A 533,753-nucleotide genomic window follows, 5' to 3' on the forward strand; every position below is an offset into this window, starting at 1 on the left:
TTCAACACCCTACACCACCACCCTCCCGCACCTTCTCTCCTCCACCACCGCACCACATCATCACCATCTCCTCCATCCTCCGACACCTCTCCCCGTCCCGACCCGCGGCCCCAGCCATCTCACCCACCAGGGCAGCCTCGTCACCGGACTGAAGAGATCCGTGTCCATCTCGCCTACCTCTACCAGCAAGGTCTTGATGTTCCGTCGGACCCAGGGGTCGGGATGGGAGAGGATCTCGTGGGTCAGGGAGGTGTGGAGGGCGGAGACGGCGGCTTTAGACGCGACATAGTCGGAGAGATGGGACGGGGAGAGGTGTCGGAGGATGGAGGAGATGGTGATGATGTGGTGCCGGTGGTGGAGGAGAGAAGGTGCGGGAGGGTGGTGTGTAGGGTGTTGAAGTGGGCGAGGGTGTTGGTGTGAAGGGTTGTGGTGGCTAGGGTTGGGTGGAGAGTCTGGCTTGGTAGTGGTTGCTTCTCGTCTGATGATGGGGTTGGGGATGAGTTGGTTGTTGGAAGGAGAGGAAGGGCGTTGATGCGTGCTGCTGCGTTGTTGATCAGGATTGTGGGTGGGCCGAGCTGTGCATCGTTAGTTCTTACGTATTGCTCTGAGTCGTGAGGGTACATACCTCCTTCACAATCGTTTCTACAGCCCCTTCAACTTCACCTAGTACGCCCACGTCACATGTCTGCCAGACCAGCTCCCCAGTTGCACCGTCTCTCAACTCCTCCGCCTCGCATCAATCCCCTTGATATCCAGCACTCCCACCTTGACACCCCTCATCACGAACGCCTCCATCAACCTCCTACCCAGCCCACTACCCCCGCCCGTAATCACGACCACCTCACTCTCCCAATCGACGTCCCTCGGCGGTCCGAGACTGATCCTCCGATTCAGGTAGAACAAGATCTCTAGCGAGCACAGAAACGCCGACCAGTACAGCACGTAGAAGGAGATAGGCTCCTTGTGCTTGTGCAGGGCGGCGAGGCATAGGTAGAAGATCAGTGTGATAGCTGGGTGGAAGACTGAGCGCGAGAGGATGTACAGAACGAGGTCGAGGTTGACGTGGGCGTGCCATGGTTTCGATGGGGATTGGGTTGAGCTGGTGGGCACCGAGGTCGTGATCTTGCGGGCGACAGGAGAGGCGTAGACTGGTGGCTCGTCGTCGGAGTCCATAGTCGTGGGGTGTTGCCAATTGCTGATTGTGCACTCAAGTCGGTAGTTGTTCCGTCCGCAAAGGAGGCAGAAGCGCTGTTGATTGCTAGCTTAGGTATGCAGTAGGGGTATGGTCCTTGTCCCAGCTTGTTGTGTCCGCGCGTTGTCTCTGGAAGACAGGTCACCCGTGCGATTGTAGCTATGGCGATGGTAACAGTCTGCTGCTAGGAGCTGTATGAACAATTGCTACAGCTATGGGAGACGACGAGAATCGTGAAGGAGCAGGGGTCGTTCGTAGCAGGTTGACGAATCAGGGGACACGAGGCTGGACATTTCGAAGACGATGAAACAGTACATGTTTGGCGATGGATAGATGGCACTAAGGGCGACGAAGCCTTGTTCCGAAACACAGGGAGGATTCTGCGTAGGATCAGACGTCTCGGGCATGATGCTCTTCGCGAGTCTCGGTTGATACACAGGGACCGACCGAATAGATGAAGTCAGTGTGATGTAATTATAATGGCAGCGAAAGGCGTGTCTACCGGCTTGACCCCAGCTCAGTCGTAACTTCCACGGTTCGTCGTTTGGCTTGGAGAATAGTTCTTGCTACTTAAGTACCCAGTCTGTACAGCTCGCCGCTGCTACACCTTTGCGTAGTGACTGCTAGTTCACTAGAGCTAGGAATTAAGGAGATGCAGCAGCGACAGGTGCGGTCAGTGCTGCCTAACCTACATTCCCATTTCATCATGCCGTTGACTCTGCCGAGCAGTCACGTCCTCGCGCTCCTCTTCCTTCATCAACGCACCTTCGCGGTTGTTGTGTCAGCCGGCAAGTCTCTGCATTTCGTGGCCATGCTGGCGAGTGAATCGAAAGCAGCATTCCCAACACCATACTGCTGCCACCACACATATAAATGGCGTATAGCCGGGTTGACACTCGGCTCCGTGAGTGGCGTGTGATATTCATGTAGGTTATCGTCGCAACATGAGTGGTGCTTCTCGTTCCACATGATCAGGACTTCGTACCTGATGCGCCTCGATGATGCCGGAGCTGACGAAGCATCGAGGGCCATGACGGAGTGGCTCAAGATTTCGTGTTCGATGCGAAGGCCCTCCCCTCAAAGCGCACCCGTAAGTATAAGTTGTCGGTGTCAGCTTCTGTGACAGCTTAATCAGTCGTCGTCATGAATCGTAATGCCGTTCTCCTGCTGCACCGCCCCTCCCACCTCGTGCTCTCCATTTGCCCCCTCATCCTCATCCGCCAACCTCTGCACCTCCCGCAACTTCGACGGCTGCTTCTCCCTCACCTCCTCCTCCATCCCGTCATCACCTCCACCACCCTTCCCATTCTTCTGCTGCTTCCGGTTATTCTTCTTCTTATTCCTCCGCTCCCGATTCCGCCTCGTCTGCTCCTCATCCCTCTCCTTCCTCTCCCTCTCCTTAGCCGCCCAGTCCGCATCGTCCTCCTCCCGCTTCGCCTCCTCATCCATTAATCGCAATCGCTCATACTCCCGCCTCCGACTCGCTTTGTACACATGAAACTCGCCTGAGCCCGCACCCGCACTACTGCCTTGCACGTTCGTCACGATCTCTGGTGGAGGCGCCATAGAGGTGTGTGTTTTGGCGACCGAGGCTGAGGCAGAGCCACTGGGATGTCGGGGTCGAGCATGAGGTGTGAGATGGTGTGTGCTGCATTTTCCCTTGCTGTGGCGGACGGTGGGAGTTGGCGTAGCTTTTTCGCTGGGCGCGAGGAGATGCGGTCGTGCGAGGTGGGTATCGATTCAGGAATGGGCTCGGACATGGTCGCTGTTTGAAGTGAATGGCGAACGGGTCGGTCAGACGCGCCGGTGGTTGACGAGAAGAAGTGCTTAGCGGGGATCTTTGAATAACGTCTTGTGTGAACGCGACAGCGGCACGCTCATGGCCTCAACGGCTGAAGGAAGGCTTGTGTAGACGGACGAAATGTTCTTCGCAACGAAACATTCACGATTGCAAAACATCAAATGACGTCGCCAGGCTGTAGCCGCGAGGCTGGCCGGATGACAGCAGAAATCCTGCTATTTGCGTGATCGTAAGGCAGCCTTCACCACCTGGTGCCACGAGCTGGTCAGAGCTTCATCTATCGTGCCATCGTTGTTATCATTATGTCACATCCGCTGTTGCATAAAGTCTTGCAGAGACCGCTTCACTCGACCCCTACCATGCTGTCATCATTACCAGACTGCTGCTGTGTCACCCTTTCTCTCCTCCGCCCATTGAAGCCTGGAAACGCTTGAATCATCATCTCGGCCTCGTCTGGAGTGACACTGTCCTCCAGCATCGCAGTTGCCATCGCACATGTCTCATCAGTCACATCAGAGTCTATGAACCAACCTTCGCTAAATGCCAGTCTCGTCAATACAACCCGATGCTTGTGCACACCTCCATTGACTGCTGCCAGCTTCTGTTGGAGATCGATCTCCTCGCCATGCTGCGTCATTATGTGGTACAACAGTTGCACTCCGTGGTTGATGATTTGAGCATAGAGCGGAGACGAGGGTGTCATCAAGTATAAACCCGCGACAGAATCATACAGAACTCGAACAAGTCGAGCGATGGCGGATGGATGGGATGCCAGAAGAATCGATCCGTGGTGATGCTGACCGTCTTCTGTAAGAAGCGCTGGCTCACAGGCCAGACTGGACAGTAGAGCTAATGCTTCAAGCCGGAAACGACAAAGATCTGACCTTGATGGGCTAGGAAGTCCTTCGTCGACCTTTGGCGTTTCCCACAACAGGGATGAGACTCGTGCGACAATATGGTTTTCCATAGTACTTTGCGTTGAGGTGTCTGAGCAGATGTTTCCGAACGTTGTATGAAAGATAGACGTGGCAAGCAAGTGAAGCATCAACGTAATGTCAGGTATCGGCTGCCAGATGTTGAGCATCATCAACACAAACTCGGTTGACATCAATCGCCAGAAGTGGTCAATCAACTCTTCTGAGTCCAGACATAGCCCTGCGACCTTGTATAGCAGTTCGAGACATACTGTGGTGTCCACAAGAGGATTCAAGGCAGAGGCCGGAGTCTGTCTGAACTGCCCAAAGTTCGCACGATACACAGGCGAATGCTTGAAGCGAGCAGAACCGTTGATAGATGCAGAGTCCTGCAAGACCGGAAGAAGGCTTGCGATGACACTCTTGCCGACCACCGATGCACGTAGGTCGGCAATGTAGTCCACCACCTCTATGAGTAGGCCTACACAATCGTAGTATTTCTCGGCTATCGATTGAGCCCACAAGTCGATGAAGATCTGTAGCAGATCCGTTGCCAGTCCAGGACCATGCAGGCGAGCGACGGCGTCAAGGACGATGCTTGAGAACGACTGATTCGGACGGCTGGGTAGTTTAAAGGCGATCAGTACCTCAATCAATTTCCCCGATTTAGACCTGGGCTGGTAGTTGATGACTTTCTGAATCAACTTTAAATCTCGTGCGGTCTGCTTGTCCTTCTGAATGATTGGTACGGTGTAGCCCGAGACAATCTGCGGGAAGTCTTGTCCGTGATGCTGTGGCGTATCATCTGGCTGCCATAGAACGAGTGGTTTCACCGGACTGGCATCTACCTTGCGTTTCTTCTTGCCCGGCACAGTAGGAGTATTAGGCTTCGAACGGCGAGGCGCGGACTTCGAAGGAGACATGACCATTACCTCGTCGTCATCGAAGCCGTCTCGCAAGGAATTTGCAGGCCTTTGCTTCTTCGGCGTGAGCACAGCTCCATCCTGCTTGTTGGCAGACTTGTCCTTCAGTCGACTCTCCAGAGTCTTGATTCGGCGAGTTTCTTCTTTCAGGTCGTCCTTTGTCATGTTATATTCGGTGATGAGTGAGTTGTGCTTCGACGTCAAGGACTCAATAGCAGTCCTTTGCCGAGCGGACTCTTCTTGCATGGATTTCTTCATTGCTGCCAACTGTCGATCATACACTTTCGTCTCCTTGTCTTTGTTCTCCCTGATGATCGAGATCTCTCCAACCTTTGTCATGACCTGATCCTTGGCCTCTTGCAGCTGGGCCATCAGTGCATCACGCTCTTTCATGAGCTCTTCTATTTTTGAGCTTGCCAGATCAGCTTGGACTGGACCCATATCGTTCGCAGCAACAAACGTGGTCGACATTGTGCGGCTCACATCGTTCGCAGCACTATAGGTGGCCGACGTGGTGCGGCTCGCATTGTACATGTTCGTTGTCGTGGTCTGCTGAGGCGCATTGCGCTGGTACCCTCGCTGCTGTGGTGGTGGACCATAATTGCGGGAGTATGAAGTAGAGTTGCCATATTTTTGCAGCCTTGCCTGTTCCCTCTGCGTGGTCTCGCCAGGTGGCCGACTGTGATTGTATGTAGGCCGCTCGATATATTCGACGGGCGTGGGCACCTGATCTGGCTCAACAAGCTCGAAGTCATCATCATGGTCGAAAGGATCTATGATGGCATGCTGCAGATGTGGTTGAACGTTCGCAAAGTTGCGGCTCTGAGGCAGAGGCACCGTCTTGAGGGAAGCAGGCCGCTGCGATGCGGCTGCTCTCTGTGTAGAAAGAATCGCATTGTGCTCGAGCTTTTGCAAGGCGTCATCTTCGAGATTCCCGAAATCATCATCGTCGGAAAAGTTGTGCTCGTCTTCGTTGTCGTCCATGCCATTCATTCTTCGGAGCCATTGGCCGAGACAAACACGCACTCACTGCTGCTATTGGTTTTTGAGATGACGAGACATGGTCTTGTTAACGTGGATGTGATCGTCATTAGCAACCCAAGCACGCGTTCACGCGCCGAATCTGGTCCTAGGCTTGGCAGTCCGCCCCGCCATGAGATTCGGATCCGAAGACGACACGCGTCGCATTGCTCATCTGGTGCCATAGCCTGTGCTAAAGACTATTTGAAGTACTCGCATCTCCTGCAAAGCAGATTTCTTTCATGGCAGTTGTTCTTCTTGCAGTCGTGCAGCTTGCGTTATATGGTGAGCTCTGAGCGACGCTCATCGTACACAGCAATCATGCTTACCTACGCGCCTATACTTTATGCCCAGCCGGGGCCTGAGGTTACCTAACGAATAAGCCCCCACGAATCGAGCATGAGCCACGAGCTACACCACCGACCAGGCATCTTTTCCACGAGCTGAGATTGTTCTCACACGATGAGAACCCTATTTCGGCTGGTCGTGGGCACGAGTCCTGCAAAGTTTTGCTGCAACAAGAGATTTTTCGCCCTGTGAACTCTCTACAGCGGACATCGATTCTACATGGGCCTTGCCTGTCATCATACCTCGGGATTGCCTCGCAGATGCAAACTTGCGATCATCGGTTTCTATCCACTGCGATAGTGCCTGCTCGACGAGGACGCTATGACGAACGTTAGTAACGCAGTAGGAGCAGCCGCGCTTACGGTCTCTGCAAGCCCTGAATAATTTGAAGTGTCCTGGTAGGTAGTTTGGGACGACTTATCATGCCTATCATGGGATTCACAGCCTAAGCATTCCCCCTCCAAGCTAATCGTTCGCATTCCCACGTGAATGGTGCTAGGAGGTGGAGGACAAGGTGACAGCACTTATCCGGGCTTACACTCCTTAGGATAGCAGTACCGACGGGCGACCTATCTTCTGTCGAGCTTTTCACGAATCCACCGGATGCCAAGGCTCTAAGCGACAGTGAGGTGGGGTCGATACACGAGCTCCCCAGCGGAACGAAAAGTTACCTGAGCAGCAACCCACTGGCAGCCGCCAATGGCCGCTATCTACTTACAGCTCAAAATCGCCCAGTCTCGTCATCTTTTCCTCACGCTTCTCTTCCTGCGCGTCACTCTCTTAGCAGGCCTCTTTGCTCTCGACGTGTATACCGTCGACCGAATCCGATTCTGTTGCGTGTGACGGCGTCTTTCCCAGTGCGACATAGTGCCCAGCAAGCAACAACTCCCAAAGATCCCAACGCGACTCAAACGCCAGTGCTATCAGCTCACGTACAAGAACCATAATGGCACGTCAGAGACCTGCGGGCTTCGACTATGCGTCCCCAGAAAATCCTGGGAACGGCATGCTCGACGGAGACCGCACATACAACCGCAAGTCCGTCGAGAAGGGCCACCGCCACAGTCTTGCCAATGGCGCCGAGGCAGCAAATGCCGACGAGCTTCTCAATGTTTTGGGATACCAATCTGAGCTCGTTCGCTCGCGATCGACATTCCAGGTCGCCTTCATGTCTTTCGTCCTAGCTTCGGTACCTTATGGTCTTGCCACAACTTTGCTCTACCCGATTGCTGGTGGTGGTCCGGTGGCAGTGATCTGGGGCTGGTGCGGTGTGTGTCTGATCATCGCGTGCCTCGCTATCTCACTGGGAGAGATCACCTCTGTGTACCCGACGTCTGGTGGTGTATACTATCAGACTTTCATGTTGTCACCACCCAGATTTCGTAGAATCACGGCCTGGATTTGTGGCTGGGCTTACGCTCTCGGTAACATCATCATCACACTGTCAGTCAACTTCGGCACAACACTTTTCTTCATCGGGTGTGTCAACATCTTCCAGGACGACGAGGGCGTCGGCGTTTGGGCGCCTGACACCTATCAGTACTATCTGGTCTTCTTGGCTATCACGCTTGTGTGCAACCTGATATGCTCTCTCGGCAATCGCATCCTCCCTATGCTAGACGTACGCTGAAATTCTATGATCCTTGCTACCAACGCTTACTGACCTTTGGCAGACTATTACCATCTACTTTACCTTTGCTGGTGTCTTTGCGATCCTGATCTGTGTCCTTGCGATCGCAAAGAATGGTCGCAACAGTGCAGGATTCGCGTTCGGCAACTTCACCGCCAGCACCGGATGGGTTGACGGATGGTCGTTCTTGATCGGACTGCTTCACGCCGCATACGCAACTTCTGCCACTGGAATGATCTTGTCCATGTGTGAGGAAACCAGGGATCCAGCTACGCAGGTGCCCAAGGCTATGGTTGGAGCTCTCGCTTTGAACTGGCTCTGCGGTATCATCTTTCTGGTACCGCTCATGTTTGTCATTCCTGCGCTTGCGGACGTCATTGCCGACCCTTACTATCAGCCGCTGCCGTTCATCCTGCGCTCAGCGATTGGCAATGAGGGCGGAGCATTCGCCTTGTGCGTCCCGATCCTGATACTGGCCATACTTTGTGGGACCGCCTGCACGGTCGCATCGTCGCGTTGCATCTGGGCCTTCTCTCGCGATGGCGCGATTCCCGGGTCTAAGTTGTGGAGCAAGGTCAATACCAAGCTCGACATGCCGTTGAACGCTATGCTCTTCTGCACCATCATTGAGGTGTTACTGGGACTGATCTACTTCGGCTCGACTGCTGCGTTCAACGCCTTCTCCGGGTCCGGTGTCATCTTCCTGACGATCGCATACGTTATACCTATCGCTGTCAATCTCTTCACTGGACGCAAACATCTAAAGGGAGCGCCTTGGAACTTTGGCGTTTTCGGTCTCATCTGCAATGTGATCTCTGTCGGTAAGTACATTCGAGATCTCGTGGTTCTTTGCGAGACAAATCACTGACATTTAACACAGCATGGTCACTCTTGGTAACACCACTATTCTCGTTCCCCTTCTTCAGCCCGGTCACGGCCGAGACAATGAACTACGCGTCTGCTGTGTTCGTTGGTGGCACAGCTGCCAGCATCATCTGGTACTTCGCATGGGGCAGGAAGAACTACCGCGGCCCACCAGTTGAGGACGAGGAGGTTGAGCGGAGAAGGAGCAGTCTCGTTGAGCGCCCTTTGTGAGTTCGGGCTTTGATTGGTGACTGTATATACTGTTGGCATCATCACACAATCTGTGTCTCGCAGCGCAGCATCTCTAGAGCCCATGTTGTCACACACACCGTCGTTGCGGGATGTTTCGCGTCTCATGAGGATAGTCAGACAGTCGCGCATACTACATTCAATGCGAGCCAGACATGTTTTAGTCCGTAGGCTTCGGACTGTGTCATTACTACGGGCGAGTTCGAAATACCTATCCGTGCATCAAGTATTTCGACCTGATTTTACGATGGAATTTGTGTCCGCCGCGTCTTCCGGCTCCGGGCTTGGCATTATGCATGGTGACGCTACACTTGGACCTGAACAAGCGCTGAGAGATTGCCTGCTGATGAAGCGTTTCCCGTGCCTTTGACTTTTGTTCGGCTTTCGTTTCTTCGTCACAATCGCATGCCTGTCTTCCGCGCGCAAACAAACCGTCCGCGAAAGAGTCTCAGAAGAAATTCGAGAGGCAGCGCAAAGTCCGGCAGACTCCGCAACTTTCAGACGCGAATTCCAGTGGCCCGCACGTGTCAGCCCTGACGTCTTTGGTGCCTGGACAGCAATCTTGTTGGAACAACCTGTAAATTTGACGCCCATTATATTGCAAGCATCCACGCAGACCGCGCTCTTCACACACGGTCCTGCTCGTCGCTCGAGCAATCACAAGCGATGGCGAAGCCAGACAGGTCAAATTCGACCACAACCGCAGCAATGGCACAAGCAATCGGCGCCAGAGCTCCTCTACAGATGCCTCGTCCGAGCCGTCCAGCCCGAAGAAAGACGTGCGCAATGGAGTGATACAGGAAGGAAAGCCAGAGCCCTCAGAATATGAGAAAAAGAAGCAGTCCTTCATTACGAGGACAATATGGACGCTGGTCATGATCGGAGGCTTCTTCGGCCTGCTAGCCGCCGGCCATATATGGATTCTGGGCATCATCACCGTGGTTGTCATCATCTCATTCAAAGAGGTCATTGCTATTGCGCAAGTGCCCTCGCGGCAGGCTAATCTGCCGTTGACGAGATCACTGAACTGGTACTTCTTCGCCGTGGCCATGTACTACCTCTACGGCGAGAGTGTCCTCTACTACTTCAAGCACGTCTTGCTGGTCGAGAAGGTGCTGCAGCCCTTTGCGACACACCATCGCTTCATCAGCTTCAGTCTGTACATTGTTGGTGAGTTAAGAGCGAACCTGCAGCGTGGTCCAAAAAGCTGATTTGCATAGGCTTTGTCTTCTTCGTCTACTCTCTCCAGAAGGGCTCCTACAGATTCCAATTCCGCCAATTTGCATGGACGCACATGGCACTCTTCCTCATCGTCTTCCAAGCCCACTTCATGATGAACAACGTCTTCGAAGGCCTCATCTGGTTCTTCATACCTGTCTCGCTGGTCATCACGAACGACATTTTCGCTTATATCTGCGGCATCACGTTTGGCCGGACGCCGCTGATCCAGCTGTCTCCCAAAAAGACCGTCGAGGGCTTTGTCGGAGCCTGGGCTTGTACTGTCATCATCGGCTACGCCATGACGAATTTCTTGATCCAATTCCCCTACTTCATCTGCCCCGTCCAAGACCTTGGCGCCAATATGTTCAGTGGTCTGACCTGCAAGCCGAACCCAGTGTTTATTGCACGACCATACGAGGTGCAGTTGCCCTGGCAAACCGAAAGCTACTACACCTTCTGGATGGAGCCAATTCAGTTCCATATCTTTGTCCTCGCAACATTTGCGTCCCTGATCGCTCCTTTTGGCGGCTTCTTTGCATCAGGCCTGAAGCGTTCATTCCACATCAAGGACTTTGGCGATAGCATCCCGGGCCATGGCGGCATGACCGATCGAATGGATTGTCAGTTTATCATGGGCACGCTGGCCTACATGTACTACCAGAGTTTCATTGCGGTCTACCATACCACTCCGGGCCAGCTGATTGAATCTGCTATGTGGGGTCTCACTCCTGAGGAGCAGATGGAAGTGATTCGGGGTCTAGGAAAACATCTGTACAATCAGGGAGTAGTTGGCGAAAAGGTACGTTGCTAGCCTTTACCTCAGCCGATACGACTGCTGACAACCCTTGCAGGTTCTCTCATGCCTCGTCAGCAGCACGAAGAGATGACAGTCTTCTTCACTCGTTGTATTAGGGCTCGCTTGTGGTCTCCCCACCACGAACGACCGGTCCACGAAGCTTGAAAGTATGCACGTACATAGTCTTGGGTCTAGGCATGAGAGCGACGGCGTTGCTCATGCGACCGGTGATGTACGCAAAAGTTGGGTGGCCTGTTACGCGCAATACTGGAATGACGGTTCACGACAATATAATAAATGATTTTGACTCCAACCATGCAATCTAATCCGACCGCATCTAACGGTTTGGAATCGTTCACGTGAACTTGTGAGTCTGTACGCAATAAAATGCTCTGATTTATCGCCAATGCCCGAATGGATATCACAGCGGTGGACTGTCCAGCCAGTGCAAAGCAGGTGCGACCAGCAGGGAAGCCTCTGTGCCATCGATAGATGCAGCAGCCCTGCCTTTCCTTGCCGAATCCGACAATTGCGAGGTTCTGGCAGTGATGATCGCGATTGCTGCCGCCGTGGTCTGCGCAAGGACTTGCGCTCCACCCAATGCTTCCGTGAATAAGGTGAACTGTGTCCAAGGACCTCGGTCTGCCCTGGGAAGGCTTGTCGACCGGCATCCAGCATAGGTAAGCACACCAGCGTAGACAGGGCTACCCCTCTACCAGCTGTCATCATCATGTAGCGATTTGGGCCATGGTTGCTCGAACCAGCGGAGCAGACGATGACGTCGATATTCCACCAATGCAACCTCTGAGATTCAAAATCCTTCAACCACGATCTCTACCGCCTCGTCCCCTTCCACCTCGACCACCACCACCTCTGCCACGCCCACGATCTCCACGACCACCATCTCCACGATGACCCTGACCCCTGCCGCCTCTGTGATCGCCCCTATGGCCCTGACCCTGCTGTTGCTGCTGTTGCTCCTTTGCGGCTTCGACTACCTCATCTGGCACTCGAAGATATTTGATCTGTTCGTCGCCGAGTACGTCAGCTCCTGTTGTCTAAGTTTGAGACACGCACATCTCGCCTGCCTACCAGGCGACAAAGTCCTCCCAAAAGCCGGGAAGAAACCACTTACATTGTTGCCTCTGACGTAAACCTCCGCCAGCTTGACGAAACGATCTCCCTCCGAGTTCGTCTGTACGACTTCCTTGAGCGTCAGGTTCATCCACGTGTCGCAGGCGATCAGATGGCCGTTCAGGGTCTCGCCATTCTTGAGCTCGACCAGCATGGGATGGCCTTGGGCCGCGTTCAACAGGCCCAACGGTAACTATGCGGGTTGTGTCAGTGGGTCGCATGGCTCGGAGAAAGAGAGGGAGGCATACCATCCTGTCAAGAACCTATGCCGTCAAAATTGTGGTTTGAAATATTGGTATAGTAGGAGGGACGTCAGTGAGGGTACTGGAAAGAGTTTAGCAGTGTTGCTCGAAAGCGCTACGCCATTTCGTGTTGCCAATCACGTGATCATCTGCAATGGAAATCTTCAAGTCCTGCGCATCGCGAAACTGATCTTACACATATCTACAGTCTCAGCGCACAGACAACTCGCATCACCGCTACATCACCTCCTACAAATGTGCAGGGAATCGTTCATTAGATGCTACTCGGTACGAGCAAGACAGAGACTCGGAGAGACCGGTAGAACGACACGCCGTTCCCAGCGCGTGTCGTATTCGGGCCCCAAGGCAAGCCCTACCGCCCGAGCACAGCCCCATAATTTCCTTAGCTCTCATGCTGCCTCAGGTTTCGAGGATGCCTGATTTCATCTCTCGTCTTCCACGTCTCTTTCTTGTCGTTTCTGTTCCAACATCAACGCGTGGCACACGGAGAACCATGTGCTCGTGAGTCGTGGTGTGTGAGCGCGTGGTCTCCATGCGTTCGCCACTTCGCTGGAATCATTCATACAATTTGAGTTGCTAAGCATTCTGTATCGAGTGATGCGTTGTGTTTTCTCCGCGACTTTTTCTCTTTTGTTTGGCTTGTTGTGGGCTGGTGTGACTTGGGCTTCGGGTTTCGACGTTACTACAGCGCCTGGTGTCCGATATGAGGACCGCGCGACTGCTTCGTTGGCTTTTGACTTGGGAGGAGTGAAGCACGTATGCTTGTCACTATTTCCACCATATCATGTGCTGACGTTGTACAGACATTGAATTTTGAGGTAGAGAAGGCACAGGATGAATGCCAGTATGAGGGGCTTTCAATCAACGGACAAACGCTTCAACAACGTCTGCACCTGTTGAGTCTGCCGGCGCGACAGGAGGACGGCACGGCTAAGAATGTTGATTACTTGTTGACACGGCAATGCGTGGACGATGCCTTTGGCCGTCGCGTCACGCTCAGTGACATCGTCTTCCATGTCGCGGACGATGTAATGCTTCGTGTTTCTCTCTCCTACAGCCAAGCTAGCGGTGATAAACCCCAGATCAGGAGGGTTCGGATGATAGAGATTACTCGTCATATCGACGATGCGGACCCGTTGCCCGCCGACTTCACGGGCCTCCTCGACGTCGGACCCAAATCTGGTTGGACAACCCCAGAGCCGGATGTGGCTTTTCACCATCATAATCCATGGCACGACGAGAAGATACCTAGCATGCACATAGGCCCTCCTATTCCTTCACCGGTCAGCATCACCCCATCTGCGACACCAACCTCGACAGAAAGCGCTCCGAGCGACCTGACCAGCGAGCTGCAACGCCTTGAGTTGTTGCAGGCACACGCAGCCGAGATCGAGCAGGAGGTCAGAGCGACACAGACACGAATAATGTCGATCTGGAAAGCCGACTTCTCGCACTGTGTGTCCTTCAGATGCTACCTGAAGACTGTCATGACGAAGATCCCGACATTTGCTCACCTCCTCGCAACCCACTTCTCGCACCATAATCACGTTAACGCCACCTTCTTCAGCCAGACCGCACACATGAACTGCTCCGACGAAGTCGAGCGCGTCGTCAGCCAGCACACCCAGGAGCAGACCACTCTTATCAACACCTCAGCCGACACCACCGTGCAACACGACGAACTCGATGTCTCGGTCGAAAATTCTACGCCTGCGGCACCGCCCCCAAGTGACTCAACGCCCTCGACAGCCAGTGACACGATCCGTATCCCAGCCTCGCTCTGGACAGCAACAGTCTCCTTCCAGACCCGTTTCAAATACGCCTACATCATCGCGTCCGCGTGCCTGATCTCACTGTTCCTGCTATCCCTCGCCCTCTTCCTCTGCATCCGCCGCTTCCGCGACCCCCGCCGTGTCGTCGAGCGCGCTGCTCGCCGAGAGGAACGCCTCAATCGCGCTCTCTACCGAAAGGCGGCATGTAAGCACAAATTTCGAACGCGCTGGCAGCAGGTGTCGCGGCCATTCAGAGTCGGCAGTTGGCTCGATGCAGTCAAGGCGGCGAAGGATGAGTGGAATGAATGCAAGAACGAAAAGGCCAGCGTCGTCGTTGCAACGAGTACTCTGCCCATTTCTGACGATCCGGAGAACGGATCTCCAATCGCCCCACAGATCAACAACCTCAGAGGCGCGTATACACTCATCGCCGACCTGCTGTCCCGCTCCAACAGGACAAACGGTGCAGCAGCAATAGGAGTCACCGCCGCAACCGCAGCAGTGGACACGTCAGCCTTCGCGGCCTCGACAGAATCACTGCCCGCCTATTCCCTTCCACCACCGAGCTACCGTAGCCGTCAGCGCGCGGACAGTGATTCTGTCAACTCCACTTCTGAACAAGGCGGCTCAGGTGATTCGGACATAAGTATCGTAGATGGCTTCACGGGGTATACGAGGAGCACGAACTCGGAGCCGGGATTGGCGAGGACGGATAGTAATGTTGAGTCGGTGGACGTGGAGAGCAGTGTGGTGACGCTGTCGACGAGAGTTAGTATGGATAGTGGGTCGCAGCGGTGATACTGCTGGAGGTCTCCCCGCAACGAATAGTGATGGAACTGGTGAGGAAAACAACTTTGTTGGGCCAGGTTGCTTGAGCAGCTCTGAAGTGCGCTTATTGAGCTCTTCGGGTAGGGCCCAGTCCTTCGAGACGGTCGATGTAATAATACTAGTAAGGGTATGGCAATCATGACTATTAGCACTCAAGCCTTTCCATTGGTATTGATGGTGTGGCAAGCCAGAAAATTCCGGACAGAGCCATTCCAGCTGGGCGACACCGGTGTCGACAACTCCAGGCGTCCACACCGTCCTTCCTCTGATCCCACATGGATCAGCCAACTCATGTTCCTGCTGTGTGTGGCCGATCCACTCAGACCAACTCGCTTCGAGTCAGCTTTGGTGCTGTGCTCACAGGTGATTCTTCAATTCCAGCTCGACCGGCTCGCCGATAGAGTAGTTCATCGCCCCTCTAGCAGCCGCCGCATCATACAACGCCTGTATCTCTGTCCGCCAGACATTCAGATCCACTCTCAGCACCCGACGATCATAACTCAACAAGCCATTGAGCTCACCCTCCACATCCGTGGTCTGCGTCCACACGCCACCAGAGCAGTCAAACAGCTCGACTTGTTCACGGAACTCACGCAGCAGCTGACGGGCACGGTAATTGAAGCTGTTGAGGTCGGCATTGATTTCGTATGTCTGATTGATGGTGTCGATCGCATCTTGCACTTTCCAGAGATGGGCGTCGGTCAGATTGTGACCGATGCCGCCGAACTCGCCTTGGAATGCGATGCGGGTAGGGTCATATGCTGGTGAGGGGATCTTGTAGAAGGGCGTTCCGCACTTAGGGGATGCATAGCTGTGGGTATCGCTGAAGTCGCCGGCTCCATGGTCGGTCCAGCCGCTGGTAGCAGAGATGAGTCGTGTAGGGTCGCGAGATCTGACGAGGTCGACCAGGTCGAATTCCTGGTAGTGCCCGTTCTGTCGCGTGAGGAGCTGGCCCCAGCCTTCGTTGTAGATCGTCCATGCGAATATGCTTGGATGGGACTTCAGTTGATCTACCATGCGGCCGAGTTGATCGACGAAGTCGGCTTGTTCGTCGACGTTCGGTAAGTACGGTGGACGCGTGCAATTCGAATACTCAATCCGATTGCCTGTTCGAGGCGAAGGCATGTCTTGGATGACTAGTAGGCCTAGCTCGTCACAAGCAGTGTAGAACAAGGACGGCTCGACTTTAATGTGTTTGCGGACCATGTTGAAACCGACTGCTTTGAGCATGTTCAGATCGTATGTCATTGCTTTTCGGTTGGGCGCTACATAGATACCGTCGGGCCAGTATCCTTGATCGAGTGTCCCAAATGGGAACTGTACAATACCATTAGCGAATGCCATGTTGCGGAACGGGGCTTTCGTACAATGAATTCTCCATTCAGCATGGGTCGATAGACGCCGTTGATGTTTCGATTCTCATAAGTTCGGAAGCCCATGTAGCTGCGAATTGTTTCACCGCCAACAATGATTTCAACGTCGTACAAGACCGGCGAATCCGGCGACCATCTCTTTGGAACCTGCCCTGTAGTAAAGATGAATTCTCCATTGGTCTTGAACGGGTTGGCGGCAAGGATTGTCGCCGACTGATCACGGTCACGGATTCTGATCTCCGCATTGCCTGATACGCTGTTCAACGTATGAACGTTGACGGTGACCTGGCCATTCATGTCGCCGCTAAGATCGAGACGTGTGACATACTCGGTAGCGGCGGCTTCGATCCATACGCTCTGCCAAATACCGCTGCATGGAGTGTAGAAATAATGATTGGGATCTTCTGCCATATCAGTACAATTGAATAATCGGCCATGAAATATCACATACGCAGTGTTTGCTTGCCAATAGGGTTGACAGCATCTGGCTGTCGGTCGGATCATACACATAAACGAGCATGTAGTTCACCTCATCGCCGGTGGAGACATAGTCGGTGACGTCGATGGTGAACGTCGCATATCCACCTCGATTGATTGCTATTTGCTGGCCATTGATCTGCCAATGTTAGTGAAATGTTTGATTCTGGCGCGAATGGCTACCGTACATAAATGACCGCCTCGTAGTCAACCGCACCAAAATTCAGCAGTACTCTTCCGTCTCGCCAGAGTTCGGGGACGGTAAAGTTTGTGGAGAACCATGAGTGTATTGTGTACTCGCCTTGGACTCCTGACAGCGCGCTTTCCAAGCAGGATGGGACCAAGACCTCGTGAGGCAAGTCCTGATTCCATGGAGGTGGTTCGTTTGGGCCAGTAGCATTCCTGTACTTCCAGATACCATTGAGGTTCTGCCAGTGCTCCCGTTGTAATTGCGGTCGTGGATACTCGGGCCATGGATTGCTGCCAAGTCTATACGTCCAAGGAGTGTCGAGGGGTGGTTTCTGTACAGTATAGGTTGTTGGAGCTTCATATGGTGGGACGCGATGGTAATCGATGACGGCTCCTGCCGTATGATATAACAGCAGGGCGCCTAAGAATAGAAAGATTACCTTCATGGTTCGGTCTGCCACAATCGTCAGCGGTGTTCGGTTGGGGTTGACGGGGTCAAGGCGAGCACGTTGGGAAATACATGTACTTACGGCTGCGTCGCTGGCCCCGCATTGTATTGAAGTGCCTCGCAGTGAGGCCAGTTGTGCTGCGAGAGGGGTGCAGCGCATCCTGACACAGTATCCTGTTGTCGTACCTCGATTGGGATTGACGTGGTTGTTCTTGAAGTGGTCGCAACTTCCCACGGGGCCTTCCATGTGAGCCTTGGCGTGTTTCTAAGGAGATACCTAGGTACGTAAGTGTTGTCAAGTGGTATCGGCAAGTACCACTGTCACCTGCTTTCCTCGAAGCCTCGCTCTGAACGCATCAGATGCCGCCAATTTGGATCGGACTCGCAGCAGAAGCCTTTCAGCGTTGGATGTGGTGGTTGGCTGCAAGGCGGGGGTGGTCGACCTTGTGTCACCTGCCAAGCGGAATGCGCTTCGATGTCAGGCAAACGTCACGTTTGGTCAAGCTGGCCATCAGGCTGGAATTAGTCGCTAACATCAGTTCCATCTTTCGTATGTTTCGCAACTTAAGGCAAAGAAGCAGCTTAGGGCGACGATCGTATGTGCTCCCGCCGCTCTGCTTGCACGACTCGTCGCACACACTGGCCTCGTGCTCATGTGCGACGCCTCCATTGTGACACCATGTTCTTGAAGGTGGCGGTCGCGAAGAGGACTTGACTGCTTCGCGGGTGAGTGCATGCACGAATGTTTGTAGTACGACTATATAGAAGCTTGAAGAAACTAGTCGTCGCTTGAGAAGAACTCAGCCTTACCAGTGGTGGAGCACTGCGCTCGTCGGCGGGATCTTCGGTCAGCTACGTATCTCTTTCAAACAACCCAAAGCGATCAGCATCTGCGTGGCGGGACCGCAATTAAGTGCCTGTCATATATTGCGAAATGGTCTTCATCAACAATCTGCACCTCTAGTTCAACCATGGCCCCTAGACGATCAGGGCGACACTGCTTCTCCTGCGCCTTCTTTGGTCCGAGAACATGAGAGGACTTGTCTCATTGACCTCGACCATGGCTTCCTCCTCCACCTGATAGACTTCGCTGGTATCGGATGGTACCATCTCCTCCTGCTTCTCAAATAACTGGTCCATCTCCCTTCCCAACGCAACACCCCTCGTCTCTGGGACGGCGGCCCAGCACCATCCGAGACTGACAGTACAGCAGGTGCCATAAACGACGTAAGTGCCCCAGCCAATACTTGCAATCAACCTTGGTGTCACACTTGCGATCACGATCTGGAACAGCCATTGCGTGAACGTTGTGATCGTACAGCACTTTGCCGATAGCCGAGATGGGAATATCTCGCCACAAACATTCCAGCTGATGGGCCCAAGACTTACTCCGAAGAAGAACGAGAAAATGTATACACACAGCACAGACACAACTCCTTGGACGCTGAGGTTTCCGCGCCCTTCAGCGCTGGATGTCCCCGTGCTCCAGATACACAGCGCCAGGACGAACATGCTGGTTGCACAGACTGCTGAGCCAAGATTCAGCCAGAAACGATTGCCCTTAATCCGTACAAAGATCGCCATGAAGGCCGCAGCAGCAACCAGCTTCACCAGGCCAAACAGACCTGTCAGGAACAGCATCGAATTGACCGACGTGAAGCCAGCGGACCGAAATATTGAAGGTGCGTAGTAATTAATCACATTGAGGCCAGCCATATTCTGTGCGATCATCAGACTTATGCCCACAAGTAGCGTCGGCGCAGACTGGGGTTCGATGTGAGTTGCGCCACAAAGGACTCCTTGTGAAGTGATTGCGCATGCTCGACAGAGGCGACAGATCGCTTGATCGATTCGACCTCGGACAGGACTTCTGGTGACGATTCCTGCAGTCCACGAAGCCAGCAGATCGACCGATTGAGCGTCTCGTACTGTGATTCTTCGGCCAGGAACCGAGGCACCTCAACAATGTATAGTGTACCGAGAATAAGTAGTACTCCAGGGATCAGTTGTAGGGCAACTGGTACAAGATATTGCTGGACAGAAGTATCGGGGAAGGCCTTGTGTGAGACGTAAGCACCCCAGAATCCAACCAGCGCCGACAGCTGTACCCCGACTTGATAGCCAGACATCAGCATGCCTCGCGTATCAGGCGTCGAGATCTCGGCAATGCTGGGAGTAGGTTAGTCTGATAAAGGTTTGATAGGTTGGATGAACATACTACAGCGGACTGACTAAAGTCCCAGCGCCCACCCCGACACCGTTGAGCAGTCGCCCAACATCAAATACTGCAATGCCTCCCACACCACTGATCTGAAGTGAGGCTCCGAGTATGTACAGGACAGAGCAGAACAGTAAGCACGGCTTCCTTCCCATTTTGGTGTAGATCGGCATTGCAGCAGCAACGCCCACCAGCGTGCCAACGAGCCAGCTTGTCACTGTTGCAGCTTGCGCCACTGCAAGGTCATTGGAGCTGAGCCGGTCGAGGCCAAAGTGATGCATGAAACTCGGCAGTACCAGAATGCCTCCGATGAAACCGACGCTGTAGCCAAGGAGGCTTGCGGTCATACACGCCACGGCTGCGGCCAGGTAGAGGTTGCCATTCGACCCCGCCATCTTCCTAAGCGTACCAACGGGTCAGAGCTGGGTCAATGCTTGCCGAATGTGGAGAAGATCTCAGGGGTGATAGATCTAGTAGGCCAGGTCGTGCTCACGAATATCCTCAGCATGATCGAGGCAGATGGCAAGCATATATCTGCGTGCGCCATGCCGACAGGCCCTGCGGGCAGCCTCCCGGTAAGTCTTCTGGCAATGCAGGTCGGCAGGATACGCATGAGAGCCCTGATTTCACGCGCCAAAAGGACCAGTGGTGTTACCCCAGGTTCCTGGGGTTCGACGCGCGAAGAGGAAAAGCCGAAGTAGAGGAAGGAGCAAGCGAGGGGCGGACAAAAACTTTTCCGCTGCAGCAAACCAGTTGTCGGGCAACTTCATGTAGCCGAAAATGGGCAGGTGGGACAGGTCAACCACAACACAAAAAGCACCTGCGTGAGGCAGCAGTCGAGTACTGTTATATACAGGAGCTGACGGCGGCACTAGAAGCCTATAAGGCACGAGAGAACCATTGTATGTACATAGTGTTGGCTCCGGTCGCAACGTTGTGGACGAATGCTCACATCACCTGAACACTCATCAGTTGATGTCTCGCTACACAAGGCATTTGGAGCCCTCTCGAGGGTGATACTTACCGAACAGTCCTCGTTGTTCACCACAACACCTGCGCCACCCAGAGCCGCGCCAAGTTGAGCACCGTTGATGCCTTGTAGCTGTCCACGCTGCAGAGCAGCTGCGAGTCGAGCAAGCATACCTTCCTGCCACAGGCATCATGTTAGCAAGTGTTCTTGTGCATACAACCTCCCAGACCGCACGTACCAGACAGCAGAGCAGATGAGATACAGGTCCGTCAGGCATATCAGACGCGTTGCAGCCGGGCTCGGGCACCTCGTAGCTGACCACGAAGCCATGCGCGAACAATCAGATTTTCATAGTCGCTTACCGTGACAAAAGCATCGCCCACTCCAGACCTACGCTCGTCGTCATTCGCGCTAATGATACGATACTGATCCTTCATTGCTCTTCGGGAACGTAGGCCTTTGCCTGCAGCCTTCGACTCGTCTTCATTCAGCGGCTCAGCCTCATCCACTGATTGTTGTCGAGTAGTCGTTGCGTCATCATCTGCTTCAGGATCTCGGCGAGTCCTTGTGCCGAATCTTAGTGAGCTGTGAAGGGATCCGCCAGGGTTGGCAACATCGATACCTCGGGAAGCGCGGTCACGTTCCCTGCTCTCACCGCCAGAGCCGAAGATCTTGATTGTGCTGTCGATGCCACTGCAAGCAATCATCGGCTCATATGGGTGGCCCTGGACAACGTTCACAACCTCGCCATCGCCTTGCAGGATATTTACAATCCGCTGAGTCTTTCGATCCCATATGAAGAAGTGGCCATCATCGGATCCGCTGACCACGTACTCGTCGTCCAGGCCATAGAAGTTCACATCTTTGACGGTTCTTGTATTGCAGTGGCCGCGGTAGATGCGGGTATGAGACGAATAGGGAACGTCGATATTCACTCCTGCGCGTTCTCGTGAGCGGCCGAATGCAGCCCGGTGTCTGTAGAAAGTTTGTGGCTGCTCATCTTCGGAGTCGGAGTCGGCTTCGTCAGAGGAGGCATCTTGCTCGTTCCCGTCATTCGTCGTTTCGTCGAGGCCGGTGGTGTCCTCGTCGACCAAACGACTGTCTGTTGCGGTGTCTGGGGTCGTTGGCCGGTCTGTAGATTCAGTGACCGAGCGATCTTGCAGGATGTCGATCTGCTCAACTATCCGCTCGGTCTCACTTGTGTCAACCTCTCCCAGCGCCAATGCAGAATCGTCAATGTGATGCCTGATGCGAACACCTCCAAACGCTCGCAGCACGAGATCGTAGTTCACCCCCTCAGCAGCCTGCATAAGCAAGGATCTGCCGACTCGTAGACCCCAGAACCGTGCAGCGGCACCCCTATCCATGACACGCACCTTTGGGTCCGCTGTTGAAAAATTAGACTGTCCGTGATTTGCTCGGAGTTCAATGCTCAAAAGCGCCCGACAGAATGCTTTGAGCGCTGCTGTCTGCGTAGGGAACACATGTCTTCTCTCGTCTGTCTCGAACCTATTGGTATCCAGATCGATCACTGGCAACGACTCGGTTGCCAAGGCCAAGAGGTATGCTTCGAGCTTACCTGTCCAGTCGCCTGTCGCATCATCGGCCTTTAGTGGAAAGCGCGGATTATCTAGTGGCACAGCGCTCGGCCGCACGAAGCCTTCGAATACGGCTACTTTCCCCCCTTCGATCCAACATAGTATCGCTTTCAAGAAATCGTAGCAGAAGCTTGTCTCCTTGCTGACAGATTTGCCCTCGTGCACTGCCGGTCGAATGGCCGAGAAGTTACTCAGTCTCGGGTCTGGCGCGTTACTGAGCGTCTGCAATTTGCCGCCCAACACCCGGCTCAGACATCCAGCCGCCTGCACGAAGCGCCAGGTCGCCTGTCGATAACGCCTCAGGGTGTTCTGCTCGGCGACATCGTCCTCTGACGGATCCACCGGATAGGACCACTCGCGAATTACATCGTCCATCTGTGACAACAAGCTGCAGCACTGTCCCAACGTTGAGGTGAACTTGGCTGTGTGTGGGGTCAGATCACTTGTAGTCTCCATCAAAGCCGTGGCCTCATCGGTCAAGACTGTCGAGAACTCGAACAAGTCTTTCCTCAGCTGTACCACGCCTCGAGCGAGACTCTCAGCAAGTCGTTGATTTTCTCCTAGCAAATTTCTTGCGGGAAGGTTTGTGTCAACACCCGATGAAGTACTCACTTGGTCGACAGAGATGTCCTCAGTCTCGCCGTCGTCATATCGTACCCGCATCGCCGTAGCCCCGGTTTCTGCTTGATGATCTGACACCCTGCGCAATGCTCTCGGAGGTGCACCATTACCGGTCACACTATTAGAAGACTCCGTGGCAGTTTTTCGTTTTCGTTTGCGATCTTGACGATTCTTCAGCCGATTCGCCTGGAAGGACTGATCCTTCTGTGTATCAGCGTCCCGAGCATCTGGACTTCGCACCAGGTCAAAGCTGTAAATGTAATCTCCTGACCACGAGGCAACCATCTCATTAGGATGAGCATCGCTAATTTTGCAGGCCGTAATATGTCCATTATCGTGTGTGCCCATCCGCCGTTTCTCGTTAGGGGCAAATCGCTTCACGCATCGAGTAGCCTCGCCCATGGCTTCGTCATCTGCTGTGCCGAGCTCCGGGGTCTTACCTGCAGGATTGCCAGCCTCATCAGCCAGGCTTCGACCTACCATGCGACGGTCATGCAGGAAGCAGTGGAGATGCGCGCCGCCCAGCGCTATGTAATGCGGCTGTGTAGCCGCGCACGAAATGCTGTTCAGATCGAGGTTGTAGTTCTTGTAAGATATTAACGGGGGCGGAACATGATCGACGCCCTGTACGGGTGGTCTATGGTATCGTGACCACCCTCTTGCGTTTCGAGGTGGTGGGTATGCAGACGATGGCATCCGGAGATCCCACTGCCGTACCTCACCATCTTCGGAACATGTCAAGAAGAGATGCGGCGAGCTTTCTGTGACGACTCGCTTTGCTCTGTCTGCATGACTTCGATAGACCCTTGAGTTAGTATTGGATTCGTTGAGCCACTTTGCATTGGGGAAGAAGTCGTGAAATCTCCTGCTCCTAGTACTGGATGTGAGACCGTTGTCATTACCATCGTTCTGGCTGGATGCTGAATACTCAAGGTCGAAGACGCGCACCTCCGAGTCCCCTGCACATGTCACGACCGTCCTGTCGCCGCTGTGCGGCATGAACTTGACCGAGAAGATGTTTGCATGATGACCAGTGCTGACGCTCGTGTTCAGAGTGAAGGGTCTGGCTATGTCGGAAGGGTTGTAGCCCCAGATGTTCAAATACGTGTCATCAGAGCCAGAGGCTAGTAGAGCACCGCTTGACGACCAGCTTAGCGCATTCACGCAGCCGCTGTGCCCACCAAGCTCATTGACAATGTCGAGGTCTTCCGCCCAATGTGTATGGCCGTACAGCCTTCTGATTGACTTGCCCGAGCGGGATAGCCCAGACGTGGACGGAGTAGCAGGTGATCGAATGTGTTTCCCATCACGGCCGGATCATGTAGGATCTTTCATCGAGTCCGAGTCTGAAAGGACCGTCAATCACCGGCTTCTAACAGCAGAGATTTGTAAAAGGTTCACTTCGGGCTCGCTGGGAGGTTCGCATTAAATATCGTCGACGGAAGCATCTGAGATGACAGGCTTCACGGGGTTGCAACGGCCGATTTTGTCTTCGTTGATGGAGCCAGCGATACGACTGCACGATTTGTTCACAGGTGCAAAGTGCAAGGTGCAATATCTTGCGTGCAGTGGTATATATGAAGTTGCGACTTCGTTGTCTCGTCTCCGCATCATCTTAGCCACTTCCCCAAGATCGCGCCGCGCACCGACCGCAGTAAGCTGGAGGTTGACATCGGTGTATTGCATACGGTATGGTAATGTAAGGGTCGACGGTATATACCTAGGTACTTGCGCCTTTCAAGTCACCAGCAGAGCGCCTATTTGGTCAAGAAGACAAGCGCCAGGCATGGTCTCAAGGCTGTCTATCTAGGCGCCTGTAGCATACTTATGTTCCGGGTGTGCTGAGACTGGTCAGGACTTCCTTCAGTTCCGCTGAAGAATACAAAGACCATATGAGATGCCAACCCCTTCACTTCCTTCTTCGTCGTTCAAATGTGTTCGGACTCCCTCAGACTGACACGCATCACCATCCCATCGACTGGCACACTCGTGACAGCGTGTGAGCTCCACACTTCACGTTCCCGCTCGCCTCTTTTGTTGACATCTTGTCCCGTCAAGCCAACCTTCTCGAACACGAATCCGCGAGCCGCACACACGAGAGCGACCCTGCCTTCCAGCATTGCAAGCTCCTGCCCGATACAGTTGCGCGGTCCACGTTCGAATGGCCGATACGCACCTGCAGGTAAAGCAGCAACATACGTGTCATCCAGCCAACGATCGGGCTTAAATTGATGAGCATCTGCACCCCAAATTTTGGGATTGCGGTGAATCAAGTGCTGCGAGGGGTAGACCCTTAAGCCTGCGATGCAGACAGACTCCGGCAGAGGGATTGTCACGCCGATCGCGTCATCAGGAATTCTGCGTGTGGTGGCCGCGGGTGGATGCAGACGGAGGGTCTCTTTGATGAAAGCCGTTGTGTACGGAAGTTTTGAGGTCAAGATCGATTCCGAGTTCTCTGTGTCCTGCTGAGAAAGCACCTGTTGTGCTGAGAATGGATCTGGGCCGAAGACCTCGTCATGTTCCTGCCTTAGCTTCGACAGGATAATCGCATGATCTGCATCATATCTAGCTTTGCTCATATGGTAATACATCCATTGAATGAGTGTAGCGGTCGTGTCTTGCCCGGCAAAAAGGAACGACTTAATCTGATCAACACAGCTGCGTATAAGCTCTTTGCTCAGCGGCAGATCTGCAATAGCGAGCTCGGTGATCGACAACGAGTCGGTGTCAGTAGTCGGAGACTTGGCTGTTGTGGAAGGAATGAATTAGCTTTGTCTCGGGAAATGATCATGAACAGGAAAATGGCAGGGTAAGGGTTGGTCATCATGTCTCGGGAGGCCTTTGTGCTCTTCCTCAAGCCAATGTTCATGTTATGGCTCAATTCCCGATGCAAGCCTGCTATGGTACTCACCCTGCTCAGTCACCAATGCTGTGAGTTTGCGGTCTAGCACAGTTTTGTAGTAGTACTCCTTAGCAGCTCGGACTGGGTCGATCATATAAAGGCCAACTCCTTGGCCCACAGAGTAGATTAATTCGCTGAGACGTCGACTGGCTGTAAGTAGCCCAGTGCGAGACTTTTCCCCATGACCTTCAGGAGTACTCTGAGCATGGAGATCTCGCGCGATAGTCAACTCAGTGATGATGTCGGTCGTGAGGTCTTTGGCGTATTCGGCCAACTTGAAGGTGGTGCCCCTTTCAGCGGCCGCCCGAAGGCGCTCCACAAATATTCCAGTCTTTGAGACCACTGAGCCAGACAGTGAGTGAATATGTCTGGGCTGGAAGCCAGGGTTGAAGCGCTTGCGCAGTGCCTTCCAGTCCGCTCCTTCCTTCGTGATCATTCCCTCATATCCAATGAGTGGTTTCAGAGCCTCATATGTATCACTCTTGGGGAGAGAGTACTTGAAGTCCTCCGTGGGCTGAACCAGTGGTTCGATGTATTGTGGCTCTGCTACGATCAGGATGCCATGGAAGATAGGTGCAAAGTCGAGCAGGAAGCAACCTGGGCTGCCCAACTCCTGCCATATCTGCTCGAGACCGTAATCGGGATGCTGTTTTAGCAGGGGACTCAACCTTGGGCCGCAGTTGACAAGGTTGCCCCAAATTGGATTTCGTGGTAGGGAGACAATTTCGTGGTAGCGAATGCGCACCAAGTACCCTCTGTATAGCCACCCAGCCGCCCGATATGTGAGATAGAGAACCACGATAATGAGAACGGGCAATCGAGCCTCGTACAACTTTGAGTTGATCTCTTGGCGCGCGTCCCAATCTCGGAGGATCTGCGTCATCACGCGAAGCTTTCGATTATGTAACGTTGGTATTTCAGTCGAACATGGAACATCTCAACTTCCAGACGAAGGTGCAACAATTCAATATATCGCAAAACCATTGGCGCCGTATGGTTGAGCCGAAGCGCGTCGAGCACAGCCCAACAGAGCTCACCGGTCAACGCCTGACAAACCGCATCGCTCTGCCGCTACGGAATGGTTACCTCGCTTAACCTGGGTGATCATGGATTGCACACCAATCACGTCGACGTTCTAGGCACCTACATGAACAGTGCATTAAACCTGAACTACACAGCGCCCGACTTGTGTGTAGTCCAGCACCTCCTGCGCCTACGCTTTCACTGATCAGGAGTCGGCCCCAAGATAAGTTGTGTCGTCGTCTCATTTGCTGGGTAAGATGAGCCGCGTCGTCGTCTCAGTCGCTAGGTGCGCTCATAGTCATGCCTGTCCTGAGCTATTCGCTTGGCGACCGTGGCAATGCAAGCGAAGGCCACCTGGTAGACCTCCTCAATGGGGCCACCAACGGCGCAGGGCGAATGCCCTGCGCCGTCCATACGGCAAGTGCTACACGGGCTTTGAAGCGCAGACCGGACTTGAGATCTGGCCAGATCCTACACAGCCATCTCACACGAATAATCCGAGGATGATAATGTACTCGGAAGTAGTCACAGAGGTAGGTGACATGCGAAAGTCGCGGTAACCCAACAATGCCATCTTCTCTTCCGCCCAGGTCTCTTCGACTTGTGGTCGGTTGAACCAAGCAGATACTCTCGCTTCGACACGACATTCGCGGGAGCCACATCACTTAATTGGGCACCGGTCTCGACTTGCCACGCTAGCTATGCACATGATGGTGTTCAGCAAGTGCTTCGACGATCTGGCTGAGCCGCGACAGGGTACATTTGCTCTTACAGATCAGGCTGAGCGGTTCTTTTGCCGTATGCTGAAAGATTCCGTAGCTATATATCTCGCCTCTTACGACTTCGACTAAGGCTACTTGTGAACATGTTGTGACCTGAAGGACTTGCTTTCTCCCCATCAGACCTCAGACACTGGTGGCTCCTTTCACACTTGCCACAGACCCAGGCTGTGATGGTGGAGCCGTTGGTTGGGTGGGTGAAGGGGCCCAACACGCGGGGCACAAGCGATGTTATCTGGTCCTGCCTTTCTGTGGTTTTCATCTCAACCTGGACCACCCTGCATATCAACGTTCCGCCCATCAAGAAATCCTACTGGTGGCGACTTGGCAATAAACTGTTCTGGATGCTCACGGGTCTTGTGGCGCCAGAGTATGTGGCCACTCTCGCCTTCACTGAATTGAGAGCTGCCCTTCTCGTTCGATCATCTATGCACGATCTCGGATACAAAAATTGGGGACTTGGTCAGAGTTTCTTTGTAGTGATGGGCGGCTACATGTTTCATGTCAACGACGAGTACAAGCCTATCTCGGCGGAAAACTTCATCAAATGGCAACGCAAGGGCAATCTTATGATGCTTCGCCCATCATTCAAGAACAGGACAGGAGCACAGTCGAAATCAGAGAACGCTACAACGACTGAGGTCGAGACGGTCGAGATCGAGCCCATTAAGGAGACTGTGCCTCACGCAGATGTCCCTGCTCCGATCGATCTGCCTTGGATCTCGGAGCAAGACGTGACTCAGCGAGGAAAGGCCGACTTTCTCCTCAAGAGTATTGCATGCGCCCAGGTCACATGGCTTCTGGTGCAGTACGTCGCACGAGCCATACAGTCTCTGGCGATCTCCTCACTCGAAGCATTGACAGTCGCCTACGTCGTCTGTGCATTGTTTTCCTACGGCGCCTGGTGGAAGAAGCATATGACATGGAGTCACCAGTCGTTGTCCCGATTGCTTCTGATCATGAGATCGTCCCTTCGCTTGAGAGCGAACCCTTCCAGATCCCGTTCAACTATGATCCGGACTTGCCTCTTGCTCACACACCTTGGTGGACTTATCTTCTGCCGTGCATTACAGCCGTCATGGCTTTCAGCTGTTTACACTTTCTGGCATGGAACGCTCACTTCAACACGACCATCGAGAGATGGTTCTGGAGAGCATCCTCAATTATGGTCACCTGGTTCCACGTGTCATTCTTGATGTTTTCGGTCTACATGCAGAAGAACATGAAGAAAGAGCCAACTGCAGCCAAGCTGGCGAAGATCGTTTTTGGTGCCGAGTGGAAGACATTGAGATACCTCGTCTACATCCTTAAGTATGCTTTTTGCATACCGAACAATGCCAAATTGAAGCAGCTTGACTCGTGGTTGCAGGACAGATGTGAGGAAGGCTTCACGCCCGGCGGCGAGCTGGTTCCATTCTTAGTCTCGCACACAATGTTCTACTTCTTCGCGCGAATATTCGTGTTGGTGGAAGCTTTTCTGTCACTGCGGCGCGTCCCAGCTGACTTGTACGATACAGTCGACTGGACAAGATTTATACCACATGTACATTGAATTGTAACGGTCCTCCTGCTACAACTTGTAACTTCTGGGGATCCGTAATGTAAAGGCAAGGTCACGCAAGATATGATAGCGCCGGGATGTCCAGCAGGTTTCATTCAGCGGGGCGTGTATGCATTGGTACCCAGAAGCCACTTCCTAGTTCCGCTACTTATGGAAGGTACAAGGCCATGTATCAGACCGGTCAACTCTCTTTGCACCATGTAGCATATGCTGGGCAGACCGGATAACAAGTAAGACTTTCATAAGACCGGATGACAAGTCTTTGACGAGACCGGATGATATGCTTCACACGCGCCTCACTACGGATATTTTGAGCTCATCTGCGCCCAACACGTCGTGGGTCTCATCGCCTTTCTGCCTCCTCAGTAGAACCCGTCGTCTTTACCGTCCCTGGCATACACAAATTCGCGGGAAGGTCACCATTCGACGATGTCCCCACTGGGTCGAGGTGCGTGGACAAGTTCAGTGACCTGAGCACAATACATCACCCGGTGATACCAAGAGCCTTTCGCCGGAGTGACTTTGTATACAGCGATCAGGTCTTCCGAGCCCAATGTACACTACTGAGCGATGCGCGACGCTTTAGCCTCCACCCCTTATGCGCGCCTGTCTTCCGCGCGTAGGAGAGTCGAGCGAGCATAACAAGAAGGGCCCGTCTGCGACTTCCAGACACGAAATAGTTCGTCCCTGCACTATCCCGTCAGGCGAGCTGCACTGGCAATCACAACATGACTCCCCTGCGTATCCGGAAGGTGCCCCGCATCATGACTGCATCTTCAGCATCGACGCAGACCGCCACCTGCGTTGGCGATGATCAGTCATCGCCCTATGACACCAGTGCCACGCCAGCGAAGCTTGGCAAAGGACTTTCGGCATGTGCCACCAAGGCGTCTTTCGAGTGCACTCCGTTGCATCACTCTGCAAGGCAAGTTTCTTGCGACTTATCTCGAGCAATGTGACCTCACCGACCATCACGTTGTATATGCCACCGCAAACAACCCCTTGCAGAGCCCAGGAAGGAGTCGGATGTCGGAGAACTTCAAGGCATGGGTACCAAGGATGACGCTGCCTTTTTTCGAAGCCAACCAAAACCTTAAGCCATCAACGTAAGCAAGACCCCTTGAGAGTCATCAACATCTAAAACACCACACACTGCCCAAGGACGAGCGTCAACTAAGGTAAGGTACACTTTCTGTGTACGACGTGGCCTCCCAAGCTCCCTGACTGGCCTGCTCGCTATTCTCGCCTCCACGTGTGGCAATTCTATACGAAGGCATGCTAAACCTGATCAGCTTGGATTACTATTTGAGATAATTCGCTCGCTATGATCAGCAGCCGATATCACCCATGGGTTTCGATGTATTGATTCAATCACCGGACACACGATCACGCAAACCTACATGGGCTGCTTCCCAGACGACTCACCGCATAGCACTGCCAAAGATGGCTTCCGTCATCTACCCGGATCGACGATTGCTGGATGTAAGGTATGATGTTCTTGCTGCTACAGATGAGGATTCATTGTGCGCCCAATACAAGGTTGCGAAGCAACAAGGGTTGATTCGCTCGCCACAACGTAACAGGAAGCCTCTCAACTTCGTACAATGGCACTCTGCTATCGCTCGGATACAGCTCTTCCCATAACTCCAGGACTGGGGCGAGCGCACCAATCCTGGCCGCTTTGACCGCAAGATCCGCTTGCCGACAAGTCTCACGTTTTCGTGATCAGCCAGCTAGGGTATGGTCTCTCCACAGTACCTTCCGCATCCTCGTCTGATCGGCTATGAGTTGCCTTGCCGATTACGGTCGTCTGCCTTGCTTGCGTTCAAGTTGCCTTCGACACTTGCATATTCCATGGACTTAAGCAAACACGTCCGTATGGTGTGAAGCGTTAGCCTAAAGCAGAAAGCACTAAAGTCCTCCTTCAATGATGCCCAGTCGCGTGCTCCTTTCCAACCTCGCCACCATATGCACGCAGATATAATGAAAAGCGTCTCCTCTCGGACGAGTATTCTCCACCAAGCAACTCAGGTCACGTGCAGACATACCAGGGTTCGGGACTCTGCCCTCGTCTTTGCCACTCAGATAAGTCATGATCGTACATCCTGTGAGATCGATTCTCCAGGACATGAGCAGTCTGGGAGGGACCCATCATGTTCCGAGTGCAGGTAGTTCGGTAGTGCCGGAGACGTCCTTACGCAGAAATAATGTAGCAATGATCTGCGTTCGACCATGTTTATCACCTCACTATTCGCCCAGACAAGCGCGATATGGCGACCGTGACGACGTAGCGTTGATTGAACACTCTCGCATCAGCAGAATACCCTTCACCGGGTACGTGCTGCGCCATGTGTACGTCCGGAAGGGGTGTAAACCATTCCGGCACGGATACAGCACAAGGTCCCGCTCAGGACTGATTACCTAATGCTGAAGCAAAGGACCAATTGGATTCGTTCAATCGCCAGACTCCAACCATTCCAGGTATATGAATTTTGGACAATGCGGTAATTTCGACCCTGACCTAGATGCGGCTTTTCATGGATTGCCATGTCGGCAGCATTTCCTCAGTGGAAGCGGCAGATGAGGATTGAAGTGACGTCGTCAATGCGTGGCCTTGTATTTGTAAACCTGAAGAGCTTTGGCTGCAAGACAGCTTCCCGAATCTCCACCCCTGCAGGTGCTCATAAGCAAGGCTGCTCATGAATCCTTAGTATACACATGGCGAATCTAAAAAGGATCTTGGGCCACCATATTTGGCTAGCTTGCGGCAAATAGTAAGCGCGAGAACTGTATAGGTAGTGGTACTGGTGCATTAGCTCGCCACGACGACGATCGTCGGACGACATCGATAGCGTCGGCCAGTGCGACTGCAGAAAATGTTGTCGCTTGAGCGGCGCGCCTCAGGGCAATGCAGCCGTCCATTGCAGCTCTGGGATGTCAAAGATTTGACATACGCTGCAGCCGGATCACCGAGAAGGCTGTTTGTGGATATCGTTGTTTCGAATATGAGCATAGTGTCTCCGATGACTGCCGAAAGTGGTGTTCAGCCATCCCGATCCCGTTCGCCTTGTCCAGAGACATGTCTGACCCGACCTGCGATACGCGCCTGAATGTTGGCCATCGCCCGCATGGCCGCATTCAGGGAACTTGTCTCGCCAGTGATATCGTTCAGGATGCCTTCCAATTCGAGGCACCGGCGACGCAGGCCTCGAATTTCGTTGCGAAGCACATCCATTGAGGTTGACTCCAATACGTGGTCCTCAACCTCAAGCTCGATCTCGAGAGGCGGTAACGATGTCGAAGTGCCTGTCATGGTAGTGGGTCTCGAGTTCTCGATCTCTCGAATACGTTTCTCGAATTCGTCTCGTTGCCGTTGCCACTCTTCTCTTTCCTGCTTGTGGAGTCGCGCCTCCTCGGCACCTTTGCTCTGCAATTGTGAGGACATCGCCATCATTTGTCGCCATTGTGCCCCTTCCGCAGAAGATTGCTTCTGGAAAAGGTCCCGGGCTTGTGTGAGGTCTTCAATCTGACTTTCCAGAGTTTCAACTTGCTGTTGTAATCGAATTTTCTCCTCAGTGAGATTGTTGATTTCATGGTCCGATACTTGCGACTTCTTGTCCAGAGTGCTACATCTTATTTGCGACCTTGAGAAGGCAGATAGTAGCTGATCGTGCTCTCGCTGCAGAGTTTGTAGTGCCAAGGTCTTGGTTGATATTTGATGTTGGAGATCTTGTAGATGGGCAGCGTGAGCTGTTGAGGGTGTTGCGGACATCGTCAGCGTGCTTGGAGGCATATATGTTCCTGGCGGAGAAGGAAGGGCTCTACCTGGACCTTGCGTTTGTGATGGTGAATAGCTGGGACCGTATAGTGAGCTGCCAGATGATGGGTGTGGTGAGGTCGACGAGCCCGTCAGAGCCTGGTCCTGATAACGTTGTCGCTTCATATCGTCCGGCGGAATAATCGGAGGCAGTATGGCATAAGGCTGAGTGTGAAATTGGTCGTGTGAGATGGACGGTCGGCGAGATGCATTGTCGATATCAGCAGTATCGGGTGTGACACTAGGTGGGTGGGACCCATGGGATGAGGTGGCGAGTGGCCGTCGATCATGGCGTAGTTTGGCCGACAAGGCACTTCCGAGAGGAGGCAGTAAGATTCCCGGAGGGGCGGTGGCGGATGAAGCATCTCGCATTAAAGTGACTAGCCTCCGAGCCTCAATAGCTGCCCATGAGATACTGTACTTGGTACCGTGCTTAGTCACCTCGGACGCTCTTCGCTGTTTATTTGTTGTCAGCAAACTGTCCCAGCTGCCATGGAAGTAATTGTGCCGGGGGCTTACTTCACTACCGGAGAGAGTACCAGTGTCTGATACTCCGGTATTACTGATTAACATCTCGGACAACTCCAGGATGCTCCGCACAAGATGGCCCAGATCATCTGCGCTTTGCAAGCATTCCTCGCACTGTCGAATTGTGGCTGAGCTAGGTTCCAACTGAGTGGACTGAATGCCTGTATAGGCGTTGACGCTTCGTGGAGCATTGTCGTCGAATTTGCTAGGTGGTAATGCCTGGGTAGCAGACTAGGTCAGCAAATGCCCCGTGGGAACAGTGCCTGTGACCTACAGAAGAGGCTGCGACCAGCGGCTGGAATACGGACTCCGGCGGTATAGAATCGAGCTTCAGTCTCTTTCCTGGTCGCTCACCAATGTCTACGACTCTGGTCGGCGACCCTGGCGTCCATGACGGTAGATTTCCTTCCGAGTAGTCTCGACGTGAGTCTACAGAATATCTCCTGGTTGCCACGGCCTCTGCGCCTGCGTATATCTCGTGCTGTTGCGAGTATCCATAGCTCGAGCGCGAGGTGTTGCTATGGCTGGGAGGCGACGGCAGTCGAGGTCTAGCTGCCCGAGGGGCATTTCTTTCACCAGAATCGCCACCTGGTTGATCTGTTGAAGTATCTCTGTCATGCTCCATAGCCTGTCTCGAGCCCCAGTTCCAGCCTGCTCTTTCGGGCTAAATACGCCGCTGGGCACCTATCAAGGACCTCAGGCTGTGCAGAATCGGATCGCCAGAGCGGATGAGGCTGTTGACGGTGCTGTGATTCGGAAGATAGCATGTTGGTAGGACGACATCTACTTTCTTGTCTGATCAGTCAGAAGAGCAATGAAGTGTGCGGTGCCGCAGGAGGATCATGTACCCAGTACATAGGCAGTCAAGGTTCGTCATAAGTAGAACCCCATGTCGATCTCAGCCTAGCGAGCCAGATCACCCTCTCAAGGAATGTGATTGCTCGCACAATGGTAGCGGAGTTAGTTGGGATCGCTGCAGCGCGTTGCGCATGTTGAACCCTCGGAGGCCCTGGCGGGCAACACAGGTTCGGCACGGCTCAGGGCAATAATGCTGACAGCGGGGTGCAGTGCGGTGTGAGGCCGCGGGTAGTCGGCCTCCGATAGTAATGATCGTTGATGAATTTCACGGCAAACCTGGTCGGACTGAATGAGTGATGGGCTTGAGGATGACGAAGGAAGATCGTAGCGTGATCCAGGGAAACGCATGGCAGTGGATCAAACCATCGAACCGTTGACTAAACCGATACGTCTGTTGTCGAGCTTGCAGGGATCCGTGTCAAGTTGAGGCGTACACTCTCAAGACTGCGAGGTGCCCGAAAGACTGATTAGATCCGAGCAGACCTTACAAACCCCGGGGAGGGAGTTCCACTGCTCTTGCGTCGAATGATCAGAGATGAGCCAAGCCCTGATGCGGGCTTCTATGACCGAAAAGTTGGATCAACTACTCTAGAGGTAATGAAAAGAGTGCAGCCTTTGTAGATCGAGAGTTGTCGTCTCGCATGAGCTACCTCGAATGGTACCTGCCTGCTTGCTGCTCCTGCTGTACATATCTCGCCATGACTGCAGGTGGTCTTCTCAGGGGTCTCAGTCGAAGCATGAAAAGTTGAGAGCGGAACATGCCTTGCTGCAGAGTTGAGGCTAGCGACGTTTAATCCTACCACGCTTAAATAAGCCAGCTACGCAATGCCTCCCACTCGAGACATGGACATAGCGCACCGGAGCGCTGAGCCAGACCACAATAGTCTCGTTTGGGGAACCTAAGGTAGTATATCTATTGGTGGCATCGGGCAAAGACTGCGATGACGCGCCAGCCCGACAACAACTTGAAAGGTCGCCGAAGTTTGGCAGTGGCAGATACCGCACCCTCATGTACACTATTACCTAAGGATACACACCTTCACGTGGCATCGTGGATGGCTGCTAGCTCGATGGATCATCTAATCCGTCTGACGCTCGCAAATGCTTCAGATCCTGTCGTGTTCGTTGCACCACCATCGGCACCCGCAACAACTTCTAGAATGATCGCGTGAACGCGAGCGTGCTACTACAGAGCTCCTTCGAAATAAGTTCCCATAGTTCTGGTATGACTCCATGCGGTGCGGCTCACCTGGAGTCTCGTAACTTAGATCAACGCAGCTCAAACCCAATAGTGAAACCGCTAGAGTTGCACTCGCATCTGAACATACTCTTCCACGCGATCGTTTACGGTTGGACCAAACGTTGAATATTGCTAGGGTGCGTTTGAGATCGTAGACGCAGCGCCAACCCCTACACGGACGTGGCAGGCAATGAGTCAGCAAGTGCGGACAATCAAACGTTCCGAGCCACCACTTTTCCTCCTATCGTTTATTAACACTTCTGACAAGCCCGGACCCGACGTTTGATCACCGACGGTGCAATCAGAGAGGTATCATACACGCGACAGGCTGTAGTTGACTGCTTGCATTGGAAGGTCCCTCTGGGAGCCGCAGGGTCAGATTCGTGGATCTTGCCATGCAGGCGTACGCCCTTCGACCTTTGTGGGCGTTGCCATTAGTAGTGAGATTTGCTTTGCAAGCTGAGCTTCGTGGTCTGCCCGCACGGCGTGTTCAATAGCTTCGCTCTCGTCCAGCGAGGCCTTCATATCCATGGCAAGCTGGAGATGTTGTCGAATGAGGACGGGAATAGATGCTTGCGCTACAACATCGACTATACTGGACTGAACATCGGATAGGGTGTGGATGTGGATGGCAAGTCGTGAACGGAGTTCCGCCATTTGCTGAGGGCGATCGCGGGAAATAGGCTGGACTCTCGTATAGCCTCGCCCCGAGGGACCTTTTTGTTCAGTCTGCACCTGCCCTTGTGAGTCGTGAAGCTCCGCGAGCCAGTGATCGAATTCGTTTTGGCATTTGGTGAAGAGCCCCTCTGGGTTTGACATACTTTCCAAATCACACACGCAGATACTAAGCCGCTTGATATTGTCAGGAGCCAAAATTCCATCACCCTCCAGGAGCCACTCATGAATCGCGGCTGCATTGATGAGCGCCTGTCGACTGGCACATCGTGCTGTTATGTCGTCTGCTTCGCGCTCGCGGTCGGCACTCAACGACTCAAGCCTCTGATCAACACTGTTCCGAAACTCATGGAGTCTCCGATTGGCATCGCGGTAGACGCAGCTGAGCTGCAGCAGTTCGTGCCGCAATGCAGTTGTGCTTAGCGGTTCGCTCTGTGGCGAAGGGTGCGGCGTACTAGTATGCTCGGCCACTGCTGACTTCTTCGGGCTGAAATGCTGCTGGTAATTATTGAAGGGCTGTTTGATGTTCGAGGATGGACGCAAGGGTTTAGTCACAGCCCGAGGCAGCGTCGGCTTGATCATGGCAGACGAATTCCCCATCGACGCACTTCTTGAGTGGCTCGTGGACACGCTTTGTACGCGCTTGTGCTGTGAGCCTCGTGTGCCATCGCTGACAAGTTTGGGTGATCCGTCGTCCTCATGATGTGAACCAACCACTCCTTCCGAGGAGGCGTTACTGATGGTCCTTGCCGCATCATGTTGTCTTTCAGCAGGCGAAAAGACTCCAGCTTTATTGCTGGCTGATCCCACAGCTCCGGTAGCCCGCGTCGTCGAGCGCTGTCCTACATGGCCGGTTAATGACTGCGACCGACTGTGGCCAGCAAGCAGATGGGTAGGTGTAGGTCTTGTCAACCGTGACTGCGGAAGCGCAGATCCAGTAGGGTGCCGAGCGGACGCCGGAATGGTCGTAGGAGCATTGGATTTTGGCGGTTCTTTCACGGATCTCGAACGAGTTGGTATCGGCATTTTGTCCAGGCGGACCCTGCAAGTATAGACTCGACAAGAGACATCCTTCACGGAGACTAGGCCTGGAGGCAGCTACCCAGTACCAGGACTTCGCAACGCTGAATTGATCCTGAAATGGGCGGACACGATGGAACACTTTTGGAGGCCGTCGCGTTGAGTACCGAGTCGCGTTGAGCCTGAGGTTCGGAGCATTTCCTGCCCGCCAGTTTTGATTGGTCGACGGTCACAACCCTACTCCATTTATATCAAAAATGACTTCATGCGTCTCGCCTCGACCACAGACCGGCTCTAAGGTACGAACTTGAGATGCCTTTACGAGCTACGTACCGTTGTGATCGTATGGGCATACAGTGTGTCGCTATACGCCGACTCAGAACGTGTCTAGACTTGCGAGGTTGCCCTGAAATGTATGGTCGTGGCGCTCTGCTGCATTCAACAAAATATTGTTGTTGCCTAAATGTCTGCCACAACACCAAGCGCCATATCGCTATGGCTTTCCGGAACAGTTAGCGGACTGACTACAAGGTATTTTCGGGCGTGAGCCTTGCTTGTTGTAATCGAATGAGGACAACTGGCTTGATCAAATCTGGGCACAAGCGTTACAAGTTCGTAGCGCCCCGTCACTACATTGACATTAGCGTACTTCCTGCAAGACTGAAAGGTTCATATGTATAAGCTGTAAGGGCCGCATATGAATTGTTATTTTCGACGGTAAGAGCGCTGGTATTTCTTGAAGCTTCACAATACCTGCAGGCACAACAAACAGCACTGAACACAATCGAGCCCTCATACTCCTTTCTACATGGCGCAATCAGCTGCAAAGACACCATGGGACAATCCAAAGATGGTGAAGTACGCCCTGATCATCCGTCAAGTCATTCCGCGACTGAATCCCGCAGGCTCATGCAGTTTGGAGCCATCATAACATCTAAGCCGGCAAAGGACATGATCGTGCAGTCTGGCCTTCCGAAGAAAGCAGCAGCCTTGGACAAGATCGTCGTGCTCGAGCAGGCCTGTGGCACGGCTCCTCTGGCAAAACTGCTCCTTGAGACTAATCTGCTTGACGATACTGCGAAGTCCAACCTTGAGATCACCTGCGCCGATTTTGCTCCCAATATGTAAGTAGTATTCATTGAGTGGCATATGCCAAGGAAGGAAACGCGAAAAGGTATACTTATTGCTTCCAGGGTCGAATATGTCAAGAGAGAGATCGACAGGTCAGGCTGGAAGAATACAACCGCCGTCCAAGCTGACGGCATGGACACAAAGCTACGTTCATCTCACTACACCCACGTCTTCGTCGAATTCGGACCGTTTGTTCTCCGTGATTCCAGCAAAGGCCTCCAAGAATGCCATCGAATGCTCAAGCCCGACGGCATGCTGAGCACTGCAACATGGCAGTACGTTCCCTGGATTGACGAGTTTAAGCCTGTCTTCAAGAACAACCCCGAATTCCCACCATTTGCCGATGGCGTCGGGTTCATGAGCTATTCTCCCAAGGCAACGATGCCTGGGAGACGCCGGAGGCTGCCAAGCGCAATCTGGAAGCTGACGGTTTCGTCGACGTCGAAAGCAAAGCTTACGTGCATGACGTCGCCTTTTCCGTTGAGGACGTTGTTTCAGCACTACCTGCTATCCTGAGCATGATCCAGAACACGCTGTGGACGCAAGAACAACGGGCGCAGTACGATGCTCCCGTGAGACAGGCTATTGAAGCTCTTCTGGTTGAGAAGTACGGAGCAGAAGGCATGATACCATGGAGCTGGGAAGCAGTGGTTGCGACTGGCAGGAAGCCGTCCTAAGTACAGGCCGCCACATAATGATATGACACTGTGCACCTTCTCCTTTCTACTCAAGCTTCTGTACGCTCACATCATCCACGCCCCTGACCTTCAGATCTACACCAACCTCAACAGATGCCGCAATTGAACCAACTTCAGCAGATTCAACGAGCTGTACTTCAACCGATTCGGGCAGTGGCCCGTTCACAAGCAGCTCAAGCCCATCGCGGACGTCTCCATCGAACTCTTTCAGCTTCTTGTTGATAGGGACCACGACTCCTGGTCGGACTAGCAGAGGCAGCGTGTCCATGTCGTGCTTCTCCTCATACCATCGTCCTTCCTCGTATGTCTTCGCCCCATCGAACCAGCTTCGCCAGACCGCTCCACCTCCGCCTTTGCCACTTCGCGGCACGTAGAATCTGACCCAACCGTCTCTATCAAACACAGGCGCCACCAACAGCGCATCACCTAGCATGTACTGCGTGTCGACAGTCCAGACATTTTCATCGTCCGGAAACTCCAGCAACATCGCTCGCATGACCGGCAGACCCTTCTGAGCGGCCTCAAATGCCACCCTCAACAAGTACGGCATGAGACTCAGCTTCAGATCCACGCTTTCCCTAAGCACCTTACTGCACTTCTCATCCTCACCCGGATACTTCTCCTCAAACATCCACGGCACGCGATACGAGCTCGACCCATGCAGTCTCGAATGGCTCGACAGCAAACCAAACTGCACCCACCGCTTATACAACACCGGATCAGGGAGCCCCTCAAACCCACCAATATCATGTGCCCAACTCCCAAATCCACACAGGCCCAGACTCAACCCACCCCTCAGACTCTCCGCCATCGCCTCGAACGTGCTCTCACAATCTCCACCCCAATGCACGGGATACTTCTGACCACCAGTCGTAGCACTCCTGGCGAACAAACACGGTCGCTCACTTCCATGGCTCTGCATACCCTCAAAAACAGCCTGATTATACATCAGAGCATAGTAGTTATGCATGCCCTCCGGCTCACTACCATCAAACCACTTCACCTTCTTGCTGTCAAAAGGTATCCTCTCGCCGAAATCAGTTTTGTAGGCATCGACACCCAGATCCATCAGACCCTGCAGCTTGCCTACATACCAAGACCTAGCGTCCGGATTCGTAAAATCAACAAGCGCCATGCCCGCCTGCCAGTTGTCCCATTGCCAGACCACCTTGCGCCCATTCGGGGCGTCAGCACGCAGCACGAAGTAGCCCCTCTCCTTTCCCTCCTTGAACAACCGACTCGCCTGTCCAATATACGGATTGATCCAGACACAGATCCTCAAGCCGAATTTCTCCTTCAGCCGCCTGATATACCCCGCCGGATCAGGAAAGTTGTCCTCATCCCACTCGAAATCACACCAGTGAAAGCCCTTCATCCAAAAGCAGTCAAAATGGAAAGTCCCCAGCTTGATATCCCGCTCCTTGAAGCCCTCCACGAATTTTGTCACCGTACCCTCGTCGTACGTCGTAGTAAAACTCGTGGTCAGCCACAGCCCATAGCTCCACGCCGGAGGCAGACCCGGTCGGCCAGTGAGAGCAGTGTATCGATCCAGCACGCCTTTGAGTCCAGCCTCACCGCCCGCAATGACCATATACTCGACACTTTCAGCCTGGACAACAATATTGACCCGTGTCGTCCGCTCGCTCTGGATCTCAAGCATGACCTTGTGAGGCGTATTGATGAATACGCCATACCCTCTCGAAGAAACATAAAAAGGTATATTCTTGTACGAGAGCTCAGACGATGTGCCGCCATCCTCGTTCCAGATGGAGATGGACTGGCCGTTCTTGACGAATGGGCCAAACCGTTCGCCCAGGCCGTAGAGCTTCTCGTGGACGGAGAGGTCGAGGCTGAACAAGATGTAGGTGTCCTTCTCGGCGTAGAGCTCGTCGCTGGTGCGGTAGGTCGGGGAGTTGCTGGAGTGGACGAAAGCTAGGGAGCGGAAGGAGTGGCTGGTGAGTTTCCGGGCGGGGTTGGTTGAGGTGTAAGTGAAGGCGAGGGAGTTTGGGGCGGTGTTGATGTTAAGGGAGAGAGGTCCTGTAGAGAAGTCGAGGCTCTCTTTGGGCTTGTGAGTGATGTTGACTGGGCTAGGAGACTCATTGAGTTGGAAATGCGGGCCAACGTCGTCGGCGCCATCCCAGTGAATTAACTTGACGGCCGTGATGCCCTCCAGAGGTGCGCGGATGCTGGCGGTCAGTGTTCCCCTGTTGAGCTGATCGCCACGTCTGTGTTGTGGTTGAGTCAATAGAAGCTTGACTTCGCTGTCTGTCTGGGTGACGCTCTCACAGTGCCCGATCCAGTTATGTTGTATGCCCTCTCGCACCCGCCTTGACTGTAAGCCAGAATCACTGATGGCATGGACACCAGATCACTTACCACATCCCTTGCGTGAACTTCATACTGGATGGACCTGTGTACTATAACTCGACTACGAGTAGGTCACGTACACTTCATCATTAGAACAGGAGCAGAAGATGTCATCTCTCAGCGGCCGTCTCCTACAACATCCACGCACGCCATATTGCTCCCCGCCGGAGTACCTGTGCGGTGTCTTGCAACCATCTCCACCTACATCTCACACGTGTAGCAGGACTCGGCAGGACTCAAGGCGGGAAACCTGGGAGGGGTAAGGGCCAGTGTTGCCCACCGGTAAATGAAGGCATTGGGGTTGTGGGGGCTCAAGCGGGAGGGCCTTTCAAGCGAAACTTCATGCACATCTGCGAGGTCTCTGTGTTGCTCGAATGACAGCAGTGCCATCAACCGTTTCTGCTCTTAAAAAGCACAGCACATGATAAAGGACTCCAGGTCGGACACAGCACACCCAACGGATAGGACACCGGCCACTGCGTCGAGAGCCACCATCTGGATCATTTTCGTGCCTCGACCGAATCTCGGCAGAATTGTGCACATCAGGGTCCAATTGGGGACGTCTGGGGTCACCTTTGACTTCGCTAAGCGATCAAACGATCTCATATCCCTGGCGCTTGGCACGTGTTGTATGCAGCATGACCGTTATCACAAGAAAAAAGCCCATATCATGACAGTGCGCGCTTCCAGGGTGTCTTCAATGTGGTCGGCGGTGGCGATGTCGGCTTGGTGGCGACGCTGGATAGGCTTGACACAGCTGAAGGATTTCGGTCTGCGTAGCAGATTGCCTAGGAGGCGGCGTACGTAAGGCAGGTCTAGTCATCAGCTTTGGAAAAGTCAATGGCCCAGTCATCCAAAACCCGCTGCAAGGTCTTGTAAGCCACTGCAACCATTTCAGTGAAGTTGAGCAACTATGCACTGTCGAGATGCATGTCTTCGAACGCGTCTTGATCGACGATGTGGTGGAAGATGATAAATGAGCTTGTGATAGGAAGATGTCAAAGGCAGAAGAAACCACGGGGCACTCCAGGGACTTCTTCTTACAGTAGTGGCGGCTTTAAGCTAGTTGACTTAAGCACTGGATAAATCCATCAAGGGGAATTCGGGGGTAGTGTGGACTCGTATCGGAGACCACTTTGGCGGCTCTAAGGGTGTCATCGTCGGTTCGGCCGCCCAAAAGAGTCGCCCGGAGTAGAATGTACTCCACCCTCAATGCATCTGCAGCTTTGCCTTCGGGTTTACCCTCTCAACCCTCTCTTCCACGCTGCTGCAACCTGTCGGACTTGTCCTCAACTTCATAATATTCTGCACGTCAGCCACTACCGTCGGTGCATGAGTGGCATATACTCGGCTGCACTCCAGCTACTTTCTCGGCTGGTACGAGACATGTGAAGAGATTCGAGGAATGCCGGTGCCCGCCATTGCGACGTCTTTTACCCCAGCCCAGAGACACCAAGAACAGACTTCACTGCACCTGGACAATATCCTACCTTCAGCTTACGAATCGTACGCAATACACCATGACTCCTTGCTGACTACGACTACGACTGCCTCACTGCCCAGTCTGCGTTAGTACCGACCATCGTCCGACGCCATGGCAGACTACGAACGACCGGCATCACCTTCACCTGCACCATCTCCACCCGAGCGACGATCGTTGGATTCAGCAAGACCCCAGCTCGCACCAAAAGATATAATGCTACCTCCGTCCCCACAAGAGAGGAGCGTCGGTTTCCAGAGAGAACCTCGTCTCGACCTGCAATTACTCTACGTGGGAGCAGCTATCCTGCACCACTTCCTCTGCAGACGCCACCATCCACCCTGCCACATCGACCACGACCGCAGTCGCCCTCAAGAACCACACCACGACCGCACACTTCGATCGGCATGCCGACGATGATGCAGCGTGCACACTCATCGCCAGGTGTCGACTCGTCTGGTCGGTTCGTTACTCCCTCATACATTGCTCCACGACGGCCAACATCACCACTGCATAGTGGCCGCCGACGAAGCCCATTACGATCCAACCTCGAAGACTCGTATTCCTCGTGGAGTGGTCTCAACATCGAACCCAACATTCCAGAAAACGAAGAGCTTGACCTCTTCGATAACGACTATCTCCACTCATCACCACTGCCCTCGTACTCAAACACGTTTCCACGATCTAGAAGACGACCCACAAGCCCGTTGCATCAGAGTGCGAGTGCACCATCACTACATGTCCGTGGCAGCAGTCCGAGCCACTCTCGTAGCACCTCTCCGTCATATACGAAATATGTCACCGAGCCGTATCCTGGCTATAGCTCAGCCTCAAGTATGCCGAGCACGCCTACATCTTTTCGATCACGCTCGCCGTCTATTAGCTCGCTCGAGACGATTGAGGATACACCAGATGCCGAGGAGCAGGCCCTATTAGACGAAGAAGAAGGCAGAAAGTCAGACGCAGACGAGCCGGTCGATTTGCGAAGGAGGAGCTCACTGGAGTTACGAGGCTCAAACTTGAGAAGCAACAAGGAGCGGAAGCGATGGTCAGTGTGTGGAGCGGAGAGAAGAGCAGACTTCTCCCTCGAACCGATCGAGGAGTGAAGTGAAGCACACGGGGGGACGAAAGTATTTGTGTTCAAGCATTCGTTAGCATTACAGCATTTGGCGTTTGTCACAGAGAGGGTTGGCGGCTCCATGGCTAGTTCAACCGGCATATCACGAAAAAGCATGGGAGCAATGCTGGCAGCATGAAGATACCCCAACGAGATACTCAGAGCAGTATTTTGCATTTCTCAATAGGAAGAACGATCGTTTTATGATTATCAGTAATTTACATGTCTCTTCTTCACTCGCAGTGAGATCGTTTGAACGGGCTCGACTGGTACCACACTGGACACACAGGTAGCCGGATGACGAGGCTGTTTCCCAGCCTCGTTCAAGTGAAATATGGATGGCCGATCACTCTCGGCCACTTCACAGAGGCCTGTGCTCGACGTGATATTCTGGACGGATATAATTGACGACTTCAACGACGGCGTTTTGCGAATAAGCGAGCGCCATACATGTCGCGCCAATCGCGGAAAACATTATAGCAGCGCTGGCGTCGCTGAAAGATGGGAGAATTCGACAGCCATGGCCTCGACGAGGATGCATTTGGCGAGAACCCAGCATTGTCGGCGTTGAAGACGTTTGATGCCTTCCGTAGGACTGCCGCTTTGCTCATACTGATCTATGCTGACATCCTCCACAGCCAAAGTCAAGTCAACCTACACCAGCCAGTCCGCTCGCGGCGGCCAGTTCACCTTAGCCCTCATCATCCTCTGCACCCTCCTCACCTTCACCGAACTGCGCACCTGGTGGAATGGCACCGAGACACACCACTTCTCCGTCGAGCGCGGCGTCGGCCACGAACTCCAACTCAACCTCGACATCATCGTCGCCATGCAATGCACCGACCTCCATGTCAATGTCCAAGACGCAGCCATGGACCGCATCATCGCGGGCGACCTCCTCATCAAAGAACCCACCAACTACGCCCTCTGGACTACTCACTCCCGCAAAGCCTCCACCGCCTACCAAACCGTCAACCAACGCACCCCCGACCGCAAGCTCGCCGAAGAAGAAGACTCCCACGTCGCCCACGTGCTCGGCCACATGCGCGAGAACCCAACCCGCAAATTCACAAAATCGCCCAAGATCCCCAAACACACTCCCTTAGACACCTGCAGGATCTACGGCTCCCTCGAGGGCAACAAAGTCCAAGGCGACTTCCACATCACCGCCCGCGGCCACGGGTACATGGAGTTCGGCCAACCATCCCACCTAGAACACAACGCATTCAACTTCAGCCACCACATCAACGAGCTCTCCTTCGGGCCGCACTACCTCAATCTCCTCAACCCGCTCGACAAAACCACCTCGGCCACCGACGCAAACTTCTACAAGTACCAGTACTACCTCTCCATCGTGCCTACAATATTTACAAAACGACGCATCACCACCCCCTCAGGCACACTGGACCCAGCCGCGATCCCGCAACCACCGACGCTAGACCTCCAGCCCGCAACGAAAATCGACAAGGACGGCACGGTCCACCACGTCGCGAATCCCGCCTTCCGACAGTCATCCCACCACAACAGCATCTTCACGAACCAGTACGCCGCGCAATCACAGTCTCGCGAAGTGAATCACAGCACCATTCCAGGGGTGTTCTTCAAGTACGACATCGAGCCAATCCTTCTGATTGTCGCGGAGCAGAGATCGGGGTTTCTGGCGTTGCTGATACGGTTGGTGAATGTCATGAGTGGTGTGGTCGTTGGGGGCGGGTGGGTTTTCAGTTGACGGAGTGGGCGAGTGAGGTGTGGGGGAGGAAGAGGAGGAGTATGACGGGGTTGGGGGAGGGTGTGTTGGATGGGCATCATGAGAAGTTGCAGAGTCCTGTCAGGGAGAAGGGGATATAGACGGGGCGTACTGGGGTGTGGGAGGAGGAGCAGTGTACGATATAGAACTATACGCGGAATTTGAAGGAGTGGAATGGGCGGACGAGAGATGACGAGAATTTCTTTGGCATGTTTGAATAATCTAGGATCTCTGATTGATGAGCCTGCTTGCTACGCTGCAGATCTATGTCGTGTTACTCATTATGAAGCGGACTGCCCAGCTAAACTGGCAAACACCTGCAAGGCTTATATCGCCCATCCTCTGCGCCGGACTCCGCTTTGGTCATGGCTGCCGCTCTTCTGGGATTTGCAGCTTTTCCGATAGACGTGCGTTGCACTCCTCTGAGGCGACTTTCGGATTACCTCACCGAATTTGTCGATGGCGTGCTGCTTCTTGAGTCCCCGCGCACGCATGGCCGGAAGGAGCACAGCAGCCCCTTCTCACGCTTTTCTTGCGGTGTAGAAAGCCTTTTGGAGGGTTTCGTCTGGACCGCGTTCGTGACACGGAGCGTTCCTGTCAGAGAACGAGACGTCGTCGGTCGGTCGGAGCAAGCTGTGGGCTCTTGACGCCCTCCGTTGCGATCACAGCCGCTGTTATTGTTCGCTCTCCGCACCTAGATGTTGTTGAGGTGACATTCCCATTCGTCATGAGGTTTTCGTCCAAGATGTTTCAAGGTCATTGTCGCATCTCTTTGTCAGCCGTTCTCACCAGTATAAATTCCCCGAATGCCCCCACTAACCCCCTCCAACAACTTCTGCACCTCATCGCACTCCCGACTCAAATCCTCCACGTTGCCCGCCAACGCAGCGACCTCGTCAAATTTCCGCCGCTTGTTTGCGTCGGCGACCATCTCCTGCACCATAAACTTCTGCTCTTCGAGAACGATCAGCCGCTCGCGGAGCGACTTCTCTTCTGCTTCGAGCTCGAGATTGCGTGAGGAAGTGACGCTGGACATGGAGAGGGCGGACGAGCTGTCTTGGCGCATGTGGTTGAATTGGATTGAGGCGAGGGCGCCGGGTGGTTTGTGTTGGTTGCTGGGGGTGCTGGCAGTGGTAGGGGCGACGCCGTTGGGCGTCTTGGAGGTGCTGCCGTGGGGAGTGGCGTGTTTGAGGATCTTTGGGAGGGTCTTGAGGGGTAGCATGTGGAGGTGGAGGAATTGTGAGGCGTTCTGGTAGATTGCCTTTTGGAGCTTGAGTTGTGTGGGCTTAGGAGAGGGCATGTCTCGTATTCGTCGGGCGGCGACGTCGTATTGGGTGAAGGCGTCCATCAAACGTTTGCGTGTACGAGATGCCTCTGCTATTTGGGTCGAGGTCGGTGGTGATTCTGGGTCTTGGAGGGCTTGGAGAAGTTTCTGGAATTTGGGTAGCAGGAGTCTGATGCCACGCTCGAACTGAAGGAGATTCGAATATGATCGGGTGAAAGCTGTGATGGCTGGATCTGCAAGAGATGCTTGGAAGTCTCGGCCAGCGAATAGCGTGTTATGGCACTCTTTGCAGAGGCGGACGTCGACAGGTATAGTTGCTGGGCCGTTCGGCTTCTCTGTTGGCACGAGGACTGAATTAGCTGAGTGTCCATCAGTACGCTGGCGGATGAATGTATAGGGCAACTCACTCGTGGCTACATCCAGTGGCAAGATCGTAGAGCAGCCAGTGACAGGATCACCGCATACGACCTTGCCACAAGTCCGGCAGTGATGCCTCCGAAACGTGTATTGCGAGAACTCCTGCTGGCAGTAAGGACATCGAGCGACTTCGGCGTCGTTTTGCCAGGATACAACACTCTGCTCCAGAGCTTTCCGGGGATCGTTCTGACCCCAGGACAAGGACCATCTCTTGCTGGCTACTTGGACCTCCTCCGGCGGATTCGCCATCAATTGTGTCAGCCGAGTCAGACGCTTCTCCAAGCGAGATACTTCCATGGTCTGCTTGTCTATCCTCTCCTGTCGCATTCGCGTGAAGGCGCTGGTGTGATCCCTTTCGAGACCATGTCGGTCGTTATAGCCAGGCCGGCTCTTGTAACATGTCTCACACACTCTCAACCAGAACCCTCTCACTGGCTCGTGCTGTGCCGATCTCGACAATTTCATCTGATACATGGTATGCTCGTCGCAGAATAGTTTGCCACAGCATCGACAATTGACAATACCATTCGACGTCGAGCCCAGGCGCTTCCCACAAGTCGGGTCTGAGCAGACATCGTAGCCAGACCGACGTTGCCAGTGGTCCTTCCTGACTACCTCGTCAGGGTCAATAGTCTCCTTCTTCGGCGGCATGGGAGCCGGCGGCGCAGAGACAGTCCCATCCCTGCCTGTAGAAGAGGCATGGTCCGCCCGCGGCGTAGGCGTAGAAGTCCGTGCAATATCGTTATTCGACTCAAAGACATCGAGACCTTTCAACTTCTGGTTGAGTACGGCCAGCGGCTGGAACTTCTTCGCCTTGATCATCTGCTGCTTGAACCAGTCCGCAACCTCCTCTTGTTCTTCCTGCTCAATCTCCTTGTGTGCATCATCCAGATGGCGGTTCAATTGTAGCAGCGTCATCATCTCCTCGTTGCAGATTGGGCAGACCAGGCGGTCGCCTGCTGCAGTGGCTGCCACTGACAAGTCCCTTGGGCCATGCTCGATGGATAGCCGGGAAGTCGCATCCTGTGACTCGTTCGAGGGAGGCGTCGAGCTGCCTGCGGTCGGGGCAGGAGAGTCGAGTGACAGGCTCGAGGCGGCAGGAGAGACGACATGGTTCGGCACGTTCAGCGGCGACTTGGACTGTGAGGCGGATGCGGCGGATGAGATGCCTTTCCCACTACCCAGCACTCTTCCGCCGCCGATTGTGCGCCTCGACATGGCTCCTTGAGGGTCCCATGAAGTAGGGCTTTGACAAGAGGTCGCGGCTCGATATGAGACACAGGGTCAAGTGAGTTGGAGACGGTTACGAGGGGCAAGGCAATATCGCCGCCTACGGGCATCGTGATACAGGGATGAGCGCCCAGACTTCCAAGCTAACCATCTCAATAATTCGCCTTCTTCGATCAGTTGCATCCTTGGTACTACCTAGTTATTCCGAGAGGATCAGAGGCTACCTAAGCATTGTCTCCGCGGCCGGCTCATGAAGTCGAAATTGACTCTTCTATCGCTATCAGCTCCGCGTCTAATGGAACGGCAAGCCCCGCGACAGATACTGGGTGGCACAAGTCTGTGGCAGCTTTCTGTGCTACATCATGCCATCTGTTCTCTTACAAGGCTGATCATAATACTCTTCGCTGTGCGCCTGATGAGCTCGGAGCCCTGACATATGCCCGTGGTAGCGGTAGTCCTCTGCACGTACAACGAGTACACCTCCGGTCAGGATCCCTTGCCAGCATCCTCCTTGAGGCTCACGATTCGGTTCAGCACCACCTTCGTATCCGTAGAGTCCTTGTCTTTGCAGAAGTAGCCAATGCGCATGCCCTGAAATCTCACAGACTCGGGACCGCAATCCTCCTTCTTGCTCTCCCCTGCTTCCTGCGGCCATGGTCTACGACGGTCAATCTCCTCGAATCCGGCCTCGATCACCGCATTTGGGTACACCTTCAGAGAATCCTCTCGAATGTCGGCAATGAAACTTGGCTCGACCGAGTCTGGGTCATCCGACTTGAAGAGCGGGTCGAAAACCCTGACCTCAGCTCTGATGGGAGACTTATGAGTGGCTGACTCGCCTACCCATTGGATGTATGCCTTTGGTTTCTTGAACTTCTCACCTTCTGGTGGTCGGTCGTAGCTGGCATGGACTTCCGTTACCAGGCCGGTGGTCTCGTCTTTGACGAAGCTCTTGGCCGTGATAGGAAATGGGACCTTCAGCAGACCGACTGGCTTTCCAGGTGCCATTCGGAAGAAGTCCTTACTGTCAACTTCTCGGAAGTCTTCCCGGTCGATATACACCGTCTTGGTGAACGGTATCTTATGCGAGCCCATGTCAACATCCTTGGGACCGAATCCATTTTCGAGCTCTTCGATGTAGTCATCGGGTAGGTCGTCAATGATGACCTTGATCGGATCGAGGATCAGCATCAGCCGTGGTGTGGTCATCTCCAGGTATTTCCGAACTGACTGCTCGAACCGTGTGATCTGGATGTTGGTCTTTGCTGTGGTCACGCCCAATTCGTTGACGAACGACAGAATAGCACCCGGTGGTATTCCGCGTCGACGAAGAGCAACAAGAGTGTAGATGCGAGGATCGTCCCAGCCGTTGACATAGCCCTCGTCGACTAGCTTCTTGATCTTCCGCTTTGACATGATTGTGCCGGTGACATTGAGTCTACCATATTCTCTCTGCATCGGCTTGTGGGGAACGTCGACAGTGTTGTTCAGCCATTCGTATGACTCTCGAGACAGTATGAACTCAGTCGTGCACAGAGAGTGGGTGATGCCCTCGAAGCTGTCGCATAGGCAGTGAGTGAAGTCGTACGTGGGATAGATCCGCCATTTGTCGCCGGTGCGATGATGAGGCTTTTCGAGAATCCGATACGCCACAAGATCCCACATCTGTGGGTTGCCGATCTTAAAATCATCCGTCTTCATGCGCAAGAATGCTTCTCCTGGTTTGTACTTCCCTTCTCTCATGGCTCGAAACTCAGCTAGAGACTCCTCCGTTGGCCGTGAGCGGTGCTTGCAGGCATAGCGAGGCTTCTTGTTCTTTGGATCAGTGCCACCTCGCTGGTCTTTGAGGTCATCTGGCGTGCAGTGACACACATACGCACCGTCGATGGAGATCAGCTTTTCTGCGAGCTCATACAGCTTATCAAAGAAGTCGCTGGAGTAAGTTATCCTTGCTGGATCGAAACCCAACCAGCGCACGATTTCCTCAATCTTCTTGAAGTAGATCTCCTCCTCTGCTTCAGGGTTGGTGTCATCGAACCGTAGATTACAGATGCCTTTGTAATACTTGGCAAATCCGAAGTTGACAGCGATGGCCTTGCTGTGACCAATGTGAAGATAGCCATTTGGTTCAGGTGGGAACCGTGTAACCACCGACTCCTGCTCTGGTCGCTCTTTTCGCACACTGGCAAGCCAGCCTTCCTTGAACATAGCATCTGGATCGAGTGGTGCAGCAGGCTCTGCTTTGGCTGGTTTGGGTGGTTTGGCATTGGCTTCCTTCGTCTCTGCTGGTGCTTTTGGAGCTTTTGGCGGTTTCGGTGCCTTTATCTTCTTTTCCTTCTTTTCTTTCTGTTCGGCAGTACCTGGTATGTTCTCCTTGACCTTTTCCTTGACCCGCTCTGGGAGTGATTTGTCACCTCCGCCACTGTCCGCCATGTTTGATTTTTGCCAAGCACCAGAAACAGAGCCAAGAATAGTTGCTGGAAAGAATTCCTAGGAAGAGATCCGGAAACTAGAGCTCTCCGACGGTGAGTCGTCCAGAGAACACAAGAAGACGAGGACGAGTCGGGGTATTCGTATGAGTCAAAGTTATGGCGGGCAAGAGTGAACGACAGGTATTGTGACACAGAGGAAGGAGGCAGTGCCAAGAGATATCGATCGGAAGGCCGGGGGCAACTTTTTCCGGGCGCTCCACTGCGCGAGGCGGCCGTGAAGCCGCGATTGCTTGAAGCGAGTTGTCCCAGAAAAGTTGCCCCAGAAAAGTTGCCGCAACTGCATGATTCTCTGCGCTTCTACCACGACCACCTCTCCTCTCATATCATCAATCATCTTGTGGTAGCGAGCTCTTGACTGAGGCTCGTCAGCAGCCATGGCAGAAGCACCCTCCAAGCTCGTCAACAACGAGCAGATACAGGCTGCCAGTCTGCATAATCCTCGTCCACTGTTCCTGCGGCAGTACGTATGGCCGTTCACGATCCTGTGGCCTATCTTCCTGGCCGTCTACACCAACGAAGACCTGTACGATGACTACATCGATGGCAAAGAGTGGACCTTCGTCTGGGTGGCCACCATTGCTACACTGCAGTCCCTGGCCTGGCTGTCCACCAAATGGAGTGTCAGCGTCGCAACCACGTTTACAACCTACAAAGCACACTCAGTCGACGAAGCATCTCTGATCAAGGTCATTCCCATTACCAATTCCGGCACTCCACAGATCTGCAAACTCGAGCGCGAAGCCGACGGCCGAACTTCATTCCTCTACCAGAAGAGACGCTTCATCTACTACCCCGATAAGGCTACTTTGCGCCTCTCACCTTCGCTCTAGATAGGCCCGAGAAGCCATTGCTGGAGGACTTTCAGCTGTCCAAAGGTCTCTCTGACAAGCAAGTCGCCGAAGTGCACCATCATTACGGAGACAACACTTTCGATATCCCAGTCCCAACATTCACAGAGTTGTTTAAAGAACACGCCGTCGCGCCCTTCTTCATCTTCCAGATATTCTGCGTCGGTCTGTGGCTTCTAGACGAATATTGGTACTACTCGCTCTTCACTCTCTTTATGCTGGTTATGTTCGAAAGCACTGTCGTATGGCAACGGCAGAGAACACTGAACGAGTTCCGTGGCATGTCTATCAAACCTTACGATCTATACGTCTATCGTGCTGGCAAATGGATCGAGATCAAGAGTGACAAACTGCTACCTGGCGACCTGGCTTCTGTTGGCCGCACTGGTGAAGATTCGGGAGTCGCTTGCGATATGCTCCTCATTGAAGGCACAGCGATTGTCAATGAAGCCATGTTGTCCGGCGAGAGCACACCACTGCTCAAAGAATCGGTTCAGCTTCGTCCAGGCGATGCGCGTATCGAACCAGAAGGGATTGACAAGAATGCATTCCTTTGGGGTGGTACCAAGGTTCTGCAGATCACTCATCCTGCACCAGTCGAAGGCACAGAAGTATCAAAAAGTCTCCCGTCCGGTGTTCCACGCCCTCCTGACAATGGCGCTGTGGCTGTCGTTCAAAAGACAGGGTTCGAGACGAATCAGGGTAGTCTGGTCCGCACAATGATCTTCGCAACCGAGAGAGTTTCAGCGAACAACGCCGAGGCTCTCTGGTTCATCCTGTTCTTGCTGGTCTTCGCGCTCGCAGCATCATGGTATGTGTGGCAAGAGGGCGTCCGGAATGATCGCAAGCGGTCGAAGTTGCTCCTTGACTGCATTCTCATCGTCACCAGTGTGGTGCCACCTGAGCTTCCCATGGAACTTTCTCTCGCCGTCGATACCAGTCTAGCAGCACTCAGCAAATTTGCCATATTCTGTACAGAGCCATTCCGCATTCCGTTTGCTGGCCGGGTGGACGTTGCTTGCTTCGACAAGACTGGCACGCTGACTGGTGAGGATCTTGTCGTGGAAGGCGTCGCTGGCCTTACTCTCAACCAAGAAGGAGCGCCCAAAGAAGCCGACGGTGCACAGTCCGCCATCGTAAAGGTCCCGGAGGTAGGAGTGTTCACAACTCTAGTACTGGCAACTGCACATGCCCTAGTCAAACTTGATGAGGGCGACATTGTCGGAGACCCGATGGAAAAGGCCACTTTGACTGCCCTTAATTGGTCGCTGGGCAGTAACGACACGCTTACCAGCACCCCGCCTCCTAGAAACAAGAAGCATGCTCCTATCAATACCTCAGCCGCCCACATTGTGCAAATCAAGCGCCGCTTCCAGTTTTCGTCCGCTTTGAAGCGGCAAAGCTCGGTAGCGGTGGTGCTCATGACTGATCCTCGGACGGGCAAGAAGGCGAAGGGCACTTTCGTTGCAGTCAAAGGAGCACCGGAGACTATTCGAAAGATGCTTGTTGACATCCCTCCGAAGTATGAAGAGACGTTCAAGTACTTCACTCGTAACGGCGCCAGAGTGCTCGCACTTGCTTACAAGTACATCTCTACCGAGGGTGAAGTTGGTCAGAAGAGAATCAATGACCTAAAGCGCGAAGAGGTCGAGAAGGACTTGCACTTCGCTGGATTTCTGGTTCTTCAGACACCACTCAAAGACGATGCTGTCAAGGCTGTCCAGATGCTCAACGAGAGTAGCCACCGCGTCGTCATGATTACCGGTGATAATCCTTTGACTGCAGTCCATGTGGCTCGCCAGGTGGAGATTGTCGATCGTGATTGCTTGATTCTTGATGCACCTGAGAACGATGATAGTGGCACGAAACTGGTCTGGAAGAGCGTCGACGAAAAGACTGTCATTCCGGTGGACCCCACAGCGGACATTGATCCGAAAATCCTCCAGAACAACGATCTCTGTGTTACAGGCTATGCGCTGTCGAAGTTCACCGGACAGAAGGGCTGGTATTCTTTGATCAGACATGTTTGGGTCTACGCTCGCGTGTCGCCGAAGCAGAAGGAAGAGATTCTGATCGGGCTGAAGGACATGGGCTACACAACACTGATGGCTGGTGATGGTACGAACGATGTTGGCGCACTCAAGCAAGCGCATATCGGTGTAGCTCTGCTCAACGGCTCGACAGATGATCTCAAATCAATCTCGGACCACTTCCGGCACAATAAAATGAAAGAGATCTACGAGAAGCAAGCTGCGATGATGAAGCGTTTCAACCAGCCAGCACCTCCAATTCCTATCGGCATTGCTCACATGTATCCGCCAGGACCAAGCAATCCTCACTATGACAAGGCAATGAAGCAGATCGCAGACGCAAAGGGTCTTACGCTTGAGGATCAACCAAATGGTGCTGCGGCGAACGGTGCAGTAGAGGAAGTCATCTCGCCTGGCGCAAAGGCCCTGCAGCAGGCTGATGCGAGCTTGACGCCACAGCAGCGGAAGCAGAAGGAAGCCGCGCAGAAGGCTGCCGGATGGGCTGACAAGCTCACATCGAGCATGCTTCAGCAAGAGCTCGAGGACGCTGAGCCGCCGACTATCAAGCTAGGTGACGCCTCAGTCGCAGCGCCTTTTACCAGTAAACTTGCCAACGTTGTGGCGATCCCGAACATCATCAGACAAGGCCGGTGCACCCTGGTCGCTACAATTCAGATGTACAAGATCCTGGCGCTCAACTGTTTGATCAGCGCTTACAGCCTGTCTGTGATTTATCTTGCTGGTATCAAGTTTGGCGACAGTCAGGTCACCATCAGCGGCATGTTGATGTCAGTCTGCTTCCTGTCAATCTCTCGAGCGAAACCTGTGGAAGCATTGTCGCGTGAACGACCTCAGTCCAATATTCTCAACATGTACATTCTCGGTTCCGTACTGAGTCAGTTCGCGATACATTGCGGAACCTTGATTCACCTGTCAAACACAGTGTACAAATTCGAGCCACGGGACGAAGAGGTTGATCTCGAGGGCGAGTTCGCGCCTTCACTGCTCAACAGCTCTGTGTATCTGATGCAACTCATTCAGCAAGTCTCGACCTTTGCTATCAACTACCAAGGACGCCCATTCCGAGAAAGCATTCGTGAGAACAAAGGCATGTTCTGGGGCTTGGTCGCTTGCTCATTCGTTGCATTCGCTGGTGCTACCGAATTCATGCCCGAGCTCAACGAGCAGCTAAGCCTGGTCAAATTCCCTGTGGGATTCAAATCGACTCTTGTATGGCTCATGATCATCGACTACTTCGGTTGCTACTTCTGCGAGTACGTCTTCAAGCAGCTCTTCTCTGATTTCAAGGAGAAGGACATCTCTGTAAAGCGTCCAGAGCAGACCGCAAGGTACGAGAAACGCAAGGCAGAAGCGATTGCGAAGGCGGAACGCGAGCGGATTGAGGCGATCGAGAAGGCACGAGGTGTCGCTGACAGCCAGGGGCCTCCAAGACTAGGCAAATAGAGGTGTGTGCATATATCTTTTCTCGAGAACATAATAGAACATAGACTCTACGAGACATAGCCAGGAAGTATTCGTGGACAAAGTTCATCTTTTACCTGGTCTTACATTGAGTCAGAATCCGTGCAGAGGCCTCCCTGGCCGGGTTGTACGATGAATTTTTTCCTACGCATTGCCGCTCAACTGACGCTGAACTGACGCTCGTGTCAAGCCTGCCGATTTCTCCAGCGCAGAACTACGGACCTCCAGCGTCCTCCCGGGCCAGCTCCCGGGCCAGAAAGTCCGCGATGAACCTTTCTTATAATTGACTCTCTGCTGAGGCTCATCCAAAAGCCTCTTACTTGACCAGCGAAGAGTAGAAGAATATCGAGATTCTGGCGTAGAGGCCGCCCTGGCGTGAAAATCATGACAAGGCATCATTCTGTAGGAAACATTGATGGTTCTCACACAGAGCCCACCCTGTGCGGAAAATCTGCAATACCCATTTGTGCGACTTGACCTGTCAGTGACGCTCAAGTAACGCTCATCTCAAGCCTGCCCACCGACTAGCAACCTGGTTCTGGACCTTCAGCGGCCTCCCTGGCTAAAAGTTCTACAAAATTCGGTAATCAATTTGATGCCTCCAGCGCCATTCGTGCAAATTGTCTACAAGACTTTGTCTCGTCTACATCGCCAGCGACCTTGCTTGAGATCAGACCTTTAGTGCCCGCCTGACCCAGAAAACGATCAACGATCTTACGTGCTAAAGCTAACCAGTACTTGTGGTCATAGCCTGACAACCTTTCAAGCAGTCTCTTCGTCTCGTGATCTCTGCCATTCGTCGGACCGGTCTCTTCGTCTCTTCAAATTGACCACTACCGCTCGTCAGATGACTCTCTCTGTGTTGTCAGATCAGTCTCTCTCTTCCGTCCGATCAGTCTCTCTCTTCCGTCAGATCAGTCTCCTTGCTCCGTCGACTTCGTCTTAAACAAAGTTGTCATACCCTGGCCGCGCCAGCAACCCGGCCGACCACGAAATCAGCCGCTTCATCGCCGAACGCTCTGACGTAGCCCAAGTGGGTCAGCAATGAGCTGCCGCTGTCGCAGAACGTGTCTCCTTCTGAGCAGTAGCTTTGTATCCGATCTGCGAATGCCAAGCAAGATGCTGTATCCTGGCGTGGAAACACCTAGAGTATAAGTCAGACAAGCTGTACCAGAGCAGTGTCGCGAGGGGTTCGGGCTGCAAACTTCTGAATCGTTCATCTGGGGACGAAACGAAAACCACAGCGAAGATGTTTTGTGATTTTGGCATTTTTAGGATTTGTATTGTTGGGGGGGATTCTGTGCTGTGGACCACCAGGGAGTGCGGCTGGTCATTTGGAAGGAGAAGCGAGCTGTGGACCACCAGGCAGAGAGGCTGGTTGGAGAGGGATTGGAGAGGGATTGGAGAGGAAGGTGAGCTGTTGACCACCAGGCAAAGAGTCTGGTCGGAGAGGCAGTGGAGTGGAAGGTGAGCTGTTGACCACCAGGCAAAGAGGCTGGTCGGAAAAGGGTTGGAGAGGGAGGTGAGCTTTCGACCACCAGGATTTGACTCACAGCACCATCAGCAGCGTCTCCCACTGTATACGGCTCTCCGGGTACGAACGTCGGCTCCCCCATAACAACCACCGCAGAGATCTGACTGGCGATGTCGGCGGACAGAGGCTCAGTTGCCGGAAAGCCGACACTGCTTGTTCCGCACAGAACGTCCATCGTGACCTGTCCGCCCTGAGAGTAGCCCATAAGGACTATCTCGCTGTCTGGGCAGGCTGCAGCGTATTCGCTCACGAGTCGAGTCATCTCTGCAACGCCTGCGGCTTCTGACTCCTGGTAGTTGGCCAGTGTGGCAGGGTAGTCGACGGACTCTGCATCGGAGCCTGCAACGCGAGCTTGCACATCTTCGCTGACTGCACCAATGATGCCCTCCCCGGGGGCCTCGCCAGATGCGCGGGCGACGATGAGATGGACTGGAGCGCAGGTGATCTGGCGCTTGTTGACAGCCTTTGCTGGGAATGCGGACGCCGACGCGGCTAGAAGGAGCAGGAGCATGTGCCTGTGCTGCATGGCGACGAAGAGTGTTGGGACTGATCGATATTGGAGTTGTAATTGATCGATATTCGAGTTTGAAGTGATCGATATTCGAGTCCGAATAGATCAATGTCCGAGTTGGAACTGATTGATGTCCGAGTTGAAATGGATCGATGGTCGAGCTGGAGTTGATCGATGGTGGAGTCGGAATTGATCGATTCTCGAGTCGGAATTGATTGATGTTCGATTTGGTACTGATCGATGTTCGAGAGCTTTGATGATCAGTGAGGTATGCACAGTCGTTGGAAATTGACCTGTCTGCGTCGAGGTGGGCTTTATAGTACCAAAGAGCTCGGAATCTAGGCAGTGTCAATGTTCCTTGCTCTGAATCTCGACAGTCTCCCTAAAACGATGAGATCCGCCAGAATCTCAAATTCAGGTTCAGTACCCCAGACAACGTAAGTCATCGCACTCGGTTGGGCCTCCCTCGACTGCGAGCAATGTTATGTCTTCGGATCATGGACAAATCTCGCTGCCTCGGTCTTGCCAGAGTTGGCTGCTCTCTCATTGGAAGTTGCGAACGGTCGCGCAGGTCAGGCACGTTTCTCAAACGCCTGCCAAGAGATATATCTTGCATCAGTGACATGCTTCGATTGCATCAGTACGGGAGGCGCAGCCGAGGTTGCTAGTAGTGCTACTGAGAGCCAGCTCCGCTCGAGCCTCGTTTACTCTGCGACTGCTTCTGGTCGTCAAGGATCGGTGACCAAGAGATGTGTCAAGTCAAAGCACACAGTGCCAGGGTCGCGACCCAGGATCAACGACCTGGCCGATCGTGGGACGCTAATATCGATGAACCCAGAAGCGAGGACTCGCTCGCATACAAACGAAAGTGATCGACGAAGGGCCGAGGAAGTTTTCGTATATGGTGCAGCCCGATTGGTTGCGCAGTATTGAGGTCTGAGCGGAAGGTGCAGTCGACAGCGTTTCAGATGCTGGGTTGGCAGTCGCAGGCGCGATTTGACGCCTTGGCTGGACTGCAGACGCGACGCGAAAAGAGGAATTCTCGAAACGTGAAAGATGAGTATAAGGATCGGGTTTGTACACAAATACTTCCTGGCTGTATCTCGTAACAGCTTCGACTTGAGTCAGCGTTGACCATCACTTGAGCTACGTCAGAACCCAGTTCGACGCTCATCGCAGCCAGCGGTGACCATCATTTGAGCTTCGTTAGTACTAGGTCCTTTGGAATATCGGCCGACATAGTGCCATCATGTATAGGTAGTCGAAAATCATTTCTGTCTTTGTTGCTGTAACTGGACTCCGCTGGCAGTTACCGTCAGGTCGCCAGCTGAGCAACAGGAACGGATAGATACCTTCCCATTTCAGCTTCTATCTGTCTGTTGGATCTCGCATACTACGTCGTAGCTCGATCGAAAGCCATTGTTTCGCAAACCTTGCGGCGTAAGGTTGCCAGAAAAGACGCTGTAGAAGAAGGCGAGTCAATATCAAACGTCTGATATGCCTAACAGCTGGCCAATCATGGCCATCTTGGTATACCGAGGCCGCCAAGAACACGATTTCGTAGCAAGGGCTTCACATGTCTCGTCCACAGCCCTGCGTCCATTGCCATGTGCAAGTATTCTCGTGTGTCTCCGACCTCGAACTAAGAAACATCTTCGCAACCACGGATGTCGATGGTCCATTGCAACGGCAAAGCGAGCCAAATGCGAATATGACCGACATGGCTCCCCTTCTCCATCGTGAGCACCTACAACGACTGAAGCCAGTCCTACGTGCCTACGCCTTTAGCTATGCCTTCTCGACTGGCCCTCGACTCTTTGGTCTCCTGCGTGTACTCAGAAGGCGCGGCCTCAGCACGGAGTACAAGCTGAACCTGCTTGCAACAATCTTACGAACTTCAACACAGTTCAACCGATTCCCAACGGCTTGCGCATCATAGTCGCCGGCCCGACAATCACTACACGGATCGTACGAGCAATCTTGCAATGGCTGTCCTCTGTCATTGGTCAAAGGCTGTCCATATCGCGAGCAGCTTCACGGGTGATGGTCAATTTGCGCTTCATCTGCACATTCTTTTCGGCATGGCTCGCCTTCGACCTGCTGAATCGGGATAGAGAATGGTCGAGAAAGCGAGCACGGTCCCGAGGAATCAAGGACTTCGAGGACATGCACTACGAATCGCCAAACAAGCATCATCTCCCTCCTCCAGGATACCGACCTCGTTTCGCCGGAAAGACTTCCGACTTTACACTCTTTGCCCTTGTCCGAGCGCTCGACGTCCTGGTCATCAAAACATGGATCCGCACACGATCTTCACCACATCACCCGGAGTACGTTGCATCGCGGCTTTCCACCCTCATCAAGAAGCTAGCGGACCCAAGCGTCTTCGCCACCTCCGCCGCCATCATAATGTGGGCATGGTTCTACTCCCCAGAACGCCTCCCCCGAGCCTACAACAAATGGATATCCACCGCCGCCAACATCGACCCGCGCCTCATCACCGCCCTCCGCCGCTGCCGCGAAGGCGAGTTCATCTACGGCCAAGAAACAGGCCAAGCACCACTCCTGACCAGCCTATGCGATGAGCTCGGCCTGCCCCAGAAATGGGGCGACCCTTCCCAAACCATCCCTATCCCATGCGAGCTTTACCATTGTGGCGCCGGCCCAAACTGCGAAGTACATGCCCTCTCCCGCTTCCTCAACGGCTTCAAATTTTCCATGGCCCTCTACTTGCCACTCCAGCTCCTCTCCAAGATCCGCACACCAACCCTCCCAGCCTTCCGCAGCGCCTTCACCGCAGCAGCCCGTTCCTCCTCCTTCCTCGCCGCATTTATCTCCCTCTTCTACTACGCCGTCTGCCTTGCACGGACCCGCCTCGGCCCTCGACTCTTTTCACCCAAAACCATCACACCACAAATGTGGGACTCAGGTCTCTGCACCCTAGCAGGCTGTCTGGCCTGCGGCTGGTCGATCCTGCTCGAGAAGGCGAGCAGGCGGCAGGAGATTGCGTTCTTTGTAGCGCCCAAGGCGCTCTCGACGTTGTTGCCCAGGGTGTATGAGAAGAGGTATCAGCGGCGAGAGCAGGTTGTGTTTGCGGTGAGCGTGGCTGTTGTTCTCGAGGCTGCGAGCAATAGGGGCGGTGAACCGGTATTGATTAGGGGCGTGCTGGGGAAGATTCTTGGACGTGTTCTGAAGCAGTAGAGCTCCATCGACAGTTGAATTTACTTATGCAGAAACGGAGGCAGTCAACATCATGATGCATCAGCTATCTAATTTCATTGCCGACTTCAAGCCGTCATCCTCCTTTGATATAATGTTATGTCATCACTACGAAGCTATCTCAAAGCTTCAGAGGATATCTCAAGGTTTTCCAGCGCCGCATTCGTGAGATAAAACTTCTTGCTCTTACCTATGCACGACATAGTCTTGATTCATACCAGCGTTCGGCCGATACTGCACCTCTGGCGATCCACCACCATTCACGTTCCCGTGCCCAGCTAGAGGCTTCGTCTGCGCTACCACCGCGTCCTTCATCTCAACTCCTTCACTCGAATCCTCTTCCTCCCTCTGCGCAACACGCTCATAATTCGTCGCTACCCCAGCAAATCCTCCTCCGCCAGTGACAGCATTTTGCGGACCAAGTCCACCATGCGCGCCCCAACTGCGCGTAATAGTGATGTCCGCGCTGCCAACATTGCGAATCCACTCTTTCGTCTCGGTCTGCATGTGGCTCGAGCAGGGTAGAGGAAGGAGGTCAGAATCCTGCCGGCAGAGAGATTCCAGAGGAAATGCTCGATGCGTCGCGGTGACGAGCGGCCGATGAGGATAGTGATGAGGGCCGCCAAGCAGATGAGGCCGACAACGACGACTGTAAGGAATGCTGGGATGCCGTAGACCCATCGATACCGGATAGTGCGGCGATAAAGGTGAACTGGCACACTGTGCTCGGTAGATCGTCATCGCCCTCTCGCTTTGCCATGTGGTGGCTCGTTCTGAGCGTAGGGGCCAGGTTTGGGGGAAGCAGATTCGTTGTGAGCTGGCCACGCGATCCAGTCAGAGCGTTTGCAGCATAGTCCATCCACATGAGATTCATCATTTGTGCAGTCCCACCGGCAGTCTGGGTGAGGTTGTCCCATTTTTTATACAGGGCCAGATTACTGGCACCGGTATAGTCGGTGCCTGTGTTCAGCGTACTGCCGGTATCGTAGACTTTCGACCACACGCTCGTGGGCATTGTGCTGGCCGGGATGTAGACCGTACCTCCGCTGCCTGACATTATCGAGCTTGAGCCGGCGGGTAGGTACAGATGGTCAGAACGGATCGTCGAAAGGTTGACGTGGTTCGCTTGCTCAGGGTCGATGAGTCCCCACAGAGGGTCTAGATTCATGACCGTCATATTCGCGTCTTCTATGCCCCAGAGTGGCAAGTTATCTTTGTCGTAGGTCTTGTCCAAGATACTCACAACTTCGAGGCGGTTGAATGGCTGAGGATCGTTGTTGGTAGAATTGTATCGAAGGCGGACTGTTTTGATTGTGGCTTTAACGGCGCTGGCGCAACTGTAAACAGGCCTCGTCCAATTTGTGTTTGGTCTGGGACTGTTGGACTCATTAGAGACAATGTATATCGGAAAAGTGCCGGATTCTTGGGTCTGATGTCTGGGCTGGTTCAAGTTCTTGGGAGTACGTACATCAGCATTTTCTCTCCTCCACCAAGAGGTTGTCCTGTTCCAGACACTAGACCACACTTGACGTGGATGTTGGTCATGTTCACCATTCCCACCAGGTCTGATCCGACTCCTGAGCACTGATCTCCGAGGTATGTGAAATTCAAGCTCGACATATTGAATGGGTTTGGATAATAATTGCCGGCCCAAGACTGGTTGTAGATCTCGACTGTTCCGTTGATCTCGGCGGCGCTTGGATAGTTCGTTATGAGGGCATAGTAGTGGTCCGTGGCATCAATTTGATTGACATCGCTCTTTAGAAAGGTGCTGTTAATGGGAAATTGCCTTCCTAGCTCTGAGTTAATGTACGCTTTGCGATCGCCAGCTTTCGTAACATTCATGAAATAGGCGTGCAGCACGTCCACAGTCCACGCTGTTGCTCGAGCCCGCCACTCAAGCTGTGCGTCTTCCTGAGTATTGTCGTACCAGACGTAATCTCCCATCTTCAGTCGCCATGGGCTTTCGACATCCATGTTGACGAAGCCGCCGTTGTCAACTAGATACTGCGTTCCATCGCCATCGTTACCTGATTGTGGGATATCGAGGCGGAGGGACAGATTCAGCGACGCACAGGATGTCTCCGGTTGAAGGAAGAGGAGATCCTCCTCCCACTCCGCCCCAAATTGTGCCCGCGTGGGTGCAGTGTGGTTCCTGAATCCTATTGCTCCATTCTCTACATCGATGATGAGCCCGTCCACTGCTGTGGCCTTGTCACTGAGGACGAAACTGCCGAGAGGTCGAAAGGAATCCACTATGTAGGTTTGGTTGTTCTGATCCGGATTGAATTCGATGTTGTACAGCCGGGATTCGATATCGAAGAAGCTTGACACGGTCGAAGGTTGCAACTTCAAGCCGCTTTGATATAGTTGAGCCAGATCTTCCGGTATCCTCCAGTCCCAGCCTTCAGTACTAGAGTTTGTCCAACGCTCGTCACGCGAGACATTCACGCTGCCTGAGCTTCCCGGGCATATTTTGGGAAGGAAGACGTTACCACACGTCCTCATCATTCCGAAGGAAGTACGTGGCGCTGTCCCTAAGCCAAGTATACCGCGATCATCGATTTGGAAGAACGCTGCAGGCTCAGTATCTCCGGAAACGGTAATGGCTTCGAAAAGCCCCATGGGCGCTATCAAACTCGTTTCAGTGACCTTCTATCAATTATGAGATCGGCAGCAGTCGACGGAGGCGGTCCGAAGACTTGCTCTGGGTTGTTCTCCACAGATCACTCACTGACAATAGCCGCTACTGCAATGAGCAGCAGAACAAGAGGTTTGATCCATATGATGATGCTGACGCGCCTGGCCACGCCATATGAAGCCGTCTGATCAGATCGAAGTGCCAAAGGCCAGTGTGTCCCGCTCAATGCCCTGCCTACCACTGACCATGTTACTGCAGTGTGAGTGTCGGTCAATACCCCCACAAGAACGAGAGCAAGAGCATTGGGCACCAGGAATTGCACGACTGCGACTGCCGCAGCGATCGCACCTGACACGTAACCAACAGTCAACATGTCAGCCATGGCGACTGTGGTCCTGCGCTGCAGGAAGGCACGTCGCCGCAATTTGCGCGACTGACATGCTTTATGAGTAGATACGTGCCATGCGAATACGAGCGGTTGTGTAGCCCAAACTGATTAAGCTGGTGAAATGGCCCCCATTCGTGGTGTCGAGCTCGCTAGGTGCCTCGGTCGCTAAACAGGGGTTAAGCAGTACCCTGCGAGCCTGCCTCAGCCTGCACCGTTTTTCGACGCGGTCCATGTCTGCTAACATGAGTGTGATTTGCTTGTCAGGGAGACCATGCAGATTGAGTCGTTGCCAAGTGATATTGTCTTGCGTATCGGTACAAGCAACTTTTTGGACGTCCGTTACTGGCGGACCGGTCTGAATGCTTCGCTTAACCAAGCACTGAAGCCACAAGCTAAGGCACAAGGTGAGCTTGGCGCCAGTGTTCCTGCCAATTGATAAGCACGACTCTCCGCTTTGTGCAACTGCACTTCCTCGGAGTATCTCGTTGCGGCTGCGTTTTGATGAGCCCAGTCTGCCCTGCAAGGCAACCGCGGCCCAGTGTCACTGTCTCGAGGCAGACTCGGGGATTCTGACATATGACCAGCTAACTTCTCCGCCTGTTACCATCGACGAGCCATACAATGCTTCGAGCTTGCATCATTGGAGTGTTTCCAGCTGGTAGCTTGACAGAATCGTCAGCACCATGCTGTCGGCGTGTCATAGCGAATTGGTCCTCGTGTGCGACCTCCTTCTTCATGCGGAACTGGGAGCTGGACCTTCCCATACACTGCGTCGGAAACGGTGCATGAAGTACAAAATCCTTCATTCTTGATTAAGTCGCATCTTCCTTTCCTGGCGGAACAACAGCCTCATCCATAATTCGGTATGCCGCTTGAACGTCGTCTTCCAGGTCATGGCCCCACAGCCAGTCGAACCGGCCATGCTGCATCTTCGCTAGGACCTTAGTCATGTCTGAACCTGTTTCCAGATGCTGGAAGAACAGCATATCTGCGACCTCAGCCGATTGTTCTAGCTGCTTCTGTGCTCGTGGACGGCGAACAGCGTCATACCCCTTCAATGCCGCCTCAATGAGCATATTTGAAGCAGGCTCTCCCGCTGCCGAAGACAAGAGCTTTTCTAGAAGATTAGCAAGCACGTAGGCGTCCTCAACACCTTGGCCGGCTCCGGCAGCTTGGAACGGTAGAGACGCATGAGCGCTGTCTCCAAGTAGTACGACACGACCACGATAGTATGTCGAGGTGTGCTTGTGATGAAACAAGCCCCATTTCACGGGGTTCGCTTTCGAGAGCAGGCGACGGAATCTATCGTCGATGTTCGGATCCGCGAAGTCGGCCATCATCTCCTCATGACTCAGCCTCTCGGTCACAGTGTCCGATGATGGCCACGGCTTACCGTCTGCTACGCAGAGAAGAAAGTTGAATTCCTGTACGTTCAGTCACCATTCACCTCAGGTTTCGTCAAGATCATAAGGGACTGGAAAGAGCCGCGTACTCACCCGTCCTCCAGAAATTCTATATGTGACACATCCCCGATCTTGCCCAAAGTAGAACTTCGCCACATCAGTGAGCTCACCCAAAATCTCCTGTGCCTCCTCGATCGGTATGACTGCGCGGTAGCAGTACGATCCCGCATACACCGGCGCGATTTCCTGGGGAGACCGCTCTAAGACATGCTTGCGTGTCACACTTTGAATGCCCTCGACACCTGCGAGGATGCTTGCTTTGACCTGCTCGCCGTCCGCGAACGTGAGAGTGACGCCTTCTAGATCCTGAACAATGTCCGTAAGAACCTTGCTGAAGACGACCCTCTCAGCCGGGATATAGCTGGTCATGATGTCGAGAAGATCTTTGCGGTGGGCCTTGACCATTCAGTCCATCAGCAAACGCATAGTCCCATCTCAAAAGCATGTGTAACCACACCACGAACATACCGACTTCCTCGTATACCCCTTCCCACCCCACCCAGACCTCCCATTCCCACCCCCATACCACTCCTCATGCGATCCCAACCCCTGCTCCAGCAACATCCCCTCAAAGAACACCCCCTCCTTCCCCTTCCCCCGATTTCCAACACAGACCTCATCATACCTCGCCCTGAACCGCTTCTCAATCCCATCCATCGCCCGTAACCCATTGGGCCCAAACCCAATCCCCGCGCCCACGACCGAGAACTCGGCCGCGGACTCGTAGAGCGTGAAAGGGATAGATTTGTTGTGCAGGGCGAGTGCTAGAGCTAGCCCTGCGATGCCGGCGCCTGTTGGGAGCCTGTGTTAGAGGTGCTAAGCTCTGGTCGTAGTGCTGTGGGGAATACGAGTTAAGGCAATGTAGAAGGCGGGCCCTCGGGAAACGAGCTCATCTAAGGGCAGATCGGGGACGCGGTACGTACGACGATGGCGACGTGGAAGTCATTGGGCGGAACGGGCTGCGACATGATCTAGACGCGGCGATGGTCGGAAGAGCGCATGAGAGACAAACCATAAGACATCTGAGGAAGGATGTCGGATCACCAGTAAACTTTGTGCCAGTGGCCTCGGGCGAGGCAAACCAGAAGTCAATGTCCAATGACGTCATAAGGCGATCCGCTCACAAGAGGGTGCCGATGCAGGAGCACACTGTGGTATGTCGGCACACTCTTATAGTTGCAACTAGAGATGACGCAGATCGGCAACCGAGACACGACTGTCGTCCTTTAATATTGTGATAGTACATGTAATACCGTACATACTGGAACTCGTGAGCTTCGATACTATGCTCAGGGCGGAGGCGAGGCGGATCGCTCCAGGGGCCCGCATACAATTTTCCCGACGCCTGCCTTGCCCTCCGTAAATTTGCCTTTCCTTGGAACCATCAACACCTCTGATTATCTTGATCTCATTGTCGCAATCCAACATGCTCATGCATCTTTTCCACTACGCGCTCCATCAGTCGGTCTCTTCTGTCTCGTGCTACTGAAAGGACTCAGCCGACAGATTCTGGAATTCCGTATGTCGCACCCTCTTGGTTGGGCGCGTTTTGAAGCGTCCTTTCTTGTCTCTACCCTTTCGGACCAGTCCATCGTCATCACTCTCTGTCTCGTCCAAGTCGTGATATATAGGTCGGCTCCGCTTTGTTGCTGATGCCGTCCGGGCGCTAGATCTCGTTGCCTTTACTGTAGAGGTCGACAAGACTTGGGCCGACGCAGAGAGACCTGTCTCTGCGATCACTGGTGTGAGCTCGACTGCCTGGCCGCCTAGACAGGATCTGGACGCACGTTGAGCTTTCCTGAAATCTTCTCTGGTTGTACCATCCAATGCAGCCGAGTTCAAAGTTGTAGGCTGCTTCCAGATGAGTACAGTCTTGTCAGGTAAACCAGCCATGGAGGGCGATGTTGGAGCAGATGTCGTCGTGGACATCGTCGAGCCATCTTGCCATTGCAGCAGTCGCGCTGGTGGCCCCGATAGCGACTCAACGCTATCGTCCTCGGAGTCGGGAATCTCCACTTCATCCTCGGAGTCGGGTATCTCCCAGAGCGTCCTGGCACGTTGCCCAACGGCATCCATATCTGGTAAATTGAGGACTGGTGTCGCAGAAGGTAGGTTCTCACGAGGATATTCCATGCCCGGCACCTCCGTCTCTGCGTTCTCGATGCCTGAGGCAAGACCCTCCGGATCTCGGCTGCGGGTGTTCATGATCTCGGTAATGGACCTTTTACGGCTTTGTCTGGTTCTGCTGACGGAAGGAGCTGACGAGTGTGGTACTTGATTTTCCTCCGAAGTCGTTGCAGGAGGCTGTTGAATAAGGCCCGAAGGAAGTCTATATGCATTTTTCGTGCCATACTTGAGGATCACAACACACGTCTGTTTACTTCGAGTCTGGCGTTGTGGACGGATGTGAGCGACGGAAGTGTTGGCAGCTGATGGCAAAGAGAGAACCAAAGGTGGCATTACTGTCGCTTCTCCTGTGGTCTGTGGAGGCTCTTGACGAGCAAGCCGTCTTCGAGCGACAAGCGAGTTGGTGATCTGCTGGCTGATGGCAGGTACATCCAGGGATGTCTCAGGAAGAGCACTGTCGCTGCTACTGGCGCGGTTGGAGGCCTCAATAGTCTCGTCGTGATGGCGGTCTGGTGGGCTGCGAGTCTTCTTGGTGTCTCGGTTTCTTCTCGTCTTCTGAGCAGCCTTCAACTTGTCTGCAGTTGTTGGTGGAGTCCATTTGCCGGTGCGATAGTTGCGTACGAGGTTGGCGAGCAGTTCATGTGCACGATCCTGAGGATCGTAGACCGTTGCTCCAACCATGGCATGTGTCCGAGTCTCGTTTAATAGCTAGGAGGACCCTGACGGCAGGTCGTATGCGTGAAAACTGCTTAGTCGGTGTTCTTTCGCAACGTTGAGGTGCAAGCGAACGTACGTGGCTGAGGTGTCGAACCTTGAAACTGTTGCTATGTGGACGGGTCGAGGTTGCCTGTTTAGACGCGCGATTTGGAATGGGAGTACCCGCAGAGGTAGTTTCACTTGAGGCAGGAGCAGTCTTCTGTTGGGTAACGGTGTTCTTTGCAATGTCTAGGAACATGCCAGCATTGAAGCCAAATTACATTTGACTCCATGAGTACCAGACTTGCACGGCTGAAGTACACACCAGCAAACACCTCCAAAATCGACAAAGAAGTGTCCTGGCATCGATTTGGTGTCGAAGACAATGGTTGCCTCCTTCAGGCAAACACCTGATACAGGACATTCTTCTTGTAAGACTGCGGTGCTCTTGGCTGCCTGTCGTCGTCAATCAGCGTAGCTGGACACAGCGGCCGAGCGATTGATAAGAAGGCGAGTCTTCCACTCCACTGTCGAGTATCTAATTCTAGGCCGAGCCGGACTGGCTGCAGCAGAACATAACAAATACTTAGCTCATCGCTATCTCAACTGAAAATGCCCTAGCATACAAACCTGCTCTTCACCGAGCATGCACCTCGCCTTGGATGCCATTGGCGCCTCGAACCAGCTATCCGTCGATGATCACCGCACAGCGATGGAACTCCTCGTACATTGCCAGCGGAAAGCCATCCCATTTCCGTCGCTGATCGTCCTCGAACAGGCATAATTTCTTCTCTTCTGCAGTCTCATTTTCGTGAGTACAGGTACTAGGCACATACTTGAACAGCTTCTCTGAGGCTGGCAAATCATTATGCTTGCCTGACGATAGGTTCTCGTTCGCCGTCGATTCAATATAGGTATCATCGTCATCAAGTTGGACGGAGGAGTTGGCTTTATCGATAGTCTGCGTCTCACGTTGCGTAGTAGGGCTGGTGCTCTGTCCGGTGCCCAGCAGCTCCTCATCTGGGTATCTCTGCACATCTCGCAATGACACATGGGATTGCGGGGCTTGTTGGGTGATGTTCGCTTCAAGATCTGCCATAGATTCGTCGTCCACTCGCACGGTGCTCTCATTTACACCCCAGTCACAGTCTGCAGCGTTGAACAGCTCCTCCATTTCATCGTCGCTAGGCAGATCATCGACATCGGCTACTCCAGAGCTGACTCGATCGCGTGGCGAATTATACGTGGCAGCGACGGGTAGAGATGACTTGTTTGCCCTCAGTGGAGCCATAATTCTTTCGACTTCGCTTGGCTCCTGGTTCTCCTTATCATTTTCGGGGTCGAGGGATGTCTTCCGCTTGCTTTGGACACCGTTCATACCAGTAAGTTTCCTCTGCTTGCTATCAGTCTCTGACGCTTGTGTACCACTTGCTGCCTTCTTCCGGGGTTTCGCTACTCCATCGCGACAACATTTATGCTTACACTCCACGCCTCGATCTACGCAGGTATGCTGACAGGTCCATTTTCCGTTTGGCAGTCGAGTTGGCTCTTTATAGCCGTCGTCAGGATTGGTGCCCCCGTCAGTGCGAGCAGTGTGCTTCTGCTTGCCCTTGTTAGGCAACTCGCTCGAAAGTGCGGTTGAGCCTGGGACGTCGTTGATATCGTGAAGGACTTCGATTACTGAGGCTCGGTAGCCGCCAGAAGGTCTGCATCCTCTATGTCGTCATCGTCGAACGCGGTCGCTACCTGAGATGCTTTCTGAATAGCTGGATGATCCACGTCCCTCGGACCGGGCCTGCTCTTTATTCCGGCTGGAAAGACAGCGTCCGGGATACCACTGACTTTCAGCTCGGCATGCATGGCTGTGCCCACGATCTCATCGCACATGACAGAACATCCGACGTGCGTAAGTGGTTGCTCAGCGACTGCGCTCAGCAAAATCGGTTCCGATTCAAGCTTGCCGGCCGAGAAGCGGCGGAAGTCGAGCAGGTTGCCATTCGAGTCTTCGACGACAAAACAGACGTACACAGGCGTCTTGTGGAAATACGTTGGAGTCTTCGTGTTCAGGAAGCCCACATCCACTCTGAGTCTCAAAGTGGCTCCATGACCTCGTTTGATCTCTCTGCCCATCTCCTTGATGGAGACGCGCAAACGTGGATAAGACTGCAGCTTAGCAAGAAGTCTGGTTCCAAAAGGCTGTGTCTTTCCCACAGCCATCTCGATCTGATAGGCTTCCTTGGCAAGGAGCTTCTCAATGCTGTTGATCCCTTGCGAAGCCAGCTTCCTACACAATACATCGCCAATCTCAGGTACTTGCTTCAATTGTCGAGGGGTGCTATCCCATACCTTTGCAGCGATACATCGCCCAAGCTCGAGTGCGTTACGGACCGACACAGAGTCCTTCATGTATATCTGACAATCGATGATGCACCGGATCAGACGATTGGCGTGACTGAAAATGACCAATCTCTCCGTACTGTGCTGCTGATGGTGCTTCCGGAAGTTCTCGCCGTCAGGCTGAGAAGCCCCACCAAGCTCGGCCTGCAGAATGATTGATACCTTGTGTTCCGGCAAAGCGATGTCGACATTCACAGGGAACATGATCTCACTCTTCTTGTTGAGTTCCTTGTAGTACGACTTCTCGCCGCTTCGGAGACGCATTTCGGAAAACTCAGCTGCGCGCGTCAATGCGGACAGAATCTCGCGAAGCTTGGCCTTGGGCGGGATAGCTGTAAAGATCTTCATGGTATCGAAATTGACGTAGTACTTGGCCATCGCATCGCCCAGTTCGGTGCACTTTAGGCGGCCGCTGTCTTCCACCATGTTCGCGTGCAATAGGGCTTGGATGTCCTTTTCACACCACTGCTGCAGCATCTCATCTGTGCCGACGTGGCTGTTCGTCTCTTCGAGCTGATAATGTCCTGGGTTTCTCATAACGCGGACACGCAGAAACGTGCTTGCGAGCCACTTCTGAGCCAGAGCCATGCTTCTGATCGTCCCAAGGCCAATCTCCGCGTTCAGATGCTCGACAAGGTTGAGATGAAGTGTACTTTCTAATAGCTCCTGTCCCGAGACCATCTTCTGATACCGACTGACGTGCTGCTCGCGGGTCAGAATGACAGCACATGCCGATTGCTCGAATTGCGGTCTTCCAGCGCGACCAAGCATTTGCATGACCTCGAGATCCGAGTAGCTCTGCATGGCATTAGTAGCCCATGTTGTAGTACCCTGAAGGACAACCAGGTAGCAAGGTAGATTGACGCCCACAGCAAGTGTCGAGGTGCTGCAAATGACAGTGATGAAGCCTTGTAGAAAGCCTTGCTCGACAGCGTGACGATCTTCAACCGACAAACCCCCATGATGGAATGCTACGCCGGCCTGCACAGTATCTCGAAGCACAGTATCCCCAACAACGATGATTTGTCTCGGAGCTGGCCATGGCAACTGATGACGCTCTGAATTTCGCCATGCTTCAGCTAGAGTCTGAGCCGTCTGCAAAGCCGACTTGCGGGTCATGCAGAACACCATGGTGGCCTTCTTCTTGGAATGTTTGATGATCATGTCTGGCACTTGCTTCCGCAGGTGATTGTCCAAGCTAAAATCGTTGTTACCGTATTGGAAGCCATAGACATGCTTCTCGAGTCGGACAGGTCGGAAGCTTTCGTCAAAGACTTCGATACGAGCCGGCTGCGTTGACTGCTCTGGGCTCTTCCCTAGCCATGCAGCAATGTCTTCGGAGTTTGGCACAGTCGCCGATAGGGCAATGAAACGTACTTGTGTGCCGATGGACTTCATCCTCGAAACAACAGCCTCGAGTGTGGCTCCACGTGAATCCTTCAGGATATGCACCTCGTCGACGAGGAAGAGCTTGATCATATCGAGGAGACGGCGATTGTCTCGCCACTTGCGTGTGATGCTGTCCCATTTTTCTGGTGTGGTGATGATGATTCTGGCCTGCTGAACCTGTCGAAGATGGTCATTACTGGTGTCTCCTGTCAGCTCTGCGACATCGAGACCGAGTAGCTTGAACTTCTTCGACCAATCATGATAGCGTTCGCTGCACAGACTCTTGGTTGGAGCTTGGTAGATGACCTTGAAATCGGCATTCCTGGTCTCCATGACCAGGCGACAGATTGCGAGCTCCATGACTACAGTTTTGCCGCTGCCGGTTGGGGCGGATACCACCAAATTGTCGTTGGACTCAAATGCAACAGGAAAGCATTTCGACTGGACCGCGTTGAGGATCTCGTAAGGAAAGATGGCACTGACTCGATCCGGCATTTGCGATGTGCAGACCAGTTGGATGCCACGAGCCATGGGCGGTGCATGGCGGAGATTGAACGAAGGAGCAGGGACTTGGTCTCGAGCTTGTGCTTGTGTCTTCCGTCTCTTTATCTGCTCTTCGCTTCCGTTGCCCTGCAGATACCTCTTCCTGGACTGCAGTGCCGCGACGGTCGGAGAGGATGCCTGCTCGACTTCGGCTAGCAACTGCCTGTCAAAGTCATCGAGATTCATCTTTGTGGGGGTGGAGGCCGTTCATACGGCTCTGGGAGATCAGCCGGAGAGAGGGAAATGAAGATGGGAAGTCGAAATCGAGATGAGTACTGAAGCTTGGCAGATCAGAGTCAGGCAGGTACCTACATCGTGCCTTCCCACCACTTTCATAAGTTGACCATAACGCAAGTCACCTTGAGGAAGGCACCTCTTCTACTGCTCCGGATTCTCCTGCTAAAAGTCCGAGTCCTGTCTCCGACCGCATTCTGCACGACTTCCTTCTTGCGGGCTATCGCTTGGCCAAATCCTGATTGCGATCAGTTCTGTCACTCTCCACGGACCTAAAAGTAGTTGCCGTGCACAGATCAGCACAACGCGTTGTGCTTTTTTGGTTCGATACCGCTCCTCTGCCTGTCTGCCGCTCAAGTTCTAGCGGAGTAATAATGACCCCAATGCCCAGGTGACCACAACAAATATTTGGCCAAGCACCATCTGTGTCCATCGCGATGTCCGCAGCACTTGGACGCTGGTCGATCGTTCCCTCAGAGCTCGACACGATGACTGAGCCACAGTGGTCCTGGTGGCCTTCGCGTCGATTCCTGCTCTTGTAGCTGTGAGTTGTGGTGGCAACTGAAGCTCGATGACGTATGGGAGCCATGGTGCGACACGCAGTTTAAGCAGCATCGCATCTCCGCTGTTTGGGTGTCTGCACTGCGCCAGCTATCACAGCAGCTACTATGGGATTCTAGCACTTGTACCTGATTGCTCTTCTCATGCTCGCAGCAGACTCGGCTCAGTGATGGACTTTCGTGAAGTAACCCATATCATTCTTTCGCTTCTTATGCGAAGGTGACCCTGGCCTGGATGTAGCAACAGCAGTCTCCTCGTTGCTCAGGGGTGTCTTGGGAATCTGTATTGACGTATCCTGGAATTCACTCGGTGAAGATGCCTTCTCGTATTCCTGAATGTGTATGACAGGCGCTGTGGGACCTGACCCCAAGTCATGCGATGAGTACATCCAGGTCGCGACCAGGACTATTGAGGTGCCGATGAGGAACTATACAGTCTGTCAGATCTGTCAAGATATTGGTTTGACCGACTTACATTTGAGGATGCGTGGAAGTCGAAGAACAACATGCTCGCTAAACCGCTCAAAACCATGCTAATGCTAATGGCGAAATTCTTGGAGATGTTGTCTGCATAGTAGATGCAGAATGCCGCAACGATGCCACCAACAGACTGAATGCCAATGGAAAAGACCACTATCCAATTGTAGCCAGCGAAGAAGCCGTTCTTGGCCACATGCTCGCCATCCAGGAAGATTATGCCAATGAAGAACGCCGGAAAGAGTGAGTATAACGAAAGCTGCACATTCCGGATCCAGAGAGAAGTCGCATGCGTCGAATCCTTGATCACCCTTTCAAAGTAGACGCCCGACCAGCCGGAAAGGAGGCAGACTGCGAGGACTGAGAGCAGGCCGACGGACGCATCCATGCCGGGAGTATTCAGCAGCATCTCGTCCTCCTCAATTCCCTCGTATGTAGCCGATCTCTTTCTCATGTGCGGCACCGATTGAGCCAAGCCCAAGTGCTGTAGGATTGGATTCGCCGATCGAGGGAGGTATATGCGGGTGTGGTGGCTATTGGCGAGTGAGGCTTGCTGCTGGTGTGGCATTGAGACGAGGGCGACTCCGATCATCAGCAGAAGAAGAGCTAGCCACTGTCTCGGTGTGAGGGTCTTCCGCAGCATAAGGACGCTGAACAATGCCGTGACAATGATCTTGAACTGGTAAACCACATGGAATGTCGCCGCATCCAAGTTCGATATGGCCACATATTGCAAGCTATTAGCCAAAGTGTACAGGCTCGCCGGCACTGCCATCTTCCAGCTGTCACCTGCGACAATCGCGTTCCCGAACGCGACGAGCAGGGAGGACAATGTCGCCGATGAGGATGCTTTGCTGGCAAACTCCCAGAAGGCGATGGTAAGACATATCATGAGCTTGAATGCTTCGACGAGGAATACGGCGGTAGAAGGCAAATAACGATGACCGTCCGGCGTTGGCATAACACGGGAGTAGTGTAAAATCTGTGGCTCGCGGTCAGCAATGTACTGTAGACATCCTTGAATGGGCTCGTGCAACGCGAGTTGGGGTCTGCATACTAAGACAAAGGCGGAAAATTGAAAGCACATTGCGATCAGTAAGACATTTCGCATGAAAGGCGAGGTTGTCTTGGTTCTGCCCGCCATTGTGGATGCGATGTTCATTTCGCGTGCTGCGGTGTGGTGTAGGCAGATGTGCAGACGTGCAGTTCCTGCTCGTCTTATACTCTGTGCTGCGTCGAGCGGTGCGGTGTGCGACACATCGGCAACTGGGAAGGAGTGGAACGGTCTTGATCACTTCAAGATTCCCTGGCAAGAAAACCAAGGATTCGTGAAGAGGACCTGCAGCAGGGAAATAGGCCGTCAACGCAGCATGAGTTGTCTTCGTATAAGAAAGGCGGTCACAGTCGTGTGCCGTGGAATTGGAACAATAGAAGAACAATGGAAATTGGAACCGGAGCGCAGGTGATCATGCGGTCACGGGTTCCATGTTTTTTCTTCGACGAGGACAAGCAGAGTCGTGTCTTCGTCGGTCATCCGTCGTCACTTGCAGTCGTGGTCGATGGAGTCCTTTCGCTACCAAAAGCCACAGATCCAATGCCGGTCGCGTAGATCGATTGGTCTCCGGCACGTGAACCCACCTCGAAGAAAAGGGGCTTGCCGCTTGACGTCTGGCTGACTTCGGAAAGACGGATCTGAGCGGGAGCTTGATGGGCATTTTCTCTTTCACTGAGATTTTGTATATTGAACTTCCTAAATGCGTTCTCGTGGTACACTCAGAAAGGCTTACGCGTTATAGCACACTATTACTACATGTCTCTGCTCTCTCTGACATGCTGTACCTGACAGCGCCGTTGTACATGAAGTCTACGATCAAGGCGGTTCCCTTACACATTGCAGAACCATCTCTTCCTGGCATCTCTTTTAGTGGGCAACCCCCATAGACTGGCTCCAGCCAGCATAGGGCACTGTATATATGCCTGGCTAGTGATCTCATCGCGATTATCTGGCACCTTGTCCAGCTCCACCACGTGCGAGAAATGACTCGAGTCGGTCCGATGCCGAGAGTGACCTTGAAGAGCATCACCGGGCGAAGTCCCAGAAAAATATGTGTCTCGGCTTTGCCGCTTATCGGGACCGCTCATCGATAGCAAAGACGGCGATGCTGACTGACTGTCAGATGACAATGACAGCCTGTTCAGTGGCGTTGCCGTGTCCGTCGTGAGATGTGATTGTCGACCTGTGGTCTGCGTCTGGAAAGTCGTTCCCGATGTTCGTGAGAAATTATCTTGAACTTGGCGAATGCCTTCCCCATAGTATGGCTGCACAGGTTGCCGGTAGCCTGACATTGTCGGGTGCTGCAGTTGAGGTGAACGCGGCTTCCCCTGCTCAAGACTTTGCAAGGCCTGCATCCGCTTGTTGCTTGTTACGTTGTGCTTCATGGCGGCCTTTTTTAGTCGCATCGCAGCGAGCAAAGATTGTTCCTGCTTCGTGACGCTCATCATTCGACGGCTTTCTATTGATGCAGTATCCGAGTACAAGCTGACCGACCCCCGATAAGCAGTATTGTCGCTTTCTGTTGGAGTTGCTGGAAATGACGGGATCGTATCTTCTGTTCCTTGTGGCACCGCGCTCTGTCTTTCCGCAACTTCATTGAGCGACGACAGTGCTAGGCTGCTTCCTCTCCGGGGGACTGGCATTCGGATATGGTCTGGTCTGCTGTTTCGATTGACGACTTTCAGAGTTCGTACTCTGGGATGCTGTGAGCCGAGGGTTGAAGCCGCGGCAGTCAGCTCCTGCGCCGTCCCAACTTCCACCGCTGACTCGTCGTTGAATGCCAGCACCACGCTCTCTCGAATGGACGGCCGCGCCGGAACGGGCGACCGGACTGGACCAGCATTTGGCGTAGGGGCATCGTCCTCGGTCTCGTCATCCGATGACATGTTCAAGAAACTTTTCTTCATCAAATCTGTCTCCGCTATGGTATGCGCCTTCTTTTGCGTAGCAATTGGTCGCTCACTTCGCTGCGTCCGCGTACTGTGCTGTGCTAAGCTTGTCCTCGATGCTTTAGCGTTGAGCACAGCAACGCGTGGACTGCCCTCGGCCGACGATTGACTTCTCAGGAATTGCTTCGGAGTTGCTGCGCTACTATTGCTGAAGTGGAACGTTTGCTGATCAGTCCTAATTGATGATCGATCTGATGGCGGCTTGATCTGCTCTTGCTGAAAAGCATTCTCGAGGCCCGTGAAAAAGTGAGGCTTGAGCTCCAGATCCCCTTCCACTTCTTCTTCGCTTGACTCTTCCTCTAATCCGTCGAACCAGTTCTTGGCTCCAGCTCTTGGTCGGCGAACGTTGACTTTGACGCATGCTGGGTCCATTGGCTCCAGGAGTGACTTTGATGTGGATCCAGCCATGGCTCTGGGATTGGTACTAGGCTTCAGAACTGACGATCGTGGATTACGCAAAGGCTTGCTAGGTGTGTGATTCAGCGACTTCAATGAGGGTACACTCTCATAGCCTGTGTCAGGCCGATATTCTTCCGGTCGATTATTATGTGTCTCACTTGTCTTCGGCCTCTGCTTGCTCAGCTTGCGACCTTCGCCCGCCGGACTCAATCTAGGAGACTTGCTGCCACCGGCGTGATCTCTGTCCCTGAAGGCAGGCCGCACGACCTGGGGACTGCCTCTGCGTAGTGCCAAATCTCGTCTTGAAGACTCGGACGTCTGTTGCGATACATTCAGGGGTACTTTCTGAGAGTCGTAATGTGAGTGCAGCGTGGAAGAGGATGCGAAATTCTTAATGGGCATCGGCGGACGTTGGGCGGTCCCAGCGTCAATCAAGAACTCCTCGTGAAGCAGGACCGAGGACGCTTTGAGCTCAAGCTTCGGCCGTTGCAGTTGCATGTCTTTGCGCCGAGACGTCGGGGCATCGTTATGTATTTGCGGATGCTCGCTTATGTTGGATGTGGTGGACGTAATGCTTTGCTTCCTCGCCATGCGAAAGTCTGTCCTACTGATGCCAAGCATCTGTTCAGCTTTGTTATTACCATCGTCTCGTTTTGGTGATATTCGGTGACTGGTATCGGTCGCACTGGTCTTCAGTCTTCTTAAGGCCGAGGGAAGGTGAAAAAGAGGTGTGGGCGACATGGTGTACTACGACTGAACAATCGAACGCAGCAAGAGAATTTGGTCCAAAGCCGGAAGCAGCGGTGAGGGCAAACGGGTGGTGGCGCGGCTATGTAGCAAGAACATTCGCTCCGTTTGTATCTGTCGCATCTCCAGTTCCAGCTGTTGCACGGCGCAAGGTGCGGATCGGGTGTTGCGCTGCTGTGAACTGTGTCACAGACGTGTACTGTTCCCGCTGACAGCCAATTAATTCACGTACTCTTATGGTTGTCGTCTCTCCTTCGGTAAGGGGATGCTGTCACTCAATGCTGTCCATATGCAGGTACACCGAGGAGTTGGGAAATCCGTATACACTACTGCACTCCCAAGGAAACGCAGCCGATATCAGTGGTGGTCAAGATGCGATGACAGCATTCAAGCAAGTTGGAGGGAGCGAGAGTTCAGGTGGCTTAATGAGAGGGTTCGGCCCTGAGAGGAGTCAGATGAACTGAGATTGGCAGTGCTCCAACGCGCTACGACCGGAAGAGCATTGGTCTGCAGCGTCTATCCTGGCGCATCTCGTCTGCGAGAGATACGGTAACGCAATGTTCAGGAGATGGGGCCTGGTCCTGGGCAGTGGGACATGTCACTATTGGCGAGCCTGCATGCTGACTGGGGGCCCTTCAAGCATCATGTACTGTAGGCAGTATCCGCCTTTCAGCCAAAGTTCAATCGCAGACCGCGGAACTATGCTGGGCCCTGGCTGGCGTTTCGGTCCAAAAGGACTCGTCGCGCACGTAGGCGGCGTAGGCGCCGGCTGACGTTCGGTCAACAGATTGCAACTTACAGTATACGACGACATGTCTGCGCGCACCATAAGCAGATGGCATGCTTGGTTTTGGGTCTCGATGAGGGTCTTGTCAGTCGAGTAGCAGAGATTTTGGGAAAGAAGCGAAGAAGCGAGATCACTTTCGCAGTCCGTTGACATGCGCCTGCCGAAACGTGTCAAAGGCGGTGACATGCATCGGGCATATCATTTCCAGATCTGAAGCCCTGGAGGAGTGTGGGAGGCCGCAGAAGCGAGGATGAAGCCCAAGAAGAGCTACTAGACGAGCTAGCTGAGAGCTAACGAAAAGCCACCTGCCGCCATTTTTATCTCTGGGCACTCTGTACGGTACGGGCTACCGCGGCATTCGCCAAGTGATGTCGCCGCTTGGTGCACTCTGCTGCACGTATTCTGCGAAGGACTCGGACGTGCCAGCAGCAACTTCAGTATCTGGGTGCATTGCAGCATCTTACAGCGTGCGCAGTAGCGAATGCAGTACGGAGCACTCCCTGTGGGTCTACTGCAAGAGTTTGTTGTCTGATGCAACGGCGCAAGGGCCCGGGGCCCTTCCGGCAGGCTGAATTCAGAAAGGCCGATCAGGGGCACAACGGGCATAGAAGTCGACTGTCAGAGATCTGATACGATTCCACAACCACAACAGGTTATTATGGTAGGCAGCTTGCTCTACATGTAGCTAACATTCGACCCAGTGCAGATACTCAAACATACGTAATCCGCCGCCATAGAGTCCGCCTGGTGCTGATCTTGGTTTGAATTGGGTACGGCTGTGGTGCCAACAGTTGTCAATCCACGCCGAGAACCGAGAGATCAGTCTTCGTGAAGCGGTGTTGATCGATCCAGCGCGATGAAGGCTCTGGAGATGCTGATCTTTCGACGGCGTGGAGATGGCTCATGTCCGCCATTAGTACCTCCTGCCTTGCGTTTCGACTGCTGTACGATGGTTTTATTATTGTTGTTGCCGTCCGCTTCAGCGAAGTAACCCCAGCACACCACTGGCTCGCCCAAGGAGTTGTACAACACTTTGTCCTCGACGCCAACGCCGAATTTGTATTCACGCCCACCACTGTACGCCCTCAGCTCGCCTTCGAGTGTTTTGTTCTCATTCTTGCTGGTGGTCAATCTGTACAGATGCGCAACGTTCGCCAACGGATCGAGGTATTCATTCCGAAGGCGGTTCAGCCCCTCCTCATCATGCGCAAGAATGACGAGCTTGTCACTGACATCGCCAGCGACAATGTTCTCTCTGACTAAGCGCTCTATGAGGCGCTGTCGCAAGAAGTCGATGTCTTCGACGTTACCGAACACAGCATCGCAGAATCCTGGGTCTTTCGCGATGAACGTGTTGTATTGGAGATCCGCAATGTAGGTCAAAGCAAGTCGTATATGCACATTGACAGACATTCCCTGGACTTTGTCTGGATCCTCTGGAAGCAGGAGACACGAGTAGCACAAATGCTGGTCAGGGCGCGAACGGGGTCTTAAGGAAGACAGCCCATAGCACACTGCATGTTGTGAAGAGTCGCACAGGTGACAATATACCATCAGACCACGTTGCTGCTGATCTCCGCAGTCGCAGCACACTGTCGTCGACCGATCAATGCGGTACAGAATACCCCGGTCGAGCTGGACCGAATCGAAGAACGTCAGTCCATCTTCTGCTTCGAAGTCCAGGCAATGTGCTTGAACGATAACCTTGGCCATCTTCTCTGGTATGATATTGCGCTTCCTCCGATTTGCAGATTGGATAGTCAAGCCTCTCAGTGGGTTGGCAGCAGGCTGGGCTGCAGGGACATACGCGGCCGAATTTATGCCTTCTGATGGACGTTGTTGCTCCTCAGGGCTGGTGTGGATTTGTCGTGTAGAACTGCGAGTGGATCTGGTTTCGATCAATTGATCTGGAGTCACAAGAGCATCGCGTATGACCTCTTGGTTCTGTTTGTAGGGAGTCGCCGGTAATGGCAGTGTTGACACCAGACCTGGATGGCGTCCGGACGATGTCTTCTGTAGTTGCTGAAGCTGCCGACTGATCGCGGTATCCTTGACCTGTGATGCGGTTTGACGGCTGCTGGTAGGATTTCTGGCAGCGATCGTAACACTATGATGAGCAGCTTCGAAGGCACTAGTCCCATCTGTAGGCTCTTCCCATAGTTTCGCCCAGTCTTCGGCCAGGATGCGGTCGTCTGAAGCGTCCATAAACCCCTCTGGCTCATACTTTCGTGGACAACTGTCGTTGTAAGCCATGCTCATGCCTAAGGAACACTGGTCTAGCCACAGTCAGCACTCACGTCAAACGAAAGTTCCGACCATTTTACCTTGAAGGCTGGGAAGGTCTTGGATAGACCTGAGGAGGCTTCGGATGGCGGTCTTGAAGCTGCGCTGAGCATCCGCCAGGGACAGGAACTGCTGTTGCTCTTTCCACTCAACGCTTGCCACAGCATTTTCGAAGTATGTGAAGCTGTAGGTGTAGGTCTCTTGAATACTTTGTGATTTGCCTGCCGGAATAGTGATAAAGACTTGAAGCACGTCCAGATACGCTTCCTCAATGGCACGGAAGACGCCACGTTCCTGCTATTGTGTCAGTATTGGCCGTAGTGAGAAGGAGACAACGAACGATCATGTTGAGTAGAGCATTAGCTCTGTGGTCATGACCACGAGCGAGAACACGAATCTCTTGAGAGCTGCCAGGGCTGGGTGGGTCTGAGCTGCAGAACGATTCATATACACTGTCGCCTTTGAGGGAGATGTGGTCGACATAGCGTTTGCGGAAGCATGCGGACTCCCAATTGATCAACTCTCGGGTATGGCAGATACAGGCAAGAGATGCATTGAGGAAGATCTTGACCAAGGCCAGGCTTTGATCCTTGCTGAGGACGGCGATGTCCATGGATTGGGACGTCATCTGGACCGGCTGCACCCGCATCGACCGTAGCTGAGCTGTTGATGTTGAGAAAGATCGTCTTCGATCAAACTTGTAGGAGAGATATGGGGTTTGCGGAATGCGGAAGAGAGGAAAGGGAATTCATAGCAAGCACAACATCTCACGTTGCTGCCGAGTTTGCCTCAACAAACACAACTCATTGTCAATGCCTGCTCCAGCGGTGTGCATTACCATCACCTTGACTGAGTGACAGTAAGCCGGCCTTCTCAGTGTCTTCCCAAGGATGCAAATTGAGGTCAATAACGGCCAGCAACTAGTGGCCGAGTAGAAGTGAGCTGAGTTGTGCACCGGTGTATCTGAACCTGGAGAGGCTTCCTTCTTGCTACATCTACACTGGTCTCGTCTATTAGCATCACATAGGTGTTCTTATGGTGGTGCATCTGTCGCGATTGCTGTGCATTGTACACGTCCATTGACTCCTCATATCGAGCCAGCGAGGCATGTAAAGCAGGTCCAGTTCCGACATCACTTATCGCCGCAGGAGCTGTACCTTCAACACGTAGTACCCAAGAGTCGCCCTGTAACAGCAGAGGCCGAAACATTGTTCACCAAATGCCTCGAAGTTCAGTAAGACATGGCCACAGTGAACAAGACTTTGATTACCGTAGCTGAAGTGAATACCCAGGAATCCTCACGCCATTTCAACCAGTACCATAATCGTTCCAGTGATACAATTTCGACCATGACCTTCGATCGCCGCCTCAGGGAGGGACCTGCAGTGCTGTGGGCAGTATCAGAGAAGATGAATACCTCGTACATGTACAGTAGGAGCAAAAGGCAACCCGAGGATTGACGCACTGAGTGACGCCTTTTCTGGTGAAATTAGATCAGACAGTGAGGTGGCGTTGGGGCTCCCTTGGCTCCAATCCTACAGTGGCCTTCGGCAGCCGCCTGTGGCGAGATCCGAGACCGAGCAAGGGCCGCTAATCACGCGTGCCGGTTTTGACTGCCAGTGTGCCACACGGCCACAGGCATTCAAGTTCAGGCGAGACCTTGAAGTGGGGTGTACGGCCAGCACGACTCCGACCAATGCAGCCTCTCCGGCTCCTTCGCACTTCCTCCACGATTATTCACCCATTCAACACCACATCAACAACCCCCTCGTTGCGTCTGAGTCCCGATCTACGGCTTTTCTGGTGCTTGTGCCACGTGTGATGGTGTCTTCGTTCACTGTATGACTTGCTGCACCACATCTCACCGCCATCCGTGCTTTGTCGACCTTCCCTAACACGCCGTCCCTGGACTCGTCCCCCACCCAACATCCGAGGGCACACTATCTATTGCAACGGCACCTTCACGGAAGACTCACAGGCCTTCACGGTGAGAGCAACACAACTAGAAGCACGATCAACGCCTTCATACCACCATCAGCCTCCCGTGCTGCACTAGCCACACCACCAAACAAGAACATTCGCCGCCGCTCAACCCAGACGGGCTGTGCCGATGCCTGATCTCTGTCGGAAAGATTTTGTAACATAATGATGGACGACAGCGAAGACTACGCTAGGCATGCCTTGGGCTCCTCGACTCACTCTACCAAGAACGCGTCTTCAGGTCGGCCAGGGCCAGCGGCAAAGCGCGTGCTCGCGCACTCGACCCAGGTCATGCCTCGACCTCACCCACACTCGCTCAGTTCTCTTTTGCTCCTGCAACTCAGACGACTGTAGTCACCACCACTACCACCACCACGACCCGGTTTCCACCTCTTCTCATGCGTCCTCCGAGCAAATCCTACCAGCTTGACTCGAAGCAATACCCATTGGCAGCTACGCCCACCCCGACTGCGCTTCAGAATATTGCTCTGAAAGTTGGTGGCACATCCATGATCTTTCGGGAGGCAGCAGATGCTATGTTGGCCATGGAACACTTAGAGGACGAGCAGAAAATACTATCCAGCAATAACGGCGAGGTCAAGACTGTGCAAGCCTACGAATCCTGGGTGCAAACAGACCCCGAACTGGCATCTCATCCTCTTGCCGTCAGCAGAAGTCGATTGGACAGGCTTGCGTCACCAGACTCTTTCACCGACACAGACGACGAAGGCATAGAAACCTGGCCTTCTAAACGCAGACGTCTGTCGAATGCAGCATCCAGCAGCAGAGTTCGACCGCTGCAAGCACACCCGCGAATCCGAAGTATGCAAGGCACTAAGCCTCTCACCCCTCGCAGTCAGTCAAGACAACGTCCCGATCTCCGCAACTCGTTGTTGCCGTCCACGAGTGCTGCACCACTGCCATCTCCTGGTCTTGATCAGCCGGACTCGTTTCAGGACATACTTGCGGCAGACTCGGAGGATGATTTGCACGACCCTGAAAGCGAAGACCACGGATCTCCCGCAGATTCGACACGAAGAGGAATCTCGCGTGACGCTTCTGTACCGACACCACCCATTGACTTAGACAGCTTCAGCAACAGTGTTCGCCCTCCCAGCCGAAGAGCCCTGTCATCTGTCCCAGCTCGGCTACATACGACAGCAAGTCCATCAGGTCAGGATGGCAGTCTTCCTAGTCCGAGTCTCTCTCCCGTCACAGCAGCTGCCAACCTGCAGAATGCTGGCTACTTTGGGGATGTAGACTCCCAATCTGATGTTGCGTCTCACGCCAGCTTGACAGATGATGCGCGAGAGCAACGTCGGAGCTTTGATCTTAAGGCAACCGACCGTCCGCTTCACGGCAGTGGAGCCAGCCGTTTCTCGAAATTCTCTGTTGCCGAGATTCCAGCAATGCTTGATTTCTTCGAAGCAGTTCCCGATGAGTTGAAGGCATATCTGATGCATCAGATGCTACGAAGATGTCCAAAAGAAACCTTGCATTTGATAGCTGATGTTGTAAATCCAGCGCTCAAGTGTGATTTCCTCACGCTTCTGCCCTCTGAGCTGGCGCTTCATATCGTTCAGTACCTTGATCTCAAGAGCCTGGCACGCGCTGCACAAGTCTCAAAGAAGTGGCGACAACTCATCAATTCGGACGAGAAGGTATGGAAAGAGCTATTCGACGCTGATGGCTACGAACTAGCCGAAGGCGAGCTACAACAAGCTATTGCAGAAGGCTGGGGTTGGCAAGACCCGTCCGGTCACGATGGATATGAGATGGACATCAGCCAAGCTGGACATGACATAACAGACATGGAAGAGTATCTGTCCTCTTCACCATCGTCGCAACCACAAAGTGGACTGACACGATTGTTCCGACGCTCTAAGCGTAAAGCCGTCTCGATACTCTCCGGTCCGTCAAAGGCTTCGAAGAGACGCAAGACCTCACGCGACGCCTCTGTAGACATCAGCTCAATCAATTGGATGGAGATGATGTCGACTTCTGAAGGTCCGTACAACGCTGCCAGCGCTGCAATACTAGCTGTCCCGCACCCGGACGTCGGTCTTACTTCCTTGAGAGGCCTACACCTTTATAAGACGTTATACCGCCGCCATCATATGATCAGGAAGAATTGGATGTACGAAGATGCGAAGCCTCGACACATCGCTTTCCGTGCGCACAACACCCATGTTGTAACATGTCTGCAGTTCGACACTGATAAAATTTTAACGGGAAGTGACGACAACAACATCAATGTTTATGACACCAAGACGGGAGTCCTCCGAGCCAGGCTGATTGGTCACGAAGGCGGTGTTTGGGCGTTGCAGTACGAGGGCAACACACTTGTGTCCGGCTCCACCGATAGGTCTGTGAGGGTATGGAACATTGAGACCGGCGAGGAGAGACAGGTTTTCCGTGGGCACACCTCAACAGTTCGCTGCTTACAAGTGGTCATGCCAGTTCAGATCGGCGAGACCGCAGATGGGAAGGCGATCATGATGCCAAGGCAGCCACTCATCATCACTGGTTCACGAGACTCAACGCTGCGTATCTGGAAGTTACCAAAGCCTGAAGATCCACCGTTCATTCAAGCTGAGTCCGAGGGAGACACAGATGACTGCCCGTACTTCATTCGAGCTTTGACCGGACATCAGCATTCCGTTCGGGCTATTGCAGCCTACGCCGATACGCTTGTCAGTGGAAGCTACGACTGCACTGTTCGCGTGTGGAGGATATCAACAGGAGAGACTGTACATCGCTTGCAAGGTCACACTCAGAAAGTCTACAGCGTTGTCTTGGATCAAACACGAAATCGCTGTATCAGCGGATCGATGGACAACATGGTCAAGATCTGGTCTCTCGATACAGGTGCGGCCATATACAATCTGGAAGGTCACACGTCACTAGTCGGATTACTGGATCTCAACTGCGACCGCCTGGTGTCTGCTGCTGCTGATTCAACACTACGAATATGGGATCCAGACAATGGGCAGTGCAAGGCTACCTTGAGTGCGCACACTGGTGCCATAACCTGCTTCCAGCACGATGGTCAGAAGGTCATTAGTGGCAGCGACCGAAATCTCAAGCTTTGGAACATCAAAACAGGAGAATGCGTGAAGGATCTGTTGTCGGACCTTAGCGGTGTCTGGCAAGTCAAATTCAATGAGCGACGGTGTGTGGCTGCGGTCCAACGAGACGGTAGCACTTTCATTGAGGTAAGTCGGTCTTATGTGGCTGTCCGCGAGACGTTGCGCTGACAATATCTAGGTGATCGACTTTGGTGCAGCGAGGGATGGCGAGCCTGAATGTAAGAGAGGGCGCCGGATCGTTGTTGATGAAAGTGGCCGAGAGGTGATCAACGATGACGAGGAACGTTTTGTGGACATGGATGGACCAAGTGATCATTGAAATACTCACGACTACTAAGCTACGATATCTGAGGACCTGCGTTGTGTGAGGTCCTAACGCATAGAGATTTTATACTGCATGTTATTCAAGCAGGATCAATAGGGGCGTTATTACTACTGGCATACATGGGCAGGATGACGACCGATATATCCACCAGCATTTCGTCGAGGCAAGCTCTGTATAGTTGCAAATGCATTGGTGCTTTCTACATGTACGCCCCATTTCATTGTGCCAGAGCACAGCGCGTCAGAGTGATCATGCGTTGCAATGAACCATTCCATACAAGTAGAACGAGATGCCACGATCGCGAGCAGTCCAATCACAATACGAGTCATCTGAAGCACGAATACGCTCGCAAATTCATCTTCTTTACCTCATCTATGCCTCATATCGTGCCTGCCTATTCTCGATTCAGTGTTAATGCTCAAGGACGACATCTATCCGACTTCAGGGTGATATAAGCAAGTCACAAGGTATAAGTAAATTCAAGTGCGCGCCTTCCCATGAGACAATGACCTTGAGATTCGTACCTTCCTCGCCTGCGTCCAAACACCTCTCACTTCCAAGGTTCGCTTGCTGTCAGTCATACCTCACCAGCTAACATTCGGTACTATCGTGATATATCATTTTTGGACGCCAGGGAGGCCTCTGCCTCGAATTCCTCAATTTCATTGCATTGACAGGTCCTCATTTTAGCGCCCCCGATGCCTTGTGCAAAGGTGAAGAATGCTCCCGGACTCGACATTGTCTGTGACGAAGGCACTCCTCAGACCCTCGTTCCCGGTTCGAAACTGTCTGCCAATGCAGTGTTGACTTCAAATGAGGACTCCGAATCTACAGGATCTGTCACAGCTACTCTGTACGGACGCAGCAAGGCCTTCACCCGGCAGAGCTACCGCCAGACCGTCGCAGCATGGCTGTCGCGTGCAACTATCTTCAATCTCGAGCAGCAGATCTTTCAACCCTCAGAGCGCGCCCTGACAGGAATCTTGGGATCAACGGAGTCAAAAAGTGAGACTGCACTCCAAAATCGTCAGAACCCTGAAGAGGAGCTTGGTCAGTTGCCAAAGTACGGAGCCTAGAAATCAGCTGGCACTACGCAACTCGATGGACCTACGAACGAACGTGATGATCCGGTCACGCAGGGGCCGCCTGATGATAAGTCTACGAAGGTCGGACAATGGCCTCGATTTCGATCGCGCAAGACCCTCCGGGTGGCTTCCAGCAGCAGATACTCACCGATGCTCGTGCCGGCGACGCAACATCCTCGATCTACGATCCTTCACTGATGAGCCACGTCTCTCCATATCGAAAGACCCCTTATCCGCGATCGCTCCTTCCGAGATCATTACGCCACTATCATCTCTTCCACAACAACAATACAGACAGCGATATATCGATCGAACCCGCCAGGGAGGGTGCTGGAGGTCATTTGCACTCTCGCATCAGCAATCTCCTGCGCAGCAACGATCGCAGGGCTGTACAAGAGTCGGAAGGACTCCCTGTGGAACCCGAACTGCCGAAGGATGTGCGCAGAAGGTGGAAGAAGGCATGCAAGGAGGAGAAGAAGAGACGCAGACAGCAGGAGAAGGAGGAGAAACGAGAGGAGAAACGAGAGGAGAAACGAGAGGAGAAAACGCAGGAGCGGTCGCTTAAACCGATTGACGGATGATTTGCCAGGGAGGACTCCAGACATAATTTAGTACCCCTACGAAACGATCAATATTCTTATTGATTGACCTAAGTACCTATGTCCAATCAATTGTCGCCATCGTTGGTGCCTTTAGAGACTGCAGCGGCAGCATCCAACAGTCCCTCCAACAGCTGCAAATTTGCCCGCCGCACGATATTCTCCTGTGGCCCACTTGGCAGACCGGCGACTGCATCGACGGCTGCCACGGCTTTCGTGCTGAATTTCAGTCGGCCTTCGCTACCGAGCGCAAAGGCTGAGTTCGAGATTCGAGTCAGCTTCAGGGGTGGTTCTGGTGCCGTAGAATCAGGCTCGTTTCCGGAAGCAGTGACTGCTGATTGATGTTGTTGTGCGGCCGTCAGCGGCAGTAGGAGACCAGTCCGCTGGTGAACATGGTGTCTCAGTGCTTCGAGAAAGTTCTCGTGCGCGGCATCGTTGCGGCCCTGTTCAATGAGCTGGAACAGCGTCTCGTGTGGCACGTCGACGTCGATTGTGCGGAGATGCTTGGCGATTTCGGCGGAGGTGATGGAGATGGTCAGTTTGGTTGCGCCGATGGTGTCCTGGAGGAAGGCCTGCAGGGCGTAGTCATTCGCAACTGTGGCGTGTGCAGATACCAGACTGGCGATGTAGGACGAGAGTGTGACCGGAAGATGTGAAGCCGGGAGTTTGAGGGGCATTATGGTTGGTGCTTGGAAGTGGATTGTGAGGAAGGCGAGGAAGCGGGCCGTGAGCGAGGTTGAGGCCTTGATGAAGAGTAGCGGCAGTGATGAAGCTGATGGTGGCGCCGCTGACGGCGCCTTTTGCCGTCTGCTGCCTGCCCTTGTTGTTGATGAGGAGGAGGTAGGCTTGACATAAAAGATGAATCTATAAGTGATCTTGTCGTAGAGAAGTGTGACTAGGATGCCGTGTGTCGAACGGTCATCCTGGCGAAGATGACTCCAGGTACAATCGCGCAGCCCGCCGATCTTCTCCTGTTCCTCTTCGTCCTCATAGCGTGCACGGCCGCTCGAAAGGTGGTCGCGAAGTTTCAGCGCGTTAGTGTTGAGACTGTTTAGGTCACAATTGAGGAGTGAACCAAGTGGTGTCGTGGACTCAGTCACGGCGTAAAGCGTCAACGACGTATCGTAAAGCGCGTCGTCCATGGCGATCGCTCATCGCTGCATCTGACTTGCGTTCAGTGCTATGCCATCATCGCCTTGGGCACTATTGACATTGGTCGCGTTGACTGTATGAGCACAAATTGGAGCGATACCTTCCTAATTCGTATTACAATCCGTTGCGCCATGCAAAGAACTCGCCACTAGGAGAATTTAAAGACTTCACGACCTGTGAAACATGGCCAATTTTTGCACTAGCGCGACTAGCCACCTTGGCTCCCCATACCGCGGCTTCTGCGGCGTTTGACCGTGTCACATCTGTCCGTCCTGTGTGCCTTCCAAGACATTTGTTACAGTCTCGTCAGTAGCCATACAACACTGTAGCTCACCAAATTGCGTTCTGCGTTGTGCGGCGTCATGACTGGCTACACTTGCCTCACGTCCGCGGCCACGGGCAAGCGATGTCTGATGTGCGGCCACATCCGCAAAGGCCTTTCTTAAATCCGAAGATAGGAGCATCGGATGTAGCTCACTGTGCGCCGGGAAGATGTGAGTGCGTATCTTCTGGGTTGAGTCCCGATCACTGGCAGTGAGCGAAGTATAGACCCTTGGCCCGCACTAGCAATATAAATGACGAGGTCGCATAGTTCGGCTGGACATTTCGCACCAAATGATCTCCAACACCTTCCCCGCTGACGTGATTGCCAACTATTGACCGCAGTTACCACAGAAAGACCTCGAGAGTAACAGATCCTCCGTCTCGCGTCAAAGAGAAGTCGCCAGTTCACGCCATAGTTTCGCGATGACGCTTTCAGCAGGCCGCGTGCGCGATATCTTCGAAAATTTGGCCTCCACCGAGACCTCATCAAAATTCTGGGCCCGTGTGGCCGATGATGTGCATTGGACGATCGTAGGCTCGACGCCAATGTCTGGAGTTGTGAGCTTGTTCATTCCATGCCTGGTGCTCCGGTCTACCAAGTCGCACCCATCTTGACCCAAGCATCACTGACACGCAAATGTGCATCTTAGTATACCAGTAAACAGGACTTTCTGGACGCAACAATACAGGTTCTCGGCAACTCGGTCCTAACTGAACCACTGAAGATTGAGACCCTCCATGTCACAGTTGGCGCAGTCGAGGACAAGCCTGGGATGACAAGGGCTGCAGTTGAGATGGTGAGTGCTTTGATTGCGAGCATGGTAGTTGTTCTCCTAGACCACTGGCGAGATGTCACTACTCGTCCCCGGCATACCTCTCCAGTCGTAGGACCAATGGTGTGCTAGACCTTACGACGATGGTAGAAAGCCGTTGAAGCTGACCAACCTCCTTCCTCGCAGAAATCGATCAATGCGAAAGCTCGCAGTGGTAAACCATACGATATGACTTACTGCTGGATAGCGACTTTCGACGACAAGACCGAGCTCATTCGCGAGGTGAGGGCGTACATCGACACCGAATTGCTGATCCGTACTATCAAGGAGACTACTGGATAGCTCTCTCCCGACAGGCGCTTCTGGCAGCGCCTACGACTAGTTACTTCGGTCTTACTGCCGATAAAGCAGGAGGCAGATTCTTTGCGGGACACGGAGCAATCACAGAGCTGCAGAAGCACATTGACCAAATGGTACAAGCAGAGTCAAGCAAGACTGGCGGTAAAGGCAGCCCGACAGAAACACAGCGTCACGAAAAGGGCGATCCTCTCAGACGTGGTAGATAGGCACGTAATACTCCCATCGAATCTTATTCCGTAATGGTCTCGCGCTGACGGAGGTGATCGCTCGTCTCTGCAATACGGCAAGAGCAGCTTCTGCATCTGCCGATGACGTCGCCGGGGCTCCGCTATGCCAGATAGAAGCGCAGAGATGGAAGCTGGCCTACTTCGTTGGGCTGGGGCGGAACATCGTGGTGAACGGCAGTCAGGGAGTGGAGCGGGGCTACCCAGAAGTTCAGTGGTCCACGTCTCAGCTAATCCCCCTGGAGCGACATACAACTTTGTGTACCTGCATACAAAATCCGCAAATTTCAAATGCAAATGCAAAGACGGCAGCTGACCTGCCGTGTTCGGAGTAAAGGGCGGTGCCAAGTGGATGGCTCGAGCGGAGGGGCGGAGCGGAAACTTTCTGAGAGTCAGCTGGCCCTACCGCTGCGACTCATGATGAGCTGGCGTGCGTCTGCCAGTGACGTCAAGAAGCTCCGCAATATCAGATGAAATTTCAGATTGGGAAAGTAGCCTGCCTTGTTGGGCTCAACCGATTGAATCAGGGAGGGCCATTGTGGTGGATGGAGGAAGCCTCGGAGATGGATGCGTGAGGCAAAGTGCACCGGTAGGTACGACTGGCCATGCTTGGACGACAACGTCGATGCCGAAGTGCCTCGTTGGCTATCGGATGCTCGCTGGCTTGTACACAAGACCTATAAATCCCAGCGTGGATTCCGAGGGCGATGAGCGTATAAACCCGTTTCGCTGGTTTCGCAAAGCACTTGGCCAGGGAGGCCGCTGAAGGCCTGGGATGGTTAGCTGATGGAGTTAAGAGACTTGACATGAGCCTCAATTGAGCGTCACCGGCAAATTGGGTTGTGAGAACGAAGCATCATGGATTTGCTGCCAGGGAGGGCGCTGGAGGCCACGCTATTTCGCTGATAGTACCGACAGGCTTAAGACGGGCTCGCTCAAGCGTTATGACAGTGACAATGATTCATTGTGGAGACTGGGCCGGGGAGGCCGCCGTACGAAGTAGATACCAAATCGGTGGCTGATCGTACCTAGATTTTCCAGCCGAGGTGGCCGCTGAATGCATAATTTGTTTTGCCGAATTCGTAGATTTTCTGGCCAGGGCGGGCGCTGTAAGTAGCGAATTTTGTTGGGACCATATCGCAAGCGAGGCTCATTTCACGATCAAGTCATTTTGTTCTGACGCTCAAGTCATAGCCATTGGCCTCGAAGGCGCGTCACTACTCCCTCTATTGCTACACCCTAAGAATATGCGGTTTGGCCGCCAGGGAGGCCTCTAGGGGGTGCCCTTGGACATGCCGATTAGGCGCTTTACACCCACCATCCACAGGCCCGACTCCTCCACCTTGTTCTGGTGAACATCTAGCTGTATCTCCTGCGCACGTTGAAAATTCTTGCTCTGGAGGGCTTCAGCTAACTCCACAATCTGCTGCACCGTGTCAGGTTTGAGTAGATCATCGTTGTTGAGGTGGTCGTAGAGTATATTGAGCCGTTTTTTGGCGTCATCGACCTGTGGCTTGAACTGGGAAGGCGCACGAGCTTCAACACGTGACATCTCAGCGGAGAGGATGTCTACGATTGGCTGAGCGGCCGCAGAAATGTGACTCCGATCACCCTTGGCTGCGGATTCATCATGCGGGTTAGCATTTGTAGAATTCTACCAGGTAGGACTCTGTAGAAATGGAAACAGGAGCGGAAACAAAACAGGAATCATCACTTACGGAACTTGCGAGCTGGCGGCGCCGTAGGCTTCGGGGCGGGCTCTGGCCGTTGCTGTTGAGGTGGACCGCCAGGTGGTGGACCGGACGAGAACTGCTGCTGTGGCGTGGGAGGAAGTGCAGAGGTTGTCTGTTGACTGCCAGGTCCGTATTGACTTGGTCTAGATTGTGGCGGAGGGGGTGCAGCGCTGTATGGGTTAGCTGCTGGCGGCGGAGACGTGAATGAAGATCCTTGTGGAGGCGGCGCGATATTGGGTCGGCCTCCTGGTGCAGGGCCTTGCTGAGTAGCTTGAGATCCAGGAGCTGGAGCATACCGATTGCTTGGCGGAGCTGCTGAAGGAGGAGCATTGTACGGCGATGATACCCGGCCGATGGGTGGTGGCCCAACGTTCTGCCCTACAGGAGAGGCTGCCGAGATCTGCGGCGCGTACGGATTGCTGGCAGAAGGTGGACGATCGAACGACTGGGCTGGCTGTGACAGGGGCGATGTTACTCTTGCAGGTCCCGCGCCAGCCTTTGGTGGAGGTGGCACTGGTGACTTCCCTCTTGAAGCGATCGGTGGAGCCATGGGAGGAGGAATGCCAGCCTGTTGGGGAAGCTGAGCAAATGGGGAGGGCACTGGTGGATGCGCAGCGTTCAGAGGTGTACCTCTTCTTGATGTTGGCTTCGCAAAGTCTTCGGGCACATCATTCCAGCTGGCCATATTCTTTGCTTGCGAAGGAGGTGCAATAGCTGGACTTTGATCGAATTGTCTAGGAGGTGGTGCAATCCCGGCTGGCTGAGAAGACACAAATTGTGGAGGCCCGCTTTGTGGTGCTCTCGTCTGCTGGGGTGGTGCATATGGGTTGCCTTGAGCTGAGGGCGCAGCCGTTGTAGGAGCATACGGATTTGCCGGCTGCTGAGCAGGCGGTGCATATGACATAGGAGCCTGGGGCGCATATGGACCTGACTGCGGAGCACTTTGAGTAAACATATCCTGAGGTGGTGCATAGCCTGGTCTGGCCGTTTGTCTTGTCTTGGTTGGTGTAGACGTAGCAGCAGGCTGCTTGCCACTCATCGTAGCTGTAGTGGCAGCCGGCTGCTTCTTCTGCGTCGCCTGCGCAATGCGGCCACGAGCAATGTCGGCGCCAGGGTATTTGGTCGGCAGGAGGTCCAGATACTTCTGAGCTACCGAGAGCTGACCTGAAGCTGCGACCACATCTGCATACTCGAGATATTTGCTGTATAGCGCCTCGAGCTTCCAGTCCTCCGACTTCGACAATTCAGAATCTTGGAAGTTGACAACGCTTCTAAAGATGGTGACCTTTTCAATCAGGTCCTGTAGGCCACGGGCGTGGACTGAGTAAGCTGACGTGGCATCGGCGTCGGCAGATGTTGACTCTTCGTGCTCCTTCAGCTCTTGAATCCAGATCGAGATGACCTTTTCGAGTTTGGAGCCAGCGAGATAGCAAAAAGATGCATTCTTGCGGGCTGTGGTATCGGCGGACATCTGCTCCTCGAATCGGTCTCCCAGAGCTTCGCAGAGATCAGGAAACTCCTTTTCGCTGGCAAATGTGCACAAAGTAGCCATGACCTCCTTCCAATCGGCCAGATCTGCATTGTGGACAGTGTCCCATAAATTCTTCCCGACGACGGATGCCAGCAACCGGAGGTAGTTCGGACCATCGCTCTGCTTCGCGAAATATGCTTCTTGTGCCTTCTTGATGCACTTCTCGCCTCCACAGATTGCGATCATGAAAGCGTCCGATATGCGGTCTTCCTTTAAGCAGACTTCGAGAGCTTCTTCGAAGCGACCAAGGATCAGAGCACGCGTGATCTTGCGGTCGGAATCCGATTCCGATCCCGAGAAGATCTGGAACGGGTTGTTGGTCTTTGTGCCCTTTGTAGCAGCGAGCTCTGACAGGAAGTCACCGTCTGCAGTGTTGGCCCACATTGATGTGAAGCGCTTATGGCTCTTGCGACCAACGCCGTTGACGGTGACCTTGTCGTCGCCTCCTTCCTCTGCTGTCGTTGACACGGGAGTCTGGACTATGTCCGCATCGCCTCTAGTAGCTTTGGGCGCATCCTCGAAGCCGAGATACTTCACCAGCTGTTCCCTCACGTTCGTGGATACAAGTGTCTTGATGACCTGCCAATCAGCGCGCTCCTCGTCTGTTTTGGCAGAGGCAACGCGTTCCGCGCACAATGAAGTCAGGTCGCCGCTCCCGATAGCCTTCTCGAACGTCTCCGTCGCACTGCCCACGTTTGAGTCCACCTCAAACTTGCCGATATCGATTTTCGAGGTCCTGGAGGCCGCCTCAGCGGGTCGGACGGTTATTAGTCGGCCTCCAAACCCGAAGGACACCGAGCACGGTCGCTCCAGCCACTTCGGTGCCTTTTCTAGAGAGAAAGAGGATGCTTGAGGCTGTGTAGGTGCTTTCGAGAAGAAGTCTTCGCCGTCCGCAGCCTCGCCTTGCTCCGTAGCCTTCTCCGAGCTCGGATTTGTGTTCTGGAGCGACTGGATCTGGATTTTACCATCAAAGGACGCCGTGGCGAAGAAATTGGGGTTGTGTGGGTTGAATCTTGTTTGGAATGTCCAGTTCGTGACGACGGGATAGTCGCCGTAGGCCGTACCGGTTTGGGGGTTCCAGAGGATGGTGCGGTTGTCCATGCCACTGGAGAGCAGCAGATCTGGGTCTTGAGGACACCACGAAAGCGACAGAACGCCGGAGCTGTGCTCGCGCAGTATCTTCTCCGGAGCATTGGAGTTTCGGAGGTCCCAGACAAGGATGAGAGGCTCTTGTTCAGAGGGCACGGCGGTGATCAAGCGTGTTGGCTTGGTGGGATCCCAGGCGATAGCTGATGCTGCTTTTCGACCGTGGTTGTTGAGTGTCAGGCTCTCTTTCTTGGTCCTCATATCCCATACTGTGACGAACCCGCCGCTGCTGCCCGTGGCTAGGATGTTTGCAACTCTCTTGTTCCAGTCTAGACATTCAACGTCGTCTGCTCTTGCTGCAGTGCTGCCGAGTCGGATGGGTGAGCCAGTCTGGTTCAGGTCCGAGACGTAGAGTTCACCCTTGACACCACCTGTAGCGACGATGTTGGGTATCTTGGGGTTGAACTGCAGTGTCTTGATGGCACCCGTGTGCACCTTCTCCCAGGAGATGGCAGCGTTGGTGGAATCGTTAAGGATAGCGTCCGCATCCCAGAGACCAAGAGCACCGCTGTCAAGTGCGCCAGCGATGACACCCCGTCGGCGGTCCTCTGCTGGCGTCCATGCGAGATCGTGGAATCTACGGCAGTGTCAGTAGTTTTTCGATAGCAAAGAGGCCTCTCCATGCCTACCCTGTGTCTGTAGTGATCGTGGCGGCAGGCTTCAGCTCTTGACCCTGCTGCTTGTTATCCAGGGACAGATCCCACAGTTCGAGGCACGTTTCATTGCTGAAGTCGACATCGACAGCGCCTGACTTGGTACCCGTAGCCAGCCACGGGGCGTCGGCGTCCGCAGACCACGCAAAGGCCGCCGTACGCGGTATTTCTCGCAGGCGGACCATCGGGGCGGACTCTGGGGTTGATGCAACGACCAGAGATCATGAAGCCAGTTGGCATATTATCTGGGGGACAGGGCGGCCTTCAGTGTGGGGTGTCGTCATTCTGTCATTTGAATTCACCACATCGAGGTCTACAGAGTCCGCCCTGGCTATAAGTCCACGATACATCTTTGCTACCGCTTTTCCACTGGGTGATGCTCAAGTGACGCTCAACTCAACAGCACCGACTCGTGTAAAAAAGTCCATCGTACCTACAGCACCCTCCCTGGCTACTAAATCTTCGAAACATCGGCCCTACGACCTGACGCTCAAATGAGGCTTCTCTCGAGCCTGTCAAATTGATCAACAAAATTTCTGGACCTTCAGTGCCCTCCCTGCCTAGGAGTTCCAGGATCGAAGGGTGCTGCGACGAGACATCAAATTCATCAGGACTTATCCACTCACTAATACTGCATTGGCATTTCACGGGACCAGGATCTCTCTCGCCGATAGTGTCAGGACACAGCCTCGCGCAGACCTCATCAAGATGACTGACACATCTACGCGACCCAATGCTACGGTCTTCGTGGGAGGTCTAGACACCAAGTTCGTTACGGCTGCCACGTTATCAGAGGCATTCGTCCCGTTCGGCGAGATAGTCGACATTTCACTACCAAAGCCAGAAGCGCCGTCATCTACAGATCTGCACAGGGGCTTTGGGTACGTGGAATATGAAGATGCCATCGATGCCAAGGAAGCTATCGACAACATGGATCAGAGTGAATTATTCGGCAGGGTGATCAAGGTCGCGATGGCCAAGCCCGACAGGAAGGACACTGGTGGGCCAAGCGTGGCAAGTACGACCGCTGTGTGGGAACAGGAAGGCTATTTGGCTCAATATGGCGAGCAGGAGCGAATGGCGGAGCAGGTTCCTGATGCGAAGCCGGAAGACCCCATGCAGATGTTGGAAGACCTCGATGTTGCTGGACCCAAGCCAAAGTGAGGGACTGAAGCCGTATACGGAATGTCACGATAACATAGATCCACGATGCCGTCCACGCTAGCGCAGATTTATGTCGAACATCTCTCACATGAGATGGAACTCAGCACCGTTCGTTCGGTCATGACCCACGGCAGCTCTTCATTTGGTACTCGATACCACATGGAAATAGACCTTCGGCATCAATCACAGCGAAGACAAGTGGACGGACGCAGCGGAGCCTCTCGTCACGTTCGCCCCTCAATAAGCAAGCGAGCTCAAAGGTCGCCTCTGCAGATCTGTCGAAGTCGAATCGGATCGTATTTGATGTGCTACCAGCAGCAATGGTGACACAGCGGGAGAGTGGTGTCAGAGAGGTCGCGGACAGGAGGGAGGGCAGATTAGAACAGTTGAAACACGCCTTCTGAGGTCTTATGGATATAGGTCAAGTAGCGTGCGAAGCCACAAGTGGTGCAATTTGCCTCGTCTGTTTCCTTTTGTTTCTCAACAGCAGTCCAACTCCATTAGGAACCCGCACGTCCTCCTAATGGGCACCGCCTGAGTTTCTCTGCGGGCTCAAACGAAGCGTCTTGTCGTAGATCAGCTTGCGACCCATAGCGAAAGCTGCCGCGAAGAGGGCGAAGCTGTAGCGCACAAGTCAGCGATTCTTCGCGTCTGTTACCTGCAACAGGAGCGGTGGACCTACGAGATGACGTCGCCTAAGGGCAACAACTCGGGAGGAATCTTCTTCAGGCTCTTCAATCGCTGGGTGATGGTATGGGCTGTATCTCGAATTAGTTCTCCTGCCGTATACAGTGCCATCGCTGGATCTTGGTGTTTCCGCATGGTCGGACATACCACTGTGATCCTCTTCCTGTTCATGTTGTTAGTCTTGAATCCACCAATAAGTCTTCTTGTGCGCTCGTACCTTCGCCCTAAACATACTCCTGCTCTGGTGGAAAGATCGCTTCGTGAGGGGTTGACGTATGGCGGCACTGTTGGGTTTGAACGCCTGTCTGAGCGGCTGCAGCCGCATGATGCGTGCGGTGTTCATCTTGAAGGATCGACGGGGAGCGGAAAGGACGAACCGAGGACGAAGTAGTACCGCTCCGTCTTTGAGCAAGGCAGTAGACGTGGCAAGCGAAACGTGAAGCTGCGGCTTTGGGGATGCTTGGAAGCTCGGAGGTTGTGACGCAGCCAATCACAAGCTGCAAATCGTACCCACCATACTCACAAAGTCCTGATGTGCTCGACTGCACCTCAAGTTGACCGCACTCTTGACAACGAGACTCGCCACTCCTTCCACTTTGTGTCTGAGGCCATACCTCCAGACCTCAATAGACATATCCTCGTCAAGCACACGACCCTACACCACCGCACATCATGCCTGAAATCGAGATGCCCGATCCCGAGGAGCTCGGAGGAAACGTCACCAAGCCCTTCAAATTCGTGACTGGTATGCTACACCTTGACGCCAGGTGCGCCGGCTGCGCATAAAGCATGTACTGACGAGGTCTACGACAGCTGGCTACGACGCTCGCTTCCCCAACCAGAACCAGTACGTGCCCACATCGACTTCCAGCCCCACCAAGCGATGCCGATCCACGAAATGCAGCAGCAGGCGTGGATGGCATTGGACGGACCCTCCATGCAACGATGATACAAGGGCGAAGAAGAGCTAACATAAAGTTCTCAACCTAGGACGAAGCACTGCTGGCAGAACTACGTCGACTATCACAAATGTATCCTCGCCAAGGGTGAGGAGTTCAAGCCCTGCAGACAGGTACGTCCCACACAGTCTTGCGGATCCGGTCCACAATGTCCAGCACACTGGCTTCGGGGGCTTGCAATGTCAGAAGCATGTGTCGGCTGACCACACGTTTCCAGTTCTACCTCGCCTACCGCTCACTATGCCCGAACGCATGGGTACAGCGCTGGAACGACCAGCGTGATGCTGGCAACTTCCCTGTCGATTTGGAGCGCTGAGCGGGAATCTGTGGGTGCTGTGGAGCGGTAGTTGCCAAGGGAGTTGAAGGCCGCCTGGTCGCCGGAATGTAAAGTCGACGCGTCAATGGGATACGTGATCGTTCTTGACCAGGCTGCAAATAGCATGAATTCAAGGACTTCAGACAATGCGAGCCTGGGGGATTTGTCATTGCTTTTGGCGTATTCAATTACGGGTCTATGTGCAAAGCTATGCAAAATGCTGCGTCCACTTAAGGACGACTCTGCTATGCGTCATGGCACAGGGTCAGTCTGGACCGCAAGCTCGTGAAATAGTGCGACTGGATCGACTTGATTATGTGGAGAGCTACCGCCATAGCCATCTCGTGATTTCGTCTTAGCCACGTTGAAGAATGGTCGCTAAAGGAAGCGGACATGTCGATGATCGAGCTCGTGAGACATCTTGACAAGCCCAAATGAAGGTCGTCAAAAGCGCTCGCAGTCCTGGAGAGCACCAATATCTCGGTGTCGGTAGCCGAGTTAGTCCGCACACTCGCTGCCTGTGTCTAATGTAGATGTCGTAAGCTCGAGAGGCAGATCTCGGCGTTCGTTCCCAGCAGCAGCCGCTGGAGAGCGTTCGCCTTTCAGCCGTGCTTCATGTGCGACATCGATCTCACTTTTTGCAGCCGCTTCGCTTGAGAGCCTCGAGTAGCTCGGAGCGTTGGGCAAACAGCTCGGAAGCCTCGGCGAAGGTGAACCACTTGCGCTCTCGTTTCGCTTTCTCAGGCCACTCGCTGCGCTGCTCAGTGACGACAGCCTCGAAGAATTGATAGATGACTTTGGGATTGTTGTTGTTGGTGGACGGAGTAGTAGGACGTGTGTCGAGAATTACGCCCAGATCTTTCTCGACACGGACGATGATGCCGCCTTCTTCCCATGCCTCTCTCTTCGCGGCTGCTGCTGCTGTGGCTTCATCTTTCTCCCATCCTCCCTTTGGCAGGACCCAACCCTTGCGAGAACTCGACTGGATGAGGAGGACTTTGGTCTTGTCGGGTGAAAGTGGGACGACTCCGGCAACCAAGCGCTCACCTTTGGGGCCGTAGCTAGAGAAAAGGTCAGCCATTCTGTCTGCGACTGCTTTTGTGATTCACCAACGCTGGTTGTCTCTTCCAGTGCGGGACTTCATGGCGTATTTGACTTCGGGCATGTTGAAGGGTTGCTACTTGTCGCTTTCGTTGCAATTTGTCCGATATCTGGCTGTGTGATCGGGGCTTGCAGTTGCAGATATGAACAAGTCGCAACGCAGAGGGCCGGGCAAGTTTTAACCTGATTCTGGGGTGCTGAAGCAAACGAAACGTGTGACGTGTCCCGCAGTGAAGATATCTCTAAGTGACAATAAACGGTGAAGTGACTGGTGCTGCGGCCTTAGGTTGCCGGGCAGCAGAAATTAAAGAATACCCATGGTAAGAGAGTGAAGGGTTTGGGATGTCGTGACTTGAGCACTGGCTTCTTTAGAGCAGTGCAGGCCTTCAGTCCCGTAGGCTACGGGGCTGAAGGGGAAGAAGATGTTGTCTGCAGAAAGAAGGAAAGAAGCGGAAGGAGAACAGATGGTGTGAGGTTCAAAAAGTATTTCAGGCGCAGTGCCGGACGAGGACAGCGGTCAAGCAGAGTGGAGGAAGCTACCACCAAACAGTGCTGAACCATCGAAATTCAAAGTGGAAAACAAAGAGCAACCCACTCCTAGCTGGGATGTGGCATGCAGCTGCACAGTACTATGCCATCAGCAGCTTATGGGTTACTTGCTGTTGCATAGGATGAAATAGTGCTGCTGTGAAGGAGGGGCGGTTGTGCAGCCTGCAAGTCAGTTTTTTTTTTCGAAAGGCGGATCTTTCTCTCCCACCTCGAAACCTCCACTCAACGTCAATCTCCCTCAGGCACGTCTCGAACACGTCCCTCCCACTAGTCTTATGCGCCTATGCGTTGGACGCCCATGTCACCCATCAACGAACACGTGCACAATTCATTTGTTCAAAGCATCTCCCTGTTTGATTCTATCATACTCCCAATCCACATCTCGTTCCACAGTCTCGAGTCATCGCTCACGCGAGCGCTCACTCGCATTTCCAGAACGTGGGGGCCCCGGCACGATCCCTTCCATTCTCGAACGGCTCTGATGTGGTGGCATTGTCGGTCCCGCGTTTTCCATTGAGGTTACCAGTCACATTTGGCTCATTACTCGAGTTTGTGTGTCATTCTCGTCATATGCCACGCCTGCTTGATCATCAATACCGTCAAACCTCCGCAACGCGGGGGCCGGGACCCATGTCGCAGATCTCTATGCTGAGGCCCTACGGTAAGTAAGGTTGCCTTGTCCAGCAATGGCGCCTAAAGTCATTCTGTGACCGTTGCACTCACAACTCCAGGCTATCAGCGGCAGAAGTCATGTGGTTACTGCAAGAAATCAGATGGAAGTAGGTTAGGCCACTTGGCTCCTGGACTGCGCTGACGAGCGCCAGGTTCGTCCTATTGCATGCAGTCCGACAACGTGAGAGTTGACCACTATCAAGAACTCGTGGATCGCGGCTGGCGACGGTAGGTCTGCGGCATGCGTGCCTAGCATTGTCTGATAATCTTCTACAAGATCTGGCACGACCTACTACAAGCCGGATGTTCTTCGCTCATGTTGCCCGCACTATACCATCAGGTAGGTCGGCTCTGTGGCACGGCGACTGTTGCTTATACGACAGAGACTTGAGGCTAGCAAATTCACATCAACCCGCGAGCAGCGGCGTGCCATACACAGACTCAATAATTATGTCTTGGGTACAGAGTACAAGCGCAAGGCTGCGATGTTGGCCCCAGTGTCTAGAGAGTAGGTGGCTTTCCGTTCAGGCACGTGCTCAGATACCTAATATTGACAGGAGCAAACGCTTAAAGCGGGACAAGTTCGATCTCCTCGATGCGATACATTTAGCTGAGTACGCTATCGTTAAGCGGCCGAAAGGCAAATCTGGTCAGCCAATCGAGCCCGCCCACAAGTTTGAAGTCAACATCGAAGCGGATTCTTTCACAAAAGAAAAGTTGGTGCGCCGCCGTTGCTGTCGCCACTGCTGATCTATGGCAGATATGATGTATTCCTCCGCTATCAAAAGCAGATCCACAAAGATCCAGTCTCTCGTTGGCCCGAATCCGCCATGAAACGCTTTCTATGCGGTGGTCTTGATAGATCAACGAAGAAGAACGAGAAAGGGAAGGTGCAGAAGCTCGGCTCATATCACCAATGTTACCGTCTCGATGGCAAGCTGGTCGCCGTGGGTGTGCTGGATCTGCTTCCCCACGCTGTGAGCTCCGTCTACCTATTCTACGATCCTGATCATGGACACCACGACTGGGGCAAGATCAGCGCCCTCCACGAGATCGGCTTGTCCCTTGAGAATCAATACGACTACTACTACATGGGCTATTACATTCACTCGTGCCTCAAGATGCGCTATAAGGCAGGCTTCCGACCGAGCCAGCTGCTGGATCCGGAGACAAACGAGTGGAATCTCTTCGATGATACGTATCGGCAGAAGCTCGATAAGCGGAAATACGTGTCGCCGTCGCGGGATGCGAAGGAATCGCCGTCGGAGGATCCACTAGCTGTCGGCCCGCATGAGCCAGTCCCACAAGCCACAGAAGAAAGCAAGAATGACACCACGAAATCGAGAGCAGCTAAATTTGCTGACGAAGAGGACCTGGAGCTCGATGAAGAGGACTCGGAGAACGACGATGCCGAGATTCCGGAGGGCTCGTTATTCGATTACAATGTGCCAGGCATCATGAAGAAAAACGAAGTCGTGAAGCTGGACCTTTCGCATTGGAAGCTGGTCGTACGGGACTCGTTGATCGATCTTGAGGTGAGTGTTGCGCTCGTCAATGATGTATCCGTCTAATCTCGAATGCAGGATCTCAGAGACTGGGAGTCGTGGAAAATCGATGATCCGAACTCGATCAAAGGCATCGCTGCAGAGCTTATTGCATCTACCGGACCCAAGCTTCTGAAGAACTCGGCCCTGGTGCTATTTTGAATAGCTGATTTTCAAGTCACCTCACCAGATCATTCGCCACGACAACAGTCTGTGTTGGATTCAAGACATTCAGCACAACAGACCGAAGATACTACCGTGTTATGGCTTGTCAAAGACGGCTCTCGAGTGCTGGCCTCCCTCGGCACCAGATACTAGAACTCTATTGGCGAAAGGACGAACAGAAGTACCAGAGAAGGCTCAAGCATACTTCTATAGAGTCTGCACAATCCCACACGTCGCTCACGAATCCACCCTGAACAGAGTCTTCGCCTCAGCCCCATCCCTGATTTCATGTCCAAGCGCAGCCTTCTCCACTGCCTCAAACAGCGTCAGAACACCGTCGTCCATGAATGGCAACACACTTGTGGCTACTAGGCCGGCACGGTCGGACTTCCTGTCAATGAAGAAAAAAAGGTTGCCGAGACCAGCCCACATCCCGCTATAGCTTTTCCTTCCTCCCGGCACGTCCTCGAGGTTCAGCAGGAAACCACATGACCAGCCCACCTTGTGTCCCGGCAAGAACTCTGCTTGGTTCGTCGACATTGGCAGCGAGCTGTTGACGATCGGCACGTGTTTGCGGTCAGCGTCGGCGGGTATCATGTCTTTGAAGAGGTAGTTATCTACAGTCTCCGGCTTCAGGATGGTGGCGCCGGTCGTTGGCGATGTGCCGTCGTTGAGGATGGTGGTCAATATTTGCGCGTAGTCGTCGACGGTGCTAATCAGATAATGCCCGCCGCCGTAGAATTCGAGTCCCTTTGGTGGGAATGCCCCCGGAAACGCCATCAGAGGGTCCTTGCCCGTCAGCCCGCGGATGTGTAGCAGGAGATGGGTCGCGTCTTCCTTCTCCAGATACGGTACTGATGACTTCATGTCGAGTGGTTCCAAAATGTTGGCCTTAACGTAGTCCTGTAGCTTCTGTCCGGTGATGGCCTCGAGGACTAGGCCGAGGTAGTCGATATTGACGCCGTATGCGAAAGCTGTGCCAGGGTCTGCGAACCTGATTAGCCTTGTCTCGGGGAAAGGGCGTATGATAGAAGGCAGGATTGTAAGGTTAATGAGAGCAGCTTCTCTGTCAACCCGAGACATATGCTCGGGCAGTCTTCAATGCAACGCTCGTTTCCGGACACAAGTTTGACCATGGGGGAGCGACTTACCGTGCAGGAGTGGAGTCCTAAAGTAGGGGCGATTTCCTTCCGCCATGTATACACCGGGTTGAGCGCCCTGTTCGACTCTCCATTGCAGCGTGGTCTTATCGAAGAAGTCCTGTCTCCGTTAGTGTCGCTTGTGCGTATTGGCCGCCGGGCTTACATATGTGAAGCCAGCAGTGTGTGTGAAGAGGTGCTGGATCGTCATCGTGGTCTTCTGGGGACGGGTTGCCGTTGTCCCATCGCCAACGTAGACAGGGATGTCTACAATGTCCGGTATGTATTTGCTGACTGGGTCATCCAGCGACAGTTTCCCTTGCTCGACCAATTGCAAAGCTGCGATGCAGGCGATGAGCTTCGTGCAGGAGAATATTAGCATTTGCGTTGAAGTGGTGAACTTGGTGGGGTTCTCAGCCGAGATGTCGTTGACACCGAATGCTTTGTGGTACAGACGGTTGCCCTTGGAGTCAACGATCGTCGCCGCGGTGCCAGGATATGCATTGTTGGCCGTACAGGCTTCGAGCAGGCTGTCGAGCTTATCCATAGCTGCTGGGAATGAGTCACGTTGGGGCAGCGCGGAGCAGGAAGAGCGCACGGCATCTTGTGAGGAGTAGTTGAGATCGTGCCGACTTTATACTTTCCCATCGATGCAGGCACACTTGCGGGGCAGCTGATGGTTCAGGGCCTAGGAGGGACCGACGTCTGAAGCTCGGCACATGGATGTTTACTTCCCTTGGAGCGGGGATCGTACCTGGTCGCCTCATCCGCCTGAACCTTGTTCGAGGCAATCGTCGCATAATTACGGCAACGCCGTCAGCTTCAGCGGAACCCACATTTTTGTATTAGGATATACTACGCGCGGCAGCTCCAAGGACCGAGTGCTGTCGCTGGCGGCGCGGCGCTGGGCAAGCTTCCCTGCAACAACGAGCTGGCTGCATCGCTCAAAGTCTAGCGGCGGACTCGCCTCTCGTATGGTGGTCGGGGCAGCCCTCGTACGATGACACCACTGCCTAATTAGGCAAATTGAGATGCTCGTTCCTGGTGCGAATCGCATCTTGGCAGCTGTCGACCAGCTCAGGCACCGCATCCCAGAATGGCATCAATGCAGCGCAAGCGCAGACATCGAGGCTTCAGGCTCACAGGCAATCTGGCGGAAGATAGGCGCGGATGCAGGTAAGACGGGGTGTTCAAGTCTCAGACACCTTCTAATCAAGGCTATTTCCGGAGGTTTGCGGAATTAGCTAGCGGAGACTTTGCTTTGTCATTCTATCGGAAACCCGAGGATGTGTCTAATGAGCTCTTGCCTCCTGGACCCGAACGGGGACGAGGTTCACAATCGACAGACAGTGCTAGCAACTGGAGCCGGGCTCCATCTACAGCCAGTATGTATACAGCACCAGGATGATCAGCAAGCTCCCACAGGTCCTTGACGCAATGAGACCTTGTGACTCACATGACGGTCAATGACCGTCGCAGTCTGAAGTGCCTGAAGTGTCTACAGTGGCTAGATGCGTACGCTGCTACTCCGATCCCTCCCGCACGAGCCTTCTGCATGAGTCGATGCCTGAGAAGATCCCAAGCCAACAGAAATGCAGACAAATCATACTCGTGCTAGCAAATCTCAAATGTAATCGAACACGAAATGGAGACACCTTCTCTTCGAGAGTTGCGATATGACGAGGGCCACTTCGAAGTCCACAACGATGGCAGGCACTGCAACAAATCTCACAACGCGAGATATGAGTAATCGGCTGATGGATCTCCTAATCAATCATTCTGGATAGATAGGATGTCTACGGCCAGCCGAGTACATTGGGTCGGTGAGCGATTCGTCCTGATTCAGTGCGCCGTGACCAGAGCTTTGTCGATAGCCACAGAACGCTGCGTTATTGGGTCCTTCACCAAGATGTATCGCCACTGGCTAATGCTGGCAGAGGGATGTATGTTCTGAAGACAGGACAGAATTGTAATTCAGCACAGGCAGATCTCCTTCTCAGGACCATTGTTCGGGTTCGATGACATTGATAACGCGCTGGTAACGACAGCAGCGCTGGAATCTCTGAGGTCCCCGTCATCAACTTCAGCCAGCTAACCTCGAGGGGGCATGTTCGAAAAAGCATCTTAATCGATCGACCAACGCATATCGGACAAGACACGACGAGTCTTTGCCTCGCAGCAGTGTAAGCCTTTGGTCGAGGATGCGTTAAGACCAGTGAGTCAGGCAATGAGTTCGAGCCATCTGGTGTTCGTCGACCAGGGACTTGACAAAAACCTTTCGAGGGACACAATGGAAGTAATAGCTGGAGCACCATGTGCGCCGATTGCCCTCATGGGAGAATGTGAGTCCAGATCGGCCTGCGTCATCCTTCACTGTCGCCATAGGGGCCACAGTTCTTGTGCCCACCTCCCTCACTTCTGTCGTCCGGAGCTTGCTTCAGCCTGGCAGTGGTTGTCGACATGTTGTTGACATGGTAAGAGTCCACGCATTGCCCCTGCGATGACATACGGCTGTGCCCTCGGATAGCGCAGGCATGAGCTATACTATGGGAGTGCACCAACGCGTCAGGATCACCGCTCAGCTTGTATCGACGAGGCCGGCAACCGTATGCCTCTCCATACTGGCACAGGATGGAGCATGGGACGGCATCGCGTCTGCAAGGCTACCTCACCGCCAAACAGCGCAGCGTTCAGTCGAGTAAGTGGCAAGGACATCATTCCGACGAGAGGACGGATCCTGGTCATCATCCATGAAGGCTTTGCGCAGTCCTTGAATGCATCTCCGCGGGCTCATAGGTGCTTCCGAAGTGCCCTTCAACAACGTCCTACGAGAATATCAGTCAGCATGAACACTGCTCATACTCAGGGCGTGTTGCCGCTTTTGGCTTAGTCTCGGTTCGCCCTTGTTTGCCTAATAAGGCAGTTGTCAGCGACGTCATACATATGTAGCAATATGATTGATTAAGTAACGCAACCATGGAGGGCTTAATGTAAGTGCGCAATGATGGATTACCTCACTGATGAAAAGCAGGTCCTCCGCGGACGCATGGCATGGTGGCAAAGATATATAGGGCGAGAGTGCCCTTAGGTGCAGCAAAAGATCTGCTACTAGAAATCACCAGAACAAACACCCAAGTGCACGAATATCACCCTAACCAACTTTACAACATGGCTGCGGTCATCGGACCGATCTACACCACTTCCCATGGGCGGCCCATTACGACGCCAACGGCCAGCCAAAGTATCGGCGCTCGTGGACCCATCTTGCTCCAAGACGGTACGTAACCCGGTTCTGGCTCTTTTTCGATACACGTTCAGTCTGACAGATGCTATAGTACACCTCATCGATCTCCTTGCCCATTTCGACCGTGAGAGGATCCCCGAGCGAGTAGTGCATGCCAAAGGAGCTGGGGCGTTCGGCGAGTTTGTCGTCACTCACGATGTCACCGATATCACTTCGGCCGATCTTTTTAGCGAGGTTGGCAGAAAAACACCTGTCGCAGCTCGCTTCTCGACCGTAGGCGGCGAGAAAGGCTCTGCGGATGCTGCAAGAGATCCACGCGGCTTCGCTATCAAGTTCTACACCGAGGAGGGCAACTGGGGTACGTGTTCCCGTGAGCCCAGGTCGGGCGAGCCATCACTACGGCTCTGGTCCTTCCCGATATATGCCCATGCTGACAGCTGAATAGATATGGTCGGCAATAATACTCCTATCTTCTTCATCAGGGATGGCGTCAAGTTCCCAACCGTACGTATACCTCTATACCTGAATCGGGCGACAATTCAACTCCCGGCTCTGGCTCCTACTGATACACATTCGGTCTGACAGGTGCAATAGTTCATCCATACCCAAAAACGGAACCCTGTCACGAATCTGAAGGATGCCACAATTTTCTGGGACTTTCTTTCCAGCAACCAGGAGTCTATCCATCAGGTCATGTACCTTTTCTCCGATCGAGGAACGCCCACCGATTATCGGCACCAGAACACTTACTCTGGACACACTTTCAAGTTCACTAAAGCGGACGGCTCGTTCAAATATGTCAAGCTTCACTTCCTCTCCAGGCAAGGCTGCAAGGATATGACCAATGAAGAAGCCGCCGAAGCCGCGACCAACCCCGACCACGCAACAGAGGATCTTTACAATGCTATCGAGCGTGGCGACTACCCATCCTGGGATCTCAAGGTCCAAGTCATGGACCCGGAGGACGCCGAGAGCTACCGGTGGAATATCTTCGATGTTACCAAGGTCTGGCCGCATTCCGACTATCCGCTCCGTCCTGTTGGGACACTGACGCTCAACCGCAATGCGACGAATTACTTCGCCGAGATAGAACAGCTCGCCTTCGCACCTTCGCACCTGATTCCTGGGATTGAGCCCACAGCAGATCCGATGTTGCAAGCCCGGTTGTTCTCATATGCCGACTCCCAGCGCCACCGACTCGGCGTCAACTACCAGCAGATTCCTGTCAATCGGCCTCTCCATCCAGGAGCATACTGGCAGCGTGACGGCTTTATGAGCGTACAGGGGAACTACGGTGCTGCGCCCAATTACCCGTCAACGATCAAGCCGAATACCTACAAGCCTGTCGACGCGAATCAAACGCATGAGCTCTGGTCAGGCCAGGCTGTCTGGAATCTGCAGGAGGTCACAGATGAGGACTTTGTGCAGGCGAGATGGTTCTGGGAGATGCTGGGAAAGAAGGGTGATGGCGAAGGCCAGAAATTGCAACAGAATTTGGTTGGAAACATCGCCAGTCATCTGTACTCCGCCAAGCAGGATATCCGGGAGAGATGCTACGCTATGTTCGGCCGCGTTGAACCAGATCTGGGCCAGAGGCTTCGTTTGGCAACAGAAGAGCGGGTGCAGAGTGCTCCTGCGGTGGACAGCCACTGAGTAGAACCGGTCGGATATCGAGCTGAGGATCTTCTAGAGCTTTTTGTAGCACCACACTAATCACGTTAGATGGCCTATACCTGCGTGCAACGATCTAGTCACGTTCACTCGATGTCGCGATAACGGCGGTTGTGCTTGGTCTCTATATCCAGCAGCGGCGTGCCCTTCGTTGGTCAACATCTCTAGCAAGTCGATAGTCCTCTGATACTGGATACTGGGCCATCGGAGTCATGATGCAAGGGCCACAGGGTTGACTCTGAGGGCTAGATGAACGCTCTCTCTTTGTCCCCCCGTCCCCCATATGTTTCCCTTTTCAAACCTATCCCAAGATGCGTCTTCCGTATAGTTTCACTAAGCAATACCAAACCCCGTCCCAAATCTTATCCTAAGCCTGCTCCAATTGGCCAAGCTATGTCCAAGCGCGATAGAGGTTCGGCATCGGTACCAGCACGGTGGATCCATCAGACTGCACTACCAGTGCGACAGAAGTCATCCTGCAATCATAATTCTCCCATACGTTCTCGCCTAGAGTACAGCAAAGGCGGTCGTCAGGGTTACTCTCTTGATAGATAGAATCGAAAGCAAGTATAATCGGGTTAGCGCTATCATCGCCAGCTGCGTCGTCGGGAACTGTGTCTGTTTCCGAGCCAAGATCGAATGGGTCCATGTTGTATAGAGTCAGACCACTGAGAGAAGTGATGGCGACGGAGGCAAGTCCTCTTTGAAGATAGACCGAGGCCATTTTTGAGTACAAGTTGGCCGCTTCTGTGTCTATGGGTTGGGCCGCTGCCAGTCCAGCCCTGGCAAAAGATGCACAGAAATTTGTTACGCCGGTGTATAGGCTGGCAATAGTAAGAATAGCCGCGATGACTTCGGTCACGATCGTTTTGGCATTTGCGTGGCCACCTGACCCAATGTCGACAACCAGATCCGCTTGATCAGCCGAATTGGAGGACTGCATATTTTCGGAGAGTCAGAAATCGACAAAAGTATGTTCGCATAACTCGGAATGAGTCAAGCTCCACTCAACCCCGTCATTCGCAGGATATGGCTTACCTTGGTTACAGTCCAGTGGTTTTCTGGCGGATCTTCAAGGTGTATTTCGTGGTGGTACCATTAATGGTAACTCCAAACGCCTGGTAAGAGTGTGAGCCAATACACCCAGAGAAGAGACCACCATCAGTCTCGCCCTCTATGACGAGGAAGGGCGCTGATACAGAATTCGCGACGTAGGGATCAATTGTTGCTTGACCATTCTGCAAAGTGTCGCCCTGACCAAGATCCGGGAGCTCGTAGTTGGCCTTGAAGTATTGGAGATAGACATCATAGTCAGCGTATTCTCTGCCAAAGTCTCTCCGCAAGCTTATGCTCTTCCAACTGTCCATATAAGACTCCACCCATTTGAGAGTAGCACCCGACTTCATGCAATTCGACTCGTATGCATCTGTCATGTCCACGTTGACGCTCCATGGCGATCTGTTGATGATTGGAAGGGCATACTGTATACCAGCTAAGCACATTGGGGCTATAGCCAGTACAGTCAGCGTCTGCAAAGTAGTCATCTTTGCAGCTTAGATCAAGAATGCATAAAGAGTGGTCCGTAGATGAACGGCTTTTTCCCCGGGCCCTCCTATATAGCGGCCACTGTTGTATATAACGAGGGCAGAGCCAATGTGCTTTGGGCTCTTACGCCCTTCACCAAAATTTCATCTTCGAGAATGTGCCTACCTTTTTCAAGACCACATTTCTGCAGCTATTCAGCGTAACGGGTATCTTACGTCGCAACATTCCAGTCTTGCTGATCAGCAACAGCATACACGGTGCCTTTGGGTCTCCAAAACGTTGATGGACGCGGAGGGGACTGGAATGTGGAGCGGCAGATATTGGCCCACAATTTATATTCACCGGAAGCGCTGCTCGTGGAAAGTGAAAGCCAAGCCTCGTCAGTGCTTGGTCCATGGCCCCCTCTGTCAGAGATCCACGAGACCCCAAATTACGTGCTGCCATATCTTATCCTGATGATTGTCAAACGTCAAGTGCGCACGGAAACTTTGGACCAGAAGCAGACTTTGTCGACAATGCAGCTGTGCAAGAAGCCAGAAGTACCTGGCGGCTACCAGAGCCTCGCGAACATCGCGGCGAGTCACGGGAGCTCTTCAGTGCCCCTCCCTTTCTCGCATCTAAGCGAAGCGCGCAATGCCTCAGAAATTAGATGTAGGGATGCACTGCGTCAGGAAATCGGCCGAGCCACCTTGATAGAGAGTGCTTGCATCTGAGCCAATTTTCTTGCAAAAATCTCCAGGAACGAAGTCATATCCGAGTTGCAAATCAACGCTCCAGTCGTGGATGTTGTGCCGTAAGATGCCCTGACGTTCATTCCAATCGTCGCCATAAAATGAGTACACCATTGTTGCCCACGCACATCCCACGCACGTAGCGTACTGCTGGCAATCTTCGGGACTGGCTTGCGACGAACACGTAGTGAACAAGACATCTTCAATGGCGGAATTGAATGTATCCGTAGTTCCAGTCAGAGTTGAATAGGCACAAGACGGTCCCTGACTGAATGCGGCGACGCCGCTCTTGATGAAGCTTGCCGTAACATCGTAAACGTACTGTGGGTATTTGTCGGTGTCCAATTCCGGATCGATACAGCACGCAATACCAAGCAGGCCCCACGACGGACATGTGACCGTGACTGGAGAGTCTCCCTCATCTGCGCCAGTGCTCATAGCTAGTGTGAGTAGCATCAGAGTGTGTCGCCAAGATCGCATCTTGACCCTTGAGGACGATGAATCAGGCTGTATCGATCCAGTAGCGCGTGTCCAAAGCGAGCTCGAGAGGCATAAGGGTGGTCGTATAACTAGGTGAAAACTTCAGTCAAGTCTACCTAAAAAGATTGCAGGTGCATAGTCACTTTATTGGGCAAGGGAGAATGGACGACGATGGGTATGGACGCGAGTCATCCACGATAGAGGGAAACACGGACGTCCACACAGTAGTCCCCCAACTCGGGAACTTTCATAAGTCGTGCGGATAACCTTCGTAAGGAATGTCCGATGTACCACCCGTCGGTCGGGACCAATCCACATATAGTTAGACCCGGGCATGGAAGCTTTGTCATGAAAGCTTACTGAAAGTCCCAATCTCATACGAGCCATCCAAGCCAGGCCATAGCCTCAATTTCATGGCTTCCGTTCGCAATTCCGCACATTCCTTGCAACGGGTTTTGGACATTGAGCACCAGTTTCCAGCCTGCTGCAGCCCTGAGCCGGACTTCATTTCGTTGACAAATTCGGGGATTTAGGGACTTGGTACAGGACACGAGCACATATAATAGGGCCACATGCATGCATCATTCCAGAAATTCTTCATTCTTTATCTGCAAATACCTATCAGAACCATTCACAAACAGCAGAACGAATCCCATCGCTCCACTTCTTTCCAGCCCACATTCGATCACTTGCGTAACATGCATCCCTCAGTCGCAATCTTTGTTGGATTATGTGCCTTTGTCTACAATGTTCCAGCTCAGCCCCTGGGACAGGGGTCAAGTACTCAACCACGTGGTTGGAGTGACGTACCCGCAGAAGTGCCAAGCCAGAGTACTAAATCCATTTGGGCTACCCGCCCGTACCCCCCAATGAGCACATCTGCTCGTCCTGCAACAGTTTCCATGGCAACCAGCACCCCACCATCCTCACAATCGACCCCCATACTTTCTTCGTCTACATCAGCATCTGTGACCGTGAAGCTGGGCAATGTATTGGAACCGATCCCACTCACTTCGGACGAGATACTTGATCACATGCGCCATCGTATACAAGCACTGTATAGTGTTACGCGCATTAACAACAGTACCAGCACACTAGCGACGTTGATCAACCGAGCACTGAATTCATCCCAGACCGCACCCTCAACAAATGCACCTTCTGCAGTGAAGTCATCCAACATCCGTGCCCTACTTAAGGTGTGCTACGACTACCAGGAAAACGGCTGTCGGTTCTATAATGCAACAACTAATGCCATTGTTGATTTTGAAAATGTGTATCAAGCTGCCACCCAAACGCGACTTAAGCATGCTCCTGGAGTACTTGAGTGGATGTATTTAAGCCTCGCGCTCAAGAATGAAAAGCTTACGGGGCTGGGAATGGTTTTGGAAGTGCCGGTTCAAAGTGCGAATGCTGTTGCCACACTACCAATAGAATTTAGCAATAAGGGAATAGTTGTGGGAACACCTGGTCTACTGACGGGCGCATCATGAGTCCATAGTAATAGTATGTTGAATGATACACGATACCACCGATTGAGCTTTTCTCACTACTGTAACAACGTGCCAGTCTTCGTTGAGATTCCATCGGTGCCGTCTCCGGCGAATCCGAGACAGAGATAAAAGCGATCCTGAGAGCTACCGACGGTAAAGTACCAGTGATCGCTGAAGCGTACGGCCTTGCTTCAAAGATTAGTCCTGGTCCTGGTTTTACGATCCGTATAAAACAGCTGTCATCGATAAAAACGTTGGGGAAGTGCAGAATACCCTTGGCGAGCATCGCTGTATGTTACTCATGTGCATATGAAGGTTTAAGCATCTGTATGACTTGCCAATCACGCCTAATCGTTGCCCTTTCCCCATGATGAGTGCTCTTCTGAATGATTCCTATTGCACCCTTCTTCGCGAGGACTTGTACTGTTACAAGCTCTCTCGTTGAGTGCCATAGACCCACAACATTTCTAGGATTGTGTCGCCTCAGAGGTTTTGTGGCAGCCCTCAGACCAGGAGCGGTGGACTGACCTAGCTCCACGCCTGCGCAATGGTCATGTCGTCTGTGGCCCAGCTCCCTTCCACGTCATCCGCCAACGCGTCTGTGAACTTTGCCATGCCAATATCGTTCTCAGAGAGTCCTCGAGGGCGATGGGTCGTCCAGTGAACGTGAACGTGACAGCCCGTCCTTCCTACATGGAGCTGTCTCAGTACACGATGATTAGCCAGAGACAGAGGCTTACCAGTACAATTTTTGGATGATGATTGACTACACCGCTCTTTGTTGTGCTCGCCGAGGTGAAGGCTCCCGCACCTTTCTATGGAAGAAGAGAAGAAGGTCTTGCAGAGACCAGCATTGCTGTCATCGAGCTTCCATCTCCTGCTCTGCAGATCCTTGACACTCGCCTCGACGACCGCGGCAATAGCATTCTTGGACAGCTATTCCTACATCAGGTCACTCTTCCCCAGCATCTATGACCACTAAAGCACAGTCACTAGGCATGCGCAGATTAAAAAGCATCTTTGCTAGCCTGGCACTCTGAGCCAGAGGATTCTGTGACCTAGTGCCACCACTGCTGGACCTTTCCCACGCCTATTTACTCATTATCTAGAGCCTTTGACTACTAGAGTATGTCAGCAAGACATGGGCATGTCGCATGATATCTTTGATTAATAAGGAATACGATGTATATATGTGATTGACTGAGGCTTGGCGTCTTCTTGCCTGCTACTCTCCAGTCCCACCGACGCTAAGCTGAGCTCGTCCCATAGTACATCTGCTCATTCGTGACTTGGCACACCTAAGCGCTAGACTAAGCTAGGTATATATATGTCTGAAAAGATTTTCAGTGAGTAAAGGATTGAAAAACAAAGCACTCTAGGTCAAGCTTGGCACTTCCTTTCAGACTCAAATACCATAGCTACCACGCCTCCTATATGTTTAAGGATGTATTGCTTCAGCTTTGATAGCACTACAGTATATAGAGCAAGTGTGATTGGATCAAGTAGACTCCTCTGGTGGTAGGCAGATCGATGGAGAGTACTGAAGTAGCCTTTCAATCGCTCAGGCTGGCTATTTTGTACCCCAAGTCCCAACCCCTATAGATCTTTCCAAGCCTTAGTTACGTGCGCTTCAATATGATTGTGTATAGCTTTTGTTGAGATGACTGTGTTTGTGACTGGGACAGTCATCTTGGTGATGGGCCTCGTGGCAAAAGCAAGAGTGTTCCTGCGCTAGCTTGGCGGCTTAGGATCTCCAGACAGGTACCTGCACCAGTACTATGCCTCCAAGCTATTCTTACAACTCAAGTACATTGTCTTCAGCACAAGCCCATGTACACGTAGCTCGGGAAATCGTACTGGTAGCTGGGCAAATAACTCTCACACTGGCGTACTGCGAAAATCAAATGATGTTTTAGTTGTGGTTTGGCGCTTAGAACCTTCATATATCTTCATCAATCCCATGCTCTCTGGACATTCCCTTCAACTATCCACTCTGCAAGACGGTCACATGCATAGTGACTATATGGAAGTGTGGTCAGTATTAGAATGGTTTTTAACGCTGTGGAAAACATCTGTTGGAGCCTGGCGGTTGTTTCCACAATCTAAGTTCTAAGCCTACCAGATCCTTTCAGATCTGTCTGTCTATAACTGAAAATATGTAGACTTAGTCTCACTTTAAGCGAGTATCATGTAGCTATACTTATTTATCATTAATGTCTGGTCTAGGGATGCCTGGTACACTTACTTCCACCCTGATCAGAGTGCCACAACTATCCAGCTTTCTCAGAGCTTTGTTAGGTGTTTCCTGGGACGTGTATACCAAAGCACGGTTTAAGCAAACATGACTGGGGCATGAGCATGCCTTCACACTATTGAAGTCTAGTCTGAAGTATCCCACCAGTCTTGACACTATTCTAGCTCAAATTCTAGCTCAAATCAAGTGCCATGCTGGAAAAGCGTCCCTAACCTGTGATCAGGCGCTTTTCAGATACCTATAGACTGACATACTCTGAGTTGATATGATACAGCCGTAGAAAAGTCTCTATGTCATTGGAGTTGGATCTAGAGTATTTAATCAGGCTCGAGATAATTTTTCCTAGGCTAAGTCCTACATTAACTAAGCTGTTACACAATAGTCTTAAGTGATCTCTCAAATTTCTACAGCCTGATACACTTTAAGTAAGCGTGAATAGACTGTGAGGATTGCTTTTGAGTATGGGGATCTGATCTAAGATATCTGGCGAGGCTTGGCACTGAAGCTCTATTTCTATCTTTAGCTGGGTGCTACTGTGATTAGGTCTGTCCACGACTTACTTATACACTTTCTAAGATATCCACAGACTAATACACCTCACACAAGTGTTACTAAACCGTAAGTGTCTGTCTAGGTCATGGGAGTCAGGTCAGAGTACCTGGCGAGGCTTGGCACGCACTCTCTATCTTTAGCTGACCGCCATGCTTGTTAAGCCTTCACCATCCTTTTATATATGTATTCTGACTAGCCTGTGTACTATTACACCCTATCTGATCATCAAGAGGCTGTAAATGTTCTCCTTTGTGCTGGGCAAGACGAGTGCCAGCAGATCCTGGTTACTTTACTACTGCCACTGGAGTCCCACGCTTCCGAAGCCTTTGCCATCACTCATCATATATGCGTCAAGCAGCTTATACACCAGTGTTTTCGTTGTGAGTATCACCAGTATGCGAGCATCTTTTCTCGGACTGGCTTTGACTATATAAATACAGTCTCCGACGGAGTAGGGCTTGGCACTGTCTTACTGCAGCTTGAGTCCCACGCCTACCAAGCCTCTATCACCCTTTATTACCGATGTTATGAGGACTCTATATACCACTAAACCTCCTGTGATCATCACTCATATACGAGTATCTCTTTTAGTACTGGCCTGGTATAGACTAGCTCATGTTTCTTATAGGGCTTGGCCCTGCCTACTACAGTCGGAGGCCCATGCCTACTAAGGCTTCACCACCCTTCACCATATATGTTTCGAGGTGCCTGGGCACTCCTGTTCTTCCTGGGGCTGTTCCTGGAGTGCAAGCATCTCTTTTAGTTCTGGCCTTGTCTCTAGTATGGCTTGGCACTATTTACCACAACCTAAGTCCCATGCCTATTGAGACTTGACCACCCTTTACTACATATGTTTTGAGATGTCTAAGCACTGCTTTCCTTACTGTGATTGTTCCTGGACAGTGAATATTTATTCTGGTGTTGGTGCTGGCCATGGAATACTTGGTGAGGCTTGGCATCATTCTGCCGCAATCTGAATGTAATACTTATTAAGCCTTTACCACTCTTTATTATATAAATTTCAAGGTCTCTTCACACTAATACTCCTCAGTTGACTATCTCTAGATTATGGGTATCTTTCCTAGTGATAGCCATGACTATCCTTGAATCTCTGACATGGCTTAGTAACAAAATGAGTCCCATGGTTAATGAACCTCTGCTATCCAAAATCACATATGATCCTGAATATATATACACTGTTGTACCTCGCCTAACCGTCCCTGGATTATGGGCATCTCTAACAGCCCTGGGTGATTGTCCATAAGTTTAGGTGAGGTTTGGGTACCTTGAGCTGACTGCCATGCTTATCGAGTCTTCACCATGGCTTATCATGTCAATTTCAAACAGTCCATGCATCACTCTTCTGGGATCAAAGGTCGCTGAGATGTAGGTGTCCTTCATGCTCATGGCAAAGCCACTTTTCTGTTTGGTGGCTACGGATGATGGGCAAGGAAGGAAGAAACGGAATGCCAAGAGACCGCACTCTTCCACGTGACGAATCCTACCATCGGTCAACTTCACTGCCCGACCACATCATATTTGGCAGGAGATAATCGAAACCACCCCGTTATTCGTCGGCGCTCCAGAGTGGAGGTACTCCGCAAGATTACCCTCGATGGACCGACTCGTCTTTTTGTCCCTCCCGTCAGATTTCCAAGGTGAGAGCCCTCAGCACAATTGGCTGCTTCCAGCAGCACTTCGCTTTAGTTGCTTGACTGCTGACATGCTTCCGCAATCATCGGTACAATCGAGACCTTGAGAACACTAGCTCACCGATTGCCTGCCTGGGCCTCTTCTTGGGGACTGTCTTCCGTGCGCATGGCGGCGAGGCCGTAAAATGAAACTCCAACACAAGTACTTGATTCGAAGATGACCGATCCTATCTGGTGAAAGGCAACGTGGTTCAGGTCAGGTGTATGAGCTACGGAAGATCCCTTTCGAAGGCGAATCCCGTCAAAAACACTCATCGAAAGCCTTTTGTATCTCAATAATTTCTCCCAAGTCCTTCGGACGGTCCACTGCGTGTGCAGCAGCCCTGAAGCCGGCACCACTCCCCGATTGCCTTCGCATCGTCGCTCATCTCATCTCATTGTCATCAGCACACAGACCGTCACTGGACATAGCTCTCTCGAATTGCCACTCTTCTCATGGTCCATCATTTCATTTTCGTCTTCATACGACTCGACCACTGTCGGAGAAGGACGTGGCTATGTTTCGTCGCAATGCAGCCACTGCACTCCCCAAGAAGCACACTCGCCAATGTTTTCGCCGTGAGACTGATCGTGTTGAACACTGGAGGCTGGAGGGAACGGCGACAGCATTGCCCAAGCAGTAGACGACAGTCGGTCTATTCCAAGAAATTTAATTTGATTATCGCTTCGCTGATGAGCTGAACACACCACCACGCAGTCCCTTAGAGCGCCTTTTCGGTCCCTTACAGCGCTTTGTTTGGCTTTCTTTCCAGTACAAAGTCGTGTGTCCGTCCTTGGCTGAGGCTTAATCGGGGCAAAGCCGCGTTCGTTAGGCTTCTGGATCCTACGCTTGAGACCTCCACAATCGTCTCACATCTTGCTTCCTTCTTGAGGTACCGTAAACAGGCCTCGAGACCAGGCCCTGCATTGGCGCTCAGTATTTGGACGCTGAGCCTACGTTCGGGGATGCTACTCTCTTTCTCCAGGAGATCCGAGAATCTAGGCCCATCATTTTCTCAAATAGCCCAATGATCTGAACCAGTCACGAACGAATTCTCCCCTGCACAGGACGCAGGGGAGTTGCTATTGGAGTAACCGAACGTCTGTCGTAGCTCTCGCTGCTGTACATTGCGTTGTCGGGCAACGATCGACGTCCACTCTCTCGAGATGGAGGACAGCATCACAACACAGACACGCGCTCGTTCTGCACTTTCCCTTACCACAGTACGCTTGGCCAATCAAAGAACAGCGGTGTTTTGAAAGAGCTGTTGCCGTACACGACCACCCCGAGGCTGTTTCCTGACCCGATTGCCCAATACTACAATCACCTGAGAGAGTGACAAGATTCGTGGTCACCAAGGCGATTTGGCGGCGGCGCGGACAGGTCTCCACGTTGATCCACTACGAAGCTTACACACTTCAAGGGGCCGTGCAGAGAACAGATAAGTCAGGAGCAGAACGAGCTGGATTTGAAGGGCAGAAGAACTCGGAAGCAGGTCCTGTCTCTCGTTCGAATCGTTTTCGATGGCTAGATCTGACGCTGGTATTTTTCCGAGACCAACAAGGTAGTCCAGGCCTACCATTTCGTCAAGGTCGCATTATGTTCAACGAGGTCAAGCGCAAGGCAGTGAAGGGGTGCAAATTGCGCTTGCTTGAAGAATCGTCTCGAGCAAGCGATTGAGAGATTGCTTGCAAGACAGACACAACCATTGAAGAAAGCTCAGAACGAAAACCCGGTCCCCTTAACACGTTCAAGCATGGTAGGATATTATGTAAACGCCTGTGAGTTCTGACATGCTTAAACCGTACTGTGAAGTGAACGGTCATTACAGCAGCACGTAGGACTTCAAACTCATACTTTGTGGAGCAGTTACAGAGCTAAATGCTCTAGCTCACCACTGGCTGTAGTTATACCCCACCGAAAGACGTTGTCTGGTGCAACTTAAATTTGGCGCAACTAGGCTTTCCTCAATGCAGCCCCAACGTCTCTGTACGTTCTGATGCGACCTTTTGACACCTATGTTGATTTCTCCTGCGGACTGCAAGAGTGAGAGTTCGGGCATATCTCCTCGGCAGCCGCTGACAACCGCGGCGAGAGCAGATTCCGCGCATCTCCATCAAACGAGCTCGACCTTACCGCGGGTCGGAATCGATGCTGGCCTGACCAGTCTGGGCAGCAGCAGCAAGTAGAAGTGATCGTCATGAATGAGAAGTGCTACGTCGATCTTATCTGGTGTGATCGATCTCACGCTCACGGTCCGAGAGAAGACCATCCGATAGCAGCGATTTCGTCCACTCCGGCGTGCTGGATGTCTTGAATCGTGTCTCGCCAGTTGAATTTGCGCGTTAGATGACTTCTTTTGCACCAAAGCTTGTCATTCGGCCGAGGGTCGACCAACCAAAAAGTTTTGGCGATCGCCCCGGAGGGTCACGATTGTGGGTTTCCAGGACGAGGCAAAGGACAGAGACCATATGAGCACTATATCGTGGCGTGGTCTCTCTGCCCAAGATATGCGTCATGGAGCTATGGTCGGCCGGTCCAGAGAACAGGTATGCTGTCAAGCTCACCGAAAACAGTACAGGCTGGAGCTCTTCCTGGCCCGGCCTGCCTCTACATTTCACGCTAGAGCACTAACGTTAAGTCAGCGCCGCCGCCTCGAGCTTAAGCTTTGTGCTCAAACGCTGTTGGGGCTCTGAACAGACAAGCGCCAAATCCAAGAACAGAAATCTAAAGCTATCAGCCTTTCCATGGTCCGTAGTACCAGACTATCTGGACGGTGTCTACGGAGGCGTTTTGCATATTCAGCGTTGCGAAAAAGCAGGGAAGGTAGGCAGCAGGCAAGCGACACTTTCAACCGCGCGGAGATTGCTCTCAAGGATGATCAGTGTGGCTGTACCTTATGGCGCTGCGCATTGACAAATCAGTCATTCTTGGCCGTGGTGAAAGCTTGTCTCGCTGACCCTCAGATTTTATAAGGCTATACACCATATTTTTAAGGTTCTTTAAGACACTTTCACACATATCACAGAATGACCTCACTATTATTAAGCGCTAAGAAATAAAGCTATACTAAAGCATAATATAAGTATTTCAAGATATAAGTAGACTAAATAAGATTATAAAGAAGTACAAATTAGTATATTCTAATATCTATAAGAGGGTTAATTATATATATATTCAGGAAAATAATCTTTAGATAGATCTCTAGTAGATTAATAAGTTAGTAAAGTATTTTCTACTATAATTATTATATGATAGTAGCTAGAACACCATAGTTTAATTAATTAAAGCTAATCTCTTCCTTTTCCTAGCCTAGAAAGAGAGTAGACTACTTATTAATAGAGTATAATAAGTAGCTAATAGTATATAAAATAGTAGATCACTACTTAGTTTAGTTATACTTAGATCTATAGACTTAATATTATTATCTAGTAGTAATAGAGATAGTTCTAGTTCTATTTCCTACTATTTCCTACTATTTCTTATCTTAATAAGACTCTTTTTACTAATTAATTAACTTTAATCTATTACTATTACTTACTATACTTATTTTAAGTAATAATATATTAGTAAACTTATTATTCTTATTATACTAGATTATACTTATTAAATAACTATTATAAGACTTACTAATAAGATACTCTTACTTCTATATAATCTTAGTAATAGTTATATATCCTTCTTAAGACTTAAAGTAGACTAGATCTATCTTTACTATATTATAGATCTTTACTAGAGCCTAATTACTCTTCTTATTATACTTATCTAAGTACTTATATTAGAAGTAAAGATAGTAGTAGATATTATAGATATAATTAAAGCCTTCTATTACTCTAATTCTATATATAATTAGGTGCTTAATAAGACTAGGATATATAAAAGGCTAATTATAAAATATCTCTAATACTAGTCTTATATTAAATACTATATAGCTATATAGCTTATTCTTCCTACTTAACTCTACAAGATACTTAAGAAATTATATACTAAATATCTCTTATCTAGTTATTAGTTCTTATACTTTTCACTTCTATAAATTAATAACTTAATTCTTCTACTTAAGAGTATTATTTATTTAAGACTTATAGATAAACTCTATTAATACTATAGTTTAATTAACTAGATAGTATACTACTAGAGTTAGGATTAAAAATAGCCCTATTAAAGAGAATATTATTAAGGATAAACTTAAGTTTAAGAGTATAGAGTTTAAGATAACTACTATAGTTAATAGTATTAAACTAGTAAGTAGAGAGCTAGATAATATTACTATACTAAACTTATAGTATCTATAAGATATATTAGATAGTAATATTATATAACTAATCTCTAGTATAACTAGATAGAATAGATTATTAAGACTAAATAGATCTATTAATATTATATAGTTATAAAGTTACTTCTTAAGAAGTCTTTTTAAGATCAATCTAATATACTAAGTATATAGAGTATTACTAGATAGTTAATAAACACTTATAGATAGCTTAATAGCTCTTGAATTAATAGATCCTAAGGCTCTATAAAGTAAGGTTTATAAGGTTTAGTAGTAAGAAGAGGAGATTAATTTAAGATTAATATAGATATACTTATATTAGTAGAGATATACTTATAAAGTATTAGTAATAAGTCTTATATCTTAATAAACTTATAATAAGATTATAATACTATATAAACTAGATCTTTTATAACTATATCTACTCTCTAAGTAGTATAGATCTCTTTAATTAGACTAGCCCTTTTATTAATAAACTTATATAATATAAGCTATAGTTCTAGTTCTATAGTATTATAATAATAAGTCTAAGTAATAGTAATAAGATTATAGTACTACTATAAATAGTACTTAATTATCTTAGAATCTAGTATAAAGAACTTACTCTATATAATTAACTAGAGATAAATCTATTATATATATCAATTAAATCAAGTAATAGTTTCTAATATTAAATAGATATTAAAGTTAAACTATACTAGTTATTATTTCTACTCTACTATAGTTAGTATATAATAAGCACTACTATAAGAGAGTAGACTTATATAAAGCTTATTTAGTTAATCTAGTATATAATATTAGTAATTTAGAGTTAATCTTATTTAATACTTATTCTTAATAGTTATATACTTTATAAACTTTTACTATATAAGTAGTATAAAGATATACTATATAACAAGTTAATTTAAATTATATATAAATAGCTTTAGCTTCTCTAGATAAAGAAAGAGATTATATTATATTCTAGTTATAATCCTATTTATAGTATTCTAAGAATACTTAATCTAAATATTACTAGTAGAGAGACTCTACTTATAGCAAGTCTTGATATTAATATTATTTATCTCTTTAAGTATTATTACTTCTCTTTATGCTATTAGTATAACAATATAGAATAAGTAGTAGACTATAGTTATTAAGAATATCTCTAAACTATAATCTATATATAATATCTTAGACTATAAGTAGTAATACTATACTATAGTAAGATAGCTATATAGTATTACTATAGTATATCTAGATATACTTATAAGAATAGATATTAATACTAATATAGATCTAGAAGCTTTATCTACTTAACTTATTATATCTATTAATTAACTAGATATAATTAGGACTATTACTTATAGACTATAAGACTCTTATCTAATAGTAGCTAGTAAGGCTATATAGATAAGGACTAGTAGAGTTAAATTCAGTAATAACAAGTTATATATTCTATTACTAGCTATAATAATCAAGAGTCTAAAGTAGATACTATTATATCTATCTATAGCTATAAAGATAATCTATATTATTTATTAATTAATATATTAATTTTTAAGTCTCTATATAATAAGTCTTATCTTTCTTCTTATTAAATATCTTAATCTATTATAGTATACTATTAGATATAGATCTCTTAAACCTATCTTATAGTAGGATATTAGTCTTCTAAATTAGTAATTTAAAAAGCTATAGTAGTATTAAAGAGAGATATATATTAGTAGGTATTAAAAAGATCTTAAATAGTATTAATAAGATTATTAGAATTAGTCTTAGTCTTAATATAGATATTCTACTTCTTTAGATACTAGTATAGAGTTTTATTAGATATTTTATAGCCTTATAGACTAAGCTAGTTAAGTATATTGTTATAAGTCTTTCTACTAGCTTTTATATTAATAATATTATTCTTAAAGTAGTTAAGATCTAGTATCTTTAGGTAGGGAGTTCCTACTTTACTAATTATAAACTTTCTAAATCAGCTCTATAAATATTAATTAAGAGAAGTTAAAACTAGTATATTTTAATAGAGTATAAGCTAATAGTTACTTTACACTAGATACTAACTTTATATCTTAAGAATTAGAAGTAGTAGATCTATTATAAGTGTAGACTTTATTAAATATTAATAGGTTCTTAGTGGAGTCTCTAGTAAGGTTAGCTATAAGTTAATTTTTTAGCTCTTTTTCCTATAGATTAAATTTAATATTAAGAATATTATTATAATCACTATAATCTAATAGTTATAATACTATTAAGAACAAGTTAATCTAAGTTGATTTATTATAGTCTATTAAGTTATTATACTATAGTATATTAGTAGTAGTATAAGAGATGAATTAAGATTAAGACTACAATTAAACAAGGCTGTACAAGGCTAAAGGAAATAGTAGACTTAACCTCTATATTAAGCTAGCTTCACTACCCACTACAAGTTTAATATTGCTGTATCTTAACGCATAGTAATACTATAAGGACATTAAGTAGTGCAGTTTAACGAGCTCATGGTGACGAGTAGAATGGTGCTAATTACAAAGGAATTGGACGTAAAACAAGTGACTCGAAAAATCGACGTTCAAACGACTTTACTTCACTGCCTCAAGTGACCGATTCGTTAATGCGCAGCGCTATATACCTGGGCGTATCGACACCATGAATCATTGGATGCACCAAACACGAAGATTTACGCAGACTTTGTTACAGACTTCACACTGCGTCCGAGAGCCCGTGCTGTTTGGCCTGCTTTGTAGCCCTGGGTATAAGAGGCTCTATGCCTGCCGCTTATGGCACTTCAACCGCCGCATACACGGTAGAATATGCCCAGTTGATCAGACGATTCTCCCGCACTTCTCGCAAGTCCACTCGGGAAGTGGCCTATGCCTATCAAGTACCTCAATTCGAGCTCTACTTCACACCATGTTTGTTTTGCGTCAAGTCTCATGCGTTCACAGCTTACAGCGAGCGGTCTTCCGACCTTTGGTGTTCGTCACCCGTGATCATGGGCGTGTTGCGTGTGGGACATGCCAAGGTGTACCCTCCTGGCAGGGGCAGAGACTTGGGCATTCACCGACTGGGTCACAATTACGTCCTGCAGTGCTCCGGGCTCTCGCTGCGGCTGATTAGAGAAAAATTCCCAGGGCGGAAATCTTTGCCTTATGCATCACTTCCGCAATTATCAGGATGCGCAATCTGGCCATCAGCCTACTATCAGACCTGGATTGGATGTGCTGCGCAGACGATAGCACCGTGATAGCCGCCCAACTCGCCTAGCTGATGGCTTCTCCCTGTCTAGCGCCCGTAGCAACAACGTAAGCTGCCTCTTTCTGAAGCAGGAGCACCTTTGACGCAAGGTCACAGTCACCTCGTACAATTGAAGCGATGTTGCCTGGAGGATAGTTGCCCGCTGGACACCCACTACTGCATACAGGAACAAGCGACCCGGTGACAGAGCCGCTCGGAGCATTACGTGCTGGGCCAGGTCAGACAGTGTCTCCATCTCCGATCGAGACTCTCATTGATGTAGACCTCGTCATGATTGTCAGCTCGAGACAGATGTAATCGATCGTGCCTTGGGAGCTACCAGAAGTCCGAGTGCCGTCGTTTGCGGTCGCGAAACCCTGCAATTTTGAGGTGCCGATGATGATAACATCGACAAGGCTTTGTAAGGAGCAATATACTGCTGAGATTCAAGATGGTGGAATAAGCCAGTGAGGCCAATGTCGTGTAGTAGCATGCGGCAGCAGCGCTTACTCGTGGTCAGCATCTCTGACACATATACATCGGGAACAGGCACCTCATGTACAAGGCTAAATTGCACGAACGAAGGACTTTTGCGAGATGCCGACTTGCCTGCTCCATATTGTGCTTCTGGGGAAGAACAGGGACAATGTCTTCGGTCCAGCCCAGTAGCACGGATCCAGACTGCCCTGGCATCTGGACTCCGCAGGTGCAGACGCATGTTGAGAGGCAACGACTGAGGATGGGCCGCCAACTCGATGAAGACGCGCTGGGCGAGCAGGGTGGCGACATGGCCGCGGAGCAGGACTTTGACAGGGACACGTGCCTCCAGCCTCACGAAGTCACAGCAGCCATGCAGCCATCTAGGGGTCTCATCCTAGAGTAGGCACCCGTCAAGTTTTGCCAGAGATTCGGCGTCGAGGTCCCACGGCTCGCTGTGGGGATGTCAGACAGACCGCTTTCTCGTCAGTGTGGCACAGAAGGCGAAAGGTGGGGTCCTGAAGATGAAGAAGTTGGCGCTGTGACCCTTCGCTGAGGCCAGGGGCAAGATGGAAAGCTAGGGAAACCTCTGTGGCGTGCTAAGAGCCCAGGGAGCGTATTGGTGGGATTTGGATGCCAGCAGAAGCAGACCAGAAGCCATAGCTACGTTTCCACATCCTTGAATAGACCATGAAACCTGACAACACCAAGACCCGCCCTCCATGCCGACGTCATGCAAACCACAACTGTGTCGGCAATTTAGGTGAACTGCAGCATGCATCGTATTCTGTCTGCTGCCCGACGTGGGCGAACGCACTGGCCGCATTTGATGTAGTGGCAAGATCGGACGGTGTTAGACCAATTGTGACAGCGCTCATAGACCCAGGACAGGCGAGTCAACTGCTAGGACATTAGATGTCGGCTTACAGGCCCGGCCGTGATCTGTAGACAGCGCTATAACGAATGACGTCACTGGGTGTGCCTGAGCCTCCATGAGGCGACCTCAAGCGCTCAAGGGATTCTTAGACATTGTGCTCGAGAGCCATGTGCCAATTCGCAGGTTGACCTGACGTACAGGTGCTCACAAATTATGTCGTGGTAGTGGTGTCACGTGCATATCAGCGTGCGCGAGAGTACGGCGGGCTACACGTGGGTCCTGGTCTGGCTCCGTCGTGGCATTCCGCGTACGATTCGAAAAGGCGTCTGGCTCCGCCGGCGATGGGCTGCTCAGATGCTTGAACGAGCTTGCAGAAAGCTTTGGGACGGGCGATATCCGCAGGTTACGTCTGCCAAGACATGCCAAGACGTCCGACGCCATGCAGCAAGCTGAGCTTGCCACCTAGATATCTTATCTTGGTAGCCACAAGCCACCCTGTCGGGGTTTCCAAGGCAAATATCGGGACTTCGCTTCGACCTTCCAAAGCAACATCTCAGCAAGCTTGAGGACTGGACTTGAGTTCACCGAAAGTGGCGGCCAGGTTTCTGTAACGCTGCTGAGTGGCTACGAGGCTCATGCGTTTCGCGAGGCAACGCCGAAAGCTTTGCCTGTCTTTGCTGAGTTCACGCTGTTGGCCATCATGATCATGAGCGGGCTTTCAGTGGATGCTCGGGGCGAACTACGCCGCAGGCTGCGAATGTTGAGCGTGTCCTGGCAATGTCTGGATGTCAACTTCATCGGACTACCAGCTCAATTGCAGAGCTACGACCTGTTGTCTCGGGTGGTGACGGAGCCTTCTCCTGTACTGCTGAGGTTTCTGAAAGAATGTGATACCCGATGCCGTGCTTACCATGCCTACTGCAGTTTGCCGCAGCTAGCATGTCGCCAAGGCAAGGTACAATGCGCCAAGGCAGACTGCTGAGCGAGAGGCGGGGAAGACCGACACGGCTTGGAGAAGAATAAGAAAGAGAGCACGCGACCATAGCTCTGGTATAGCTACCTCAGCCCTTCCATCACGACCAGCCACCATGAAGACAGTAACGCTCAGTGCCCTATGGCTCGCCCTTGCCGAGTTGACCAGGCCGGCGCCCGTCACGACACTCTCTCTGTGGCCCACTGAGGCTGCCTCAGCGCTGTTAGCCATGATAGCTGCGAATGCGAACAAGGGCAACTATGCGTAAGTACTTGAGCAAAGTTACATTAGGGTATTCGAATGCTCTGGTGTTTGAGAGCATAAAGACGTCCTAGAACATATCCCCCTGTCCATCTGTGCAAGACCGAAGACTAATCCGCTATCTTGCTCACGACAGGTGTTTCGACATGGACAGTCAGTGACCCCTACACCCGGGAGTGAGCTTTGCATCGAGCGCTGCCGGAGCGTATGTCTTCGAGGCTTAGCCAGAGTATCCGGCCGAAGATTCCTCTTGCTGGGCCTCAGGACCCATCCTCAAGCATATACTCATCCCCAAACCGAAGCTAACGAGATCTGCAGACACTTCCTACCGATACGATCTCGAAGAGTCTCTCCTACCATATATGGAGAACAAGGGCATCCTCACTCGTGATAACCTGGACCCAGCGTTGAAGCTGTATGTAAACCCATGAGCCTGGCCCGGGCAAGACATCAAGTCCTGGTTCTGGCTCTTCCAGATACATGTTCAGTCTAACAGGTGTAATCAGCATAGACTTTAAGGACACTGAAGACTTTACAGAATCCCTTTACAGTTACTATAACCGCCTCTGCGAGATCGATGACCTGGTCTGTTATCCGTGGGTCGCACAGGTCTGGTCCGGATTCGCCCTGAGCGAGTTGAAGACCTACGTTGACGAAGTCATGGCGCTCAACGGAACCATCCAAACGTGGGTTGAGTCTGGGTCTCGCATGCCCCTGCTAAATCTCTCACAGGAAGTATTGGGACGGCGACGAGATCGTCGAAGATGAAGTCTCAACGCCTAAGATCTTCGCCGGCCAGGTTCAGCTCTACAACGCCCTCATGGCCAATGGCATCGATGTTTACGTCATAACAGCAGCAAGTGAGGAACTCGTGCGGATGGTCGCTGCAGACCCCAAGTACGGCTATAATGTCAAGCCAGAGAATGTCATCGGCGTAACGACGCTGCTCAAGAACGCCACGAGCGGAGAGCTGACGACTTCTCGGCTGCAGATTGAGGACGGCGACTACGATGAGCAGGCAAATCTTGATCTTATCTTTGGTAGCTATCTCTGGACGCCTGCGACGTGGTTCTCTGGCAAATGGGCCGCGATATTGACATACATCGACCAGTGGAAGAAGCCCATACTGGTTGGAGGTGATACACCCGGAAGTGACGGGTACATGCAATTCCACGGCGTCGACGTCTCTAAAGGAGGAATTCATCTGTGGATCAACCGGTCGGCCTCTGCGTTCGAGCAGCTGACAGAAATGATCAGCGAGAACTCTGCCGGCCAGGCCGCGGCGAATTTGGAGGTCACAGCGGACAAGAATTGGGTCGTGGTATGTCTTCCCTGCACGTATCTCCACTAGCCTCTGCCGCCAGCTCCTGCTCATTTTGACAACTATCGGTGTATAGGTGCTGCCGACGGACATTCAGTGAAGGCTAGGCGTGACACCACGCGTGGACACGCAAGATGACTCGGGGAGCTCTTGACTCCGCCAGGCGAGAGTCGGAGAGGCATAGGCGGAGAGACACAGGGACGGCTGATTGCCGAGAAAGTGGGAATCACACACATTTGACCAGAATCGTTCAGGCCGTGGTTCCACCCACACGTTCTCCGCTGGACATTCCATGGAGCCGGAAAGTAGAATAATAGAACAAGCTGCCGATATCTGTACACTTCTGGTACCCTTTCTCTGAGGCTCCGCTGGAGCGTAGACTTGTCGGAATGCGTTAGCGAGCTCCCCATGACTTCATCATCGTCGAGAATCCCGATTTCTTTCTGTACGGCCCGTTGGCCGTTCTAAATCAACCCTTCGATCCACCCATGGACAGAGATAGCGTTGTGTCTCACTGTGAGTTTCCCCACAGAATCTCTAGCCTCACGACAGGTCGCCGCAGAAAGCTGTCGGCACCGAATCGTGCGCAAATGCCATGACTGGACTAGCGATCGCCTACTTGTGGCGCGACCGGAGGCGTCTGCGTGGTCTTGGATGGCCGCAGCGCGATGTGCTGTGTGTGGAAGTAGATCAGGAGACGAGACGGAGACGCAGAATTGCTGGGTGCTCGGGCCCGAACATCTTAGCACTCATGGCTCATCGGAGTACGGCTTGAGCATATTGACCACAACATCAATGCCTTCGCCGCCAAATTTGCTGAGATCATACTCGATACGATCGATCTCCTTGAAGCCGTGTTTGAGATACAGCGGTTTGCCCACTTTGGAAGCCTCCAGATACGCTGGCAGCTTCATCTCTTCGGCCTTCTCCAGTCCCCACCTGATCAACATGCTGCCAGCTCCTCCTGCGACTCACGTCAGCCTTCTCTCGCGGAAGTAGTGTGTGCCTTTAGACGGCAGAGCAAGCGGTACTCCAGCTGCGCTTGCCCATGGGCTATGCTCTGAGCAGCGCTCAACGTATCACTCACTTCCCCGGAGCTGGGTACATGATTGCACGTGATGGAATGACTCACGCTTCTGGTGTGCCGGACTGCGAAAAACGTCAGCCCTGTCTCCGCAAAGTAGTCCATGCTTGAAGGCAGCATCGAAACGGAACTGAAGCTCTTCCCCGCAGGCCCACAACAGAAGCTTTCCCGGGGTCAGGGCCCTCTTGTGCCGGCTCAAGTTGGTCCACGACAGAAAGACTTACTCAGTATGCAGGAACTTCAGAACTGTCCAGCAATATGTTAGTGTGCTCGATCGCACGTGATGCGAAAGTAGGTCTTACAGATGTGTGGCTTCCCGCCCATCAGCTCCGTCCTCCTCCGGTCCATTGTCCCAAGGAACCACTCGCAGACCTCCGGATTCGAGCCTGGACCGAAAGACCGAATTTTCGGCTCGGGTACCGCACCTGGCACCGAATAGACGTGCCATTCGGCAAATGCAATCATTAAACCGTCGAGCTCGTCATCAACAACTTTCATCCAGACCGTACTTGGGTCTTTGGCCTTCTCGTTGAGCACGTCCTCTGCGCGTCTGTCGTTGGCATCAGCAGGCATTGGACCGGGGAACATTAGAGAGCTGATAGGATCGCCGACATTGGCATAAGCGAGATGCTCGATCTCGAAGGCACGCGTTGCGTCGGCATCCACGGCGGGGAAGAGGCGGAGAGGCATTTTGGCCGAGTGAGCAGGTGGACAAGGACATGCACGTAGGAGGAGCCGGCACTAACGTCTATACTTAAATATGTAACATCGAGCTTGGCAATGTGGTTTGGGGGTCCTGCATTAGCGTCGTATGACTCACGAGACAACCTTCGTTGCAGCTGGGGGTCCCATCGTAACATCTCGTTCGTGCGACAAGTGGTGCAGTTTTAGTCGGCATCGAGGTCACGACATTGCTGGGGCCGGGTTGAGCGCCTTGATAATGGGCGGAGTTTCTGATGCGTTCAGAGCTGAGTGTTTTAAAGCAGCAAGCGGATGCGGAAGCAGTAAGCGGGCAGGACAGCATGTGTGTCGGCCGTGGTTCGATGCGCCTTTCTTCGTACAGCTTTAGCAGCCCAGAAAGCCAGAAACAAATTTTCGCAGTGGGTGACCGCGGAAAAACAAAAAGAATTGAGATTCTTCCAATCTGTTGCATCAGCCGTGAATCGAACACGGGGCCCGTCGATGGCAACGACGGATTTTACCACTAAACCACTGATGCTGCGGAACAATCTGTGAGCAATTGTTGAAGCCAAATTTCGACACACAAATATATATAATTTTGTTTTAGCCAGGCGTTGTGGGTCACGTGCGAGGCGACCACGGGTGATCCTCTTGGCAGGCTACCTGAACGTCAAGTGAACAATTCAATCGGCAGCGTTGTAATTCTCGAGTCACGAACGAAGGCCCACGTATTCAATGGCTGTCATTCATTATCCAGGAACCACTGGCATGTGCTTCGTGACCTCCCTATCGTGACCAAGCTTCCATCACTTTCCCTATTCACTCGTGGCCCGTAGGCGCTGCAATTCCTCCTCCAAGACGTCCTTCGCTGCTTCCAGCTCCTCAGCCTCCGCCTCTAAAATCTCGATACGGCGGCCTAGTCCCATCCAAGCTGTTTCTAGCTCCAATGCCTTGTCTTCGCATCCCTTGAGCTCGGACACTCGCTTTCGAAGGGTGGTGTTCTGCAATTACTGTTAGCCGTGTGTCGGGAAAGGATGGGATGCTCAGTCGCAAGATTACCTCTTTGGCGAGCGCAGCGTTGTTCTTAGCGAGAGATTCGCACCGGAAGCGCAGCGCGGCGACTTCGAGGGATTGGTCGGTGTTGACAGAAGCATCGTCATCAGAACTCGAGTCAGGAACAGCAGCGGCGGCAGCATCGATACGCTTCTGGCGCTTGGTGCGGTGGGAGGCCTCCTCGGAGGTAGCGTCTTTTGGCTTGGTCTTGCGGAGCTTGCGTCCCTTGATCTTGACTGTAGTCTCCACCGGAGCGCTTGCGAGAGCGCCAGCAGGGCGAGCTTGCTCGTCTTCCGCGCGTCTCTTCGGCATGATGACTAGGTCGAAAGGGGATGATGTGGCTTCGTCTGGAGCAGCGGTTGCAGTTGAAGGTGGAGATGTTGCGATCGGAGTGGGCGACTCGGCTGCGATAGTTTCTTCTTCGGAGGCAGTCTGAGCAATCGAGTGTGGATTGCGACGGACCTCAGTGGCAGAATTGTCGACTTGCAGGTAGGGCGTGACAGTTGAAGTGCTCGCCGGGACCCACTTGTCCTCAAACGGATCCTCTGCGATTGTATGTGAGATAGAGCGAGCTGGTGTAAGGGGATCGCTGCTTGAGCACTTTGGCGCAAAGGTTGAGGTGGAAGATTCTGCGAGGACTGCACCTGGAGAGTCGAGCGCGACGGGAACAAGATTTTCTGCCGGAGCACCACCGTCGTCTGAAGAAGGCGAACTTGTACGTACAAGCGACGGACGCTCTGCGTTCAGGGAGTTGTTGTAGGCTGTCAAGTCGAAACCCGCAGAAGTCAAGTCTGCGGCTTCCGTTGCGTGTCGTTTTTCAGCCACATCAACCTGCGCTTCGAAATCTGCTGAAGTGGAGGCTTAGTGTGAATAAATAGTTTTTGCATGACAAGACGCGACAAGACATGATACCAGACATACCAGAAGACGGAGATGCAGCCTTGGCCTTGGAGCTGCTACGTGAGAGCGACATCTTGCGGAACAGTCCAGACACTTTTCTCATCCTTCACAATACCCAAAAAGATCGCCAAGTTGCTTTGTGTGGTCTTTGAGGATGCAATTGAGTTGATGCAGTTGTGCAAGGCCACACCTAAGCGCGATTACAAGAAAAGGCCATCCGGAAGGAGCATCTTAACCCCTAGCGCGCAATTGAACAGTGAAGAACAGCTTCTGTCACATCCAGCTACCTTCGAGAGGCAGCAGCCACAGTAGCAGGCAGCTGAACCCAATTATGATTGTCATTATTGATGTTACACATAAGAACTTCGTGGTAATCGATCGAACGCCGGTCGCAATGCGGGTCAGACAGTCGTATCCTAGCCTTTCGCGTTATACTTGTCGTTGAAATGATTGACAGCTTCAACAAATTAGCGGGAGTCAACGGAGTTTCTTAGGACTTCGACTTACCAATCGCAATTTGTCGATAGAGCCAGTCACGTTGGCTCTGCTCAGAGATCGGTATGAAAGGTCCATTTGCGCCACCCTTGAGACCGATGCTCATGCCAGTCCTCTCCTTGCTGATAGTCTGGACATCAGTCAACTTCACATCCCACTCCATGCGCAACTTGCGAGTCCGGATCATCAAAATTCGATTGTAAGTCAACAAGACCATCATCTCCTTGCCCTCGAGCTCCAGATGTGCAATGTAGTCCTCGTTGAAATACTTCCCATCATCACAAGTCTTCAGCCAAAACTGCCCAAGCGCTTCCCTCTGAGAGTATGGTCGAACAATGCCATCCATGCCGATGAAGCGACTCAGTCGAACACGGTCCAAGCCCTCGGCATCGAATACTGTTGTGGTGTTCCGAACACCTTCAGCAACGTTTGAAGCAAGATCAAAAGCACCAATGGCTGGCTTCGTCGCCAGGCCGAGTACACCCTTGCCGACACCCTTCACGAAGCCGAAAGCTCCCTCCTTTTCTGCGCCTTCCAGTGGATGGCGAGCAAGACCTCCAATGCCGCTGGCCACACTGGTGGCGAAGGCGTTACCGCCAGAAGTCACACCATAAAGAGCATGCTTGGGGCGATTCCGATTCTTCGACATGCGACGCTGGTCTTGGAACTCCTTGTCCAATGTCGCAGCTGCGAGACCTTTCGAGATCGATCCGGTGAACTTGGCCATGCTGTCGCTGAACCCGAACACAGACTTCTTCACAAAGCTGCTGGCTCCTTTCGCCATGCCGATGCCGAGCTCCTGTGGACGGTCAGTCATTACCAGACCTTGGTATGGCTCGTAGAATATGTCGGCTACACCAGAACTAATGTTGTTGAAAAGACCGACAGGATTTCCCAAGAAGTCAGCAGATCCGAGGATGACGTGAACCTGTCGCAGAACTTCCTGCGTGTAGTGGTTGCGGACGTTGGCGATCAATGCAGGCACCGAGATCCGAGCATTTTCTAGCATCAGTGCGTTTAACTTAATGGGTGCATCGTTGACATTGCCAATAGACATCGTCATAACATTGACAAAGAACATCATTGGGTTCGAGCTCATCGTGTCCTCCGCGTTGATTCTTTCCGTTCGAACGAAAGACAGGTCGAGCTGAATTGGCTGAAGATGGAGTAGCTCGAAGTACACGTCTTGACCAACCTCTTCCCGCGTCGGCTCCGGCACATCCACCGAGTCATCGCAAAGTCGTCCTTCTTTCTCCTCGGTCCAAGAAGCTCCCGGAACTTTGGTGAAGTCGAGAAGAGCGAAGATGAAGTCTTCGTCTAACTCAATCGTGATTTGTTGCAGGAGAAGCGTGGCATACTTGATGTAGAGAACACCGTAGGCATCGTCCTTGACTCGAGTGACCATGGCGTGGAAGATAGGATGAGCCTCCATTTCCTTGCCGGTCTTCGGAACCACACTGGGATACAGCAGGATCGGGAAGATCCCGCCATAGAGCTGGTTGTCAATTTGTATCCATTTCGTTGTAGCACTGAAGGTCTGGTACAGCTTCGAGTCGCCGTACTTGAACTCGATCTCCCGAAACGTGAGATAGAGGAGTTCCTTGAGGCTAGAGTTTACGAGAGATATTCCAACACCAGCCAGACGAAGCTCTGCCTTGAAAGTAACCTCGGACTCGATCTGTTTGACTTCGAAGCCCTGATTGACAGTAGTCTGCGAGGTCGTCGACATACCGGTCTGCTGTCGATAAAGTGAACGTTGAGGCTTGTAATTCGAAAGTACCAGAGTCTGAGTCGGTCCATCTGCCACGATGTTGACCTCGATAATGCGCATGGGATCACCAGCTTCTCTCGGCGGTAGCTTGATCGGAATCAGGTTGCCAATTTCAGCAAGCTTAACGTATCTCTCGCGACCACCCGAAGTAAGGACGAGTTCTTTGTTCTTGGAAGCAGGGTAGTCCCAAGCATACGGCATAATGCTTCTGGGTGGCAACTTGTAGCGGATAGGCTTCCAACCACTGCCTCGATCCTCTTCTTCATCTTCGCCAACGTTGGGATTGGCCTGGAAGAAAAGGAACTCTGTATCACTTTCATTGCGCATGGAGAAGGGCCAGTGGTTGGTCTCGATGCTGAAGTGGACGAACAAAGTCGCTCCTTCCAGAATGATTTCAATGCGAACAAGCTTTTGTCGTTGACCATGTTTAGCTAGCTTCACATGTGTCATCCCCACATTCGCCAGGTTGAACGGCGACGACCATTGATTGTTGCCGCCCGGAAAACAAAGACAAAGCTGCTTGTCCTGAATCTGGCGCAGGAAGTATAGTGGCAACAAGTCATTATTCTTGAGCTTCATGATGTTCGACGACCCAGGCTCTCGAAGTTCCAGATTCTCGCCGATCTTGTTCTTCAAAACGAATCTGGGAGTGATGGTGACGACCTTCGTAACGTTGTATTTGCCTTCGCCTTCAGACACGTCGACTCCGACGTGCATTTCCGAGCGACCCGAAGAAGCAGGCAGTACCACCTCGTAGGAACTACCCAATGCATCAAAACTCTGGGCTTTGCTCCATGTTGACTCACCAATCTTCATGACAGATCGGTTCTTGCGGTCATCTGTCGGATAAGAATAGAGATATGGCATGGCCTTGCCCTCTTCAGAGCTTCCAGCGAATCCACTGCTCGGGTTGGCTCTTGAGCCACCAAAGACGGCTTTGCTTTGTATGTTCATGTCCAAACCAGTCTTGTTGAGGATCACATAAGGACTGTAGATTGAGACTTTGAAAGCACCTCCGCTGTGTGGGACATTGGTGTAGTGCAACTTCAGTCTCAGATTGTTGCCGTGCTCATCTTTGAGCTGCAAATTCTTTTCACGCCTGAACTCCTCCTGTGTGTTACTGTTGATGATGGCGAAGTCGCTTTGCTTGTAGGGTGTATCTTCCAGGTCAACGCTGATCAACAACAGATGCGAGAGCTCTACCACGTGGACAGGACTGACGCCACCTCGGCGAAGGAAGTTGGTCCAATCCTTCTTCGTGTTCTTGTCATAGATGCGATATTTGAAGTCGTAGGGAAGCAGGTTCTGGACCTCGATGGGTGCAGTAATTTGTATCCTCATGAAAGGGTAGATCTTGACCATGGGATCCTTCCGGTCGTATGACGCATGCATCTGGAAGTAGAAGGGAGGAGAATCGTCTCGCCCCTCAGACTGACAAGTGATTGTCCGGGTGTTGCGATTCAGAAGCTCTTTCCAGAAGAGTCGCTCGTTCGACCAGCCGTAGCCGAAACCCTGATCGGGTCGCAAAATGAGTGAATGTACAAAGGCAGCTCCTACGGGTGCAGGCTTCGCCTCACCCGGCGCGACTTTCTCGATCTTCAGCAGCGTGCCCTCCTCTGGGCTGAAAACGCCGACTTCAATGGGGATCTGGGTCTTGTTTTCCACCAGCAGCGGTGAACGGAAGGTGATGTACTTGACATTGTCGGTGCCAAGCTTGACTTCCACGAGCATTCGATGCTGAACTTTGTCCTTCCGGGGTTTGAGATTATAGAGAGTTTCGCCCTCACGGATGACTGGAATGCGGCCTATACTATCGAAGCCACTGCCTTCTAGCTTAACGCCGACCAGTCCAGCGTTGCCTTCTGGCGACAAGTTCTCACGCATTGAAGTCGCATCCTCGAAGCGCCAGGCGTATTCTTCGCCGTCACTGAGCTTGGCAGCAGCAGCATTTTCGCTTTTCTCATCTGCCCAAACCGAGAGATCGAAGCCAGTATAATTCCGGATCCGATACGGTGCATCAGCTGTACGTGGCTTCGACAGAATGTCTTCATCTGTGCTCAGAAAATCGAACGATTTAGAAGCAAGAGCGATAGTGGCAGACGTGATTGTCAACTCCATGTTCTTGTGCGAGTACAGCTCCACGGACATCATATCCTGCTCTGGCTCTTTCGCCATATGGAAGCCCAGCTGCCATGGTCTCGATCAACGGCTCCCATGCAGATTTGGAGAAGTTGTAAACGTTGATGAAGGTGTTGAGGTTGGTGTCGGCGCTCATTGCCCCGGACCAATCTTTGACGTTCACGTCAAACTTCTTGACACTCCAGTCAAGCAGCGGCAGCTCGTGCATGTCACCAATGAGAATCACTCGTATACCATCGATCTCAGCGACCATCTCCTCGCGTTTCATCACGACTGAAGCTCGCTGCGCCTTAGGTTTGGTCTGCTTAGACTGCGCAGCGACTGACTTCGTCCGAGACGTGCGGGACACGCTAGCGCCTGCAGCGGACTTCCGTCTCGTAGATGGCGCTTTGGAGTCGGCTTTGAGGTCCTTGATTCGCTTTGGCTCCTCGTGTTCAGGCATCTTCTCCTGCGACGACGTTGCAGTCGCCTTGGCAGCAATCTGCATCGCAAGCAGAATGTCTCGCAACGAAAGCCTTAGCACCAGAGGCTCAATTTCAATGTGCATGGAAGTCAAAGAGGACGATTTGTCTTGTGATCGGCTCTGCATTGACATGTTGATGGAGAAGTCGTCCAGGATCCGTAAACGACTGGTCTCAAACTTGTCCATACGACAGAGGAACATGCCGACTTTGGTTACTTGCAGGGTCGTGGAGTTCTGTTGTGACAGAAGGATGCCCTTGGTCCCGAGGACGATGGCCTCAGTGTTCGAGATCGTCGGATTGGCGATCAGTATGACCTGTGCTTCCACGATATTAACTCTGAACGAGGTCGTCATGGAAGACTCCGACTCAGTGCTCGTCTGCGTGGCTTTCGCAGGTTCATCGTTCTCGTCGTCATCGTAGATTTCCTCGGCCTCCGCAATAGGCTGCGGATCGTTCACAGCAAGAGCAGTGTTTGCGAATGCTTGTAATGCAAACAAGTAGTCCACTGCAAAGATGATTCTCGGGCTGTCGATGGTGAGCATGACGATCATGTGGCGATCCGAGCCACCGGATATCGATACACTGAGCATGAACTGCTGCTGTACATCGTTGTTGATCAGCGACATGATCTTGCGAAACTTGTTTGTGTCCTTTTGGCGGCTGTCGCGAATTGTGAAGGAATGTACGAGCAGCTCCGCTTCCAGTGCGTTATCACTCATCATCCTCATCTTGACATTGGTCTTGTTCAAGGAGAACTTTGACAGACTTGCCGAGTCCAGGACTCCAGTCGGCTCGTCCTCCTTTGCCAGAATAAGCTCTAAACCGATAAGAGGCGCTTCAAAGACAAGATTCAACTTGGTCCATGTCTCGTCACTCCCGCTCAACTCGGGAGCTGATGTGACGCTCTTGGCACCTCCTTGGCTGGCTCTGGGTCGTTAGATGTAGACTTCATGGGCGTGTTGGGCGTCGTCGGAAGCTCATCCGCGATTTCTTCGTCAGTCTCGACCTGAGTGGCAAAGGCTGCCGGAATTGTCTTCGATAGCTCGAGTAGGAGCTTCATCTGAGTCTGAGAGACTCGTAGATTGACGTCTGACATCTTGCCATCGATTTCTAGATCCGGACGTTCGAGGCCGTCTTGGTGCTCCAAATACCTAATCTTGAAATCCAGATCAACCTTCTCGATCATTTCAAGCTCCTCAGATTGTCCGTCCTCGTAGTGAAATTCAGTCGTCAGACGAATATGTCGAATGCCTGCTGTGAGCTTGTTCACCAACGGACCGTCTTTCTGGCCCTGAACTCCCACGAATTTGTTGCTGGCGTAGATTTCTCCCAGGTATGCTGTAAGAAGGTCTCGTGGACGATCATCAATCATAGCTCGTGGGAACACAACGATTGGCGTCTTGACGAGTACGTCGAAATGCATCTTCGATGCAGATTCCTGGACCTGTGTTGCTTGGTTGGCAGCAGCTTGTCGAGCGGCATTGAAGATACCTTGCATTTTGCCAAATTTGACGCCAAATTCCATGATCTTGCGGAACGGCTCTTCCAGAAAGTTGAGCTTGATTGAGCCTGAGCGAAGGTAGACACCCGAGTCATACCCCGGATAGCCCTGACGATTTGGATCATAGGTTTGATATTTGAAGTCAGCCAGGTCGTCACCCTCGATCGCGATGAGTCTTCGTAGTGGAGAATCCTCGGGCGCACCCTGATTGATATCGTCGACCAGAGTGAGACTGCCTAGACGAGCCTTGACCTGCATGGTAGGAGCATCGAGGTAGACTCCGACGTCGCCCGAGTTCAAGCTGAGTGTCGCCAGTCGCACGCCATCGTTGTTCAAAATCAATGCAATACTGCTCAGCTGGGCCTTGATCCGTATCTTGTCGCTCTGAGGCGCTTGAGAATCTGTGGAGTCAATCGCTTTGACATCATTGTTAGCGTTATTGGTCGGATTGGTGTCTTTCGGCGCCTCGCCCTGGTTCGTGAAAGTTACCAGCACGAAGTCAAGCAAAGTCAGAAGAGTTCTCCTTGTCACGATGAGGTTTATTGTCGATATTGCCACGTCGAGATTTGTGGCGATGCCTTCGTACGTGGATTGAAATTCTGGAGATTCCGGATTGACCTTGACGAACTTGACATTGAAGAGATCCTTGCCTTCTTCAGCCTTGAAGCCTTTGGAAGAGATAATCTGCTTAAATTCTGGCAGAGGTTCCTGTTCAATGTGGTCATCAACAGTAAGAGCACCGAGCCGTACCTCTGCGACCATATCGAAGGGCCGGAGATAGAACGATAGAGCGAAGTGTTCAGCCACGAGCTCGACAAGGAGCTTGTCCCTCTTGGGATCTTCAGGATCAGCTTTGAATAGAGATGCTTGCAGCTTCTCGATGTTGAAGTTAAGTTCGAAGTTTCGCTGGTGGATGTTCAGCGGCTTTTCCTTCTCCTCTGACTTCTGCGATTTTGATTTTTGCTTAGATGCCTCTTCGGAGTCGGAGTCGTGATCGATTACTGCTTCATCCTTCTTTTCCAGGAGCGCTACAGACTTTCTTTTTGATCTGACGTTGTCGGAGCCAGGCCTGCCGCCATCATGGCCGTCCGCCGAAGTCTGTTCCGGTGTCGACTTGTCGAACTTCGGTACGGCAACATCAAGAAGCTTCATCAGGTTCTTGTACTTGCGATCGGATATCGATGCATGAAGTACCGGAAGAGTACCAGATATCCTTGTTCTCGTGATGTCTGGAGCTTTCGGAAGAATGGAAAGTTCGAGTAAGAAATCCATATTGATTCGATCAATCAGATGAAGATTCTGCGCATCTTCAGTTGACTCAAGCTCCCGTCTTGTTGCCTCAATACCTGGACCGAGCAGAACCTGAGTCGAATCGAGTCGTAGATGGAACTTGTCGTACATGAGCCCTTCCAACTGCTGGAAGTCCTGCTCGGTATACTGTTTTCTTCGCTTCGAATGTATCTCCTGAAGGGTTGCTTTGTCTACTACCTCGGAATGTAGACTGACGTGACCAGCATCAAGGATCATACAAAGCGCGCTCTGCTTGGTGATGGATTCAGGGATGATGAGGATGGGCGCAGCAATGTCAAGGTTGGCATTTATGGTCTTGTGTTCTTCCAAGGCAAACTCGAGGCCGGCTCGAGTCTGTTGTCGAATCTCCTCCACGGTAGCGCCGGCAGTCTCCAGCAATGCTCCGATCGATTCCATCTGCCTCGCAGGCGGCTTGAAGAATCTGGCAATCTCTACCACAAAAAGTGGATTGTGGATGAACTCGAGGCTCTTGAGTTTAAGCTTGATTTCTGTATCAGCGCTCTCGTCCAGTGGGTTATTCTCGAAGACGAGATGGAACAGGCCATTCTCATCCTCGTCCGCTTTAGCATCACCATCAGCTATGTCAGCGCTGTCAGAGTCCACATCCTGGTCTTTAGGCTGTTCTTCGACGCCTTTGACCTTGACAATTTGCGGGAACAATGTGCCCTCGGTCGTTCCGTCGTAGACACGAAAGCCACCCAAATTTACATCGGCGAGGAAGGAGTCAGGTCGTTGGAGTACTTTGGCTTTGAAGTTGTCAAACACCAACTTCAGAATCTCGGCGGCTTTTCCGTGAGGATCGCGCTTCAGCGTGAAGCTACCTGTGCGCAGACCAGACTCGATCTGCAGTTTGACGGTCTCACGGGGAAGATCGACACTGTCAGCAATGGCTTTCTTCTCATCCCAGTCGATCGCCTCGTAGAGCTTTTTACGATCCTCTTCAGTCATCTCTGTTTGAGTGTCTTCACTCTCCTGTGGCTTCTGACCCCACATCCACTGTCCCCATGTCTGCTTCTGAGCAGGCTTCGGAACACCGACATTCTCCTTGCGCAATTGATTGCGGGCCAAAGACCGCCAGAAACGTAGATCTTCATAAGATGATTTGTATTCCAGCGAGTCGAGATCCTTCTTTTCATCCTCTGTGAGCTGCTGTTCTTTCTTCTTCTTCTTGAACAGTTCGATGTATCTTAGGCGCATGTCTCGGCGCTCCTTGAAGTAGTCCCAGGTCCAGCGGCGGTTCCGGTCGTGAATTTTGTTCAAAACAGCGTGGCCTGCAAATTTCAACCATGCTTGAGGATCTTCCTTGGGGGTATTCACGGGCTGGTCCTTCTTGTACTCCTGGTGCCGAATGAAATAATGCATCAGATCAACTAACATCAATGCATCACGATACTGCTCATCATCGAGAACGAAACCAAATTCCTGGAACATGAGACGCGCCTTCATTCGAGGACGGTCTGTGCTTCCAGTCTTGTCGATCTCTAGCCCGGCCCGACCACTGACCGGCTTCAGCAGATATTGCGAATTGTCGGTCTTTTCGATACTTTCCTTGAAGCGACGAATCAATTCCTCGGTGCCCAGCTTCTCTGCTGCTGCCTCCTGATCACTGCCTTTGCCAGTACCAAACAGCTCGGCATCACTGTTCCAGTACACGGACAAGGAGTTGAGTACAGCAAGTTTGTGTGTCGTACTCGAAGTCGACTGTATGAACGTGGGACGCCAATCTCCGTCCGTGCTAACAGCACTCATCTCCTTCAGTGTTATACCAACAGCGAAGGGATGATCCGGTGAGGCGATTGCATCCTCGTATCGAATGTGGATGTTCTTGATGCTGATCTGCAAGTTGTCGACAATGGCAGTGGTGAAGCTGGATACGAAACTTTGATTCTTCTGTTGTTCTTCCTTACTCATACCCTCAACGTTACGTTCTTTGAGAAGCTCGGCACTCTCGAGTTTCTCCAGCTTGACGGCAACGGCTCGCTTCTCCTCTTCCTCGGCGTCGAACTGATCTTCCTCCTTAGGAGCAGCGAGTAGAAAGACATCTTCGATGTTGACTTTCACAGGCTTGCCCCGGAGATTGGACCATGGTATCGACAGTGTGAGCTCTCCAAGCCGACCATCGACCACATTAATCGGCAAGTGCAACTGGTCCAGGGCCTCACGGCGAAGTTCGAGATTCCGGAGCTTGACATCGCCAGAGAATATGCCAACATTCAATTGCTTGGGATCGAAGTTCTTAACATACATCCCCAGGAAACGGTTCAGTAGATTGGCGACCAGACCTTCCAACATGTTGGCGGTTGGTGGCCGTTACCCGGGCCTGGGATAGAGTGAATGCTCCTAATCGATGTTGAGATACATGGAGACCACCGCTAAGATCCAGAAACGATCGAATCGAAGTCAGTAAATAGTGTGAGGCAACACCGCCACACGTGGCGCGTATCCGAGGTTGGTGCAAGGCGACCGTGCAAGCGGAAAGTCGCCCGGAAAGTCCAAATGTGAATGCTGAAAGGCTTAGAACGCACACCAAGCCACTGACTGATAATTGACGGGGAAATGGGACACCAAAAAGACTCTCGTGTTATTGCGATTATGATTGTCAGAAGCAAAAAGAGTGCAGTCACTACTGGCAATCCTCAAGTTGGCTTGAACTTGGCTTCTCAACTTGAATGCGTCACTGCCACGGGGACGTTTGCCGCCAAGGGAGCTAACCAGTCAGGGATAGTGCAAACCTTAAAGCTTGAGCTGCCCGTTGCTCCTTGACTTCACACCCATATTGAACCACAAGGTGAGAGCTCACAGTTGCTGTCAACCCTCTCCACTCCTATCGACGACGATACTTCGAGCTCTGACAGCTGGTACTGGTCGGGCGACTCCTCCTCCAATTGCGCCGTTAGAGGCAATCCCAGTCAAGATGTATCGCACAAATGTAGCGCGCTCTCTTCAGGGCCTGCGTGCTCAAGCTCCAAGAACGACCCAATCCTCGACGATCCTCCGTGCAGCCCTCCGAACCTCTGCAAAGCCTGCTATCCGACCCAGCACATTGGCTCTCGCGCTCAGAAAACCTGTCTCGAAGTCGCTGGTTCGCTATGAAACAACATACCAGAAAGCGAGTTTCCCGAAAAGTCGAGACAACAAAGCGGAGGAAGCCTATGGTCAGGAAATGGTGGTAGCACATCCATCACTCGTCTCTTCAACTTCGTCGGTACATCCTGCAGTCTCCGGCGAGGTCGGTGGAACTCCTCACGAAGAAGAGATCGATATGACTGCCTCAATACGCAGTGACTTTGTATGCATGTTCACTGCGGAAGAGAGGGCATAGCTGACAGAGGACAGAAAACAATTGTTGACACTTTCAGCTTGAAGGACGTGCCCCGGGAAGCCCTGGCTGTCGGTCTTGCCGGCGTTATTCCATATCTAGCGACATCCCTATCCACAGTCTACCTTGCATTCGACATCCAGTACGCGGCGTCCCACGGTCAGGGCCTGATCCTTTCCGGTGAGGTTGCTGAGCAGCTCCTGCACATTATTGAGCCAATTCAACTGGGCTACGGTGCTTCTGTATGTCACGCTCTGAGTTGTAACATCCTTTACTGATGTCGTTTCAGATCATTTCTTTCCTCGGAGCCATTCATTGGGGTCTTGAATGGGCTGGCTATGGCGGTCATCAGGGCTACCCACGATACTCTATGGGTATTGTTGCAACAGCTGTCGCGTGGCCGACCCTCCTCCTACCGGCTGAGGTTGGTCTGATTGCTCAGTTTCTGGCTTTTACCTTCCTCTACTACAACGATGCCAGAGCTGCAAGTCGTGGCTGGGCACCATCGTGGTATGCCACGTACCGCTTCGTGCTTACTTTCATCGTGGGCGCAAGTATCGTAGCATCGCTCATCGGCCGTGGTCAGATCGCTGATCTCATTACCCGACCTCCTGGTCCCGCAGATCGCATGCGAGCGCTAAGAGAACAGCAGCTGGAGCAACTTGATGCTGATGATGCTGAAGGCAAGGCTCGTGCAGAAGCTGCAGGCGAAGACGAGGATGGAGATGACGACGAGTAGATATTGCGCTGAGCATTCGGCACTGCACTGTTTTGGGCGGAAGATCTGCCAAGTACTCGCGCGTGTCTGGAGGTCACCCGATGCCATTGGCGCATGGCTGAAGGCCTCCCAGCAGTCCAAATTGTCTACTTACGCAAGCACCGGCAATTGAGCCCGAGAATAAGATTTCCTTTGTACGGTTTCGCAGGGAAGGTCACCTGTACATACCACCGGAAAGGCATACCAATTTTACAAGCATCCGCAGATTCCGTTATGCCACGAGTGAGCAGCCGTTGTGAAGTCTGGGCGCGAGAGCTAGCGCGGAAAAGTTGACCTTCGGGCACCTTGACACCGACCTGCAGCAAGCCGCGTTCTCGAAGCCGCGCAGCCACGGTGCCTTTCGAGATTCTTCTCGGCCTTCTAACGGTCTCATCAAACGTTGACTGGCCAGTTAGTCGAGGTCTCGTGCTCTTGCCACCCTGAAAGCTAGCAAAATGCTGCTCAAACCTCGAGCACATGAGTCGGTACAGCTTTCAGGCATTCTCCGAGCCGAGCTCAGCTTCTCATTCTGCCCCGCAGCCCGCACATGGTTTCCCCGCTGAATTTGAGCCTGACCCGTATTGCCCACACCACTGGGATGCAAAAGCGCGTCAGACTACCGCGCTATTGATGCATGTGCAACGCACCCACTACTTGCTCCGTCGAGTGTAACATTCTTCATATAGTTGTCCTGGCCCGAACTTGAGCTCCCCGTCTTCTTCGTTAAGCGTTGCGTTGGCCTTTGACTCTCAGCAGGCAGCGAAATACTCCAAGAGTCCATCTCACGACACTCTATAATGGTACAGTACGCACAGAATACGCTCCGAGCATTCGCTGAACGACGAGCAGGCAGGCAAATTCGTGGGAGCCATCGACAATGGCACGACGTCGTCACGCTTCCTCATCTTCGACTCAAATGGTGAGCCAGTCGCACAGCATCAGATCGAGTTCGAACAGATCTATCCTCACTCCGGGTAGGTTACTCTTTCATGCTGCCTCAGCTATAACCGCCTGCTAACAATGCCACCAGCTGGCACGAGCACAACCCTCTCGAGCTCATCTCATCAGTAGAAGCTTGCATCGACGAGGCATGCAAAGCCTTCGAGTCCGCTGGTCACAAGCTCTCAGATATCGCTGCGGTGGGAATCACCAATCAGCGCGAAACCACCATCGTCTGGGACAAGAATACCGGCGAGCCTCTCCACAATGCCATCGTTTGGACAGACACCCGCTCCGTGGACATCGTCCGCGAGCTGAAGGCCAAGTCGGGCGCTGACGAGCTGATGGGCATCTGCGGCGAGCAGCTCTCAACGTACCCTTCCTGCGCCAAACTCCTCTGGCTGATGCGCAACGTCGACAAGGTTAAGTCTGCCTACGAGTCCGGAAACCTGTGTTTCGGTACGGTCGACACATGGCTCGCCTACAAGCTCAACGGCGGCGTCTCGGCCAATGTATTCGTCTCTGACCCATCCAATGCCGGACGCACCATGTTCATGAACATCCACACGCTCAAATACGACGAAAAGCTCCTCTCCTTCTTCGGCCTCGACACCTCGAAGATCCATCTGCCCAAGATCGTCTCCTCGTCCGATCCCGAAGCCTACGGCAAACTCGCCAGCACCTCGCTGAAAGGCACTCGAATTGCCGGCTGTCTAGGCGACCAGTCCGCCGCCCTCGTCGGACAAGGCGGCTTCTCCGCCGGCCGCGCGAAGAACACATACGGCACGGGCGCCTTCCTGCTATTCAACGTCGGCGAGAAGCCTGTCATCAGCACGCACGGCCTCATGAGCACCGTCGCCTACGACTTCTCCGCGCAGGGCATCGCTCCCTCTTATGCCCTCGAGGGCTCCATCGCTGTCGCGGGCAGCAGCGTCAAATTTCTCATGAACAACCTAGGCTTCTTCCGCGACAGCCACCGCATCTCCGAACTCGCCGAGACCGTCCCCGACAATGGCGGATGCGTCTTCGTGACGGCCTTCTCGGGCCTCTTTGCCCCCTACTGGATCGACGACGCGAAAGGGACGATGTGGGGCATCACCGCGTACACTCAGCGCGGACACATCGCCCGTGCCACCCTTGAGGCCACCTGCTTCCAGACCAAAGCCATTCTGGACGCCATGGGCAAGGATGCAGGTGTGAAGCTCACGGAGCTGGCCGTGGATGGCGGCATGAGCAATTCCGACTTGTGCATGCAGACGCAAGCCGACATCATACAGATACCAGTAGATAGACCGAAGATGCGCGAGACGACGGCGTTGGGTGCGGCGATCGCAGCTGGATTTGCAGTGGGCGTATGGAAGAGTTTCGATGATCTGAAGAGCATCAACCAGGAAGGCAGGAAGTTCTTCGAGCCCAAGTTGGACGTGAAGAGGAGTGAGAAGATGTATAGGAAGTGGAGCAAAGCGGTCGAGCAGTCGAAGGGCTGGGTCGATGAGGATGACGATCAGCAAGAATGACTCGCAGACCAGGGGCAAGCTGTTGAGGAGGCCCCTGCGGAGAAGGCCAAGTCGAAACTTTGAAGCGAGGGAAGAGGGCGGAATGGGAGGAATTCAGTGTGTGAATACTTTTGATTGGCATGAACACATCAGCCTCGAAATCCATGACTAGTTGGCTTCCGTGGCACAGCTTTCTAACCTAAGCTCCCATTCTCATGACTGACTTTCTTGTCATAGTCTTCTAGTCTATGCTCCCATTCTACTCGCAGTTCCTCGAGTTTCTTCCACACCTGAGCGCTTTGGACGACGAAGTTCTCAACGTCTTCCTTAGTGGCGTCCTTTGCTCCATGATTCCGCCCAACGTATCCTCCCATCCACCAAGCTGGGCCTCCCCACCATGTAGCTGAGTATGGCTTGCCTGAGCCGTTGATGCCCCATCCAACAACTTCGGATGTCTCGACCCTAGCTGTACCCCATCTGTTGACTGCACTTCCCCACTTGATGGCTTTGCCTCCTTCGTCCTCCTCCATCTCCATGAGCTGCTTATGCGGAGCTAGCGCCAGCGAGACGGCTGAGATGGCAGCGACATATGATGTCGCAGTCGCCCACGGCGAGCCGAGCCATCGTGCCAGGATGACCACCAGAGCGTAGCCCTGCATCAAGATCCATGGCAGATCAATGATTGCAGTATGTACGATGCCGGGATGAATCACGCGGATGGAGGGACGTTCATTCCGGGGTCGGTCCTGGTTTGGTGCCAGCGTCGACGTCGTCGGATCGAGGAATGACTTCACGTATCGCTCGGTCGCCGGCTCATTCTGGGCGGTCAGAGCCATATGGTCGGTGATCCACTTGGTGTGCTCGTAGGGCGATTGCGCCTTGAAGCCTTGGAAATCATCTATCCTAAAATCTTCAGGTTGGCCTCCTAGTGAGCCCATCCAGAGGATTCGTGCTGGCCGAACTGAATTACAAGACCAAAGCAATGGCGTCAGCCAATGGGCAAGCATGTAGTGGCCGAAAACATTTGCGCAGAACACCTCAGCCAATGGCGGCTCATCCGCATTTTGGCCGTGTATTGGAGGGAGCTGTGGTTTTGTGACGGTGCCGACATAGCTCAGCTTGAATGTTGGCCACGTTGTCGCTCTTCTCAGGTCATATAGTATGGTGCGAACAGCCAGCCCCCAATTCAAGCCGCTCCATCCGCCAATCCCAGCATTGAGGACAAGCGCATCAATACAGGGAATGTCTGAGGCTAGCAGCTTCTGTGCGAGTGCACGAACGGAGCGTAGATCGGACAGATCGACACTTTCGGGTGAGAGAGTAAATCGATGGATATCATCGGCATAGCGCACTTTCAGTCGAACTTGGAGATTGCGAAGGGTAGCAGCGGCTTTACTCGCGCTTCTCGTTGTGAAAATGATCGTAAGACGATCGGTAACAGGCTTGACCTGAATGAAATCGTCAATGAGTCGTTGGCATATGCCCAGTCCTGTTCCGCTGCGGTCGTTGCATCAGTATTGGCTGCAACTACCGAGAGGCTTTATTAAGGCCGACGGATTGTCGTGACTGGACTGGACTCACCTATTGGCACCGGTCACTAGTATGCGGTACTCACGAGACACCATCTCTACTGAAGTGGGCGGCCTTCTACAGACCTACCTGGAGTCGAGGTCTATGAACCATTCATTGTATGGGCGGGATCGAGAGGCCACAGTCGCGCCGCAGATCTGCTGGTGGGAGGTGAAGCGGCTCATGGTCTCCGGGGTGAAGCCACGGGTTGGGAACCTTGCACCAGGAATTAGGATGGCCTTACCTCCGCATGGCAAGCACGATATTTACGGCATCTGCCCTATGCCCTCGTCTTCAGCTTCTACGACAGAACTTCGTCAATAATATCAGCGCAGGCTTGCGAATCACGCCATAACGTCTCGAGCAGTCTTCAGACCTCATTCCATGCTGGTTGCCGCGGCCGAGGCTACCGACCAGCCTCCATCCTGCACACGGATCAGCCTGTGACCGTGCCCTGCCCGTCTTTGTTTGTGCTGTCCGGAAAAGGTAGGACTCGTGGCTCTGACAATAATGTCGACATATCGCTGGTTGCGGGGACGCAAAAATGATGCCTACGTGTACCTGCGCTGCTTCTCCCATTCTCTTCTGACACGGGGCGTCGCTGTTCATTCCTGCCTCATGCCTTGATGTTCGCCAACATGAAGCTGTTTGTCCTCGCTGTGGCACTGCCACTGTTGTTCAGAGAAGGAGCAGCGGTCACAATACAAGATGTGCCGCTCTGTGCTGTGAGTGGCAAAGTTGCCCCGTCATAGCATCGATCTGATGAGTCTAGCAAAACTGTTTGGCCAACAGTACAAAGGCGCAATCGACGTGCCAGGTCATCGACATTGCCTGCTTGTGTTCTAACACAGCATACGTGAGCACGTTGTCATGCTGTCTAGCGACGTCGTGTAATCCAGAGGAGCAGTCAAGTCAGTCCGATCGCCACCCGGCTGACAACCAGTGAACTAATGCATTGATAGTCGCGATCCAGTTCAACCAAGAAGAATGCTCAAAGGTCGGCAAGCAAGCTCCTGCGTTCGTGGGATGCTCCCCGCTTAATCTGACGGCCCTTCCAAGTGGAAGTGGCTCGACGCCGACCACCCTTCAAACCCAAACCTCAGCTTCGAATTCATTAGTGTCAACAATTACGGGCGACGTCGTCACAGAGCCTCCATCATTCAGCGGCGCCACTGGCACTGCCACATTTGGAGGAGCGCCGTTGCTGACAGGCACTTGTTCAAATCCATACTTTGCTGTTGTCACGAATAGCGCCGGAAGCTCATGGGAGTATCCGGCCGTTGGCTGTGGCCCAGACCGGCAAAGTTGTTGTCCATACTCGTATGGATCGAATTCGAAGATCACGAGGTGTCCGCAAGATTATTTTACGACGTCTGGTGGTTGTTGCCCACTGTATGCACCTCCTTCCGCTGAAATGTACAGAACGCTGACCATTCCAGTGGCTATCAGGTGTACTATACCGGCATCGGCGCGCAGACGCCTTGCTGGAGTCCTTTGATGAGCTCGACCTACGTCCCAGCCTCAACTCCAACTGATACCGCCAAATTGACACTCATTACGCAGACCGTCTTCGCGCAGAAATTCGAGCTTACCTCGGCCGATGCGGGCGGGGGCCTGACGGGAGGGGCTCTCATTGGAACGATTGTTGGGCCCATCGCAGCAGTGATCCTCATAACCAACATTGTTGCCATTTGCATGTGGCGCAAGCGCAAAGAAAGGAGAAGAGAGGCCGAGTTGAATAGAGCGACGACGTTCCCACCAAATGAGCCTGCAATCCACCCTTCCAAGCCGCCTCAGACGCCTCATGAGTTGGCCGGCCCAGATTTGATAAGGTCTCCCCGATCACCGCAAATGAGCCAGACGAATGGCTACTTTCCGAATCTCGGCTCATCGCCGCCAGCTTACGACTCGAATCGGAACGTAGGAGCTATGGGAGCTACAAAGCTTCAAATACCGCAAGATCCTCAGGAGCTGGAGGGAAGTACGTTCATACATCAGCACCATCCGGCATTCGGCAGTGAAGGAGCTAGTGCTACGCCAACCACGGCTGCCTCGCCGTCGTCAGAGCGGCCAAAAACACCAAAGACGCCAAAGACGCCCGTTCGGTCACCCCAGGGCAGTGATCGAAATTCACCACTGATCACACCGTCGTCTGGCATTGGGAATGTGTCGTCTGTAGCCATCTCTCCACCGAATTCACCTCGACAGATACCCGGGAGGATGGGGTAAGGTCAGCTGTATGGTTAAATTGAAGAGCTCGTGAACCGCATGCATGCATCTCTGAGCGTATTCTGCGCGTCTGGAATGCCGTGCCACCTTCTATAGCAAATATGAATTCATTCAGGGCACAAATGCCAGTGGCATCATTGTTCACCTATCTTACAGTGCCGATATTCGGGACTACGGTATCTCCGTAAACCCCCGACTGTGCCCGCCTCATCACTCTTCTGGAAGCCTTCGAGATCTGGTCATGCGTTCCCGTTACAATTCCATCGATATCTACTCTCGTTCTTGCGATAGGCACAACTGTTGGATTTACTCGGAGTTCGCATATAGTCCTCTCTCTTCATGTCTTTACACACCCACACCTTCTGAGCGTTGCAATCAAGCTCGCGGCGCTGCGCCGCTTCATTCTCGACAATGGCCCTCCAGGCTCCTCTAGTGGTAAGTGCAGGCTCATGGCCGTCACTGTCGCATTTGCTGATCGCAGTTCTGCATCAGAGCCTCCCAGCGCTTGGCCCTGATGCCTGGTCATCACTATCCGGCGCGCTGGCTTCGCCACTCAAAGCGTTGAGGCAGCATCGAATGATTCGGACCCGTGGCGAAAGCGCCGTATCGCAAGCGAGACAGATATCACAATCGCACGGCGGCGTAAGTGCTCAAGAGAATATTACTGAACCTACGATCGGGACTGACATGTCTCTTCAGTCGCCACGAATACCCGACTTCCTTCGAAGTGCATCGTCGTCATCTCTGCTATCGAATGCCGGTACTCTTGTAGGCGCAAGCGCCTTGCGCCCATTACACAATGCCCTACTGCTCACCCCACGAGTGTACTCGAGAGGACTTGCGACACATGCTGTCCGAAACCCCTCGACACATATTGAACAGCGAAACATGCCACAGACCGCAAGTCCGTTGATGGTTGCTTTTGGATTCGGAGGTTCTGGACGAGGCAACAATGCAGGCCGCGGACAGAAGCGCTCGTTCTCGAACACATCTCAGCTCTCCAACCAGAATATGCTTGCGCACGCAGAACGGACGGCAAACAACAACCCAACAAGTGCAACAGCGCAGCAGGCATTTTACGCCGCCTTACTGCGAGCGAACATGCCGAAGATTGTCATTGAACGGTACCAGACAGGCCGCTACGCGAACAGTCCAGCGACAGATGCGTCATACCTGAAGGCCCTTCAGGTCACCGGAACATTACCTCCTCCCGGTGCTCCTAGTCAGACGCAACCTGCAGGCGGTCTCGATCAACACACTCTTCAGTCCGTTGGTCAAGCGGTTGCAGCTCACAACTATGGTGGCTCGTTCGTTACGCCGAGCGCAAAGACTGGCACTGGTGCTAAGGAGTCACCACTACACGTCATCGTGGAAGAATCCTGGGGTGCTTCTGTCTTCCGCTGGGTCAAGTTTCTTGTCATCGCGGCTATCCTGGCCTACTTCGGCATTGTCGTCCTGACCATGCTCGTGGAATTTGCGGGCAGCTTCCGGACGAGAGTTGGCCAAAACAACGAAGTCCAGGCTCAGCATCAGACCGTACGCTTCAGCGATGTCCACGGCTGCGATGAAGCAAAGGAGGAGCTGCAGGAGTTAGTCGAGTTCTTGACGAATCCCGAGAAGTTCAATCAACTTGGCGGCAAGCTGCCCAAAGGCATACTGCTCGTCGGTCCACCAGGTACGGGCAAGACCATGCTTGCCCGTGCGGTAGCTGGCGAGGCAGGCTGCCCAGTCTTCTACATGTCTGGATCTGAATTTGATGAGCTCTACGTTGGCGTGGGCGCAAAGCGTGTGCGAGATCTGTTTCAACAAGCTCGCAACAAAGCTCCGGCCATCATCTTCATCGACGAGCTGGACGCTGTTGGTGGTAAGCGTAACGCGCGTGATCCAGCATACGCCAAACAGACCTTGAACCAGCTATTGACCGAGCTCGATGGGTTTAGCCCTAGCACTGGCGTCATCTTGATTGCCGCAACGAACTATCCCGATGCTCTGGATCAAGCTCTGACCCGTCCCGGACGATTCGACCGACACGTTAATGTGCCGCTGCCTGATGTGCGTGGTCGTATCCAGATCATCAAGCATCATATGAAGAATGTTCCGGTCTCGACTGACGTTGACGCAACTACTCTGGCACGCGCCACGAGCGGCATGTCTGGCGCCGATCTGGAAAATCTGGTCAACCAAGCTGCTATTCGTGCCTCTCGGTTGCGATACAAGAAGGTCAATGGTGAGTGCTTTGAATGGGCCAAGGACAAGATCATGATGGGTGCCGAGGCCAAGTCACGGGTTATGAGAGAAAAGGACAAGATCATGACCGCCTACCACGAGGCTGGTCACGCCTTGGTCAACCTCTTCACTCCTGGCAGCAATCAGCTTTACAAGATGACCATCATTCCTCGAGGACGAGCGCTTGGTGTCACGCACTCCTTGCCCGACATGGATGCCGTCAGTCAAGGCTACGACCAATATCTCGCGCATATTGCCGTCGCCATGGGTGGTAGAGCAGCAGAAGAACTCATCTACGGACCCGACAAGGTATCGAGCGGTATCTCGTCGGACGTGTCATCTGCTACGCAAACTGCTTTCGCGCTAGTCACCAGATTTGGCTACTCTCCAAAGCTTGGGAATGTGGATCTGGCTACAGATTACAACAGCTTGTCGAGTGAGACAAAACAAGAAATTGAGCGGGAGGTGCGCCGGATTGTTGAGGACGGCAGGAAACGAGCGGACAAAATCATGGCAGACAACCGCGCAGGTCTGGAAGCGTTAAAGGATGCTTTGATTGAGTTCGAAACCTTGGACCGAGAAGAGATTCTCAAAGTGCTCAAAGGCGAGAAGTTACAACGGATACAACCAGAAATCCGTGAAGAGGAAGACGAGAAGAAGGACGACAGCGGGGGACGACCCCTCAAGACCCCAGGCGAGGAGAGGAAGAAGAAGACGGGTGGAACAGGAGGGGTAGGCATCAAACTACCGGAGGTTCTGCTCCCAACTTCGCCAAAAGGACCTGAAAGTGCGAGGTCGGGACGCAGTGAATGATTCCGGATTTCCATAGCAAGTACTTATTAACTCACTTCTGATCAATTGAGAAACAATGGCACTCTACATTCGAGTTGTCGGCCTTGCCAAGACACCTAGGCATGCGGTGACGCCGCGCGCCGCCAATTTTTCTTGAGTACAACTTAGCCCAGATCGGCACCTTGTCGTCGTAAGCCCTGCGGCTCATAGCGAGCCTGAGCCAGCATGCGTGCTTCTTCCACTCCCTGATGCCTACTCGTATTCGACCGTCCAGATCTTGAGGAAGCGCGCAATTTTGCCCATCAAGAGATGTACACCCACCCTCGCTCACCACCCTCGCCTTTCCTAGCAAGACAGTAGTGAAGGAGCATTACTGTCTCCTAGATCACCACTTTGCCAACACAGACAACATGGCCTCAAAACGAACCGCTCGCTTCCGAGACTGGCTCCTGGCTTCTCCGCCGGCGGAGTGGGCCTTGAACCAGCTTCGAGACCTGCTCATCGGAGCTCTACGACAAGGACCAATCCCCAAACATGTTGCGTTTGTCATGGACGGCAACAGGCGCTTTGCCAAAAATCACCGCATGGAGACGGTGGAAGGACACAATCTAGGGTTTGAGGCCCTCGCACGAATACTCGAAGTCTGCTACAAAGCCGGTGCCACTCATGTCACAATATATGCTTTCAGCATTGAGAACTTTAAGAGATCGCCGCACGAAGTGTCAGCCTTAATGGCTATGGCGAAGACAAAGCTCAAGCAGCTTGTTCAACACGGTGATATACTGGATCGCTACGGCGCAAAGATACGCATTCTTGGGCAAAGAGAATTGATCAAGCCAGACGTGCTGGAAGCGGTCGATCGAGCTGTGGCTGTGACGAGCCAAAACGGTGATTGCGTCCTCAACGTCTGCTTTCCGTATACGAGCCGAGAAGAGATCACACACGCAGTGCGGAGTACGTTGATGACTGGTGCAAGCCCGTTGTCAGCCCTTCGCCAGAGAGGAAAAGCCCTTTCAAGGAGGAGAGGATTGCAAACACGATCAGATCACACGCACTGGAAAGCCATAGTACGAAGGACATCGAGCCGGCATCATCGCCGGAGTCGCAACCGCAACCTCTGCTATCGCCATCACCTAGCACTGCGTCGCTGTCCTCCCGAGATGCCTCGGACAATGCTGAGCAAGAAGACCTGGACACCTCATCGTCTGTGATGTCCTCGACCACACTACATTCGCCCCCAGATCGACCTAAGGCCATTAGTACGACCACTCTTCCGTCACCGGAGCTGATCACTCCAACCACTCTAGATCAGCATATGTACACAGCCGGAGATCCGCCTATAGATCTGCTTGTGCGAACATCTGGCGTGTCCCGTCTATCAGACTTCATGCTTTGGCAGTGTCATCAGGACACCCAGATCGTCTTCCTGGAAGTACTCTGGCCGGACTTTGACCTGTGGAGCTTCCTGCCTGTGCTGTGGGGCTGGCAATGGCGAATGAGGAAACAAAACGACGCTGCAACGGAGGAAGAGCAATTGGATTCGCGGCGGAATCAGAGTCGGAGAGTCAAAACAGCATAGGAGCTATAACGGAGTACGCGATGCTTGCTCACTGCAATGGCTTGCAGCGTGTTGAAGATACCCATGCGGCCATGGCGCATTCCCCAGGGATTGCAGTAACACAGAGTCCGCCTTAGGTGGACTGTTGTAGAATTCATTGTAGCGTGTACGTATGCTAGCGTTCTGGCTGCAAATTACTTTGATGCAGCCTCCACGCTCGACAGAGCCGAGGCACACGTTTTGACGACGCACTTGTTGTTCCATGCTAAAGCCAGATCACTCTTAAGCCGAACCAAAGTATACACACACACGAAGAGTTCTAGAAAGTGGAAGAAAGGCGGCCAAGGCTGGCGAGGAAAGGGTGCCTCTCCCGTAAGTCGGCTCTCCGAACCGAGGCCGGAGACGAAGGTTGTCACTGCGGCGCAACAATTTTTCTAAGCAGGAACGACCCGGGCGAGAATCTGTAGTCAGCACATGATCCGTCACACTGACCAGAGTTCCGCACTTCTTGCTCAGCAATAGGGACCGTTTCGATCTTGTACTATAGCTCGAATACTCTAAGACCTGAAGGACAGGACCTCAGGTAAATTGATCTCTTCAATCTGGTCGCGAGAAGATATCATCATCACCAACGAGGGGACCCGAACTCTCTTGTGCTGTGCGTACCGGCCCGTACTCTGTTCTGAGAACGCTGACGGCGGACCTTTCGACCCGACCTACTACTGCTTGACACAGCGATCCATCCAGACCCAGGGGATTCGCAGAGAGAGTTTCACGATCAGTGTCAACGCTCAGGCCTGGGTACAGATCAGAGCACTGCGAGAACCAGCCGCCAAGACCCAACTTCAAGCTGGGCTCTGACTGTGTCTGAGCTCTTCGACACAGATACAGATCGTATAGCATTATTACAGGCCGCACGGCCCCGGAACAGCTTAAGCGATGGCATCTTCTCTGGCCGACGCCCTTCGCTCCCATACCTCGAATGGCACCTACACACCAACCCGTGAACGCTTTGATACCATCGAATCCGCCATAGCCGCTTTCAAGGCCGGCGAGTTCATAGTTGTCCTCGACGATGAATCCCGCGAAAACGAAGGCGATCTAATCATTGCAGCCCAGGATATCACTGCGGCACAGATGGCATTCATGATCCGCTATACTTCCGGGATAATATGCACGCCCCTGACTGGAGAAATTGCAGACAAGCTAGAGTTGCCGCAGATGGTAAACGACAATGAAGACCCCAATCGGACAGCGTATACCATCAGCGTAGACGCTGTTGCCGAGCTCGGGGTCACAACGGGAATCAGTGCCTCCGATAGAAGCCTGACGTGTCGGACGCTAGCTGCAAAGCAGCCCGCGAAGGATTCCCTGAGAAGGCCAGGCCATGTCTTCCCGTTGCGAGCGCGTAAAGGCGGCGTGCTGGAAAGGACAGGCCACACTGAAGCCGCGGTTGACTTTTGTCGATTGGCTGGCAAACGAGAGGTGGGCGTGATATGCGAGATGGTAATAGATGGGGACGAGGTAGAGGGTGGGAAGGCTGAAAGGAAGGGGCACGGAATGATGCGAAGAGACGAATGTCTGGATTTTGGGCGGCGGTGGGGCCTACGGGTGGTCACTATTGAGGACCTGGTGGCCTATAGACTGAAGACGGAGGGCAAGGGATTGGAAGGCCTGGAAAATGGAGTGAACGGCCATTCAGGTTGACTTTGGGCGGTATCGGAAGAGGGACATGTGGACGAGTCGGTGGTGAGAAGTGAAGAAGTTGACACACGTCGCACGATGTTGCCTCTCCTGGTTCAACTTTTGAGCTATCGTTGTGCATACAAGTTAATCTGACTGTTTGGTCGCTGGAGGCGGACGGGGAAGGAAAACTGATATACAAAATCACAGGTACATGCTAGAGACCAGCTCACGCTGGAGATCAGCTGCGAGTTAATTGAAGAATTGGTCTGTCCTCAGACCTTAGCATGCTACTTCGACAGCACACGAAGACTCGCTGAGATGCCCTTTTTCATGCGCTGTCGGTGCTTGTGCGGAGATAATCGCGGTATGGATCTACGCAGGTGGCACTGCCGACCTTGTTCTTGCATAGTCAGTGCGACCAAGCCAACATGTTGGCCGACATCATGTCGACTCATCGCTGATATATTCACATGAGTGTCCGATGCAAGTAGTCTGCGCGCACGGGTGTACAAAAGTCCCCACGGGAAACTTGCAAGGGTGCAATCTCCCCCTGCTCGGGCGGAAATCGATCCACATCTTCGAACGCCTCATCTCGGACACAGACGACTATTGAAGGCTTGTTGTTCCTCGAGAAGGTCTGGCAAAGGTCGAGAACTTTTCACATCTGATAGGACTGAAGATCATATGGTCGCGTGGGAGACAAGATCTACTATACGATGGATCTTGATTAGCAGCACGCTTCCGACAGTCACAGCAAAGCACGACGCGTGGTACTCGAGAGCCGCGCTGAATGTTCCTTGTAAAGCCAAGTATGCCTGCAATCGTGCACTTGTATTATGTGCCTTTACGCGCGTTTTCTTACTTCATACCGAAAAGTCTACGCGAAACCCATAGCCATCCTGGGCGAGCGTCCAAATCTCTGCAAACTCCCCGACAGGAATGCCCGAGCATCTGTTAACGGCAAGGTTGCAGAAGCTTCTGTCAACCGCGTTTTGAAGTCCCTTAGTGCGTACATAGCGCGAACGTGGGGATCGGATAAGCGAACGCCGGATGTCTATCGCGCTCACTAGTCAGTGTGGGTTTGTGCTAGGGATACCTATTTGGGTACGATGGAGTGGCTCGTGGAGTGGTAGATAGCGAAATTCGAGGGGTGACGACGGCATTGTGCCGGAGGTGGGTGCACCAATACTGTGGTAAAAGGTGTGATGGGCCATGTGTGCTTGTCTTTCTTGCCATACACAAATTGACTGCACCAGCAATTGCGACGTTTTGTCTGCGAGCCTCACCTGGACGACTGTGGAAAGACAGAGAATAGCGACCGAGGGCATATCAGGAAGAGTGTGATTTCACGGGTCACAAGAGTGGTTTTTCGAAATACTACGCAAGCAGAAATCGCCCAGCAGCTGGAAACTTGAATCTGGCAATCGCGAATTCGTGTTCATCGCCAGTATCTCCCACGCCTTCACTATCTGGCGGGACTGGGTTTTATAGCGACCGCATCGACTCATGATGACCTAACTTGCAACCAATCCACACATGCCATGATACCGCACAATAAAAAGCGAGAGCTGTCGGAGCCCACATACATCGCCGTCGCAGCGGGTGCCGGGGTCGTCCTTGTTGGGGTTGTTCTGATACTGTTCTGGTTCTATATCCGCAGGCGCCGGAGGCTCAGAGGGTGCGCAGAGCTTACTGAGGAGATATCCCCACGAGACATTAAACATCCGTCGAAACGCTCGTCATGGAGGACCCAAGTCCGGATGTCGCGATACTGGAGCGCTGACGACATCGGCAAGCAGTCGCAGAGTCGTGTTTCGAGGACGAGAGACGAAGATGATTGGGATCGACAGTCAAATGTGGTGATGCTGCCAGCCCCAGATATGACACCCACCAGTCCTGGGAGGACTTCAAGAAAGGGCCAGGAGATGTTCGCAGATGAAAAGCACTCGGTGAGATCGAAATCGTCGCGAAGAGAGCGGCAAGCGTCCACGGATGAAAAGCACGCGCCTAAGTCGAAAACATCGAGGTCTGCCTCTAGGCGTGTGAGGACGCTGTCGACACACATCTCCATGCAGGTGCTGTCCATGAGTACGCAGATGCCGAGTGCTCAGAAATCACCGCGAGCACGGTCGAGCTATGACCGATCTGTGGTGGTAAACCTCGACTGGCAGGAATATCGATAGGGATATCGATTGACGATGTATGATATATGCAAGCGAGTGCCAGGCTCAAAGACTTTGATAGACAAAAATATTCAGCGTTTACTGTCCAGAAACTGCATGTGCGTATTTGTGATTTTGTGGCCTCTGCGTACTTTCTTCTTTTGCTTCGGCTTGTTGTCCAAGACAGCTTTGGGGGCATCGCCGGCAGCCCTCGAGCTCATCGCCTTGAGTTTGTCTCGGATCTCGTTCTCGCCTGGCAAAGTAATGGCCTTCCATTTCTGAACATAGATAGCATCGAGTGGTGCATAGAGTGTTGGGTCATTTCCCCAGATCGTACGCGGGCTGTTGTCCTTCTTATGGCGCAGCACGACCAGCTTGTGCTCCCTGTCGAGGTCGTTGATGGTGGGAACGCAGTCTTTCCATCCTTGCTGTAGATCGGTGATGGCAATACTCTTGGCGATCTGCTGCTTCTGGAAGTACGCGAGCAGCTGCTCCGCCGATGAGATTTCGTAGGGCGGTATGAAAACATAGGTGTCTGTCTTGGAATTCCACTGCACGACGCGATTTTGTCTGATTGTCAATAAGAAGAAGCGGACCAGCTCTGCTTCGGCAGTGATTGGCATCAGGAAGGTAACCAAGTCATTTGAAGGAATTTCCTTCGGATAGAACTCCTTCAGTCGCTTGATGGCGTCGTGTGTCATCTCGCGCGACCTCATCGAGATGGCAACCAGCTTGTCGGGCACGTTGGATCCCATGTTGGCCATATTGTATGCTCAGTGTAAGTGATGAGACAAGGGTCGACGTCGAAGGTTCCCTTCAGGCCTGTTGTCCTCAATCGGTGAGCCGGGACACATACCACCTGCGCATCAAGTCCGTCATGTGGCGCTCAGCAGTTTTATTAAGCGTGCTCGATGACCGTATCAGCAAACGACTTCAGTGACAGTCGAGTGACTGATGAAGTGAAGTTTGATAGTTGGCAGTGAAGTGCCTTGATATCCGGATATGTTCTCCAGGCACCAGCTTGTTAGGCGCAAGTTATAAGCGGGGTCTGTGCCTAAAAACAAGAGCTGCAGCTTAGGTAAGGCGGTTCGCGTTTATTTGCGGGTTGGTGCATCATTCGCTGCTTTCGGCGAGGTTGTTCGTTCTCTTCCATTGATCGCATCGACCGTGGTTGCCAATCTCTTCACGCCGCGCCTTTCTACTCTCGACACACATTTGCATCTGTCTTCGAGCGTGGTCACTGTCGCATCACGACAACAGCCATGCAAGGCACGTTCTTTTGCGACCAAAGTCCGGCTACTTGAAGAAGGGCCCGTCCCGGCGCATTCGACTTCAGCACAATCTAACGCCAACCCGTCGACATGGCGACTGAGCTCGATCTTAAGGCGGTGTCCGTCTTCTCGACCGTGTCGGAAGCAGCGCTCTCTTCACTGCTATCGGCGCCGACACCAGAGACAGTCACTTCCTTTCTTCAGAACGTGCAGAAGAATGCCAAAGAATGTGAACAGAACAAGTCACAGAGAGTTCGACTTGAGGTTGAACTTGAGACTGTCGTACGGACGAATGAGTCCAAAGTCAAAGTCTTGCAGAACTCGCGGGACAAGGCTCTGTCCGACGTGCAGAAGATTCGTGGTGACTTGCAACAGTCAGGTATGTGCCTCCATTCTTGCAGATCGGCAGCGGCTAACATACCTTCTCCAGAGACGAATCGGTCACAGGTCCAGTCAGAACTAGAACGCCTTCGAAGTACTACTTCATCCGATGCCTCGGAGACCACCACTCTCAAGTCCCGCATAAGCTCACTCGAGGCGTCGAATCGAGACACGCTTGCTCTCCTTGAGTCGAAAACCAACGCCTACGACAAGCTCTCGCAGGATCTGTCAGCACAACATCAGAAATCCACAGAGCTACGAAAGCAAGTCGCGTCCCTCGAGCAGGCTTCTCAGTCGTCTACTTCAGCCGCCGCCAACGCCCGATTCATGGAGCAGACACTGCAGCAAGAGATCGATCTCCTCAAGAAGAACAATGACTGGCTCGAGAATGAACGTAAGGTCAAAGCTGACGAACACACTGCCTTCCGTAAAGACAAGAATGCTCGCATCGCAGAGCTGTCGCGATCCAACGAGCAGTACATTGCAAATGCCGAAGCACTCAAGCGGTCAGAGGTGTCGCTGAAGCATCGTCTGGACGACTACGTCAACAAGTTTGAGGACAGCCAGCAAGAACTCCAGAGACTCCGCGACGAAAAGTCTACCGATGCCGAGTCATTCAGAGGCGACCTTGAGAATGTCCAGCGTCTTGCCGACCTGCAGAAAGCCCAAGCAGACGGTGCCAAGCAACGCATCCAAGACTTACAAGAGGAAGTCGAGGAGATCAAAGAGAAGGCTGCCGAGGAGTTGGGTATCATTAGATCAGAAGCCGAGCAAGACTTTCAGGAAAAGGAAGCTGCAGTCCGAAAGATCACGGAGCTCGAGGCCACTATTGCACAGCTTCGGTCTGAAGCTGAGGAGCAGCGACAACGACCCGAAACTCCTCAACCACCTAATGGTCATATGCCTGCAACACCTGGTCGACCTTCCACACCTCTAGGTATCTTCACGCCTTCGTCGAAAGCCAGAAATCCAACATCAACACAGATGTATTCTGAGTACAAACGTGTTGAGAGAGAATTGGCGAAGGAGCGGCTTGAGAAGGATAATCTTCAGAAAGAGCTCGACGAAATCGTTGCGCAGCTTGAGGAGCTAAGCCCGAACTCGACGAAGTACGACAGGATAATAGCAAGATTCAAGCCGAGCTAATAGAGATGTCATCGCTCGTTGATTCAGCTAGCAAGGCAAGAGACGAAGCGTCGCGCAGTGCACGCGTGTACCAGAGTCAGCTCGAGGGCCGTACCAAGGAGGCCGAAGCGCTACAACAACAGCTTCGCGACCTGAGCTCACAATGTCGCCGTTTGCTCATGGAGCTTGAGATCCGCGAGCGAGGCCAGACTCTTACAGATGAGGATTGGATGCGCCTGCAGGCCGAGGCCGATGAGCGGAACCAGGCTGAGCTGAAGGGTCTTTCAGAGACTCAACAAGTCGTCAATCAAAAGTTGATCGCATTCAAGAACATTGCGGAACTACAGGAGCAGAACCAGTCTCAATTGGCGACCATTCGCAACTTGCTCGCCAATCTTGAGAGTCGCGAATCACAGGAGCGAGAGGAGCAGTTCGTGTCCATGAAGTCAGAACTCGAAACAGCTCGTGCACAAATTGCTGGCTTCCAAGACGAGATCAAGACTATGGTGGCCCAGTCCAAGAGCTTCGTCAAGGAACGAGACATGTTCCGGAACATGCTGACGCGGAAAGGTCATCTCGGCGATGGGATGGACTTCTCGAGATCGCTGCCTGTGCCGGCTGCTGGTTCACCAAACAAGGCACTGTCAGCATCCGTCAGTCAAGCAGACTCCAGCGACTTTTCCAAATTGATCAAGGAGATGCAACAGCAGCTTGATGCACAGAAGGAAGTTTCCAACATGGACCACGCCTCACTACGTTCCCAGTTGGACAATTTGTCGAAGCGCAACTCTGAGCTTCAGACTGCCACGAGTCGTCTGCAAGGTCAACTCAGTGCAGCCACTCAGCGTGCAGAAATGCTGCAAACCAACTACAATATGCTCAAGACCGAGAATGGTGAGCTGCAGCGCAGATCCGCCTCAAGTATGGAGACTGCCACAAAACAAGAGATGCGGATTCAGCAGGCGGCGGAAGACCTGATTGAGACCAAGGGCTTGGCGGAAAGTCTGCAACGCGAGTCCGCCAACCTCAAGGCGGAGAAGGACCTCTGGAAGAGTGTCGAAAAACGTCTGATCGAGGACAACGAAACCTTGCGAAACGAGCGAGGTCGTCTGGACCAGCTTAACAGCAGTCTCCAGAGCATTCTCAATGAGCGTGAGCAGACAGACTCTGAGACTCGGCGAAGACTACAATCCCAGTCTGAATCTCTTGAGACCGAGCTGCAAGCCACCAAGCGCAAGCTCAACGACGAGCAAGAGGAGAATCGAAAAGCAAGTCAACGCCGCGAATATGAATATGAACAGAGTCAGAAGCGGATTGATGATTTGATGACCTCTTTAGGGGCCGTTCGTGAAGAGCTAGCATCGGTCAAGACGTCGCGTGATCATCTGCAAGCTCGTGTTGATGAGCTCAACGTTGAGATCCGCGCTGCCGAAGAGAGGTTGGAAGTCTACACGAAGCCAGCAGACGCGACGGAAAACACTGAAGAAGACACGATATCGAAAGAGCAAGAATTGACCTTGGAGATCTCTCAGCTCAAACGTGAGCTTGAGCATACGAAGGCAGACTTGGAACGCGCCAATGAGCAGATTGACGTCTACAAGCACATCAGTCAATCCGCCGAGGAACGTTTGGCAGAGCTTGGTGAAACTAATGACCAATACCGCGAAGAGACTGATGCCAGTATCGCAGAGAAAGACTCCAAGATCAAAGATCTCGAGCAACGTATTGAAGACGTATCTTCCGAATTGGAGAACACCAATACCGAGCTCTCCAAGCTCCGCGACCAACAGACCGATGTCGACCGCCGGCTCTCTGAGCAGAAGAACAGCTTCGAAAGTGAGATTGAGCGTCTGAAAGAATCCGAGGAGCGTGCAACAGAGCAAGCACAATTCAACCTTGAAGCTTCTAAGGCCCAAGCACAGATCGCCACCGAAGCCCAGCAGAACTATGAGAATGAGCTGGTCAAGCATGCTGATGCTGCTCGAAATCTGCAAGTGGCTCGTACCGAAGCCAACCAGCTACGATTGGACGCTGTGGATCTAAGAACCAAGGCTGATACTGCTGTCCATGATTTGCAGCAGAAAGAATCGAGCTGGACTGAGGTCAAGGATCGGTACGAGCAAGAACTTGCTGATCTGAAGAAGCGCAGAGAAGAGGTGCTGCAACAGAACAGTCTCCTGCATAATCAACTGGAAGGCCTGACACAGCAAATCAGCGTCTTGCAGAAGGATCGTCTCGCTCTCAGCGAGAGCAGCGAAGCCAATCCTTCCAGCAGTGCCGATCTCGACAATTTGCAAGAAGTCATCAAATACCTGCGCCGTGAGAAGGAGATTGTCGATGTTCAGTATCATCTATCGCAACAAGAGGCCAAACGTGTTCGTCAGCAGCTCGATTTTACACAATCACAGCTCGACGAGACTAGACTCAAGCTGGACCAACAGCGACGTTCCGAAGCCGACTCAGAGCGCAACGCTGTCAGCCACAACAAGCTGATGGAGACACTCAACGAGTTGAATCTCTTCCGTGAGAGCAGCGTAACTCTGCGAGCAGAAGCCAAACAAGCCTCGCAGGCCCTTGCAAGCAAGACACAGCAAGTGGAGGAATTAGAAGCGCGAATCGAGCCTCTTCAGGCTCAGGTGACTGAGCTCGAAGGTCTTCTCGAGACTCGAGACGGTGAGCTTAAGTTATTGCAGAGCGATCGTGACCACTGGCGACAACGCACGCAAGACATATTGTCAAAATATCATCGAATTGATCCCGCTGAGCTGGAGGCACTCAAGGAACAGCTTACGAAGCTCGAAAAGGAGCGAGATGAGGCCATTCAGGCCCGTGATGGCTTGCAATCCCAGGTCGACACAATTCCCGATCAGATCAAGGAAGCCAAGGACGTGCAGCGGAATGCGCTGGGAGAACAATTCAAGACAAAGTTGCGGGAGGCGAATGGGAAACTCAAGGACAAACAGACCGAGCTGGACGCGGCAACAGGTGAAAAGGATACAATACAGCAAGAGCTGAATGATGTACGTGAGCAGCTTGAAACCTCACGTACTCGTCAGACATCTTCCAATCAGGTCAATGGTGATACTGCTGAAGTCAATGGCGCTTCAGAGGAAATCAACGAGCGGGTCGTGGAGCTCGAGAGCAGGATCTCGGAACTCGAACAGTCACTGGAGCAGAAAGACGGACAGATCGCTTCCTTAACGGCCGAGAAAGACACCGCAGTCAAGGCGAAAGAGGAATTCGTCAAGGAACATTTCCGGAAGAAATTCGAAGACGCTAAGAGCGAAGCTGCCAAGACCAAAGATGCCGCTCTTCAAGAATTACGCACGAGACTTGAGGATGATCACAAGAAAGCGATGGACCAATTGCGTAACGAGTTGTCCAATAACACTGCCGCCCCAACGAATCCGACTCCCACGTCAGCACCCGCCGAAGAAGGCGAAGTGTCCGCGAGCAGTGAAGCTTTGGCGATCTCCGACGAAGCGTTCCTGGCACAAACTCCAGAGCGATGGTCATGGGCCATCAAGAACGTCGATCGACTCAAATCTATCCTGGCGGCGAATGTGCGAGCCAGAGTTGAGAAGGCTGTCGAGGCCACGAAAGCTGAGCTCCAAGCCGCACAGATTCCAAATGGCGAAGGAGCTACTGTTACTGATGCCCAGCTGGCTCAAATTCGATCTGAGATGGAAACGGCTCTCAACAAACAACAGACCGACTTCGTGACTGAAAAAGCGACACTTGAGCAACAGTATCAAGAGCGCTTTGAGAAGGAGAAGGCTGATCTTGTTGCTGAGCACCAGCAAGAGCTGCAGTCTAAGAGGCTGGAATTCGACCAGGCCGCCGCCGCCAAAATTGCGGACCAGGTTCAGAAGGCCGAGCAAATGGCAGAAAAGAAGCATGCGTTGAAGTTGAATATGACCACAAACCGCGCTAACGCGGCGCTGGCAAAACTTAAGGTAGTCGAGACTGCTTCCACGGACACTCCAGAACGCGCAGTCAAGGAGGTCTGGGAAGAGGCCAAGAATGCCAAAGCTGTGCCAGTTGCGGCAGCTGCCAAACCTGCAGCAAGCAATGGCGCAGCTGTCGCGCCGCTTGCCCCTGCTCAAGCCTGCTGAGCCAGCCAAGCCAGTTGAAGAGCCAAACGCGGAGAAGGACGGCACAGTGCCTGACACTCAAAACACACAGCCATCGGTGGCCGCAACAGCGACGCCAGCTAATTCAGTACCCGTGGTGCCGAACGGTCCAACGAGGCCTGCGGTGGCCACCACCACAGCCACGCGGGGAGTTTCAAGCTTACCACGGGGGGCTGCGTCGTCATTACCTCGGGGTAGGGGTGGTCCCGCTACAGTCAACACAGCCTCGCGAGGTGGCGGTATCCCTCGCGGTGGTCGTGGTGGTATCCCTCGCGCAGGCAGCCGGTCAGCTTCCATCGGCGGCCCAGGTCAGCGCGGTGGCTCTGTTGCCGGCAGTCCAACTCGAGGCGGTCTGAATCCGGGGGCTATCCAATTCGTGCCTGGCGGGAAACGTGCGAGGGAAGAGAGTGATACTGGAGCTGAGGGAGGGCAGAAGCGCCCCAGAGGCGGTGGTCAAGCATCCTAGAGGGAGCAATCGGGTTCAGGTCCCGGGAGGAACGGAGTTACTGTGCTTACTGCATATGCATACACGTCGGAGTTAGAATGACGGATCGCATCAATCAGGGCGGCCTTCGCCAATCCGTGGCGCGGTCGGAAAGCAGTGCTTCACAGCGAAAGTACTGGCCGTGAGCGGCACATAGAAGCGGCTATGGGAAGTGATGTAGTGGATCGGATCTGCACCGTGCATGACACGTGTATGGCATGATAGTGTACCATTTCTATCATGATTCATCTGCTCTACACTCATCATCGCGACGAATTCGTGGGTTCATTCTCAGCGTTGTGTAGCTGATGCCTGTCAATGGCTCTTCGTCGCTGCTTTGTAACATATTAGGGGAAAGCCAACGCAATCAGAGGTTCAAGCCTTCCCTCCAACAGTCAAAGTCGCCTCGACCGCCCCTCTGAGCTCTCCGACAGTCCATTTCAGCAGCGCTCCCAGTCCCACTTGCCCTTTGCCCGGCGCTACCTTGATGCCCGCCCTCTCAGCAACCCGCTCATCGACGTCCACCATCGATGGCTCCTTGCTCTCAGCGCTAGCCTTACTCTCTGCCGAGCAATCGCCATCACCTCGCATTAACCAAGCTGCGTCCTTGACGTAGTTCGGCCAGACCACGTCCTCCACGTAGCCCGGCGGATCCTCCCAGAAACCCTCGAGGGTGACGTAGCCTGTCCGTCTCGTGCGGCGGGTGATCGTTTGATCTCGGGACGCGAGTAGCATGAGCTTCAAAGTGAGGTGGCCCGTGACGCCGTTTTGCAGTCTCTGAAGGTCCGGGTTGGGGGAGGCTGGGTCGGGGTAGAGGAGGAAGCCGTCGAGGATGCAGAGGCGGAAGTCGGTCGGCTCCTTCGTTCTTGTCGGCGGTTGTGGGGCGGGAGAGAAGATGCTCAGACCCGCCCACCAGTGCTCCAAGTCTTTCCGCAAATCGTCCAGGAGACCCTCTGGTAAATCAACAGGCCCAACCGAGTTCTGATCTTCTTTGCTCTCGCCCCAGTCCTCGCCGTCTCCTTCCGACTCATTCGTGCTCCTAACTGGGAGTCTGCCCTCATTCTTCACAAATTGTAACGTCCGGCTAGTGAGGTCTAAGTCCAGGCTTTCCACGCAGTCCCAGTCCTGTAGTTCCCGGGCACCAAGTCCGGAAGCGGCGTTAGATGGAGTGGTGATGAGTGGTATGAGGGCATCGGTATGGTAGAAGTCATCTTGGTGTAGGATGAAGAGCGAAAGGGAGACATATCCAGATTCAGCAGCTGGGAGGGAGAAAAGGGTACGTAGAAGTCGTGCGAGCGTGGTCTTGCCTGATGAAGAAGGGCCTGACAGGCCGACGAGGAGTGTCAGTGGCTTCCGTGAGGTAGGCTGCGCATGCTCAGCGCCCTCGAGAAGAGATGGCATGGCCATGCCACTAGTAAAGCACCTGCATCTCCGCCGTGCCTGATTGTCGTTTCTGAGCCTGCGTGGGAGCTTACTTGGAAAGAAGGCAAACGAGGCAGCCATTCCAGTGCCCGCAGGACCCCAGCCGAAGTCAGTCGGATACCAACGGGTCTCGCTACGAAGCTGTATCAAAAGCTCCACCACGCGCGCACTTTGCGATTTTGGTAGTCTTGTCATTATGTCGTTCTGCATGTCCAATTCAATCGTAGGTACATTTCTTGATCAATTCAGCAGGTCCGACTTATAACATGAGCTCCATGCTGTCCTGGCCGTACCCATCGGGCGCCCTCTCCGGCTACTGGCGGCCTGTGACCTCGACTATGTGAGTTACTTTCCATGCTTGGACTGGAAGCAGAGCGCAACATATGGTCTCGGACATGATTTCAACTCCTCGATCTGGTACTCCTGTTCCGCGTCCCAATCTAAGCTAACGGTGAACGAAGCAATTGGTGCGAAGAAGACTACTACGCAACACCATACTCGGCCGAGCTGATCAATTCCCTCACCAATCTCTGGTTTATCTACCTTGCCCAGCGAGGCATTCGCAACTGCCTCTCGCAACGGCATGATCGCATATTCTTATGGGCTTTCAGCTCATACCTCATGATCGGAGTTGGCAGCTTCATCTTCCACTCCACTCTGAAGTACCCGATGCAACTACTCGATGAGTTGAGCATGATATACACCACTTGTATATTGTTCTTTGCAACCTTTGAGCATGGACTGGAGGGTCGGAATAGGGTGCTGCTTGGAGTGTTGGTTGGGGGTATAGCTATTTTCGTCACGGGATACTATCATTATCTTGGAGACCCGGTGTTTCATCAAAATGTGTTTGCGTTTCTTACAGCTGTTGTCTTTTTCCGCAGTTTATGGAAGATGGAGAAGACGTTGCGGCCATCAAGACGAATGTCTGTTCAGGGTGTATCTGCCGCCGAGCAGGCTCGGCGTGACCGGAGGGATGGGGATATTCTGAGAGCTATGTGGAAGATGATCCCGTTTGGTCTGCTTTCGGTAGCTTCCGGGTTTCTTGTCTGGAATCTCGACAATATCTACTGCGATGACTTGAGACGGTGGAGACGAGCTGTCGGCTTGCCGTGGGGCATCTTGTTGGAAGGGCACGGCTGGTGGCATTTGCTGACAGGAGTTGCGGAGTACTTCAATATCGTCTGGAGCATTTGGTTGAGGCACTGCTTGGACGGAAGGCAGGATGAAGTTGAATTGCGTTGGCCCACTATGCTGTCTAGCATGCCTGAGGTGGTCAGGAAATCGTCACATGCAAAGATCAAGCAGAGGTGAAAATTAAAGTACAAGCACCGACCCCCATTCGATTGTGCGAGGCTCGACCGGGAGGGAAGGTACTTAATGACCATCTACGAAGGACGATCGGAAGGAGCTTTCGACCGAGTTATGTAGCAAGAGCAAGTGATCATAAGTAATCATCGGTGACAGAGACTGGTTACCCGCTGAATCACGATTGCTTTCGAGACTTCCTAACACTTGGTAAGAATAAAGACATCTGGAATTACTTCGTTCTGTACACACATCTCTGCCCTTCTTAACGTGCATGTTGTGCGCAACTGAGGATGAACCATGCTTCGTCCCAGATACGCGTCCGTTTCATGTTCTAACGCCAATCTACAATCGACCCAATGCCATCACGACCACGAAGGCCGGACAAGACTCCCAGCAAGCAACCCCATCATGAAATTCAAAATATAATACAAAAATGTCCGTCCCATCTACCAGCATGCTGTATGTGAAATGTGTCCTCGAGGCGGGCCCCACCGCGGATTTGCCCCAGGATCGCGCCGCTCGACGCTCGCCTCGTAGGTGTCCAGTCCATGAGCAGTAGGAGTGCCCTGTGTCGCTGTCGACAAACAAAGGCACTATCCCGAGATATGTGTTCACTAATTGATCCGGCGCAGTGTCATGGAAATTGGCCGTGATGGTGGTTTGCACGATGGGATTTGGGCAGCCATGCGCGGCCAATTTCGGAGTTACAGAACTTCTGTCAGATCCTCCTAGTCATCAACCCAGAATGCTCGTGTTCTCCAATAATCGTCTTTCGTTGCATTTATGGGTCCATCTCAGAGGCTATCCGATATCACGCCCGCCTATGCTGCGTATACATGCGTGCACGCGGGCAACGAGACCCATCCGGTCCTAGAATGTGGGAATCGAGTGATCGAAGTTCGGTAAAATTCCTTCCGCATGTCGAGCAGGTGAAGCTTTGCTCACGCGCGATGTGTGTCGCTATGCGACTATCGAAAGTGAAGATGTAGTCCTTCTCGGCGCCGGCCTTGGCGGGTGGTACTGCGGAGGAGGAACCATCATGTCTCTCTTCCTAAGAGGCTTTCTGACGTTTTCCGCCGATTCGTGGACTAGGTTTGACCTTTGACTGATTGCCGTCTTGGTTAGCACTGGCATTGTCGTCTTCCACTTTCACCGTACTCGGTCTCCTCCTTTTGTTGCTTACATTTGGAGATGTATTGGTACTTGGACCTTGGCTGCCACTCAGGTTACTGCCCTGTGCACTCATCTGGTGCATCATGGGCACGCCGCCCTGGGCGTTCTGAGCCGGTGAGGGCGTATGAACCGGTCCTCCGAGGTGTGGCGAGCCTTGCGATTGAGGCAGGCCCAGGTGGGCCATTCCGGGAGATGAGAACTGGGTAGGTCCATTCATTCCAGCTTGATTGAGGAATTGGACTTGACCATTGGCCTGACGAGCAACCTGGTTCTGCATTCGTGCCTGAGCCATTTGCTGAGCGCTGTCCTGATTCATGTTCTGCAGGGACTGGAATGGTGTGCTACCTGGATGTGCGTGGTAATATTCCATGAGCGGAGCCATGTGAAAGCAGATCTCGACAATCTAACGCCTTAGTTGAAGTGCTGCTCAGGATGGGGATGACTTACCTCAAGAAATCGCAACACACGTGTTGGTATGCCCCACTCGCACACACCAGACGACTGCAAAGTCACCTCAGACGCCTCGGCTTGCTCTTGCTGCTGCACTTTTTTCACGTTTTTGTTGGATGCCTTGGGACTCTGCTTAATATTCTGTTGCGGCGACCGTTGTGCCGCCAGCGCCGTAGACGCCATCGATCGAGGAATGAACTCTTGCCAACCCGCTGTTATCAGATCAAGCTTGACTATCTTGTTGAATTCGTCGAACAACACCATCATGGAGCCCGAGGTGCTCACGCGGATGTCGTTTGCGAAGACGTACATCAAGGAAGCTGATGAGCACTGCACAAAGACCTGGCCATTGGCTTGCTTTTGCTGCGAGTGGTCAAAAGAAGTGAGCTGTATCTGCTGGACTCCGCCGACGAAGTGCGCGTGGTAGAAGCGAGCTAAAGACGCAGCTTGAAGCAGGTATGACTTGTCTTGGCCGTTTCTCGTATTGTACAACTGCATCTTGAGTGTCCCGATCGGCGAGAAATGCTTCGCAATGACTTCGTTCCACCATTCGATGTCCATTGGTCTTTGAGGTGATGCTAACGAGTCTTGAAACATGATCAGTTGGAGAATAGACTGCCCAGGGAACAGCTGGTCCTTCGACAGATCTTGCATCCCGAGGCCGGTGGCAGGGTCTTGTTGCTTCATTTGAGCCTCGTCTTCACCGTCGCCTTGCTTGACTTGCGGAGTGGTCTGATTCTGTGGAGGTGCTTGTTGCGGCGTTTGTTGATTCGCCGCAGCAGGAGGTTGCGAGGGAGGGGCTTTGTTTTGAGGAACGGGTGTCTGACTTGGGGTTGGCTGAGGTTGAGGTGTGGGTTGGGATGGAGGTTGATTCTGGGGTGCAGGAGTGGGGTGGGGTTGCGGAGGTTGGCTCGTCTGCTGCGCCTGAGCTGCAGCGGCGGCAGCTGCTTGTGCTTGCTGCTGTTCTCCCTGCGACCGCGACATTTGCATTGCTGCGGCCTGCCTCTGTTGGGCTAGGACGGCCTGCTGTTGCTGATGCTGGTGAGCAGCGAGAAGCTGTTGTTGATGTTGCTGCTGGCTTCGGAACTGCGGTGGCATGTTAGGGTTCTGCATTTGTTGCATCTGATGTTGGATCGGCATATTCATCTTCATTTGAGCGAGTTGGGCCTGCGTGAAATTGGGATTGTTGGCCATGTTCATCGGCATGCCTTGCTGTGACTGCTGCTGCATTTGTTGCATCATGCGCTGGCGCATCATGGCTTGTTGCTGCAACTGTTGCTGTGCGCCAGGGTTCATCTGCGCGAAGTTTATGGGAGCTCCCTGTTGTTGGAACATGTGCTGCTGTGGACCGAGATGGGCCATCGCCATCGAATTACCTGGCATGTGGCCCGGCGCAGGCGTGCCTTGCCTGGTGGCATTCCCGTTACCATGGGACCAGGCGTTCCCTGTGGTCCAGATACACCTGGATGCATGGCCTGCATCATACCAGGAGGATGACCGCCCATGTGTCCACCAGGATGCTGCATCGCGGCCATTGGATGACCAGCTGCCATCGGATGGCCAGGACCCATTCCGGGCGGGAAAGCCTGCTGTGCAGCCATCATGGTGGCTGAGCTGTGCAGTTCTCGACGACGACGCAATAAGCAGCAGAAGCGACCGAATGCCTGATCTTATTCTGCCGGTGCAGTCGAGCGCTCGCCGCACCGAAGGCTAGGGCGGCGACGAAGTTGCGGACGCAGCGATCGCGTCACAGGGTCGTCGCAAGGCCCGCCGAATTTCGCCAGCGCCGGCACTTTAAGCTGTCGCTATATTGTTTATTGCTATCATGCGTATAGACGATCTGATGGTGGGACCGCGGGGCAGCTGGATGCACGGACGAGGAGCTGGAGCGGGAAACGTGATGTACAGGAATGGTGGGTGAGGGCGTGTGGCTGGTGGCTCGAGTTTGGCACGAAGCGAGACCCCCCAAGATCACAAATTAATGGCGCGATCGATGCGCACAAGGTCCATTGCCGGCAGTGTAGGTATATATGGGGTGTATACTGTTGTATAGACCTTTATATGACAACGCCAACAGACGAGGTCGGCTGTCGAGTACCTTTCGGCGTGAAGTCAGGCGGGAGAAGGTTATCGCAATTGAGGTAGGCTCGGAGATTGAGACGATCGACAGGCCCAGGTTGTTAGGACGTGCAGGTAACGATCGTATTTGTGCGGTAGAGGCCACGTCGATAAATAGAGTGCAGTAAGTTGATGCCGTCTATGCAATACAACGCGCGACGCGGACTCGAGGATGAAGGAGCCCGATAATTGATGGCGCTGTCCGTGGTGGAAGTGCAGTCGAAGGTGTTGCGGGAGCGATGGGTCAGCGGCTTGCCAGCAGAAATGGAATCTTCGGGCCTTCCCACTGGGGGCGAAGGCGAGACAGCGTGCTCCCAGCCCAGCCCGACTGTCTTCTCCTCCCTGACGCTATCGGTCGGAGACGCTGATCACATGACTGGGCTACTATACTGCTTAGAGCGTAGTGTGAATCAGCCTTATGTCGTCGTCTTTTCTCCGGCAACTTTTATTTTCAGTTATTTTATTTCTTGAAATTCAGCACTTCTCGCCAGGCTGTTCCCTTCGTAATGACAATGAATACGAGCTGGCTCGCGATGAGCGCAATGACACCTCGCCCGTCGACTTCTCGACGCCATACCTGCCCTGCTTCTTGAATAGTCCGGTGACTTTCGCTGCAGAACTAACTTGGTAAGCCCGTCCATCCAACCATTTGTCTACTCTGTTCAAAGATGACAACAACTTCAACAACTTCTTTCTCGTCTGAGTCGCCCTTGAAGAGACGCTCGGACTGTCTAGCTGGACGGTCTGTTACTTGCCAGTATTTGATGTCTGACTGACAGCTACCGCATCTGCTGTTCTTCTGCCTTTGGGTTCCTAAGCTAACGGGATCCTGCAGTAAATACCTTCATCTCGCCCGCCCTCGCTGCGCACGACTCTCAACACTCACGGTACGTCCCAAGTCGAACAGTCTATCCTTCTCCTATGATGAAAATCTTCCTACATTCGCAGTTTCCACCATAGCCCGCGCATGAGAACCTACTTTAAGTCGCGGTGTCGTTGATGGCGAATATCTTCCTTGGATGTCTGATTTCCAATGTTGACGCAAACAAGTCCTTCTTCACCTTCGGCGAGCACAGCTAACGACTGTCAAGTCTAGGTCTACTGTAGATCCTCCGTCCGTCGATGCCTCATCCATACGAAAGACCACTTCGCCTAAGGCAGTCGCCGTGAATGTCGGGCACAGCAGCCTGCATGCGACACTGCCGGTATGAGTCTAGCCGAGATTCGCGTTGATATCGCGCAGATACACCCAGTCTTGGTGCATCATGCCTATGCGTAGGAATAGCATCATCACGGTTGACTCTCAAGAACTGCTTCACGCTTGAGGTTTGATGACCAGTAGATGCCTGTCTCGAAGGTTTGTGATGTCACTTGGCAATTGTCCTTTGCACCACCTGTCCGGAGACATTGCGTGCAGTCCGTAGTCGTAGTATGTCAAGGACGACTTCGTTGACATTTTTTACTTTCCTGCACCTCTGTCTGTTTCACGTACAAGACACCCGAGTTCTGCTCTTCCCAACTCGGGTATACTGGGCACGTGCAAGACAATGAGCATAGAACAAGAAAGCGAATATATTACAGAATAACAAATCTCTCTGGTGATCGATCTCAATATCAAGACCTTAGCTGCATTCGCTGGTCGTTATGTCCAATTCAAATGACACAGACACAGACTGTGACACCCCTCCCTTCGACCTCGCTGAAGAAAGCGTCCCAAGCTAAACGTGCAGTAAAACTTGCGCCACTACTGGGAGCCTTTCTCGACAGCCTCATTCCTGCAGGGCATATTCGCTTGACGCTACGCGATAGGATTGGACTGAGTGGTGGTGAATTTCTGCTCTTGTATCCACGACAACGCCACAGCACCTTGCCAATATTTACAACAATCTACGCCGTTTGCGAGCAACAGCTAGCCCGCAGAAGGACGGTCAATCATGCCGTCAGCAACGAGCGCTGCACTACCATTCTCGCCTGCCGAGCTGTCCTGTCTATATACGTCTTTGGCTTCGATACCGCCCATCCGATCAGATTCTCGTTCTTCCACCGACTTCAGAGCCTAGATGCGGAGACCGGCGTCCTACCGCTCACCAATGGCAGCGCCCATGTCAGCTTCAGTGATGGAAGTGAGTCGATCGTTGGTGTCAAGCTGGAGGTTGAGCGAAGCCCGCCTTCGGCGGTCCCGGGCTTCGAGGAGAGCGCCGTGAACAATGCTAGTTCGTCGAAGTGGATTTCCCTGTCACTGACACTGCCATCCTCCCGCGACGACGACGCCTCACTCATCTACTTGGAAGAGATGCTTCGCGAGCCCCTCCTCCATTCAGCGCTACCGGACAAATTGATCATCAATTCACGATTTCACTGGCACATCTACGTCGATGTACTGCTCATCTCGCCGCATGGTCTACAGGCATACCCGCTTCCGCTCCTGAGTCTGGCGACACACCTAGCGCTCAGAGATACGAGGATCCCAAGACTGAAGAGCGAAGGCGAAGAAGATCCGGTGGCTGATGATGACTGGTTAGCCAGTCAAACCCTCTTCCCTCAAACAGAGCCAGCACGCCCACCAATCACTCTACTGACCGCAGCCGTCAGTGACAATATTCTCTTCGACCCTAGTCACGAAGAATTGAAGGTAGCAGACGCTATCGTCGCGGTTAGCATCGGTCAATCCGACTTATCAAAAAAACTGAAGATTCTATCCACGAGAATGATCGACAGTCCTGCTCGCGATACAATGAAAGGAATCGCAAGGGATGCCAGCAACGGAAAGCACGATCATGCAGCCTATCAAGGTGTTTGGCAGCCGAAGCTGGGAGGTGTGAAAAGAAGCGTTCTCAAGAATTTGGTGAAGCTAGTATTGAGTGGTGGTGTCGCTCAAGATATCATGCAGGGTCTTGATGGCTTCGTTGGCCATGACTCTCGATCCTGAAGTGGTCCAATCGAACATCGAACAACCCGCGGTTGCAAGTCTCTCTATGGGATCTTTCTGAAGCCTCTGGCGGTCTGTTAAATGAGGCTTCCTTGAGAGCCATAGACCCTACTTTGTGTACAGCTCGAGGAAGTCCGGCCAGAAATAGAGCCACTTATTTCCCGAAGAGTCGATCTCCAGATGCGCAATCTATCATCGATGTCAGCATCTACGCATATCGCGTCCATGGAAACATACCTTTCGGTCGCTGCGATCGCTGTCTTGCAGCACAATCTTCAGGACTGCTTCGTCTCTCAGGCCGATTACGTTCTCGCGATTGAGATCGAGCACCGAGCCGCATATTGCATTCAGTGTCTCCCAGCGGCTCATTGGCAAGAACGAATTCCTCAGCATCTGAGCAAGGAGACGTCTCCATTGCCCATTTCTCTTCAGCTGCGAGTAATCAAGTCCCAGCTCCGACGCAGTATTGTCTGCGAGCTCTTCCCAGTCAATACCCGCGGAGCTGAGGGCATTTGGAATTTCGAGGAGCTTCTGACGAATGTAGCACTTTTCGCCATTGTTGAAAGTGACGAAGCCATCTTCGTCGCCAATTTGACCCAGATTCTCGACATTCCGACAAATGTCACCGAGTACGACTTCCATGCTTTCCAATTTGCGGAAAGCCGAGACGTCCATTGTATGCGATCGGAACATGGTTTGGAGTGGGGATTGGTGGACCCGGAGCTCTTTCGTGCGCTTGACGATGTATCCCGGGAAGACCTCGAGGGGAATCAGCGGAGGGGGTATATTTGGGGAGGTTGAGAATTCGGATCTAATAGCAAATTCAAGGGGACAGCGGTATACGGCGGTAATAGCGATGCGCTCTCCTAGCAGTGGTCGGACAGCCGTCTTCATCGCCTTATTGACCAGCATCAACTTTGGTGCCCACACGGTTGTTTGGTTCCAGGTCAGCTTCCAGTCCGTCTGGAATCCTTCTCCTCGAAGCTGAATGCGGTCCGGAAGTACTTCAGCTAGAATCGACCGCAGGATGGTGGCAGGCAGGTCTGTGAGTCGCTTATCGGACTCGCCGAAGGCTATGAGCCAGTTTCCGGCCTCGATACTTCTCGACGACACATCGTTGGCTGCATTTTTGCCATTCAGCACCGTCTCGGTATTTTCAGCCCTCTTCTTCGCCTTTTTCTTGTCTCTCTTAGCCTGCTTTCTCTTCTCGTTGTCGCCCTTCTTCGACTTTGTGTCGGCTTCCGGAGTGTTCATCTTGTTGCGGGCGATGTGCTAAGGAGCTTGCCTTGGCATCACTGGTCTTTGCAGTTGACTTGTCGTAGGGACGCGGTTGATGATTGGGTGCTTTGGTGCAAGCAACTATGAAGGAGAATGAAGGAGAAATAATCAGGAACTTTGAAGTATGAACGACCTGCTGGTAAGTTGACAAACAATACAGATCAGGCGGCGAGGCAACTCACTTGCAGAGATCTTGTCCGCTTTGCCTATTGAAAGAGTGGACCCGTCTGCTTCTAGCACTCACTGGTCACGAGAGGAATCATTCCACCACGGAGCCATGCAAGAACCCGCCAAGCGCATCAGTCCAGGTCCGAATGCCATCGTTGGCACACACACACCACGCGCTCACCGCCAGTGCTTTGGCTGGCAACCTTGAACGAGGTGAGAAGAGGAGCATTGCTGGACAACGATGTCAGCGTTGATGTCTGCCGAGTTATAGAAGGCCGATGCTGCTTTGACTGCTTCGCCAGCCCAGAGAACACGTTGAGTTTGTATGGTTTATATCGGTGCTTCTCTGGGATCCACACATGCATCGAGGCAGTATGACACGGGCACGCACTCCATCCTCAGCTTTTGGACTGAGGCCTTCGACCACGTTGTCTCAGCATGGAGCAATATCGGTGTACGTCAACCGTTCCATGATATTGAGCATTCTTACCCCCGTAATGCACAAGTGGTTCCCACGGTGCGCCGCATTTGATTCATCACCTTCCAGTACGTTATACCTAGATGTCTTGCTTTGTAGTCGTGCACATAAGCCAAATCTCGGGAATTATGAATGTGGCACGTTCTCTGTAGCTACGGATTCGCTAGCATGACACTGGCGTAAGGCTACGACCCACAAGCACGGCTTCTTGAGCGTGAGTTCCGCTTTTCCTATCTGGAATTTTGTTTGGTAGCATCCATGGAGTAAGGTTTGCTTTCAAGGATGTCGAACAGCATACAGGGCCATGAAGTGCCACTCTTTCCTGCCGGCGTCGAGAGAAGGTCGATACCGGGACGAGGAAATGGTCTGTATGCGACCAAGACATTCGCTCCCCAAGATCAGATCGTCTTCGTACAACGACCACTTCTGTCGGCAATCGACACTTCTCATCTACCGACGACCTGCTATGCCTGTCTACGTTCAAGTGACGCAGAAATTGTCATTTCATCGACGTCTGAAGCACAAGATATTGAGTTGAAGACGTGTACGGGATGTCGCGCTGTTCGCTTCTGCAACAAGGCCTGCCAACGACTCTCGTGGAAAGCGTATCACAGGCACGAGTGCCCGATTTTCCAGAGGCTACAGCCACGAATACTACCCAGCACCGTCCGAGCCATACTCAGACTTCTCCTACAACATGAAAACGATCTTCTACCTGGGGATGAATGGACTCAGCTTTTCACCCTCGAGTCCCACCAGGAAGAGCTCAGCGAAGCTGGGGGAGAGAAATGGCAGAACATCTTTCTCATGACGAAGGCTCTCAAGACCTATTCCGGAACCTCGATCGCTATTGATCAGATCGTTCAGCTATGCTGCATACTAATGGTGAATTCATTCACACTAACAACACCTACATTTGATCCAATCGGAGTTGTACTTCACCCATTGCCTGCCTTGATCAATCATAGCTGCGAGCCGAATGCTATCGTTCGCTTCGATATGTCGGACTCGGTGCAGCTGAAACCACTGCCGAAAGTGCATCATGGGAGCATATCTGTGCACGCCCTGCGCCCGATTGACGCAGGCGACGAGCTGCGGATCACGTACATCGACGCCGCGGCAGACCGAGCACGACGGCAGTCAGAATTGTTGGAACGGTACTTTTTCTTCTGCGATTGCGCGCGTTGTGAGCGCGAGAAGGCCTCGAAAGGAATGGCGTCACAGGCTCCCAGTACAACACTCACGGAAGCCATCCAGATCCTCAAGTCTTCCTCTTCACAGCCACCAAGCCTTCTCGAGCAGTACCTTCCTCGATTGCAGTCGTCCATGTCAGCTCTCTCCTCACAACAGGTACCATATCCTATCACCTCCTATCCGCTACCCCAATTGCGCCATCAGATCATACTCGCCCTGATTGCTACGCAAGACTTCCATGGTGCGATGCGCCAAAATGTCGTTCTCAGCTTCAAGATCGATCCCATCTTATACCAGAGCCCTGGCATCCCTGCCGCGTTGTCAGCAAATGGCGTTTACTGCGATTACTACGATACTGCATTACAGACGACGTCAAAAGATCCTCCTCTGCAAACAGGGATCCAAGGTTCCTACGCGAGGTCGCTTGCTCCCTCGTACTAGAGCTTACCGAAGATGTCCTCGGAAAGCACTACCTGGACTATAGGCACGATCGAACAGAGCATATCGTCGACAGCAGAAAGAAAGGACAGATGGAACTGATGATCATGCAAGCCCAGCAGGAGATCACAGCTGGCGGTTTGAGCGCTGGCTTGGGGCCCGAGTGGATGAAGCAGCTTTCCGAGGGACAGAACTACCAGGATCGGGTGCAGGAGTGGATTGAGACTGTCGCGAGCGAAGTCTTGGAGAAGGAGGCCGGGCGCGAACGATTACCATGAAGCCGCGCTTCAGACTGATTGCTCGGGAGCGGACAGTCTCAAGTGAACCCACGGGTAGAGAGATTCGATACAGACGCTGGAAGGTGATGAAGCAGCCTTGACCGTCGTGCGCGACAACACGCACATCTGCAACGCTTCGTACTTGGCTTAATGCAGTTCAAACCACGGGAAAGAACTCCACGAATGTTGTCATGGGATGAATGAGCCGGGAGCCTCTGCAGAGCTCCCAGGTGTACAGCCAGGAGGCAATTCGAGAACCTGCGGGCCGGGAAGTTCTTGTTGCCTTGTAAGTGGAGTAGTTTTGCCTTTTATTGAACCTTACTCAAGGGTGTCAAGGAAGTGACGGCGGACCAGTAAGTTTCCGCTCTTCTTGAAATCGTATCCTATAACAATCAGGTCGCCCATCGGTGACCTTGGTGTTGAACACGTACGACCTGATGGCCTACTTCAATGTTCATGTACATGTAATGCGGCCCAGTCGCGGGCTAGATATTGTGGAGACCTTTTCGTGAGTGAGTGATGTCGTCACTAATTTCCACGCGGCTGGCATCGTGGGAAAACTCAGCAAGGCAGCCAGTAACATGCACAAAAACCATAAGTCGTGGTCAACTTTGCTTTGCTGAGTACATTAGTCGAGTCATTGTGTCTAGTCGAACCCGTCTATACATTGGACCTATATGGCCTACGATCCTACGCCGACATAACTTCCTGGCAACGACGGCTGCAGCAGCCTCAATGTCACCACCACGCTCCTCTGATGTGGAAAGTACACCTTTGCTGCACAATGAGCGTTGGCACGGGCAGGATGGCGACGATCAAGGCAGTGACGAGGAAGTAATCACCTTCGACAAGGATGATGAGGAGGATCCAAAGAAATGGCCGAAAAAGATCAAGTATTTTCAGGTGCTGCAGATTACCTTCATTGGCCGTGAGTGACCATCGGAAACATCCTCGCCGCCACTGGTCGGTCGCAAACATGTCGAGATCATGCTGACAAGCCTCGCAACCATGACAGTCCTCTGCCCTCTGGCCAGCTCAATGCTAGCTCCCGCGAGCACCAATGTGGCCGCCGAATTTGGCGTCGAGAAGCAAGCCATCGTCGGTGCACAATCCGGCTTTTTGCACCTGCTTGGGGTTGGCCCGCTCTTTTTGGCTCCCATGTCAGAAACGTTCGGACGTAGGACGATTTTCCTGACAAACCTTGTCCTCTTCACCATCATGCAAATACCTACAGCTCTTGCTGGAAACCTCCCCGTGCTCATCACTCTACGTACCATCACAGGTCTGTTTGCTTCCGTTGGAGTTGCAAATGGGGGAGGCTCCATCTCGGACATGTTTGAGGCCAAGGAACGCGCCAGCGTGCTCGGCTTCTATCTCCTCGGTCCTCTACTCGGGCCCTCCTTGGGCCCTTTTTTCGGCGGTCTCATCGTTGCCCATATGGACTGGCGATATATCTTCTGGATCCTGTTCGTCGTGTCGACACTGATGTGTCTGTCAAGCTATTTCTTTCTTTATGAGACATATGCACCGATTGTGCTCGATGGTCGGAAGAAGAAGTTACAATCGAAGCATCCTGATACACAGTATCGCGTCGAGGGTGCATCGGACCAGCCGATCTACAAGAAGATCTTGTCTGTGCGTGTACCCATCCAGAGTTTTCTCCAGTCCCTCGGGTGTGCTCACAACGCTGCAGAATTGCAATCGTGCCCTCAGGATTCTCTTCACACAACCTATCGTTCTCATCATGTCGGTAAGTGCTTCCTCCACTGGTCGGGGGCCTCTACCGTTTTCGACGTTGTTGGGACATCAAGCCATCTTAGCTCCTATGCTGTCTTATCATTCTAACTCATATCCTGCACGCGGCGCCACGGCTAATGTGAGATCCAGATCTACCAAGCTGTCATCTTTGCCACGATGTTCACCCTCTATTCAACTTTCACCAACATTTGGCCATCCCCACCCTACGACTTCAACAAGACCCAACTCGCACTCACCTATCTCGCGCCTGCGACCGGCTTCATCCTCGCGGCCATCTTCGTTGTCCCATCGATTGACCGGATCTACGGCAAGCTCGCCAAGTCCAATGACGGCGAGGGCCTGCCCGAACACCGTCTACCCATCGCATTCATCGGCGCCGTCTTTCTTCCTGTTTCTCTATTCTGGTTTGCGTGGACAATCGAGAATAGCAGCCCTTGGCCTGTTCCGCTCTCTGCAACACTTCTCTTTGGCGCCAGCCAAGTGTGCATCTTCAACAGCACGCAGAACTACTACATCGACAGCTTTGAAAAGTTTGCAGCATCGGCGTTGGCGGCTGGAGCGTTTCTGCGAAGTATGATGGGTGCACAGATTCCGCTGTACGTGTCTGGGTTGTTCGAGAAGTTGGGTTACGGCTGGGGAATGAGTGTATTTGGCTTCGTCACTGTGGCGTTGATGCCCGCCCCAGTGCTGTTTTACTGGAAGGGCGGAAAATTGAGGGAGAAATTTGCTGTTGATCTTAGTTGATGCAGCATGACAATCACCTCAGCGGCGTAGAGGCGGATATAGGTGGTGGAATCGATGCAGGTGTGGGGTTGGAAATGATACAGATTTGGTGGGGGATTCTGTAATTTCCATTGACAAAAAATGTCTAGCAGGAAAGAAGCGGGTAGTCCAAGTCGCCCCAGCGAAGACGCCATCCCTTCCAGATTCTAGAACTTCCTCCGCTTGTCGAACCTCAGGACAGCCCCAAGCAATACCTGCGTCCCGACCGCACAGTCCTCCGGACTACAGTACTCGCTGGGAATTGTCAGTTAAATCTCATCACCCCTGAAGTAGAAAGGAAGTGCCATACACTGGATTATGCGAGATGCCATCCTTAGTAACGGCAAAAATCATGCTCGTCGGACACCTGCGGTTCGTATAACATGAGTCGTGTCCCGCTCCACTGATCATATGCTTCCACAAGCTCCCTCCGTCAGTGGCCGTCTTCGGCAGATCCGAACAGACTTCTTCCGCGGCTTCTTCCACGGCCTTGATGCAATCCTCGTGGAACTTGACCGCAGGACTGTCCACCAGTTCCTTCCACTCGACTTTGCAACCTGCTTCGCTGTCGTCTTTGGCTATCTTCGCAAATGCCGTCTCACATTCCTTTCGAATGGTCTCGAGAACTGCGTCTTCCACGTGCCGGATGTCGAGCGTGAAATGGACAGTATGTGCCATTGTGTTTATGCTGCCAGGCTCCTGAGTCAGTATACCTGTCGTGGCAAGGCCACCAGCCGCTTTCGCGATCCTGTTCGACTCAACAATCATTTTCGCGGCGCACAGCATCGAGTCCTTGCGTGCATAGAACGGCGTGGTGCCGGCGTGCGTGTCCCTCCCCGAGACCTCGATCTCGAACCACTTGAAAGCCTGCACGCCCTTCACGACACCTACCCTCCTCTTCTCCGCCTCGAGGATGGGGCCCTGCTCAATGTGCAACTCGAAGTGTGCCGCAAACGGGTTCTCTGAATGGTCACACTTTACTGGCCCCAAGTAACCAATCCGCTCCAACTCCTGCTTCATCGTCTTCTTGTTTCCGTCCTCACCGGCACTCACCTCTGCCAAGTTCCAGGCTTTCTCGAGTGACACTGCGCCTGCCCATACGCCGGAGCTGACGGCCATCATGGGGAAGCGCGCACCCTCTTCGTTAGTCCAGTTCACTACGCCGATGTTGCCTTCGGAGACATATTTGTTGTCCTCAAGCACGCGCAGGACTTCGAGGCCGGCGTTGACGCCAAGAATGCCGTCGTACCGACCGCCGGTTGGTTGAGTCTGCGGGGCATTGGAATCAGCTGAGAACTCAGCGGAATGGCAGTCAAGGGACGTAGTCAGACGACAGGTCGAGCGTTTTCATATCGTCTCTTGGACGGTTGAACTTACTAGTGACAGTCAGCAAGGAGCGGTCAAGAGATCGTGCTCAGGATAGGCAAAACATACCATCGAGGTGAGATCCCATCATAACGGGCGGCGCGGAAGCGTTCTTCCCCTGCCGAACGGCGAACTGGTTGCCCATCTCATCGACTGTGACAGTGCAACCCATAGACTCTGCTTTGGTGGTGAACCACTGGCGGACTGCCTTGTCGGCGTCGTTGAGGGCTAGGCGAGCCATGCCTGTCTCTGTAGGGTCACTGGCACCGCGAGAGCGGTCAGCGTTTCGTAATTCCGTAAGTGGAGGAGCGAGAAGCGGGTTGGCACAGTCTGGTGTATGGAACACTCACTCCCCATATTTCCAGGCAGCGCCGAATTGGCAGCCATCGTGAATGTGGTCCATTAGTCGGCTTTGATTCACCTTGAACGACGAGAAGTCTTTGGACGACGCTGCAGTGTGCACGCCATTTGGGTGGTGGCCATTGATTCCGTTCGTCGTCGTTGCCATCTTGGTGAAGCGTCCTGAAGCACGAAGCGGATATGGCCGAAATGAAGGTGTTCTTACTCTGAGCTTTCCCGAGGTTGCAATCAGGAGTGAGTTGCACCAGATGTTGCAACGCCGGTGAGGTGTCTGCTGCCATTCATATGAAAAGATTTGGGCCCGAGCAAGACCCGTGGCCTTGCTGTGCTCGCCAGCAAGCACCATGGACGTCCCATCATTGCCGTGGAGGGGCGGAGAACTCCATCCAAGAACCGGGCCGTTATCGTTCAGTATCTCCTACCTTCCTCGTGGATGCTGAATGATGGAGTCATGTAGAAAACCGAATCGAATCCAGTCATCGGCGCGGCTCAGGTCTGAAGTGTCTGGATATGTAAAGCAGATGGACAAGGTTTTCCATGTTGTCGAAGGAGATGTACGGTGTCATCGCGCCTCGGCAAATGCACAGGTCGCTACTATTAGGTACTAGGTACCTAAGTAGACACACATACCTTTATCTCTACCGATGTGAATGGACAGGTGAATCCTCTTTGCCGGTCCTCATACTTGGAATACCTCTCACCGTTTGATTATGTCTAATGTGCAGAAACCTCCGCCGCCGTCGCCTAACGTCTGCGCCGGTCGGCCGTAGATGATTATGATGCTCGTGATCTTCCGGTGCTCTCTACGTCTGGTGTTACTACTCATAGGAATGGGGACACGTCAACGACTACAGTACGCTCAATCTAGTAGACACCATCTGTATCTCATCTGAAAGCATGCGTTGACGGACGGGTCTCCATATGCGGCTCGAGAAACGACCAGAGTAAGATCCCAAGAGAAAGGGTGCAAGCACCCTACTCTGGACGTCTCGAGCCGCAGATGGAGACCCGTCCGTCAACGCGCCTGCTCAGACATGCTCTGGTTCTCGGCAGGAAGGCACGAATGGGAGTGTTGAGGCAGGTGCGCGGTGGTATCGGGTCAGGCGCTGGTCCGGGCTGCATGAGGTAGGCAAGCACAGCAGGAAAGTGCCATGCTGTACCTCAATCCGTACTCGGAAGACACGTGCTTAGCACAACTGACACTCACAAGGAAGGTGCCAGGTAGTAACACGTTATTCAATTGGACATCTGTCTCCAGATCGAGTCTCGGTGCTCATCCAATTTTTCATTAGCGAAGTGCGCCGAATAGCTTGTCACGGCGACAAGCAAGCTGGAATCGATCAGTCTCTTGTGATCTTCTGACGACAGTGCTGACGCACAATCAGCAAAAGCTGCCAATATTGATGTCGCAAGACCGCGTTCCAGAGAGCACTGTGCGAAAGAAGGAAGGAAAGCTGCGGTCTTCATATAGTTGCCATTTCGACTCCAAATGTCTAGAAGCAAGTTGCCTTCGTGCAAGTCCAGAATTGATGACGCCGCAATGCTGCAGTAAGTGGAATGAAGGGCGCAAGTGCCCGCTGTGACCACGCCGCACCGACCTCCTGCGACAATATATCTCGTCCACAGACTCAAGTAAGCGTGGAACGAAATCGTACTCATCGCTCTGGTGATGCCCTTCGCTGAATGCCTTCTGTGCAAGCCTTTACGAATGCGCTTACATGCATGCAGCACCATCGATGCCCAGCACTTTGCCGTTGATCCATTCTCTGCAACTTTGTTAGTGTTGTGCTCGATGGAAAACACGACGTCATGCGTCTGATCATAGAGTGCACTTACCCGTCTTGCGATGCCAAAAATGCAGTCACACGCGCCACATCAATGGGCATGCCGACTCTGTTCATAGGCGACCAAGTCGCCGCATACTCATCAACCTGCTGGTCGTTCAAGTTCTCGCCGTTTGGAATGTACTCCTTGCACACAGCGTGGTACATATCAGTCTTGATACCACCGGGAGCCACCGCATTCACCGTGATCTTCTTGTCACCGCAGTCGATAGCCATGCAACGCACGAAAGTCTCAATGGCACCCTTTGAGCCGGAGTAGACGGTGTGTTTTGGCACGCCCTTGGCCTGACCTGTGATCGAGCCCATCAGGATGATGCGGCCGCCAACTTCGAGGTTCTTGTACGCCTCGCGAGCAACGAAGTACTGGCCACGGGTGTTGATGTTGAAGACACGGTCGAACTCCTCCTCGGTGACGTCCTTCAGATGGCCGAAGGAGACGACACCGCTGTTTGAGACAACAATATCGATCTTGCCAAAGTGCTTCTTTGCCTTTGCGAACATCTCAATCGTCTCCTTAACGTTGGCAACGTTGGCCTTGACGGCAATGGAGTCCCGACCCAGGGCCTTGATCTCTTTCACCAGCACATCTGCGGCCTCGGAGGAGTTGGCGTAGTTAACGACGACGTCGGCACCTCGGCGAGCAAGCTCGAGAGCGGTCTCGCGACCCATGCCACGGCCTGTGCTTTCGTCAGTCGCCGTTCAGCGGAAGGTAGGCCCGTTGCGTCACCCTGTGGCTCAGGGGAGGTGAGGGGCTCGGGATTGGGTTATGGACTTACCAGAGCCGGTGACGAGAGCAACCTTGTCTGTGAGCAGGTAGCTGGGGACGACCCCGTTCGCAGCAGCAGATCCGTTGGCCATTCTGACAGAAGTCCGCTTGCTCATTGATGAATGGTAGTTTTGACGGTGAGGGATGGGGGGGGTTCTTTAGGTTGCTGGTGGTGTATAAGTAGATGTTTACGATCACGATAGGGTGGTGCTGTGTTTGCTGTGTGGGAAGAGAGGGGAGAAGACGACTTGCCCACGGTGAGCTGGTCAATATATTCTGATCTGCTAATCTTGAGACAAGACACCGCAAACAACTCCGACGACCAGCAAAAATAATTTATTGAGACGCTAAGGGTCCGGACGAAGCAAAGGGATAGCAACGGGTGGGCTATGTGGACAAACCTTCCCTAGATGCAATGGAATCATTCTGGTTTTCTGGGCCCGCATGCAGACTATCGGCTACCACGAGCCGGACTGCGGACTATGAAATGCACAGCGTCTTCGGCTTCATCAGAAGCACTTGTCGGGCAGAGCACCGCATGCACGGAGCAGCATCTCGAGGAGTAGTGCCTCTCCTGGGACTATTGACGGTGTCCGATTGAGTATAGATTGGCCCGCAAAAGAGCGAGCCCTGACGCGATCGTGATAGAGGGCTGTCTTGACTGGCTGAACCCCTGAGTCCACACCCATAGTGGGGGCACCGAGGATGATCGCCGCACATGGCGGTGAGTGTTCAGAAGTTCGCACGACCGCTCCTACGCTATGGAGGTGTCCTCGCAGAACTTGTTCTATTGAGGACGCCGTCAAACATGTTAGCAAACATCGCATCGCATCTCATCTCTGGGTAACCTCATTAGGGAGCGCACGTTGTGCAGTAATGATGTCGTTGATGTAGTCCGACGTTGGGAAAGATTATTTTTGGATCTGTTCTTCGCCAATTGGCGGGGCCAGTGCCTAGAAAAATGCGCCACACATTCTACAGGCAAAGTTGTGAGGAAAAGGGTCCGACACATCGAGTCCGGCGCTAGTCTTTTTGGCTGCCATCCCCTTTATCCAGGGGCAACGCCTTTCACCAAGCTGCTGGTGCTGCAACACTGCAAATGGCACTGATGCATACCAACATTTAGGAAATTCATGTCCACGAGCAGTGGCACAGAGGCGTCTCTTGTAATTTCTCTACACAGCACTCTACGTTTACGAGGTTCTGCCGCGAACACGATGCATTAAGTCATCGTCAAGCATCCAGGGTTTGCCATCGCCGTCGAAGAGTACATCGTCCGCGATGTATACCAACGACCCTTTGCCCTTGCCAGTCACATCCACCAGACGGTATAGTAGCCGCCCAAGTGCATCGCTCCGACCCGTATTCTGAAGAAGCAGATCGTTTTCCGTGCACCATGCGTCGACTAGCTCCCTATAACTCGGCTCGGCGGAGTCCGCGTGAGCCTGAGCCTGTTGTCGTTCCTTCGCCCGTGGTTGTGACCGGACAGGCTGAGACTTCTGCTTTTCAGAGCCCAAGATGGGCTTCCACATAGGCCATACTTCACTGGTGACCTTGCTCTTGACAGCCGAACGCAGCTCCGGGAAAAGCTCGAGGTCAAAATCAGGATCGCTGAGAAGGCTCCACCAGTCGAAGAGCCAGGCGTGAAGATCTGGTGCAGGCAGTCTCTTTGGCGTACTTGTGCCATCAGTTAATGTGCTGGTAGAGTGCTGTTCCGCCGCACGTTTTGGGAATCGATGAACACCTTCGATGAGACGGGGAAGAATTATCTCTCCACAAAGCTTGGTGACTAGCCATGGCGGTAGACAAGGTTTCCAGTTATCGAGAAGAGTAACGAGTGGTAACGGGTCATATATTGACCATTCGTGCTGAACGGCGCCGCGTACATAGGGATACCAATGCTGTAGTAGCAGAGTTTCGTATGGTGTAGTACGCTTCCGAGGATGACTGGCTTGAATCTTGGGTATCTGTAACAATGATGAAAGCGATTGCAGAGAATCAACAAAGTGCCCGGGTTGATTCAACGGCGACCAATCGAGAATTGCAGATCGAAACGCTGGTTCCAAGCACGAAATCGCAAGTTCTGGAAGGTCGAGATCTTCGATATAGGGGGCGTAGGTGTCCTGGATGACCAGAAGACGAGCAACCACATCGCCCCAAGACCTCTGCTGTGCAGAATCGTCGGCAGTCACCCTCTCAAATGTGGTAATAAGATCGCGAAATCTTTGCTCCTCTTCCTCGTGCAACGCAATCGAAGTCGCAAGCTGAGATTCTTCATCGTCGAGGCGAGACTCGGCCTCTTTTGCTGCATCCCAGGCCTCAGCATATGCGGAAAGCTGCAGCTTGATGCGTGCTGAAGCTTTCGACCTCTCAATGGTCCCTGGGGACTGTTCTCGCACTGGTGTCGAGAAGCCAGATGCAGACACCGAAGAAATTGTCCTGGTTTCCGCACCCGTTGCGTCGATGATGATTGACTTCATAGCTTCTGGGACATGGAGTCCTCTCGATTCAATTGCAGCGATTGTGTACTTTGGCTTCGGAGGTGCCTTGACCCTGGGCGTGCTTGCGCCTGGCGTGGATGGCTTCGAAGCCTTGTCATTATTCTGCTTCTGTTGCCTCGGCGGCGCTGGGCCGCTTCCCTGACCAAGGCCAGCCCTGCTTTGCAACAATTGCACCTGGATTGGAGCAGAGATGCCCTGTCTGTCCTTACCAAGACCCTGTCCTTCGACGTAGCCGTGTTTCGCCATCATGCGCGCAGCAAACGAGTTCTTGTTCATCTTTCCGCCGGGCCCAAAAGCAGATCGTCCTGCGCCGATGGGCTGTTGAGGAGTTGGCGCTTCATTTCCAGGGGCCGGAGAGGATTCACTGGCGTCAGCCGAGTACTCGCCAATGTTGAAGGCGCTGCGAAAGCCGCCCATCGAGCCCATTGTTGGCCGCTCATCATCAACATCTTGCTCGTCTTCGTCCTCCTCGTTGTTGCCTTCAATTGCAGCCGATACCGTGGAGGAGACGAAACTCATGCCTTTGCTCCATAACGGCTTTGCGGCAGTCTTCCTGCGCTTGTTCGGTCTTTCATCGTCGGTGTCTTGATCGTAATCTCGAAGTTGGAAGGTCTCACCTTCTGCTTCATCTGAAGATGACATGGTCGGCCGTGGGACAACACCCGCCACTTCTCGCACTGTCACTCACAACCCGCCGACGCAGTCTGTCCCTCCAGGATTGTCGAATCAACCGTTACAACCATACCTCATGTTTTGTTTTGTAGCCCTGAAAGACTCGACAACTGCTCAGGCGCCTGGCCTGGCCGCATTCAAGGTTCCCTTGGAGAATATTCGCCAAGCTTTGTTATTTGAAATGACGTAACTCCTGGGGTCGCTGCTTCTCCGACTCCGAGTCTCTGGTGCCAGTGTATCCGTAGATGCAGTGAGCTTCCTGCTATTTCACCAGGAAGATACCAATCATATAGCGTTTCTGTTCGTACACGACACACTGCTGCGATAGGAACCCATTCCATCAACACACCAGAAACGCCCATCAAGCCGACACCATGGCTTCTCTTCTCAAGTCCGCCGCCCGACCTACGACCTTACGAGCCGTTGGCGCATCGAACGGCTTGCGTGCTATCACTACTGCAGACCGAACATTCATCCGGACCAAGGCTACATTGCCTGACCTAAAATGTGAGCACGTTGCTCTTCCAACCGCTTCCCGTGCTAATTGCCTCGCCCAGATGACTATGGCGCCCTCGAGCCCGCCATTTCCGGTCAGATTATGGAACTCCACCACAGCAAACACCATCAGACATACGTAAATTCGTACAACGATGCCGCAGACAAGTATGCCGCCGCCGAAGCAAAGGACGATATTGCTACCAAAATATCTCTACAACCACTCATCAACTTCCACGGCGGAGGCCACACCAACCACAGTCTTTTCTGGGAGAACCTGGCACCGAAGAACCAGGGCGGTGGCGAGCCTCCTTCTGGGGCACTGTCGAAAGCCATCGATGCGACGTTCGGCGGTCTGGAGCCGTTCAAGAAGCAGTTCAACACAGCACTAGCCGGCATCCAGGGCAGCGGATGGGCGTGGCTTGTCAAGGACAACACTACTGGCCAGGTCGGCATCAAGACTTATGCAAACCAGGATCCCGTAGTGGGACAATACAAGCCATTGCTGGGCGTTGATGCTTGGGAGCATGCTGTAAGTTGACCACAAAACTCCAATCGATATGTGTGTGCCTTGCGTCCGGCTAACGATCCTGCCTAGTACTACCTCCAGTACCAGAACAAGAAAGCCGAGTACTTCGCGGCCATCTGGGACGTCATCAACTGGAAGGCGGCCGAGAAGCGTTTCGGCGCTTAATTTTCTTCGATTTCGCTGATCTGATGCGACAGACGACAGAGTGGTTGTATCAAAAAGTCACTATGCTCATATCAGCTAGCTGGACGCTTATAGCGATACCCATTTCAAGACAACAAATTGTTCTGCAGACACAGCCAGTCTTCCCCTTACCCTGGAGGGACTCCGTCATCGCCGGCCCTGGTCCCTTCTGGTTGTATCTCTTCCAACACCTTCGGCCAGTCTACTAACAAATCCCCTGTCTCTCGCATCCTCCATGTACGCCACGCCCTCGCCATCCGGGTTCCATGTAAACCACTCGTCAAATCGTCCGCTTCCCTTCCCATCGTCCATCAGACCCAACGCCAGATCCAGCCTCTTCAGATCGTCCCGATCGTACGCTATGGTCGCTCCGCATGTCTTGCAGAAATATCTATGTGTTCCCATGGAGCTCTCATAGTGGGCCAGCTCTGTTAGAATCTCTGTGTGCGGTCGACCATCGGTAGTGGTGACTTTGTCCTTAGCGACGTGCGCCCAGGAAGTGATTTCAAAGCCGCTGGACTTGCGGCAAGAAGTGCATGCGCAGAATTCTGCCGAGGAGTCCTTTGGGTTGGCAGCAGGAGATGGTGCATGGATGGTAAGTTGAACTCTGCGGCAGTGGCAGTGAACTCTGAGGACATCGTCTTCCTTTGGGCTCGATGCCAGACCCTTCGCGTTGCTGACCATCATTTCCATTGCTGTGGTGTCTGAAATAGTCTCGCTGTCTCGGCCCTTCATGAACCTCCCACCAGGTAGTCCTTCTCCGCCCCTCCCGTTATTGACCCACCCTACCGCTCCGCCGTCTGTCGTATCAGCAACCCACATCAGGGCGCGACTCAGGCGTCCGTCCAGCGGACCTTTGCCCAACTTCTCCTGCTCCGGAAATTCCAGCACGCCAGTGGCAAACTCCCACTCCGCGACCTCCGTCCCGCCCTTCCGCCGCTCAACATTCAGCACACTCGCGCCACAGACCGGGCAGAACCAGCGCTCGAAGCCCTTAGTAGACTCGTATTTGGCGAGATGGGTGAAGAAGCATGCGTCGGGGAGGGGCCCGGGAATGACGGCGAAGGTGGAGAGGAGCTGGGCCGTGACATGTCGGCAGGTGTTGCATTGACAGATGGAGGACTTCAGGGGAAAGGCTGTATTGGGGAGGGTGAGGGTCTGGGAGAAGGTGTGGCAATGGCATGTGGCTTGCAAGGTCGTTGTGTGAGGTGAGGTGGGTTTGGTGGCCATCACGTTGGTGACTGTTTTGATGAGAAATGGAAGCGTTCGTGAACTCCCGTGCGGAAGATAATTCGAGGAGTTCGAATTCGATCACGGAAGTGACAGATCAGGGGACCTGGGCCAGTACTTCACTTCTTTGTCAACGGGAGTTATGGGGGTCGAATATATATGCAGTCTTGTAATCAGACTGGGCCGCGACGGCAGCATGCTCGCCATGATAGTCTCAGATCAGCCATACAAAGGCAAAGGCCTGCACCTGTGCACTTACATCACATCTCCGCAGGAACCTCGATATCGTACTCGGAAGGGCGCAAAGAAGGCGGAAGGCGGGGGCCCCGTTCGTGTTCCTGCGGGGTGGTTGCCTTCTTCACCTTTGCGTCATCCGGTCTGAACAGGGACTGTCAGGACGGGAGAATCTGACTGAGTTCTACCTCATATGTTCATGATCGTTCCGACTCTGCTGGTCGAATCCACTGCCAATCCAACGAATTGATTAATGACGTCTCCGGCACGTTTGTCGACTTCGTCATCCATACCAGTGCTGAGAAGAATGACCAGTTCCGCAGCATCAACCCCTGCGTTCGCTCTCATATCTGTCTCTCCTTCTGCCCAGTAGCCAGGATCGATACGCCATGCCGACACGACTCCCCTTACTCCAACACCTCCCTGCAGGTCTGCCAGCAGAACTTCTGCCTTCTCCATCATCTCAGGGTTGTCAATGACTAAACGATGGAGGTGAAGTCCTCCAGGGCTGGATGCTGCAGCACTCGTCAGGAGGCCCTCGAGGTCCTCCCGACGGCGATCGACATGCCACATCCACCTGGTCGTCGCGCCAGAGTTGCCGATTTCGACGAGAAGTGCTTGATTTTCTGGACTTGGTAGCCATGTCCTGACGTGGAAGTCGACAGATGGCCAGCCACCAATGATAAGAACGTCGACAGTCTCCTTCAAAATCATGTTTGCTGCCTCTCCTTCTGTCTCTGCCTCTTCTCGTCCTTGTGAATGTGCTTGAAGTTGCGAACTCTCAAATTTCTTCTCCTCATCAGCCTCGAGAATCGCAAAGGCAAAGCTCTCTCCTGAGAAGTCCTGCATAGCATTCTTTGCTTTGAGCAGACCAGCACGTATGGGAGCTTTGACAGCAGAGACATCGGTTCGCGTAGCAATGGGAGATGACGCGCCGGCAGACAGTGGCACCCTGAGCAATGCGAGCTCGGTCACAGAGGACGGTTGATCCAATGTGGTGGACATCTCGAGGTCAGTGAAACTGCCGTGGGGTCGCAATAAAGCGGACGCGGTGAAGCAACAGAGCTGGAGAGCACTGGTCAGATTCAAGAGTGTGTTTGATCAGAGAAAGCTGAGAATGAAAAGGTATGTGTTCTTTGGACCAGGCAGCCGGGCGGGTGACGTGTCGCCTCGAATATGTGCTACACTACGAAGTCGGTCAAGAGTTGCAATCGTATTATTGTCAGCAAAAGTGTTGCCTTGATCGGACGTCAGGAGATGGCAGGGCTTGAGGACAAGAAGACACAAGCGTTCTAATACTGGCAATGGCCGCGGGACCACTGCTGCCGGCTTAGTAGGGTGTCTATGCTCCATCTCGCGAGCTCCAGAATCTCTTGTTGCCGGCTTAGTAGAATGCCTATGCCGCTTCTCCGCGAGCTTCAAGATCTCTCGCTCCCGCTCGATCTCTCATAGTACCACACGCCGCCCTCAGTCGTTGCGCAGTTCGACTTTGTGGTGGAGTTGACTTTGGCAATATTACTTCCGGTGTGATCTTGCGGTCTGCCGAGCGTCTATTGTGATGATCGTGTTAGTGCGCTACGGCCGGAAGATGATTGAGCACTTACATGACTGAAGTACCAGACCTCGCTCAGACTTGTTCTGCCACTGTCTGAGCTGCCCTTCCCGGCGGCAGTCTCATTGTACCTGGGTCCTGAGCAGCAACATATGGCAAAGTTCCATACGCATCGGTCAGAACGCCTTGGAAGTCGCTGAGACTATAGCTAGTGCTGTTGCTGGGTACAATACTCGCATTCTCGAGCCATTCATAAGTCGGGACCTGCATGAAGTACTTTATCACGGTATCGAAGTAATCGATAATCTCCTCGTGGTCCACGTACTTTGGCCCATAGCAGGGCACGTCAAATGTACTGAAACACGTCGCGTGCTTGCTGAACTCATGCGCCCACAGCTCAGTATTGGGCTGCGCCTGTGCGATCCAGTACTCGTTGGCCCAAGCAATGAGGTCCTCCCGGCCAAATTCCTCGATCCACACGTCGATAGACACGCCGTGCCAGGGTGGGACCGGTGTGCCGCTGGGAGTTCCAGTAGTGGTGTTTGGCGAAGGATCGGGGTCGTACTGGCGGGTGAGATCGCAGTACTGCGTGTACGATCCGTTGCAGAAGTCGGGCCAGAGTCCATGTAGACCCCAGTGTTTGGGTGGGAGGAGCTGGCCTTCGGCTTCGCGGCCTGTATATATAGTCCAGACTGTTGGATGTATCAGTAGTGTAACAACATGTTTGAATATGTTCTCTTACACTGCGTGGAAAGTAGTAGTCCGCCAAACGTTTCAGTGCCTATGGTCGTTAGTGCGCGAATCGTGACTAGCCATCATCTGGCCTGGAGTTGTGCCACGATACATACAGCATGTATCCGTCTCGGATGGATTTGCGCCCGCGGAGCAAGAGAGCACTGGTTCCTTGAGTGCACACGTGTGATTGAGTGGCGATTGATTTGGGTACAGTTGAGCTGCGGCGAAATGGAAGCTCGCAAGCCCTAGGGCAAGGGATGTAGTCTTCATCATGAAAGATACGGTAGAGGTAGCCTAAAAAGTTTTGCGAAGACGTGCTGACCTTTTGATACAATCGTGACTTCCACGGTGAAGTCGCATGGCACGGCGCGAAGCCGGGTGTATATATGCATGAGCTAGAGTTGCGAAAACTTACTTGGACGATGACTTCTGCATGGCACCTACCTCAGAACGCTTGCGGGAGAAGCTAAAGGGTCAGCAAGGTTGTCGAAGAGCAAGATGTACCTGCGTTATGCAGGATGATTGTAGGTCGCTATGTAGGCGTGCTGAGATGATTGGAGCTTGAATGAGATGAGGTTCGAGCACTTGTGGGGTTGTCGTGATCGAGCTGCTTCATCGGGACCGATCGCCGCAGGAGCATGCGTCATTCGAAGATTACCCAGCAGGCATGTCTTTCGGCCCTCGCCGAGACGATCAGTGCAGAAATAACAGAGGGTGAAAAGCAACGTCGTTGAACGTGTCTCTACTCGCAGGCGACTTAAATTATGTACTAGTGGTCATCCGGCTTGTAGTCCGTCTGTCCCAGGGCTTGCTGATCAGCGCCAGCAGCGAGAGACGGCGTGACCGAGACCGGTGGCTTTGCCTGACTAGGCGCCGCGTTCAGCCTCTGGTCAAGTGCACGCAATGCCAGAGCTCGTCGCCGCTCTGCTTCCTCTCTTTTGCTCATGCCCATACCGGCTCGTGGCTGTCTGACAAAGGTCGGTAATCCTGCGTCGCCTCTATTCGCCGCATGTTGGTTTGACAACTCTATTGCTTCATCCGAGAAGGGTGTGCAGAGCTTGATCGTACACAGTAACTCAAAGATCTTGTCCGTCAGGCCAGCAATTGGTGGCTGCATGACATTTGGAAAGAACGTCGCAAATGCAAAGGTTTCGCTGGCATCTCCTTTCATATTCGTGCTGGTGCCGGTCAGGTCTGGCTGCTTTTTGTAGAAACGTAGATAGATCCAGGATGTGAGGAAACCGAGCCAGGCGAAGACCAAGGCTGTGTCAGTGCCGAGGACAAGCCCTGAACCGGTGTTGAGTAGAAGAAATATGGCTGGGAAGTGCTTGACTCGGAATTTGATCATGCCCTTATAAATGCTGATAGTATGTTCAGGGACAAGTTGCTTGAACGCTACGATGAACGCCGCTTGCAGTGTGATGCTTCCCGTGCACGGCGTCAACTGGCGATCTGGATTTCCCATGATGGCGCCCCATGCCCAGTATAGCGGTGCGATAAGGATATTTGGTATGAGTGAGGTGACGAGCACGGTCATCGCAAAGCCCCGACTTCCCCATGCTCTTTCAAAGTATCGACCGCCGAAAAGGACTGTCGCGATATTGATGAGGAAGTTGAACAGGTTCTGTTCAACGAAGGTGGTGGTCAAAAGAGTCCATGGATAGTAGACGACTTTCGCCGGAACAAGCGCAAGGTATGGGACATCGGACGCGTGCGTGCCGGCTTCATTCGAGAAAGGCCTCAGTCGCGCGAGCGTGTAGAGGACGCATATTGCGATGTCGATCAGCAGAAGTACTTTGGTGAAATCCGGAATGTTGAATCGGAAACTAGCCATGGTTCGATCTTGGTGACATTCTCTGAGCAGTCTGCGACCTCTTATGCAATGCGATCGTAAAGAGCTGACGCAGAGGCGAGCGAGGATGCGACAGATCAGCACAATTGCCCACCGATACAACACTACGACGAGATCAAAGACGGGAAACGAACCTGCACAAACGCTGTCATGCGGCCCAAAGCCTTGTTGGCACCTGCAGTGCTTCACGTGCGCCGACAGCTCCGACAGGCGCCCGCTTCAGCCCTGTAGGAGCATCGCCAAGGTCTAGTGATGTAGGACTGCCCGATGGCTCATGGGCGAGTGTCTGCATCGGCATCTCTCCGTAGCGCACACGTGGCGTGGTATCGCATCAAGCATCGGAGGATCATGCAAGGCGCGTTGATGCCTATGCCCGTGTAGTAGCATACAGTCCGGCCTCTAGAATGGTGGCATTCGTTATACAGCATTGAAGAAATGCACCAATGACTCGTGCGCATCATCTACACCAGGAGGCTGAAACTTTGGCCGATCTTTAACGAGACCCCAAGAGTACAGGCGACTCCACGGTTCCCTCTGATGAGTCTTTGCAGGCCGCATCTTGGCTTCGAGGCCGCTCCCTGGCCTACCTTGCCCTGTTCGAAATCGAAACACGACTTCATCGTTTCTGTTCATTCATATCGAAATCATCGTTCTACTTTGTCTTTATATCCACGATCTTGCAGCGCGTCTACTAGTATTCATTGATCTGTGCAGTCGCGCGTCTGCCCATCAGGTTGCGCCGAAAGCCGTTGCGCAAACATTTCTGCACCTTTCCCGAGTTTAAGATCCCGCAAAGCTCAGGATATTCTCCATTCTCCGCCAGTCATCCCCGAGCGCCAACCATTGACCCCGTCGCCTTCACTAACAAGGTATTGATTCCGACACTCGAGTATCGCAAGCTAGCACTTATCGCTGCATTGCGACAGTGATCGGGAACGTTCAACGCCTCTCCTTTGGTTCCACCCTTGGGTTCGTGCCCTGCTCGAGCATGGCATGTAGCCATGGATCCTGAGACCCCTTCAACGACCTCCACGAGGCCGCCACCATTGAACTCAGATCAACTCAACTATCTTATATGGAGGTTCGTGTGCCTTGAGACCGTTTCTCCGGCTCAAGAACAAGAGCTGACCTCGTGCTTCTAGATATCTTCAAGAAGCTGGTACTTCTTTCCTTTGGGTTTAGCGCAAAAGTTATTGTTGTACTGATCCTTCCAGGCTATGGCGAGGCTGCAGTCAAGCTTCAACGCGACTGGAACGTCGACGCCGAACAACTCCCCTTTGCGCATCACATCAAAGGTAGAGCTTTGATCAATCTTGTCCAGAAAGGCCTGCGCTATCATCACCTGTCGTTAACAATAGATGAGGTAAGTCTGCTGCTTCGATCCTGCCAAGAATTCCCGGTCCTGACCCCTCCGTAGCAGGGGCGTCCTGCAGGAGAATTGAGTCCATCACGATTTTTTTTCGGTCCTGAGAGCGAAAGATCTGTGCAAGAAGTCCGAGACAGCGCACGACCACAATCTACGGGTCCGCAACCATCTCCGCCGGCCTCTCTTGTGCCTCTGAAGCGAGATGCACCGCCAAACGGGGTTTCGGAATTGTTGCCCCAGCCAGCTCCAAAGAAAAGTAGAAAGACTGCTGCTCCCACAAGTGAACGCAACGGATCTGTTGGCCGCAAACCAGCGCCAACCAGCACCACTCTTGTCACCAACATCGAATTAAATGCACCCAATGGGCACCCAGCCTCTCACGATGGTCGATCACCTTCCGCGACCGAGCCTCCTGGTCCAGAGGATATAGCTGCCGCAATCAATGGTGTTCATGGCGACGATCGCATGGATGTCGATTCCGATGGTGAGCAGCAAAGAGAAATTCCTCCCGAGCCTGTGATATTACACACCCTGGTGAACGGGGAAAGTCGTGCCGTGCAAGTCGAACCAGCTGAGGTGACAGACCTCGCAGATTCCACGACTATCTTTGGACTCGATTACACGAATCTGGCACAGGTCCTATGGCGTCCAAACGATACGAGCCTACTCACCGGTCGTAGTGACACAGTATGTGGATTGTGGAGGCTGCCAGAATCCTCGCAGAGTCCTCCAACCACTTTTCAGGAACTCATCAAAATCCCGCCCCCGAGCGAAACTTGCGTCACAGCTGTTGCATGGGCGCCATCCGGCGCGATGCTCGCTATTGCCGTGTCGACACCCACTGGCGGCGAGGTTCATGTCTACGATGGAAGCAGCTTTGGCTTAGTCGAGATCTTGAGCGCCTCACAACGCATCGTCATGCGCTTGCAGTGGCAGAGAGATGGCACGCGGCTTGTTGGAGTTTCGCGCGACGCGAGCACAGAATCGACAATAATGCAGTGGAGCATCTCAGCCGGAGGAGGAATGAACCAATACCCCCTCACAGTGACTGTTCCAGAAACACTGGAAGATATCGATTGCGCCGTGTTCGAGAATCAGGCTTTTGTTTGCGCCTCTGGTGGCCGGGTTGTATATCATTTGCGAGCTTACGCTGAGCTTGAGGTGGAACAGAAGTTTTGGTCGAATTCCGCGACGGGGAACGAGAATTGGGCCTTTGTCAAGTGCGCCTGGCAAAGCGCGAACGAATCTTTGATTGTGGCAGCTTCTGACGAGAGTGGACGAATTTGGCTACCGTCACGGGATCTTGTCCACGAGGCGCACCACGCTCCCATCACAGGTCTACAAATCCGGCCACGCCTTGCAAAGGGCCGACAAGCTCTGTCTACAACTGAATTTGCGACTTGCTCCGTCGATGGCACGATCAGAGCCTGGAGCTATAGCGAAACACAAAACAATATCACAACCCTCTGCAAGCTCACCTTGGGCTACAGCCAGCCTCTGAAAGCGCTGTCTTACTCGCCCGACGGGTTTTGCTTGGCAGGCGCGAGCTACGCTGATCTACGAATCTGGAATGCTGAACACCGCTACAACCTGATGGCTTCGTGGCAAGCCCCTGCGTCCGGCTGGGATGGAGATGCAATCAAAGATAGAGACCTGGTCAGCAATGATGCAGCCTCGAGTCTGAACGGGGACTCGACAGCCGTCGAGCATTCACTTTCTTGGGATGCAGACAGTATGAGAGTGGCATTCTCTTTGGCCTCACAGGTATGCATACACCGAGTATCCATGTGTCTTTTCTAAAATATGCTAGGTGGCCGTCATCAAGTTCCAGAGATGAAAATCGCCTGCCTCTGTAATACGCTCCATTCACCATCAGAACGCTCTTCACCTCAATAACATGTTAGCGGTCGAAGCGGTCTGGAAGTCACCCCATTCTTCCACATCTGGCATCGAATCTTCCACGCTACTCGAGACTGTCCTGTTGTCGAATACAGGCGGCGGGTGCACGTCGTGACTGACGGTTATTGCGTCCAGGGATGCCGATTCCACGTCCCGAAAGCCTCGAACCCATGCTGTGATGCCGTCACGCAATTCTCGAGCTTCCACGGTGGGGTCCACACCATCATCTGGCGAAGTGTCGATAGGGACCTCGACATAGTAATGTGTCTTGAACCTTCCCCGACCGCGTGTCCGAAGGTCTAGTCGTGTCGCACGCTGGTTAGGAGCCAAAGTGGTCGAAATCCACCCGTCCAAGCCGGCGACTGCACTTGACATGGCTTGCAGCGCAACGTCTCTCCGCTGCAGCTCTGCAGTCAACTGCTCAGCATGCTGCTGGAAGCCCTCGCTGTCGCGATACAATTTCTGGTGTTCTGTCCTTAGCGCTCCAACCTCAGTCTCGAGTTCCTGGATCCGCCTTTTTTGTCGAGCGCATGTGCCTGCTATGTCGTCTAGCCTCCGAACGGCCATCTCATATATATGGTGCTGCTCTTGTTGGCGAAGTCGCATCTCAGCCACGGTTGTTGTGAGGTGCTGGTGGATCTGGTCAAGCTGTGCGACATCCTCTTCACTGAACTGATTGGCGATCTCTCGTGTTTCAGCATTCTCTGGAGCTCCTTTGGAATCTGCTTCAGGGACCTCATCTCGGTCTTCCAGGAGATTCTCGACACGCGAAAGCGACTTCCAGATCTTGTTCCTTGTAGCGTCTTCAATATACCCATCTTGTTCAACCGCCCAAGCGAGGGCAGCAAGTCCAGTCAGACGTTCGGACAGGGACGGCGTGGACGAAGAGGGCGGTCGGAGTTGCATCGAATCATCCTCGAAGTTTTTCGGCGTAGCCGTGCCCATGCTGATAGCACTGTCGGCAAAAGTAGAGTCGTTGGTCCAGCCAGACGACGGGCGTGTCACATCTTGCGACAGTTCGTTGGGATACATCGCGCGCGGTGGTTGTCACTTGAATGATTCACTTCTGGCGCGTGACTTTAGATTAGGCTGTTCTGGTTATCGCAATGAATTGAAGTCTTCGACACATCTTCACTTGGACGATCCAACGCAGCCTGCTCGAAACTTGCGCAGGAAAGTTGCATGTGGTGGCTGGGAAAAGCACATGGCCGCAGGCTCGAATCCCTGCTCGCTACGTAATTTTAGGCGGCGGACCAACGCGTGGGAGGTCGATTTAGGCTCGCGTTTAGCGACAATTTAAGCTCTCAGGGCAAGAACTCAACGTCCCCGCATGCGAGAAGAACTCCAGGACCTCGCCGCCGCATGTTCAAAGTTATGACTCTGATTCCATGATCTTTCCCACTCTAGTGCTGGGCACGAAGTCGGGTCGCTAGGATTTCTGCGGAGACGTCTGGTACTCAGGCATAGGCATCAGGCCTCCCGCTATTTTGCGAATTGCGGACCAAACGGTAAGCGATATTGTCACCGACAACCTATAAACAGCATGCTTCCCGCGGTAAGTGCTTCAGTACGGTCGCACACATTGACCAAAGCCACTGATGCGATGCAGTCCGAGATCAAGCCCTCGTTCGAGCAGGTGACCGACATACTGAAGAAGTCAAAAGACTCGCCACATCCGCCGAACCTCGTGCCATTATGTGCGCAAATCAAGGCCGACCTCTTCACGCCCACACAAGCATATCTCAAAGTGTCGCAAGGCGCCAAGCTATCGTTCCTATATGAGAGTGCCGCAACAACAGGCACGATCGGTCGTTACAGTTTTGTGGGCGCAAATCCTTTGAAAGTACTGAAGACGGGTCCGGGACATGGCATTGAGGGCGACCCATTACCACAACTCGAGGAGGAGCTGGCACAGTATCGGGTGGCCTCAGTACCATTTCTGCAGCTTCCACCCCTGACTGGCGGTGTGATCGGATATGTGGGATACGACTGTGTGAGGTACTTTGAACCCAAAACAGCCAGGCCCATGAAAGACGTCTTGAACCTTCCAGAAAGTTTCTTCATGCTGTACGACACGATCGTAGCATTCGACCATTTCTTCAATGTATGCAAGGTCATAACATACGTCAGAGTGCCGGAAAGCGGATCAGAAGAGCAGCTACGGACAGCATATACAAAAGCCAGCGCCATACTCGACCGGACGATCGCGACGCTTCAAGATGAGCATATACCATCCCTGTGCAAAGACCGATACAGACCGGCAATAAAGCGACGTCGAATATTGGACAGACAGGATACGAACGCCATGTGACCACACTAAAGAAACACATCACGAAAGGAGATATCATTCAATGCGTTCCCTCACACCGAGTGGCACGGCCTACAAGTCTGCACCCCTTCAATATCTACAGACACCTCCGCACAGTCAACCCATCACCATATCTGTTCTACATCGATTGCGAAGACTTCAGCATAATCGGTGCGTCACCCGAACTTCTCGTCAAAGAAGAAGCCGGCCGTATCATCACCCATCCTATTGCGGGCACGGTCAAGCGAGGCCAAGATCCCGAGCAGGATGAGCAGCTAGCAGATGAGCTACGCAACAGTATAAAAGACCGAGCTGAACACGTCATGCTGGTTGACCTGGCGCGAAACGATATCAATCGAGTCTGCGATCCGCTTTCGACGCGAGTGGACAGATTGATGGTTGTGGAGAAGTTCAGCCACGTACAGCACCTGGTGAGCCAGGTGTCTGGCATACTGCGAGAGGGCGAGACACGATTTACTGCCTTCCGGAGCATATTTCCAGCTGGAACGGTTTCAGGCGCGCCGAAAGTGCGGGCTATGGAGCTGATAGCCGAGCTCGAGAAAGAGAAGAGAGGAGTGTATGCTGGCGCGGCGGGCTACTTTGGTTTCTCGCAGGTCTCGCCGGATGGCACGAGGATTGAGGAAGGGGCTATGGACACCTGCATTGCTCTGCGAACGATGGTCTGGAAAGACGATGTGGCGTACCTGCAAGCTGGCGGTGGGATTGTTTTCGACAGTGATCCTGAAGATGAGTGGATTGAGACGATGAACAAACTCGGAGCCAACGTAAGGACGCTTGAGGCTGCGGAGGCATATTATTTGGCTATGCAAAAAGCGAACGCTGGGCATAGCAATGGTGTGAAATAGATGTAGATGAGATCATACCTCACAATGTCCTTTCCAGAACATCAACAGCGACTTGGTCGCCTGAAGACAGACCTCGAATAGTAGGAGGCTGAATGCCCACGGCGCTGCGGGATCTTGTCATCCGGCGTCACTCAAAGCTATCGTCGGTCCGTGATTCTGAAAACGGCTAGCTCGTCAAACCCATTGCCAAGATTTTTTTGCTCATCCACACTGCAGAGCCAAAACCCACGACCGCATCTCAAGCGCAGTTGTTCTTGTCGTCGCTCAGATTCTTGCCCTTGTATCCTCATCCTACGCTTTCCGTCGACACAGTCACCATGGTAAGCAACCAGATCGCCTCCGCATCCATCACCCGAACCTGCGTCAACAAGTATGCTCGGTAACGAGCTATGGCTTGACTGCAACTCGCTGCGAACATTTTGCGACTACACAAACTGAGAAACCTACTGGCCTTTGTCGGAACTCTTCACTGAGCACTCCGGCATAGCCCATGTCTCTCGGGGTCGCAATGAATGTCCAGCACATCCGAAATATCATACTGGCTGGAGGTCTTGGAATTTGGCACGCAAGCAGGATCTCGTTCCCTTGTGCTCGGTAACAGAGTACTAAGACAACGATTTCCTGCTCGTGCGTCAAGATCCAGATGCTCGCTAGAGTTCAGAAAGACCCTTCACACAATCTGTGTTCTTGTTTTCCGACGAGAAATGCATTTTTACTGATTCGTCTTTTTTCTCAATGACAGCCCCCCAAAGGAAAGAAAGCCGCTCCTGCTCCCTTCCCGGGTAGCAAGGGTACTTCCAAGAAGGCTCCCAAGGTACGTCTCAGATAACTACCCAGCAGGCGACGAGCTCGTCAAAGACGTTCTCGTTGCCGCAAACCCCGCCCCGGCATACTGACAAGAACTCTGCAGAACCCTCTCATCGAGAAGCGCCCCCGCAACTTCGGTATCGGCCAAGATGTTCAGCCTCCCCGTAACCTCTCTCGTATGGTCAGGTAAGCATAGCACAACGGCACTACCTTGTCACGCCATTGCCTAACACAAAACCCCAGATGGCCAGAGTATGTCCGCCTCCAACGCCAGCGCAAGATCCTCCATATGCGCCTGAAGGTCCCACCTGCGATCGCCCAGTTCCAACAGACTCTCGACCGCAACACCGCCGCACAAGCCCTCAAGCTCCTCAACAAGTACCGCCCAGAGACAAAAGCACAGAAGAAGGAGCGTCTTACTGCCGAAGCCACCGCTGTGTCTGAGGGTAAGAAGAAGGAAGATGCTTCAAAGAAGCCCTACACCGTCAAGTACGGTCTCAACCACGTCGTCGGACTGATTGAGAACAAGAAGGCTAGCCTGGTCCTGATCCCAAACGATGTTGATCCCATTGAGCTGGTTGTATATCTCCCTGCTCTGTGCAGAAAGATGGGTGTCCCATATGCGATCATCAAGGGCAAGGCGCGATTGGGCACAGTCGTCCACAAGAAGACTGCGGCTGTAGTTGCGTTGACTGAGGTCAAGGGCGAGGACAAGAACGAGCTGTCGAAGCTGGTTTCTGCTGTGAACGAGGGCTACGCCAACAAGTACGAGGATCACCGACGTCACTGGGTGGTGGTATCATGGGCGAAAAGGCGAACAAGAAGGTCGAGAAGCGCAAGAAGGCGTTGGAGCAGGCTATCAAGATCTAAGTGGACGTGTCTGGACTTGACGATCTGTCGCGTTGCCTGCTTCGTCCTCTGGCTGAGCTTGAGGTATACGCACAGGCCTTTCGGATGACATGCTCGGAAGGCATCGAAGGCATGGGATTGGATTCGGCCATGTTCCAGCGCTCGATGCGGTACTCTCGCTCGGGCCGGACTTGCGGTCGTCCTCACCGACCACGATGTCTGATCACAACCATGCCCGGCCATTCTTAGCGCGAAGCGCTTCTGCCGCAAGGCCGGGCAACTCGCTGCGAGTTGCTGCCAAACAGCAACCACGGCGCGAGCATACACAAAACGCACGGAACGACTCGAACGTGTCGTGTTACCTAGCAGCGTTTTCCAAAATGACATGAAATGAAATCCACACAACTGTTCTGACTGCGTTAGTCGGTGGTGCCTTCTCAGTCATGTGCCTGTGGCTTCTCTTTCCTTTTCTCAAATACTCGATTGCTGCCCACGATCCTTCCCATCTTTATTTTTACTGAGCCTGAAGCCGCTGCGTTGCTCCTTCCCATCGTGTAACGCTTGCCTCAGTCGTTCAATTCGACGTGCGGTGATCGACTGATACAAGTGTCCTTCATTCGTCGTAAGCGGAAAGTGATGCCCTTATGTTCTCACATTCATGATATGGAAAGACATCGTGGTTCTGCTCGTCACGAAGGTCAGTGGCGCAAGCGTGAGGAAGTCTCCAGCCACGGCAACATCGGAGCAATTGAGCCTGGAAAGAAGACAGGTGACAAGGTGAGGTAGGTATGGACAATCGTATTATGCATCTTGGGTATCATCATGATAATCAAAATCGTCATCTCAAACGATGTTTCGTCGTCGTAGTATGTGCAGACCCTTTTCTACCACTCAAATTCAAACAAGGTCCCTCATGAGAGCAATCGACCAGAATACGTCTCGCCTCTTAGGCTCGTCAGAGATCGGTACTTCAGCATGTAATCCAGACAGGGACGATTCCGTCATGAAGTGAAGACCCTAGCAAGATGCCCCTGAAACTGAGTGGGCCCGGTAGGATCGCTAGACCGGAGGTGCGGCGGCATATATGAGGATTTCGGCGGAGGAAGGCATCGTGGGAAAGTCTCATGCTATTGATTTCGTGGTAGTTGTCTCGCCTGTGAGGTTGTTAGCGCGTCACCATGTAAAGCTGTTGACGTCCTAGTAGAGGAACATACCTTCATAGCCTCAATCCTTGCCTTCAACTGACTCGTCACCTCTGCCGCTCGCTTCCAATTCTCGGTACTGCCACCAATTCCCGATTCTGCTGTGACTATAGGCGGTCTGACAGGACTCATACTGCCGCTCTGGGGCTGCTGAGCAAGCGAAGGACTGATCTTCCGCCTCGCCAGCATTGCGTTTTCGAAGCCATTGGCGTTCTCCTTCTCATCGCTTGGACTTAGACTGTTGTTCGTGAATCCAGACATTGGTCTTGTGTTGTTGGGCTTGGCGCTCGCGGGACGGCCAGACGATATATTGCTCGTGCCTGAGCCAGTCCGCTGCAGTCCAGGGACACTTCGGAGGTCAGACTTGCTTTCTGAGCGGCTATTGGCGGTGAATCGGACTGGCTCGTCATCGTAAATGCCGCCTGCGTTGTCGTCGTCATATGTAGATCGACCACGGCTCAGATCGTCACGTTCACGACCAATGCTCTCGCGGCCGAGGCGATTAACCTCGCGCTTGTAGCGTTCTGTCTCTTTCTTGATAGACTCCATTTCTGTACGTAGAACATCGCATTCGCCACGCGCTCGAGTGAGTTGTGTTTCTTTTGCTTTGATCTGGAGGACGTCGCGAGTGTGGTCTTCGATGAGCTGGGCATTTTGGTTCTGTAGTTCGGTAATCTCAGCGGTCAGCTTGGCGTTACTGCTTCGAAGGCTGTCAGCCAGTCCTGTCAGTCGTTCTTTTTCAGCTCTTAGTTCTTCAAGCTCGGCGCGCTCGATGGCACTCATCCCAAGGGCTGCTGGCGCAGGAGGCGGTGACATCGGCATCGCAGCAGGTCTGGCAAGGGGCCGGCCGGCAAGGCCACGGCCCATGCCAAATTTGGATGGTGATGCAACCGCTGGCTCATCGTCGTCGTCTAGACTGGTAGGAGGGGATATGACTCGACGAGGCTGCGGACTAGCAGCGCTGGTCTTCTTCAACCCGCCTAATTTCAGACCAGACGGAGCAGCCAGCCCAGGCTTCGCGACACCGCCAGGCTTTGCTAATGCCTTTGCTGTTGGCCTTGGGGCCGGCGCAGCATCCTCCACTGGCGCAGCAGCTACAGCTTTCCTGGCGACCGGCTTCTTCCCGCCACCGACCACCTTCTTTCCGAGCGCTGAGGACGTAGCAGCAGCTTTTGGAGGAGCAGCGACCGGCTTCGGTTTCTCCTTCGCTTTGACCTGGGCAGTGTCGAAGAACTCCTTGATCTTGGTTTTTCGTACATCGTCGAGTCCCTCCAAATATGGGTTCATAGCCCTCTCGCCAATGATCTTCATTAGAGTTCCAAGAACCTCCGCGCCAGCAGCACGGATCGTTTCCGCCGATTCGGTAAGCAGCTTCGTACCAGCGCCGGCGATTGTTTTCTGCTCTTCTTTCGAAGGAATGTCTCTTGTCGTGCGTAGACACCGAACGAGGAACTTGGCAACTCCCTCCTTGACATTGGGATTCTTGTTGACAACCATGCTCATGATGTCTTCCATACATTCAGTGAGAGTGGTGGACGCGAAAGTCGCATCGAGGGCGGCGCTTAGCGCTTCTGCCACAGAAGGCTTCTTCTCCTTCAGTCGTTCCATGACTGGACCCATGACCGTCGATCGATATTTGGCGAAGTCCTTGCGGAGGCCCAGAGCCAGTTTCTCAATACAATTTGCCGCGGCGGTTACCACTGCTACATTGGCGTCCTTCATCGACTTGGTGAGACCGCGAATGACATCGTCCCACGCACCCGCTTTGATCCGCTGTACTCTGAGGACGTTGAATAAGTCGTCCAGTACGTCTTTGCGCTCCTTCCATTTCGACGAGTTGATCATTTCGTTGAAGTTCTCGGGCACCTTGGACAGAACGTCCTGCGGCTCAGCGAAATCGAAGGCCTCTACCTCTACCGCTTCCTCGTCTTCAGCTTCGACCATGACTTCGGATCCACCAACTTCGTCGGCAGTGGCTTCAGCAGCTGCCATCTCTGCTTGTTGGACTCTTGTGAAGCGCTCTTGTTTCGGTGGTGGTTCTTCGCGGACTTTCTCAAACAATTTCTCAAGATCTGTCTGTTGGACAGGTTTCAGCTCCTCCCATATCACAGGTTTGAGCGCATCCTTGAGCCATCGATATAGCTCGACTGTGAGATTCTGCGCCTCCGCGCGGACGTTCTTGTCTGCATGTCCGAAAACCTTAGGCAGCGCTTTCAGCGCCGGCTGAGGCTTGACAAGCTTGACTCCAAAATTGTGGAATATCGAAGTGATGGCGGCCAACGTGGCTGCCACAATTTTTGGTTGTTTGTTTGCCAGTGCTGGCAGGAGTTCCTCGATGACCAGATCAGGTTTGTCGATCTCGACATAGAGTAGGAGGCATTCGAGGGCGTTGGCTTTGGCAGCAGGTCTTGTTGATGACAGACCTTTCTCGTAGATGGGCTGAATCGTGTGCGGCCGCGATCGTGAAGCAGATTGCTGACCACCATATTTCAAGAATGCACAGAGCGCTCCAAGACCTTCTTGTTGAGCAGCGACATTGCTATCGGCGGCGGCGCCCTTCCATATGCTGCCATCTTGGACAAATGGTCTGAACACTGGATCCGACTCGTCCGGGGATTTCTCGAACAACCTGGCTGCTTCTTCATAGCCCTCCTTTCGTACTTTCCAAAGCTTGTGAGCGAACCGATCTGGTAGCGGCAGCTGAGAGAAGTCCTCCTCCTGCTCCGCCATGCTGGGAGTCGAGAACAGGCGACGAAGATTGAAGACGGACCTGGCTCCCTTGGTGGGTGGAGAGGCTGTAGTGCTGTTACTATTCCTACGTGCTGTTAGCATGCTGTCTGATGAATGATGCGGGGAGTTGCTGCGTGACGTACCTATCGTTCGATCGTGTTTGCTGTCACAGAGCGCCTCGAAGAGATGGAAGGAAAGCGCAAGGGACCGCGATATCAACGATGGGTGGTTTGGTAGTGGGGAGGTCGCGATCCGCGCGGCGCGCAAATAATAAACTGGCTGTCGCTTGATTTCGCGTGTTTACATTAGCCAAGGAGTTCGCCTGTCGATACGATGGTGCCCTTTTCTAGTTCTCGAGTCCTGCAGTGGATCAGAAGCACTGTCAAGTACGTGCAATAGACGATGTGGCAATGTAGAGTGTGTATACAGCGCATGTGAGCCGCTATGGGTACCCGATGACCCAGCGACGGCCCGTTGTCAATGTTTACACGGACTTGGCGAAAGGCGAATCCCTGTCGGTCAATTGAGGATTGCCCGCATATGTCACCGGCCACCCCTGCAATGTGCCCCGTCGCAACAAATTGACCAACTGCGGTTCCCTACACCTCAGGTCCTCGAGTACTGCTGTCTGCCAGGCTGCCTCCACGAAGCCACCACAACTGTCGAACAGCCTCGTGCCCTGGACATTCCTTCTACGCTGCCAGAATCGACGGTAGAGAGCCTAGCCACGAGGATAGCCAGATACAGACGACAAGAAGGGTCGGAATTGGTACACAGGTCTGGCTGAGGCCTCTGGGCCAACATGAGTCAGTTGTTGACTTCCCGACAAGCAGATGAACTGTGAGTATGCGTGGTACCTCCCAAACCGCTTCCTGAACTAATCGCCTCTCCCCAGGCACAAGTCAATGATATCGTACTTGCTGTCGGTGGGCATGGTAGACAGCGCAAATGCACTTCGGCAGGAATCAAAATTGGCCGATACGTTCGACGATGTCACGGCAAAGAAATACGAAACGTTATTAGAGAAGAAATGGACATCAGTTGTACGGTTGCAGAAGAAAATCTTGGATCTGGAGACGAGGAATGCGGCTCTGCAACAAGAAGTCGACTCGGCCACGCCATTGTCCTCCAGTCGCAAGGTCGATCCAGCGACATGGCTGCCGAGAGCACCAGCTCGGCACACCCTGCAGGGACACAGGCTACCCGTCACTTCTATTGCATTTCACCCGATCTTTTCCTCACTCGCATCGGCGTCGGAAGATGCCACGATCAAGATATGGGATTGGGAGTTGGGCGAGTTGGAAAGGACTCTGAAGGGCCACACAAAAGCAGTTTTAGATGTTGATTTTGGCGGACCAAGAGGTGGAACACTGCTGGCAAGTTGCAGCTCGGACCTCACCATCAAGCTGTGGGATCCGAGCGACGAATACAAGAACACCCGCACATTGCCAGGACACGATCATTCAATATCATGCGTTCGCTTCGTACCTTCTGGTGCTGCCGGCGCGCCACTGTCTGGCAACATCCTGGTGTCGGCGTCGAGAGACCAAACACTGAAGCTCTGGGATGTGACGACGGGTTACTGCTTAAAGACCTTGAAGGCTCACACTGCCTGGGTACGATCAGTCACGCCTTCAGCAGACGGCCGATGGCTTCTCAGTGCCGGAAACGATCAAATTCCCCGGCTATGGGATGCCAACACCGGTGAAGTGAAGATCACATTCTTAGGTCATGAGCACTATTTGGAGTGTGTTGCATTTGCACCGAGCTCTGCGTACGTCCATCTGGCGTCAATAGCCGGATACAAAAAGCCTCCTCCGACCGCAAGCTCGGGCGAGTTCCTAGCAACCGGCGGCCGGGACAAGATCATCAAAATTTGGGACAATCGGGGCACATGTCATAAGACACTCGTCGGGCACGACAACTGGGTTCGCGGCTTACAATTTCACCCTTCTGGCAGATATCTCCTATCAGTCTCAGACGATAAGACCATCCGCTGCTGGGATCTGTCTCAAGAAGGCAAGTGTGTAAAAGTGGTTGACGGAGCGCATCAACACTTTGTGAGCAGTATCAGGTGGGCACCAGATGTGCCGGTCCAGCCTGCGGCTAACGGCGATGCCAACGGGACTACCAATGGCGCCAAAAAGGAAGAGAAAGCACCGACCAGCGGAAAGATACGCTGTGTGCTTGCCACAGCCAGCGTAGATCAAAATGTACGAGTATTCGCCGGATGAAGAGACGAGACGAGACGAAACGAGATTACGCAGTCTTATGATACCACACTGTTGGATGCCTCTCACACAGAGATCGTTGTTTGTGTAACGTCCTATATGCCAAATTTGAGACGAGACGAACCCCAAAGAACTTCCAAACGCACTGTTTGCCGATGCCTTCTGTAGCAACCCGTGACAGCTCACTGCCGTATCGAGACGGACAGCTGAACACTCGAGATGCTAGCAGCATGCTAGGGTTGGTACTTTGACAGGCGTTTGACAGGATAAGTGGTGTGTAGAACATTTCGATAGCGCACCGAAGCGTTGCCGAAAGCGAAAGCGGATTGGGAGGAATCTCAACCTTCTTCAGCTTCGCAACAAAACAGCTGCTTCACGCATCCCCATCATCAATAAGGCCCTTCCCACCATCAATCCATCTCCGCCCGTCGTGCTTGCTATTCTGCGGATGTTCTTCAGTCCGGTTGGTCTCGGCAGGTACTTATGGACTCCACTCCCACTGCGTCAAACTTGAAGTTGTCGAAGGTGCACTTTTGTGCTGTATTGATTGAACAGCTTCGTGAATAGACGTTTCAGTCGCAAACTCAACTTCAACTCACCTCAATCTCCGCCGTCACAGCACAGCATCCATTCGATGAGATTCATCAGGATTACTGTTCCATGACAGGGTCAAGGTAACGCGTTCTGGCAGATGAAGGGTGGCCAATCCGCGGGGCCCCTCTTTGTTCTGGTCTGCATTCCTCACGGGCTTTCTTTGTTAGGACTCGGAACTATGCGTCAGTCGAGCACGGTGCATCCGCGACAATGTGCCTGCGAGAGGCAGCATTATCTTGCGGTGAGTGGGAACCAGCCTTTCGAACAGGTCATGGCCGTTCCAATTCTCTACACAGAGCTTTGCTCTCATCTTTCATCTTATGTTCACGTCTGTACTTGTATCGACCATGGTCACCGAATAGCGATCAGCATGCCAGCTACAACTCTATTCTATTCGTCCATGCAGCATTCAACAGCGAGCATTCTCACCTGTCATTTCGCCAAAGAATTCCTTTCTCTGCGCTATGACTCTCTCCATCTCGGACCAGCCCTCGCAATGGCGCCGCATCACCGCTCGCCATTCGTTGCTGACCGATGCTACCATTGATCCCTTTCCATACCGCACATCTCGCGCAGCCTCGCTGCTTGATCATCACATCGTCAGGGACCCTTATAAGGATGCCCGTACGATAAACGATGATGGAAGAAGAAATACCGTGCCTCACTTGCCGCCGGCTGCTCCTCATATAACATCCCACTCACGCTCCTCCCCTCCTCCGCAGCAGCTGCCTGCGTCGCCTGACGCAAGAGCTCCTCCTCCCCTCGTTCATCCGGATCAGTTTGACGATCTCGACGCGCGGAAACGTTCACACCAGGCGATGGCTTCGCACGATCATTCCGAGGGGTCCTCTTCTCCAACAAGTATAGGTCACATGGATGGGTCGAGCAGTTTTTGTCTGTGTCAGCCCGAACCAAAGATACCCAGACCACGCAATGGTGAGCTTACGTGGCCCAACAATTCAAGTGTCAAGTTAACAAAGAAAATAAGCCTTCATTCTTTATCGCCAGCACCAACAAGCAGCAGTGGTTCGTGCGAATCCTGGCTTGCCTAATCCGGCCATATCCAAGATCATTGGTGAACAATGGAGTCGTCTGCCAGAAGATGCCAAAAATGAATGGAAGGCGCTTGCGGAAGTAAGTCAAAGCCGAACACACAAAGTGCATTGTGCTGATACTCGATTCTCATCACAGGAAGAAAAGGCTCGTCACGCGCAACAATACCCCGACTATCGTTACCAACCTCGACGCAACGGCCGCTATAGCAGTCAATCATCGGGTTCGGGTCCTCCAAGTGGCGGCAAAGTCGACGAGCAAGGTAATTGCGTCAAGTGTGGCGGCAAGACGATGAATCCTCCTACCACACCCTACTCGTCGAATCACTATCCGACCACGCCCCGAGGCTCAGCAGTGACAATGCCTCGACCTGGATCGCAAGCTATGGTGTCGCCGCCGCAAAGTGGTCGTCCGTCGTACCCTGAGCGCCACTGGCCACCACCTCCTCCCCGATACCATGATCCTCGAGCAAGATATCCTTCGGTCGCCGAGGGCGCAGGTGATGGTCCCGATATGAAGCGTCGTCGCTATGATGGCAACGGAGTCTATATCCCAACACGAGAATGGCGCGAGCCACCTCCCTATCAATATTCACCAAGGGCTACGTACTTTCGAGGAGATGCACCACCGAATGCTGGTCAGCGACAATCCATGACGGGCCCTCCACCACCACATGCGATGTACGCTCCCGCAGGACCTCCGCCACCACCGCCAAAGCTTCAAATGGTTCGTCCGCCGCACGCACACAAACGGGATCCCAGTCTTACGCTCCCACCACTTACGACGCCAAGCGCGAGCCAATCATCGACTTCCGGACTTGAGGCTATGATTATGTCCATCCCGGTACTTAACAAAGTCAAGATACTCAGCCAAATATCACCACACCTGCCTGCGCCTAGTTTAACATCACCAGCTCCCGAGGTCCGTGGCTCCGTCGTTGCCATTGAAGGAATGGACCCGACAACTGTGTATAGCATGACGAACTCACTGGCGGAGGAGCTCGAAAGAGACGGCAAATTCGCAGTCCGAATATTTGGCGGCCCTGATCCTTACAGCGTGTGGTCGGCCATGCAAGGTAGAAATCCTCTCACGATTGCTGAGACGCTGAACGTCATTGGCGAATGGCACAAAATCAGTGAGGAGATGAGGCGATTCATCACCACAAAATTCAGACCAGGATCGATCTCCGGCTCAACGGCCTCGGCCTCATCAGCTCGAAAATCAGTCACACTTGATGGTCCCGCCGATGTGAGGTCAGAACGACGCGGAAGTGAAGTTGATGGGAAGGCAGACCGTATCCCTCATGGTCAGCATCCTTCTCTGCCAGACCCGACCCAACAGCGCCCTTCTGTCGGTGGTCGATTATCTTACGGCTCGACCTCCAAAGCGACCGATGGAGAGGATCGCCCATATACACGCATTCCTGCTGCGGCTATCGTACAACAACAGCTCCCACATCAGCAGAGTGAGCACTCATCATCCGCCGCGCCCGCAAGTCGACCCAGTAGTGAGATGACGCCTCCATCGCCCAGCAAGTTTGACACTAATCCTCCTCCTATCGTGTCGACCCAACAACTTCCGCCTACCCCTGGTGCGAGCAAGTCGCCAAGCTCAACCTCCATTTCTAGTTCTCCAACACCAATTCCGATCGCCCTGGTCCCACACTATCAACTCACAACTGTTGACACTGCCGCCATTACTCTGCCCATCAACGATTCGTACTCCCCACTTGCACATTGGCAATGGCTTGCAACACTGTGGCGCGGCTGTATTGGGCCAGATGTCAGCATTGTCATCAAAGGTGGATCTGGAGGTCACGCTGACCACATGACTACGACGTTAGGGAACATGGAAGAAAAGAGCGCCATAGCAGAGAAATCTACCGGCACTGCCGAGATCGACGCTGCGAGATCTACTGGCCCGACCGGCACCGCAGAAGAGACCGAGCCCATCAAGGCTGGCAGCGGCGCCTCACGTCCATCCATCTCCGTTCCACCTCCGCCGCCCAATAGCGGTAATTCAGCACCAGGCTCTGGCTCGGCGCCACATTCAGGCGGCTCAGGCTCAGGCGTTGTCCCCCAGTCTGCTGTCGTGGCGACTGCTGCTGAAGCAATTGGACAAGGGGTGGACGTGAAGCTGATTGAATGTCGTGCTGTGGTGGTGCGAATGGGTCATGGTGGTAGCGGAGCAGGGCTTGAGGGTCAAGCCGAGTTTTGGGAGAAGGCGAAGAGGAGGGTTGGGTTTGAGGTTGGGGAGTTTTTGAGACGCTGAAGGTCTATGTAGGAAAGGATAGGTTCAGCAGGATTGTAATGGAAGCTTGTTGTATACATCCTTGTATGCGACTCACAAAGGCCTTTTCGACTTGTGATCGTTGCCTCTCCGTGCTTGTGACGGAGGTGTTTTGACCGGGATGCATGCTGAGTGGTTCGTACGATAGTGTTCATCGCCGCCTTTGATCTCCCACGGTCAGCTACCAGCAGCGAAGTCCGTAGGAGAGCCGATAATGCCAAGAACTCCGCCCCTGACCCGCGATCTCGGTCACATTTTGCCCACGCCTCTTTCGAGCTCCCATAGGGGTCATCTTGACTGCCGCCTCCAGCCTTCTCAACTCGAGGAATTCGATATGCCATGCACACGGCCCCACTGCAGATGCGAAGCAGCCATTTCCGGTCAGACCCTGGCATTGATTGGACGGTACCTGCGTCGACAGTTTCATGTGATTGGTTCCTAGCTGCTCGCATCAGAGCTGGTTTGCGGTGAATGGCTGAAGACCAGAATTGTGGGGTTGACGTCTGTACCAGCGGTGAGTCCTGTGGCGCCCATTGCAAGGCGGTCAGTGAAGTACACGTGCTGGACACACCGCCTTCTGTAGTCGTGGACTTCCGTCACGACGTGCAATCATGTCGGTGTCTTCTCGTGCTTCAGCTCGCTTCCTTACAGTCAGCTTCTCGTTGCACATCCTATCCAGCTTTGTGGTACTATAAGAGGCACGAGCATATCGATGGTGCCCAACGTGCCGCTCGAGACAGATGCCACTGTCACGAGTGGCTCCCTGGGCAGTGTCACACCGCTGTCGAATGTATATGCAACAGACCCTTTGTACACGACTTTGAAGGAGGACTACAAGACTGTCAGACTTCTTCGCTTGTTACCATTACCGTCCGGAATATGCTGTGAGCTATTCGTTGCGTCCCTGGAACGATATCGTGGCAGGTTCGACGCCGTCTCATATACTTGGGGACACGATGAGCCGTCCCACGAGATTACGGTCAATGGACGACCATTTCTGGTACGCCGAAACCTCTGGCACTTTCTGAATGCCCGGCAGAGGATGAGACGTGGGAAGCGAACTGTTCTCTGGATCGACGCCATCAGCATTGATCAGGACAACCCGACAGAACGGAATCATCAAGTCGCGTTGATGGGCAACATATATCGAACTGCAAATCAAGTGCTTGCGTACCTTGGGGAAGGATCTCGGGAGACGGACGCAATGCTGCCGCTGCTGGAGGACGTCAATCGGTGGGAGAAACGTTTGTCCCAGACACATGCCTATCTGCAGATGCGATCGGCATTGGAATATATCTTCAACCAAGACTACTGGAGACGGTATGCCTTTTTTTCATTTTTGAGGGCGTGAGTACTGATGCTGTTGTAGGTTATGGATTGTCCAAGAGGTCATCTTGGCGAACCATACTGTCTTCATTTGTGGCGAGCATAGCCTGAACGAATCACAGTTCAGAAAACTGCTTTTCTTGCACCTCGTGTGCAGGCATGACTTCCTGCCGGAGCAGACCATGAAGCATCTCTACGCGGCGCAGCGTCTCCTGCTCCACAAGAGCGACCTCCGATCAAGGCATCGAGCCATGAACCACAGCCTGATCGACCTGATCTACAGCTACGGTAGCTTGGCATGTTCAGAACCCCTGGACCATGTGTACGGGCTGCTCGGACTGATTGAGACTTGCCAGAAGAGCACAAGTCGCATCTCTGTTGACTATTCTCGGTCTCGGGCACAATTACTTTGTTCAGTGCTGCAAGCAGAGAGCAGCGAAGACTCGGTCCCTCTGGCACTCACGCTCTATGGCATTCTGGACCCGACATCCCACGATCCTAGATCGACGCCCGACAACATGTTGCTGCCAGTCACTTTGAGCTTGCAGCGCTGGAGAATGTACTCTACCATGTACAATATCGCGCAAACATGCTCACTTCCCTCCATGCGAAGACCATGCAATCAACACTTCATCTCTGAGCCACTTGCAGCAGCGGAACTTGAGCCCATCAATCTGGATCACGATATCTGGGCCGTCTACGATTTTGCTGTGCCTCAGAAAATCGAAGCTCATCTGCTCATCACCAGAGCATCCAAGGCGGAATTCGGGACCAATCCACTCAATGGCGTCGACAAGCTGAAGGCGATCTGGGCGACTCCTGACGAACAGACATCCGTAACGGCGTCCTTGTCAGAAGAGAAGATTGCAGCGGTCTTCTCGGGTTTCGTCATGCTAGCCCAAACCGCGACGTTTTCGATTGAGTCAGGTCAGACTAGATTATGTATGCAGACTCAGCAGCGCGACTTGTTTGAGTGGCTGGATCTACTTACTCGGCTTCCCCTCGCTGCTGCTGCGGAACAACCTGGGTGAGCGGGAGCTTCGAGACTCTGGCAGGGCCCGTTCTCCCACTCGGTGTCACAAGATCTTCAAGATTGGAAAGTTACTGAAGCCAAAGCTCACAACAAGAGTCGCTCCAAGTGTACAGTGGTCACTCCGCCACAACGTCGACGTAACAGACCATGCGAGGCAGGTCGCCGCGGCATTGATTGATTGTGAGGGCAACAGGGCCCAATCTGATCTAATACGTGGTTTCAGGACCGAGCATGTCAGTCACCTAGCCATCCCAAAAGAGTCCCGAAAGCGCTGACGAAGCCGTAGTCTTCGTCTTGACCAAGACACTTTGTGCAATAAGATGCGAGTGGGTACTTTCTACACCAAGAGCGACCGAGTGATGGCGATCGCACCTGCCCCAAAAAACCTTTTACAGCAGTAGCGATTCGGGTAACCTCGATCGCACTTGCTTCGCTGAGCACTTCTGCAGCAGGTCCAACCTATTGACAGTTGCACCTGCCACGCCAGGCACTTTCTACGTTGCAGCAGGAGCCACTGGTTGACGGCAGTCGCACCTGCCTGAGTGGGCAATTTCTGTAGCAGGAAACCAGTCGGTCGCTCCTGCTACAGGGTGTACTTCGCACGGTAGGTGCGAATGCTGTCTCTCGGCCGCTCTTGCTGCAGCAGTCAAGCAGTCGCTCCTGTCGCTGACAGTGCGCAGCGATGCAATTTCGATTGTCCTCTATCGGTGGTGCCTGCTGCCGAAACTATTTACCTCATGTTAAGGGTGCCAGTCCATGCCGGATGGGTCGGCAAACAGCCATAGCTAAGCACCGCGACCTAGGTAGTCAAGTTTCGCTCTTGTCTGATCTCAAGAGTATCTTCTCGTGGTGGATGTGGAAGCACAGAGTCGATGGCAGTCATCCCCAGGGAGGACACACGAGTCTGCGACCAGGTGTAACACGTTTTCAGACGATACAAGCCTCCATACTTGGTCAAAGCTGCTCGTCGTGACTTGCAGGAAGGTGGCGGCTGGCTTGAGCAGTCGGACGGCAGGTACTCGTGGGATGTGAGGAAGAAGCAGGTACATTGGTGCCATGGGTAACCAAGGTCATGTTAGGTAAATGCCAAGCCGAGGCTAAGACTCAGCCTTGAGCGAACGATCTTTAAGTGACGGAGTATATAAGGCCGGCGGTGCGATGGTACCATACTTTTAGTCCAATCATCCAATGTTCGATATCATGATAGGGGTCAAAAGATCTATTGAACATAGTGTCTGGTCCAGTCATGTCTCCGTCTGTTGCTCACCGTCCCCGCGGCACGAGGCCATCAAGAAAGCACCAGCATCTGAGGTCCTTCTCTGACAGTCCAAAATCTATGCGTACCGATCTGACGAGTCTTCATATCTGAGCCGTGGGCGAAACGTGTCTCCGAAGACGCCACAGCTTCTTGCGCTCCATCTCTTCAGCACCTCGAAAGTCGGAATTTTCCCGATCCCCAATGGTAGCCCTATGCCAACACACTGCATGCATTAAGACTCTAGCTAAGCGCCATCTCTTATTCGTGGAGTACAGACTCCTCAGTAGCAGTCATGAGTTGTGACCTACCGCATAGGGCTCAAGGCGGCATTATAGTGCTTGGCTTTGGCCAAGATCCTCTTGGCTGCGGCCTTGTATTCGGTGCTGTACGAACGAAAGGAACTGGATCTGCAGGGTGGGATGTTAGCAGCTGCTACAGGACGTGCATGACCATTGATAACGAAAGTCAACATCAAGGCTCGGCTGCTGATCCATGGGATCGGATGTGCGTGGCCTCCCAAGGCCTGACTCGGGGACCAGCATGGGGGTATACATTATGGGCCGCGTCTCGGTCTCCCCGCGGTGACGACACCGTTTGATCGACCATCTCGAACCTGTGGCTGATTGCCGCTGCCTGTGCCTGTCTCAATGCCGCATTGCGCACCAGCAACTACTGGATGGCAGCATTGACGCGGTCGGAAGGCGCAGAAGAATGGGAGAGTGTTGGGGATGCTGCTGCTCGGCGACGGATTCAGAACAAGCTGGCACAAAGACGCTACCGTAAGAAGACTCGCCATTATTCCGGGTACTTAGGTAAGTATCTGGAGACTGATATGATGTCAAACAGGAAGAAACCATAGGCATGGTTCCATGAGCCGATTGAACACATTCAACTACTCAGATCAGCAAGACCACTCGTGTCGACATCACGACATACCCAGACCGAAAAGCCAGCAGCAGATTGATGATGAGGCCGTTGCGAGACCCACAGCAGCGACTGGAAAGGCACAGTGCACGCATTCAGCCGGACCATCTCATGCCGGTGTCGATTGCGGCATAAGGACGCCTCCGTCGAGTGTGCCTCCCTTCGCTGAAAGTGATGGGCCACAGTCAGATCCATTTGGTCTGGGCCAGCACTATCTCACCTCGTCTACATCAGACTTTGCGAGAGCCATAGATGCTACCCAGGATGCCGCGCTTCTCGAGTTCGATGATGACTTCTTCATTGATCAGGTACACTTCGCAGATACACCTCAAGCAGGAACAGCAGCCCAACTCACCATCGCCGAAATCTCAGACAAGGAGCCCTCTGGCTCTATCAGCCACTCCACTTCACGTACGACCCAGCCGCACGATGCAGTCTTGCGTGCAGTACAAAGCAATGCTTCGACGGAAGGACGAGTCGTATCTTGTGCTAGAAGTCAGTCTGTCGGAGAGCCAATATCTCTGGTTCTTCCCGTCAGGACAACACCATTGCACTGTGCCGTCCTCGGAGGTCATATCGACACGGTACGATTACTCGTAGCAAGTGGAAGCTCACTGGACTGCATCGACGCCTTGGGTCGCACGGCTTTACACATTGCGGTGCAGAACGACCACGACGACCTAGTCAAATTACTGCTAGACAGTAAAGCCGACTGGACAACTAGAAACTCGAAAGGCCAGACCGCGCTGCACATAACTGCCCAAGCCGGCCACATTGCATCGATGCGGACGCTACTAAAGGTGATGACTGAGATCAACGGGGTAGATAATCGAGGCCAGACCGCCTTACATATCGCGGCCTCGAAAGGGGATCAGGATATAGTGAGCCTGCTTATCCGCAAAGGCGCCAACTTGAATGCTGGAATTCAAGCTGGGACTCATGGCTAGCGTGCACGTAAATGTGCTGACGTCTGGTGTGGTCATACAACAGCAGCAACGTTCTCGACATGACGGTTGTCGTGGCATATGATCTATGAACGAAGAAATCCCTCCCTCACCTCCGTTCCATTCCTGTCCAAATCAGCCAGCACAACATCAGACACCTGATTTGTCTTGGCCCAATCAAGCACGACATCGAAACTCCTGCACTTGTGCTGAACATCGAAATCGGGAAATGGTTTCGGATACCCCTCTACCCAGACATATGTGAAGATCCCAACGTCCGCATTGCACATCAGTGCCTGGCGGATGATATCAATGCAGTGGTCTATAGTGCCACAGCGATGTCAGTCTCGTCTTTTGACCAACCCTCCGGTCAAGTCTGGGTGTATCTTACCAGCATGTCTGCGAACACCAAATGCGTCTTCCTGAAAATACTTGTCACCAGCGTAATGCTCACCCCAAGTCATCTTCCGAACAAAGTCCAGACAGTGCAACATATGCAAAGACTCCACGAAGCCTATATACCCGCCGCCATACTTCTCCGGCCATCTCACAGTCTTTCGCGGATCTTTGCCCAGTGCTCTGACGTCGTCTTCAGTGATATGGATTGCACCGACTGCGACGTGCCGTCAGCATATTTGAGTTGAGACTACCTGACAAGGATACTCACTGGTTTTGAAGATCTCCCAAGTCTCATCCACGGCCTTGCTCGGTGGTGACAGACTTGGCGGGTCCTTGTACTCGTTGCTTGCGAGCAGTGATCCCTGGAAATGATGGTCATGGTAGCTGCCGACCGCGAGGTCAAGCAACTTTGGCAAAGCTACAGTGATTGTCAGCTGGGCCCTCACGATGAGCACTGATTGTCGGTGCTATGGTCAAGACTCACAGAACGCCGAAAGCTGTCGGCCACACTGTGCATCTGTTCGGCTCTGCCGACCCCATGTTGCTGACAGAACAACGATGATGCAGATAGCAGTGCCTAGCAGCAGGTGCTCGGTCCATTGTAGCAAGCGAAGGACCCGCTGTGGCCAGATGCTGGGAGGTGATGCATAACCTCCGCGCGACAGGGAGATGTCGTCCTCCAAGTCAGATGAATCATCGGACAGCAATGGGTTCTTCGACATGGCGGACGGGATTGTGTCGACGTTCTTGCATCGCCAGAGACCAGACAATCACGCCATATTGATGGGTAGCCTGAGTCGTGATACAAGCGCTGTACGGAGTAGATAGCGAGCCCGGTCTTGCGAGCCTGCCTACTAGGGCACTTTGGCTCAGGAACTGCATGACTGCCCATGCCCGGTGTAAGCATCATCATCTAGCATGTCAATCAATGCAGCGTCTGTGGGTTGAAGCTGCCCTCTTTCTACAGCGAGTGTACGCTTACGCATCAGCCAATAAGCATGAATTACCCCCGTTGTCATTGGCGTAAGCAATCCAGGGACTTGGCACACTTTCTTCCCTTCTAAGGGTTCTTAGGTCGAGCTTGCACACTTGAATGCTGGTCCGGAGAGCGCAGGGAAGACACTTGGAACGACTCTGCCAGGACGGATGTTTGGCGATCAGAAAGGACGTCAGACAGCTACCTCAGTGCCCTGTAGCCACAGCCACCTCAGTTCATCCAGCAGAAGTGGTTATTTGTACCGGTCTTTATGCTTCGTGGCCCAGATGTGCCCCTGGGTTTATATGGCCCGTGTGGTTGCCGCTGCGATGCTCCACCGCAAACGAGTAGATTGCGTCCCAATCTCTACACGTGTGTACAACGTTGGTGCCATCAACACCACCCACGAAATGATCACCCTTCCGCTCAATACGACTCGGGGTCTCGATGGTCGTGTCACCGTTGCACATCAGCGACTCCCGTATGTAATCCAGACAATGATCTAGATGCCGCGGCGGGGTCTTGTAGCTGTCGTCGCCGTTCTGTAGGCTATGCAGAGCATATCGGAGCTCTGCTAGGCAATGAAGCTGATGGAAGACAGTGATGCCGTAGCCCTCTACGTTTGGGTTGGACTGGGGCACGCCAGGTCCCAAGTCTTTGTACTGACGTGGGTTCTCGACTAATATGTTGCCTCGACCGACTGGAATCGGGCTGCTTAGTGTGTGTTCGAATGCGAGAAGTCACATGGACTTACCTGGCATCAATGCTTCCCATGCTCTATTTCCCGCTTCCATTCGATCTGTGTAGACCTTCTGTAAACCGAAGGTGAGACTTCTCGTATCAACTGTAGCCATTCGTTAGCATTCCGGACAGCTCGGTACAACAGTTTCGTACTATGTGGCCACATCTCCTTCGAATCCCTCGTTCTGTCCCCTAATACAAATCCCGGGCTGTACATCATGTGCCACAGCAGCAGAAAAAGTAGGCTGAAGAGGACTGATGTGACTGCACAGACCGCAATCCAGCGAGCTTTGGACCGCCGTCGTCGTGGCAGCGAGACGGGGTCCGAACTCGAGTCGTCATCGTTGGCATCGTCGAAGTACTTGGTCTCGACGCTTTTGTTAAACATGGCCGTCTCCAGACGGTGACCCAACGGCTCGTAGGACAGACGAGCCGCGAGCTTCATGCGAATCCAGACCATGGCAGCACGATAGCCATTGTCGAAGGGCTATCGCTGCTCCTTAGCCAAGACTAGTAGCGTCCCACACCCTGATCCGTAAGTGAAGTCTGCTTACACTCTTTCTGATCTGCACAGACGTGAGTCTCACCAATAAGCCATAAGAGCTAGCAGACCAGTGATGTTGTACCAGAAGACTGGCTCTGCGGTTGTGCTCATCTGCCGCCAGTGCAGCGCATGCATCCTGCGGCGGCTTACCTGCAAGCGAATCACACGTCGTCTCCGATAGCGTACCTGTCTCTTCAATATAACGACAGCCTATGCATGTTATCCTGGCTTGGAGTTTGCTGAGGTCTGCCCCTGCAGAAGTCGTCCGTCGCTTCAACACCACCCCAATACTGCTTGCTCTTTCTGACCAACGTCGACCCTTCAGCTTTTGCCCACCATGAGGGTCTCAGTTGTCAACTCAGCGGTCCTGCTGCTTCTTAGCGGCCTTGCGCTGGCTGCTCCAGTGGTAAGTACTTTCTTTTCGACGCGATCGCACGTCAATAACAGGCCCAGCCCGCGCCAGGCCCCCAAGCTGACTGGCAGACCGACTACAATGTCGATAAACGTCAAGCTGACTGGCAGACTGACTATAACGTCGACAAACGCCAAGCTGACTGGCAGACTGACTACAATGTCGACAAACGTCAGGCGGATTGGCAGACCGACTACAACGTGGACAAGCGTCAGGCCGACTGGCAGACTGACTATAATGTCGACAAGCGCACTCCTGTCGTGAGTAGTCGAAGGACAGTCCGATGATGCAAGAATAACAAACCTAGCTGAGCCGGAGCCAGTAGCACAAGCTGACTGGCAGACTGACTACAATGTGGACAAGCGTGCCCCCGTCGTCATCGAACGCAAGCCATAGGCGTTTTGCATCGGGGGAAGGACAGAAAGCCGCAGTCCGTTTGTGCCCTCCAGCGCGGCATGGGATCCGTCATGGCAATGAGTACGCTGGAGGGAGCTCGAGCAAAGATATATAGCATAGAGAAACCCATAGGATTCACTAATGGCCATTCTCTTACATACCTCGAATAGATCTGACAGGTCTGCGAAACAATAATGCCATAGTCAACAGCCACACTCATGAAGTAGATCGAGCAACGCGACTGACCTCTTCTATACTCGGACATGCCGACATGGTACAAAGTTCGAGCAAGGAACATGCCGTGGAGCATGAGTCCGGCCATAGGTGACGGAAATGGAGAGATGTGCGAGCAAGGGGAGCTGACGTCAAACAGTGGCACCCTATCGGGAAATTCACCTTCCTAATTCGACTTCTATCAGTTCCGTGAGTGCCTCAGATGAATAAATCTATTTGCCCTCAGTGCAATTTTGCGACTACGACTACGAAATTTCTAGGAACCAGAGTTTGCCTCACGGCCCGTCTTTTGACCCAGGGACATCTTGGGGCGGTTAAGGGGAGGGCGGGGCACGGAGCGGGGAGTTTTCAACAGAATCGTTGTACGTGGTGGCGCAATCGCTCTCCGTAGTATAGTCATCCGGCTGGTCATCTAGAGCTTATTCTCAGGGACCGTAAGCATTACTCTTGCTCCTGTACCTAGTTGATCGACGACCGCCAGAGTGGTACCCCAAAACATGGCTGAGCGTGTGCAAGCTTACCGCCCATCCGCTGAGGATGCTCTGCCAGAGCAGTGGTATCCGCCCGGACCACGATCAATTGGTCTTTAGTGCAAGCGCCGAGGAGTGAGGCTATCAACCAACAGACATCGAATCGATTCTGCACAGCGGTTTCGTGGAGGCTCGAAGCATCGATGTGCTAGAGAGACATGCCACCAATGCAGTGCGATGGCGCAACGGAGAAGCTGCTCGACGGCGGTGCAGACGACCTAAAGAATCTGGGAGCCTCGTCGGAACGAGATGCCGACGAGCTCGAGCGACAAAGCATAGCAGCTCGGCGGCGGTACCCGATACTTCAGATCTTGTGTCTTCTAGGAGCAGTGTTTCTCACAATTCTTGCTGCATATCTGTGCGGTGTTCGTTTGGTACTCGTGGAGGCCACCTCACCAGTCAGACAGCAACCAAGCATGGTGACAGCATGTGAGTTGAGTTCTCATTGCTTGACTTGAGAGCTGGAGCTGACGAGGAGTACTGCAGCTCCGGCTTATGATGCAATCAGCTCATTGCCTCTAATCACGATATCGGAAATGCACACAGGACCCGACAATCCCTACAGTGGCGCTCCAAATCCAGAACGCAACGAGCTCTGGAAGCATGTACTACAGAGTGAGTGCTGGAGCTGGAGCGCGAGAAGGTGTAGAGCGACACTGACGGCCTAACTTGTCCCCAAATAGATTACAACATACGAGTTCCGAGAACTGCGATAGCACCAGGCGCATCGACTGTCCATCTTTCGGATGAATCTGGGGACGCCTGGGTGTCTTTGAGCATGTTTCATCACCTACATTGCCTGGTGAGCACCGCGACCACGTACATAACAAGCCGATGTCTAACCCTATGTCAGGATTCGATTCGTCACCATATCCATGGAAGTGCGTGTCCGTCGCGCGACTCGAGAAGCGATGCCGATGGCTTCCCAATCCATCTAGGTATGTTGCGAAAGGTCTCCGGAGGTGTATGTGTACTCGTGAAAGTACTGACTTGGGCTGAACAGATCATTGTATCGATACTCTGCGCCAATGGATCATGTGCCAGCCAGACCTAACATTGCGACCAATCGTCTGGAGGGAAGATGGGCTTTCCGCAAAGGCGAACAACACCATCGTCCATCAGTGCGTCAATTGGACTGCACTCGGCGGCTGGCTTTCGGAGCATGCACTTCATGCGAAACAGCAGCTGATTAAAAGGCCAGACGGGCAAGCTTGGGATGGACCGTATCCACCTCCGGCTCGTTGTGGATCATCTGCTGGCAGCACCTGATGAAATATGTGAACTCACGGTAAATAAAGCGTGTAATTTCGACCTTGGACACTTAAGTATGCTTCAAAGTACTGACATCGCCTGCACATCAGCTACTACAATAAATTACTTCAGCGCCAGCGCACACGGAGCAGCTAAATTATCCAATCCCACCGCGTCTTCCAAGGCAACGGCACACAAGTCTGATACATGACCGGCGACCGCGAAGTATGGTCCAGCGTCTCATTATATCCCACATCCCGACATTGTATATCAGCTTCGCAATGCGCTTCGAACAGTGCGTCGAATGATGCAAGTCCATCGTCTTGCTGTCGACCAGCTTTCGTCGCTTCTCCACCGCAAGATGCAGCTTCCGCCAGGCATACAAACAGTGCTCGTCATGGAAGAACTTGGTGTAGCCGGTGATATCGTCCCCGCGACGTTTCCGTTCAAGATCTTCGCCAATCATGGGTATGGTCATGTTGTAGTCCCAGAACCAGGCGCGGTCGTCGTATGGTGCGTACTCGTCGCGAGGCTCGGGCTCATAGCATTCGGTGGGAATCCATGAGGCGAGCATGGGCTCGTAGTGGCAGCCATTGGCACGGGCTTCGGCGGCGGAGTGGCTGCAATTTGAGATGCTGAGCTGGTGGAGGTTGAGGCGGAGGAGACAGTATGTTGTTAGTGATAAGAGTATGGTTGCTGCTCCTGTGACGAGGAGGATCTTCCGGAAGTATGCTTCTTTGCGTGAATGACGAACATGGCTTAGAGAGTCCTCCTTGTCCGATTCTGGCACCCAGCCACCCATGGCCGTCTGGTCGATGCCTCAATGCGCTGTTGAGCATGTTGCTGGTATTATTGGCAATATACAGACCGTCTGATGGGCCTTGGATTATCTCTCACGATGTGCAGTATGGCAGTCACTTTGCTTACGGCTTATTGCTTACCATAATAGGCAGTAATTTTGCCCAATAGCATGCCTTAGTGGAGAAGAAATCGCCCCATGCACGTAGCTTCGAGATTCGGCATAGACTTGGCAGTTCAACACGATGCAGGCACCGGATGATCGCATCGATGCTCTATGGATGAGCTACGAGCGATCAGATCGATGGGACAAAGCAGACACGATTTGGGACTGATGCGCCGATGTCAATGCACGAGTATAGCAAGCTGAGGGAGAACAACGAGGAAGGCTTCGAGGTCGACGATGGGCCGGCGAGTCGATGTACTGACCGCGTGCATTCGTCGACATTCCGCGGCCTGAAAGTGGCTGTCGCTACGCTGACTTGTCTGTTGGCTCTGTCGCTCATCGCCATCACGGTTCTCGTCAGCCGCCTGCCATCGTCAACTGATTGTCAAGGGACGACACTGAGTGCGTCGCTCTCATCCCAGTATCGATCAACGACGCTTGGCAGAGACAGCCGGTACATGACCCGAAACCACGCTGCAGACGCTCTGTGGGAAGTAATGCTCGAAGATCACCTTGGCGAGTATTCCACCCCAGACGGTCCCTTCGATCGAGGAGAGTTCAGCATGTGAGTCGGCGCCTGTCTAGGGCTAGGCAATGCAGTCCTTGCTAACGAGTTTTCCCCAGGTTTCATCAGCTACGCTGCATCGCCAGGTTCCGTCTGGCTATACAGCAAGCGAGCGAAGGAAAGGACGTCGGCATGGACTTCCGTCACGATCACTGGCCACACTGTCTAGATTATATGCGTAAAATTGTCCTGTGCAACGCCGACGATACTGTAGAGCAACCACGACTCACCTTGCGACACAAGGATGGATCGATATATACGGGTATAGAGGGTGCCGAAGAGGTACGCCAGTGCCGTTCGATCCAGCCAATGTGCGATGTGCTGGCAGAAAGGGGGATTGCCAAATCGACCTGCATCGCGGAGCTTGATCCCCATCTACATCCATGGAAGACTTGACGAAGTCCAGCGACTTAGTCGAGATGAATGCGGACAATCTTCGCGCGGACTCTGAGCAGACATAGTCGACTTGCTGTGACATTCAGCCTACGATAGTGTGATATGTTGCTCATGCCGCAAGTGGCTGACAAATTTAAGGTTGGCTTTGCGAGGCCTTGGCATGCATTCAGTGCCTGCAGATCATTAGTCACCCTGATGAGCGGCTGGTCCAACCGAGAACGTCAGTAACGATGTCTTGAACACACTTGCCAGGCTCGTCATTTCCCAGGTCTGGACTAGCAAGTCCTGGTCCTCAAGTACTAGAAGGCACCACCAAGTATTTGACATTCATGTGAAAATGGGGCAGTTGCGGACAACACAAAGTGGGGTTGCCACGATGGTGAATGCAGGTTCTTCGTAAGCCAGTGACTTCGGACTATTACGAGGTGAACGCTAAGTGACTTGTATAAGTTGAGATATTCGACTCTCAAGCTCGACAAAGGTGCATTCCTTGCATTAATTATGTAGATCGTCAACTTCTCAGTACTGCCATATTATCTACGAGGGCCCCTTGAACTGTTGCAAGAACTAAGGTATGGAGAAAGACTCTCTTGTCCTGGTCACCGGCGTCAATGGCTACCTTGCCTCAGCAATCGCCAATGAAGCACTCGCGTCTGGTCTCCGTGTCAGGGGCACCGTTCGTAATGTCAGCAAGTCCAAGTGGCTACAGACCTACTTTGACAAGCACTTCGGTCCGGACAGATTTGAGCTGGTTGCTGCCGACAACTTCGAAAACGAGGGAGCCTTGGATGGTGGTCTCGATGGTATGTTCGTCAGTCCAAGCCAATCTCGGATGCTAATGACGTGGCAGGAGTCTCAGGCATAGCCCACGTTGCAAACACCGGCCTCTCACCTGATCCAGAACCATATATCACGGACGTCGTCAACGCCCTAGTCAATCCACTTCGCACTGCTGCCAAAACCCCAAGCATCAAGCGATTCGTTTACACTTCGTCAAGCATGGCCGCAGCTCCGTGGAAGGTCGACGAAGAATACACCCTTGGTCGCAATGACTACAACGAATGGGCGGCGAAGAATGCTCGTGAACCGCCCTTCGATGCCACCAATATCTTCACCAACTATGCTGCTAGCAAGGTGGCCGCAGAGAAAGCCGCATGGGCATGGGTGAGGGAGGCCAAAGAGAAGGGTGAGCTGAATTTCGTCTTCAGCACCGTCTTGCCCAGCGCAAACCATGGCCCGGTGTTGGACCGAGAGGCGCAAGGTTGGCCCAGCACCGGTGGATGGCCAAAGGCCTTCTATGACGGACAGATCGACCAAGTCAAGGCTGTACCCCCTCGTAAGTGTCCATTCTATCCCAACTTGTTGCATAACAAGACTGACACGCCGAACAGAACACTTCGTGGACGTCCGTGACACGGCAAAGCTGCACGTTGCGGCGCTGACGTTGCCCGAGGATGGCAATGTTGGCTCGCGTATCTTCGGATTCGGCTATCCATACAACTGGAACGACGTGCTCGCCATTCTGCGCAAGCTGTATCCCAACAAGACCTTCATCGACGATCTTCCAGGCATTGGACGAGATCTCAGCCATGTTCCAAACGAGGGTGCAGAGGGAATTCTCAAGTCCATGAAGGGTGGTAAAGGATTCACCACACTCGAAGAAAGCTTGAGGGATAGCTTTGCCGACGTGAAGGCGTAATTGGTAAGAAGCTCGGAGACCGAGACCTTGTCGAAGGTGGTCCAAAGACATATTAACACTGTGGGCCACCAAGGTCTCCCAAGATTGTCTGTCAATAGTTGGCGAAGCTCAGCGTGAATGCTAGCTCGCAGTGAAGTGGCATCGAGCGCCATGAATGGGAACTCGATGTAGTCCATAGCATCACAGATCTACCGCTGCATGAGCCGTTGAAGAGCATCAAGAACAAAAAGGCCAACGAATTCCCCATCTTTTGGACCAGACGGCGTTCCATATGGCGGTACGCATGTGCAGTACGGCTGTATGGGAATGTCATATGTTGTGGTCACACCATGACAGTCGATTCTCGAGCCAAAGATGCGTGCCTGAAACCATCCACTGTACACAGCAACACAGGTGCCAGCACGGGCGCGATGTGAAGCAACATGGGCACGAGAGACCCGTCGACTCTTGAACTCAACATGTACGGCAGTGCCGGTCCACTGTATCTGCACCCACAGCTATTGCTAGAGGTCCTCGTTAAAGTGATACGGTCGATCTTTAAGCCAAATGCCCATGCCCCAAACCAGCCACCACACAGCGGCGCAGGTGCGCTCCATGGCCGTTCGGGCACGCAAGGCTGGCCGCTTCTTGGACTGTACGTTTGAGTACGTGGCTACTCTGCCAATCAATCAGCAATCATCATCCGAGACTCTCAAGGCTTCGACGCGGCCAAAGACACGCTTGCCACAAAGTACTCCCCGTAACGGCTCGCTGGTGGCCTTTATTTTTGCTGGCGATTTGGTGCTAGCATAGGCATTGATGATGGCTTCTGGAAGTGACTGTAGACGGGCCCGAAGAACTTCGAAGCAGAGTACCTGACTCATGGCTGCCTGTATCCAGTACCAGTAGCAGGTCACGGTCGATCGTCAAATAAGCCGGTTGATGCCTGCTGCGGAATCTGGCATAAACCGTATCAACCAGGACACCTTGTTGGCCAGGCGGACCCACACCTGCTACCAGATTCGGAGCATGATGCTGGCCATGTTGCAAAGCGACCCTTGTCTTCGTCAGAGTAGGACCAGTAGGCACAGCCTACCGCTTCGTATTGGGGTACTTAGCGCTGGACCACCTTGTCCACTGAGCTCCTCCCTCTCACTGCCTGCAGGCCTTCGCTTGCGTGCGTTGCTGATCAAGAAGACCCCTATTCAACCGGCAAAACAGCTTAACGCAACCTCAGTATAAGTCCAGCAACCCCGCCAATGTCTCTACCTCCTCCCACACCCTCTTTAAGCTCTCCATAAACACTCGATCAGAGTAGTAGCACCCCAGCAACACTCTCCTCGCCCCAAACCAGCTCTTATCACCTCTCATCTTGTCCGACCGAATCTTACACATCGCTGTCACGAACCAGCTCCTCTCGACCTGTCCAGCGCTCATATGAGCACCGAGAAACAGCACCCACAACAGGACGTTACTTGCGTCGTTCCAGAAACTGCGGAGATCGGACTGCTCAAGAGCGTATTTGAGGTCGGCCACGAGAGCGCGAGCAACGACCGAGGAAGGTTGCACGATCCCGTAGTGGGCGCGCGAGTAAAGAATATAGGCGAGACGGACGACTTCTTGGATTGGAGAATGTTCAACGTCGTCGGGGTGGTCCAGTGCGTATGACAGAAATCTGTGGTCTATGTTGACTCGTTTGATGCTGATGTAGCGCTTTTCCAGAGGCTCGAAGGGGAAGGTTCCTATCTGCTCGTAGCAGCTGCGAAGTGAGGCGCGTGAGTCAAGGTCCGCTCCCTCACAACATTACATCGCTCTTCGATTCGGGAGGATCACTTACATCCAGACCTTTCTCGAATCTTGTAGCAGAGCCCAGAAATCTGCGCCGAAGTACGAGCGCATGCTACGACTCAGCAGTTGCGCGCTATTCTTTGCGACACAAGGATCACTTCCATCAAGAATCTCTTGGAATCGTGCTTCTGACATGGGAAGGTCATCGAGCACGGTCGGCAATATAGGCCTCGACCTTGTGCGTATTGCATGCCATGCATTACCTCTAGGTTCCTATGGTCAGATACCGCTTCACTCCTAGGTAGGCTGGAGATGGCCTTACCCCATGATTGTCTCTATCTCCTTCCGATGTATACCCTTGAAGCCACCCCTGAGCGCTAACAATCTTTTGACACCGTTCAGATGCACGGAGTCCCCATCGATCGAGTTCTGTTTGAGGATATCAGTGGGTTGCTCGTGAGAAGCACTTCAACTCACCTCTTGCCAGGACAAAAAATGAACAGCTAGCAGAGTCGTAGCCTCTAGTGCCAAAGCTGGGTTAGAAAGCGACCGATTAAGAGCTTCAATCGCCAAGAGTTGGTATTGCACGCGTTGGCCCAACATGTCTCGTCGTCGAACTGGTCCAAAATTGGCTGAGGGAACCTCTTCCATGTCGTACGCCATACATGCAAGCAGCGCATACAACAAGGCAGGTTCCTTGAGGGTCAACGGTACAAGCCACGAGTTGTACTCTTCGCGCTCCTGATGAAGAGGCTCGAAGACCGACATAATGTCGATGAAATAGCGGTTGTATATTGGCGCTACCGCTGGCGTGATGGTGAGCTGGGACGTCAAGAATGGGTCCATACGTGATGAGTCGAGGTAGGTCTGTGGCTGGAACACAGGGGCCACCACTGCCAATGCTGTTGATTCTGGGCTTGGTGATGGCGCATGCAGGAACTCAACATCATCGTCGGTCACTTCTCTGAGTGTGACAGGATCAGCGTCTGTCACTATTTCTTCAATGTCCGCCGGGCTGGGAAAGACATCGATCATGAGCGAAGGAGGTGGCGGGCCATCAGTCCGACGTCTTCGTTGCGCCCGCCGCTGTACATGGCGATTGATAATACGTCGAACGTGGTCGTTCGTTTTCCTGAAAACCGCTGTGTTCGTGGGCAGAAAGAGCAATTGCGCTGGCCGAGTGACATCGACGTCGGTCATTGTGGGTAGTTCGGCGGCGTTGGCTGTACTCTACACAGTCCACGTGGGATGGCGGAACGAAGCCCACATAGTCCGCAAGTGAGGTCATTTGTCTTGCCATCGCCTTCAGACGGACGCTGTAGATATTACGGTGTCCATCTCGCTGTCGAAAGGACAAGTCAAGCGTCTCGCTTAAGCGACAATCGTCCGTGGTCGGGGGAAAGCACAGAAAATCTGGCACTGCTAGTGCCAGCGGACCCAGTCGTTCGGAGGCCCTAACATCTGCAGCGGGATATCGAACGCAAACAACAATGTGATAGCATAGTGACAGTCCTATCCAATCGCAAGCATTCTGGGAGCATATAGACAATCCCTGCGTTTCTGATAGGGCTGCGTGTTTCTCGCATTATCTGCACGGTCGTGACACGAGCGGGGCTTTCAGTCTCGCCTTGGCATCATGCACTACCCTTTTCCCGTGAATGGAAGCGGCAGTAACTCGTTCTGGTTATAGCCAGGATCCCGATGATTTGAGATTAGTCACCTTGCAGGTACCGCCAAGAAGCCTCTTTTGCGGCTCTTCATGGATATGCTCTGCAGGCACAGAACTGAGCGTAAAGAGAGAACGATTGTGAGACGTCGGTATACACTTTCTTCTGTACCTAGTGAGCCTCTTCGACGTTAGGGAACGATGGAGCTGTACATTCCCATCGCACCAGGGTATCATTGGAACGCCTTGTATAATGCAAATGCCCTTATCATCGCGGGCTCCAGGAATCCTCCTGTAGATTGTATGCTTTTGTGGTGCCACGAAGGCTTTACCCAGCCATAGCGCCGCCAAGCCCAGATCTCACATGTAAATAAAGTCCCGTCGAGATCAGTCGACACTATGACTGAAGAGATAGCTAACGCTCTCGCCGTTATGCGTGCGGCGGATAGCTTCAGCAAGGACTGGGGCGATGTCGATAGTCTCAAGTTTACAGCCCTTGCGCTTGCCGCCCTCCCAGACTTCCTGGCTCAACGCTTCCATTTTCGCTTCTGGGATTGGAACCGTGTTGCTGACGACAAGCCTTGACAACGCTCCAGATTTGAGGGTCTCGACGGCATTGCCAGAGAGGACACCATGAGTGACGAGCGCGACGACGTCCTTAGCGCCATGCTTGATGAGGGTGTCTGCAGCTTTCGCAAGTGTGCCGCACGTATCAGCAATGTCATCCACAAGAATTGCGACCTTGTCCTGCACGTTACCAACCAGGGTCATTCGTGAGACTTCGTTCGGCCGCGAGCGTTCTTTGTGGATCAGCGCGAAGGATAAGTCCAGTCTGTCGGCCATTGATGTCGCTCGTTTGGCACCGCCAGCATCAGGCGACACGATAACACACTCTTGTCGAGCACCATTGACCTCAGCGCCGGTTGAGCCGACGTGCAGCAGGTTCTCCCGAATCCACTTGGTTGATGATGGCTCAGCGTAGAGATTGTCGACTGGCACGTTGAAGAAGCCCTGTATTTGCGAAGCATGCAGATCCATTGTGATGACGTGGTTGCAGCCGGCAGTCTGGAGCATGTTGGCCATCAGCTTTGCTGTGATGGGCGCTCTTGATTTGTCTTTCTTGTCTTGTCGTGCATATGGGAAATTCGGCAAGACAGCCGTGATCCGGCGGGCAGACGAGGTCTTGCAGGCGTTGATGATGATTAGCAACTCCATGAGCCCGTCATTGATGTCGCCAGGACGTGTAGACTGCAGGACGAAGACTGCGGAAAGTCAGGACATTCGCTGCCACGATTGCATTGAGGGTCAGGTACCATCTTCGTCTCGGACAGATTCGCCAATTGTGACTGATGTTTCCTGATTTGAGTACTGTAGCACCATAATCTTGGTGAGCTCAATGCCCAATCTGCGAATCCTTGTTAGCAACGGTTCCAGTCGTGACTACCGCATACTGAAATTGCAACATCTCGAATGCGCCAAACGCGGCAGGAGCGACGACGTACCTCTTAGCCACAAGCTTCGCGAGCTCAGGGTGACTGTTGCCAGTCAGCAGCTTTATTGAATTGGACGCCATGCTGCCGGCGATCGAGTCGGTGACTATGGAGGAAACATGCTGAGCAGAAGCCGACAAAGTGAAATCTGTCATGAAGAAAAACGCAACTGGCAGCGAGGGACAAAGTCTGGCCCCGCAGACACTGGGGGCTTGGCAAAAAGGTACGATGCAGTCACGAGAAGGCAGAGAGAATCCAGTTCGATATCGAATAAATGGTCGGTGAAAGAGATCAATTGCTCAATCTATGGAATGTGGTCGTTGGTATCTCGGCGGGCATTGCGGTGGATGCAGAACTTGCTTCTGATGGTAGCACAAATGGTTCAAGAATGTGTCTGACCAGCCTATCCCATTCAACCTTCGTGTCGTGACCTCCCCAGGTCAGATGACTGCTCATGCTCGGTTCTCAGGATGCTTTCCTGAGACAAGCGCACGCCATCCATGCATTTCGCTCGACAACAGCACAACCGGCCATCTACTTGTGCGCGGTTGAAGCACGTCTCTTCCGCAGCTCACTCTTCTTCTCACGCTCTTCGTGGACACGCTGAGCCAGCAGTTGAGAGTACTCGTTGGCCGCGTCCTTGGAAGCCTCCGCACGTCTGCGCTTGAGAGCGAGACGATGTCTCTTGTGCTGCATACGTTGAGGTGTGACGAGTCGCTGGATCTTGGGAGCCTTGGTGTAGGGTTTCGCGCCCTCTTTCTTGGGAGTGACCTCGCGTCGGATGACGAACTTGCTATAAGACATGTTAGAGACGTGCTCTGGTACTTAGATTATTCAGACATACCGAACATCATCCTGCTTTGTGAGACCGAAGAAGCGACGAATCTTGGTGGCACGCTTGGGACCGAGACGTTTGGGCTGGACGGTGTCGGTGAGGCCCGGAATGTCCTGCTCGCCCTGCTTGACGAGAGACAGAGCAAGGACGGCAAGATCTTGAGCGACAATGCAGCCACGAACGGACTTGCGCTTGCGCTCACCGGTCCGGCGAGGACGGTAGCATGAGTGGCCTTCGGCGAGCAGGAGCTTGACTCGGGTAGGAAGCATCTGTATAGACAAGTCTCAGCATTCTGTGCTGGCGCTTTCAGGAGAAGGGTCCACATACGACACCCTGCTTCATCGGAAAGCCTTGCTTGTCATTGCCGCCAGTAATCTTGAGGACGGTGCCGTTGAACTCATCGCCGAGGGAATCGCCGGAGACTTCATCGCCCATGCGACGATCCATAAATACTCGCAGTTTGCGGTCTCTTCGACTTCGATCAGCTTTTGGGTCCCTGGTTTGTATTAGTGTTTGCTCCGCCAAAACTCGAGAGTGCGCGGTACCATTCTGGGGATATGAGATGTTCAACTTCATCGTGGCGGCTGAGAGGGATCGCCTTCAACCGTCTGCCGATGAGTCGTGAAAGATTGGAACGATAGGAAAGAGAGTGTGGTGATGCAGTAATTGGTCGCATGCACGGAATTTTCGTGGGTGCAGTGGGCGCAATCGAAACTCTTGGCAGGAGCACACGTGATCAAGTCACAGCTCCGCTTTTTACGGACCGCGCTAGTACCGTACATACATTTTCTCCAGACTCGACCTTCAAGTTGTCAAGATTCCTACAGCGCCCTTCCTGGCCAGTATTTCCCGATATGTGTTCATTAATGTTGAACGCTCAAGTGAGGCTCATCTCACAATCACTGACTAAGACACAGAAAATTCATGGATCTTAGGCGCCCTCCTGGACCTAGAAACCTGTAATGTGGAAAATGCCCCGTACTTGTGTCCGCAGCCTGCTCGCATCTGCTGCCTCAACCCCAAGATGGTACAATTGAACAAAGCAAAGCCCGCCTGTGAACGCTCTACTGCAGCGGGTGAAGCTTCGGCTCTTTTGTGGGATGTATTGGTCAGCAATGAAGAGTCAGGTCGCCAGGGGAATCGGCTCGTGGGTCTGACCAGTGCTCTGTTGAGATGCCGCGGACCATGGGAGTATGCAGCCGAGACTGATAGCTTGAGCCTCCACCACTGATATCCGGACTCTCAGCGGCTGTCGCGGAGCCTTTCACGCCACTCCGCTCCCTATGTTGAACAAGCACAAATAATGTCCATCGAGCTTGGCGTTCAAAGATCCACTCCCACCCAGCTCTTGTGCCATGCTCCCGGTCGCCATATCACACCTATGAAGACGATCCGGGCGTTCAGCACGTCGTTTTGCGCAGGTTGTACCTTGTTGCTTACCTGTTGGCATGGTTGAACTGCCTCCTCCAGCTGGTCTTCACTTGCTCTCTTCATCCGTGTACTAACTCGTGCTCAGCTCAGCCCAGACAATTCGCCGACTAAACGATGATATTTCCTGAGGCGGTACGACGAACAGGCTGGCGGCATTGTCAGCTTTGATCTCAGTAGCGGCCTATAGATGCCGCTTGCCTCTTCCCAAATTCGGAGTCTATCCCTTTTTGGGACAAGCCTCCGCCTGCCGTCCCGTGGTACCTGTATAGAGCGGCAGATGAAGTGCTCTGGAACAGGCATAGCGGGATGAGTTTCTGCGAGCTACACTATTGTCTGCAAGAGCACCATCAGGCTTGTCGGTTCATTATCTGGGTATATATATACATTGCACCACGCTGCGAAAGGTGCGCCGGTTTCTCGTCCCTCGACATTTATCATGGCGGCTTTGGTGTCTGACCTCTTCTCCGTGTCAGGACTAGTCTGTGTTGTTACAGGTGGCGGCACTGGCATTGGCAAATGGACTGCAGAGGCGTTTGATGCCAATGGAGCAGCCAAAGTCTTCATACTGGGACGACGCACTGCGGAGTTGCAGAAAGTCGCAAAAGGAGCAGTGGGTATCTCGTGTATACCTGAAATGATGGAGTGGACTGACGAAGGCAGCCAAACTCTACGATCATTCCAGTGACCTGCGATGTCACAAATCGCGAATCACTGCAGGCTGCGGTTGCAGAGATTCGCAAGCACACGACATTCATCAATGTTTTGGTATCAAATGCCGGCTACCTGGCTTCCACCAAGTTCATGAAGGTCCCCCACGAGCCTGGATCCGCGGAGGATGTCGCCAAGTTCCTGTGGGCCAGTGAAGCCGAGGATAAAGGGGTATTTGACACCAACGTCGAGTCCGTATACTGGTTGTTCACCGCTTTCCTGACACTACTGCATGCTGGGAATACCGAGGAGTCAAGTGTCTACCGTCAGAAAGAGATTGACTCTCAGTTCATCGCCGTTGCAAGTCTTAGCGGTCTCCTGAAGAAGACGTTGACAGGCTACATGTATAACGCCTCTAAAGCTGCTTGCGTGCACTTTGCCAAAGGTGTCAGTCACGACTTCGCACATTTGAATATCCGCGCAAATACGATATGTCCGGGCGCTTTCGTTACAGGCATGACCGACAAGTTCCTTCCGCCAGTCGCGGAAAAGCGTGGCGGTATGCCCGTTGAAACACACCCTGCAGGGAGGACTGGTACTGCTGAGGTAGGCCTATTATGTACCTATGGAATTTTCGATGCTGACATCGCAGGATGTCGCTGGGTTAATGCTCTTCTTAGCCTCTCGAGCAGGTGCCTACATGAATGGGTCTGTAATCAATATCGACGGAGGACATTTGTCGATGACTCCCTCGGTTACTTGAGGTCATCTTGGTGAAGACAAGGCGGTGCTGGTGTATGTTCAAGGTGCTAAGACTTTTCGCATCGAAAACAGTGCTTCAGCGCTCACAAAATACAGTACTGCGATGGTCGCGCTCATCCATGCAGCGTTACACCGTCACTAGCTGTCAATGTCAATGCTCAGGGGTTTGAGTCGTCATCATCGAGCCCGTGCAGATAACATTCTGCGAGTCGCGTACCTGCCTTATCTGTGAAGGATCGGTGGGGTGGATTAGGAAACAGCTTCATTCCTTGATGGCGTGCACTTCAGCCAGGGTCATGAACGAGCTCTGTCATCTGATCACACTTATGTTAGTATTGAAGCTGTTGAGTATAACTTGAAGCACATTTCGCTCTTTACTAAACTATTATATCCGATCTCGCTCTCGCTCCTGCTCCCGTTCATTCTCGGTCTAAGTGCGGCTCTATCGGGCATTCACCGCGGCACGCCACCCTCCCACCTTCCCCGTCCACTCACAGTAACTGCACGTTTCTACTATAGTCAATGGCGCCTGCAATATGTCTTCGCTTATGCATGGGCGCGGCAAGCTTCTCCCACTCGACACGCCATCGCCTTACCGCAACTTTCCAAATGCCCTAAAGCATGTTGAAAGAGCATCTCCAATAAAAGTTCTGCGATCCCCAGATGCAAACTTTCGCCATCTTCCCTAACCTTCACAAGACTACAGCGTCTTGGGACCATACAGTAGATGTCAGCCATCGTGCGGCCGATCAAGTGGTTCTACCATGAATTTGGGCTCGCCGCTATCCACGAGACGGGCCGCAATGCCTATCTCATTATCTTGGCTCGCGCACTGCGGATGTTCGCATACGGCACGAATAGTTTGATATTAGGTACGTCTCTGCTGCGATACTGCTGAGCGTTCCGTGATTTGCACAGAAGTTTGCGCTGACACAGCCGCTTGCGCTACTACAGCGATCTTCTTCTCGGCTCTCAAATATACCGACCATCAAATCGGACTCTTCATGACCTTAACATTGGTGGGAGATGTGCTTCTTGGCACCTTCCTTACGCTCGTCGCGGACAAGGTTGGGCGAAGAAAGGTGTTGATCGGAGGTTCCTTCCTGATGGTGTTGACCGGCGTGGTATTTGCAGTATTTGAGAATTTCTTTATACTACTCATGGCCGCTGTGGTTGGAGTCGTCAGTGTCACAGGTGGCGACTTTGGTCCGTTCCGAAGCATCGAAGAGTATGGATTAGCCTGGAACACCGTCACTGTCGTTTTCGTGCGCTAACATCTGAACACTAGGTCCGTTCTTTCACAATTGACGACGCCAAGCACACGGCCAGACGTGCTGGCATGGTACGTCACAATTTCTGCAATCGGGTCAAGCCTAGGCAGTGAAGTCTCCGGTCGACTGATACACGCGCTACAAAACGTGGGTTGGGAAGTGGTGCCGATCTATCATGCACTGTTCTGGATCTATGCCATCATGGGGGTCACCAACGCGATCTTGATGCTGATGTTGAGTGATGCCTGCGAACTCCAAACCACGGATACCTATTCCCAAGTCCCTCAAGACGAGGCAGAGGCAGAGATGTCATCCACCCAGCGGCCGACTGGCAGCACCCTGAAGGAGTCCCCTCAACCGACCAACTGGTTCCATCGCTTTCGCACATGGCTCTCTACTTCTCTTTCTCAGATATCGGCGCGAGACCCGTTCCATCATGTACAAGCTGTGGATCCTCCTTGCCTGTGACTCGGTCGCAGACGGAATGGTTCCTTACTCACTCACAAATTATTACATGGACATCAAGTTCCACCCAGCGAAGTCTACACTTGGAGATGTCACTTCCGCCAGCTACTTCCTTGCTGCCATCGGCAGTACTTTCGCTGGGCCTCTGGCCAGAAAGATTGGCTTGATCAACACGATGGTCTTCACGCACGTGCCGAGTTCTGCGGCCGTGCTTTTCTTCCCGGCGCCGCCATATTTCTGGTTGACTGCAGTGCTTCTGCTCGTTAGAGCCGGGCTGAATAATATGGATCAAGCTCCGCGATCAGCGTTTATTGCTGCGGTTGTCAAGCCCGAGGAACGCACTGCAGTCATAGGCATCACATCAACAATTCGCACTGTCGCAGCAACATCTGGTCCCACAATTACAGGCCTGTTGGCGGCCAAGGAGGCTTTCTGGATTGCCTTCGTCGCTGCTGGCATATGTCGTTTGGCCTACGACTTTGGCCTATGGTATCTGTTCTCGACAGTGAAGGTTGAAGAGGGTGGCGGCGTCGGTGACAAAGAGGCGGCTAACCGACTGTCTGATGAGGAAACCTCGCTCGAAATGGCTAGCCTGGCAAGTTCAGATGATGAGGATAGCAGTCCTTGGGCTGCAAACGGGAGACGGTCGCCTCCCAAGGCTGCCGATGGGTATGCCCAGGCACAACCCAACGACGGTATGGCAAGCGTAATGCACATGAACCCCAATAGCAGTCTACAGGCGCCACAAGGTGGGCTAGATCGGGTCAGAAGTCGGAGTCCGCATCGATCCTCGACGGCAGAAGACATACTCTGAGTTTGGAGAGACGAAAAACGACTAAGACGGAAAGTCGTTCCGTTCGACTTGGTCATCGCCCGTGTATGAGCACAATGATTTGATACATGTTCATAGCCAGGGCGAACGAAGCAGCCCACAACGTCGAATCTCAGGCACAAAGACATCGACGTTGAAAAGTATTGCTCGTCGATGCAGCTCACCATAATTTTGCCCTGTGGTCGAGAATTCTCTCAAGGCGCTCTCGATTGCAGCCCCACCCGCCTCATCTCCAGGCCGGCGACCAGTGTCACTGTCGCAGAGCGTTCTGCCGTGCTTGATCCCTTCCGAACCAGCGTCCTGATTGTGACTCACAATGTATATCTGAACTGTGGATTCTTCTTGTCGGTCAGGTCATCTTCGTAAGCATGATCAAATGCCTCCATCTGCCCCGCCTTGTCCCTCCTCTTATTCTCCATCACGCAGTCCAGGCGATAGATCAGGCTCACCACCGCACAGACGATCGAGGTGGCGATCGTCACAATCCAACCTGTGTTGTATCTGGGAGCCTCTGTGGCTTTGAAGACCAGCGGGCCGACGAAATTTCCCAAGCAGTAACTGTTCTGACGTTAGCATACCGGTGCCCGCCTGACTGGAAGCTTTGGATGTCACGTACCCAACAAACATGCCCGAAGACCCAACAGAGCGCTTGGTGTAGCCGGCAGTGTTGGCGATCTGCATGCTCATGAGCACAGCGTAGGCTCCGCCGTATGACGCGAGGATGTAGACTCCTATGAGTTCATTAGCACAAGAGCTGTCCGGAATGAACTTCGTCGTACCGAAGAGTCTGGCGCCCTTCTGCGACTGCGGCAGCTTCCAGAGGATGAAGCTCCCTATGATAGTACCACACACACAAATCGTAACAACGTAAGCCCGCCACCCCTTCCACCTATAGCAGACGTACGGCGCCACCAGCTCGATCGTCCCAATGACGAATCCAGCCGGCATGACCAACAGCAGACTATTCAACCCAGAGAATCCCAAGTCTCGAATGATCAACGGGATAAACGTAGACACCGGGCCATTCGCAACCAACATAGTAAAGGCCATAATGAAGACCATCCAGAATCGCCTGTCCAGAAGAAGCTCATACACCTGACCGATCTTGAAGTGCGTGTTGCGGACACCAGAGTTGTTCTGGCGCATACGCGCCACAGCGATGTACTTCTCACGGTCGGAGAAGCCGCGGGCGCGGATGGGGTCGGGCGGCATGAAGAAGAGGATGACGAACGACCAGAGGATAGTGATTGATCCGGCGACGAGGTACATGTACCGCCATGGTGAGAGGGAGCCGGTGATGTGGCCTAGGCCGTAGTTGATTAGTGGGGAGAAGATTGAGACGTAGCCGGTCATGGAATCTGGTGGGAGGTGTTAGTTTTGGAAACTTGTAGGTAGGAGCGAGACGAACACCAAGCGCCCATGCGAAGGGCTTGTTCTTGCTTCGTGAACCAGCCTCCCACGATCAGCATAAAGCCGGGACTGACGCCGCTTTCCAAAAAGCCCAGAAAGAACCGTTGGGCGTAGAGGCTTTGCCAATTGTGGCAAGCGGCCGTGCAGGTAAGACATGCTCCCCAGAGGAACACAATGCCAAAGATGACCCGTTCGATCGGGTATCGCTGCGCGAGCAAGATTGCTGGATAGGCTCCGACGATGAATCCGAGGTAGAAGATAGCTGAGGACATCGAGTAACGTATGCCGACGCTGAGTTGTAGGTCCTCTCGAAGACCGAAGAGTGCCTGGTGGCTGTTAGCCAGCAAGGAATGCTAGCTGGGAAGGGAGACATACAGCTTGTGACAGCATAGCCTTATCGTAGTACTGCAATCCGTATGTGGCACATAGGATAGAGGTGAGTCGTTTGTCAATCCTCCTGACGAGCTTCTTCTCCTCCTCTGGCGTCCATTCCTGGTCGCCGGCGTAGGTAGCAAGGACCTTGACGGCCTCGTCATTGTGAAGCGTGTCGATGGTAACAGACTTCTCCAATGTTTCCGGGGCGTCATTCTTCTCCTCCCGGCGGATCTCTGACTGAGGGTCGGCCATGCTTGCTTGATGATTTCTATATAGGCTGGAGTAGCAGCGGAAGAGCACTCGACCGGGAACCCCCCGACCTATATATCCCCAGCACTAGGCACAGCCGAGTGCCGGGCAGAGGTCCGTGTCAATTCATGGCGAGTCAAAGCGAGGGGTGGCAACTTGGCAAGACGAAGACCTCGGCAAGCAATCAGCAAGCCTGTCAAGCACTCCTCTGTGCCTCGCTTGTCTGTGTTTGCCAAGCAGGGCAATAAGGATGCCCGCACTGCGATTGGTGTGCGCACCGAGATCTGGAGAAGAGCGTGCGGGGAGGCTCTTAGAGTCGTGACCGCCACAAACGTTCGCCTGGGGTTGCGAAACTTAGATTGTTCGTTCTTGGCTGTCCTTCGGGAGACCGCCCGCTAGAATTCCGTCCACTCATCTTGTTTGTGCTTTGGCTGTATCGAGAAGGAGAGGCAAGTTGAAATATGTGACAAGTAATAGACGAGATGCAGCGGAACGACAAGGCTTTACCTTCCCGCCGGACTGCGTCCCTTTTGAATGTCGTCTGGTATAGTCACCTCAATCTATACTCGCTTCATGGTAGAACTTGTCGGTGCAGTGCTCCCCATTGATGAGCATTGCCTGCATTAGGGCGCGGGTGCACAAATAGGGAGGCAGGAGCAGTAAGGATCTGACCCTACATATCTGAAATGGCAAAAGGACAACAACCACGTCCCACCAACGACTGAATTCGGAGCGGTCGAGCACGTACCTGATAATGAGGGATGTCAATACTAGGCGAGTCGCTTCAGCAGCGTATAATTTGAGCGAGTCCAGAACACGGGCGAATGTCGATCGCCGCAAGAACCCTGCATCTCAAGGCTTCATGGGCGGCTGTCCGAACAGAGGCACGACGAGATGGTTGAGTTCCATGACCGGGAAGTACATACAGCATTGGTCCCAACGATGGGTGTCGACGTTAAAAAGAGCAGCATCGGGGTAAAGGCTGGTGTTACCAGAGAGCCGCAGGCAGGCTCACTGTCGTATAGCTACTGTACCTGAACCTGAGATAAGGCTGACACACTCCAAAATAGAGGGCTTGTGAGTCTAATATCTGATCATTCTTCACATTCCACCTCGTCCTCGGATCGTCCTCGCATACACTTGTATGCATAGCGCTTATGCAACACTCTAAACGTGTTGAATCGTGCCCATCACGGACGTATATGAGCTGAACATCGTGCATGCTTAAACATGAACAGTGGCCAAGAGTGTGCCCTTCGTGGGCATCGATGGCAGTGACTATGATGAAACAATAGGCTTGAGTGCAGGATGCTGCACTCTCGTGCTTGGAAGTGGACGATGACGTGGTGATCTTGCTCGCGGCCGGCCCAAGAATGAGGGTTCTGTAGGGATTCCAAAAGCACAGCCTGCATGTGACAGCCATGTCGGATACAAAAGGTACACATCTCGCGCACACGTCGTTAGCGAGCCAGCGGGTGATTATCCAACACCATAGACTTCAGATGTCCATGATCTGGTTCGTAGGAGCGGTATCGCTCATGTTGTTGGCTTGTCGGCGACCGCAGCCGCGGCAGCTTGAGTGTTTTGCTGCTGTGTGGCATGTTGCACAACTTGGTTGAGGAAGTTCTGATCCTCTACAGGCACCGTGCTCATCAGCGACGAATAGAGGGGTGGCTGCTCACGCTGTAACCGCTCAATCGACAACTTGAAAGCGCCGTACGGATCGAACTTATCCAAAGGACTCTCTAGAACACTGTCGTCTTCCATGATGCTTTCCTCATCCTCCTCCACTAACGAGCTGAACTTCTTGGCTTCTTCAGACAAGAAGTCCAGATAAGCTTGCGATTCGTCCTTAATGTCGCCCTTTGTGTCAGGTAGGGTGGCTGACTCGACATTGCCCCATTCCGAGGCGTCCTGAGCGCCGGCTGGCTCATCATTCCATTCATCTGGATCCTCGCTAGAGGGATAGTCATCATCGGGATCCGCCCCATCATTAGCACGCATTGTCTCTTCGCGAGACTTGACCGCTGCAGGAAGTGTTTTGAAAAGGTATGTAACACCCTGAAGCAGCCGCGGCCAGCCGGTCTGAACTGTTTGTGGAACCTGTTCCGCTGGAATGGGAAGCAGAGCAGAAATTGCAGCAATGCAGAGCTTCTTGTCATGCACTCTTCTGAAGGTGTCAATGCTGCCAAACCATATTGAGAAAAACTTGTTCGTCCAATTATGGGTCTCCAAAATTTGTAGTGCGAGTAGAGGGTTGTAATAGATGGCGTTGATGACCATCTCTAGCAGATGCAGTCTGTATGACTTGACCATGTTCGCCTTCAGGGCAGGATTGGCAAGAGTCTCCATGGCAAGGCTCGTGAAGGTCTCAATATATGTATCGAGTGGGCCTCGACCACGGAGATTCAGCATCAGAGCCTCTGCCAGCTTGCAGCCGCAGATACGGTCTACACTGCCGACCTTCTGATCCTGAAAGATGTCCCGAACCATACCCGCCAACGCCTGCAAATATGGCGGATGCTGCACCAGTTTGTCTGAGCCATATGCAACAAAGTTGTCCAGGGCTGGAAGCATGTCTTCGAGGTAGAGCTCGGCACCATCTCTAAATGTCTTGTGCATAAGCTCGAAAGCTTGCCACATGGTGTCGGAGATAGACTTGGATGCAAAGGTACACGAATCGACGATCTCAAAGACCTCGTTGAACAGATCGAAGAGCTTGTTCTCCAGCGTAATCGTGATGACCGGCATCAAGATGGTTTCAAGATGGAGAAGTACATCTGGTGTAGCCTCTAATGTCAAGATGAGAGTGCCGATAGTCTGCAGAACGCCGAGTGCAGCGATTGACTTGTCGTCGAGATATTCTCCATATTCTGGAGCGTCGCCATTTGTCTGTGCTTTGGCGTCGTTCTTGTCCAGTAGTTCTCGTATTATGCGGAGGTATGTATCGCGTAGCTGCTCACAGAGTGCGACCGCAAAAGGAGTAAGCTGTTCCGAGAACACTTCGACGAAATCCTCCATCACATTTGACAAAGCATCCACATCGACCTCGTTTGCTAGCTTCAGAAGCTGATGCATGATTTGTGGGATATTTTGTTGCATGGCAGTTCTGATCACATCATGTCTGATCAGCGGCTGTAGTGCCAGAGAGGCCTGTACTCTGACCGGCAGCTCAGTGTCGGCCATGGACTCGAGCATGTTGCGGTAAATGACCATGAGGTTATTGGGATCCTTGAAGTCGAGTTGATCGAACTTCTCCATTGTTTCACACGCACGAGCTCGCAGGAAACCGTGGCGTGATCGGAATTCTGGGAACACATGTCGAACGAAGAAGTATTCAACTTGGTCAGCGATGGGGCTCTTCTTGCCCAGGATGACGGAGGCAAGCGAGCCGATCATGCGTAGTGCGCCTTCCTTCTCTACTGCCTGCTTCTGGTCTTCAGGCGCAGACTCGTATTTGGTGACAACTTCATTGACATAAGACAGGATCCCGTAAGTTTGCTGCTTCCTATTTTTCGTGAGTGCGATTAGAAAATTGATTGCTGCAATGTCGGGCGCCGAGACTTCTTCGTAATAATTGAGTTTGCGATGTAGATATTCGGCCGGGTCGTCAGTGAAGGTTTCGATGTCCTCTTCTGTCAAGCACAGGACTGGAAAGATCAAGTGCTTGATGAGATTGTCCATATGAGGCTTGAGCATATCCCACATCGATTTAGGCTTGACGCATTCTTCCAGAAATATGAGAGTATATGACAGCGATGGCTTGCTCAACCAGTGGTTGCCGCCTACCCACTTCTCGATCTGGCCCAGGTAGCCCTTCAATATTTCCGGAGCAAAGTGTGTAATGAAGTTTTGGGGGAAGTCTCCGAACTCCTTTGCTTGCGTAGTCGAAAGTGTCGTTGGATTGCCGTACCGCACATACAACCGATTCAGGTTGGCATAGCACCACTTCTTCGTCTTCCACCATGGGCTTTGTTCCCTTTCGTCGACTTCCTCGAGCTGCGCATACGCAGGTGCATCGTGGGAGATGATTCGCAAGAAAAGGGTACACCAGTCTACCGTCGTCTGATGCTCGCGGAGCGGCGTCGGTAGTTCATAGTAGATGGCGTGCTTGTAGCATTTGACGACTAACCGCAACATCTCACCCGCTTCGGGGTTGGCCTCGTCCACCAATCTGTTGCCAATACCCAGAACGCGGGGAAATGACGCCTGAACCACTTGATCAAGTGTTGTCCTCTCGTTCTCACCAGCCTTGAACCGGTATGTCCGGCATACTGCCAACAAACACTGCAATCCCGCGAAGACCGAAGTGGCATCTTGCGCATCCATCAACTGTATCGTGATGTTGATGTATTCTGGCCATTTTGTCGGGAAGTCGTGGTGGAGGATGGTTTGTAGTGCTGGCACCAGCTGGGCTCGTATCTGCGAAGGCGTTGACGCAAGCACTGGTAGGAGGCGGTCTCGAAGGGGTTTCCTTTCGGCGTCTGGTATGGGGGTGTGTAATGGGTTCTCGGTGGGCCATCCTCGCGATATCCTGTTCTTCAGGTAGATTGCGGTGGACAACCGTATCGCAGTGTTTTCCTCGGCCTGGAGTATGTCGAGCAAGGCTGTCGTGAAGCCCTGGTGCTGTTCGGCGGTCTTGAGGGCAGTCTCGGCCTGGGATCGCACATTGGCGTCTGCGGAGAGGGTAGATTCGATCGTGCTACGGAGGTCCATGTTGAGTGCACGACTGCCCAAACGAGGGCCGGCTCCAGGATAGCGCCAAAACAGCGAAGGCTGCAGAGCAAATGTGGTCGCGAGTGATGAGTGCTGGAATTTGGCGGGCACGATAATCTTCGTGGAGGGGGATGGATAGGGCCGCCTTACCGGCGGGTTTACCTTAAAATCGCCAAGCACGCGCGGTACCTTGCTCAAGTGCGAGGCTTTTTTGAAGCCTTGCCACGACGGGAAATTCGATCAGATAAGTACATTATGGTAGCCCTAACACAGGAGATACATGGCATTATTATACACGGACATCAGAGATCAAGGACAGGCGCAGCAGCAGCAGCTGACACAATGCCTTCCAATAAGCCATCGGAGTTGAATTGCATCGAGACTGATGCCAAACTAAGCAGGCTTCATCCGGCTGTGGCGCAAACGCAGACGAAGTTCTATGCGATTTCATGGCTGGAAATCTTTGTAGCTCAATCTGACAGGCGTTCTCGCAACCAGGCGAGATGAACAGTATAGCCCGAGCCCAACCGCAAGCCTGCCGGCAAGGCATCGTCTGCTAGTCTCCATACATCAAAATCGTCCAAGAATGATGCCATGAAGTCTTCGAAGATAGAAGAGTCTCTCAACTGTTGAGCAACAAGCACTGCTGTTGGCTTGGAGCTGCTCACTTTCAGCCGGCAGAGATCGATCATTGTCTGAACAAGTGGCTTGATGAGAAAGTCGTTGTATATGCAGTCGCACGCAATGATGAGGTCTAGATTCTGACCGGGTCTCAGGGACAGACCCGCCCTGGACGGCTTGTCTTTTTCCCAATCTAACTCCACGAACCTGAGCGCCGCTTTGCTAGCACCCCGTGCTTTCTGCGTAATCCTGCATTCGGCGATGTTCTCATGAACGCGTTTCGAAATGTACGCCTGATCCGTGAGGACATACGTGTCAACATGAGGTGACATTGCAACACCAATGAGCCCGGTAATTCCACAGCCAAGTTCGACGACTGTAGCGTCCTCAGATAGGATGCCCTTCTCGTATAGTGCTGCTGGCTTTGACGTGAGCCACTGGGCAACCAATGGACTGACCTTCCAGAGCACTGCTCCAGTCGTGCCAGTGTCTCGTTGAGATATCAACAGTCCTGGAGACTGCTTCAGTACGAAAGAGCGAATGCCTATGTCGATGTCAATTTCATCCGCTTTGGCATCAACAAAGCCTAGGCTATTCGAGGGCAAATCTTGACTGAAGAGCACAAAGGTCTCATCAGAAGCATCTCTCACCTGCTCGCCGAGAGCTTCGTTCATGACGCTGACACGACGTCGATTCGAAGTCAGCCCTGAGTTGAATCCAACACAGTTGCAAAGTAGTTCAGTCTCATGCACCGGCGTGGTGAAACGTTGGTGCGGCTGCCTCGAATCACATTACTGCTCACCCGCCCATGGAGCTCAGCTGACATAAACCCCGGGCAGATCGAGTCACTCTCGAATGATCCGCTCAGAGCCGCAGAGACCGCACAGTCCAGATAGCTTGCCTCGAGACCGTGGTGACAGGTGTTCCCAAGGCAGCACAAGAGCCGGCACGAGGCGCGGCGTTCTTGTCGAGGGCACGTTTGTGGTTTGTGAGAGGTGGGCGAAGGCGGCTGAGGGGCGTTTGCTGGGGAAACGGCGACTTGGTACAATACCAAGCCCTTGACAAAAGAAGTGGGCCAATGAGATGACGTCGACAGGCCGAGATGTGAATAGCAGGCGCAGCTCGTTCCCATCACTTTCACGCCTGAGTCTCAATCCTCGAGCCACTTGAAGCATCGCGACTGCCGTATCTGCCTGCCTGGGCTATCCGCAAAAGTCACGTATTCACCTTCACGAAAAACGAAGGCTCATTTAAACACGCCCTCATTCAGACAGACGTCTCCCACGAAAGTCTACTTGTCTGACGCCTGCCTCGCTTGTCGTTCTGAAGCGCTGAATTGCTCTGGTCGAAATCTAAACCGGTAATTAATCGCATTGCGGACCATCTACAAACATGTCGTTCCAAGCATTGGACAAGGACACACGGCCGAGATTTGATGGCTTCGCCCAACCGCATATGAAGGACAAGGGTCCCTTCACCGTCGAGGCCGCCGGCTACGAGAAGAAAGATGGCGAGACCATACCAAGACGGCATCCTCTTGCCAAAGACAAGCTGTTTGACAGGCCTTCCTCGGATGTGTCAACTACGTACGAGAACCTCAAGAGATCGGCAAAGAAGTTTGGCAATAACAAAGCGATTGGCACCCGCAAGCTGATCAAAGAACATGTGTAAGTCTTTCACCCGGCCTGAGCAAGCCGCAATGCCGGACGCGTATTCTACTTGTCTATCTCCCTCCCCGCAAGTTGACACGGAGGACACTGACATTGCCAATATATAGGGAGAACAAGAAGGTCAAGAAGATCGTTGACGGCGTTGAGAAGGAGGTCGACAAGAAATGGACCTACTACGAGCTGAGCGGCTACGAGTACATGTCGTTCCTCGACTATGAGAAGCTGGCACTCGATCTGGGTTCAGGCCTTGCAGGTCTCGGCATAACATCATCCGATAAGATACACCAATATGGTGCCACCAGCGCGAATTGGCTTGCTATGTCTCACGCCGCAGCCTCGCAATCGATTCCTATTGTGACTGCATACGATTCACTGGGTCCCGACGGCTTGAAGCATTCACTCCAGCAGACCGGCTCCAAGGCCATCTTCATCGACCCAAATCTGCTCAGCACCCTCGCAAGTGTTGTCGGAGATGCTCCATCCATCGAACACATTATATACAACACCCTCCCAGAGAGCAAGAGTCTGAGTAAAGATATCGAAAGCCTGAAAAGCAAGCGGAGCTCTCTTAACGTACTCAGCATCGATGAGCTACGTAAAGCGGGTGCCGACAAGCCCGTCGAGGCCAAGCCACCAACTCCTGACGACATCTGCTGCATCATGTACACATCCGGCTCGACTGGACCGCCCAAAGGTGTCATTTTGAAGCATCGGCAGGTCGTCGCCTCAATGGCTGGCGTCCAAACCGTCGTTGGACCTTACATCGGCCCCTCGGACGCTCTCCTCACCTATCTTCCACAGTCACATATTCTCGAGTTCATGTTCGAGAATGCATGTCTCTATTGGGGCGGTGTTATGGGCTACGGGAGTCCAAAGACACTTTCCGATGCATCAGTCCGCAATTGTAAAGGCGACATCAGGGAATTTCAGCCTACAATTCTTGTTGGTGTACCCGCAGTGTGGGAATCAGTGAAGAAAGGCATCCTCTCTAAGGTGAATGCCGGATCTGCAGTGGTGAGAAGCATGTTTTGGGGCGCTATGTCGCTCAAGCAAACGCTGCTCGGTTATGGCCTTCCTGGCGCGGGTGTTCTTGATGCTGTTGTGTTCAAGAAGCTCAAGGATGCCACGGGTGGCCGACTGCGCATTGCTTTCACGGGTGGCGGGCCCATATCTGAAGATACTGTCAAGTTCATCAGTTATGCAGTCACACCCATGATCTCTGGCTATGGTCTGACAGAGACATCTGCCATGGGCTGCATCCAGGAGCCATTCCACTGGGATCCTTCTGCATTAGGTGATATCACCGGCTCCATCGAGATCAAGCTTGTCGACTTCGCGGATGCTGGTTACCATTCGACCAATAACCCGCCTCAGGGTGAGATCTGGATTCGCGGTCCACCTGTGACCGAAGGTTATTGGGACAATGAGAAGGAAACCAAGGAAGCCTTTGAGGATGGCTGGTTCAAGACCGGAGACATTGGAGAATGGAACAAGAATGGCCACCTGCGCATCATCGATCGCAAGAAGAACTTGGTCAAGACTCTCAACGGCGAATACATTGCAATCGAGAAGCTCGAGTCTACTTATCGCTCAGCACCAGTCGTTGGCAACATCTGCTGCTACGCTTCAAGCGAGAAATCCAAACCTATTGCCATCGTTGTGCCAGTCGAGGCTGCTTTGAAGAAGCTTGCTTCCGAGAACGGCATCCAGGGCGACAGCGTGGAGGAGCTGGTCCATCAGAAGAAAATGAAGGACGTTGTTCTCAAGGAGCTGCAGAAGGTTGGCAGAAACTTGGGTCTCCAAGGTATTGAGATCATTGAAGGAGTCGTGCTCACTGAAGAAGAGTGGACCCCACAGAGTGTGAGTGTTCATCCAGCTTCCGTGTGTGACTGTCGCTAACTCATTCTAGGGCTTTATCTCACCCGCGCAGAAGCTGCAACGCAAGAAGATCCTCGATCACTACCAGAAGGAGGTCAAGGAAGCCTATGGCGATTCCTGATCTCGCATCGACACCAAAGGTCTCATTTCTGTCGTGACTGGGAAGGCATCAAAATGAACAAGAATGCGAAGGCGCTGCAATTGATCCGTACATGTCGAAAAGTATAATAGTCGGTTATCACAGTGGCAAGTATTGGTATTCGCTGTGGCGTACCGGAGCGATCCCTAGCATAAGTATGTCAACTATCAACGAAGTCCGCCTCTATCCTGTAGTCTTTGAAGATTTCCGTCTGTTCTTCCAACCCTTTCTCCGCCTGACCCAACATAACTCCTCTCTGGCGAAGCCCACGACATCTGCTTTCCCTGAATTGACGCTGAAGTGCATTTTCGAGCTAGTCGAAGGTTTGTAACGCTGTAACTTGCATCGTCACGGTGCAGACCACACGACGCACCAGTACTGCCCTCTTGTCGCAACGCAATCACTTTGCTCCCTCCACGTCCAAGTCAGCGCTCAGCCTCACCACTCACTGCACCATGCTGGTAGACTCAATCACCTGGCATGCATGACACACGCCAACCACCACTGAATCCCAACTACCACTACCTTAATTTTCTCACCGACATCTTCTTCATTTTCATCGGCCCCAAGACCTGAGCTACCTCTTCCTGCGTCAGCGTGCCGGTAGACACGCTCGCAGACGATAGATCACCGAATTCGTCCCATGAAGCCTCCTCCCCGTACGGATACATAGGGCCCGGCGGTGCGGGATCAGTAGAGCCCGCACTGCGTCGATGCGTGGTATTGATGCGATCGATTACCGATCCAGAGTACTCGTCATCTCGTTCAGACCTCCTCAGCTTGCCGAAGACCCAGCGTAGGTAGCGTTGATGCCGTTCCCTTTTTTGCAGCCACGCCGGCTCGAGGTATCGCGGCTCTGGCCGCTTAGCCAGCGCTTCCCATGGATCGAAGAAGCCTTCTTCAGGCAACGGAGCGTCCTTCAGCCAAGACGACGCTGCTTCATTGACCTGTTCACCATCAAACGTTGGGGGCTGGTCGATGGGCTCCTCCTGCGAAGTTTGCTGCTGAGCATCAATCTGCGCGATCAGGCCAACGCCCGACGCTCGAGGATGAAGTCCTTTTCTTTCGATGCCAGTCTCGCAACAGCATCGCAGCAGGCTTTGTCTGGTCGCACAAAGCCTGGCTGAACATGTCTCATCCATATCCAATGCACTGTAGCTTATGCCCGTGATTAGCTGCTTCTGTCAGAATGTGTAATGCTGTCTTTCGAGGCAATTGCACGCGCTGATCGTGAAAATCGTGCAATAGACAGATCAGGGCCTCGAAATCACGTCTGCTGCAGTGATCATGCGCAAGCAGGATCCAAACCCAATCAGCGACTTCGATACTCTGTGCTTGCAGCGCCTTCAATTCGAGCTGCGCCATCTCAGTCTGGCCTTCCCGGAGCATACTGGCTACGGTTAATAGCCGGGTTGTCTCTGGTTGGTGAATCCATTCCTCCTTGACTTTCTTCAACAAGGTCTCGCGCATTACTCGGTTCGGATGGACTGCAAGCACCTATGTGGTTGTCAAAGAGTGCTCCTGCAATATACAGTCTCGCCTACCTGAAGCAGTGCAGTGTCCAGCAGCGACGCCGCCTGTAGATCACTCGCCCGTGCATTCTCAGCAAGAGCTTGGGCATACTCAGCCGATCCGTGCATAGGATCGCAATTGGCGACTACTGCCGCCTCATAGTGCACTGCTGTGGGCTGCAACTGTCGCTGCACAATTAGGTAGACCAATAAGGCCTCCACTGCTGGCAGATCAGGTTCATTGTGGGCTATCCAGAAAAGCTCGCGTTCGAGCTCAGGCGTGGGTGTCAGATCGGCAACCTGCCCCAGCAGTTTCTTTGAACCATCTTCCGTCGTCCAGATTCCCTTGCAGGGCTGTTCCGGAGGGTGGTTTGGTGGGGGAGGAACGTAGTATTTTGCAAATATGGGCCTTTTGAGGTTTGCACCAGAGCGTTGTTGCGGTGCAGAACTGAACGCCCTGTTCCTGTGATTTACGACATGTCGTGCAGGTAAAACTCGGTGGACTACCGGCGCGCAAGGGCTTCGAAGCGCTTCGACGACTCGTGCACCAGTGCGCATGAGCGCGTCATTGCTGGTGCGACAAGATGGAAGGGGAACACTGACGCGCGATCGAGGTCGGAATTGAGGATCCAGTTTCATTCAAAGGCGGCGGAATTACTAGCCTAATTCCGCACGAACTCGCGGCCGTTACTGGCACCACTGCATGCCCTATTAGGCTACCTATCCTCTTCCCACCTCCACCAAATTGTTGCCATTACTGCTGTCACCATCAAGAACAATACCTATCCGTTGTCTCACTGAGACTGGACAATCGGATCGCTGAAGCTGGCTAGTAGTGTCAAGGCTAATGAAGCCACTAATGGCCATAGGCTGAGGAAATCTTGTGTCTATACACAGAGTCAGAGGATTGCGATTATGCTACCAGAATTCGGATGCTGCGCGTGGCCGGGACAGAGCTTAGTCCGGCACGGCATACCCGCTGCAACATCATGATGTGCCCCAGTGATCTGTTCTCGGAGAGATCTCACCTTAGTTGGGCTAAGCCTTACAGGCACACTTCGGCTACACCGCACAGGGGGAGCCCGAACGTCCGATGATCTTGTGCCATTTGCTGAAAGTGCCGCAAGATTCGCTTCAACGGGTTGTAACTCACGGTGATAGTCATGGTTTGTGCACAACTGACGGTGCCGACGCCAGAGCTGCAAGCCGGTGCACACGTCTGCGACCTCGCATCGACTACCTTGAATCGGCCTGCTGGCCAGATCACTCTCCGCTGTGCAATATTTGCCTCATACGAAAAGGCTTCCGGCATCTTGGCAGCTCACAATTCGCGGACTGGTAGGTTGCCTAGTCAGGAATGCTGTAGGTCATTCGGTCCTCACGACAACGTACGTCGAAATCGCTACCGGCTGCAAACCAGCTGTACCGGCCCTGGCCATCCGTCTCTCAATGCAGCAGTTGTCTCTGGATGAATGAGAGGCTGCCTGAGCGCATCTGAGTGGGCAGGCCTGCTAATTCCCCGTTCAACATGTGAAATTGCATGGCGTAGCCACCCCTCAGGTTGATTCTGGGTCTGGACTTCCAAGTATGGCATCACGCGCTTCAGAATGCAGTTGCCCTCAGACGGTGGTAAGAGCAATGCCATTGATAATCCGTTCGAGAGGCTCAGCTTTAGTCGGAAGTACGTTTACGCTATGTCGATCGTGGGACCATGCGCCACTTCCTCGTCCGAATAACGTGGCCGCATAACGCTCTCCAGAAACTACATCGTTCCACGAACTCATTACAGTTCCAGGCCCCAGAGGTATTTACAGAGATCATGTCATCGTTGCCTAGGTAAGATGACCTATATCTACGCTCCAGCCGCAACCGCATATGCTTCGCGATATGATATCTGCTTGCCACCAAAACCGGAACGTTAATTCTCCTTTGGCCACTGACCAACCAAAGACTGTTCGCCTCCTGTTGTGGCTTTTGCGCTGACAGCAGCAGATCTCTACCGCATCTATCGGTCGAGGCAACAGCCTTGAGGACGTCTTGCAGAGTCCCACAAGTAAAGGACCACGTGTGGCTAACACTTGCTACCATACAACCCAACCGAGCCAGCGCTTTCCCCAACGTGTATGGCCGATCGAACATGTCAATGGAGTGATCGATTGCGCTAACACTAGCAAAAGTCATTTGGTTTGCCTTCAGCACAAATGCAATTCCGCAAGCTTCTACAGGTTAGGATTAATAGGATGCGTATTTCCGATGGCAGACAGTCCTGGTCACGAAAACCACACGCAACATGCTTCCCGGTCGGAACCGCGTACTCAACCATGAACGATCACGACTGGACAGAGGCTTTGGACCATGAACCGAACAGTCGACCACTTACCGACAACGAAGTAATCACTGAAATCTTGCAGAGACTCCAAGATCTCGATAGCACGCCGACATCCGCCCAGGCGGACCTCCAAGCGCGTCTGTCGATAGCTCGCAGTCTAATAAGACGTATTGACTCCCTATCTCTCCTGTCATCTCCAGAACGGTTCGAAAGCCAACTGCAGATCGTGTCCGGACTACAAAATTTGGCGTACTACGACACTGCTCAAGGTGGTGTCGAGGATATTGCTTCATGGTGCCTGAGAGCCTATCTGCAACTTATGGCACAGGGCCATGAAGACTCGGCCGAGGTGCTTGCAGGCATAGGTCGGGGCTGGCTGCTTCGCGTGCAGGCAACATTAGCACGGATCCACCGCTACGACGGAAGTTCCTCCAGCGGCACATCAAGCGACCGCCCCAGCTCGATGGCAAATTCCACTGAACGTGTGGGATCATTTACAGCCTCAGAAGACGCCCGCGAATTTGCCCGTCAAACGATCGAGGCAAATGCTCGAGCAGGAGGTGCGGACTATGTTGAAGCTAGAGGAATGCTGTTGCCTGCAACAGAGTACCTGCAGAGATCCGTGGAAGCGGCGGAACGAAACGGGACTCTAGAAGGTTCTCTGCTGAGTCTCGCGGCAGAAGCCTTTCTGTCAATGGGGAATGTGTCGTATTCCCACCATAGCGAGCAGTACTTCCAGATGGCAGTGCGGTACCTCCAGATGGCGCATCGCATCCCGGATTACCGGTTGTCACCCTACTTGCAAAGCTATTTGGACGAGTTTGGGCGCTTGTTACCCTGAAGCTGGCTACGGGGTCTGCATGCTCACGACTTCGCTGGACAGAGCTGTTCGCGACATGGTATCCAGGGCGTTGTGGATTGTCATTGCTCCAGACGATGGACAGACTTTTCCTTTGGCGAGATGGATCTTCTGACAGGGCTATCCACAGGCGTACAAGCATAGCGACGGTCGTTTCCACAAGCATCAAGCGAATGGCGTGAAGCTATTTGACTTGCCAGAACAGGTATGGGTTGAAGGACTGGGACAGAATAAATTTCGACTCGCCATTTTCTGTGAGAGCTGCTGAGCATGTGGTCGAGGAAAAGTTTGAGCGTTTCCCAGCATACGCCCTAGCGTAGGAGCAACTACGCCGGTCAGGACGAACATATCAGAGGATGACTAATATGAGGTGTTTTCTTAAAGTTCTTTCTACCGTGTTCCGCCATGGCCAATAACTCGCACCTGGATCTGACATTCTGACCCGACCTGAATCTGGCTACGGCACGATCAAGCGCGGAATCTGTATGGCACATGATGGCCAGGTGACCGTCCTCAAACTTACCATCTGGTCAGGACGTGAGGCCCATAGAATTCCGATCCGTCAGCATACAGCACGGCTTTCCACCAGTCAAGGCTCGAAATTAGGAGGTCGTGCAGCTTCGATGTAGAAGGATTCCAGCATAACTTGCCATCGCGAACACAGCCTTGTAGTCGTTGACGACTAATCCGCTATCAGATTCGAAGCTACCTTAGAGTGCCGGTGCAGCGGATGTTTCTTGTCCGAGTGGTAAGGCCTCTAGTGCTGAGGAATAGTTAAAGGATAAGCTCACTGGGTCTCTGTAAGTATGCTAGAACTATGGAGAGCTTCATGAGACTGTGCAACTAGAGCAGTGTGAATAGTAACATTGTGTAAAGAAGGTCAATCACAGACAGTACTAAAAGGCTTTCCATGGGTTGAATAGCTGATAGACTACGCTACGGTGGCCAGGGATAATTGTTGCAGACATGGCTACGGTTGCACACACAGACTATAATCCTCCACTTTACCCTCTTCCAGATTAGCGTGTTTTCAGCCATGGCAGGCGCGTCCCCACTGGCACGGCAGGAGCGACGCGTTCTAAATATCTTCTACTTCAAATCAAACGCAAACCACTTCAATCTCTCAAGCTCAGCACTCTTCTCCTGGCTTTTCAGAGGCAAGGAAGACAGTCCGAGGGTCCCTGAAGCAGTCTGGTCCTTGAATCATCTTCCCAACTCAGTCAGTAAGTCGTCGATGTCACCGCCACCACCGCTACCCCGCCACTGTCGATACTGACACAGATACAGTGTTAGAAGCACGTCTCGAGCAGTCTGACGCCTTGAAGAAGGTTCGCAAACCCAAGACCTGTACTGGTGGCCGCTGACACTCCCTAGGTAGTCGATGCCATCAAAGATCTGGTCCAGGACTGCAACTTCGACTGCAATGACTCCGGCATTGCCCTCCAGGCTATGGACAACTCCCACGTCGCGCTCGTTTCTATGATGCTTAAGGCTGAGATGTTCACACCCTTCCGCTGCGATCGCAACATCGCTCTCGGCATCAACTTGGCTCCCTCACAAAAGTGCTCCGCGCAGCTCAAAGCAACGATATCCTCACACTCAAGGCCGAAGACGCCCCAGATGTCGTGAACCTGGTCTTCGAGAGTCCTGACACCGACCGGCTCAGCGAGTACGACATCAAATTGATGGACATCGATCAAGAGCACTTGGGTATCCCAGACACTGAATATGCGGCGACCATCGAGATGCCCAGTGCCGAATTTCAGAAAATCTGCAGAGACCTGATCGCCATGTCCGAGTCTGGTGAGACCACTCTTCGGAACCCGGACTGTACTAGGAAGAGTGCTAACGATCTCTCACAGTCAGCGTCGAAGCCAGCAAAGAGGGCGTCCGCTTTTCCTGCCAGGGCGACATCGGTAGCGGTGCCGTCACACTGCGATCTCACACCAACGTCGAGAAGCCCGACAACGACGTCACCATTCAGCTGTCCGAGCCCGTGAACCTTACCTTTTCTCTCAAGTATCTTGTCAATTTCTGCAAGGCTAGTGGTCTTGCCAGTAGAGTCAAGTTGTGCTTGTCGCAAGAGGTTCCATTGCTGGTTGAATACGGTCTTGCTGGTACTAGCTACTTGCGCTTCTACCTTGCCCCAAAGGTGAGTCTCAGCCATGGTCATCACGATTGATCTATGCTAATAATGACTACAGATCGGCGAAGATGAGTGAACAACGACCGCCTCTTTTATCACGCCAGGTCAAGCGTCAGTCCGAAGTCCGAACAGTCTCAAGTGAGCGTCATGGAAAGCGGCTCAATCACGAACTCCACGACAGGACGGAAAGAATTGTCCATCAAACGCACCTGCTCACGCGAGTCGAGATGGATGTACGTTGTGCGGACATGACTGCTGTCAACGGTAGTCGTCATTTGCACGGTGGAAGTCAGAGGCACGATAAGTGAAAGTTTGCCAGATCCCGAGCCAGAAGGGAATGACCTGAGGGATTTCGGGGGGGTAAAGCCTCGTCACTCAGCCTTGTGCTGCGTCAGGGTGGAAATCTCGAATTTCTGGATCGTTAAATGATAAATGACAGACATCCATGCAATTCACCATGATAACCACGTAGAGACTTTCTTTCGTCCTGACTGGGTCTGTTGGCAGTTCTGAGGCATGCTTGATGACAATGACCACTTCTGATGCCAAAGTCTTGGCAATTGCCAGCCATGTAAGTTCATTCAGCCAACACCAGTCTTTCGGGACCGTGTGGCCATTTGTTATGCGCACGACGCAGATTGTAGCAATGTGTTCGGTCTTCCAGCTGACATTCGGCCCTCCGCTAGGTCGTCTATGGGTGAGTTGGTGCACTTAAGGCTCTGGGAAGACGTTGCTCGTGCTAATCATGGCGGACAGCTATGTCGGCAACACGATGGCTACGTTCGTCATGCAAGCTTTAGGGTGCGAGGTCGCGGCCATTAACACCGTCAACTTCAGTGAGTGAACCGCGACATTGCTGTGGATTGTCTACTCTGTCACCACAGCAAACAATGCCGCATCCCTCAATATGCCTCCCTCCTGCGAAAGCTAGATCGAGTGTCTAATGCTTTGAACCAACAGGCAACCACACAGCCTACCGCCGCGTCGCCGGCACCAAAACGCCCGCCCCCGAAATTCTCTCACTCTGGTCCGGCCTCAAAGCCGCTCAGCTGACTGACTTCAACGTCCTCCTCTCCGGCTACTGCCCCTCGGCCACCGCCGTCGAAGCCGTTGGCAAGATCGGCCGCGAACTCCGCCTGCGCTCCCAGCATGCGCCCGGAGAGTTCTTCTGGGTGTTGGATCCGGTTATGGGGGATCAGGGAAAATTGTATGTGGCGGAGGAGACGGTGGAAGTGTATAGGGGGTTGGTCGGGGAGGCGGACTTGGTGCTACCGAACCAGTTTGAGTTGGAGGTGCTGTTGGGGCTGGAGACGGGGTGGGTTGGGAAGAGGGGAGTAAAGGGGTGCGTGGAGGCGGTGGGCAAGTTGCATGAGAAAGGGGTCAAGCATGTGCTGGTGACGAGTATTCGGGTTGATGAGAAGGAGAGTGGGATTGAGGGAGGGCTGTTGGTGGTGGGAAGCACAAGTGACAGTCACGGGAAGGCAAGGTGTTTTGTGGTCAGGATACCGAAGCTGGACTGCTTCTTTAGTGGCACGGGAGATATGCTTGCGGGGCTCATGGTTGCGAGGCTACGTGAGGAGTGCGGCGAGCAGGGTTTGTTGGACAGGAAGGGTTGGGTCAGTGACGATGATGTACTGCCTACGGAGCTGCCGCTGGCCAAGGCGGCGGTAAAGGTCTTGAGCAGCATGCAAATGGTGTTGGAGAAGACAATGAAAGCGAGGGACGAAGAGCTGGCTAAGTTCGACAAGAGATCGCGGCCGAGTGTCGGTGAGCTGGATGGTGATCAGAGCAGTACGGAAGATGAGAGGAGGCATTTGGCTGCAACGAAGGCAGCCGAAGTTCGTGTGGTGCAAAATGCCGCGGATTTGCGAGACCCTGAACTAAGGTACAAGGCGGAGGCTGTGTCATAGATTACTAGATGTCAAGCATTGCGAATATATTCTTGAGACCGGGTGGCTGGATGGGTCTGGCAGACACGTCGCTGGCAACGGTGCATACGCAGTAGACGTGGCAAGGACCACGCAGAATAGACCCGTCGAGCAAGTTTCTCGGGCTTTACTCTGGCCTATTGTATCTGTCGTCACACAGGAGTATCCTATCAAGACCGGGTGACAGCCTTTCCGACAGTGGAAGGCACTTTGCTCATGGCTCCTGCCGACTGAGCTTCCGGTGCCTGCCGCCGACCAGCTGAGCATGAGTAGGTACTCCTGTTCGGAGCCCATCAGGAGTCGACCGACAAGTGCCTCTCGCTACTTTTGGGAAACAAGTGGTTGAATATTCTATTTGCTTTTGCTTGCGGATTGCTCGTTGAGCAATTTCCAACCCACCTTCGGACACCAATGTTCCGAGTCGAAGTCTGACACGACATCAGCAATCTATCTGTGTGACCGTACCACACGCATGCCTCTCTACTCCCTTTTCTCTCATGCCAAACTCCCTCAAGCAGCACTTCCAACCCCTGTACTCCCAAAGCCACCCGCCCCTCTCACACTCTCCTCCAAATTCTCCACCTCAACAATCTCCGGCGTATATATCCTCTCCAGCACCAACTGCGCCACGCGATCGCCCTTCTTCACCTCAAAGTCCCCCTCCGCATGATTGAACAACAACACCCTGACCTCCCCACGATAGTCCGCATCAATCACCCCAGCACCTGTGTCGATGAAGTTCTTGGCCGCGAGTCCAGACCGGGGTGCGATACGCCCATAGGTGCCTTCGGGAGTGGCGATGGAGAGGTCTGTGGAGACGAGTGCTTTGCCCCGGCCGGGGATTGTGGTTGGTTTGGAGGCGTAGAGGTCGTAGCCCGCGGCGAAGGCGGAGCCGCGAGTTGGTGTGGTGGCGTCTGGGGAGAGTTTCTTGATGAGGAGTGGTGGTTGGGAGGTTGATGTGAGTTTCGGGACGGCGGGTGAAGTTGCTGATGACATGGCTGTGGTGTTTTGGGTAGTTGGCGTTGTGTTGTTGGGTTTCTGGCGCTTGGGTAGTGGTGAGTTGGGCAGTGATGGCGGCTGGTGTGAGGTCGTTCCGTCCTGTTGAGTGCTGGATGGAGGTGTTGTTTCCCTGGTCATGTTCTTGGTGTGTTCTGAAGATCTCAGTAGCAGTAGCGGTCTGTGGAGAGCGATACGCGTAGGGCGATCTGTGGACGCGTCGAGGCTAATGGGTTTCTTGGCGCGCCACAGCACCAGCCACAGATGGGCTGCCGATGACATCCCGCCGGGCCGAGGTTGAGAGGCGCGGAGAATGTTTGCCAGAGGTGCCCTACATCGCCCGGAGTGCTTTCCAGTATGTACATTTTATACTGTACCTCCTGGCGCATGGTCGATCTCTAGACCTCAACCATGGCGGGCGAAGTGCGGCAACCTATTGATCTGAAGGCGCTGGAGAAGTGGATTGACAGCAATGTCAAGGAGATCAAGACCCCGCTTGACCTCAAGCAGGTGAGTCGCTCGCATGTGAGTAGCAGTGCATACTGACAGCTAGCAGTTTGGCTTCGGGCAGTCGAATCCCACATACCAGCTCACAGATGCGACCGGCCAGAAGTTTGTTATGCGAAAGAAGCCACCAGGGCAACTTCTCTCAAAAACTGCACATCAAGTAGATCGAGAATTCAGGATAATAGCTGCCCTCGGCCAGACAGATGTCCCGGTGCCCAAAGCGTATTGCCTGTGTGAAGACGACAGTATAGTCGGAACGGCATTCTACATCATGGAGTTTCTAGACGGCCGCTTTATCACAGACCCTTCGTTCCCCGGATGGTCTCCAGAAGACCGAAAAGCAGGCTGGAGATCAGCAATAGATACCCTCGCCAAGTTCCACCGCGTTGACTACGAGAAGATCGGCCTCTCCAGCTTCGGCCGCCACTTCGGCTTTTACGACCGCCAGATCAAGACCTTCACCACCATATCCGCTAACCAGGCGAAGTCAGAAGACGTGGACACAAAGAAGCCCGTTGGCGATATACCGCATTTCCGCGAAATGACAGAGTTCTTCAAGGACAAGAAGAAGCAGCCTAAAGATCGCTCGACGCTGATCCATGGCGATTATAAGATCGACAATCTGGTCTTCCACAAGACCGAGCCTCGAGTGATCGGCATACTCGATTGGGAAATGGCGACGATCGGACATCCGCTGTCGGACCTGGTCAACTTGACCGGGCCGTGGACCTGGACCAGCAAGAGCACGCCCGCGCCCGGCAAGGCAGGTCAGAGCACGACCAAGGTCAACGAATTCGACGAAGGTGTGACGCCTGGCCTGCCGACGCTGCAGGAAGTGGTCAACTGGTATATCTCGGACAGCGGCTACGATGCCGCGCCAGAGCTGAAATGGGGCAACGCCTTTGGCGCGTTCCGGAACTCCGTCATCATGCAAGGTATTGCGGCGCGATACGCCCGGCGGCAGGCCAGCGGGACAACAGCGAAGAATTATGGTGAGCAGATGGTGCCATACGGGCAATATGCCTTTGGTCAGGTCCAGGCGCTGCAGCAGACGACAGATGGGAAGACGAAAGCAAAGCTATAGACAAATCTGAAGTTGTGAATCGTCGATTGGATCTTGATACTTTTCCGAGAGGGAATCGATGGTTTTGCGAATTGCTGACGCACACAGGGGATCTCTGGTATCGCGGCGATTGAGCTCCAGCAAGACTGTCTCGAAAATGGACTGCTAATGATAGTGAACTGCTATGATACCTCATCAGCAGAAATGGGATGCTTTCACGATCAATGAAGCCTTCCACTGGCTGACACCGAGTTCTTGAGGGCTACAAAACTGCTGACAAACCTGTCGTAGCTCTAGATATCTAGACTGCAGGTTGCAGACGTCTTCTTCAATACGGAACATGGCACGGAGCTGAGCTGTCTCGCCACAGCTGTTGAAGACACTCGCTGGCTGAGTCTCCTGCGGCGTCTCTCGATGCACGTCTGTCTGTTCCCGGCTGTTCTCAGGGTCGGATAGCCTGATAAAGTCAGAATCCATCAGCCTATCGCGCAACTCGCTTTTGCGAAGTAGGGAAGTTCTGTTGGCTGTTTGTCGTGCTACTCATCATAAGTGTCTGGCAGCTGGTGCAATACGAGGTTTTCTATCGCTCCCCGAAAGCGCGTGCACGTGCGGCCGCATGCAGCCGTTTGCAAGCGGGATCGGACGCTTGATGCCAAGAAGGCAACGAGGCGAATTCTAGACTTCGTCTTTGCGCTTTCTTTCGGGGAACAGACCCTGCTAGCCACGCACAGCTTACTGTGTTGTTGCGCCACTGTGCACGCATATCCTTGAATTGGTGCGACTTCTTCCCTCTAGACTCCGGCTAAACCCTGCAACGGCGCTGCGTCGCCGATCGTATCATCTGGCTCGCACTTTCCGGTTCCGTGATAGTCCTGAAATGACGTTACGTACACATCCAAGTCATTCTCAACTACCACTGTAGGAAGTGCAGATGTCGAACTGCGAGCGAGGACCCGAAACCGGGCAGTCACCACAGTCATGTTAATTTGTCGTGGTCGAGACACCTCCGCGGGGCCTGCGCACGACTGAACATCTGAAATTCGACAATGCGGCACTTGTTCCTGCATGTTGGAAACCCCATACCGCGAAATCATTTATCTGACGCATCGTCCCGGGAGCTGATTAGTCCTGTAATGGGCATCTCAGCGGGCTCATCATTGGCTCGCCCACACCACCAACCAAACGACTGCTGAAATCTTCCCAAAATGTCGATTTTGATGTGAGGAGACCTTCCCTTGCCGAAGGTAGGTCGCGCATCCGAAAGATTGCCTGCATTTGCTCAAAGTCAGCAACCGTTATTTTGACGACCATGTCGAGCACTTGATACAGATGCAGCAGGAACGCCAAGTATGGAACACGACTGGGCATGGCCGTCCGGATGCGGTAGTTCGCCATGACCAATTGAGGATGTGGTTCGCATTGCGTATTCTCTAAGCCATCTAGCTGACTGTACTGCATGGTCGTGCTGTACAAATTCGGTGAGCTGCGCGTCTGGTGGGTTACAACTGCGAGAACATGGAGACATGGTTACTTATCTCGTGTTCCTGCATGTATCGACTAGTAAACACGAGTACGACGACTCCTTGGGCGGCAGTAGAGCAGGGGTGCTTTGTTGCCACGTGGGAAGCGGAGGCAGGGAGAGTCTTGCGTGGGAGAGCTCGGCCAGGGTCCTTTGTATGACGACCTCGCGATCGTACCCCTTGTATTCTCGTGTGATGCTGTGGACGCCATTCGCTTGAAATGACAACATGAGCCAGAGTACCTGATCGAGTGTATGGTTTCTCTGCTGCATGCCACAGGATATACTGTGAACTGGATTAATGGACCGGCAGCGGTCGATCCAAGGCGGTCGCTAGACGAGAATTACCGTGAAAATCACGGAACGCTTTTGCTGCCTCCATGGCGTGACGGCACTTCAAGCCGACTCGAGCGTTGTGCTCCTAGGCAGCGGTGCTGTAAAGATATGGTAAGCAAATACAGCACCACCAGATGAAGCACAAACAGTAGATGTCCTGCAGGACGATCACTGATATGTGAGGTGTCATTCGTACCACTGGCAATGACGTGCTTAGACATAGGAGGGGAGGACAGCGGGCACCAGAGATGACGACCGACATGTACCGGAACATGTGAGGAATGAGCGGACAGTGTTGCGACAAAGCAGCCGCACGTCCCGTCCGCAACGAGATCACCAAGCCATGAGATGGCAGAGATGCAGAAACAAGCTCCAATACACAACGACATGTCGTCTCCTGCAAGGGACAATGAAGATTGACCTCGACACAAAAGCGCCATCACTGCGTGCTAGTCGCTGCCTGTAGTCTTGGATGAGCGAAATCAATGTGCCTTCCCGAAAAATCGTTTGCCTTGTAACAGGAGCCTGGGTGGAAAAGAGCGATACGAATTACCCACCGAAAAGCGCACCTTGATATCAATCACAAAGATAAGCCGATCTGTGGCTGCAATATGCTCCTTGCATTATTTCATCGTCGGGAATCGTCATCTTGAATCCGTCCTTTGAAGGGCTGGATCACGGGCTGAGAGAGATGCAACGACTGGTGACGATGTGTGAAGTAGAGGATAGCTGGCCGAGTGATGGGTCACAGTATGAACACAATGACTTGCCTGCTCCGCTGAAGTCGCGCTTGACACAGTGCTAGAAGTTCTGCCGCATGGGCTCCCGAGCACCGTGATTTTGGTTTATGACAGAAGTCGAGCGGGAATGAGGAGGCGCTGACGAACAGGTCTGCGCGGAATTCAACTTGAACTGGGTTCAACACTCATCACATGCAGCGTACCAGTCCTTGCCTCTATGCATGGCCTGACCTGTCCATTCAACGCAGCCTCGCGCACCAGAGTCCGCATATTTGGGGCTCTCAGCGGAAGCACGCGATCGTCGCTGTAGAAAAGTTGCCTAAATGAGACAGAAAGGCCAATGTGGCCGCAGTTCTGGGTATTTTGGAGCTGTCAACGACAGATGCGCGACCTTACCACTGCTGCACCGTTTGCTGCCTACGTGCGCAGCCTCTAGTAGCTCTTAAGGCGAGATGGCATGACAACTGGGTTCTCCTCCGGTTCAGAGTCAACGAATCCGGGTAAATGCTGTTGTATCGACATCGACCAGGCGGTTTCCCGCTCAGATTGCTTGAGAAGGTTGAGGTTAAGTTTGTCTACCTCGTCATGTGCGTAACAAGAAGTCTCTCCAGATGCCGGTTGCATTGCCGACATCGAAGGCATTGACAAGAGCTTCTGCAGGTTGGCTGTGGAATCTGCTCATGAAGCTTTCGCGGCCTTGGCTCAGCTATGGTGTTTTGAGTTCTGCATAGACTCTAGTAGATCTGATTGCGGTAGTCGGCGGTGGTTCTTCAAGTCACCACGCTCAAGGCCATCCTTTATGCGGCAGGTACAGACTCGTTGAATTGGAACAAGGCTCGCGGTGACGTGGATGTGATGTGAGACCGCCCGGTCCTGGGCTATACCCATTCATTGGGCTATCCGAGAAATGTCTATCCGTTGGAATGCGCGAGGGTGTGATGGACACGTGCGAGATGAAGGATGAGACTTGCAGCGACTGAATGAATAGGCGGAGCAAATGCTTCTGAAGTGGTACGGCAGGGCCAATGACCAACGCAGCCATAGAGTTGGATAACGCCTGGAGCGACTGCAGTGGATAGGCTCTGTAGGCAGGGCTGTTCCAGGTCACCTGGATAAAGACTGGAATGGGTGACGGTGTCCAGAACTTTGAAATCACGACATGGCGGATTTGGGTTTGCATGCCTCTGTCCGTGCCCCGAAGCTGATATGAAAGCTCGCATACGGCCGAATTAGGGAGTCGCCGTGGGGAATTGGTGACCGCGGAATGGTGCAGCTGTACCGAAGGAGGATCTGCAAGGTCGATCATCGGCCATAAGAGCATCTGTCATCGACTGCGAGTGTGCGACCACGTTCCTTGGGCAGGGTCCTGATCTCCGGCGTTTCACCCACATCGCTTTGTCAGCTAGACGATATCGCAGTCAATGATTCCCAGGCACCGTAAACTTCGAGTCTCTTCGGCGTTGTGCGTTATGCGCAAGTCCGCCATGAACGTGCGCGCATCCCGAATCAGTAGCGGGTCAGCGAGTCCGCCAGAAGGTTTACTGTCTCCAGGCAGTGCCATCAAGCCAACGACTCGATGTAACAGACTCTGGACATGGATCGCGTATGGGTGATCTGCTGGTCGTTGCAGTCACAATGATGGTGGTAAGCCCACCTCATTCTCCCGGAGACTTGCTCGGTGTATTTTTGTCAACGCTTGTTGTTGGTGCTCGCCATCATTATTATCATTATTGTGGGCAGAGTGGAATACTTGCAGTCCACAGTAAGATGAAGCTCAAAAGTACTCGTCGTAATACGAGTGCCCAGGCAACGTGATTTCGGTACAGATAGCCGATGCCTAGGCCTGTGATAGTAATTGTGGACGTAACCGTCAAGAAAGTCTGACCAGTTTCGTGGTCGTATAGAACCTTGGAACGATCTCGCCCGTTTTGCCTTGAACGGATTTACGAAACGCAGTATCGCTGGCCAAGGAACCATTACACGACCTTCGACAATTAAATGCATCTTCGGTCAAATTATTAGATGAATCCGTGGGCGGTCAAGGCAAGCATATTGCTCGCTGGGCTGGGCCCGATGCATTGGTGCCCTGGAACACGCCTTGTAAGTTGTACTGTAATTATCAAGGCTCCACGGTCCACGATACTGGCATGTCCCTGTCGCACGTGCTCGTTCACCCTCGTATAGCCCACTATCTCCAGCCCTGGAGTGCTCGTACGATAGTACAGTGTTACGACACGGGCGCAATCTCTGGGCACTGAGCCGCGATCTGCAGCAAACGCCGTCGTGTCGCGCTCTATCGTCCGTCGCCGTGTTGGATCTGCATAGTTTGGGAGGGAGATGATCAGTTTGTCGCTACTGGGGGGTAGCATGAGTCTCAAGTTTCTAACCTCAGTCTTCAAGCTTGTGCATACTGAGAGACGTCCAGGCAAGATCACAGCAATTTACGCAGCATGATAGGTCGCTAGACGTGTGGTGTATGCTCTGCACACCCAAATCATCGCTGTCAAAGAAACCGAAAGGGACAGCGCTGTCACAGTCCTAGGTAGTGATTGTCTGAGCTTCGAGGCAGTTGTAATGACGTTACGCAGGTCAGTCACCTGCAGCCATGAACTCTGGTACAGAGATCGACCTTGCAACGAAGCCGTTGAAGTCAGAGCCGGGGTGAGCCATGTCACTGGGAAGCTGCTTGAGCCAGTCGCAGACATTCAGGCTTGTACTCGATCCGGTTAAGGTTCAGAGTCGTCAGGGATACATTCAGACCCCAAAAACCTTTCGCTCGACCCGAAATTGTGAAAATTGCCATACTCGGCTGTGCTGTATCCTTAGCAAAACAGAGGTAATGCGAGTTTCCCGATGACTGGAGGGTGTGATTGGTAGGGCTGTAGACAAAGGACATGGGCTGCCATTCGCTTGTCTCCCCTGTTCCATGGCACTTTTCGCCAACGGTGTAGCAGTGTATGCCCCGCCCTTCATTGACCCAATGCAGCGGTTCAGTGAACGATTGTGCAGAATCAAGACATTTGCTCGTCCAGGAGCTCAGCCGCAACAACAAAGTACATTCATTGTCCTCTTCAACCTGTTGCCAATAGGTCAGATGGAGCGCGATGCTAACGATATCTGGCATGGGACAAGCCGAAGAGTTTAGCCGGTAACGTGACCATGGAGAGTCCTTCTTGTGTCGCACGATGTAACACGAAGACTGCGAAGTGCGTGTCGCCTCAGCCCTAACAAGGCAACAGACTGCACCTGATTGCGACTTGGTCGTTTGGCATCGAATCATCGAAGGCACCAAGAACTCTTGTCGAATCATCTTCTTGGCGACGTGCATGATATCGTTGCCGCTGCTTGAAGGTTCTGCAATACAGCTTGACGTCGAATGAACCTTCTAGATGTCCTCCAAACACTTGTGACTCACCGGTCATCTAGCTGCTGCCGCCGTGAAAGGCTATCGCGTTGCATTTGCAAGTTGCCTGGCTGCGATAGCATCGGAAATTCATTACTATGTGCCAATGAAGCTGGTTGTGACGGCTGACTCGGCGGTGAAAGTTTGCTCCGAGCGCCCGGTCTGCGAAGGACCCGGGCTGAGAGGCTGCGTCCGAGATGCAGTTGTAGGCTCCTCTCCTTTTGTTTCCGCCACGAACAGTTGCTCTTTCGGGCTAGATTGGCGACGTGGACGGCACTCTCCGGGGCTTTTTGTAGACTGCCGCCAATCATCATCCGAACACAAGACCACTGCTTATTGCTTGAAGCCCGGATGGCGAGTTGCATAGCACCGCTCTTTGCACACCGTGACGACGTAAGGACTGCCCAGAGGGAGAGCGCGTGCGTTGATGAGGGTTCATTCGCGGCAGTCGTGCCGCGTTTGGATGCACCGTCACATTGACAAGGCTGTCATGGTGAATGATGAAGTCCGCCAAGGTATTAGCAACTGTGGCTGTGAACAGAGCGGGGGATACCACCCGCTGACAATGATTCGAAATAATTTGTGGAGGATCGCAGATTGGCAGCCGTCTCGAGGCTTTTCGGCAATAAAATTGGCCCGGTTTCCATTCCATACGAGCACAATGGGGGCTAAGAATGGATCGTTTCAGAGAAACCTGTCCTTTGGAGTAACGACCTATCATCGCTCATGTCCTCTTGTCGTCGAAAAAGAAATGCAAATGTGCTTGGACAGCAGGCACAGCGTCACATCAGGAGCGACTCTCGCTTCTTCCACCATCGTCCCGCGACCGCTCACTTATCTCCTGCAGTGTGCTCCACGGTGCTTCCCATTGGCTGGAAGAGTCTCCAGGCACGGTCTGTTCCTTGTCCACAGGCTCGAAAGGACGATCTTTTGCGGTCAGCATCCATGTCACCGCGAGTTCTGATAGTCTAGCGGATCCTACATGGTATTTTGATTTGTCCTTGTGCTGTATGGATCACATTTCGCAGCATTTATTTTATCTGTCACCAGCGTGGCATAGCGGTCAGGGTGACCCCTCATTCGCGAGCTCCCCGTGGATATCATTCTCGTATCACGCTTGTCTACCCAGTTACTCGGGACTGCCAGACCTCGTGGTCTCGCATTCGTCCGATGCTTTGGTAATGCTCGCAGCTCATTCCTAGAACATCGGCGTCTGGGGAGCTCCGACTGCAGGGTCGGTTGATCATGCTCGCAGCTCGACCGAGTACTGAATGCGGAAGCAAGACCTGAGCTAAACGTCGCCTCCTTCTGCACTCGAAGTGCCGGCATCAGCCCTACACCCCAACAAGACGCGGAGGGGTTCACTTCACGCACTGCACCCGGAGGCACACCCTTAATGAAAACGGCGAGCTTGAAGGAACGCGATACGCTCCTCGAGCGCACTTCGGGCATTTCAGAACCCCATCACTCACCATGTTCCGCACGTCGGCTCTTGCTTACCAAAGCTTGATTGCTGGAGTCTGGCTCACTCTGGATCTTCGCCGCCCCCTTATCGGTACTTCTCCCGCATATTCTGGCCCCCATTGATGTGGCACCTTCTGCGTGCGTAACTTCGAAAGGATTTGGCATGAAACGCGATAGGGCTGGATGTCGCCCCAATCTCTCCTTGCTCCCCGGTCTGTGCGCAAGCGTGAGTCGGACGAATAGCGGTCCAGTGGACAAAGGTGCATTCTCGCAACAGGCTCAGAATCTAGACAAGTCGCTGTCTTGGCTTTCTTTGCCTCCTGAATACTGATGGTCCACGGAGTCGCAGTGCGAGCGTAAACATGAAACTCGTCCACAGCGATCTCAATTACATCACGTATCGAGAGCCTCGGTCAAGCTGACATACAATAGTGGCCAGCCACAAAGCTGTTTGTCATTCGTCTGGGTGAACCTCGAGGCGAATCACAGCGGCCAGGGACTGGGGAGCCTGTGGGGGAACGTGGGAGATAGGCAGTAAGACTCTGGTCTTGATGACATGTCGTTGAGACACTAGTTTCAAGGGAAGCAGAAGGGCCGATGCTTGCTTCAACGACTCCTTTTTGGCTGACTTCCTGCCTCATTCGATGAGTGATACGGAGAACAGCTTTGACACATCTGCTCGTGTGGGTACGACCCTGTTTAACGACACGCGCCGGGAACTACCCGCTCGCTGAATGTGTATCATTGAGACCGTCACCTTGGTGTTCCGAAGGGCTCGGTATATCCCGAAAGCGTCGATGTCCTGCTTCTGCTCACGGTCACACTCCTATGCTTCTCTATCCTCGTTGACCAGGATGTTGGGATACATCGTTGATGTCTTGGCATCGTGAACTCTTGGACTCTTGAGTCGGCGCATCTGTGCTCCAAACGGACGCCTCATCTCCTTCGACCGAACACAGGACTCAATTGCAACCATTCTTGGATTGCTTTTAGCGCAAGGAGCTTGGGTCATCTCCGGCAAAGCTATTCTGCCGACCTGTGTCGTCTCATGTGGCGCAACAGACGTCAATTATCCACCAATACGGGTGTGTAGGTACCTTCTGTAGCAACATCAAAGCTCACAAGCATTGTTCTCAGCAGATCAAGTACTCTTGGAAGCGCGCTTGTTATACGTTGTTGGCTAGCCCCGCGATCTCGACGAGCTCCGTGATCTAGGAGTGCCAGCCGTAATGTTCGATCGTGTAATCCGAGCTTCGTGGCTGAGTGCAGCTTTCTGTGCAGATGTGACAATGTGTGCCATGAACAATCGGAGTGCCCGAAGCTCGAACGGACGGAGTAGTGCATGATCAAGATATGTTGCCAGACAAACGCAAGCACGGCAAGACCGAAACGTGAAAGGAAGGTGAGCTGTGCAATTGCTAGTGACATTCGCGCTTCCTAGTCATACAGCTATCTAGCGCAACCCACAGCACCCTTCAGAGTGATCTCGCCCTCTATTAACTGAAAAGAGAGTCGTTGCGACCCGGACCCGTTTGGTATCTCATGCAGAAACAGAAATCGTTAGAATGTTGAATCCCTCCATTTTAGAATGCCGTAAACACAATCAAGATCGCTGCAGTCACCTTTTCTGCTCCTGCTTGCGGTGTATCCTCCGCACATGGTCTTTCATGTTATCCATGCGGCTGAAGATCCGACCACACTCCTCCCCGTGTGGTCCTGTCCATTCGCATTTGATCCCAGGGTTGTGCTTGGCTTCGTGCCTCGCCCTGTCTTTCTTGCTGCTGAAGCCACCGGAAAGGGTGCCATCTGTAGACCTCGAAGCCGCAGCCGATTGTGACTGGGGACATCCGTCTACTCTACAGAACAGATGCTTCGAGTGTCGATTGTAGTGCTTCCTCAAGTCACACCCTCTCGTGAACGTAGCTTTAGAAGTACAGCCAGGATACGCGCACCTCCAAGCAGGCTGAGGAGCTGAGGCTGGGTCTGCAACTGGGATCCCATAAGAATGCAGAGAGCTGTTAGACGAGGTAGAGTTCGACCGAAGAGTCGATCTCGATGGCGCCGCGGTACTGCTTGTTGTCATCGAGTAAAGCGTGGGACTTGGCGACCGCGATAGGGAAGTCAGACTGCTATGCTGACTGCTCTGATGTGAGAACGCTGGCGAAGCTGAGAGATGATGTCCGTTGGATGCTAACCGCGGGACTGAGTTGAAGTCGAAGGTAGCTTGGGTGATGTCCTGGGGCGTTGGCGGTATTACATTCGCATATGATTGACCCATCGTCGTCTCAAATGGAGGATACTGGGATGCTGGATTCTCGTAATTTGCCATGGCGGGTTGAGCGTATGTAGTGGTGTAGGGGAGCCATGCCGCTTGTTGGGAGACAGGTGGATATGAGGATGTGGTGAAAGGCGGGAGGTCCTGCTCAGACATTGCTGATACGGGAAGAAATGATGGTTCCGAAGTGCCGTATGATGAGAACAAATAACTCTGTTCGGCTTGCTGACTGTCAGGATATGACATGTCAGCAAGATCGTCGTGAAGACCCAGTGATTCTGTCGAGAGCGCTCGCAACGGTTGTGGACTATGCGAGGGAGCTGGCGACGGGTAACAGAAACCGTTGATCGTAGGTGAACAGGATGCGATGGCGTTCTTCTCGACCTCGTCAAACTCAAGTTCACTTGCTGGGGGTGTTGTGAGCGAGAACATTGCTTCGTGACTGAAGGTACTGGTCATCTTCTGTTGAACCAGAGCAAGCAAGCAGGCGACTGGGGCTCTGCTCGGATATATAGGTAGCGTGGTGGCAGAGGGTATGATGCTTCAATGATATGAGTAGCAATCACATAGCCTGCTAAGATAATGTAGACGTGAGGGAGATGAACGAGAAGGGGGCCACGACATATGAATAGATTCTAAAGTTGTTTGTCGATCTCATCTGACGGATTTTGGGTAGGGCCGTTGATAATGTCAGCAAGAGCGCGGCGACTTTTAGTTAGTTGGTAGATCATAAGCAGCTGTGGAGCCTGCAAGCATTTCGTGGAAGTGGGTAATAAATTACATACAGACGTGAAGTATCGGTGTACGAAATCCACATCTTGTGCCTCGTTCCTTAGTCGACTCCATACGCGCCCTCTCGGGCTTAGCAGACCCGGGTAGGGCGGTCGCTGGCAGGGGTTATGGCAGGGGTGGTGGAGGGCTCAGATTGACTACTCTGGGTTAAGCCTGTTTCGCTTCCAGGCTGGAGGCTCACTGTTCTTCAATTCTGCTAAAAGGTCCTAAAATACCACCGTTGATGGATCTGGAAAGTGTTGGATCCAAAGAAAGCTCCCTTTCGTACCAAGACTCGTGAAGACCGAACGGCGCAACGATGTTCCCATCTAGGTTTCATGATTCAAGCTCATTTCAAAGCATGCCCATTTTCAATTATAACCAGACAACGAGATGTTGAACGATCGATAGATCAGAAAACCGATTCCGACACATATTGGAGGGAGCCTATTCACTGCCTCAGCACCTCCAGTCAAAAGTCACTGCACTTTTCATAGTAACATTACTCTCAGACAGCAATGATCGACATGCGCAGCACTGCGAGCACTTTTCGGGTTTATCGGGAGCGCCATGAAATAGTCGGCCGAGAACCTTGTCGTTTGGGCGCCCGCTAGCGCTAACGGATGAAGTGTTCCACGAGGTGCATGCCATGGATGTGTAACCAAAGGACTCTCCTGGGACTTTCAGCTGCGGGGTTACGAGAGCTCGTTATGTCGACCACCGGAGATCTTCACTGCCGTTTTTGAGTCTTGACACCTCACCGCCGTGCTTTCGCTCATGCATACCAGATCCCGTACATAGTAGCGTATGGACGCAGAACGTGGATCTGAGTCTCAACAAGAAACTCTATAAGTATGCGGCCCATTTAGCGCGTTGAAGATCTGTGAGTTATCAGGCAGTCGCAACCGTGCTTCCTTCTGCATTTGGCGGGGCGCGCACATGGCACAGTCGCTTGCCTGCCGCTTGACCGTGGTCTTTATGCATAGGATAGCATAAGACTCATTTACGAGGGTTGACCTGACGTTCTTGAGTCGGGGACACCGCACAGCGTGAACTCCGATCAAGATTCTGTTGTTTCGCGCTCTGACAGGTCAATTCGACAAGGTGCAGGACCATCACGGTGATCAATCATCATTGAGCCATACGCTGCCTGCGGAATTGGCTGTTGTAGTATTAGGGTCGCTATCTATCTCCGGAACTCAGTCATGTCTCCCCGTTGATTGTCAGTGTCGGTGGGACATCACCGAAGGGTGTATCGTTGAAGCATACTTCTGTAATCGTTTGAAAGCTGTGACGTGGGACTGGCAGGCTTGTGTAGTCTAGGAACCTTAAGGTGAATAACTATGGCTGTGTGTACTGTTCGTACGGAGCAGTACAACGTGCATGATTCCACAGACAAAAGACAGGTTATCAGATAGCCTGGGGAGATCATGTCATCGCCCCATGCGCCCGGGTCCATATTGGTCAGCGGTGCGAGCTCGGCACCAATCGGGCAGGATCCAATCCTATAGGCGGTGCTGTTGTAGTCACACGTGCTTGACATGGGTGACGAATCTAACGATGCAGATGTTTTGGACCCCAACGTCTTCGCAGTGAGCTATCTGTCAGGTACAAAGACTCCCTGGGTGATACACTGACGGTGGTGGCTGATGCCGCCGTCAAGTATTGGGGCAGACTATGCTGCTTCCTGTACCATTAAACGATGTATATGGGTTATCGAAACCGTCGTTGATGTACCTACTTGGTGACTTTGGGATGAATCTGGCAATTCCTTTGAATTGAGGGCCATCTATTCGTTCACGCTCAATTCTGGTAGTTGACGTCAACTTTCGATCAGGTCAAACGTATCGCTCGCGAAGCCATATCTACCCAACATGTTACCTCACCAGACATCAAGACCCAGGCATGCACAGTCAGCAGCGAACGCTTGGGTAGGCTGGTAGCGCGCTCGACTCTGTGGGCTGTCACAGCGAGTTCGCGGTATCGCTGTATACATTGTTTCCCACCCACACAATCCTTGCCGTTGCGTTTGAGGCTGCAGATCGCGGAACGAGCATCAACGTTCAAGCGGTTGATGCAACTGACGTTCACTCCCTGGTGAATATGATCATTTACCTCTGTTGGACGCATGTTTGGACCATGTCATGTGTGTTGCGTCATGCCTGTGCAGCGAGCTTTGCGCATGCTCTGGCAGCAGCAGAGGAGAGCTCGGCAAGTGTCCGCGGAGAGGAAAACATAAGTACAATGCTCGTGTCGGTCCAGTGAGTATGACGCATGGCGTCGTCCGTCGATCTCGTAGCCGCGCCCGTTATGACAGCATGGTTTGAGATGAGCTGATACGAAGACGTGGGATCCCGTGACAAGGGACGAACCGCAATGCGGGCAGTCTCCTCGGGTTGACGGCTTGTCACTCGAGCAGGACTTGCCTTCGACACCGTTGGGCCTGTTCATTAAGAGCGCTGCCACTCACAAACGTGGTGTTGACAATGTCTGAACTCAATGGGGTCGATTAGATTACCTGACTTACGGAGCTCGACTGAATCAACATTTGGATTGAAGAATGGCAAGCTCAGGCTGCTGATTCATCGCATACTTCAGCTGAGAGTAGATACTGGAGAAGTGAGTGACTTGCCCTCACTATTCTGGAAGAGGTGTCGAGACTCAAGATCGTAAAGACGCGATGCCAGGAGGACTTGGCAACTGGAGGAGACTCGGCTGGCGCCAAGCATCATTTGATCGCCCTGTTCGCCTCGTGCCCCGCAACCTTGATCAACCCCTTGTAACATCTCTCCTCTTCGTCACTATTGAATGCCGCGTCTTCGCGCTCAAGGTGCCGATGAGACAGTCGAGAGACTGTTGAGATTTAAGCGCTGTTCCTCTTGCTGGCGCGACACAGCTCTGCCAATGCTTGCGCGTCGTCCCTAGTGAGAGCCCAAGACATCGATTGTCAACTTGGATTACTTCCCAGAAGTGTATTCAGACGGTCAATGATGGCGTCAGTGCAACGGCTGAAGATGGAAGATGTTCACCCGGACGATGTCGAAGTATACGAACAGTTGGCAAAACTGCAGCAAATGCATGGTCAGGTGAGTCGACCTGGATGGGATTTCCCGGGTGTCAATCCCATCTCACGCTACTCAGGTCAACAATCTGCGATCACTGCTTCCCGGCAGGTTGCTAGGCTCAACGCTGTTGGCAGATCGACAGTCACCGGAGAAGTTCGCTGCCACTTTGCGAGACGCTGCCACGTCCGGCAGCACACAGATCACCTCTTTCAAGCGGGCTTACCACAGCGAAGAAATGCATCAGCTCTGGCGAACTGTCAACAATACAGAGTTCCCACAAGGTGAAGACGTGTGGCCGATCGACTATGCTGGCTCATTGCCAGATCTGAAGCGAGCACAGATCACATCGGGAAACCAGAAGTCGGACCAGACGAGCACCGGAACTGAGACCGAAGGTGATATAGAAGCCATCATCTCAGCAGCAAAAGCTCGATCTCCGGGAGTTGAGATTACGACGTCAGCGAACACGCTCCCTTTGATTGTTACTGTATCAGCTATGAAGTTCACCATCATGGCGACCGACTCCTCGGATGCGAAACCTAGATTAGTTGTCTCCAGTGTTGACGACCATACGCCCTCCGCGTATCAAAACTCCATCCTCCAATTCATCCAGCAGCAACATCAACAAGCCAGTCTGTCTGATCTGCTTGCGCTCTTCGCCTCCTACCATAAGCTCGAGTCGCAGCCATGTCGAAAGTGTGGGAAGGTCTTGGATGGTTCTCTGCAGCTGCCCCTCTTCCGCGAGAAAGCCGAACCTAGCGACGACTCAAGCGAAGTCTCATGGCAAGCTGTTCATGCATCATGTCGGTGAAGTCGATGTTCCCATGTCCGGGGGCGGACTCCCTCGCAGCGTCGAGTCCAGCTGCTGGGCGCTATGACCAATTGGTAGGCGGCCGCCGAAGTCGATGAGCGGGGCACGCACTGCAGTGAGGGCATCCGGCTGGAATGACAATGTGCCAGCAATTCGCCCCGATATCTGGCCCAGGCCCGTCGTCTGGTACGTAGAACGGGTGTTGATTGGGGAATTTCGACCTGCTTCCATACTGCCAAATATCCGGACCACGAGGCGACTGATAGCGCAAGTGATGAGGAATCTGCTGGGTCCCTTTCCGACGCACAGATACCCAGATTCCGTCGTCGCTGCCGCGCAGAACTTCTTTGCATCGAGCCCAGCGCGATGTCGCGAGGTCTTGATTAGGCCTTGTATCTCGTGGCCAAATGAAATACTTGGTCTGCCAATTGGCGGGCATCCTTGTGAACAGACTTCCCGTGCAGCGCGGCAATGATCACAAAATTGGTCGTAATTGGTACCAGGGAGTGTTCCTGGAAAGTTTTGTCGCAGCAAGAGTATTGCCTGGTCACTGTTCCTAGGAACTGCTCACAAAGCCGAATGAGAGCAGAAGCTACCCGAAGAAATGCCATCTTATAGCATTTCCCACTGCAAGCTTGCTCACGTCAAGCAGGCATGCTTGATCTTTGTGCTTGTCAAGCAATACCCTCGTCCTTGGTCGATTGCTACGTCCCGGGCATGGCCCAACAGGCACTCAAATGAGCAAGCGTCCAGCGGATTGCGGGTCTTCAGATCTATCAGTGCTATCTCCGGCCGTTCGAAACTACAGGTCTAGGCTCAACAACTTGAAGTTCAGAGTTACCTGGAGCAACGAACGTCAGCTTAACAAGTGGCACGGCTTTGCAGTGCTCGTACTCCCGTAGGGTGACATATCTTCATTAGATTCTATCCAGATCGCTAGTACCATCCAAATAGATTTTGCTGTACAGGACCCGACCCGTCCCGCCGACATCCGAAGCTGTGCCCAGATCGCCGCGAGCTTTGAGCAGCCAACTAAGCAAATAGTCCCGCGTTGTTAGCGAACACCGTGAAGGACAGCACCGTCACCGCAATCGTCACTCCTAGCACTCCTAGCGCCTGCTGCTCGTGCAACGACAACGCCGCATTGCACGTCGAGCACTTGAAGTCGTTGAGCGGCGTATATGGCTGTCCCGTGTAAATGCCGAACCTCAACTGGTTGTATGCGGCCAAATCTCCCGCCGCGGCCACCTGCGTGGGATCTCTCGAGGCATCGTGGATATACAACGTGTAAGTCGCCACGGGAAATCCATCAGTATACTGTTCCTGATCCCCCGTGTCCCATTCCACCTGGCCCGTCTCTTCAACGGACATGTTCGACGCGATAGTGTACGTCGCCTGGTTGAGCGAACAGGTCGCGAACACGTCGATCGCGCTGGGAGTGTTGGAAAGGGAGGTGTAGTTCCATTCAAATGTGATTGTGTTTCCAACTTTGTAGTATTGTGAGGCGCCAGCAGTAGGGGCGGGCGAGATTATGGAGACGCCGCCGGCTGGCAGACGAGGATCGACGAGTGTCGATTTCGAAGAGGCGGAGCTCGTGCGTGTGCTGTTGCCTCGGCCGCCTGTGATGGAGGCAGAGCCTGAAGCTCTACCTGTTTCTGAGGCGTTTTCGTCGTCGCCTGTTGCGGATGCGGAGGCACTCTCATTATCATCGTTGTTTGTTGCTGAAGCAGTCCGACTTGGTGTGTTGGTTGCGGACTCTTCGTTGTTATTATCGTTGTTGTTCTGCCGCCGATCGAGGGCGTTTCTTTCGAATAGAGACCATCTCCATGACGCGGAGACGGTTGTGAAGAGGAGGACGAGAGCGAGGAGTCTGCTGGCGAGGCCCGTGGTCCTCATCTTGCTTGTGGTGCTTCAGACCTGCAAGAGAGGCTCCCAATATATGACTGCCGATTGAACTCGATTTTCCGTCTCCTGCTCCCGTGGCAATAAGGGGCGTGACAAAGTCTATTTCCCTTCCTCAACGCGTATTTTCTAACGAATGTGATGCTGAAGTGAAGGCCAGTAGCGAATGTTCGTGAACATAGGATATTGTTGAAAGATGGTGAGCTCAAGGAAGATGAGGCCTCGAGACGGCAACAAGGGACTGCGGCGGCCGCAAAATGTAAGTATGGGTGAGAAAGTTGTCTCACACAACATCTGCGTTTCCGGGGAGGCCATCCCTGTGATTCGCCGGCAACGAGAACTGCGCCGCTAATGTCGGTTCCACAGGCGAGATCGAAAGCCCATTTTAAGACATGGCTAGGCCCAACTTCGTTTAGCTGAGGATCTCCTTTGCCTCGGAATTTCGACATCAGCTTGTCATCACTTATTTGTGCGAAGTTCCAGACCTGATATGTAGCATACTGTCCGCTACCGTGAGCTCGCCGGAAGCCTTGAGGATCCTTGAGACGACGACGCCGGACACGCTCAGACGTACTGGTACAATGTTGCGTAATTACGCGCCGCTGAACTAAAGTCTTAAAAACATAGACATTGATGCCGTGACGGCCAACTTTTTGTGGTGGATGATGAGCTGTGAGGGTATCAGCGTGATGCAGGCAGGAAACTGGCATTTTACCTGACAGCTCTTTCATCTTGTGCATGGGACGTGCAATGGCAACAAGTCCTGGGTCATCAGATGTAATACTTCGAGGTCGCCAACAAGCTGAGATAGAGTGCCAGAGGGGAAACGGAAGCAATATCTAGCTCAGATCAGTTCATGTCCCAGATCATGTTGACCTCAGAGAGCCATCGAATGCCTAGGATTGATCGGACTTACCGACTTTGGAAGGCTACGAATTCCGAACAAAAGATCGACGACATACGACTACACGACCTCAGCATCGCCATGACTGCATCGATCTCCACGAAACATGCGTTGGCCCCTGGGACTCAATAAATGCGGGTGGCGGATTGTCCAGAGTAGTTTTGCAAGTGTAAGAGGTAAGCAGAGCTTACTCTGGACGGTCCGCCACCCGCATTCATTGAGTCCCAGGGGCCAACACAGCTGCTTCCATCGCGGAACAGTACGAAAGGAGCAGGAGCTCGGCTATGCAGGAGCAGCCTTGCTGCTTGCCCTTTCCGTTCTCATCAAGCCACGGAAAAGTGAGATAGATGCGACAGGGCGTCGAGGTCTTGCCGTACGGCTGGCAGGACGATGAGCAGGTCACTCGGTACCCATCATGAGGCTCATCCTTGACTCGCACGTTGGCGATCAATGACACAGGTTCACCAACATTGAAGGCTCAATTTGATACGTTCAGTGCAGGTGACAGGACCAGCCAGTGTGGTCGGCAGAGCCATGATAGTGGCACAGCGTGCCAACAAGCCCATCCTACTGACCAGGAGAAAGCCCTGTACAGAGTAATGCAAATGGAGATGCTCTCTAGGATAGTATTCATATCCATTACGACCTTCACGGGTACGCAATGGCGTGAGTTATCTACTGATGACACGCGTCCTGTCTATAGACGAGTTTTGATCTTCGTTTACCGAACGTCAGCAGCTCATCGAAGCCAGTTTCTCCATCATTCCAGCGGCATCTCCGTTCATCGCTGCCAAGACCAGCTGTAGTGCACGTAGACCAAGTAGAAGTAGAAGAACGGCAGAGGATCACTGAAGTCGTAGATCACTTCGTGCCAGAAGCAGACCTGTTTCGCAAATGCCAAGGACGAGCCCATAAGATAGAAGAGGCTCTCCAGTTGAAAGTTGAAGAGCTGCAGCACTGGCGCGAGGAGAAGCTGGCAGACAGCGGGACCAAAAGCGAAGACGCCAACTTCGGCGGCGCCCTTCTTCGTGGTCACCAAAGGCAACGCAACGGATGTGCCTGGCGCTTTGAGGAAACCGTTCGCTTCGCGGCCAAAGACTGAGATGTAGGCGCGGACGAGAGCAATCGCGTTCTCAATTCCCTGGAAATATAGGAGTGCCGCGTCGGCTGAGCACTGGCCTGTAATCGGTAGAACGCGCTTCTCGATAGATTGACCATTTGACTGCTGCTCGTCCACGCAGAAGTCGACTGTCAAATGACCGTTGTAATTCTTGAGCCTCTTGCCCAGCGACTGATGGAATTGCAACATTGGCTGTATTACCGGATTCGTGGACCGTATGGCCGTGCTGGCGCCGGCATCATTCAAGTTGCATGCCGAGAACGCTTCCACACGCCCGCCTACTACAACACTGGTGCTCCGATATCTGTCGCCATCTTCGAGTGTCTGATCCAGACGAAGGATGGAGCTCTGCGCAATCTTGATTCGCGCAACCTCGTCATATGTCTGGCTCAGGGTCCGCCGAGGGAGAGAAGTTCGGGGGCCGGCGAGTCCAGAGCCGTTGGTTTGGCTCAGTATGTAACGCTGTTTACCTCTGGACTGATTTAAAATGCGATGGATCTCGTCGCGCGACTTCACCTCGTGCGATTCCGGGACCGGAAGTCCGTGACTGGCGGCAAACTCACGGAATCTTGATCTTGATGTGAATGCAGAAGCAGTCGCCTCGTTGGGAGCAAACACAACACAGCTGGTCTTCCTTTCGACTACCGATTTGGCAGTGGTCAAAGCTGACCCGGACATGCTTTCGGCATCAATCCACAATTCAATTCCAGCTCGTTCGACGATCGTCAAGATTTCTTGGGCATATTCGGCCGGTGTTTCGGCTGCTGGTACCTGCCTTAAGCGCACAAAGGTTGGCACAGCGAATGACCACTTGACATGTAACGGCAGTATGCTCGGTTGTATCGCCGCAAGAGTAACATGGTGACCCGTTTCGTGGAAGGCGCGGGCGAGGCGCAAAGCAGCTGGGGATGCCCCAGTAATGAGAACGCGCCGGGCTCTAAAGCCAGGAAGCCTTCGCAATGATGCTCTCAAGGGTTTTCGGCGTGAGGTAAGAAGAATTGCATAATTGAGCCACAGTAAAAATGCAGAAAGTGGCCAGCAGGCGACGCACAAGCCCGCGAGTGCAAGTGCACGCAATCTGGAGATGTACATGTCAGCTGGTCATCATGATCACAACGTGGCAGCAGCGTGGTCGCTGGAGAATCCAGAGTATATGCTGCAGGAAATTTCAGAGGACTCTCTGTCGCAGGCGCATGTGAACTTGAAGCTGGAAGCACAGCAGCGGACATTTCGTCATGGTTGCGCCAACTTGGCCTTGTCGCAAGCTGCGCTGATAGTGTTTAGGTTTCAAGACAGGCCGTAGGGTCGCCTATGGCCAAAGTGCGCTTCTGTGAGTGTTGCGCTTGCATTGACCATGCTGATGAGGCGCAGAGGTCACAGTCGTGCTCAGTGCTTTATAGAACTCACCTTGGTCGAGTCACATCTGTTGCTACTGTCGCTTCAGTCAGCTTCGTGATTCGTCGATGGGTGCTAAAGATAATGATGACCCCCGGGAAGGCGCTTCCGGGTGTGGAACTCATCTTGGCCTAACGAGTTTAGCCGAGATGATCGATCTCTTAGCCCTAAAATTTGCCAATGATCAGCTTCTTCTGAGATGCCCATGTTGAACAAGAGATCGTTAAGCAACCACCGCCCGCAGGGAGCCGAAGCAATTGTTGCAGAGGACGCGCGTGTACGATGCTTGGGCACAGCTGGTATTTATTTGAAATTGTGTAGAAGTAGCAACACTCGTGCCTGAACCAGATCAGCCATTCCCGAAAGCTAAAGCAATCGAGATTCTGAAGTGCCCCGGTCCAGCTGAGTTTCTTTCAGCGCGCATATCAGATCCTCTGAATGTTTACCTCCTCTACCAATCAATTTCGTCATTAAAGCACGCTGGACATTGATAAGTCTCTTCCCGTCGCGCCGCGGTCAAAGCACTCCTTTCTCTGACCTGCGAGCGCTTTCACACATAATATCGTTTGCATCCGCAACATTGCCAACACCCGCGTTCGTGTCGCGATGTCGCATCTTGGTGGGCAAGCCGCCTCTTATTACTCCGACTACAACAATGCGCCGCCCCAGGGACACGGTGCACCACAGAACTATGGTCAACCTCCCCCAAGCGGTCCGCAAAACAATGGCTATCAACAATCAGGCAATTACCAAGAGATGCAACCTCCACAACAACCTATGGACTACCAGGACCCCAACAAGTATTCGCAACCAGCGCCGAACTATCAACCTCCACAAGACTCAAAGCAGGGGTTTGAGCAGACTTTCCAGATCCAGAAACCCAAGTTCCACGACTGGTGGGCAGGTCTCTTACTGATCGCGACGTTCCTAGGATTTGTGGCTGTCTCCGGTCTGTCGCTCTATCGCTACTCGAAGTACCACAAGTTCAATGGCGGCGGCGTCTATGGAGGATCTAACGATTTCTCACTCGATACCAATACCATTCTGCTATTTGTGATCGTGCTCGGAATAGCCTTCGTCTTCTCAGCGCTATATCTGATGCTGGCAAGAATGTTCACCAAATTGTTCGTCTGGATCACTGGTATCCTTAACTGTGTCTTCGCAGTGGCTACAGCCGTCTACTATCTGTATCTGAAGTTGTGGGGAGCCGGCATCGTCTTCGCCATATTCGCAGTCTTCGCAATAATCTGCTTCATCTCGTGGATTCCACGGATACCTTTCGCTGTGGTCATGCTCCAGCAGACAATGGACGTCGCACGAATGCCGCGAGTGCATGTGCTCATGATCTCTCTGATGGGTGGTATTGTTGCCGCAGCGTTCGCTGCGTGGTGGTCGGTCACACTTGTAGCTATCTATACAGCGTACATGCCAAGCAGCAGCGGCGTCAACAATCCCAGCTGCAGCGATGCCGGTTGCAGCAGCGGTAAAGTCATCGGGCTGGTCGTATTTGTCACCTTTGCCGGATACTGGATCTCGGAATGGATCAAGAACACAATTCACACCAGCGTTGCCGGAGTGTATGGTAGCTGGTACTTCTGTGCAGGGAAACCCGGTGGCATTCCCAAAGGCAGCTCCTGGGGTGCATTCAAGCGCGCAACCACATATTCGTTCGGATCAGTCAGTCTGGGCAGTTTGTTCATCGCACTGCTTAACATGATCCGCCAAGCGCTCAGCGTCCTTCGTTCTCAAGCAGGACAAGACGGCAGTTTGATGGGCACTATCCTTTTCTGCGTATTGGGATGCATTGTATCCTTGGTCCAATGGGCTGTCGAATTCATCAACAAATACGCTTTCTGCCACATTGCGCTGTACGGAAAAGGGTACTTCGAAGCCGCCAAGGACACCTGGACCATGATCAAGAACAGGGGAATTGATGCTTTGGTCAACGATTGTTTGGTCGGTCCGGTCTTGTCGATGGGCGCGCTGTTCGTCGCTTACTTATGCACGCTCTTCTCCTACCTCTATCTCGAATACACAAAACCAGCCTACAACGAGGGTAGAACCTTCACGCCGGTCATTATGGCGTTCTCTTTCCTGATCGGCTTGCAGGTCTGCCAGATCTTTACAGAACCAATAGCCAGCGGTGTCAACACTATCTTCGTCGCCATGGGTTGGGATCCCCAAGTCGCGGTGACTGATCATCCAGAGTTCTGGAACAAGTTGGTTCAGGTTTATCCGCATGTTCAGAACGTCATACATGCCTAGTCTTGGGGCTTGCGGACTTTGGAGGTCGAGTCACTAAATGACAAGGCGCGTTGGGGTGAAGCACCAGGTTCCTGTCGCGCTCGCTGCCTTTATGAGTCTTACAGACTTTGTGAAGCACACATACTCTGCGTCACGACCACAACTAGTCGACGACTGTTGGGGCTTAAGGGTCCGCGAACGATGAAGGGCATGGCATGAGCACGAATTAGTCGAGCTCATCTGGCTGACGCACATCAGAGTCTTGCTGATGTTTTTCGTCTTGTGGCTGTCATCGCCAGAAGCAAGTCGCAGCATAGATGTAGTTCGAATAAGCTCAGTAATTGCCGAAATGCCATTCTGAAATGATAGTGATAGTCGTAGGCACGATGTGACTAATCGAAAGTGTTTGGCTCGCCTAAGGTTGAGTACAGGGCGAGGCAACGAGTGGCTTGAGATGCCAAGTCTTCAGGCAGAAACCCGACGTTCCTCGAGTTCGCCTCCCCTGCCAGGTTTCAGGATTTTTGTACTCCGGACTTTCCAAAGGCTTTCAAATGGCTGGCCACTTCAACCTCGCTGTTCTCGGTACTTCTGACTACCCGGTGAAGGACAGATCGCAGCAGGTCTTCCGCAGCCAATCATTCGACGTCTTCTCTTCGGATGACTCATTCGGTCGTGCCTTCGAGCAGTCACATGTTCATGTGTTCGCGTCAGGCGCCACTCGCCTGTCAAAGCCGCGAGTTCATTCTGGCTCACTCAGACTCACTAGAAACGGCGCACAAAATGGCCGATATAAAAGAAGCGAGGTCCCGCCGCAGAACTTTGGTGGCAAATATACCTGACATTAATTGCTGTAGCCCTGCGTGTTCTCAACTGCCTGAGCAAGCATCTGCACCGTCACCCGCACTATCCCCGGCAAGTCGTGGCTGCCTTGCTGACTAGGCAACATAACATTTAGCTTGATATTGCAGCCTTGACCTGACTACTAACAAAACCGAAATCAACGCCGATATTCTTCCATATTCTACCCGTTAGCGTCCCACGGGTCGCGATATATTCAATGCACAGAGACAACGTGTTGACTCCGCCGAACTCGTCGAAGCTTTGTGCGGTCCAACCATACAAAGCCATGGAGACCGAAGACGACGAGGCACATTTACCAAACGTTGCACAGAGAACCACCGCGGTTCGCAGATCTGATGCGCCACCGCGCAACGATCAGGGAGATATCTATTGCACACATGAGGACTGTGAAGACAATCCCCCAACCTTTCGACGGGCATGTGAATGGAACAAACACATGGACCGACACGAGCGACCATACAAATGCGAGCATCCCAACTGTCTCAACTCACAAGGCTTCACTTATTCCGGCGGCCTTCTTCGCCATCAAAGGGAAGTTCACCGAATGCATCAGAGCGCCACTAAAGCCCGCATCTTCTGTCCGTTCCCAGACTGTCCACGCAACGTCACTGGCGAGGGTTTCTCGCGCAAGGAGAACCTCGAGGAACACAAGAGACGGCGTCACGCTGATCAGAAGACACCGAACTCGACGGACGACGACGACCACCAGCATGCTCGCAAACGCAAACGGCCACCAACGCCCGTGCCCAGCGAGTACAGTGTCAAAGCAAATGGTCTTGATACAGACGATCATGTCCAGGGCTTGATGCATATCAGCCTTGCCACTCCTGATCCCTTTCAGGCTACCACAGTCGACGATGACCATCCACTGGTCAAGAGGCTCAGAGCAGACCTTCAACAATGTCAAGACCAGCTACGTCATGTCCTCCAAGAGAATAGATTCCTGCGCGGACAGGTCCAGCAATACCAAGGCCAAGTCCAGCAGTATCACAACGTCCTGCAGAGCTTTCCTGCGCCTCAGATCTACAATGTTGGACCAGGATCCCAAGCTGGTGGACAACATCACGGCGGCGTCGTGTCACCGCAGGCTACGAGCCAGCAGTTCATGAGCAATGCGGGCAACATGATGCACAGCCCCCACTTGGGCCCGTCAATGGGAGGTAGTGCGTACAAGAAGTGAAGCACGAGGAAGAGATACCCAGATGATAAGCATTTCGGCATACAATGATACCCCACTACACCACGATTATGGCGTTTACGGATTTGGGAAGAAGACATGGAAAATTGTCAAGCACGACTCTTGCAATGATATCCCCTCCTCAGCGAGTTGGTCTAGATTGCAAGTCACCTTTTGGACCGTTGGTCCACGAGGTATATAGAATGTATGGCTTGTGGAGGACGACAGATCGGCTTTGTAATAAGAATCGACTACAACACAATCACAACTATTCCTTTCACACATGTTCTCGTGCAGACTCCCATCGACCACGCAACAGGCTTCCATCTCTCCTTCAAAATGGCGTCCGGGACCCAACTGAAAAGCAGGGCAAAGCGCAACGATCGGATGCCACCAACTTTCTGACTCTTCAACCAGCCCAGACTCGTGCTCTTATCATTGTTCCATGATGTTCCCTCCCCAAGACTCGCCCTGGCACCGTTATGACTGTGTTGAGAGTCTGATTCCGCTTCCACATGGCTGGTTCATGTAACGCAGATGACTCCTCTTGACACATTCCCGGAAGTCGTCCGGCGCATATTTCATGCATTCGCTGTTCTCGGATTTTGCTGGTGCGCATTCGACCTGGTTCCGCCATGTTTCTTGAGATCAGTCGACCTTGGCCGTCACCGACCCCCAGTAGGACAAGATTGGTGTCTAGTCCATCTAAAACTACTGCTTTTTTCTCGTGACCTTCACTTGGTCGTATGCCCATGCGGTCGCCGCCACCTACCCACGCCCTCATATGCCCATCCGAGATCTGGTTCTTCCACAAGCTTTTCGGTCACTATTCTCTCGATCATGTCGCGAACGCCTTCCATAGCGACGTCTTCCATGGTAAGCTTTGTGAGATTGCTCCTACTCATGCCTAACGCAGAAACTGCCACGAGGGCCAGGCTTGTCTCGAACTCATTCCACGGGTCATTCACATCAATGTGTCCGCCTGTCTCTTCCAGCGCATCAACCAGAATAGTACTGTTCGGTTTCGGCAGCAGCTGGAATGTCAGGCTGTCGAGGCGGGTCATGGAGCCCTCAGCCATCTCAAGGATGGTACCGATGTGGTTGAAGGAGGGGAAAATGGCTGTGAAGTGGAAGTGGCGGATTGTGCTCAGGAGAGTCCTGATGGCACTTCTTGTCTCGAGGCTACTCAGCGGTTTGCTGAAGGGAGATATGGGGCTGGGCGGGGTGCGAAGGAAGTACTCATACGTTGTATACGCGCGCAGCGAGGAGGACTCGTTTACGTGGAGTGTGTGCCACGGGCGAGCAGTCAGCAATGACGGTGATGCCTGAGCCTCGTAAGGTGCATAGGTGGAGTTTGCCGCGCAAGTGAGCTGTAAGGACTGTTCGGCGATCTTGAAAGCCCATGCGTCCTGGGTCTTGACAGGAATTCGAGTGATCTCAGCAAAGATATGTGGAGGTGCGGTGACGGTGATAGTGGTTAGATTTGTGAGCTGGTCGAGGAGAATCGCCCACCAGGGAGGCTGCTCGTGAGAGCTCGGGCTGTTGAGGTAAATGTGAGCGGTAGTGACATGGGTGTCCAGCTTCTGGGTCGAGGTGAACGCCAGTAGATTGTCAAGCTGACCCGGCAGTACCAGTACATGGCGAAACAGATGAGGAAGAGCGATCTTGCGCAGCCGGCTGCATACGAGGCAGACTCGCTTCAAGAACGGATACTCAGTGGAGGCTTTCAGCCTCACCACCGGTCGACTGGGCTGCTCTTTTGAGTCGAGCAACGATAGCGGCATACTGTCTAGGAAGGAAATTATGTGATTGATCAGCTCGCTTGGAAGATCCAGCAGTGAAGATGGCATGATCACACTGAGCCTCTGGTACAGGTCGCGGCTCCCTTGGTAAGATGTAGGTCGAAGAGCTGACACCGGCAGTCAGTTGGCGACAACAGGCAAATAAGGCGGCCACGGAACAAGTCAGCAAGGCAACCCTGCCTCGGTTCCAAGGTTGTGGGCCGTAATCGATCCGTTGCATAGACGTCAAGCCGGATCTTCTGACGTCTCACTGCGGTCTTTCTTGTGTCAACGGTCGAAGCCTGTCGCATTAATCTGCATACGATATTGAATACGAGCACCCGATGAAGGCCTGTACAGCCGCCACGTGAATACAACGGCTTGGATGACGCTTATGAGGGGCAGACGAGGGGTACGTTGCTTTCCCGAGTGGTTGTACAGGATCCAATAAATGGCGAAATACACGAGTGAAAAATGCCAGTGACTTTTCGGCAAGTCCCTTGGGGGGTCCATCGTGCCTGCAGGTGGGTTTTATTTAAGAACCAAGATCGTACCTGCTGGACATCGCACGAGGAATTTTCTTGATGGAAACTACGACTCCGCAAGCACTTCTTTCAGATCTGCAATACATCTAGCAGCTGTCCCGAATCCCGCATAGCAATATCAAGCATGACTTCCAAATTGCATCGAGGCCCGCCTTTCCGTGCCGAGCATCTAGGATCACTCCTTCGCACGGAAAAGCTACTTGAAGCTCGTCACGACTGGGAAGGTGGGAAGGGAACAGAGGCTGATCTGAAGCCGATCGAAGACCACGATGTGAAGGAGATTGTCAAGATCCAGCAGGATCTGAACTTTCATGCCCTCACTGATGGAGAATACCGCCGGCATATGTTCTGGGGATCTTTCTGGCCCGGTCTAGAGTAAGTCTTGACCAGTGCCGGTGGGACAAGATACGAGCTGACATGTCAAGGGGTATGACAGAGGTCGCCGAGCCCGATCCAGCGATCTTTCGCATGTACATTCCTGATATTGCCGCATTCACAGAGGCAGGCTACAAGCCAGGTGAGTTGTACTGACTATCGATGCTAGTTGCCAAAGCAGTAGAGCTTGCTGAATATCGTTCGACCAGCAACTGACCAATTTGTTTGACAGGGGAGACCGTTATCTGTACAGGCAAGATCAAGCATAAGGGAAGCACATACACTGATCAATTCGACTTCTTGAAGAGTCTGGTTCCCGGGGACGAGGTCAAGAACATCAAACTGACCCTCGCCGCCCCCAACTGGTACCACCTGAGATACAAGCAAGGCCAAGCTTACCCCTCAGATGTCTACAGCAGCGACGATGAATACTTCGCCGACATCGCAACTGCTTATCAGGATGAGTTGAAGATCCTGTACGATCATGGACTCCGAAACGTTCAATTCGATGATCCCAACCTGGCTTGTGAGACTGCATTTCTGATCTGCGTGAAGCAAGACTAACCCAACCAGATTTCTGCTCGGAAGCCATGCTCGAGGGCTGGCAAAAGGACAAGGACAATATTTACAGCGCCGACGAGCTGCTTCAGAAGTATATCCATGTCTACAACCGGGCCGTCGCAAGATTCCAAGCGACATGCATGTTGGTATCCATCTCTGTCGCGGCAACTTCGTTAACTCCAGGCACTTCTCAGAGGGTGAGCATGTTCTTCCACGTATCCTCAGACCAGCTGACACCCCCTCTAGGCGGCTACGATCGCATCGCAACCAAGCTCTTCCAAGAACTTAACATGCACACTTACTATCTGGAGTACGATACACCCAGAGCCGGTGGCTTCGAACCCCTGCAATACCTGCCCAAGGACAAAAATGTCATTCTCGGCGTCATCACTTCGAAGTTCCCGAAGATGGAAGATGAGGCCGAGATGGAAGCGCGCGTACGTGAGGCGGTCAAGTGGATGGTCAAGGGCAGTGGCGAAACTGAAGAGGAAGCATTGAACCGTTGCGGCGTGAGTCCTCAGTGCGGCTTTGCTAGCCATAGCAGTGGGAACTCGGTCACGCGCGACGATATGGTTGCAAAGTTGAAGCTGGTTCGGCGTGTGGCGGATCGAATCTGGCCTGGACAGCCGTAAATGGAAAGCTGATAGCAAGGAACCTCAGAGAGACCCTGGACCTGTGCTGACAGGTCAATATAGTGCTTAGGTGCTGTCGGAAATCTCACTATTCTTAGTCGATCAGCCGCCGGTTGTTTGCTGCTTGAACGGTGTCGCTGGTGCACATTTCGAAGGTGGTCCTGATTGATGCTATCAGTTTCGAACAGGCGGTCCATTAATGCTGATGTGTGCAAGAATCAGCTGCAGGAACCGTCTGCTACGTTGCCTTCGCCTTGCCCTTCTCTTTGGAGCCCTCCGACTGCTCGGACTCAATGACGTCCTCGTCGCCCGCAACGTCCTCATCACTACTGTCCTCGTCGTCGTCTTCGTCATCAAAACCTGCGAATCTGCGCGTCCGCGGTGGTGCCTTCTTCGTTTTAGGCTGAGGCAGATACTGCTCCGGTATCCGCAACCGCTCTTTGAGCACCCACATGGCATCTTCGTCGCCTGCCTCAGCTTCCACGCGCAGTTTCTCCATCGCTTGTTCGTCCAGCTCTAGTATATCGTCGTCCGCCATATCTACATCCTGATCACTGTCGTCTTCTCCCACGCTCTGCTCGCGTCCAGACCCGCCGCCACCGCTGCCGCTACCACCGTCCTCATCACTATCATCCTTCTCCGCCTGTGCCGCCATAGCAATCTGAACCGCACTCCTCACCCCTTCCCCTACCTCCTCCTTCGTCTGTACCCACTCATCCCCCAAACCTCTCTTCCTCCCACCCACCTTACCCTCCCTAATCTCCCTCTCCCGCTGCTCTGCCATTTCCACAACGCCCTCCCACCGCCGCCTTTTCTCCTCTCGTTCTTTAGCATCCGCCTCCGGTTTCGTCGCCAAGTATGCAGCCAAATTCTTCGCTTCCGCGACCGTGCGCAGTCGGCGACCATCAAGGTTGCGTGCGCTACCCGTAGCAAGGGCGGCGTTCTGGGCGCGTTTCTTGCGCGAGGACATGCGGCCTCCTGCCGCGCGGAGTTGGGAGCCGAAGCCGCCTTTGCCGGCGCAAAGGGGCAGGGAGAGGTTTAAGCTGAGAAAGGCGCATGTCGGCTGATTGGGTGACAGAAGCGACGCAAGTTGTCGTGCTGTAGGGCGGGCTGTGGAGGGTGTAGTAGACTGATGCGACGACGGGAGAATTTGCCGACCGCGAGGTGTGGTGAGGATTAGGCGTGTGGAGGACGGGAGGGTGGGTAGACGCGCGGTGAGATGGGCGAAGAGGTCGTCTATGGGGTGCGAATCGGTGAGGGGTATGCAGAGTGTGGTGTGTGGTGCACATTTTGAGGTGGAGGATGAGGAGGCGGCGGTTGAGAGGCCGCTGAAGAGCGAGACAAACACGTTGAGGGGTCGTTCGTCAGCCATTCTGGTCATAGAGCCTACGAGTGTGATCTGTCCAAGCGCCGATAGGGATCGCGCGTTGGACTTTGTGGGATGAGGAGTTTGCGAGGTGGTCTCTTAAGATCACTTGAGGCGGAAGAGACATGTAGTGGCGAGGCTCTGCTCAGGCCTGGTCATCCGGTTTCACTTTACATGAATCTTGCAGTGGGGCGAGCAGTAGGAATGGGGAACATATTTGGGACAGGTCTACTTGTAGGATACGCACGCCCCGAGATATTGATCTGTTGCTGATCTCCCTCGTCTTATTTTGCTACCGGCAGGGGTCACTGATCCCAACAAGCGATCCACGTAAGGGCATCCATCCTCCTGGTCTGCTTGGTCACTGGATAGAGTCGAGCCAAGAGCGTCATAATTTAGACGGCAAGTCTCCTCGAGATGACCCAACCTCAACCCAATCTCACGCCCGCCTGACCCTTCTGCTTCCCCATTGCCTGCGCAATGCCGCCTCCCGTCGTCAAGCCGGCCCCATCCGTGCTCAACACGCCCCGACGCTTCGCCTGCTCCTCTCGTTCCCGCTTCTTCATCTCCTTCTCGGTCTTTCCTTTCCCACTGCCCTTCCCATGGAACATGTGGCTCAACTGCTTGAACGCCTCCTTCTGATTCAGACTCCTGCCCTTGTCGTCCACATACTTCAACTGCACATCCGGCTTGTAGTCTCGATTGAAGGCCGCTGCCGCCGCGATACTGCTCTGTTGCTCGCGTCGCGAGTTCTGATTGCGGGCGTACTCTTCACGTTCTCTGGCGGACATCTGCGTCATGCGGCCTGATGCGCGGTCACCCTCACGCTGGGCACGGGCGTCTTGTTCCGCCCTGAGCTCGCGGAGACGGGCCTCGGTGATGAAGTTTTGGCGCTGAATGCCGAGTTGATTGCGATCAGAAGTGTTGGGGCCTTCATCGAGACCCTTGCGCTTCCGGAGAAGAGACAGCGTGGCGCCGAGACCGGTGCTGATGTCTTCTTCTTCATCGATGCCGGTTGTGGCGATGTTGGGGGTCGCGGAGGGCTGACGGACTGTCGCCAGATTGGAGTTGTCCCAAGTGCCCGTGGACTCGGCCATAGGGTGGTCGTTGTCCAAGTCGGGGGAGGCTTTCGGTTCAGAGGCTGGCTCTTCTGTTGTCTGCTTGCGAGCACGGGCTCTGGGAGATGGGGAGCGAGGGCGAGAGGAGAGGTTGTCAAGGAAGTTAGAGGTTTCGTCGAGGGTGAGACCGCCTTCTTCCACTGCGGCAGCCGCAGCTTCTTCCTCTTCCTCTTCTTTCAGCTGCTTGGCGATATCTTCGGGTCGTCGCTTTTGCTTCTTGAGCGCTGCACGGCGGCCAAATGACAGTGCATTGGAGAGGTCTTCATCGTCAATGACGGTGGACTGAGCCGCTTTCACAGGGGCTGCTGGAGCTCGCGCGACATCGACATCCATAGCATCGCCCGCAGCTTGAGCAGGGAAGATGTCATCGTCATCCTCCTCTCGCTTGCGACTAGACTTTTTCTTGGTCTTCTTCGGCTTCTTGATCTTGATCTCCTTATAGTCTGACACGGCTTCAGGCTTGAGGATGTCGAGACTGATGGTGTTCTTGAGCTTTTCGCCAACCGCCTGCCGCTTAACCTCTCTTTCTTGAACACCGCTTCCGCGTTCGTCCAGAGTGAACGCCTTGCGCTTTTTATCGTCATACTGGCTGAGCAAGCCATTCGACTCATCGGCGTGAACATCGTAAGCAGTGCGCTTCTTCTTGAGGTCCAATTTCTCCTTCAGCTTGTCTTTGGCGATGATCTCAGCGTTTTCAAGCACGTCCTCATCCTCACTACCATCGTCCTTGAGTATCTCCGCATCCTGCAGCGTCAAGATCTGCTCGCCCTCCCCATCCTCAAAATCGCCAACCTCATGCGCAACCTTGACACCGGCTAGATCCTTGGACGTGTACTGGACCCTCGCCAGCTCCTCCCGCTCAGCCAATTCCCTGGCGGTCTGCTCTGCCCGCTGCCGTGCAATCTCCGCCTGGCGCTTCTTACTATTCTTCAACCAGTTCTTCGCATCGCTGTCTCCAGCCAGATCAGCCAGACCTTTGCCTTCGAGCCTCTTATTTATCTCTTCCTGATTACGCGCTTTCTGTAGCGCCTCTTTCCTGCGCTGTCGCTCTACCTGTCGCCGCTTGTCCGCCTGCAACTTCTGGAAGTTCTCGTAGCCTGCCGCCTCGCGAGTGTCGAGGGTAGACGCTGGCTCGGCATCGCTGTCATCGTCGCTGTCGGCGGTGGCTGCCTTGAAGCTTGGGCCATCTTTTGCTTCGCTGGCCGCGGTGGAGGCGGAGGGCAAGAGTGGGAGGCCGATGGACTTTCTAATCCTGTTTATTTCGTCTATGTCGGGAGCTGACATTATTACTGACCTTTTGGGGAAAGGACTTGTGGGTAGGGCGAGTTGATGTCTGCGCCGACGCAAGCGGATTCGAACAAGAAGATAGGTGTCCGTGTCTAGAGATACAAGGCAGACGGCTCTGATATATATATACGTCAAATGCAAACGTCCTTCAGCCCCAAAGGCAACAGGCGCCAAGGTTGACGCCAAGCTATCGCATCTAAAAAGTTCAAAACCTCGCGCCTCGCCTCTACTCTGCCTTCTTAACCACACCGACCTGTGGCCACGATCCCAGACCTCGCCTCTCCTCCTTCGGGCGGAGTTGTCGAGTGTTCCTGGTCGAACGTGCGTCCATTTCGACACCTCAGGGAGCCATTACAACAATTAATGTCAATTTCTGGTCGACAGGTCGAAGATCGAATTTCCGAGTAGTCTTTTCAGTTCTCTCGCAAGGGAGGACCGGTTGGCAGCGCTCGTCCTGTCTTCTTCGGAAGGTGGGATTTGTAGTACTCCGGCTGAAGGCGAAAGGGGATGCACCCGCTATTCCCAATCGTGTGGCATTTATCCCGTTGGGAGATGGGTCATGGGAAAAACCAGCGGTGTTTTGTGTACAGACAAATTTTTTGATGAAGGTCACTCATGTCCTTGAGATGAGGTAGGTCAAGGATATCGGAGGCACGTTGCGTGTCATACAATCATGGTCTCTCGAACGTGGCAATGCAGCTCAAGTGATACATGCAATGTGATGATGGACGCTGTTGCGGCGACAGGAGATCTGAGTCCGTGAATAAGGTACACTTGCCCCCGAAAATATGTGGCCAGTGTGCGATAAAACGTCTTTGTGCAAGCTGTGTAGCCATACGTGTGTCCGTTCATTACCGAGGTAGTGTATCTGAAACGATCTAGGATCTTTGTACAAGCACATTCTTAGACCTCATCCGCCTTCGAATCATGGCCCTTCTTATCCCACATAGGATCAACATCAATCACTCCACCGCACGCTATGCTCTTTCCGCCTCTACCACTGGCAGCAGACCCATCGGCGCCCTCGGTCTGGCCACTCTCGACTTGACCCAAACTTCTGGTCTCTAACCTCTCATCTGCACTGCTAGGACCCTGCAGTTCTTCGATGAGCAAACCACCATTGCTCCGGTCTGAATTCACCCAGCCACGCTCCTCACAGACAGCTCTCAAGGCCTGGAGATCGACGTTCGGGCAATCTTTGAACGAGATGTAGTTAAGTCCACCCGAAATCACGAGCGCTTCCAGCCAGGCAAAATCGCAGCGCGAGGATAGGGACAGATTGGTGCACGATTCGAAAAGTAGTGTGGTGAGACCTTTAGGTGGTTGATGCTGCTGTGTGGTCGTAGCCTTGCTTCGCGAGGATGAAGACACATGCGGAGTGTTCCGAACTAAGCAAGATCTTCCCAGGCCCTCGACGAAGTCCCGATCGACGCCAGTGACGAGTGCAAGTTTCAGAGTCTGTAGTTCTGGATTCAGCTCGATCCATTTCCTGAGTTGCAGACTCGTGATCGCAGCCCGTTTCAGGGTCAGGCTGTGCAGCGATGTCGGTTCGCTGCCATTACTGCCGCCGCTGCGACGTCCACGCTTGTTGCAAGCGTTACTTCCGATGCCACTCAGCAAATTCCATGCCGTGCTGCCTTCTTTTTCGAGGCTGGGACAATTCGACCAGTAGAACGAGGGAAGCGAAGAATCGTGGATGGCTGGATGGCAGAAGTTCAAGTACAGGTGCCGGAGATGTGGAAGTTGCGTTGAAAGCGTTGCGGCCAGAGATGGTGATAGCAGTGCGTATGTGTGGATCGTTAGCGTAATAAGGTTACTCAGGCACGAGGAGGAGAGGATTCGTGTCAGCTGCGCGTTCTGTTGGTGAATCTGAGCTTCTCGGTGGGCCTGTGGCGAGATCACTGGAGGCAATGATGGGGCATGTCGTCTCGCAGTAGCTGCAGGCTCGTCGTTTCTTCTCCTGGTCCGTCGTAGCCGCTTCCGAGCAGGGCTGCCCAGTGGCGAGGTCGTCTTCGCCGTCTCTGGAATACACGCAGTCACGTTGACCCAATCTAGACCAGGTTCATCAAATTGCGGAGATGAGGCGGAACCGATCTGATCCACCACATTGAGGTATGCCAGGACACCGTGGACTTTCTTCGAAAACACCGCAACGTGGAGTGTCTTGAGCACGGTTTTGGCAAGCTTGTGGTTGTGATGGCTGGTGCGGGCGAACTTCAACAGGCTGGCGATGGGAAGGTGAGCAATGATGTTGCATTGAACTTCGATCGGAAGTGTAGCTAGCGATCTTGCTACGGGCACGGCCTCGAGCATGAGCCGCGGCATGTCGACGATGTCGACGTTAATTTCAAGACGAGCGAAGCGCAGCAGGCGGCTGATCTAAGAAAGATGACATAAAGAAGTGAAAGGAAATGTTGCTCGTGGTAGTACAGACACTGATCCTCAACGTCGGGCAGGAACGCGTACCTTCCGCATCATCGGCCCTGTTGCAAACCCGTCCTGTTCCATGTGTGTGATGAATGGACAAATTCCGTTGTGGCACGAGCTGATGCAAGCATCCATGGTATGGTGCATTTCCGGAGCAGCGATACAGGAAGCCTGGTGCAAATTCTACCCCGAGTGTGCCCCGAGATTCAGAGCGAAAGGCTTCCGTCTGCCCACATCAAATCTGATGCGTTATATCGCACAGCAGACGTGATCGAGACGTCATGAAACTTTTGATGGCTTCGGCGTAAGGAAGTATGTTGTACAGTTCTAGTTCTAGACCCAGCCAATGTACAGCAGTTGGGAATCGTTTTGATTGGTTGGAGATTGCCATCCGGCTCGCAGCAGACGAGCTTGTGGCGACGGTCCAGACTCCAGACCGTCGGGTCGTTGGCGAGTCGTTCGCGTACTTTTGTTGGCGTGGGCAGAATGGAAGTGTTCGTCGTGTCATGCATGCTCGGCGTAAGAATAATTTGAGCATCGAGACTTACGTGCCTCATGCACGTCCCTCGTATCGATGAGAAGTCAGTATCCAGGTTCTCGGGTTTCTGTTGTGCGTTAAACGAAGGCCTGGACCTCATGGATCGTCCCGACCAGTTGGTAGAGCAATCTGGGTCACTCCTTGTTGGGCATCCAGTGATCAAGAATGGGGTTGCTGGAAAGGGATATCTGGGAGGACCTAGAATTCATAATTCGTACACTATACTCTACGTGATCCTGCCATTCTGCCGAGAGTTGAATGCTACTTCGTCCGCGAACAGTCCTCGCCAAACCGGCATTCACCTCAGAGAGACAGCCAAACATCCTCCTCGGCTGAACGAGATGTTGCCGCGCGCGAGCGTTCAGCCGTTCTTGCGCGGTATTTGCCCCATGTCCGCCATATAGTCATCTTTGCTTGGAGAAAACGCTTGTGCCGAGCGCACTCTGCAGCCAGTGTTCGCAGAACGACCTTGCGGCTCGCTACGATGCGTTCGAGCTTGCGTCGCCAGGCTCGCTGCAAGGTGACAGCCGCCCGAGTGGCCTTGGTCGGTCGTAAAAGCCGCGAGGCCAAGAAAGCAACCGATGCTAGCACAAAGTCTCGGTCAAAGATCTCATGTTGCTGTTCATGTCGCGACGTCCGAGACGAGAAGAGATTGGCGAAGTCATTGCTGCAACCCAATCGTTTGAGGCGATAGGAGAGCTCACCAGAAACTGCAGGGACAATACCGCCAGGCATGTAGGCCTCGTACTCTGAGACAATGGCATCGAAAATCCGACCATCAGCGAAATCGGTGAAGTTGCGCACACGCAAACCTCGAGACGCAGCGACAGCTTTGACCCAAGCACGAAGACTGCTCCTAAGGTAGAGAAAGTTGTCGTCGGCGTCTTCTTCGATCTCGAAGCTGGCGAGGTAAGAACTGCCGACTTTGCCTTGTGCTTGTCCTAAGCGCTTGATTTCCGATTTGAGATCATTATCGTCGACCAGGCTCCCAAGGCCATACTTGCTGCACAACAGCCACAGTAGACGGACAGTCTTCTCCCGGAATCCATCGACGATGTCGGCCGCAGTCACTTCTTTCAGGTACCCACTGATCCCTCTAACTTCGCGCAGCGAAGCAAGTGCTAAGTCGACATTGTATAGCTTGATCGTACGACTATCACAAGGCACCTTGAGGTGTTGTGAAATTGGCCAGTCCTGGTTTCCCTCGGCTAGACAGATCGTCTGACCAGAGTTTATCGTGATATTTGTTGTCGCGTCCAGATCTCGACCATAGTTGAGCGCCTGTGAAGCACCTCGATATAAGAGAAGTTCGATCAGTCGCGTGAGACGAACTCCATCCCGAATGTCCACCGCCAAATTCTTGACCTTGTACTCGTACTCCTGAAGTGGGTACTGCTCATGGCTGACCACGTAATCGATGTTCTTGAGAGGTCGCGTGACGTCGCCTGCGCCAGGATTCAGCATTCTACAGATCTCGAGCGCGCATTCGGTGGATTTTTCCATCGAGAGTCCCTCCGAAACAGGTTAATCGAGATGTTCATGGAAGCGACAGCCTTCATCATATCCAACAGTTTGACCAGCATCAGGCTTCTGAGGATTGTTCGCTGGTGAAGACATTCCTGACGGTCGCCTCGCTCGTCCTCATTCCGAATGTCCTCATTACGAATCAGAAACTTTTCGATGAAACGCTGCACAGGGTTGGAACTGGTGTTCTGTCCACTGATCTGTACATCACCACTTAGTGGCCCACTTGTCCGTAATGGTACGACTCTACCAATGACCACTTCGAGACCTAGTCGCAGCAGTTGCGGAGTATAGGTATGAACCCAGAATTCGACAAAAGATCTGCGCTTGGCAAGATCGCTGTTAAGCTGCTGACCACGCAAAGCACCTTCTCCGCCTAGGCTGAGAGGGCCATGCGCCAGAGATGCCTGCAAGCGCTTGTAGAGCACAGACATCTCGTTACTGCCATACATCTCTAGCAATCGCAAGCGATCTAGATCACCTGCGGGCTCGTGTGACTTGCTTAGAGATGCGGCGCTGAACAAGTTGTTGAGAAGCTGAGTTATAGCTATCTCCTGTTGTCCGAGCCAGTTGTCCTCATACATAGAAGTGTCTGCTACACCTTCTGGTACGAATGCATAACCCTGGCACTCAGGTTGTTGCACTGATGGCACGACAAAGCGAGAAGGAACCGGTGGCCGTTTGGTGACAGACATCTCCGAGATTTGGTCCTCGGGGCCTTGACCAAAGTCGGGGCTTGTGCTAATCTCTGATTTCGGTCTCGGCAAGAGGAAATTCGAGTTCCAGGTGGTCTTAGGAACAGGCTGTTTTCGCTTAACTTGGGTGAGACGAGCTGCAGAGCTCGCGGTCGGCTCGAACAGCCGCGATGTTCGTGGCGCAGGTGGAGGTCCGGAGCCAGTGTTGTCTCGTAGACTGACCCGCGGCGGCCTAGTAGGTGCCATTGATGGTCTCATCTTCTTCAGTGCCTTTTTTTCGTGACCTGGTGGTCGATTCTCCTTTCCTGGACCATGACCAGGTCGGTCTGTGACGATGGCCGCCGGTTGCAGGGGGCGTTGTGACAGGTTCAACGGAGCGCGCTTAGGGCTCATTGCAAGGACAGACGATCGTCTCCCACGTTTTTGGGCCATCTGCAGCGCGAGCCCTGTCAGGTTGGGATCGCCGGCATTCTCTACAAAGGACTCTGCGCCATGGCCTTTCAAAGGCGAAAAGATATCCATGAACATCGTGGGCATAGTCGTGTCGTCTGAGGGAATGAAAATTGTTCCGCGACGCGCCGGCTTTGCGATTTTGGTCGAGACGTTCGGCGCGACTTGGACATCTGTCTTGGGCTCCATTCGGATAGATTGCCGGCGAGGTGCTTTTGCGAGACCTGAGGTCTGAGGTGGCTCAATTGCTGGCTGGCCTCGAAGATGGTCCAAGCTAAAGCTCACCCGGCGGTTCGGCTCCATGACCTTTCTGTCATCCGCTGGCGGACGCGTTGTGGTTGTTCCTTTATCGTCGCGATCAGGCTGGCTACCATCGAGGCGTAGCTCAACATCTTCATGGATCGTAAAGCCGATGTTTGGCGCCTTCTGTGGTCTTGGCGGGCGACGAGGCTTCACGTGCCGAAACGATGCTTTGAATTCTGTTGTGAAGTCCACATTGGCCGTTAAGTCCTCGGTCTGGTCCCCATGCGAACCAGGTCTCGGCTGTTGCCATATCGGATCATTCGGACATGGCGTTGCTGAGAGGCGTCTAAGCATGATGTGTTGACTGTAATGGGGTGAACTGCTTCATACGCGCTGGCAGCCTTGACTGTTGTTTGTGCGCCAGAGCTTTCGTCACTCGGGCCTTCGAGCAGTCTCCGACTGATCGTCACGCGAGCCTTCAAGCAGGCCTGGCAGGGTCAGGGAACTCGCCACCGGAGCCTAGTCTCGTGGGTTGGGCTTCTCAGTCGCGTCACTCGGGCTTCGGAAGAACCGGGTCTCAACTTGAATCATCTGTGCGGGCCTGAATAGTGCTGTCAAAAGGATGATGCCGTCGGTCGTCGATGACATGGTGGGTGAATTTGATTTCGAGGCAGCCATCCTAATTGGGAAGGAAAAGCAAATTTCCGTAAACAGTTAGACGAAAATGGCATTTCCCTCTGCTCACTTTTTCAACGAGGATCTCTCCGTAATGGCTCGCATCGAACAACTTGATCACCCCCTCGCGATCGTGAGCACAAGGACTGCGCAGGTACTCCCTTTGCCGTGAAGGTCTCCCAGAATGGGACTGGCATAATTATGATTGCCTTGCAAACCGCGCCCCGCACGGAAACCCTGGCCGCAGTCACGGTCACGGTCAGTCGGTGCAACGCGAGACCATTTGCATCCGATTCACTGATCAATAATGAAGCCGGTACTTTGCCCTTGCTATCACGGAGGAATACTGAAGTCCCTTGTGATGCAGAAAGTGTGCATGACGATCCACTTGTATGCATAATATCGAAACTGCAGCCAAGGACAACTGACGCAGGGGCCTTGAATCGATGGCCACAGCTAAAGTCTAGCTAAGCACCTAATAATGCAGACCCCTGATCCACCTCAGGCTCTGCATCTTTCAACGCTCATCTCCTTCGAAGGTCCATTTCTCGCAGAACGGTCTACTGAGAAACTGCTACGGTGTTGCGACGACGTCACAAGAACGCTGTGTGCGAAAGCGAGTCATTGGCCACCGCGGGATCCTGTCTCTCACAAGCAACTGTTTCGGGCCGTTCCAGGGCCTCAGATAATGTTTTAGATTGGCAATCACTGAACCCTAGAGTCCCCCACACCCCGGCCGGTCAATATCCCGCCGCATCCACGATCGCGGAATTTCGAAGAACAATTGCAACAAAAGTCGCATGCGCCCCAGGACCTGAGTCGCACTCACTGTTACCACGAACCTCTCAATTCCTCCACATAATGGCGCCGGAGGGCAGCGGCCAGAAGCCATCAGTGCTCATAATCGGTGGACTGGGTGAGTTTACCCATGAGTTTTGGTACCAAGTCTTACCCTGAACTACCGATAGGCTACATGGGTCGCTTCCTCGCCAAACACATTCATGACAACCAACTTGCATCTACCGTTCGCCTTGTCGACAAAGTGCTGCCTCAATTGGCTCATTTGGCACCCGAATTCTCCGAATGCTGTTCCCAAACCTTCTTTGTACAAGCGGATGCCTCGCGCGAGGCGTCCATGGACCGGATTTTCGCTCATCCGAAGGGGACTGACCACACGTGGGATTACGTCTTCAACTTGGGTGGTAACACCGCATGGTCGCGGACGATAGAAGAGTACAATTTACAGTCGACGCAGCTCAGTGTCACCCTCGGCAAGGCGGCCGCAAAACGGGGCGTAAAGGTCTTCGTTGAAGCAAGTACGGGAATGGTGTACAGCCCCGAGCGCAAGCCTCGATCAGAACGAGACAAGTTGAAGCCATGGCTCAATCTTGCCAAGGCTAAGCTGGAAGCCGAACAGGAGCTGGCGCGCACGTCTGGACTGAATCTCATCATCCTCCGCTTTGCCCACGTATATGGTCCATATGATGCGGGCTTCTTCGCAAAGTTACTATGTCTCGCACGCGTGTATCAGGCGAAGAAAGAAGACTTGAAGTGGCTGTGGACCGAAGATCTCCGGACCAATACAGTACATATAGACGATGCAGTGCGGGCTCTCTGGACTGCTGCAGAGTGGAGAGAAACGCATTCCGCTATACCGGAAGGATCCTTCTCCCCGGGCAGCAGACGACCGACATTGTCATCCAAAGGTGAAGAGCCACCCTCAGGTAATGTACCAATTTTCAACATCGTCGATCACGGTCAGACGTCGCAGGGCACAAGTGCAGATGTGGTGTCGAAAGTCTTTGGCATCAAGACAGGATTTCAAGGCTCTGTCATCTCCCAACTCGCGAAGCTGAACTTGGAGCATGTGGTAGACGATCTGAACGAAGACATCCTCCAGCCGTGGGCAGATCTTCTGGTCGAGAAGGAGATCACTAAGCCCGGACCTCTTACTCCATTCCTGGAGAAGGAATTGTTGAAAGATACTGACCTGAGCATGGATGGCCGTCTGTTCGAAAAAGTGGTTGGCTTCGAGTACACCAAACCACAAGGACTGACCAAGGAAGGCGTACAGGAGATGTTGGCCAGCTACGAGAAGATGAAATGGTGGCCATGATATGCATACGACCAGGCATGCGGAAAAGACCAATGTTGACTATAATAATTCGACGAGCAGCATGAAGTACATCAGCCTACACGAATCACATGTACCATACGACATCAACAAGTAGAATAAATTGCATTCACCTGTCATCTGGGCCTGCGAGCTTCAACAAACATGCCTTATCGGTGCGGATGATGGGCAGTCAGGTCCTGTACGAAGGTACTGCAGGTCTCAGGGATTCAGAGTCAAAGTAAGACGCGAAATTGCAATCAAATCAAAATTCAAATCACGTGAGGACCGGTCACATTACGCGCCGATCGATTTCAGGTTTCCACGCGCTGTTCCCTCTTTCAGTTTCTCGGTTTTATTGTGCGTCCTTCCTTGATCGTTCTATGCACTCACTTGACTTTGCTTAGCAGAAATGTCATGGAAGCCTTGGTATACGACGACACGCCACTCGCCGAGATCTTAGAAGCGACGCTCTGCCTTCCGACCATGTAGATCTCGATGGCGAGCCCACAGTCACCGACGCGCATTACGCCCCGCGTGGTCTGCCCCGGCTTCGAGACAAGCTGAGAATCTTACGACGAACGGCACTGTCTGTGGCGAACTCATCCAGCGATCGTTTCCTCGAGCGTTTCCGCTACAGCATTGTCGCATCTCAGCTGTTGTCCGAAGATGGCAAAAGCCGCCAACATACCTTGACCTCCTCCGATGAACCTCCAGCACACGTGTCTCTCCGCGGAGCAGCATCGGCGATGTTCCTGTCATTCGCTCTCGCATGGGTGCTCCATTGGATGCAATGCCGCCTGCAGACCGTCGCAGAAGCAAGCTGGTTGGAATTGTGCCTGGATGCCTGCTTCGTTGGTTGCCTCCTCGCTGTGCTGGCCTACGTGGCTCGGAAGCAGTACCTGAAGTTCACACGACAAATCGCTGCTCTCGCCACATCGCGGCTGGTGCATATAAGTGAAGAACTCGACGATACTATCAAAGAGAGCATTCGCTATATTCAAGAAATTGAGGTCGTCGCTCGAGGATATGATCTCAGCAACACGCTCCCGCCCATAAGTCGTCTAGATGGTGACCACGCGCAAACGTTGTGTCGCGAACTTCGACGACTTGCAGCGAAGATTCTATACACTGGCATTACCCAGTTCATCCACTTCCACAACGAGCTGCAGCCACTCGTGAGCCCAGACGATATGCGAACTTATTATCACATCTACGAGCTTTCACCAGATGACTTTTCGGGCGCGGTCTCTTTCGCGAATGATATGTCACCGGAGGCGCAAGAAACTCTCAAACAGCTTCGATTTCTCAGTCAGCTGCACTCATTTGCACGGAAGTTCTTTCTGGTCGATTTGCTGGCTCTTCGAACAACAACATTTTGGGACGAAGTTCAGAGATGGCGAAAAGTCACACAAGTCGTCAAAAGCTTAGTTGATGACGTCCAGGCCGCTGCGGCTCAGCTAAGAGCAGCCTTGACAGAAGATGACACCGGAAACGACACTTACGGTTCGGACGAAGACGCAGTCGCGAGTCCCATACAGCTACAATTCGTGACGCCCGAACGACAGCAATCCAAGGCTCAAATGCGACGCTTCGAGGGCATCACTCACGGCGTGCGTGCCCTCGGTGCAAGAACGCGCATCGCTAGGGACGAGATCACTGATCTGATCTCCCGCGACGCAACTGACCGAGTTGTGAACGCGACGATAGTCAAGCACTACGACTCGCTCGGCGAAGAGCTGCGCTCCCTGCTGGACGAATGGACCCGTGGCCGATCAGCCATGACCCTGTTCCCAAACCCCGATGGAGGTCGGGACAGCCGCCCTCTAAGCGAGATGAGAACACCTCTCTCTCCTTCTCCCAGCCTAGGCGGCCTCACAATGGTAGAAGGCAGCCCCGCCGACGCCCTCAAACTCCTCAATGGAGAAACCGACGACCACGATACCACCGGCGACGAAGAGATCTTCGAAGCGTCGTCTCCTCCAAACCTCGCAAGCGAATGTCCCTTGGCGTTAACATGACCCGCGAGGAGAAGATCGCCAAACTAAAAGAGGACCGAGCAAAGCGAGCTACCCTGCAGGAGCAAACGGACAACACGACGAGCATGCTGCGCGAACTGCAAATGGTGATCAAGCACCGGCCGCAGCAGAGGCAGCCTTCGACGCCGACGGCGGCACGTGTGACATCGTTGTGAGATCCGTTAATCTGCTTTTTACGCTGTACAAAAGGAAACACACTAGCGAAGGCGTTTGGCGCTTGCGACAGCATTATTTCGACGAAGTCACGAAAGCATAATGTACCATAGAAGACGGGAACTATCTTGAAGGGAACATTTTGGGACGATATAGATTACTACCTCGAATAACGAATTTGCTTTGTGGATCGTCTCTTGTCCGTTGTCTCTGAGGCGGCAATCACCACCCGCGTCTCATGACCCAGGCTAGCTGCTGTGTAGATGCTTAGAGAGCACGTCTCGATGAGTGGATGCTTTGAGGATTCCGGGCTGGAGCGAGACCGGATGACGAGCCATGTCTTTGGATAAGATAGCAAAGGGAAGAGTCGCAGAAGTAGGGAAAGGCAAAGCACGTGTCAAGCGGGTATCATTTCCTCGCACCTGCCAGCCAACACTTGCTTCCAGTCGACGCCAACTACCAGATATAAATCTTCGAGTCCCAGTCTGTTCGTAGCACCTTGCAGGTCTGCTCCTTCGAGCGAGGTCCAGTCTCGTGCCATGCCTACATACAAAAGAAAATGCGTTCAGCCCACCAACGCAGCAGGCTCATTCCTCGTTGAGCCAATGTGAATTTCACCGCCTACAAGTCAATCAGACTCCCGCCACCTTGCTGCTGCGGCCGAGCTCCAAAGGGATTGTGGCTCTGCTGGCCTCCATAGCCTCCACCACCATAGCCCACAGGCCCAGTCTGCGCCGGGATTTGCGGCGCGCCCGTAAATTGCTGGCTGAAGAACGGGTTGCTGCCGGTTTGAGTCGCGATAAGCTTATCCCTACCCTGTCCGGCCGAATTGACGAACGTGCCTGGCGCGGTATGTTGCGCCGGAATACGCAGATCACCCGTGTTGCCGAAGGTGTCCTGCCCTTCGCCGGAGGCGAGCAGGGCGTTGAGACGGGCGGCGTGCGGGTCTTGCGCTTTTTGCGGTTGTTGCTGGACGGGCGCGGTGAAGTTAGAAATTGGGTTTGGCTGTGTGGGTTGGTATTGTGTTTGTTGTTGAAAGGAGTTTGTGGGTTGTGTTTCGAAGAGTGTGCCCAGTGAGGGTTGCGTCTGGGTGCGTTGGAAGGGTGATGGTGAGGCGGCTTTCTGGGCGAATGGATTGTTGGAGCCGGTAGGGAGGGGCTTGAGCGGCTCAGCTGCTTGTTGCTGTTGTCCCCAGGGGTTGTTGGTGCCGGTCTGGAGGGCTTGCTGTTGCGGCTGCTGGGTGAAGCTGGGCTGCTGTTGGAGAGCGCCGTAAGGGTTGTTATTCTGGAAAGCGGTCTGCTGAGGCTGGATTGTGTTCTGCTGTGGCAGGAACGGCTGTGAGCCGAACTGGTCATAGGCACCGGGTTGACTCGGGAACCCGTTGCTGAAACCGTTTTGATAGCCAGTCTGCTGAGGCTGGTACCCAGTGGGCTGTGCGTATTGGTTGTTGAGGTATCCAGTCTGCTGCGGCTGCTGTTGCAGAGGATTGCCGAACCAATCGACGGCAGGCTGCTGCTGGTAGCCCTGGTTGTAACCAGTCGGCTGAGGCTGGGACGGCGCTGGTGTGTCGTCGAACAGCGAAGCAGCGTTCTGCTCTTCCAGTTGTCGTGCTCGCAGGGATTCCTCCTCTTGACTCAGCTTGATGGCTTTAGCCAGATCGTCGTCCATGTCGGCAGCATTGCCTTTCGACTGGTTGCGTCTTTTCTGATCCTCCTCGGCTTCATACTTGCTAGCCTCAATTGCAAGGCGCAGCTCTGCATCTTCTTGGTCGTTGCCCCGATGATCGCGGCGTGCCTCGCGGGGGGCTGTAACATTCGAGCTTCCTTGTGGTGCATACTCGTCAATGCCAGTAACTCTGGTCTTCCACAGTTTCCGATCTGATCGCTCGCTGCGGAGGCGCTCTTCGTCGAGGATGAGAGAGGTGAGCTCCTTAGCCGAGATCCGGACTAGATCAGTCAGTGCCATTCCTTTCGTGCTGATCACGATGGCTGCATACCATTGTTGCCCACATCGCGGCCGTCTTCGTCGACGTAGATGAACTCTCGCAAAGTCTTGATTATGTAGATGTTTTTCCGTGCCCAAGTCACGACCAGCTCCGAGCCTTCGTGCAAGCAGTAGTCGAGGACTTTCAGGGATTTCAGAACATGTCGCCAGTTCTTGCCTTTATCGTTGAGTCGCTTGTCCAGCATGTCCATGATCTCGTAGAAATCTGACGGACTGTACATAGATTAGTCGTCGCTCTCCAGCCCTCGCCGCCAGCAAGCTTACTTGTTGAACGTTAACGCCGCGATCTCCGCCATGTCCGTGCCCGTGGGCCCCCATGGATCGTTCGAGGTGGCTATCAGAACCCATCAGCATACCCTTCCCATCGCAAGGCCAATCAGATCAGCGCATACCATTTCGAACCTTGACCTGGACACTGCTATACCCCTTGGTGATATTCTTCACCCCGCGCACGACTTTGGACATACCGCCGCCTGGTCGGAAAGCTGGGGCAGTTTCAATGCTCGATCTTCGGAGGACAATGACCGGCTCGTTGGGGTCTTTCTTCTTGTCTTCCGCGTATGTGGTGTTTTTAGTCTCAGCTGTCGAGCTTGTGCCTATGCCAGTGGTGGCGATGGTATTCCGTCGTCGCTGGTAGTAGGGTTGGTAGTAAGCGCCGTCGACGACAGAGACCCTGCGGCCGGTCTTGGGGTCGGTGACGGTGCGGACTACTGTGGGCACATGTCAGCTTTGATGGCGCTTTAGATCGGGAAGATTGAGGTGAGGTAGGCGGACGGCCAGGTTGGTTGTTGCTGAAGTTGGAGATGCTTCTTTGTCCGTCGCGGCGTTGGTTCTCGTCCCAGCATCATCAAGTACGTGATCCTTCTGGGTAGACTTACCAGGGAGACTGTGGTGCGCAAGAGCCAATCTACAACCTCTGATGAGTATCCTTCTCTGGAATCAGACAAGATGGACGATGGCAACTAACGAAGCAAACATGAAGATGACCACGGTCGTCAAAAGAAAGAGAGCGTAGGTGTCGGATGGAGTCTTTTGCGCTGGAGGCTTGGGCTTAGCTTCCGGGGGGTCCCACAGCCCTGAGCGTCGTACGTCACAGCCTGCGTGATAAATCTGGTGTGCTGGTGAAAGTTGCCGCGCGATTCAATAATGCTGGCGGCGCGAGTGAATAATCACAGTCGATGATCTACCTCGACGACAGAGCGCATGCTCGATTCTGGGCATATCAGTGGCAAGATATAGATGGCTTGGGGAGGGACACGTTATTTGATATATCGATGCATCACATGCACGAGACCATGTCATAGCTGGCTGGCAACTATCTAAAATCACCCAGGTTCCCCTCCTTCATCCTCTCGTCTTCGTCAACTGCACGAGCGCGTCGGGCTTTAGGGAGAGGACTTGCACCGTGTTCGGTGGCGGCTCAGTCCTCTAAGCGATGCATGCCTAGTCAACACACTTTCCTGGCCCAGTTGCAGCTTACACCCACCTAATCATCCGCGTCATGCCACGCCTTGGCTCAGGGCACGAATTTGCGTGCTTCGTCGTTCCAGTGTGGCTGTGCTTTCCAGACCGGATGACTGAATCGCTGACCTGGTCGAAGTGAAGAAGGTGTCATCCGGTCTGCCGAATCCCCTAGTATATGTAAATGTGTCCAAGATGCCTCTGCCCATTCTGGCGATCCTCATCTTCTACCGGCTCAATCTACAGCGCTAACAGATGGGTTCTCTTGTCCACACGGCGCATCTACCACCGTGCGCAAGTCTTGGTCATCTAGGTATCCGGCATCTCTGTCAGGCATGACTGGGGTGATTGGGCGGAGAGGGAGCGAGGTATGTTACCACCGTAGTATCAAGGTGACGGAGGCACGCATTTCATGGTCCTTGATGATGTCGGGCCAGAGGCCTCCCTGGTATGGAAACGATCAGACGATATATTGATGTCTCGATTCCTGGGATTTGTACAGTGATGCTAAAGTGATGTCCATGTTAGAGCCAGGATGATCACAGAATTTCATCAAATTTTTCGAATCCTTGACACAGAGTCCTCCCTGGCATGGTCGATTCTCTGTTTTTGGATCTGGACAGCGACGCTCGAGTGGCGCTCATATGAGAGACAGAACGACTGCAGAGTCTGATCAATGCATCCAGATAGTTGGCACAGAGTCCTCCCTAGCATGGACAATTCTCAAGTGTGGGATATGGGCAGTGACGCTCGACTGACACCGATCGAGAGACATAATCAGGATTATAGAGACTGATGAAGATGTTCAAATCTTTGATACAGAGTCCTCCCTGGCCTGCAGATTCTTTCGAGTGAGCTGCTAGTCAATGACGCTCAAGTAAAGGGGGTTGAAGGTGACTTCGAGCTAGCTGCGACGCTCAGATGACAGTCATCGGAAGCAACGTAGAGCTAGAAGTGACGCTCAATGCAGAGGTCATCGAATCACTGAAGCGTTACTTGAGTGTCTGCTGCTCGCTATGCTATGCTTTCTCGTCATACTGGTCTGTTCGTACGAATACCACTCCCGGGCGGGCTCTAAGCCTCCGCATTCATGACCGCCGCGAAATGCGATGCAGCCATCTTCATTCCCAGACGCCGCTTCACGAAGCCGTCGAGCGGCAATTCGAGCACCTCATTCAGACCAGCAACACCCTCCCACTCATCCGCGATCCTACGCGCCATTTCCCGAAGCGCAACGCGTCGCTGCAGCATCTCAGTGCCCTCGTCAGCACCACCCTTGCTGCCAATGTAGGAGACCGTGTTGTACAGAGCGCAGATTCCCTTGCAAGCTCGTGACAGAGCAGCTTGCTTCGCGTTCCCGGTAAGACCTCCCTCAACGACTTTGCAGAAGTCATCAAAGGCCGCCCCGTGTTCATTCCCGGCCAACGGCGCGCCATTGGCGCTGCACATGCTCAGAGCCCGCCTCAGGCCCTCCCAGTCCTCGTCAACGACCATGGCAGGCGCGACACGCTCGAGAAAGCAAGCATGAGCACCTCTGACGTCTCCTGCCCGCAGCAAACACTCCAGCTCCACATTTGCATCGCGACCGCGAGCGAAAATCGCAGCCGCAGCATACCAGAGGCCGCCCGGGATGTGCAGCTCCTGGGTCAATACATCAAAGGTCGTAGGCGGGAAAAGCTCCATGATTTTGCGCCCCAGCACGTCCTTAAGCGCCGCCATTCTCGCGTTCTGATTCCGTAGATGCAGCAACACAAACGCGGCCGCCAGACCATCTCCCTTGCTTTCGAACTCTGCAGCCACCATCGCAACAAGCTGCTCTTCCCGCTCCTCGTCAATGACGACCACGGATTGCTTGCTGGCCGGCTTGAGGCAATGCAGGATAGCGTGATGCGCACGGAAAAGGGCAAAGTTGTTCAGGGGATCTTGGTGGCAGAGTGCTGCCAGTGCCTGGGGAAAGACGATAGTGGCAGCGTCTGTTCCCTTCTGACCGTTGCAGAGAGAATACAAGCGCAGGGCAACCCAGAGGGGATCCTCGCTGCCATCGGTAAGCAGAGGTGAAGACGTTTCCTGCCGAGACGAGAGCTTGTTCGCAAAATCTTCGATAACGTGCTCAATGTTCCCGTTCTTGCGAGGACCGTACCACAGATTGACGGCGAACATAGTCAACCAACCCAGGTTGAAGCGCTCGCTAATGCTGAACGTGGCGGCTTTGTGCTCGACCGGACCAGCCTTGCCTTGGGAGATTGTGGTATTGCCCGAAAGCAACTCGTAGATGGCCCGGATATCCAACTCGATCTCAGAAAGCATGCTTTGTTCGCGCCATTTTTCGATTTGAGCACGAACGTTTCCCTGAAACAGCGAACCTGCGTTGGGAAGCTGAGCTACCAGCATAGCCAGCGTGACATTTTTGCCTTCCAGAAGGGTGTTGGACGCTCGCTCGGTATCCCCAACTGCAAGGTATTGGAGTGCAGATCTCACAGGATCGCTGGTGGTGGTTTGGGATACTGCAGCCTCGGAGAGTGTCTTTCGCAAGAATTCCGAAAGCCGGTCGCTACGGATGCGCCCGGCGTACTCTGCTCGTTGAATAGCGGTGAGACCGTCGTTGAACATGTCTTCGTAGTCGTCGAAAAGCACGTGCAATAGTTCGTACATTTGCGCTTCAGCGGCCTCCCCAGCCGGAAATGCGCTAGCGTATGCAGAGAATGGGAGCTCGGCGTACGTGATATCTGGTATGCCGTCTGTCTGCCGTATAACGGCGGACTGTAGCAATTGCTTGATGTTCAATGGCTGGCCAGAATCGCCCTTGTAGGTGGATTTCGGCTTGAAGCCCGCCTGGAAGGAATTTTTGTTCCCGAACAAGGCATTCATGATATCAATAGATGTCTTGAAATCGGGCGCGTTTTTCCCATCAGGGAGCACTCCAGGGTTGTTTTGAGCTTCCCGCAATGCATCCCGATTCTGCTTGCGTGGGCTAATAGTGCGCTGGAGTTGCTCAGCCCAGTCATCGTCGAGATCGATGCCGGCGAGAGGGTTGCGTGGAGTGTTAGGGACCAGCCGTGGTCGACTGTCCGTGTCGTTTGGCGCAGGGTAGGAGCCGGCCATGTCCATTCCATCGTCATCATCTGACATGTCATTCTCTGAGTATGCTGGATGCTCGGATTGCGGACTGTCGTGCTCGATCGTCTGCACAATAGAGTCCTCCGTAACAGGAATTGCGCTCTGACGGCCATATCCTCCGGGAATAGTCATCATCTGTTTGCCTTGGAACGTGTCGTCCTCTCCAAAGTCACTAGTGTGATCACTGTCGACTTCCATGACAGATTGAGTAGGCGCTTTCATGCTGTCAGGTGGCGCAGAGAGCTGGCTAGTTTCGAAGTCATCTACACAACGTGTGGTCAGTAGATCCTTGGCCGAGGGTCTTCAATAAGACTCACCCGCCTCCTCCTCATCTTCGTCATCGTCGTAGTCCAGACCGTATCTCGTGTAATGAGGAACCCTGAAAGTCCAGACTCCAGTCTTGTGATCATAGCTGACGAACTCTGCATTTTCCATGGCCTTGAGACGACGAATGTGTCGGTCGTAAGAGGGGCCGCTACCCACAGCTTCGCCTTTACCTTTCCGTCGGGGCCAAGAGTTCTCAATAGAGATAGTCGACGGCACATTCAAGCCTTTGCCACGCTGAGGCTTCGTAGACGAATCTGGATACACGGCAACCGAGCGAACGCTTATGTCGATGATCTTGCCGAACTTTTCGCTCAACGGAAGTAAGCTTTTCAGATCGACTTCTGCATCGAATGTGACCTGGCCACAGGCTTTACGACCGACAGTGAATCCCTTGAAGTGAGCAGCTTGATCACGAGTCATAGCCTGGATCTCTTTCTCGGTGGGCTTCGACCAGTAGTCTCCGGGTTGTGGGTCGCGCGTGTCTGTCTGGCCCTTGGGAGCTGACACGTGCTCCGATTCTCGATCTTCAGGGACAGCAGCCAGCGCGTTGTTGCGCGGCGCTTCCGGTGGCTGTACGGCACCGCTTGCAGGTGGTGTGGCTTCCTCCTCACTTTCTGCACGCACGACGACGGCTCCGGTGTTGGAGTCAAGCTCGCCGTTCTGGCCGCCAGCGGTATCTTTGTCGAAGCTGACTCGCTTCTTGAGCTTGCCACTTGCAGCTTCTGGTGTGGCTTCGATGGGTGCAGGGGCAGCAGTGGCTGCGTGGCTGGCGGGTTTCGGCGGAGCAGGACTAGCAGTCTTGGAGCTGTTGCTAGGTCCTGGCAAAGACGGACGGCTGAAAAGATCGTCTCGGATTGATCGATCGATGGTCAGACGGCGGATGCTACCACTCGAGTACCTCGACGAACTTGGAGTGAATGCGCCGGGCGCCAGGACACTTTCTCCTTCACTGTAGTATGATCGCATGTTGCCGATAGAGGCAGACTTGCCCATGGAGCGTCCGAAGCTACCGCCTGTGAAGCGACTGCCATACATACTTGTGCTCAAGCTGTTGCCTCCAGGAGTGCTTGCAGCGCTGTTGGGTGTGCCGTAAGTGGAGTACGTGAAACCATAGCCACGGCGCGGAGGGGTCATGTACCTCGACTGATTGAGGCGGAGATTTGGTGGCGGTCTCGCCTGGCTATCCTTCAGGCTCTGAGAGGCCGTCAACGGCGTGACCAGCGGCTTCGAATTCTGTTCTGTAGGACTTGGAAGGCCAGTCCAAATGGATGATTGACCGTAGGGATTGCTGTCGAGCAGAGACGAGTGCTTGATGTCGCCCTGAGGCTGCATCTGCGATTGACTCATCGAGTTGCCAAAGGCACTGTTGGCGGTGGATCCGAAGAGCCCACCAGACTGGGTATTGGTGGTGCTTGTGTTGCCGAATAGCGATGAGCCAGCAGGTTTATTCTGACTAGCCCCAAAGTTGAAGCCACTTGCAGTATTGTTGTTGTTATTGTTACCAAACAATCCACCGCCAGTAGAAGTCTGGGTAGTGGTGTTATTGTTACCGAACAAGCCACCTCCAGTATTGCTCTGTTGCTGATTGCCAAAAGTGCTTCCACCAAATAGACCACCAGGCTTCGCCTGATTGCTGGCATTATTGTTGCCGAACAGTCCGCCACTGCTGGAGTTCGATTGTGTGTTTCCGAAAAGACCACCTCCTGTCGACGTGTTACCCGTGGCATTGTTGTTGCCGAAGAGACCGCCGCCTGTGCTTGTGGTATTGTTCGATGTGCCAAACAAGCCACCTGAGGGCTGGGCGGTGTTGGTCGAGCCGAAGCCGCCTCCCGTCGAGGTATTGCCGAAAAGTCCGCCTGGCTTTTGCTGGTTGCTGTTGTTACCGAACAGTCCACCACTGGTTGACTGATTGTTGTTGCCGAAGAGACCGCCACCTGTAGTGTTGTTCTGCGGCTGGCTATTGTTGTTGCCGAACGAGAACCCTGTGGTTCCTGAAGTCGTGGAGGAATTGTTGCCGAAGAGACCGCCAGGCTTTGACTGAGCGTTATTGTTATTGTTGCCAAACAAGCCTCCGCCACCTGAGTTGGACCCGAAACCGCCTGTGGTGGAAGTGTTCGAGTTCGTGCCAAACAAACCACCACTAGAAGTGTTGTTGCTGGTTCCGAATAAGCCGCCAGTGTTGGTGGTCGAGGACTGGTTGCCGAACAGACCGCCTGTGGTAGCAGCAGGCTTGTTCTGGCCGAACAATCCACCACTATTGTTGCCAAAGGTCGAGCCAGTATTGCTACCGAAGCCCCCAGTAGTCGACGAGTTATTCGTTCCAAAAAGGTTGGTGCTTGTGGCATTGTTGGACCCGAAGCCACTCGATGTGTTGTTCGACCCGAATGCGCCACCACCGAAAGCGCTTGAGCCGAAAGCACCTGCAGGCTGGCCGGCGCCGTTGCCGAACTTGCGGCCGGCATTGTAATCGGCAATTCTCAATTCTTCTGGCGAGTACTTGTTGTAGTTCTCCATGAATGAGATGCTCTGATAGTTGACAGTGCCATTTGTGTCTTTCTCGCTCACTGCATTGAATGGTACATTGCCTGTGCCCTGAGATGGACCCACGGCTTGACCGAGCGCTGTACCCGAACCACCAAAGCCAGTGCCACCACTGTTGCCGAAAGCCCCAGTCGTGCCTGCACCACCTTGACCGAACAGAGTAGTTCCGCTGGAACCAGAGCCGAACGCAGGCTTGTTGGCTGTGCTGCCAAACCCTGAAAATCCAGTCGTGGAGGTATTGTTGTTATTGTTTCCGAAGGCTGTAGTATTGTTGCTACCAAAGCCCCCAGTTGAGCTTCCGAAGCCTGTGCTAGTGTTGCTGGCAGTGTTGCCGAAAAGGCCACCTCCAGTGTTTGAGGATGTGTTCGTTGAACCAAAGAGGCTAGTGCCAGTGGTTTTGTTGCCAAAGAGGCCGCCACCGGACGAGTTGGTACCGAACCCTGTAGTGAAGTTGTTAGCATTGGTAGCAGCTTTGCGGGCTCTTCCGGGATGCATACCTCCACCAGTGTTGGATCCGAACGTGCTACTGCCACCTGTGTTGGTCGCAAAAGGATTGTTGGTGGTGCTCGTGGAGCCGAATCCACCGGTATTGCTGGTAGATCCGAAAGCGCCTGGAGGACATGTATGAGCAGCTGTCAGAGGAAAGAAGGGATGAGTACTCACTTGGTGTGCTATTATTATTGTTGTTTCCGAAGCCGCTGAAGCCAGTGCCTTGATTATTGTTCGACCCAAAGGAAAAGCTAGACCCTCCGCCAAACGCCATGGCTGCCGGCGTGGAAGCGCGTCGGCGCGCTATGGCTGGAACGCTTTTGTCTCAGACCTTGAAGAGAGATAGTGAGAAAGGTACAAGAAAGTCGCGTCAAGCCTGTCAAAAGTGCGCGTGTCGTTCGATGGAGAGGAGAAGAGCGCGGTTGCGACTTTTGGAGTAGAGGTTCGCCTGTTTGAACTAGTCCATTTTGGGCGATGGTCACCTGACCAGTGGCTGCCTGGCAGTCACGGTGCCTCTGGACGCAAAACGCTGCATTGTTACGATAGTCACTGTAGATACCTACGCTAATCATGGTCCAGAGCGCTCTATCTACCCTAATGATGACACAGCCACGACAATGAAGCGGAAGAACGTACAGCAATATGGACTATTCAACGTTGCCTGATCATGCCAAGCCCGACAGATTTACAAAATCCAGCTGCTACCTAAATTTCCCCCCTTGCGATCACTTCTTCTTCCCCTGCTTGACAGTATCGATGATCTTGTCAACAACACTTGGATCGCTCAGAGTTGACGTATCGCCCAGGCTGTCCTCTTCACCACTAAGAATCTTCCGCAAGATCCTGCGCATGATCTTGCCGGATCGAGTCTTCGGTAGGTCATCGACGATAAAGATAGCCTTTGGTGCAGCAAATGGTCCAATTTGTTTCCGAACCTGCAGTATGAGATCTTTCCGCGTCTGCTCACCAGGATCTGTACCATCCTTCAGCGACACAAAGGCGTTCACAGCCTGGCCAGTGAGCTCGTCGTTGATTCCCACCACAGCAGCCTCAGCAACACCGCTGTGCTCGATCAGAGCAGCTTCGATCTCGGCGGTGGACAGGCGGTGACCTGACACGTTGACCACGTCGTCGACTCTGCCGCGGATCCAGTAGAACCCGTCCTTGTCGCGAGCGGCTCCGTCTCCGGTGAACTCCGAATTGTCAGCATCGATCAAGAGGCACAAGTTTGAGACTTACATAGTAGCCCTTGTACACATTCAGGTATGTGTCCATGTAACGCTTATGTGCGCCCCAGACAGTCCGAGCCATACTTGGCCATGGCTGCTTGAAGGCAAGCACGCCCTCAACATCATTACCCTCGATCTCCTTGCCCGAGACAGGATCGATGATCGCAGCCTCAATGCCAAAGAAGGGGAAGGATGCACTGCCGGGCTTCGTACTGGTGATACCAGCAAGTGGTGTGATCACATGGGAGCCGGTCTCCGTCTGCCAGTATGTATCAACAATATGTGCCTCCTCTTTTCCAACGGTCTCAAAGTACCACTTCCAGACTTCAGCTGCGATGGGCTCTCCCACTGAACCTAGCACACGCAGCTTCGACATTTGGTGTCTTATGTGCTCGTTTCCAGCACGCTTGAGCAATCGTAGGGCGGTCGGGGCGACGTAGAACTGGGTGACACTATGGCGATCGATGACATCCCAATAGCGCGCGAAATCGGGGTAGGCAGGAGTGCCTTCGAAGACGACGGTGGCACATCCCAGAAGAAGAGGCGCGTACACGACGTAAGTGTGACCTGTGATCCACCCAACATCGCCTCCGCAGAAGTAGACATCATCGTCGTGAATGTCAAAGACATACTTGCCTGTGGCTGCGGCGCCTAGCAAATAGCCAGCTGTAGAGTGCATTACACCCTTGGGCTTTCCAGTCGAGCCAGACGTGTAGAGGAGGAAGAGCGGGTCTTCCGATGCCATCGGCTCAGGTGCGATGTAGTTGGGCCACTTCTCGACCTCCTCATGCCACCACAGATCTCGGCCCTTGGTCCAAGGTACATCTGCGCCTGTCCTCTTATAGACGAGTACGCCAGTCACGCCAGGGCACTTCTTCAGTGCCTCGTCGACGATCTTCTTCGTGCCAATCAGCTTTCCACCTCGTTTGCCTTCGTCGGTTGTTATAATGACCTTTGACTCTGCGTCATTAACGCGATCTGCCAAAGAACCCGACGAGAATCCAGCAAAGACCACGGAATGGACGGCGCCAATACGAGTGATTGCTAGGAAAGCAATGAGTGCCTCGGGAATCATGGCAGATAAAGCGCGACGGTGTCGCCCTTCTTGACGCCCATTTCTTTGAGCGTCCAAGCCAACTTCGAGACCTCACGAAGAAGCTCGCCATAGGAGATGGTACGGCCCTCATTGGGCTCATCGGCTTCGTAGATGATTGCGGGCTTCTTAGGGTTCTTGAAGGCATGTCGGTCAACGCAATTGTAGGAAGCATTCAATCGACCCTCCAAAAACCACCCAACGTCGCCCTCAGCAAGGGTACCGCTTCTTACTGTCTGGAAGTCTCTGTCCCACGAAAGTAAGTCACGAGCTAATTTGCCCCAGAATTTATCCGGATTCTCGATAGATTCCTTGTACAATGATTCATATTCGGCAAAGTCCTTCAAATGGGTCTTGCCGGAGCCCTTTTTGAAGAATGGCTTGGGAACACTGCAGGAGCGTCAGTAATCGTCAGCAACCTCCGATCGTCCGGCGCTTACTGGAATGTGTCGACGGTATGTGACTCGGGCTGTTTGTCGCTCGTTAACGTACCGACACCTCTCAAAGTGTGGAATGACTTACAATGCCGCCTTCCGGCTTCGCCTCGATTTCAGCCATAGTCGCTGACCCTTCTGATGTGGTCTGGTGAGCAGCAGTGTTCGAGTTATATAATACTCGACGAAATTACCCCAACTCGTGAGGACGTGCGAGGGGCAGCCGGGAAGCAATGATGAGGAAACAGAGAAAGCTCTGGTCACGCTGGGATCGGTCAGAAGTATATCTCATTAGGGGAGCAGCGTCAAGAGACCAGTGACGTGTGCTCCGTATTTACGTTGCTGTCTAGGCCCTCGAGCAGAAGCGCGAGCTGTCGAGTGACCACTCCAGAATTTGTAAATCTGAAATGAGGTATGCCATGCACCTCCCCCGCATCACGTCAAAGCCGCCCACCATTCATCTACTGCCTGTGACCTGACCCCTGTCCCGTTCCTCCGGCATACCCAACCCGATTTTCTCAAGCTGACCTGCATACCCAGCACATCTCCCGGAAGTTACGTTTCTGATTCAATGACCGTACTCATTTACGGTACTGACCCAGGGAGTCCTTTGTAGCAACTACCGACTGTCGGCTGACAGATGTTGTTTGGTATGCGAGAAGCCATTTTAGGCAATTTGTGCAGCAAATGTTGAGTTGCGGCAGCTTCTGCCAGCACGAGTTCCGGCAAGGTCTCGGACATGGGAGTCCGCCCCGGTTGTAAAAGTGCCTCCGGGATAACGGGTCATCATGTACCCTAACTATCGAGTCCGATGCCGCGGTAGTAGAGCACGAGAAGCGCCCACGACGAAAAAGCATCCTTATGTCGGCAATCTCTCCGACTAAAACCTGTTCGAAGAATAATATGGAATTGTTGTCGTGAGAGGAACGCACATGCTAGCTGTTGCCTTTCCACCAACTGGCGCAGCCAAGCATGAATACCACGACTGCACCGTCACGTGCTAACTGCTTTAGCATCTGGAACCATAGACCGATACCCTTTTTCTCCGCCTGACCGGCTGATAGTATCCTCGTTCCTTGCAGCAGAAGCTGAGCCATGATGAACACCATGAATGGATTCTGAAAGGTTGGAGGCGCAGGCGGATCTAATCCGAAGGTGCGGACAGATCTGTTCACGGCGAACAACATGTAGACGCCACAAAGCACAGAAACGACAACATGCAATATCTTCCACATCCTCTGACTCTGTTCCTGTGCTGGAGTCGGTGGTGCCTTTCCTCCGCCGAACATCATTCCCGTCGCCCAGCTAGGTAGACCGGTTGCCTGAGCCAAATCGTCAGGAGAGAATGGCAGGCCGCCAGGGTTGTTGTTCGCGCCGCCCTGACCTGGGTCGCCGCTCATGTTGCCCATAAGAGACTGCAGCATCTGCATCATTGGGTCATCTGCGCCTGGCTGTTGTGCACTTTGATCTTGGCCAACCGCTCCTGCCGGAGGTCCCTGGAAGAGAGCCTTCATATACTCTTCTTGCATTCTGGCTTGCTCCGGTGTTAGGCTATTGTTGTTCGGCGGCGGCGCACCTGCACCGAATGGCACTTGTCTGTTCGTGGCGGGACTCGGTGCTGCCGCATCCGGCGTTCGCGAAGGTGGCTCTTTGCGCACTGCGATCTGGGTCAATTCTTGGTCTCCTGCACATGGCTTTACTTACCTGGCTCGGGAGCCCGGCCACCCAGGTTGGTAATCTTATCCAGTCTCTCCTGAGCATTTGCATTGATCTTAGCCTCGCGTTTCTGTTGACGGATTCGTGCTTGTCGCTGCGCGGGCGTCTCCTCAGAGTTGGCCATCCTGTCCGGGGCCTCGAATGTCGGTCTTGAGCAGCGTAGATGTTGGCTTATTACGGTCAAGGCCAGATTGACATTGTGCGCTTCCCTCTATATTCAGATCTACGGATTCAGTCCAAGTGAAACGTCTGCGACCATGGTATAGTATCCGGCGATGAATGATTGATGGAAGAAGAGAACACTTGGCAAACCCAAACAGTGACGTAATTTCTAGCCTGGAGGCCATAGTACGCTGCAGCGCGACTTTGGTGCCTTGTCTTCTACTCCCTCATACTGCCTAGCATCTCCTATCACGACAACAAGCCGCTTGCTGGATCGCCTAATTCAATGGGCGCCAGTCTTGGACCATCACGAATGGGCGATGCCACCAAGCTGCTAGATTTGCCTCAGAAAGGGCCGCCTTCTCGCTTCTGATGGACCGGATGCTTGAGTTTTGTCAATCTCAGGCCTTCTGTCGCTGCTGCTCCTGCCTAGCATTGGGAGGTAACGAGCGAGAAGTCGGCGCGATTGCGGCGGGCATTCCGGTTCCCATCCGCGGCAAGACAAAGATCCATTGAAGGAACACGTGTGCATTGGTGCTAGAAGCCTGCTAAGCAACAGCAGCAGCAGTAGGGAATGATCACGTACGGACGTAGGATAGGTGTAGGGGTTTTGATCTCACTTGATGGGCATACGTAATCGTACGCTGCGCAGCAGGCGGCAACAGTTTGCCTCCGCCGAGATACAGACCAGCAGGCATCAGCAGGCACGCACTTGAGAGCCTCTGCTCCTACGACGGACTCGGAGTCTCAGCATTCACGTCCGCAGGACTCGGCGTCGCCTGCACCTCCTCCACCGCTACCTCAACAGCGCCATCTTTGGCGGCATCGTCTGCTGCGGAATCACGCGACAGCGACTTCCCTGTCGTCGGTCTCGGCTCTGTCGCTCCTGCTGTCTCTGCTTCGCCAGTAGCAGTGCTGCCCAAAGTCCACTCCCACCGACGTCGCTTTCGTGTTTTACGAGTCGCATCATTCGATGACCTGCGGTGATGCCGCGACTGGCTTCGGCCCCTTTGGACTTCGTCGACATTTTCGGCCGTTTTTGATGATAATCGAAGTGCCGCTGCGCGCTCTTGCGGCTCCTCCGCAACAGCATCGTCATCACCGACTGTAGGCGCCTCCGATGGCGGACCCGATTCTTCTCCCTCCTCACCACTCCCACTGCTTGATTCCTCATCCTCGCTCGAACTAATGTCCATGTGCCGCCTCGTGTAAACCCGATTGACCACTTCTTCGTCCCCTCCGACAGCGAATTTGACCCGTTTAGGCTCAGGAAAGAACACTCTCCGGGACGAGCTGACGGCACTGAGGGGCGATGCGCTGGCGGCAGCACTGAGGCTGCCGCGGCGAAGGTCGGGTGGGAGGGAGGAGTTCTTAAGGATTGGGCGAATGCCGAGGGGAAGGTTTAGTTCGTAAGTACCGGCAGCTTGGCGTTTGGGCCGGGAGCTGGTCGTTGTGAGAGGTTTGGACAGGGCGGACGGAGGCGCTATGCTTGAGATAGGCGAAGGCCGGATGCTGAGGTCGAATGTGTTGTTGAATGTGTTGAGAGTCGTGGGTGTCGCGGTCGCCATGTCCATGAGACGTGCATTGCCGGTGTTCGAGCCGGCGGTGCCGTAGTGTGCTGACGGTAGGGCGGACGTCTGTAGGGACAGTTTAGGGCGTTTGGCTGCGGGCATAGAGTGCGAGAAGGTGTCGAGCGCGTAGCGTGAACTCGGATCCGTGGTAGTAGAAGAAGGTAATACTGAAGACGCCTTGGATATTAGAAGCATGTTCTCCCCAGGAAAACCTGTATGTCGTGTAAGGTCGTTCGGAAGCAGTTGTGCAACGTGGGACGCTAGATTTCGCTTGTACACAGTAAGAGGATCTGGGCCTGAGGTGTCTTGTACTGTAGTATGGATGGAGTCGTGTGTGCTGACAAGGCCGACCGTTACGAGGGAAGTGGTGAGAAGTCTTGGGTGATTTGTGAGAATACGAGGTTGTAGTTAAAGTAGTAATCAGTGAGAATGTTCGTTTGATGTTGCGCTCGCAATGATAGCCAGTCCAGGCGTGAGCTTTAGGCTTCTTCAATCCCAAGGCTTAGGGCACAAACGAAGGAGCGGTGCCTTTGGAATCAATGCGCGGAGGCTGAAGCGTTTCTGTTGGAATTAGGTGCGAGGTGCGAGTCTGTGCTAGGGCCAATTCTTCGGTGTTCCTGTAGATAATAGATCGTAGGGCTATATTGAGTGCCGATAAGTGTAGGCGGATTTCACGTCTCCGGTCCTCGGGCCCGACTCAGGTGTATGAGCTGATGCTATGCACATTCGCAACTCAACATCATCTTCAGGAAAGGCAATCACTTTTGAGGAAATACGAAGTATCATGCGTTTCTTTTCTGTTAGGGGGCTTCTGAGACCTCGAACCTCACGCAAAGCAAAGCATGACCGGAATCGTACATCATCCGAAGATGGGGATATTCGCTTGCCAATAGATCGAAGCCATACGCGCAATGTGTATGCATAAGCGGCTACGCATGCCAGTCACGTTGCGACAGCTCCGCAGATTCGATACCCTAAAGCAGCTGATGGGAGCTGGAAATTCGCCATCGCAAAGAGTCTCGAGCGCGGTAAAAAGCTCATGGTCAGCGGGCGAAATACTATAATTAAGCTCAGCCACAATTTGAGACGTCTCCTGATGGAGCGTAGGGGCGGTTGTTGGGGCCAGCCAGGACCGATCTTCGCTAAGTCGGGATTGACCGAGCTTTTAAATAGACGCTTGGCACGAACGGGAGAATCTTTCTCCTGGGGTCAACTTGCCTGAACGAGGGGGCATTCCGAGAATTCAATATGTTGACTTAGGTGGCTGCCATTATGTGGAATTGCTGGTGAGCAGCCCACGCGAAAGATGGTATATGAGCCTGACAGTCAGGACATGCGTATGGCTCCGAGTCCTCATCGTCATTGTCAGAGTCCCAGGACGACATGCCGTCGTCCGGGTGCGCAGCGACGGGATCGTCAGTATTGCCTGCCTCGGACTCTTCGACCACTCGAAAGTCCTTCAGGATATCATCTTGCCGACGAAACATTCTTCCAATGTCTCTGCCTTCGCTGTCTTTGGTATCCGCTGCGCTCTCCGCCATGTTCGTCACAGCAATGTTGATGAGGGAGATATTCCAGCCCTGACTGGATTCGACATGCATCTTGCGAAAAAGCGAAGTTAAGACCTCGTTGACTAACTTCTCAGCCAGCCCAGACATCTGCTCGTCAAGCTTGAATACGAAGTTGGGCAACGGCGCAGACTTTGATATTCGATGAAAGGTTCGTGGGCGCACACCATCAGCATCCCTAGGAGGTCGCGGTCGTGTGGACAGTCGCAGCGTTCTCGGATGTGCCATCCATCGTTTAGTGCTCGCATCGTCTTCGTCATCCTCGGTTAGATCGACTCGCATGCGATTAATGAGTCTCTCACTCAGCAACAAGAGCTGCTTGCGCACCTCATCGAAATTATGCAGATACTTCATGTAGGAGTCCTCCTGTGATATGGATGCAGGGACGCGGCGCGCTTTCTTGACCTCAGTATTGTCGACTCCATGCAGCAAGCCCCATACCATGCCTCCAATACCTTTCTGCGCACCTGGTCCACCGAGTACCTCCTCGAGCATCTCCGGACCCATGCCCGGGTAGTTCCTTACATCTCCAACCGAGACAGACTCTTTCGTGCTGGCATTGACCATAACCAATCCCTCATTAATGACGGCAGTACGCCCCAGCACTTTTGACCTGATCTTCTGCGCGAGCTTGAATCCGATTCCAGGTATCTTGCCGATATCGTGTGCGTCGATGAACTGAGTTACATTCGATGTGGGTGTGCCAAGTGGTTCATAAGGTGGGATGATTGTCGTTTGGTTGTGCGGCTTGTTGACATTTCCAACAAGCTTTGACAGGACCTTGTTCGGACCTATCCCAACTGTTGCTGTGTATCCGACCTGCGATTCCAGCTCATGTCGTAGATGCCGTGCGAGATGTGATGCCAGATGCAGTCGGAGACGGTCCTCGTCTAGAAGAACGCCTTCACTCGCTATGGCTGGCTGAGTCTGGCCGAAGAGCGCCGTTGCATCGAAGGCGAATCCGATCGTAGGGTCATCCCGGTCCATGCAGAAGAAGGAATTAGTCAAATCGTTCTGACTGAGGAGCTTTGCATTGTAGTCAATCATATCAGTACAATCAAGCCAGACCTCATCGAAGCCCAGGCGCTCAGCGCGATCACTCCATATTCGCTCCCGCAAAAAGCCGTACAGTGCTTTGGAAGCATCCCGGAACCGAGTAAGGTCCTCTCCCAGGATGACTACGGCTTCAGGACATATTCTGACCGCATCGGTCATCAATTGCAGCTTATAGACTCCCCTTTCCCTCGCCTTGTAGTTGCAGGTGCAGACTATTTGTTTCTGCTGGATGATCAATGGAACGGCTTTGAGGGCCGGGTCCTCGTGCTCAACAACGCTTGCATAGAAAGCGTCATAGTCGAAATGTATCAGCCAGCGGCCCGTGTTGAGGGATGGTACTGATGCTTGCATCTCATCTTGATGAATCGTCTGCCAGGAGGATGAAGAGCATCTGCCAGAGTCAGAAGAGTGGTAGGCTATACTTCGTAAATACGTAGAAGGGAAAGTGGAGTCATGGTCACGTGGGAACGAGAAAAATGACGTGAGCTTGGCGGTCCCACAACGCGTCCACTAACTTCAAGTTCGCGTCAGGCGGCCTCTGACTTTGTCACCAGACAAATAATCCACTTTCACCCGTACCGACTTCATACGTATTATCGATATCTGCTTCACTGCATCACCCCTATCATTGATGTAGCTATGTCTGGGGCCCAACAGCCTGCATATGCTCAACGAAATGCCTTCGCGACCTCTTCGAAGCTGCCCGACCGAAGTCGTAATAGTGGCGTAACAGAGGCACCGCAGAACTTCGCGCGATCAGCGTACTCCAGACGTCCAGAAGGTGTGCAATTCGCTCCACAACAACCACCACAACAACCACCACCACAGTCCGCACCACAGTATGGGCAGCAGCCAGCCAGAATGGCACGGCAGACGGAGAACGAGCACGCTGTGGTTCTTACAGACCAGCAGAAAGAGGAGATCGAAGAAGCTGTAAGTAAAATCCCATACAGCGGCCTCCCTGGCCGAATTCTCATGCATTTTCGCTGATGAGACCAGTTTCTGCTTTTTGACCTCGACAACGATGGCATGCTGGCGTTTCACGAACTCCGTGTCGCGTTTCGCGCCATGGGCTTTAAGCTTAGTCGCCCAGAGATCGCGCAACTGATGCAAGAATACGGCATTGTGTCGCCCGCAGCGATAACGCGTCTCAAAGCCAAAGGAATCGAAACAGAAAACCACCACGTGAGCGTGGTCAACATGGTGATGCCAAAGCCACAGTTCCTGCAGCTTGCGGCTGCTAGAATCGTTACCAGAGATCCGTACGAGGAAGTGGAGCGCGCGTACAACATCTTCGACAGCGATGGGAAGGGTTATATCGTCTTTGAGGACCTGAAACGCGTTTGCCTGGAATGCGGAGAGCAGAACGTGAACGAGAGCGAGTTGCATGCCATGATTGACGAGTTCGACTTCGACGGAACTGGAACAGTGGCGAAGGACACATTTATCTCGATCCTCCTCGGCTGAACTGATAGCATATCCAAAATCCATACAGCGGCCTCCCTGGCGAGGTTTTCGTGATCAATATTTTCTACATAGTGTCGCTCAAGTGACGCTCAAGTGACGCTCAACTCAAGCATGCCATTGATCCACGGGCGGATATTAACCCCAACACAGACCTTCAGCGGCCTCCCTGGCGAGATTTTCATGATCAATGTTCTTCACGAAGTGACGCTCAGGTGACGCTCAACTCAAGCATGCCATCAATCCACGGGCGGATGCTAAGCTAGACTTGGACCTTTAGCGGCCTCCCTGGCGAGGTTTTCCTCGTCTAGTTTTCCTACACAGTGACGCTCAAGTGACGCTCATCTCAAGCATGCTGTTAGTCCACAGGCTTTGCCAACCTAGCCTTGGACCCTTCAGCGGCCTCCTTGGTGGAATTTCCATCGTCAGGGTTTCCTACAAAGTGACGCTCATGTGACGCTCATCTCAAGCGTGCCATCAATCCACAGATTATTACCAGCCTAAACTTCGAGGCCTTCAGCGGCCTCCCTGGTCCGGATTTCATGATGAATCGTTCTACAACTTGACACACATCCAGGGGCCTCCCTGACCCAGTCTCATAGCCGTCTCGTTCCTACAAAGTGACGCGCAGCTGACGCCCAAAAGACGATCATCCCAAGCCTGCCCGTTGACTGACGAGCCAATTCTGGATATACAGCGGCCTCCCTGACCCAGTTTCAACGGCCATTTCGTTCGTACAAAGTGACGCTCAACTGAGGCTCAGATGACAATCATCTTAAGCCTGCCCCTGAGTTGGCAACCCAATTCTGCATACACAGCGGCCTCCCTGGGCTTATTTTGATGATGAATCTGTTCCTATCCATCTGCTCTCGGAGATCCATCCAGCGGCCTCCCTAACCCCATGACCATTTTGTTCTTCCGAAATGACGCTCGAGCGATGCCCATCTCAAGCCCGCCCATTGATTGATGGACTGTCTCTATCCCAGATTTGTACCGTCAGCGGCCTCCCTGACCTAATCCCAATAATGAAATCATCACGATGAGCTGACTCTCAAGTAACGCTCGGCTCCAGCCTGCTGACTTCATCAGTGACACGGATTCATGCCTCCAGCCCTCTCCCTGCATTGCATCCGAACTTGCACAGCGGCCTCCCTGGCCCGATTTCCATAATAATCCTGTAACTAACGCTCATCTGAAGCCTGCCTATCAATTATTATCGACGCAACTTCAAATATCCAGTGGCCTCCCGGGCTTTATTTCATGATGATATTGTTCCTGTAAAGTGGCGGTCATCTCAATCCTGCTCGCTAACCAGCAATCCAACATTAGACCTCCAGCAGCCTTCCTGGCCTGATTTGCATAACACTTCTGTTCCTACGCTCACTGTCCTTTGGAAGAGCCTGCCCACTTGCTAAGAAGGGGTTCAGAACGCGAGAGGCCTCTACACCTTGTTGTTTCATTCGCAGTCGAGGAAGTCTAGGAGAAGTCGTTGAGGAAGCTTGGGAGGAGATCGCCGATCGCCGAGATGCCGGCCGCGTTGACGTCGCATCGAAGGCCCGTAGGAGGATGCTAACTGTCTGCTGTCGATATGGTCAGATGTAACACCCAGCACTGCCGCAATGTGGCCTCCTGTCGCTGGGATAGCGGACCGATGCTGGATCTTCAGTGCCCTCCCTGGTCGTTATAGCCACAATGAGTTGTGCCTTCCAGGTAGTGCTCAAGTTGTGGTCCACCTCAAGGCTACTAAGCGATGAGTAAAACGTTCTGACGCCTCCAGCGCCCGCCTTGGCTGGAAGAGGTCACGATGCATTGTTCATTCACGCAACGATCGAGTGGAAACCATCTCAAGGCTGCTGATTTGGCCAGCGAGATGTCGAGACCTGACCGTCCTGAATGTATTTTACCGTCCTGGCCACAGGATGTTATCGTAACCATCGATGGAGCTGACGTCAATGCCTCTTCAGGCACGGCCAGCTTTTCCGGGCCAGCACGGGGAGTCCATTCTCGAGCATGGCAATTCATGCACATGCCATCTGCTTGACTGTTTGCCCATCACGTCAAGTACACTATTGCTGCACGGTCATGCGTTCCTCAATGCACTACGATCAGGGAAGAGTAGATTGTGATGGCAACGTATGAAAAGGCTCTCTGCCAGTCGAACTCGGGGTGTGAGGCAGGTGAGAGCTGGACCGTGCTATGATCGGGTAAGAGTTGTCAGTCAATGGCAGGTATGATCGGGCAGGTGACCTGCCGCTTTCGGAGATTCGCAATCTTTCATTCGTTCCGCAGGAGATGAATTCTTCCTGGACCGGACAAGACCTATCCCGAAGATTGCGACGACTTTAGCGAAGCAAACAAAAGACAGGCTGTATCTCAAATGCGTCGAACTAGTCATCGTCGCTCTCATTGTCGACGGCAGCAACGATTAGGAGGTAGCTCGGCGTCCTTGACGTCCGCAGTTCCGGAGCAGTGAATGTATCGCGAAATTATGCCCGCGTAAGGTAGCCACGGCAAATGGTGTGTCCCTTCTTCAGCAGCTAGGCTGCTCCTTTCCTGACCCCATCCTGCTACACATCATCTCGTCTCCACGTTCTTTGATCTTCGCCCGCCGGATGTGTTTTCACAACGTTCATCGACGGGCGGAGAGGGGCCAAATCTGTATCCCTGGAAAGCTCAGCCTTTCCCAGACTGAGCACGGCCATTATCGGCGCCAATGTTGTGCGCATCGCCACGACCGAAGACCTTCCAGCCACCTATCCAAGTTCCAGTAACACCGATTTTGTCCTCACCAGCACTTTCATTGTAGTCCAACACAGCAAAGTCCGCGCGCCGCCCGACCTCCAGGCGACCTCTGTGAGCCTCGCCCATCATATCTGCCACATTCTGACTTACCGCCTTGACCGCAATGACCAACTTCCGCTCCTCAGCTTCCCGACTGCTCGTCTCCGGCTTTTCCCTCCTGATGTCGGGCGCAATCTTCGTCATCTCCCGCACCACGCTATCCAGAAGCACGCAACTCCCAATCAGCGTACCAGTGCCCTCCTTCACAACCTTATTCCCAATCTTCACTTGCCTCCCCACAATCTGTTCGTTGCCCTCGTACGTTCCATCTGGAAGTCCAGCAAGCTCGATCGCATCCGTGATGCCTATACACCGGCCTCCACCAAGCCCATCCTGATCCAGACCTAATTTGATAGCCAGACCGAGAGTCAATGGATGAAGATGAACGCCATCCGCTATAGTCGAGTAGTAAACCTGCCGCTCTTCCTCGAGCATCAAACCAGCAACACCAGGGTCGCGACCCGTCCAGCCGTTCATGGCGTTGAAGGTGTGAGTGATCATCGTTGCTCCCACCGCGATAGCAGCACTTGCTCGAGCATACGTAGCTGTAGTATGTCCAATCGCGATGCGGATCTGTGGGTATTTCTGCTGCAGCGAAGTGATCATGTCGAGCGCGTGCGGCAGCTCGGGTGCAATGGTGATCATCTTGATGTTGTCCGTGAGGTTTGTGCTTCCGTACAAAACCTCGTAGTCGACGAACCTTGGCTCATGCTGAGCAGTAGTGTTGGCTTTGGAAACTCCCTGATCATAAGCTGACCTCGAGGAGTCCCCCGCAGGCAAGAGCATATACTCAGCCGCATGAGCTCCCTTCTTCTCCGGTGCAAGGTACGGACCTTCACAATGTGCTCCAATCAACGTTGCTCCCTCCAGCTTGCCATCCACGTTCCTAAATTCTCTGGCCTGCAGGCTAGGCAGGATCTCCCGCCACCTCTCACGCGGCACAGTCGGAATGGTCGCCCAAAAAGCTGTCGTACCAGATGAGACAAGCAGTCTCGCACACTTCTGCAGACGGGCGACATCATCCTCGCCTTGACCCTCGTGTGATCTGGAAGCAAGAGTAGTGAAGTGCACACCAGCCATGCCATTCGTCTGCAGATCTAGAAACCCCGGAGCGAGAATCTGGCCATGTAGGTCAATTCTGGCTTCAGGAGCGACGTCTTCCTCCGGATCCGGAAACCCATCTTCATCAACTGTGAGCGAAGTGATCAGACCTGTGCGTCTGCTGAAGCTCAGAGATCCAGGCTTTGGCACGGCGCTGCTTGGAGGATCAGCCTGGCGTTGAAGATGGCAACTACAGCATCGGGCGCCTCTGCCATCGTGCTGAAATCTTGAAGCCGGTGCTAGAGCCCTCCTCACTGTGCTATGACTCCTGTCTCCGGCACCCTATCGCATGAACAATTTGTGTTCATTAGAGCAATTACTCGGGAGCCATGTTCGACCCAGACAGGGGCAGCGGCGGTCTAGTAGGAAGCCAGGTACACTTATATTCGAGGTTCTTATAGTTGTAAGTGCGGGTTGGGCAAATGGTGTCGTGCAGAGCTCGCTGTCCAAAGACTGGTTGTGGCCGAGGCCTGCTAGTAGTATGTTCGAGGTTACGTACCTATTCGTGGCCGAGCAGGAACGTCCGAGCCAGTCGGGATGGTAATCTGACGACATGCAGTAGATCTATGGCATTGTCATCCGGTTTGACCAAACACCCACGTGCGCCGAAACCCTATCTATCAAACGTGAGGGTGCGCGCATATTCTTTAGCCCCGTGTGCTGTGACTGATGACTCGGGCTTCTGTCGTGAAGCGCCTCGCCGCGAGGAGGAAGAACAGATCAGGGCAGCAGATACGGCAAGTGCGATTGCAGCGATCTCGAAATTGCCATGGAGGGTTGGTGGTCGGTTTCATATTAATACGTATAGCTGACTGGCTTGGCAGCCGGTCAGTTTCTTTCTGTCCCACTCTCCGCAGTCCAACTTCATCGGACCTGCCTTTCAAGTTGTTCACGGATGACTATCAGAGTCCTTCCCAACCCACCCAGCATCCCATGATGCTGATGATGAAACCGTCTGTACAGGTCTCCACCAGCTCATCTCCTTCTATGACTACATAACACAAAAAGCGCTTTCGTTACAAGTCGTGACATGATGCAATCCTCCCTGATGGGGCTTCTACTATGCGTACCTGACACTTCCTCGGGGCCCATAGTTTGTGTTGTAAGCGGGGGCTGGCGGTGCTGGATAGCTCGGCGCCGGATAGCCCCAGGACTGTTGCTGGGCCGGAGGCGGAGGACTGCCGTAGCCTCCAGCATTATACTGTGGCGGTATGGGAGGCCCGTTCCACCCACCATTTCGGCTCTGGCGCATGGCAGGAGAGATCGGTTTCCTAGCTGGCCGTCTTCTCCGTCGGCGGCATGATCGAACTATACAGCTCAGGATTGCGATGACAAGGAGGCCTCCCAGTACAGCAATGACCGGAATGAGCCAATTCTTGTTATCGTCGAAGAACGACGATATTTGGCCACCAACACTGCTTCCACTGCAGACGCCGTTGTTGCATTTGCCACCACCACCGCAGTCTGTGCCGTCCAGGAAGTTCTGTCTCATACTGTAGCAGGTATTTGCTCCGAAATCTGGTGACGCACAGGATAGCTGGCATGTCTGTGAATTACACGCGTAGGTGTCGTTGTCGGCTGTATAAGAACCCATGACTGTGCGACATTGCAGATCTCGAGACGTACATTGACCGCTGGCGCACTTCAGACCGTTACCACAATCGGAGCCATCAGCGGAGTTCGAGTCTGGAGGACATGTGCCGTTGTTACCCGGACAGACTTCTTGTGGATCACATGAACTGGTAGATGCACGGCAGACAGTGCCAGCACCTGCGAATTGACACTGACTTGTGCAGCATCCTTCGTTGGACGGGTCGCAGAAAGCGCCCGTGTTGAATTTGCAGGTCTGCGGATTGCAGCAGGCGTTTCCAGCACAACCTTCGGTACCGCCGCAGTCGCAATCTTCGCCTGCCTCAACGATGCCGTTACCGCACTGGTTCCCGGTAATAACGGTAACATCTCTGTTGTCGGTCAAACAACTCGAAGTGACCGAGCCGCGCAGAATGGCCTGACAAATATTGCCAACGGAGCAAGGCGAAAAGTCGGTGATGCCGCTTGCAGAGAACGGGTTCATGAGGTATTTGGCGTTGGCGTCACACACACTTGACGAGAGCGGACAGCATTGGCCAGAATTGACAAAATTTGAATCCTGGCAGGCACTTGAGTCGCAGTCATGCACAGCGCCGAAGGTATGTCCGGTCTCGTGCGCGAAGACCTGCCATTCGGTCGGGGTCCGAGCAACAACGTTGGCGCCAGTCACGGTCTGAGCGTTACTACCCGAGCCTTGTGAAGTGGCGCCGGCATTACACAACTGACCCAGCCAGGCGAGACCGACTTCGGCACCAGTGTTGCATGTTGTCCATAGCGACCAATACGCATTGGAATCGCCTCGAGATCCGCGCCACTGGGAGAAGGTGTTCAGGCGGTCTGTTATAGTGCCGCCGTTACAGCCAATATTCCAAGGTGCTTGTTGTGAGGCCGTTCCTGGACACTCGGCATCCGACACTGTGAGGTTCCTTAGACCAAGGGTGATATTGAAAGTTGACTGGTACAGGTCTGAGGCGGTGTTGACCTGGTTGATAATGTTCTGCCGGACCGAATCTGTCGAGTTGAAATCTGCAGTGTAGGTGCAGTCGGTGGCAATACCGACCAATGCTACTTTTCGAGTTGTTGGGCACCCAGCTGTGTTGCCGATGTTATCCCTCAAATTGCTCAGGCCAGAATTTCCGTTTCCAGCTCCACCACCGTCAATATTTTGTCGTTTCCCGAGGATGTTTGAGATGGGCATGGCGCCCCAGTATCCTTCGTCTCGTTTCAGCATCCGAGTGTACACAGGTTGGCTTAGATCTCGGTTGAAGTCAAGCAAATCAGATCTGCAGCTCAGCAATCCGTCTTCTCTCTTTCGTAGCTCAGTGTGAACAGGGTCTTGGCTGATATCGGAATCTCGCCACATGACCATGTACTCGTCCTCGTGCTCCTCGATGAGGGGATCTTGGACGTGCTTCGTCCGCATATAGTTCGTCTTCATGCTGATGTGATGATGATCCCGTAGAATGGTAAAGGCGCCCTCAAACAATGGCACGACTCCGTCGCGTGCCACGGTGATACGTGCCCAACCAACATGATTCGAGTTCCCGTTGTCGTCGACTAAGAACGCTTGGCCCTGGTAGACTTTGTGATCCATGCGGTTGATCTTTTCGGCATACTTGATGTTGCCGTCCTTGTCCAGAATCTCGACGTGAGCGTCTTCGTGGAGAATATCATGATTCGGCTCTAATGATAATCGGATGTGCTGTGAATGTCTATGTAGGTCGAAGGTGAGGTCGAAGCTGGAGTATGCGTTCACTCTTCCAGCAGGTGTTTCTATTCGTGGTGATTCAATGAGTGTGAGGTAGTTGAGGGGATTCCTCGATCTGGATTTGGCGTCAACAGAGGTCGCCCCGAGGAGACATATTGTGGCCAGGACCGAGGTCAGGCTCTGGAGGAAGCGCATAGCGCTTTAGAGAAGGGTATAAAAGATTAAGTATCGGCGTGTGTTATTGCTGCATTGGTGTGTACTCTGATCTGGACTAGGATACCTGCTCGACGGCTCGTTGCGGGCTTGATTCTGGTTTCGATGAGGCTCAGCACGGTACTCCGGCTTCGATGCGGCTTGGGGTATCGTAGTTCTGCCTTCAGAATGGCTTACTGGCGCCGAACAGGGCGTGAAAAGGTCTGACGATAGGTGTGGTGTTCCTCCAGAGTCCTTCTGTGCCAAATCGACAGCCTCGGAGTTCGGAGTCGAATGGAGCAGCGGCTGACAGTAGCGATCGGAAAGAGGGTATAGCGAGAGCGGACAGTGAATGTGGTATGTGGGATCTGCGACAACTGAGTGTTATCGGCTGTTCGTAGAACGATTGAGTGATAGAGATAGAGGAGACGGGAAGGATGCAGATGGTGATGTAGAGTGTCTCATCGGGCGCCGGACGGACGTTACTGCCACAGACGAGTCCAACCCAAACCACCGGCCTGGAGTGGGGAAGCAGCTGCGGCGTGCGCAGTGTAGGGAGGCGCAGACCTTCCGAACTTTTCCTGGGGCTGGGCGCCGGCAACCGCTAACTACTACACCCACGGTCTAAAAGAAGCAACGATTGGGCTTCACACCTCTCTCGGAACAACCGGCCTTGGCTACAGGCCTTAGTGCGTTCGTCAACTTGCGTCTGAACGAGTCTACGCGTCAGTCCAGGTCTTAGCATACACCATTGTACATCAAATCATGCATTCTTCCACATGACCTTTGTCGCCGCCCACGCAATCTAGCATCGCAGTGCTTACACAATGTTGACGGGAACATGAATCGCATTATGGTGTTCGGGCAGCGTCTTTCTGCGGCCGGCAGCCTGACAGTCCCGAGGTTTCAAGTCCTCGCAGCCGCCGTATCATTGGGTCACAAGCGAAGTTCCCATAAAAGGTCACTCCTTGGCTTCAAGTTCATGCAGACAACGATGTTCCGAGCACCCCTTGCTCGCCTACCAAACCCTCCAACGCATCGACTGTAAACCTCGTCGTTGCACATCAGCTAGTGGTAGAGTGATATGCGCCTTTCGAAACGTCTGTAGTTGATGCGCAGCGTGGACAGTTCATAGCTTTATTGTTGACATTGGTATTGATGCTTCTTAGCTTCGTAATCCAAATCGGCGGATCTGAAACTGCTACAAAATCAACCCGTTTCAGCTCTTCGCCAGCTTCCAAACAAGAGTCCTCCGCCCGTGAACAATATCAATATTTAACTCATCGTTCAAGCCTCCGTCTCAACGCCTGGCTCACGTCCTCCAAGTCCGCCGGTGAACCGCTTCTTAAGCTTGTTCAGACCAAACTTGCCTTCGTCCTTTGCAAATGTCACATTCCGCGCCGGCATCCATTGTGCCAGTCCGCGGTGCTTGCGCTTCTCTGCACGTTTGTCCGCCTTCTCCTGCCACTTCGCATCGCGCTTAGTGGCCGGTGATGCCGCAGAGTCGGTCGTCATGGTCGTGTACCCAGTATTGGCGCTGTCCATGCTCTGTCGCAGCCTCTCGCTACTACCACCGCTGCCAATGCTCTGCCGAGCGTTGCGATTCTTGAATCCGCCAGTGGGCGCGTTACTTGCATCAGTCACGCCAAGATCAGAGCTCGAATCGCTGTCTGGCTGATCGTCCGGATCATCGTCATCGGAAGGATTGATGGGGTCGTGAGGAGGTGCATCTTTGCCCGGCTCGGCAATCTTCTCGAGCTTGGAGTTCGTATAGGCCCGTGGACTGTCGCCGAACGCACCTGACCAGTCTTCGCCGTTCCTCGTCAGCCACTGCTTACGTTCTCTCGGGTCCATCTCCTTGAGAACGTCACGACCTTGGGTCAATGAGCGGTTGTGTAGCTCCTGCACACTCTCAGGCACCTCAGCCTCAACGACGCGTTGCCTCACGCCTTCTCCGAGACAAGTCTCCCACGACTCGTAGGTCTCTCGAGTATCGTTGTCTACCACGAAGGCGCGATGTGCCTCATCCATCCCAGCCTTGAATCGTCCCCGGAATTGCAGTCTTCCGACCTCTTGAAGATCTTCAAGACCAGGAACCTCTTTCGCTGTGATGTTTCGTTCTGTTATGTAATTTTGCACCAGACGGGAGCCAAGCTTGGTGGTCCAAATGGGAATGTCCAGAGGAGTCTCCTCATTGTCCACCAGGTGCTGTAGCCATATCGTGGCATAAGCTGCAGCGCCACGCTTACCAGTGACGTGGAACTCGAAGACGATTGGCGATCGATAACGGTGCTTGACTGGCATTCGTACCTGCTTGTTGGAAGCTGCAGAGATGTCCCAGTACACTCCATCACCTTCGTCAGTCTTGTGGCAGTCTGTGCGAGGTATCTTGCCGGTACTGCCCCCCGTACGGAGCTTGATCTTTGCGTTCTTCGCCCAGCCAGTCGCCAAGATGCGATCAGACAAAAACTCGAACGTACCCACTTCCCATCCGAGCATGTTTGGTGGCAGACGTGTTTCGACGCTGCGGAAGAGGAGCGAAATACGGACGCGTCCAAAGCCGATGCCGCCATCTAGTGGGTACCATCGAGTGACTTGTGAGCTCTTGGTCAAGATGTCAGTCACCTTCAGCGGCACCACTCCGAGAATCGGGTCATGTTCACGATTGCGCTGGTCGCGAACCGTGACTGTGACTAATGCTGAACGCCAATCGCGGATGAATCGCTCTGTACCAGCGTTGAAGATGGGTTTGCTGCTCACAGCCTTTGCACGTGTCCGATACACAAGACCATCATTGACCAGAATCGTGCAGTAAGATGTTGGCAATTCTGGCGTAGGTCAGTGTCTGATGCTCAAGGTGGGCTCGCTGACTTACTCTTGGATTCCTCCTCCGTTGCCTCGCCGTATGGTTTGGCGGGCTCGAATTCCTTACCTTTGCGGTTGCCATCACTGCCCTTGATGTTCTCGAGCTCGAGATTGACAATCTGATGCACAATCACGCTGAGTATGCCAGACGGCCAAAGCGGATCGGGAGGAGTATGAGCAACAGCATCCGCAGTACTCGTATCCAGCGTGCCTTTGTCCTCTTGGAACTGCGGGTCGTCTTTGAGTGAGGCAGGGAGCTTGTCATCCTTGCCATCAGTGCGCAGTGCTGGGCGGAATTGAGGTTTGCCAAAATAGCCGACCTCCCAATGGAGCTCACCGGGCATGTCAGTACCTTCCTGCATACCACTCAGCCTCGAAACCTGCGGGTACATTTTTCCTGGATGCTGGATCATCTTCTGAATTGACAGCTCGACCTTGCCGACAATGTCGTCGGCTGTGTTGCGATCAGAATCCCAGAGCTCAACGCTCAGCTGCTCATCGGCTTTGATCAATTCGGGTGTGACCAGCAGTGCAGCGGTCTCTTCCCACAAAGGATTCAGATCATCTGTGATGACACGCGTGCAGTACATGGGTTTGCCGTATTTCGAGAACGACAGATTGATGTACGGGTCGCTGCCACCTCCCTCGGACCCACGTCGATCCTGTTTGCTGAGACCGACAGCACGATGGATTCTTACCCACATGACACCGATTGCCTGGGTCTCTTTGGTGATGTCGTCTCCTTGCAGCATTGCCTTGAGATCGAGCTGCATGGACTTCGGTGCGACGTATAGAGACGCGGCTGCTGCAACAGCGTAATTGACAAAATTCGAAATGAGCGGGAGGTTCAAGATATTGACGCCGCGTTTGACCATGGGGATGCATCCAGCCTGGACATGAGGCACGCCCATCAGGGTAAATGTGAGAGACTTCGCATAAGGCGGCTCAGGCGTCATCTGCAACCGAAGGCGAACTGTGCCAACCAGTTCTTGAAGCTCGACGAAGATAGGCAAGGGCACTCCGATCAGGCCCTTGACGCCCAAGTAGAACACCAGATTCATGTGCATGTTGCGCGCCCTTCCTGCAACGCTTGAACCCGTTGGTTTTGCATGATAGGCAAAGGCAACCTCGAGGTTGTAGTATTCGCCACCTTCCTCATCTGCAGCGGCTTCCTGTGGATCCTTCGTCTTCTTATTCTCTTCGTGTATGCTCTTCTTCAAGTCCTTGACCTTACTGTCAGGCAAAGATCGCATGCTGAGAATTCTGAGCGGATTGCTGCCCTGGTCGATCTCGGCTACTCTGACGTTGTTGATCACTCTTGGAACGGAAGCCTGCATCACATCTTCGAGCGTGTCGGCCACACCTGCGAACATGTCAGGATTGATCAGACCCCAGACGACGTTAAGCAGGGAGTTCATCCACTCGACAGATTCCGGCAAGAGGTTCGCTGTGGCTGTCTCTCCGCGACTTTGCTCGCTGCTCCACTCAACTTCGCGCCCGCTCCTGACCACCTCCTTCATCCACAGCCAGACTGCAGATGAGATGCACATTCCGAGAGGAATCAGCCCTTTCAGAGCACCACCAAACATCTTGCCCATTATGATGATGGCAACCAGAATGGCAACACACAGGCCTCCAGCCCGTTGCTCGAGGGCCTTGAACATAGGCTCATAGCTCACCGATGGTGTAGGGTGGAAGAGGATGTTGGTCTTCTCGCCATGAATAGGCACGTCTGATGTGCTGCCCTCAGCAATTGGGTCTGGTGGCGCTGTAATGTCCTGCTTTTCTTTGTACTCTGGATTCTTCTGTGACGCGGACGTGGCGACCGTTGTCTCTCGGCCAAGATTGGCGTTGGGCACGGATAGCTGGGAGCATATTAGATCAGTCACACTGGAGACTTGCTTGGACGTACTTGTGGGTTGTCGACATTCTTCATGTACTTCTTGCCGACGTCTGCGATCACCACTTGGTTGCCGGTCACAGGATCTGTGACGGTCTTGCCCTGCTCTGTGCGTTTCTCATTCTGATGAGCAACGACCTTGTCTTGTTGATTGCTAGATGAGATCTCTTGGTCGATCTGCTGATCTCGGGCGGCCTTGTCCTTGTCGAGACGCTGGACGAGTTCTTTGATGTTTGGAATCTTATTCTGTCCGCTCCATGGCTGGCCAGACTTTTGCTGGTCTGGGTGTGACATGCTGGGCGGGTGCCACAGGGAGGCTGAAAGAGGGAACTAGGAACTCGAGACCTTTAGCCCAAGGATGAGTGTGCGACTGCTTCCTGCCGTGCGGTCGCAACGCGATCACCAAGTCACTAAAGGAATGAACGACAAACGTCTTGGAGTCCAGAGGCGCTGGAGATTGCTACGAATATCGATTCTAGGGTGTCAGAACTTGAAGCTGTAGTGGTCAAACACGCGTCTGGTAGATTATTTGACGTCACTCTTCACTGACAGTCTGGGCCTGCTTGTTTCTCTACTCCATAGTTCGGCTACACTGTCGCAGCCCGGGGGCGTGATTGGTGTGGAAGCACGACCGCCGAGAGGTTCATCGTTCTGGGCATGCCTAGCTGTGATCCGCGCTCGATCCTTGACGACTTCGATGGCAGATGCCCCTAAATTCGCGATGAGCATTCGCCTATCCACAAGCGAGAACTTGATTAAAGCACAGCAGCTGCCGCCAGGCCTTGTTTTCTTTCCCTAGAATATGCAATTTGTGACACGGTGCTACATGCGATATCAATCACAGCTGATGATGGTGTCTGGTCTTCCCGTGCGCCACCGTTCTAGGGCGTAGGAGTTACGACTCGATGGCCACGGAATGCCAGGTTCTCAACGTCATCCGTACATACCAGCAACTTGAATGCCACTAATGGATTCAGCTTCGGCAGATTCATCCTGCCAACGCTGGCGTTGCACTTGGCATCACAATCGCTATGAGCCAGATGATGGGCTGGACTGCCTCTATACTTTCACATAAGTGTCCGACAGCACCTTTGCTCGAACTGCTCATTCGACTGGTGTCATTTACGAATACACATCCAGTTGATGAGCATACTGACCAGTTATATACCACCCGAGTGCCTGACTCAACACCGTCCGACAGATGGTCTTGCGAAGACCGCGGCCCGTCCGTCAGCTTGTCCGAGAGCTAATTGCTCCCCGAATGATACCTGTCTCGTTCAGATATACTGTACTGAGGCCCAGGATACTGCTTCGGGACTTCTCCATCTCAAGGCCAAGCCAGAGTTTCCCAAGTTTTGTTGTACCAAACTCTGTGGCTACCTACCTACCACTTGAAGGCCTTTTCCGAACTGTTACTGTGTGTATCGGTAACATCGACATGAGTATCGGGCTTCCCTGTCTGGAAATTGTGCCTTCTTGAGAATTGACGATTACCTCATACGACATTTTCAATATTCCGCGGCCCGATGAGGAGACTTAACTTACTACCATTCCAGGCCTGCAACGGGGCTCAACGATGCTCGATTCTGGATGCTTTGTGTCGAGACTTGATGAAAGGTTCGTTTGCATGGCTTTATTGTACGAGCGCCGCGGAAACACTTCATCGCCAACTCGAGGTATGTGTTGAACTATATAGTGCTAACGACCAATCCACTGTGAGTGGTCCGATAAACCATGCTCCCCAAGCATTAGGCGACTTTCTTATCGTTCCGACTTCACTGCACTAAGAGAATGTTGATTATATAAATCAACCTTAACGGCCATGGCGGAACGACTCCCAACGCAAAAGGCCTCCCCAGTATACACAATCGCGGTGCCTTCGGCAAACCAGCTTCGACCAAAGTTTCCACCGTTCAACACACTTCGTTCGACTTCGCCATGGGCTCGACCGCTGAATCTGGAGCTGCCCGAAGCTCGCCAGGACTCAGTCCAGAGCAGATAGCAATAGTCAAATCAACGGCGCCCGTACTTGCGGAGCACGGGCTAACGATTACTACTCACTTCTATAAGAGTCTCCTGAGCGCCTGTCCGCACCTCAAGAACGTATTCAACAATGGCCATCAAGCCACTGGTACCCAACAAGCCGCTCTAGCACACGCCGTATGGGCATATGCCGCCAACATTGACAATCTCGGCGCGTTAGGACCGGCTGTGTCTCGCATATCACACAAGCATGCAAGTATGGCGGTCGCTCCGGAGCACTATCCTATCGTCGGAAAGTACCTGCTGGAATCGATCAAGGCAGTTCTTGGCGACGCGGCCACGCAACCTATACTGGACGCCTGGGAGGCTGCGTATGGGCAACTCGCTGAAGTATTCATCTCCACAGAGAAGAACCTATACAAATCCATGACTGAGGCAAAAGGCGGCTGGACTGGCTGGAGAAAATTCAAAGTCGCTCGCAAAGTGCCAGAATCTGACGAGATCACCTCATTCTATTTCGAACCCATCGACGGAAAGGCGCTGCCCACGTACGAACCTGGACAATACATTTCCATACGACTGTACATTCCCGAGCTCGGCCTCTATCAACCACGGCAGTACTCTCTTTCGCAATCGGCCAATGAAAGCCAGTTTCGTATATCAGTCAAAAGGGAGGGAGCTACGTACGACAAGCCAGCAGGCTGCGTGTCCAACTTTCTCCACCGCGAGTTGAGCGAGGGCGACGAGGTGGAGCTCAGCAACCCTCGTGGAGACTTCACCTTGGATGTCACCACAGACAAGCCCGTCGTACTCATTAGCGGCGGGGTCGGGATCACGCCTATGCTCGCTATGTTGGGGCAGTTGACCGAGAACGCGAAGCAAAGAAAGGTGCTCTTCGTACATGCTACTCGGAGTGGCAAGGTCCATGCTATGAAAGACTACGTCAACGAGACTCATTCGCAGAACCCTCAGGTGGGCAAGGCTGTCTTCTATGAGAACATCGGCGAGCATGATGTTCGAGAGATTGACTACGACTACGAGGGCAGACTTGACCTCGAGAAGATCCGAGATCGGGTGCTTCTGCCTGATGCTGACTACTATCTTTGTGGTCCGTCTGGCTTCATGCAGGCACAGCAGAAGAAGCTCGAGTCCATGGGAGTGGCTAAGGAGCGGATACACTCGGAGGTCTTCAACGCAGGAAATCTTTGAGCATCTGACTGGCCGCATTGTCACCGCATGTTGTACCAGGTTTGCGACAACAAAGCAGATTGTCATCATGTAGAGACAGCTAGAAGATGGGGCAAGTAAAAATGTCTCAGAGTCAACAGTTTCATGCTGCTCCCTGAACTACACATCTACGTCGTACCAAATCCACCTTATCAACTCACTCGCCCATCGAAAGCCGCCGCTACTTGCTGCACACCTCAGCATAGAGGCCGATAAGATGGCACGCTAGCATCACTTGGTGGACTTCACGGAAGTCTGCCGCGGCGACATCTTCACGTTTGTTATCGGCGAAGAAAAGAAGGGATACATGGTTCATTCCGGCGTGTTCACCAGGCTATCGAAGCCGCTCACGGCCATGCTCGAGAACGGCATGAAAGAAAGTACCACCAGGCGGGTGATCTTCGAAGACATCAGCTCCGAGACGTTCCGGTTGGTGCTCGAGTTCGCATACACCAACATGTATCGGCTCGAGAGGCCTATCCGTGAATACATTGATCGTGGAGAAGGTGAGAGACCAAGAAGTCCACCTCCTCGCAGAGCGAGTGAAGAGATTGATTCTGCGGAAGTCGATGAAACAATACCTCCACCGCCTCCGAGAAGACGAGAGAGCTATCGAAGTTCGATAACTGGGGGCGTTCCGAAGAGCCAAAATTCTGCTTAAGGTGCGGTGCCGATCTGTCCTGGACGGGTGAAGATTCAGGGTGTTATGCCTGTACAAAGCGCCGTCGCCCCAGCCCAGACTATAGTAGCTACGGATCTCCAGACTATGGGTCCCCAGGATATGGCCAGTCTCGATATCGCAGATACCACGAATATGACGACTATTACTGTCAGCAATGTGGACGAAAGGTAGAGCCACATGACAGCTTACGTACAAGGTTCCTGCCCTGCAAGCACTGTTCGCAATGGAAGCAGTTCTCAGATCGCCGCTATCCTGTCAGAGGAACCACACATGCAGATTTCCGGGACTATCTGTACACGATGTATCCTAGAGTCGATGTCAGTACCAACTTTGCTCAACACGTTAAGGTCCATCTATTCGCGACCGAGTGGATGATGGACGAGCTGCAAGCTTTGTCATTGCACTTATTACACCGAGATCTCTGTAACGTCAAGATCACAGACGGATCTGTGAAGAATACCTGCGCCATGATTCGAGAAGTCTACAAGCGCACTGCGCCAGCCGACACCGAATCTGAAGGGGTGGGAGCTGAGTTGCGAGAGCTCGTCCGCGACTTCGCCATCAAGTGTCGGAAATGTCTGTTGAAGGTCGAAGCTTTCAAGGACTTGCTTGAGGAGGGCGGAGCCTTTGCACTCGAGTTCATAGAAGATATTGTTGGCATGGACGACCTGCCCCTCTCCTAGATGGAAGGCAGTGTCGGCGACAAATCTTTCACAAGTTCACGAATGTGTTATTCGAAGGTCGAGACTCATTCACCCCTTCACGTGCTCAGGCTCTTGGAACCGCCTGCATAAGCCCGCACCAAACAAAGAACCTTGGAACATCACGGGCAGCAATCACCTACTAACGGCAGGCTGCATAGGCTCTCCACGGATGCGATCTTTGGTACTTAGGTATTGCCCTCACTCCTCGCGATCTTCCTTCCCGTCGTAGACAGAAGACCCTGTCCCAGCATCGAGACCCTTACATCCCTACCAGTCAACACCACTTCGCCCATCAGCCGATCCTGCGTTCGGCCTCTTCGAATCTCTCCACGTCCGTCCCGAGCAATCTAGATCAGCATGGCGACCACTATCAACTTCGAGGAAATCGTCAATGGCGACGTCTACACGTTCGTCGTTGGATCGGAACAGAAGCTGTACACATCAGTTCACTCAGCTGTCCTCAGCCGGATCTCTGAGCCGTTCGCTGTAATGTTGAGCAGTGGCATGAAGGAGTCGAAAGACAAACGCGTAGTCCTTCTCGATGTCGATCCAGATACCTTCCGCCTAGTCCTCGAGTACGCATACACCAACTTCTACCGGCCGCCCGTTGTTGAAATCAAGACAGGGCGTGGGTACCACCATGAAGAGGGATCGGAGAACCCGTTCGATACAAGCAAGGATCCTCATTTCTGCGGCTTCTGTGGGAGCGACCAGTGGAGCTTATTTTGCTGGCCGAAGTGCAAGAACGCGAGTGCTGAGGTCATTGCGGACAAACGCCGTATGTATTGTCATTCATGCGGCCGTCGTTCTTGCGACGAAGTAAGAAACAAGGAAATCACACAAGGATTTCCTTGGGAATGCCACGACTGCAAATTGGTGAAGTCTGTGCGAAACTTCTCTTTTGCTGATTTCAGGGATTTTCCAGTTCAAGGCAGGACTGGGAGCGAGTTCGGAAAATATCTGCAGGAAATGAGTCAAGGCAAGGTACCGTTCAGTGATATTCGCCTCCACGCACGGCTCTACATTTTCGCGACCAAGTGGATTATGACCGGCCTCCAGGAAATGTCTCTCCATAGAACTCATCGGGAGCTGGCGAACCGGTGGTTGACCGAGCCTTTCGAGCAGCAATTGTGTGACACGATCAGAGAAGTCTATGGGAACACATCAGCGGCTGACCAGGAATCTTCTGGTATTGGCTCAGAAATGCGAGAACTCCTACTTACTTACACCTTCCTCGCCCAGGAAAAGCTGGTCAAGTACAAGGAGAAAAGCCCTTTCAAGGCGTTTCTTCTAGAAGGAGGAGAGTTTCTGGCCGACTTTACCAGGAAGAATCTCGAAGCGGATGAAAGCTTGCGGAAGAAACGCGCTGAAGCGAAGAAAGAGAGATATGAACGGTGGTGGAACGAAAGGAAGACGACATAAGGTCCAGCTGCTTGCGAGCACGTGCCTCACGCGGCACAATGATATTGATCTTGAGATGATCAGAATGGAGGCACGAGCATGTACAGCTCGAGATCAGGCGACGGCGTCTGGAGATGAAGCCCGGGCAGATATCAAACCTGGGGATTCTGGGGGGCAAATCTTGATGCAAGGCTCAGTGAGTGTACCTAAGTAACGAAGCGATGATTCAGTCCAGCGAGAACGTGGTCGAGGTGGTCAAGGATGCGTTGCCCAACGGGGTCAATCAGCGTAGACAAGATCCATCGAACTCGCTGCGCTCAGGTTATAGGTAGAAATGCGATACACACGGTCTCTAATTTCTTTACTATCAGGATTTCACCAGCCTGTTGACAATGTCGCCCTAATACGCGGACCACCGCTCACATATCTCCGCCGACCCATCGCTCTTCGGACATAACGAGCGAGGTCAACTGAGGGAACGTCCTGCGAGGTATTTGCTAGCGACGATGTCGACTTGATACAGTAATGCACATTCACATCCTGTTCCTGAGTGTCTCGGACCTCCAACGCTGTCGCATAGGTCTGGTGCGCGGTTATGAGGGTCAGCTAGGACCAGAGCCTACGAGCAACTGCATGTGTACGACATCCTCGAGATGAAGCACCTCGCTCCCCTCCGGACGACTCATCCGCCTCAGCAGAGCGGCCTCAGCTGCATCTGTCAGTCATGCTCGCAGTTTTCAATACTCGCCGCGCTTCTGGAAGCGTGGAGCATAAGACCTTGACGGCCTTGGTATGCCTGACCCGGGGAACCGAGATTGTTACAATTCATACGTGGATTGCTTGCGAGATTCACTCCATGGCACAAATTTCACGCGGGCATTATCTCGACGATCCTGGTCAAACGTGTCGCAACAGCTGCCGCATGCTGCAGGAGAACTCGGCGCATGTCACGCGTTGACACCTCGCGAATACAACGCGTTCGCCGTCAAGAACAACGTCCATGTACAGATCCTATCACACCAGCCGAACTCCTGAATCCGACACGCGACGTCTAATGCCAACCCTCGTATTCCAACGCTAGTTTCACAACCTTTCCCCAAGAGGCTATGCGGATGACGGATTGAGTCAAACCATGACACCTGGAAATTCATATCCGAGATTTGCACCAAGACCACGCTCCTCCGCAATCCCCATCGAGTCTATTTTCGCCAAAAAGCTGGCGGCAAGCAGCCTAAGCAGGGGCACAGGCGGTGTGATGGGAGTGTGTATATAGAGGAAATATGCCTTCGGCTGTCGCCGCCCATCATTTCCACTGTTGGTTTTAGCTGGTGGGTTTTGTATAATCGCATACCAACTATAGTCGTTCTTTACATAGTCACTCTTTTGAAACATGCATTCAAGGTTGTTGCTCGCGCTGCCATTGATTGCGGCGGTGCAGGCTGAGCAGGTGTGTAATGTGGTCACGAAGACAATCGCGGGTAATACTGTCTGGGTTCCTGGGCCGACTGGGGTTGAGCAGGGAGGGCAGCATGCGTGGCTGCCGGTTGGACCTGGCGAGGACTGGTCTGATGAAGGGAAGCCTGATAATGGATCTGAGGGCCCTGGACATGACGGGCAGCCAGGCGAGGGTCATGACGGCGGACCTGACAATGGAAGCGGTCCCGGTGAGGGTGATGAGCCGGGCCACGGTCATGGCGGGCACGGTAAACCTACCTCGACGATCTCGACGACCTCCAGCACGCATGGCGGCCCAAGCAAGCCAACCTCCACGAGCTCCAAGACGTACAGTGGCCCAGGGAAGCCGACCTCGGTGACCTCAACGACCTCAAAGACGCATGGCGGACCTGGAAAGCCAACCTCAACAAAGGCCTCCACGGAGACGCCCGAGACCACCACCACAACCACAAAGAAGCACCATAGTTGGGGAGAATGGACTGTCGGACCTGGCGGAGGTGTGCTTTGCACAGCAACCAGTACCGAGTATACCGCCATCACCGAGACAGGAACCACGACTATAACTCCCGAGCCATCAACCACGATCTCGACTATTCTCGAGACAGCCATTGTGACAGAGATTGCCAAAGACATCACAAACACGTTCAGCAGCACCACGACGATTCTCGTCCTAGAAACGGTCAGCGAAGTGGTAACAGACGTGAGCACCATCGTCGAGAGCACTGTCGTCGAGACAACCGCCACAGCCAGCACGGTCGCTGCACCTGCGCTCTTCACCCCAATCCAAGCCATGTACAATGAATCCGGCCGCGTCGAGCCCATTTTCAAGCGCAACGTCACCGCCCCTTCATCCACGAAGCCGCCCACGCCGTACACATAGGAGACGCTGATCTGCCGAAGTGCACGGCCACGACAACCAGCGTGACCACCTCCACCGAGACGATCTCCCTGCTGAGCACAATCACAGCTCCCGCAGAGACAGTCACGAAAGAGACCACAAGCACATTTCTCACCACCTCCACTGTCCCCGGCACTACCGTCAGCACCACGCTTACCTTCACCGAGTAAGTCTATCCGCTTTTCGTAAGCCTGAAGAATCAGTCGACCAGGAGACGGTCTCGACCCAACATCAGAGACACATGTTTCGGATGTTGTCTCGCATCGCCTTCAGAGTCCTCTACGAGGTACTTCATGATCCTCTGGGCCATCTTTGAAGTTCCCCTGGTGGCTAATTGACGATTGTCTCGCATCGACTTCAATTCCCACTCCTGTATCCCTTGAAAATCCCTCAAGTCCCCGGTTCAGGCTAACCAATACTGGCAGCCACGCCACCGAGAAGACGACAACCACTAGCACGCTCGTCACCTCCACGACCAGCACCTCCACGTCCACCCTTACCACTGGCCCAACACCCACAGTCTACGCCGCCTGCCAGGCTCCAACATCCTGACCAATTACGCCGGCCAGCAAATCGAAGGCATCGGCCCGAACCCGTTCAGCCTGGGCTACGGCGTTGACGCGACCGACTGCTGTGTGCAATGCATGCAGTTGGACGGCGGTTGCGGTGCCGTTGCAAGAGGCAACACCGGCATTTGTTACTTCGCTGGAGTCGGCGCGGGCAAGACAACGTGCGATGGAGGCAAGACTGCGGGATTCTTCCAGACGGCGCTGCTGACGGAGGGTTTCCAGATCATGAATGGTGGCTGCGGGAGGTGGAACTTTGGGAGTATGTGAGCCTGACAGGTTGTGACTGAAACTACTGGGCGTTTTCTCTACAGCGCCCTCCCTGGCCGGGACGCAGACTAGGTATCCATCTTTCGCACTGACGCTCAGATGAGGCTCATCTCAAGCCCATCGACTCGATCAGTATAACAGTACAAAGGCGTCAGCGCCCTCCTTGGCCATGATATTCATGATGAGCACCATTTGTGGCTCAAAAATCTCAGAGGAAACGCCCAGTACTTGGAGTCACAGCTCGCCTGGTCTGGAGGCTGAATGGAGGACGCAATCGTAGGCAGCTCGTTCATTTGTGTATAGCTCGCTGTTGAGGCTCGGTCAATCCTACCTGGATTTTTCCACTTTGCCTAGAGATGCCGTGCTTCCATTAGAAGTTGTGGCACCAGCTCACCTTTGTTCGAGAAAGCACACTGGCATATGAGAATGATTAACGATAAGGAGAATGGGCACGGAAATGGAAATCCCTTGAATGGTGTTTCTGTTCCTGGGCGGTCAGTATGCAGCCAATGGGCGCGAGCTGTAGTTTTGGGTGGAGGCCGCGAAGGATTCGAGGGAATCTTGCGCAATGAGCCTTTAGTCTTAGCTACTGCAAGGCGATCAGCAACGTGGCAAGTATCCATATATAACACGATGCTGCCCACCGCAGAGCCCTTTCCTTCTCTTCGACACGTTCACCTCAAGAAAGAGGTGACATTGGTTTCCTCAGATGATATCGCATCGACCAAGTGCCAGCCCACGCAGTTGGTCGGCGCACTAACGCGAATAGGATACCACCAAGGTTTGTCATGCTCGCTTTGACTTGCCGGTGCTGAGTCTACATGATGCATTCTTCCCGTGCTGCCATGTGTGGGATACGTGGTGGCTGCGCTCACGTCGCTCCGCGGCCAGGTCCTTTGACATTTTGTTATCTTTGCTATCTAGACCACCGCACAACCTGACAGGCTCTGGCTGCGATTATCGGTTATCGTCGATGCAATCGTCAATCGCACCTACCGGGTACCTTGGATCGTGATGACTGCCATTAATTCCAGAGCCCTGTGGTCGCATATAGCAGTCGCGACCGCCATGGTGTAGCGCTCGAACCCACAGCCCGTCATGGGTGTCGAGAACGAAGCAACGCAGACTGACGACTTGCCCTCGTCGTCATCAAGCTCGGGAGCCAGCAAGAACGATCCTCCGCAGTTTGCCGACGATGCCTTCGAGAAGCAGCGAACGGAGGACTTCAATTCCTTCCAGTTTGCCGGCAGCTTCGAGAAACGGGACGCTCTCTGGGCTGGCAAGGACAGGGAAGAGGATGCACCAGAGCAAGTCTTACACCGGAGTCGCACTGTCACCTTTGGAAAACTGAAGTTGAGAGCTTCGGAGGATGACTTGCCCTCGGACTGGTGGTTCGCATCCACTGCCATCCCTCTGGTCGCCGCCACCTTCGCGCCTATGGCGAACCTGTTCTCAATCGCCGCACTGGTTGTTTCGTGGCGAAACAATATCACAACAGACACTCCTATCCTCAGGGATGCTACGTCTGAAGGCTATCCGGATCCGAACTGGTGCTACAACCTCAATGTTGTTTCTCTGGTCGTGGGGTTTATAGGAAACATGTTCCTGCTCTTCAACTTCACTCGACGTGTGCGCTATATTGTTGCGCTACCCGTCACCATTATCTGCTTTTACTTTGCATCAGGGATTTTGATCGGCATCACAGCATCGATGAACATGTACGTACCACCTGGCCAGAACCAGATTTACTCGCAAGGTTTCTGGTATGCCATTATCGCCGCCTGCCTCTATGTCCTCAACTCGATGATCTTGATGGTCAATATGGTTGGATACTTCCTTGGACACTATCCTCAGCACTTCACGCTCACCGATGAGCAACGAAATTTGATCCTTCAGACCATGATGTTCTTCATCTGGCTCGGTGGTGGGGCAGGAGTCTTCGCAACCCTATGCGACATGACTTTTCCTGACGCCCTGTACTTCTGCGACGTGACTGTCTTGACCATCGGTTTTGGTGACTTTGTTGCGACTAACGACGCTGGACGAGGCCTTGTCTTTCCTTATTCAGTAGGTGGCATCATCATCCTCGGTCTGATGGTCAGCTCGATACACAGGTTCGCCGAGGAGCTCTCAAAGGAGAATGTGGTCCGGAAACATGTAGAGCATCGACGAGTGGATACACTCTCGCGCGTTGTAACAGATGACGAAGGTGAAAAGAAGCGAGAGCACCTCGAGCACGAAATAGAGAAGCTGCATGGCGCCAGGCCTGTCATCTCAAGTCCGATCCCCATCTCCGCGCCGCCTCAGTCCGAGCCTCAATCAGCAACAGAATCACGAACACAGACTATCCAGTTCGAGGCGCCTTCCAAAGAAGGTCCTAAGCAGGACGAAGCTACGCAGACAAATGGTGACGATGATGCACCCAAGCCGCACCAGTTTCTCAACCGAGCCGTACGAACCTTAACGCGTAGCACGTTTTCGATAGCCGCGCAGGCGATGCGACCGAAGCAGAAGAAGGCGCTTGTCATGCGGAAAGAGAAGGATCGATTCGATGCGATGCGGAAGATCCAGAGCGATGCTCGCTCGTTCAAGAAGTGGTCCGCTCTGGGTGTGTCCGTCATTGCTTTCGGCATACTCTGGTGCCTGGGAGCAGTGGTCTTCTGGCAAGCCGAGATGAACACCCAGGGTCTGAGCTACTTTCAGGCACTCTACTTCTGCTACGTCTCCCTCCTGACCATCGGCTACGGCGACTTTAGCCCCAAGAGCAATGCCGGCAAACCTTTCTTCGTCCTCTGGTCCCTGATCGCCATCCCCACCATGACCATCCTGATCTCAGGCATGGGCGACACCGTCATTGCAAGCTTCAAGCGCGCCACAATAAGGCTTGGCGACTTCACGCTCCTGCCCAAAGCCGGTATGTGGCACAAATTCGTCAACTCTCAGCCTTGGCTGTATACGTGGCTGCAAGCTATGGATATCCGACGGAAGCGCAAAAAGGGCTTACCGGTGGGTGACCAAAAGCCTGATGTTGATGCGGACGCACCAACGTTGGAGATGCTCGCTCACGAAGACCTAAGCGATGGGCACATGACGCGTAGGCTGACCTTCGCAATCCGTCGTGTGGCCGACGATCTGGTCAGGTTTCCTGGCAAAAGATACAACTATGAGGAGTGGGCCGACTTCACACGTCTGATACGCTTCACCAAGATGAGCGTGGAGGAGCTGCAGCGTGATGAGGACGCTGAGGGTGTCATAGAATGGGACTGGCTCGACGAGAACAGCCCCATGCTCAGCGATCAGAGTGAGTCCGAATGGGTGCTGGATCGCCTGTGCGAGAGTTTGCTGCGGTGGCTGAAAAAGAACTGCATCGGCACAGACGAGGCGGGCCACGAGCTGTCACAGGAAGAGAAGGAATATGCCGGACTCACACGGTCCCCTACACTAGTCAGATCGAATACGCTTTCCAAGCAGATGTCGAAGAACTCAAGGACCAACATCTTGTCAAGACAAGAGTCAGAAGGCCGCTCGACAGGCGCAGCAATGCTCGAGTTCATCACTGGCACACGCGACGCCCAGTCTAGCGGCGAAGCGATCTGGAGCGACAAGGCACGCGCTCGGGCGGAGAAGAGGCCTGACCAGGAGCGCAGGAGGTCGAGTACGAAGGAGCGGAAGGGGCCGTTTGCGCGACTCACGCATGGGCGGGCTGCGAGGGCGCCGGCGGGAGGAGCGGTAACGCTAAAGGGGCGGTCGATGGCGCGGTTAAAGGGAGGTGTCTTTTGACGGAATACCGTCGTGTATATATGCCTAGAGCCACCTGCACAGTTTTGGATCGGGCCCCACCCTACCCTACCCATGCCGGATTGGTCTATCACGCATGTTGGCATGGCTTGTAGAACGTACAAAAGCTTCTTGATTCTCTGATCAGTGCCGTCCAATTGTTTCCTTCTATGCTATCGTCGCGCGTGATCTCTGCACGTCTTGACATTGTTCCATGTCTGGTAGGATGCTTCTGATTGACTACATTGCCGTTGGACTTGAGGACCTAGGGCAGCCTCCTGAAAAGTGTCTACCTTACGTACTTAGTAAACACGTCGTTCAGGAATCGTGTCGCAATGACACCTGTGAGCCGAATTGATAACATTTTAGATATTACATCTTGTCTACAGAAGTAGGCATGCCTGGATGTTAGTCTCAGCAGCCGAGTAAAGCTTGCAAGATCGGACTGGTCTGCTCTTTGCAGACCACACCGCCCATTCTCAGCGACATCACCATCTGTATCAGATTCCTAGCTGTATCTCAGCTGGTCCAAAAGCTCTGCGCCGCGCTGCTCAATAGTCCGTGAGTGCTTCGCTGATCCCATCCGGCCTTCCCCATCAGCTTCCCTGTGCTTTGAGCGGCCGAGTCCGTTAATTGGGTTCTCGCGAATGGCAATTGCTCCCGATATACGCTACGCTGGCTTATACTGCGCTGGCTCATGCTGCCTCGACTCCATGCCGCATGTGGCTGCGAAGACTGAACGTTCGGCAGACGCCCAGTATCACCGTTGTTGATCCACAGTGGCGTCGAAGCCGCTGTTGTGGCAAAGAAAGACTCGGCGTGCTCTCGCCACTCATAACTTTCTGAGCTTCTGAGCTGGCCCATAGCCTTGGCTGGGGCAGCACCTGCAAGGGCTCTCGGTTCACAGGGGTGTGCGGTGGTCGGCCGAAGCTCGAAGCGCTCCTGACATGCGATTGCATCGTGGCGGCGCTTCGCTGTTGTGGAAGTGAAACAAAGCTTCGATTACTCAGAGCTGCATTGCCATGGAGCGACACAGGCCCGAGCCCATCGTCGATGACGCCCTCCATAGGGCTCAGCCGGGATATGAAATCTGTTTCTGAGGGCAGCGAGGGATTGGGCACGCTCTGTGAAGGCGGCGCAAATGCTGGGTACATGGACGCATTGACGCCCGTAGGTATCGAGATCGATGAAGAACGTCCCATTGATTGGTGATCCGATCGATCGGGATGATGTGATTGTGGCAGACTTTGATACATGGGCGCTGGATTCGATCTGTATCTCTCACCCTGGGGTTGATGTGTGGGCGGTGAGAAGCTAAAGGTTTTGACCCTCCGATTGAAATCCTCGTGGAAGACGTATTTCATCCATTCCTCATTCTCAGATCCCGTTCGCCGACCCAAGGGTGTCATCTGCCTGGCCGAAACCGAGAGAGGCCCTGCCGGTGCGCTCAGCTGATGATCCTTTTTTGCTTGTAGAAATCGCTCGCGCATGTTGACATTTTCGTCAGCGGTGGATTCCCTCTGGCTTGTGTGAAGGGAGGGCGGGTCCGAAGGGGTGTGTTTGGGATAAGTGTCCAGATTTGGAGTGTCTGAGTCCATCATCTTTTGCCTCTTCCGTGGTGGCTCTTGTCCGGAATGCTGCGAGGGAACCGAATTTGATATGTCTTGTGGTCCCGAAAACGGCGGTAGTGACGGCTCGGAAGGACTTACGAGATCGCCCTGTTGTCTAGTCGAACTTACTTCGTGTGACCGCGGCAGGGAAGGTGTCGAAAATGTGAGGTCGCGAGGCTCCTGTCTTGGTTCCGACCTAGTTGCCGTTCTAGTAGTACCTGACGATCGATCGTGAAACGTGGCAGAGTGTCGACAAGAAGCCGGCTCGAGCCAGCTCGGGCACTTGTCGCGTCAACGTGTTGATGGTCTTGAACGGCACTCCTTCCCGATGCAATACCATCACCAATCAAGTCTCTAAAAATGGCATCAGAGCTCTCATCGCCATTTGCTTGTGAGAAATGTCGACTGACGTCAAGCGTCGGGGTGGATCTGTGATTGCTCTGAGCTGCGTCAGTAGCAACATTCCCTCCGTCCTTGCCTCCAGGCCAACTCTGCCGATGCGATGTAGCATCGAACGGGTTTGATGAGCTCGACGCCTGGCGAACAATCGAGGACGAGCGGTCTTGCACCTCGTCAAAGTTCTTCATCTGTCGGGCTTCGCTCAGAGGGATAAGGAACGGATTGACGTTTTCCTCCGAGATCTCCGCGAGGCTGAGCTCTGCATGGTCGCGCTGATACTGAGGAGCTTCGCCTGCACGAGAAATCGTGGACTCTTTGGTGGCAGCAACATTGCTAGGAGCAGCACTAGCCGTAGTCTGAGTCTGATGGATGTGTGAGCCAACACGTATACTGCAATCGATTTGATCGAGTTCAGATATATGCCCATAGGTTTGACCTTCTCTCAGCGCTCGAAGCTTTGTCTCGGTTGGACGTACTCTGCGATCTTCTCGTTGAGCTCGTCTCGGGCCACTCTTCTCTGCGTTGGTTTTCGAAACCTTTCTTCGTCGACCAATCTCATCCATCTCTGCCGGTGATCTAAACGAGATCGGGCGTGGACGTGCGAGTGCCAACCCGGACCAATCTCTGTGCTTCAGCAGACGCCGGCGAACGTGTTCAAGAGGATCATCTGGCCGCCTGTTGTCTTTCTGATGAGTCGCACTGTTGTGGCCACCAGCTATTCCGATTTCTGGGCGGTTGTGGGAACTGTTGAGGTCCGATGGGAAGAAGTGGCTGGTCACTGGGCGTGGAGGTTCAGAGGCGACTTCAGGTGCCGCTTGCTGATAATGACCGAGCGCCAGAGGAGAATGTGCTTTTGGGCCTTGGTTGATGCGCTGCCGGGCGAAGTACTGGTTCTGTTTCTTGCGAACTGGGTCTTTATTGGCTTTCGTCGAACGATTTAGCTGCCCAGACGTCCAATTCATGGTCTGTCATACCCGGACACTGTGGCGATGTCGGTGGATGCGTTCTGTTGATGCGAGTGGATGCTTTCGACTAGGCAGTGGTAGCAACATGTGGTCTTCGTGTAACAATATGTCAAGATGCAGGCTAAAGTACCTACCAGTATTCAGGGCGACGAGCCGATGGTTCAGAGACAAATCTGATGGGCCTGCACGAGGCCGAAGTACAATGGAGGTATAATTAGTGAGGGAAGGAACACACTGCTCCCGCGCCTCCCTGGACATCGCCCTCGCTAGCTACCTTCCCATCACCGTTGCCTAAAGCAGGCAATTATTGTATCTCGCGACACTGCAAAGGGCTCCCGAGCACCACATTCAACACATGGCTCTCGATAGCTATGTCCAGGCAAGTACACCTGGGCACTTGATCAAATCGCTTGTGTCAGCTCTTGGAAACGTTTCTGAGAACCTGCATGCCGTCATGACGATCTCATGCAGTCGAAACTACAATCCAGCATCCTGTACCAGGTGAGTTCGGAAGCTCTTCCTCAACTGCTCAAGATCCTCCCCATGGATATCTGGCTGTCATTTAAAAGGGTCATCCTCCAGCCGCTATAGATGCTGAGGGTGACGGGTGGGAAGTCCCGAGGAAGTGCTTTGTAAAGACGACTGATTTAAGTTCCTGAGTGCCCAGCCCTGGAGGTGGCCGCAGGTATGCCAAGCGATAGACGAAAATTCCACAAAGCAAAACAGCGATTCCATCTTTCTACGCACCACACAGCACCTTGTGCGTAAGGCGATGAAGCCACTGCTGATTCGGCGTGATGGGTCGTACTTTCATCGTGCCGAGTCGCCTTGAACCCAGTAACTATGGTAAGTTCTACTCGCCATGTATCCATGGATGACAACCCGAACACCATGATGTTACCAATTTTTAAAGCATAGTTCACCTGAGACAAATCGTCTTTGAACGACAACAATCTACCATCATCAATCTTTCTGAAAATCAGCCCCTCGTCCGCGGTCTTCTACGATGCACCAAAGCAGAGAACGCGCTGACGACCGTACAGATTGAAGATACGTCCCTAAGCTACGAGTCGTGGTTGGACATGGTTTCACTGATGCTGCCCAATGCTTCGTAGCCCGGTAGGCTGCTTTGCTGGGTTGAGGAACAATGTACTTGTTGCAAAACTGAGCCTGGCAACGCACTGTACGGTCGAAAGTCCCGTGCTGCTGCTCATCTGTGAACACTGCAGGCGTTGCTTCATCAGTCGAGCTTTCGTAGGCAGCAGAGACAACGTATCCAGCATTTCTTCCTGGATGCAAGTCTGGAACAGGCTAGATCACTGCTTGTGTCACGGTCTACGATCGATCCGACCATTCAAATCATTTACACGAGAGTTACAACCACAGCTAGACACTGTGTACTGAATGTCACTACTGGACCATGGATCCGTCGTGGTAGGCCGGAGAACCCCCATCGAGACGGCTCGATTCTCAAGTTGCATTCGATGTGGTCGGTCTTTGGAGCCTGCAAGCCAGTATGGAAGGTCCTCTGACGATCTGCCACGTCAAACATGCATGAAGAGGTCGCAGCGAGTCAGCTCGATCTGATGCAGTCGCTTGCATGTCGTCACATCAGATAGACGAATCCAGAAGCCCCTGATGATCCCACAGCCTGTTGAGATGATCGTCATTCGGCGGTCTCTCGCGGGCGGAGTTTTGCTAGCGGCATGTCTCTCAGAAGCAACTGGCTCAGGACCCTGGGCGTTTTCTAGGCGGCCCACGACGCCCGGTCCGTCCCCACTGACACCAGCTGTCACATTCCCACTTTTCCAACTATCCGTCACCGCCCACATTTTCCTTCTCCTTTAAAGTCTGTCAATCTCGACTTCTGCCCAACCTACGATTTCCACCGTCTTAACCACTTTTCTTCCCAGAGAAGATCATCGCCGACAAGCACTGTTAATGATAGCGTGATATTTCACGAAGTTCACTCAAACCCACCATTGGAGAGGCCACTGTTTATCCCAGGAATATTCCACAGGATTCCCAAGGACTATCCAGAGGATTTCCCAAGGCTGTCTCTTTTGATCTTTTGTTTCGCGTCAGATCAGGGAGTTCAATATTTTTCTCGTCCCAGAGGAATCGACAAACCATCCGGACCATTGCTTCGCCAATTCTCTACAAATCCAAGGATACCCTTCCAAGGGCGGAAAGACCAACCCAGGCATCGCAACTAGTGTCATTTCTTCAGTCGAACAGCTTCAGCGCCTGTCACCATCACAGTCAAATCCAGACCAACAACAAGTGTGATTGAAAGACCATACCGGTCTACTTGGATTGGCCAACTGTGTACTCGTCTTCCTGGCCCACGTCGACCACCCGCTCCCCTTCTGTGCCTGACAGTTCTTCACCATTGTCAACGACATCCGGGAACTCTGGACATACCCAGGCCACATCTGTCCAGAGAACCACTGCGTCCAACGTGTCGCACTTGAGTTCCATTTACAGGTATATTGCACTCCCTCCCTGTCAGTTTTCTACCTTGTCGACTGCGATTATGCTCCTGGATATCTCGGAGCACCTCGAAATCCTTTTGGATCCACTACCTGGGCTGTCTGTCGATGACTGCTCTGTGAGGCGCCCTTGGCGCTCCGTTCAGCTGACTTGTGTCGCGAACGATGAATAATGACGTGCTCTTGCACACCCATTTTATGGCCTACAGGAGTCGTTGCCGCACTGTTGTGTACCAGAGATTTCCGGATTGGCCATGCTACCAAGGCGCATTCCTATTATCGAGTTCTGACGAGAGATGTTGCCAGCGACGAATGCAACCCAGCTCACGTATCTCATCTTGGCCTGACCTAGTTCACACTGAGGTTTGTACACCGGAATCAGAATCACCCTCGTTCGACAGCAGGTTGCCGCGGAACATCACTCCATACAAACGCGGACTGGCCATGTCATTATCCTTTCGGCTGCTCATGAGTCTGTCCGACTCTGCTACATTCCAAAGCATGACAATATGACCTACGCCAGAACTGTTTTACAATGCTCCAGGCACATACGGGGTCTTGCGCGCGGACTGGATCGGACGGCATCGCTTTTCCTTGGTCGATCTCGTAGTTTGAGCACAGTGGATGCTGACTCGTAATGTTCACAGTCGTCCCAACTAAAGGTCTGGACTTACATACAATGATGCCTTACCGGCAACGACAAATTCAAACCACAATGCAAGGCCACAGCTCGTACCAGAGCACCACACCAAGGTACCCGGATTTGCCACAGGACTTTGATGCATCATACCTTCCTATCTCTGCACCAGAGCTACAACACTACGAGTTGACGTCATATGTTCCAGCTACGCTCGTCCGGTCTTGTATGCCTGGTGAATTCGAATATTATGCTGGTATGGAAGGTCCTGGATCTGCCCCTCTGTCCGTGTGCGGTTCGTCGACAGTCGCTGAGATCTCCCCACCTCAGTCTGAGGCTGGTATTTCGCCACATGAATGTGAAGCTGGTGCCAACGTTTTTGCCTGGTCTGTCGCGGAATCTTATAGCGGCCCATTCGTCCAGGAGTCAACCTTAGCGTCTGCTTATGACACGTTTCCAATGGAATGGCCAATTCAAGCGCCCAACACACCGCCTCCGGAACAGCAGATCACAGCCCAGATGACTGGAGCTGGAGAGCCGACCATCTGTGAGAACCTAGGCCCTTCGGCTTTGCAACACATGACGTTAGTTCATACCACACGGCCCTATTGCGATGTACTAATGTAGGCCTTTAGCAAATCACGGCGCTCGCCGCCGAGACCACTTCGACCATCTAATGGACGCAGGAACTCGGAAGACAGCAGCGATGCGGACTCAAGCCCGTCAAAAGCAGACAATGAACGCATCAATTACCGCACGGATCCTCTATATGACATGGACCCAGATGCCGACGGATTCTACCACTGTCCCAAGAAGAGCGAGACCAAGTGCGATCACAAGCCAGTCAAACAAAAGTGCCTGTTTGCGTAGGTCTCGCGTCCCAACCCAATCATTGTAGAAGCTAACCAAGCTCGATACAACAGCAAGTTTCTGGACTCCCACCTCAGGCCGTATACATGCACACACGCCGCCACCAACAAGGACTGCGAGGATCTGCGTTTCTCCTCGAACGCGTGTCTGTTCCGGCATCAGAGAGAGGCACACGGGATGCACAACCATGGGATGCATCCCTATCTCTGCGACTTTCCGGATTGCGAAAGGGCCAAGCCTGGCAATGGATTTCCACGCCGATGGAACCGACGAGACCATATGAAGCGTGTGCATGGCTACGACAGCGATGCTGACAGCCGGACCAGCCGCCATGGACCGGTGCGCAAGCACAAGAACAAATTCAGCTCAGTGCCCATGAGCCGGAGCAGCTCTGCCAGGTCTTTGCCATATTCGAAGCACCGGCCGGACGTGATTGTGCACCCTACCCAAATGATGTACACTCCTATGGAATACCCCGTGCCCTTCATCGTGGACCAGAATTTTCTGCTTGATCCATGCTTCGTCCAGTACCCCGGACAAGAATATTGAATGATGGCAAACAAGACTCATGATGTCTAATTGCATACTTGGCCACCATACCGTCGGATCCCAGTCCACACATGGCACAGCAGTCCAGAGGATTATCTCTGCCCGGATCAGAGACTCATCGGGCGTTCTCCCCGATTCAAAGTGGTATCAGTCCCTTTGCTTAGGCCACATTTTGCAGCGCCCGCTCCTTTGCGGTCCACGCTGTCGCTTCAGGACAGGCCACCCTCACCAGGACTGGATGCAGCGTAATCACAACTCTGCCAGAGGTGATGCTGTAACCATTGGCACCCGTTGCCACGAGAGGACGACCTCGGATGCACATGGCTTCCTGCCCGTGCTTTGGCCCGACGTGAAGTGGAAGGGGAGGCGTAAAGCCCAAGTGCTGGGCCTGGTGGTAGGATACATGAAGTACGAAGGCATAAGTGAGGAGGGCTTGGTGCAGAATTCTGGACAACGTGTATGACCTAGATAGATCCTAACTGCCACACCGGCATGCGTGGTTTGTAGGCAGTGGTGTTCTGAATATATTTGACTGTGTGCCAGTGTCTTGCCATCGAGAGGCAGCATTCATTCCTGGAACGCCCCCAAAAGCCCAAGAAGCGTCCCGCAGATTGTTCACGTGGAAGTTCCCCTCACGATGCCGGCCTAATAAATTTTGTCGGATCTTTTTGGCGTGATCATCTACTCGAGCAATTCCTGCCATGCCTGTAAGAAACCATACTGCCTTGACACGACGCCGCTAACTAACTTGTAGAGCTGATAATCGTCACTGGACTCCCCAGCTCCGGCAAGACACACCGAGCCGACCAGATCCACGAGTACATTTCCCACCGTCTGGCCCAAGATGCACCGAATACAAAACGCACCGTCTCCATCGTAGCGTCCCACCACGCCAGTCGAGACTCGCCTTCTTCACAAGACGACCACAAAGCAGGTAGCCTCCGCGATGAGGTGTACAACACCGCCAACCGCGAGAAGACAGCACGCGCGGAAGAGTTCTCCGCCATAAAACGCGGCGTCTCGAGGGACAATGTCGTTATAGCCGATTGTCCCAACTACATAAAGGGATACCGCTACCAGCTATGGTGCGAGGCCAAAGCGGCAAGCACGAGGTGTTGTGTGGTGCATGTTGCGGCGCAGGAGGATGAGTGTCGGAAGTGGAATGAGGAGCGGTTGAGGGCGTATGGCCGAGGGAACGAGCTAGAAGAGCAGGAGGCGGAGCAAAAAGACGGTGTTGGAAAGGCTGGAAAGGACGTCAGAGGGAATCTCGTGCCTGAGAGCCATACTACAATCTATGGTGATCGAAGTACAGACCAGCCACCGCGGACGCACAGTGCTACGCCTGAGGAAGTACCAAACAGACCGCAGGCGGAAGACACCATGACGTTGAAGTCCCTCTACATCTCGTCGCCAGACAAAAACAGCGAAAGGCCGTCCATCCGCAATGATGCGACCGATGAGCCTCGAGAGTCGTATCTACCCTCAATACAGCCCGCCGACCCCTCCACAAGACCACCATACTCTCCTACGACGCTGACCTCCCTCTCGATGCGCTACGAGCCACCCTCGCCCTTCTCAAGATGGGACACACCACTCTTCACCATACCAACCACTGACACCCATCCACCGTACGCAGCCATTTTCGACGCCATCTTTCCATCACCAACGAAGCCGACATCGAAGAAGGCACTCTCCCAACTGCCAGCATCCGCACGCTCAAATGGAACTGCGGGATCGGCCACAATTCACAATTCGTCCTCCTCACAGCCAAGCACAACCGCCAACAACGACAACGACACTTCCACCGTGCCAACAGACATAGTCCGTCCCCACGCAGCCACCGTCCTCCCAACACGAACCTCCGCCTCCGCCCTGCAGCTCCTCGAATCCAGCACGCTGCTCGTCGTCCGCAGCCTCCTATCCGCAGCACGCGCCGCCTCTGCAGCCGACGGCGATGGCGGAGTCGTTACTTTCAGCGTCACCCCGCTCTCCTCCATTGCTGCCACCGCCAGCCCAACAGCCAACTTAGACCCCTCAACGACCACACGTCCAGAAGAGACAACCACATACACGATCACGATCTCCCCAGGAAAGAACATAACCCAGCCTTACCTCCAGCAGCTGCGTCGGAAATACACGGCGCTTCAGCGCGGGCGGATCGCGCACGGTCAGGGCTATGTTGGTGCTAGTGGTGGGGAGAGGGGACGGGAGGAGGTTATCGAGGGATTTGTAAGATTTCTGGACTCAGAGTTTGGTGACTCGGATGAGTGATCGAGTGGCTGCAGAGGCAACGAGGGTGAACATGGCCCGAGTAGTCTGAAGGGATCCTCGTGCAGGTAAATATCGAGTCAGATTTTGAAAGACCTGCATTGGGTTCATTATCCAGTCGCAACTATGCTACCTAACTTGCTACAACGGAGGCATACGTAGCCTGGCCGACTTAGTACCCAAAGAGCCTTTCTCATTAGGATTTTCATTCGTCGACTCGCCCATCTGCTCGTCTGTGTCCCGCAAATTAGATGTGCCTATTGTAGGCCAAGGTCCTCTCAATTATCCTTGTCCGGATCAATGGCGATGATAAGTGGCCTCCGTCTGGAACTCCTCGCAAAAAGAAATCTGTTTCCGATGATGGTCATGATGGTGAGATCTTGTCTTCATTCCGCCTTACGCCTTATGCAATGTGATGAAAATAAGAGTGATATTCCTGTGCTGACATGTGGTACACAAGTGGGTATGTTGCAGAGTTGAGAATGGGGGTGAAAGCCAATTATGAGCCGTTGTCGTCGTCGTTCTCGGTCGATAGTGGTTGAAATCGGCAGCCTGAGTAGGCCGTCAGATGTTGTTGTAGACCGCTTCCAGCCGTATAGCATTGCGTACCGTGACCGATCTTGTTTTGGACACAATGGTCGAGTCCGATATCGAAGATTGCTTATGGTTGGGGAAATCCGGTAGAGTTTGTGGAACTCGTTATGGGGCCCCAGGCCATTGTAATCACATGTCTGCTTAGACGTGTAAATTGCCTCGGTGATCGCAAAATATTGATAGCTGTCGCTCAGTATGAAAAAGTGACGAGGAGTTGTAGCAGTCGACGACGGCGTTCATAGAGTGACATCACCCATATCGCGCATAAGACAGGCGATTTGGGCTCGCTTTGCCGCTTCGGCTAAGAAATCGGGCGGCATCTGTGGAGCCATAGCGTTGACGTTGCGTGATTGCGACATCGAGTTGCTGTGAGGATGTAGATGTTGTGGCTGTGCCTGCTCTTGATTCTGCATGAATGACTGCTGCTGGAAGGCAGATGTGTTCTGATTTTGTTGTTGGAATGGGTTCGGCTGAGAGTGCGTCCTCGAGAAGAAGGGAACATCGTTCGTGGAGGGAGAGGGTAGAGGAGCGCCGAGATGCTGCTGCTGCGACATCATGGTATTCTGTTGCAGATGCTGTGCCTGTAGGCGGAGATTATTCTGCGGCGTCGATGGTGGTGGGTTGAGGCCGTCGGTGCCAGGGCTCGGGTGTGATGTAGTAGAGGTGCTCGATGGCTGTGAGAAGGCGAAGGAAGGTGTCGATTGTGAGGCGAGGGCGCGAGCCGGATCTTGAGCGAGACGAGCACTTCTTCGTGGAGAAAAGGCACTCATTATGAGGCAGAGCTCGCGAGAGCGAAGGAAGTGGAAGGAAGGCGCCTGCGACGGGCAGGAAAGTATCAGGCCAGAAATTGACTTTCGAACAAGGGCCGAAAAGGCAGGCGCGGGAAGGCGATGCACGGAGATGCGCCGAAATATTGTCTACGGCGTAAGTACCACACAGTAGCCGAATACTCGATGTCAGATATGTGGCGACGGGTTGAATCAGATGTCGACCGAAAAGTCGATCAGATTCGTGAGTGAGGATCGATGTCCTTGCAAACGCAGGTGCTGCGCGATGTGATCGGCCGATGAAAAGCGGGTTGACAAGTTGACAGACGTAGTGACTGTCAGTTACCTATTGGAGCCGTGGGGAGAGCAGCGAAAGCTGGAGGTTACCACCGGATGTTGCGTGCTTGGGGAAAATAAAGTCTGGGCGGGATGAGAAATGCTTTCTTTTCCGGCTGAATGCTGAGGCACGTATTGATGCTGATAGCGATGCCACCGAAGAGAGGCAATAATAACAATGGCGAAATGTTCGAGTGGCCAAGTCTCGAGCTGTGACGGCGGCTGATGAGACGGTAGGCGGCTTTCTGGAGAAAGGCCCGAGCGTGATCTGACCTGTCCTTCCCCAGTATTTAGGCGTCAAAGAGCTGCCGCGGTATCACGGGGAATTACTTGTTGAAGGTGCTGATATCCGGCCTAAGATCTGATCGTGGCAGCAAAAGCAATGATGGATTTGGGATAGGGATGCCTTGTGAACGAAGTCGATGTCGACGCGGAAAATGAGAGCACAGACTAAACAATGGCTGAACCTCGGTATCGATGTACAATTTCAATCTGCCAATCTTGCGTGCTACGGTTACTTCCTCCTTCTGAGTCCTTCATCATCGAGGATTCGAGGTACAAACTCGGTTGTTATTCATCAAGCACCGAGTCCACATAGCCCTACCCACAACCTTCCGATCCGATGTCCACACTTACAGCTGTCCCACATCGGCTTCCCACCGATAACCTCGGTTTGTACACATCAATCATCCTCGAGTCCTCAATGTGGTGAAGCCAGCAGGCGTAAGCACTGTAGCTCCTAGTCTTTTGGGTTATCGCTGCCTTGCAGATAGTATTCAATTTGCCCGACGTGCTACGATGCCATCTCCTTGTAGCCAGAAGGAGAATGCAGAGGCAACAAATTGAAGATCGACGGAACGCGATAAATTCCGCGCCTGCTCGGGAAAAATCCCATGATCCCCACCAGCTACTGCAGGTCCCAGCGTCCAACCTACGCAGTTCATCGCCCTTACGTGCCAGGCTTCTGCATTGTGTTGTCTGAATGGGAGCAGAGTGCGATAGGTCTGCAGATGCACAGGGTCCAGCACTGTGCAACTTGAAGTCGGACTTGAAGCTAACAACTCGGGAGACTTTCGAGCCAGGGAGGACGCTACAGGTCTGAATCCGTTCAGGAATCGGTTGGTGATAGAAGCGGCAGGCTGGAGATGAGCCTCGTTTGAGTGCCACTCAGGATTCTGAGATGTCAGATGACGATGGTTCCGTCGATGGCGGCAACCTATTCCAAGAGCCTACAGGATACTACAAACCCGAGCAGGAGCCAACCTCTACCACTTTCGCTTTGATAGATGGCCGCACAGTGTCCCTCAGACTTGTAGGGCACAGTCCCCTCTGGGTTCGGATACCAATCAGATGTCTATTGACGCTCATGCTGATAGCTTTTGACAGGGACATCTTCTGTGGAATGCGGGTCAAGTCATTACTTCTTTTCTGGAGGACCACGCCGACGAGTTCATCAAGGACAAAAGCGTACTCGAGCTGGGTGCGGGCGCCGGGCTTCCCAGCCTCGCTGCTGCTGGTCTCGGAGCGAAGACTGTCGTTGTCACCGATTATCCGGATCACGATCTCATCGCCAACCTTCAATACAATATCGAGAATTGTGGTTTGGACCTGAGCAACACATACATCACTGCAGCAGGTTACCTTTGGGGTCAGTCTCCAGAGGCATTGCTATCGCGTCTGCCGGCCTCAACCGACCATTTCGACCTCATCATACTCGCAGACATACTCTTCAATCATTCAGAGCACCAGAAACTGATCCAGACGCTGCAACAGACTATGGGCCAGACCTCGTCCGCTCTAGTGTTCTTCACTCCCTATCGACCCTGGTTGCTGCAGAAGGATCTTGCTTTCTTCGAACTTGCCCGTGCTGGGGGCTTTTCAGTCACAAAAATTATGGAGCATACGATGGATAAAGTCATGTTTGAAGAGGACCCCGGAGACGAGCAGCTACGCCGTACTGTTTTCGGCTATCGACTGGCACGGCCTGACCCTTGAACGGCCTGTCTCCACGGAGAAGCTTACCTCTGACTTGCGATCCTGTGAGAGACGAACGACTGATTCCCGCGCCCGGCTTATTGTGCGCTGCCTGATACCTCCAGGCTGGTACATAATATAGGGTATGTCTGACAAGTGCTTGATTGTGGCAACGAACAATGCTTAAGCATAGGTTGAGAATCGACCACCAGCCGCAGTGCACCCGGCAGATAGCCTGAAATCATCCCGATATAGCGAAAACAGCTTGCGAGCTAATGCATGCAGAATGCCGTCATTCGGATTGGAGTGGGTCAACGTGGTGGGGTTGAGGCGACAGCAGGAAACCTTGGAATGGTATACCTCTTTTTGCTGCCACAATTCGTACTGTACTGTGTGTCAATGAAGAGGACGGAGATGGTTCACGAAGTGTACATGAACGTCAAGCATATGGACTCGGGTCATACTGCCTTTTGGCCAACGGAGGTCTAGAGCCCTACGCATGAAGCCTATTGTTATCAAGAGCGGCTTAGTGGCCTCGTCATGTTCACGGGTATCTACGTACACGAATCGAGCTGCACTAATTGTCTGTCTCCGCTTAGGTACACCAATGCCAGAGTAGGTGGGGGCGTGTTTGCGCGTTCATGCAGCTGGCTGCACAAGCATAGCACAGTAGTCTTGCCTCGCAGCTCGACAATCGCAAGCTTTTTCTCCAGCCGACAAGTCAAGGCACTCCCTGACCTGATGCTGGCTTCGGATCATTTCAGTCGTGACTAGCGACCTCCGAAGCTGCCTCACTGCAGGAAAAGCCAGCAGCAACACAGAGTGAACCACGGGACAGTCGGCATATAAAGGCCTGATATTACTGTGGAGAAGATTCGTTCAGCATTGAAGCGTTGCAGTTGCAGAAAATTAAAATCCCGCAAATTTTTCGAATACGCGGGGGCAGGTCGCGTTTTGCGTTTGACACGGGCAGGCACGGAGCTGCCCAACATGAATGATGTTCCCATCTCTCCTTTGTCCTTGCCGTTACTGAACCTTCCGCGGGTACCAGCTCCACCGTCGATACTGGTGTAGTACTTTAGATGCCCACTACCCCAGCTCTTAACGATCTCTGCCGGATAATTTCAAGACCACTCTCCTCCTCCGACTCGTGTGAATCCCTTCACGACTTTTCGTCAGCTCATGTCTAAAGCAGAAGCGTACGACTAGAGTCACGATGACCACGACAACGACACATTCTAAGCTCTCTGAGCAATCGTGAATGCCACGTTGTGCAGCCAGGCTCAACCATTCCTCACGATCAGCTCATTCCAGGCGTCACTGTGCTGGACACCACGACGGACCAGGACCAGGCATTACGACATCTACGAATCTGACGACTCTTCTCATTCTGCTACCAAAATGTGTCTTGCACACGTTCTACGATTCCGATGCAAGCATTCCCTTCTCATGAGCCTCGAATTCTGCAAATTGGGCCCATGTATGCGCATCAAGACTACGAGCCCGAAACTTCCACGACAACCTTTCCGATGCTACAGCTGTGAAAATCGACGAACGTCTTCAAGTCCGTCCAGTCCACCATCGAGACCGGCCTGTGCGACCTCTGTCTCAAGTATTGACTCAACCATGAGCAAGCTCTCAATGTCGTCTAGCGAACCATCTTCACCGCCACCGATGTATCGCGTGGTAACCGCTCCACTTCCAGGCGTAGCTCGCCAGCGACTGGCACGCTCTCTTACTGCCAGAACATCTCGCAACCACGACCCAAAAGCGCTAAATCGTTTTCATTCGCGTGCTCTTCCAATAGCCACACTTGCACACCACATTACACGAACCTTCCGACCTTTCTCCCACACCAGAACCACCCGTGTCCTCCTTGTCAGTTCGAGGACTACAAAGCTCGCGAGATGGCGGATACTGCGAGAAGAGCAAGGCTTCGGTTCCCGCAGTTGACGGACGAAATGTTGGTGGTGAACGGGAGAAAGCAGGAGGGCTGGCAAAGTTCCTTGACAGAGGAAATTTACGTTGATGAGGAGTGTACGCGGGAACGAGAGCTGTGGCTGCACACATACAGAGCCTGGACTCAAGAGCTGGCGAAGATCAATGTCTTACTCTCAGCTGAGGATGGCTTGGCTTTGGCAGTGGAATTCTAACTTCTTTACTTGCTTTGAGATACCCCATGCATTTCAGACCGTGGCGTTGAGGACGGCTTGAACAAATCTTCGGCCGTCATGGCATGGACGTATTGAGGCGACTTTTCGGCGGGATACTGAATGAATTATGTTGATCAAGGACTTGTATGTTCATTCTCCTATGCACTTTGTAGTCGTGTAGTACTGCATTCACTGCCTGGTGGCGTTGCGGCGATCCTATTGCTGTAAGCGCCAAGAGGTATCGCCCAGTCGTTCCTGCATGCATTCGGGATCACGGACGCAGGCAGAACTGTTTCTGTCTCCTTGATACTTCGCTCTCACTTCTCAGCGCTGGTCGCAGGAACTGAACATCGTCTAATCACTGTAGAATAGCACGCGCCATGTACTTCTCCCTGCCACTTTTCGCGGCCCTGGTGCCCCGCGCTCTTTCCTTCGTCATCCTTCCTGAGGCCGAGATCTTTGCTGAGTTGCCAGCCAACGTGCCCCTTCGATCTACAGTCCACGAACGCCCAAGCTTGAAGAACGCTGAAAAAGATGACACACCACTGCCCGTCGTCATCTGGCATGGTTTGGGCGACTCAGCTGACGCGGACGGTATCAAAGACGTGATGTCCCTAATAGACGAGATTCACCCTGGCACATACACCCAAGCGATCTCACTCGGCAAGTCGGCAGGCTCCGCAGATAGGTCCGCCTCGTTCTTCGGCAACGTCACCGAGCAGGTCGAGCACGTATGTCAAGAGCTAGCAAAGGACAACATCCTGCGCACCGCGCCCGCAATCGATGCCGTCGGCTTCAGCCAGGGAGGGCAGTTCCTACGTGGCTACATTGAGAGGTGTGGTCACTGGGCGCCGCCCGTGCGAAGTCTGATCACATTCGGAAGCCAGCACAACGGTATTGTCGAGTTCCAGTCGTGCAAGACGACGGACTGGATCTGCCATAGTGCGAATGCGCTGTTGCAGAGCAGCACTGTGTGGAGCTCGTTCATTCAGTCTAGATTGGTGCCCGCGCAGTATTACAGGCCAGGCGGCGATATGGAGAACTATCTCGAATACTCGAACTTCCTCGCGGATATCAATAATGAGCGGAAGGTGAAGAACGCGACGTACAAGGAGAATCTCGCGAAGCTCGCCAAATTCGTCATGGTCGTCTTCAAGGATGATCAGACCGTCATTCCGAAGGAGTCGGGCTGGTTTGCAGAGGTCAATCATACGGAGACGGATGCAGAGAAGCGTGTGACCCGACTGCAGGATCGCCAGATCTACGAGGAAGACTGGATCGGTCTAAAGCAGCTGGACAAGAAGGGCGGGCTTGTCTTCGAGGAGGTTGCTGGTGAGCATATGCAGCTGAAGGACAAGGACCTCAGGCGGTTGTTCAGCAAGTATTTCGGGCCTTTGGAAAGGGACCAGGGCGATGACTATCGGCTAGAGCTCTAAACTGGCGTTCAGTAACTAAGGAGAACATGAATCACAACCTCTCGAGAATTGACAGCTGAGCTTCTGTCGAATGTGCTGCCCACATGCGCTGTCGCCAACTTGCGAGTACGACTTCATTCGGAAGTTGTCGACGATCGGCCTCTAATAGAATCAGCAGCATTCAAAAAGCCATAAGATGCCGCAGGGGCGATGTTAGTTCAGACTGTACCAATGTGCCTGACCCTGAATCATGCATCCAATAGTGAAGAGCTCCTTGCCAAGTCAATGCAGTGATCATTCACTTCTGTTGGAAGGTATGAGTAAGTCGTTGTCTTGCTCTTGACTTCTTCATTTCTTTTCTTCTACGTCGCAAAGAGATTGAAGAGGCATTCAATTCAGGTGGTTGCCATATCAAGCTAGCTTCTGCTGCTGTTACTTAACGGCACGAGTCTTTCTATGATGAATATGAGAGTGCGTTTCTCCGACCGTCAATAGTGCCGGTCCGGTACGTACAAGTGAACTCGTTAAAAGGTGAAACTCTGCTTGAAGGTCGATTCACATCCAGTCATTCCAAGCTTCGCACTCCAGATCATGCGTTACAGTTTTCATCAACACTTCTCAACAGCACGAGACCAATGGTTTACTCCTTGTGAGCCTCGCTTCGTTGATCAGAGGGCGTCATCGATCAAAAGCACCCCTGTCTGATCTAGCCTTGCCGTTCCAATCAGGTCATAAGCCTAGCACCAAGTCCATGATATTTCACGCTACGTTCACAGGTACTTACATCTGCTGAGTGTAGTGACCGAGGAACAGCCTGTACATCGGAAGCGGGGGCTACATATCAGTTGCTACGCCGAAGAGGATCACCTGGGTGCCTACGCCTTCCGTACTATCCTACGCTACACCACAGACATCACTCGCAAAGCCATCTCCAGCAAGCTCGACAGGTTAGTCAGGCCCAACATTCAGAATTTCACCAGGACATCCGATCACCCATTAGCCAAAGCATGTTCCCTCCCTCGACCCCAACGGCCCACGCCACATGGTCCCGCGCCAACTACCTCATCTCCACAGACCCATCCCTCGTCGACATGGAAGCCCTCAACGCCGCCTTCGACTCCGACTTCCTCTACTGGGCCAAACCCCTGCCTCGGGACGTCATACGTACCATGCTCGACAACGGACTGAGCTTTGGACTTTACGACACCTCTACACCATCCGAGAATGAAGCCACCAGCGCAGACATCAAGACTGAATCCACCCGGCCTGGCCCTCTGATAGCTTCGCCCGCCTGATCACAGACCTGACAACATTCGCCTACTTGACCGACGTCTACATCCTCCCCCAATATCGTAAACAGCACTTGGGAGAATGGCTCATCAAGTGCGTCCAGGAAACGCTCGACACGATGCCCTATCTGCGCCGGTGCATGGCGATCCTGGGCGATGAAGGGCTGGCGAAGTGGTATGAGCGGCATATGGGCATGAAGATGCTGGAGCTGGGGAAGAGCGATGGCAGCCAGAACATCTGGGTTATTCAGCGGAGGGGTGAGGGGAGTTCCTTCGGCTGATAGGACGTGCCGCTTTGGGAAGGCACGGGAGTGTGTTCTGAGGGTTTATGGACAATCCGGCAGGCTTCGCAGGTGCGAAACAAACTGTCCAGAAGAGAAGTGATGTCGGGAGCATTGAGCCAGGAAGGCGCGATCGGTGATGCAACGCGCGGCAAGTCCGGGGCATGGACCCCAGTGTGGGCCGCTGAAGGAACAAGGCTGAGGAGAGATCCTATGGCAGCTCCCTTCAGGCTTGAATAGATAAGACGTTGGCTTAGATGGTTTATATAGCTAATGCTGGTTGCACTAGCAACATCTTCAAATGCATGCTGATCTGAGTTTTGATGGTCCTGTGGCCCGCAGCTCTCACTCCCTGGTCGTCAGACCATGAATATATTCAGTCTTGAAAATCCCAATCAACCAACCAGTCTAGGCTCCCAGCGAAGCCATCTCTGCCCATTGCTGAACCCGAAATCCCATTCACTAATCGAGAATGACCTCCTCAGCAAAGGCCGCCTGAGCAAGCGCTTGCTCGCGAATAAGTTCCTGCTGCTGCAGAGATTGTTGAGCCTCCGCTGCTAGAACGTGATTGCTGACATCGCCACCACCGCTACCGGCGTCCATGTTACCCTTGAGCGCCTTCATGCGCTTCTCATGCTCCAACTCACGCTTGAGCTTCTTCTCAGCTTTCCGCTTCTCGTACTCCTCTTTCTCTTTGCGTTCCTCCGCGGCCCACGCAGCCGCCTCACGGACTGCGAGGTGTGGTTGGTCCACCTTGCCTAGGAGGTAGTTCTGGACGGAGGCGAGAGAGTGCTCCTGCGCTGGAATACGTTGCGAGAATTGGGTGGCGAGTTTGTCTAGGACTTGCGGCTCGAGCGGTGTATAGTGGAAGGACAATTTTGGAGCAGCAGACGCACCACTTGGCGGTAAAGGAGTAGATGCTGCTTCCAAACCAGTAGCCTTGGCTGAACCATCGTTCTCATCTTCGGTGCCGTGCGTAGAGGGTGTGGGAGAAGAGTCTGTGGAGTCGTCCCCGGCGCCGCTTATTTTAGCACTAGCTGGAAAGGACTTCTCGTTGCTTGTTTCGTTGAAGAGAGAAGTAGAGCTGTTGCTCGAGCCATCCTCCAAGATAGTCGACTTCTCATCAGTACCAGCCGGCGTGACCGTGGCCAGCTCCTCGTGCATACCGGTTGAGGTTGCCAACATTGCCTTGTTGGTGCTGGTTGTGGATGCTGTCGAATTGACGCTCGTACCTTGCCCTGGCGCGACCAAAGGACCACTTGCATCGTCAAGAGTGGCGTGTTCGTCCCGGTACATGCGATGGAAGATATCGTACAGCTGTTTCGGGCTCGCATTCTTGAACTCAATCTTGGTATCGATACGTCCGGGTCGTGTAAGAGCTTTATCGAGCGAGTCCGGAGCATTGGTTGTCATCACCACAATATGGCCCTCGGGGGCAGCTATACCGTCAAGCGCGTTCAGAACTCCAGACAGTGTGACATTGGTGATACGTGGAGGTGGTATTCGATGTCTGCGAGGGAAAGTTCCATCAGGGAGGAGGCCTGTATTGAGGTACTGGCCGAAAGGTAAGCTTTGAACATATTGTGGGATGGCATTGCAACAAGCACTTACGTTGTTTGCTGGTAGGTCGTAGATGCTACTGTCGTCGTCTTCAAATTCCTCTTCTCGCTTGAGTCCAGCGGAGTCTATGTCCTCAAGGAGCACAAGCACTTTTGACGATGGGAGAGCGTTAAAGAGCTGCGACAGGAAGGTATCGCTCATCTGAGCGTCGCGCAGGCTGAGACTGTACACATTGAGGCCGAAGTGACCAGCCAATGCCATGGCCAATGAGCTCTTGCCATTACCTGGTGGTCCATAGAACAGATAACCTCGCCGATGTGGGATACCCCTCGATCGATATCTTGCCGCCGTGTCCGCATGCAAAAATCTTGCCACATCATGCTCAATCAGCTCTCGCTGATGGCCCGCCAGGTAGACCGTATCCAGTGGCCGACAAGGCTTGACCGCATGCTTTCTCCAGATACCAGTTGAGTTGTCATCCCAAGCATAATTTTGGTGATTAGGAAAGGGTGTGAAGAGAGTTGTTGCTGCTTTTTCTCCATCGTTCGAGTGTTCCTTGACTGCCTCGTCCAGTATTGCCGCAATTGGCGACACAGAGTTTCCCAGGGTCCAGATCATCAGTGACTTCCTAGTTACGGCTCCAGTCTCTGGGGTGTTCTCAACGTTTAAAGTTTGGGTCAGCCAGAAGAAGCGTCCCTTATGCCGGAACATTCGCACGTTGTAGTTCCGTCGAAGGAGAATATTCGTTGCATCGACACCTTCAGGGGTCGTGGTGAGGTCCTCTTGAGTGTCCCATGGCCGCCAGGAGTGCTTCGACTGCAATGACCTCGCTGTGATGAGCTCGCGATGTGTCATAGATGGCTTTTGTTTGTCGAGCCATCGTTGAAAGCAGCCCATGAGCTCGTCGCCATACTGTATCTTGATCGACGATGCACATAGCTTGACCAGATATGCGACCAAGCTCTTCAACTTCGCTTGGGTGTACCGGTATGTGAGCTGTACCACAACGGCAGCGCTGAGAAGTTTCCATAGCCGAGGGAAGCGTTTCGAGATCTCCTTGACTTGAGGATAGAGCAATGCAGCAATGAACGCAGGGAGGCCCACACTATTTGAGAAGAACGAGAATGGGTCGAATGCGTCGCCTCCGAGACTAGGCGTTGTATCTGGGGCCGGTGCGAGATCCATGGTGATATCTGGATAAACTGGAGGTATGTATCGGGGCAATCCTCGCTTGCGCCGTGGACGATGTGATGGCATGAAGGATCAAACATGTAGCTGTGTGGAACAACTAGGTTGCAGATGGCATCAGCCTGATCGGAGAAGCGAAGACGTGACTGTCAGATCCTGAAAGTGAATAGGTCAGTGTCGAAATGGAAGTCAAATTCGTCTACACTTGCCTCGTGAGTAAAGGAGCGACGGGACATCATCATCCTAATAGATTTGACACACTCGACAGAGAAGTAGAGACGTGACACAAGCCTGGTGAAATTTGTCGGTCAGGCTCAACTGGTCCGCGGGGTTGCCTGTTTGCCTTGGGCTAGATCGGCTGCCTGCTGCTATGCAGGCTTGGCATACAATATGCAGCAAGGATCTTTCAGCTTCTCCAGGATCCAAAGTTCCGATTGCCAGGTTCGTCGGTCGATATGTAATTCTCTAGCATCCTCCAGCTAGACAGATACGCAACGATAATGTGATAGCGTACCGAGGTCGCCATTCTCCGTGCCACCGATCCCCAAATTGTTGCACATCCCCGGCATGCCTTAAAATCAGCGTCATTCTGTCAGAGGTGACTGAACTGGTCTGCATGACCCAGAAGCGCTCTCACAGCTCCTGGGAGGGAAGACCACCCTTCATAGACCCAAATGCTGAAGACTTTGCACGATTCTGTATCTTCCCCGTTCCTCCTCACTCAAAGGCTTGTTCCCTTCTCGCTCCACCACTATAGCCCGCATCCCGGCCTCGATCGCTGCATCGATCTCGGCTGGCACATCACTAAGAAATAGAATCTGTGCTGGCTGGACATCTAGATCCTTCGCAATGGTGCTGTACGAAGACGCCGAGGACTTAAGACCAGCGTTGGTCGTATCGTAATAGGTGGTCACAGAAGGGTTGAGATCACGGGTCGGGGAATTCGATTTGGCAAGAGCTGTTTCTGATCCCGTCTTCGTGGAGGCCTCTGATGGAGTCTGAACGTGTGCAAATAACAGCTTCTGCGCGAAGACCGAACCGGATGAATAGATCGCTATCTGTCTCAGCGAGTCTGAAGTAGCTTCTGGTGTGGTGACTCCATTCGCCTTTACATCTTTGTCAACCGAGGCTTGTCCTGCTTCGGACATGTTGGGACCGGCCGACTTTTCGTTAGCTTGGGCTGGATCACCATTCGTACTAGAAGTTTTCGAGGGCCAGCGGTCGAAGAAATCTAGGACATCCTGATACAAAGGCGTAGAGTAAGCACCAGTCTTGTAGCCATCCTCCCACAGATAGCCTTGTAGGTTCTTCAAGTAAGCGATCTTGACGTCTCTTTCGGTCAAATCCTTCACATGAGCCTCAAGAGCGGCTGGCGAAGCTCTATGCTCGGCTGGGAATGCGTCTCGATACGGTGCAAAATTTGGCGAGTCCCATTGGGTTTCCAAGACTAAAGGAAGCGCTTTGAGGGCATACGGGAACTGCAGCAATCCTTGTTAGAATATTGCTGGGCTTCGCCCACGGAGTCATCCACTTGCCAGTGTTTCCTTCACGAAACTGATTGGACATATTGTACCCTCTGAAGAGACGAGGCATCAAACGTCAGCTGAGGATGACACGTACTTGCGTCGGATCAGACTTGGCACCCCCGGTTGGCTTACCGATGTCTAGGAGAACAACCTTGATGTTGTGCAGGTCCGATTGGGGAGCCGATTGCAATGCTTGAGACTGCTTGACTTTCTTTTCGGGACTCGATGCACCATCCAGGCCAGCCGGATTGGCGGCGCGTTTGGTCGACCTAGTAGAGACCATGGCCAAGCTTCTGTTTCCTCGAGTCCGTGTCTGAGGCCTGGAAGGTCCAGCTAAGCTTGTGGCTGCTTGACAGCCCGTATTTGAGCTTCTAGAAATGCCACACTGAATCTACTAGCATTCCGGCGAGGCTTTTCAGAAGGTCTGAGGCACAGATTCCATTGTGCGAGGTTGGTGGGCCGTCCTACGAAAGTGAAAAGTCGGGGGTCGAGGCACCTCTCAATGGCGTCGGAGCGGAAGAAGTGTTCGCCCGAACATTCTCCGTGTTCACAGCAAATGAGCAGGGAAGGGACACACGACCACCACAACTCTCCAATCTGCCACACACAAGAGTCATAACGGTGAAGGGCTCTTGCACGACCGAATGATGGCATGCTTCTCAAGTTAGAGTCCGCCTGCATTGAAATTTCTTGTCATCCGGTTTCACTTATGTCCATGGTAGTCACCTATTGACAGCTGAACCAAGCTAGCGGCACCCTGATCATGGCTTGCAGCATGCTCTCCTGAAAGTACCACTCTTCTTCGTCTGTTGGGCCCGCCAGGTCACATACTACAGGCACTGCCCTTCCCTGCCGCTATGCCGTCCACATGTCGCCACACACTCGACCCATTGCCTAACACACCCAGCCACCATCAACATTATACACAGCACCGGTAACAAAGCTCGCATCATCGCTCAACAAGAATGCGATGACCTTGGCGACCTCGATCGGTTCAGCACGCCGCTTCTGTGCTGTGACCTGCAGTCCTCGTGCTACATCTTCGGGATCTTCGCTGGCGGAGAGAGGCGTGTTGACTGAACCTGTACGTGGCGTTATGACATATGTCATCAGGGGAGGGCTCTGGAGCGGTCGGCGAGCCGCTCAGGCTTATAGACCGGGTCTTGTAACACACCTGGAGCCACACAATTCACCCTGATGTGCTGGTTCTCCTTTGCTGCGGTTCTCGTGGCAGCGATAACAGCAGCTTTAGACGCGGCGTAGGCGATGTTGCCTGGTGCACCGATCTGTCCGAATGTGCTCGCTGCCGAGACCTGTAGTGCGATCCATGCGTTAGCGAGCAAAGCCCCATGAGTCAAACTGGCAACCCAGGAGTGCTTTGTGACTCAGTGATCCAGCCGGCCTTTTGACACTCACAATACTACCACTCGCAACACGTCCGCCTTGCTCAGCTGCCTGCTTCATCGCTCTCACTTGCGCCCGCAGACATCGAAACACGCCCCCGGCGTTGACGTCCATAGTCCGTGCCCACTCCTCGTCTTCCACGTACTCAACATTCTTCGCCTTGCAAATGATGCCCGCCATGTTGACCGCCCCATCCAACCGTCGGTACTTCGCTAAAATCATCAACGTCCAGTCATCTACGTCCTCGGTGGAAGTTACGTCAACAACCATGTGGGAGTGATCTTGGCCTGGATGGCGGTCGGTGGGGAGGGTATCGTAGGCCGCTCTCAGGGTCTCAGAGTTGATGTCGGCGAGCGAGATGTTGGCTCCGAGGGACGCGAGATGTTTTGCAACGGCATAACCCATCCCGGAACCGCCGCCAGTGATAGCGATCTATATACATGGAGCTGTTGGTGAACGGAGTCGGTGACACTATAGGATACCAGGAAGAGGTAATACAACTTACCACTTTGCCTCCGAAGCTTGAGGACGACATGGTCCCGTTCCTATTCGATCTGTACTCTTGTCTGGAGAGTGAAGACAGAATGTGCCATCGCCTGTGCTCTGATTCCCTGGAGTGCTCTGTTGTCACAGGGCGGAGAAGATCGACGCCAGCTTGTCGATGGATTGGCATGATCTATATCAACCTTGGCAATGTTGTCACAGTAGGGGCCGCCTCAGGTGTAATGGAAAGGCGCTTTGATGTTATGCACACTGCATTCTCCCTCGCTATGATATCTGCTATCAGCTCACTATGTCCTACTGATATCTTCTACGATCACTGCCACCTCTTGCTTTATACATACTGTTCGCCATGTTCATCCATACCACGAAATGAAACTGTGGAAATGAAACCCTTCCGCTGTCCTGAGCACCCCTCCAGCTAAGCTATGCTACACCCGCAGATGAGTCCTTTGCCGACGCCTCGCTAAAATTCACGTAGAATCCGTACAGTAGCCTTCATCTTTTCTTGCGGCCGTGGCGTCGCACCATAACCGTAGAGCCCTCCCAGCGGCAATCCTCTCCCTGAATGACTGAAGCGAGTCTCAAGCTCACTCTCAAGCTCACTCTCAGGCTCACTCTCAAGCTCAGCCGCCTAAGCTGGGCTCTTAGCACCTTGCGGGTTGCCATTGCGACGAGCACCTTGATTCTCGTCGTTCACATTGAGACCAGCGAGCGAAGAGTTGAGAAAAGCAAACGGATCGGGAGCTTGTTCATTGCCGTAGAATCCATTTTGCGGAGCGTGACCAGACTGCGCAGTTGTGTCAGCGGCACCACTGAAAGCAGCCTGTGCAGCAGGACCAAACGAATGCTGGGAAATGTTGCTTGAGGAATAGCCAGGCGTCATGCCGCCCATTTGAGGGAATCCAGCAGGAGCACCCATGGGTGGCATGCCGTAGGTGTTCGGTGGAGCCTGAGCAAAGGCAGCGCCGGATCCGAATGCTTGAGCTCCTGGTCCGTACGGCCCTGCGCCTTGGTCAGCACCCATCGGTGGTGGTCCCATGCCAAAGTTCGGTGGCGGTGCCATCTGCTGTCCATAGCCACCTTGCTCGACAACAATCGCGGCGGTGGCTCGAGGTGCGCCACAACGAAGGCAATTCACGTTCTTAGCGAAGTTGTGGTATTGACAGCCTTCGGAGCCACAGCGCCAATCGCCAGCTCGGAATGGTACCGGTCCGTTACCGCGACCACCATGTCCACCATGATGACCGTGACCTCCGTGATGGCCATGACCGCCGTGATGACCATGATGACCGTGATTGCCAGGATACATTGGAGGCCCATAGTTGCCAGCATATTGATTATAGCCACCGTTGTACGGGTCAGGAGCCGGTCCGGCGGCTGGAAAGGAGCATCTGAAGCATGCTGTCCGTCGTTGGAAGTTGGAGAAGCCGCATGAAGGGCAGTTCCAGTCACCCGGACGAGGGCGGTTCTTTGATGGCGGGAATGGCGTGAGTATCTCAGTGGCTCTATCGAGCACTCTCGCGGAACTAGGTGACACCTCGATGGCCTTCTCGTTGAGGGCGCGGCCGTTCATGCAGAGCGATTCAGCGGCCTGATTTGAGTCAGTGTTGGGGTAGAGGTAGCCAGCCATCGCCGCTCGATAGTACGAAGTCATTCGAGACGATGGAAATGGCAGACGGCTTTCAACATAAATGCTAGGAGATGAGAATGCTTACCTCTTCGTGTGAAGAGAAGACCGCGAAGCCAGACCCCGTGGGCTTGTGCTGATCAGGAGTTCTGAGCGTCCAAAAAGCAATTGGTCGACCGCCGAATTGAGTGAACCACGATTCTAGTTCCGACTGAGTGGTATCGTGGGGCAGACCATTCATGTGGAGGACCTTACTCCTTTCCTTGAGAAAGGCGTTGACGTCGGCTCGTGCATCCATTGGTCTAGTCAAAATCTCGGGATGTTCTGAAGCAGGTTGAGATTTCCGGATCAGGCCGCGAAGTACCCTGGTCAAGGTGATGGCTTCTTCCATAGCGCGTCTCGGAGAGGCTGGAGCCAAGGCTTGGAGATGGAACGGCAGATTGTGTTTGATGGGAGCGGATGACTGCACAGGCTCCACCTCAAGTGCGGCACAAATGTTTGCCAACGAGCTCGGTCCGAATGTAAGAGTCTCTGGATGGTGTACTTGCCACCGAGAATACTCAGAGCGCAGATCGAAGGTACGAGAGTGCTGGAGATATGCAGGCAGCACAACGCTCTTGTCCCGGGCTTCACGTGGCAGCTGCACCCTCAAATCCCAGGAATCCAAGGTGACAAAGGAGAATTCGAGGTTGTTCTTGATCACATGCTCTTGAATGAACTGGTCAAATCTGGAGATTGCATCACGGAAAGAGCCTGCGTTTCGGACACTTTCCCAGGTCAGGGTCGTCAAGCTGGCTGAGACAGGAAGATCAGTATGAGACACCTCAGTGACGGTCTGTCAGGAGCACTCACTGCATAGCGGGGTGACGGGAGTGGACTGAGGCTTGATGAGCACGCTTTCGCGGTGTAGCTGTGTAAGACATCAGATGTGTGCTTCAATCTTTGACCTGTGGGGGGGAGGCGCACCTCATCACAGGTTTTGCTGTCAAGCAGGATCCAACCCAGCTCGATGACCTCGGCTGAATCTTTCTGGACATATACTCCGTGTTCGTCGCACGTCGTAGCCACATGAATGACCACATATCGGTCCAGCTTGGGTGCCGCGGGTGCGGGAGTCGGGTTGGAGGCCATACTGATACACAATTGTGGACTGATCTAACGGCCGGCAAAATGTGATCGTGAGGTATACGGAACGACGACGGGAACGACGATAGAAGCTGCCGCATCCGTAAGCATGTACTATATCAGATCTACTGCAGGAACACTCACGCTTGAGGTTAAGATGAGGACCCAGAAAAGGCAGACCACCAACGCCAAAGATGAAGTATATAGGTCAGACTCTGTACACGAGTAGAGAAGGTCGTGCAGTGATCACCACCTGCCACACACTGCAACGATCTGGCGGCTAAGGACGGTGAGGATGATGGCTAGATGAAGCCTCAAGATATGGTCGGGAACATGGAGTGATGAGTTCTTGAGAATTGCCGCCATTCTCCACTGCAGCAAAGTTGGAGCGGCACCCTCGTCCTTTCGGCCTAAACAGGCATCAAGGCTCGCTTACACAGAGACTCTTCGACTGGCTGACTGGTGCTCTACATCAACATGTACAACATAGCACATACAGAGCTGGTCCAATGCCCATCGTCGTCGTCGTGACCTGCGAACAGACCCTGTCCCTGGACGAAGCATTCCTCAACGGCCAAAAGTTTCGTGCGGAGAAAGTGAAAGTCACTGCCAGTGCGTCAATGACCGAAGTCACAGGCATCAAGGAACTTGGATCCAGGATACCCGGGCGGGCCCCCTGGTGATCGGTGCTGAAGCTGTCATTCGGGCTGTCTACTGTCGTCTATCACTTCATGACCATCATGTACTGCAACTATGCTTCGAGTCCATCATAGAAACCCGTCACCCATCTGTGAACGCCATGCGTCGATCACTCCGGCATTCAAACATTGACTGCATTGACAGGTCTGGCAGCGCTGCATCTACCCGGGCCAAACTGACCGAAGCAAACGTCTTTTGCATTGCCTAGAGGACTTCATTGCAGGCATCGCGCATTATCGGCGAACAGCAAACGTTGACCTGTCGCTGGGTCACCAAGTTCACATCTGTCCTTGTGGCGAACGTTGATGAATATGGACGATAATATATCCGTCTATCAAGCGTTCGAACGCAACGTTGCAATTCGCCATCTCGCTGAACTCAGGAGTCTCGATCGATTACTTTGAGACCCCGTCGAGGTGCATCAAGCAACAATCATGCCAGGTCACACTGCTTGTTTCCAAGATTGGCAGACACCTGTCGGCACCGTGCATCCGCTGCAGGCTGTCCACATTCTACCATCCTCAGCGTTCCACCTCACATTAGAACCGTTCCCCCGAGAAGGGGAGGAGGCTGCCAAACCATTCGGTACCGCACCCACACCCCAGGCTACGACTTGCGCTATCTTTGCAAACCACGACATGAATTCAGCTGGAACACGCTGTCATGGTTCGTGTCAGCTAACCGCCTGATGCCCAAGACAAGTATGCAGGGCATCAGCCACGGTTACGCAAACCCGCTCGACGCACTTCCAAAACGGCCGTCAGGCTCAGCCTGGTCGAAAGAAAAACCACTTCCACCCCTGAACTGATCAACTCACAGTCGGCTCGTCTCAACAATGGTAAGATCGACCACAGCCTCGTAGCCGTTGTATCCCACACCCCGCACATTCCACGCTGATCTTGCTTCTTCTTGTGTATTGCCTGCAGCATCTGTGGCTTTGGCATAGATCGTCTGGCCCTTTCCAGTCGCCACCCTCACTTTCGCAGTGAACAGAACCCATGCCCATTTGGAAGCATTCTCGCCGCCACAGTCCAGATCCGCATCAACCCAGCTCCTTCCCAGGTCGCCGGAAATCTCAACGCGAACGATCGGCCCCGAGCTGCCTTGTGGCACAGCATACCCTTTGACTTCGACGAGCCCTGATGCCGGCAATACAACAGTCGAGCCCGACTCAGGCGAACTGATGCACGAATTTATCGGCATTTCGCACATTGATGGGATCTTGGACCAGTACTGTTCCGCAACGTCCATGTTGGTGACCTGTGGCGGAAGAATCTTGTAGTCTCGTTGCTGGTAGAAGCATGGCGATTCGCACTCCGAAACGGTTACACGATCCAACCATTTGACCGAACGGGCGCCCAGAACACCAGGACACACCACTCGAACAGGAAAGCCATGCCGGGGCGCTAGAGCTTTACCATTCATCTGTCAAGGATGATCGTTAGTCACGGATGTTGGGCATCAAGCCGATCTTTTCTAGAGGCCATGAAGCAAAAACTCCCGCCGGGCGGCCTCTGCAGGAAATTTCAAAGTTTGAATAAGACATACCTTCAGTGCCAGTATGACATCCATGTCAGGATTCATCGCCCTCTCTAACGGGATCGACCCACCATAGTATTCATCGTCCTGGGTCTGCGTTCCCACGCTCGCAAACTGGACATGTCTGCTTTGGACGCTGGAGTCCTCCTGAACGGTATCTGCGGCCAGTAGGATGTCACGCAGTCGTGGGCCTTCGAAGACACAGTTCATCAACGCCGCGTCAAACCAGTCCACACCGCAGACCTCTTTGATTCTCGTTCTCATCGAATGACGCCGATTGCCTGCGCACTGTAAGGCACAAGTGACTTTGTGCTGCGGGAAGTCGTGGGCCATGTCTGCTGCGGTGAGTCCGAGCTGGTACTTGACCAGTCCATCGATTTTGACGATGTGTTCGTCGGCAGATATGTGCTGGATAGGTCCGTGGTTTCGATCATACGACACAGCCGCCGTGCATGTCAGAAAGCTAGATATTGGTCCTCAGTCAGCGATCCGATCTCAAGCAGATTCCTCTCTGGGACTTTTCAGTTCAGCATCTCCGCTCTCGCTCTCCCACTTCATAACGGCAACGAATGAGTCTCGCAGTCTGGTCAAGCCGGTCTCTCTGTCAGCTCAGCTCAGTCTTGCTGTCTGGTCAAATTGGTTTTCGGTTCCCCTCGAAGCACTCTCTTCGTCTTGTCAGATCAGTCTCTCCCTTTTGTGACAGTGACTTCGATCTTGCAAATGCAAATCGATAACTACCAAGGAACGCTCGAGTGACAGCCACAAGGTCTTCCATCTTGTTTGTGAAATACAGTATTTCGACGCAGAGCACGCCCTGGGTCGCAAAATGGCGGCAGGTGACCTATCGGGAAGTGCTCAAAACCATTCAAGCTTACCTGCTAGTGAGAGCTTCCATCGTCGGCTCACGATTCACCGGCTCCGTGACCGTTCCATCCTGGGCTGTGTCGACCTCGGCCTGCAGAGGCATCAGACATCCGTCTCCAGCGGCTGGAATTGGTCGTAGACACTTACGACAACCATACTTGCAGGCGAATCTCTGTTGGCAGATAGTCTTGAGGGCTGCAGGACCGGTAGTGACTGATGCAATCACTTTTCACGATGGAAACGCAGTATTCAACGGCTCTACAAATAAATGGTGCGAAGATGTATCAGGAAAACCGGGAAAGAAGAAGTGCGAAACTTTGAGAGACTCGGGAGGTCATGCCCGGTGACTGAGGGGCAGTCGAGTCTCACGCCGGCAACGCGCGGTCGTTCTTGCAGAGGGCTCCCTGGTAGGCGAAGTCCCAGGAACCTCTGGCTAGATTCTGCTTTGCTGAGAAGCCCGAAAGCCTAAGTGCGGGGCTGGTTCCGGATGACCGCAGCTTCAGCGCGAGACATTCAACTCGCAGCATCTGGTGCAGAACAGACCAAGAAACATATCCAGGGCAGCTGAGTAGCAGCGATGAGGTAGTTTGCCTTCTGTAGGCTCTCAGATGTTTCAACATAAGGCACAAGGCAAAGAATCGCCTGGTCTCTGGAAGTACAGCCAACCACGATGCTGTCTGGAGGGGATTGTGGGACTCGAGCGATTGCGTGCTAGAATAGAGTGATTTTGTTTCGTACGGAGCGGTGCCGCACTGCAAGATACCCTTGTTAGGCCAGCGAATTTGACCCGGTTGATAGAGATTTTTGGCTCTTAGAAGGGCCAGATCCTCGATGCCTCTATTGCCGACTGATTGATGACCTTGCTTGCGCCGTACTATACGTATATCTTGAGTCAAACAATATCATCTTGGACGCTAGTGCTTGCGAAGACAGGACGCGACCACCCACCAATACATGCGAACCGTTGAAGCTCTAGCACTTAGTCGTCCATCAAGTTCTCGGTCTCGCCATTCGTCTTTGGCTGCTCATCCTCTCCGTCATTATCGTTGTCCTTGGTGTCCTTGTTGCCCTTCTTCTGATCCTTGTCCTTGTCTTTCCTCGAGCTCTTCCGGCTGTAGAACTCGTCCAGCAATTTGGGATTGATTCGATTCAACATCTCTTTGGGGAAAATACGCAGCAATGACCAGCCAAGATCGAGCGAGTCGAAAACAGTTCGCTTGTCATACGGCGATTGTGCAATGAACTGTCTTTCGAACTTGTCCAAGAATTCCAGAGCAAGCTTATCTTCCGATGACAAGGCCTCCTCACCGACGACAGCCTTCATCGAAGCGGCGTCACGACCAATGGCATATTTGGCGTACAGCTGGTTGGACACGTCACCGTGGTCCTTGCGGGTTAGGCCTTCGCCGATGGCGGATTTCATAAGTCGGGAAAGTGACGGGAGCACGTTGATAGGCGGGTAGATACCCTTGTTGTCCAAGCCTCTGTCGACGAAGATCTGACCTTCTGTAATGTAACCAGTCAGATCTGGAATGGGATGCGTGATATCGTCGTTAGGCATCGTCAGGATGGGAATCTGGGTGATGGACCCGTTGCGACCTTCGACACGACCGGCTCGTTCGTAGATGGTCGACAAATCAGTGTACATGTAACCAGGATAACCACGTCGGCCAGGAACTTCTTCTCGGGCAGCCGAGACTTCTCGAAGAGCGTCGCAGTATGATGACAGATCGGTGAGAATGACGAGGACGTGCTTCTCGAGCTGATAAGCATAGTATTCGGCAGTGGTGAGAGCCAGACGAGGAGTGATGATACGTTCGATGGTCGGATCATTGGCCAAGTTCATGAAGAGTGTGACACGCTCCATCGAACCGTTCTCCTCGAAATCGCGTTGGAAGAAGCGGGCAGTCTCCATGTTCACACCCATAGCACCGAAGACGATGGAGAAGTTGTCTTCGTGGTCATCGTGAACGCCCTTGTCGGCTTGCTTGACGAGACCAGCTTGCCGACAGATTTGGGCAGCGATTTCGTTGTGAGGAAGACCTGACGCAGAGAAGATAGGGATCTTTTGTCCTCGAGCGACCGAATTCATGCAGTCGATGGCTGAGATACCGGTTGAGATCATTTCTTCAGGGTACACCTGACGCCATTAGACAGCTCAGAGAAACCACGGAATACACTCACTCTTGCATATGGGTTGATAGGGCTGCCGTTGATGTCGAGGTAGTCTTCTGCAAGTACCTTGGGGCCTTTGTCAATAGCCCTGCCTGAGCCATCGAAGACTCGGCCCAACATGTCCTCGGAGACACCAATCTTCAGACTGTGACCCGTGAATTCGACTTTCGTCTGCCTAGTGTCAGTCGAGCTGCGGCCATGGCAGCAGAGTGTCCTCACCTTCTTCACATCGATACCTGTTGTGCCCTCGAAGATCTGCACCACGGCTCGATTACCTAGAGAGACTGGTCAGACTGCATTCGCTCCCTGTGCACCACAATGTCGTACCTCTCGCTTCGAGGACCTGGCCTGATCTGACCTCGCCATCGGGTAGGGTCAAGCTGACGATTTCGTTGTATCTGGGGAATTTGACCTATCATTGATATGGTCAGAGTAACGTTCTTGTGTTGGGGTGCAGCTGCGCGGTGTCATACATTGTCAAGGATGACCAACGGCCCATTGACACCGCCGATAGTGTTGTACTTCAATCGAGGTTTTATCGAGCTCATGCGAGGGTCGTCAACCTTAGCAGAGGGAGCCATGACCGCAGGCAGAGGCTATTCGGGGAATGAGGTAGGAGGGCGATGCTGCACGACAGCGCTTGCGGTCGCTGAGGTGCTCGGTGAGCCAGCTGCGAGCTCTTCTGTGTTGTCTAGCTTAGTTGACGTTCAGAACGAAGATGTGACGGAGGTAACTGCTTGTGAACGCTGCATAGATCAGCTCCTGCATCCAAGCGTTCTTGCTTCTTTCGAAGAGCTCGGAGATGCACATCTCTATCGTCATTCAGCCAATCGGAGTTACTATGGCACCTGCACCTGGTTCTACTTCTTGGCAGGGCTCCTTCCGCTGGCTTCAAATATTAGCCGCCGCTTGTCCTGGCTCCCTCTTCCATGATCTTCATCCAAGCATCTACGTCGAGCTAAGCTGTCGACCTTGCACTCGCTGCTACAATTACCACATGAGGTTCTTTCGCGAGACCTGTCTTCCGACCCAGGCCCAACGCAAGCCTCATACTATACATGCCTTTTGATCTCCAGGTTTCGGCAGTTCTTCATGCCCACGCCTCATGTACGCTTACAGCTGCCTAGGTAGCTACTGGTCGGCTTCGCCTCCCTCTAGACTGCTTGACGAGCGCTACGATGGTGTCGATTGCATGCGTTGTGCGTCGACAGGATTGTGTGGCAGAGCTTGACACTTATTCGCATTAAAGCATCACTCCCTACGTTCCGAGGTCATTTCGGAGAATGGTGGAAGTGTTCAAGACTCTGAGACAGCCTGAAGGACGCTCGGGCGGAATAGCTGGTGTCCGTGTCGCGGCTGTCGCGCTCGATTCGTAGAGTATGCAGCAGCGCGGTTCTGTGCGTTTCTTGGAATCGCAGCCAGTGACGGCCTTCTCCCTCCGCAAAAATGCTAAGTGAGGCGTGAACCGGATCCGCTTTCTGTATACCTTAGGATAGATATATCGTAAGAGCTGTGACCACCATGCGAACCTCGTCTTTCGCCTCATCGCGTAGAACCCGCCGTCAGGGTGGTGACCGTCTTCTCAGACCGGCTCCGCTCTGCCTCCAAAGACAATTTTCCACCGCACGACCTCCGCAACCTCCAAACCTTCGTCTTCAGACCCTTTCGGCCATCCTCGCTCTGCATCTCCCGGAGTTTCTCTTCGCCTCAGCACGCCCAACGGCGTCCCCAGCTTCTTCACCTCCCCCACCAATCGCTGATGCTGTCCCACATACAAGTAGACCTTCTTAGTCCATTTCGTGTCGGCCGCAGTATCTGTGCTGGCGTCGTACAACGGAAATTCGAGGCGGCCTATTGGTGTTTGAATTGCGTTATCCGAGGTGCTGGTGTTGGTAGATGGGGAGTCAGCTGTGGGGAATGGAGCGTGAATCGTCCCTTGTATCTCGAGGATGGCGAGACCTGATGGGGTCCGAAGAAGGGTAGGAAGCGGGTTCTCAGGTTTTCTGGGTGCCGTAGTCGAGGTAGGAAGAGCTTTTGGCGTGAGGTGGAGCGGGAAAGAGGGCATGGTTCTGATCAGCCGCGTAGTGGTCGTCTCCGGAGAGCTCAAAAAGGCAGAGCCTGACCAGTCAAGCAAGACGATGTTCGTCAATCTACCACGAGAGGAACAGGTCGGCTTCACTGGAGTATCACCACAATGGGTAGTAGAAGACAAAGTAGAAAGCATTGGTCGTCAAGACCACTAAATTTGCCTTGTTGCCTTATGACGCCTTATCATGTCAGTACAACCTCCCACGTGTGGGTTTGGCTTGACGCGTATCAGTCCTTACTGCGAAGCGTCCGTATGCTTCGTCTACAAGGAAAAGCTGGGATCTCAAAGCGGCTTGAAACGCGGCCATCAATGGGGAGGGCGCTGGTCAGTAGGAAACTCGCGCAGCCAATGTACTATCTTTGGAGCACACTCGGCGATGCTGCAACATGACAGCACGGAGGAGTGTTGGTACCGAACACAGGTCGTCAAGTGAAAGCCTCGAAATTTGACAACTATGCTGGTATGCTGCATCAGCACATTTTCAACATCCTTTTACCTTGAAGTAATATGCGAATTCTGCTGGGCTGTTTCCTGTCGCCCTGGCTACCAAGTTACCACTTGATTTTGTTTGGTCTGGACATCACCACCACGACACGTTTCATTTTGGCCTCACTTCCTCATATTTTGAGCGTCACCTAGGCGCCAGACAAGTGACCCGCGTTAGACCAACAGAATAACTTCACAACTTGGTAAGAGACCTTCCGCACCCATGATCTTCTTCACAAATAGCGACACCTTTGCTCTTCCATTGCAGAATTGCAGGTCTTACAATCTCGCGCACTCTCAGAGACACGAGACACGGAATTCTGACCAAGTATGGACAGCTCACCTGTTTCAGCTGCGGCCGGCAGCCCACTCAACCCTCAAGCGAACGACTTCGTGCCTGTCGACGGCAACGACCAGGACAGCGCGTTTCAACCTCCAACGAAACCTCGATCACGGTTCGCGAACTCACCGGCGGATCAAAAAGGGTACTATCGACCATCGAAGAAGACACGTCGAGCTCCCAGCAAAAGTTTCAAACTGAAGCACGGCGGCATGTCTGCGTTACCACCAGCCGAGTACAACCTTCAAGAGCTCCTCATTCGCAACAATCCACAGCTCAAAGGTACTGCCAAAGCTGACAAGTCGGTCCGCGGCCATGAGACACCTGTAGCTTGGGATAGCGTTGAGCAAGATGGCGAAGATTCGCTGTTGTCCGTCGACACAGAAGAATCTAACAGTGGCGCAAACACCACCATCGTGCCCGATGCGTCAAGTGCAACCAGCAATACCCCCCAGTATGGCCAAGCTCTTGTCTGGAAATCCGAGAGAGTCAAAGCTCAAGAAGAATACCAGAGAGTTCGCAGTCGTGTCAAGCCAATCGCACCAGAGATGTTCAAGAAGCAAGCCTATCCTAGTGGTCAGCCTGCCGGTGTCTTCCCTCAGAACACCACGGAGTGGATGGAGTTCAAGTCGGATGGCACCAGAGCTCGCCTAAATGAAGTCACCCTGAGTCTCGACCAGATGCAGGCACAGCTCAACGCCGCCAGCAACATGAACAGAGACGGTATTGGCAAGGAGAAGCGCGTCATCTTACCAGCTTTTGGCAATGGCCCAGGTCAGAAGAGTCTGGCCGATGAGTTCAGCACGGTCCTGAGTCAACCCAGCATCTGGTCTTCCAATGCCGCTGATGCGCCTCAGTCGGACTGGCCGAGTCAAGCTGAACTCCTCGAGCACGGCGACCAACGTGGATATGATCAATTCGGCAATCGCGTCAACCGTTCTCTGCCTCCACCACGCGTCCCAGCTACTCACTCCGAGATGTCCTTTCAGGAGCAGAACTTTGTGCGTGCCCATCCGTTGGATCAGGTCGGCCCTTATTATTACAACCAAGAGGGCAGACTCGCCAATCCACACCCAGATGCAGTCGAGGAAGCCAACGACAAGATGAACAACGATCCCATATTCGAAGCCAATGCCATGCACTTCTTAGGTAGTGCGTTGATGGACGAGATTGGTCGTTACAAGCGACCTAAGGTGCCTGATTGGCAGGAGAAGGAGCGTCGTCAGAAGGCTGAGCTATACTCTACTGCGTACGGCGCAAACTTTGGCCCTCGTCCAGGTGTCTTCGATAGCATTGAGGCAATGACTGAACAGGAGACCCGCGTCCGCCGACACGCTGCTGCCAACGGTGTTCCTGCATTGCTGTCGTGGCGCTATCACGGACCAGACATTTTCGATCCGAATGTTTCCGTCTTCGTGGAACCAGACGGTACGATGAAGCGCTACGATCATCTCGTTGGCTGGGTTGATCCATATCCGGGCCGCAAGTGATTATGAGACGATATCGCCCAAGTCAGCGGAATGCATGTTAACAAAGCGCGACGTTGGACAGCTTGAACAGTGTCTGAAGTCAGGAAGCACGGCAGATTGATACGATTGAGATGCAAGATGGTTCTCAGGTTGTATGACAAGGATAGTCGCACCTAGGCATAACGTTCGAAGGAGCTTGCACACAGGAGGTCCAAATAGGCTGCTTTAGTTCGATGCCAGATACAGAATAAGGTACCTTCCTCGATTCTTAAAACCTCCTTGTTCCGGACCTTCAAGTCCTGCAATCTCTCCTGCTGAATGGTTTTTGAACATCATCTCAAGGTCGTCGAGATGCAATGATCTTTTCCCAGCTACTCACTGTTTTATAATAGCTTGAACCATGGCGTGTCAAAGAGGTGTACTACCGGCTAGCAACCCCGGCTGCACCCTTTGTGCGGGGGAGCTTTCAGCGATTCACGTTCACGCCACCAATTGCTGATCTTATGATGGGGTAGAAAGTCAATATACGAGAGCAACCTCGGCTCTGACACACCGTGACGGTTAGGGCGGCCGTTGCTTCCATTGAATCCCCGAGGATACTCAGAATGTTGGCTCCCACAGAGTGTATGCTCTGGGACCTGAGACGGCGTCGAGATCGCCGCCAGCAGCCATGGCCTGTAAGCACGGACTGCTCTCCCCAGATGTGGTAACTAACGAGCACAGTAACAGCAGCTGCGGCAGTCGCAGGCGGTGCCGCTATTGCGGCGTACCTCGACGCGAAATACCATCTACGCCATGACTGGAAGTATGGCAACACCTCGACCCAGGTGTCGACGGCAATGGCCTTCCTCGCAGAGAAGATGGCCCAGGACAAAATGCTGGTGTATACTATATTCGAGGACCGAGCAAACACGCCTATGGGAGATGTCACGTTCCTCGAGTTCGAGGGTAGGACGTGGACCTACAAGCAGTTCTATCATGCCATAACACCGGTTGCGAACTGGCTGCTCAAGGACCTTGGCATCCAAGCCGGAGAGATAGTGGCCATGGACGGCGGTAACAGTCCGGAATACGTACTGCTGTGGCTGGCTCTGGAGGCCCTCGGAGCGGTCCCAGCATTCATCAACTGCAATCTCACAGCTGCACCGCTGATCCATAGTGTCAAGCTCTGCGACAGCCGCTACCTCCTGACAGACATCCTACAACGAGACCTCGTCCAGCCGCACGCGAACGAGCTGGCAACCGACGGTATCGAGACACTATACTATGACCCAGACTTCTTCAAGACCCTCACAGACACTTCGCCGCTCCCGGCCGAGCGACGGAAGAACATCAACCCACAAGCCCTTAGCTGTCTGATATACACATCTGGCACCACTGGCATGCCCAAAGGCACCATCCTGAACCGCGGCAAAGAAATCAACCTCACCCGCGCCACCGCCGAATATTTAGGCCTTGGGCCTAAAAGCAGAATGTACACCTGCCTCCCACTCTACCACGGCGCCGCACACGGCCTCTGCTTCTGTCCGATGATTGGCGCTGGCGGTACAGTCATTCTCGGCCGCAAATTCTCCCACAAGACATTCTGGCCAGAAGTCCGCGCCTCGAAAGCAAACATCCTCCAGTACGTCGGCGAGCTATGCCGCTACTTGGTCAACGCTCCCCCCACCCCACTCGACCGGGACAACTCAGTCGAGATGGCCTGGGGTAACGGCATGCGACCCGATGTCTGGGAAGTCTTCCGAGAGCGCTTCGGCATCGAGTGCATCAACGAGCTCTACGCCGCCACCGACGGCTTAGGTTCCTCCTTCAACGCCAACCGAGGAGTCTTCTCTCGCAACGCCATTGGTGTGCGAGGCGCTTACTGGCACTATCTCAATGGAAGCCTCGAAAAGAGGGTGTACATCGACCCAGACTCGCAAGAGATCCTCAAGAATAAGCAAGGGTTCGCCACGGTGGTTAAGGCCGGCGACGCAGGCGAGACACTCTACTACATGGATCCTGCGGCGCCCGTCTCGCCTTTTTCTGGGTATTACAAGAACGAAGCCGCAGGAAACAAGCGCATCATTCGGGACGTGTTCAAGAAGGGTGACATGTGGTTCCGGAGCGGCGACATGATGCGTCTCGAGGTATACACCCCGTTTTCCCCGTCGCCACGCATACTAACGACCCTGCCCACAGCCCACCGGAACCCTGCACTTCGTCGACCGCCTCGGCGACACCTACCGCTGGCACAGCGAAAACGTCTCCACCAACGAAGTCGCCGACACGCTGGGCAGCTTCCCTCAAATCGCAGAAACAAACGTCTACGGCGTCCTCGTGCCCCATGCTGATGGACGCGCGGGCTGTGCGGCTATCGTGCCCACAGCAGACATCGAACCTGACTTGTCGAACTTTGATTTCGCCGCGTTGGCGGAACATGCGTTGACTAGGATGCCAAGGTACGCGGTGCCGATCTGGGTGAGAGTAGTGCGCGAGCTCGAGTATACAGGCACGATGAAATTGCAGAAAGGGCGATTGCGGGGCGAAGGGGTGGATCCAGCCGTCGTTGCACTGACAGGCGACCGCTTGTTCTGGTTGAGCCTGGAGGGCGGACTTATGAGCCGTTTGGCGAGAAGGAATGGGCGGAGGTCAAGGAGGGGAGGGTGCGGCTGTGATCCTTGATGAGCTGGGTATTGGTTCGTGGTTATTGTCAGGGCTGAAACCTTGACTGTCGGATTTGGACGCTGGACAGATAGAAGTGCTCAAACAAGAAGGCCAGTTTCCTCTTCTGGCATGTAGTGATGGGAAATGAAATGAAGTCATCTGGGTTACCTGGCGGAGATTTCAGCTTTCCTGTGAGCCAGGTCTCCTTCCACTTGCAGATTATTATCTTCGACTACCATCTGTCCAGCACGGACTTCTAAAGTGTTGACCAACCTGGACTGGTTTGACTGGCTGAGTGGCCGGCTGGCTGTTGTATTGTGTTCAATGTGTTGTACCTATACTATGTAAGGCGACTGTACCCTACCATCATAGCATCTAGGAATTGGACACAAGGGATGATCCGTCATGACCAGCTTTTCCAAGAGGTCCCCGTGCTCAAGCAATTGCTTTCTTGAACGCGACGGTAGAAGTCGTGTGGACAATCTTTCCATCACTTTTTGCTCTGTGCTTGATTCACAGTATGTGCAGACGTGTTGGCAATACGCGGGAAGAGTGTCGCCGACGAGACTGCACCTGTCAAGCGAGCTCATAGGCGCTGATCCAGCCATCTGCTCATGGTCTCAGGAGCAGAGAGTCTCTGCTTCATTCGCGGCCTCAGGTCAGCCCTCAATACCGAAAGGCATCTCCCTCAAGTCTATGCATACACAATCCCTATACTGCATAGTAAGACATATTTCTTCCCATTCGTGGCAAAGAAAAAGAATAAAGCGACCCATTGAGTGGCATCATGCAGAACACCTGGCGACCCAAAGCCTTGATGCCTATGCTCATAGTCGTTTCGTGGCCAAGGTCGTCTTCGTCGTCATAGTCATAAGAGCATCTCCATCCAGCGGCTGGCCGTACTCGTTGGTCAAGGACAACTAGTCTATTGCCTTGCGTATTTCGTTCCACTTCTGCTTGAGACCCTCGTGTTCGGCGTTGAGCTGTACGAAGAACGTATCAGCGTCTGTGTCTTTCTCCTTCTTCTCGATCGAGCAGTCTCACATCACGCAAGGCCGTAAGGGAAAAGGGAACGTACCTCAGCAAACTTCATTTTCATCTCCACGAGCTCTTTCTCCATTTCGGCCATCTGCTCTTCCATATGGCGATTTTCGTTCTGGACTTCGACGTTACGCTGCATCACCTGATCCATTGTCTCCTTGAGTCGCTCCTCAACGGTTCGAGCCTCGCTCTCGGCCACTTTTCGGAGTTCTTCCACCTGGACATTCAGTGATTCCTCGCGATCCGCAATCTCATGATACTTGACCTTCCATTTGATGAGCTCATTAGCAACTTCGATGTGATCGGCATCGGAGGCTTCGGCGCGCGTCTCGAACGTGCGAATACGGCCTTCCAGAGATCGAATTTGAGTCGCTTTTGTAGCTGAGTCTGTGCGTAAATCTTCGAGCTCCGTTTCGCGTGCCTTTTCCGCTGTGGTCTTCTCCTCCCACTCCTGTCGATATCGAGCAAGCATCTCCGGAGTCAGCTTGATCGCAGCAGCATCTTGAACGATCAAGTCTGCGCGGTAGATCTCGTTGTCGACTCCAGACGAGTTGCCGAAGAAGCCAGACTCCATAATGGACTTTGTACTGGGTGCGGAGTCGATGTAAACATCGAAGATCTTCTCTTTCAGGAAGGTGGTCAGTGCCTGCATGTCGTTCATCGATAATAGCGTGGTGACATTACGTTGCATCACAGCCATGCCGAACTTGAGGACGGCGCCCTCGAGGCCCTCGCACAGCAGCATGTCGTACACTCGCATCACCAGCTGCAGCGGGAATCGGTATGCAAAAAGTGTTAGAAACCATTGGGTGGCGTAGAGCTTTGGTGACACGCCCCTGCGGTTCAGGTGGCTGCACAGTGCTGGCTCTAGGTCTTCTAGCAGTCGTTCAAACTGGTAGAGATGCAAATGCAGTCCTGGCATCTCATGTATGAACAAGTCGCGAAGCTGATATTTGTTCATCAATCGTACAAGCAAGCAAAATGCTTCTTCCTCCGACATAGTGAACAGGAGTGGCATAATGATGAAGTTCATGCCTTGGGGGTAACCAACGTCGGTGTCGAACAGCGCATATGCTCTGCAGACATTGAACAACGCATCTTGCAGACCAGCCGCTGTGGTGAACTTTGAGTAGCTCGTTCTCGAACCCATGTCTCGCTTGATGACTTTCTCGAGCTTGACCAGTGCTGCAGCATCTTCTTTGGCCTTCTTCGCTCTTTCAGTGGCCAGCTGTACCTGTAGTCTGGTGTCTTTGATGGGATCTGACTTCTCTTGAGAAGGTGAGGGTGATCCTATAGGCAGATTCGCGCTCGTTGCCGGAGTTGACTTTTCAGACCTTATCGACGAGCGCGAGGATGCCACGGAGTCTTTCTCTTTCGACATACCATTGACGCCGTTCGCAAGCACTGGTGTGGGTAGTTCGCGAGGCTCGTCTGGTGTGCCTTTGATCTTCAGCGAGAAGTAGACAGATTCGAGGTCGTCATTCTTGCTTCCAGAAAGGACTTGCCAGATGACACCACGAATTGTCTGAGGCACGCCACTGGCAATCGCAGCGGCCAGCTCCTCTGGACTAGATCGCGACACGGCCTGCGGTCCTTCGTTGACAACTGTCTGCCAGAAGTCCCAATCAATGGGCAGTGCAGCATCAGTAGCGGACGCAGAAAAGCCAGAAACGGTTCCGGGCGCAAGAGTGGCGTTCACACTTCCTGGCGGCAGGGGCGTTGTCGGGGACATGGGCGAGGCCACGACCTCTTCTGCTGGTTCTGCTGTCTGAGTCTCGATACCTAGACCGACTGCAGGATCGCCTTCTTTCGGAGCTTCCGTGTTTTGCCCAGCTGCCAGCTCCTCCTGGAGCCGGAGCATCTTAAACTTGTCTTTCAAGGACTGTCTAGCAGGAGGTCGGCCTTCGCTATCCTCGAAAGCCTTCATGGTGAGCTCAGGGTTGCTGCCCAGAGTCGAGATGGAGGCGGCAGTATTCCGGCGCGCATCGCCAGTGGAAGGCGATCGACTTTCTTTGGGCGCATTTGCCGTTGCAGCTCTTGAAAACCAGCCAAATGGCGTGGACTTTTGTCTGGGATTGGCTGGTGCATGTACGATGGGAGGAGGCTGTGGTGAAGGTGCTCGAGCGTCGGATTTCCGTCTTGCGGCAGGTCCGCCCCATGGTACCGAAGGTAATGATGCAGAGAAGTTGCCGAATCGTGAGGGCCGCGCCTGTGGTTTTGGTGGTGGTGCGGGTGCCGATTCTTCCTTGGTCTCGAAAGTGGCTGTCATGGACTTCACCGATTGCTTCCTCGAGTCTGTCTGGGACGTGGTTGACGCTGTCCTTTCGGCGGCGGGCATGGGTTCGGTGGCCGAGGAGACGGGCTTCAGATCTGTACTCTCGGCGCGCCTTTCTGCTCGACCGATCCATTGGCGCCATGATCTGCTGAGGAGGTGTTGCTGTTTCGTTGGGAAGGCTGCTCAGACTCGGGCGCAGGTCGACTCGAGTCCGTGGGTGAGGTGAGCTTCGAGTCTAACTGCGAGTGATTGGCATCCTCGAAGTTCTGTGCCATAATCAGTTCTCGGTCCGGACGAGAGAGCAATATGGTACTTACCTCTTCCCTATCTGTGTTGTCCGCACTCGAAGGCACGGTATCCATGTTTTGCTGCCTGGCAGCAGCAGCTGCTAGAAGTGTATCGCGTGCCTCCTCAATGTAGACACTGGGCTGTCTCTTATAGCGGGTTTGCTTGAACGTGCGTTGGATCGTAGGTAGATTAGGGGTGAGGTGGTACCAATATCGAGGTCATCGAGCTGATAGACAGCCAGCCAGTCAGGTGTCGAAACGAGAGTACTTGCGGACCGTGAACACCAGATCAGGAGAGGTGACACGTGTGCTGATACAGAGGGTATGAGGTGATGCAGGACACAGTGGTGATAGCAGAGGTCGATTCGTTGAGTGAAGGTGAATACAAAGTCAATACTGTGCCTGGAGTCGTGGACTAAGGCGACGTGTTGAATATGCAGGTGTGTACTGTCCGGAAGAGGACGTCGAGCGTGCATCCATCTTCTTTTTCTGGCCGGGCAGCCCCCATCTCGGCTTCGATCCTACTCCACCCAGGCCGCCCCTTCCGCCTAAGACCTACGCCTAAACTCAACGCCCCCAGTCAAAGCCGTTGATGGGCTGTGTTTCAGATGCCCTCGTGCCCCTGACAAGAACGATGCATTCTTCTTGAAACATCGTACTCTCAAGCATGTCATCAACAACAATAATAATCTCATCCATGTACATTGATTTCACCGCGAGTGATATGTCCATCGACTTCACGGCAATCGTGTTGAAGGGCTCCAGGGCCAGTCTATCGCTGCACTGACTCATCCCTTGCCCCCTCGAAAGCGGGCATTTATCAACACGTGGTTGTATCCATGTTGACGCGCACGGTCTGCGAATCTAGGCCTGATGCGTTCCGCTACTTGTTCTCTACGAAGCATTGACAGGCTGACCATGCGAGGACAAGACATCGTCCCACCTTCCTTTTCTTAAAGGATCTAATGCTTTTAGTCGTTCAAGCCAGGTCATGACCTCAGTCTGCTGTTCCTCGCTCAGAGGAATGGCGTGGAGCCGCGACTCAAGGAATGCCAACTCCATCAACCCCTGGTAGATCCATTTACAGTCATCAGTGTCCTCCAACAGTTCTCGGACGAAATCCTGCTCCTGTCTGACATATTCCAATCGGTCTGCCGTACTCAGATTGGGCGCCATGGTTCTATGCGCCGTTTTGGGATCAAGAGTCGACATGAGGTTCTGATGATAGATCCACAGTGACTGGTCGTATGGATCGAATAAGGCCTTGTGAATGAGTGCGAGTTCTGGGAGTGGTCAGCATCATCGTCACAACGAGCCTACGGTCTCACCATCGTCCAGCATTTTCCGTCGTTCCTCGTCGTCAGCCTGCTGCTCCTCCAGAGTTCTTATGATCAGCTTCGACCGGTTATGCCATGCTGAAAAGTTGGACAGATTGGCTGAAATCATCTTAGTGGTATAGTCAAATTCCTTCCGTCCCATGCTTGAGTCCGTCAATGCTTCTACATTCGACACGACCATTCTGCGATAGCCCCAGCCATGAAAATTGCGGCTATCTTTACTGAGCATTTGTCCGACAAGACCCAGCTCGTGCTGCCACAGAGGTAACGACTGTTCCTTCGGTAGCAATATTGTGGACTGGTCAAGCAGCCACAGACGGTGGTTCCAGATCCAGTAGCACTTGGGGAACTTTAGAAGGAGTGGGAACAGGAACTGAAGGTCGAGCTGAATTATGTCCATGACTTGACTTTGTCGTTGGTCATCTGTCAATTCACCAGTGGCAACGCTGGCCTTTAGTTGCTTGAATTCGTTTTCGTATATCCGCCGACGATGATTCCATATCGTGTAGTATTCTGGGTTTTTCTTCAGCAGCTCTGCAGTCTCCTGTAGAAGTTCAGGCGTGAAGTCCTCCTTCTCAACCTGTTTCCATCAATTAGCGCCATCTCATCATGCCCTTCGTCGTCTTCTGACTTACCTTGGCGTCAATATCGCCCACAAGCTTATTATATTCTTCAATCTCCCTCAGTTCACGAGACCGCGCTGCCGCCGAGCGGTCGCCTATGGTGCTGCCTCGCGGAACTCCATGCTTTTGATGAAAATCAGCTATCAGTCAGTCGTTGATGCCTGCAGGGCCCTTACGCTCGCCATCGCGACAATGATGCGACTGCATCAAATATAGGGTTTCATAAACTCGAGATGCCTTCCGGGTATCTATGCCGTTGAGTGTTGTACAGAAAGGACGACGGGATAGTATCAGCAGGAAAGGACGGACGCCTGAAGCAGGCAACTGCGCCCCACATGAAATTCATTAGATATCGTGGTTTAAACATCGGATCCTTGCCTGTCTACCTAAGCATATCTGGTGTACACCAGACGATCATTATTCCGTCGTGCATCGACATCATGCAGTCGCCAGACCGATTTATTTCTCAAAGGCCGCTGTTGGGCAGGTCTGAGTCGTACCATACGAGTACCCCACCCTCTTCACTTCGAGGTCGAGAGCAATACCAACGGTCGAGAGACCCATCCCAAGATCCCTTTCAAGCCGTCACCGTGAGAAGAGCTCCAGTCTATAATGACAGCAGACACGCTAGCCGACTACGAGTACCTGTCTACACGCCGTCCTTTGTGCACAACAATGCTGGTCCTGTCAACATCGATCCGGGAAGACCTCCCGAGGCAATGAGGCATCCAAACTGGGCGGCATTTTAGTCGACTGGCTCCCTGGACACGGTATCGCTTGGTCAGCTACGAGGTGTGCCAACTAGTCGTGGTACTCGACTCGCCAGTGGTACGAATGCTCCCATTCACACGCCAGACTTCCTGAACAAGCCCAGCGATGAGGATCACATTCTTGCACATGAGAAGAGACTTGCTGTGGCTCTTGACATTGATCAAGCCTCTCGTATGCTGAGACACTCGTCAGCTCCTGTTCAGCACCCACCCAACAGCATCAGCTGGCAAGATGGACGATGGAAGCCTCCCGGCACGATCAAGGCGCCTGTCAAAAGGCGTGGTCCGGAGAAGAGCATCCCGAGCGTCGCATTTCGCGTTCTCGATGCACCAAACCTCAAGGACGACTTCTACTGTTCTGTGCTGGCTTACTGCAATACATCTCAAACACTGGCTGTAGCCTTAACGCACAAGGTGTATCTTTGGACCGAAGAATATGGTGTTCGCTACCCGCCACTGCCAACGACTCGATTGACGAATTTTGTTACCTCGCTGGCCTTCTCATCGGAGCAAGGCAGCAAGTCGATCCTTGCAGTCGCACGACATAGTGGCAATGTGACATTATGGAGTCTCTTTGAGTCTCGACAGCGATTCGAGATACCTCATCCGTGCCCAGCTTCCTGCGTCGCCTTCCGGCCGACGACTACCAAAAGAAGAACTCATACTGGTCGCGAAATGCCATGTGAGGATTTACTGGTCGGCGACGACAATGGCAGAATCTACTACTACTCCATCGACTGGCCAGATTCGGAGCCCGGATCTACAACACTCCTAGTGAAGCTTGATGCTCACCGACAAAACATCTGTGGGCTGGGCTGGGCCCCGGATGGCCGATGCTTCATCACTGGCGGCAATGATAACGTGGCTCTGCTGTTCAAGGCCGAAGATGTGCTTGCTTATGGGCTTGATCATGACATGTCTGGCCCAAGCCGAATTGAAGCTCGGCGACCACAGCCGGATTCGCCGCTCACACCGCCGCTTACTCCACACAGAGACGTTCCCAGAAGTGCTCAGCTAGGCCTTGACGCTATCGAAAGCTTTGCGACTTTGTCGCTTGATCTACCTGCTACGCCCCCAGCATCACCACGACGAGGTCGGGCCGAGATCAGGTCGGATCTAGGAAAGCAAACACGTCGCAGAGCGCTACGAAGCGACGCACCCCTTCTCGAGAACTCTCTTGCAGATCAGATGCTGCCAGGCATAGCCAACCTCCAGATCTATGCGTTTTATCACGCTGCCGCTGTCAAGGCGATAGCTTTTGCCCCATGGCAGCCGAGTCTCGTAGCGACTGGTGGTGGAAGCAACGATCGTCAGATCCACTTCTACCATACCACTTCAGGGACTGCCTTGGCTGTGATAAACGTATTTGCGCAGGTCACGAGCCTGATCTGGAGTACTACGCGGCGAGAGCTCGTGGCTACCTTCGGCTACGCCCAGCCAGACCACAGCATACGCATTGCAGTCTTCAGCTGGCCGGAGTGTGAATGCGTGACAAGCATTCCGTGGGACCGTAAAGCCAATGGAGAGATTGGCCGAGCGCTCTGGGCGATCCCGTACCCAGGTGGACCGAATGACGCCATTCCTTCTCGCAAGCAAATCGGCGAGGGCTTCGCGGCTTGGGAAGCGGTGCGCATCAGAGAGATGCAGAGGCGAAGGGCGGAAGCAGCTCAAGAAGAGGGCACACCGTCTCAAGAACGTGGTCGCTCTGCAGTCCGCACCCCCAGCACAACCCGCTCTCGGTCCACACCATCTACAATGTCTTCTCCAGCAGCGCGACGCCGATGTGAGCGTAGCCTTGCGCGTTCGACTGGTGTGCGTGCGGAGGGCGAGCCATGGGCGTCCAGGACGGAAGAAGAGGGGAGTCTGATCATTGCGTGCTGTGATCAGACGGTGAAGTTCTTTGAGGTGTGGGCTGGGAAGAGCACCGGCAATGCGCTGGGCGGAAAAGGCTTGGGTAGCGCGCCCGGTGTGTTGGGTGGCAGCAGAGTGTTGGAGGGCTGGTGCGAAGGGATTGGTGAGCTGGGATTAGGGCGTGCAGATGCTATTCGTTGATAACGGATGGAGAAGAGGGAATGTTGAACTATTATTACGTCGGGGGTGGGCGACCGGGTGTATCTGTATCGCGCTAATGTGAGGGAGGTAGGTTGGTTGGCAGAACAGATTGGGTATTGGTATTGGTACGCACTGAGCCAGGTCTGTACCTAGACCGGGCGACCTGCTCAAGGTCGTCTGATTCATTCGAACTTTCACGCTGTACGTGCCCCTTCGATATGCTGCTACGTACCTATCTTGGACTGGCCCGCATTTGATGACATTGAAAGCACCCTCGTAAGCCGTGCTCGACGCACAATCTTTGTGCGATGAGGCGAATATGGTAGTGAACATACATGGTGCTGTGCGGCGATTATCTTATTGCACATATATTCCCCTTCGCACTGGGCATGTACGATAACACTGCTTACTACAACGAGACTTTGACGGCTTGCTCGACGACGCCTGATGGACGTCGATGATGGCTCGCTACTGTGGCTACGCAAGCTGGTGCACACAAAAGACGATGCACTTACAGACCAACAGGAAGGAGTGTAGGAGGGTTGTCATCCGGCTTCGAGCAATATGTCTTGTCACCCGGTCTGGACAAAGTGTCGGCGTGTAACATTGGTCAACCGGCCTGACGTGTGGCCTTGGCTATCAACCGGTCTGCTGGAGGCCCACCAGGCCGATCAAGTTAACCGGTCTTGTTAGGAGTATATCCTTTTATGCATGTCAATCGGTTCTGTCGAGTAATAATCACGTCGCTGATGAAGTGGTGGAGACAACTGAGCCTCGCAGGTACGTAGTACAGGACAGTCGAGCATCTGTGATGCTTTCATTTGATGCTTATCAAGTACTTGCTCAGCATATCTTGATCGTGAACGGGAAGACAAAGTTGATCCGAGATAGATGCGTCTCATCATAGACGCCTTTTCCTGACACAATGCTGTCCAATAAACTTCCGTATGACCTGCCGTCGTCGATGCCGCGCAATATTTAGGTCCCTACTATCCACATGAGTTGATCCCATTGAAGCCTGATTCAGCAACGAAATATGCACACCTCTAGCATGGAAGGAGCACTACACCTTCCGCCGCTTGACCTTCGGCTTCTCCATCTTCTCTCCCTTTTCTCGCTTCTTCTCCTTTTTGGACTGGACGATGACCTCCTCTTCCTCCTCGACAGGCGCATCATGCAGAACCTCGTCACTATCCCCACTGGTCGCCACGCTGACCTCTCCATCATTGATGAAACCCTCCATTTCGGAGTCGTCCTCGTCATCTTCTTCCTCCTCTCCGTCCCGGGAGCTGGCTTCCTCATCGGAGTCAGAGGTGTTGGGTGTAGATGCGGAGCCAGATTCTAGCGATTCGTCATCCTCCACAGCTGACTCTTCGGCTTCGTCGTCGAGAAGTGCGCCATTGGCGGAGCGGGAGGAGTGAGACTCGTTGTCGGAATCCGAGTCTGAGGCATGGGCGATGCCGTTTGTGAGCGCTGCAGGCATTTCTTCTTCGTCACTGTCATCGTCCACGTCAGTGTCGTCGTTTGAGTCATCGGCCTGGCCCACGAGCTGAGCGAGATCTTTCTTCGCACGTTTCTTCGGAAGAGGACCGTCATTTTCAACATCTGTGTCGCTGTCCCAATTGTCTGCCTCGCCCTCGATGAAGACATTCACATTCCGTGTGCCGGACGCGCCACCGCCCAGCTCGGCGCGCTGCTCGGCAATTTCCCTGCGGAAGCGTAACTGCCCTTCGACCATCTGCAACTTGCCTTTTAGGAGGAGCAGACTTGGCAGGCCTTTCGCGCGCTGGTCGAGTGCGCGGTACAGCGTTTTTAGCCGATCTCGTGCATCAGTATTGCTGGAGATCGCAGCGCCGTGTGCTACGCACAGGTGCTGGACCCAAATTTGGAGGTGGCCATATCGCCCAGGCCTGGAGATGATGCGGTCGGCGAGCTTGCTGATGAGTGGTCCAGCGAGGGGAGGCTCAAGTCGAGTGATAGTGTTGCGGATTATGTCTGGATTGGAGGTATGGAGGCAGGCTTCGAGGAGGGAGCGATCATTGGTACGCAGAGCTTGAGTCAGGACGGTGCCGAGAGACATTCCTGTTGGGATCGTCAAGGCGCCGGAAGAGTTTGTGAATGGTGGGTTGGTGTCTGGGAAGGCGGATGTGATGGAGACGATTTTGTTGGAGGGTTCTTGGGCAGCGAGCAGATCGCCGAAAGTGGGAGTGTCGTCCGCTGGTGGCTGCGCATCAGAGCTGAGGACTTGGACTGTGGAGGAAGGTGCTCCTGCGGGTGGCGCGTCCGCCATTTCCTCGTCCGACTCGACGTCTGATTCAGCTTTTCCATCTGCGAGATCGGCACCTGCCTCATCTTCGCTGTCAGCTTCCTCGTCATCGCTACTTGAGCTCTCGATATCGATGGCTGCTTCTTGTGAGCCTGGTACGCCGAGACCGTTGGTCACCACAGTACTGGACTCGTCGACGTAGGGCTTGCCCATATCCTTGACACCATTTACGTTCGCTGAGCCCAGGCTAGCGGCTGATCTTGACTGTACGACCTCCTTAGAGCCAGCAAAGAGTAGCTCGCCGGACCCGTCATCCTGCCAGCGGACTTTCTGGAAATTGAGGTCAACTCCTCCTGTCACTGATGCCAGTATTATCTCGCCGCCTTGTATGGATGCTGCAAAAATGGGTGTCTGCTTTGACGAAGAGTCAATGAGCTTGACCTGAGCCACCGGTTTTTGCGTGAGATCTTTGCGACTTGATTTGAGGCCGTTCTGACTCTGTGGTGGCGCGAAAGGCTTTGGAAATAGCTCGACTGTGCCGTCCTTTCCCAATGCAGCAAGCAGTTGCTGATCTTCTTCGGCGACGACCGAGACGTCTCCTGCATCGACAGTGAAGTTTTGAACACCGCTTTTCGATAACAATGTACGAGACAGTCGGCCGTTTGACCTGTACATGTTTATGTATCGTTCACCATCCGCAGCGAGTATTGAGTCGCTGGACTGGTAAATGGAGTGTATTGGCTGTGCCATCGAGTCGAACGTAGGTGTCTCGGTATGGGCGGACTTGTCTGTATACAGTAGATGCGGCCTGCTCGACGCACACAGTATCGCTGACGAATCGAGTATGGGCGCTAACGTCTGTATCGAGGACTCGGGCAGTGATATGCTCTGCAGTGCTTTTTTGCTTACAACGTCCCACTGCACCAGCCGACCATCGCCGCCGATACTCCATAGGTTGTTGGTGTCTTCGGCGAATTTGAGGTCGAGAATTCCTCTTTCGTGCTGTCCTTGTAATTCCGCCACAACCCGACCTTCAGTAGGAGCAAAGAGACATATTTCCGATGTGCTGGTGCCGTAGGCCAGTAGTACATCATCCTTCTTCCGGCTCTTACTTGGCTGCGTACCGTTGGTGTGCGGACGAGTATGGCCCCAGTCCATACATGTTATTCTGCTGCCAGCCTTGCCCGCATGCTGTGACCGCAGTCGTCCCGTGGCAGTGTCATGTATTCGTAGCTGCTGTGAGTCGAAACTCTGTATGACGGAAGCAAAGAGCCGGAGCTGCAGGCGGGAAGGTGCGAACGAGGATTTCAGGATCGAAGATTTCTGTGTTGTCGAGTTCGTGGCAGCAGCGACTTTGGCGGTCGAGGTGGGCTGCGATTTGGCCATGCTGCAAACAAGTAACGTGCTGCTTGAGGTGCTGGACGTTGAGGAGAGGCTACAAGACTGCAGCGCTTACATCTCGCTCTCCGAAGCCAATGTCGAGTCCCTCCGGAGGCCTTCCTTCAACATATCAGATGTTTGCTGCAGTCGATAAATTATTTCGTACAATTGGAGCACTCGACCACGAACTTTTTTTACGGAGCTGCACAGGTGCCAGCTGTGCACGCTAACTCCGCACTGGCCTAGCCTAGGTATGACCTGAACTGTCCATACCTAGGTACATTTTTATCCGCACACGTTTCAACTGTTCACTTGTCTTTCCACTACCCAACTCGACGGACCTACCTCTTGCTGAGCGACCACGTTTGAATTTCAGTTGGGCTATTTACCACAGTCGTCCTATCAATGCCACATCGGTAGATACATCGACGCCTGTCTCCTGTCCTCAGAAGGTGAGCTGCATTGATCAGTCGTGCCGACCGCTTCCCGAATGGCCACCTAGTTTATCCAGAGCATATCGAAATTTTCAGACACACTTTCGGCCAGCATCGCAACGCATCGAACAGTTTACTGTCTCGATGAGACTGGCATTCATCTTCTTCCGTGTAGGTACCGGCACACGCTCTTTACATTTCGGAGCCTCAGGCGGACCTCAGGATGCTGGCAAACCCGGCGTGGTAAGCAGCTGATGGACAACAAGTTATCAACACGGTGGCATCGCAACTTATTACGGTCGCGACCGAGCGACCACATCGGCTTCAACGGCAGACTGGATTACGATGCGATTATCATACCCAACAAAGACGACACTGTCTGAACAGTCAGCCCTGTGGCTGAGTTGCCTCATCTCAGGAGGAATTCTGATTCTGATGTTGACCACGTGACACCAGAATTTTCCACTGGCAGGCGGAGCGGCTGCCTGCTTTGCAGCCCAAACAAGGTAAGCTTTTCGGAGATCGGTAATAAGCACGACCCAGCACCGACGGCGCGACATTTGGCGTCGGAATGGCGAAGGTAATGCCAACTGACGACGATGCACACCGAAGCACGAGGTCATCAAGCCTGATGATCAATGGATACCGATGAACTGATATCTGGGCACGCAAGGCGCGCAAGACGCGTAGGAAAGGGGCAAAAAAGGAAGAGGAAAAAGACGATGGTTGACGCACAGACCCCTCACTAGCGTGCTTTTCGCATCCCAGGTGTGGGCTCATCATCTTACTTCTCGACTGTCATTGGTCGTGTCTGGCGTAGTGGAGAGGCCTAAAACCCAATGATTGCTTGAGCTCCCAAGAGTAACAGAGTGGCCTGTGAAGGCCGAGGCTACTTAAATTGAACGCAGCCCCTCCTCAAAATATCAACTCCAAATTCCTCGATTTCCGGCCTTCTCTCTCTATTCCACACCAACAGCCGTGCCAAGCACTGCTCTGATTCGTCCTGACTTAACTGCAAGGCGATCATACATCATTACCACATCCTGTCGACACCTGCATTGAAGAAGGGCAGGGAAGGGTGAAGCAGTCGCTGTTGTCGCTGGCATCGCATCTCTTCACTGAGCTTGTTGTTGTCACTGTCACCAGGCCACATCCTTCACGTCGACGATTGATCTTCCGGCCTTGGCAAGAGCAATCACGTGCCACTCCGCAGGCGACTTCCTTCTCTTCTGAGGCAGGCACATCACCTTTCAGGCGGGCTTTCTCTTCTTTATCAACACAGTCATTGCCACTTGACTGTGGCAATAGGCAGAACTTCACTGAAGGCATTCAATCTGCGGCAGCTTTTACTATTAATATCTTGCGCCTGACTCACCATCTGCTTCTCTTCTCTCCCTCTTCCTTCGATCCGTTGCGCCAGAAGAGCACCAAACAATCCATCTGATCGCCACTTGACGCTTGTTTATTGCGACCGGCTACTCGTAGTCGTAGATCGTCGTCATGGATGTCGAGTTGAGCCTGGAAGCTCAAGGGTGAGTTTCGCTCGTTTGCAATGCCAATCCTATTCATGACTGACAACATCTTAGCCTACCTAAGCAGTTCGGATCGACCTCAGAGCAACCTGAAGCAGAGCACATAGCGTCGAATGTGGAAGCGTCGATATCTAATGCCGAAGTAGCTTCAACAGCTCCTGTTGAGGCCAACTCAACTCCGAATGTGGATAGCGCACCAGCCATCGACATTGCACCACCAACGACGAATGGTTTCCATGCTGATGATGCGGCTGTGAACCCCACAGAGTCTTCGAGCGTTCAAGTGCCGGCTGCGCCTGACTCGTTGCCGCCGACGACAACCCACGCTTCGTCAGGCTTGGCGGCTCCACTAGATGCCACGACTTCGGCTACAAATTCATTTGCAGATTCAATCGTACCATCTTCGATCCCAGCAGAGACGCAGTCAGCGACGCAACTCACAGACCTCGACCAACCATCATTGGCATCGATCTCAGATCCTGCGCCTCAAGCGCCGACATCAGACCTTCGTTCGCCGCCTCATGCCGATGCGCTGAGTGCGAGCGAAGTTGCAGCTGTCGAAGCGCAGAAGCACGCTGAAGACAACGCCGTTACTGCAATTCCTCCACCTGTAGAGTCTCTGCAAGCGCCATTATCTGCGGTCCCGGAGCAATCCGAAACACCAGTCACCTTACCACCTGTCAGTGCGGTACCCGAAGCAGTAAAGTTATCGTCAGAGACGGGTCTTGCGACTCCCCCAGCGCAGACTCCACCTCCTCCACCGGAGCCAGAGCACGCGACGTTGCCAGCCGAGACGACTGCACAAACCAACTCCGAAATACAGTACCCAACCTTGCCGACAGAGACGCCTGTAGAACCAACTCCAACTCCTGCTGAGCCTTCTCAACCCGAAGCGATGTCTCTAGAGCTTCTCAAGATGTTGCGCCAGACTCGACGCCAGCTCCTCTCGCCTCTTCTCTTCTCACACAGCCTGTCGAGGATGCAGAGATGACAGAAGCTCCTCCTGTCAAGACTGCGCGAGAGCGCGAAGAAGATCCCGAAGACGTCGAGCCGTCGGCTAAGCGTATGAAGACCGACGAGCCAGAGACGAGCTTCAAGGTCCCCGATGTTCCCGCAGCTGCGAGTCCTGCGGCCAGCACACCTGCTCCTGACGGCGATGATTCGGTCACCCAACCTCGGCTTAACCACATGAAGAAGGTCATCTCCAACCTCAAGAAGAGCAACGCTTCAGCATCCTTCAGACAGCCTGTCGATCATGTCGCGCTTAAGATCCCGAACTATCCAGAGGTTGTCAAGCACCCTATGGACTTGTCGAAGATCGACCAGAAGCTCAAGGCCGATGGCTACACCAAGATCTCGGACTTCGTGGCCGACTTTGATCTCATCGTCAACAACTGCGTTCTGTTCAATGGCAAGGATCATGTCGTCACCCAGTCCGCCTTCAAGATGCAGAGCTCGTTCAAGAACCAGATGCAACACTTGCCCAAAGCGCAGTTTGCCGAACCGAGCAAAGAGGAGAAGAAAGCAGCGAGAGCCAAGATAGAGCCTACTCGTACCGCACCACCGAGGCGTCCCAGCGTGTCGACATCAAATGCGCCGGCTCCTGTCGCCCCGTCTCCCAAATCGGCCGCCGCTCCAGCACCCGCATTCGCGCCTGGTCCCGATGGCATCCCGCTCATTCGCCGTGATAGCAACATGGCTGATGGTCGTCCGAAGCGGCAGATCGTCCCCACAAAGCGCAACAATGAGTTCGCATCTGGACGGCCCAAGAAGAAGAAGTACGAATTGCAACTCCGCTTCTGCGAGGAGGTGATCAAAGAGTTGACTTCTCCGCGCAACTGGATCATGAATCAGTACTTCACACATCCAGTTGATCCCGTCGCACTCAACATCCCAACGTACTTCCAGATCATCAAGAAGCCAATGGATCTTGGCACCGTCCAGACGAAGTTACAGGGCAACGCTTACGAGAAGGCCAAAGATTTCGAGGAGGATGTTCGCCTAGTCTTCAAGAATTGCTACAAGTTCAACCCCGACGGTGATTATGTCAACCAACAAGGCCACGCTCTCGAAGACTTGTTCAACAAGAAGTGGGCTACCAAGGACGACTGGATCGCCGCTCGTGAGCCGCCTAGTGAGCCGCAGTCTGATGCCGATGAGGAGGATGAGGGTAGCGAGAGTGAGGAGGAGGATGCCGACGACTCTGGCGATGAGCGCAACAACAAGATCGCCCAACTCCAGAAGCAGATTGCTGAGATGAACAAACAGATGGAAGGGCTGTCCAAATCCAACAAGAAGAAGAAGGAAAAGTCTCCAAATGCTCCAGTGCCAAAGAAGAGCAAAATTAAGTCCAAGAAAGAGAAGCCGAAGACAACATTCCCCGGCCTGCAGAAGCCAGAGAAGAAAAAGGCATCGAAGCCTCCCAAAGAGAAGTTCGTCACGTTCGCCGAGAAGCAGTACATCTCTAATGGTATTGGCCTCCTTCCCGAGAAGCAGATGAATGAGGCGCTGCGAATTATTCAATCCAGTATGCCCAACATCGCGTCGAACGATAGTGAGGTCGAACTCGATATTGAAGAGGTCCCGAACCACGTTCTGGTTAAGCTCCTGTCATACGTGAAGAAGTATGCGGGACCGCCGCCCGAGGAGACATCTCGCGACGATGACAACTATGCATCAGCTCCAACTGCTCCGCCCAAGTCCAAGAAGAACAAGCCGATGACCAAGGCCGCTCAAGAAGCCGAAATCGAGTCCCTTCGCGGCAAGCTGAGTGCTTACGACGCTTCGGGCGATGCCGCTAGTCCCGGCGCGATGCAGTCCATCGAGAATGATGACGATAGCGACGACGATTCTTCTGATGAGAGTGAGGAGGACTGAAGATGAGTGATTGGTAGTGAGTCTGGCCATGGCTTGTAGTTCGGCACTTCTATCACAGCACAAATTGCAGCGATTACCTGAGCATTGCTCTCATCACACTACACTAAGCAACGTATTGCCTAGCTCCTTGCTTTTCGCCACTTCAACCAGTGTCAAAGCTTGCCGTGGCTGTTCAGGCTGATGCCTCTACATGAGAGAACACCTGTCTGGCTGCTTGAGCCAGGCTCTCACTGAATGGGCTTCACTTTCAGCAGCGTCAACTACCTACCGCAGCGGAAGGTATCGGAAGAGCTGTGGTCGTTAACACAAATGCGCGGCTGAGAGTCTAAGTACACGTGGGTCGCAAAGCAGCGATCTTTTTTGGCACATCAGAAATAGCAGAGACATGAGCTCAAGAGTATGTATGAGAAGAGCAGAAGGGGCAAATAGTTCTACTTGGGAAAAAGATACCCTTTGCACCCTTCATAACTGCTTCACATAACCCTTCCGCCGAGCAAGGTGATTCGATGTATTGTGCTATAATGGAGCATTAGGACGCTGATACCGATAGTGCCAAGAACCAGTAGACTAAGAGAACAACCCGAGAACCTCAGTAGAAACCAGCTACCACTTTTCACCTCTCATTGACAGAATACATCGTCATCCTATGCCCTACAAAGACCCGACTACTACAATCTTGTTCACCGACCCTCGTTGACGACTCATCAGCGAAAAAAATATGCCGAAAAAAGAAGAACATGTCCAACCATGATCCCCCCACCGCAGCCCTCGCTCCTGGAAAACAACCCACATTTTGCGACACTACATAAAACCCTCATCACCAAATATCTCGAGCACGACGCGTCGAGCCGCGCGAGGAATGAGGACTACGAAGGTACTGCGGATCATTTACGTGCATTAAGGGAGCGGCTCGCGCGAGAGAGGCTGTTGTTGGGGGCGTTGAGCAGCGTTGCTGGTGGCCGTGGTGCTGGTGCAGTGGGTCCTGAGGAAGCAGGGACAGGGCAGGTGGTAGAGGACGTCGATCATGAGACGGCCGAGGAGGGTTCTGTCTTGACGAAGGAGGATATGGGTCTGGTTGGATTGATGGTACAGTACATCGCATCTGCGCCAGATTTGAGTGCTGAGGAGCATGGGTTGATGAGGCAGGATCTTGCGACTTTTCGAAGCATGCTTTCCCCAGAGCTGGGAACAGGGCAAAAAGTAGGGACGACTTCATCTGCTTCGCCGCTCTCGGCGCAGCTCAGCGCACTGCTCATCGGAATGGAGGGCAGGCTAAGACGGAATGCTATGGTGTCTTGCGACGCCTCATCAACACCGGCGTCATCTTCTCCTCCGTCTGGCCCTTCCTCCGCCGTGGACGTCCACCTCCAGCACCTCCTTTCCCATTCGCGTGGCCTCCACGCGCATACCCTGCCAAACGCCCTCCTCAACCTAGCAGCCTCCACAACATCACTCCTCAGATCCAATTCCACAACACTGACAAGATCCCGCCTTCCACGACTCGAAAGCACTGTCTACGGCGCAGCCTCTGAAGCAAGATCGTTCGTGGCGCGGGCGGATTTCGACAAGGCCGTTGCGCGGGGGTTGAGAGCCAAGGGGGAAGTTATGCTGAAGGAGCTAGAGCGGGATGGGGCTGTTGATGGGGACGCCGTGCTAACGAGGTTAGACGCAGAGGAGCAAGTTTTACAAGAGCGAAAGGAGCAGCTCAGGAAGGCCTTAGGAGAGTATGAATCAGCAGAAAGGGATCTGGTGAATGATGCTGGTGGGCCAACAAGGGCAACGGTTCTCAAGAAGTTGGGAAGGAGGTATGGGGAGATCGAGAGCGAGATCCTGGAGGTCACGGGAGACATTGATCGGCTTCAAGTCGAGAGTGATGGATCTACGAGGGGTGCGAGGACGGAGAGGTGAATTCAGATGCAGCCTAATGCCGCCCGGCAGACTACAGCACAGAGACTCCACCGAGAGGAGAGGGGAAGAGGACTTCGAGTGCAGTACGCCAACAACGAACGCCGAGCACACTGGCACACTGGAACTGTCTACTCCGCGGATCACCTTCCGTGTCCGAGTCTCAAACTATACATACCCAGCTAGGGACTTCCAATCGCTGCGTATGATGCCAAGACCTTCAGAGTGGCGACCCAGACCGACCACCAGAAATATCGACTTTTCATCCTTACGCGCCCCCGACTTCAAAACCCCGGGGCGCAGCAAATTACCCAACTCTCGTTGTGTTGCCGAAGTTGCTTGTCCGGGGAGGCACAACTTCGTTGGGGAGACCAATTTCCTGAAAACAGCATTTTTGGACACCTGAATCGAGGTTGCGCATTTTCACAGACATCACCAAACTATCGGCCTCGCTAGAAAGAGGCTGACGAGAGGTCCATGCTGCGTTAGGGGCGAGTGCAGGCTAGATCTGTTGCAGTTTCAACGGCGGATCGAAGTCTGGGTGAAGGCCTTGGCGTATGCGGTGTCTTGGGCTTTTTTCAGGAAAGGGGACCGAAGCAGGCATCGAGCACGAAGCGAAGCCACGATTGTTTAGAACTCCCCGTCGCGCGAGAAGGCAGCAACGGCAGAAGGACGCTCTCAGGCGTTCGATCTATGCGACACCGACCAGCACGATGGACTCACTTAAGACCGGATGACTGTGATTGTAGCAGACCGGCTGACTGCTCACGCACCTGCCTCGCTTAATATTATCTTTAGCAATGCAAGAGCGACCGGCTTCACTGTTCGCACCTGCCTCTTCACAAACTTTCTCTAATACTGCAGGAGCCATCAGCTGAGGCCGCTGGCAGCTGCCCCTCCGGATACCTTCATGCGGCAGGAGCGATCGATTGACAGCATATGTAGAAGCCTCTCTGAACACTTTCTGTAGCAGGGGCGGTCGATGGGGAAGCCTTCCTGCGAAGCGCGATCATGACCGATGGTAGCAGTGGTGCGTTGAAGGCGGGCCAGAGAGGTAAATGATCAGCTTGGGAGGGAGAATGGGAATCATGACGAGTAGCATTGCATAACTGCTAGAAACAACTTGGTATACTTGCATACACCCCCGCCTTATTTGCAGTCTATAAGCGGTCTCGGGTTGGCTATGTCTTGACCAGTGGGGCTTGAGAGCAAGTTATAGCACTCATCGATTGCGGCTGGCGGGTAACAGAAGCTGAACAGGGATGGAACGGGATCGAATACTGGCTGTATCGATGGTGTACTCGCGGAAGGTGAATCCAGAAGAGGTCGTGTATGGAATTATCCAGTCCTTTGGTGCGCCAATGATCAAAGCACACAGGCGATTTACTCAGCTGCCTCCCAAAGGGAAGCCACTCGTCGGTATTGGAGGCGAGCAATACCTGCACTGGTGGTGAATGGCCATTAAGCTACATAGGTCCTGTCCAATTTCGTATACATGCAGGTTCATTAGTCATGACCTGACCCCCCGATCACCTCAGAAGCAGCCTCAATCGCGTGTGAACACATTTTGCCAAAAGGCAAAAAGAAGCACATCAAGCCTCACCTGCACCATCACAAACATCTCAAGGCTGGCATCTCGGATCCAGCAGATCCGCATGACAGATCTCAATCAGCGAGCTCCCCGGATCTCTGGTCGAGTCGTCCACCGGGGATACTGGAACATCAAATGTCAGCACTCATTGTCCCAACACAAAAGATTTATGGGTTGTCGTCAAGACGTTGCTCTGGAGAACAGCTGATTAGAATAGAGTGAACAGGAACGTGACTTGATGAAGGAAGAGCCAGTCAATCGATCGGCGCTAGCATGCAAATGAACGACCTACCGATCAGTCGTTCTTCCCCGTCGACTCCTTCGCCGCCACGACATTGCAATCACTGTTCACGGGCCCACAGTCGACCTTCTTCTTGGGCTTCTTGGGCTTCTTCGGTGCTCTGCGGCCGAGCGCTGGTGACTCGTCCAATTGGTCGCCTTCCTCGGGATCCCGAGGCGGCACAGCACGAGCTGTGACATCGCTTGCTGGCGCTGGCGCGTTGTGCCTGGTGGTCGACGTTGTGAATGTTGACGAAGAAGACTTTGCTTTCTTCTGGTCGCCCTCCTCGGGATCACGCGGCGGCACAGCGCGAGCAGTGACGTCTGATGCGGGAGCGGGCGCGTTGTGTCCTTCTTCAATGCGCGTCGGCGCTTCTTGATCGGCCGCCTCGGGATCTCTTGGCGGGATTGTGGGCGTTTGGCCTGTTGGGAAGAAGGTTCCTTCTGAACATGCTTGTTGGCTTTTGGCCTGGACGCGAAGGGGCTTGTTGCTTGAGCCAGACGGCGTTTGGCAGGAGCGGATACATGATGGGCAGTCCAACGACGACAGGGACGCGATGACAGAGAGAGGTTTAGAGCAAGAAAGGTGGGCTAGCTTACCAAGAACATCATCTGGGACGAGTGGGGCGGTGTCGGTGTCATCTTTTGAGCCATCTGCGAGAGTACGAGTCAGCTAGCTGCAGTCGACGGAAGCCTCGCCATCCTTGCCGCCAGGCACAAAGAGGGACGGGAATGCTGAACACGTACCGTCAAAACCAGTCTCCTTGTCATCTCCCGCAGGAGTGAGAAGCACACTCCGCGCCAAGTCAATCCCATAGCACGTCTCCTCCTTCACCTTCCCATCCAACTTCTTCCGGCCAACCACATCACCCTTGCATCCCTTCTTCTCGTACAAAACCACCTCCCAACCCAGATTGGCAAAGTCCGGGGAAAGCTCGCTGACTTGGACGTTATGGTAAGGGGAGCCGAGCGTATACTTCAGGTCCTTGCATTTGTCGAGTGAGGTGAAGACATAGTGTATGTCGGAGTAGCTGGCTTCGGACTTTGAGCAAATGGGAGAGGAGGTGGTGAAGAACGTTAGGGTGGCGGTTTCGATGGGGACACGAGGGCTGAACACGGGATCGGTAAAGGCTGCGGGGATGAGAGCGCCGAGGACGGCGAGTGTGTTGGCTTTGCGCATGCTTGATGGCAGCGAGGTGATGTGTGTTGAGTGTCGTGCTGGGTCGAAACTCCTCGATGAGCTGTCGGGCGTGTACTTAGACACGATTCAGAGTCTGGGGTGGGCCGTCTGCTTGACACGAGAGTCTCGAGAACGAGGAAATGCCCGGTAAGGCAATTGTCTGCCTTATATATCGTAGACGGCCCCCATGCTTGCGGAAGGGGTCTTACACATAGCACTGTGCAAGCCTGAATGATTTGAAGGCCGCCTTATGTGACGTGCATGTTTCTGTAAGGCGCCACATTCAATGGCATCGTGCAACGAATGACATGCGTGTTGAGCCCGAACCTATACGATGAGATGACATGAGCTGACTCGGAGGTACCAGAGCACTGCTCAGCTTGGGCCATCGAGACCATACAGCATGCTTGCATCAGTTGCAAATCATAGCTCGGCATAAGCTGTATGACTTCGTCCTGGATGGAAAGGCAAAGTGCATGGTATCGGCCAGGGAGGAATAGCTTGGCAGTCGCCCATAAGTCAATGCACTGCCAAGGACGAGTGAGGGTGGTAATCGATGAGTTTTCTGCAGTGCTTGTGGCGTAGCTAGGAACGTTGGAGCCAAAATAGATCCTCCGGCCGGCGGACCGCGTAGCGGTCTCCTTCAGGAAAAAGTGTCTGCTTGATGCTCCGCGCATAGTTTCGTCACGGTACTATGGCATGGCCAAGTTCGCGAGTGATGCGAGCGCTACGAAGAGCTGCTTGCTGAACAGGTAATTGCCTATCTAGCTCGCGATCAGAAGCCCATTCGAGGCACTATCAGGGTCTGGCCCGTCGTGAAATCAGAATGACAACTCGCCTTGGCCGCTTGAATGATGATGACAATGTATAGACAGAATGCGACTTTCGTCAAATCGGAGGATCTGACTTAGGGTTCGTGGTGAGAATAACAAACGAGGCCGGAAGAACCAATGGTTCTTACCATTGGGAACGAGAGAAAAAACGGTAGGGCGCCTGCTTGAAGAGATGCTTGGGTGCGGAAGGCAGTGGCAAGGGAGTAAGAAGCGGGGAGAATAAATCCCTTCCGGCAAATTGAACCGCGGGTCAGTACACCGACGGTCACCAAAACCTCCGACAGCGACTGAAACGCACGTCAGAACAGGTCCGGCGAACGATGAGATGACACGCATGGGATGCCGTGTAGTCAGCAAGACCAATGCCAAGACCGAGATGCAGTAGAGGCTGGGAATACGGGGAAAGCCAGGCGCGGGACATCTGCCGAGAACGATGATCGATCGAACACGCTTTTGCCGTTGGACTTGGTGTCTCAAAGAGTGATCCAGCCGTTTGTCAACGTGTTCGGTCCAAGAGCATCCCTCGACCTGCAGCATTATCGAAACCGTGGCTTGCGAAAGGAGCTATGGTCTTGGCAGCTCAATGAAATCACAATTCCGTAATCAGCACAGCCTGGCGTTCCAGACACTGCTCATGGTGGCGACACAGGCTGAGGGCGCTGGATGATTTTCAGGATCTGGTGTTGTACATTGGTAATTATTTGTTAGCCATATTAACATGCGCCATCATCGTCAAACACGATTCGGCGGCCTTCTGCTGGGAATCGATCGTGGGTATCACTTTTTGGTTGTTGCCAGGCGTCTGGCTGATCTGGTCGTGTCTATTCAAGTTTTTTCTTGGCCTGGCGCCCTCCCTGGCGTGAGAAATCGCACATTACTCAAAAACGTGTTCATGCTTCAGTGGCCGACTGCTCGCTCGTGTCGCCGGACGCTTTGGGTCTTTTGGCAGGATGCTCCAACTCCGGTTCCTGTTCGCGCTCCTGTTCGCGTTGCCGTTGCAGCTCTTCGAACTTGCGCTTGAATTCGTCTCGCTCTTGGATGGCCTTGTCTCGCTCTGAACGCAGGTTGTTCTCGTTGTCGGAGTAGAAACTATTGATCACCTCGAGCTCCGACACACGTGTCCGGAGAGTTTCGTTGTTGGCAACCAATGTCGTGTAGTCCAGTCCGTTTAACGCATTCGGCGACAGACCAAACGCATGATTCAGTGGAGGCAGCGAGGGCGAGCCGCCTGCACCGTTCTCCCCTAGATTAACGCTATCGAAAATGTGTTGAGGCGCGATGTTGGGATCTTGTGCTCCAGGTGTTCCAGTCCGCGAGACTGGAGAATTCGACCGTTGGGACTCCCCCGAAGCCATGTGAGAGACACGTCTGTTCTGTGGTGCTATCATGTCGGCGCTTTGTGTCGCAGGAAGACCATTCTCAAACTGATGCTAGCGTCAGCAAACACTCGAGCAAATCATCAGTGCGAGATGTACCTTCTTTTTGGGAGTTCCGCTGGCTTTGACTCTGTTCCGACTCTTGATCACATCTGTTTTGAGACTGATCGGTCGGGCGCGGCCATGAAGCTTGAGAAAAAGTCCGCAGGCGTTGCAGAGGACCGAACCCTGCTCGTCGCGTCGCCATAACGGCGTCGTTGAGGTCGAACAATTCTGGCATACCGGCTGTTGAAAAGGCAACGAGTTAGTCGTGCTCTCCGGCAACGAAGCAGCCATGATGAACAAATGAGCAGGAGAAGATAAGATGAATGGTATCGATAACTTATCGATTATCGCGAAGTCGGAGAAAACTTTGCCGCGCTTGGCATTCCTCTGGAAAGTGAAATGGTGAAAATGTAGGAGAGATGCAACACTTACAGGTGCACTGTTCATCAGTCCCGCGATTCCTGGGGTCGGTACTGCTGATAAGGTGTGGTGGTAGCTCATCGGCGCATGTGTTGCCGAGAATGATCTATACATCAATGGTAAGCACGCGTCCCCGTGACCAACCATTTTGAACGAACCTGTTCTGCAATGGTGTCGTAACAAGCCCAGCTATTTGTGACAGCCCTGGCAATGTGGTCTTGCTTTGATCTGGATGCCCAAAACTCGAGACGCGGTCTTGCTGGTATGTCTGTGGGGTAGCGAGGCTGGACGATGTGTGGGAGGATGCAGAAGATGCTCGCGAAAGATCTGGACGATACGCGGTAGCCGTTGCTAGCGGAGAGGGCAGCCGGTGGTCGGCCTTGACGCCATGGTAGTTTGTGAACGTCTCTTCGGACAAGATCGAGGGTGTGCCATGCTGGGCTTGGTCGATGGGCGATGCCCGGAAGTAGGACGCGACTGCAGATGCCGTGATGGCGGTTCTGAGACCTGGCAGTCTCGCACAAGTCAACTAAACGAATGGACGCCCCGAAAATCGAGGCAGAAAGACGACAAAGTCAAGGCTATCGTTGTGCTTGCTAAAGAACTGGTCAATGAGGAAAGGAGAGCATGAGGGTCTTGTGAGGACCACAAGATGATGTACTATCGATAGAGATTGATGCAGAAAGGCAACGCGGCGGCAAGCCTATGATTCCCTGTCAGGGGCACCGAATCAACGACCCGCCCGTCAATTTGATGCGAGCGTTAGTGGCTCAATGATTGGCGTTGTATAAAATCTGATGGATGGGCAATACATTGAAGATCTCTGCGTGGAATGTCCCACAGCACCAGTGAGAGGTCCTCATTCCTTGCGACTTATCAGCTATCAATTCAAGCAGCAAACCTTTCGAAGCTGGCTGCAACGAAAGCATTTCATTCTCAGCCTATGTGCGAATGTTTTGAATGGGTAGCTGGGAAAGAAATCCGGGGAAAGAAATTGCAATCAATTTCGGTGCTCGGAGTGGAGGTCGGATCGGATTGCTGCCCCTTTCCCCTGGGCAGGTACAGGCGTTCGTAGGGGATCACCACCACAGACCCTTGTAGTATACGAAGTAGCCCATCGACAGGCTCGTGGGCTAGTCACCAAGGGCTGACAGCAAGGCTCAAGGGTTGATATCTTCGACGCTGAGTATCCGGCTCGTCTATGAGCAATTGAGTTGGTAGATCCGTGCCAAGATTCAGCAGATGTGGCTGCTCGTCAAGTCGACTTCAGTAAGCGGTAGAAGGATTTTGCAGGCAGCCCTGTCTCTAATATTCGACACTTCGGCCTGACGCGGCTCTGCGGCGTCATAGCTAGAACGTGGTTCATGGTGTGCAGATTCGAGAAGCCAAAGAAGGTGACTGGAAGGTCAGCGTTGAAGATGGCGCCATGGCCGTTATGGGCCACCGGGACGTGTAGTCGGAGCGGGCTTACCGCTTGCCGATTCTTTGTTAGGCCGGACGACATTCATAGCGGTTGGTCTGATGCCTGTACCAGATACAACTCGACACATCCAATTGTTCAATACTCGCAATCTTTTCCTCCCTTTCTCAGTACAGTCACTTGTCCCCTGTTCCGTCGCATCCGTGATACAGATTCGCGGGACCCATGCGGTAGTACAGACCAGCGCCAGGTATGCGCTCAGCTCAGCATGCCTCGAAAAAGACCAGCAACATCTGGCTATGCTCAGCTTGCCCAAGCCGATGAGGACGACCGAGTCCTCTCAGACGACTCTGGTGACGAGTCATACAACAACACCCCTCTGTCAACGCGGTATGCTGCCATTCAGCCAGGGCCCGGCGAGGGCATGCGGCCTACTCCCGGCCGATCTCCTAAGCGTCCGCTGCGAAGAGTGCGGACCAATTCTGGCGTAGACATTAAAGCCATTAATGCCAGACTCGAACGATGGGCAGAAGAGATTGTACACAAGTTCAAGAGCAGCGGCCGGCCAGGACGAGAGGATGGCGAGCAGAGGCTTGAGATTCACCACTCTGTCTTCCAAGCACCAGAAGGTGTGCGGCCAGTAACGCAGGAAGATTTACGAGCATACAACGACGAGTCGCGCATGACCAAGCAGCAATTCGACGATGTGGTCGAAAGTGTCCGTGTTGCAATTGAACTCAACATGCACCCAAAAATGATTTCGAAAGGCAGCTCAGGCAGTTACTTTGCGAGAAACAGCGAGGGAAAAGTTGTCGGTGTATTCAAGCCCAAGGACGAAGAGCCATACGCGACCAGGAATCCCAAATGGACCAAATGGGTGCATCGAAACCTCTTCCCATGGTTCTTCGGTCGAGCTTGCCTCATCCCTAATCTGTCATATGTGTCGGAAGCTGCGGCATACGTACTCGATGCTCAGCTAAGAATCAACCTTGTACCATATACCGATGTTGTCTATCTTTCGTCCAAGTCCTTCTACTACGATTTCTGGGAGCGCCGCAGCACATGGAGCGGGAAGAAGAGCCTGCCCGCAAAACCCGGCAGTTTTCAGGTCTTCTTGAAAGGCTTCAAAGATGCCAACATGTTCTTGCGAGAACACCCTTGGCCAGATCAAAACAACGCCGACTTCCGCCCTGATATGGAACACAAGAGCAAGAGGCGAGCATTTGCCAACTGCATACCAGGTGGTAACGTCTCGGACGACGAAGATGCACCTCCTCGACTCGACAGCCCTTCGCCGGCACTCCAACAAAGATTTCACTGGACACCAAAGCTGAAGCAAAGCTTCCGAGAAGAACTAGAGAAGCTGGTAATACTAGACTACATAATGCGGAACACGGATCGAGGACTAGACAACTGGATGATCAGGATAGACACGAAAACGGAAGAAGTCAACATGGTCGCCGAACCACCCAAAGCCAATGGAGCATTGTCTGCTGGACACTCAACTCCTCGTGCAGCATCCCCCTCTCAGCGTACAGAATCCAATACCTCTCGCCCATATCGTCGATACGAAGCAATGGAAACACAATCACGGACAAGCACACCTGTGTTGGCCGAGCAGCCTACGGCACACGTGACGCTGGGAGCCATCGATAACTCACTCTCATGGCCTTGGAAGCATCCAGACGCCTGGCGATCGTATCCATTTGGGTGGCTCTTCCTGCCGGTATCTCTGATTGGGCAGCCGTTCACCCAGAAGACCCGCGACCATTTCCTACCACTGCTGACAAGCACGGCATGGTGGACCGAGACGACCATCGCCTTGAGACACGTGTTCACCATGGACGAGGATTTCAAGGAGCGAATGTTCGCTAAGCAAATTGCTGTCATGAAAGGTCAGGCATGGAACGTCGTGGAGACACTCAAGCAGATGGATCATGGACCGCTCGAATTGACCCGCCGAACTCGCGTCTGCGTATGGGATGACTTGGTTGACGTTCCTGTGGCTGTGCCACTACGGTCGACGTCGCCCGAGGCAAGTAAGAGGTCGCAGAAGAAAGTCAGGATCGAGCAGGACGAGATGGATATAGGAGCTTATTCGACTACCGCTCCATCTCGACCGACACCAGTCGAGGCTGACCTCTTGGGATCTCCTTCCCTGCATGATCTCCCTAACCCCAACAGGTTCGAACTGTCGCACGAAGATCGTAGCGCTGGTGACCTGGGAGACATCGGCGAGGAGGCTGGATCTGCCGATCTCTCAGGGCCCATGTCACCCATGTCCCTGAACGAGGCTTCCATGCGCGGCTACGCAGACATGCACGCAAGCGAAGCCCGTCATAATCTCTCACAAGACACGACACCTATTCCGACCCGTCCCAAGCCACATCGCCACGCCAATGCGCGATTCAGCTTCGACTTTTCGCGCAGCCTGCCCAGACCTGGCAACCGAGGGCGAAGCAATAGTACTCGTAGTGGGCATCGACAGACCGCGTCCATGAACTACGGCGGCATGGGTGACGATGACCTGGAAGGAGATCTTGGCTATGCAGCGGCTAGTGATATGGAGGGACACAAGAGAAAGGTCATCGTGGAGCGACTAGAGACCGTCAAAGGCTCGCAGCCTTTCTTTACGTGGTGTTGATTGGATTGGAAAGAAATTGTAGCATTTGGTAACGAAGCGACCTTAGACAGTAGCCTGGGTTGTGTAATAGCATGAGCGTTCTTTATATGAATCAAGCATTTGCCATCAGCAAGGTGTCTTGAATAAAAGATTTTCCTGCAGCCATTTCGTCGCACAAGCCAGACAAAGGCTACTGCCATACAACTTGAAGACCGGTTGACAACGAGCGCAGCTCCCCACTTTCACGTCATCCTTGGAAGGCCGCTGGCACAGGCACTCCCGACTCGACATGCCTCACCTTAAACTGGCGATTTTCAGGCAGCACATCTTCTGGCTTGAGAAGCCACCAGGTGTTCACTACCCGAACAACTCACTCGACCCTGACGCTCACCCTTAGGATACTGGACGTCACTTATCACGCCGCCGATCGACTCCTCGACATACCCCTCCATCACAACCAACATGGCACAAGACCCCCGAGTCCTGCTCCAGAAAGCCGATAAGGCGGCCTCTGGAGCGACGGGCGGCTTCAGCTTCTTCGGTGGACGCACGGAGAAGTGGGAGAACGCGGCGGATCTGTACACACAGGCGGCGAATGCGTTTCGGCTGCAGAAACAAAGTACGCTTCCTTAGTCATAGACTCATGCTTCAAGGACTATCTCCGTGTCACAAGAGCGCCATCCTCAAGCCACGGCGCATCCACAAACTGACTACTGGTAACTACAGACATCGAAGCCGGCCAGACTCTAGAAAAGGCGGCCAACATCCAGACAAATCACCTATCCGAACCAGACGATGCAGCAAACACGCTCACCGAAGCATTCAAGGTCTATCGCAAAGACTCCCCGCAAGACGCTGCACGCGTGCTAGCGACTGCCATATCACACTACACCTCAAAAGGCAACTTCCGACGCGCAGCGACTCACCAGCAGAACCTCGCCGAAGTATACGAGAACGAAGTCGGCGACCAGAAGAAAGCGCTGGACGCGTACGAGACGGCCGCAGGGTGGTTCGAGAGCGACAACGCAGAAGCACTAGCCTCCAAACTATATCTGAAAGTAGGCGACCTCGCCGCACTAGAAGGCGACTACAGCAAAGCGACCGACCGGTTCGAGAGTGTGGCAAAGTCGAGCCTGCAAAACAACCTCATGCGGTGGTCGGTGAAGGAGTACTTGCTGAAAGCGGGGATCTGCCATCTCGCAGCCGGAGATCTGGTGGCCACGAAGAGGGCGTTGGAGCAGTATAAAGAGTGGGATCCGAGTTTTGTGCAGCAGAGGGAGTGTTTGCTGCTGGAGGATCTGGTGGGCTGTGTGGAGGAGGGCGATCAGGATGGGTTCAGTGAGAAGTTGTACCAGTATGATCAGATGAGTAAGTTGGATAAGTGGAAGACGGGGCTGTTGTTGAAGGTTAAGGGGGGGATTGAGAAGGAGGAGGAGGACTTTTCGTGAGATTGAGGGTGTCGATACATGTGGTACGCCAACCAGCCCCCGCGCTGCTTGCGAGATTGAGAAGGCGTTCAAGTGCGGAGTTTATGGGTCCTCCACTATCATCTATCGAGCAGCAATATTAGAACCGGAATGAAGTCCCTGCTCATTTGATGTTCAATGGAGAAGAGTTTCGCGTTGTGTTATACATTCGACGCTGTCGGCGGTCCGTCTAGTCATTCCCAGGCGAAGATCTCCCTCTTCGCATCTCCGGGAAAGCGTTCTCAAACATCACCACCATCAAGGCGACAGCTGCCTATCTTAGGTGTTAGACCGGTCTTGCCATTGGAAAGACAAGGATAACTTACGGCCCAAGGCCATACTGTGGCTATTCCAGACGAGAAGGGGTCCGCAGACTTGTCGGGAAGGGCTTCGATAGTCGCGCTCAAGTCATTGAGTTGTGCCAAGAGAGTGTCATGCCTGGCTTTGAGGGTCGTGTCTAGGGCACCCAGTCGCGCACTGAGTCTTGCCAGTTGTTGCTCTAGGTCGGAGACGGGGCGTCCATCGTCATTCGGGGACTTCAACTGCTGACTCAGTAGGGACGGCTGGGACTGTTCCTCTCTGTACGATCCGTGAGGGACATGTGGTCGGACGGCTAAGCTGTCTCACTATGTTTCGTCCAGGGCGGCCTCTGATGATTCGTTGCATTGTTGGAGGTGTGGTCTGATACATTAGGAAGGTTTGATAGCCGTTGGGCGAGAAGCGTGCGGAATTAGACAGGTAGGTAGGAGGCAGCCGGGCCTCTGGGAACAACGAAAATGCCTCTCAGCTACCTCTTGCCACGTGGCCACCCGACTTGGATCTCACAACTTCTGGGGCCACAGCATTCGAAGAGTTACCAGTGGTGATTCGGCTGGACAAAACAGACGTACTGTACGGAGTATTCCGTCGTTGACGTTAAGGCTACTCTGGAATACTGACAGGGCTGCATCATGGCCTCCCTAATGATTGATCGGCATGACTCTTGCGGCTCCTGTTCATCTCATCCTAATTCCAGGCCTCTTCTGGACCAATTACAGACTGATGACTTTCACGACTGCGTCGTCCTCGCCACCGGCCTCGCCGTTACTGAGAACTGGGAGGACATCGCCGTACACGGTCAGCGGGATCCACACCTCGAAGCTGTCGCAGTCGAGTCTTTCGGCGGCGATGCTGATAGTGCCGCGCTGGTCGTCGTGGACGATCTGTTCGTAGATCTGAGGCTCTGCTGTCTGCCGCTCGGATATCTCGTGGTCGTCGCTGCTGTTACCTTTGGTTCTGGAGGCAGCGGTCCGAGGTTGTAACATCCTCCTTTGTTGTTGGTCTTCTTCTTCTCCTTGTCTTCTTTGGGCTTGCTGGGCGTCGCCACGTTTATCGTCATCGCTTCTCTCGCCAATATCGTCTTTGTCGTCGTATTCATCCTGTGCCCCGCCTCCTGCCGTAACCCCTTCATCGTCGACAGCCCTCTCGTGACTCTTCAAAACACCAAATTCAACTCTCACACCCCATTCCAAGCCCACTCCACTTGTCACAAATCCTGGACTTACATTCGTTCCCATTGCTGTGGGGACCTTGACGCCCCAAACCACGCGTTTGCCGTTGAGCACACATCCGCTGCCCCAGCTCGCGTAGATTTTGCGTGTGACGCGGGCTATGCTTACTGCGCTGCGCACAGCTAGGCTTTGCGCGACCTTTTCTGTTGTTTCGAGGGACATGTGGATCGAGGTAGTGCGGATTGGTGGCGGCAACGTTGGCGCGTCAAAAGTTGGAGATGCCAGAGCAACAGAGATGTGTACTGTTTCTCCCAACTTGAGCAGTGGGCGCGATAAGGTGATCAGCGCGACTGGTTGCCCTACGCGAGTGATGTTAAAGCGGTTCCCGCTTGGATTGGTGGAATTGAGTTGCCGGTGACTGGAGAGCTGGATGGCACGGTTGATGAGTGCCAACGTTGGGTGAGACTGCTCGGACGATGTCAGGGATTGACTTTCGTACAAGGAGCCGGTGCTGGACAAACGGCGACGAGGTCGTGAGAGGAGAGTGCTGATGTATGATTGGAGAGTGCTGGGATCAGTGTACTTGGTCGTTTGGCCTGTAGGTCCTTATGCTCGGAATCGGGGAAGGTAGCGGAGATCGAGGCAGTCTTAGCGGGATCGCGAAGGAGCACGTGTGGCTGCATGAGGTCGTGGCCGAGAATCTCCCCATCTGAGTCGACGCCAGGGAAGACACGGACGGGAATGCTGATCTGGCGGACTTTGTGGTCGGGTTGACGCGTCGATGTGGGTGCGGACTGCACGCCGATTTGGATGTTGTAGCTGAATTTGACGGCCTTGCCACGGTACGACGACGGGAGGCCGCGTGGCAGAGGACAAGAGAATGAGTACGATTTCTCCTCACCTGGCTCAAGATGGAGATTGACGAAAAGCAGTGATTGTGGTGTGCTCAGTAGAGGTATAGCGCGGGAATTGCTGACAGCATTCATTTCTCGGACCGACGACATGTTGTCGCCTCCGACGAGCGAATTCAATGACTCGCCTATGCTGTTGAAGTTGAAGCCACCAAGAAAGCCTGAATTCGGTCGCGCCTTCTTCTGTGTCACACCCACCACACCTCCGCCAGCTTGACCGCCCAAGAAGCCCTTCTGCTTGACTTCCTCGAATGGCGACGGATCTACGAGTGATGCGTCTACTGTGAACGTCGCTGTCAGGTGCGCATAGCCCATCATGAGGTCAACCGGCTGTGGTGGTGGACGTCGAGGAGTTTGCGGGAGTGTGTCCATACGATAATGCCGCCGCATCATAGCGCTAGGAATTTGAATTTGTGGTCGCTCGGATAGGACAGAGGGCTGCTCTGAGACCAGCGTCTCGTGAGAATGATTGCTCATTGAATAGAAGTCGCCACTGCTTCGCTCGCTGGTGACTCGGCTGGCGTTTGAGGGCTCTCTGCGCAATCTCGTGGGGACGGCGGTGCCAGTCATGCCGGCAGTTCTCGGCGAGGGCTCCCTGGACGGATCTCGTGATGGCTGCTTCGACGGGGCAGCCTGCGACTGTGGAGGGAACTGGAAGTCTGGAGTAGATCTCCTACTCTCGTAGACTGGCGTTGAAGCAGAGGTCGAAGATAGCGGACTGCGTCTGCCGCTCTGAGGAGGGATCTGTAAGCCAGAGGAAAGACTCGAGCTTATCTGCCGATCATGTCCAGTATGGACTTGCACAGTCGAAGACCTTCGGTGTCCTCCCATCGGTGGTCGATCAGAACCTGCATCTTGTTGGTATTCACTGACTGTTGGCGAGCCAATCGATATGATAGAGACGGATCTTTGGTGCTTGTGACCCGGCCTTTGATTTGCCGTACCCGAAGTTCCTGGTCCAGATCCGATCGCCTTCTTCATGGCCGACGGCGGATAATTCGCCTTGCCCACTCTCGGTGATTGCAAGACATCACTGAATCTTGGCGACGTTGCAGACAACTTCTCGATGCTGAGAGTCCTGCTGAAGCGTCGTTGGTGAGGGCCAGGAGTGGCCGGTTCCGACGTGTTGGCAACATTCCTGAAAGTGATAGTGCATTTGACTTCTTCGCCGGCAAAGACGCATTGATCCTGGAAGCGGACAGTAACCTGTATGTCGGCAGGCATGGCGAGCTTAGGGTATCGATGTCGTTGGCATCCACATTGCTAGAAATTGCAGGCTCCTCCCTACGTTCATCTCGACTGCTCCGTCACCACATAAGCATCGCACAGACGTGGCGCTGCTATGGTCAGTCCCGGACATTGTTCACTGCTTCAGTCATACGCGCTTGCTATTCACCGAGAGTGAACGAAGGGAAGGGGTGCCCTTGAATATTGGCCTTAGCACACATGTAGAAGGGACAGATACGGTGACCCACTACTACAGCAAACGCTGGAATCCGAGGTGAAGCGAGAGTCAGTTTGTGGCTCGCGACCGATAGAACCTGGAGAACTTGCCTGAAGAAGAAGGCTACCTACCCCATCCAGCCACTCTATCAATGAGATACGACAGCACGATACTTAGGTCAGTCGCTCTTAGGAACACGTCCGGATGCCAATTCATGCAGAAATTGATCGTGTATACGACTAAGAACGAGCAGATTTCTGCGCAATAGAGTCTGATATCGTTGCCCTTTCATTTGTCCGGCAACAGAAGATTCACTAGTAAGCAGCCCACTACATGATGCTATCGGATGACTCACACCAGTGTAGTGGTGTCTACCGAAGAATTGAAAGCCTTCCCCCCTGGTTTCAGTAGGGTATCGCCATCCACAGCCTCTGACCCTAGTACTGATACATCCGCAGTAATCAAGACCCATGAAGTCAAGTGGGCCGAGTACCCAGCCGAGAGCCGCGAGGCTACCAGAGAACGTTTGTGGAGAGCTGGCAAGGATGGCGTCAGTGGTAGCGAGATGATGCGTACCAAGGTCCAGAGCGACATCATAAACGGGTACGTACACCATTTCCTTCGAAGTCCGAGGCCAAGGCATCAAGACAAGTTGTGCTTGCTTGCAGGGTATAGTGTTCCATCGGATGCTCTTGACGTATTTCACAATACTCCTATCGCATTGCCAAATAGCAATCCATCGAATCCGATGTTAAAGCCTTGACTGAGTCTCACTAACCGAGGTTGCAGAGATGCGGACGTTGCTTCAGAGCTTCGGGATGAACTTCGGTGTCTCCTGCTTCCACTTCTGATAGTCCTTCCGGTCGCCATATCTCTTGTCGTATTTGTTCTCGCTCAATGGCACGCCGCTCACCTTCAACAGCAAGAATGTCACAAATGCCGGGCTTACGCCTGCACTTAGCAGTGCAATTATCTTGCCGGTCAATCCACCAGCCAAGCCCATACCTGCCACGCCGGCATTGCTGGCTAATACACCCGCACTCAATGTCGCAATACCAGTCCACAAGGTTGACTCGCCGAAATAGTTCGGATGGCGGCTCTTGCTCCACAGTCCCCTGGTCAAGAAGTCCTCGTCGTGCTTCTTCTGCTTCTTCTCCTGCACCCACTGGTTCTTCTGCCTGTCGGCAGTGACTTCAAAGGACAGGCCGCCAACATAAAGCAAGATGCCTATGATGTCGGTAATGGAGACAGCCGCTGGCAAAGCCGCGAAGGTAGCGGCTGGAAGAGCGTTGATGGCCAAGACCGGAAGGAGGCATAGAGATACCCAAGTAGCTTGAGCGGCGAAGGCGACAAGGAACTTGGGTGGAGAGTTGCGGATGTTCTTGAAGCGTGAGTCTTCGCCATCTGCCATGATACGCTGAAAGAGATATGTTCCAACTGTGTGCACTTATCAGAAGAGTCCCTCCAGTCTAAGCAGCTCAATACTCACGTCTAGACGCCCAAACGCTCACAGCAGCGCTAAGAACTACCTGTCGCCAATTGAACCCCAGCGCTCCGCCTTTCCCCTGCAGTGCATCTGCGAGACTTGGCCATGCTGGTAGAGGAGCGCCAGTCAACTTGGCCGCTGATCTGGCTCGGATGGCGGGTAGATAGAGACTCAGGGCGGCACAGGAGAGGTAGGTCAGTGAGCCGGAGAGGTCGTAGAAGCGTTCGGATTGGGCAATTATGGAGGGCACTGCTACGGCGGCTTGCAGGCCATATGCGAGGCCAATTGAAGGCACGAGCGTCCTCAGGAAGGGGTTCTTGTAGTTTGTCAACTGGAGGAGGGATGTGAGGATAGTCATCGTTGCTAGCGAGCCGAGCTACAGTAATTCCTGGAGGCTGAGTGGACGGGGTTGAGCTGTCTTTGAGCAAGAAGGTAGGATCGTGAGAGCCCGCGGGCCAGGCCTACCTTATATCGACGACGAAATAGTAGGAAAGCTACTTTGTGCAGCACATGCCACGCACACTGTGGACGTGCTCTGTATGTATGCCAGCTGTACTACGCTGGTACCTTGCAGTAGCGGAGTGGTAGTAGTGTCGTAAAAGTTGAGGTGAGGTCATCACTGTGTTCTCGGTGCGGGTCGGAGAAAGTTGCTCCGCGCTGCGATCTGCAGCAAACGTTTCTGACTTCTGATTCAGCGACATTCTATCGATCACTCCAGTAAAGTTATTTCAAGCTGTCGTATCGCTCGGGACAGTCTTCGTACCGGGTCCGAGAAGTCGTCTGCGTTTACAACAATGGATCAAACTTCGATGCCTGGCGCGTTCCCGAGCGCTGATGATGACCCTCCGGTGCCTGCCCAGCGTGCGCCCAAGAAGAAGTTCATCGGGCGGAAGACGTTGGAAGCCCAGGGCAAGCTGAAGGTCGGCGATGGCACATCAGTTGAAGATCCGACAGCGATAGTACCAAGCAGTAAGTCGTTGCGCCCTATGGAAGGGTGGGAACAGGAGACTGACTGGACAGACACACGTCGCCTCGAGCGCTGAATCAAATCCCTGCCTCGATTCTCGACGACGCAGACATCAACGCGGCCATTGCCTTACTGCCGGCGAACTACTCGTTCGAGATCCACAAGACCATTCATCGCATACGGACGCTCGAAGCAAAGCGAGTCGCCCTGCAAATGCCTGAAGGCTTACTGTTATTCGCCACCACCATATCAGACATCCTCACCCAGTTCTGCCCCGGCACAGAGACCCTCATCATGGGCGATGTGACCTATGGCGCCTGCTGTATCGATGACTACACTGCACGGGCACTCAATTGCGACCTGTTGGTCCACTATGCCCACAGCTGCTTGATCCCGCTGTCGGCTTCAAAGATTGCCACTCTGTACATCTTCGTGGACATCAGCATTGACACAGATCATTTGATCAAGACGCTGGTCCGCAATATCTCGCCAGGTAAGACCATTGCCATGGTGGGCACAGTCCAATTCAATGCCACGCTGCATAACGTCAGGCCTGCCCTTGAAGCAGAAGCTTGAAGGTCGTAACGCCGCAGATTGCACCACTGAGCAAAGGTGAGGTCTTGGGCTGTACAGCGCCGAAGCTGGACGCCAATGCAAACGTTGATCTCATTCTCTACCTTGGTGATGGACGCTTTCATCTTGAGGCTGCTATGATTGCTAACCCCAACTTGCCTGCGTACCGTTATGATCCATACTCACGCAAGTTGACAAGAGAAAGCTACTCACATGACGAGATGCTGGACATGCGATCGTCTGCCATTGCCACGGCGAAGAAGGCAAAGAAATGGGGCTTGATTCTGGGAGCACTGGGTCGGCAGGGAAATTCAAACACACTCAACATGATCGAGACGTATTTGCAGCAAAAAGGGATTCCATTCATCAATCTGCTCTTGTCTGAAATCTATCCGGGAAAGCTGGCCATGTTCGAGGACGTCGACTGCTGGGTTCAGGTGGCATGTCCAAGACTGAGTATAGACTGGGGCTATGCGTTTCCACGGCCTCTATTGACACCATATGAGGCTTTGGTCGTGCTGGGAAGCCAGACTCATTGGGATGAAGGCGATGGCGTCTATCCGGTGGATTATTATGCGAACAATGGGCTTGGAAGAACCACCGAGAAGGTTGCCAAAATGGTCAGGGCCACAGCATGAACATATCCTCAGCATCTTCTTGGACTCAATAGCAAAGCTGCTCGGCTGCCGGATGTGCTGCTCGTCCGCGAACATCGGAAGCCTCCACCTACTCCACCACATCATGCTTGCTGCTGCTTGCCATCGTTTGCCAAACAGAAAGCATCAATAGTCCTTGACCAAGCATGAAGGGCTATAAGTGTTAGCGACAGTCACCAAACCTTTCACCCTCCTGCAATCATACCAGGCCCTGGTGATCATGCTATATACTGATATATCAGCCCGTTCAGAGTATTCACTGCGGTGCTACTGGGGCCTCTCAGTGGTTTGGGTCAGTGGACGCAAGGCTTTCCTAGCAGTCACAACTGGAGCAGGTGAAGTGCGTTGTTGCCTAGCAACAGTGACTGTCTGAACAGCCAGCAGATATGTCTTGGCGCGTAGATAAAATGGTGACCTCGCGTCTCACCCTCCGTCAACTCTTTTGTTACGCCTTTATCGTCCAACCCATCACAGAAAGCACAATGGCACCCTCCCATCGATACAATACTCGGTCACGAGCACGCGAACAATCACGGATTGCTGAACAAGAACCACTCCAAGAAGCTTCCGACGAGACTGATCCAAGCCAGAATGAAGGCCCATCTGAGGCGGTCCCGACGACTGTCGAAGAAGGGTCCGAGTCTGATGAAAGCGACGACGAAATGGACGAAGATGAGGTCGACAGCGATACAGAAGATAAGATCGACAGCGATGCAGAAGATGAGGACAGCGACCAGGTCGACTTTGTCATCGAATCGAGCAACGGTCGTTTCAAGACTTGCCAAACTACTGCAAGTCAAGACGACGACATGTGGGCAGTTGCGAATGGTTTGATCGCAAGCATAAAAATGCCAAAAGCAGACGACGTCCTCAACGACTACGTGATCAACGTAAATGGACACTACGTCGAGGACGGGGACGAGCCACCGCATGGGTGTGACCCGGGGCGAATGGAAGAGGGGAGTATCGGGCACTGGATTGCTGACGGAGCGGGCGGTATCTATATCACGCTTCTTGAGCACGAGAAGGAAGACGAGGATGAGTAAGAAGCGAGCTCGGACGAGAAGGAAGACGCGAACAACGATGAGGAGAGCGACAAATGAGCGGACAAAGCATGATGGCCCAGCAATCATCAGGACTATTAACCCTGGCGCTGGCCGCTACATTCCAGAACACCATGCCTCCAGACCCAGCATCCTGGACCTCTTTCTTCTGCCTCTTCCAAAGCCGACAGGCCACATCCTTCGACGAACAAAGACTCCCAAACGCCACAGACTATCGACGGTTGTCACATATTCCCCGAATACGGTCCAGCCAACTCGCGTTCTGGACAAGGCAGATGGTGAAGCTATGACGAGGCGCATACCGGCATGGCCGCCAATAGCAATGAAATGCAAAGCGAGAGCATCTGCAATGAGATCGCAGAGGAAGCTGAGGCGCCGGTGTGGCGCCCAAGAGCGTTTGTAGAGTAACGTCACAGTCACAAATGAACATAAATGATTTTCCCTGCCTCAAACTTACCGTTGATCTGCTGAGTGCGAGCTCGTGCTTCGTGATCTCTGTCGCCTCACCCATGCGAGGACAGTTTCTTTGTACCAGCAGCAGTTCGTTATCGATGGCTTCTGCTCCAAGACGCGTGAAACAACACCACGATTCATTTCCTTGCCGCATTTTGCCAGCCTCACATAGCTCTGGAATGCTTTCCAAGCCACAGTCACAACCACAGTCCAGCTGTTGTGGCACATAAACACCGGATCTCGGGCCGTGACCGTTTTCTAGGATCTCGTCTTCAACAAACCGTACGGCGGACATCACCGGGATGCCCACTCAGACCCATGCCAACGATCTCGGAGTTCTGGATACTCTCAGTGTCTCCACAGGCTCCTCCACTATTGTCTGTCGTCGAAAGGCCATATTGCTCGTTGATTTGAGTTGACTGGCAAGACAACATCATCGCCAGCGGCAGTAGTATTCATTCACGTCCAATCCCCGTGTGAAACGAGCCATCAGAACAACATGACAACGACCACTATCCTCGAGGCCCAGCCGCCACTCAACCTCACCCTCGGCAACGGCCAGAAGATCTACTTCCATGCCGACGAGTCCATTGATGCTGATGAGATACCCGTCATTGATATTTCCGGCATCTTCAGCGCCGACATCGATGATCGTAAAGCCGTCGCCGAGCAGATCCGTGAAGCGGCCCATCGGATAGGGTTCTTCTACATCGTTGGCCATGGCGTCGAGCAGCGCTACGTGGATCAGACATTCGCTGAGGCAAAGCGATTTTTTGATCTGCCCGAGAAGAGGAAGCTCGAGGTAACCACGGATTTAGTACCGGAGGAATTCTTCGGGTATTTCCCGATGTCGACTGTGCGTGTTTTTGTACCCACTGAAAGACGCTGGACCATATGGAATGCTGATCCGTGACCACAGTACAATCGTAACCACAAGAAGGAGAAGGACCTAATGGAAGCGTATAACTTCGGGTACAGTCCTCGATTTGATCCTTCCGTCGAAGCTGCCGAGGAACCAGACACACCGGCTACGAAATTGCTCTGGCCAAAGGATCTGCCTGACTGGAAGGAGCGACTTTACGAGCATCATTCGCAACTGCTTACTTTGGCACGAAAGATGACAAAGGCTTTCGCCCTTGCATTGCATCTTGATGAGGACTTCTTCGATGAGTACGTCAAGACGCCCAAAGCTGCTATGAGACTTGCCCACTACCCAACGCAAGAAGCAACGCCCGCAGACCAACTCGGCATCGGTGCACATACTGACTTCGAATGTTTCACATTCGTTACGCAGGATGGCAATGCGGGCCTCGAAGTGCTCAGCAAATCCGGCTACTGGATCAAAGCCAACCCCATCCCAGGCAGCATTGTAGTCAACATTGCCGACTGTTTCATGAGGCAGACCAACGACTACTTCGTCTCTACGGTTCATCGAGTCGTCAACAAGACTGGTAAGGAGAGGTATTCGTGCCCATTTTTCTTCGGGTTCAATCACGACATGAAGTTGGAGCCTGTGCCGACTTGTGTGAGCGAGGAGAACCCTATGAAGTACCCAATAACAACCAGTGGCGAGTATCTGAAGTGGAGAGCAGCGCAGAGTAAAGGGACGACAGATGCAGCAAGGATGCAGACTAAGGCGTAGCACGTGCACCCCCAAGTGGTTGGGTCGAGGCGGACGCGGGATTTTGGTTGCCTTTTCCAGGCGTTCTCGGCTTCTTGACAACAGCCATCCTGGACATATGATTTTTATTACTGTTGGGAGGTCCTCGTTTTGCATTGCCGTCGACTATCTCGCCGGCCAGAATCCTACAGCTGATAAGACCGTGGCCATCCATTGGCATTGGGAATACACGACGGCTTTCTCTCGGGCCTCAGGTGCATAATCTTCGCTGTTGTCCGCACCTGCGGAGAATTTGACATTCGAACGTGGGCAGACCAAGACGCTACTTTTGCAGGTCTTTGCGACACAGAAGCAGATCACTGGTGCTTGAACCAATCGGCGTACCACCGACGCTCGCCGGAGTCAGATATCGACATGTCTTTCGTTCTCATCACTCGCATCAACCGCAGGCAAGCCATGTGGGAGGTGGACATTCTCGGCATCCTCCAGTATGAAGGCCACGAGGTGTTCCCGGACTACAGATAAGCAGTGCATCGAAGCTATCGTGACTGGAGCAGTACCCACTTGGTCCAGACCCTGTTCTCGATAACTGAGGACTATTCAAAGGTGGTCGGATTCCCTTGAGCGACTTGCAGTACCATAGACGGTCTCCCAAGAATCAACTTCGTGTGCCGCAACGATGCTCTCGCCTAAGACACTCGTCAGCCGATGCAGCGAGAAGTTGCAGGAGAAGAAGACGGCCACCAAGCGTGCATTCTCCAGCCGACAAGACTTCATCCGTGCACTCGAGACCGATGAGTCTGCGTACGGTCGCGAATCCGAACGAACAATCTGGAAGAACGAGGATTTGGATTTGACACCGCCAAAGCAATGGAGCTGGGGGTGGTATGACTACGCCGCCTTTTGGTGGTCCTACGGCTTCAGCGTCGGTGTCTGGAGCGTCGGCTCCAGCATGGTCGCCATGGGTCTACACACATGGCAGTCCATCATATGCGTCTTCATTTCGCATCTCTTGGGTGCAATAGCCATCGCATGGCACAGTCGGATAGGCGCCAAATGGCACTGCGGCTTCCCTGTGGAATGCCGCGTGTCTTGGGGAATGTACGGCTCCTTCATTCCCGTGGCCATTCGTCTGCTGGTCGGACAGATCTGGGCATCTGTCTTGCTCATGCAAGCGGGATACTTCCTGTCGGTTCTCTTCCGCTGTGTGTTCGGATCGGCCTGGCATGACTTGCCCAACACCCTGCCAAAGAGCGCAGATATCACCACGCAGAACCTGATCTGCTTTATCCTTTTCGTGGTCTGCTCGTCGCCACTGCTGCTCATACCGCCTCATCACATGCGGCGAATCTTCACCATCAAGTCTATCTTGTTGCCACCTGTCGCCATCGGACTGTTCGCATTCTGCATAGTGCAGGGCCGGAACGCAGCTGGGTCATCTGGCACGTTCAGCACACCCACGAAGACTTTCGGTTCAAAGTCCGCCCTGGCGTGGGCAATGCTGTCGGCTATCAACTCGTGCATGGGCAAGACTTCGACACAGGCTGTCAACCAGACGGATCTGGCGAGATATGCAAGGACGGCACAGGCACCATTCTGGTCTCAACTCATCGCCTTGCCAATTGGCAACACGCTCTGTGCGACGCTAGGGTGAGTCATTGTCCTCGTCCTTCCTTCGAACACTCCGCTAACTCCCGTTTCTAGTATCTTCGCCACATCCGCAACCCAACGTGCCTGGGGCGGCGCCGCCATCTGGAATCCCTGGGACCTGTCCAACGAGATCCTCGACCGTCACTGGAATGCTGGCGCCCGCGCTGCCATCGCCTTTGCCAGCATGGGATGGATTTTGAGCATCTGGGCCTCTAACATTGGCGTTAACCTCTTTCCGTTCGGGGCGGATGTCACGGCTTTGGCACCCCGGTGCTCAACATTCGACGCGGCATGTTCTTGTGCTATGCTATCAGTCTCGTGATCATGCCCTGGAAGATTCTCAAGTCTAGCACCACATTTCTCCGCTTCTTGGGTGGCTACTCCATTTTCCTAGCCCCCATGGTAGGCATCTTCATCACGGACTACTTTGTCGTCCGGAAGGGCAACTTTTGGCACCGCGATCTGTTCGATCCGAGAAAGGGGACCGCGTACCGCTACCACGGCGGATTCAGCTGGCGCACTCTGGTTGCTTTCACAATCACGGTCGTCATCCTGGTTCCTGGCTTCGCGGCGCAGTTCCCGGCGAACGCTGGTATCGCTGTTGGATGGAAGCGGATATATAGTCTGGGCTGGGTGTTGGGATGTACGATCAGCAGCGTGCTCTACTGGGCGCTGGCTGTGGGTCTCGGGAAGGGGAAGTTCTGTGAGAAGGAGAGGAAGATGGGCTTCGAGGAAAGCTATCTACTGCAAGAGATGTTTGAAGAGGAGCCGGTGAGGCAGGGTGAGGGAATAGGGAGTGACGCGGATAAGGCAGGGACCACGATTCAGGGAGTCGCTGTGTCGCCTGAGGAGAGCGTCCCTAGGGATAGGGACCTCGAGAAAGCCAGGTCATGAGGTTGACTATGTTGAGTATGATGTTGGTCGTTGGACCCGGCCAGGCGCTGATGAGGCGACGGATAGCGCAGAGCCGGAGAAGAGGCAAATGTTTCAGTGGCAGGAACGCCGACCTCGCTAGCACTATCGTACGTGAATGAACGAACACGATATCGCAAAGACCTCTGTGCAACCGCACAACCAAGGCCTAGTGCTCTCCTGATCGCGTTTGTAAATTCGACTTTGGTGACCTGTGGCAGATTTCAGCCGTGTGCACAGTGCAATGTGTCCGTTTTATGCTGCACAAACACTGTATTGTAGTCTCCACGCGAATGCTCGAGCTATATTTTGTCACCAGGGATCGCTGCCCTGCAACCACGGCGCACTCGTTGCCCAGAAAATTATTTCTGCACCCAATGCCTCCGCAAAAGTGGTGTATCCCTCTCTAGTGAACGGCATTCCAGTTGTTGTGTTAGTGGCCGCAAGATCAGGCTCCTGAACGGCGATAGTCTCGATTGCCAACTTGCCCTTGTACTCACGCATGAACGGGTACACATTGGCCTCCAGCGCCTTCCTGCCAGGGATGTCATCTGGGCCTCCTACGCCCACTCCAGTCTTCTGTAAGGCTGCAAAAGAGGCATTCAACACGAGCGGGTCCGCATATGCATCTGGCCAAAAATTGACATATTGCACCACAAATACGTCTGGTGGGAAGACGGATCGTGCGAACGCTGCGTTGGCAAGTGTGCCATCGAAGTATGTCACGTTGTTGAAGTCGTTGCTCGACTCGTCCACTGAGATGGCGGTCTCTGGGAAATTCATGCCGTAGATTTTGCTTCCGACTTCAGGGTGATTGGCGAGAGCAGAAAGCAATGCTTGATATCGTTCTCGAACGTGCGGATTCCATTGTGCTGCTACCCAGCCCGAAAGGGTGAAGTTGGCAGGGTAATCGCAAGCATTGCCATCGCACGCACCAACAGAGCCGTTCGAGTAGAACGGGTCGCCTCTCATATAGAGTGGGACGGGATTGTGTGACGGGGAGAAGGTGCGGTCTTGTAGCTGTATCCACAGAGGGATAGTCTCGATAGCCTAGACAAGTATTTGAGGTCGTTGGTAATTTGCGTAAAGTTGTAGCAGTCGCGACTTGGCTCGAGCTGGTCCCAGGCATACAGCAGCTGTACGCCAGAGATGCTGGTATTTTGCAGATACGGCTGGGCAGATATCAGGTCTGGAGCGTATAGCCAGTCCTGAAGGCCGAAGACTGAAGCTCCAAACAAGATTGTAGCGGAACGCGAAAGAAGCCACTGGCTCCGCATGACGGCGCGCATACGGCTCTGAACGGAGGATGGAAGCAGTGTTGGGCGTTGGCACAAGCTGCCGGAGAATCAACTCACCTTCGAAAGTACTTACGCTATATCTCGCAGAGAGTCGATACTTTTAAGCAAAGTATTTATATCACGGCTGAGTGATGTCTCTGCAGTGGCTGTAACAGCACGAACCTTATCGATGAAATGCCATCGACGTTGCACTCATGCTGCAAACGTCTCTGCAGGTATGAGCCCTCCATATTCGGTCATGCCGCACTGTGAGAAGCTGATATTCGGTGTCAGCACTTCATAAGGACTCCGAACCTGATGTAGCATAGTTGCTGAAGCAAGAGACTGGAGCCGAAGACGCGTCTTGATAATTGCACACAGCGGCAACATGTTTACTGGCGCACGTCCGTTTGAATGCTCACGTCGTCGTGAAGTATGTGCGCTGTCGCCATCTCACAGCAACAATTCTGGTCCCCATCAAGGGCATCAACAACAGGTGAAAAGAAGTCGAAAGTCATGGACAGGAGATAGGGAAGTGGAGGATCGGGAACGCATACCCGCCGCCGGCAAACGTCCAGGCCGAAAACTTCTTTTCCGGGTGTACTGGCAAGCATCGGCTCGGGTGTACCATGCGCTCATGACCCAAAACAGCAGTTTGGCTGCCAGATTGGGACTTTCATCTGATTTTTCGGCTTGGAGGGACATCCAGCCGATGAGGGCGTCGGAAGTTCGGGACGGTAGGATGCGACGATATGGTTGTGGTCCCGGCTTATGGCTCTGATATCTGATGCGGCAATGCTACCTGTGTGACTGTGCACCTGAGCTCGCAGTATGATGATCGGCATGTGGTCAGCGACCTGTATGAGACAGTATCCTGCCGTGGACTACAACACAATACCGATGGCACAGCGATTTGAGAACGACCGAAATGTCGGTTGTTGTATTCCGGGTAACGGAAAGGGAAATCCGATTGTTTTCATTAGTAGCACCGTGTACGGCTACAGCAAGTCTCCCTCAAGATATGGGGATAGCATATGGTCGTGTCTACTTACCGCGATCAAGGATTGTCCTGGTGGGCTGTTCTACTCTGTCACTTCTGTCAGAGCCGGGCTGAATTTGACGGATCACCAACGAGACGAGCCACGCAACGAGTAGTCCAGATGCTTTCGGTAGTGCTGCTCAAGAATCTGTGTTTGCATTCACTGTGTGATCAGATCTAATGCTGGAATGCCCTCCACGTCCACGTCCGCCCATATTTGGAAGCACTCCATTCGCCGGAAGTATTTTAGCCTGTCTCATGCGACCGCAATCCCATAAAGCTCTATTTGCGAAGTATTGAAAACCGGCAATTGCCCAACTGTGCCAGTCTTCCCGTTGATGACCTTACAACAAAGCAACAGCGCCCATACCCGCAGCCAACAGAACAGCCGGCACACCAGTCGCCATTGCCGCTACAGCACCGTTTCCAGTAGCCGAAGTGGCCTCTGCACTTGCCGAGCTGACTGCGCTGCTCACTCTTGAACCCACTGCCTCAGTGGCGCTCGAGATTGCCGATCCAGCATCGCCAGTGACGCTCGAGAATCCCGATCCAATATCTTGTGTGATGCTGCCGGCGCCTTGGGTGGCTTGGCTCAACGCGCTGCCGGCGTCGCTAGCGACAGAGGTAACGAAGGAGCCGACGTCGGTGATGGAAGCAGCGCCGCTTGCGAGGGAGGTAGCGATGGACTCGATGGCTGAGCCGGCGTCGCCGCCGGCGCCGGTCACGGCGCTGACGACATCCGACGCGATGTTGCCGACGTCGATGGTCTGAGGGATTGCCGAGGCGGTGAGGGCGAGGAGGGAGGTTGTGAGGATTGTGTATCTCATTTTTGCGGTGTGGTGTGTTGTGAGTTGTTTCGGTGAGTGGAAAGTAGCGAGTGACTGTTGAATGTACAGCAGGAACTGTGTGGTAGTGTGCAGGCTGGTATGGGGATAGGGGAAGAGGAATACGAACGCGGTAGGGCGACCCTTTATGCAATTTACCTTGAGGTCAACACCGCCACGGCAACGTCCATACGACGTCAGATCGTGGCTCCATGACTCCATAAATTCAATCCAGCTTTCTTACGCGAAATTCAAGTTCCGGCTGTTCCTTTCGTGTTTCAGGAAGACCGCAAAGAAGGGCCAAAGAGGGAGAGAGGCTCATTACGGTGGAGACGGAAGGGGTGGCCTTGGCATACACGTAAGGGGCGTGGGTGGAAAGTCTTGACTGATCGGCAGCGATGGTTGGTTGAGATCGATTCGTACGCGTAGTGCGGGATTCACTCAGCCACGACTAATCGGCGTGGTAGACGAATTTGCTTACATACAGCGCTCTCCGGCGTTGTGTCTGGCTGGGCGCTGCGTCAATGCTTCCATCGCGGTCCGATAGACGTTGCATCTTCGACCAGACCTTGAGCAAAGGCGGTACTTGTGGCTGAACCCCAGTTGGTCATTTCCCAATGCGCCTAGTGGTTCTTAGCCCTTAAGAACCATGAAGATCAAACGTCTTGGCAGGTCGGGAAATAAAATTAGCAACGATCAATGAACGAGATACGTCAGACCAGCATCATATTTGCCGGTAAGCTGAGGATGCGTACGACGACTACTAGCAACTTCTATGTAGAACACAACGTCAAGAGCCTGATGTTTCAGATATTCGACTCCTGCTGCGTTGAGCCTATAGCGGAATCCCTGAGGAAAGAAGGACCGGAATCGGAGGCAAAATCGAGGAGACGGTTGTGGCGCTCCCTCGCTAAGCCTCGTGGCTGTGCGCACGCACTCGTCGTATGCTTGGGGTCCAGGCAGAACATTATTCACGGCTTCGAACCCTGTACAAAAGACATACGTTAATGTTCCGTGCGTCATTGCCAACATTTCATGGGCCTGCAACTACTCGTACGACGATGCAGGACGGCGGTGGTAGCCGGTGTGATTGAACAAATTCCACGTGACGTACAGAGCAGACTTGCGAATTCTCGCAGAAGCTGCATGAGCTTGAACACCCGGCGTCCGGTGAGTCACAAGACTTGAACCTGTCTGTTACAGTCCAGTTGGTCTGGGGAGGGCATAATATGCTCGCAGAGGCATTACCACCACTTCCCAGTCTTCCACCATCTCCTGAGGGCGCCGTCATCTTCACTGATCACTCCAGCATCACCTTTCTTGACATCTTCCGCGAGGTTATGGCGGTCTTCGCTGAGCTTCCAGTCTCTAAGCCACCAGACGCATAATACTGGAATAGCGCTTGCAATCAACGCAACGAGCGTCATATACCGCATCACATCACTGTACGCATGATTGACGGCGTCCACCTCCTCTGGCGATTCGACATCCTCGTAGCCAGCGATTGTATTGTACACGGCATCCACCTGCGCAGAGGGCAGGTCGGGCGCATGGACGGCGATTCGATCGCGGAACAGACCGGTATATATCGCGCCAGCGACCGCAGATCCAAGCGCATTGCCAAGGTAGATGAATTGGAGCATCAGCGCTGTCGATTGAGCGAGGTCTGCTCTGGTGACAACGATCTGTGCAACGACCAGGACGATGGTGAGTACAATGCCCGAGCCGAAGCCTTGTATCAGCTGCACAACGAACAGCTCGGCTGTGGAGTTGTTGCTGCCACGTAGCCGGAGCATGATGCCGTAGCCGATCAAGCGAACCATCACTCCGCCGACCAGAAGCCCCTTGAAGCGTCTCGTGCGGTACATGAGAAAGCCACAGATGGCGCCCGACAACACTTGCATACAGCCAGCAGTGAAGGTCAAGAAACTTGCGTTCCGTGGGGAGAAGTCATGGACGACCACAGACCATGTATACATGTAAGTATGCGTTGCGGAGAAAGCAAAGCTGTCGGTCGTTCCAATGAGCCAGGCTAGCAGCAGAGATGAGTTGCGTAGGAATCGGAATGGCAGCACTGGCCACCTGGCGAATCTGGCTTCGTAGAACAGGAGTGTGCCGAGCAAGACCAAGCCAACTGCGATCAAAGTCGGAATCCAGGGTGTCGACCAGCGAGACGGCGTGTTGCCAGCCAGAGACAGTGGCAGTAGGACAAGGGCGAAACCGCTAGCCAGAAGAGTGACGCCGACGATATCGATATGGGAGAAAAAGCCAGACACGGACAGCTTTGGCCTCGGGGGGGATCCGAGGCCTTTCATACGTCTCTGGAACAGCGCTAGTGGGATGATGACTGCAGCGCTGCATGCTGGTAGGATGAAGCCGAACATGCCGATGCCCCAGCGCCATCCCACAGTGGTCAATGCAGAGTCCACGATGAAAGCTGCGATCCAGGGAACGATCATGAAGGGCAGATTGACAAGACCATTGGCGAGGCCGCGCGTGCGTGAGTTGGTGATATCTGCCACGATGATCTGGTTGAGAATCTGCATGCCTGTCTGGCCGACGCAGTAGATGATGTAGCTCCCAGCATACTGATCGAATGCATTCGAGGAGGAAGCGAGGATGTAGCTCAGTATGTATAGGATGACTGTGATCGCATAGGCTAGCACGGAAGTCAGTAGAGGCTCTTCAGATTCCTATCATACTCACTCTCAGCTCGACCAATGACATCAGATAATTTTGCAATCGGAGGCTTTAGCACGGCTGATAAAATCGTACCAGCTGTCGTCAGGGTTCCCAAGTACGAAATAGATTCGAACTCGGAAGTAGCATAGTTCTGATCTGCGTCACATTGTTCAGAAACACGCTTTCGGAAGGCTGAAAGGACATACAGTTATAGACGGTCGCGTTATCGAGCTCAAAAATGGTCCACATCAACGAGATGCCCAGCCACATCCACAGCTTTGTGTATCGACCCCAGGCTTGCTGTCTGAGATGGTCGACTTCCTGTTCATCGTCGGAAGCCGGACTTGGTTCTCGCCTGTCAGTGGCACTGATGTCCTTCAACGAATTCTGCTTCTGATCGGACAGAGGCGGCTTATCGATGAATGCCGCCATGGTCTAAAACGATGCCAATACAACCCAGAGACTAGCGAGTCGTGCAGTGCCAGATGCTAGGTTTGTATGGGCATACGAAATTGCAGAAAGAACAGAAGTCGAGCTTACCTTGCGAATCGCGAACTTACATAGCTAGCCCAGAGGCGCTGACTTGACATCTGGCCATGTGAGACATCACGAGCTATTCCTGACGCGTAGAGGCAGAGCACCGGGGAAAGCAAGTTTGAGAGACGATAACATGCTGATCCAAGAGCATCGTCGTAGGAATGGCCAATGGAAGTTTCGGTTTCAGAGATAAGATTAGATGAAATTTCATCTCCTCGCTTGGCCTTTGAGGGGCATCGGCCGATCGACAAAGGGGAGTTGCCTTGGCAGGCTCTTGCAGCAAGCAGCGGATCGCGGGGATCCGAGATGCGGGACGGACTGGAGGGCGAGAGCGACGATGTCGGCCAGCCTTGAGACTTCAACGTCGGTTCGGAAGACTGAGGGGAGATGCCCGCTTTCTCCCGCACAAGCGATGATCTCTTCGCGTTGAGTTCCATTGTGACTCGTGACTGACCTGAGGTGACATCGATTACGAGAGCGTATATCCTATATATGGAGGCCCGAGATCGCTGCTGCTTGCGCGGTCCGCTACCTACAAGGAAGGGCCAGCTTGATGTCTGCAGCGACCACCACGATCGAGCTTCCAGCACGTACTCGGAGCGGTATCTTGCTCCCGCCATCCCAGTCGGAGCATGACCAACCATTTGCTTCCTTGGACTTTCTGATCGAGCGACCAGGCCAACGCTTCCGCCATGATGGGACCGTCGACGACGACCTCCCAGTCGACGTGCCAACGAATTCGACATCAGCGCTTCTCCCGCCACCTACGCGTCGCCAGCAGCTGATGGTACTTGCAGCATCTTTCAGCGCCGTGTTCCTCACCATCGGCTTCAATCAGTCATACGGCGTCTTCCTCGCTTACTATCTCGCGACCGGCACCAAGGCTGATGGACCAGATCCTTTCTTGCCGCCATCGGCAGCTGACAACAAAGCCCTGCTTGCATTTGTTGGCACATTGGGTGCCGGACTCACTTGGTCTGGATCTATCTTCGTGAATCCGCTGATGGCCCGAATTGCTGATCCCCGATGTCTGACCGCGACTGGAGCAGGCTTGATTGCTGGAGGCTACCTCATGGCGAGTGCTTGTAGCCAGGTCTGGCAACTGCTACTCACGCAAGGTCTGGTGTACGGCATCGGAAGCTCTCTTTTGTACTTCCCGATGCTTGCCGTGGCACCAGAGTACTTTGATGCTCATCGTGGCAGTGCGATGGGAGTGGTACTTTCAGGGGCAGGCTTGGGCGGTCTTACATTTGCGCCTCTGACGCGAGCTCTCCTGGCCAAGGTTGGGGCAGCATGGACATTGCGAGCACTCGGTGGCATATCTGGAGTACTAGGACTAGCTATATCCCTCGCGACCCCGCAAAGCAGAAGCGTGGCAAGAAGGCCGACTCTGGTCAATTGGGCTGTGGCCCGAAAGCCGACATTCATACTCAGTGCCTTGGCCGGCATGAGTCAGGCCGGAGGCAATTTTGTGCCACTGACGTTCTTGCCGGAGTTCACGGTCAGACTGGGATACTCTGCGACCTTCGGCGCCAGTCTGTTAGCGATTCTCAACGCGGTCAACACTGTCTCCCGGATTGGCTTTGGCTTCCTGGCCGACATGACTGGGCGCCAGAACACTCTCATTCTCAGTGTCCTTGCGAGCTCGGCAGTAGTCGTGGCATTCTGGCTGAATGCTGCCTGGGAGACCAGTTCTGGCATGTGGATCGCGTTCGTGGTCAGCTATGGTGTCTTCTCGGGCGGCTATAATTCGCTGTTCCCAACGACTGTTGTGGACATCTTTGGGACGCAGGCTTATGCTTCGGTCAACGGGTTTCTGTATTTCGTTCGAGGACTTGGTGCTTTGTGGGGCTCACCTGTTGGGGGGACTTTGGTCGAGGATGGTGCTGAGACACAGGCATATGTCTCGGTGATCTGGTACGACTTTGCGCTGCTACTGGCATCGTCGATCGCTGTTATTCTTGTGAGACTGTTTGATGCCAAGGACAAAGGTCACTTTAAGTTGAAGGCTTGAAGCCGGTCATGAGCGTTGTCAAGGCACTAGTAAGCTTTCATCAAGTGCACTGTGATACAAGTCACTTGAAAGTCTTGCCAAGAGCTGGCTTATTTATCGACTTCGCTGTTCGCACAACCTCGATCTTTTCTACTACGCGACATCTCGATCTTGCGCCAGCAGAACTTCGGACAAATCTCAGTGGCCGCCATCATGCCGGTGCTTGGAGCGAACTTCGACCTCGACCGTCTCAAGCCGGAGCTTTACGACCTCAACACTATCGCAGGAGTTGTGAGCTTGCAGAACATCATCAAGGCGTTCGTTGCCGACCTCAGAAAGGATTTCGACTACACACGCAAGATGCATTTCTGCGACCTCTACGATGAAATTGCAATCGCTGGTGGTGAGACCGAACCTTTGAAGGTGTTCATAGACCTCATTAGGCCTTACAATGTCTGGACATTTGCGCGCGATGCTCTCTACGAGTCAAAGTAAGCATTTAATCCTCTCGATGTTAGAAGACTGACCGTCTCCCGCAGCTTCATCGACTTCTTTGGTCTAAAGCGTCCGCCGTCGTATGCCATCGATATCATCCCCCGTCCAACCATCGCTACAGATCTCTACAACACTGTCCGAAACAACGAGTTCCGCCACTTCACGCACAAGCCTGACGACCGCGAGACAATGCTGCTTGCTCAAGCTCGATTCATCAGCGCACTGGATGGAATGCACGATAGTCGAGGCGTCCTATCTGATGCGAAACAAATTCAGTTTGCAAGCTGGATTTCCGAAGTGATGGGTCAGTTCAATAGCCTTACGAAATAGGACGTTCGCAAAGTTGGGCGTGGTGCGTCATCCTAATTCGGCAACTAGCAAGCGCTCGAGGTTGCAGAGTGTGCTACAGAGCACCGCTTTGTATGGCGCACGACGAGGTTTTGACGCATTCCTTCGCATTCAAGGGCTGTATGACGGTGTCAATACTTTCGACCCATCTCGTCAGAAGCTAACGCTACACACCGAATAGCCGCAGATAGCCTGTGAAATACCAGGACAGAGGAAGAATGAAACGAAACCAACAGCAACCCAGTCGGTTTATGCAGGTACTTCGTTGTGCCGCGGCGGACTACAGGTCCAAACGTGCAAGCGTAGCCTTACCAGCTCTACTGTCGTTCGCCTTGCCAATCTCTCCTGTGATCCATCGCCCAATCTCGGCCATTTTGACCATATCGATGCCAGTCTCACAGCCCAGACTATGCACCAGATGCAGAAGATCCTCGGTCGCTACGTTACCAGTCGCCCCCTTACTGCTCGACTCGTCAGTACATCTCACGTTTCTGTAACGCGACCGAAGACTCACCTGTAAGGACAACCCCCCAGCCCACCAACACTACTATCAAAAACCCTCACCCCACTCTCCAAACCCACAACACTATTCACCAGCGCCTGCCCATACGTATCATGAAAATGCAACGCCAGATCCTCATCCAATATCCCCGCCTCCTTCAACACCTTTAACAACCTCCGCGTCTTCGGCGCCGTCCCCATCCCCGTCGTGTCCGCTACCGATACCTCGTAGCACCCCATTTCCAGCAAACTCGCAGTCAGCTCGGCGACCTTGTGTGGATCTGTATCGGGACCTTCGTACGGACAGCCGAGTGCGACGGAGACGTACCCGCGCACGCGAATGTTGTGTTGGCGGGCGAGGTCCAAGACGGGGGTGCAGCGGGAGAGGGATTCGGCGATGCTGCAGTTTGTGTTCTTGTGTGAGAAGGTTTCGGTTGCGGCGGCGAAGAGGCTGATTTCGTGGGTGTTGTTGTGGGCAGGTGAGACGGGAGGGTCTGAAGGCATGGGATTGGGGTCGGAGGAGGATGTTATGGGCGCGGCTGAGTCTGGCTGTGGTGATGGGGGAGGTGTTGGGTATGCGTCCTGGGATTGGACGGTGGTGTTGTTGCCGCTTCTGGCTTCAATGATCTTGACCATGTTTTCCAGCCCGCGGATATTGGGGACCAGATAATTGTATGCTATAGCTTTAGGAGCAGGTGGTGGGTGTGTCATTATGTCCTCTAGGATCTCTGCGGTCGAGGCCATCTGGTACCCATTTTGCGGGAACGAAGCTGCCGGCTTCGAGGCGGGTGACGCCTGTTTGAGCGAGACGACTGATTAGCTCGAGCTTGGTCTGAAGTGGTATCGAGGTCTTCTCGTTCTGCAATCCATCACGCGGTCCAACTTCGACTATTCTAACGTGGTCGGCGAGAGTTGTGCGGGAGGAACTAAAGGTGCGGGCGAGGGGAAGGGGACTGGGGTGGAGGTGGCGAGCTTGCGCTCGGAAAGTCCGAGCTACGTTCATGACATTTAGCACGCAACCTGCGGCTTCTTCAGGTAGTCATGGAGCACGAACAAGAGCACAACGTCACGCTCATGCTCCTGCTCTTATGGCCATGAGATCTCGATATGGGAAGGCCGATGACGGGGCAGTTCTCCAATTAAGCTGTCGGCTACTCACGGCAACCGTGCGGGGACCTCGGGAGAGGCAAAAAGAAGGCGACAGGCTGTTTGGGCATAAATTGGTCAGGGCGGGCTCTGTGACCCAGGATGGTGTTGCAGATTGAGTCAGCAAGTTCGGGATGAGCCTCACTTCATCTCTAAGTCGCCAGAAAGATTGATCATTGATTTTCTCCCCAGGGCGGGCGCTGTAGGAGTTCGTTGTGTCTCCGTTAGATTCTGGCTCTGGCCATCGTCTTGGTAAAGATACTATGATGGGCAAGCTGTTTTGCGCTCTGAAGGCCTCCTGGGTGGCTTCCAATCGAGTGTTGATTCGCGCAGCTCCCTGGGCAGAGTCGAGCACTAGTCGCTGCCGTTTCCGTTCTGCTCATCACCCCCAGCATCACTGCCCATGCCAGCACCCTCCCCATCGTCCTCGTCCTTGATTTCGTCCTCAGTTTCGTCGTCATCGACATCGACACCGAGCATAGGAACACCGCCGTCTCTCTTGATGGCTCCAGCTACAGTGAGCGGATCCTTTCCATCCTCAACACTCCGTCCCAGCTTCCAGCCACTCTCCTTGATGGCCACAAAGCGCTTCTTGAGTGTCTTTGCTGTCTGCTTTGTGCCCGGATTCTCCTCCTTCCACTTCTTCGCGACCAACTCCCAACGCTTGGTTTCCAGGTCGTTCTCGGCGTCTTCCTTGAGCTTGATCAGGAGCAGGTCCTGTATACAGGTTAGCGCTTTGCTTGTGGGTGACTCGTGACCGCAGCGTTGCGGTCGAGGGCTCGGGAGCGATAGCACTTACATCTGCACCACCATTATCGATGAAGTTGTCCTGCATCTTGGCCATGCGAACACTAAGACTGGATCGACCAGGAACCTGACCCGTCATGCGAGTCCATTCAGCGCGAATCTCTGGCCAAGTACGACCAGCATGGCGCCATTGCCAGACCATGAGATCGGCTGCATCGCTATCCTCGACACGCTTGGGAATAGCACGACCTTTGCCTTTGCGCTTGAGCAAGAGGGAGGCATTGGTAGACTTGCGTTTGGCATCAGTCATCTTGCCGTTCGCCTTGGGAGCTTTCTTCTTCTTCTGTGGTTCTTCGAATGAAGAAAGAGAGCTGAAAGATGGAGTGCGCACTTCACGCTTCCTGTGGAGTTGTTAGTTGCAAATCGAAGGAAGTAGAAACACAACATACTTGACTTGCTTGCCTTTAGACTTGCGTCTCACCATCTCCTCCTCCTCGGAATCCTCATCCTCGGACTCAGACTGAGGAACACGCTTGACACGCTTCTGACGCTGGCGTTTCGTGTATTGAAGACGCTTCCGAGCTTCTTTCAATCGCTTGTCGTTATCTGAATCAGTGCTCGATTGCTCATCCTCGCTTTCCTCCTCTGGACTACGCTCGCGCTTCTTTTGGACAGCACGAGATGTCTTGCGAGCCACAGCTCTGATCGGAGGGCCGACACCAGGCATCTTCGTCGGCGCAGCAGCGCGACGGGGAGGACGGCGGTTGGGACCCGATCTGGCAGGCTCTGGTTCGCCGAACATCTCGATCTCGAATGGGAGTCTAGTCTCTGTAGTCATCTCCATGCGATTCTCGATGGGTGTTTCGGCGATTGTGTTTCCAGGTATCGGCACCTGCATGGTCACTGGAGTCGGAGCGGCGCTGGTCTCAACAGCGTCATCGGTGAAAGGGTTCGCACCTGGGGCGGCGCCCATGAGAGCGATGATTTGATCGTGATAAGAACCCATCGTCGCGAAGAAGACTCTCGTCGAATATGGTACGAAGCGAATCTTGCAGAAGAGAAATAGAAATCAATTCAAGAGGTCTCTCACTGATTGAAATAGAAACGTCACGGAGTTAAACGGAATGAAGCGCGTCACGTTCCAAGGTGAAGTTGAGGTGAAGTTGAGGTTGGGGTGAGATGCCTTCCAGGCTGTCTTGCTCCTTGGGAAGGGCATCACTTACAGGTGCTGGTGAAGTAGCTCTTGCCTTACCTGAATCGAATTTTCCGATAATGCATGTGAAGCCAGAGGGAGACCCTAAAATACAATCTTGAGCATAGATGTACCTTTCGCTTCGCTTTCCAATCTTCACTCTCGGAAACATCATACAGAGTCCTCCGCATCGGCGGTTATGATTCTGCAACTCAACACTTTGTCCTTGTTTCCTGGAAAGGGCGTTTTCTTACATTGAACGGTGCAGCGGAAATGGAGGTCGAGCCTGGCAGTGCCAGAAGATGTTGAATATTGTACTGGAAGCGCCATTCATCAGCTTCAGTTTCCGCCTCCGTTCCAGATCAACGGGCACCAGCGTCATCTTGATGTCGTTCAATCCGATACAGCGACCAGGAGCGGAAGCCATCTCGTTCTGTAAGGCGCGCACGGCTATTTGCCTCTGGTCCGGCTCTGCTCAGAGATGTTGTTTGATTAAGTATTTCGGAGAGGGGACTTTGGCACTCTCCCAAAGGTCCGTCGCGTCAAGCTTTTTGGCCATTTGGACCATCAACGCTTTCCTTTTCGTTTCTGGCCACAGGGGCCTGCGTAAGGAACGGAGCGACAGCATCCATAATGCTGGCAGGCACAACATCAAGGAGCCTGCGAAGCTGCCTCGCCATCATCGAAGAATGGCAACATATATGAAGGAAGGCAAGAACGAAGGAGCCTTTGATGAACTCGTGCCTGCTCGTGCCTACAACCCCACACAAACCAAGGTTCCAAGCCGGCAAGAGCGCCAGGCTGCCAATCAGCGCTGAGAATCCTACCCTACGCCTTAGCAGTGCCCCCTTCCCTCCCACACCACTTGTCGATGAGACTTTTGTCCCGGCGGCAGTGGTGCGCGTCTTATCTAGATGTAGGCCATGGCTTGTGTACGAATAATGTCTGCTTCCATCGACTCAACTTTTCACCACTCACCAGAGAGATAATTCGCGACTGCCAGTGCTCATGGACTGTCAGCATCGCATCCAATCAACGTCAATGGCTTCATGACAACATCGCATTTTGCGCACGACCAGCAGCACCAATTCGACGGGCAACAATCATTGCCAAGAAGGCTAGCATACATGTCGAAACCATCTTCTCGCCCAATGCTGCTACTAGAACGGTGACGATGGGCCATGCGCACTCCAAGACGGGCACGCGGCAGACTGAGACGGCTGCCCTGGTGCGAACAATACAGCGCAACCAGTTCTTCACCATCGACGAGTCGCAGTTGCTGAGAGAAGTCCATGAAGGATTCGGACCGGAACTAGAGCGCCTGAAACATGCTGCAGTCCAGGAAAGCCATGCGAATGGCCACTCGGAAATTGTTCAGAGTCCTTCCAGTAGAATTTTTGGCCGAGAGTACGGTGAGGTTAATCGCACACTAACAGGCTTGCTGTGCCTGAGATGGATCTACAACGACGAATACGACATTTTCACAGCATGCCAGCCAGCGAGCCGTCGACTGTGTCGACAGTCATTTGCCTGGCTCCGTGACCATTTTCGAGGACATCTCCAGACGCCTGAAGCCATACTGCTCCTAGTAGTGTCGATGATCATCAACGACCTTGGCAAAGATCCCAATCTCAAACGAGACGTTGCAGCGCACCTCACACAGACCGGGGGATCGATAGCCGACCAGAATCATGACTCCCTTCTCTATGAGGCAGCTGTCATTCCCGGCATGATCCCATGCCTCAGCTACCTCGATAACTCCCAACAGAAAGACCTAATCCTCGGCCTCGAGCTAGGCTCTGAACTCAATGCCGGCCAACTAGCGCAAGCCGAAAACGTGCCCATCAACCTCGAATTTCTCCGCGAGCTCCAAGGCCGCGAACACGCGTTCGAACTAAAATTCATGGAGCAGATCCTCGACGTAGCCGGAGCTCGCGGCCACATCAACTCCAATGGCTCCATCAACCTGATCCAACCCGTCTTCGAAGCGTTCAAGACCGTCCACGACGTCTCTCTCGAAATCATCCGCAAGAACATGCCGTTGCGCGACGCATACGACCTCGTGCTCAAACGTCGTGGCAAATTGCTCGTCAACACAGGTTTCCGCAATCTAAATGTCGACAACGACTCCGACCGCGCCCTCCTCCGCTTGCTGACTATGGGCCGCACGGTCGAGAAAGATCAAGCGGAGCTCTTCGCCACGGCCTTCGAGAAACTCGAAGAGCCCAAACGCCACAGCTTGATCGCCGGACTAAACGTCGATGGAAACGTCAACGAACAAGCCGTCCTGCCATACTACATGCCCGCTGCGATCGCCAACTTACTCGATAAGACCCGCAACTGCACCGCGCTGGAACGCCAGCAGGCGCTCACGAGTCTGTGGCGGTATCTGGCGAAAGTGTTTGAGCAGAGCCCGAAAGTGCAGTTTAATGGCGTCACTACTCCGGCGGACGAGCCGGGTAGTGTCCCTGGGATTGTGATTGAGCATAACATGGAGAAGGTATTGGATGTCATCAATGCGGAAGGGTTTGAGGCTGATCCGGACGCGTTCTTGGATGGGCTGGAGATTCCGGTTGGACAACAGTTGTTGAGGAGAAGGACGAGTCATAGTCTGGCTAGTGGTGGAAGCAGTGAGGGTGGGAGTAGTGGTGTTGGGGGGAAACCGAGCCGCACAGGGACGGGACTGAGTGCGTTGAGTATTAAGGAGTGAAGTGGAGGTCCGCTCGAAGATGTGTGCCAATTTGGTGCGTGACGGATGATGATGATGAGAATCAGATGATACCCAAAGCTTCTTCAGTACTTGCCAATGCCCTTTCTTGTAATTCGGGCGCAGAGATGTGAAGCGCGCCTCAGCAAGCCCCTCTTCTGTCCATACGAGACTGCAGTCGAAGCCGGATGACTCGATCACAGCGAGCTTGGAAGGAGCAGGGGTCACGTCTGGTCACACTGCTCATCGCAAATATATTTGCATTGCACACGTCGGCTTGTCTCAGACCGGTTGACCAAACCCAATCTGCCGTTCTTGCCTCCAAAGAGGCTTCAACATCCTGGAGATCGGGAGCGGATGTGACTTTCTGTCTGCAGTCCACTCCCAGGAGGCATGGTGCTTGGTTCCACGCGTGCTTCGATGCTGAGACTCAGGGTTTTGCTCGACGTTTTGGGGGTAAGCTTATGAGACCGGATGACTGACGCTCTGCTTGCCCCCAAGTGGGAAAATACGCGTATGGAGGTGCAGAGTTCTTTTCATTGACTGTGTACACACAGAGCTCGTCGTGATCTCATCTACCATGCACATATATAGTCTACGCAACATCCTTTCGCTTTCCCTTCTCATCCCTCGCCCACAGATCCCGCCAGAACTCCTTCCATCCATATTCCTTTCCCTCCACTTCCTCCCTGATCACCTTCTCATACAATACCGGCCCATCTTTCCTACTCAGCACCCGCTCAAGCACCCCCTTCTCTCGATCGACGCGCTCGCCGAAACCCCTCACGACGCCCTTCTTGGCTCGCTCGGCGATCTCGTCGGCTAGCTGGGGCGCGACCATGGCAAAGCAGCGCTTGAGCTCGCGGTCGAGGTTTGTGTAGGGGCGTTGAGCGATTTTGGGGGCCATGAGGTTGTAGCTGCGGGTGAGGGAGTTTATTTCGGTGATGGCGAGGGTGTGATAGGCTTGTTCGGTGCGTTGCCAGGTTGGGTCGCGGAAGGGGGTTGGCATTGGGAGGACGCGAGGAGGTGCTTGAGGTGGAGTTGCAGCAGCAGGAGCTGCTGCTATTGCTGGAACTTCGGGTGGAACCGTGGGAGGGACGGCATTCAGCGTGGCTGAGGTGGCGGCGATGGTTTGTATTTCTTGCTGTAGTTCTTGTTCGAGTTTGTGGAGGTCTTTGGCCTCCGTTCCGGTTGGAGGTTCAGTGGTAGTCGGCGTCACTTCTACTTTGACTTCTGGTTCGTCAAGTTTGATGCCTGCGGCGATGCGGTCCTCGACTGTGATGTTGACGAGGTTGCCATCGCTGCTGATTCCGGAGATCTTTTGCTTGTCGGATATTCTAGGGTTGACGATCTCTTCTGCCAACGCGTAACCTTTCGCTCGATTGATCTGCTGCTCGAGTGGACCGCCCTCGCTAGCGATCATCCTGGCTGCATGTCTTCGCCAGTCGCTCCGTAGCCTTTTGCGGAAGGAGTCTAATTGTTTTACAAGTTCTTGCTGTTTCTCTATCCATGGTGGCACGATTTCTTGCTTTTGAATAATCTTGTTCATGAAATACTCGGTGGTGTCGAGGAAGGGACTGTTGGCGTTGTGGTCTCGTTCGGTGTTGACGTCTTTGCCACGCTTGATGTTGCGGAACTGGCCTCGAGCGATGGCGTCTTCTATTCGTTCATTGGCAAGGGACGTCAGGCCCTGTAGTGTTACGGGCATGGGACGTGCTCCGGGCGAGAATCTTTCCTTCAGCTCCTTTCGGAACTTCTCCTTCTCTTCCTCGCTGACGCCTTCTTGCTGCGACATGGCATAGACCGAGGTCCTGTCCCGGGCATTGACTAGTCTTGCAGCCCTGGAGACCTGCTTCTTCGGCTCGGGACGCAAATTGACGTTTGTAGCTATTCGAGGCGCTCGAGGCTTGAAGCGAAGTTTCTTATGAGCATCATCAAGCATACGTAGTGAGGCATCTCCGAGTGACTCCGTTCCGAGCCACTGGTCGGCAGCAGCGGTGTCCCTGGTCCCCTTTCCCGCGTACGAAGGCAGATTGGCCTCACTCAAGGCCTTCTGGTTCTCGTTCTTGAAGGCTGACTCGGATATTCGTGCCTCAAGCTGCGCTTTGAGTTCCTCTGAAAAGTTACTTGATTCGGCCTTTAGGTTGCGCCGGTCTGATGGGCTGCCAGTATCAATCGACTCCTCTGCCATCTCGGAGAGCCGTCTAGACATGGCACCCTGTGCCTTTGACGTATCCTCCGATGTCTTCTGTGGGCTCTGAGCTTCATTTCCGCGCGGTGGCGTTGATACAAATGAGCGCCGGCTCAGGACGCGCGCCGGACTCGCTGCGCGGCTAGCCAGAAGCTCCCACCGCCTGTGCATGCAGCGGGAGCATACATAGATGCGTCGACCCAGTACTGACACACCCTCCATCCCGAAACAAGTGAATGTCTGGATATCGAAGGCGTGAAAGCAGCAAGCGCGACTTGAAGAAGTGGCAGTCACGAATATGTAAAATTACGTCAGAGACGTTTCCGCCTCTCAGCCTTGCCCGTCTCCAAATTGGTCGTTCAATGCAATTGCACCACCTGTACTTCTTCTGCTCATAGACAATTATTTCTTGCATCTCTGCAAACCCTACAAACTTCGACTTCTTGTCTCTGTATGCTCCAGGCATCTCATCGTCGTTCTGGATCTTCTTCTGATACCCCGACCCGTAAGACGCGCGCATCCACCAACGGCGTTACGACATATCACGTCTGCTTCAGTCGAACTAGCGCGGAGTTCTGGTTGGGTTGACTTCTGCACAAAGTCCATCTGATCACCTCCGAGATACATCGGCGCCGGAGACATCACGACTGTCGCGCTCGAGGCAGCATTAATCTCTCACAAGCACCTAACACGACCTGAGCCACCTTTAAACGCATTGAACACGCCAAGGAAGATTTCTCTGGTGGTATTACTCTCAACCCTGATGAGGCCACCGCCTCGGTTCGGAGGAGCTTTGTGAAGATGGGGAAGATAAGCAAGAAGCCGCAGGAGAAGCACAACACATCTCTCTCTCCAGCGGTAACGCAGTTCGTCGACAAAATCAACACTGCACCCTACGCCCACTTGCCGCCTCTGCTTAAGAAGTGGGATGAGAGATGGCCCTATCCGAGAGGCGACTTGATGAACTGGGTCGGCCCTTTGGATCGTTTCGACGAAATCTTGGAGATCTTCATCCAGAAATATGGTCTTGATAAAGGTCCACAGACAATACCATTCGGAGTGGCAGTGTTGGTGCAAGGTTCCCCCGATATTCCAGAGCAGACTATCGTGGAAAAGTGTGGTCCTGATGGCGATCGGCTTCTCATCCAGTCAATCCTCGATTTCTCGCGCTTGCTGGTCGAGAAATGTGCCAATCGAGCAGTGTACAACAGCTCAGATCGCCTGAATGATCTTCTCAACACAACTTCACCACGTCTGCTGCATCTCACCCTGCGTCTTACCGTCTATCTGGCACAGAGATTCTACGAGCGTCGTTCGACCGGCCTAGACGGCGGTCTCTCTAAGTTCTACGAGTACGATCAGCACCGACTACTGTGTATTGTCCGGCCGAGTGAGCGAGACATATTCGTCAAGGCCCCTGGCTCGCCCACGAAACTCACTCGGACCAAGTCTGGTACGACTAAGGCTTCGACCGCAGCTACTATGCCTGGTCTGGACGGTCAGAAGAAGCCCAGTGGTGACACAGCCATGAACTTGGGGTCTGTCGATTCGGAGCAGCAGGTTCGCATACACATCAAAGTAAGCTGGCATGCTCAGATTACTGAGCCGAATGGCCAAGATGGGTCCACAGTCACAGCGCCTGCAACATCTTCCACGCCGACTACGCCTACACCTCTGCGCCGCCAGACTAGCGCCACTTCCAAACCTCAGCCGGCGGAGGCAACGCGCGATTCGCCCAAAGAGTCCTCATCGCTGCGTTCGATCGAATTCTACGACCGGGACTTGCAGACCATGACCGTGGAAGAAGCGCTCAGCAAGTGTCCATTGGACATGCCAGCTGACGCTCGGTACGATCTACTCAACAAGCTACGGTATGCTTATGCCGCGCTCATTACCGAAAAGCGGCCCGTTCGACGAGACCTTACCGCTGCCCGTCTTCTTGGCTTTCAGATTCTCGGCAATGTCTCTTCTGACGCAGATTTGTTCCGAGACCTGGCTGCAAAGGATCCTGCAAAAGCCGCCATAGTTGCACGCTCGTTGGTTAGTATCATGGAAAAGATTACTGGTGATGTTCAGGGTCGCGACCACTATCTCATGACGCTCGGAGCCGAGGCTATTGGAGTACTGATCCGGCACAAGACGTTCACTACGGAGCTGACTACTGCATTGGGTGCGACCTCATCTAACGGCATACTCATTCGCTTGACCAATTCTGCGTTGAGCACCCTGGCGACAGACGGTGATTCATTAGACAATGCAGAAGGAGATGCTTGGCGAGAGGCTATCCTGACTCTGCCACGACTGATCACCGAATCTACTGGTCAACACGGACGTAGTAGCAGTGAGACGGTATTCTCAACGGCCTTCATTGCTGCTTATGTTGGAGGCCTGCGCATCACAACAGGCAAAGCTATGAGAGTTCATGTCCGCATGCTGGATTTCGTCAAGACCTTTTTTCATCAATACAAGGACGGCTTGCAAGTTCTGCTGTCAGTCGACACCTTTGAGATTGTTAGCAGCTTACTACGAGAGGTCGCCGAAGATGCATGGCAGCAGGTCCGAGCAGGCAAAGGTATTCCGGCAGCGTTTAAGACTCGCTTGACAGACTACGATATTCCATACAATCATAGGCAGGTTATCCGGTCCATCATCGACATGATTAATGATGTCAGTGGCCATCATGGCGCAAATGCGGATCGCGCAGCTCGGAGTTTGGTTGATGCCCAGTCGTTGCTGGTTGCTTTCAAGTTGATACTTGACCAAATGAATGCTTTTGGTCCATTGACTTGGAGCGAGGTCGTCAAGGCTATTACGACCTTTCTGAACAACGAGCCCACATGCTACACGGTCATCGCCGAGGCTGGGATCATCAAGAGTTTTGTCAAGACTGTAACAGGTAGCGACGAACTCAACCAGATCGAGGTTCCGGACGACAGCGAGGAGGACTCTGGCGAAGAAGGGCCGACATTTTCCAGCAAATCCGAGCAGCCATCATCGAAACTTCCCAATTCTTTCGAGGCCATAGTCAATACGGCCCTGATGTTTCAGGCGATGTGCCTTACGACTGCGGGCTATGACACATTCCGCAGGGCGGGCCTTGTGGAAAAGTTTTTTGAAGTCTTCGAGTCCCCAGCACACGTCCGGGTCATGAAAGACATGCGCGCCCTTGGGAACACCTTTGACGAGCTCATCCGACACTACATTGGTCTTAAGGATTCCATCATGGGCTCCGTCATCATCATGATGGCACGTGTGCGGCACATTACACAAGCGATGGCTGGCGATTGGGGCGCAGGACCGGTCATCTACGATCAAGGGCCTGACGGAAGACTCTTGATTGCAGGCGGAACTGAGTCTTTGCAAATTGAGGTCGTCCCACCGCCACGAGGACAGCCGCCCGAAAATCGCGCCATTGCTTTGCCGGGCAGGAAGACGCTCATCGTCCATGACGCGGCTGCGAATCCGATGAAGAGCGAGCACCCTCAGAGTGAGGACTCATACGGTTTGAGCGCTTCGGACTACCTGCGGCCGGCCATCGGTTTCCTAGCCAATTTCTTCAGAACCCAATCCCTTTGCTCATCCTTTCTGGACTGGATCGGAACCGGAGACCTTATCATCGACCTGGTCACTATGCCCAGTCTGCCCGTCACGGAGTACTCAGTCGGCATGCATGGCCATATGGAAGAGCTCGCCAAAGTTGTGCACATGATGGCTGAAGTCAAGCCTCATCTGATACTCCCGATACTCATCGACCGCACGCGATACGCTTGCGAAGAATTCAAGCTTCACGCCGGCCAGATCGCCCCACGAGGCAAGAGTGTGTTTGGTCGTCTCGTCTCGCCGCCAAAATCAGACGGCCTAAAGACCGACAACTCAGAGAATGATCCGCAGATCGACAATGGAACCTACGTGGCCAAGTGCCTGATGGCGATCTTCTGTCTCTCGCAGGTCCTTGGCGAGGTCTTCAACTCTCCAATCTACTCCCAACGATCATCACAGAGCTTTCTCTTCAGCCAAGTCAACGTGCGGATATTCTAGCAGATCTGTGTATTGTGCTCGGCGATATTTGCGTCGTTTGCGTACGCGAAGCCATCGTGCTTCAGACCATCCTGCCGGAAACCTGGGTCAAGGCCACAAAGCCGGAAAACTTTTCGACTGGGGATGACGACGTCGACCAAATATTGCAAGTTTGGGACAACTCGCCAACAGGCCTTCAGACACTGGACGAGGACGATGAAATTGCCCAAGCCAGAGGATTGGCCGCCTTTAAGAACGTCCAAGCTCTGCGATGCCTTCTACTTGAGACGCCAGCAGCTTTGGCTGAGCTTCTTGGGGCCATTGGTCATGGCATAGCTGGTGGTCGTAAGAAGCCAGATACTATGACGCGACAAAAGGCCGACGTAGTGGCTAAGGCGATCGCTCAAGCTCTCCTGAAACAGCTTCAACCTGAGTTTATCACAGCTGACGAAACCAATCCTATCGCACTGGACAGACTTGGCAAATATCAGTACTTGGGTGCCGTGCTCGTCAACGTGCGTAGTGCTCTGCATGACGATCTGCAAGGGCTAGGCACCGGAGAGTTCTGTCAGAGCTACATGCTGAAACGTTTCAAAGACATGAATGGCTTGCAGTGTTTACGAAGAATTGGCGAAGATTTCTTCGAGGAACTCACGCACTCGAAGCTGGAGTTGACAGCATTTGCTGCCAATGCTGGACTCAAATTGTGCCTGGATATCTTCGACATCTTAACAACGGCCAAAGTCGTGATTAGCGCCCCTCAGTCGAACTACATGAAGAACTCTGATCCATCTAAGAGTTGTTACTTCGTCCCTTCGCAAACCCTGCTGGAGTTTCGGATGGAAGCTATGCCATTCGTCCTCAAGGTGTGGACGAGTGACTACATCGAGCAGGCCTCACGAATTGTTGTCTTCAAGCTAATCTCTATCATCAAGCACGTGCTGCAAGGCGACGGCGAAGATGAAGTCATCCGAAGGAACGGTGATCATCCTCAGATCTCGGTGGATGCATTCCGCAAATTCAGCGTTACCACAGAACGTATTGAGGCACTTACGAGCTCCAGCCACGACAGAGATCTTGCAATCGAAGCTCTTTTTCGGACAAACAGCAGCACGATGAACCATGAGTCTGTCGCAAGAGACTACATGACGCTGTATGAGAGCAATGCGCGGGTACGTCGGTTGCCTCCGCCGGAGAGTGCCATTGATGTACCATCGACGCCGGGAAGCGGCCTGAACGCCCCTAAGCAAGGCGATCTCTCCCGTCCTGGTTCTGCAAATCCCTCAACGACGAATGGTGGTCCCACCAGCAGCATGGACAGCGAAATGCATGGAATCTCCTCGGACGATGCTGCCAGTCCGCCGCGACCACAAACTTCTTCTGCCATGGACATAAAGAACATCCTCAACCACACCGACGACAAACAGCCGCCGAAAGCGACTCCGCAAGTACCCCACGCGCTTTACTCACTTGAATCTTTAGACCAAATGCGGGCCGAAGTTCGCAGCAATCTGGCTGAGCAGTGTAACAATGTACTGAATACCCACCAGGATATGGTTTTTGATCTGAGCGATTTGATATCGAGTGCCGCGAAGAAATTGAAAGAGCCTGAGGATGCAAGTTACTGGGATTCGACTTCGGATCTGCTTGTCACTTCTCTGCTCTCCATGCAGTCCGACGCAGTCATTTCTGAAGATCAAGGCAAGAGCATTGCAGCTGCGGCACATCTGATCGCACTCCTCATCCAGGATCGCCGGGTCTTTGATCCAGCACTGCGCGTTTTTTGGGAGAACTTTGATGGTCTGCTCTCATTCTTAAAGCTGAATCCTATGCAATCCCGCTCAGGCGACAACGCCTATCCTTGGGTTGCATCCACCCTTCTGCTCTTCGAGCAAATGCTGTCGAAAGATAGCGAGCCCGCCAAGGTAATCTGGCATCAACCACGCGATGTCGATGTTGCTGTCGCAGACCCAATTCTCGAAGAACCAGCGACCCTGAGCCTCGACCAGAAACAAGAGCTCTTCCGTGTCTTGCTTGACTGCCTCCCAAAGGTCGGCAAGGACAAGTCCATGGCGCTATCGATCACTCGCGTCCTGGCTATTCTCACTCGTCAACGCGAAGTTGCGCTTATGCTGGGCGAAAAGCGAAACCTGCAGCGGCTTTTCCTCATGGTGAAGCAACTTGGTCCCGGTGTCTCGACTCGGTTCTTGAGCTCTTTCATGTTGGTCCTACGACACATCATTGAAGACGAGGAGACTCTCATACAGCTGATGCGTAGCGAGATCCAAGCCTTGTTCAGTGGCCGCAGTTCGTCCAGAGCGCTTGATCTCAATACGTATACTAGGGACTTGCATCATCTGGCAATCCGGTCGCCCAAGGTGTTCGTCAAGGTATCCATGGACATGATCAAGTTCACCGCTTGGCAGTCGAATCTCGGTTCTGCTTCACTGACACTCAAAGAGACCGGACCTGTCGATGGCAATGCACCAGACCCTAACGCACCGGTCGAAGAGCAGGCCGCCAACAGTGTCGAAGGAGACGAGACTCAGACGAGCGAGGCCAAACACAAAGCTGGAGAGGTGAAGCTCTCTGTTCCGGACAGTCCTGATGGAGTTGTTCACTTCCTTCTGTCGGAGCTCCTGAGCTACAAAGACGTTGATGACAAAGACGTCCCACATGTCCCAAGACCAAATTCCGAAGACTTGAGCTCGACATCAGATCCCCTGGTTATGCCAACAATGGCTCCCGCAGAGCTCTCCAGCGCATCCTCTGATGACGACCAGGCCGGGGAGGTCGAAAAGTCCGACAAGTCACCCTTCAAGTCTGAAGAGCACCCGATTTTTATGTATCGGTGCTTCCTCTTGCAGTGTCTGGTCGAGCTTCTGCACTCCTACAACCGCACGAAACTCGAGTTTATACACTTCTCTCGCAAGTCGGACCCTATGGCCGTCACCCCGTCCAAGCCGCGCTCTGGGATCTTGAACCACGTATTGAACGGTCTCGTCGCTTCCGGCTATGTCGACAAGGACGACAACTCTGTTCATTGCAAGAAACGTCTGGCTGTGTCCGACTGGGCCATCAAAGTCCTCGTTGCCTTGTGCTCAAAGACTGGCGAGAAAGGCAGAGCCGGGCTGAATCAGAGATACTCAACGGTGGCGAGCCAGGTCAACGATCAAGATGACGAGCCAGACCTTACACTTGTGCGGCGCTTCGTGCTCGAGCATGCCATCAAGGCTTTCAAGGATGCCACAGCTTCCACCGAGCCGCTACAGACCAAGTACAGCAAGCTTCTGTGTTTGTCTGATATGTTCAAGCGACTTCTATCCAAGCCTCCGACCACTGACGGTGCAGCTGGCGCGGGCAACAATTCTTACAAGATCCTGGGTCGGATGATGTTTGAGAAGAATCTCATCTCTGTGTTGACTTCTTCATTAGCGGAGATCGACCTTTCGCAGTCTGGCGCACGAAGAGTGATCAAGTTCATTCTTCGACCATTGCAGGAGCTCACCTCTCTTGCTACACAGCTCAGTCTGACCTCGCCAGAAACGATCACGTCAGTTCTCGGTACCACTTCAGACGACGACATCTCCTCAGCATCGTCAGTTTCCGAAGTCGAAGATGAGCGCGAAGAGACTCCAGATCTTTACCGTAATTCTACACTCGGTCTGCTTGATCCCAATCGTGAGGAGGAATCAGACTCTGGTGATGAAGACGATGAAGATGCTGATGAGGAGATGTATGAGGAAGAGGAGTACGATGACGAGATGGACTACGATAATGGCATGCCGGTTGGCCAAGAGGACGACGACGCCATCTCCGACGCGGACGAATCTGGGAATGATATGGGCCCTATGGAAGGTTTGCCAGGCGACGTACCAATGGAACTTGAATTCGTGGTCGACGAAGGTGGCATGGACGTCGACGATGACACAGAAGATGACGACGATGACGACGAGTCCGATGACGATTCCGATGATGATGACGAGGACGACGGTGAAGACTTCGAGATTGAGGGCACCGAGGGCGAGATCAACGGCGATGAGGAAGGTGCTAGTCTGGGCGATCATGATGAGGAGGGAGACTGGGAGGACGAAGACGATGATGAAGATGACCATGACGAGGCTGCGCCCGAGGAGGACGACCCCGATGATGTGGAACTCGAAATCGAGATGAACGGCGAAATGTTGAATAACGGTGAAGGTCAAGGCATGGCAGAAGGCCTCAACCACCTCCTGCGCGTTCTGCACAATACTGACCCAGAGAACGATGCGCCAGGCGTTGTTGGCATGGATGCTGACAACTTCGATCGCCTACATAACGAAGAAGAGCATGAGGACGGCGTGCTTGAAGAAGAAGAAGACGATGATGAAATGGACGACAACGAAGATGCGCTCATCAGAGAGCAATTTGACGACTTCATGGACGGCGACATGGAAGAAGACTACTATGACGACCAGTGGACTTTCGAGGAGGCAATGACTCGACCTCAGCGAGGGTATGCACGCCGTGGTGCAGGGAGACCCAATGCAATTGCCCGTGTGCCACCTGTCTTCTCAGTCCCTGGATTCAGAGCTGCAGAGATGCCAGCACATGGTTTCATCCGTCCACCCGTTTCGAATCGACGCAGAGCAGGTCACGACGACAACGATGGCACTAATCCATTGCTGCAGCGACCTGAGTTGGAGACTGGCCAGCGTAGTGAGCCGGAATTCCGGCCAAGCCACCTTACCCGTCCAGATGGGCCCGCAACACAATATGCTGTTCGGACGAACCCCCAGGCAGACGCTCACGCAGCGCTTCGAAGCCTCGAGCAAAGCGCAGGTCCTATTAGCCGACCCGGCGAATTATTTGACTTCCTCGCCAGAATCAGAACTGAGCTCACTGGACTCGGTGGTCCCGACAATGGCGCAGGCCATCCATTCAGTATCCAAGTCAGAGCCGGAGAGCGTTTGCCGCCGGGAACTAGACTGCCGTTTGGGATGTCTAGCACCGGAGGCGCTGGACCTCGTCCACGAGAAGACCCCTCTCGGGCTGTCAACTTCACGCCCTCATCAACGATGGTCCGATGGCAAGAAGAGCGAGCTATTCTCTACGGCAACCAGTATCTAGAGAGAGTGCAGCAGATCCAGAAGCTTCTCATCTGGATGCTGACGCCACTTGCTCAGGAGGAAGCGAGAGATCGTCGGAGAAAGGAGCGCGAAGCAGAGGCCGCAGCCAAGACAGCTAGAGAGGAAGAAGCCCGTCTTGCCATGGAACAGAAAGTCAAAGAGGAAGAAGAACGTGTTGCTGCTGAGAAAGCTGCTGAGGAGCTCCGCCAGGCTGCTGAAGCCGAGGCCGCGTCTGCAGCAGCTGCTTCGACTGCCAATGACGAGGCTCCAGCAGAGCAAGCTGAGACTGCAGAGCCAATGGAGGGCGTCCAGACGAGTGGGGACACTGAGGCTGCTGGCGAGGTTGGGCAGTCGGCCCCAGCAGAGGCTCCTGCACAACCACGCGTGTTTGCAACGATCCGCGGCCGAGAACTCGATATTACTGGTCTCGATATCGACCGAGAATACCTGGATGCGTTACCCGAAGAATTACGGGAAGAGGTTATTCTGCAGCAGCTCAGCGCTCGCCGTGAAGAGGTCCAGCAGCAGCAGCCGCGTGCAACCACCAGCACCGAAGTACCGATCGATGCCGGCAGAGGCTCTGAGTACCTCGATGAGTTCATGAACGCGTTGCCTGAAGAACTTCGTGAGGAAGTCCGCGAGACTGAAGCATTGGCTCGGCGACAGCGTGAGCGCGAATCTGCTCGTCGGGAAGCTGCTGCGTCAGCCGGCCGACCGCAGGCTGAAGATATGAATGCGGATGACTTCTTTGCGACTCTGGACCCCGCTCTGAGACGTGTCATACTGTCAGAGCAACCTCAAGATATCCTCGACCGCCTTGATCCGCGTCATGCTGCCGAAGGCCGTGAGCATGGTCACCACACTTTCCGCTATGGCAATGTTGCTGCCCGCCGGGAGCCAGCAAGACAGGCCGACGGCAGCGCACAACGCGAAAAGCGACAGGTGGTGCAGCTCGTCGACAAGGCTGGAGTAGCTACTCTTCTCCGGCTTATGTTCCTGCCCCAGCAGGGCTCGCTCCGTTCAAACCTGTGGCATGTCCTTCGCAACGTTTGTGGCAATCGACAGACTCGATTCGAGGTCATCAGTATGATTTTGGGGATCCTGAAGGAAGGCTCATCTGATCTTGGTGCCGTCGAACGCAGTCTCGCCAGCCTGTCTCTGCGAGCCAAGGCCACTGGTCCTCAGAAGACACCACAGCCTCTGAAGAGAACCTTGTCAATTCCACCAAGCGCTGGTCTCAGCGAGGAGGTGACCCCACTCGTCGTTGTGCAGCAATGCCTATCAGCCCTCAAGCAGCTCTCACAGCATGGATTCCACGTCCGCACACTTTTCTTGCGAGAGGTCGATATCAGCAACAACGCCAAGAACAAGAAGGGCAAAGAGAAAGAGGCTCGGACGACCAAGTTCCCAGTCAACGACCTCATCATTCTGCTTGATCGCAAACTCATTACCGAGAGTTCTACCAGTCTGCAGTCCCTTGCAGAGCTGCTAGCTGCAGTCACATCACCGCTTCAGGTACTGATGATCAAAGAGAAAGATGCCGCAAAGGCGGAGGAAGTCGGGACCGCAGAGCCAACAATCGCGACCGCTACCCAGTCTCAGCCGGAGGATGCAACCATGACCGAAGCACCAGCAGACGCGACAACAGCTGAACCTGCCAACGAGGGAGATGGCTTGGCAGAGAAGCAGGGCGACGAGAAGGCTCCGGAAAGCAAGCCACGAAAGACCTTCGCACCACCAATCATTCCTGAGAAGAACCTTCAGCTCATTGCCGACATCTTCCTTACGCCGGAGTGCGGCAACGATACCTTCCATGCGACGCTCGAAACAATGGCCAACATTTCCACCATACCTGGTTCCAACGAGGTGTTCGGCAAGCAATTAATTGGACACGTTCAGACATTGTCGAATTCGCTTTGCAACAACTTGACGGAGCTCTTACCTCAGCTGCGCGATGCTCAGTCGACCAGTGATCTTCAGGGCATCAATGCGAAGTGGCGGTCCACACAACCTTTCACCAACAGCGGATCGGAACAAGTCAAGCTACTTCATGTTCTGAAGGCTCTCGATTATCTGGCAGAGCCCAAGAAGAGCAACGAGAAAGCCGAAAGCGCGACTGTGAAGAGCATTTTGACAACATCATACGACAGCCTCTCGTTAGCTCCGCTATGGTCGAAACTTAGTGAGGCGCTCGCTATCATGGGAGAGAAAGACAACGCGATCGCTTTCGCCGGCATTCTGCTGCCGCTCATCGAATCTCTGATGGTGGTATGCAAGAATACATCTCTCAAGGAGGCTCCACTTGCTCAACAGTTGCGCGAAGAAGGCCCGACGACACCGGTCATGGAGGAGCTGGATGATCTGGAACAGCTGTTCTTCAACTTCACCACCGAGCACCGCAAGATCCTGAATGACATAATACGTCAATCTCCCAAGTTGATGCAAGGCAACGGCAGTTTCAGTCTATTGGCCAAGAACTCCAAGGTCCTTGACTTCGACAACAAGCGAGCGTTCTTCGCGAAGCAGATCCATTCGAGACTTCATGCACAGCGACACGTCCAGCCACCACTCCAGCTCAATATTCGGCGCGACCAAGTCTTCCAGGACTCTTACAAAGCCTTGTATTTCAAGAGTCCAGATGAGATGAAGTACGGAAAGCTCAACATCCGATTCAATGGCGAGGAAGGGGTCGATGCCGGAGGAGTTACACGAGAATGGTTCCAAGTTCTTGCTCGTGGCATTTTCAACCCTGACTGGGCTCTCTGGCAGCCAGTTGCTTCCGATAAGACCACATTCCATCCCAACTCGTTGAGCTGGATCAACGGCGAGCACTTGGTCTACTTCAAATTCATTGGACGCATCATCGGCAAGGCCTTACACGAGAGTAGAGTTCTCGATTGCCATTTCAGTCGTGCGGTGTACAAGCGAATGCTTGGCAAGCAGCCCAACCTCAAGGATCTCGAGAGCATGGATCTCGACTACTACAAATCCTTGTGCTGGATCCTCGAAAACGACATCACGGACATCATCACAGAGGACTTCTCCGTTGTCGAAGAGCAGTTCGGCGAAGAGAAGATCGTTGATCTGATCCCCGACGGTCGCAATATACCAGTCACAGAGGACAACAAGCGCGACTACGTTCAGAAGCTAGTCGAATACCGTCTTACCGGTTCCGTCAGTGAGCAATTGGAGAATTTCGTCAAGGGTTTCCACGATATTATTCCATCCGAGCTTGTCTCCATCTTCGACGAGCAGGAACTCGAGCTTTTGATTTCTGGGTTGCCTGAGATCGACGTTGATGACTGGAAAGCCAATACGGAATACCACAACTACAACGCTAACAGCCCACAAGTGACGTGGTTCTGGCGCATTGTGAGATCTATGAGCAATGAAGAGCGCGCGAAGTTGTTGCAGTTCATCACGGGTACGAGTAAAGTGCCGCTCAATGGGTTCAAGGACTTGGAGGGCATGCAAGGAACGACTCGATTTTCCAGTGAGTACTCCCCAATTGCAATCCGTGGTGTTTTGAAGCAAAGACTAACATGCACAACAGTTCACCGAGAGCCTAACCTCCACCGCTTGCCGACGAGTCATACCTGCTTCAATCAACTCGACCTGCCAGCCTATGACAACCAGGAGAGCTTGAAGACGAGTCTCATGAAGGCCATCAATTTGGGTGCTGAGTATGTCTTCTCCCTCTTCCATTGTGATAGAAGAACTCGACTAATGTGTTCAATAGCTATTTTGGCTTTGCCTAACGTGTGGTAGCCATGCTGCACAGCCATCATTTGCTTTTCGATGCATAGCGAGGTCACGGAGTCTACTTCATACCCAAAGGCGTTCTTCTGGACTTGCGGAACCGAGTCATCGATGATGGAAATGAAGAAAGGAGCAGAGGATAATTGGTCAGGGAACGAGCATATTCTTGATGGGGAGGATGGCCATTGATAGTGGTGATCAACCATCTGTAAATAGGCAGGCAGCATGGGCACAGCTCATTGCATATTTAGCTAGATTGATAGGAAGAACAGGAGCTTCCGGAGCAGTCAGCGGCGGTGAGGATGGCCATTGGGGATGGGGCGAGAGCGGGTGTGCAGACCTGTTCTTGTCCTTCTCTCTCCGGTGGCTGTCTGAGCGAGTGGCTGGACTGCTATGAAGAAATTATCTCTCTATCACGCTTTGTTCTAGTGGAAAATACGTGCCTCCAGTGAGCAATCGTTCTTATCGTCATGCCTCCTGCCTCGTCATCGTGCTTCCTAAGCCGTTCATCCCATTGGCGCGCTCTTCCTTGGTCGAGCTTACCCTACAAATAACAATAGCAATGCTGCCCTTTGCTAGACATGAACTAGGAAGTCAGGCTTTGGATCGCTACTGCGCCGGTCGTCGCAGTCGTCGCGCGCCTGTCGCGGCTGCGGATTGGCCTCCTTCGGGCAGGATTAAAGCATATAATGCTGCTTGAATTCATCTTGATCGAGCTTTCACCTACCGGTCCGGCAAGGCGGGCTGACCAGTGACCGAATTGGCTGAGTTGCTCCGCACTGGGACATCCGCTTTCGCCTCTAGCTACGTTCAGCACCTAAACTGCTTGCCCCGTGCTGCTTGAGAATCATTGTATCAAGCAGTCGTATCGTCATGGTGCGAAATGCACTACAGGATATCGACTTTCGTACTGATGGAATTCAATCACAGCTGCATCTCTCCTGCGCTTACAAAGAACTTGTGAGAAGCTGCCGGCGGCGACGACGTGCTTGTGGTTCTCAGTTCCATCAGCATCGGCGAGGCAGCTACGACGTCCTAGCACAGAGTTATGCAAGAGGTCGTCATAATAAGGTGTGAAAGTGGTCGATGATATAGAAGGTCAAAACCAAAAGCCCCTCTCCACAGTCTACATGTAGACTCATTGCTACATAATGATTGGCCGGACTACGCGCCCGCAAAGGACCGGTCCGTGAGCCCCGCACTGAGGCAAAGTCCTCGCTTCTTTGCCGCTGGGATTCTTCACTCATGGATGTCGCCCCTCTGGGCGGGCTAGGCCTCGCTCTTGCTCCGAGACTACTTTGGTGCAGTTGCGGACCAGGTTCACGGACATCTTATCAACGTGGCAATCGCGCAAGCTTCGAATTACGATAAGAAAAGCGACAATGCTTTATGATCGATGACTAGATTCATACGCGTTCTGAACTCTCGTGTCTCTACTATGTCGATCGGAGTCGTTCCGCTAACTCAGCTGCCTGGATGATGCCTCAGCATGTCCACGGATCATGAGGCTACTCAAGCAATCCGCCGATGGCTCGTTTCATCTGACGAGTTTCGATAGTAACGCCTGTCCGCCTTACGCTATCTTATCTCATACCTGGGGCAAGGACGACAGCGAAGTGACATTTGAGGACATTGAGGACGGAGCAGGTCGTGAGAAGGCTGGGTACGAAAAGCTGCGTTTCTGTGCGGAGCAAGCGCGGAAAGATGGGCTTGATCACTTCTGGGTCGACACTTGTTGCATCAAGAAGTCAGATCTGGCCGAATTGAGTGAGGCCATCACGTCTATGTTCAGGTGGTATCGGCGGTCTGCGAACTGTTATGTCCTTCTCACGGATGTGACGCATGACACAACGCTCTCGCCCGGTGACGGAACTCCGGTCTGGCGCGAACAATTTCACTCCAGCGCCCACCACACGCGAGGGTGGACATTGCAAGAGATTCTGGCTCCCCATACCGTACATTTCTTCTCAAAGGAAGGGAAGGTATTGGGCGAGCGGCGGGATCTTGCTGGAGCAATCGAAGAAGCGACGACAATTCCTGTTCGGGCTTTGACAGGAGAACCCCTGACTAAGTTTAGCGTCGCTGAGCGTATGCGTTGGTCGGAAGGCCGGAACACCACGAAAGCTGAAGATCGTGCCTACTGTCTACTAGGCCTCTTTGGAATCTCTCTTGTACCTAACTACGGTGAGGGGATCCGAAGTGCGTTACGACGGCTGTCAAGTGAGCTGGACCAAAAATTCAGGGAGGAAGTGCGCGACGCTGGGAAGACGTTGATCCAAGTCGTGCAAAAAGACCCGCGAGACAGATCGCATGCTCTGTCCGTCGAAGAACGTAACGCACAGTGGGAGAAGAATAGACGCCGCCGGGGTCTACTCGATCTCTTGAGGCCTGAAAATCTCAACGCAAGACAGCAGAACGTACGAGATGCTCAGCACGACACCTGCAAATGGTTTCTCGAGCATCCCGCGGTTGTGAAGTGGAATCAACAAGAGGAGGTGGGAGATCATCGTGGCTTTCTTTGGCTTCGTGGAAACCGTAAGCTGTCCGATTCCAAGATCCGTTCCACAGAAAAGTCCATTCCCTTTAATGGTGTTCCAAGCTGCGTGGCACACCTCGTCTTGTATGCCCTGCCTTATCATGCTTCTTGGCTGACAGAGAGCACAGCTGGAACCGGAAAATCCACTATCATGAAGTTTGCTCACCAGCACTACCTTGGCGCAAGACCAAATGGCGAGGTTGTTATCTCATTCTTCTTCAATGCTCGCGGTGCAATGAATGAGAAGACAACTCATGGTATGTGGATGTCATTGTTGTACCAACTGCTTGAGGCTGCACCAGACCAGCGTGATCTCGTTTTCGAACTCTCCGATACAGACGATTTTAAAGAAGCCTCAGATTCCGGACGAGTTGGCTTAACCATACCGAAACTGCTGAAAGTGTTCAGACAGAGTGTGCTCAGTCTCGGTCAACGACCATTAAGGTGCTTCATCGATGCTCTGGACGAGTGCGACGCGATACAAGTCCAAGAGATGTTGGAGGAGATGAAATCACTCAGTCAGATTGCGATAGATGCTGACGTCGACGTACGCATCTGCTTCGCCAGTCGACATTATCCTAATGTCATCTTCGAGTATGGTCAGCGACTCATCCTTGAGAGAGAGCCAGGTCATCGTGAAGACTTGGACAGCTACGTCGAGTCTCACCTGAGACGTTTCAATTCAGTCTCCGCCAAAGTCGTCCAACGCATCAGCACGCAGATTCTAGATAAAGCCAACGGCTCTTTTCTTTGGACCGTCCTCGTCGTCGCGACGCTGCAAAAAGAGCTCTCTGCTGGTAACATAAGGACAGTTGAAAAGAAGCTCGCTGAGATACCTCTGGAACTAAGCGAGCTCTTCCGTCGGATTTTGCTGAGAGACATACAAAATCTGGAGGATACGTGCTTTGCCTTTCAATGCGTTCAATATGCCCGCAGACCTTTGCACTTGGTGGAGTATTACTATGCTGTTTCAACGGGAAGTGGTCCGCCTGACGAGCTCGACGAAGCGATCGTCCATGACCCCGACGAAGCCACACAGCATGCTATGGAGCTGTATGTTACACATACAAGCAGAGGTCTTCTGGAGGTCACTTCCACCATCCTATCAGTGGTTCAATTCATCCATGAGACAATTCGGCATTGGTTCCAAGGCGGAGCACTGTGTGATTTCTTCCCGGAGCTAGGTTCCGATCTTGCAGCTTATAGTCATGACAGAATTGCGCGATGCTGCTCAAGCTACATGCATCATGCACGCAAATATCACCGAACGATATCCGTGCCCGATCTGCTGCAAATGTTCCCATTCCTCACCTACGCAACCGCCTACAGTCTGCAGCACGCCGAGAAAGCTTCCCAGTGTCTCCCTCAAGCGGAATTTCTGGAACATTTTGATGTCGAATTCTGGGTCTTGAGCTGGCGCCTCAAAGATCATTCAGCATCCGCCGACTACTACTCACGCAAAGCAGATCTGCTGTACGTGTTAGCCTCGGAGAATTGTCCCAACCTCATTCGGACCCTCTGCTCTGAGGGAGTTCGCATCGGGGTCGAGGGCGAGTTGTATAGATTTCCGCTGTTTGCTGCGATAGTCAGATCCAATGATGAGGCTGTGAACGCTCTTCTGCAGTTCGAGACCGGGGCCAATCTCCCTTTGACGGCTCAAGAAAGGCAAGCACTTGATCAGAACGGCGCCGACCGCCATTATCCGACACCATTGCTGTGGGCAGTGAAACAGAATCATGAAAAGGCTGCTTTGGCTATGTTGAAAGCCGTGGATATCGACCGCATCCTTACAACATGTGACGGCGATGGTTTGAACGCACTGGATCATGCAGTCGCCGGTGGACTCGCTGAGGCGACCAAAGAGCTGCTGGCGCTCGGTCTGACACCCGGGACAGCGGCGCCAGTCACCAACGACTCTCCTTGGTCTTACGCCTCAGAGAGCTCTCACAACTCAAGCACCTCAGACGTTGTGAGTGACGCAATAGACGCCATTTCTCAGGAGGGTTCTCAGACGTCAGAAGAATTAACATTCTACACCCCACCGGTGTCTCCATTGCAAGACAATGAGCCCAGACCTGACGAGGACCCTGAATTCAACGATCCGTTCGGTAGTGAACCGCTGTTCCACAGAACTGGCAAGCCAATGGACAGCCAAGGGCCTCTCGAGTTCAGCAATGCCGGTCTTCCCGAAGAAATTCCACCAGATCGACCCATCGGTGCTGGTCCCCGTGACAAAGTCAGGAAGAACGACAGGCAAAAGAAGAGATGGGGCAAGTCCGGCAGTCGTACATCAACCTCAGACGGCATTGTCGAGGTTGGTGACGTGGGCGACTCTATTCCAGAGATTGTTCTGGACGATCTGCTCGCAAGTCATCCACTCGATATCGATAGTGAATCCATGCCTGTATCTGAGCCTGAACGTTGATCACGCTTCCGCGCACGTCGCCCCAGGTAGTGCTAGATTAGATCAGCAACGCCGCTATGATGTGCCGGATCGACCACAGAAGGGCCTGTGTGGGGGACACGAGATGAACCGCCGGCAGCAGGAGTCGCGCTACATGGGGCAAGGCTGCACTAAAGTCCGTCAAGCAGCGTAGACGATTTGATGTTGCGGGATACGATGACAAAGGCTCAGGCCCTGTCGCGGTGGAAAGGGTTCAAACTCATATCTCACTGTCTAAGCAGGAGCTGAAAACTCTTCAGGGGCTAATTCCGATCGACATTACGGGCGATGATGGTGACGGCGATAATGATGCAAATGGTGAGCGTGACGAAGTCAATCTAGAAGGGCTTGAGGCTGTGAAACATATCAGATCAGATACCAGTCCATCCTTAGCCCAGGATGTTTACAATCGCTTACACCAGGATTATTGGTACAAGGGTGCACAGGTGTCATGGCATGCAGGAGTATCGACCCTATGATTTGTTGTAGGAGGAACAAGATTCGGAGACAAGAAACTCACATAGCTACTGCAGTGGAGAATGGGGAGCAGTGGAGGCAACAGCTGGCGGCCGAAGAGGAAGACCGATTCAGAGACTTACACTTTCACCTGCCACCAGTCAGGGGCGCAATTCACCTGCCGTAGCAGAGATGTCGCTACCTCTGCCACCATCGCATTCTCCAGAAACAGCTGTCTGTCACAGTCAGCTACGCGTTCGCTGCTTCTACATGGCGAGAGGCCGGACAGCGAAGCAGCTCCCAGGTCGCGTGTGACCGCAACAGATCCGAACTCCGAAGCAAAGAGCCTCGGTGGTGCCAAGCTGGCCTCATAATTGCAGAGTGATAAACCGGGCTCTGCATGCCGCTGTCTCACTTGTACATTGGCGACCCCACGAGGCCATCAAATTTATGTCGGGAAGTCTCACCTGACAGAAAAGGCGAAAAGGTCCTCGCTATGCCGGACTTCGCGGACATGTTCTCCGGAACTTGCCTCACGTCCAGTCTGCAAATGTGCCTTGCGGGCTGGCGGCAAAAATTGGCCTTCACGACTGTGATAAGCAGCCCATGTGCTTCTGCCTCTGTGTGGCGGTGGTGCACACGTTACAAGCTCCTATCTGCTATGGGATTTACAATCAAATCAGAGGGCTCGAAGCGTGCTGCGCGGTTTCAATCCGACGAGCTAACACTCGGCGGCGTATTCCAGTGCCCTGAAGGTCAAGGTTCATTTCCCATAGTCGTTCTTGGACATGGGCTGAACGGCTTGAAAGAATGGACCTTGCCAGATGTTGCTGCGGCACTGGTAGAGAAGGGCATCGCAGCATTCCGGTTCGATTATCGAAACTACGGCGACAGTGAAGGTACCCCTCGCGACGAGGTCTCACATCACGGACGTATACAAGACTGGCAGAACGCCATTACCTACGTGACGACACTGCCCAATGTCGATGAGGAGCGTATCGGCGTCTGGGGTACCAGCCTTGGCGGCAGAGACGTCTTGGCGTTCTCATGGCTCGACCGTCGCGTTAAGGCAGTAGTTGCACAAGCGCCACTGATAAAGTGGACGTTGCAGTCTGCTGCCGCGATGGCAGGCTACAAAGACGACATAGCTGGGTTCCAGGCTGATCTGGCAGCGGATCGCAAGAACCGAGCACTCGGCAAAGAACCAAAGTACCTAGACTTCGTCAGGCCGTCCGGTGACGACGTCAAAGCAGCCTTCATCGCACAACTCAGCGAAGCCGAACGAAGGCACTATTCCGGCCGTATCACACTGCAGAGCTACCAGCCAACAACCCTGATCGACGTCACACCCTTCGTCGAGCTTCTAGCTCCGACTCCAGTGCTGTTCGTTCTTGCCGAGCAAGATTTCCTGCCGGGTCAGAGGGAGGCTCATGAGGCGGCGAAAGGCCCGAAGTGGCTGGCTCGGGTGCCTGGAAATCACTTCTCGCCGTATGTTGAGTCGAAGGAGCAGTCGATTGCGGTGGCGAGGGATTTCTTTGTTAGGGTTCTGTTGGAGGGGAGGACGGAGTTTGAGTTGGGCCAGCCTTGATGGGTGGTATGTAGGTAATGGTCTAGTCTAGGATGATAATAATCCTCCAATTCCACGCCATCATCCATGCCACAGCATCAGAAGAAGACTGGGAAGCCGATGTCGAGCTCATGATAAAGTCTCGTAATCTCAACCGGTCTTGCGGACATGCAAAGTCATCCGGTCTCATCTAAATCCCGTCATCCGGTCTTTGTCGTTGCGCATTCTCCGCCTTCCATCCCGAGTCGTTCTACTCCTGGTACCGGCAGGGCAGGTGCGAATGCCGTCAGCACATCGCGCCTGCTGCAGACAGCGCGTAACGAGGCAGGCATGAATGTCGTCCACCAGTTGCTCCTGCTGCACGAAGTCCTGGGTGAGCGCAGGTGCGGTTGCTGGCGCGCGGTCGCGGTTACAGCGAGGAGCGCTTGGCGAGGCAAGCGCGAGTGGTATCAGCCGGTCGCTCCTGCTGCGGCAAGTGTGTATAAGGGAAGGTGCGAATGCAATCTGTTGGTCATCGCTGCTGCAAAATGTGCTTGGTGAGGCAGGTGCGGCTACAGTCATCCGGTCTCGCGAGACGTGCCTTGTCAACCGGCCTCTCCCCGATCTTGTCATCCGGCGCTACCTGAGTTCTGGCATCCGGCGTGGCCATACCGATAGCACTTACGACGCAACAATTGCGCTGCCTCGTGCTGGCATGGGTGACAGCGTTGAAAGTAGCAGTGCTCGCCACGCTGAGTCGCCGATGTCGTCAGTGCCGTTGTACTGAATTGCAATTATATTAAACATTGCAAAGACACGACATCGAGGGATGTTTAATGATGTACATCATCGCTTGAGAGCAGCTCTAACACTCATAAGTATCCGTGCTCTGCCATGCGTACATGTATCCTGGGAACTGTACCGCCGAACCGGATTTGGGCCCTTCCGCACATCGCTCACTGCCTGAATATTCGTGGATCAGGAACGTACAGTCCACTGCAGGCGTCTCATGGATCAACGCCGAAAGCATCTCCTTCTCATTGGTCTGCTCTAACTCTGTTCAGATCCGCCGGAGAGATCACACGCTTTCAGGCCTTGACATGCGCGTGGTGGGATGCGCTGCCGTCCACATCGTCCGCTGCCTTCTCATCATCTGGTCCAGTCCGATCGCCGTCGAGAGCGACTCTCACGTGGCGATCGCCGAAGATAATCCCAATCTCCTCCAGAGATTTGCCTTTGGTTTCCGGGCAGATAAACCAGATGAACGGGATAAAAACCAGGAGAAGGCATAGATAGATCAGAAGAAGTCTGCAAGCAGAGTAGTCAGCATGTCTACTCGCGTTGGGATGGATTTTTGTGTGCTAACCTCCAGCCAATATCTGCCAAAGCCGTGGGTGCGGTATCAAGCTGTACAAGCAGAACAAGGAAGTACGATCCAACGGCGATTGACACGCCTTTGCCGCGCACATTGTTTGGGAATATCTCGGATGTATAGATGCTGCGGTGTCTGGTCAGCTAGTTGCCTGTACGCCATTGGGAAGGAGTATTGTTCACTTACTATGTAGTCGCGTCCACAAAAGTGGCATAGATGATGATTTGAGCGTAAAGAAAGAAGATCGTTGAGATGGCTGCGGACCGCGACGCAGTCTTTTCGAACATAGCAAGCGACGCAACGATACCGATCAAGCAAGCGCGTTGCCGATCCATCCAATCTTGAGAGCCAGGATGCGACCCATGCGGTCTATGGTGAAGGCGCAAATAGTGTTGCCGATGATGGTGAAATTGGCCCAGATTCCCTGCAAATATTGGTCAGCTTCGTCCATGAGTTTGAGGCACCGTGAGAGGTCGGGAGGGATTTCAGGCGGATAGACATACTGTGAAGACAAGCTGCATTGGAACGCCGAAGCCTAGTCGCCCGTATAGGACCGGATTGTAGACTTGCGTCTTCGTCAGTTTGATTTGATTCTGTGTGTAGAGAGAATGACATGCCTGAAACCAACAAAGTAGCTGCCATCTGGCTGCCAATCATGACAAAGGCGGCAACACCAGCTCGTCGACGATATGTGGGCACAGTGAACATGTCTTTCCATGTAACCTTGTTCTTTTCGTCTTCATCGTGCTGAGCTTTGATCTGCCCATATTCGGAGAGCGCAAGAAGATTATCCGGATCGTCTTTGTTGCGATGATACCGAATCAAGGACTTGATCGCATCTTCGTGGCGATCCTTGTTGATCACTTCGGAGGTCAGAACCAGGTCTGGAGGGAACGATTGAAAAGTAACTCACGCCATCTGGGAGACTCTGGCACAAACCATACACCAACTGCAAGAGCAAGAGTAAAGATGCACATGATGCCTAGCGGTGGTCTCCACTGTGCACCGCTCGCATTGACATAGTAAAAGCCGAGTCCGATCCAGCTACGCCACTGTCAGCTTGTGGACTTGGAACACCGGTAGGTGGACCATCATACTTCGGCAGGACGGTACCTAGCGAGATCATGATCCCATGAGTGCCAACAAGTAGACCTCTGGCTGTGGGTGGGGCTATTTCACTCTGAAAGAGAGGAACCAATGCAAATATTGCACCTGCTAAGGTCAACACGCGTTCGTCGTGTAAGTGGTGGGGTTTAGACACAAACCTATGCCAAATCCCGCAATCAGTCGAGCAGCAATGAACATGCCCATGTTCACAGAGCCTGTTTGTAATATGCCGCCGACGGTCGCCAGAGCCGATGTCAAGGACAGCGATTTACGGCGACCCAACGTATCGGTGGCATACGATGAGAGGATAGATCCAATCAATGCTCCAGCGATATACACGCCATTGACAGCTCCAAGTAGCTGAGTTGCGTTCGATGCCGTGTCCAGATGCATGTACGTACTGACCACGATGTTAGATGAGCCGCTCCCATTTGTTGAGACGAGTGCTACTCACACAAAGCTTGGTTGTGCCGAAGTAGTGGCAGTGATGACTGTGAAATAGGCACAGGCGACCGACCCTATGGACAGGAACAAAGCGACCCAAGTGCTGTAGAGACTTTTGGTGTGTTTAGCCATAGCGAGTAAGTGGTGAAGATGTAGTCTAATAACCAGACAACACTGACGATCCGAGCGACTGGGTTGAGGTTTTGTAGACAGCAATGCCACCATCCAGTAATTCGAATATCAGGCACAGGAGCTTCCCCATGGGGCCACGACAATGTTAGCCGCGACCCCGAGCCTTGGTACTGCGCCAGCCATGGTGCTTCTGGAGCGTTCTAGCGAGTCTGTGTCGTTGTCTGGCCCACGGCGAGCATTCAAAATGTGTCTTAGACTTGAGGGAACATACCGTAAGCAATCTCGGTTTTCTCGGACATGTTGTCCAATTCGTGGAGTGCACCGGGCTTCCCGGACATGTGAGGATATTTGACCCCAGCGGTCTGCTTTCTGCGCAACTCAGAGAAGACACATCGCGCGACGTCTTGCGTCAAGCTTCATTGCATCAAGTCTTATTGTCGTAGAGCGCACCTGTCGTGGTGAGAATTTGTTGTCACAACCGAGTTTGAAAGCACCAGCTCCAGCTTCTCCCCACGTCCGATAGCACAGCACGAGAACAGTATGCCCAACAAGGGTGGCCTCACCGACCGCGAAGCAGCCATCGATGCGCTCCATCGCTTCGTATGGGCCCTTGATGAAGGAAGTCACGAGCTTTCTGCGAGCTCCCTGACCTCGGACGCTGTCATGGCCCTGCACTTCACGCACAATGGTGCCAAGCCACGAGAGGTCGAGGGACGAGACACTATTGCGGAACTGCTTATGAGTGCTGTCGGACGACCGCTGGACACCACACACATGGCAACGAATGTGCGTTGCGAGGTGGATGGCGATAAAGCGAATTTGCAAGCGCAGATCTTGGCCCAGCATTTTAGTGGGGGTCAGGGACTGGCACCAAATCCGAAACCATACTACCTCTTCGGAAACATTTATCAATGCGAGATTGAAAGAGCTGAAGATGGGCTGTGGAAGATCAGTCGTGTAACGATAAGGGCTGCGTGGACGCAAGGCGATCCAAGTGTGATGAAGGTTTGAGGCTTGTCAAGACCGTCCGGCCGCTCCTGCATCAAGGCTGTTCCTAGATTCTTTGTGGTGCAGGAGCATGTCCCAGATTGAAGGAAGGAGCGCCACCGACATGTCAGTTTTCCTAGGGTGCGTTTGCAATCAGTAGAGGCAGTCTCGAGATATGATTCAATGCTGTTGCAACATGCAGTCACGAAGGGTTTGTGACTGCTGCGATTCCGCGCCATCGGCTCTCTTTAGGTCGAGCGCAGACAATAGCAGTGTCCGCATGAGCAAAATTAGAGGCAGCTGGTAGATGCACAATGCACAACGTGATGGAGCGAATATGAGAATGTCCGCGATCTCCGAGGCAAACAAACTTTGGAAGCTTCTTAGGACTGCACACTCCGGAAATAATGACCTCTTTATTATCAGCGTGATCTCAGCGTGCCTCGGGCCAGCAGCAGAGGACGAAATGAGCAGCCTTCTTCGCTGGCTGATAAGTGTCGTCAAGTAGACGCGACTGCTCACCGTTGATATGAAGACAGCAAGATGCCGCGGACATTGGCTTCGTCAGAAAAGCGTGGTCACGTGAGTCCCGGAGATCGGACAAGACGGCGACCAATTTCGTGTCTCCTATGTCGCGCTCGCAAGTGTGTTCTACTGTGAACATTGGTCCACCAGACTAACGGCTGACCAGGCTGAAATGCGACCACGCACTGCCAGCATGTGGGAATTGTGTCAATCGCGGCGACATTACCGCTTGTCGCTATGTGCCTCGCAAGAACGAGGCGCGTGCGACGGCACTGCAGGTCTCAGACCTGCCTGGTGCCGCTCAAGCAAAGATCGATAACCTAGAACGGCTGCTGATCACGTTCATGAGCAGTCAGCAGCAGCCCAAGACTCTACTTGACACGCCGCCGGGCAGCTCGGCTACTGAATCTTTTGATGTCGATGGCAGCGGTAACAGCCCTGTCAGACAAACGACATTTAGTTCAGCAGCACCAGAGACTGGACTACGCATATCTGCAGACTACAAGCAGTCTTCGTCCGTGGACCACGCACACTGGGCACTTTTGCTGGATGAGGTGAGCAACCTGCTCTCCATCGCTCACTCGAGCGTCAGCTCACTCCAATATCCAGATCGAAGATGTGCGATCCTTCTTGCAGACGAAGCACTCTCGATCGGAGCGCCCCAGTGGAGGCACGACCGATACGATCACACGATCAATCGCCGACCCTGGGCCAAGTCTCCTGTTTGGCACTGCAAATGTCCCTTCTCGAGCTGAGATCCTGTCGCAGCTGCCGTCGAAGTACACTTGTGACATGTTTGTCGACAGATTCTTCGCCCACCTGTACCCTGCTATCCGTCAGTACCACCTCTGAACCCTGTGTCTTCCTGAAACACGATTCTGATTCTGTTAGATGTCCTCCACGAGCCAGTGTTCAGGAAACAGGTACTCCTGCCGCCCACCGGGACTGACAGCAGGCGCTGACTGTTGTGCAACAGTACCAACAATTCTGGTCGAACAGCCGAAGCACACCCATGGCATGGCTTGCTATGCTATTCGCAATACTGCGAATTGCCTCACTCGATTACTTACGGGAAGAGGACGAGCCACTTGAACACCAGGCCAAGTGTGCTGACTTGGCTTCGACGTTCAGACATCGGCTGACGGACTGTCTGATCGCCGCGGACTACACTCGTCCCCAAGAATTTCTTATCGAGACGCTCATTTTACACCTATATGCGGAATATGTGTCTAGCCGCGATGCGAAGTCAACTGTTTGGGTATTGGTTGGCATGATCGTCCGACTCGCGATGAGGATGGGCTACCATCAAGAACGCCAGCCAACGATGCGTGCAACCCCATTTCATGTATGCCGCTTGGATCTTGTCTAGACAATTTGCTAATCATGGGCAGGCTGAAATGCGCCGCAGGGTATGGACGTTCATCCAGCAATGTGACATACTGGTCTCTTTTCAGATGGGCTTGCCTTCGATGACTGCGCCTGCATCCTTGGAAGCATCTCTACCTCGCAACATCCATGATGAGGGTGGAGCTTTTGATGAGGATTGTACAGCTCTGCCACCAGCTTTGCCTGACTCGGTGCCGACGAAGATCTCGTACCTCATCGCTAAAGCAAGACTGGCATCCGGTCTTGCTCGAGCTCTCGATGAGGTGAATCGTACCCCAGCACCCACCTGGGAAAACGTCCTAGAGATCGACCGAAAGTTAAGACAGATCTACGACAACGTTGCTGACCACTGGAAGCTTGGCGAGCTATCTGCCCAAGACTCTTTGGTGCTTGTATCGGCAAGGTTTGTTCTGTCAAGTATACACCATAAGTCTCTATGTGTTGTGCATAGCAGGTTCCTCGGGGCTGCGAAGTCCGACAAGAGGCATGTCTATTCTAGACGCGTGTGTCTGTCCTCGGCGATGTCGATCCTTCACTTCCAGGCTATACAGGACCAAGAGATACCTGTCAACGGTCAGCTTCGGCGACTGACAAACTATCAGACGTCGCTGGCGATACACGATTATCTGCTTGCGGCAACAATCATCGCAGCTGACTTATACTCAAACAATGCCTCCCCGGGCGATACTTCAGGCGTTCGAGAAGTATATGGAGTTCCAACACAGACTGAAATGATCAAATCGTTGCGGACAGCAGGCGAGATCTTCGGACGCCAGACCGAGTCAGCCGAGGCCCGGAAAGCTGCGAACGTTCTTAGAATGATCGTTGATAAGGTGGGACCGAGACGTCGGCACTGTGGAGTGACTTCACGAGCTCGACAAGCCACTTCGGAATTCAGCCGTATGACAACCACGGTCAGTCCTTCACAAAATGCGGGTCCAACACAATCGTATAGACCCACGCTACCAGATCCCCTAGCGTCAGCACGTTCTTCACAGGGTTTACAGCCGGCTGGACAACTCGAAGAAACGATAGCGCAAGCAAGAGAACTGACTTCGCTCGAGTTCGCCCCGTGGTCTCATAGTGTGTCTGGAAACCAGAGTGTGCAAGAACAGCAGGGCCGTCACCACTTGCCAGCTTTTGGTTTTCCTGGAAGCTGGACCGCTTCTAAGGATATCCCGACCTTTACAGTGAGTCGACCTTATCTAGCGACGCAGATATCTGTAAAGCCAGCTGACGTAACCACGCAGGATCCGATGCTCAACGACCCGATCGCTCAGGATTGGCTACCATTCTCCAGTCCATTGTCGTTAGCCGACCCGATGGCATCGCTCTGGACTATGTGCTCGGCATCTCAAGAAGACTTCAGCTTGGAGTGCCCTTCCCCATGAGGGCACCGAGGCACGCGCTGCCAGCTTTCTCGACCCTGCTATTGCCATACAACAGCCTTGGGCTGACGGCAAGACACGTCTCCATAGCTGCAGATCCACAAAACCTGATCCGCAAGCGAAAGATTTAGGATACCTGAAGCTTCACCTTCAGAAGATCCTTCTCGATGATCTCTTCCTGTCGCTCCAGCATTTGCGTCATGTCCCAGCGCGAATCCACATACCGGGCCGCAAGCCACTCCCTCCGCTCCTTCGTCAGGAACGTGATTGTGTCAGCCACCATCTGAGGCGTATCTGTCAACAACTCATACAAATGCGCCGGAAAATCGACCGCCATATCTGTGTGTATGCCTCCAGGCGCCACGCCGTAGGCCAGAAGGCCTTGAGAACCATACTCCGCCATCAGGTAATTGTTGAGTTTCAAGACTGCCAGCTTGGTGGTCTCGTAGCCCGACCCGCCTGGCAGAGTATGAAGCGCACCAATGCTGGACATGACAATGATTGTTTTGTCTTTACTTTCCAGGATCATGGGCAGGAAAGTCCTTGTCATCAGGTAGGTGCCTTTCACGTTGACCTCCCACGCCCGCCACCACCGGTCAGGATCTGTCTCGCCCATGTTCGAATACGGGTGCATAGCGCCTGCATTGTTGATGAGGATGTCGAGGGCGCCGAAGTGAGACTTGACGGTCTTGGCGGCGTTTTCAACAGCGGATCGATCCGTGATGTCTGTCACCAGTATGACGATGTCTGGCTCTGGACGACCTGCAGCTGATGCGGCCTCTTTTAGGTCGGCCATTATCGCTGTGCTGCGGTCCAGGATGTCAAGAACGGCGATTCCAGAGGCGCCGGCTTTGGCATATGACAATGCGATCGCGTGGCCCAGACCTCTGGCTGCGCCGGTGATGAGGACGTTCTTGCCACATAGATTTGACTTCAGAGGGTCGATTGCGGCATAGGTGTCGCCGCGCTGTGTAGCGGTGAATCCATAACCTGGCGAAGCGTTGAGTCAGTCAAAGTCGCTGGTGCAAGAGCAATGGCAACAGTGGCAGCTACGTGCTGCTTGTGGTCGCTTACCGAGACTTAGATCCATGATTCCTGGTGACTGGCTTTGCCCTCGAATGGTCAAAACGGATGCCTTGCTTGATCATGTGTAATGGCACAGGAGTCTTCTCACTCCGGTCACATTATATAGAGGCTGGTATATGCTTGCTCCATCTTTGCTGCTCCGCGGACCTGGATCTTTCTTGGGGACCTAGCAGAATTACACTGGCACGACAAGGGAATCTGAGACGTGCTGAAATGAGCAGTCTCACTCTCTGTAGATCAATTGTGCTCAGGCCGTCCGTTCGGCGTCTTGGATTCAGCTTCCTCGCTAGCCGAACAAAAGTTTTGACCGGATCCTTGGCGTGACAGCCTTGAACACCGGACATGTCGGCATAATACTCCATGGACATTGTGGTCCATGGATCCCGCATGGTACAGTGAGGCGCCAGGTCGAAGAAGGATAGCTCGCTTTTCAAGGACGGCTTTGAAGCTAGAGTCGTCTGTCACCAGTCCGCAAGCGCTCGAAAACGTCCGAGCACGCGATCTGAATGCGACCGGTACGCTACGCATGCTGCGTTGAATGAGAAAGATTCGTGCGAAAGGATCAGGAGAGCACAGGGTATGAGAAATGCAGGAAACATTGGAACAGACGCGCGGCAGAGCTGCGGATCTTGAGTGTCGACAGCCAGGTGCTGACATTGCCGCGAAGGCACACGGTCATCAAACAGTGCGCTATGCCCGCATCGCACCTTCGAGGAACAGCGCGTCGTCTTGAGATTTTCTCCCTGAACATGCGAAAACTTGGAGGATTGGCGTGCACTTGCGTGACATCGTTCGTTGTAAGTGGAACCTACCGTTGTACCCATGAAGCATTTCATCCGCGGATTTGGTTGTGAAGCTTGACGCGTTCAGAAGCTCTAGCCTGGCGCTGGCTTGGCGACGGGCCAAGGGCAACGACACCTGCCGTCAGCATCAACTGTCTGTCTCATCATCGAACAATAGGAGTCGCAAAGCCATCGCAATGGTTCAAGGACGTTGTTGAGGTCCTGGCTTGGAAGAAAGAACGGTTCTACACGAAACCTCGGTAGCAGTGGCTCGGTGAGCCCGGTTGACCCTGGACCCTTTCCCCGCTCTTCCCCAAATCTAAACTATATCTGCACCTACCCTTGTACAGCTTCCGGTGGAAGGGACAGACAGCAGATACCACAATGTACTCATTCATGCCTTGTACCTGTCGACAAGTTCAGCAATCTAGATTCACGCGTGGCGCCAGTCCAGGCGTAATTCGCTGTTGGATAACCTCAGAAGGGGTCGCGTCGCGGATGGCGTGTACATGACGAATCACGTCTATGACCGCCACAAACCTTGGGAACTTGGATGTGGTATGGATGTTCCGACGGAGGTGATAGGCACCGCATCCTCGCAGACTCGTGTGGCCCAGGCTTGCGCACGATGCAGGAAGCAGAAGCTCAAGGTGAGTCGCCAAGCCTCAGATGAAGTGTGATTCGATACTAGTGGTCGTTGACACAATTACACCATGCATAGTGCGATTCGACTCGGCCTTGCTTGCTTTGCCGAAGATCTGGCATGCTATGCGAGCCACGTGATGTCAGCACAGATCAAATTCAGAAGACGGGTAGGAAGAGACGTGCTACTGACAGCACACCCAAGCGCTCCAAGATTGAGCCAGGCACACGCTTCACGCAGCGCTTGCAAAGCGTCGAGAATGGTCGTGTGTCGTCTGAACAGCAGCCTTTCTTGGGGGCGGTCTCGCAGTCACGTCAGCGGTCATCGCCCGCAGGCGTGTATCGTTCACCTGATGCTGGCTCTGCATCGCAAACCAGTTCTACGACGGAACGGCAGCAACAACGTTTCGGAGCAAACAATTCCGCTGTCGGATTTGCTGCCAATGTCTTCGGTGACCCAGCCACGTCGCAGGTAGCTGCTGGCGACATCTCCAGTATCCCTGGCCATGATAAAGCACGCCATACCGACCGTAAGGACTCTAATTATGGTCGGCCGACATGGTCACTAATATTCGCGCCATTTCCTGACGCAGAGATCGTTAACGCTTTGACGGATGTGTATTTCGAACGAGTTAATTGGTTCATCTGTATTATGCATGAGCCGTCCTTCCGCAGGTCCAAAGATCGCATACTGTCGAGCCAGACATGGTACAGAGAGGATATGGGTACCGTGTTGCTGTGCATGGCCATCTCAGCTATGGCATTGCAGTGCGTCGCACGCGATCCAGCTTGGTCGGGACACTCGCTACTAGGGCGGACTTCACTGGCACCGAAGGATTTCGCCGACATGCTGATGAAGGAGATCCGTTATCACCTTTTCGATCTTGTTGATGACTGCTGCATTGAGACTGTTCAGGTCTGTAGCCTGCTAGGCACGTATTCTATCTTCTACGCGAGCCCGTCACTGGCATGGGGAGTCGTTGGACTTGCAGTGCGGACAGCTTACGGTCTATCACTTCACTGTGACCAGGATAGCGACCAAGAATGGGATCCAGTAACGGCGCAGGTCCGACGGAGGAATTGGCTACATCTCAATGTGGCGGATATCTTTGCTTCGATGATTTACGGGCGGCCGATATCACTAGATCCGGCATTCTCTAGAGTTGCACCGTTACAGGACCTCGACGACACCATCTTCGGACCAAATTTGTCGCGGCATCCCCTCATGGTCATTACTACACAGCACCCTTTGCTATCCAGCTCAACTGTCACACTGCTGACTTTCCACGTGCTGAAGCATCAACTCTATGACATCGTCCATCAAGCATTGTGCAGGTACCGTGTTTTACGCTTTCAGTCTCCGATGTCGGTCGAAGACATGTCTTCGTTAATACGCGCTGTCCATCAGAACCGCAAGGCGATAGCTACCTGGAAATCTCAGTTACCGCCTGTCTTCGAATGTGAGCCAGGTAGTCGACAGTCCATCTTGGACGAGCTCAACGGCATCACAGGTTTGTCATTGGACGAACAGAGATGTCGTCACCAACTGCTGCTGCAGATACAGACGTTGCATTTCACCTACGACAACGCCATCATATTCATACACCGCCCGGTCCTCGAGCATCGAGTGCCAAAGGATGCACTTCGGGAACTACCCGTAAATCTGCCGTCGCCGAGACTTTACATTTGGCAGTCGAAGCTGCGGTGCGGATGTCGAATTTGCCGATTGATCACTTCAAGATACATACCGTCATGCCATTCATGCTGATGAATTTGTTCACAGCAGGTGTCGTGTTATGCATACCACCGAGCGCGTGGCCGCTCAGCAATACTGCGCAAGAGGCCAAAGCGGCGACCTTGCGGATCATCAAGCAGAGCCGTTCACTCAAGGACTTAAGCCCAATCGCCCATCATACGGAGCAGCTTCTGACGCGGTTGCTGAAGATATGTCTTGAGCAGGAAGTTGAGAATAGCCTAAGACAGGAAAGCAGCAGCAGCAGTCGACAGTCAGAGGAGCCCGGGCGGCCGGTTGGCTCATATCGTGGGCAAGACATCGTTGGCAATGGTAGGCTCGAGGAATCTGCTGTACAGAATACGCAGTATCCGTGGACGAGCTCACACCCTGCGGCTGCCCACGCCATGAACGCATCGCGGGATGATCACTTACAGCAAAGCGACACTACTGCGATGTTGAACGAGCCGATGCAACACCATGAGTACTCACAGATGGATCCCAGTTGGTCTTGGTATCAAAACGAAAGCCAATTCCAGCATCTCCACGCTCAAATGGATGAGACGGTTGGCAACTTCGGGCAAAGTAAGTACTGCAAAGGATTACCTCCGTCACTTGCAGAATCCGGTCGTCCACGCAAGTTGGTGCTGACTGCTTTCTAGTGCTGTTCAATCTGGTGCCAAATGATCCAATAGCGCTTGGGGCTGGGGAAACAACACGTGAATAAGTGCGCCGATTTGAGGATGTCAACATAACTGCAATATCATCGGCACCAGCCAACGCTCCGCATGCGATCGTAGCTCTCTCCGAAAGGCCGTCCGCCGATGCTGTGCTGATAGGCCACTAATCACTACGATTTACGAGCCTGCTACTGTACCCAAAGGCCGCCATCGGGTCTGCTCTTAAGAAACAGAGAGTGTCATGTGATAGGACTTGAAGTCAATCATGTCTTGGCGTTCACCTCGCTCGAGTGTCAGTACTCCCTTGTCCAGTCTTGAGTATCCCCTGACAACAAGGTCCTCGGCCGACCTTCCTGCTTCACCAGTGACTAACTAGCATTGTTCATATATTGCAGTTCTACAATTCTCCTCCAACAATCGCACAAAAGCGACATGTTGTTACGAGAAAATAAAATCCTAGACCTGGTATGGGGCTCTTCTTCCCTGCCACCTTTATCTCGGGGTGTGTGAGTACCAGTAGGGGTTTTCCTGTGCTTCGAGTTGATCTACGAGTCCTGGCAATACAGTTTTTGCTTTTTGGAGGAGCTCGAGAGGTTCCGGTCGGAAAGCTCGACATTGAGTCCTGACCAGTAGCTTGTGGTACATGTTCAGATAATACAAGAGTTCCCTCCAATGGTCAGCCTCCCTCTTCACAGCAGTTCATTGGTCGCATATTCGCCACTCTCCAAGAGAAAGCCTCCACAAGCGCAAGCCATTTGACACAGGTATCATGGCGTCAAAGATCAGGTGCAGTTGCCTTCTACTCATATGCTGTAGCCAAAAAAGAGGCGTGTAGCCTACAATACTTCCCGTTCGCCTCAATAGAAGAACGTCCCCACAAAGATTATCGTTGTATACACCGAGCACAAAGTCCACTGCAACTCGGGCCACAACGCCCACTTCAACCACCTCTGTCTCTTGGCGCTCTCTTTCGGCCTCGCTACGTTTGTCTCCGCATTTCGGTCCAATAACTCCTCCCTATCCGGCATGTTTGGTGGCGCCAGCATGTAGAGCAATGGCGTCAAGTACGCTGACAGATTGATGATCCATAGTACGGGTGGCCAGAATGCATGCGTCAACAGGTAGATGAGTGTGTAATTTCGCGAGGGACGCACAGCATACATCGACTGCGTGCAAGACCAGATAACGGCTGTGAGGGTGAACAGGACGAGTAGTACGTGCATCCAGCATTCGCATTGCCAGATCATGACTACACAACGGCGCCAGAGCGGAGCGCGATTGGCTGCATCGCGTTCTGAGAGTTCCGACTTTATGCTGCCAGACGACGAGAACGCCATGGGCTTGCCGCCGAGCCACTTCGGAAGGAGGAAGCTTCTGAGGACTGTCATCGTATGGTAGGGCGTCATCCATATGTGGGCGGCAGCATCACGCTGTGATAGGCGATAGCCAGAAGGTAGGTGCGCAACAAAATTGTCTAGACGGTTGAACGCCAAGCTGATGAATGCAAGTCGGATTTGCCATCGGAGCTGGGCAGAATCGGCAAAGGCGACGAGCGTACCGCCCGACAAGAGTACAATGGGGATGGTGAGTAATGTTATCATGAGGCAAATGCTGAATAGCGCACCCGCTGGGAAGACGAAGCCGGAAAGACGCTGGAGAAAGGTCATGTCCTTGACGACGGGCCCCATAGACAGAAGTTGAGCTTTATTGCGGTTTGCAACGTTCCTAAGGTCCAGCGTGTCCGCTGCTTGAGGTGGCCGGTAAAGGTGTCGGGGACGGTACCGTATTGCAGGCCCTCGTGTACAAAGGCAGTCTTCCATCCCTTTCCTAGCAGAAGAGACGATGTGAAGACATCCTCGGCAAGTGATCCGACAGGCCAGCCACCAATGTCCTCAAGGGCCGACTTCCGAATGGCGTATCCTGAGCCTGTGCACCATGCGACGCCGTTAGCATCTTTAGTCGGCTCCATGAGATGCACAAATGCATCAAGTGACTGAACAAGTGGATCATTGTCCGGTATATTATAGAATAATTGTGGTGGACAAACAAGACCCATCCGAGGCTCGTCGACCATGTGTGCAATCACACAGCGTAGCCAATCTGGAGTGGGGATCATGTCAGCATCCAAGGCGGCGATGAATTCGCCAGCGCCCCCTGGAAGTTGCTCCACCATTTCGGTTGCGGCGATTAAGTTTCCTGCTTTGAAGTGGTGTGGCTTGCCCTTGACTTTGATCCTGGCATGATAGTAAAGATTAGGGTGTGATAGACTGAGCGCTTCAACGCCTTGACGAAGTATCGGGTCAGCCCCGTCATCGCATACCACGACGCGGTACCGCGAGGAGGGATAGTCCTGTGCACAAGCCGCACGAGCCGTGTCGAGAATGATATCAGGATCCTCTTTGCAACAGGTGATGAAGACGTCAACAGCAGGAAGGTCGGTACCGATCAGACGCAGTTTGGCCCTCTTCCGACCCTTGACCGAGAGCAGGGAATACGTGTTGTGGAAGAACGCCGGGACTTGGGAATCATTCAGTGCTGCTCGTTGATGGTTGGAAATGGCATGACTTACTGGACACAAGAAACTCGGAAGCGATGAAGACCCAGGCCGCAACGTAAGTCCGATGAAATGCTTCTTGGGCCTGGACTGTCGCAAAGATGCGATATGCAAAGTAGGCAAAATACGATCCCATAGCTAATAGGGTAGTGAGTGGTGCCAGTCTGAAGAGTCGACGCCGCCATGCTGGCAGGCGATCATAGTCATCATGTTTTGCCACAATATTGACAGCAGATCGAGGAGTTTGCGGCTGGCTTTGGAAAGTCGTGATTGCGGCTACTGCTCTAGGGATTCGAACCTACAGTAGTTAGCACAAGTTTCGAGGATTTTGCCGGCGAAGTACCTTGTCTCCATTAAGACTGTCGACCTCGACCTCACTCAGCTGGAGTGAGGCACCAGATATCGAACCCGCGGCAGACCGTGTCCAGACACGGTAATGGATTGACTGAGGTGCGTCCCAGCTCGTCGTGCCAGCAATAGAACTTCGTCTTCTGCCCGACGGATAGATAATCGGCAATTGATCAGGACTTTGCAAGTTCGTGATAATGTCTGCTTCCTCCTTGCTCGCCGTTGGAGAATCGTCAGATCCGGAGATGGGACTCTCGAGCGTCGACACCGTCGATACTTTGCGAAACGGGTCAATTTTCTCGCTTAGACGTCGGCTTCCTCTGATGGGCGACTCTGATTCGTCTTCGCCGGCTTCATGAATGCCACTCAGACCCGGGCGCCAGGCTACTGCGTTCCAAGGGTGACTTCTTGTCGGGACGATGGTCTGTGAGACAAATCGCTGTGTAGGTTCTTCCTCATCAACCTCGGCCAGAGCAGTGGCAGGTATCTCGGTCTCTTGCAAGACGGCATCGGGATGAGCTTCCTCCCACTCCGCCTCGAGCTGATCGTAAATGCTATCTGCAATTCGTTTCATGCCGAAGTTGTAGACCTTGAACGTATAACCCTAAGGAACGAACCTAACATTGGTCCAGACATGTATCACTGATGGATGCAGACTACGAGTGGTTATATGTGGTTACAGTCTGTGCCATGATTTGTATTTGCGACGTCAGCTGGAGATTTGTGTCCGAATGGTGAATCCATTAGCCATCGTTACCGTCCCAGCCTACATGGGCTGATACTTGCTTCGAGACCATCGTACGAGCAATTCGGAGATAGCACCGCATGCGCAGCCGTTCAGCTGCAGCATAATCACCGCCGAACCGACAGCGACAATGCTCTCGGAAGTCGGAAGGGTGCAAAGGCGATTCGGAGATAGCATCGCACGCGCAGCCGTTCAGCTGCAGCACAATCACCGCCGATTCGGGAGCGACAATGCTCTTGGAAGTCAGAAGGGTGCAAAGGCTGCCCCACAAAGCTGTCAGCCACACTGGGATTGACATGGGTGGCGACCATCATCATCTTGGCAACAATTCTCAACTCCGCTGAGCTGCTGTGGAGATCGGAGGCAGCAAAAGTCCACCACTGTTCGTTTCAGCTTGATCGCAAGTGGTCTTTGGGCCCACAGTGCCATCATGGTCTGGACCTTTCGACGATCTGTCGGAAGTTCGTGGCAGGCGGTCAGTTTTATGAATGTCATCGAAAGGTGCGCGTCTGGCGCTAAGACCTTGCAATGCCAGTACCGCAAACGAAGCCAGCATTGTTAGTCTCTGAGCTTGCAGCTGAGCACTCCTGCAGTAGTGGTGGGCTTCCCGCGAGAACGGATCCGTAGCCATCTGGCGGAGGGAACCGTGAGGACACTTTAAAGTTTGGGGCGCAAAGTCCACATTCCTGGTAACAGCCTTCGCTGTGGCCCAGCAGGCCAGCGGTCGAAAACTGTGGCCAGGCTCATAGCTGAATGAGCGAACTCAGGCCATAAGGTTTGCGGCGCAATGTCCTTTCGATTATGTGCAGCCTACGTCAACTGTTCCCAATTTGATGAGATGGGTTAGTTCCGGCCCCGAGATAGCCCTTGTCGACGAGGACACTTGCCTTTTGAGCGCTAGCGGTACTATGGCCAGCTGAACAACATTGTCGCACGCTCCTTGCTCCAATGACCACACAGATCAGGCAGCTGTAGATCGAAACGGTAGGAGTGTCGTCAGGTATGGCAACTCAGGGCTTGTTCACATCGGATTTGCGCAGTCGCTGACTGCGTGATACTGTCGGTGCGCATTGTCGCTTTCGCGCAGCGTAGATTACTTGTAGTGAATCTGCTCATATTCCCCGTCGACCAACATTGATCTGGATGAGACACGCTGCAAAGAATGAAGCGGCGCCTGGGTGACGTTAGATCAAAGGTAGGCCGGAGTCGGGCAAGGCGCGGGGCACCGAGAGGGCTCCATTTTTCTCCGAGTGCCGAATACCTGCCAAGAGTTCATGACCAGCAGCACATATTGAACGCATGCTCAAGACAAATCCAGTACTACCTCACCACGCTGACACTATACTAAATCCTCGGTAAGTCACATAGACCTGTGCTGGAACTTCGCATTCTTGTGCTTCGAATTTCACCCTCCGCGGTCAGCCACAGCATCGTCTGGTGGGCAACGAAGCGCACATTTTTACACGGTCCAGCTGCGGTGCGCAACTTCCAAAGCAACCGACTGACCTCATGCAGCTCGAACGACGTCTCGACTAAAAATCGCAAACATGGCGAACCCCCGTGTCGAAGAGCTGCCGGACGACGAGCCCACCAAGAAGGTCGAAGATGCGTCCGACTCCTCAGACTCCGACAACGAAGAGGGTGGTGATGCCAATATTCCCGCGGGGTCTGCTGTCGCTGTCCACAGTCGCAATGAGAAGAAGGCCCGCAAGTCCATTGCCAAGCTTGGTCTCAAGCACGTCCCCGGCATCACTAGAGTAACATTGAGGAGACCCAAGGGTGTAAGGTTATCCCCAAAGCTATACAGCTGGCCATGCCGTGCGCACGGCGCATGCTGTACACAGTCACACACCTCTCTACAAGATACTAATGTAATGCGCAGATTCTGTTTGTGATCTCCAACCCTGATGTCTACCGGTCGCCAAACAGCAATACTTGGATGTAAGTCTGCCTAAAGCGATACGTATACAGTGCTAATGCTCGACAGTATTTTCGGTGAGGCTAAGATCGAGGACCTGAACTCCCAACACCAGGCTGCTGCTGCTCAACAGCTTGCCGCTGCTGGTCAGGCCGAAGATCACTCCGGTCACGATCACTCCCACGAAGAGAGCAAGGGCAAGGGCAAGGAGCCGGAGAAGAAGGTCGAAGAGGAAGACGACGATGACGAGGAAGTCGACGATAGTGGTCTTGAGGCTAAGGACATCGAGCTCGTCATGACACAAGCCAGCGTCAGTCGGAAGAAGGCCGTCAAAGCTCTGAAAGAAAACGGGAACGACATTGTCAATTCCATCATGGCATTAAGCGTCTGATTAAAGGCCACCGCAACACATCATTGCAGGAAACTTCACAGTGGACGGCAAGATGAAAGTACCTTTCGAGATCTTAGTTGATCCTCGACCACGATCATGTGCAAATAGTCACAATTCTATCACAGGTCAATTACATGATTCTTGACGGTGCAGTCGCCGTAGTTATTACAGGTGCTTAGACGAACGGATCAAGGCACGAAAATGCCTCCTGCCTCGTATTTTTGCCTGCCCTGCCTGGGTAAGTATCAGGATGGTACGTGTAAAGCTACTCAGTAGATGGTAATAGCGAGGCATATTGAACCGCCGGTTGACGACCTTCAGTCACGTGATAAGCAATGATGCCAAGCCTCTCTCCTTCGGGACTTCTCGATCCTGTATGAGCTTCGAGATCACTTACTACGAACACTCTTCCTCCCTCAAACCTCTCAACATGGCTTCAGCGGTAAGTCTAAGACCCTCACGGTGCCGACACAGCTGTTGCGTTCATCGGTTGTTGCTCCGGTCCATTTCATTCAGAGCTGTCCCGACCCCGATGAAGAAGCTGCGCGAAGCTCAATGGGTTCATGAGCTACAGCACCGCTTGCCTCAACCACCCAGCTAACACATAATCTCGCAGGGTCGCGCCGCCGCAAAACTAGACTGGACGAAGCTCCCAACGCAGCTGTCGCTGCGCGGAAGCACGGCCACCTCACTCTCAAACTTCAAGAAGCGCAACGACGATGCTCGCCGCAGAGTCCAACAATTACAAGATCAACCCACGTCCGTTGACTTCAGCTACTACCGCTCAGTCCTCAAGAACACCGCTGTGATCGACGAGATCGAGTCATACTTTAAGAGCTTCAAGCCCAAGACCTACGATGTCGAGAAGCAGGTTCGCAGTATTGAGGCATTCGAGCAGGTTGCTGTGAAGAATGCCGAGGAGACCAAGGGCAAGGTTGAGGTCGAGCTGAAGAGCTTAGAGAAGGCTTTGGGCGATATTGAGGGTGCTCGCGGATGGGATGAGTTGACTGTGGACGACATCGCGAAGGTGTCGCCAGAGATTGATGAGTACACGGAGAAGTTGGTTTCGAAGGGCCGATGGATGCCGCCCGGATACTACGTGAGTGCAACTGTCAGCATCACGATTTGTGCTGGAATACTAATGCGCGGCTACAGGACAAATTCCCCAACCTCACAGTATTGTAAGCAATGTTCGTGGTACGGGCGTGGGGTTGTTTGCTTTTCACACAGCGCGCAGCTGCTCAAGCATTTGTATAGCACGTTAGAACGGAAAACTACCGATGTCTTGAGCTTTCAGATATTATCGAGTGCTCAATGTTTGCGAAATGATGATGGACAAGCTTATCTGTCACAGAATTTTCCACACCACCCTGCCAAGGTCGATTTCGCGACGATGAGAAATATCGCAGGCCTTCTGGCGAGGTCACACCAAGAGGAATCGAGGGACGTAGGCTCATTCGATGTACTATCAGCTTGGCAAAATGGCAGGTCTCGTTCAGCGGCCACAAATTGGGCCACATATCTGTCACCCACCGAGCCTGGACGGAGACGGCAGGACGATCGTCCAGTCTTACAGTGCAAACAAGGAGCGATCTTCGAGACACTGCCCAGTATCTGATTGATATCAGCCCGATTTCGCTCCCTGGAAGGACATCGGCAACGAATGGTGGTACCTCCGGCCGCAGGAAATAGCTCGTGGGTGCCACTGGGGCACAGCGAGGTATGTTGTTCGGATGTGCGTTTGCAATTGCTCTAGACTAGCGACTAAGCAACACTGACGAGCCAAAAAACCACTTGTCACACACTTGCTTCTTTGCATGATCATGATGCGAGCCTGAGATCCTGTACTAGGCCCACTTTTCAGGAGCGCACCAATCAAAGGGGTTCGGCTAGACTGAAGGCGAGCCGGACAGATTGTTCCGCCGGAACAGGCCTTTCGCTTTTATTATCTTCAAAGCAGCCCTCAGTAGACTTTCGTGTTCATTATCTCATCACTTATTGCAGGGCCGAGAGCGAGACGGGGCGGAGTATCTGATTCGATGCTTGTTCATGGGTGCAACTTACGAAACTGAGGTAGGCGGCGCCTTCTATGAAACGTGGCGCAAGACCCGTCCCCTGATCTGCTCGCGGCTTTGCTGTACAATGATGGCTAGACCGCCGGCATCACTCCCAAATGACTCGGCCTCGCGGGATCATTGTTCGGTGGTGGCTAGACCGACGGCACCACGTTGATATGTCTGGATCAGAGGTAAGTCTACCAAGAGCAAGGTATATAGGAGGACGTCTTTTCAGCCATGGAAGCAACCATATCCAGAACACATCAATCAACCGAACATATCGACCAACCATTACTGCCACTGTTACGCCACCTGCATACTATTACCACGGAACACACTGAAATCAACAGCTCTGAGCGTGCTGCATAACTATACACCATGGAGACCGTCCTTTTCCTTGGCGCAACGGGCGGAGTGACTAATTCGATCCTTGTCTCTGCCCTCCAGTCCGCCCCGTCCTCCACTCATTGCGTCGCCCTCGTCCGAACGCCGCAAAAGCTGAGAGCCATGCTCGAAGCTCAGAACTTGACCCAGCAACAGCTCTCACCATCACGTCTCACCATTCTCGCCGGCGACGCACTCGATACCAAAAGCCTGCGGCAAGGAATCCTTCAGCAGCCTCCCAACTCGACGTCACCAAGTCCACAACTTCCAGTCGCAATCGTTACCGGTCTCGGCGGCCTCGGCCAGCTCACCTTCAACACCTGCGCACCGCTTGAGATCATCAAGCTCGAGAATCCACATATCTGTACGGAGGGCGCTCAAGCCCTCGTCTCAACTTTGCGTGAGATCTACTCTACCATCTCCACAACCCAGATGAAGCCTCGCCTCATCTTCATCTCCACCACAGGCGTCACCCGCGGCCCGGAAGACGTGCCGATGGCGATGCGGTTCATGTACCACAAGTCTTTGGCAGTGCCGCATAGGGATAAGAAGGCTATGGAGGATGTCTTCCGAGCGGAGGTCGCGAACAAGAGCTGGAATGTTGGACCTGGCAACCCGAACAATGATGGCGTCTTCAAGTCAGCGACTGGTATTAGACCGACGCTGCTGTCAGGCGGAACCGGTGCAGAGGCGTTGGGAAGTGGGAAGGGTTGGGAGAAGGTCAAGGCTGGGACTGAGGCGAAGCCCCAGCTGGGCTATAACATCGCGAGGGTCGATGTTGGGGAGTGGGTATGGATGCGGGTGTTGAGAAAGTTTCTGAGCAATGGTGAGGAGAACGAGGAGGAGCTGAAAGGGCAGAAGTGGGAGGGCGAGATGTGCAGTTTGACGACATAGGCTTGCATTGCCAATGGTTTTATGTGCTAGAAACGTTTTGACTGTGTTACTGCCATTCCGTCATTCTGTCCGCTGACGTGTGCAACTATAGTGAGCAAGGCGCGGCGAGTGGCACGTTGAGTAGCATTCTCCGCCGTGGCTTTGATCTCTCCTGCTGGCTCAAGCGTTGAAGCTCAGTCGGGCATCAGTGATTTACTTCTTTGTTTCGTCAGGATTTCTGGCTCGATAGACGTCTCCAGTCCGACGTATCTCATCCTCTTGATCCTTGCCCCTACCTTCGCCCTCAAGCTTCCTTACTAACGGGATCACCTCCGTCCCAAATCTCTCGATCTCCTCATCATAATGCAGAAAGGCGGTCAAGAGGATACTGACTCCCAAACTCTTCAACAGCAAAATCCGATCAGCTATTTGCTCTTTTGTCCCTATTAACTTCGTCTTAAAACCATCATTGTATTGGACAAGATCCTCAAATTTGCTATTGGCCCACATGCCGGTTTTGTTCGAGGTCGATGCTCCAGCATTTTGGACTTCTTTTCGGAAAGCCTCGACCGCTTCAGCGTCGGCCTTGCCTTGAATTTCTTGCAGGACATGGATGGCCTCTGCCTCGGTGTCGCGAACGATTACAAAAGCATTCAGCGCAAACTTGACTTCATGCTCGCGGCCTTCGCGGCGGGCTCTGTCTTTGACGTCCGAGATCTGGGATTGGAAGCCCTCCAGTGCTGCGGGGTGTTAGCCGGTTGCCTTCAATCGAGATGGGCCTCGCCACTCACTGTTTCCGTTCATGAAATAGTAGTCCGACACAGTCGCGGCGTTCTCTCTTGCATCGATCGAATTTCCACCCTGGAAGATCTCGGGATGCGGCCTGCCGTCCCACTTCAATGGCTTCGGCGAAAGCGGGTAGTCGTGGAATTGATAGAAGTCCCCCTTGTAGGTGAACTTTTCTTGCGTCCATATGCCTTTCAAGCACTCAATGAACTCACGCTGCGGCGGTACCGCTCGCCATGATCAAGCCACCACTGCCCAATACTCGTGAACTCGGTCTTGAACCAGCCAGAAACCACGTTCACCGCAACTCGGCCGGCGGAGTAATGATCAATGCTGGCAATCTGTTTCGCCGCGACTGCTGGATTCCATGGACCCGGCAGCAGTGCAGCAATCAAGATCAACTTCTGTGTCGAGTGTAGGATTGCTTGCGAGAAGGAGACCGGTTCGTGCTGGTGCTCGGCTCCGTAGCCTGCCATGAAGCGGATTTGTGAAAGGGCATACTCAAAGCCGACCTGCTCCGCAGTCCGAGCGTACTTGATGTTGGAAGGCAGGTCCCAGTTGGTCTTCTGCGGGATCTTGCTGATCACCAGACCGCCGGAGACATTGGGTACCCAGTACGCGAATTTAATCCGGTCTGTATCAGAGTTCACATCAGGGACTCCGTTTGGGAGACCGTTGTTGACGCGACCATTGTCAGCAAGGCTGGGGGTACCGTTGGTGGCCATTTTACGAGATTCGAATATTGACAATCGACGAACGCGTAGAAAGCAGCAGAGGCATGTCGAGAACACCTACGACCATACCTGTATCAGCTTCCAAGAGCATCAGGTGTCACGAAATCGCGCCATTCACCGAAGTCAGCACGTCAGCAGCGTTTCGAATCGAATGGCAGACATCGTTACGCTCTTCGTCTTTGAGACACGGCTGGAATCTGTTAAGATTCCGAACAGAGTGTTTGCGGGACACGTGTCGATCGTAAATGTGCGGGAGCGAATGGTGCTGCGTACAAATGCAAGCATTTTATGCACAGCGATTCGTGATCGAGATGGGTCGCCTGCCTGTACAGGGTGCCAGCTGCCTACGTCTTCCGATGGTCCAGAGGATTGATGTTGACATTTCAAGAGAAATGGTGACATCGCGGGGAAATCGCCTCTGATTGGCCAAGGATTTTTGGGCAGAGGATTTTGAATGGCTTTAATCACACCTCAACTTAAAAGCACACGCAATTGGAAGCAGATCTTTCAGGATTCTGAACGATGTCCTGCTCATACTCGTCAGATGCGGCGACTACGTTGCAAGGACTAACCGGTGTCCGTCGATGTTGCCGACACGGAGTCGCTCCAGTGCCGCGTTCACATGCTGCAAGCCTCTGGAATGGTGGATCTCTACCTTGGGCATCATCAACGCCCCTTCGTTCCCGAGGAGATGCTCGAGCCAGCCATAAGTGCCTGACCGATCTCCGGCGACTCATGGAATAGCTTCATCGGCAATTTGTGGTAAGTCGCAGCTGGGCAGCCTTCCGGTTGTTCTTTGGGCTGGCCGACCAAGCACACAAGATGTGCCTTTCGGCAGGGCATCGTGGCTGGAAAGTGCTCTGTAGCAGCGCTGATGTCTCTTTGCCCACTGTGTCAACACCATAGCGCAAACCTTTGCCTGCTGTAAGTGATCTGATGATCTTGACAGTCTCTTCTGGATGTGCGCGGTGGACGAGAACGTCTGCTCCGATGTCTATCAAGCTCGATGCGTTCTTCGTCAGATCTGCACTGCCACAACTCTGAGCCTGCCTTCTTCGCAAGCTGGACTATGAAGAAGCCTACGGTGGATGACGCACCCCATACAGCGATCCAATCACCCGGCTGAAGGCGGTCTTGCGCCGGAAGAGAGTCGAAAACCTCCTCTCTGATGTCTTCTGACAAATCGCTCCGCTTGATCCCTTGTACAATAGTTCGAAGATTTGGTCCTGGAGTTTCGGCAATATGTCCAAAATCTAGGCCAAGATTGACACCCAGCGATATGGCGGCCGTGATATAAGCGACTCCGATGGCTGGTAAAGAGACCCATGAATGCTTCAGCGAGGCAGGGACGCGGCACACATTGAAGCTCGCGGCAATCGAGTACTGCTGAAAGGCGGCTTTGCGATAGTCCCGATAGTCTGTCGATACCGCAAGGACCACATCTCCTGGCTGTAGGCCACGACTCGGGGGCAATTGATCGGCCTTCGAAATTCCATCTGGCACATCCGGCACTTTCACGACGGTGCCTAAATAGTCTCTTCCGAGTACGCACGGCAGAGACGGGAGACCAAATCCAAACGCAGGGCTTTTCCAGTCAATAGGATTGAAGCTGACGCCGTTCACACGGATGAGAACTTCACTTTGAGTTTTCATCGCGGGCAGCGTCGCGCTTTCATCAAGCTTGAAAGGTTCCCTTGGGGCATGAAGTAGAAGCTGATGCTGCTGGTCTGGAAGTCCTGTTTCGCAGGGCCAAGATAGAAAGCGACTCGCGATCGATGCCTTCGAGCTAGATGAGCATGTCGATGTTTCGCTGCCTGATTCTGTCGATTCCGCCCGCGTCTGTTCTGAGGAGCGCCTCCGTGCCATTTCGGCGAAGATTTTCAAGCAGGTCTGTGAGATGTGACAACGATGTTGAGATAGGTATCTTTGTCTCTCGGCTACAACCTCAAGTCGTACATTATAGCCCAGTCAGAGCAGTCGCAGAGCATAAGGCACTGTCTCAGAGACTGTCCCACCTTTCGCCGGGTTAGTCGTAGCTGGTACTGACGTATGATCCGGAGCAACGTGTCGCTGGTGTGGGGCCCGCTACTATGTCTCTCGCAAAATTCTTCGACGATTGCGTGCTGATAGGCGCAAAGTATACTGCGACCCAACTCGGTTCGGTCTGGCTCAACCATTCCATAGTGCATGAATATAAGTAACGCCATTGCGTATCATTACACATGACTATGTTCAACCACGACTTACCTCGTCTGCGGGGAGCAAGATGTCTAAAGATCACAATGGCTCAGCCGAGCTTGTTGCAACCAGAACGACGACGGCTGGAACATTGCAAAGCCATCCAGGCCAGCATCCGTTTGGGGAAGACAAACCGATCCATCTTTCGCCGGGTGTCGGACATGGCCTCGGCAGTCCAGTGAGTCGCGAGTCCTTTGGCTTCAGACCTCACTAATCGTTCCAAGACTGCTTTGGCTATCGGAGCTTTTGCAACCACTTTGACCACGTTATCGATGAGTCTGATGGAATGGCGTGGCGTCACTACAACCAATGTGTACATCGGGAACTTCTTCTTTGTGGCTGGCATTGGCATGCTCATCAGCGCGCAATGGGAGCTGGTGAAGGGTAACTCATTTGCGTACACAGTTCTCAGCGCATTTGGTATGACCCTGCTTTGACCTAGTGTTCAGTCAACTAACAGCACAGGGCTATTCTATGCTGGGTTCGGCGCCATCATTACCCCTAGCTTCGGCGTAGCAGAGGCATATGGTAGCGATACGACACAGTACAACAATGCTCTTGGTCTCTGGGTCCTGCGTAAGTCAGCGATGAGAGGCAGACAGAGGCTTACAAATGTCAGTATGGACCGTTCTCAACACGTTTTTCTTGATCGCCAGCGCTCCTATGTAAGCTCCATCTTCCATATATGTATTAAGCTGACACCGGAAGCAACGTCGTCTACTTTCTCATCTTTCTGACAGTCGAGTTGGCGTTTGGCCTTGTTGCGGCTTCCTACCTGGCTCTGGCCGATGGACACGTCCAAGCAGCCACCAACATAAAGAAGGCTGCAGGGGTGTTTGGCTTCCTCTCGGGCTTGTTGGGGTACGTTCACCCCTGAGCTTGAATCAGGCCTGACATCGGTGTCCCGATTCTGGTTCGCCCCTATACATGTTCATTCTGACACCCGCAAAAGATACTACACGTTGGCTCACCTTATGTGCCAAGAAGCATTGTTCTTTTCGTTTCCGATGGGAGATACGAGCAGATTCTTTAAGCGCAAGTCGAAGAAGATTTAGGACGTACCTAGATGTCCACGGGTGGCTGCACTGCCGTAAGGAGGCGCCACAATCAGTCTCCACCATAGAGTCCAAGGCCGAGACGTGATTGGTCGAAATGTAACCGGGGGAGAAAGCAGAAAGCAAACATCTACGTAGCTTCGATCTTGTGTTCGCTCATGGTCATGGCGCCATACTTGGGAATGTAAGCATGCGCCGAACTGAGCCTGACGAAATGCGTTGGTCGAGTCGTGAGACCCGTACCCGGAGTGGAGGGCCCACGATTCGATGCACTCAAACATCACATCATAACATCCTGGTAGCACGTGCTTGACCTCACAGACATGCATCCGAAGAATATAGAAATGGCTGTCTACCCCTGCCTTAACAGTCACCATCGTCCTGGTCACCTGAGCAACGAGCATGGGCTCCATCTCCATTCCTAAGACAGTCGGTGGCGATGACCACGGTTCCGAGTTTAGACGGGCTGGACTGCCCCAGAATCCGGACGGCTGGATTACTCGCGCTAGGGAGGTTGCAGCTATACTCTCCCGCGATGCAACACAGAGGGATGTTGAGAACAGGTCACCAGTCGAAGAGATTCAGCTGTTGAAAGCCGCCGGACTCACTCGAGCTCTAGGTCCCAAACAGTATGGAGGAGGTGGTCAACCGTGGAGCGTCGGATATAAGCTCATTCGAGAAGTAGCGAAAGGTGATGGGTCACTCGGAATGCTTCTAGGCTACCACCTTCTCTGGTCTACCACAGCGAACGTTGTCGGCACGGATGAGCAAAAGCATCGGATCCAAAAGCTCATCCTTGACAACGACTGGTTTGTTGGAGGTGCGGTCAACCCACGCAACTCTGACCTCAAAATCACCTCTGAGGGTGACGAAATTGTCTTCAACGGCTTCAAGAACTTCAATACTGGTGGCGTTGTTTCCGACGCAACTATTCTCGAAGGAGTTCTCGAAGGCACGGAAGATCACATCTTCACCATCGTTCCAACTAGACAGCCCGGTATCCAGTTCGGCCACGACTGGGACAATGTTGGCATGAGACTGACGGAGTCTGGAAGCGTACGCATCGAAAACATCCGCGTGCCATGGGCCGATGCATTTGGTTGGTCTCCGTCGGAGAAGAGACCCATCAAAGAGGTCCTTCAGATTCCATTCGCCACACTACTCCTGCCAACCATTCAGCTTGTTTTCTCGAACTTCTATCTCGGTATAGGTCTTGGTGCACTTGACGAAGCGAAGAAATGGACCACAACAAAGACGCGTGCATGGCCGTATGGCGGAGACAACAAGAAGAGCGCCACAGATGAATTCTACATTCTCTCGAAGTATGGCAACTACTTTGCTCATCTAAGAGCTGCCGAGGCACTTGCAGATCGTGCTGGCGAGGAAGTTGACTCTTTGTACGCTGATCATGGAGAAAAGCGGGACGTGAGTGCTGAGCGGCGAGGCCATGTTGCTGAATGGGTAGCCAGCATAAAAGTTGTCGCGACCGATGAAGCACTCAGGGTTGCAGCTGGTGTCTTCGAAGTGACTGGAGCTAGTGCATCGGCAAAGAAGGTTGGTCTTGATCGTTTCTGGCGAGATGTGAGAACGCACACTTTGCATGATCCTGTGGCGTACAAGGAACGCGAGCTCGGACGATACTTCTTACTTGAGGAGGTACCCGAGGCCACTTGGTATACTTGAATGAAGATTAGTCGATATTGATATGAACGGGCTTTAATGATCTCAGGGAGATGTGTGAAGAAGAGATTTGTAGTTTGACAACATACGTTCGTTGTCAAATTTAATCTTCATCTGTTGTGTTGTGCAGTGGACTCATCCCATGGGCAAGGGTCCGCCGGTCTCTGTCATTGGTTTACTCGTCTTCAAGGACAACCTTGAGCTTTACCATAGCTGGAGTTCGCGGTAGGGTCATTTTAACTCGGCAGAAACGATTCAGGCTGTTGATTTCCGTCATGCACTGGCCAGCTCATACTACTCCAGTGCTGGTCTAGGATGCCGAGAGAGACGCACCGAGAGTTGAAAGAAAAGCAAAACAAATTCACAAACTAATGATGCTCACCTAAGGTTAATTGGTGATTCCTCTTCGTGTGCTTGCGGCGGTTTGTCGATCGCTATGGGGGCCAGAGTTTTGTTTGAGGCGACCGATCAAAGCGAGGTGAGCCAGATGAACGGAGAGCTATCTGTCACGGAGCTCGAGTCAATGACTATTCTGTGGCCGTCCCATTGCCGGCGATCTCTCGAGCTTGGGATTGAGATATATTCTCAGCGGCGCGATCAGGAGGGATCTGAAATGTGCATTCGTCTAGAAGTCACCTCTGGAACCGTACCACATGAGAATCCGTAGATCTGAACAATAAATTTGCAATGCTAAAGTACTACGCAAGGCTGCTTGCTGTACAACGAAGAATAATTCGCCAGAGTCGCCCAAAACTCTAGAACGCCCGTCCCATTCCACCCGAAACCCAGTTCCGTGCAATCTTTCCACTAGATAGCCTCCGCCTTCTCAACTGTTTCGACGACGAGCACGGTTTTGTCTCGAAATTCAATGAGGATATTGCCCTTCTTAACACTGTGTCAGTATCCTGGCGCGCACTCGGTCTTGCGATCGTCCTTGTGAGCAGTGTGGTAGCAGAAGGGAAGGCTACGTAGGTTGAAGCCCAAGTCCCCCGTGAACTGTCGGCCGCAGGCAAAGAAGTATATGTTTTGTCACCACCAACTTCTGCCGAGGACCGCTCATCGTCACCACTTTCATCTGGGTCTGTCAGCTCAACGAGCGACGTGGCGTCGGAGACGTAGTCGCAGCAAATGTGAGCGTAGGCATAACTGATGACGGGGTGATGAACCGATCGTCCCAGTCTGTACTGACAGCCGCAGGTGACACGGTTTCTGTGATGGTCACGGTCACTGTAGCGGCACTTGGACAGGGCGGGACGTTCCAATTTTCCCACTGTGATGATGTAGGACTCCGGGAACACTGAGTGGTCATTGCCAAGGGGACGGTGGGGAAGGATGTGGTCGACTGCGGAACGGGCCAATCATTCCATTGCGACGGCGTAGGATTTGGGGGACCCTGGGTGGTCACTGCAAAGGTGAGGGTGGGGAGGGAAGTGCTCGACTGCTCACTAGGCCAATCGTTCCACTGTGACGATGCAGGCTGAGGGGGACTTTGCGAGGTCACTGCAAAGGTGACGGTGGGGAAGGAAGTGCTCGATGGTTGCCATTCCTGCCACTCAGGGTGCACATGCGTAGGCGTAGACTTTGTTTCAAGGGCAAAGGTGTTGATTGAAGGAGTCGACGAGGAAGGGTCCGTCCACTCGACCCAACTCCAATGCGTGATAGCTGACGTTCGGGTGGTGCTAGCATACTCTATCGTCGGCAATGTTGACAAACTCGGATCATCCCAGGGAATCCAAATGGTGATGGGGGAAGGGTCATGTACGATTGACGCGGTAACAGGAGGCGCTGCTGCATTGGTAACAGCGAATGCTGCGGTAGTTGGAATCTCCGTTGGTGTTGGATTCCACTCGTTCCATACCGATTCCACTGTACTTTGTGGAAGCGCAGCAGTTGTTCTCAATGGGTTTGTGATGGGAGTCGCTGCATAAAGACCGCTGTAGCTAGAGTTGCCACGTTAGAAGGCATATACATTTTTTTTTTGGAATGCGAATCGCTTGTAAATTCGACCAGGAATGGTGTGGTATACACAATTCTTGGACGATGGAAGGAATGGAACAGCCTTCTCGTGCACACCAGTCCCTTTTCATGTTTCTCGCATTGTTTGTTGCTCCAGGGACGATGGCCCGAACGGATGTATTCTTCGCAGTTCCAGTCAAACCTGAATCCGAAGGACATTGCGAAACTTTAAGCTCTCGGAGAAATGATCCAACGGACAACGGACAACGTCCGAACTCTATTCATGATGGTACTGTTGACGAAGTGCTGGCCGTGAGCTGCACTTACTGATCTAATATACTCTGCCACGCTAGACCTGTGTATGAGGTCGGCCTCGGCGAAGCAGCATGGTGATCTTTGTCAAGGACTGAGTGAGCCGCGTACTGTTTGCATAACCGACAGTGTCTGGTCGCAGCTTCCACGCCTATGCGATCCGGCTATGAAAACAGCGCAGTCGAGAAGGCCCAGACGAATTGTCCGGCATGACTGCGGATGGCTGGGCGGCAGTTATTGGCCGGTCCCAGTCGCAGTCTGCCACAAGCAAGTATGCGCTTGATAGCTCTCTACACTGACACTCCCGCCATTAAGCCTTCCATGGTCGTTGATCCTCGCCTATCGTAACATATGAATCACCGTCAACAGAAGCATCGAGGTCTAGCATGAGATTGTAAGCATGGACAGGTGCAGGTCCGTGAATCACAACTTTGTAGGAGCGGCCAGGACTCATTCAGGATACTCGTAATGTCGCTTGGCATGACAAACTAGGCTAACCATTTTCGAACTGGCGTCTTAGTCGACCGGGATTGACCCAATCAACCAGTAATTTGTAACACAGATGGTAAATCGCAAGGACTTTCACTGGCTGTACAGTCACGAAAGAATCACCATTTGATCTGCTATTGACCGTTAAGAGTACTTCTGCTACGGCTCTGTTGTATGGCATATATTTCAGCGTCACTGCTTCTTGCTCGTCCGAGTTGGTGTACACGCAGTCGGGCAAAATTCTGAACTTTGGCATCTGGACATACTCATGTCGGTTTGGAACGCATTCGTGCGCTCAAGACCGTCAACGGCTAGTTCCAGCGCCCACGTAATGGCTCTGATCTGTGCAGAGGAACGATGACAACCGCGCAACATCTGGCCTTCGTGCGGTACACGCACTCACCAGCCACTCCGGACCGAGAAACTCAACGAGCAATACGCCGTCATGTGATGCGAGATATCGGTCGAGCACGCAGGAAAAAGCCTCGCTATACAATTGTCGAGCTTGACACCGTAGCCAATCTCGAGTCCAGCACTTCGCAACCAGCTTGTCCTCACAGTACCTCGCGCACAGCTCGGGTGACAGCCACACAATGGCACAACGACCATCGTATAACGACATGCCCACTTGGCACAACGTCATTTCCTGGCGTAGAGATGACGCCGGACGCTGCGCGACTCGTAGACTTCAGTGAGAGGAGCCATTGCCCAGTCTTCATGCCTTTCATCCAGCCTCTCACTAACGCCATCGACCACAGTGAAAGTCGAAGTGCATTATAATCACCGCGCCTTCCACGCCGTCTGGATTCGTGCCGGTTTCTCAGATAGAACCTGTTTCTACTTATCACTCGCCAGCGCGACGCTGTTTCTCGGACAGAGGATGCGCCATTGCGCATCTGCAGCTCGTTGTCGAGCCAACGCATACTATCGCACAGCTCTGCATCAACTGAACGCACGTCTCGGCGATCGGGACGAGAGCACCACCTTAGGTGTTGTTTTTGCTGTGCTCGGCTTTTTGTGCCATGATGTGAGCTGCCCCTTGCCGGAGATACCATGGATTCTGATTTTGCTGATACTGCCTCGGAGCAGACGAACATCAACGACTGGAAGCGCTGGCGTGTGCACATGAAGGGCTTGAAAACCATGTCTGACCTGCGACCGGATGGCTTTCACGGTCTCGGCAATCACACCGCTCTAATGGCGTGGTGGCTGGATCTTGTGGGTTGCTCGGTTCTCGATCAGGTGCCACAGTTTGAGATGCCGCAAGATCTGGTGCTGTTGGATGTAGACCACGGCTCAAAGTCGTTCGACATTCGCCAGCAGGCATCACACATGATTGATATGTACCCAGAAATGCTCGGGATCATGCGAGGTCTACATATGATGGAGGGTATTGCCACCATCGTCGCCCAAAACAGTGAACAGACGGAGTTTTGGCGCGATGAAGTCCGTGGGATCGAACTCATTGGCCCGGCTACCCATTTCCTCCTCACCACGCCTAGGTTTCAATCTTCCATCGACGAAGACGAATCATCCGTGACTCTTCTGGTCCAAGAGTTGCTGCGTCTGACTTGTTTACTGCTCCTGTCGGGACTGAAAAGATGTCTGTCTCTTAATGCATCTGATTGCGAAGCTATACAGCAACGATTCTGGAAAATCTGGGGCGTGAAGGGCCAGCCGATAGCCGGTGTGCTTCAAGACTTGGCGCTGTGGACCGCCGAAACAACGACGATGGCCGAAAGCATTGAAGTGGCGCAGTCAGCACATTGGTGCAACTGGTTTGTGGTGCGAATGCAGAGCCTCTCACTAACAATACGGCGGTATAAGACACCCGACTACCTGAGCCTACTGGACAGCACCGCACACGGCTCAGCCCCCAGTGATTCCGCCGCTAATGCTGATATATTGCCCAGTCACCCACCTGGCTCCCTCACTGCATAGCAACAATGTTGCGTCAGCAATGTCTTCTACTCTGCCTGGACGCAGCTCCGCTCTAGTCAAAGAAAGCAGCCAGTCCATCTTAGCCCGAACCTGCGGAATATGGGTGGGCATGCTGTCCGTTTCGACAGGACCAGGTGCAATCAGGTTGATGGTGACGTGATGCTTCAGTCCCAGCTTTGGAGCAAAGTCAGTCTGCCATGTCACAGCTTGGGGCACTTCATCTTACCTCTTTCGCCATCGAGAAGGTCAGACAATCCAAAGCTGCTTTGGATGCGTTGTATACAGGAGAGCCATGTATGCCTAGCTTTGATGCGATGCTTCCGATATTGATCACGCGCCCTCCACGCGGCATGTGCGGCATGGTGGCCTGAATCATGCGCAGTGGCACGAATACGCCGACGTTGAATTGTGTGTTCAGGTCTTCCAACGTTGCTTCGAGGCCCAGAACAGGCCGTCCAGTCATAGCAGCATTGACTGTCGATCGCAAGTCATCAGCACTGAGATTCATGTCATAATCTGGAATGAGGACTGACCCAGAATATCGACATGATCAACGCCGAACCCCTGCAGCGTGGCCTGAACCAGTGACTCAGGCCCGTCGGTAGCGGTGAGGTCTTGCTGCACCGCAATCACGCCTTGCTCACCGGCGGCCGCTTTGATAGTCGAAATGACTTTCTCTGCCCGTATAGCAGTCGATGAAGATACATAATTGATGGCCACTTGCGCGCCAGCACGAGCAAGGGCCAAGGCGATGCCCGCTCCAATGCTGTTCTCGCGGCCAGACCCGGTCACGATGGCGACTTTGCCGGCGAGTGAAAGTGTTGGAGTGGATGACATGCTTGATGAAAGAAGACGATGTTGATTCGAGACTGACGCTTAGAGGTAGTCGCCTTCTGCAATGCCTGCTGCAGAAGAAGGAGCTGCGGGATGTGTTCATGCGCACGGCCAATATATAGATAGCTCCACGACCTTCATCGTCTCATCACCACGCTATACTTCGGCATCAGTTGAAGCCGTGGCCCGAGTGCTTTGCACCACTGCATTACCCATACTGACTCTACAGACATCGACTGTGCTCACCAAACAGCAGCAGGTCGGCCGTGACTTGCACCAAGTACGTAGGATACATCTCACAGTGGGCCGGGGACTAGACCCGTCCAAGCCAATGGACAGATAATGCGAAGATGGACCAGGTCAGCGAGATCGGCACTAATGCAGGCCAGGATGACCATTTGCCAGATCGGGAGCAGCTCGGAAACACACGTGACGTGTAAAGACCCCATGCCTAGGATATTTCGGGGTTTCTACGAGGTCGCAACCATTCGCTGCCAACAGCATACTTCACACGCGCAGGCGACTATGAGCCATTGCGTCGGCAGTGTCTGCTCAAGTGTCGCAATCGGACTAGCCGAGGCACGATCCCGTCACTGGAGTTCGCGTCGTGATAATAGACGCGCTTGGGTTGACCCCTGAACAAGCTCTCCTCGCATCTCTGTGACCGAGGTCGTTGCTAGTCGAGAAGTATCATATGATTTATGCTAACAACTGAAAGGACCGATACACAGAGGGACTCATTGCGACTTCACTGTAGGAAGAGTATATTAAAAGCATCTTCAGATTCTTTTTGGGGTTCTGCGAGGGATTGACCGTCTTATGAGCTGTATCGCCTGCGGAACATCAGCACCAAGACCATGACCGCACGTCTAACCGACAACGGACGTCACGTCTTTATCTTCAGCACCCACTCGCTGCTTAATGTCGCGGTTGCACAGGTTCCCAAAGTTCAGCCGTGAGCGCTCAATCTACAATGCATCCTTTGAAGCCAGCATGTCCGACAGACTAGAGGCCCATGAAAAAAGTAGTAGGCTCCGACGGTTGGCAGCTTAGTAGTGTGAGCGAGCAATGTCTGCTCAGGAAGTCTCGAGACGCTTTCAAGGCAGGATGTTTCGATGTCGGATACATTGGTGCGTGAGTCCCTTGTGTGTTTTCCGGGACTGCCAGGTAGACAGGAAGGCTCGCAGAAGCTGGAAAAAAAAATCAAAAACAATCAACAAACGGGATTCGCTAATGGTCACCCACTTAACTACTAACCGTTCGGCGTGTGGCTTAAATTGCCTGAGCGGACGGGAAGGCTTGTTTTCCACACCCTGTGGTCGATTGCGAGACGAAAATGGTAGACAGAAAAATATAGCCATGACAAAAGCCTGGGTGCTTTGCCAACGACTTCTGCCAAGCCATCACTAACGGAGAAGCTACAAGGCTTATAATTGGCCTTCTCAAACTACTCAGCTAGGTAACAGGATCGTTATCTCCGCCGCGCCAGTGCAAGCCCAGACCGCGCTGCTGTCCACCTCCCTCTGCCTATGTACTCGTTCATGTTTGCAGTGTATGACTACTAGGTAAGTTGCATGGCCGTGAAACACAGCCCAAGAGGTGCGGCCCGAGCAGTGACATGGACTTTTAAGGTAAGGGCAGTGTTCGAGGGAGGGTGTGATCCAGCTAATTGAAACTTTGTTGATGTGGCTGAGGGCACCCTCACGGATATTCGAGGTTGCATGGCTGCTTGCGCGGCTGCTGCGACCGTACTCATGGGGGTTCAGCGCAATCATACAGCTTCTATTCTGGGCTCCAAGTGTGCCTCTCAATGCTACACATGCCGCAGCCAGATTGTCCTGAAGCCGGCGTCGCCCTTGGGAGCGATGGCTATAAATCCAGCCCAGCGGTCTATCTCTGACCAAAAGGCAGCACCAAAAACCAAGAGAACACAATCAGCACAGCATTGGCACCAGCAATCACCCAAGACAAGCCATCAAACACAATATCAGCATCCTTCAATCGATACCGAACAAGACGGCAACTCACAGCATCATGCACAAGTCAGCCGGCATCACCGTCTTCGCGACAGTCGCCAGTCTCGTCTCCTCTGCGCCTCTGGAAGCACGCACGCCTCCGGGACCCTTTCCCGTGAACTTTAACCTACAAGTCTCGGCCACTCAGCATCCCAGTCAATTCGCTGGGCAATATATCTACTCATACCACACGGGTGCCGGCGCAGGTATTGCGGCAGCATCCTCTTTCCAAAGCGATGCCATGCTCGCCAATTTACAATCTGTGAACCAGGTTTGGGAAGTCGCATTCAGCCCTTCAGGTACTACCGACAGCTGGTTTCTTAACCTCGATTACAGCAGCACAATCACTGGCACTGCAATTGCTACCATTGGGGCCAGCAACCCTCCCGACGTCTCAGGTTTCTACATGACGGATTCGGGTCTGAGATGGGGTGATGCCTCATTCGTCAACTGGGCCGTCTGCGATGGTTCCTATGGCGTTCCTCAGCTGTTCGCGATCGTTGATGCTAGTGCCATTCTGCCTACGACTTGCGAGACCATCAACCTGGTCACCGTGTCTGCTTCGTCCTGATCTGATGCCAGAGCGTGGATTGTTTTATGCGTTGCAAGCGCGCGTGGCATTGATGCACGACATCACCTGCATTTACCGTCACACATGTTATAGACCTCAGATGGCCATGCTTTACAAGTCTTCAAGCAATACATATTGTGTCAGTCCGACTTCTCAAAAGTGCTTGAATGTCTCGCCCTGTGTTCGATTGTGAGTGATCGAGACTTATACGATGACCGCAGCAGAACGCAATCCATGCATCGCTTCTTACGATGGTACAGTGCAAGGTGTATGGGACCTCGTATTGTGAACCGACTAGCTACCCCACAGTGCTCCTGGTCTTCCTTTCGCCCCTCTTTGGTCTACTGACTATTGCTGATTGTCAGGATTCAAAACAGAGATCGAATATAGACCGATGGTAAGTCGCACGGACCCCTTCCAGGTACCTATTAACAAGACACACAGGAGAGCATAACACCCAGCGATTGGGCACTGGCCAGGAGCCAACTTCTTGTCCAGGAGAAACAAGCAACAGCTCTACTCGCTTCGCTCGCCGCCGAGCGGCGGAACCTCCCAATGATCAAAATTCCGGACTCTAGGCGTCTACGCTTCAGCGCGCTCGATGGCTCGCCGCGAAGCCTTCTTGACCTCTTCGATGGCCGCAATCAACTCATCTTATATCACCAGATGCCCTTTGACAGTAACGGGCAAGGCTGTGGTGGCTGCGCATTCTTCTCGGATCACATTCCACATCGTGCTTCACTGGAACACCTGCACAGTCGAAATACCACATTCGCCGCCACAGCCCCCGCGACTGTCGAGCAGATATCAGCTTTCGCCACCCGTATGAAGTGGAGCTTCCCGTTCTATTCTATCAACCTGGAGATGGCAAAACACGAGTCGCAAGAAGAATCCACAACACAGCTATGGCTGCCGGAGTCTGGGGCGTTCAAGCTGGCATGTTTCTGGAGAAACAGCGATTATGACGTGTTTCTCACATGGACCACAACCAGCCGGGGAGTCGAGCCTGTCCTCTCGACTTATGCACTACTCGACATGACTAAGCTAGGCAGGCAGGAGGAGCAAGATGGAACGCGGTTTCATTTGCATGATCAGTACCACGTGATCTGACCGGGCTGATCTGTCTCACGAACACGCAGGGCGAAATCCGAAGCAACATATTGTTTGTAGTAAAGCGTGTATCGTTTCCTGACTCAACAGCGCAGGGGTCAAGCGCATTGGTTGCAGTGGCCCAACTCCTGCACTGGTTCTGGACTAAGATTGGAAGCGGAGTCATCGACCTTCAAGCACGCGAAGAGGTAATATGGTGCAAACGGCCCATCGAAAATGGAGAATGCATGGAAAGCGGTGGATCGCCGAAGTGGAATTGCTGTCCTCCATTCTGCTATGGAAGTCGAACATCTTCACGGACCGCTAGGTAGCAGGCTGGATTGGGGCATAGACCCAGATATGCATGCCACGCCGGCTCTGCAGCCGCACATAGAGCCGGGCTCGATCTTCGTCGTGATCGCTTGTCGGACCAGCAGGCGCTACCGGTGCTGTGGGTAATGCGATTGTCTGGAACGTCATTCAAGCATTATCCCAAGTTTCCTTTCATTGCCCGTGTCTGGCGCCACTGCTGGCCCTGGTCGCCTCCTTGTCAGGATGTTTAGATGGCGTAGAGACACTCTAAGCCGCTCTCTTCGCTGCTTTGAGCTCAAGCTCTCTCATGTTGACCAAGAGCTCTTTCTGGTCGTCTCTGAGTTGATTCCATAGTTTATCTCTGATGGTGAAGAGAACCAAGGTCGAGATTCCCTCCTCTGCAGCACGGTTGTATGCCTCCTTGACAGGCTTGAGGTCATTGGGGAAGGCATCGAATAGTGTCCGCATTGCGCGAAGGGTGTCATCATCGAACCAGTGTTCGTTCAGAGAGGCGAGTTGATCGGCATAGTAGGAGACCTGTGGACGCAAGGGTGCTACTGCTCGCAGGACTTCGTTGAGGATACCTGGACCGCTGGTGTCATGAGTTCTGACATACAATTAGCTCCACGATATCGTCATCGGAGCCTAGCAACTTACTGTGGCAGTCGAAAATCTGTTACCATGTTAGATGCCAATGGCCATGTTTGACTTGTAGAGACAAGCTCGATGAAGCGTGCCACTTCGGCCTGCTTGTCAGCGAGCGTCTCGGGACTCGTCTTGACCACGGACCAGAACCCTTTGACCATCTTTTGAAAAGCGATCACGTCCCGAACGTTGTTCAGGTCGTATCTAGACGGGCGACCCACGTCGAGGAGAGCGAAGTCGAAGTCGATGGTGGTCGACATTGTGTTGGGCTGCCGAGGCAAGAAGGCGTCCTGGCGGAAGGCTGGGAGGCTCAAGATGCTAAGGTTATGAGCGTCGCTAGGTGCGTCAGTCAGCTTCAGTCATCGGGTTGCGAAGGACACCTGAAATTGGCAATACTGTCTGTGGGGCTGGTTGTTGATATATTCTGGGAGTGAGGTCTTCTCAGTGTCGAAGGCAAGGAGCGCAGTAGTTACTGGACTGGCGACAAGCGGTTGGCAATCTTTATTACGCAGTTGACAATCGATTCAATTTCACGTGCCGACCCAGACAGCTCGTTCATAACATCAGCCTCATCGAGGAGTACACGTGAGCTAAGAGACGCACTTTCGAGCACTGGAATGGCACTGGAAAAGCATCGATCGCTTGCCTACCAGGTGCCCAACGGTGAAAAAAGTCCAAAGGTAGTTTGCTACGCTGCAATCGTAGGATCATGGACCACAGAACCCCAGATTCAGGCGCGTCCAAATTGGAATGTCCATGTCACTGTCCGCAGGAGCAGGTTTCGCTTCAAGCGCCCAACTGTATGAGGTCCACGGGTGCGAGGTTTGGCGGACTTCCAGATAGACAGTTGACGAGTACGCCCTCAGGGCCAGGATGGTCACCAGTGCTGCCGCATAACAATGATCGAGCATGATGAAAGAATCACGGAATGTTTCCTCTAATAAAAACGCGTGGCTCTTGAAGACGAGTTTTCGAGCTCATGAGCCGTGCCGCCGGTCCTCCGTCGTGGAATGGAGCTATACGAGATACGAAGATACGGAACTCTATTCTCGGAGCCACCTTGTGCGACCTCAGCTGCCAATGCCTAGGTGGCATATACGTGCGCTGGGCAGCTCAATCGTTCGCGCTTCACGCAATTCGAAACAGCGGATGCGATGATCGTATCGCCAGTGGAAGATGATCCCTAAGGATCCGAAAGTCAGCTCCTGTGGCAGGACTACTTAATCTCGGCCGTCCCTCTGGTGAAGATTCATCCCCAATCTTCACAACACAAACGCTTCGTCCACGATGGATTCTAGATCGTCGACCGGCGCGCTGCTTAATCTCGACCAGAAGCGTATATGTCACAATGACCGCTGGGCGTACTCTGGGTTTAGCCTCCTCAATCAAGGCCTCCGGTCGCAAACCGCAACCGCAGTACTTGTAGCTGCCTTCCTTGCCTTCAACAACTCTTCAACCGGGCATGCCTTCTATATCCACCTCCACACGGTGTACGGCGATCGGAACGTGAATTGCTGGGCGACCTTCGTTATCACCAGTGCCTTCTTTTGGATATGGGCGGGCGTCTTTGCCCTTGCGGACCTGACCTCTCGACCGTCCTGGCTTTTCAAGTACAAGACTCAGCCTTTCACCCGCGTTTCTCCGCGAGAGTATGCGTGGATCGCGTTAATCAGTCTCCGGAATCAAGTACTTGTCGCTCTGCCGGTGGCATACATAAGCAGCCTCATCGTCGTCCATCCTGTGCATCCGAGCACGCTGCCATCCGTGCCAGTCACCCTGTTGATCATCACCTTCGATATCCTCTGCACCGAGGTCGGCTTCTACTATGTCCACCGTCTGGTATGTACACCTGTGGACCTGAGTTCGGCGAGACATCGATGTCCCGGTTCTGGTTCTTCCCGTTACATGTCTAGTCTAAAAATGCCATAGTTCCATCACCCGAGATTTTACGCTCGCTTCCACAAACAGCACCACAGGTTCACAGCGCCTGTGGGCTTGGCTGCGACTTTCTGTTCGCCCTTCGAGCATCTCTTCTCCAACCTCCTGCCAAATGCCGTGGGCTTCCTGATTATCCCTCATCACTGGTCGACCATGGTGTTTACTCTGCTCCTTCTTGAGTTCAGCACCATATGCTCTCATTCAGGCTACAATCTCGCTCCGCTGCCTAGTAATCTTCAGCACGACTTTCACCATTTTGCATTTGATGAGAACTTCGGGCCCTTAGGCATCTTGGACACCTTGCATGGGACGAATACGAGGTTCAAGAGGACTATGCAGGCGGCATTGAGGAGGGCGGATGGTGACGAGGAGCGGGCTAGGAACGCGGTCTTGGAGCGATTGGCGCAGCTTAGTGGTTGAGATCTGTTCCATGTCTTGGGCTATACCTGGCGTGTAGTAACAATGGCTGCAACACCGCGATTTTCCGGGGCGTCCTTTGCGAATATTCTTGCCGGGTTACAAGCTGCCAAGGACTCCATCTGAGCTCCGACAGACCTTGCCCGTGGATCTCATAATGACAACCCCCGAGGCACTCACGAGACCAACCTCTGTTGTTCGGAAGTGGACTCGTTCGTATCCTTGTGGCCTCCACTGAACATTGCTCGAAGCATGGCTCTGAGCCGTGGCCATGATATTGATGTTCAGTGGGCTCAAAGTGCAGTATCGTCAAACAACTCGGATCTAGCCCAGCACTCTATACCAAGGCAGCTTTGGTTCCTGTGAGATGACAGCTTTGTCGAGCTCCACGTCCCGGATCTCGGACAGGTCCATGTCTCGCAGGGGAATGATGCCTTTCCTTCCGAGGACAAAATATGAGATTCCCCAGAAGCCTGCGTTAAGCGTCAGCACACACAATAGTGCGACAGATCGAGAAACAACGTACCTAAAAAGACCGGGATGCCGACGTAGTATGTACTTTTCACCTGTTAGAATGCATAGGGCTTGGGAGGAAACCAGAATCGGGGAACCGGCGTGTCGCCCGATTCAGCTGGGCGATACGTACAAGAAGGCGTTGATATTCCAGTGGCCATGAACAAAGACGGTGTAGCCTGACGTAAGAACGACCAAGACAAGGACAGCGGTCGTGGCCCAAGCCATGTATGGCTGGAAGGGACTCTTGTAGACGAGGCCTGTTGGATTCAAGTCAGCATCATAAAATATAGAGAACCTGCAGAACCTTGGCACTCACGATTGCGATCTATCCCTTACGCTTTCATGCCGTAGTAGAAACGCAAGAATGTCACCTCAATGACCACCCATGAGATCAACGCCGCGACGGTGGCGATATTGACGAACCATCCGAAGACTACGGAAGAGTTGCTTCCGAGACTGAGGAACACCAGAGGGAGGAGCAGAACAGACGCTGCAACTGCGACGTACGGAGAGCCGAATCGGTTGATCCTGAGGAAGACTCGCGGCGCGTGCCTGTCCTCAGCCAGGCCATAGAGGACTCGAGACGCGGGAAAGGTGACGGCGAGTCCACAGCTGAAAGCAGATGTGACTAGAGCGGCATTGATGACTGATGGAAGTGCGCTGATACCAGCGGTCTGAAAGGCGATGACGAACGGACTCTGTTGCGCGGTGCCACTCGCGGTACCCAGCTTGGGGTCGTTCGATGGCACTATGAGGCCTACAACGAAGATGCTGAGTACATAGAACAGAATGATGCGCCAGAACGTCATCTTCATTGCATCAGGGATCAGACGCTTTGGGTTCTTCGTCCTGCCGATATTGGTCAGCCTGAACCGGACATTCGGGTAATCGCGAGGGGTAGTGGATAGGGAGAAGGGTTTGGGGCCAGACAATGGTCAACTCGCCACCAGGAGAGCTTCAAAGATAGCGGCGTCTCGCCTAAGGACCACAAGATGATCCGAGACATTGTTCAGAACAAGTGTCTTTGATGCTGCGTCGAGACTGCCCTCATGGTCGACTGATGGTTCAGGCTCACGAAAAGCGGATAGACTTACTCGGCCCCAGTGAGCGCCACCACCTGTATGTTGCAAAAGGCATATGCGGCTGAGATCAGTGTGCTCCAGAAACCCAGGAACTTGCCTGTGCTTCCAGACGTGATGTACTCAACGAATGGGCCAGGATTCTTCCAGTAGCGGAAACCGATGCGATCATGGTTCGGGCCACCACCGAGGTCTATAACAATGCCGGCAATGATCAAGCCCAGGATGGTGAGAATCTTGATGATGGAGAAAAAGACCTCCGACTCGCCATAGACGCGAACTCCAAAGAAGCTAATTCCAGCAATGACGACGATGAAGACACAGTACCAGACCGCCATGTTCACATCCGGATGCCAGAAAGTGATAAGCGTCCCAGCAGCACTCAATTCAGCCGGTCCAGTGATCGCCATGCTGCGGACCGTATTAGCCTTGTGTCTGGAAAGGGCGGTGTGCTCGAAGGCAAAGTTGCAGGGTTAACGTGAGCACTTCTTTGTTCAGCCCGAGACACAACTCGGGCAGCATTCAACGTCACGCTCATTTCCGGACACAACTTTGTCCATGGAAGAGTGACTTACAGATACCAATAGTTCCAGCCTGTAGCCGCTCCGAGCGCCGGCTGGACAAATTTGGTGGCATGTCGAACGAAGCCACCAGATACTGGCATGAACGAGCTGAGTTCGCCGGTGGTGAGAGCGACGGATGCAGTCAGCAAGCTCATCAGGATGTAGCCGAGGAGTGCACCGACTGGTCCGGCGACCCTAAGAGCTTGACCTGAAGCCAGGAAGAGTCCGGTGCCCTGATGTTGGTGGTTAGCGTCAAGGTCCGCGACGCATACAGCACGTAGCCGAACTTACGATCATGCCCTGCGGGTTTTGTCAGTCTTGTCTCGAGAAGCAGTACACGGTCCAGGCCGAAATGCTTGGCCAGGAAAGAACAACTCACTGCAAGCCCTATCATGTTAATGTGCCGACGAGACAGATCCTTCCTCATAGTGCCAGGTACGGCCACCGAGCCGACCTCGACATCGGGTGTGTAAATCTTGGCAACGGTCATCTTGTCGTGGTGACCCATGATGAAGTTCTACTGCTGGTAGAAGGGGTTGACTAGCGCTCACAAGCTTTGTTGGAAGAGGCAACTCGGCCATGATGATCTTGCTCGCTTCTTGTATATCTTGATACCAGGTAGTCGAGGGTAGGAAGACGTCGGTGTTTAGCTATCACCTCGGCGCGGACATTTTCACGCCTAAGCGCGATCCGTTGAGCCAGACTCTAAGGACGACGCCCGCGAAAATGGAGCTCTTCGGTCCAATGAGTTGCTTGCACATTATCTCGTCGGACAATTGTCCATGCTCCTCCAGGCTATCGGCACCTAGCACCGGACTGTATAGCTGAGATATGCGACAACACGGCAAGTGATACCAAAGCTCAAAACTCGCAGTACGTGGCTTCTGCTTGAGCTGACCAATTAGGAAGGTGAAATTACTTGAGGTCGTCCCAGCTTAGAAGCCGATCCTGCGTACTGCCTTCCTACGCGTTTCGTGGAAACTGGCCTGATTGGCATCTACCGTAGTATGTCACTTCATGCTTCCGTTCGAGATCGCGCCTTGGAGCTTCTCTGACCATTTCATCTCCATGCTGACGCACCGCCGATAGCTAGACGCACGCATATATATACAACCTACCTGGAGTTCGGCGGGCAACCGTATACATATCGAGGGCATGCAACACGCAGTGTGCCCAGCCTGTCGGAGGTGATGTATCTGCTGTGAGGACGAAGTGGTGGCGATCATGCGGAATGCGAGATCTGGTCAGGGGTAGGTGGCTCTTGTGTTGCTGCATGTCTATCTTTGCAATGACGGAACCCGTTCTGCACCAGGGTAGATGTGTTGTGTCTATCATTGTCAAGTGATACTGTTGCTATTGCTGACAGCACTCTCAACAGTGAGGCGTGTATAGCATGCCGCAAGCTGAAGATTCGATGCCACAATCCCACGACATCTTCAACTTGTGTACGATGCTTTCGAAAGGGTCTTTCGTGTGTATATGGCCAGAAGAAACGCGGAAGGAAACCGGTTGAGTAAGTCACAGCGAATGGAGCATCTACAGTCGCTCACACTATCAGCCGAGGCATGGGGACGCCTTCTGAGGAGGTGATCACGGTTCAATCTAGCAGCGAGCACGCGGCTGACAATGCAGGGGCTCAGGTATGAGACGAGCATTTCTGCAGCGTCTGCGCTCCGCTGACTTTGCAGGAGAGCCCACCAGGAGCTTTGCGAGCTGCTCCGATGACTGCAGAAGGCATCGATGGACTACAGCCCTCCAGTCTGCTCAGCGAGCCTGCCCGATCAGGAAGATTCTCGCTGAGTAGCATATTGAGACCTCATCAGAGCAGAGAGGTCCTCTCCAAAGAGGGCAGTCCTACCAGAGGCGATGACCCTGTCAGCTCAGGCCTGTTACCTTATCATATTGCCGTCTCGCTGTTCGAAGGGTAAGATCAATCTGATCTTGGTGCGCGCGGCGCTGATGGTGGGTTTAGATTCATGAATAACTGCAATCCGTTAGTGTGCGTCCTAGATCCGGATCTTCATACCTTCCGATATGTACAGGATCGCTCATCTCTACTCATGACAATCATACTAGCGGCTGCAAGCAAGGCTTATAACCCGAGCTATCACTCTGTCCTGCAGCAGCATGCAGAGAAGCTGTTGGCGAAGTGCTTCACGTCCGGACGAAAAAGTCCCGAAATCATCCAAGCATTTCTTTTGAGCACCTACTGGAAGCAGCCCGACGACTCCCGTTCCTGGCCAATGGTGGGCTACGCGATTCGAATTGCCCAAGAGTTAGGTTGGCACAAGTTCCAGTTAGCATCTGACAGAGGCAGCGACACCACGACACAATCTCACGAATCGATCAGGATCAGACGCAACATGGAACGGACCTGGCTCGTTCTCTTTGTATATGATAGAAGGTATCCTAGACCACTTGCCTGATGCTGATGTGCCGTGTTGCTGACAAGCCATAACCTAGCCTCAACCTACAGACTGGAAAGCCATGGATGATAGAGAGGAGTAATTTCATTGAGTCCTATGTCCAGTGGTACCAGGACCCTATCGCATCGAGGACCGATGCGACCTTAGCCGGCTTCATTGCTCTGCGCCTGGCAACAGCAGACGTTCTAAAGACTTTTGGCTCGCTGCGGTCACTCCCATCAGATCAGCGGGGTCACGAAGCCTCAGAAACCCTGAGCCGTGAAATCAACAAGTGGCAACAGTCATGGACTCACGCGGCGGGTCACTCAGGTACGCAGCGCTCCCACTATGTAGCAATCGAGCTGATATGGGCCATAGGCGAATGCCACGTCTTCCTTGTGTCGTTCTTTGGTGCACACGCGCGACTTGTTCTGCGTGCGTTTCAGCTTCAAGCATACGCCGCGAATCGGCCGCGAGCAAACATGGAAGCTAATGAGAAGTTGTTGGCGACTAGCGACGGAGCCTCGAGATGTTGGACATCGTTTGTGATCCTTGCTTTACCTCGCGTCTGGTCTTCTGTCATGATTCGATCCACACCATGATTGCATATGCAGCGTCACTACTGGTCAAGCTATTACTGTCCCTGAGTGCAACGGCTCGAACAGCGATTGAGGCGACAGTGACGCAGTCAATTGATACTGTGGCTCGCATTTTCCGGCGACAGGCAACCCCACCAACATTCGCATGCTCATTACTGGCGGACTATCTTGCAATGTACTCAGCGAATACAACAAGGTGGCACAACGTCCTCCCCACACTAGTCGTCGCAACCATGATGGCAGCGATACGGTCGACACGCTCAGACCTGCCAACCAGCATCATGTCAACGATACGACACAGCGAAATGATGAAATCCTGAATCAGCCTGCTGACACAATTGGCCTCTATGGTTCAACCACCACACCACCATCTGTTGAGCCATTCGAGTCCGGTCACCTTGAATACCAGTGGACTTACGCTGATGAAGAAGGCTGGCTTGCTATGTTCTCTGATGCTGGTCTCAACGTCGACGGAGGAGTGTTCATGCCCAATTGACGCCATTTGCAGCATCCTGGAATTCTAGGTTCGGCCAGCTTCGACGCAGCAGTCCGAAGACATGGGTCAGAACTGTGCAGCGACTGTAACAAGGAGCTGACCTCAACAGAGAACCACTGCGTGAACTACCACCCGTGCCCTGATTCATTTCGACTTGTGTGTGGGCGACGTTTGTGTGGTCTTCGCAACGGCTTTATTGCTGACCCGGACTACGCCATTGTCGGCGCAGCCAACCTCGGCTTCGGCCTCAATCTCCACCAACATCTCATCACCGATCAGTCCTGACACTACCAGAGTGTTTGCTGGCAATACTCCTGCATTCTGGAAAACCCATCCATGAGCCTGGCTCACTTGCTCGCAAAAGTCCGCCTGCCGGACCATGATTCGCGTCCGGACCACGTCAGCCATACAAGCCCCCAGGCTTTTAAGGCGCCTTCGATGATGTCCAGGATGTGGACTGTCTGACTACTCGGACTGGAACCACCAATGGCTGATAGGCTGGAGACCGGAGAGTTCGCCGTTGTGCCAGAGACACGTATGCAGTTCCCTGTCCGGACAGCACGGCAGTAGCCCTGCAAGCTGGTCAGTGTCATGCATCCAGAAGAGCGCTAGTCAGATGCACTTACAGCTATTGGTTCCCACTTGCTTCCAGACATATACTCAACCCTTTGACCCTTTGCAATGGCGGTCCGGACTTCGTCGCTACGATCGCGGTCCGACAGATGGTGGCTCAAATCACCAGAAGCCGTCAAATACGGAGGCCGTCTATACTCGTCGCCGCAATCTCCTGGGACGTCCGTCAGACCTTTTTGCGCCTCCTTGATCAAGACTCTATCATCCTCCGTCAACTCGACAGAAAAGGTCTCCAGGTTCCTTGGCAGGTAGCGTTTCGAGTCCGACGTCAGTCGTGTGCCCACGATGATCGCTTTCACGGATGGTATATCCAGCACATATCTGCACGCCACCGCCGAAATGGACACACCGTGCCTCTTAGCGATCTTATCAAGCGCTCTTAATACAGTCTGAAACGGCTCCCAGCACCTGCTGCCTTGATAAACCGCAAGTACTTCTTCAGACTCCAATTCAGCGGCTTGCTCTCATCATCCGCCGGCTCAGGTTGATCGAGCCACTTCTCGCTGAGAAAGCCACCCAGGAGGGTGCCATACGCCAGAATGCCTACGTCGTGCTTGAGACATATGTCGTTCAGACGGCCACGGGTCAGCCTCCTGTCGATGACTGATGTCGGTACTTGATTGGTCGCAATCCGGAAGCCAGAGTCAAGTAGCAGCTTCAAATGAGCAGCGTCGGTGTTGGTGAGTCCGATCAGCCCGATCTTCCCATTCTTTTGAAGCCTTTGCAGATGTGTCAAATTATGCAGATACGTTGGGTCGCAGAAGTTCCATGCATGATACTGCATAAGCTCAATCCTCTCCTGGCCCATCCTTTGCAACGCCCTGTCCACGGCGGCTTCAGCATTCTCAAATGACATGACCCCGTCCTCTTCCGGGCACCATTTGCTGAACGATACAGACTTGCTGTTCCCTGTCGTTCGAGCGAGTTCGTTGTGCTTGCCGACCACGAGTTCTGCATCGCCATAGTGGTCTGCCATGTCGAATGTGTCGAAGCCCTCCTGGATCAAATCGTCCATGACTCCGGCGGCTGAGGCTAGGTCGACGTGCTCATCGTGACCTCCTGCCAACTGCCACAGGCCGTTGATGATCCGGCTGATGGATCGAGTGCTGCCAGGCAGATTTGTGCGCTCTATTTGCGGGAGCGGTGCCATTGATCCCATAATTGCTGCCCGAAAGCTCAGCTTTGAGTCCGATAGATAGTTCGGTCTTTCTGCTGATAATCTCTGGCGAGGATGCTGGCTGATGTCCCAAACCTGTCCTGTACCTACTGGAACACGTAGAGATGTGGAATCTGTGCGTCTAATAATGTTTCGACTGACATCTGAGCACGAAAAGGCGCTGCCGTAACTGGCGTGTGCACATATAGTTTGGGTGGCGCTCGCTACTATCACGGAGGCGTTGCAAATGTCCGAGTCTACCTAAATGTCCGTGATGGGACTCGGTGATTTACTGTGATTGGTTCATCTTCGACGAGTCTCGCTTGTGGGCTCACAACATGGGCATGGCGTAATTCTAGAAGCGATGTGGTGCTCATCAGCTTCAGTGGAGGATAGCGCGGAGATCGAGCAGGTATTTTCCGCAGATACCACGGACTAAGATACATATTGCTGTCCAGCATAGCTTTTGATGCCCTTGAAAAATCCGGCCGAGGGGTCCTTACACAACGCCGGTGTTGTACTACCACTTCTCGAGATTGCATACTCTGGACCCTTTCCCTGATAAGCTGCTCAAACATTGAAGCTGGAGGCGCTGAGTGTGCTACCTCGCGAAGTCTGACGCTAAAGCCAGCCGCTGCGACGAGACTCACAGTCCGTAGATGAAAAAGCGCTTTCTTTCTCCTCTTCGCTTTGGATCAGCTCGTTCATGACGCCAGTCTCCCTCAGTCCAGCTCTCCATAAGTCGTTGCCTCTTCTTGTTCTCCCAGACAAAGCAATACCTCAGTCCCAGCATCCCGGCGATGCCAACGCAGACCACGATCATTGTCGCCATGAGGCTCACGTTGTAGGTAGGAGCGTACTTCGCCTTGTATACTTGACCGGCGATGATCCCGCCCAAATTGCTGATAGCGTAGAAGCCAAAGATGACGGCTCGCGTGGCTTTTTCTGGCGTGTTATCCGTGATCCAAGCGGCGACGAGGGGATTTGATGTGCCTGCGCCAATCAGAGCGACGTGTGCAAATCCATAGCGTAGTTTCTGGTCGTGGCTGGAGATGAGCACGATCATTCCGATCACGCCCACGAACATGGAGCCCGCAATGAGGAAGGCGCGCTGGCGGATTCGATCAGATGCCCAGACCACTGCGTAGAGGCCGATGGCAGCACTGTCCGTTGATTAGTCCGGAACTCGACAGGGCAAAGAGCATCAATCATCAGACCCAGGTAGACTTACACGACAAATGGAGGTACCGACATGAGGTTGCTGCGTATACCACTGTAGCCCATCCCCTTCAAGATGAGCGGAAGGAAAGTAGTGAATGCGTAGACAGGCATGGTTGCACACATGTTCTGCAAGCAGACCGTCAGTGACCAGTCTGCCACTTGGCACGATAGCGCAGTACTCACAAAGACAATCATCAAGATCTTACGCCAGTCCGTGAAAGCGTCCTTGACGTTTCTCGAGGTGATCCTCCGCTCCTGACCCACGTATTCAGTGTCGGTGCCCTGGCATCTGGTTAGCCTCGTCTCTACGCTTGAAGACAGCATCGTCTTGATATAGCGACTCACATCGAAGACCTCACCATCGATCTCCAGCCTCTGGGCCGCATGCCGTCTCTCGTCGTCATTCAGCATCCACGCCGTGCTCACGTGTTCAGGTAGAACAAAATACGTCAGCGCTGCCAGACCGAGAGTGACTGCGCCTTCGAGGATGAACAGAATCTGCCAGCTAGCATACTGGCTGCTGTTGATCTGAAGGACACCGTATGCGATCAGGCTCGCGAATGCTGCACCCCATGCGTACATGCCTGCAAACAGACCCAGACGAAAGCCGGCGTGATACATTGGAAATAAGGTGGAGATGTAGCTATCGCCTGTTAGACTGAGCATGCATCGGGGTAGATCAGGGCCGGGAGGCTGATGTCTTGCCCTCTTCACAGGCATAGGCATACGTACTAGTATGCAGTAGGCACGAAACCCGCTTCGAACACACCGAGAAGCAGCCGAAGGGCAATCAAGGTAGTCCGCTGCGAGATTGCTGCGTGAGCCATGGTGATGCCACCCCAACACAGCATGATGATCGGAATCCAACGCTTAGGCCCGACGACGCGTCCAATGGCTGTTGAGATCGGCATGAAAGGAATGAACGTCGCAGAAAACAGAGAAACGGCGTTGGGGACGTCGTCTGGTTGCAGGCCGGCATCTTTGATGAAGTCTGCTCCTGAAATTAGATGCCGTCGAAACAAATAAGCTTCCGAGAGTCAAACGTACGTGAGCTCGTGGCCGCATTGCCTATATTGGTCTTATCGATGCCTTGGAACTGGATGCAGGGTCAGCGAGATGCAATATAGTAGTAAGCCATCAATACCAAGAAGCCCAAGGCCAGCATGGCAACAGCAGTCAGATCGAGCTTGAGATTGATGCGTCGGTCGAGCCGCTTCTGCTCAGATGAGTCTGGAACATAACCGCGCAGTCTCTGAGTTGGCTGCGTGATTTGCTCCACCTCCGCGACCAAGTCTTTCTCGACGTTGTGATGCATCTTTGCGATTATGCAACCTTGGAGTTGATAGAGCAGTCTTCATGAGGTTGCTTTGCTCAATCTATATGGATATCGTGAACGATCGATCCGTACCGAGATCCACTGCCGATCGTTGACATCCGCGCCAACTGAGGACGAGGCTAATTCGCACCATTGCAGAAGTACACCACCGCTTGCCACTACTGCAATGGCCGATTCCTGAATTGTTATCGTGCAACGCTACTCGGGCGGCTGAATGCCACCCGGCAGATCGCCGCGCTATAGAAGGCCAAGCGGCGTGTAGCCTCTTTCGACTCGTGTTTCCTATTGGTGGACGTGAGGCTAGCGAGCGGGGGAACGCCTGGGGAACAAGGGCTTGGGTGTACATCGATGAAGTGCGCCACGGCATCGCAACGTCCTTTGAGCCTGATAATCGACATATTCATCTGATAGGTGTAGGCTTGCGGCGGCAATCTTGACGGCAAATTTTGTGCCTGTCTAGCTGGTCTAGCGTGCAGACGAACATCAGTGGGATATCTTGTTTTCATCACATACCGCAAGTCCTGGAAACCTGAATGCTTGTAAGCCTTTTGTCTCATCTCGTCGATAGACCGATATGGCGACCGCCGATGTTGAGCTGGCCCCTGGCTGGAATGTTAACGACAGCGCTGCTGTGCTGAGCAATGACCCAGAGAAGATATATGATGAATACAACTACCTGAGGCAGCATTGTCCTGTAGCGAAGGTAGATCGACATAATGGATACTGGCTCTTGACAAGGTGAGCTACTCACAAGGCGTGCGAATGAAGCTGAAGCGCCAGATACGATGACATCAAAGCGACCTGCAGCAACAGCGACACGTTCATTTCATCGGTCTGTGCTGTCATCCCATCGGATCCCAGGTTGGTCTCGAATCATCCCAATGACTGTGGCTAATCTAATTCGTGCCAGGGGCATCCGGCGGCCCCCACTGAAGTATGATGGGCTTGAGGTAGGTCAATGTTCGCGTCGGAGGTCCAGTGACTGAACAAATCAAGCACTTGCCTTATCGCACGGCCATTGACCGTACTCTGAAAGCGTCTCGGCTCAAGCGGCTAGAAGAGCTGATCGAAGCTCACGCAGAGCGGGAGATGAAGGTAATGACTGATCGTGGTCATGGCGACCTTTATGCCGAATTTGGGGCCAAGTTCAGTGCCCTAGTTGAAAAAGAATGGCTAAACCTCGACGATCATGACTCTGGACTGCTAAAAGAGACCGTCTTTCCGTTCGTGCAATCCTGGCGTACTGGTGACTGGGACGCCGTCAAAAGAGCCAGTGATGGCTTCTATGAGATCGCCAGGAGAGTGGTGGCACAGCGACGTGAGCATCCACTTGACCCAGAGGAGGATCCCGCAAGCAGTCTCTTCCTCGAGAAGGACCATGAAGGCAAGCCTTTCACGGACGAGAATATTGTAGCCTGTATTCGTCAAGTCCTCATCGTGGCGATGGTCGCACCAGCCATTCTTATGGCATCAATGGCGTGCCATCTTGCTTTCGACAAAGAACTCCAGCAACAGCTTCGGAAAGACCCTTCGCTCATTCCGGCCGCTGTTGAAGAGTTCGTCCGGCTATACACTCCTTACCGAGGTTTCTCGAGGACGGCGGTATGCCCAGTGAAGATCTCTGGTCAGGACATCCAACCCAAGGAGCCGATCGCCATGACCTACGCAGCCGCGAATCGGGACCCGCAGCAATTCAAAGACCCGGACAAATTCATCTTGAATCGCGAGAACAGTGAGAGACCCTGGTGACCCATGAGCTGAGATAGGACCGCTGATATACGTAAAAACACAGTTCAGACACATCTCGGATTCGGAAGGGGCAAGCATGTACGTATCATCATGAACCTGACTCGGGCAAGACGTCAACCCTCCATGCTCGATTTTCCATTCATGTTCACGCTGACAAGCGCGATATAGAGATGTGCTGGAATGGTGTTCGGGCGCGCCATGCTGAGAGTGTTCATCCAGACGTTGTTCCGTCAAACGAAAGACTTCGACATGGATGGCGATGTGGAGTTTGCTCGGTTGCCCGAGATAGGCCTCATAGGTTGCCCTATGCGATTCACAGCATCATCGTAGAGCTATAAAGCGATACTGAGTCACGCAACCTGCACTGCGTCTGCTAATCATGAAGTTGACCATTGATATCGTCACCTGCAGGGGGGGCCCTGTGAGAAACGAGCTCAGCCATGCAGTCCGGTAATGGGTGAGACAGCACGTGTGGGAAGCACGGAGAGTCTCGCGTCAGTGACAACGGAAACAATGAGATGCTGTGGTCCGACTCAAGATGAGATGCACGCTGGTTGACGCCTAGGCTGAGCAGACAATCAAGCTGAAAGATATTTTTGCCAGAACGTCGAAAGTGCTGCTGTCATCCGGCGTCGCTCTGCATGAACGAGCTCTAGAACTCACCGTACGCGCTCCTGCCCAGTCGTACAACCCAATGAACATCGCTCAAGCTCACTGCTGTTGTCGGCCACCTCCGCCTGCGGTCTGTACCGCGGCAGGCAAAAGATAGGCGCTTCCGTGTGGCTGCGTGTTTGCTTCTTGTACGGCACATTAGCATTCTGCACGCCCTGATTCGGCGGATACCACAGACTTCGAGGAATGACATTGATGATCCCCGACACTGATAAGGTCTGCCACGCCAATACGGGCTTGAAGAGGACACATGCTATAGAGTGTACACATGTGCCCCGCGTAACTGAAAGTCGGAGCTTCGACCTTTGACCTGCCATGTTGACCTGACTCTCGCCGTCCGAATCTACTGACGAACAGCATAGCATGGCGCCCGGCATCATCGATCCGGTCGCGAATGGCGACCATGCCACATCGCTGGCCTCACTGACCGCGGGGTACGACGACACGATCCGCTTCTACCTCAACGGCACGAAAGTCGAGCTCGATTCGATCGACCCAGAGATCACGCTGCTAGAGTACCTCCGTGGCATTGGTCTGACAGGGACGAAGTTGGGATGCGCAGAGGGAGGATGCGGAGCCTGCACCGTCGTCGTCTCTCAGATTAACCCAACAACTAAAAAGCTATATCATGCCTCCGTGAATGCCTGTCTGGCCCCACTGGTCAGTGTAGATGGCAAACATGTCATCACAGTGGAGGGTATAGGATCGGTCAAGAAGCCACATCCAGTGCAGCAGCGCATCGCTGTATCCAGTGGTAGTCAATGTGGGTTCTGCACGCCCGGCATAGTGATGAGCATGTATGCTCTGCTGCGGAACAGCGGTTCAGAGCCCCACGAGCACGAAGTGGAAGAGGCATTTGACGGGAACTTGTGTCGATGTACTGGCTATCGACCAATATTAGATGCTGCCCAGAGCTTCAACAAGAAGTGTGGCAAATCGATCGCGAATGGCGGATCAGGATGCTGCATGGAGAATGGAGGGTCTTGTGGTGGTGCAACGAACGGAGAGACCAACGGCGCCACAAATGAGAAGAAGTTTGAACCACCGTCATTCATTCACTACGACAAGGAGACAGAGCTCATCTTTCCACCTTCTCTCCGCAAGCATCAGTTCAAGCCGCTTGCTTTAGGCAACAAGAGGAAGAAGTGGTATCGACCATCGACATTACAAGAACTGCTCGAGATCAAGCATGCTGTCCCTCAGTCAAAGTTGATCGGAGGCAGTACGGAGACTCAGATCGAGATCAAGTTCAAAGCTATGGATTACAACAACTCGGTTTACGTGGGAGATATCGCAGAGCTACGTCAGTATGCCTTCCATGATGACCACGTTGAGATCGGCGGCAACGTGGCTTTGACGGATCTCGAGAATATCTGTGATGAAGCTGTACAACACTATGGCGAGATTAAGTCACAACCATTCCACGCGATCAAGAAAGCGATCAAATACTTCGCCGGTCGACAGATCCGAAATGTCGGCACACCGGCCGGCAATTTAGCGACAGCCTCACCCATCTCAGACCTCAATCCCGTCTTCGTTGCCACAAAGTCGACTTTGGTCGCGAAATCCATGAAGAAGACGACCGAAATACCCATGGATCAATTCTTCAAGGGCTATCGCAAGACCGCGTTGCCTGAAGATGCAGTCATTGCCGCGATGAGGATACCCATTGCTGCTGAAAAGGGAGAATTCATCCGCACATACAAACAGTCCAAGCGGAAAGACGATGACATTGCTATCGTCAATGCTTGTCTACGCGTTGCCTTGGATGATGCAGAGGTCGTTAAGAGTGCCAGCCTAGTTTACGGTGGCATGGCGCCGACGACCGTGTCAGCAACCAAGGCAGCGGAGTTCTTGACTGGCAAGAAGTTCTCTGACTTGAAGACGCTCGAAGGAGTCATGAGTGCTTTGGAGCAGGACTTCAACCTACCTTTTGGCGTTCCAGGAGGCATGGCCACGTACAGGAAGTCGCTGGCCCTTGGGTTCTTCTACCGCTACTATCACGACGTTCTCACTGATCTAGCTAGCTCAGAGAAGATCGACAAGGAAGCCATACCTGAGCTGGAGCGAGACATCTCGTTTGGCAAGAAGGATCACGATGCTTCCATCGCCTATGCAGGAAATGTTGCCGGTAAAGGCAACCCGCACGTGGCTGCACTGAAGCAGTGCACAGGTGAGGCTCAGTATACGGACGATATCCCTCATCAGAAGAATGAGCTGATTGGCCGCCTGGTCCTTTCCACCAAAGCGCATGCCAAACTGCTCAGCGTGGATCCCGAGCCGGCTCTGTCTATGCCAGGTGTCGTGGGCTGGGTTGATCGCCACGATGTGGTGAGTCCTCAAGCCAACTGGTGGGGTGCTCCAGTGTGCGATGAAGTCTTCTTTGCGGAAGACGAAGTGTTCACAGCTGGTCAGCCTATTGGCATGATTGTCGCAAATACAGCCCAGCAGGCAGAAGCTGCTGCGAGAAAGGTATTGGTCGACTACGAAGAGCTGCCAGCAATTTTTACAATTGAGGAAGCCATTGAGAAGGAGAGCTATTTCCAACACTACCGCTATATCAAGAATGGAGATGTCGAAAAGGCATTCGCGGAGTGTGATCATGTCTTCTCCGGCACAACGCGCATGGGAGGACAAGAGCATTTCTACCTCGAGACACAGGCGACCGTTGCCATTCCAAAGCCTGAAGATGGCGAGATGGAGATCTGGTCAAGCACTCAGAATACCACGGAGACCCAGGCATACGCTGCTCAAGCCACAGGTGTCGCCAACAACAAAATCGTCTGCAAGGTCAAGCGATTAGGAGGAGGCTTCGGTGGTAAGGAGACACGATCTTGCCAAGTGTCCACCATCTGTGCCGTAGCGGCAAACAAGACCAAGAGACCAGTCAGATGTATGCTGAACCGCGACGAAGACATCATGACCTCAGGGCAACGGCATCCGTTCCTCTCAGTCTGGAAGGTTGGTGTCAACAAAGATGGCAAAATTCAAGCACTGCAGGCGGATGTCTTCAACAACGGAGGCTGGTCGCAGGACCTGTCTGCGGCAGTGCTCGATCGAGCAATGTCTCACATTGATGGTGTGTACAACATTCCGAACGTCAATGTCCAAGGCCGCATCTGCAAGACCAACACCGTCTCAAATAGTGCCTTCCGAGGCTTTGGCGGACCTCAAGGCATGTTCATTGCAGAATCGTACATGACCGAGGTTGCAGACCACCTCAAGATTCCCGTCGAGCGCTTCCGGGAGATCAATATGTACAAGCCAGGCGACAGCACTCACTTCAACCAGAAGCTCGAAGACTTCTTCGTACCGCACATGTGGAAGCAGATCATGGAGACCACCGCATACGAGACTCGCCGAAAAGCCGTTGCCGAGTTCAACGCAAGCCACAAATGGCAGAAGAAGGGCCTCGCCATCATCCCTACCAAATTTGGCATCTCCTTCACCGCCCTCTTTCTCAACCAAGCTGGCGCCCTGATACACATCTATCACGACGGCTCCGTCCTCGTTGCCCACGGCGGAATCGAAATGGGCCAAGGCCTGCACACGAAGATCTGCCAGATCGTTGCCGAGACCCTCCAAGTGCCCCTCGCCAACGTCCACATCTCCGAAACGGCCACCAACACAGTTCCCAATACCTCCTCCACGGCCGCTTCCGCCTCCTCGGACCTGAACGGCTATGCGGCCTACAACGCCTGCGCCCAACTCAACGAACGCCTCAAGCCCTACCGCGAGAAGTTCGGACCTGAAGCAACAATGAAACAGCTCGCCCACGCCGCCTACTTCGACCGCGTCAACCTCTCCGCGCAGGGCTTCTACGCCACCCCGGACATCGGCTACACCTGGGGACCCTACCCGGAGGACCCTTCCAAGGAGAACACAGGCCTCATGTTCTTCTACTTCACCCAAGGCGTCGCCGCAAGCGAAGTCACCATCGATACTCTCACCGGTGACTTCACGGTCAATCGCACCGACATCCTCATGGACGTAGGCCAGTCCATCAATCCCTCGATCGATTATGGACAGATCGAAGGCGCGTACCTCCAAGGTCAGGGCCTGTTCACAACAGAGGAATCGCTCTGGCATCGCGCCTCAGGACAGATCTTCACTCGCGGGCCGGGTGCTTATAAGATCCCTGGGTTCAGGGATATCCCGCAAGAATTTAACGTCAGTCTGTTGAAGGACGTCGAGTGGAAGAATTTGCGAACGATCAAGCGTAGTCGTGGCGTAGGCGAGCCGCCTCTTTTCATGGGCGCAGCGGTGTTCTTTGCTATCAGGGACGCTTTGGTGGCCGCGAGGAAGCAGTGGGGTGAGGAGGAAGTGTTGGTGTTGAGGAGTCCGGCGACGGTGGAGAGGATTCGGGTCAGTTGTGCGGATCCGATTTTGAAGAGGAGTGAGGTTGTGGCGCGGGAGGGGGAGAAGAGCTTTTTTGTCAGTATCTAGGCGGTCAAAAGGTGCTTTAGGACCGAGGAAGTAGGTGTCGGAAAGAGTGGCTTCAAGGATGAGGCCGACTGTATGGACGAGCTTCATGAGACTGTGCGTGGGTTATTCTTGAGGGCGGTTCACAAAAGGCAGTTCAATCATTTGTTCAGAACCACTTCAAACAGCAACGGCCCTGGCGTGCGTTGCCTTCTTCGTCTTCGTCTTTGTCTTTGTTTGAGCATCGTGGGTTTGCCCATTTCGCCGTAGTACTCCTATTTCGTATTTCGGTGGACTTGGCCCAGCCAACATTTCAGATTACCTAGGTTTGCTCCAGAGCCAATGAACCGTGCTCGGCATAGTTCAAGAGGAAGTCTCCAAGACAAAGCCTCGTCTCACTGGTCTCGTCAGCCTAAATCTCGATGTGGAGGATGCCCACGTACTCAAATGCTGTGTAAAGCACTTGCAATCCCCCCCACTGAAATCAGCCGGTGCCTCTACACAGATAACGACCACGTACCAATGCCAATTGTAGGGCCACTCCCATTGAGCACGTCGAGCTAGACATATGCGAGTGACCTGGCGAACGCTTTTGGAGACGACAAGAAGCCCAAGAACCCAAGACTGATTCCACTTGACCGCTTGGTCGTCCTTGCGGGAGCAAACCTCGTAATATGTGCCTGTTTCGATCGGGCCCCCTTTTCGCCACTGAATCTCAAACGTTTTGGGGGTCCAGAGTGAGAACGGAATAGCGATAGCGAAGGCGATGATCTTCTCCAGGACTTCGATGGGCATGCTTGACAGATTTGGTTCGGCTTTGTCCTGGCGAGACCTGTTAGCCACGGAGTCATCCATCACGGACGGACCAAACTTACCCAGGATGGCGTAGAGAGGGTTTGAGACATGTTGAGTTGGTGCAGGGAAGGTGAATGAAAGGTTCAGTACGGAGTTCACACCAGGAAGGGCGCTAGAGGTCTGAAATGGCCAAATGACGAAATGGGCAGGCTTGAAATGAGCCTCAGTCAAGCGTCACTGGCAGGTCAGGTCGTGGAAAAACTTCATGTGGAATTTTGACCAGGGAGTCCGCTGTAGCATCATCCCCTCGCGGTAACACTCGCCCTCTTCGCAGCGACCGCCGCTCTTGCCGCATTGCGCAGCAACACTGTCGCAGCTTCCCGCTCCTTTTCTACGCCCCGAATTCGCTGCACCTCTGCTTCCTCAATCTTCTGCCTCATCTCCGCCGCTCTCTCTTCTGGATCCTCGAGTCCTTGCCGTTTAGCTCCCTCCTTTGCATCCGTGATTTCGTCACTTGCTCCAATGCTAACCATGGATTCCAGCGCTGCCGCTGAGGGCCTCCTCAACCGCCTCAGATTCCCATTTCCCCAAACCGCACACCAGTCCGGAACATCCCGCCGGACATGCACGCCAGCACAGACCTTTGAGTGCTCGCCGATGGTGACGCCGGGGTAGACGACGGCGTGGGATTCGATTGTGGTGTAAGCGTTAATGGTTGTCGAGTGTGTGACTTGGGCGTGCGGGTGGATTGTGACGTTGTTTGAGACAAAGGTTGGCTGCGTAAACTGCGACGCAGAGGCTAGATCTGGAGTCGGCGGCGCCGATATGCTGCCGAGAGCGGGCGATGTTAGGGCTGTAGTTGGAGCTGTGGTCGATGTAGTGTCGGACTTGGACTGGGAAGGAGGTAAGCCGCCGATGATGGCCTTCTCGCTGATGACGCAGTTCGAGCCAATTACCAGAGGGTGCGTCGTGGTGGTGAGGAGGGCACGTGGGTGAATCAGGCAGTGCTCGCCTAGTGTGATGGGATGTTGTCCGCGGATGTAGGCGCCGGGGTCGAGGTGGGTTGTGTTTGAGGGTGGGAGGGAGACTGATGGGCGTTGGGCTGTAGTAGTTGTGGTTGAGGGCTGCGATGACATCTCGGGAGTGGCATTAGGGCTCACGATGAGACGAAGATTGGACAGAGTCCGCTTTGGCAGTAACGCAGTGGTACAGACGAAGCTAGAGACCTGGGTGGACGATTCCTTGGAATCGCAAACAAGGCAACCAAGAAGGCGTCCGTCTCCACTGGAAGCATATCACGCGCAAACTGTACGCGATATCTGTTTCATATCTGCTCTTCATAGCCTCAAATTCTCCTGCCGCGCTCGTCATATCACTGGTCTCAACCCATGACGATGCTGTAGCACAAACGAAATGTCATTCTATGATACAGACGCGATCCTGACCGACGCGCAAAAACTCCCATGCACATTCAACCTCGATGTGCCTGGTCTAGGCTATCTCGATGGCAATCCGGGCGAGGCCATAGCAGCCAATACGAAACTTGAATTGCCACTATGGCTCGGCATGATGCTGACTGTTGCCAACGCGTTCGTCTCCCGTCCTCTCCTTTGCCCATTCACACGTACATCTGGGCACCCGTCTCTCATTCTAGCCACCAGAAATGGGTTCCACTGACGAGATACCAACAACAGTAACAACCCAACAAAGCCACCCCTCGTAACCCTCGACTTCCCCGCTCCCCTCCAATCCCGCGTCATGAACGCCCTCGAAGCAGATCCTAAATCCGTCGACCTACGCGCCCAATCACCACATTTCTACAGCCTGGGCGCTCGAGTCCTGGAACTCTTCGAGGACGAAGCCGTGGTCGGGGTGCTACTGAAGACGTTCGCGATGCGAGCGGCGGAGATTGCGGATCACGCGAACAATCCCAGTGGAGCGTTGGGTGGTGGGGAGGGGGCGGAGTTCTTGAGGGGGTTGGATGAGATGGAGAGAGATTTGTTTAGGAGGGCGCATGAGGGTGGGAAGGGGGTCAGGGGTTGGGTCGTTGGGCTGAAGGGACTGGGATAGGCAGACATACACGTTGGGTCACTGTCACGAGCCGATTTAAATATGAAATGCGGCGTTCTGAGGGGGTATCATGTTTGTTCGTGACGCTGTAAGCCCGATGACTGGATAGCAAATAGTTCTGCTCAGCAGCAGCGCTAGCCGACACCACCCGCCGCCTCCTTCACCTTCCCCTCCACCGGCGGCTCATCAATAAACGTCGGCGGCACTTCATCCTGCAAGAAACTAGGCACTGCCCCTTCACCAACCCCCATCTCGCTCTCAAACGCCATATCCTCCCCCAACGCCTCCAACTCTGCATCAAGCTCCGCCTCATCCACATCCTCGGGCACATCATACGCCCGACTTATACTTTCATTGATCTCATTCCCAATTTCCATCAAATCCGCCATCTCATCCTGCATCTTCTCGATCTTGTCTATGTCGATCTTCCCATACTGCTGTTTCAGCGCCTTGTTCGTCGTCTTCATCGCATCGACCGTTGTCATAACGTTCTTGAGGTTGTCTTGCATCATCGAGGCTTGCTCCATGTTCCAAGACTGTTGATACAGTTGGTCCTTTTGGGCTTCATATTGTTTCTTGCGTTGCAGGACTTTGAGGGCTTTCTGCTTGATGGCGTTCTTGCCGGGGCCGTCACGCATTTTGGAGAGCTTTTGCTGGTAGCCGGCGAGTTCGGCGTTGGTTTTGGCGAGTTTTACGTCGATGGATTCGACGCGGGTGTCCAGCTGTGAGGCTTGTGTTAGTGGGAAGGGCTATTGGGAGGGAAAGGGAACGGTGCGTACGTTTCCTATGGCATCGTTGAGTGTGGCTTTTGGCGCCTGGGCTTTGGTGCCGAAGAGGCGATTCATCGTGTGTCCCAGCGACTTTCGCAATAGATTTTGGCGACGTGTGTTTGGTGAACAATAGTCGTAAGGACGTACTCAAAGGTCTAGGCTGGACGACTTCCGTTGGAGAGCGGGCGTTATGTCATCGCATGTCAACCGGTCTTTGGCCGCCTGAATTCTCCACTTCCGAGCTCACCTGGGCAGGGCGAACCCCCGGCTCAGGCTAGGGGCTCCTTTTGTTGGCATCTTTTGTTTCCATAACTTTCGTTCATCAGGCACCACGACACGCAATCTGGACTCAGATCATCGCTGCTTGTGGGCTACGATTCGACGGTAGGCTGTTTCAATGTACGGCCCACAAGATCTGGCACCGTCAGAGGGGTTGAGCTTTGTGCAGCAGGTGCAGGATGTTTGACACATCGTGTCAATGAAGCTGATCGTATAGCCTTGGGTCTCGAACTTCTATCACCTTCAGCATTCTGAACCGGGTGGTGTCGGTCTGCGAAAATGCAGCCCAAGTTCGTATCTGCCCTCTTCCCCGCTCGTTTTAATGCAAGGCGTTCGCCTGGGCTGGCTGAGGCTCGTCCCTCGAGTCCGGCAACACTCTCTCCTGAGCGTTGGTGCAAGGACAGATGTGTTTTCGCCCAGTGTTGGGACTCGGCAGGCTGATGCGCCATCCTAGGAACATGCAGACCGCAACACGGATGTGGACGACATTGAACGAGCTGACCTTGACAGTGTCCAGGACTGGTGGGATAGGTTCTATGCTTGACAGCTTCACGGTGTCGTGCATATAGAAGGCTGAGCTGGAAGGCACAGCTTACGCTGCGAATCGTGTAACACTTCCCGGGATCCAGTTCAGCTGGAGCGTCAACAAAAGGTATAAGAAC

General features: G+C 53.2%; 193 protein-coding genes across 193 annotated transcripts; 93 read left to right on the top strand and 100 right to left on the bottom strand.

Moving 5' to 3' along the window:
* Window positions 1-123: 123 nt before the first annotated feature.
* On the bottom strand, window positions 124-1,173 carry AB675_10527 (uncharacterized protein; the record flags this gene model as incomplete). Its single annotated transcript, XM_018139306.1, has 2 exons — window positions 124-575; window positions 723-1,173. Coding segments are annotated over 2 exons (903 nt in total), but the record flags the coding sequence as incomplete, so codon positions are not given.
* A 1,150-nt stretch (window positions 1,174-2,323) lies between these two features.
* AB675_10528 (PRKR-interacting protein 1) lies at window positions 2,324-2,952 on the bottom strand (the record flags this gene model as incomplete). Its single annotated transcript, XM_018139307.1, has 2 exons — window positions 2,324-2,798; window positions 2,867-2,952. 2 exons carry the CDS (start codon window positions 2,950-2,952, stop codon window positions 2,324-2,326), a joined length of 561 nt encoding a protein of 186 aa, XP_018000629.1.
* A 384-nt stretch (window positions 2,953-3,336) lies between these two features.
* On the bottom strand, window positions 3,337-5,823 carry AB675_10529 (uncharacterized protein; the record flags this gene model as incomplete). The annotated part of the gene is made up of 1 exon (XM_018139308.1): window positions 3,337-5,823. One exon carries the CDS (start codon window positions 5,821-5,823, stop codon window positions 3,337-3,339), a length of 2,487 nt encoding a protein of 828 aa, XP_018000816.1.
* Window positions 5,824-7,144: 1,321 nt separating this feature from the next.
* AB675_10530 (putative phosphatidate cytidylyltransferase) lies at window positions 7,145-11,049 on the top strand (the record flags this gene model as incomplete). The annotated part of the gene is made up of 6 exons (XM_018139310.1): window positions 7,145-7,819; window positions 7,872-8,649; window positions 8,709-8,919; window positions 9,558-10,111; window positions 10,162-10,961; window positions 11,014-11,049. The coding sequence occupies 6 exons, from the start codon at window positions 7,145-7,147 to the stop codon at window positions 11,047-11,049; spliced, it is 3,054 nt and encodes a 1,017-aa protein (XP_018000917.1).
* Window positions 11,050-12,952: 1,903 nt separating this feature from the next.
* Window positions 12,953-14,925, top strand: AB675_10532 (uncharacterized protein; the record flags this gene model as incomplete). Its single annotated transcript, XM_018139311.1, has 2 exons — window positions 12,953-13,111; window positions 13,159-14,925. 2 exons carry the CDS (start codon window positions 12,953-12,955, stop codon window positions 14,923-14,925), a joined length of 1,926 nt encoding a protein of 641 aa, XP_018000642.1.
* Window positions 14,926-15,312: 387 nt separating this feature from the next.
* On the bottom strand, window positions 15,313-17,440 carry AB675_10533 (Beta-galactosidase; the record flags this gene model as incomplete). The annotated part of the gene is made up of 5 exons (XM_018139312.1): window positions 15,313-16,272; window positions 16,323-16,732; window positions 16,780-16,816; window positions 16,858-16,944; window positions 16,994-17,440. The coding sequence occupies 5 exons, from the start codon at window positions 17,438-17,440 to the stop codon at window positions 15,313-15,315; spliced, it is 1,941 nt and encodes a 646-aa protein (XP_018000696.1).
* A 980-nt stretch (window positions 17,441-18,420) lies between these two features.
* Window positions 18,421-19,158, bottom strand: AB675_10534 (putative quinate permease; the record flags this gene model as incomplete). Its single annotated transcript, XM_018139313.1, has 1 exon — window positions 18,421-19,158. One exon carries the CDS (start codon window positions 19,156-19,158, stop codon window positions 18,421-18,423), a length of 738 nt encoding a protein of 245 aa, XP_018000737.1.
* A 20-nt stretch (window positions 19,159-19,178) lies between these two features.
* Window positions 19,179-20,055, bottom strand: AB675_10535 (putative quinate permease; the record flags this gene model as incomplete). The annotated part of the gene is made up of 2 exons (XM_018139314.1): window positions 19,179-19,611; window positions 19,661-20,055. The coding sequence occupies 2 exons, from the start codon at window positions 20,053-20,055 to the stop codon at window positions 19,179-19,181; spliced, it is 828 nt and encodes a 275-aa protein (XP_018000783.1).
* Window positions 20,056-27,726: 7,671 nt separating this feature from the next.
* Window positions 27,727-29,105, top strand: AB675_10537 (uncharacterized protein; the record flags this gene model as incomplete). Its single annotated transcript, XM_018139315.1, has 2 exons — window positions 27,727-28,428; window positions 28,482-29,105. 2 exons carry the CDS (start codon window positions 27,727-27,729, stop codon window positions 29,103-29,105), a joined length of 1,326 nt encoding a protein of 441 aa, XP_018000881.1.
* Window positions 29,106-32,157: 3,052 nt separating this feature from the next.
* AB675_10538 (uncharacterized protein) lies at window positions 32,158-34,084 on the bottom strand (the record flags this gene model as incomplete). Its single annotated transcript, XM_018139316.1, has 3 exons — window positions 32,158-33,387; window positions 33,451-33,678; window positions 33,734-34,084. The coding sequence occupies 3 exons, from the start codon at window positions 34,082-34,084 to the stop codon at window positions 32,158-32,160; spliced, it is 1,809 nt and encodes a 602-aa protein (XP_018000599.1).
* A 1,848-nt stretch (window positions 34,085-35,932) lies between these two features.
* AB675_10539 (uncharacterized protein) lies at window positions 35,933-37,258 on the bottom strand (the record flags this gene model as incomplete). The annotated part of the gene is made up of 1 exon (XM_018139317.1): window positions 35,933-37,258. One exon carries the CDS (start codon window positions 37,256-37,258, stop codon window positions 35,933-35,935), a length of 1,326 nt encoding a protein of 441 aa, XP_018000647.1.
* An 802-nt stretch (window positions 37,259-38,060) lies between these two features.
* Window positions 38,061-39,060, top strand: AB675_10540 (uncharacterized protein; the record flags this gene model as incomplete). Its single annotated transcript, XM_018139319.1, has 4 exons — window positions 38,061-38,110; window positions 38,158-38,376; window positions 38,446-38,731; window positions 38,776-39,060. The coding sequence occupies 4 exons, from the start codon at window positions 38,061-38,063 to the stop codon at window positions 39,058-39,060; spliced, it is 840 nt and encodes a 279-aa protein (XP_018000784.1).
* Window positions 39,061-39,106: 46 nt separating this feature from the next.
* On the bottom strand, window positions 39,107-41,480 carry AB675_10541 (Alpha-xylosidase; the record flags this gene model as incomplete). The annotated part of the gene is made up of 2 exons (XM_018139320.1): window positions 39,107-41,408; window positions 41,458-41,480. 2 exons carry the CDS (start codon window positions 41,478-41,480, stop codon window positions 39,107-39,109), a joined length of 2,325 nt encoding a protein of 774 aa, XP_018000925.1.
* A 1,855-nt stretch (window positions 41,481-43,335) lies between these two features.
* AB675_10542 (uncharacterized protein) lies at window positions 43,336-44,034 on the top strand (the record flags this gene model as incomplete). The annotated part of the gene is made up of 1 exon (XM_018139321.1): window positions 43,336-44,034. One exon carries the CDS (start codon window positions 43,336-43,338, stop codon window positions 44,032-44,034), a length of 699 nt encoding a protein of 232 aa, XP_018000882.1.
* Window positions 44,035-44,546: 512 nt separating this feature from the next.
* On the top strand, window positions 44,547-45,774 carry AB675_10543 (ER-derived vesicles protein ERV41; the record flags this gene model as incomplete). The annotated part of the gene is made up of 2 exons (XM_018139322.1): window positions 44,547-44,634; window positions 44,684-45,774. 2 exons carry the CDS (start codon window positions 44,547-44,549, stop codon window positions 45,772-45,774), a joined length of 1,179 nt encoding a protein of 392 aa, XP_018000650.1.
* Window positions 45,775-46,567: 793 nt separating this feature from the next.
* AB675_10544 (Vacuolar segregation protein PEP7) lies at window positions 46,568-48,712 on the bottom strand (the record flags this gene model as incomplete). Its single annotated transcript, XM_018139323.1, has 2 exons — window positions 46,568-47,436; window positions 47,485-48,712. The coding sequence occupies 2 exons, from the start codon at window positions 48,710-48,712 to the stop codon at window positions 46,568-46,570; spliced, it is 2,097 nt and encodes a 698-aa protein (XP_018000604.1).
* A 498-nt stretch (window positions 48,713-49,210) lies between these two features.
* AB675_10545 (putative glutamine--tRNA ligase) lies at window positions 49,211-51,157 on the bottom strand (the record flags this gene model as incomplete). Its single annotated transcript, XM_018139324.1, has 1 exon — window positions 49,211-51,157. The coding sequence occupies one exon, from the start codon at window positions 51,155-51,157 to the stop codon at window positions 49,211-49,213; it is 1,947 nt and encodes a 648-aa protein (XP_018000745.1).
* A 433-nt stretch (window positions 51,158-51,590) lies between these two features.
* On the top strand, window positions 51,591-52,046 carry AB675_10546 (Manganese-transporting ATPase 1; the record flags this gene model as incomplete). Its single annotated transcript, XM_018139325.1, has 1 exon — window positions 51,591-52,046. One exon carries the CDS (start codon window positions 51,591-51,593, stop codon window positions 52,044-52,046), a length of 456 nt encoding a protein of 151 aa, XP_018000838.1.
* A 299-nt stretch (window positions 52,047-52,345) lies between these two features.
* Window positions 52,346-55,558, top strand: AB675_10547 (Manganese-transporting ATPase 1; the record flags this gene model as incomplete). Its single annotated transcript, XM_018139326.1, has 1 exon — window positions 52,346-55,558. The coding sequence occupies one exon, from the start codon at window positions 52,346-52,348 to the stop codon at window positions 55,556-55,558; it is 3,213 nt and encodes a 1,070-aa protein (XP_018000786.1).
* Window positions 55,559-56,847: 1,289 nt separating this feature from the next.
* On the bottom strand, window positions 56,848-57,636 carry AB675_10548 (Acetylxylan esterase 2; the record flags this gene model as incomplete). Its single annotated transcript, XM_018139327.1, has 1 exon — window positions 56,848-57,636. The coding sequence occupies one exon, from the start codon at window positions 57,634-57,636 to the stop codon at window positions 56,848-56,850; it is 789 nt and encodes a 262-aa protein (XP_018000929.1).
* A 1,705-nt stretch (window positions 57,637-59,341) lies between these two features.
* On the top strand, window positions 59,342-60,822 carry AB675_10549 (uncharacterized protein; the record flags this gene model as incomplete). The annotated part of the gene is made up of 2 exons (XM_018139328.1): window positions 59,342-59,450; window positions 59,528-60,822. 2 exons carry the CDS (start codon window positions 59,342-59,344, stop codon window positions 60,820-60,822), a joined length of 1,404 nt encoding a protein of 467 aa, XP_018000884.1.
* A 204-nt stretch (window positions 60,823-61,026) lies between these two features.
* AB675_10550 (uncharacterized protein) lies at window positions 61,027-63,465 on the bottom strand (the record flags this gene model as incomplete). Its single annotated transcript, XM_018139330.1, has 3 exons — window positions 61,027-61,351; window positions 61,518-62,216; window positions 62,309-63,465. 3 exons carry the CDS (start codon window positions 63,463-63,465, stop codon window positions 61,027-61,029), a joined length of 2,181 nt encoding a protein of 726 aa, XP_018000706.1.
* A 1,216-nt stretch (window positions 63,466-64,681) lies between these two features.
* On the bottom strand, window positions 64,682-66,300 carry AB675_10551 (Salicylate hydroxylase; the record flags this gene model as incomplete). The annotated part of the gene is made up of 4 exons (XM_018139331.1): window positions 64,682-65,293; window positions 65,366-65,728; window positions 65,801-66,123; window positions 66,252-66,300. The coding sequence occupies 4 exons, from the start codon at window positions 66,298-66,300 to the stop codon at window positions 64,682-64,684; spliced, it is 1,347 nt and encodes a 448-aa protein (XP_018000754.1).
* Window positions 66,301-66,814: 514 nt separating this feature from the next.
* Window positions 66,815-68,140, bottom strand: AB675_10552 (uncharacterized protein; the record flags this gene model as incomplete). Its single annotated transcript, XM_018139332.1, has 1 exon — window positions 66,815-68,140. One exon carries the CDS (start codon window positions 68,138-68,140, stop codon window positions 66,815-66,817), a length of 1,326 nt encoding a protein of 441 aa, XP_018000618.1.
* Window positions 68,141-68,840: 700 nt separating this feature from the next.
* Window positions 68,841-69,533, bottom strand: AB675_10553 (uncharacterized protein; the record flags this gene model as incomplete). The annotated part of the gene is made up of 1 exon (XM_018139333.1): window positions 68,841-69,533. The coding sequence occupies one exon, from the start codon at window positions 69,531-69,533 to the stop codon at window positions 68,841-68,843; it is 693 nt and encodes a 230-aa protein (XP_018000665.1).
* A 299-nt stretch (window positions 69,534-69,832) lies between these two features.
* On the bottom strand, window positions 69,833-72,670 carry AB675_10554 (ATP-dependent DNA helicase MER3; the record flags this gene model as incomplete). Its single annotated transcript, XM_018139334.1, has 1 exon — window positions 69,833-72,670. The coding sequence occupies one exon, from the start codon at window positions 72,668-72,670 to the stop codon at window positions 69,833-69,835; it is 2,838 nt and encodes a 945-aa protein (XP_018000669.1).
* A 772-nt stretch (window positions 72,671-73,442) lies between these two features.
* Window positions 73,443-74,899, bottom strand: AB675_10555 (UDP-galactose transporter; the record flags this gene model as incomplete). Its single annotated transcript, XM_018139335.1, has 3 exons — window positions 73,443-73,706; window positions 73,754-74,737; window positions 74,813-74,899. The coding sequence occupies 3 exons, from the start codon at window positions 74,897-74,899 to the stop codon at window positions 73,443-73,445; spliced, it is 1,335 nt and encodes a 444-aa protein (XP_018000893.1).
* Window positions 74,900-75,639: 740 nt separating this feature from the next.
* On the bottom strand, window positions 75,640-77,898 carry AB675_10556 (uncharacterized protein; the record flags this gene model as incomplete). Its single annotated transcript, XM_018139336.1, has 1 exon — window positions 75,640-77,898. One exon carries the CDS (start codon window positions 77,896-77,898, stop codon window positions 75,640-75,642), a length of 2,259 nt encoding a protein of 752 aa, XP_018000796.1.
* Window positions 77,899-79,510: 1,612 nt separating this feature from the next.
* AB675_10557 (Meiosis-specific protein hop1) lies at window positions 79,511-81,602 on the bottom strand (the record flags this gene model as incomplete). The annotated part of the gene is made up of 3 exons (XM_018139337.1): window positions 79,511-80,967; window positions 81,016-81,268; window positions 81,315-81,602. 3 exons carry the CDS (start codon window positions 81,600-81,602, stop codon window positions 79,511-79,513), a joined length of 1,998 nt encoding a protein of 665 aa, XP_018000844.1.
* Window positions 81,603-83,119: 1,517 nt separating this feature from the next.
* Window positions 83,120-86,362, top strand: AB675_10558 (Cell division control protein 4; the record flags this gene model as incomplete). The annotated part of the gene is made up of 3 exons (XM_018139338.1): window positions 83,120-83,195; window positions 83,243-86,169; window positions 86,222-86,362. 3 exons carry the CDS (start codon window positions 83,120-83,122, stop codon window positions 86,360-86,362), a joined length of 3,144 nt encoding a protein of 1,047 aa, XP_018000846.1.
* A 704-nt stretch (window positions 86,363-87,066) lies between these two features.
* On the top strand, window positions 87,067-87,444 carry AB675_10559 (uncharacterized protein; the record flags this gene model as incomplete). The annotated part of the gene is made up of 1 exon (XM_018139339.1): window positions 87,067-87,444. One exon carries the CDS (start codon window positions 87,067-87,069, stop codon window positions 87,442-87,444), a length of 378 nt encoding a protein of 125 aa, XP_018000707.1.
* A 98-nt stretch (window positions 87,445-87,542) lies between these two features.
* On the top strand, window positions 87,543-88,034 carry AB675_10560 (uncharacterized protein; the record flags this gene model as incomplete). The annotated part of the gene is made up of 1 exon (XM_018139341.1): window positions 87,543-88,034. One exon carries the CDS (start codon window positions 87,543-87,545, stop codon window positions 88,032-88,034), a length of 492 nt encoding a protein of 163 aa, XP_018000770.1.
* An 86-nt stretch (window positions 88,035-88,120) lies between these two features.
* AB675_10561 (uncharacterized protein) lies at window positions 88,121-89,194 on the bottom strand (the record flags this gene model as incomplete). Its single annotated transcript, XM_018139342.1, has 1 exon — window positions 88,121-89,194. One exon carries the CDS (start codon window positions 89,192-89,194, stop codon window positions 88,121-88,123), a length of 1,074 nt encoding a protein of 357 aa, XP_018000721.1.
* A 757-nt stretch (window positions 89,195-89,951) lies between these two features.
* AB675_10562 (uncharacterized protein) lies at window positions 89,952-90,643 on the top strand (the record flags this gene model as incomplete). Its single annotated transcript, XM_018139343.1, has 3 exons — window positions 89,952-90,086; window positions 90,194-90,325; window positions 90,488-90,643. 3 exons carry the CDS (start codon window positions 89,952-89,954, stop codon window positions 90,641-90,643), a joined length of 423 nt encoding a protein of 140 aa, XP_018000902.1.
* Window positions 90,644-92,158: 1,515 nt separating this feature from the next.
* Window positions 92,159-96,133, bottom strand: AB675_10563 (Protein transport protein sec31; the record flags this gene model as incomplete). The annotated part of the gene is made up of 3 exons (XM_018139344.1): window positions 92,159-92,502; window positions 92,604-95,872; window positions 95,925-96,133. 3 exons carry the CDS (start codon window positions 96,131-96,133, stop codon window positions 92,159-92,161), a joined length of 3,822 nt encoding a protein of 1,273 aa, XP_018000679.1.
* A 523-nt stretch (window positions 96,134-96,656) lies between these two features.
* On the top strand, window positions 96,657-97,112 carry AB675_10564 (Peptidyl-prolyl cis-trans isomerase E; the record flags this gene model as incomplete). Its single annotated transcript, XM_018139345.1, has 1 exon — window positions 96,657-97,112. One exon carries the CDS (start codon window positions 96,657-96,659, stop codon window positions 97,110-97,112), a length of 456 nt encoding a protein of 151 aa, XP_018000809.1.
* A 520-nt stretch (window positions 97,113-97,632) lies between these two features.
* Window positions 97,633-98,142, bottom strand: AB675_10565 (uncharacterized protein; the record flags this gene model as incomplete). Its single annotated transcript, XM_018139346.1, has 4 exons — window positions 97,633-97,732; window positions 97,795-97,870; window positions 97,947-97,962; window positions 98,017-98,142. The coding sequence occupies 4 exons, from the start codon at window positions 98,140-98,142 to the stop codon at window positions 97,633-97,635; spliced, it is 318 nt and encodes a 105-aa protein (XP_018000586.1).
* Window positions 98,143-98,471: 329 nt separating this feature from the next.
* Window positions 98,472-99,074, top strand: AB675_10566 (Cytochrome c oxidase subunit 6B; the record flags this gene model as incomplete). The annotated part of the gene is made up of 4 exons (XM_018139347.1): window positions 98,472-98,544; window positions 98,613-98,646; window positions 98,790-98,871; window positions 98,976-99,074. The coding sequence occupies 4 exons, from the start codon at window positions 98,472-98,474 to the stop codon at window positions 99,072-99,074; spliced, it is 288 nt and encodes a 95-aa protein (XP_018000719.1).
* Window positions 99,075-99,705: 631 nt separating this feature from the next.
* AB675_10567 (Diphosphoinositol polyphosphate phosphohydrolase aps1) lies at window positions 99,706-100,239 on the bottom strand (the record flags this gene model as incomplete). The annotated part of the gene is made up of 2 exons (XM_018139348.1): window positions 99,706-100,135; window positions 100,184-100,239. 2 exons carry the CDS (start codon window positions 100,237-100,239, stop codon window positions 99,706-99,708), a joined length of 486 nt encoding a protein of 161 aa, XP_018000860.1.
* A 1,473-nt stretch (window positions 100,240-101,712) lies between these two features.
* Window positions 101,713-103,102, top strand: AB675_10568 (Arginyl-tRNA--protein transferase 1; the record flags this gene model as incomplete). Its single annotated transcript, XM_018139349.1, has 5 exons — window positions 101,713-101,736; window positions 101,780-101,904; window positions 101,954-102,112; window positions 102,157-102,931; window positions 102,980-103,102. 5 exons carry the CDS (start codon window positions 101,713-101,715, stop codon window positions 103,100-103,102), a joined length of 1,206 nt encoding a protein of 401 aa, XP_018000772.1.
* Window positions 103,103-103,342: 240 nt separating this feature from the next.
* AB675_10569 (Acyltransferase LovD) lies at window positions 103,343-104,791 on the bottom strand (the record flags this gene model as incomplete). Its single annotated transcript, XM_018139350.1, has 3 exons — window positions 103,343-104,091; window positions 104,257-104,365; window positions 104,411-104,791. 3 exons carry the CDS (start codon window positions 104,789-104,791, stop codon window positions 103,343-103,345), a joined length of 1,239 nt encoding a protein of 412 aa, XP_018000722.1.
* A 2,621-nt stretch (window positions 104,792-107,412) lies between these two features.
* Window positions 107,413-109,141, top strand: AB675_10570 (Catalase; the record flags this gene model as incomplete). The annotated part of the gene is made up of 4 exons (XM_018139352.1): window positions 107,413-107,521; window positions 107,580-107,846; window positions 107,934-107,992; window positions 108,083-109,141. 4 exons carry the CDS (start codon window positions 107,413-107,415, stop codon window positions 109,139-109,141), a joined length of 1,494 nt encoding a protein of 497 aa, XP_018000693.1.
* A 409-nt stretch (window positions 109,142-109,550) lies between these two features.
* AB675_10571 (uncharacterized protein) lies at window positions 109,551-110,102 on the bottom strand (the record flags this gene model as incomplete). The annotated part of the gene is made up of 1 exon (XM_018139353.1): window positions 109,551-110,102. The coding sequence occupies one exon, from the start codon at window positions 110,100-110,102 to the stop codon at window positions 109,551-109,553; it is 552 nt and encodes a 183-aa protein (XP_018000918.1).
* Window positions 110,103-110,202: 100 nt separating this feature from the next.
* On the bottom strand, window positions 110,203-110,703 carry AB675_10572 (uncharacterized protein; the record flags this gene model as incomplete). Its single annotated transcript, XM_018139354.1, has 1 exon — window positions 110,203-110,703. The coding sequence occupies one exon, from the start codon at window positions 110,701-110,703 to the stop codon at window positions 110,203-110,205; it is 501 nt and encodes a 166-aa protein (XP_018000779.1).
* A 639-nt stretch (window positions 110,704-111,342) lies between these two features.
* On the bottom strand, window positions 111,343-111,915 carry AB675_10573 (uncharacterized protein; the record flags this gene model as incomplete). The annotated part of the gene is made up of 1 exon (XM_018139355.1): window positions 111,343-111,915. One exon carries the CDS (start codon window positions 111,913-111,915, stop codon window positions 111,343-111,345), a length of 573 nt encoding a protein of 190 aa, XP_018000638.1.
* Window positions 111,916-127,843: 15,928 nt separating this feature from the next.
* Window positions 127,844-129,340, top strand: AB675_10574 (uncharacterized protein; the record flags this gene model as incomplete). The annotated part of the gene is made up of 5 exons (XM_018139356.1): window positions 127,844-127,992; window positions 128,126-128,142; window positions 128,308-128,404; window positions 128,496-128,675; window positions 128,722-129,340. The coding sequence occupies 5 exons, from the start codon at window positions 127,844-127,846 to the stop codon at window positions 129,338-129,340; spliced, it is 1,062 nt and encodes a 353-aa protein (XP_018000877.1).
* A 719-nt stretch (window positions 129,341-130,059) lies between these two features.
* On the bottom strand, window positions 130,060-131,084 carry AB675_10575 (uncharacterized protein; the record flags this gene model as incomplete). Its single annotated transcript, XM_018139357.1, has 4 exons — window positions 130,060-130,274; window positions 130,443-130,459; window positions 130,619-130,640; window positions 130,697-131,084. The coding sequence occupies 4 exons, from the start codon at window positions 131,082-131,084 to the stop codon at window positions 130,060-130,062; spliced, it is 642 nt and encodes a 213-aa protein (XP_018000732.1).
* An 806-nt stretch (window positions 131,085-131,890) lies between these two features.
* AB675_10576 (uncharacterized protein) lies at window positions 131,891-133,101 on the bottom strand (the record flags this gene model as incomplete). The annotated part of the gene is made up of 3 exons (XM_018139358.1): window positions 131,891-132,076; window positions 132,135-132,976; window positions 133,050-133,101. 3 exons carry the CDS (start codon window positions 133,099-133,101, stop codon window positions 131,891-131,893), a joined length of 1,080 nt encoding a protein of 359 aa, XP_018000600.1.
* Window positions 133,102-133,444: 343 nt separating this feature from the next.
* Window positions 133,445-143,001, bottom strand: AB675_10577 (Vacuolar protein sorting-associated protein 13; the record flags this gene model as incomplete). The annotated part of the gene is made up of 4 exons (XM_018139359.1): window positions 133,445-133,485; window positions 133,536-137,481; window positions 137,534-138,824; window positions 138,845-143,001. 4 exons carry the CDS (start codon window positions 142,999-143,001, stop codon window positions 133,445-133,447), a joined length of 9,435 nt encoding a protein of 3,144 aa, XP_018000826.1.
* Window positions 143,002-143,623: 622 nt separating this feature from the next.
* On the top strand, window positions 143,624-144,767 carry AB675_10578 (uncharacterized protein; the record flags this gene model as incomplete). The annotated part of the gene is made up of 3 exons (XM_018139360.1): window positions 143,624-143,998; window positions 144,046-144,270; window positions 144,318-144,767. The coding sequence occupies 3 exons, from the start codon at window positions 143,624-143,626 to the stop codon at window positions 144,765-144,767; spliced, it is 1,050 nt and encodes a 349-aa protein (XP_018000916.1).
* A 2,647-nt stretch (window positions 144,768-147,414) lies between these two features.
* On the bottom strand, window positions 147,415-148,974 carry AB675_10580 (3-keto-steroid; the record flags this gene model as incomplete). The annotated part of the gene is made up of 2 exons (XM_018139362.1): window positions 147,415-148,717; window positions 148,880-148,974. 2 exons carry the CDS (start codon window positions 148,972-148,974, stop codon window positions 147,415-147,417), a joined length of 1,398 nt encoding a protein of 465 aa, XP_018000717.1.
* Window positions 148,975-149,427: 453 nt separating this feature from the next.
* On the top strand, window positions 149,428-151,018 carry AB675_10581 (uncharacterized protein; the record flags this gene model as incomplete). The annotated part of the gene is made up of 4 exons (XM_018139363.1): window positions 149,428-149,514; window positions 149,562-149,700; window positions 149,752-150,058; window positions 150,229-151,018. The coding sequence occupies 4 exons, from the start codon at window positions 149,428-149,430 to the stop codon at window positions 151,016-151,018; spliced, it is 1,323 nt and encodes a 440-aa protein (XP_018000667.1).
* Window positions 151,019-151,429: 411 nt separating this feature from the next.
* On the top strand, window positions 151,430-154,057 carry AB675_10582 (Mitochondrial inner membrane i-AAA protease supercomplex subunit YME1; the record flags this gene model as incomplete). Its single annotated transcript, XM_018139364.1, has 3 exons — window positions 151,430-151,453; window positions 151,511-151,660; window positions 151,718-154,057. The coding sequence occupies 3 exons, from the start codon at window positions 151,430-151,432 to the stop codon at window positions 154,055-154,057; spliced, it is 2,514 nt and encodes an 837-aa protein (XP_018000854.1).
* A 389-nt stretch (window positions 154,058-154,446) lies between these two features.
* AB675_10583 (Dehydrodolichyl diphosphate syntase complex subunit SPAC4D7.04c) lies at window positions 154,447-155,615 on the top strand (the record flags this gene model as incomplete). The annotated part of the gene is made up of 2 exons (XM_018139365.1): window positions 154,447-154,941; window positions 154,992-155,615. The coding sequence occupies 2 exons, from the start codon at window positions 154,447-154,449 to the stop codon at window positions 155,613-155,615; spliced, it is 1,119 nt and encodes a 372-aa protein (XP_018000805.1).
* A 918-nt stretch (window positions 155,616-156,533) lies between these two features.
* Window positions 156,534-157,301, top strand: AB675_10584 (3,4-dihydroxy-2-butanone 4-phosphate synthase; the record flags this gene model as incomplete). Its single annotated transcript, XM_018139366.1, has 1 exon — window positions 156,534-157,301. The coding sequence occupies one exon, from the start codon at window positions 156,534-156,536 to the stop codon at window positions 157,299-157,301; it is 768 nt and encodes a 255-aa protein (XP_018000900.1).
* Window positions 157,302-159,534: 2,233 nt separating this feature from the next.
* Window positions 159,535-160,206, bottom strand: AB675_10585 (Transcription initiation factor IIE subunit beta; the record flags this gene model as incomplete). The annotated part of the gene is made up of 1 exon (XM_018139367.1): window positions 159,535-160,206. The coding sequence occupies one exon, from the start codon at window positions 160,204-160,206 to the stop codon at window positions 159,535-159,537; it is 672 nt and encodes a 223-aa protein (XP_018000848.1).
* A 597-nt stretch (window positions 160,207-160,803) lies between these two features.
* On the top strand, window positions 160,804-166,818 carry AB675_10586 (Nucleoprotein TPR; the record flags this gene model as incomplete). Its single annotated transcript, XM_018139368.1, has 5 exons — window positions 160,804-161,092; window positions 161,144-162,203; window positions 162,272-162,521; window positions 162,636-166,301; window positions 166,345-166,818. The coding sequence occupies 5 exons, from the start codon at window positions 160,804-160,806 to the stop codon at window positions 166,816-166,818; spliced, it is 5,739 nt and encodes a 1,912-aa protein (XP_018000626.1).
* Window positions 166,819-167,211: 393 nt separating this feature from the next.
* On the bottom strand, window positions 167,212-168,237 carry AB675_10587 (Nicotinamide riboside kinase; the record flags this gene model as incomplete). Its single annotated transcript, XM_018139369.1, has 1 exon — window positions 167,212-168,237. One exon carries the CDS (start codon window positions 168,235-168,237, stop codon window positions 167,212-167,214), a length of 1,026 nt encoding a protein of 341 aa, XP_018000940.1.
* Window positions 168,238-168,524: 287 nt separating this feature from the next.
* AB675_10588 (Alkaline ceramidase 3) lies at window positions 168,525-169,572 on the top strand (the record flags this gene model as incomplete). The annotated part of the gene is made up of 2 exons (XM_018139370.1): window positions 168,525-168,598; window positions 168,720-169,572. 2 exons carry the CDS (start codon window positions 168,525-168,527, stop codon window positions 169,570-169,572), a joined length of 927 nt encoding a protein of 308 aa, XP_018000761.1.
* A 1,048-nt stretch (window positions 169,573-170,620) lies between these two features.
* AB675_10589 (uncharacterized protein) lies at window positions 170,621-172,793 on the bottom strand (the record flags this gene model as incomplete). Its single annotated transcript, XM_018139371.1, has 3 exons — window positions 170,621-170,941; window positions 171,190-172,065; window positions 172,620-172,793. 3 exons carry the CDS (start codon window positions 172,791-172,793, stop codon window positions 170,621-170,623), a joined length of 1,371 nt encoding a protein of 456 aa, XP_018000713.1.
* A 2,174-nt stretch (window positions 172,794-174,967) lies between these two features.
* Window positions 174,968-176,239, top strand: AB675_10590 (uncharacterized protein; the record flags this gene model as incomplete). The annotated part of the gene is made up of 1 exon (XM_018139373.1): window positions 174,968-176,239. The coding sequence occupies one exon, from the start codon at window positions 174,968-174,970 to the stop codon at window positions 176,237-176,239; it is 1,272 nt and encodes a 423-aa protein (XP_018000687.1).
* Window positions 176,240-176,347: 108 nt separating this feature from the next.
* AB675_10591 (uncharacterized protein) lies at window positions 176,348-177,493 on the bottom strand (the record flags this gene model as incomplete). The annotated part of the gene is made up of 2 exons (XM_018139374.1): window positions 176,348-176,428; window positions 176,477-177,493. The coding sequence occupies 2 exons, from the start codon at window positions 177,491-177,493 to the stop codon at window positions 176,348-176,350; spliced, it is 1,098 nt and encodes a 365-aa protein (XP_018000908.1).
* Window positions 177,494-179,162: 1,669 nt separating this feature from the next.
* Window positions 179,163-180,073, top strand: AB675_10592 (uncharacterized protein; the record flags this gene model as incomplete). Its single annotated transcript, XM_018139375.1, has 2 exons — window positions 179,163-179,763; window positions 179,799-180,073. 2 exons carry the CDS (start codon window positions 179,163-179,165, stop codon window positions 180,071-180,073), a joined length of 876 nt encoding a protein of 291 aa, XP_018000912.1.
* Window positions 180,074-180,808: 735 nt separating this feature from the next.
* AB675_10593 (putative transporter mfc1) lies at window positions 180,809-182,575 on the top strand (the record flags this gene model as incomplete). Its single annotated transcript, XM_018139376.1, has 4 exons — window positions 180,809-181,001; window positions 181,089-181,708; window positions 181,767-181,823; window positions 181,961-182,575. 4 exons carry the CDS (start codon window positions 180,809-180,811, stop codon window positions 182,573-182,575), a joined length of 1,485 nt encoding a protein of 494 aa, XP_018000769.1.
* Window positions 182,576-182,760: 185 nt separating this feature from the next.
* AB675_10594 (Hydantoin utilization protein C) lies at window positions 182,761-184,466 on the bottom strand (the record flags this gene model as incomplete). Its single annotated transcript, XM_018139377.1, has 4 exons — window positions 182,761-182,848; window positions 182,904-183,882; window positions 184,028-184,218; window positions 184,309-184,466. 4 exons carry the CDS (start codon window positions 184,464-184,466, stop codon window positions 182,761-182,763), a joined length of 1,416 nt encoding a protein of 471 aa, XP_018000821.1.
* Window positions 184,467-186,032: 1,566 nt separating this feature from the next.
* AB675_10595 (Trihydroxynaphthalene) lies at window positions 186,033-187,020 on the bottom strand (the record flags this gene model as incomplete). Its single annotated transcript, XM_018139378.1, has 3 exons — window positions 186,033-186,084; window positions 186,155-186,839; window positions 186,939-187,020. The coding sequence occupies 3 exons, from the start codon at window positions 187,018-187,020 to the stop codon at window positions 186,033-186,035; spliced, it is 819 nt and encodes a 272-aa protein (XP_018000682.1).
* Window positions 187,021-188,121: 1,101 nt separating this feature from the next.
* On the bottom strand, window positions 188,122-190,071 carry AB675_10596 (Tuftelin-interacting protein 11; the record flags this gene model as incomplete). The annotated part of the gene is made up of 2 exons (XM_018139379.1): window positions 188,122-188,379; window positions 188,494-190,071. 2 exons carry the CDS (start codon window positions 190,069-190,071, stop codon window positions 188,122-188,124), a joined length of 1,836 nt encoding a protein of 611 aa, XP_018000728.1.
* Window positions 190,072-190,475: 404 nt separating this feature from the next.
* AB675_10597 (Superoxide dismutase [Mn], mitochondrial) lies at window positions 190,476-191,290 on the top strand (the record flags this gene model as incomplete). The annotated part of the gene is made up of 3 exons (XM_018139380.1): window positions 190,476-190,608; window positions 190,659-191,128; window positions 191,195-191,290. The coding sequence occupies 3 exons, from the start codon at window positions 190,476-190,478 to the stop codon at window positions 191,288-191,290; spliced, it is 699 nt and encodes a 232-aa protein (XP_018000588.1).
* Window positions 191,291-191,455: 165 nt separating this feature from the next.
* On the bottom strand, window positions 191,456-192,538 carry AB675_10598 (uncharacterized protein; the record flags this gene model as incomplete). Its single annotated transcript, XM_018139381.1, has 1 exon — window positions 191,456-192,538. One exon carries the CDS (start codon window positions 192,536-192,538, stop codon window positions 191,456-191,458), a length of 1,083 nt encoding a protein of 360 aa, XP_018000688.1.
* Window positions 192,539-192,961: 423 nt separating this feature from the next.
* Window positions 192,962-193,777, bottom strand: AB675_10599 (uncharacterized protein; the record flags this gene model as incomplete). Its single annotated transcript, XM_018139382.1, has 1 exon — window positions 192,962-193,777. The coding sequence occupies one exon, from the start codon at window positions 193,775-193,777 to the stop codon at window positions 192,962-192,964; it is 816 nt and encodes a 271-aa protein (XP_018000909.1).
* Window positions 193,778-194,190: 413 nt separating this feature from the next.
* AB675_10600 (Ribonuclease T2-like protein) lies at window positions 194,191-195,329 on the bottom strand (the record flags this gene model as incomplete). The annotated part of the gene is made up of 5 exons (XM_018139385.1): window positions 194,191-194,322; window positions 194,377-194,455; window positions 194,494-195,016; window positions 195,067-195,105; window positions 195,173-195,329. The coding sequence occupies 5 exons, from the start codon at window positions 195,327-195,329 to the stop codon at window positions 194,191-194,193; spliced, it is 930 nt and encodes a 309-aa protein (XP_018000608.1).
* Window positions 195,330-195,828: 499 nt separating this feature from the next.
* AB675_10601 (uncharacterized protein) lies at window positions 195,829-196,893 on the bottom strand (the record flags this gene model as incomplete). Its single annotated transcript, XM_018139386.1, has 1 exon — window positions 195,829-196,893. One exon carries the CDS (start codon window positions 196,891-196,893, stop codon window positions 195,829-195,831), a length of 1,065 nt encoding a protein of 354 aa, XP_018000686.1.
* Window positions 196,894-197,912: 1,019 nt separating this feature from the next.
* AB675_10602 (uncharacterized protein) lies at window positions 197,913-200,114 on the top strand (the record flags this gene model as incomplete). The annotated part of the gene is made up of 5 exons (XM_018139387.1): window positions 197,913-197,992; window positions 198,054-198,070; window positions 198,126-198,274; window positions 198,329-200,041; window positions 200,088-200,114. 5 exons carry the CDS (start codon window positions 197,913-197,915, stop codon window positions 200,112-200,114), a joined length of 1,986 nt encoding a protein of 661 aa, XP_018000648.1.
* Window positions 200,115-200,161: 47 nt separating this feature from the next.
* On the bottom strand, window positions 200,162-201,208 carry AB675_10603 (uncharacterized protein; the record flags this gene model as incomplete). The annotated part of the gene is made up of 1 exon (XM_018139388.1): window positions 200,162-201,208. The coding sequence occupies one exon, from the start codon at window positions 201,206-201,208 to the stop codon at window positions 200,162-200,164; it is 1,047 nt and encodes a 348-aa protein (XP_018000888.1).
* A 511-nt stretch (window positions 201,209-201,719) lies between these two features.
* AB675_10604 (Anthranilate synthase component 1) lies at window positions 201,720-205,027 on the top strand (the record flags this gene model as incomplete). Its single annotated transcript, XM_018139389.1, has 7 exons — window positions 201,720-201,731; window positions 201,786-202,280; window positions 202,433-203,269; window positions 204,093-204,164; window positions 204,261-204,343; window positions 204,401-204,953; window positions 204,980-205,027. 7 exons carry the CDS (start codon window positions 201,720-201,722, stop codon window positions 205,025-205,027), a joined length of 2,100 nt encoding a protein of 699 aa, XP_018000834.1.
* A 1,106-nt stretch (window positions 205,028-206,133) lies between these two features.
* Window positions 206,134-208,938, bottom strand: AB675_10605 (Spindle pole body component alp14; the record flags this gene model as incomplete). Its single annotated transcript, XM_018139390.1, has 2 exons — window positions 206,134-206,160; window positions 206,221-208,938. The coding sequence occupies 2 exons, from the start codon at window positions 208,936-208,938 to the stop codon at window positions 206,134-206,136; spliced, it is 2,745 nt and encodes a 914-aa protein (XP_018000791.1).
* Window positions 208,939-209,740: 802 nt separating this feature from the next.
* On the top strand, window positions 209,741-211,172 carry AB675_10606 (Nuclear distribution protein PAC1; the record flags this gene model as incomplete). Its single annotated transcript, XM_018139391.1, has 2 exons — window positions 209,741-209,778; window positions 209,834-211,172. The coding sequence occupies 2 exons, from the start codon at window positions 209,741-209,743 to the stop codon at window positions 211,170-211,172; spliced, it is 1,377 nt and encodes a 458-aa protein (XP_018000644.1).
* Window positions 211,173-212,227: 1,055 nt separating this feature from the next.
* On the top strand, window positions 212,228-215,087 carry AB675_10607 (Repressor of filamentous growth 1; the record flags this gene model as incomplete). The annotated part of the gene is made up of 3 exons (XM_018139392.1): window positions 212,228-212,699; window positions 212,752-212,897; window positions 212,955-215,087. The coding sequence occupies 3 exons, from the start codon at window positions 212,228-212,230 to the stop codon at window positions 215,085-215,087; spliced, it is 2,751 nt and encodes a 916-aa protein (XP_018000579.1).
* Window positions 215,088-215,817: 730 nt separating this feature from the next.
* On the top strand, window positions 215,818-217,462 carry AB675_10608 (uncharacterized protein; the record flags this gene model as incomplete). The annotated part of the gene is made up of 2 exons (XM_018139393.1): window positions 215,818-216,425; window positions 216,475-217,462. The coding sequence occupies 2 exons, from the start codon at window positions 215,818-215,820 to the stop codon at window positions 217,460-217,462; spliced, it is 1,596 nt and encodes a 531-aa protein (XP_018000606.1).
* Window positions 217,463-219,398: 1,936 nt separating this feature from the next.
* AB675_10609 (Serine/threonine-protein phosphatase 6 regulatory ankyrin repeat subunit B) lies at window positions 219,399-220,593 on the top strand (the record flags this gene model as incomplete). The annotated part of the gene is made up of 2 exons (XM_018139394.1): window positions 219,399-219,501; window positions 219,569-220,593. The coding sequence occupies 2 exons, from the start codon at window positions 219,399-219,401 to the stop codon at window positions 220,591-220,593; spliced, it is 1,128 nt and encodes a 375-aa protein (XP_018000656.1).
* An 83-nt stretch (window positions 220,594-220,676) lies between these two features.
* On the bottom strand, window positions 220,677-221,711 carry AB675_10610 (uncharacterized protein; the record flags this gene model as incomplete). The annotated part of the gene is made up of 4 exons (XM_018139396.1): window positions 220,677-220,912; window positions 220,982-221,203; window positions 221,258-221,407; window positions 221,474-221,711. The coding sequence occupies 4 exons, from the start codon at window positions 221,709-221,711 to the stop codon at window positions 220,677-220,679; spliced, it is 846 nt and encodes a 281-aa protein (XP_018000637.1).
* A 523-nt stretch (window positions 221,712-222,234) lies between these two features.
* Window positions 222,235-223,166, bottom strand: AB675_10611 (uncharacterized protein; the record flags this gene model as incomplete). Its single annotated transcript, XM_018139397.1, has 3 exons — window positions 222,235-222,665; window positions 222,720-222,809; window positions 222,860-223,166. The coding sequence occupies 3 exons, from the start codon at window positions 223,164-223,166 to the stop codon at window positions 222,235-222,237; spliced, it is 828 nt and encodes a 275-aa protein (XP_018000777.1).
* Window positions 223,167-223,587: 421 nt separating this feature from the next.
* AB675_10612 (uncharacterized protein) lies at window positions 223,588-224,058 on the top strand (the record flags this gene model as incomplete). The annotated part of the gene is made up of 3 exons (XM_018139398.1): window positions 223,588-223,656; window positions 223,704-223,922; window positions 223,975-224,058. 3 exons carry the CDS (start codon window positions 223,588-223,590, stop codon window positions 224,056-224,058), a joined length of 372 nt encoding a protein of 123 aa, XP_018000774.1.
* A 922-nt stretch (window positions 224,059-224,980) lies between these two features.
* On the top strand, window positions 224,981-226,091 carry AB675_10613 (uncharacterized protein; the record flags this gene model as incomplete). Its single annotated transcript, XM_018139399.1, has 5 exons — window positions 224,981-225,251; window positions 225,309-225,437; window positions 225,506-225,624; window positions 225,676-225,760; window positions 225,826-226,091. 5 exons carry the CDS (start codon window positions 224,981-224,983, stop codon window positions 226,089-226,091), a joined length of 870 nt encoding a protein of 289 aa, XP_018000920.1.
* Window positions 226,092-226,230: 139 nt separating this feature from the next.
* AB675_10614 (uncharacterized protein) lies at window positions 226,231-226,875 on the bottom strand (the record flags this gene model as incomplete). The annotated part of the gene is made up of 1 exon (XM_018139400.1): window positions 226,231-226,875. One exon carries the CDS (start codon window positions 226,873-226,875, stop codon window positions 226,231-226,233), a length of 645 nt encoding a protein of 214 aa, XP_018000824.1.
* A 338-nt stretch (window positions 226,876-227,213) lies between these two features.
* AB675_10615 (uncharacterized protein) lies at window positions 227,214-227,771 on the top strand (the record flags this gene model as incomplete). The annotated part of the gene is made up of 2 exons (XM_018139401.1): window positions 227,214-227,602; window positions 227,672-227,771. 2 exons carry the CDS (start codon window positions 227,214-227,216, stop codon window positions 227,769-227,771), a joined length of 489 nt encoding a protein of 162 aa, XP_018000597.1.
* An 801-nt stretch (window positions 227,772-228,572) lies between these two features.
* On the top strand, window positions 228,573-229,697 carry AB675_10616 (Aldehyde 2; the record flags this gene model as incomplete). The annotated part of the gene is made up of 3 exons (XM_018139402.1): window positions 228,573-228,801; window positions 228,849-229,334; window positions 229,390-229,697. 3 exons carry the CDS (start codon window positions 228,573-228,575, stop codon window positions 229,695-229,697), a joined length of 1,023 nt encoding a protein of 340 aa, XP_018000914.1.
* Window positions 229,698-230,909: 1,212 nt separating this feature from the next.
* Window positions 230,910-232,664, bottom strand: AB675_10617 (uncharacterized protein; the record flags this gene model as incomplete). Its single annotated transcript, XM_018139403.1, has 4 exons — window positions 230,910-231,435; window positions 231,514-231,729; window positions 231,787-231,893; window positions 231,942-232,664. 4 exons carry the CDS (start codon window positions 232,662-232,664, stop codon window positions 230,910-230,912), a joined length of 1,572 nt encoding a protein of 523 aa, XP_018000870.1.
* An 853-nt stretch (window positions 232,665-233,517) lies between these two features.
* AB675_10618 (Ribose-phosphate pyrophosphokinase 2) lies at window positions 233,518-234,703 on the bottom strand (the record flags this gene model as incomplete). The annotated part of the gene is made up of 3 exons (XM_018139404.1): window positions 233,518-234,392; window positions 234,444-234,535; window positions 234,582-234,703. 3 exons carry the CDS (start codon window positions 234,701-234,703, stop codon window positions 233,518-233,520), a joined length of 1,089 nt encoding a protein of 362 aa, XP_018000691.1.
* Window positions 234,704-235,154: 451 nt separating this feature from the next.
* On the bottom strand, window positions 235,155-236,031 carry AB675_10619 (40S ribosomal protein S6-B; the record flags this gene model as incomplete). The annotated part of the gene is made up of 3 exons (XM_018139405.1): window positions 235,155-235,413; window positions 235,465-235,724; window positions 235,783-236,031. The coding sequence occupies 3 exons, from the start codon at window positions 236,029-236,031 to the stop codon at window positions 235,155-235,157; spliced, it is 768 nt and encodes a 255-aa protein (XP_018000831.1).
* A 1,291-nt stretch (window positions 236,032-237,322) lies between these two features.
* AB675_10620 (3-oxoacyl-[acyl-carrier-protein] FabG) lies at window positions 237,323-238,297 on the top strand (the record flags this gene model as incomplete). The annotated part of the gene is made up of 3 exons (XM_018139407.1): window positions 237,323-237,496; window positions 237,547-238,140; window positions 238,187-238,297. 3 exons carry the CDS (start codon window positions 237,323-237,325, stop codon window positions 238,295-238,297), a joined length of 879 nt encoding a protein of 292 aa, XP_018000813.1.
* Window positions 238,298-239,023: 726 nt separating this feature from the next.
* Window positions 239,024-240,846, top strand: AB675_10621 (uncharacterized protein; the record flags this gene model as incomplete). The annotated part of the gene is made up of 4 exons (XM_018139408.1): window positions 239,024-239,168; window positions 239,251-239,524; window positions 239,585-239,914; window positions 239,979-240,846. The coding sequence occupies 4 exons, from the start codon at window positions 239,024-239,026 to the stop codon at window positions 240,844-240,846; spliced, it is 1,617 nt and encodes a 538-aa protein (XP_018000863.1).
* A 329-nt stretch (window positions 240,847-241,175) lies between these two features.
* On the bottom strand, window positions 241,176-242,901 carry AB675_10622 (putative transporter; the record flags this gene model as incomplete). Its single annotated transcript, XM_018139409.1, has 5 exons — window positions 241,176-241,422; window positions 241,481-241,595; window positions 241,644-242,222; window positions 242,273-242,600; window positions 242,650-242,901. The coding sequence occupies 5 exons, from the start codon at window positions 242,899-242,901 to the stop codon at window positions 241,176-241,178; spliced, it is 1,521 nt and encodes a 506-aa protein (XP_018000905.1).
* A 1,533-nt stretch (window positions 242,902-244,434) lies between these two features.
* On the bottom strand, window positions 244,435-247,614 carry AB675_10623 (putative importin; the record flags this gene model as incomplete). The annotated part of the gene is made up of 1 exon (XM_018139410.1): window positions 244,435-247,614. One exon carries the CDS (start codon window positions 247,612-247,614, stop codon window positions 244,435-244,437), a length of 3,180 nt encoding a protein of 1,059 aa, XP_018000590.1.
* Window positions 247,615-248,084: 470 nt separating this feature from the next.
* On the bottom strand, window positions 248,085-248,909 carry AB675_10624 (Diaminohydroxyphosphoribosylamino-pyrimidine deaminase; the record flags this gene model as incomplete). The annotated part of the gene is made up of 1 exon (XM_018139411.1): window positions 248,085-248,909. One exon carries the CDS (start codon window positions 248,907-248,909, stop codon window positions 248,085-248,087), a length of 825 nt encoding a protein of 274 aa, XP_018000631.1.
* A 718-nt stretch (window positions 248,910-249,627) lies between these two features.
* Window positions 249,628-251,904, top strand: AB675_10625 (Long-chain-fatty-acid--CoA ligase 1; the record flags this gene model as incomplete). Its single annotated transcript, XM_018139412.1, has 3 exons — window positions 249,628-249,902; window positions 250,013-251,765; window positions 251,815-251,904. 3 exons carry the CDS (start codon window positions 249,628-249,630, stop codon window positions 251,902-251,904), a joined length of 2,118 nt encoding a protein of 705 aa, XP_018000684.1.
* A 3,850-nt stretch (window positions 251,905-255,754) lies between these two features.
* On the top strand, window positions 255,755-256,603 carry AB675_10627 (uncharacterized protein; the record flags this gene model as incomplete). The annotated part of the gene is made up of 1 exon (XM_018139413.1): window positions 255,755-256,603. One exon carries the CDS (start codon window positions 255,755-255,757, stop codon window positions 256,601-256,603), a length of 849 nt encoding a protein of 282 aa, XP_018000773.1.
* A 1,054-nt stretch (window positions 256,604-257,657) lies between these two features.
* Window positions 257,658-258,843, top strand: AB675_10628 (Proliferating cell nuclear antigen; the record flags this gene model as incomplete). The annotated part of the gene is made up of 6 exons (XM_018139414.1): window positions 257,658-257,844; window positions 257,909-257,949; window positions 257,996-258,243; window positions 258,288-258,424; window positions 258,484-258,773; window positions 258,826-258,843. 6 exons carry the CDS (start codon window positions 257,658-257,660, stop codon window positions 258,841-258,843), a joined length of 921 nt encoding a protein of 306 aa, XP_018000766.1.
* Window positions 258,844-259,512: 669 nt separating this feature from the next.
* Window positions 259,513-260,677, top strand: AB675_10629 (putative pyridoxal kinase C18.10; the record flags this gene model as incomplete). The annotated part of the gene is made up of 2 exons (XM_018139415.1): window positions 259,513-259,603; window positions 259,728-260,677. 2 exons carry the CDS (start codon window positions 259,513-259,515, stop codon window positions 260,675-260,677), a joined length of 1,041 nt encoding a protein of 346 aa, XP_018000819.1.
* Window positions 260,678-262,102: 1,425 nt separating this feature from the next.
* Window positions 262,103-263,282, top strand: AB675_10631 (putative acyl-CoA dehydrogenase IBR3; the record flags this gene model as incomplete). Its single annotated transcript, XM_018139417.1, has 2 exons — window positions 262,103-262,201; window positions 262,248-263,282. 2 exons carry the CDS (start codon window positions 262,103-262,105, stop codon window positions 263,280-263,282), a joined length of 1,134 nt encoding a protein of 377 aa, XP_018000670.1.
* Window positions 263,283-272,341: 9,059 nt separating this feature from the next.
* AB675_10632 (uncharacterized protein) lies at window positions 272,342-273,457 on the bottom strand (the record flags this gene model as incomplete). Its single annotated transcript, XM_018139418.1, has 1 exon — window positions 272,342-273,457. One exon carries the CDS (start codon window positions 273,455-273,457, stop codon window positions 272,342-272,344), a length of 1,116 nt encoding a protein of 371 aa, XP_018000800.1.
* A 3,302-nt stretch (window positions 273,458-276,759) lies between these two features.
* AB675_10633 (uncharacterized protein) lies at window positions 276,760-277,645 on the top strand (the record flags this gene model as incomplete). Its single annotated transcript, XM_018139419.1, has 2 exons — window positions 276,760-276,855; window positions 276,911-277,645. The coding sequence occupies 2 exons, from the start codon at window positions 276,760-276,762 to the stop codon at window positions 277,643-277,645; spliced, it is 831 nt and encodes a 276-aa protein (XP_018000942.1).
* Window positions 277,646-278,677: 1,032 nt separating this feature from the next.
* Window positions 278,678-279,541, bottom strand: AB675_10634 (uncharacterized protein; the record flags this gene model as incomplete). The annotated part of the gene is made up of 1 exon (XM_018139420.1): window positions 278,678-279,541. The coding sequence occupies one exon, from the start codon at window positions 279,539-279,541 to the stop codon at window positions 278,678-278,680; it is 864 nt and encodes a 287-aa protein (XP_018000711.1).
* A 1,691-nt stretch (window positions 279,542-281,232) lies between these two features.
* On the bottom strand, window positions 281,233-282,249 carry AB675_10635 (uncharacterized protein; the record flags this gene model as incomplete). Its single annotated transcript, XM_018139421.1, has 1 exon — window positions 281,233-282,249. The coding sequence occupies one exon, from the start codon at window positions 282,247-282,249 to the stop codon at window positions 281,233-281,235; it is 1,017 nt and encodes a 338-aa protein (XP_018000850.1).
* Window positions 282,250-283,572: 1,323 nt separating this feature from the next.
* Window positions 283,573-285,231, top strand: AB675_10636 (Protein pns1; the record flags this gene model as incomplete). The annotated part of the gene is made up of 1 exon (XM_018139422.1): window positions 283,573-285,231. The coding sequence occupies one exon, from the start codon at window positions 283,573-283,575 to the stop codon at window positions 285,229-285,231; it is 1,659 nt and encodes a 552-aa protein (XP_018000622.1).
* Window positions 285,232-286,336: 1,105 nt separating this feature from the next.
* AB675_10637 (uncharacterized protein) lies at window positions 286,337-287,251 on the top strand (the record flags this gene model as incomplete). The annotated part of the gene is made up of 1 exon (XM_018139423.1): window positions 286,337-287,251. The coding sequence occupies one exon, from the start codon at window positions 286,337-286,339 to the stop codon at window positions 287,249-287,251; it is 915 nt and encodes a 304-aa protein (XP_018000757.1).
* Window positions 287,252-287,982: 731 nt separating this feature from the next.
* AB675_10638 (uncharacterized protein) lies at window positions 287,983-289,032 on the bottom strand (the record flags this gene model as incomplete). Its single annotated transcript, XM_018139424.1, has 1 exon — window positions 287,983-289,032. One exon carries the CDS (start codon window positions 289,030-289,032, stop codon window positions 287,983-287,985), a length of 1,050 nt encoding a protein of 349 aa, XP_018000842.1.
* A 666-nt stretch (window positions 289,033-289,698) lies between these two features.
* Window positions 289,699-291,142, top strand: AB675_10639 (uncharacterized protein; the record flags this gene model as incomplete). Its single annotated transcript, XM_018139425.1, has 4 exons — window positions 289,699-289,949; window positions 290,000-290,091; window positions 290,182-290,475; window positions 290,523-291,142. The coding sequence occupies 4 exons, from the start codon at window positions 289,699-289,701 to the stop codon at window positions 291,140-291,142; spliced, it is 1,257 nt and encodes a 418-aa protein (XP_018000904.1).
* Window positions 291,143-291,380: 238 nt separating this feature from the next.
* Window positions 291,381-292,514, bottom strand: AB675_10640 (Telomere maintenance protein SDE2; the record flags this gene model as incomplete). Its single annotated transcript, XM_018139427.1, has 1 exon — window positions 291,381-292,514. The coding sequence occupies one exon, from the start codon at window positions 292,512-292,514 to the stop codon at window positions 291,381-291,383; it is 1,134 nt and encodes a 377-aa protein (XP_018000666.1).
* Window positions 292,515-292,936: 422 nt separating this feature from the next.
* AB675_10641 (U4/U6.U5 tri-snRNP-associated protein snu66) lies at window positions 292,937-294,910 on the bottom strand (the record flags this gene model as incomplete). The annotated part of the gene is made up of 1 exon (XM_018139428.1): window positions 292,937-294,910. One exon carries the CDS (start codon window positions 294,908-294,910, stop codon window positions 292,937-292,939), a length of 1,974 nt encoding a protein of 657 aa, XP_018000729.1.
* A 906-nt stretch (window positions 294,911-295,816) lies between these two features.
* Window positions 295,817-297,238, bottom strand: AB675_10642 (uncharacterized protein; the record flags this gene model as incomplete). The annotated part of the gene is made up of 1 exon (XM_018139429.1): window positions 295,817-297,238. The coding sequence occupies one exon, from the start codon at window positions 297,236-297,238 to the stop codon at window positions 295,817-295,819; it is 1,422 nt and encodes a 473-aa protein (XP_018000677.1).
* Window positions 297,239-298,181: 943 nt separating this feature from the next.
* On the bottom strand, window positions 298,182-301,144 carry AB675_10643 (uncharacterized protein; the record flags this gene model as incomplete). Its single annotated transcript, XM_018139430.1, has 2 exons — window positions 298,182-299,323; window positions 299,503-301,144. 2 exons carry the CDS (start codon window positions 301,142-301,144, stop codon window positions 298,182-298,184), a joined length of 2,784 nt encoding a protein of 927 aa, XP_018000635.1.
* A 1,182-nt stretch (window positions 301,145-302,326) lies between these two features.
* On the top strand, window positions 302,327-303,581 carry AB675_10644 (uncharacterized protein; the record flags this gene model as incomplete). The annotated part of the gene is made up of 2 exons (XM_018139431.1): window positions 302,327-302,381; window positions 302,434-303,581. 2 exons carry the CDS (start codon window positions 302,327-302,329, stop codon window positions 303,579-303,581), a joined length of 1,203 nt encoding a protein of 400 aa, XP_018000739.1.
* Window positions 303,582-304,327: 746 nt separating this feature from the next.
* AB675_10645 (uncharacterized protein) lies at window positions 304,328-305,599 on the top strand (the record flags this gene model as incomplete). The annotated part of the gene is made up of 1 exon (XM_018139432.1): window positions 304,328-305,599. One exon carries the CDS (start codon window positions 304,328-304,330, stop codon window positions 305,597-305,599), a length of 1,272 nt encoding a protein of 423 aa, XP_018000594.1.
* A 792-nt stretch (window positions 305,600-306,391) lies between these two features.
* On the bottom strand, window positions 306,392-310,010 carry AB675_10646 (Epsin-1; the record flags this gene model as incomplete). Its single annotated transcript, XM_018139433.1, has 5 exons — window positions 306,392-307,716; window positions 307,767-307,987; window positions 308,039-308,108; window positions 308,167-308,484; window positions 309,995-310,010. 5 exons carry the CDS (start codon window positions 310,008-310,010, stop codon window positions 306,392-306,394), a joined length of 1,950 nt encoding a protein of 649 aa, XP_018000709.1.
* Window positions 310,011-310,309: 299 nt separating this feature from the next.
* On the bottom strand, window positions 310,310-315,983 carry AB675_10647 (Nucleoporin; the record flags this gene model as incomplete). Its single annotated transcript, XM_018139434.1, has 4 exons — window positions 310,310-312,615; window positions 312,670-315,660; window positions 315,718-315,831; window positions 315,884-315,983. 4 exons carry the CDS (start codon window positions 315,981-315,983, stop codon window positions 310,310-310,312), a joined length of 5,511 nt encoding a protein of 1,836 aa, XP_018000866.1.
* Window positions 315,984-316,434: 451 nt separating this feature from the next.
* AB675_10648 (Acetyl-coenzyme A synthetase) lies at window positions 316,435-318,589 on the bottom strand (the record flags this gene model as incomplete). The annotated part of the gene is made up of 5 exons (XM_018139435.1): window positions 316,435-316,902; window positions 316,949-318,001; window positions 318,031-318,421; window positions 318,472-318,500; window positions 318,554-318,589. 5 exons carry the CDS (start codon window positions 318,587-318,589, stop codon window positions 316,435-316,437), a joined length of 1,977 nt encoding a protein of 658 aa, XP_018000875.1.
* An 811-nt stretch (window positions 318,590-319,400) lies between these two features.
* AB675_10649 (uncharacterized protein) lies at window positions 319,401-320,305 on the bottom strand (the record flags this gene model as incomplete). Its single annotated transcript, XM_018139436.1, has 2 exons — window positions 319,401-320,122; window positions 320,170-320,305. The coding sequence occupies 2 exons, from the start codon at window positions 320,303-320,305 to the stop codon at window positions 319,401-319,403; spliced, it is 858 nt and encodes a 285-aa protein (XP_018000731.1).
* Window positions 320,306-321,071: 766 nt separating this feature from the next.
* On the bottom strand, window positions 321,072-322,109 carry AB675_10650 (uncharacterized protein; the record flags this gene model as incomplete). Its single annotated transcript, XM_018139438.1, has 1 exon — window positions 321,072-322,109. One exon carries the CDS (start codon window positions 322,107-322,109, stop codon window positions 321,072-321,074), a length of 1,038 nt encoding a protein of 345 aa, XP_018000584.1.
* Window positions 322,110-323,170: 1,061 nt separating this feature from the next.
* On the bottom strand, window positions 323,171-324,889 carry AB675_10651 (DNA polymerase iota; the record flags this gene model as incomplete). Its single annotated transcript, XM_018139439.1, has 1 exon — window positions 323,171-324,889. The coding sequence occupies one exon, from the start codon at window positions 324,887-324,889 to the stop codon at window positions 323,171-323,173; it is 1,719 nt and encodes a 572-aa protein (XP_018000681.1).
* Window positions 324,890-325,177: 288 nt separating this feature from the next.
* AB675_10652 (Cell division control protein 31) lies at window positions 325,178-326,005 on the top strand (the record flags this gene model as incomplete). Its single annotated transcript, XM_018139440.1, has 2 exons — window positions 325,178-325,471; window positions 325,538-326,005. 2 exons carry the CDS (start codon window positions 325,178-325,180, stop codon window positions 326,003-326,005), a joined length of 762 nt encoding a protein of 253 aa, XP_018000793.1.
* A 2,670-nt stretch (window positions 326,006-328,675) lies between these two features.
* Window positions 328,676-333,437, bottom strand: AB675_10653 (Disintegrin and metalloproteinase domain-containing protein B; the record flags this gene model as incomplete). The annotated part of the gene is made up of 2 exons (XM_018139441.1): window positions 328,676-330,098; window positions 331,015-333,437. The coding sequence occupies 2 exons, from the start codon at window positions 333,435-333,437 to the stop codon at window positions 328,676-328,678; spliced, it is 3,846 nt and encodes a 1,281-aa protein (XP_018000673.1).
* Window positions 333,438-334,721: 1,284 nt separating this feature from the next.
* On the bottom strand, window positions 334,722-338,493 carry AB675_10654 (uncharacterized protein; the record flags this gene model as incomplete). Its single annotated transcript, XM_018139442.1, has 3 exons — window positions 334,722-336,262; window positions 336,310-338,164; window positions 338,212-338,493. 3 exons carry the CDS (start codon window positions 338,491-338,493, stop codon window positions 334,722-334,724), a joined length of 3,678 nt encoding a protein of 1,225 aa, XP_018000894.1.
* Window positions 338,494-340,137: 1,644 nt separating this feature from the next.
* Window positions 340,138-341,391, top strand: AB675_10655 (Flavohemoprotein; the record flags this gene model as incomplete). The annotated part of the gene is made up of 1 exon (XM_018139443.1): window positions 340,138-341,391. One exon carries the CDS (start codon window positions 340,138-340,140, stop codon window positions 341,389-341,391), a length of 1,254 nt encoding a protein of 417 aa, XP_018000760.1.
* A 373-nt stretch (window positions 341,392-341,764) lies between these two features.
* On the top strand, window positions 341,765-342,070 carry AB675_10656 (uncharacterized protein; the record flags this gene model as incomplete). Its single annotated transcript, XM_018139444.1, has 1 exon — window positions 341,765-342,070. The coding sequence occupies one exon, from the start codon at window positions 341,765-341,767 to the stop codon at window positions 342,068-342,070; it is 306 nt and encodes a 101-aa protein (XP_018000715.1).
* A 320-nt stretch (window positions 342,071-342,390) lies between these two features.
* On the top strand, window positions 342,391-342,774 carry AB675_10657 (uncharacterized protein; the record flags this gene model as incomplete). The annotated part of the gene is made up of 1 exon (XM_018139445.1): window positions 342,391-342,774. The coding sequence occupies one exon, from the start codon at window positions 342,391-342,393 to the stop codon at window positions 342,772-342,774; it is 384 nt and encodes a 127-aa protein (XP_018000855.1).
* A 378-nt stretch (window positions 342,775-343,152) lies between these two features.
* Window positions 343,153-344,217, top strand: AB675_10658 (uncharacterized protein; the record flags this gene model as incomplete). The annotated part of the gene is made up of 2 exons (XM_018139446.1): window positions 343,153-343,573; window positions 343,721-344,217. 2 exons carry the CDS (start codon window positions 343,153-343,155, stop codon window positions 344,215-344,217), a joined length of 918 nt encoding a protein of 305 aa, XP_018000583.1.
* A 1,369-nt stretch (window positions 344,218-345,586) lies between these two features.
* On the top strand, window positions 345,587-347,385 carry AB675_10659 (uncharacterized protein; the record flags this gene model as incomplete). The annotated part of the gene is made up of 4 exons (XM_018139447.1): window positions 345,587-346,521; window positions 346,572-346,715; window positions 346,975-347,037; window positions 347,070-347,385. The coding sequence occupies 4 exons, from the start codon at window positions 345,587-345,589 to the stop codon at window positions 347,383-347,385; spliced, it is 1,458 nt and encodes a 485-aa protein (XP_018000899.1).
* A 1,098-nt stretch (window positions 347,386-348,483) lies between these two features.
* On the top strand, window positions 348,484-351,165 carry AB675_10660 (Outward-rectifier potassium channel TOK1; the record flags this gene model as incomplete). Its single annotated transcript, XM_018139449.1, has 1 exon — window positions 348,484-351,165. The coding sequence occupies one exon, from the start codon at window positions 348,484-348,486 to the stop codon at window positions 351,163-351,165; it is 2,682 nt and encodes an 893-aa protein (XP_018000720.1).
* Window positions 351,166-351,681: 516 nt separating this feature from the next.
* Window positions 351,682-354,133, bottom strand: AB675_10661 (uncharacterized protein; the record flags this gene model as incomplete). Its single annotated transcript, XM_018139450.1, has 3 exons — window positions 351,682-352,046; window positions 352,169-352,880; window positions 352,991-354,133. 3 exons carry the CDS (start codon window positions 354,131-354,133, stop codon window positions 351,682-351,684), a joined length of 2,220 nt encoding a protein of 739 aa, XP_018000768.1.
* A 3,210-nt stretch (window positions 354,134-357,343) lies between these two features.
* On the top strand, window positions 357,344-358,684 carry AB675_10662 (uncharacterized protein; the record flags this gene model as incomplete). Its single annotated transcript, XM_018139451.1, has 3 exons — window positions 357,344-357,849; window positions 357,901-358,131; window positions 358,189-358,684. The coding sequence occupies 3 exons, from the start codon at window positions 357,344-357,346 to the stop codon at window positions 358,682-358,684; spliced, it is 1,233 nt and encodes a 410-aa protein (XP_018000810.1).
* A 3,098-nt stretch (window positions 358,685-361,782) lies between these two features.
* On the bottom strand, window positions 361,783-362,316 carry AB675_10664 (uncharacterized protein; the record flags this gene model as incomplete). Its single annotated transcript, XM_018139452.1, has 1 exon — window positions 361,783-362,316. One exon carries the CDS (start codon window positions 362,314-362,316, stop codon window positions 361,783-361,785), a length of 534 nt encoding a protein of 177 aa, XP_018000903.1.
* Window positions 362,317-363,829: 1,513 nt separating this feature from the next.
* AB675_10665 (Protein N-methyltransferase nnt1) lies at window positions 363,830-364,644 on the top strand (the record flags this gene model as incomplete). Its single annotated transcript, XM_018139453.1, has 2 exons — window positions 363,830-363,982; window positions 364,036-364,644. The coding sequence occupies 2 exons, from the start codon at window positions 363,830-363,832 to the stop codon at window positions 364,642-364,644; spliced, it is 762 nt and encodes a 253-aa protein (XP_018000587.1).
* Window positions 364,645-367,156: 2,512 nt separating this feature from the next.
* On the top strand, window positions 367,157-369,486 carry AB675_10666 (Palmitoyl-protein thioesterase 1; the record flags this gene model as incomplete). Its single annotated transcript, XM_018139454.1, has 3 exons — window positions 367,157-368,157; window positions 368,986-369,138; window positions 369,192-369,486. The coding sequence occupies 3 exons, from the start codon at window positions 367,157-367,159 to the stop codon at window positions 369,484-369,486; spliced, it is 1,449 nt and encodes a 482-aa protein (XP_018000675.1).
* Window positions 369,487-370,223: 737 nt separating this feature from the next.
* AB675_10667 (putative mitochondrial chaperone BCS1-B) lies at window positions 370,224-372,506 on the bottom strand (the record flags this gene model as incomplete). The annotated part of the gene is made up of 2 exons (XM_018139455.1): window positions 370,224-371,315; window positions 371,373-372,506. 2 exons carry the CDS (start codon window positions 372,504-372,506, stop codon window positions 370,224-370,226), a joined length of 2,226 nt encoding a protein of 741 aa, XP_018000724.1.
* Window positions 372,507-373,171: 665 nt separating this feature from the next.
* On the bottom strand, window positions 373,172-374,318 carry AB675_10668 (Enolase-phosphatase E1; the record flags this gene model as incomplete). The annotated part of the gene is made up of 2 exons (XM_018139456.1): window positions 373,172-373,987; window positions 374,130-374,318. The coding sequence occupies 2 exons, from the start codon at window positions 374,316-374,318 to the stop codon at window positions 373,172-373,174; spliced, it is 1,005 nt and encodes a 334-aa protein (XP_018000764.1).
* Window positions 374,319-374,929: 611 nt separating this feature from the next.
* Window positions 374,930-375,974, bottom strand: AB675_10669 (3-oxoacyl-[acyl-carrier-protein] FabG; the record flags this gene model as incomplete). Its single annotated transcript, XM_018139457.1, has 4 exons — window positions 374,930-375,117; window positions 375,210-375,348; window positions 375,452-375,871; window positions 375,945-375,974. 4 exons carry the CDS (start codon window positions 375,972-375,974, stop codon window positions 374,930-374,932), a joined length of 777 nt encoding a protein of 258 aa, XP_018000815.1.
* A 600-nt stretch (window positions 375,975-376,574) lies between these two features.
* AB675_10670 (putative RNA-binding protein) lies at window positions 376,575-378,701 on the bottom strand (the record flags this gene model as incomplete). Its single annotated transcript, XM_018139459.1, has 4 exons — window positions 376,575-377,534; window positions 377,659-378,365; window positions 378,423-378,480; window positions 378,537-378,701. The coding sequence occupies 4 exons, from the start codon at window positions 378,699-378,701 to the stop codon at window positions 376,575-376,577; spliced, it is 1,890 nt and encodes a 629-aa protein (XP_018000839.1).
* A 4,075-nt stretch (window positions 378,702-382,776) lies between these two features.
* AB675_10672 (V-type proton ATPase subunit B) lies at window positions 382,777-384,553 on the bottom strand (the record flags this gene model as incomplete). Its single annotated transcript, XM_018139460.1, has 5 exons — window positions 382,777-383,937; window positions 383,982-384,143; window positions 384,192-384,247; window positions 384,300-384,384; window positions 384,446-384,553. 5 exons carry the CDS (start codon window positions 384,551-384,553, stop codon window positions 382,777-382,779), a joined length of 1,572 nt encoding a protein of 523 aa, XP_018000749.1.
* A 1,001-nt stretch (window positions 384,554-385,554) lies between these two features.
* On the bottom strand, window positions 385,555-386,037 carry AB675_10673 (uncharacterized protein; the record flags this gene model as incomplete). Its single annotated transcript, XM_018139461.1, has 1 exon — window positions 385,555-386,037. The coding sequence occupies one exon, from the start codon at window positions 386,035-386,037 to the stop codon at window positions 385,555-385,557; it is 483 nt and encodes a 160-aa protein (XP_018000699.1).
* Window positions 386,038-386,877: 840 nt separating this feature from the next.
* AB675_10674 (uncharacterized protein) lies at window positions 386,878-388,377 on the top strand (the record flags this gene model as incomplete). Its single annotated transcript, XM_018139462.1, has 1 exon — window positions 386,878-388,377. The coding sequence occupies one exon, from the start codon at window positions 386,878-386,880 to the stop codon at window positions 388,375-388,377; it is 1,500 nt and encodes a 499-aa protein (XP_018000611.1).
* Window positions 388,378-391,922: 3,545 nt separating this feature from the next.
* On the bottom strand, window positions 391,923-394,680 carry AB675_10676 (GTPase-activating protein GYP5; the record flags this gene model as incomplete). The annotated part of the gene is made up of 4 exons (XM_018139463.1): window positions 391,923-392,027; window positions 392,081-394,342; window positions 394,420-394,584; window positions 394,636-394,680. 4 exons carry the CDS (start codon window positions 394,678-394,680, stop codon window positions 391,923-391,925), a joined length of 2,577 nt encoding a protein of 858 aa, XP_018000886.1.
* Window positions 394,681-398,010: 3,330 nt separating this feature from the next.
* AB675_10678 (Meiosis-specific APC/C activator protein AMA1) lies at window positions 398,011-399,387 on the top strand (the record flags this gene model as incomplete). The annotated part of the gene is made up of 1 exon (XM_018139464.1): window positions 398,011-399,387. One exon carries the CDS (start codon window positions 398,011-398,013, stop codon window positions 399,385-399,387), a length of 1,377 nt encoding a protein of 458 aa, XP_018000788.1.
* A 1,063-nt stretch (window positions 399,388-400,450) lies between these two features.
* Window positions 400,451-403,039, bottom strand: AB675_10679 (U3 small nucleolar RNA-associated protein 5; the record flags this gene model as incomplete). Its single annotated transcript, XM_018139465.1, has 1 exon — window positions 400,451-403,039. One exon carries the CDS (start codon window positions 403,037-403,039, stop codon window positions 400,451-400,453), a length of 2,589 nt encoding a protein of 862 aa, XP_018000742.1.
* Window positions 403,040-404,967: 1,928 nt separating this feature from the next.
* AB675_10680 (Bromodomain-containing factor 1) lies at window positions 404,968-407,876 on the top strand (the record flags this gene model as incomplete). The annotated part of the gene is made up of 3 exons (XM_018139467.1): window positions 404,968-404,999; window positions 405,054-405,821; window positions 405,905-407,876. The coding sequence occupies 3 exons, from the start codon at window positions 404,968-404,970 to the stop codon at window positions 407,874-407,876; spliced, it is 2,772 nt and encodes a 923-aa protein (XP_018000822.1).
* Window positions 407,877-408,623: 747 nt separating this feature from the next.
* AB675_10681 (uncharacterized protein) lies at window positions 408,624-409,784 on the top strand (the record flags this gene model as incomplete). Its single annotated transcript, XM_018139468.1, has 1 exon — window positions 408,624-409,784. The coding sequence occupies one exon, from the start codon at window positions 408,624-408,626 to the stop codon at window positions 409,782-409,784; it is 1,161 nt and encodes a 386-aa protein (XP_018000873.1).
* A 1,883-nt stretch (window positions 409,785-411,667) lies between these two features.
* On the bottom strand, window positions 411,668-412,831 carry AB675_10682 (uncharacterized protein; the record flags this gene model as incomplete). The annotated part of the gene is made up of 3 exons (XM_018139469.1): window positions 411,668-412,095; window positions 412,252-412,305; window positions 412,399-412,831. The coding sequence occupies 3 exons, from the start codon at window positions 412,829-412,831 to the stop codon at window positions 411,668-411,670; spliced, it is 915 nt and encodes a 304-aa protein (XP_018000730.1).
* Window positions 412,832-414,554: 1,723 nt separating this feature from the next.
* AB675_10683 (GATA type zinc finger protein asd-4) lies at window positions 414,555-415,376 on the bottom strand (the record flags this gene model as incomplete). The annotated part of the gene is made up of 2 exons (XM_018139470.1): window positions 414,555-415,088; window positions 415,140-415,376. The coding sequence occupies 2 exons, from the start codon at window positions 415,374-415,376 to the stop codon at window positions 414,555-414,557; spliced, it is 771 nt and encodes a 256-aa protein (XP_018000776.1).
* A 1,817-nt stretch (window positions 415,377-417,193) lies between these two features.
* On the top strand, window positions 417,194-419,569 carry AB675_10684 (Phosphatidylinositol 4-kinase lsb6; the record flags this gene model as incomplete). The annotated part of the gene is made up of 1 exon (XM_018139471.1): window positions 417,194-419,569. The coding sequence occupies one exon, from the start codon at window positions 417,194-417,196 to the stop codon at window positions 419,567-419,569; it is 2,376 nt and encodes a 791-aa protein (XP_018000636.1).
* Window positions 419,570-420,010: 441 nt separating this feature from the next.
* On the top strand, window positions 420,011-420,996 carry AB675_10685 (uncharacterized protein; the record flags this gene model as incomplete). The annotated part of the gene is made up of 2 exons (XM_018139472.1): window positions 420,011-420,167; window positions 420,275-420,996. The coding sequence occupies 2 exons, from the start codon at window positions 420,011-420,013 to the stop codon at window positions 420,994-420,996; spliced, it is 879 nt and encodes a 292-aa protein (XP_018000692.1).
* Window positions 420,997-422,045: 1,049 nt separating this feature from the next.
* AB675_10686 (Protein sat1) lies at window positions 422,046-424,639 on the bottom strand (the record flags this gene model as incomplete). Its single annotated transcript, XM_018139473.1, has 2 exons — window positions 422,046-422,969; window positions 423,026-424,639. 2 exons carry the CDS (start codon window positions 424,637-424,639, stop codon window positions 422,046-422,048), a joined length of 2,538 nt encoding a protein of 845 aa, XP_018000913.1.
* A 1,025-nt stretch (window positions 424,640-425,664) lies between these two features.
* On the bottom strand, window positions 425,665-426,703 carry AB675_10687 (uncharacterized protein; the record flags this gene model as incomplete). Its single annotated transcript, XM_018139474.1, has 2 exons — window positions 425,665-426,296; window positions 426,349-426,703. The coding sequence occupies 2 exons, from the start codon at window positions 426,701-426,703 to the stop codon at window positions 425,665-425,667; spliced, it is 987 nt and encodes a 328-aa protein (XP_018000596.1).
* A 436-nt stretch (window positions 426,704-427,139) lies between these two features.
* Window positions 427,140-428,523, top strand: AB675_10688 (Diphthamide biosynthesis protein 1; the record flags this gene model as incomplete). The annotated part of the gene is made up of 3 exons (XM_018139475.1): window positions 427,140-427,318; window positions 427,366-427,858; window positions 427,906-428,523. The coding sequence occupies 3 exons, from the start codon at window positions 427,140-427,142 to the stop codon at window positions 428,521-428,523; spliced, it is 1,290 nt and encodes a 429-aa protein (XP_018000820.1).
* A 500-nt stretch (window positions 428,524-429,023) lies between these two features.
* AB675_10689 (uncharacterized protein) lies at window positions 429,024-429,587 on the top strand (the record flags this gene model as incomplete). Its single annotated transcript, XM_018139476.1, has 1 exon — window positions 429,024-429,587. One exon carries the CDS (start codon window positions 429,024-429,026, stop codon window positions 429,585-429,587), a length of 564 nt encoding a protein of 187 aa, XP_018000872.1.
* Window positions 429,588-430,557: 970 nt separating this feature from the next.
* Window positions 430,558-431,700, top strand: AB675_10690 (1-aminocyclopropane-1-carboxylate oxidase; the record flags this gene model as incomplete). Its single annotated transcript, XM_018139478.1, has 2 exons — window positions 430,558-430,914; window positions 430,978-431,700. The coding sequence occupies 2 exons, from the start codon at window positions 430,558-430,560 to the stop codon at window positions 431,698-431,700; spliced, it is 1,080 nt and encodes a 359-aa protein (XP_018000898.1).
* A 658-nt stretch (window positions 431,701-432,358) lies between these two features.
* On the top strand, window positions 432,359-434,223 carry AB675_10691 (Uracil permease; the record flags this gene model as incomplete). The annotated part of the gene is made up of 3 exons (XM_018139479.1): window positions 432,359-433,329; window positions 433,384-433,599; window positions 433,644-434,223. The coding sequence occupies 3 exons, from the start codon at window positions 432,359-432,361 to the stop codon at window positions 434,221-434,223; spliced, it is 1,767 nt and encodes a 588-aa protein (XP_018000674.1).
* Window positions 434,224-434,553: 330 nt separating this feature from the next.
* Window positions 434,554-435,213, bottom strand: AB675_10692 (uncharacterized protein; the record flags this gene model as incomplete). The annotated part of the gene is made up of 1 exon (XM_018139480.1): window positions 434,554-435,213. The coding sequence occupies one exon, from the start codon at window positions 435,211-435,213 to the stop codon at window positions 434,554-434,556; it is 660 nt and encodes a 219-aa protein (XP_018000847.1).
* A 1,688-nt stretch (window positions 435,214-436,901) lies between these two features.
* Window positions 436,902-437,384, bottom strand: AB675_10693 (uncharacterized protein; the record flags this gene model as incomplete). Its single annotated transcript, XM_018139481.1, has 1 exon — window positions 436,902-437,384. One exon carries the CDS (start codon window positions 437,382-437,384, stop codon window positions 436,902-436,904), a length of 483 nt encoding a protein of 160 aa, XP_018000763.1.
* A 1,241-nt stretch (window positions 437,385-438,625) lies between these two features.
* AB675_10694 (Siderophore iron transporter 2) lies at window positions 438,626-440,495 on the bottom strand (the record flags this gene model as incomplete). The annotated part of the gene is made up of 3 exons (XM_018139482.1): window positions 438,626-440,040; window positions 440,088-440,219; window positions 440,270-440,495. The coding sequence occupies 3 exons, from the start codon at window positions 440,493-440,495 to the stop codon at window positions 438,626-438,628; spliced, it is 1,773 nt and encodes a 590-aa protein (XP_018000680.1).
* Window positions 440,496-441,153: 658 nt separating this feature from the next.
* AB675_10695 (putative transporter ESBP6) lies at window positions 441,154-442,614 on the top strand (the record flags this gene model as incomplete). Its single annotated transcript, XM_018139483.1, has 1 exon — window positions 441,154-442,614. The coding sequence occupies one exon, from the start codon at window positions 441,154-441,156 to the stop codon at window positions 442,612-442,614; it is 1,461 nt and encodes a 486-aa protein (XP_018000857.1).
* Window positions 442,615-442,806: 192 nt separating this feature from the next.
* On the top strand, window positions 442,807-443,418 carry AB675_10696 (uncharacterized protein; the record flags this gene model as incomplete). Its single annotated transcript, XM_018139484.1, has 2 exons — window positions 442,807-443,084; window positions 443,133-443,418. 2 exons carry the CDS (start codon window positions 442,807-442,809, stop codon window positions 443,416-443,418), a joined length of 564 nt encoding a protein of 187 aa, XP_018000843.1.
* A 298-nt stretch (window positions 443,419-443,716) lies between these two features.
* AB675_10697 (3-hydroxy-3-isohexenylglutaryl-CoA/hydroxy-methylglutaryl-CoA lyase) lies at window positions 443,717-444,681 on the bottom strand (the record flags this gene model as incomplete). Its single annotated transcript, XM_018139485.1, has 2 exons — window positions 443,717-443,897; window positions 443,951-444,681. 2 exons carry the CDS (start codon window positions 444,679-444,681, stop codon window positions 443,717-443,719), a joined length of 912 nt encoding a protein of 303 aa, XP_018000580.1.
* Window positions 444,682-445,437: 756 nt separating this feature from the next.
* Window positions 445,438-446,836, bottom strand: AB675_10698 (uncharacterized protein; the record flags this gene model as incomplete). Its single annotated transcript, XM_018139486.1, has 3 exons — window positions 445,438-445,800; window positions 445,883-446,231; window positions 446,280-446,836. 3 exons carry the CDS (start codon window positions 446,834-446,836, stop codon window positions 445,438-445,440), a joined length of 1,269 nt encoding a protein of 422 aa, XP_018000578.1.
* A 1,360-nt stretch (window positions 446,837-448,196) lies between these two features.
* Window positions 448,197-449,732, top strand: AB675_10699 (uncharacterized protein; the record flags this gene model as incomplete). Its single annotated transcript, XM_018139487.1, has 1 exon — window positions 448,197-449,732. One exon carries the CDS (start codon window positions 448,197-448,199, stop codon window positions 449,730-449,732), a length of 1,536 nt encoding a protein of 511 aa, XP_018000896.1.
* Window positions 449,733-450,324: 592 nt separating this feature from the next.
* AB675_10700 (uncharacterized protein) lies at window positions 450,325-451,920 on the bottom strand (the record flags this gene model as incomplete). The annotated part of the gene is made up of 1 exon (XM_018139490.1): window positions 450,325-451,920. One exon carries the CDS (start codon window positions 451,918-451,920, stop codon window positions 450,325-450,327), a length of 1,596 nt encoding a protein of 531 aa, XP_018000617.1.
* An 801-nt stretch (window positions 451,921-452,721) lies between these two features.
* On the top strand, window positions 452,722-464,803 carry AB675_10701 (E3 ubiquitin-protein ligase TOM1-like protein; the record flags this gene model as incomplete). Its single annotated transcript, XM_018139491.1, has 5 exons — window positions 452,722-455,880; window positions 455,934-459,809; window positions 460,074-464,538; window positions 464,599-464,728; window positions 464,785-464,803. 5 exons carry the CDS (start codon window positions 452,722-452,724, stop codon window positions 464,801-464,803), a joined length of 11,649 nt encoding a protein of 3,882 aa, XP_018000755.1.
* A 1,503-nt stretch (window positions 464,804-466,306) lies between these two features.
* On the top strand, window positions 466,307-469,765 carry AB675_10702 (Vegetative incompatibility protein HET-E-1; the record flags this gene model as incomplete). The annotated part of the gene is made up of 2 exons (XM_018139492.1): window positions 466,307-467,339; window positions 467,469-469,765. The coding sequence occupies 2 exons, from the start codon at window positions 466,307-466,309 to the stop codon at window positions 469,763-469,765; spliced, it is 3,330 nt and encodes a 1,109-aa protein (XP_018000891.1).
* A 1,135-nt stretch (window positions 469,766-470,900) lies between these two features.
* Window positions 470,901-471,827, top strand: AB675_10703 (putative 31.7 kDa protein in traX-finO intergenic region; the record flags this gene model as incomplete). The annotated part of the gene is made up of 1 exon (XM_018139493.1): window positions 470,901-471,827. One exon carries the CDS (start codon window positions 470,901-470,903, stop codon window positions 471,825-471,827), a length of 927 nt encoding a protein of 308 aa, XP_018000663.1.
* Window positions 471,828-472,873: 1,046 nt separating this feature from the next.
* On the bottom strand, window positions 472,874-473,444 carry AB675_10704 (uncharacterized protein; the record flags this gene model as incomplete). Its single annotated transcript, XM_018139494.1, has 3 exons — window positions 472,874-473,093; window positions 473,152-473,283; window positions 473,344-473,444. The coding sequence occupies 3 exons, from the start codon at window positions 473,442-473,444 to the stop codon at window positions 472,874-472,876; spliced, it is 453 nt and encodes a 150-aa protein (XP_018000750.1).
* Window positions 473,445-473,467: 23 nt separating this feature from the next.
* Window positions 473,468-474,840, bottom strand: AB675_10705 (High-affinity glucose transporter; the record flags this gene model as incomplete). The annotated part of the gene is made up of 7 exons (XM_018139495.1): window positions 473,468-473,581; window positions 473,661-473,729; window positions 473,782-474,020; window positions 474,071-474,201; window positions 474,255-474,369; window positions 474,423-474,664; window positions 474,719-474,840. 7 exons carry the CDS (start codon window positions 474,838-474,840, stop codon window positions 473,468-473,470), a joined length of 1,032 nt encoding a protein of 343 aa, XP_018000935.1.
* A 540-nt stretch (window positions 474,841-475,380) lies between these two features.
* Window positions 475,381-475,851, top strand: AB675_10706 (uncharacterized protein; the record flags this gene model as incomplete). The annotated part of the gene is made up of 1 exon (XM_018139496.1): window positions 475,381-475,851. The coding sequence occupies one exon, from the start codon at window positions 475,381-475,383 to the stop codon at window positions 475,849-475,851; it is 471 nt and encodes a 156-aa protein (XP_018000657.1).
* Window positions 475,852-476,370: 519 nt separating this feature from the next.
* Window positions 476,371-479,129, top strand: AB675_10707 (putative transcriptional regulatory protein; the record flags this gene model as incomplete). The annotated part of the gene is made up of 8 exons (XM_018139497.1): window positions 476,371-476,471; window positions 476,519-476,906; window positions 476,962-477,187; window positions 477,244-477,275; window positions 477,329-477,697; window positions 477,744-478,130; window positions 478,341-478,928; window positions 478,989-479,129. The coding sequence occupies 8 exons, from the start codon at window positions 476,371-476,373 to the stop codon at window positions 479,127-479,129; spliced, it is 2,232 nt and encodes a 743-aa protein (XP_018000799.1).
* A 124-nt stretch (window positions 479,130-479,253) lies between these two features.
* AB675_10708 (Oxido UcpA) lies at window positions 479,254-480,216 on the bottom strand (the record flags this gene model as incomplete). Its single annotated transcript, XM_018139498.1, has 2 exons — window positions 479,254-480,116; window positions 480,201-480,216. The coding sequence occupies 2 exons, from the start codon at window positions 480,214-480,216 to the stop codon at window positions 479,254-479,256; spliced, it is 879 nt and encodes a 292-aa protein (XP_018000931.1).
* A 1,541-nt stretch (window positions 480,217-481,757) lies between these two features.
* AB675_10709 (uncharacterized protein) lies at window positions 481,758-484,095 on the top strand (the record flags this gene model as incomplete). The annotated part of the gene is made up of 3 exons (XM_018139499.1): window positions 481,758-483,147; window positions 483,195-483,953; window positions 484,031-484,095. 3 exons carry the CDS (start codon window positions 481,758-481,760, stop codon window positions 484,093-484,095), a joined length of 2,214 nt encoding a protein of 737 aa, XP_018000708.1.
* Window positions 484,096-484,905: 810 nt separating this feature from the next.
* AB675_10710 (Cellulose synthase 2) lies at window positions 484,906-487,524 on the bottom strand (the record flags this gene model as incomplete). Its single annotated transcript, XM_018139501.1, has 4 exons — window positions 484,906-485,750; window positions 485,831-486,565; window positions 486,618-486,900; window positions 486,946-487,524. 4 exons carry the CDS (start codon window positions 487,522-487,524, stop codon window positions 484,906-484,908), a joined length of 2,442 nt encoding a protein of 813 aa, XP_018000690.1.
* Window positions 487,525-489,242: 1,718 nt separating this feature from the next.
* Window positions 489,243-490,004, top strand: AB675_10711 (Nascent polypeptide-associated complex subunit alpha; the record flags this gene model as incomplete). The annotated part of the gene is made up of 3 exons (XM_018139502.1): window positions 489,243-489,476; window positions 489,578-489,636; window positions 489,683-490,004. 3 exons carry the CDS (start codon window positions 489,243-489,245, stop codon window positions 490,002-490,004), a joined length of 615 nt encoding a protein of 204 aa, XP_018000911.1.
* A 430-nt stretch (window positions 490,005-490,434) lies between these two features.
* AB675_10712 (ATP synthase subunit d, mitochondrial) lies at window positions 490,435-491,189 on the top strand (the record flags this gene model as incomplete). The annotated part of the gene is made up of 3 exons (XM_018139503.1): window positions 490,435-490,446; window positions 490,621-491,103; window positions 491,160-491,189. The coding sequence occupies 3 exons, from the start codon at window positions 490,435-490,437 to the stop codon at window positions 491,187-491,189; spliced, it is 525 nt and encodes a 174-aa protein (XP_018000775.1).
* Window positions 491,190-492,439: 1,250 nt separating this feature from the next.
* On the top strand, window positions 492,440-493,339 carry AB675_10713 (uncharacterized protein; the record flags this gene model as incomplete). Its single annotated transcript, XM_018139504.1, has 1 exon — window positions 492,440-493,339. One exon carries the CDS (start codon window positions 492,440-492,442, stop codon window positions 493,337-493,339), a length of 900 nt encoding a protein of 299 aa, XP_018000634.1.
* A 192-nt stretch (window positions 493,340-493,531) lies between these two features.
* On the bottom strand, window positions 493,532-494,829 carry AB675_10714 (Alkanesulfonate monooxygenase; the record flags this gene model as incomplete). The annotated part of the gene is made up of 3 exons (XM_018139505.1): window positions 493,532-494,058; window positions 494,110-494,275; window positions 494,320-494,829. 3 exons carry the CDS (start codon window positions 494,827-494,829, stop codon window positions 493,532-493,534), a joined length of 1,203 nt encoding a protein of 400 aa, XP_018000869.1.
* A 2,275-nt stretch (window positions 494,830-497,104) lies between these two features.
* AB675_10715 (Ammonia transport outward protein 2) lies at window positions 497,105-497,953 on the top strand (the record flags this gene model as incomplete). The annotated part of the gene is made up of 5 exons (XM_018139506.1): window positions 497,105-497,254; window positions 497,301-497,496; window positions 497,542-497,652; window positions 497,696-497,741; window positions 497,785-497,953. 5 exons carry the CDS (start codon window positions 497,105-497,107, stop codon window positions 497,951-497,953), a joined length of 672 nt encoding a protein of 223 aa, XP_018000727.1.
* Window positions 497,954-498,533: 580 nt separating this feature from the next.
* On the top strand, window positions 498,534-499,814 carry AB675_10716 (Dibenzothiophene desulfurization enzyme C; the record flags this gene model as incomplete). Its single annotated transcript, XM_018139507.1, has 1 exon — window positions 498,534-499,814. One exon carries the CDS (start codon window positions 498,534-498,536, stop codon window positions 499,812-499,814), a length of 1,281 nt encoding a protein of 426 aa, XP_018000641.1.
* A 3,807-nt stretch (window positions 499,815-503,621) lies between these two features.
* Window positions 503,622-504,509, top strand: AB675_10717 (uncharacterized protein; the record flags this gene model as incomplete). The annotated part of the gene is made up of 1 exon (XM_018139508.1): window positions 503,622-504,509. One exon carries the CDS (start codon window positions 503,622-503,624, stop codon window positions 504,507-504,509), a length of 888 nt encoding a protein of 295 aa, XP_018000864.1.
* A 2,868-nt stretch (window positions 504,510-507,377) lies between these two features.
* On the top strand, window positions 507,378-507,929 carry AB675_10719 (uncharacterized protein; the record flags this gene model as incomplete). The annotated part of the gene is made up of 1 exon (XM_018139509.1): window positions 507,378-507,929. One exon carries the CDS (start codon window positions 507,378-507,380, stop codon window positions 507,927-507,929), a length of 552 nt encoding a protein of 183 aa, XP_018000592.1.
* A 211-nt stretch (window positions 507,930-508,140) lies between these two features.
* On the top strand, window positions 508,141-509,039 carry AB675_10720 (uncharacterized protein; the record flags this gene model as incomplete). Its single annotated transcript, XM_018139511.1, has 3 exons — window positions 508,141-508,183; window positions 508,307-508,326; window positions 508,374-509,039. The coding sequence occupies 3 exons, from the start codon at window positions 508,141-508,143 to the stop codon at window positions 509,037-509,039; spliced, it is 729 nt and encodes a 242-aa protein (XP_018000725.1).
* A 558-nt stretch (window positions 509,040-509,597) lies between these two features.
* Window positions 509,598-510,235, bottom strand: AB675_10721 (uncharacterized protein; the record flags this gene model as incomplete). The annotated part of the gene is made up of 2 exons (XM_018139512.1): window positions 509,598-509,937; window positions 509,988-510,235. 2 exons carry the CDS (start codon window positions 510,233-510,235, stop codon window positions 509,598-509,600), a joined length of 588 nt encoding a protein of 195 aa, XP_018000867.1.
* Window positions 510,236-511,262: 1,027 nt separating this feature from the next.
* On the top strand, window positions 511,263-512,333 carry AB675_10722 (Fatty acid hydroxylase domain-containing protein 2; the record flags this gene model as incomplete). Its single annotated transcript, XM_018139513.1, has 2 exons — window positions 511,263-511,814; window positions 511,905-512,333. 2 exons carry the CDS (start codon window positions 511,263-511,265, stop codon window positions 512,331-512,333), a joined length of 981 nt encoding a protein of 326 aa, XP_018000817.1.
* Window positions 512,334-516,053: 3,720 nt separating this feature from the next.
* AB675_10724 (Protein priB) lies at window positions 516,054-517,988 on the top strand (the record flags this gene model as incomplete). The annotated part of the gene is made up of 6 exons (XM_018139514.1): window positions 516,054-516,128; window positions 516,177-516,412; window positions 516,461-516,892; window positions 516,952-517,223; window positions 517,272-517,424; window positions 517,618-517,988. 6 exons carry the CDS (start codon window positions 516,054-516,056, stop codon window positions 517,986-517,988), a joined length of 1,539 nt encoding a protein of 512 aa, XP_018000591.1.
* A 144-nt stretch (window positions 517,989-518,132) lies between these two features.
* Window positions 518,133-519,780, bottom strand: AB675_10725 (uncharacterized protein; the record flags this gene model as incomplete). The annotated part of the gene is made up of 4 exons (XM_018139515.1): window positions 518,133-518,342; window positions 518,399-518,560; window positions 518,615-518,999; window positions 519,056-519,780. 4 exons carry the CDS (start codon window positions 519,778-519,780, stop codon window positions 518,133-518,135), a joined length of 1,482 nt encoding a protein of 493 aa, XP_018000733.1.
* A 643-nt stretch (window positions 519,781-520,423) lies between these two features.
* AB675_10726 (putative transporter) lies at window positions 520,424-522,313 on the bottom strand (the record flags this gene model as incomplete). The annotated part of the gene is made up of 7 exons (XM_018139516.1): window positions 520,424-520,940; window positions 521,009-521,124; window positions 521,182-521,280; window positions 521,344-521,641; window positions 521,731-521,989; window positions 522,046-522,094; window positions 522,143-522,313. The coding sequence occupies 7 exons, from the start codon at window positions 522,311-522,313 to the stop codon at window positions 520,424-520,426; spliced, it is 1,509 nt and encodes a 502-aa protein (XP_018000683.1).
* Window positions 522,314-522,908: 595 nt separating this feature from the next.
* On the top strand, window positions 522,909-529,201 carry AB675_10727 (Xanthine dehydrogenase; the record flags this gene model as incomplete). Its single annotated transcript, XM_018139517.1, has 7 exons — window positions 522,909-523,072; window positions 523,115-523,195; window positions 523,245-523,284; window positions 523,331-524,066; window positions 524,127-524,161; window positions 524,252-524,358; window positions 525,118-529,201. 7 exons carry the CDS (start codon window positions 522,909-522,911, stop codon window positions 529,199-529,201), a joined length of 5,247 nt encoding a protein of 1,748 aa, XP_018000827.1.
* Window positions 529,202-530,271: 1,070 nt separating this feature from the next.
* On the bottom strand, window positions 530,272-531,108 carry AB675_10729 (uncharacterized protein; the record flags this gene model as incomplete). The annotated part of the gene is made up of 1 exon (XM_018139518.1): window positions 530,272-531,108. The coding sequence occupies one exon, from the start codon at window positions 531,106-531,108 to the stop codon at window positions 530,272-530,274; it is 837 nt and encodes a 278-aa protein (XP_018000871.1).
* A 277-nt stretch (window positions 531,109-531,385) lies between these two features.
* Window positions 531,386-532,042, top strand: AB675_10730 (DNA replication complex GINS protein psf3; the record flags this gene model as incomplete). The annotated part of the gene is made up of 2 exons (XM_018139520.1): window positions 531,386-531,561; window positions 531,667-532,042. The coding sequence occupies 2 exons, from the start codon at window positions 531,386-531,388 to the stop codon at window positions 532,040-532,042; spliced, it is 552 nt and encodes a 183-aa protein (XP_018000907.1).
* A 134-nt stretch (window positions 532,043-532,176) lies between these two features.
* On the bottom strand, window positions 532,177-532,887 carry AB675_10731 (Charged multivesicular body protein 5; the record flags this gene model as incomplete). Its single annotated transcript, XM_018139521.1, has 2 exons — window positions 532,177-532,764; window positions 532,822-532,887. The coding sequence occupies 2 exons, from the start codon at window positions 532,885-532,887 to the stop codon at window positions 532,177-532,179; spliced, it is 654 nt and encodes a 217-aa protein (XP_018000701.1).
* Window positions 532,888-533,753: the final 866 nt, after the last annotated feature.

Source organism: Cyphellophora attinorum (genome assembly GCF_001299255.1).
Source record: "Cyphellophora attinorum strain CBS 131958 chromosome Unknown Contig11, whole genome shotgun sequence".
Taxonomy (NCBI): domain Eukaryota; kingdom Fungi; phylum Ascomycota; class Eurotiomycetes; order Chaetothyriales; family Cyphellophoraceae; genus Cyphellophora; species Cyphellophora attinorum.